A 576,716-nucleotide genomic window follows, 5' to 3' on the forward strand; every position below is an offset into this window, starting at 1 on the left:
TTTTAAAACCCCTTGCTTTACAAAGTCTGCAATTATCTGGGCAATCTTTATAAGGACATCCTGCGACGTGGTACTTCGGAAGTTGAGGAAAAACTGCATTTGGCTTCACAGTAACCTTAACTGTCTCAACTCCCTTTATCAAACCTACTTCTTTTCCTGTCAGATCCCACACTTTCTCCTTAACCGTTCCCTGCAAATCAGGATGAAGTTCTTTCATTGTGGACATCGGGAAAAATTCAATCAGAGGGTACTTCTCATTTGTAGTTTCCTCCTCTATCTCTGGGGCTTGGTCGTCTTCATCATCACTATTTGTCTAAATCTCAATCCCATCATTTGAGCAAGTTATCGAACACTTTGTTTAACACAGCAAGTTTCTACCCAGTAGGGATACCGGACTTGAATCACAGACTACAAATTTGTGCAAAACCTGAAAATTACCAATCTCAACTTGAACTGGATCTGTAATGGGGTTTGTCAAATACTGGTTCACTACTCCCACAACCTGAACTGTTCTAACTGAAAGGGGCACATTTGGAACTTCTACACTTCTCACTGTAGAGCGTGTAGCTCCCGTGTCAAATAAGAATGAAACTCTGTGACCCATAACCTTTCCCTTCACATAGGGTCTTCTTTGATCTACTTCTAGGGAAGTTGCAAGCACACACGGCTCCTCATCTGAACTATCACTCGTCCAATCATCATTTATTTCATTCTCACTGTGTGACGGGAATTGGTGCACTGTGTTACTACTTTGGTTAAGCCTCTGACCTGTGACCTGTTGAGAAAGCATCATCTTTTGCTGTTCCATTGGGGCTTGAGGTATTTGAATTTGCTGACTAGGTACCATGGGAATCTGCTGTTGCATTGGCTGCAACTGTGTCATTTGTATACGTGGCATTTGCACCTGCTGCATGGGTTTGAAATTCTGGATTTGATTCACATTATTCTGAAAATTTGGATTAGGACCTCTCACTCTCGGCCCTCTCATGTTCTGGAATTAATTGATGTCATTACTCTGCCCAATGACATGTTTTGCACCATCATTGGACACTCCCATTTCCAATGTCCAGCGGCTCCGCAAAGTGACATGGCAATAACTTCTTCATTCCTTGCATATCATTCTGAACCCCTACAGTACCTAAGTCTGGACCACGAGTCATATTTCCTCCATGACCTCTACCTCTCATTTGAGGCTGAAACATCATGTTTCCCTGCTGCTGCGGTAACTGCTGTGGAAAATGTCCTTGAATTCCTGTTTAAGCTGCTTTAATCTGCGTCGCCATCGCCTTCTCTTTCAACTTTTTCTGCTTCAACTCAATCTCATCACTACAGTATTTTGCATACTGCAACAACTCATCAATTGGCTTCGCTTGCCAGCAAATCAAATGTCTCTTAATCATCTGGTTAATTTGAGGTCTGAACCCTTCCACAAATCTGAACACAAAATGGAACATGTCTTTCGCCTCAGTTGTCTCAGTACCAGTGTAATGCTTGAATGCCTGCAACAATCTCTCATAATACGCATGTATCTATTCCTTCGCTTCCTGAGCTGTCCTGTCAGTCCTCTGCCAATCAATATTCTTGGGCAAAATTCTCGTTTTCAAAAATTCAATCACTTTATAGCAATATTTCATTACCTCAGGAGACGGTGCACCTGTATTTTTGTCTATTTCTGGTTTGCTTGTTGGCCTGTCTACACTCCTCTTACACTCGATCCACAGATCAGCTGGAACCACTATCTCTAGTAATCTGTTCAAGTCTTCCCATAGGCACTTTGCAAGTTTCACAAATCTGTCTATCTGCTGATACCACTTTACTGGCTTCTCTCTCAATTTTGGATAATCATTTGTAAATGATAGAATGTCACTTCTGCTCCAAGGGACATGAACAAAATTCCCTCCTGGAATCTCTCTCATTGGTAACATTTTCACTGGATCTTTATCCTGCTGCACATTTGTAGTCAGCTCCACAGAATCTACTTTTCTCTTGTCTCTTTTCTTTACCTATCTGCCTTCCCATCTGTCTAATGCTCTCCAGATCTGAGCACTTTGAAGCAATTCCTTAAGGTGTGCCTTCATTCCGGCAGATCTCATGTGGTCAAAATCTTTAGCCTCAAAATCTGATCTGTAACTCCTTTTCAAATGCTTAGTTTTCTCTATTTCTATGCGTACTTCTCTCCCACTTCTTCTAATTTCTGATGCACATTGCTGAGTTCTCTCGTAATCTTCGGGCACAGATATCTCAATTCTGCCTCTGTGTAACATTCTAACCTGTTCACCCCCATTGTTCCCTCAATGAGTTCACCCGCTTCCATGCTTGGCACAATTCAAATACTCCTCTCCTTTAGGAGCACTCTGCGGGGTATTCAGCTTGTCTAACCATCCAGTCAACTGCTGAGCTGTCAATCCTTGTAGTGAAATGCTACTTGCTTGGACTGGTGGCACCTGCTGTACACCTGCATTCGGGGTCTGTGGTGTCAATAATTTAAAACTCTGGCTAACGTTTGACCCTGCCAAAGTATCTGGAAGTGCTACAAAAGACTAAGGTCTAGCAATGATCTTGAGCCGTCAAAAGTCTGTTCCACAAGAGAGACTACCTGAACATTTTCATCATGTCCTCCTCTCATCATAATCTGGAACCTTGCTCCCTGTTCTCCTACAGTAGGTTTCTTCTGTACAAATAAGGGTACGGCTGAACCAAAAGTAATAGGTAGCGATATAGCATCTGGGGCTGTTCTGGCACTTACGCTCCTTGGGAAAGTAACTTCCATATTCAGGTGCATCATTGGAAGTCATATCTGACTGTGCCCCTGTTACTGGAGTAAATCTCAGCGTTACATGTGGCTGCACTTGGGGCAGTAAAAGTAGAGTTGGTGCTGTCTGAACCAACATCGTTCTCGGATTAAACCTGTTCCGTAGGCACCATTAAGTTTGAAGTCGTTTCCATAATCGGCATATAAGGATAAATTCTCTGAACCTGTGGCGATGGCACCTGATTTTGCACTACGGGAGTGGTAGGCACATTAATACCACTCTGCATCGCATTCTGTGTCAGGCCAGCATTAACCTGCAAAGGACTCATTGTCCCATTAACCTGTGTTGGGGCTGTCAGGCCAGCACTGGTACTTGGACTACTCTCATGTGCTATATATGGCAGTGGGCGATTTCTAAATAACTGCGTAATAAACTCATCATCATCTGATTCCTCTTCCACTGTTGAAGACTATCTAGCCTCCTGTGATGGGCTGGCTTCGGATCGCCCGCACATGGAAGGGACTAGTGCCGGCGCTGCCACTCGTGCTCCTGACCTTCCCGGCCTCCCGGCCCGTGATTGGTGGACTGGACTATGGACGCGGGATGCCGGGAGGTCAAATACCCCGGTGCCAGCACATACAGAGAGATGAGGAAGAAGAGACGAGTCCGAGGAGCCGGAGGAGGATTGCGAATTCCCCACAGACAAGGAAGACAGAAGTCGGAACCGCGAGCAGAGTTTTGAGACAGAGAGCCCCGGTCCATCGCAGAGAGGAGTTCAGAGGCATCCGGCTGGATCCCTAACAGCAGGCAACCGGGAGGACGGAACGCTGCACCCCGCCACGCTTCTGGAGAAGCGTGGCAGAATCAGGTGCGTGGGCCATTGCCCGAAAGGAGAGAGAGTGGAAGAGTGAGAAGGGGGGGGGGAAGGAGAGAAATAAAGGGGGGAGGGAGGAGGAGACTTCACAAATACGGGCACTAAAATAAAGGGGGGGAGAGAGAGAAAAGCGAAGAGAGAGAGAAAACCGAAGAGAGAGAGAGAAAGAAAACAACCTGGGGAGCACTATCACTAAAAGCACATCGAAGTATCGTAGCACCAGTAGGTATCACACAAGGCACCGAGCGCACGATCCTACAGCCGCAGAAGAAGATAGACAAGACATAGATCCAGATAAGAAGAAAAGGAAAATACAACAGGGAGAAAGAGAATAGCCTAGAATGCACCGATAAAGAGAAACCCCCAGAGAAAGAGTATCAGCGAAGACAAGACTATAAGAGAGTGAAAGCAAAGAAAGCTCACCAGGAAAGGAGACAGGAAGTGAGAATAATAAACCTAACTGAGGGCCAAACCCTGACCACTTACCTCTGTTGTTCTGTTCTCTCCACATACGCTTCCCGGGGACACCTGTGAAACGAGGAGACAAAAGAGAAGAGTGAAGGACAGACTACGAGAGACGAGCCTCCCTGTCCACATCTGGAGAAGATAGACTCAAATCTACCTTGCCTGTAACCTACAAAAAAACCTACTAATAAAACCCTTCGATATAACACACGTGTGTCCTGAGTGCTTCCACCGTGCCAATCCGGTCACAAGTGGTGTCAGAAGTGGGATTTTGAAGAATCGCTGCCATGGAAGAGAAGGATTCAATGGCCGATGTAATAGCACAGTTGGCAGAAGGGCAGCGCCACCTCCAGTTGATTTGGGAGCAACAAATGAAAGAAGCCAAAGGCGAGCGTGAGGCGTTGCAGACAGCACTTAAGAGCCAGGCAACAATTATGGCAAACAACCAGCTGGTGCATGAAACAGCTCTGGGGAAGCTTACAGACACCATCGCCCATACAAAAGTACACCCCAATGTACCAAGCAGTGTGCTGCAACGTTATCAGGACCAGGAGGACCCAGATTCTTTCTTCACGAACTTTGAGAGAGTTGCCAGCACAGCTAATTGGCCTGAGGACAAATGGGGCCAATATATCGCCCCCCTACTCACAGGCCACTTGCAGTCAACTTACCAATCCATTAATCCCAGTGATACCCTACCCTACAGGGAAATCAAGAAAACCATTTTAGAAAGAGTTGGGTTAGATAGTGAAAGTTACCGCACCAGGTTCCGACAAGTGGAATGGCAGCAGCAGGAAAACCCTCGCACCTTATATTATAGAGTCCAGCACGCAGCGGGGAGGTGGTTACATCCCACGGAGAGAACCAGAGAAGAAATGTTTGATGTGGTAGTTTTAGAACAATACTTGGATGCCTTACCATCTACCACGCGAAACTGGGTAAGACAACATCCCGGGCTCAGTAATGAATCCGCAGTGGAACTTGCCTGCGCCTATCATAGGGGTCCAGATTTCCAGGCTACAGTTAGTCGAGCCCCTCCACCTCCTGTACGACCGGTCGTGCCTAGAAATACTGCCCATCGGCCAGTGTTAATCCATGGACCTGACCGTTCCCAACAAGCTGCCCCGGTGGCTTCTGGATACTCGGGCACAGGACCTCAGTGTTATAACTGCTCAGAGTGGGGACATATCGCCCGGTTTTGCCCCCATAAAAAAGACGCAGAAGAACCTATGGAGATTGGGATGACCAGAGGGAGAGTGTTCTGGTCAAAATATACTCTCCCCATAATCATCAATGAGGTAGAAAAAATAGCCCTGATTGATTCTGGGTGTATCCAAAGCGTGATCAGTAGGGATCTGGTATTGCCTGGTCAAGAGGATTCTGGAACACAGGTCCTAATCGCCTGTGTGCATGGCGATCAACGGTACTACCCACTGGCCACCATAAGATTGAAGTGGAGGGAAAGCACTGAGACCCTACGGGTTGGGGTATTGTCCCGATTAGACGAGGACATGATCCTGGGTACTGATTATGAGGATTTTCCCTCTCTATTAGAGAAAGCCGGGCAAGAACATCTCTTGAGAACCTGGTGGAAGGAGGCACCCAGTGGATTGGATAAGGAGGAACCCAAAGAAGCACGGGTTATCCTCAGTAAGAGACAGAAACGGGAACAAAGACGATATTATGCACAGAACCCTCTCCCACAAGATGGTCACATGGTTACTGGGACAGTTTGTACCATTACAGGTGACTTCCGACGGAATCAGAATGAGGATCCCACTTTGAAAAACGCATGGCAGCAGGCATCATCCATGGCAGCACAAGGGGTAGGTCCCAGATTCCTGATTCGTAATAACCTATTGTACCGGAAACCCTCTGCAAATGGGGAAAAAGAATTACAATTAGTTGTACCCAGGAGTCACCGCCAACAGGTGTTACAATTAGCCCATGGGGACAACGGGGAAGGACATTTGGGAAGGGAGAAAACCGAGGAAGCAGTGCTCAGACGATTTTATTGGCCGGGGTTTTTTGGAGAAATTTGCAAACATTGTTCTGAGTGTCCCAAATGTCAACTATATAACCCCTCTCCACATAAACCCATTCCCCTCCAACCGCTTCCGGTTATAGATATTCCATTTACTAGAGTTGGGATGGATATCATTGGTCCTCTCACCCCCTCCATTCGGGGTCGGCAATACGTCTTAGTATTGGTAGATTATGCCACCCGGTATCCGGAAGCCATTCCCATACCCAGTATGCACACCAAAGCCATTTCCCAGGCAATGATAGAGTTCTTTTCGAGGGTGGGTTTCCCAAAAGAAATATTGACGGACCAAGGGACCCCTTTTATGTCTAGACTGATGACTGAGGTATGTCGCTCATTAGGGGTAAAGCAAATCCGTACTTCGGTATATCACCCACAAACCGATGGGCTAGTGGAAAGATACAATAAGACCATTAAGTCCCTTCTACGGAAAAGTATATCGGAGGCAGGTAAAGATTCGGAAAAAAAACTACCCCTAGTTTTATATGCTATCTGTACCCACGTACAGGCCTCCCTAGGACATAACCCTTTTGAAATGTTATTCGGCCGACAGCCACATACCTTGCTGGATATGTTAGCTGAACAGTGGGAGGCTACTGAGGAGGAAATAAAGGACCTCTTAACCTATACAGAAGACTTGAGAGAGAATCTTCATACAGTATGGGAAGAAGCCCACACTGCTTTACGTGAAGCACAGACCAAGCAGAAACAAGTATATGACGCCAGAAGTGTAGTTCGTACTTTATCTGTAGGGGATAAAGCACTGGTCTTACTCCCTAGCACTGAAAACAAATTATTGTCTCATTGGCAGGGCCCAATTGACGTTATTGCACAAATAAACCCCACCACATACAAATTAGCCATACCCCAAGGCAGTGGAAGGGAGCAGATATACCACATCAATCTTCTTAAAAAATGGTTAGACCCCACCAATGGGCAGTCCGTCCATTACATCACCCATGATGTACCTGAAGACATCCCATATCCCTTGCTTCCGACCCAAGAACTTTCCGGTCAGGCCACACCGTGGATCAATCCCACTCTCACAGGAACTTGTCATAAGCAATTAGTCCACTTAATAGATGTAAATCAGGATGTCTTCTCTAAGTACCCTGGGAGAACCACCCTAGTCCAACATCCCATTCGGCTCAAAGTAAATAAAGTATCCCGACAGTGGCCATATCGCATCCCAGAAGCCAAACAAAAGATTATAGAAGAAGAAGTCCAGACCATGTTAGCAGCTGGTATTATAGAACCCTCAGCTAGTCCTTGGTGCTCACCAGTTGTTTTGGTACCCAAACCGGACGGTAGTACCACGTTTTGTGTTGACTATAGGGGGGGTCAATAACTTAACCCACTTTGATGCCTATCCCATGCCTCGAACTGATGAACTAATTGAGAGATTGGGCCAAGCCAAATATTTATCCACACTAGATCTTACGAAGGGATATTGGCAAATCCCCTTGAGAATGGAGGACACAGAGAAAACCGCATTTGCCACCCCTTCGGGATTATACCAATTCACCGTCCTTCCCTTCGGGCTCCACGGAGCCCCGGCCACCTTCCAAAGACTCATGGATGAAATCCTACGGCCCTATAGGCAATATGCTGCGGCCTATCTTGATGATATTGTTATATATAGCAAATTGTGGGAGGAGCATATGTCACATCTAGATGTCATTCTACGAGCCCTGAGAAAAGCCCAGGTAACCGCAAACCCTGAGAAATGCCGATTGGGACAGACAAGTATCAAATACCTGGGTTATATAGTAGGGGGTGGTCGGATTAGCCCGCAAGTAGAGAAAATAGAGGCCATCACACAAATGACCTCCCCAAAGAGAAAAAAAGACATTAGGGCTTTTTTGGGTTTGATTGGCTATTATAGGCGTTTTATTCCCCATTTTTCCACGGTGGCTGAACCCCTTACCAACCTATTACAGAAGACGTCTCCAAATACCCTTGGTACACCTACATTGTCTGAAATACGTAGCTTTGACAGCCTAAAGACAGCACTTACTTCTGAACCAGTGTTATGTTTCCCAGATTTCCGTAAGCCCTTTGTTTTATTGACTGATGCCTCTGAGGTTGGCCTTGGGGCTGTGCTATCCCAGCCACAGGATGATGGAATGCTTCACCCCTTACTTTATATCAGCAGGAAACTCCTTCCACGAGAGAGACACTATCCGGCTATAGAAAAGGAGTGTTTGGTGATTAAATGGGCTATCGAATCTCTCAGGTATTAAATGTCTGGCAGGACTTTTACCCTGGTTACTGATCACGCCCCTCTCACCTGGCTCACTCATAATAAGGACACTAATTTCCGTGTTCTCCGGTGGTTCCTGTCCTTACAGCCTTTCTCATTTCAGATTCAGCATCTCCCGGGAAAACAAATGGTGACTGCTGACTTTTTATCCCGGTATCCGGTTTCAGAGCGTCCCGACTGGCTCTCTAGGGAGAGTGTATGTGACGGGCTGGCTTCGGATCGCCCGCACATGGAAGGGACTAGTGCTGGCGCTGCCACTCGTGCTCCTGACCTTCCCGGCCTCCCGTCCCGTGATTGGTGGACTGACTATGGGCGCGGGATGCCGGGAGGTCAAATACCCCGGTGTCAGCACATACAGAGAGAGGAGGAAGAAGAGACGAGTCCGAGGAGCCGGAGGAGGATTGCGAATTCCCCACAGACAAGGAAGACAGAAGTCGGAACCGCGAGCGGAGTTTTGAGACGGAGAGCCCCGGTCCATCGCAGAGAGGAGTTCAGAGGCATCCGGCTGGATCCCTAACAGCAGGCAACCGGGAGGACGGAATGCTGCGCCCTGCCACGCTTCTGGAGAAGTTGGCAGAATCAGGTGCATGGGCCATTGCCCGAAAGGAGAGAGAGTGGAAGAGTGAGAAGGGAGGGAAGGAGAGAAATAAAGGGGAGGAAGGAGGAGACTTCACAAATACGGGCACTAAAATAAAGGGGGGGGAGAGAGAAAAGCGAAGAGAGAGAGAGAAAGAAAACGACCTGGGGAGCATTATCACTAAAAGCACATCGAAGTATCGTAGCACCAGTAGGTATCACACAAGGCACCGAGCGCACGATCCTACAGCCGCAGAAGAAGATAGACAAGACATATATCCAGATAAGAAGAAAAGGAAAAGACAACTGGGAGAAAGAGAATAGCCTAGAATGCACCGATAAAGAGAAACCCCCAGAGAAAGAGTATCAGCGAAGACAAGACTATAAGAGAGTGAAAGCAAAGAAAGCTCACCAGGAAAGGAGACAGGAAGTGAGAATAATAAACCTAACTGAGGGCCAAACCCTGACCACTTACCTCTGTTGTTCTGTTCTCTCCACATACGCTTCCCGAAGACACCTGTGAAACGAGGAGACAAAAGAGAAGAGTGGAGGAGAGACTATGAGAGACGAGCCTCCCTGTCCACATCTGGAGAAGATAGACTCAAATCTACCTTGCCTATAACCTACAAAAAAACCTACTAATAAAACCCTTCGATATAACACACGTGTGTCCTGAGTGCTTCCACCGTGCCAATCTGGTCACACCTCCCTACTTTCGGACGGACTTCTGTTAGTTTTCATAGTACCTTTCCTTCCTTCCTTCTCATTTTCCTGTGTAATTGCCGGGAACAACTTAATTCAGTGAAAAGCCTCCATCCTCCAATCTCTGAGCACTGTCCTACCTACCCTCTGTTAAAGTGTTTTCTGTCTTTCTCATCCTCTCAATTTTCTGGTGCTGTCGCTGTCTGGCTACTAGCTCCCAAATCGCTAATGCCTCAAACTGTGCTGGTCTCTGAAGGGGCTTCGATTCATAGAGCACCATCCTCAAATGCTCCAAAACCCTTAAATTGAACGTCCCATTTGTAGGAAACACTAAGGCCCTCATTCTGACCCTGGCGGTCAAAGACCGCCAGGGCGGAGGACCGCGGGAGCACCGCCGACAGGCCGGCGGTGCTCCAATGGGGATTCCGACCGCGGCGGTAAAGCCGCGGTCGGACCGGCACCACTGGCGGGCTCCCGCCAGTGTACCGCCGCCCCATTGAATCTTGCTGCACCGCCGCGGGGATTCCGACCCCCCCTACCGCCATCCAGATCCCGGCGGTCCGACCGCCGGGATCCGGATGGCGGTAGGGGGGGTCGCGGGGCCCCTGGGGGCCCCTGCAGTGCCCATGCCACTGGCATGGGCATTGCAGGGGCCCCCGTAAGAGGGCCCCTACATGTATTTCACTGTCTGCTGCGCAGACAGTGAAATACGCGACGGGTGCAACTGCACCCGTCGCACAGCTTCCACTCCGCCGGCTCGATTCCGAGCCGGCTTCATCGTGGAAGCCTCTTTCCCGCTGGGCTGGCGGGCGGTCTGAAGGCGACCGCCCGCCAGCCCAGCGGGAAAGTCAGAATTACCGCCGCGGTCTTTTGACCGCGGAACGGTAACCTGACGGCGGGACTTTGGCGGGCGGCCTCCGCCGCCCGCCAAGGTCAGAATGAGGGCCTAAGTTCCCAACCTTCTCTGTCAATTTGCACCATTGCTTTAGCCAAAGACATGGCGCAGCACCCTTCTCTTCCATTACAGTGTAAGCTGGTGTACCTTCTGGAGGTGTAGCCTTGCCTACACTCGTTGTAATATATGTATCTCCCCTTAAGGCACTCTTTAAAGCTTTTACATTTTTCATTTTTTCAGCCTTTTTGTTATTCGAAATCAAATCAGGAAGTGACTTTTAATCCCAAGATTCCTTTCACCTACTTTCTCAACCAATTGCCTCTCACGGACGGCTGCCAATCCGTGCGCAACCCTTTTCACTAACCAACCTATCCCAGCGTGGCTCCAATGACTTCACACTCACACGTGCTGTGGCTGACAAAGTCTTGCTGCTTGTCCTCCCAAACTCTGATTCACATAAAGTAATGCAAAAATTGCAAACACTAATCAAAAACCAAAAAAACAAATCTGCTGGTTTACTACAGGGAAGGTAACACAATCGCGTCAGACACCTTACGGATTTTTCACTGACGGCTTTTTCCGCACTTACAGCTACTCCTTCTTTCTCAGTCTCCCAGATTCACAAGCAAAATTCGAACCGCAAATTTTACTCTCAACTGATCAATGGGTCTGTCCTGGTGCACATAGGACATGCCAAATCTCAGTTGAAATTTTCTTTCACTCACCTTACTCACACACTGACTTGTTGACCACGCCCAATCAACCTACTAAACCAAACAGATTACAACATAAAACCAAGGGGGTCATTCTGACCCTGGCGGTCTTTGACCGCCAGGGCGGAGGACCGCGGGAGCACCGCCGACAGGCCGGCGGTGCTCCAATGGGGATTCCGACCGCGGCGGTAAAGCCGCGGTCGGACCGGCACCACTGGCGGGCTCCCGCCAGTGTACCGCGGCCCCATTGAATCCTCCACGGCGGCGCAGCTTGCTGCACCGCCGCGGGGATTCCGACCCCCCCTACCGCCATCCAGATCCCGGCGGTCCGACCGCCGGGATCCGGATGGCGGTAGGGGGGGTCGCGGGGCCCCTGGGGGCCCCTGCAGTGCCCATGCCACTGGCATGGGCATTGCAGGGGCCCCCGTAAGAGGGCCCCTACATGTATTTCACTGTCTGCTGCGCAGACAGTGAAATACGCGACGGGTGCAACTGCACCCGTCGCACAGCTTCCACTCCGCCGGCTCGATTCCGAGCCGGCTTCATCGTGGAAGCCTCTTTCCCGCTGGGCTGGCGGGCGGTCTGAAGGCGACCGCCCGCCAGCCCAGCGGGAAAGTCAGAATTACCGCGGCGGTCTTTCGACCGTGGAACGGTAATCTGACGGCGGGACTTTGGCGGGCGGCCTCCGCCGCCCGCCAAGGTCAGAATGAGGGCCCAAGTGTCTTATACACTTTTTAATATACTCCGGAGGCTTAGACCACGCAGGGTCTGTAGACCAACAACCACGTGGACAATTTTTTAGCACAAAGCGCCACACAAATATGAAGTTCACCGACTTCCCTACTCTCACACTGCGGAGTACGCACACTCCTTCTACAACTTCATTTGGAGTATGCAAACTCTCTAAACCCTCACATACCTCACAATTCACCTGCGATTTGCATAAGCTGTGCAAGTGCAACCTACTTCATTCACACTGTCACATCCTCAAACAACCATCTGCGGGATCCAGGATTCTGGGAAAGTCATTTCTGGACTTAAGGAAACATAATTTTCTCTCCAATTAGCATAATTGAAAAACAAAATCCAAATTTCAATAATAATTAATCTTCACCTCTGTTACTATCTCTGGACATCTATCACAGGCTCTTAGTGAGACAAACCTTCACCTCTCTTTACCAATACTGTTAGCACCTGTTACTCTGTACCAGACGTCTATGATAAGCTCTTAAGGAGAATAACCATTACCCCTCATACCTTCTCTGTTAACACCTTTTACTCTGTACTGGAGGTCTATGATAAGCTCCTAAGGAGACTAACCGTTACCTCTGCTACCATATCTGTTAGCGCGTCTGACCATAATAAGTAAACTTACAAGGGGACGTGAATAGGTCGATGAACCTTTTGACTCGCAATTAAGATGTTCTTACCATAGCTCCAGTACCTAATCAATAACCAATACACAATTTCAATATTCAACAACAATCAATACAATCAATAGTCAATGGAGTCAGTAATTGTCATTCAGTCATGAGTAATTGTATTCAGTCATGAATAACCACACTATTTAGTAAAAGTTAAAATATTTATTTCCCTATATTAACAATGCTAAGGTCATGTAAATTAATCTCAAAATCAAATGAAACACAAACAGAAACAATACTGGCTGTCCAAAGCGGCGGAAGAAACTTAATCTAATCAAAGCTCGAACTACAACGCATTCTAAGGTTACAGTGCAAATTAATAGCAAAATCAACTGCGTCAAAGTGATTTTATACATTTAAGTTCAGATGAGAAATTCATCAAGTATTATTCCCTATTAGCATAATTTCATTAGTGAGGATCCTTAACTAACATCAGATTGGCATCAACATGTTGGGCTTCATGCAAAACAATTTAGTAACACAAATTTGAAAAAACATTTAAATATGGCTCTATCAAAACAGTGCAGTTGGTACCTAGAAAGGAAAAGCAAATATGCATGATAATCAACAGTCTAATTCATATTACCTATCCTCAATGTCGATCAGCAAGCAGAGTCAGTCTTCGTCCTCAGGACATCAGTCGATCAGCAAGGCATCAGGATTCTGCATCAAAGTTCAGAAAACGCAAAGTCTTTAAGCAGTAAAGTTGAGCACATCTTTCTTCTCAGTGCAGTTCTATTGAATTAAAACTAGTAAAACTATTTCCCACATCCCCATTGGTCACTTAATTGCATGTTCACACTTTGTCCATTAAAACTAAAATTCAAAATCTATGAATTCTACCATTACTCCATTCACATGTCGTTGATTGGTTGTCCTACAATGTCCTCATCATCCGGCTTGTCAGGTAACAATATTGTTAAGGCTTTCACTCCAGTCAGTATCTCTATTGTTCTCCTCCTGAGCAAGTCAGTCTCACACACGTTGCACACAAAATGTTACATTATCAAGAACAGCATCATCTAGCAGTCGGTTCTCATGAGAAAATTTCCGCTATAAGCACATTTAAACAATACAATAGAAATCACAGTTTAACTTTCTAGGACAGATATTTATTAAACGTTAGGAAATACAGCTTTTGACATGAGGCCTGGCAAGTAGGCTAATACACTTGCTAATTTAAGGCCTACAATTAATAAAGCTAAAGCATAATGCATAGCCCTTTAATATGACATATTACTACATTAGTCAAACATATATTCAACTTTTCACAGTGTTAGGATATTAATAAGTCCACTTCGTGAACATTGGCGGCCACTCTTCGTAATGACATTTTCAAATATGTGCATTATTTTTCTACATTATTATATTTTCTACACAAACCACTTATTCAGAATACATGAACACTCATTAAATGTTTTATTAAAACACCTGCGCTAGCAGCTTCTAGGTGTTTAACTAAGGCATGATGTGATACTGACTTGTCCTAGAGTTCACCGAATGTGAAATAACATTTATTGTCTTGGGTTGTAATCAGGACCATTCTTTTGCTGCATAACACCTACTTCCTCTAGGTTATATCCCTAGCCTCTAGGCCTCCTGATCCATCGCCGTGCTGCAGCACAAAATCACTACACAGCATTTCTACGGCACGTGCCACAACTCCTTTCTTAAGAACTTACCCCCTTTCACAAGGCCATACCTCCTGTCACTAGCTCACACTTCCTGTGATTAAGCTACGCCTTCTGTCATTCAGTCATATCCCCTGTTACTGGCGCTTGCCATCTATGATGAGGTTTTGCCTCTATCACTTGGCCGTTCAGCGTTTGGGGTATTCTTTAAGTCATTAGGACACATATTCTTTCCCTATATCATACTTGCTGTCCCTGTGCCAAACATAATCACCAGGATATCACTCCAGTCGTAAAGCAATGTGTTGTTTCATTATATCGCGGCATATTTCATACCTTAAACCCGACCTTACCTCCACGTATTGGGTCATACCTCTTGTCATTAGGTCACACAAACTAAGAAATCCCTGTCATTAGTCAATACCTGCGTTTATTATGTACAGATCTTACTTTTGGGGCATATCTCCGGTCACTGGACCACAAAGAATGTCACACTGCCAGTTACATTTTAGCATTAGGCCACACCCTCTCTAGTTAACCAATACTGCCTACTATTGGACCATACCCCTTATTATTAAGTCGCACCCAGTGTCACTAGCGCACACATCCTGACAGTGCCCCTCCTCGTTACCAGATCACACTTCTTGCAGTTATCCAGCATGTAGGCCTCATTTTATTAAGCCACACAACGTGCCCTCCACTCATTAGCCTACCTATTTATTTGAGGAACCACACTTCCTGCCACTATGTGACAACCCTTCCTTACTATGCAGCACCTCCATACAGAAGGCCGGTCATCACTACACTAGGGTATTTCGCACGTCACAAGGCCACACCTCCTATTACTGGGCCATACCTCTGGCCACTATTTTACCACTAACCTGTCACAAGGTAACACCAGAGGTGAAGTGGGCAAGGACTAATGGTAACAACAACTCCAGGCTTTTAAATTTTGTAGAAACCATTCCCATACTTTGTAATAAAAAAAATCGCTACTGATCGATTAATGCCGGTCTTCAGTTGCCTGAGGCTGAAAAGGAAGGAGCAGTGGGTCTCCTGTACTGTAAAGGTGACAGGAGGGACACACAGATAAGGAATTAAAAAACAATCCTCCTCAGCAGGATGTTTGCTTCCTGAAAGAAGTATAAATGTGTGAAATTGGTTAAACACCAACTATAAAGGCATTTGGGTCTGTATTTGACATTAATTGATGTAATCATTTGAAACTTAATGATGCCAAGCTAGAAAAAAATGCATTACTTTGTAAGGGATTGCACGCAGGATCAAAGTTCACACGCACTGTTTATGGACTTCAGCTGCTAACACTTTCTGACCCTATTCCATACATCTCCACTAGGTCGCACTCCTAGCCACTTGGCTATGCACAGGGCGTTTTTGAGTCGGTGGTTGCCGGTAGGGCTTACGGCACTGATTTTTGTGAACATTATTTTTCGTCAACAGACTGGTCCAGCACCAAAGAGAGAAAACAGGAGCAAAATGACGAGGAAGAAAAAGTCCGAAAAACATTGACAAAGAGAGAAAGTAGAGATGAATAGGAACCTGCTAGACTGAGATGTCTCGTGGTGGATTAAAGTGGTTAGAAGCAGAATCAAGACTACGAAGCCTTGGTTATTCTGCACCCCGGCCTTCCCTATCACTGGCAGTAGGCTTCTAATTAAAACATTGGCCCCTGTCACTTATTCTTGGTCAAATTAGGCACTGGCCAGGCATGCCATATTTTCACCAAGTCTTGTCTTCCTATTGGACCTTACCTCCTGTAAATCTGCTACAATTCCTATTGCATAGCCACATTTCCCGTCACAATCCAAGTTATATGACTACATCACATTTCATGTCATTGGCACCCACTCATTTAACAAAACAACATATCATTTCACACCTACTCTAACCGAATAAAACACCATCTCCAAAAATGATATTACCAGGGGCATTCAGAGGCCACAGGTAAAACTGACAAAACCACCCATAATGATATTTTGGTGTGTGATATAAAGATATATCTCTCTGCCAAATTTTGTGTAATTTCTTTCAGCAGTTTTGGGATCCATCTTTTTCTCTGCCCCACTTGGTAGATCACTCAAAAACTTTCCAGGGATGGGCTGAAACTGATGATATACAGATTTTCGCTGAAAACGCTTACAGAGATGTTATAGTTAGGCTCACATTTACACACACAAAACCATAGAATTTCTGCAGTTATAGTTATACTAAAGTTAAGAAACTAAAACTTGTGGCCTAAAGTTACTTTACGGAACAAGTTATAGTTTCCTCAGATAAGTATTGGTATTACCATGTCTACTGAATTTCAGTGGTTTTGTTGGGGTAAAATGTGAACCTAATTATTACGTCTCTGTAACCTTTGTTTTTTCAGAATTTCTATGTTTTTTTTAATGTAAAGTAATATTTATTTACCCTACATTAATCCAAACGGCCAACACTCAAGCATGGAGCCAAACCCATGCCGCGCACAGTCCTGTGGCCAACTGTCCTGCATGCAGCCATCTCCACATTGCACAAACCCAGCATGCAGCTAGCCCGGGAGGTGGACACACAGAACCCTCCCTGGGCCATTTTCGACCCCAAGCCCCATTGCATCTTTTTAGGGGAATAGGGTACATAGCCCCGTCTCCGGCCCATATTAGCCCTGTGGACCCCGTACCCTGGGGCCCATAGCATAATTTATGGGGAAGAGAGGCACACAGCCGCCTCCTTTTGCTGGTTTTGGCCACGGGGACCCCATCTCCTAGGGCCCAGCCATATTGTAAATGGTGAGGGGTCACACAGCCACCCTCCCGGGGCCAAATTCTGGTCCCTGGACCCAATCTCCTGGGGCCTGACCATATTAACAAGGAGGTTGGGGGCACGCAGCCCTCCTCCCCGGGCCAATATTGGCCCCGGAACCTCATCCCTCGGGCATATGGAATTAATATTGGGTAGGGGTGTGCGCAGCCCCCTCGCCAAGCTGATTTTGGGCCCATGGGCTCCAGCCTCCAGGGCCTGGCCACTTTAGGAAGAAGGAGGGGGGCACGCAGCCCCCCTCTCTGGTCCAATATTGACCCCAGGGAACCCATCTCCAGGCCAGTAAAGGGTGAGTACCCTGGAGCCCACCCCGGGCATCCACTGCATCATTGTCGGGGCCTTGAGGAAAACCCCAATGCTCCTGCAGCCCTAGCCAGCTCCCACCTCCAGTGGAAGTCAGTATTGTGCCCGCCAACAGGGAGCAGCAAAAAATGCTACTCCTTGGAGACAGGAGCAACTTTTTCATCTGTTTCCAGATGAAAGGTCCACTCCCAGCCGGCGGGAGTGCTTTTCATGCTCCCACCCGCTGGGAGCAGACTTAGTATTTGCTCTACCTTGATGGGAGCTTTAAAAATGCTCCAGCCAAGTGCGAACAAACACAGGTTTCCCTGCCCACACCAGTGCAGGAAGGGAAAACGCTATGTCCCAGGGGTGGGCACCCCAGGACATGGCTATAGCCAGCCCTTTGGGATGGGACCCCCAGGGCCAATATTGGCTTGGGGGAAGGGGTGTGCCCCCCCTTTCTGTGCACGGATGGGCCCTGGGGTCCCCAGGACCAAAAATAACCCGCTAGGGGCACTGCGTGGCCACCTCTTCCTCTTTTTCATGGCTGGACCCTAGGGGGGCGTGGTCCCCTGGGCCAGTATAGGCCCGGGTCAGTGCCCGGATTCCCCCCTTCATTTTTTTTGCCGGGCCTAGGGGGTGGCAGTCCCCGGGGCCAAAATCGGCCTGGGGGGGTGCATGTCCACCTCCCCTTCATTGTTTTGGCTGTGCCCGGGGGGGTGGGGGGGGTGTAGGTCCCCGGGGCCAAAGGCGGCCCTGGGAAGGGGGCCACGTGTGCCCTGGTCCCAAATTAAAATAAGAATCAATTCCTCCCATCCCCGCCGGTCCGGGACCTGGCTCACCTGGGGGGGCTAATCAATAACAAACGTGGGAAACCGTGCTTGGTTTTTTAAAAATTTTCCTGCGGATCTGTGGGAACATCTTTAAAAAAAATGTTTTTAACCCAAATTCAGGCCAATGGGGTCAGGGTATTCCTACCCTGCCCCCCTTCTTTTTTATTAATTTTTTTGCATCTTTTTCAGACTCAGTCTGAGGCCCGAGTCACAACATGGCTGCCGGCACTTCCAGGATGAAGTGTTGAAAGGAATCAGATCTAACCATGAGATCTGTTGGATTTGCGGACCCGTCATATACTGATATATATATATATCTTTTAACAACTACAAAACTACTGAACGTATGTGCACCAAATTACAAAAATCACTCTTTCCAGACAAAGATAGAGCTTTCTGCAAAATGTTATGCAATTATGTTCAGCGGTTCAGCCTGTAGTCATGTTAAAAATCCAGATGGGAAATTGAATGCGGAAAACACGTTTTGGGAGTCTCCCTTTTTCTCAACCCCTGCTTGACGAACCCCCCCGCCCCCGAAATTTCAGCAGTTGAAGACAGTGGCAAACTAGTTTTGATAACTTTGTGATGATTCGTCAATCAACACCAAAGTCATAGGCAAAACAAAAAAATGCTTTTTCTGTGGTAAGTAGGTCCTAACTATAACTACCTACTGGCTATCACCAGTAGGTTTTATACATATGTATATATGTATGTGTAAATATATAAAATATATATATATATACACATACACACACACACACACACATATATATATATTTATACACATGTATATATATGTGTATATATATATATATATATATATATATATATATATATATATTTACAAACAAAAGAAAACATGGGGCACTCACGGGTGCTTTGAATCCAATTTATTGCGCCACAGACGCGTTTCAGCAACACTTGCCTTTCTCAATGTGAATGCGCAAAAAGGAATCAAACAACTGAGCAGTCTTTAAATAGATCAGTCGATATTTCAAATGGAAAGACAGATGACGGACTATCAGTTCACCTTAGCTCTGCCATCCAGGTCCCGCCATCATTCTATGTTTAGGCTCCATATTATTCAACCAGTGACACCCTTGTTTTTTAATTTCCTTTAGTAGAAGTCATTTCTTCAGTGAGTGTGGGTTGTCACTTTCTGTCAAGTTCTTAAAGGGCCCAGTAAATAATGCTCTCCACTTTGCTCAGTTTAGTTCGAATTTCCTTTACTTTAAAAAAATGAAATACAGCAAGATGGAATATCCCTCGTTTATCGTACATTGCCCTATAATAGTCTGTGCATACCTCAAAGCGCCGATTTCGTAATCAGAGCCTTCACATTCCAGTAATGTGTGACCTCGTGTCAGCAGGTATGCTGTTCCTTCAGGCAAACGGTGGTTCTGGCATTTGTAAACTCTATTAATCACCAATGTCCACTTGTAATTGCCGACTCTTAACGGGTGCCTCCATTACGTGCTAGTGGCTGCACGTTATCAATTTACAAACAAAAGAAAACATGGGGCACTCACGGGTGCTTGGAATCCAATTGATTGCGCCACAGACGCGTTTCAGCAACACTTGCCTTTCTCAATGTGAATGCGCAAAAAGGAATCAAACAACTGAGCAGTCTTTAAATAGATCGGTCGATATTTCAAATGGAAAGACAGATATTGGTGATTAATATATATATATATATCTATATATATATATATAATTAATACAGTGGCGGTCGCCAGTATGTAGTTATAGTAAAGATGTTTCCATGGGAAATCACTTTTTTCGTTTGCTGATAACTTTGCTGCAGTGTGACGAATCTTCACAAACCTTTGCAAATAAGTACTCTTTTTTGATCACCTCCTTCCTGGAAAGTTTTGGGGTGCCAGAAAATGGACGGGAGTCCCAAATCACAAAATCCCCATGCAATTTTCATAGGGATTCTAGAAATGCATGACAGCCAAAACAGCTGAACAGAATTACACAAAATGTGGTAGGAAGTTTTGATCTTGCTCCAGGAAGTGTGTTTTTAGTGATTTGGTGTAAATCTGATTTTAAGTTTAAGAAATTAAGGTTCAAAATATGTGTACATCTGAACAGTTGGGTTTACAGATCTCTTGCCAGAGTTCCACAAGTACAGCTTCAAAAATACTAAAAATACTGTGTTCTGATTGGCCTAGGTGCCTCGGTTCCCTTAGGCCACCTAGTTCCAATGGGAAAGAAGGCCCCCTGCGAGTGAATGCTCTCGTTGGCTCCCTGCAACATGAGAACAAATGTTGCAGGTAGCCATTACAAGATTCTGGGACTTAGTCCCCTGTCCTGAGTTCAATCAATAAAAAAGATATGACAGGGCAGGGATACCCTGCCCTCTAGACATAGTGCTCCCCTCACCAGGGCCAAAATAAACACAAATGTGAAAGTTATAATTGGTGGTCTGGGAAAAGCTATCAAGAGCCACTGTTGTCAAATACCCACTGTTATCCTGTTATACGCCTCAATTTGAAGTTACCTGGCAAGAGGACCGGGGCGGTAACTTTGCTATGGTCCTGTGTCACGTAGGGACACAATAAAGCAGTGGAGTTCCACCAAGAGATAGGTTTAACTCACAATATTTTCCATTTCCACTCAATGAAGCAGAGACATGCTCTGAAACACATTGATGAATCTGAACAATTTCATGTGAAAAAACATAACCAACCAAAAAATGGGGGGCGGCCAAGGTAGACATGATTTCCTAATAGTAACTAGACAGTATTGCTTAAAATCACAAGGTCAGGCTGAAAGGTTACATCTTCAAACAAACATATGTCAGCTAATACAAACAGGATCACCATTGGTTTGGGTTCCCTTGACCATTTTAGAAGAGTACACCAAGCCCACTACAATGATGTGGTCATAAACAGGATCTGAAACTCCAAAACAAAGAAGTGTACTTACACATTGTTGGAAATTGCCCTTTTTGCAGGGTTATCTCTAAACCTTATACCTCTGACTTCCTGTTTTGTTTGTGTGTTGCATTTCATTTTTGCAGATTTTAGGACTCTGGGCATTTTACCACTTCTGACCAATGCTAGAGTGCAAGTGCTCACTGTGTAAATTGTATTGGTGTTTGATTTCTCCATGATTGGCATATTTGATTTACTAGCAAGTCCCTAGTAAAGTACACAATGGGTGCCCACGGCCTGTAAATCGAATGCTACTAGTGGGGGGCCTGCAACACTAATTGTGCCACCCACATGAGTAGCTCTGTAAACATATCTCAGACCTGCCACTGATGTGTCTGTGTGGGCAGTTGTAAACTGCCAGTTTGACCTGGCAAGTGCACCCACTTGCCAGGCCCACACCTTCCCTTTTACTACATGTAAGTCACCCCTAAGGTAGGCCCAAGGCAGCACATGGGCAGCACATGGGCAGTATTTGAAAGGTAGGACATGTACTGGTGTGTTTTACATGTCCTGGTAGTGAAATACTGCTAAATTCGTTTTTCACTATTGGAAGGCCTGTCTCTCCTATAGAGTAACATGGGGATTGCCTTGAAATACATTTTAACTGTAATTTCCCTTTGGTAGAAGATAGAGATTGGGAGTTTGGGGTCCCTGAACTCACAATTTAAAATACATCTGGTGAAGATGGTTTTTGAATTATAAGTTTCAAAATGCCACTTTTAGAATGTGGGCGTTTTCTTGCTTAACCATTCTGTGACTCTGCCTGTCCGCTGAATACACGTCTGGGTCAGGATGACAGTTGGGCTGTTTGTGTATTCACTCTAGACAGTGACACAAAGGGAGCTGAGTTGTGCTCTGCATATCCTGATGGGTCTTCCTGAGCTAGAGTGGTGATGGGAGCTAACACTTATGACTGAATAGGGCTGTGCCTGTCCTTACACAAAGCAATCTCTAACCTCCTTGATTGTGTCTGGGGCCAGGACAGGGAAAGGCAGGGTCTTGTGCACTACAAAGACTTCTCTTTGAAGTTTGCCTGCTTCAAAAACCGACATGGGTATAGGTACTGGACCTCTGACGCCACAAAGTTATAATCCTTCTGGACAGAGGACTATCTGTCAGGAAGAAGAGCTGGATGCTGTAGGAGGAACTGTCACTCTGCCTGTTGCTTTGCTGGGGTAACCTGATCCTTGCTGCTTCTATCCTTGAAGTGAAATGAATAGACTTTGCTTTCTACATCCTGCTTTCCAAGGTTCTCCAATGACTTTAACTGTGCTTGCCTCCTGTTAAGAAATATCAGGGACATCAAAGGACTTCATCTACCAATGTCTGAACTCTTCTGCTGAGAGTCCTGACTTGCCAAGTGGTGCCAACTCCAGTCCCTGGGCCCTTGGAATTAGAAGTTGGTGACCTGAAGAAAATCCACGCAGCACCCGTCCCATGGCTGCGACTGCAGAATCAACACAGCACCTGTTTCAGAGAGATTCCATCTGCTCCGTACGTCTGGATTTTCCATGCATCGTCCCTGGCATCAAATCCTCATTCACCCTGTACCAAAGTAAGTAACTGAGGCTGCATGTCCGAAAATTGACGTATCGCCTTTCCTCCGAGGAAAGAATCGATGCATCACCTCCCCTGCCAGTAAGGAATCAATGCATCGTCTCACCTGTGAGGAAAGAAGCGCTGCGTCATCTTCCCTGTACAGTAAGGAACTGACACATTGCTTTGCTTTTCCAGCACCTCACCTCCCCTGCGACCCGCATCGTCTTTGTTTTCAACGCATCCCAGGTATTGTGTGTTAAAAGGATACAACCATTGATTCCTATGAATTAAGACTCATTTAAACCTTTAAAAAGTGATATCTTTACATGTGTATGTTGTACTTCTGTCATTTTGGTCTTGTTTTATTCAGATAAATACAAGATATTGTTCTAAACTGATGTGGAGTCCTTTTGTAGTGTTTTCACAGTGTTGCTTACTGTGTGTGTGTGTGTGTGTGTACAAATACTTTACACATTGCCTCTGAGATAAGCCTGACTGTTTGAGCCAAGCTACCAATGGGGTGAGCAGGGGTCATCTTAGCTGTGTGACTCCCTTACCCTTACTAGAGTGAGGGTCCCTCCTTGGACAAAGTGCCAACCAGTGCCAGCTAGAGTCCCCATTTCCAAAACACATACACTGTGAGACTCCTCACACTGATAGCTTCATATAAACACAACCAGAAACAATACATGCAGAAAATGCCCAGAAAAACATTTAGGCATACCATTAACACAGTGCTCAGGAACTAAAGAAATAAATGTGAAGAATGTCAAACATTCAGAAGAATATTCGAAGACCCCATACACACTTCACCAGTCACAGAGACACTTATAAATTCTTAGACTCAGAAACATAACACACTGGCACACAGCATTCCCACAGTGACACCACCTCCCAAAAAGAGTCCCATAAGCAAGCAGAAAAACTGTGAGAAAAAGTGTTGGACATTATTATGATTGGACAGTCACACACTTAATAGCTCATAAGTGCAGAGACATACTCAGGGGCGTACAAAGGGACACATTTACTGCAATGCCTTCAACTGGAAATGAGACTTATTTAATCACAAAGAGACATAGCCTAATTTAGAGTTTGGTGGCCATGATGGATATCTCACCAGACATATTACAAAACATATTGCATCCCATCTGCTTTAATATAAACATAGAAAATTAGAAGCACTGGTGTAACGTAAGTTCTATAGGGTAACCTTGCTCACTGCCTCGCTTTTGGTTAAATTATATCCTGAATGAGGGTAAAATGTGTCCCTGGCAGCCCTGGATTTCAGAGAAAGTTAATTTGAAGCAGTAATGACAGCAGCTGCACTGTTCTTCTCTCTTCCCTATGTCCCATCCCTCACTCCTGTCATTGGTTCTATCATTTACTCGCTTCTTTCTAACCACTTATCACTATATCTTCTCTATTTCTAAGTCACGCTTATCCAGTTACTTCCTATCTACCTTTTCTTTCTTGCTCTCATTAACTCTCTTCTTCTTTCTCATTGAACCTTACCTTCTCTCCTTCTACACCTTCACTCTCTTCCTCTCACTTCTATCAATGTACGACACTATTCCTTCCGAAACATACATTTTATCTTGCATTCCTCTCAATCACAATCCTTATTTTGGACTGCACGTCCATCATGTCTTCCATTCTGTCTCTCGCCTTACACCTATCTTCTTTCACCTTCCTTAGGTTGTCACCTAAATCGTTATTTCAGCACCTTCTTTCTTTCTCATTATAATGTCCTCTTGGATGTTATGTCTCATTGTTATCTCTTTTCCAACCAGCACTTTAATTTTCCTCCTCTCCTCTTTCATATATTCTTCATTTCTTCTGTATTCCCCCTAGGCTTTTTAAGTCTCGTCTGAGACAGTGCATGCACCGTCGTTTGCAAGATATTTTGTTAAGAAAAAATGTAAAAGGGCTTATAGCCAGCACATTACTTTCCATTCGTTGGATTAATCGTCACTCTCACATTTCCTTGCTTCTCATCGGTTGGGTGTAGGTGTCACTATCTTCTTCATGTGTTTGTCCCATCAATGGAGCATAGACTAAGGCCCTCATTACGAGTTTGGTGGTCTTTGGGCAAGACCGCCATGCAAAATCCCGCCAACATCCTACCAGTGTTGGCGGTTCAGTGTCCGCCGAATTACGAGACACAAGCACCAAGCCGACAAAACACAGCCAGAAATCCAACACCGTCAGTGCCACTGATGGCCAAAGAGCGAATGTCCATCTGCTGGACCCGCCACGCCAACACAATTTCACCCAGCATATTATGAGTTACAATTCAGCAGAAAATTCACTGCTGTAAACCATTGGCGGTGCGCACCGCGGCGAGCTAGAAAATCACCGCCAATAGAAGGCAACCCCAGATTGGACAGGCCGAATATCCCACACCTGAAACATGTGCGAATATCACCATGAGCCAGAAATATATACGACCCACGAACCACTGCACATAGAGCAAGAATCCACACGTTGCATGCACCCCCAAAACATGTCACGCCACAAGCACCCATGCTTCACCAACAGTGAGTTGCCGGTCATGGTGGTCGAGATCGTAAGAGTTGAGAGACAACTGATGGGAGCACAAGTACAGCAAACATCAATGGCCAGGAAAACGTAGCAATGGCAGAGGATTGGCAACTGGGTGAATGCAGTCGGCAGCTACCCACGCACAAAGGAGGACATCAGAAAGAGGTGGAACGACCTCAGAGGGAAGGTCCATTCCATGGCGTCCAGGCACAACATTGCCCTCAACAAGACTGGTGGTGGACCCCCACCTCCTCCCCTTGACCTGACAACCTGGGAGGAGAAGGTCTTGGACATCATGCATCCTGAGGGCCTGACAGGAATCATTGGAGGGATTGATACTGGTAAGGAACCTACGCCCCCCCTGAGCACTAACCACTCCAGTTCTGCATGCCTCCCAAGCACATACCACTCCCCATCATATCACAAACCACAAGAATGCAACCTCCCCTATCACCTAACCTTCCTACTCTGCATGCCACATTACCCCTCTCCCACCATCCACACACCCACCCGCACAATGCATGCTAATCCTTCACTATCTCCTCAACTACCACTCCCACAATCCATCACTAGGCATGCCGGATCTGAGTCACACACACACCTCACAATGGTCCACCTACATGGACATGAAACCCACAGTACACCCAGACTGCTAGCCAACACCACCTCACTACCAATGCCAATTACAGCAATGTCAAACAGCAAACCCACAACCACATTTGACATGACAAGCATAGCCCAAAGGCCATTCACCATGCAGTGTCAGCATTGCTGCAAATGTCATTGACATCCCAGGGTAACGATTCCACCCACTGCAAGCGGCACACCATGATACAGCAATGACATTTCCACGTACTAACTCTCACCCTTTCTATCCATAGCTAACCCTGCTACTGCCATCCAGCAGAGGATGCCGGGGTCTGACAGCCCTCCCAGGATTAAGGCCCCAGTGGAAGTCTGGAGGATGACAAAATGCCTGGGCCATCTGGGGCAACTGGCCAGTCCACCTCCAGCAGCCCCAACCTAGACACCCCGGACTCACTTTCCTGTGTGGCTACTACACCACAGCTAGCTCCTTCTCCCCAAACCTGTGCCTCAGGGGCCATTCAATTAGCGGTGTGCCCCACAGTACAGGGGCCTGAGTCAAGGGCACCCGCCCCAGGCAATGAAAGCCTTGGTGCTACTGGGAGTGGGCATACTGTTCCAGGGGCACAGGCACAGGGGGCCAGGGCTAGGATCTGTGGTCTAAGGCAGGGAGCAGCAACATCAGACTAGCGAGGAGGTCCTCAACCAGGTCCTGAGTGCATACCACCAAACCCAGGACACCATGGCCCAGATCCTCCATACCCTGCAGGAGACCCAGAGGCTACAGAGGGGGAACCATCAGGAGGACATGCAGCAGTGGCAGACCCACAATGCCACCATAGCAAGGGTGCTGACGAAACTTGCCACCATCCAGTGTCAGTCCACCTCTAACCAGCAGGCCCCTACCATAAGCCAGATCGCATCTGAGCTCTCCGCGTCAGCCGCAACCAGTGGAATAGAGGCCCTGCCACAGGCTGCGCAGGACACCAGCACCCCTTACCCTGTAGCTGAGGAGCCCCCACTCAAGCAAGGACGTTCAACCAGACATATAGCCTCCACTGATGCCAAGACCAAGACCACCGCCAGCAAGTGAGCCACTTCAGAACATACCACCTTGTGTGTCACAGCGACACCCTGTTGACTGTCCACTGTCATGACACCTTTTTCACATGGCTATCATACTGGACCACGACTCCCCACAGGTGGGCTAAGTACTCTGATGATTCTACTCGCCATCACCCCACTAATCAGCCCTTGCACTTGTATCATAAAAATAAACACTTTTGAGCACAGTTTCTGTCTACGTCTTTATCTACCATGAGTACATTATGTACAACCAACAGATATGTAACAGGAAGACCACTGACCTACCAATTAATGTGACAATGCCAGAAGGGGGAGCAATCATATACAAGTTCTGTAATACAGTTAACAGTGCCACATCTAAAGTAATGTGTACACTCTACACCCACATTGAATACCCAGTCCTGGTAGCAGCCCTGCACACGGCAGACAATGCTACTAGTTACATAGCATGGCTCAGACACATACCTGGTCAGTAGACCTATTGTTGTATCAGCTGTGTTCTGGAATCAGCTGCATCCTCATCATCATCCTCCTCATCACTCCCTATGTCCCCTTCATCAGCCTCTGGCACAGCTGCACCCTCCGCAGCATCCAGTAATGGGATGTGACGTCTGATAGCCAAATTGTGCAACATGCAGCAAGCTACAATGATCTGGCACACTTTAGCTGTCTGGACAGTAGGGCCCCTCCAGTAAGGTGCAGGCACCTGAATCTGACTTTCAGCACTCCAAAGGTGCGTACGATTACCTGTCGGGGTCCTACCATAGGCCTCATTGAAACGGTCTTCTGCTCCTGTAGTTGGATGCCTGAAAGGTGTCAGTAGCCATGGCAGGTTGGGATAACCAGAGTCACCTATGTGCACAGAGGTAATCGGCATATTGAAAACTAAATTGAAATCTGGAAGGTGGTGTAGAGTGTGCAGAATACAGAGGCACACATATGACACAATACATACCGATGAGCCAAGCACGATCCCTTTGCAGTGGTGCCATCAGGTGTGGGATGCTGCTGTTCCGCAGTATGTAGGCATCATGCACTGACCCTGGGAACCAGGCAGTCACTTGAATGGTTTTAGATGTCTGGGAGACATACCATCTGAACATTGGTTGAGTAGACGTTTTTACGGTTCCTAAACACCTGTTCACTCTTCCTGGGTGGCACCAGGGCAATGTGGGTCCCATCAATAGCCTCGATCATATGTGGCACTTGTGCCACAGTCTAAAAAGCTGCTTTCACAGTGGGCAGATCGTCACGCTAGGGGACCCTGATATGGCTGCCAATATGTTTCAGTAGGGCACATAGGACGTTCTTCAAGACGTTACTGAAGATGGGCTGGGACATTCTGGCTGCCCAGCCCATTGTGATTTGGAAGGACCCTGAGGCAATGAAGTGGAGGACTGCCAACACCTCTACTGTGGGTGTGATGGCATTGGGATGACGAAGACCAGGCCGCAGATCCGGCTCCAACAGCCTCACAAGATCTATGATGGTCTTACGGTTGAGGCGATAGCACTGGATGATGTGCCACTCTTCAAGGGGGCACGATTTACCAGGGGCCTGTAGACAGGAGCATTCCTCACCATCATTCTTCCACTATACCTGGGAATAGGAGGGAGTGGCAATTATTAAGTGCATGAAGGACTGTGTGGACGCAGCAAAGCTGTGCACAAGTCACTATTAAATATCCATGACGCACCTCGTAAACCCCCTCTGTACACATTTTAGCAGTAAAACGGCAGCCGCCTGTCCTGCATGCACAGGACAGTTGGAAGTGAGTGAATTCTGCTGGCGTAAGACGTCATGGCGTTAGGCAGTTGCAACATCCGTGCAACTTCTCACTGGTTAACATGGTTGCCTATGGGAGACATGAGCCAATGACAATCACCGCCGGTGACGGTGATGTCCGCGGCGGCTGTGACTGCCATTTCATGTGCTCATGTTCACTTGACTCGGGGAACACGTGCTGAGTATACCTCCACTGCGTGTGCTGCTGTGTTCTGCCACTGGTAGACAAGATGCCACGTGATGCAGGGGATAGGGCCCCAGCCTCACACAGGAGGAACTTAAGAAGCTTCTGGAGCGTGTCCTACCCCTGAATAGCCAGTTGTATGGGGCACCAGGGCAGCAGGTGAGTGCACTATGATTGTACTGTCTGTGAGTGGTACGAATGTGGATGGGGGCCTTGAGACGAGGATGAGTGACTTGTGGAAGGACCTGGCTGTGGGATGTGAGGACAACTGGAAGACTGAAATGTGCGTCTGTTCAGGGGATGTGTTGGGTCCAATACAGTCCCTAAGATCCCATGCTACATGACTGTCTCCTCTTTGTGTTATCCATGCAGGTGAGCGCCCATCAAAAGAAGGGGATATGGTGTGCCATCACCAAGCAAGTGCGGACCCTGGGGGTCCATGCCCGGCAGGGCACCCACTGCAGGAAGCGGTGGGAGGACCTGCAATGCTGGGCAAGGATGACCGGTGAGATCCAGCTGGGGACGTCCTCCCAACGAGGGAGGGGTGCCCGTCAGACTTTGACCCCCGTTATGTCCCGCTTTTGGGCAGTGGCGTACCCTAAGGTGGATGGGCGCTTGAAGGCAGCACAGCAGCTACAAGGGGGTGAGTTCACATTTGTACCTAGGTTATGTGGTGAGTGATAGGTGCAGTGTGTGAAGGTGTAGAATGTGTGCTAGGTAGCTACTGTATGACTAGGCTTGGGACACATTGATGCTGGATGTGCTACATACAGGTGTTCAAATGCCGTGCTGGATGTGAGTTGGGGTTACCTTCACTGCTAAGTGGCGTTGATGACAGGGCAACTGTGTTGATGACAGGGCAACTTTGTAGTACATGAGTAGGGTCTTACATGTGGACATGGTTCCTGCTTCTGGAGTGCACACACATTGTACTCCCAACTATCCAATCAGTGTTGCTGGGGCCATATTCCTATCTGCTATCTGCTGGCATGTGGTGTATGTGTAGTCTGCGAAGTCTGAGGTTTCACATCATACAGCTATATGTGCTTGGGTTATGTGGCTGTGTAAGTATGCCTCTAAACATCCATTGAGTACAAATTTCGGCTCTAGTGATCGTATGGAGCCATGTGCCAATGGTGTGGGTAAGACATGTGTTGAGGGTATGGTTGCCGTCCTGTCCAGGATTGAATGTGTGTCAGCATGTGTGAAACTCATGAGCATGACTGAGGTGGCACACATGGGCTGTCATTGCAGTGAGATGGCACTGGAATATATTGTAGTGACTAGTATGTGGCTGTTGTGCTGGCATTGACCACTTGCTCCCTGTTCCCCTTCCTCCCACCGTGTCTCTCACTGTCCCTCCCTCCTTCTGCTTCTCGGTCTTTGTGTGCAACAGCATCATCTGGTGAAGGAGAAGTGGCACTGGCAAGTGGGGAAGCTGCATCCCACAGGACCCAGGAAGCTGATACCAGCGGAGTCGAGGGGACCAGTGGGACAGAGGGCGAGTGGAGCACCTCGGGGGAGACAGGAACATCTACAGCATCATCAGATTCTTCCTCCGATGGTGACTCCCTGGTGGTGGCAGATCCTTCAGGCCCTATGCCTGCACTATCCTTGTCCGCCACCCCCCTTACTAGCACCGCCCTCCCTGTAGCTCCCCACCCAGTTGCCCATGCCCGCTCACCCAGGAGGGTGGGCATCTCCTTCGCTGCAGGCACCTCTGCCTTCCACCTCCCTGTCCTCCTCTGGGCTGAGCCATGCCCTGTAGTCAGCAACCTGCAGTGCTGCCACAACAGGCACACCTGCTCCTCACACCTCCAGCTCCACGGCCATCACACCTAAGAAGGCAGGAATAAGGGGCAAGGCCAAGGCATCCACCCAACAGAAGGACAGTAAAGGGGGAAGAGGAAGGACCCCCATTCACACCCTGATCACCACCCCCCATCCCTGAGGTGCCTCCATGCTCCATTGATGCCTCTGCCCTGTGGAGGTCTGCACATTGCAGTCAAGAGTCAAGTTGCAGTCCGCACATGCCAGGTGTGCCCGGGACATTTGGGCAATGAGACACTGGCTTTTGTGGCTTCTTGTAAATAGTTATTTACTTGGGATTTTGATATTTCCAATTATAACTATCTACAACGGCACAGTTGGTGTCGGTGCTACATAGCTTGTTCTGGCTTTCCTTGCGCATGTATGTATGGTGATTGTGGGTTTGTGTGTGTGTGTACTAATGTCCTTCCCTCCAGTGTGTGCTAGGATGGGATACTTACAGCTGGTGTCTATGTCTGCATCACTGGTCCTGGATTTCAATGGCCAGCAGGAGCACTGGAAAGACTTGCAGTTCACATCCCATGGCGCCTACGAATGTATCTGTGTTCCAGAAGGTGGGTGATTCATTTTATGTTGTTTGTTTCTGCCATGGTTTTCGCGGTGGTTGGACCTCCCTGGAAGTCCTGGCGGTGTGCAACCTCGTAATACGGTGGGTGGAAACTGCCTGACCGCCGGCCTGAAGGGGCCTTCTGCCAGCAACAGCGGACCATCCACATTGGTGGTCCAGACAGAAACTTGACTGTGTTCTGCAGGTGCCTTCTAATACTCGTAATATGGCGGTCTATGCCGCCAGTCCCGCAGCGGTGCAACCGCCATCTCCACCGTGGCGGTCCACTGACCGCCAAACTCGTAATGAGTGCCTAAGTACTGAATAATCATTTTACTAGTGTCCATCCACTGCTCGTGCTTGGATTGAGGTACTTACTTTCTTGTTCTGCTTCTTCTTCGTTGTTGCTTCTTGTTCTCAGTCAGCATTGCTTCACCCTCTCTCTCCATGGTGCATCATTGATGGTTTTTCTCCCATTTAACTACTTAAAACAGATAATACCAGCCAGGCATCATGTATTTTCAAGTGCAGCCCCCTTGAGGTACTCTTGTGGAAATGGATGGGTTGTATTATTTTACGTTATCTCTGTTTTATTCTAATAACTGTGGATAAAGCCCATGCTTCTTTTTCAGTTTGGTCCAAGTGGTCTGTTTTGTCCTGCTGTTATGGTGCTGTCACTCCTACTTACTTTTTTATGGCAGCACTATGGGACATTTTCATTTAGATCCTATGTTGGCTTGGGTTGAAGGAAAGTAGTCTCAGGAGACTGTTCACACATCAGGTGGTGCAGAGGCTGCTCACGCTAGCAGATCTAGGAAATCGGTTGCATTGGCCTGCATTTACCTGCTTATTACAGGGAGAATCATGTTTAAAATAGTTCACTATCCTTTTAAGTTCCATGGACTACTACATTAAGGGGCATATTTAAGAGCCCTAGTGCCATTCCAATGCCACACTAGCATCATTTTTCACGCTAATATGGCATTAGAAGGCCAAAAATGCAGCGCCATATTTACAAAGTGGCGCAATGCATGCACTGCATCACTTTGTAACCACTTGCGCTACATTATGCCTGCATCAGGCATAGTGTATGCAAAAGGGGCATTCCCCAAGAGATTTCCTTGCACCATTTTTTTCCGGCACTTTTAACGCCTGTTCAGAGCAGGCATTAAAAGGAGGCTCCCATTGCTTACAATGTGCATCTGGGTGCTTTGCAGGATTAGCGTCAGAATTTTTGACGCTAGTCCTGCAAAGACCCGGGCTAGCATAAAAAATTCAGGCGCTAGTCCCCTAACTACCTCCATGGTGCGCCGTACACGGTGCACACATAATGGTATTAGGAGGGCGCTAAGGGGTGCAAGAAAAGTAGCACCACTTTTCTTCAATATGCTCCTAAATGTTTTCAACCAACGGTGAACATGGCAGATTTATTTTAAGAATCTGCATTCTATGTGAGATTTTATACTGTAACATTGATATTTTATTGGTCAATGGTATATATTGTTACAACTATAAATTTAAGAAAGAGGGGCAATGTGTCCTAAAATGAACACAAAGTAGGTCTGCACAAAATAGCAGCAAACAGTGTCAGTTAATTTAGAATTAAGCATTATCAAACTATTGTTTTCTAAATCACTCATGAACAAACTCAACAAAAGGAAATATTTTGGTAAACTAATATTACTTTCAGGATCACTTACAAAGAAGCTTAAAATGTGCCAACTAAAAAAACAAAAAAAGGGCACAGCAACATCTACAAAGATATGAATGATGAAAACAATAAGAAAACACAAGCAGAACACAAACAGAAACGCACTTGGAAAATTAACTTAGTTATCAAAGGAATGAAGATGGCCGTGACAGAAGAGAGCAAACCAGGAATAAAAACAAGATAAAAGTCCTAATGAAATCAAAGAACAAAGCAAAGCCCTACCAAATGGTCAAGAAAAGCAAAACACCAAGAATTAGAACTAGTCATTAATGAAAGAATTAAAAGCAGAATTCAAGAATTGAAGGGAAAGTGTTTTAAAAGGTGAAAATTTTAAAATGTTTAAAAACAGAGCCCTAAGCAAAAGAGAAAGCTGCTGAGGTAGAAAGAGTGTATTGAACCTGTAATAGATTAGGCATTCATGATATAAAGAAATTTGTTCATTGTAGTAATGAACAGAATAAAAGCTTTGTCTAGCCTGATATATACTTTTACACAAAAGAACTAAAAAGAGTTGAAAAGTAAAATCAGGAATATTCTGTAAAGTCTTAGGAACCAAATGGAATCAATACCTCCCACACAGAGGCTTAGTTTACGGAAGAGATTTATACAGAGGGGGCAACTTTGGAATATGCCGCAGATACCGACAGAAGAGGTTACCTCATTACAATTGGAATTGCAGTAGACAAGAAGTTAGAACCAAAGAAAAAAATACACAAACCAGCCCATCAATGAAAACGTTCTGCTATATGCAATGTAAGGAACAAAGCCATTTAAACGCTATTAGTGTCTTTGAAAGAAAATACTGTGGGCAGTATACAATTTGCAGGGATTACACTTTTGTTTGGTTTGCAAAATAAGTAAACAGCACGTACACTCATTAGCGTTTTTATCAGAAAAAGTGTGTGACAACACATTTCATCACATTTGAATAATTTCTGTGCATCACACACAAATATGTCAACTGATACGTAGACTAGACCATGGAAAAACTACTACCTTTTAACTAGGTCAACTAAACAATTAACTTTTCAATTGTCATGTTGCTGTTGTTGAAGATCTAACAGTTGATATCCAACTGATGTACTTTGGAATGCAAGAGGCATAAATAAATGTAGTCACGGATGCAAGAGCAGAAGACATAACAAATGACAGGGCACATTAATTGAGTCCTGATGTTCAAACAGCAGATGTTGAAATTCCAAACCAGGTACATGTAGTTTGCTGCCACACCTAATACAAAGAACAAACAAAAACAGTTGGCTTAAACAGAAAGATGATAACAAGGATATTCAGTTGTTTTTTTTAATTAGTGAATTATTTTATAGCAGAGGACAGATTTGATATAAGGAAGTTAGAAGATATATGTCAGTACTGGCAGGGCAAAATGGATGACAACAGTATGATAAAGAAGATCAGTTTTGAATGGATTTAGTGATTGCACCATTAACAAAAGAACTTGAGAAAGTACTAATGAGGGAACAACTACAACTCTAACATTGAGAAGCCCAAAAGTGGTATACCTGTCAGGAACATGTATAGCCACATCCTTTCAAGGATGTGAATGCCCATTGTGGTATTTTTGTGTTTCCTGACTCGTTTTTTTCAATTATAACCAGTGGTGTCTTGAACATATATATATATATATTTCGAGTGCATCTTTCGTGCAGCATAGTTGTGGTCGGAAGGGTACCAGGCTCTCGGCAGCGCTGAAACTAAATAAACAAGATTCTTTTCCACGTCTACATTCTGTCTCATTTGTGAGCAGTGACATTATTTATGCTCTATCAAACTGACTGATGTGAGGTTATATAACAGCATAATCATAAAAACACTGCATCCCTTCCAGGCCATAGTAAGAATGCAGCCAAAGATAGTAACAATTTCCCAAAATGAGGTACATAAAGGTACACCTGTCTACCTCTCTCTCTATATTTGAAAGATAATGTAGAGGCGCTAGTGATTGGTCGCCAAGAGATAGAACTCACTCGTATTCTGGCTAATAGCTTACCAACCAAAGATAAAAAGGTATGATAGGAACAGGGCAGTTTAGAAAAGGTAAAAAGAGCTCTTCAGTTCTTCAAGGAAAAAAATGATTATGCAAATATCGACAGTATATTTTCTGCATTATATTGCAGTTGTCTGAAAAGTAAATAATGTGAAATATAAAATCCAGAGAGTAGAGAGAAAAGGCAAAAAAAAACATTTATTATCACTACACCAACCACCCTATACATTCAAGAGAAGCAATGTGTGATTCTATAGAAATGTATCAAACGCACAAGCTGAAGGTGAACTTGTAAGGGAAAAAGCCTTGACAGCAAGGTGCTTCTCTGTACTATTTCCAAGTGGCTCCGATGGAGGAGGGAGCACTTAGACCATCTAATTGAAATTTCAGCATTAAAGTATCTAAAAATTCTGATAAAATCCTATTATTTTTTTAGGATAAACGCTGCAGGTAGAACATGGCGTATAATTTCCATCTTCTGTTTGTATTTAAAATGGCACACCTCAGCTACTCGTTTCAATGTGGTTATATGGTTCAGTAACGTGCCTGCCAGTGAGCTGCTGTAACAAATATTCATCAAAGAATAGGTTCTGGAAACATATTTAATTAAAATTGTTGCGACTCACCATGGAAACAAAGAATGCTGCTATGCTTTATACGGTAATGTAAAATGCATGTTGCGAAACTTAGGACCATCCACCTGGTTCCTGAACTTAAGTTGTGCAGCGTTTGCCTGGTATGATCTACAAGTTTTTCTCAGAGAGGCCAAAACAAACATACCTAGAGCACACATGAAAAAATCAGTGAGCTGTTTTAATTTACCCTGCAAATGGAGGAAGGTACTTTCAGAGAAGATTCCTTGCAATGGTGCATTTCCTGTACAGGAAGAACCTTTCATTTGCGGGGGTAACTGAGGTTTTTTCCAGGCGAAAAGACTATCAGGGCAGACGAGCACCACACAGTCATATGTTACTATGGAAAAATTATGTTCCAGAACGTGGACATGAGTCAAATGAAGCAGTAATGGATTTGAATGAAACATATGTGAAACCTGTAACTCCAACAAAGGTGAAAACAAAGACCAGAGACACTTATGCACAAAGCAGTGCTAATGTTTTGTTTAGATAAAAAGGCACGTTTTACACAAAATACAAATTTGGATTCCCCGGGACAGACCATCAAAAGGAAAAGTAAACAGCTATATGTATGCTGTCAGACATACCATTAGAAGAAAATCACTGAAAAATACCTATTCTCTGTAGGTCGAAGAGTCCTCAAAAAGCTTTAATGACAATAATGCAGTCATTTTCAATATGCAAAATGCCAACATTTATTTACAGTCTGTTGCAGACAACTCCACAACAGTGGAGAGAAAAATAATTTTGTACATTACTAAATCAGAGAAAATTATAATGAAGGATCCCAGTGATGATAAATCATCTGATGTGCTGTACAGCATTGGCACCCTCTTTGTGAATGTGGGGTATATGAGGCATATGACAATTCTAGTGGGCTTCTATGGGACGTCCAATAGAACTTTCTGGCTTCCTCGGGGACCTGTTTCCAAGGGTAAAGGAATTCAAAGCAATGACAGAATTAAATCCAGAGAATACAAACGTGCTCAAAACAAACATAATAGATACTTATTATCCACAAAGAAGCAGCACCTTAAAAGTGTATGTTTACATCAGATAAGTACAATACTACTGTTGTAACCATGACAAGACTGGTCACTACCCTCTAACGCGCTGTGAAAGATGCTGGTTAGCTATTCAAACCTAACCTTAATTAACTATTGCTGTCTAAGTCGACTTTTCAACATACGGAGAAAACAAGATCTGTTGGAAGGGCATGACCCACATGAGGCAGCCTTCCAGGTTGCAAAGAATGAAATCCAAAGTCCTTCATTTACAAACTATTTAGATGCGCCTTAACAGGAATGAGCTGAGGAAGCAAACGTTGCAGAGGAAATTGCTAATGACACCCCAGAAGTCAGTCAAACAACCATTGTCAATATGTAGGGTGACCAGAGGTCCCAGATTTCCCCGGACAGTCCCGGTTTTTAGAGGACTGTCCCGGTGTCCAACACTTCTCTTAATTTTAAATAACTGTCCCAGTTTTTGGGACATAGGTCAGATTATTAAATAAATGTCCCGACAAAGGTCAGATCATCTAGGCAAGCATAAGGTAAATGGGCCTACAAAGTATGAAATAATGTAGATTTTCCTAGTAAATTTATGAAGGAAAGTCTTAATTTTATTAAAGACACGGAGGCGAGTATTATGCTTTTCTTTTCTTGTTTAATTAAACACCAGCTGCAGTCAAGAACTACAATTCCCATGAGGCTAGAGAAAATTGACCAATGGGAATAAACAAGTAGTCACCACTAATACACCAATCATTAACAGGCCGACCCTATAATACGTATCTTGACTGTGAACAGCCCTCTTTTCTTATGTGAGCTTAAAAGGTAATAAACAAAGGAATAATGGAACAACATATACATAATGCCAAGAACACCGACAAAAGGTCTTGAATAACGATCAAAAGTCCAGCAATAGAACGTGGTAGATCTTGAACATTGGGGTCCTGAAAGTTGGCTTTAAACGCTGCAGACGAGGTGGTACCAGAAACGTGGCGGTGAACGCAGAAGTCCTCAAGAGGAAGTCTGTGGAGTTGTTGAAGATGTTGCTGGGAGGGAACAAAGATAAAAAATTCGAATTTGTAGAGGTGGGATAGTACTCGCCTCCATGTCTTTAATAAAATTAAGACTTTCCTTCATAAATTTACTAGGAAAATCTACATTTCATGGCAAAACCGGAGGCTCCTTTTATGCTATTTCAAAGCGAATCAATAACATCTAAAGAAGCATGGTGAACAGGTTTTCAATAAAACACTTTGAAAACATTATCATTAGACCAGTCAGCGGATCTGAGAATGTCCTCCAGACGGGAACCAGCCCAAAAGGCTTTGGAAGCCATAGCTCCCCTAGTGGAATGGGCCCCGAAAGCGGAAGTATCAGTACCCGCCAAATTCATAATTCATCTGACCCAATGAGCCAGAATAGGAGAGGACACAGGTTTGAAAGGTTTTCTGAAAGAGATAAGGAGCTGGGACGCGGAGTAAGTTCTCAAATCGTCTGTCTGATGTTCATAAGCTTTTAAACATTGGCCCACACATAATTTAGGATGCTCTGGAAAATAAGGATAAAAGACTGAGGAAAGACTAGTTTTTGTACGTCTGTGAACATTGAATAGAACACCTGTTGGGGTAAAATGGCGTGCTGTAATATCTAACGCTCTAATATCAGAAAAACGTTTAAAAGAAACAAGGCATAACAACATGGTAAGCTTGGCCGATAATTTTTGAGAGGTAGCAAAGTATTGTCCGGCCAAGACAAAAACAAATTAAAGACAAGATTTACATCCCATAAAGAACTATATTTAGGTTTAGGAGGATTGGAAAATTGTACTCCCTGTGAAAGGCAACACACTTAAGGGTGTTCTCCGATTGGTTTTCCGTTGCTGTATGTGTGTGAAGAAGAAATAGCGGACCTATACGAATTAATAGTACGGTAAGTCTTACCCTTACTAGCTTCTTCTACAAGAAAATTGACTATGAAAGTTACATCTGCTTTAAAGGGATCAATGTGTTTTACCAAACACCAGCTATGCCAGAGGGACCAGGCTGATCTATACACCTTTTTTGTTCCTGGAGCCCAGGATAGACCGATGAGGTTTGAGGCCTCTGTCGAAATAGAAGGGAAAGAGTGAAGGGTGGGATCCATGATATTTTCCATGCTGAAAGGGTTAGGAGATTGTCTAGGATGAGGGGGTGAGGAAGACCGAGGGGGTTGGAGAGTAGATCCGGAAAGGAGGGAATAAGAAAGGGGGGTTCTATTGATAATTCCAGAAGAGTGGTAAACCACACTTGGGACTGCCAAAAAGGAGCAATGAGGACCAATGTAGCTTTTGACGACGAACCTGAACTAATAGACGGGCGATTATTATGAAAGGAGGGAAGGCATATTTGAGGGAGGTTGACCAATTTTGAGAAAAAGCATCGAAGGCTAACGCCGCGGGATCCGGACGCCAACTGAAAAACTGCGGAAGTTGCGAGTTGGGGTGAGAAGCGAAGAGATATATGCGAAAAGGGCCCCATTTGCGGAAGATGGATTGGAAGACCTTGTGATGAAGTTTCCATTCGCTTGAGTCTCGAAAATAACAAGATTGCCAATCTGCCACTGTACTGAGATTGCCTGGTAAGTACTCTGCTTGGACTGATATTTTGTTTTGAAGACAAAAATCCCAAAACTCTTTCGCTAATTCTGCTAAAGGTTTGGACTTTGTTCCTCCTAAGTGGTTTATGTAACGAACCGCTGAAATATTGTCCATCCTGAGAAGAACTGAACAACAAACCCTGTCTCGACTTTTGATCGCAAATGACCCAGCAAGCATCTCTAAACAATTTATGTGCAACTTTGACTCCTCTAGAGACCATGTGCCTCTAGTCGAGATTGGACCACACCGGGCTCCCCACCCCTGCAGATTTGCATCTGATTCTAATCTGGGGCTGATGCGAAGATAGTCCTGCCTTTCCAAGCGTCTAAATGGTCTATCCACAATTGCAGTTCTGTACGAGAGTCTTGATCTAGGATAACGGATTCCGAATAAGCCAACCCTCTTTGAAGATGACGAATCTTTAGTCATTTAAAAGCTCGATAATGTAATGGACCTGGAAAAATGGCCTGGATTGAAGAGGATAGAAGGCCTACTATTCTTGCTAGGGATCTGATGGAAAGGCGAGAACTGCGCAAAGTCTGAAGAATTTCTGACTTGATAGACTTTATTTTTGCTGACGGCAGAAGAAGGATGGCAGAAACGGAATCCACTAGGAAACCTAAAAACTCGATTCTTTGGACTGGAACCAGGGAAGACTTTCCGTTGTTGATAATGAAGCCTAGATCTGAGAGAAGCAAACAGGTTAAATGAACGTGATCGAGAAGATTCAAATTATTTTGGTTCATAAGGAGGATGTTGTCTAAGGAGATAATTAGTCTGACTCCCGGAGCTCTGAGGGAGGCTATCACTGGTTTCATAAGTTTCGTGAAACACCAAGGTGCGGAAGACAGACCGAAAGGAAGGGATGAAAAATGATATGTTTGACCGAGCCATTGGAATTGCAAAAACTTTCTTGAAGTTGGGTGCATGGGAACTGTGAGGTAAGCATCCTGAAGGTCCAAACGAACCATCCAGTCGCCTTGTAGAAGAGAATCTCTGAGATGTAAGATGGTTTCCATCTTGAAATGACGATAAGCTACAAATTGGTTGAAAAGTTTGAGATTGATAACAGGACGCCTCTTGTTGTTTTTCTTTTGGACTAGAAAGACTGAACTGACAAAGCCCGAAGGGTCGAGGGGACAAGGGACAATAGCTTGTTTTTGGAGAAGTGATCGAATTTCTGTGGAAATCATATTTTTCATTTCCAACGAGAACTGGGGAGGATGAGGAAACTTTGACTGAAAAGGCTCTGAGTAAAGCTCTATAGTGTATCCCTGAACTGTGTTCAAAACCCAAGGGTCTGCTGTGAGAGACCGCCACTTTGGAAGGAACAATGCAAGAGGACCTCCCACCGGAAGAAGAATGGAATGACTTACCAGGCTGGGGAGAGAATCTGGAGCCTCTGCTGCCCCTGTTCCTGAATCCTTGATTCCTTTGGGGATACAACTGAGGTCTGTACTCTTGGTAGGAGTTGGAGTAAGCACCATGGGAACCTTGATTACTGTACGATCGGCCGGCAAAGCGGTTCCTGCCTCTGCCAGCCCTGGAGAAAACTCAACTGGAGAACATATTTTTTAAAGATTGCTGAGCTTTGTCGAGAGATGCGAACGTGGCAACATATTTGCTGAGTTCTTTGATAAATGAGTCTCCAAATAGGAAGCCTTCCACTTTGACCCCTGGATCCGAGGTTGCCAAACTGACGAGCTTAGGATCCAGCTTAAGCAACAATCTTTTCCTACGTTCGTGGGTTATAGCACAATTAGCATTCCCCAATAAGCAAACAGTCCGCTGCACCCACAACGACAGTTCAACAGGGTCCAAATCAGTATTATCCAGACGGGATGCTTTTGCCATTTCAAAGATACGGGATAAGGGGCCCACAACATCCAAAAGCTTATCGTGGCAGGTGGACCAGGCCTTGTCAACTCCTTTTTGTGGGTCTTTGCCGAATTTGGAGAAAAAGGTAATGAGGGAAGTGTCAATAATAAGGGTCGCTGTAATCTTTGAAGGAAGGGAGGGACGGGGACATTCTGCTTTGAGTTTTGCTCTTACCTGTTTGTCGAGGGGGGAACATAATCTGGAGGTCAAATATTCTGCCACATGATCTGCAGGTAGCCACTCGGTAGAGTGAGGATGCTGGATGTCATTGGTATCAAACATGGGCTCTCCATCTGTGTCCATAACTTTGCATGATTTGGAACCCAAAAGGGCTTGCATTTTTGCTTTTTTAGGAGGAGGAGGAGAAGAGACAGAGTCTCTATTATCTTTGTCGGAAAGATCCGAATCCGGGTAATTGTCATGCAAATCATCATCATCAGTGTCCAAAATTTTTGAAATTACTATGGGAGTAATATGCTTTGTCTTGGATGCACATTTTTTTGACGATTTAGAAAGTAACCCCTCCCTTAAGGGAGGCCTTTGAGGAACCAAGTCCTCTGCCTTGTGTGAGTGATCCTCACCAATCAATAGCATTGTTTTATTATTTTTTTAAATACCAGGATGCTCTCTGCTTTCCCCCGCAGAATGGGACAAAATCGTCTTGGACATTAACTGTACAACAGAATTTTCCAATGTTTTAGATAATTTATCTAAAGAAGCAGATACTGCTTGCTCCACTGATGATTGAACAAAATCATTAAGATTTTCTTTAATCATCTCCTTCTCCTCAATGGCAGCATGAGAAAATGGTGAGCTATCCATAATATAATCAAATATAATTAGGTAAACTGAAGGAGTCAGAAAACGGTGAGGAAAGGGTTAAAATCCCTTTACCGAAGCCAGAGAGGCACTAAGCTCCACCTATGGGCGGAGAAAAAACACAAAGAAACTAAGGCTGGAGAATGGCACCATCCGAAGGAAACTGTCGGAAGGTCCGATGGCTAAAAACAGGAGCCGGCAACGACGAAAAAGGAGCAAATACTCTTATCTGAGGTGATGAGGCTGAAAGAAACGCTGTCTCTTCACTGCGACCGTTGGAGAAAGATGGCGGTCGCGCTGTAGAGAAAAGCGTTGAAAACGAATGTTTGTGGAACGCGCGCGCCGCGGGGAAAATGTGCGGCTACAAGCCGACTTGTAACATGAGATGAAGCGCGATAAGATAACGTGCAAAGCAAAAACATACACAAATATGTTTAGACAAATAAGTTCAAACAAACCAAATATATTAATATATAATGAATGAAAAAATACTTATATTGACTGCGAGCAGCAAGAAAAGAGGGCTGTTCACAGTCAAGATACGTATTATTGGGTCAGCCTGTTAATGATTGGTGTATTAGTGGTGACTACTTGTTTATTCCCATTGGTCAATTTTCTCTAGCCTCATGGAAATTGTAGTTCTTGACTGCAGCTGCTGTTTAATTAAACAAGAAAAGAAAAGCATAATAGGAGCCTCCGGTCTTGCCATAAAATTGAAGTATCTTATCTGTTACTGTCAGGCAACACAGTCCCTTGTCTGCTCCCAGCTGAGAGGCGGAATGGGGAGCAGAGAGAGGTGGGTGGGTTGGGAGTGTAGGGTGGGAGGTCAAGCCATAGCTAATTTTATATATGCAGTCTTGTAAATGTGTGTGTGTATATGTGTGTGTGTGTACATATACACAGACACAGACACACACACAAACACACACAATCTATAGGCACACATTGACAAAGCTACGCAAAAAAACGGAACAGGCCAGATATAAAAGTGAGAGTAATGTATTTAGTCCTTCTTTTATGTCTGACCTCACCCGGTTTTTGCTCCTCAAAATCTGGTCACCCTGTCAATATGGTTGATCCACTTGGCAATTCACTAATTCAAAATGAAGGACAGATTGCAATGAATGAGGCTGAGTTAGCCATGAAACATGCCACTGAAGAAATAGTTGACTCGCAAGCCATAGTAGACAATCTTGACACAGAACAAAAAGTTGTGCATGAAACTATAATTCAAGAGGTGAGCCATGGAATGCTCCATCAAGCCAAAAAATGCAGTTACTCAAGCAGTACTCCTCTGCTTTACTCTATACGTTCTATACATTCAAATACAAGCTATAACAGCATGTGTGTATCACAAACAGGCTGAAAACTATCTTGTATTCTAATTGCTCCAAATTGACTTGCAGCATTCAATATTAACCTCTTAGCTGCTGGGCCTCCCCCCCCCCCCCACACAAACAGGCTCAAAACTATCTTGTATTTCTAATTGCTTCAAATTGACTTGCAGCATTCAATATTAACTTCTTAGCTGCTGGGCCTTACCCCCGTGCTGAGCCCTTTTGTGGCTATTTGGGGTAGTTCGCGCTTAGGCCTTTTTACCTTTTTGTCCACATAAGCTATCCACACCAAGTTTGCGTCCTTTTTTTCCAACATCCTAGGGATTTTAAAGGTACCCAGAGTTTGTGGGTTCCTGGAGGAGACTAAGAAATTAGCCAAAACACAGAGAAAATTTCATTTTTTTAAAACAAATGGCAAAAAAAGGGCTGCCGAAGAAGGCTTGAAAATTGCATCAACAAAGGGTTTGCGGTGCTAAAATCACCATCTTCCCTGCTTTCAGCAACAGGCAGACTTGAATCAGAAAACCACATTTTTCAACACAATTTTGGCATTTTACTGGGACATATCCGATTTTTACTATCTTATGTGCTTTCAGCCTCCTTCCAGTTAGTGACAGGAATGGGTGTGAAACCAATACTGGATCCTGGAAAGCTAAACATTTTGGAAAAGTAGACAAAATTCTAAATTCAGCAAGGGGTCATTTGTGTAGATCCTACAAGGTTTTCCTACGGAAAATAGCTGAAATAAAAAAATATTGAAATTGAGCTGAAAAAAACAGCCATTTTCTCCACGTTTTAATCTGTAACTTTTCCATGCAATGTCAATTTTTTTAAAGCAATATACCATTACGTCTGCTGGACTCTTCTGGTTGCGGGGATACATAGGGCTTGTAGGTTCATCAAGATCCCTAGGTACCCAGAGCCAATAAATGAGCTGCACCTTGCAATGGGTTTTCATTCTATACCAGGTATACAGCAATTCATTTACTGAAATATAAAGAGTGAAAAATAGGTATGAAGAAAACTTTTGTATTTCCAAAATGGGCATAACATAAGGTGTTGAGAAGCAGTGGTTATTTGCACATCTCTGAATTCCTGGGTGCCCATACTAGCATGTGAATTACAGGCCATTTCTCAAATAGATGTCTTTTTTACACACTTTATTACATTTGGAAGGAAAAAATGTAGAGAAAGACAAGGGGCAATAACACTTGTTTTGCTATTCTGTGTTCACCCAAGGCTCCCGATATAAATGGTACCTCAATTGCGTGGGTAGGCCTAATGCTCGCGACAAGAAACGCAACATGGACACATCACATTTTTACATTGAAATCTGATGTGTTTTTTGCAAAGTGCCTAGCTGTAGATTTTGGTCTCTAGCACAGCCGGCACCTAGAGAAACCTACCAACCCTGCTCATTTTTTAAAACGAGACACCTAGGGGAATCCAAGATGGGGTGACTTGTGAGGCTCTCACCAGGTCTGTTACCCAGAATCCTTTGCAAACCTCAAAATTTTGCCCAAAAAACACTTTTTCCACACATTTCGGTGACAGAAAGTTTTGGAATCTGGGAGGAGCCACAAATTTCCTTTCAACCAGCGTTCCCTCAAGTCTCCCGATAAAAATGGTACCTCACTTGTGTGGGTAGGCCTAGCACCGGCGACAGGAAATGTCCCAAAACACAACATGGACACATCACATTCTCCCAAAGAAAACAGAGCTGTTTTTTGCAAAGTGCCTAGCTGTGGATTTTGGCCTCTAGTCCAGCCGGCACCTAGAGAAACCTACCAAACCTTTGCATTTTTAAAAACTAGAAACCTAGAGGAATCCAGGATGGAGTGACTTGTGCGGCTCTAACCAGGTTCTGTTACCCAGAATCCTTCGCAAACCTCAAAATTTGGGCCAAAAAAACACTTTTTTCTCACATTTCGGTGACAGAAAGTTCTGGAATCTGAGAGGAGCCACAAATGTCCTTCCACCCAGCGTTCCCCTAAGTCTCCCGATAAAAATGGTACCTCACTTGTGTGGGAAGGCCTAGCGCCCGCGACAGGAGGTGCCCCAAAACACAACATGGACACATCACATTCTCCCAAAGAAAACTGAGCTGTTTTTCGCAAAATGCCTAGCTGTGGATTTTGGCCTCTAGCTCAGCCAGCACCTAAGAAAACCTACCAAACCTGTGCATTTTTTAAAACAAGACACCTAGGGGAATCCAGGATGGGGTGACTTGTGGGGCTCTCACCAGGTTCTGTTACCCAGAATCCTTTGCAAACCTCAAAATGTGGCCAAAAAACACTTTTTCCTCTCATTTCGGTGACAGAAAGTTCTGGAATCTGAGAGGAGCCACAAATGTCCTCCTACCCAGCGCTCCCCCAAGTCTCCCGATAAAAATGGTACCTCACTTGTGTGGGTAGGCCTAGCGCCCGCAACAGGAGATACCCTAAAACACAACATGGACACATCACATTTTCCCAAAGAAAACAGACCTGTTTTTTGCAAAGTACCTAGCTGTGGATTTTGGCCTCTAGCTCAGCCGGCACCTAAGGAAACCTACCAAACCTGTGCATTTTTTAAAACAAGACACCTGGGGGAATCCAGGATCGGGTGACTTATGGGGCTCTCACCAGGTTCTGTTACCCAGAATCATTTGCAAACCTCAAACTTTGGTAAAAAAATACTCACATTTTAGTGACAGAAAGTTCTGCAATCTGAGAGGAGCCACATATTTCCTTCCACCCGGCGTTCGCCTAAGCCTCCCGATAAAAATGGTACCTCACTTGTGTTGGTAGGCCTAGTGCCCGTGACAGGAAGTCCCCCAAAACACAACGTGTACATATCACATTCTCCCAAAGAAAACAGAGCTGTTTTTTGCAAAGTGCCTAGCTGTGGTTTTGGCCTCTAGCTCAGCCGGCACCTAAGGAAACCTACCAAACCTGTGCATTTTTTTAAAACAAGACACCTAGGGGAATCCAGGATGGGGTGACTTGTGGGGCTCTCACCAGGTTCTGTTACCCAGAATCCTTTGCAAACCTCAAAATTTGGCCAAAAAAACACTTTTTCCTCACATTTCGGTGACAGAAAGTTCTGGAATCTGAGAGGAGCCACAAATTTCCTTCCACCCATCGTTCCCCCAAGACGCCCGATAAAAATGGTACCTCACTTGGGTGGGTAGGCCTAGCGCCCACGACAGGAAGTGCCTCAAAAGACAACGCGGACACATCACATTCTCTCAAAGAAAACTGAGCTGTTTTTTGCAAAGTGCCTAGCTGTGGATTTTGGCCTCTAGCTCAGCCGGCACCTAAGGAAACCTACCAAACCTGTGCAGTTTTTAAAATAAGACACCTAGGGAAATCCAGGATGGGGTGACTTGTGGGGCTCTCACCAGGTTCTGTTACCCAGAATCCTTTGCAAACCTCAAAATTTGGCCAAAAAAACACTTTTTCCTCACATTTCGGTGACAGAAAGTTCTGGAATCTGAGAGGAGCCACAAATTTCCTTCCACCCAGCGTTCCCGATAAAAATGGTACCTCACTTGTGTGGGTAGGCCTAGCGCCCGCGACAAGATATGCCCCAAAATACAACGAGGACACATCACATTTTCCCAAATAAAACAGACCTGTTTGTTGCAAAGTGCCTAGCTGTGGATTTTGGCCTCTAGTTCAGCCGGCACCTAGGGAAACCTACCAAACCTGTGCATTTATTAAAACTAGACACCTAGGGAAATCCAGGATCGGGTGGCTTGTGGGGCTCTCACCAGGTTCTGTTACCCAGAATCCTTTGCAAACCTCAATATTTGGCAAAAAAACACTTTTTTCCTCACATTTCAGTGATAGAAAGTTCTGGAATCTGAGAGGAGCCACAAATTTCCTTCCACCCAGCATTCCCCCAAGTCTCCCGATAAAAATGGTACCTCACTAGTGTGGGTAGACCGACTGCCCGCAACAGGAATAAATCACACAACGGTCAATGTTGGTCCTTACATGAGGCAACTGTTGACCCTGCGGTGATCCATTCCTGACACAGGCACTAGGTACAGGCACTCAAGTGGGATAGTGTTTTTATCAGGACAGGTGAGGAATCACTCGGTGGTAGGAATTTTGTGGACCCCAGCATATTCCTACAGTGGTTGTGACAGAAATACAAAAAAAATAGAGTTTTTATTCAACATTTCAGCTTTGCATGGTATTATGGGTAAGAAAACTTTGGGGAATCCACACAAGTCACATCACTATGGACTCCCCCAGATGTCTAGTTTCCAGAAATGTCTATGTTTAGTAAGATTCCCTATTTGGCCGCCGAGCCCAGGACCAAAAACACAGGTGCCTGTCTTACAAAACCAGTTTGTTTTGTGATATATAATTTTGATGTCTCTGCAATATGATTTGGGCGGTGGAATTTGGGGCTGAACTAAATTGGGGAGCTCCCAAGAGAGTACTCTCTCTCTCTGTGCTTGCCGCTGCATTCACCTGCGCTCTGGGTTGGGCTAACCCGCTATTGTCCCGTTGCACAGACTGTGGTTGCGAAGGGACAGCAGGACTGTCCTCATCACCTCCCTCATAATTACTGGAAGAGGAGTTATCGAATGGGACTCCTCTGACTGAAAAATCACTCCCAGAGTCTGCGCCATTGTCCTATCCCTCAGATGCTGTCTCAGTATCTGCTGTGTCAGTCTCTGATCCTATGTCAGAGCTGTCCTCTATAACCCGAGTGAGGGCGTGAGCAGCAGTCAACCAACGAAATGCCATCTCTGCTACTGGCTAAAATGTTGCTCTAAAACACTAGCCTACGTAGACAGTCACAAAATTGCTGGTGTGTGTGTGATATGTGCAACAGCAGAGGTCACTTTACCTTCGCTTCTTCTCTCAATCAGCACGTTCTTTCAAGACACTCAAAAAACACCTTGTCACATACGAATCGTCACAGTCTTTAGCACCTCTAGCGCCCAGTCCAACAATCATTACTGGTGCTCCCATGTCCTCCTCCTCGGATTCCCTCGCTACCACCCAGCAAAAGTGCCCTTCATCTCTCCATAGCTGCCCCCCACACATACATTTCATTTGTATTATAGCGCAGGTAATGGCTGACTTTACTAATGTACTCAGCTATTTACATAAAATACAGATTTGTTCTTTGCAGTAGGCATATAAACCTTCTGCGCTTCTTTATGGCACCAAAACTGCCACTAGAGAAAAGGCTGATCCTTTTGTAGCACAAACATAATCACAAGACTTACTTGACCTTGTTATTGCTGCCTAAAAGCTATAATTGAAACGCGTCAGTTGAGTATGTGTAGTGCTTTGAAGACGCAAGCTGCAACTGCAAGACAACGGGTGGCAAAATACATATTTATATATATATATATATATATATATATATATATAATACCACAAAGCTCATTGCTCGTTCCAAAGAGAACCAGGATACCTCCATATACTGTTCCAAGATTTATTCACAGCAAACAAGTGAAATCCAACGCGTTTCGGCAATCAGCCTTGATCATATATATATAAAGTCAATTTTCTTCACCCACTAGGACAAGAAATCAAGACGCAAGACGGACAGTTTGTAAATTATATTGAAAGAAAATAGGTCTTCCTCCCAACGCGTTTCAGCCGTAGCCTTGTTCACGGATGGGGGAATGTTGCAAACAACAGAAATAAATACACATACATAGACATAAAAGAAGGACTCAAACCACCATACAAGTATATATCCAAATGCAGTAATGAGTGCCATCTTATAACGGTTAAATAGGTCATAATATCTCAGCAAGTGTATATTACAATTTAACCAACTTTCAATATAAATAAATGCCTACAGTTATCTATTCCATTTCTCAAATGTCACCTACATAACCAAATGCACTATACTTAATACTCCTATTGGATATGAGTCCCTCTATCACAATTGAATGCAATAAAACCAAACACAGCCCCAAACAAAACACCTAGTGTAGGATTAATACTAAAACCGAATATTTTTACAGACTTAATTCAAAGATATCAAAAAAGCTCCAAAGAAAATTCGATTTTTTTTTAGAACAATTAGAAAAAATTCAAAAAATTCGAAAAATCCAGCAAGTCATTATTTAACTCACAGATGGGTATTCATCTCTTCACTTAAGTTTAACCCATTGGGAGACAAAGTCATGAATTTAATAATATACTTTGATTCAAGAACCCGTAACATTTTCTGTCTATCACCACATTGTGAATTAAGTTTAATCTGATCACAAACCAAGTATGTAAGTTGTCTTTCATCACCTTGATGTACTTCATGAAAGTGTCGTGCTACCGGGTAACTACGATCAAAGTTACGTATGGTTCTTACATGTTCTAGCATTCTCTTTTTTGCTTTATGAATCGTACTGCCCACGTATATTTTGTCACATGGACATCGTAAGCAGTAGACACAGAAATCTGTGTTACACGTATAAAAGCCCTTAATGGTATATTCATCTTGACCAACGCCCCATGTTACATTCTTAGAGTCCTTACTGTATCTACATGCTTTACATTGTTGACAGCAGAAAAAGCCTGAGATTCCAGATCTCCCACTCTCAGGTTTAATACTGCTAAGCACCATATTGGGGCTGAGATTGTCCCTAAGTGACCTACCCTTACGGAAGGTTAATGCAGGACTGCATGTAACATGGGGCGTTGGTCAAGATGAATATACCATGCTTCAAGGCATCACCGTGAGTTGCTGGCTTTGTTTTCAAAACCCTTATTGTAACCAGTTGGGAGCGCGCTTTCATTGAGGACATCTCGTTTTTTATATATATATATATATATATATATATATATATATATATATATATATACATACATATATTATACATATATATATATAGATCACTTTTATATGTGGGTCTGGTTTTCCTGGGGTACGATGGCAGTCCCCAGGGAAGGCACACATGCATTGACAAAAGTTATCTTACGTTTGTAATTGCATACGTTGTTTTAATGAATAGCAAAAGCCTCCTTAAACAACATATGCAATTATAAACGTTGTCCGATCATCTCCTTTTATCACAGGGATGTGATGTTTGATATATGTGGATTTCCAGGTCCACGCTCAGACCGCCACGGAGGTGTGCCTCGGGATTCCAGTAGTAGTGTATGTGGCAGAATATATATATATATATATATATATATATATATATATATATATAATATCTATCTATCTATATGGATGTATATCTATGTATGTAGATAGATATATCTATATACGTATATAGCTATATATACACAGACAGATCTATCTACATAGATAGATATATCTATATATAGATCTATACATATATAAGAGCTATATATTTTTTATTGTAGTTGTATGGTTTCCTTGGGGGCCATAATGGCCCCCAGGGAAACCCTACAACTACTAAAAAAAGTATTGCCCTCACAGGGGGTCGCCCTGCCCACGGGTGACCCCCTGTCAATATCTTTTTTTTTATTTTTTTTATTTAGCCCCTGGGGGGTGATCGGTATTATCACGCCCCCCCAAAGGGGCACCAACCTTTATTTAAAAAAATATGCCCCCGGGGGGGTGGCCCATTTGCTGAGGGGGCCGACCCCCCCCCAAGTGAAATCCCTGGTGTCTAGTGGGGTTTCCTGGGCCTCGATCTACCTCTTCAGGACGGCCTCATTTGAAAGGGGAGAGTCTCCCCTTTCAAACAAGGCCTTCCCGAATGTCGGGAAGGCCATTTGGGGACGTTTGCCTGCTTCCTGCTCCATTGGGGAAAACAAAACAGTGACGTCAGCGCGTCACAAAGGGGCGGGTGTGGGATCAGGGGGAGACACAGAAGATCTTCTGTGCCTCCCAGTTTTTTTTTTTTTTAAACCCTCCCTGGTGTCGGCCACTGGTCGTGACCCGCACCAGGGAGGTCGCGTGGGCATCAGCCAGTGGCCAACGCCTGCACTAAACAGGTTAAAGAAGTAACAACTCATCATTGTTCACTAATGCCTGTAAAACATGAATAACTGTATTTCAACAAACTGATTCCTGCGATGTCGTAAGAACTTCACTGTATTCCGTGCAAAATGAAGGTGTAGACAATTGCTGAAGTAAGTCTGGTATCAAAGTTATTGTTCGGTTTTGCTCAGAGTAGACTATGATGAGTTGATTGGTGGGAAGCATTTCATTATCTTTGGGGTTTACTGCTATTGACACAAATGAAAAAACAGCCCATGTGTTTACGTGGTTGAGCCATAAGCAAACAAGAGCTGCTTTAGAAATAAAGAAAAAGTATAGGAAAAGTAAGCTTATTGACACATTTCAAGTATGTGAAATTGCCACACAGCATTAGTCAGGCTGCAGATAAAGAGTGACATATTGACACAAATAATAGTAGGTATACTTAGTGAATCTGTCAAAAAAAATGTTGACTTCCTGAATATCTAAAAAATTATATTGACATAAAGTAGGGGGTCCACAGGTTATTGAAAATGTTGTAGATTATAAACAGCTGTGTGTTTAATTCTGATTCTGTAACATTGTGCCACTTTCAACTATGCCATGTTTGAGCCTTTTCTTTTGGTGGCACTTAGGGCCTCTCTATATCTCTTTCTCCATCTACCTCTTCCTCTAACACTCTGAATCATACTGGCTACCTCACCTTTCTCTCCCGTACTGGCTATGTTACCTTTCTCTCTTTACCTAACATCTCTCCTTATCTCGCCTATCCCTTTACCTCATCTCTTTTTCAAATTCAACTCTATCTCTCCTTTGTCTCGCTCACTTTATCGCTTATCGCTGCCTTTCTCTTTCATCCCTTAACTTCCAATATTGCAGCAAGAATGTGAGTAGTAAATATATGTTTTGTATAAAACTGATCCATTTACGTCACTGTAATTATACGCAGTATGTATTCTCCAAATATGATGTTTTATAGTTATGATGTGATTACTTGTGCTTGATATCGGAACCAAGCAATCCATGATGAAGAAACTCTGTTAAAGTTACTACAGACTTTTTGAAGACTCACGTGGATTATATTATGTACTAATAAACTGTTTCACTTGTATTTGGGAAAGGGAGTGCTTTATTATTCGAATTTGTGAGAAATATAGACTTAGCATAGGTTTTAAATTTCTTTTTACATTGGCAGTGTTGGATGTTTAGACCGATACAGGACTATTCTTAATGTTATAGTTTAAGTAATTAAGTAATGAAGTTGATAAATGATGGTTTTGTGTTATATGTTTTTTTAATGTTTTAAAGGTATTGTTACCTAATAAGGGGGTTATTATGACCTCTGTGGTAGGTAGTAATGTGGCAGTAGTACCACCAACAGGCTGGCGGTACATGCCACCACATTATGACATTGGTGGGTTGGCTGCACCCAACCCGCCATTTTACCATTCCTACTGCCATGGCGGTAGCAGCTGCCGGGCCAGAGATAACAATCTCCAGCCCGGCGGCTGCTATTGTACTGCCAGCTGCATTTTGAGCCTGCCTACCCCCATGGTTTTCGTGGCATTAGCAACGCCACGAAAACCATGGCGGTAGGCCCTACCGGTGACAGGGAATTTCTTCCCTGTTACTGGTAGGAGGCTCACCCTACCCCCAAACACTCCCAGATGCCCCCCAACCCCCTCCATCCACGCTCCCCCACCTTCTGATCCCGACCCATACAAGCACACAGTCGCAGACACGCACCACGCATACCCCCACTCACTCACACTGGCATACATGCATTCATTTACACATGCATACATTCATTCTTGCACAGATCCATACACACATTCACACTGACATGCAGACAGGCATTCACATTTCCATTTTTACACACATGCATACTCCCACACAATCAACACAACACACACAGACGCATTCATGCACACAACCCCCCACACACACATACAACACCCCCCACCCCCTTCTACTGTCGGAAGCCCAACTTACCTGCATCCAGGTGGTCTTCCATCAGGGAACGGGACGGGGCGCTGCTACCGCCAGCTTCGTCCACCAGCAGAACACCGACAGACCGTATCATGTGTCATGATACGGCTAGCGGCGGTCTACTGGCATAGTAGCAGCGCCACCTTACCACCATCCGCCACTATGGCGACTGCCGGATTTCCGCCCTTCTTGTGGCGGAAGTCCATCTGTGGTCATAATCTGGCGAACGCATGGTAGCCGCGGTGACGGTCTTTTGGCGGCTGGCACTGCGGCAGTAGGCGGCTTATACCGCCAATGTCTTAATGTGGGCCTAAATGTTTTCTTAAATTGAAATAAAGTTTTAAAGAGGACATTTTATGCAGTTTGGGATACTTTATTTTTAATATTTGAATGTTGTGACTTTTTCTATCCTTTTCCTCATTGGCATCTCTGCCTGATGCATGTTATATTATGGATTCTTGGGCCATTTCTGATTACCTCCCTTTTTAACATACACAGACACGTTTTTTCTCTGCTGCCCCTATACCTAGGCTGGTGCTCTGTAGTTGACTTTATACTTTATCCCTTATTACAACAGTAACTTGTGTGCCAATCTCTCACATAATCACCCTTCATATCACCATGAACTGCTTCTTATGACATGACAATCACACCTCAATGGTCATTACCCATGACATTACACTTCCCACATAAGTTGAAAACAACACCCTTCCAACCACAGAACCTACATGGGCCCATATTTATACTTTTTTAGCGCCGCATTTACGTTAAGTTTTGTAAGTTTGCGCCGTTTTTGCGTCAAAAAGCGGCGCTAAAAAAGTATAAATATGTGCCATAGTTTGCTACCAGCCCTGCCAAGTTTCTCAGGTCCATGCGTGCAGTGATGCTTCAGTCCAGGATTTTTCACTGAATTCTAGGACTTGTAATTTTGTTTATTCCATTATCAAGGACAACTACAAGCTCCAGAATTCAAAATAAGTAATCTTGACTGGCACAGTACATCACACAAGGACCTACGAAACTTGATAGCCAAGTGCTATATATCCACGTGGGTAAAGGAGCTTCAGCGACCAACATGTGCAAAGCTCTTAGGTTTCCCAGTTCCGAGCATGAATACTTCATCCAGTCCAGGAATTTTCTTTGATTTCTCGGACTTGTAATCCTGGTTTTCTAATTGTTTAAACGGGAAGGAACTGGGGCTAGAAATACTACAATAGATACAAGCGCTTTTCTAGTGTAATTTCCGATCTTTCCACATGGTCGTCTACCTATGCTGACTTTTCAGCTAGTGTCTCAGTAGCTATGGAAACGGTTTAAATAGGGCGGCCATGTTAGTGTGATGTCGCCTGTATAACTTCTTGTACACTTGCCACATATCTGCATAACTATCAGTAAGTATTACGAGATATTTCTAAATATCATTATTTTTGTTTGCAAAGTACATGTCATAAATGACACATTCTATAGAAAAGCAAAATAACATCTGAATTGTTTGAAGAAAATACACAGTTGTTTAAAACTCCGCACATATATAATTAGCCTCTGAGATTATAGTAACTATACTCGGCATTTGTAAAGGTTTCTTTCCAGTTAAAGGTGACAGTTTCAGGGACGCTTATCCTTTTGAAGAAGTAAATTCACAGTTCTGGCCGTCTGCACTCCCTGTTCTGTTTATGCCTCTCAGAAGTGCGAGGGCAGCATAGAAATACTTTGGTAATGAAGGGCTCTGGCCTGCCGTACACTCAAGATGGCCACCACGTTTAGACAGATGTGTCTTTCTTTTGTGTTTGGTGCGCCTTCAGGTTCTGGCGCGAAAGTTGCCTCAGAAGGTTTGGGTTACTGTGGCCGGGGTCTGACAGCCCCCACCCCAGAAGGGTGAAGGTGAGTTGAGATCGAAGTTCAGGTGAGGGTCTTCATGGCTCCCCGAGAGTCTACTTTCTCTCTGGATGAGTTGTAGTCTGCGCAGAAGTCTGTATAAAGAATTTGGATTTGGCTGTAACGTTTCTTGGGCAGAGGAAGGTGGCACTCGTCTTATTTGTTGTAAAGTTTAGGTGATATGGGTGCTATGAATTTTTGGGGAATTAAAAGGTAGTTTTCGCGAGTGTGATGCACCTTCAGACTGCCAAACGGCATTGAAATCACGCGTCTTCCCATTTCCAGGAGGACTTTGCAGTTCCGCAGCCTGGCTTGAAGGAGAGAGTGGGTTTGACAGAGACTTATAGCTAGGGATCTGGTTAGACTCTAAGAGTCCGAACATGACCCGAGATAGCACATAAAATGTCACGTCAGCCTGGAATTTTTTTAAAGTCACTAGTTGTATTGAACATACGTACAAATAAACAGTTCAATAGTATAACTTAGAGAGCAGCAACATAACATAATCAGCAGCGACCTAACCGATAACATCAGACAGCAGCTACATAACAAGACTAGGTGGACGCAATGTAACATCAGTGCTGTAACTGCTACATTTACAGAGCATGCAATAATATAGAAAGCAACTACATATAGACCATGACAGCAGCTATATAACAGCTACGTATGACGCAGACAGCCGATACACAAAAGAACCGCAGCTACATATTTTTAACATAACACGAAAAAACAGGCAGCAGCTACATAAAATAAACCCAGTGGCTAGGAGAACTTTGGAGATTACTAAACGTGCTGGTTTGTGATGCCGCAGTACTCCCCAGAGGTGAAGGTTGTCAACGGTGTAGCAGGAGCAGTGGCACCAGAGCAAAGGTTTTGTTTTTAAGAGGCTGTCTGCACCCCACTTATGGATCCTTTTCACTACTGAGCACGGCAATGGAGGGGCCAAATTCCCCATGCTTGCGTTATAGCCACTTGCTATGTCAATCAATCAATCAGCATTTATAAAGAGCGATTTATCACCCAGGGGGTCTCAAGGCGCTAGCTGGGGGATGTGGGTCAGTTGAAGCGCCAGGACTTGAGGTCCCTCGTGAACTGAGCCAGCGAGGTGGAGTGGCATTGTGTTTCAGGTCTGCAAGGTAGGAGAAGGATCTTCACCCAGCCTTGTTCAAGATCATGGGGATAGTGGCGAGGCCCAGTCGAGCAGAGAGTAGTTACCTGAAGGAGAGGCAGTGGCTGAGGTTGTCAGGTCCAGTGTTGTGAAGGGCCTTGTATGCATGTGTCAAGAGCTTGAAAGTGATGCGTTTGTTGATGGGGAGCCAGTGTAGGTCTCTCAGGTGGGTGGAGATGTGGGGGATGTCCAGAATCAGTCTGGCGGTGGCGTTCTGTATTCTTTGAAGTCTAGTTTGGAGTTGTTTTTTGATTCTGGCACTGAGTGTGTTGCCGTAGTCGAGTTTACTGCTGACGAGTGCGTGAGTGACTGTCTTTCTTGCGTCAGAGGGTATCCACTTGAAGATCTTTCAGAGTAGGCGGAGAGTTTGGAAGCATGAGGATGAAACAGCGTTGACTTGGCAGGTCATGGATAGTGACTTGTAAATGGTACCTCTGGTACAAAGGGCCCTGATGCCAGGGAAGGTCTCTAAGGGCTGCAGCATGTCTTATGCCACCCTAGGGACCCCTCACTCAGCACATGCACACTGCCTCACAGCTTCTGTGTGCTGGCGGGAGAAAATGACTAAGTCGACATGGCACTTCCCTCACAGTGCCATGCCCACCTCTCACTGCCTGTGGCATAGGTAAGTCACCCCTCTAGCAGGCCTTACAGCCCTAAGGCAGGGTGCACTATACCACAGGTGAGGGCATATGTGCATGAGCACTATTCCCCTACAGTGTCTAAGTAAAACCTTAGACATTTGTAAGTGCAGGGTAGCCATAAAGAGCATATGGTCTGGGAATTTGTCAAACATGAACTCCACAGTTCCATAATGGCTACACTGAAATGGGGGAAGTTTGGTATCAAACTTCCCAGCACAATAAATGCACACTGCCAGTGTGGGATTTATTGTAAAATGCACCCAGAGGGCATCTTAGAGATGCCCCCTGAATACCAGTCCGACTTCTAGTGCTAGGCTGACCAGTTCCTGCCACAACCAGACGAGTTTCTGGCCACATGGGGTGAGTGCCTTTGTCACTCTGTGGCCGGGAACAAAGCCTGTACTGGGTGGAGGTGCTTCTCACCTCCCCCTGCAGGAACTGTAACACCTGACAGTGAGCCTCAAAGGCTCATGCCTTTTGTTACAGCACCCAAGGGCATCCAAGCTAGTGGAGATGCCTGCCCCTCTGGCCACTGTCCCCACTTTCGGCGGCAGTGCAGGAGAGGAAAATGAGAAAAACAAGGAGGAGTCACCCACCAGTCAGGACAGCCCCTAAGGTGTCCTGAGCTGAGGTGACCCCTACCTTTAGAAATCCTCCATCTTGAGATTGGAGGATTCCCCCAATAGGATTAGGGATGCGTCCCCCCTCATCTCAGGGAGGAGGCACAAAAAGGGTGTAGCCACCCTCCTGGACAGTAGCCATTGGCTACTGCTTTCCTGGCCTAAACACCCCCCTAAATTTAGTATTTAGGGGCGCCCCAGAACCCAGGAAATCAGATTCCTGCAACCTACACAGAGAAGGACTGCTGACCTGAAAGCCATGCAGAGATGACGGAGACGACAACTGACTTGGCCCCAGCACCTGGGCTGTCTCCGGACTCAAAGAACCTGCACAGCGACTCATCCGACAGGAACCAGCAACCTCTGAGGATTCAGAGGACTGCCCTGAACCGAAGGACCAAGAAACTCCCGAGAACAGTGGCCCTGTTCACCCACAGCAACATTTTTGCAACAAAGTAGAAACTTTCAAAGAACTCACTCTTCCCGCCGGAAGCGTGAGACTTCACACTCTGCACCCGATGCCCCTGGCTCGAGCTCCAGAGAACTAACACCGCAGAGAGGACTCCCAGGCGACTGCAAATTTGTGAGTAACCTGAGATGACCCCCCCTCCCTTGAATCCCCACAGCGACTCCTGCAGAGAGGCTCCAGAGGCTCCCCCTGACTGCGACTGGCTGGTAGCAAAGACCCCAACTCCTGGACCAAGCACTGCACCCGCAGCCCCCAGGACTGAAAGGAACCAACCGCCAGTGCAGGAGTGAGCAGCAGGCGGCCCTCTTCCTAGCCCAGTTGGTGGCTGGCCCGAGAAGCCCCCTTGTGCCCTGCCTGCTTCACCTAAGTGACCCCGGGGTCCCTCCATTACAGACCCGATGCCAACTTTGCGCACTACACCCGGCCACCCCTGTGTCGCTGAGGGTGTGTTTTGTGTGCGTGTTTGTGCCCCTCCTCCCCCCCTATCACCCAGTGCTCTACAAAGCCCCCCTGGTCTGTTCCCCGAGGATGCGGGTACTTACCTGCCAACAGATGGGAACCGGAGCACTCCTGTTCTCCATAGTTGCCTATGTGTTTTGGGCCCCCCTTTGACCTCTGCACCTGACTGGCCCTGTGTTGCTGGTGCGGTGACTTTGGGGTTGCCTTGAACCCCCAACAGTGGGCTGCCTATGCCCAGGAGACTGAACTTGTAAGTGCTTTACTCACCTCAGAAACTTAACTATACTTACCTCCCCCAGGAACTGTTGATTTTTGCAGTGTCCACTTTTAAAATAGCTTATTGCCATTTTAATCTATACTGTGTGTACTACTGCTTTAATTCGAAGTTCCTTACTTACCTATGTGGAGTACCTTGCATTTTATGTATTTACTTTGAATCTTGTGGTTCTAAAATAAATTAAGAAAATATATTTTTCTATATAAAAACTATTGGCCTGGAGTTAAGTCTTTGAGTGTGTGTTCATCATTTATTGCCTGTGTGTGTACAACAAATGCTTAACACTACCCTCTGATGAGCCTACTGCTCGACCACACTACCGCAAAATAGCGCATCAATATTATCTGATTTTGCCACTATCAACCTCTATGGGGAACCCTTGGATAGTGTGCACATTATCTCTCACTTTGAGATAGTATATACAGAGCCAACTTCCTACAAGTGGCTTGTGATTTGTTTGCCTCACAAACATTGTACCAACCAAGTAAGGCCAGAACAGTCTTAACGCCCACACTACAGCAAATCATTTTCAGAGGCCGTCCAGTTATGTTCCCTAGGAGGTAATTTGTGGCTGTTTAATGGCCACTGGACATGCTCTACCCTTGTCGTCCAGTGAAGCCAGTTGTATTCCAATTTTTATGAGGCGTCAGTCTGTTCAATTAAGTGCCGATCATAGTCATTGCTGTCTTCAGGTCATTAAAGTCCTTCTAACACTCTACAGTCCACAGTCTTAGAACCTACTCGCCCCTTCTCGCGAGTTGACAAGGAACAGGTTTTCTGTTCATTTAAAAAGTGAAAGATCAATAAAGATGCCTTTAAATCTTACTTTATCTTGTCACATTTGCTTTGTGCTCAACAAAAGAGGGCAGAAGTCAATTTACTTACAGGAGTTTGTAAAGTGAGTTCTGATTTGCTGTACTAAGAGTTTGAAATGAAAGGATGTTAGATTCCGCTTTAATACCCATCTTCTAGGATGGATATGTGGATCCACTCTGAGATGTGGGAAATTATTTTGGTGGGTTAGCTTTTAAATATTTCAGGTGCTCTCCAGGCACTGCCTTTTGTGCAAAGTGATGGCACTCATTGCAGGTAAAATGGGGCTGGCTCTTAGCAGGAGATGCCAAAAGATGGACACAATGCCGTATGAACTCTCTTAACTTGGCTGTGAAAGTGTTGGAAGCAGACACAAAGGCAGGTGTAATCTAGAAATGTGCTCACCTTGAACATTAGAAACTGCAGTGGCACCTTTCTCCCCTACCAGCTACTAGACGGGCAGTATTCATTTAGGAAGAGCTTATTAGCAGTCCTTTGCTAACTAGGCTGTCGTGGAATTGCTGAAAGCCTTATCATCTAAAATTAATCATGCAGAACTCCACCTTTCAGCCACAGGAATGGAGAATGTAAACTTCCACAGCTTGGGGGAAGCTGTCCTCCTCCTCCATTTTGGGTTTCACTAAAGGTCATCCAAAACGGACCACATTGGTCTCGGAACTCCCTTGCAATACAGTCTAGTATTGGTTTTAAAAATGTTGCCTGCTACCACCATCACCGCTTAATATGATACATGGACAGTAGTTCACTGCCTAGAATGGGGGCTCGCTTGGTGCATTGTGGTAGACCTCAAGAAAAGAAGTGGAACTCCATGTGAGGGGCAGGCCTGGTCCTTTACGCAACATGGCATCAGGGCCAAAACATGTCAGGGTACCAGTCTCACTTAGTCAAGTAATAATCAAGGCACAAGACTGGTACACTGCGTCGACCCACTACTTTCACAGGATGGACGCCGTCCACACTGAAAGAAGTGGGCCCTACTGAAAAATGATTAACTTGTCCCAGTGTAATTTTTAGACACCGGGACACATTCAGCAGTGCTAGAACTTTGTCTACTTTTGTTTTTTCAGAAGCAAGGTGCAGGCAGCGAGGGGGCTTTCATATGTCAGACTACATCTGGGCCGAGGACAAAGGCCGAGTTGCGGGGCGATCAGTCCTCCTTTTCTTCCACTATCCTGACTGGGAGCTGATACTCAAATGCAAGTGAGGGTAAACAAAGGAACATAGTTTGTTATCATCGCTTCACAAATACTTGAGAGGCATGAATTTTATGTTGTTCAGTCCCAGTGTCTAAGAGCTTCTCATGCACTTAAGAATGTCAATAACAATTTAAGTACCACTATTTTCTTTTATTTCTTTTATAACACTACTCACTGGACGCCTTGTCAGGAATAGTAAGCACTGTGTAAATACAATTACAATCCTATTTCAGGGTGTCAAAGCACTTTACGTCACATGCACATATTATACATTGACACTAAGGCCCTGAGTTAAGAGGGCCAAGCACCGCTTTAGCGTTTTTTTTTTTTTTTTTTTTACTCTAATGTGGCGCTAAAGTGACCTTTCCCTGCTCCGTATTTACAGAGTGGTGCAATGCATAAATTTTTTCACTTTGTAACCCTTTGCACTACATTATGCACGTCACGCATAATGTATGCAGAGGGGGTGTTCCCCTATTAGGGGGGCCGAAGAAATGGCGCAAAGAAATCTGAGATTAACACCTAGGAGGCACACCATTCTTTACAGTGGGCCTCAATGGGCTTTGCAGGATTTGCGTCAAAGTGTTAAAACTGGTAACTCACCTAGCTACATAAAATAAAGATCTGCGATTTGCTTGTTAGATGATGTGCTTTGTAGGAGACACAGTAACCCTCTATGCTACTTTGATTCAAAATTGGGATTTGAGAAACCACAGTTATCTTAGCATTATTATTATTATTATTATTGCCAGAGATTTACTGGGCACACAAAGATCTTTGCAGCGGTTGCCTTAACCCCATAAGATATTTTAAAATGCAGACTGCAAACAATTAAGCAGAGCAGATGCATTGTAATGCTTCTCCTTAGTGCCAATTTCTTAGTGGCAAGGTTTAAAAAAAAAAAATGTGTAAGTTGAGGCCCAGATTTTGCATCAGGGTTGCATCATTTTTTTAGCACAACCCTGGTGCAAATTCTCATTTGTTAAATATTGCCAAGCGTTCAAATGTAATTATGGTGGACCTGTGTTAGGTCTTAAGATTTGATGTCACTTCTTGTGAGGTTGTGGGTTGTGATGCCACTTCCTGTGATGCTACATGTGATGACGTGCCATGATGTCATGCACTGTGATTGCCTGTGCTGTGATGTCACGTGCATACTGCCTAAATTGGTTAGTTCCCCCACTTCTTTTTTAGGTCAAGCGTAAGCGTTCAACCTGGTGTATACATAAATTTACTGATACTGTCGAAGGAAGCAATTTCATTTGTTGGTTACAGTGTCCTTTAAAAATTCTTGCTCGCTAGTGGTCAGTTCTTCCTTTTTCTCCCTATTTTTTCTGTTTCAGAGCAGTGACCAACTACTGTATTTTTCCACTTTTGGGTTCTTTATCTGTTGCTGTGATGGACCTTTTTTTTTTTTTTTTTTACATTTCTTTGGCGATCCCCTTTCACTGTACGTGTGTGCGTGTTTTAGGCTGGTAGCTGTCTGCGTTTTATTGCAGCATTCCGTTCCTTCCATGTCGCTGACATTTGTTTTGGCTTTATTCCAGTGCTGTCCTGTACCTGGCTCCCAAAATAAGCTTATTGTACCAAACAGACGGCTCCTAAAATAAGCTTATTTTACTAAACAAACACCATTTGCCCATGCATCACAGAGTCTCTCCCTCATTGAGGCCATAAATCTTCTCGGGCTGCTCTAACTTCATTAGAGATTTGTTGAAATGTGAGGCAAAAATGCTTGTTGTAAACTTGTCTCTCAAAAGTGGCACCAGCAGGAGGTGGCTAAACGACTGGAGCTCAAAAACCATATGAATAGCAATCCCCCTCAATTCCGATCAAGTTATATTTTTAGTATGACTTAATTCAGATTATGGAAATAAAACTGTAAAACTGTGTCCAGGGACTCCTGGTTTGCTTGCTCCCCAGTAAACATGTTTTGAGGCCGCCTGGTCACAGTGTCTTGCAGAGTGATAGTGGAAAGGTTGGTGGCCCTAGTTCCGTGTCAGGCGTCGCCACCTTGTCCACTCCCGGTTTTATTTTACTGTTTCATTCTAACCCTTGATGATTTGATTTTCCTCATTGTAAATACAGGGCTGAAAGCCACAGAATTCATAAATTAAATTGAGAGAGGTTGAGACTGTTCAATTGTGCAAAGGGATGTCTATGGGCAACGATGTGCTCTCTGAATGACCCGAAAGGAGACAAGCAGAACCATTTAAAAATGAAAAAATAAATAAATGCTAAAGCTGTGTGTTCTGTGAGAAAGATTACTGCCAGTGACCTCGCCTCCAATGACCTCATTCATAGTGCTGCAGTAAATCGAGGCAAAAACACCTGAGTAATAGCATTGGGTCGGCACTTGATTTGTAGTTATGCCACTTACAAGGGGGGTAAAGTGCAGAAACATTTTCTGAGATTGGTTTATCTGATCATACGGGTACCAGGGCAATTCTCTTTACGCTGAATTCGAGGGGACATTGTGAGTGCACAAACCTGGACTGGACGTGAGTTTCTTCATACCCGCTACCGTAACACTGAACGCAGGCTCTGCATCCCATTTTGTAATCTCCGAGGAGCTCTCAGCAGTCAAGGCACAGAACACTTTGGCGTTCTTGTGCCCATACACGGCAACATTTTAGAAGAGGAAAGTGGGAGATTTAAAAAACACTAATCAGGAGAATGTATTTCACACATTGACTTCTATTGAAGCTGGAGGCAATTTCAGGCAGGAGACAGCCAAAATGTATTAATTTTTGCTCCAAAAATCAGGAGTCTCCCGTCTGAGTCAGGTCTATTGGCATGTGCGCCTGCGCTATAAAAACCCTTAGCACAGATACAGAGGTCACACTTGCACAAATTGACATGCAGGAAAAACGACAAGAGGTTTCCGCTGTGAACTGTCACCCTCTGCAAGGATTTCACGCAGTGGCCTAGTTCTGGGGCTTTGTCCCCTCCTGATGCAACAAGAGGTAGAAGGGTGTTCGTCGCCTTGGTACCTTCGACTGTGCATGGGCGCTGCCTCCTATCTCACCCTGGCGCTGCCTCCAACCAAATACTGGCACCCACGCTGGCGCTGCCTCCCATCGCACCCTGGTGCTGGTACCCACACAGGCGCTGGTACTGACACAGGTGCTGCCTCCCATCACACGCTGGCACTGGTTCCCACACTGCGCTTCCTCCATCACTCCCTGCCGCTGGTACCCACCCTGGGACTGCCTCCCACCACACCCTGGCACCGCTTCCCATCACACTCTGGCACGGGTACCCACACTGGCGCTGCCTCATTACACCCTGGTGCCCACACTGGCGCTGCCTCCCATCACACGCTGGTACTCGCACTGGTGTTCCCTCCCATCACATCCTGGCGCTGCCTCCCATCAAACCCTGGCGTTGGTACCCAAAAGGCGCTGCCTTCCATCACACGCTGGCACCCACACTGGTGCTGCCTCCCATCACACCCTGGCACTGCTTCCCATCACACTCCTGCATGGGTACCCACACTGGTGCTGGCACTGGGGCTGCTGCCAATCACACCCTGGCACTGCCTCCCATCACACGCTGGCACTGGTATCCACACTGGCCTTGCCTCCCATAACACTCTGGCGCTGCCTCACGCACCAAGGGCGTACCTTGGTCTGCGCGAATGAGGGATGGGGGTGCGAGGTTCAGATTTTCAACAATCAGACTGGCCTTTAATGATAAATACATAATACAATAAGGAGGGCGCAGGAGAGTGGCTTAAGGTGCAGTGGAAAGGGAGAGGAATGCAGACTGGCAGGGTTACTAAATTATTTGAGAAAACAGAAGATTTTGTAAAAAAAAAAAAAAAAAACATTTTTTTGGAGTCCTTCTAACAGACTGTCAGACAGTGTGTGTATATAACAATCTCTTGTGAAATCCAACGGACTTCTCGCCATACCCGACCGAAAGAGACTGTACCCACATTTTTATCAAAAATTTAAATTATTAGAGGTGTGTGTGTTACATCCCAAACACCCTCCCAGCTACATCCTTGTCCCTCATGCACTGGTGCTATCTTCCACGCTAGCGCACTGCTTCCTTGCTGCCACACTGGCGCTGCCTCCCATCACACCTGGGCGCACCCTCCCACTCCTGCAGAACAGCCGTGCACTCTGTGAGGCAGCCCTCCCTCCTTTCACACAACCTTCTCAGGAAGGCAGACTTAGGAACACTGAGTGTCACTAACCTAATCTGGCAGGAGTGCTGTCAAACTCAGCGGGCACTGGCAATCCAGCTTTACCATTCAAATATCGGTGTTCTTCCGGATACATATTGGGAAAGGTTTACACTGCAATAAATGCCATTCCACTTTTCAATCATGGTCCAAAACGCGTGGATTAGTGTGCTATCTGTCCACTCCAAGCGCTATGGCGCTTCTTTGGGGGCATGAAGCGCTATATGCGGTTGTGAAAAAGTGCAAATTGAATGAATACAACAGGCTTGTAATCAGCAGTGAATGGGCCTGTAGGTGGCAAGTCACTGCACACCAGCTGATGTATATAACTCGCACATGGTAATCACCACTGACTGATACTGCACAAAGCGTAAGGGGACCAGGTGTCCCAGATTTGCCTGGACAGTCCCGGTTGTTCACCAGCTGTCCCTGCACATTTTGGGAAATTTAGCTCGTGTCCAGTTTTTAGAGAGGGGTGCCTGAAAACTGTGGGAGGTGTTTTTTTTTGTTTTTTGTTTTCCAAAGAAGAGATAGCAAGTGTTATCATAAAGCGATATAATTAAAAGGCAACATACTAGCTTTAAAAATTGCTTTTTATTTATGTTCTTAGTGCCTCTTCTGTAATTCTGTGCTGATGAGCGCTGTGATTCTGTGCTCTCGGTTAAAGTAAAATTGTTGTCTGTCTCCTATTTTTTCTGAAATGTCTAGGTTTTTGGCCTTAAAATTCTGGTCACCCTAACAAAGTGAAAACCAAATGTTTTGTTTCACCTGGTTCATCACTAGCGTCGATGGTACCGGCGTGATCAACCTCGGTTGGATCAAACCGAGAGCTGGCTCTGCCCTACCAGGATTTGAACTTGTGGCAGATCTTGGCAGCACGTGTGCAAACCCATTCAGTTATCTTTCTGGGTTTATTGTTGGTGTGAATGATTGGATCCTCCTTCCCTTCCACCTCATAACAGCCCCTCTGGGTGCACAACGGAGGATATTTCCCGGGCAGGTCAGCTGCACTGGAGCCCAGCTTCATCCAGTCTGGGGCCAAATTAAAAGCGCCTCAGAGAGATGGGTGACCAAGAGTATCGGATCTGCCAAGACATTCCCGTATTTAGGTTGAGTGATTTTCCGACATGTTGGTATCTATGTGGGCTTTTAACCACGCCCACCGCACAGCCATCACTATCACTCGATCATGTTCTTGCCTTTCAAAAATCCTTGATCTTTGGTAAATGCTTTACATTTGTCCGTCCTTGGGGGCAGTTTTGTAACCACCTTGGCCATCGACCCTGTTGCATGGCTTATGTAGAGACGCGGAGGAAAGTATTATGCTTATCTTTTCTTATTTATGTTAACAGCAGCTGCAGTCAAGAAGAAAGAAAACTACAAATCCCATAAGGCAAAACGACAGCCAATGGGAAACGACATGTAGTCCGATATAATGCACCAGTCACCAACGAGCTGTCCCCATAATACTTATCTTGACTGAGAACAGCCCTCTTTTCTTGTGCGAGACTAATAAGTAACAAATAAAAGAATAGTAGAGCAACAAATGCATATTGCCCTGAGTACAGATAAAAGTTCTTGTAAAACCAATAGAAGTCCAGAAACAAAATTCAGAAGGATCTGTGCATCTCATCAGAGATGGGTGTTCCGGAAAGTAGTTGAAGGCGATACTCCTATAAGGCATTGGTTATAGATGGGATCTCTACGAAGAGGTCTACTGAGTCGTTGAAGGTGCTGTTAGGGAGGGAACAAAAACAAAAGGGAAGAGTTTGTTGAGGTGGGATAATACTCGCCTCGGTGTCTTTAATAAAATTAAGACTTTTCTTCATAAATTACTAGGAAAATCTACATTTTATGACAAGACCGATAGCTCCTATTATGCTAGTTTAAAGCGAATCCATAACATTTAATGAAGCTTGTTGTACTGGCTTACAATAAAACACTCTAAATACATTATCATTAAGCCAGTCAGCTGATCTGAGAATGTCCTTGAGGCGAGAGCCAGCCCAGAAAGCTTTAGAAGCCTTAGCTCCTCTAGCTGAGTGGGAACCAAAGGTGGAGGTATCTATGCCCGGTAGGGCCATAATCCAGCGGACCCAAAGAGCCAGTGTGGGAGAGGACACAGGATTAAAAGATTTTCTGAAGGAACTGAGGAGTTGGGACGCAGCGGTATTACTGAAATCGGCTGTCTGTTGTTCATAAACATTCAAGCACTGGCCTACACATAATTTCGGATGGTCAGGGAAAAAAGGGTAGAAAACGGACAAAATATTAGTCTTAGTATGCATGTGCACATTAAAGAGAACACCTGTTGGAGTAAAATGACGAGCTGTAATATCTAACGCTCTAACATCAGACAGACGTTTGAAAGAAACCAGGCATAATAACATGGTAAGTTTAGCAGATAATTGTTTCAAGGAAAGCATTGGATTTTCTGGCCAGGAAACAAAAAGGTTTAAAACAGCATTTACATCCCACAAAGAACTGTATTTAGGTTTAGGAGGATTAGAAAATGTTACTCCCTTTAAGAGACGGCAAACCAACGGATGTTCCCCAACTGGCTTTCCGTTGATGTAAGTGTGAGAAGATGAAATCGCAGATCTGTACAAGTTAATGGTACGAAAGGACTTACCCGTTATTGGCTTCCGCCAAAAAATTGACGATAAAAGTTATATCTGTTGCAAAGGAATCAATGTGTTTTCCCACACCCCAGCTATGCCAAAGAGACCAAGCTGATCTGTAAGCCTTTTTTTATTCCTGGAGCCCAGGAAAGTTCGATGAAGTTTGAAGCTTCTGTCAAAATAGACAGGAGTGATGGGGTTCCCAGATATTTTCCAGGCCGAAAGGGTGAGGAGATTTTCTAGGATCAGACGGTGGGAGAGGCTGAGGGGGTTGGTCAAGAGTTCTGGAAATGAGGGAATTAGAAAAGGAGCATCTATTGAAGGTTCCAGGAGAGTGGGGAGCCACACCTGGGAATGCCAGAATGGGACTATGAGAACTAAATTGGCCTGTTGACGTCTCATCTGTGCTAGCAACCTGGAGAACATAATGAAAGGAGGTAAGGCATAATTTAGAGAGGTTGACCAACCTTGAGAAAAAGCATTGAAGGCTAGTTCTAAAGGATCCGGGCGCCAGCCGAAGAACTGTGGAAGTTGTGTATTGAGACAGGAAGCAAAGAGATCTATGTGAAAGGAGCTCCATTTCTGATGAATAGTGCTGAAAACCTCGGGGAGGAGCTTCCAATCGCTGGAGTCTAGGAAATGACGAGAATGCCAATCTGCTACCAAATTGAGATTGCCCGGTAAGTACTCTGCTTGGACTGAAATTCTATTTTGAAGACAACTCCCAGAACCCTTTCGCCATTTCTGCTAAAGGTTTGGATATTGTGCCTCCCAGATGGTTGATGTAAAGAACTGCTGAAATGTTGTCTGTTCTGAGAAGAACCGAACAACAAACTCTGTCCCTTGCCAGACTTTTGGTTGCAAAGGAGCCGGCAAGCATCTCTAAACAGTTGATGTGCAACTTTGACTCCTCTAGTGACCATGTGCCTCCAGTCGAGATTGGACCACAGCGGGCCCCCCAACCCAGCAGACTTGCATCTGATTCTAATACAAGATCTGGGGCTGATGCGAAAATAGTCTTGCCATTCCAGGTGTCTAAATGGTCTATCCACCATTGTAGTTCTGATTGAGATTCCTGGTCTAGTACGATAGTATCTGAGTAAGCGAGACCTTTTTGGAGATGACAAATTTTTAACCTTTGCAGGGCCCGATAATGTAAAGGACCTGGAAAAATGGCTTGGATCAATGAGGACAGGAGGCCTACTATCCTTGCTAGGGATCTGAGGGAAAGAAGAGAACTGCGTAAAGTTTGAAGGATTTCTGATTTGATGGATTTTATTTTTGCTGATGGAAGGAGAAGAGTGGCTAAAACGGAATTCACTAGGAAACCTAAAAACTCAATTTTTTTTTTAACAGGAACTAGTGAAGATTTTTCGTAGTTGATGATAAAACCGAGATCTGTGAGAAGAGTGCAAGCTAGACGGACATGAGCAAGCAGGGATGTACGATTCTGGTTCATGATAAGGATATCGTCCCAAGTAAATGATCAGTCTGATCCCTCGAGCTCTGAGTAAGGCTACTACCGGTTTCATTAGTTTTGTGAAACCGCATAGAGCGGAAGACAGACCGAAAGGTAGGGAAAAAAAATATGTCTGGTTGAGCCATTGGAATTGAAGAAACTTCTGTGAATCTGAATGCATGGGGACCGTGAGGTACGCATCCTGAAGATCTAGCCACACCATCCAGTTGCCTTGAAGCAAAGAATCCCTGAGGTATAGTATAGTTTCCATTTTGAAGTGGTGATAGACAAACTGGTTGAACCGTTTCAGATTGGTAACGGGATGCATCTTTTTGTTCTTCTTTTGGACTAGAAAGACTGAGCTGATGAAACCTGAAGGGTTGAGAGAACAAGGGACAATTGCCTGTTTTTGAAGAAGAGATTGAATTTCCAAAGAGATTAAATTTGTCATTAGTAAAGAAAACTGAGGAGGATGAGGGAAGATCAATTGAAAAGGCTCTGAGAAGGCCTTGAGCTTGATAACGTAGCCCTGAACAGTGCTTAAGACCCATGGATCTGCTGTAAGAGCTTGCCATTTTGGAAAGAACAGAGAAAGGCGACCTCCTACAACAGGAAGGACAGAAAGTTGACTTTCCGGGTTGAGAGGAGAACCTGGAACTTCGTTGCCTTTGTTTCTGAAACCCCGGTTCCTTTGAGGGTAAAATTGTGGTCAGTACTCCTGGTATGAGTTGTTGTTGTAAGAGACCCGGGAACCTTGGTTGTTATAGGCATGGCCGGCAAAGCGGTTCCTGCCTCTGCCGGCCCTGGTGAAGACATGACTGGAAAACATCTTTTTTTAGCGATTGTTGCGCCTTGTCAAGTGAAGCAAACGTTGCTACATATTTACAAAGCTCTTTTATAAAAGTGTCGCCAAAGAGAAAACCTTCAGCCTTGATTCCTGGATCTGAGACGGTGAGGTTTACCAACTTGGGGTCAAGCTTCAGCAGGAGTACCTTCTTGCGTGCTTGGGTAATAGCCGAGTTAGCGTTTCTTAGTAGGCACATGGCCCGTTGAACCCACAAAGATAAATCAACGGGGTCAACCGCGGCATGTTCTAAACGGGCTGTTTCAGCCATGTCAAAAATGCGGTTTAGGGTCCCCACAATATCCAAAAGCATATCTTGGCAGGTGGACCAAGCCTTATCTAGCCTTGCGAGGGTCTTTACCGAACTTGGTGAAGAAAGTTATCAGGGACAAATCAATAGTAGGTGTTACTGCTATTTTTGAAGGTAGGGCTGGATGAGGACACTCAGACTTTAGTTTTGCTCTGACTTGTTTGTCCAAAGGAGTGCGTAACCTAGAAGTTAGGTATTCCGCCACATGGTCCGCATGAAACCATTCAGTAGAATGCGGATGTTGAATGCCATTTGGGTCAAACATTGGTACCCCTTGCGCATCCGTGACTTTGCCTGACCCTGATATGTCTTGATTCTCAAATTTGGCTCTTTTGGGAGGAAGAGGGGAGAACATTTCTCCATTGTCCTTGTGGGAATTATCCGAGTCTGTTTGATGGTCATGCAGTTCATCATCTGTGTCAAGCATCTTGGAGATAATAATGGGGGAGGAAATGTGCTTAGATTTGGCCACACATTTTTTTGATGATTTAGATAATAACATCCCCTCCCTTTAAGGAGCCACGTCCTCTGTCCTGTGTGAGGAACTCTCACCAATCAATAGCACAGTTTTAGAATTTTTTGATGAGCCAGGATGCTTTCTGCTGTCCCCTGCAGACTGGGCCAGCATGGTCTTGGAGACCAACTTGACAACAGAATTTTCCAAATTTTTTGATAATTTTCCCCGTGAAGCTGAGACAGCTTGCTCAGCTGATAACTGGATAAAATCATTCAAATTGACCTTAATAGCCGCCGCCTCCTCATTTAAAACCTGGGAAACAGAGAAGCTGTCCATTGTGACAGAAAAACGATATCACAGTGGTGAGGAAGGGGTTAACCTCCTCACAGAAATCTCAATGGCAAGGCTAGACTCCGCCTGGGGGCGGGGGAACACAAGGGGGCAGTGCTGTGGAGCTCCAAGAGAAGAATGGAAGAAGGTCCCAGCAGGAGACTTCAGAGAGCAAAGGCAAAGGATAAAGGAAGCATTGGAAGCAGGAGACGTGCAGCAGGACTTACCAGTATTTATTTCCCCTCAACTGCCGTCTAAAATGGTGACCGTGTGTTGAGGGGAATAAATGGAAAAATTATGCAGCGGGTGCGCTGCGAGGAGCGCGAGGAAACAATGCGGCTACAAGCCGACTAGAATACCTACAGTCGCGTGATGTACTACGCGTGTGAATAAATAAAACACATTACAATGTTAGCACTAAACAGAATACACTTGTGAAAGCAGAAAAAATAATACTTATTGATTGTGAGCAGCAAGAAAAGAGGGCTGTTCTCAGTCAAGATAAGTATTATGGGGACAGCTCGTTGGTGATTGGTGCATTATATCGGACTACATGTAGTTTCCCATTGGCTACTGTTGTTTTGCCTCATGGGATTTGTAGTTTTTTTTTCTTCTTGACTGCAGCTGCTGTTAAAATAAATAAGAAAAGATAAGCATAATGGGAACCTCCGGTCTTGTCATAAAATTGCATGTTTACCAATACTTTGACTGAGCAAACTTCTTTTTCCTTTTGTGTCTCTCCTTCATGCTCCTGACAGCCATGGTGCTTTGAATCTGCTCGCTTGTGTCAACTGTTATACTGTTCATTTTCAATTTATGTGGCAAGAAAAGTCCAGTTAGGAATTTACAAGCTATTAGATCTAACTCGAGCAAACGCGAGACCCATTGCATAGCAAATGCTTGTTTGGACTTGTGCCCTGTTAATGGACCAAGCTATTAGAAGTGTCACAGGCTTGGATATAGGTTGTGGTAAATTGGAAACGCAATCTGCCGCGGAACAGTACGAAACTCTAGGACGAATGTGTTTCTGCCCAGGCGGGCACGTGGGAGGTGAAGGCGTGCGGAGGCTCGAAGACAACAGGCTGCGCCGACGCTCCCACCGCAGGAGACGGGTTCGCAGGGTTCAAGGCGAGGAGATGCGCGGCGCTGCTTCCCGGAGCATCCAGAGCTTCTCCGGTCACGTTGATCGCCCTGCAGCTGAGAGCGGCTCACGTTGCTCCTGGGGCCTGCCCAAAGGTAACTTGGGTGGGGTGGCGAGGACCAGACGGAGGGAAGCTTGCATCAGGTCTTGGCTGTCGACGTTCCCAGGCACTTGGAGGGAGTTGTTTTGCCTCCGCAGGGCTGTAGCGCAAGAACAAACCTCTCGGAGAAGAGTCCTTTTTCCTTGTACAAATCTGGCCAGTTTGTGTAGGCCCCGGCGGCGACACCGTGTCCGATAGCAGCGAGGCTGCACACGGAATAGGGGGCTGTGCGGGTGACATAAATAATGTTTAACGGTACCTTTGACGGAATAAACACCGAGTACTGAAGTGCTGTAGTGCGCAGGTTTCGAGAGCACCCCGGCACCTTCCAGTGATGAAAGTTTCCTTTACAGCATAAAGGTAAGACATAATATTCGTTTTTGAACATTTTCTGCTTGAATCTTGAGAGCAACGGATTGACGTTTCGTTTATAACAATAAGAACGCCACAATGCACAGCGTGAGACCCCCGGTTGCGTGTAGCTGTCCTGTGGGAGTAAAAAAGGTGTTATTTTTCAGCCCCCCCTTAGATGGTGTCTGCAAATGCATGAAACAAGTTCGTAGTGTATTAGTTACTCAAGTCTGGTGTCAACCTTTACCCCTTCAGAGTTTGATTTAAAACAAAATGCAGTTCAGAGCTAACCTGCTGGGCTAGGTTGAAAGTCTTGTTCTATCCTGTGTTATGAATGACTCGGAGCCCCTCCAGGGGTACCTCTCGCTTGGTCTTTGCATGCTTCTTTTAACCTAATGTCTGTGGCAGTGTGTTATAACTCTAGTTCATTTTTTGTTTTCATTTTTTATTTTTTTTTAATGAAAAATGTTATTGATTTAAAGGTATTGAGTACTGCCACCTTCAGTTGACGCAGCATTGGCGTGATGGATTCTGCACAAACAAAACTTACGCCACAAAACTGATTTTGGGTACAAAAATAACACATTGACACAGAAATTATATGTGCAAAGGCCCCTCACAGAATCATTTACAATGTTTCGCCCAGTCATTTAACCCAAATCTTAACGTATTTACGAGGGCAGACCCTTGTTTCGTACACCAGTTTTTCTTGTCTGGCCCACCAGTATACTCCTCTCCTCCAACTTGAGAGATTCGGTGCAACAGAAGCCTTCCAACTTGCTGCAATGTCTGTTTTGGCTACCATGAGGGCGGTGCCAGGAAGAGCCGATCCATTCTGTTACCTCCTATGACTTTGTTAGCGCGCCCTTGGCTTATCTAATTTATCATGATAATAGTAAGCGGACGCAACTATAAGGTCAATGAACCTTTTGACTTGTTTAAATTATTATTGTAAGGTGTTATAACATACATCAATAATCAACAATCAATAGGGAGTCAGTAAATAACTCACCATGACCCATTTGGCCACAAATAACCACACCTTGTAGTATCAATTAAAATGTTTATTTCCCTATATTAAAAATGCTAAGGTCACGAAAATTACTCTCAGTACCAAATGGTACAAGGAAAGAAACATCACAGACTGTCCAAATCTCTTAACAAATCTTACTTTAAACAAAACAATGAGAACGACTATTTCAATAGTGAAAACACTGGTTAATAACAGCAATATTTGAGCAAGAGATATGACCTACATTAGTTCAGCAATAAAACACCTCACTAACTTCAGATTAGCATTTGCATGTTGGGCTTCAGGCAAACGTTTTTAGCAACGTTAATTTAGTAACCATCTAGCTATGGCACTATCAAAATAGTAGCAGTATTAAAACAGTAGCAGTTGGTACGTGAAAAACAAAAGACAAACAACAATACACAGATCATACATTTACCTATCCCTAAGGTAATTAGAATCAACAGCGTCAACTTCATCAGGGAACAGCAATGTCCGCATCAGAAGAAGAACAGGGAAAGGGGGATGGTTTAGAATTTGGAGTATAAGATTACTAAACCATCGGATCATTAGTTCAGCATGGAACAGGCAAAACAAACTCAGAAAATAATAAAGCACCAGAATGCCAGTAGACTGACTGGCAAGGCACGAAGTGTCAAAGTGACAGGTAACAAAGCATGGCTCCTGTAAGAAGAACATCAAAGAAATAATGTCTCTCTACTTCTGAGCCCTCAAGCATTCTATTAAACTTGCTAAACATTTGCTATTGGTTGAAAATATCAGGCAAACAAAGAGCATCCAATTACAAAAACTTTAGATATAAAATGTTAGCTTGCAAAACGTCGATTGGGTTTTTCCATCTTTTACGTAACTACAAATTACAGTAAATGTATCTTGTGCGCCTCTTCTTCCGTCTGTGATCTGTAAGCTTTTTGTTTGGCACATTCCAAATATGCTGCAAGACAGTTGTTACAGAAAACTCAGTATTCTTGAGAGAAAAGCATGAGTTAGAAACATAGCTACAGACAAATATGCAAATCAGTGAATGGAGCACGTCATACACCGGACGTGAAAACATACAAATGTAATGACAGCTAAGAACACCGGGAGTTAGGTAACTTCCCACTGTGGCCTTGTCTTCTTGAGGCCCAGCAAAAAACAAGAAATAATCGTATTAATTCAGCATTTAATTTTTGCAGAGAACATGCTCTTAAAGAGACATGTTTCATTTACAACGTTAGTACATTATTTTATAAAAGCATGTGCAGGCCTTGCATTCGATGGTGGCCAATAATAAAGGCACGTTTTTTTTCAACATTAATTTTCATCATTGAAACATTCCACACCTCAGTACATAAGTATGATTATGTAAAGGATAATTATTTAATGCACATTCTTGCGCTTATACCTTCAATGACCACCAGTATCGCAGACAGTGGGGACAGTGGGACCTCCCAACCTAGAAGCTCTGAAAGCTCCTTCAGCAGCCTAGTCCAATAATGCTTTATACAAGGGCATGACCATACCATATAAGTCTGCCGGCGTTGCACCACATTTGGGGCAAGTAGGGTTTGGCAGAAGTTCTGCTCAATGTAGTATCATGGAGGAGAGGTACACTCCATATAGGTAATATGTTTGTATGAGTTGCAGGTGGGAGGATATGGAGGTAAGTCGTGGTGCCATTAGGGAGTCTCGCTAGTCTTTCTCTTCCAGCAGTCCCAGCCATCCCTCTCATCTCACCCTTACATGGGTTAGGTCCCCTTGGGCATTTTTGATCAGCATTTTATATATCTGACACCATCGCTCCCATGAACAATTTGGCCTCCAGCGGGCTATGTTCTGGTAGGGGGTAGCGTCTGTGAGATGTGGATGGAGGGCATGGCAAAGTTACAAGTAGTTTTAGAATTGTGAATGCGCGAGCTGGTAGATCGTCTGCAGCTATCAGAAGGAACAAAGACGCGTGCCATGCCATACATCTCCAAGGCTTGAATTTCCCAGTTGATCCCACTTATGGAACCCTTGCAGCGCCAGTGCCTCTCCAGAGAGGGGTTTGCTGCGTCAGAGTGGCTGCCCGCCATGCATGAAACACTATATTGGTCAACGGAGCTAACTCCTTGGGAATCGGTGACCCATACAGTATGTCCAGTACCTTGGAAGCCAAGAGTATTAAGCTCCAGTTTATATGCTGGGTCTGATCACCCCCACAAACCAGCCGTGTATTACCAAGAGTTGAGTCTCCAAATAATACAGATAGAGGTTGGTCATGCCCAGCCCTCCATTGTGGGCACCGCTGTAATGCTATGCGATGTCTAGTTCCCTTCCAGAGAAAGGATGTTAAGGTCGTATCAAAGGTGCAGAACCAGGATTATTTCATCTTGTACTACAAAAAAAAAAAAAAAAAAAACATTTATTTTCAAAGTCGCAGTCTGCGAGCTTCTAACGTTACCGTAGAAGGCTGGGTGCCCGATTATGTGAGATCATTCACAAACGTCTTGTCTCATTGACCTTGCTTGATCCAGTCCTCCTTTGCGTTATACTCAGCATTTGGTCTGATGTCTCGTTTGGGATGCAGCACTATGCCTCACTGCGGTCATAGATTAAAAGGATGATCTTTTTCAGGAATGATCTTTGCATCCTGTTTTCTTGATGACACTGACTAGCGTCTATGGAAGATGAATTTGCCCTGTCTGGTGTTACTTTAGAAACCTGCCTTTCTGAAACCTGAGTTGATGTTAAAGAAGGATGGATGAAAAAACCTTCCCTTCTTCCATCAGTGGAGCACAAGCATTGAGGTGGAGCTGGAGATAACTGATGACTCATTGGGTCATGTTCACATAAAACAGTGACCCTGCTTGAGAGTGTTTTTGTGCTGTTTCCTCCTGCATAGCCACCTCCTTTTTAGATCCCAACCTGCCAGACAGTGCAGCTATCTGATTTGCTAACAACATTTTGGGGACATTCGGAAAGCTTCACTGGGAATGTATTCTGGCCATTGCTTACCATTGGCTTGCTTTCTATTTACTAGCTGTATTTGTTTTAGGCTGTCCAGCTTGAGTTCGTCCCTTCCGTTGCCCAAACCTTAATTACAATATCTTACCAGTGTTCCCTTTCTGTAAACAGGCCTTGTCTTATCCTGTTCTTTTCTTGTCACATTTGCTGTGCATTTAAACAGAGGTCTAATGTCAGTCTCTTATCTTCAGGGAGCATGGTGTTTACTTCCCCCCCCTTTCCGCTGATTTCAAATTGAGAGGATGTAAGTGACAACCATGCTGGCTACTGGGGGCAATTCTAGTAATTCTGAATTGTGGTAGAATACCACCAAAACCGATCAGGACAGATCAGAATCAGGACGCAATGTGGTGACATTTCCACACATTATAATTTGTGCACTGTATACTTTTATTAGTAAAACCATATGTCTGTGTGAATGTAATGGTCCATTCAATTGAAGATGTTGACTGTAATGACTGTGTGCTACTACACCTTGCATACTCCACCTTGCATACTCCACTTTACCCCACTACACTCTACTCTGCACCACTGCACTCCACACTGCAACCTTACTTAACACCTACCTCGTCTGCTGTGCATCATTGTACTCTGCCACTGCACTCTGTAGCACTCCACCCTACATCTGTGCACTCTGCCATCAAAGCTATGCCACTGTAATCAACTCTATGCCACTGCACTCTACCCTGCATCTCTCCACTCCACTGTGCCCCATTCCATGCTACGCTGCTTCACTCTACTCTCAAACAATCTACTCTGCATCATTCCACTCTATGCCAGTGCATTCTGTGGATCTGTATTCTATGCTACTGCACTCTACACTGCTTCACTCTACTCTAAATCAGTCTACTCTGTCGGTGTACTTTATGCCACTCTTTTTAACTCTGCACTATTCAGCTCTACTCCCCTGCACTCTATGGCACTTTACTCAAAACCCAACAGTGCATTCTGTCACTGAACACTGCCCTAATCTTTTCTACTCTGCACCACTGTACTCGACGCCACTACTCTACTCTGCACCACTGTACTCGACGCCACTACTCTACTCTTCACCATTGTACTTAATGCCACTACTCTACTTTGCACCGTGTACTCTCACTGCTCTCTATGCTCCTTTACTGCACTCTACACCAATACACACTACGCCACTATACTCTATACCACTGCAGTCTACAACACTACACTCTGCCACTCTAATCAGCTGCGCACCACTGCACTCGATGCTACTGCACTCTACACCTCTATACTCTGCACCCCTCTACTCTATGCCAATCCACTCTAGTATGCACTACAGCGCTCTTTGCCACTCCAGTCTAGGCCAGGCCACTCTGTGCCACTATTCTATGCCACTCCACTCTGCACCACTCTACGCCACTTCACTCTATTCTGAAGCAATCTATTCTATGCCACTGCACTCTGCCACTTGACTGTGTTGCACCACTCTGTTACTCTACTCCAAACCATGGTATTCTACCCCATGTATTCTCCACTACTTTACTCCAAACCAATGTACTCTGTGCCAACGACTCTCCACAACTGCACTCTGCACCACTGGACTCTAACGCACGCTACACTATTACAATCTGTCACTGCACTTTACACCACTCTATTCGCCTCTGCAGCACTGCACTGTATGCCACCGCTTTCTACAGCACTCTACTCTGCTGCTCTATTCTATACCACTGCAGTCTGCACCAATGAACTCAACACCACTACACTCTGACACACTACTCTGCAAGTCTGCACTCCCTGCCACTAAACTCACTCTGCACCATTGAGCTCTACCCCATTGCAGTCTACCCCAATCTATTCTACTCTGCACCACTATCCTGTACCCCACTGCCCTGTAAAGCATTCAACTCTGCCACTTCACTCTGTCACTGCACTTTACACTACTGCACTTTTGTTTGCACCACTCAAATATATGCCAATGCGCTCTGTGCCCCTACACTGTACTCTACGCCACTGCACTCTGCCACTCTACTCCACCCTACGCCATTCCACTCAGCCTAGATTGCAGTGGCGTAGAGCAATGGCAATGCCGCTCCACTCTACGCTAATGCACTGTGCACCACTCAAAACCACTGCACTGTAAGCCACTGCACTCTGACAATCTACTCTGCACCACTGTACTCTATGCCACTTCACTCTGGACAACTCTACTCTGCAGCCCTCCACTCTGACACTCTACCCCACTGTATGCTACTTTACTCTGCAACATTGTACTACACTCTACAACACTTTTCCACTCTACGGCGCTCTACGCAGCTCCCTTTATGCAACATCATACCACTTAACTCCACTTAATTCTACAACACACCACTCCATTCTACTCTACAGCACATTACGCCACTCCAGTACTCCACCTTATGCTATTCCACTACACTACTCTATGCCACTTCACTACTCTATGCCACTTCACTTTGCGACAGGCTGCTCCTGTGTACGCCACTCTAATATACAATGCTCTGTTCCACTCTATGCAACACTGTCTATGCCACTCCACTCTACACCACCCCACAACACTCTCTACCTGTCCACTCTGACACTCTACTCCACTCTGACACTCTACTCCACTCTACTCTGACACTCTACTCTGACACTCTACTCTGACACTCTACTCCACTCTACTCCACTCTACTCTGACACTCTACTCCACTCTGACACTCTATTCTGACACTCTATTCTGACACTCTACTCTGACACTCTACTCTGACACTCTACTCTGACACTCTACTCTGACACTCTACTCTGACACTCTACTCTGACACTCTACTCTGACACTCTACTCTGACACTCTACTCTGACACTCTACTCTGACACTCTACTCTGGCACTCTACTCTGGCACTCTACTCTGGCACTCTACTCTGGCACTCTACTCTGGCACTCTACTCTGGCACTCTACTCTGGCACTCTACTCTGGCACTCTACTCTGGCACTCTACTCTGGCACTCTACTCTGGCACTCTACTCTGGCACTCTACTCTGGCACTCTACTCTGGCACCCTACTCTGGCACCCTACTCTGGCACCCTACTCTGGCACCCTACTCTGGCACCCTACTCTGGCACCCTACTCTGGCACCCTACTCTGGCACCCTACTCTGGCACCCTACTCTGGCACCCTACTCTGGCACCCTACTCTGGCACCCTACTCGCCTCTCCTCTCCTCTCCTCTCCGCTACTCTCCTCTCCGCTACTCTCCTCTCCGCTACTCTCCTCTCCGCTACTCTCCTCTCCGCTACTCTCCTCTCCGCTACTCTCCTACACGCTACTCTCCTCTCCGACACGCTACTCTCCTCTCCTCTCCTCTCCTCTCCGACACGCTACTCTCCTCTCCTCTCCTCTCCTCTCCGACACGCTACTCTCCTCTCCTCTCCTCTCCTCTCCGACACGCTACTCTCCTCTCCTCTCCTCTCCTCTCCGACACGCTACTCTCCTCTCCTCTCCTCTCCTCTCCGACACGCTACTCTCCTCTCCTCTCCTCTCCTCTCCGACACGCTACTCTCCTCTCCTCTCCTCTCCTCTCCGACACGCTACTCTCCTCTCCTCTCCTCTCCTCTCCGACACGCTACTCTCCTCTCCTCTCCTCTCCTCTCCGACACGTTACTCTCCTCTCCACTCTGACACGCTACTCTCCTCTCCACTCTGACACGCTACTCTCCTCTCCACTCTGACACGCTACTCTCCTCTCCACTCTGACACGCTACTCTCCTCTCCACTCTGACACGCTACTCTCCTCTCCACTCTGACACGCTACTCTCCTCTCCACTCTGACACGCTACTCTCCTCTCCACTCTGACACGCTACTCTCCTCTCCACTCTGACACGCTACTCTCCTCTCCACTCTGACACGCTACTCTCCTCTCCACTCTGACACGCTACTCTCCTCTCCACTCTGACACGCTACTCTCCTCTCCACTCTGACACGCTACTCTCCTCTCCACTCTGACACGCTACTCTCCTCTCCACTCTGACACGCTACTCTCCTCTCCACTCTGACACGCTACTCTCCTCTCCACTCTGACACGCTACTCTCCTCTCCACTCTGACACGCTACTCTCCTCTCCACTCTGACACGCTACTCTCCTCCACTCTGACACGCTACTCTCCTCCACTCTGACACGCTACTCTCCTCCACTCTGACACGCTACTCTCCTCCACTCTGACACGCTACTCTCCTCCACTCTGACACGCTACTCTCCTCCACTCTGACACGCTACTCTCCTCCACTCTGACACGCTACTCTCCTCCACTCTGACACGCTACTCTCCTCCACTCTGACACGCTACTCTCCTCCACTCTGACACGCTACTCTCCTCCACTCTGACACGCTACTCTCCTCCACTCTGACACGCTACTCTCCTCCACTCTGACACGCTACTCTCCTCCACTCTGACACGCTACTCTCCTCCACTCTGACACGCTACTCTCCTCCACTCTGACACGCTACTCTCCTCCACTCTGACACGCTACTCTCCTCCACTCTGACACGCTACTCTCCTCCACTCTGACACGCTACTCTCCTCCACTCTGACACGCTACTCTCCTCCACTCTGACACGCTACTCTCCTCCACTCTGACACGCTACTCTCCTCCACTCTGACACGCTACTCTCCTCCACTCTGACACGCTACTCTCCTCCACTCTGACACGCTACTCTCCTCCACTCTGACACGCTACTCTCCTCCACTCTGACACGCTACTCTCCTCCACTCTGACACGCTACTCTCCTCCACTCTGACACGCTACTCTCCTCCACTCTGACACGCTACTCTCCTCCACTCTGACACGCTACTCTCCTCCACTCTGACACGCTACTCTCCTCCACTCTGACACGCTACTCTCCTCCACTCTGACACGCTACTCTCCTCCACTCTGACACGCTACTCTCCTCCACTCTGACACGCTACTCTCCTCCACTCTGACACGCTACTCTCCTCCACTCTGACACGCTACTCTCCTCCACTCTGACACGCTACTCTCCTCCACTCTGACACGCTACTCTCCTCCACTCTGACACGCTACTCTCCTCCACTCTGACACGCTACTCTCCTCCACTCTGACACGCTACTCTCCTCCACTCTGACACGCTACTCTCCTCCACTCTGACACGCTACTCTCCTCCACTCTGACACGCTACTCTAATACTCTACTCTGTGGCACTCTACTTCACTCCATGCTACTCAACTCCACCTTGTGACACTCTGACTCTCTACGCTGCTCCTTAGCACTCCACTCTACTTTACAACACTACATGCCACTCTTCATTACACCACTAACTTTTCAGTATGCTGAACAGCAGCCAAGTTGGTGTACAGCATGGCTAAAACATATTCATAAAGCCAATAGCTCTTGAATAGGCGAGGCCTATTCGCTTTTCCAGTGCTTGTTTGCTCTGTACTTCCGCAACAAGTTGCACTCCCAAAGATGTGGGACTTGTGTGCAACTGAGAAAGACTAGGCTTAATTAGAATGGATATTTACCTGCACTCTAAAGAATCGGCAACTTGTCTGATAACCCACCTTTAACAATTGGGACAAGCTGAATGTGGGCGCAGAGATAGATGGTGAAAAGGACCATGTGGGAGAGGTTTGGAAGTAAGAGCCAGCAGGGGTGTGGAATTCTTATAGCCCGATGCCCAGGACATATTGTTTGAGGACAAGTGCAACAAGTTTTCAAGTTTTTGTCCTAGGGACAAGTAGGCCCACCGCTGAAGCACAAACTGTTTGACTGCCAATTTACAGTACCACATTATGTAGCAGGGAAGGAAATTGTCTGCAGTTACGGTAATATTTATGTCCATATGTTAATGCTGTTCAAACTTGTATTCCTGGTTTATTAATGTAAAGCATTTATTATTAAGATGAGCGCTCTAAACAAATGTTGTAAACTGGGACTACCCCACAGTGATTCCAGAAAAAAAAAGTGTGTACACGTTTGTTAAGTTTAACAATATGAGACTATGTATAATGTTCTCAGAATGTTCTCTGGTTAGCGACAAGTAGTTGCAGAAGCTTGAAAGCAAGATTGATTGATTCTTTGCTTCCAAATAAAATGTTCACTCAGAATGCAACTAGGAAAAAAATGTTTTGCTAACGTATTGGGAAATTTTAGGTACAGTTTCTTTGAAGCATCATTTATTAAAATATGTTGGTGAATTCAAGTATTTCCCCAAAATATTCATAATGGAAAGTTGGTGTAACCAGTTTCAACAACATAATGGGAAGCATGGAAATAAACAAGCATTGGCAAAGCCAATAGGTTCGACATTAGTGGTTTTGTCAGTGCGTGCCGTGTTTTGACATGGCTTTTGTAAAACTTTATTGTTGTGGAAGCTGCTGGGCCCTCAACATTGTAACATATATTAGCAGAAAACAAAAATATTTTTTTGGTCTCAAAAGTCACACATTGCCACAGTAGTTCCCGGCCCTGAAAAAAACCTACTTTGTGTGCTGATATGCTCCTTGTGAAAGAGCAAAGTGCAATCTTTCATAATTAAGCCAGCCAATAGATGGGTAATGAGAAAAATAGAATTTAAAAATAAAAGAAGGTCTTGGTTAACACAAGATCCAATTACTGGCACAATTCTTAAAGTCACAAAAGTGCACCCATGGTTTGTCTTTGCATTAGTGCAGATTTACGTATTTCAGGAATTCACACTAATTTACAGAAGTAGACCAGGTAATCGTATTCATAGAAAATATTTGTATACTGTATTTGAGCACAAGCAAATATGCATGTTAAATTTGCGCATGAGAAAATCTGTTGAGCATTTACAAATTCACTTTCCCTCCAGCCACTTTTTCCCCAACCCTGGACAAAGTTGTACTTCTGACCCTTGTCAGGTGTAAATTTGCAACCTTTTTCAGTACGGGAAATGGTTAGAGGTACCCTTAAAACATGCAAGTTAGTAGATTTGCGCAGTCAGAACGACATTCCAACCCTGGAACTATTGTTGCCTCCAGCCCCAGTATGTAGATCTGCAGAAAGGGTGGTAAAATAAGGAAATTGTTAGTATTCAAGCCTTATTATAGTATGAGTCCTGGTATAATCATAGAGGCTGTTATCAGAGCGCTTACATAATGAGATTACTGCCATAATTTGTTACCACACTACATGGCACCAAAGAGACAAGTGTTATTTTTTTTTTTTTTTTTTACAGGAGAAGTAGATTTATGAAGTAACCTGTCCCTTCGACAAGGAGATATTTTATTAAATTCCACAACCGTGTTGAACCTGGAGGCATATCCACTATAACACTGCGAGCCACTCCCAGTTCAGGGATGAGATAGGTTGATCTGTGGTATTCTGTTCCATGTGAATTGTCGGGATACCCATTACCTGGATCATTTATTCCTGTTTTTCTCCTTGCCTTTATGTGCAGTGTGTGAATTCCCCAAAAATCTACCATTGATTGCTGCACTACTTCCTCATATAGACAGACCCTCAGCCATCCCAATTTAACTATTGTCAGATTCACAGTACTCTTCATATGGTGGGAGGACGAGGTTATATAGAGGGTGAGAGTGAAGTGGAGTGCATGGAAAGATTATAGGGGAAGGAGGAGGAAAGAGAAAGTCCGTCTTACTGGGTGCCATTTTATTATTTTGTAACATACGTTTTATTGAATAAAATACAAAGCAAGCAAGGCGCAGAATATATGCTCAATTGTGATATCCCACATTACAGTGCTCTTTTATGTGGACTGTTAATAAGTAGTTCATGGTCTAAGTAGGTGTAACTCCTCAAATGTCAACAGTTTGTGTAATCTTGAGTTCAACATGAGGATTGCCCAAATAACCTATTCCCTTGCGCCAGTGCCTTGATGATTTGTTGGTTTGACAGTTAGTTTGATCAGTCATTCGGATCATAAATCATGCACATTAAATACATGGTTGCTTCCCTCTGCATTTTACTCTGTTAAAACATTGTAAACAAAAGAGAAAAACACATTTCTGGGAAAAGGGTACCAGCAAGTATTTAGAAGGAAGCGCTAAGGTAGGGAGGGGGGGCAGGTCTCAAATCCCCTGTTGTCTTTTCATTGCGAAGTAGTGACAGGATTTGATAGCCTGTCTCAAATGTCATTGGGGTGCGGGGTTTACTCCAGGGTCGCACAGGTAGGACACAGTTTGTCAGATTTACATGTTGTAACATTAGGTGGATAATTAATGTGCAGTTATTGGGTTTCCTTACTATTTACTTAGAAGAGCATTGTTACAAGGTAGCCCATTTACTCCCTTTGACTAGGTGCGGAGGTCCGCTCTTGTGCTTCAGAGAATGTCTGTTCTGTTTCTGTGTCCTTGCTATCCTCTTGTAGATCTCATATTGAGTCTTTGAATAGCATATTGGATTTACTTAATCTTCTCTCTTTTTGTCTATGCCCCCTGTCTTTCAGCCTGTGCTGTCTGGTGGCTTCATGTGGTCCAAGCGGGCTCAATTGTAGCCCATGTGCCACTCATTCCATTTCACGTAACTTGCAAAAGTTTCTCGTTGTTAATCAGTGGCAATACTGTTTGAGTGAGTTATTCATTTATTGACTGTCATTACAAATACCCTAAGGAGATTTTTTTGTTATGGCTCGTGCACCTGACCCCCTCAGTATCTTTCCTGTTAAAGTACTCCATTTGAGAAAGGTGAGTATATTTTAGGAGAGCAGCCTCACAGCACATTTTACTAATAGGCATGGGATTGTAGGTGGTTCAAAAGCTTTCGCTCTCACAGGTCCTGAAGAACCCTAAAATTCACCACATCCAGGTGATCAGCGATAAAGCCTATCACAGATGGATCTAAAATGATGGATCTTGTGTAAGAGATGAGAACAAATAGAAAGCAAGCATGAACGTTCATCTGTGGTAACATGATCCTCCAGTTGGTCAGGCATGTGCTAAATTCTCAGTAGGCAAGACCTTATCAGTGGCATGATCAAAGCTGACAGTCACTTCCATAAAAAACGGCAGGGGATTTGACTAGTGTTAACACTCGTATAGGATATGGCTTCTAAAACCTGAGTTGGGCTCATCTCTGTTTCCATGTCAGATAATGAGCTCATATGAGGAGGATAGGCAGTGTCACTAGCTGTGGTTATCCAGGTCACCGAGTATGCTATGAATGATGTTGGTCTTGGTGATGCAGTGCGCTGGTGATGTGTATTTTGTTGTTGATGAAATGGAGTATCCTGTGTGCTAAATGTTGCTCGTGGCATAGTATGGGAAGGTGTTCTTGAGGAACAATATGCTTGCTAGAATTTGCAGTGCTTCATCCACCATCCCACTTTTGTGGACCCCAATACTTGTGTATAATATATATATATATTTTTTTCAAAAAAAAGGATTCTAGAGGTAGTTCATGAGCTTTTTGAGGTAGTTTATCATTGCCACATGAGGCATTATGAGTGAGTTTATTTATCTTGCAAAGTCAATCCGGTTCACAAGCTCCAAAGGCGTCTGCCAGTTTCTCCATCGTTCATAGCGACACCTTTGCTTAACTTATAGACCCAATTGCTGTAGCCTTTTTTAAAAAAAACATTTTTTTTAAGGTTTATCTAGATTTTTAAGTATGGTGGCTAATGGCATGAAAAGGTCCTATGATACTTTTGTATTAACACTGTAGTGTTGTGGAAAAATCCTGTAAAATTTGTGACCATTAATATGAACTTCAAGCAAATGCAATTAATTTTGCTCAGTGAGAGACACCGCACAAAAATTCAAGCACAGGTTAAGAGGTATCTCTTTTGCACCCCAGGTTTCTCCTGATTTATTGTGTTCTTGCTCTGCGTATAAAGAGAACGTAAAATCTTGTTCCTGCTTCTGGCCCTTACCTCTCACTCTGCTTGTCACATCTTTTTTGGAAATAGCCTTCAGTAGAGTAAGTGTCACAGGTCCCCAATTTGCCAGGGTGAAGTGTTAAAAACATGTCTTTGTCTGTCAAACGACTCAAAAAAGCCTTTTCTGGATCATGGAAGTATTTTTGTTGTCCAGAGAGATGCATTTACGATTTTATAGTACAATTTCATACCCTTTGCCAGGCATCTGTTAGAATTGTTTACTTGGTGCAGACGTCCAGTGGTGGTCAGACCCTTTTGTCAGGAGGGGGCCAGTGGCTGTGATTAAATTTATGTTGGAATTGACTGCTAGGTTCAGAATCACTTGTAGGAGTATCACCTCAAATCTCTGCATTGGCTGCGCTTTATAATGTGTTGCTGGGATGCAGGACATGCACTTTTTTTTTCTCCAAATCCTGTTTTCTAATTCATGTTGTCATGCTGTAAGAGGCAATTTTCTTCAGTGCTACAAATTTCTAGTTCCTCTTTCTCTATCTTTTTTTCTGTGTATTTCACCTTGGTTTCCTTTTAGGACAGTCATGCCTCCCATGAGGATATGTGTTCCCCCTTCCTTTCAGAATCCCTCCACTTCCTGCTTTACTGTCTCTTGCAGGAGGCCACCAGTGAGAGCACTTCAGTTGTGGTTTCCACAGGAGTGAGAGGTACCTGGTGCATTGTGATTTCTAGGTAGATCTTTTTAAGTCTTTCCATCATAGGATGATGTCGGCCCTCAGTGGATCCTTGGCTTGCTTGTTTTTTGTTTTGTGCTAGTTCAACATTTCTTTTGAGAAATGAGCAAAAAGTGATGGTTGGAGTGCGCACTTGCTTTTTTAACAATACAGTAAGTGCCTCAAAATTTGCTCACTGCTCACAAAAGGTCATATGTTAAGGAGCCACCAACTCCGTATACTACATTTGAGGGTTGGCCCCTCATCACTGACCCCCAAACACCTTATGCCGCAGGTAAGGAAATGTGTTTCGTCCAGTCTCTTCAAAAGTTCTGAGCCCTTGACTTCACCCTTCCAGCCTAGAGGCTAAAAAGGATGGGTAGGTCTTCCAGAGTACAGAAATTTGTATGTCCTCATTGTAGTCCCAGCCGTAGATGTGTACGTTTGAACTCTTGAATATTTCCCAAGATTTAAATACTAACCTGAAAAAGTGAGGGAACCTTCTCTAGATGAGATCTGGCGAACAGGATAAGTGCCAAAATTTAGAACTAAAATACCCCCCACCCCTTAAACTGTATTTTTTTGCCTTTATACAATCACTTGCATAATATGGTGCAACTTTCATCTGTTTCAAAAATGTTTTCTTGTTATAAAGCAGTTTAGTTCATACACAGATCATTTACAAAAATTCAAAGTTAACTACATTTTTCAAACAAAGTGGATCGAATATACCACATTATGTTAAATATAGCTCACCCCATCTTTCCACCTCTCAAATATCCCACCCATGGCAATCCAGTACAAACTAGCAAGCATAGTAAGTAACAACTGGGGTTGGGATATATGAATTAACAAGTGATGGCATCTTCTTTAGTCTATACACGTTTGACAAACACTGTATGGGTCTACTTGGATGATGTGTGTGTGTGTGTATATATCTATCTCAGGGCTCAAAAAATCTACTCTTATTTGATCAGGTCGAGCTATTTTTAGTGCGTACTTGCCCCTTCTGGTGAGTTGACATAGAACAGGTGTTCTGTTCAGTCAGAAAGTGGAGGGGCAATAAAAGATGCCTATAAATCTTGTTCTTATGTCACATTTGCTCTGTTTTAACAGGCAGAGGTCAAAAGTCAGTTTTTCTTACAATTCATTTTCCTTGACTGCAGAGTACCAGGACTTTGTAAGGTGGACTGTGTGACCTGCTGTTTAGAATGTAAAATAAAATGATATAAAGTGCCAGTTTTTTTCCCCAACACACATTTAAATGACTAAGTCAACAGTGCAAACTTTCAAAATATATTTTAGTAGTTGTGAAAGCCAATTTTTTTATATTTCTGTGATGAAAAAATATTGTAATAGGATCAAAACAAATCAGAATAATTTACTTGTTGATGTGGAAATGATGTTTTCTGAAACCAAGTTTTCACATATTAATACACTGTATAGTTTTATCAGTAAAACTGCAAGTTAGTGGAGAGGTGTTTGGACATTTCTTGGAAATGTACTGTGTGTAGATGACAGTGGGCTACCACATTATGGTTTAGTAATATATTTGTTAAATTTGAGTGTTTAAGCAAACTGATAAACACTCCTGTCCTGATGGCAATGATAGTAAACTAAAAGTAGTCATGGTTCATGTGTTCCCTGTATGTGGGCTAGATTATTGTGATGCATGTAGCAAACTTTAGTCTATTTAATCAATTGAGTTTGTTTTTGTACTGCAGAAATGCTGAGCTCACATATTTGAAGTTGCAATCATATGTGAGAATGAAGAAAAAGGCAACTCTGTAAACTATTTGCCTAGGATCACACAAGTTTAGACCAGTTTACGGGTCAAGTACATTACATTTAGGTCTAGTAGATTATTTAAGTTACTCGACCTGCAGATCAAGTACCTTTTTTTTTTTTTTTTTTGTGGCCAATATACATACAAGTACATATAGATGTAAAGGCCCACCCGATATAAAAGATATGATGTACACAAATAATCACCAGAGAAGCATGACAAAGTTTGGTTAGTTTTGAAAAGGTATGACTGTATAACTTGCACTGTTGATGAGCGATGATGGTATTAGCTACTGTACAGACTTCTGCGGCCAAAAAAAGTAAAAAGATATTTTAATTATGCTTTGTTAAGCCTCCATCTCCCATACAGTTCGATTAAATGATCTGTGGTGTCCTTGTCTTGAGGAAGGTGGCAGCCAATTCAAACTGGCCACTGAAATTTGCGTTTACTGAAGTAGACCCAAGGAGAGCAAATCATAAGTGCTGAAACAGAAGATGAAAATATGCAAGCAGTAGGAGATTGTGCACATCCTGGCTCATATTGGTTTTATAGCAGTGTGGTGTATGAGTCTGGTAGTGTTTTGAAATGTATGAAATTTGGAGAGATGGGGGTCAACTGCATTTAATATCCTGTGTTATGAGGACCATTTCAAAAAAATGTATATACATTTATGAATGTGCAAATTATTAGATTTATTGTTGTGAGTAATCTTTGTATGAACTAAATTGCTGCAAAATAATTATTTCTTTTGAAAGATCACATGTAATTTAGACCACATATTGTACAAACGATGGTATAAAGTTGAAGAAATACAGCTTAAGTGGGTATCTTTATCGTTGTCAAATTTGTTAAATCTCTCATGATACAGTCTCTGGCTGTTGATGGTGGCCAGTTTTCACATTAAGACCCATGGGCACCCGTGTACTAGAATTCCTACAACACAGCCAGTAGTTCTCTAGCTAAAGACCAACCTACTGGGTATTTCAGTGTTGCACCAGTACTATTAACCCCAGCGAGCTAGTGGTTAGTTAGAGTCCAGCATACTTTGACTTCAACACTGGACATTATCCTTTACCCCGAAAACATCACTCTTTGGCTTGCCAATTTAGGCTGGGCTCCTTCCGGAGTAATTTTGTGGGAGGTGCTTCAAGACCCATTAACATCCCAGTACTAGTAATTGAATCCAAATTCAGTCCTGTGCAGAGAGAACTATATTCGTGTCTTTTGAAGTGTAACCAAGTGAGCATTTGCCCTTTGAAGTCTAAAATTACACAGCAGAGGGTTTTAGTGCTGTTGTTTCCTTGGTACTTTAGTACAGAACATGGGCGTCATATCCATCTTCTAGTGGATAACATTTTCCATAGGTCACCGTCAAATCGTGTATAACAAATGGAAAAGTGAGGAAGATGCTACTTTATGAGAAGCAGTCAAACTCTAGAAAGGAGTTTTGGCCATTCAGTTTGGGGTCTGATAGCCTGGTGCACCAGAGCACCAACAAGTGACTCAGATTCTTACAGGAGAAGCCCAGTAACCTCTGACTGCCTGGGGATCCCCGGAAAAATATTCTTACATTATCTTAGGAAGATAAAAAGTATAACCATTAGTTAAGGCTAACTGTCTAGCATTAAATAATTCGTTTTTGCTAAGGGTGTATTTCAGATTGCATTTGGTGCCTTAGAATTGCCAAGTGAAAATATATATTTAGAAAAAGGTTGTAAGGATTTGTGATGGACACCCTGGATTTGTAACTGTCCCCTCCATGTGCCATATATTCTGGAACATCCAGTGACTAATATTCACTGTGTTCCCCGACAGCATGGAGGTGCTCCGGATTTGACTAAATGCACTCAAATTTGAGAAAGTATTCCAAGTGTGCATAGTGACAAACAAACGCAAAGTTGTACTTTGTTATCAATTTGGTGGAAGCGCAGCAACCCAGCAGTAAATGACAGCTGCCAGTCTTTCCAAAACAAAAGTACTTTTTTTTTGGGGGGGGGGGGGGGGGGTTAGAATGGGCGGGGTGACCAAAGGAGGAGCACGTGATGTGGATATTAAAAATAAAGCTAAACAAACCTCGAGAAATGTAGGGAAGCAGTGGATAACCTGGGAGTAAAAGGAACCAGCATAAAAAGTGGGGGTTTGAGTATTTAAGAGGGGAAGCAGCACACGAGGGAGAGCAGTGGAATTTGTGGTTAGAAACCACAGATTCTCCGTCACGGAATTAGGATTTCTGTAATTTTCTGACCATAAATGTTGTCTTGTGTTAATGGATGGTGAAATTTGTGCTGTCTGCTGATTTTCAGAGGATGGTATTTGGGACTATCGAGAACATCAGCTAATTCAGCAATTGGTGGTAATCATACACAATTCCAATAGCATTTTCAACTCCGAATACAAGTTAATTTGCTTCCAAAAAAGACCGTTATATTCGCAAACAACACCATTTTCCCAAAACGTCAGAGAAAGATATTACTTACATGGTAAAATGTTTGATATGGGGGAGGAAAACAGGGAGGTGCTGTTGGAACGCACCTTTCCCAACCCTAAAATGACAGATTTTCTGCTTGTGTACTATCAGTAGGAGATGGGCTTAGCGAAGCAGGCCTGTACTTGAAACTTCCTGATTTTTATTGATATAACTGTGCTCCATGTTTGCAAATAAAGCATGTCTGTTTGAGTGGTTCTATCATTGTATTATAGTTTTTGTTAGATTAGACACTATAATGGCAGTATTATTTTTAAGTAATTTACACAAACTTGACTAAAACGTTATTATTCTTTCAGATTAACCTTCTAAGGTCTTCCATTCATCTCAAGTTAATAAGTCTCAGATTGGGGCAGAGCCCAGCTGATACCTACAGCCTGACAATGGCACAGCTCTGTTTGCAGTCAAAGCCTAGTAGTTGTTGGGAATGGACATTCTAATGATGCTGTGGGCAGTGTACATCCAGTAAAGCACAGCCCTGTTGTAACAACCTCGCTGGGACTAGAATGTTCATTAGACCATCAAGAAGCTGCCTCTAGCCCAAAGTGCGATTGGCAGCCAACCAGTGATCCAGATACTCTGCAAATGCTGCTGTCAGTCTTAAGGGAACTATGTCAGCCTATACTAGTTACAGCACTGCATTCTGAGACGAGCCAAGGAAAAACCTTTCCACTGTGCTCCTTATGCAGAAGGAAAGCTGCTGGTAACTGTCTCCTGCTGTTCTTCCTAAGGCTTCTTAAAGCAAGTCGCTGCTTTCAGCCCACTGAGGATGGTCTTTCTCATTATTCTTACCCCAAAATCTTGAGATGGCCGACTCTGATTGCTCTTCTCTCTCTCTAAAGCGTCAATACATTCCTTTAAGATCACCTGCTTTCTGAACCTACCAAAATGTGTTAAGAAACATTTTAAACCTAAGCTTCTGAGAAAATTCCTGGTAACTTTTTTTTTATTTTTTTATTTTTTTTAATAATACCAGTTTTATTATGCTAGGAAGGAGACTCACAACTGATCTCCTTCTTGCTCCCAATGTTCTTTTTTTTTTTTTGGTAAGTCTTTATATTAAACTTTGCTTATCATTCAGTGAGTGCAGTAGTCAAATCAATCTATCATAGTACACTTTAAGCAGAGCAGACAACATCATGTACATGATATTGACAGTTTGTATGGGCGGAGCCTTCTCAGCTTTCAGAGGTCGCAATTCCCAATCTTGCAGCACACAGGATTGCAAACTACAAAACCCCCCCACACCCATCTGCACGATTTCAGTAGCCTCTGTAACTCCACCAATTGCCTCACACTCTTTTTTTTTTTTTTTTTTTTTTCTATTTCCTAGGGCAACCCCATCTTTCATAGATTGCAGTCAGTGGATGGCGGAGGGGAGCTGCGGCAGTTGTAGCCATGCCCAACTGCATGCTATGTTGCCTTTGGCCACCCCTGCTGCATCAGCCAGCCATATTTTTTGGTACCTAGGCCATGTCACCTCACCTGTGACATTTAAAAGGAGACATTTTGCGTCTAGAGTAACCACCGGTTCGAGCACCTGGCCCATTATTTGTATGGCCCCTGCCCAGTAGAGTTGTTTTTCCAGGCAGTCCCAGAGGATGTGGAAAAAGGTACCCGCCCACCCACGGCCCCTCAGACATAGCCCTGAGTCCCCTCTCCTACCTTGCAGAGAAATACTCTAGAGTAGTATGTTCTATACAGGATCCTCAATTGTATTAGCCTGAAGCGTGCTTGTATCGCCACCTCTCTTGGGCTTTGTATCGCCTCCACCCAATCCTCATCTTCAAACGTCCTGATTTCTCTTTCCCTGCCTCTCTGAGCCGTCTTCGGTTCTTTTCCTGTATAGTACGGAAATGGCCTTGTCTGCTAGTGGATCTAAAGGGAGGAGATCCTTCAGTAGCACCATCTCAGGCAGCTGTTCCCCTCCTGAATGTGTCTAAGGGTGTGCACCAGCTGTAGGTTTTTAAAATGTGTGGTGTCTGCCAGCTTATATTCTTGTTGCAGAACTTCAGAGCCACCAATGATTGTCCCCTTCAAATGTCATTGCGGCGTTTTATGCCAATCAAGACCCATCGCAAAAAACCTTCCAGCCTTCCAACCTCCCTAAGATGTCACAGTCCCAGAGCGGGCTTTGGTCAGACAGCTTACCTTCCCATCCCATGTATTTAGTAGCCCTTTGCCACGCCCTCACCACCGTCTGAGTGTGAGTTGGTAGGTCACGCTCTTGCTTCCACTTGTAGAGAACTTCCGGATAACCTTTGCAGCCCATGGCCTCTGTCAAACCGGTAGGCTGGCTGGTTCGGTCACTAAACACCCTAATTGCCACCAGTTGATTGACCCAATAGTATTTGAGTATATCAGGGACCTCCACTCCCCTGTCATACCCCTCTCTGCAGTTTGAAAAGCGCGATGCAAGAGCTGCCCCTATCTCACAACAGCAGCTGTACCTCATGGTGAGCCTTCTGATAGAAGTACGGGGGACCCTTTATGGTGTATTTTGGAGAATGCCTAGGTGGCACGGGAGGAATATCATTTGTATAAGGCAGCTTTACCCATCAACAAGAGTGGAAGAGTTCTCCGGTCCGTCCGTCTAGTTGCAGGTACAGATTCCTGTGCAGAAATTCCCCAGGGTCCCGGATGACGGGTACTGACTGATGTATTGAAAGCTATTGCCACCAGTCCTGACCTTTGGGTTAACAACTCCTAGATGACGTTGACCATCTCTTCAGTATCTTACATCCTCTTTGGCTGAAGCTTAATTGCATACCCCATGCCCACTTCAATGACGACCTCGCCGTCATCATTCATAACAATCATGTTTCAGTCTAATCATGGTAACCTGGCACTGCTCTTTTTTTCTTACTCCCAGCCCTGTTTCTGCTCACCCTCCACCCTGTTGTGCGCCCCTCCACCATCAATCCCCTTCACTGCTGCCCCTCCCATCTTTAGTGCCACCCCACCTTAGATGGTGCATCACAATGCTATGCCTCACAACGCTACCCCTTTGCCTTTCCCCCGAATGCTACCTACTTCAACACAATTCACATTCCTCTGAGCTTGAATGCTACATTCCCCATACGCCTTCAGCTTTTCTCCACCACTTCCCGCTAGCCACCTTCTCGCCTTTCCTCTGCCCTTTCACTTCTCCCCCTCTTATTTTGCTAATGTCCCTTGTGCCTGTGACTACCCCCACTCCCTTTTATATTTGTATCACGGCATCCAGTCTTCTTCTGTCGCCCTCTTTCTTCCCTATAGCTTCTCTTCTTCATTCCCCTCTCACTTCTGTTCACTTGGCCCCTGTCGTCTCCACACCTGCTGACCTGGTCTGCCCTTCTCCTTACGTTGCCTCAGCTTACTTTCAAGGGAATTCCCACACCCTTTTTAGCCACTCCCTGCTTTCCAGCTTTAAATCCAAACACCTCACTCCTACCACTTTGCCCAGCCTTCCACTGCACCCGTCACGGTCCTCCAAATGTCTTTCATGATCATCCAATATACCACATTGTATTGTATATACATTTATATAGTGCTTATCTCTCTTCACAAGATGTCAGACTCTACTGTATTCCCCCAACCCCTAATTAGAGGCCAAGCCCTCCCTTCTGCGGATTCATTTATACCTCCTCCACCAGCTCTTCTGTCATCATTAGTCCATCTTATGGAGAAAATGAACGTCCTGTCTCGGCTTTCTTGCTCACTTTTGAGCTAAAAGAGTTGCTTTTAACCTGAACTTCACCCCCCCCTCCCCACCCCTCCCTGAAGAGTAGTTCTTGGGGAATAAGTATTTCCAGAAGCAGCTGTATCTCCAGACCCTAATGAACAGTTTCTACTTTGGAAATGACTAGCTCATTAAAAGCTGTGAAAAACATCTCCCTGAAGTACTGTCTCCAAGACCTAGGTCACTACGCTAAGGTGCCTGCTTCACGCCTGCCGATCTTCAATCAAACACTCCCTCATCATGGCATATAAGAGCATGAATCTCAGCCTTGATATTGTGATTCTCATGGAAACCTCTCTTAATGCTTCCTCAAATAGTATTTTCAACCACCTTTTCCCACCCCAATTCTATCCTCTGTGACCGTATTGTGACCTTGAAGACAGACCTGGGATTGGGAGTAGCTATGATTGATAAAAACAGGCTAAGTTCCACGCCTCCCACTGCTTTTCTCTACTATTACTTCCAGCGTCAGTCTCTTGAGATCTGCTCATGAAGCCCCAAGTTGAATGTTATTTATCACTCTTCACTGTGCCTGCTTCCACCCCTACCCCATGTAATATTAACACCTTTATCAACTAATGCATTGATAATTTCCAAGCATTCTCTCTTGACAGCCGATGACCTAATATTATTATACTGGGCGTACCGTCTCCAAACCCCCTTCACAGTAGCTTCCACCGTTCTCAAAATTTCTTGGCAACCTAAAAATAAGATCAGTATCCTTCATACTAAAAACATCGATATCAGCACCTTTGCAACTAAAGCCTACTTGAATCTTTCTGTAACAGGTCCTCTGCTGGACACCAGCACCACTACTAATGATAACAACTGCATGGAAGCCCGACTGAAGAATTTACACCTCTAAAAAGTAAATTGAGCAGACCTAAATTATCTCACCCTTGATTGTCAAACCTCCCCTAGGATGATAGCAAATACACGTTAAAGACTGGCAACATGTTCCCTGTCCCTCAAACTTGACAAAAGTGATAGGTAAGGTGAGGAATTACAAAGACTTTATTTTCAGAGCCAAGTCTACTCACATCAGGTTCCACCTGGACCCTTCCAAGTACAGACCTAGACTCCTATTTGAGGAAGTCAGAAAACCCTACACCTAATGCCACTTCCATGGTTCGAGAATCCTTGTGTGAAGACTTTGAAAAATTCCTTGAAGAAAAAGTAACTGTCAGGCTAACATGGAAAGCACAGTAGCCCTGGCCGCACAGACAGTGCTTCTGGACACTTTCCAAGGGCAACCTTGTTAATCATCTTTCTAACACTATACCTAGCGCTATTAGTGGAAAACTTTGCCAGACATCATAGTCCCATCTGGACTGCCTTCGTAAACTCCTTTCCCTGAATTTTTAAATTCGGGTTCATTCTTGCCTCTGTTTGAAAAAAATAAAATCTATATCTATATCAGATCCAAATGATATGAACAACTTTTCATCCTATCCCTTCCCTTCTTAGGGAAGGTGATGGAAAACGGCGTAGTCTTTCAGATTTAATTTCGCATCCTGGCTAGCAACCTTCTAGACACTTACTTCTCAGTTAAGTTTCTGAAAGGGTTACTACACCAAGGATGTTGCCCTGAAAATTGTGGACAATTCTCCCTGCAGCCTTGTCTCTGAGTGAGGTGCCTTATGAGGGTGGACAGCCTTGGTGACTCATGGCAGTATAGTGCACCAACTGCTACAGTGTCTCAAGAGGTGCTCCTTGTTCAGACTTTATAATTGAGAGTCCAGAATTCTGAGAGATCGAGGTGATCACACCATTATTCTTAGAGAACACTGCGGAGCAGGCTAGGTCGGAGACCCAACCTGATCGCATGGAGAGTGCTTCTTTGTAGTCAATTCTGGCTTCCTGGAGGAAAACCTGGTCGCCCTTAAGAGTGGCAGTAGTCGGTGAACTTCCTTCATGTCACTCACTGGTTGAGGCCTTTAGTGTTGAGGTAAAAAAACAACCTTGAGCAACAGGGTGTGTTGATCAGTCATCTGGGTGGGAGGTAATTATTGAATGTGTGGTGTGAGGTGGAGTCCACTGTATGTGGTGAGTCAAGAGGTGTGTTATCAAGAACAGATGGCTAAGATGAAGAGAAAGTAAAGAAGTTGGAGAAGACCAGAAAATAGGAAGAACATACCATAACTCAGATATCCCTCAGGGCAGTGGATAGGTCTCCAGGAGACAAAGTATGGGACACAGGTTGATGGGTATCGCGCATAAGCAGGGGAAGAGATTGGGCCCACCGCACTGGGATCAATAAGTATTGGCAGGGTGACAGATTCTAAATGATCAGAAGAAGAAACAATTATTTCAGCTTGCCAGGCAGTTTCCCCCTCAGCCAAAGATGTTTTGACCTTGGGGTATAAATGATGACACAGTCAAACAAAACTAGTCGAAATATGGCACCCTAATTAATAACTCATAGAATAGCCATTTCAGATGTTACACTCCACAGCGTGCGTATGAGAGCGCAGAAAGTAGGATAGTTTATAATGACTTCCCACCAGGTGGACTGGTTATGTAAACCTCTTTTGTGATGCTGGATCTTGCCTGAAGTTCGTTTCAACAGATTGCTTTGCTGCTGGAAACTGTGTAGATTTGTTTGGATAGAGATGTGTCATAACCAGTCTCTTGTGAGTGCAAGAAGAGGGTGCTGCTGCTACGCACTTAAGTCTTCACTTACTGTGTTTACTGTTGTGGTAATTTTGTCTTTAGGGATTATTTTGATATCTTTAGGGAGTCTCTTCCTTTGTGGTGTTCAGATACCATGCTTGTGATGTCCTTTAAAGACTTTGGCATCAAAAGTCCCGAGTGGTTATTTGTGATGGCTTGGACATGTGTTTGTCACAAAGCTGTTATTTGCAAACTCTGAGCATGTGTTTGTCAACTCTCTGAGGCTTTCATACTTGTTTATGCCCTAGTTAACTGCATCTGTGGTATTATTTTCTTACTGAGAATCTAGTTTTTTTTTAGAGAAACTCTGGTTGTTTATTGGTTGGTTAGTCAAAAGGTGATGAGTATTTAGCTAGATGCAGAATGTATGTTAAGGGACAAGTACACCAAGTTATGTTTGAGGTTTTAAAATGGGTAAGTAGGGAAGCGCTTAATTTGCCTGCCATAAGCCTTACCTGTCACCATGTATTCTTAAATCTTCCACCCTTGCAAAAAGCCAGAACCCACAATTTAAAGAGGCATTATTTCTTCTTAACAGTCAAGAGCTGTCTAGTGCCCAACTACAGTCTTGTAAGGAGTAAATGCTATCATCTGTTAGTGCCAGCTGCCCTATCCTGCTCATTTTCTGTTTTTGTCCCTTGAAGTTCCCCTCTGTGTTTGAGGGTCCTCTTGTCTAATGCACTTCCCAACTGCATGCCTGGTTCTTCCCTTTGATATCTCTAGTGATCCCTGTGACGGGGCGGACCTATGCCTTTCCCCCATAAGCCCTGGTAAGGAACCTGCCCCCCCCCCCCCCACACACCCTCTAACAGTTGTGATCCTTCTGGTAGCAAACTTTCTGTACCCTTGAGGTGTATTAGCTGCCCGCATGGGAGTTGTCTTGCCCACGCTAGTGTAAATTAAAGCTAGTAATCTGGCAACATTGGGTGCCTTTGGCCATTATTTGTTTCTAAATGAATGACCGACGTTGGGGATTATTAGGATGACTGTGATGAAGTTAATGACCGGAGACAGAAAGGTAATCACTAAATTACAGCTGGCAGGTCAGTGCTGTCGACATAGAATGGCATGGACTTCCTTTGTCCCACTACAACTTAGCCTTTCCTCTGCAGAAGCTCTCTGGTTGGGTGCCTTGGTCTTTATTGCTTGCTGGAATCTCAACATTCCTTCCATGCCTAGCAACATCTGTGCCTTCCGAAAAGTTACAATTTATTTTTGTCTCAACTTCACTGTTTGGAATTTTGAGCTTTTAAATGTAGTTACTGATCGATAGTGGGCTCATTGCAGACTTTCATCTTGATCATAGCTCTGAATCCTTATGAAGGGTTTCCTGGGTGTTTAAAGGTATGAGCTGCCAATCTCTTGTTTTTGGATATTCCACCTAGGTTCTTGTAAATATATGTGCTCACCTATCTCGCTGCTGCTGTATTGCCTGTTTTAATTCCCCAGCCTGCTCAAAGAATCCTGGGGAAATTGACCAGTGCAGGCGAACCCCCACTGGAGTGGTGATGCTGGGCATGCAGGTGCCAACTGACCCGCCACCCCAAATCATCCCATCAAATCCTTAACCTTTTTTGCCTTTTGCTTATTTTGCTCTCTGTATGGCATGAGCACAAGGAGACCCTTTACCCTCCTCTATGCCTGACTTCTTGAGAATGTGCCCAAAGCCACATTACAGGTTCCCTTTAGCTGCTTGGCTTGCTAGAGTTTCAACACCTTGCTGGCATGCATGTTAGGATTATTTCAAGCTCGGAAGGCACGCAAAGTCGATAGTATATCTTTCTCTGTTAAGGGCACACATACCGTTTGTATTACTCATCCCAGGAAATCCTACCACACATTTTAAGGAGACACTTACCCCTAAAACAGAGGCAAATAATCTTCCCGATCAAAATTTTGTTGTAGAAGATGATAGGACAGCAGTTTCAATTGAGGTATAAATAATTATAGTCATGATTAAACTTTTTATTGCATTACATAAATTTGTTTTGTGCTGCTTTCTAAATTTGTTTCTTTATTGTTTTTTTTTTTTTTTCTTTCTTGATAATGCCAAAGAGAAATACCATCAACGTTATCACATGTTTATATCAAAGTATTAAAACAAAAAATCTGAACAATCTCGACTAAACATTTAGTTTTTTGGGGAAAATAGATCACAGTTGCAGCTTCCTTGATTGTTGTAAAATACACTTAATAAACACTAGTTCGAAAATCGAATTCATGTGGTACAGTAAATCTGTGTTTGAAAATTACAAAACCACACTTCTTTTGCGCCATAACCTGCGCAGTATGTACCCAGATGTTATCACCAGTTTGGATCCCTCCCACCTTAAAATTCAAGATTGCATCTTTTCATTTCGGACTTAGGTTTTGCACAAAAATAAAATTGCATAAGCCTTTGGCTGTCCAAAATAGTAATTGAAAGACCGTTTTTAATCTTAATTTTGTGTTGACCCTCATGTCAGTGTTTTTAAGCAGGTGCTTCAACTTGTTCCCTCTTTGCATGTCAAACTTGGAAACACCTAGCAGCTGTAAGAAACGTATATATATTCTACTTAAGTGTTATGATCCTCACGCATCTCTTTCCATATTCGCAGAAACGGAAGAGGGGCACACTGCCTGCATTACTCCATCGAGGGCACTCTCCTAGCTGCAGTTCTCAGTAAATTGTATTCACACGATTAGTTGTGTTTACCACCCGTTGTTGGCACAGCCCGTGCTGAATATCTATAAACGGGTATTTAGTGGTAGATGGCACTGATCAGTCAACTTGTTTTGGGGTGCTTGGCAAGCCAACTTGTTACTGTCTGCCGATGATGGACATGAATCGGGAAACACTGTCCATATTATTCATTGGTTGAACCAACAAATAGCAAAATGTGTTTGTGATTAATTTAAACTGACTTTGATCTTGAACTGCATCTACCATATTACATTTGGACACACAGGCACTGTTATGCCAAGCAGTGTGTTCGTCCCTTTCCCCCGAGCAGCCTAACAACCCCCGTTAACTTTTTCAGTATCACTTAATGTGATGTACTTAAATTAAAGAGCCAACAAACAACTTCTGCAAACCCCTTGGGTTTCATCCTTCCTAATCGTAACTCTTTTGTGCTGCCAAACCATAATGTGCAATTTAGTTTTTTTTTTTTTAATACATTCACCTTTAAATAGGAATTACTACTAGATTCCAAGAGTTTTGAAATAAATGGACAACTGAATCTGTCTTACTGGTTTGTGATACAGTACCTCCATGATAGATTATTTAATACATTTGATCCCAAATACAATGAATCCTTCACAATTTCTAGTTTATTGTTCAGTAGTCATTGATTTGGAGTAGCCCATCTAGCCTTTTTTTCAGATTAATAATAAGCTTATGCATCCTGCATATTGGGAAAACGAGCACATTGGTCTGCAGAGAAAGTTAAGTGCAAGATCGGGAAGTGCTGTGCACATTAATTAAGTGACAATGCAGTTGGGTGAAATCTAGTTTTGTGCAAATACTGTGGAAGGTCAGAGAGGGAACAGCAGAGCTGTCAATATTTTGAGGTCATTTCCACGAGAAGTTTAGATATAAGGTCCTTTTTCACCCAGTACTTCTCTTCCACAGTAGTTAGAGTACTGAGCTATGAGTATATCCAGAAGGACTTTAAAGAACTCCTCAGTTACAAACACCTTGGTTGAACACACTAGAGGAGTATATACCGACGTCTTCGCTTTTTATTCAAGTGCTTCCTTTTTCCTTAACTCGAAAACATTTTATTGGAGTTTGATAACTCTGCGGCCAGTCAAGTTTGATCTAACTGTGGAAAGTGAGTTACTGTATCCTCAACCTGCATCCTAGGGTATGGGGTACAGTTGAAATTAATCTCCTGCTTGTAGATATTATTGACCAAATCAATCCCCACTTTATATATAATTGTGATCATATCTGGTACCAGATTTGTGCTGGCCATTCATAGCTCTTGCTATGAAAGTAAACTGAAATAGAACATAAAATTCTTTTGAACTTGATTTACAGGATAGACTATTCTGACCCAAATGGATCAAATACAATACTAGTCACACCTTACCTCGCAGTAACAAAGAAATGTAAACTGCAAACTTTGATCTTAGGTACCATTGCATGTAGTGCTTCCCCAGTACCTTTGATTTTGTGCTTAAATCCAGATTCTGGCAATTTATTAAACCGCCGATTCCATCTTAATATACATGTGAATCCAGTTATTATGGACCAGAGAGCAGAAGTAACTTTTCTAGTGCCAAGCCTGAGATTAAAAGTAAGGTTATTGCAGCAGTAGCTGTGATGAGAGATTGAGTCTCAGGAACAAATGGTCAGAAACTGAACGATTTCCAATTTTCACGTGCCCTTTTCATAATTAGTGGATGTGGTGTGACTACTTAAGAAGCCATCTCCCCCAAGCACTACGGATAATGTAAACATGGTGGTTCACATGCAGAGGATTTTTTTACTTCTTAAGTGGTTGCGTGGGCTGAGGGTTTGAAAGGTGCTGTGGATTAAAGCGTCTGGATTGTTTTTTAGGTTGTGGTGGCTTCAGTAGTAGCTTGGGGTGAGTGATTGGTGACAGTCCTACTGCGTCCGAGGATGTTGTGTAAATCCCTACCCCAGCTATAACTCTTTCACAGACATTCACCTGCCCTCTATCTAAGAACTAGTATTATCAGCTCATAACCATATACTGAACAGTTTTTATCAGGTGAACAGCTGCAGCCATTCCTCTCATCATTGATGCTTCTCGAATGTGCTAGTCAAGTTTGAATTGAAACCAACAAACACTCCTCAGAAGAATTTGGTGGCCAGGTGAAAATCATGTTGGTTCTTTCTGCCCCACAACTCGCAGGTTTCACCAGCTGCCACTGCCAATCACACACAGCTTTATACAGCCCCTGGCATGATTAACAAGCTACATCCTAATGGTGCGCTGCCCTGTAAACATCCTCGTAATTAACTTTTTACCTGTCTGTAGTTATAAGTAATGTGTGACCTCCAAAATCACCTGTCCCTGCTTTCAGCTGCTACACAGGGTCAGATGAGTAATGCGAGAACCCTCGTTCTCATATAACATGGCCTGTGTTACGTATCCCTGTCCAAAAGGTAAGAACTCCAAGAAGTGCACCTGCGATGCTTGACAAACTTCCACCACCTTCCTCGCCTCCCTTCCCTCTGCTGCAGCTGTGCTTTCATTCAGAGCAGACCAGCACCGCTGCGCTGACAGGCTTTCGGGGAGCCTGTCAGCCTGGCCTGGAAGGCCTTCATGGCATACCAACAGTGAGGAGCAAGTTTTGATATCAACTGTTACTTTGTCATGGCGTTCACTTACAATTTTTGAAAACCGAAATAAATAATTGCAGCTCTCTATGGGAGCCATATATATCAGATATAGAATATAGATCGAAACTGAATTACGGTTATATTTTTCACTTAGGGCTTCTGGGTGATGTCAGACAACGAGAGCAAAGATGAAAAACATCCCTGTAATTCAATTTTTACCCATCTTTGATGTTATGTATTACAACCGACCACCCCCTCCCCAAAAAAATCTGCCCCTGCTTTCAACTGCTATACAGTGGCAGAGGAGTAATGTGGGAGCCATTCATAACATGGCCTCTGTTGTTTATCCCTGTCCCTAAGGTTAAAAAATAAAAACGTACCTGCCATCCTTGACCAACCCCTAGCACTTTCCCTGTCTTTCTCCCACTCCCCCCGGTAGCTTTGTGTTCTCCTTTGGTTGAAGCAGGCAAGCAGCGCTGCACTGACAGGCTCTCGGGGAGGTCTGTCAGTCTGGCTGGTAGACCTTTATATCACATCACAACAGTGGGTAACTAGTTTTGTTATCAAGTTTTACTATGTCCTAGCCGTGGTTCATGAGGTGCAGAAACTGAAATAAACGATAGAGGCTGCCTGTGAGATCCGTACATCTCACACACACACACACACACACACACACACACACATATATTACCTCGGAGCGGCTTCCATAATGATATTGGTGCCCCCATACTCAAACATCCTTTAACAAAACTTTTTTAAAAAGCCCAATAATCAAACTACTGTCCCAACATTTCAACAGGGAAGTGCTGATACTCTTCTTCCCTAGCCACCAGGGAACTGTTCATGTTATCCTCACGGACCACGTGCTTGTTGTTAAATATTAACAATGGCATATACTAGTTTGGCACGTGAGACTGCACCATAGACACCGAACTCTATGCGGCTATGACCACACTGCCATGCGAAAGTGATTACCTGTACACTACTGCTCTGAATTCTCATCGTAGCATTCGATTTCAGCAATTATAGAGCTGACGAAATTACCTTATATACATGACCGATACATTTTGAAGAATATATGTTGTATACTTCTATGAAATACCAATTAAAGCATTAAAAAAAAAAAACTCTTACTCGGCCAAAGAGAAGGATCTCCATTTTCTCTGAGTTCCATTGTTGATTACTCTTCTGCATTCATTGCATTATTTCTGCAAGACATGTTTTAAACGCCGATAACACTGTTGTAGCAGTACGGTCCAAAGAGAGTTGTGGTTGAATATCGTCAGCGTATGAAAATGTTTTGAAACCATATGATTCAATAAGGCAGGCTAAAGAGGCCTGATGGATGTTAAAATAATGTGGGGTTCAGGGAAGAACCCTGCGGCATCCCATGAGCGTACTGTTTACTTGCCGAAGAATAGAGAGCAAGCCAGCTCGTTTGTTCTCTTCCCTGACTTGATCCGGCTCCAGGCTGTCCCGTCTACACCTATCGCAGCCCAACCCTGTACGAGGATAGGATATGAGGGAGTACTGATCGCCTCCTTGATCTTGCTGGATCTTTCTAGAGCATTCTTGCTTTCATCCTGATCGATCTTTGTAACCTCAGTTACTTCTAAAAGAGCGATTGCTGTACTATGACTGCGAGCATCCTGACTGGGTATGATGCAGACGTTCATTGACTTCTGAGCAATCAGACAACTGAGTTTACAATCTTTCCAGCATTTTCGAAGCGGATGGCAACAGAGATATTGGCCTGACAGACATAACTGAGATTTAGCTATTGGTTTCTTTAATAAAGAAACCCCTTCGGCCCTTTTCCAAAGCCTAGGGACTACTGCTGAGTAATTGAAGAGCTGGTGCAAGATGGGAGTTATAGCCTCTGATGTCTTGCAAGAATGGCCGATGGCCGTAGATCACTAGGAGTGCTGAACTTTCATTGAAATAATGACTGATAGATTTGCTCTACAGAGATGGCCACAAACTTATTTAAGGAACACCAAGCGTAGAGATAGAAAAGTCAATCTGTGGCAGAATCGCTTGAATAGCTGTTGGGTGCAGATTTCAAGCCTGAATCTTCAAAGTCTCATTTCCCCAAAAAAAAGCAGACCTTTTGTCACAGAGTTCGGCCAAGACTGGAATTTCCGATTTGCAGGCTTTTGGGTTAGGGAAAGATATGACAGTTTTACGTTTTTTATTTTTATTTTTTATCGTAGAGTATTTTTTGCGTTATCACTTCTTTGTGCATAATAAACAGATTGGGCAGTTTTGATGGCTTTGTGATAGCATTTGAGTGGCACTTTGCAAGCTGCATGAATAAATCGACTAAAAGCATACTATCAAAACACGAGAAATGTTTTACATGTCATTCCCATTGTTGCCCAGTAATAAAATGAGTCCATCAACTAGTGCAAATAAATGACTTGCATGGCCTAAGCTGATGAGGAAATGCGTTTTTGGGTGGTGGGGACCTTATGACATGTAAGGAAGAATTTGCCAGATTAATATATCATGATGATAATTCTGTGTCAAATAGGGAAGATTTTAGTCCACTGTAGTGGTTAATATTTATGAGATAAGAACAGTTAAAATCTACATTGTTTTATCTGAAATTGTAAATACTTTTGTCGCCAGTAGTTTAATGCTAAAATATCTACTTAGTGCCCTGCTGATGTCTCTGCAGTGGGCTGGATTTAATTTTCTATTCCAGTCTCAATTTAGAAAGTAGAGTTTGGGTATATAGAATTTGGACAAAACTGAACATCCCTTGAGGCATCTGTGCTATCACAGTTTTTGTTTGCATAGCTTACTCTGCAAAACCTAATGGCCTTTGGGCGATTTTTTTGGAGGGGTATGTTTGAACCCCACAATGTTGGTGGGCCTTAGACAGTGGTAGGTGAGGTGAGAAAAAGACTTAAACTCAACTTTTACAAGCTCTCTGACGGCTTCTGGATTCCCAACCTCTCACACCGATCCAGGAAGTATTGTGTGATATGTGCACCATGGCTGTAAGCATTATTTGCACGAAATGATCAAGATTCGTGTTTTGAGCGCTGTTGCTGTTCAGATCTAGTCAGGGCTGGTCGCAGATAGACTGAACGCCCTCCTTGTACGATGAGAAGTTAAGTACAAGTTGTGATCTTTCTGTTGCATCCCGGTTAGTTTGGCATTTTTGAGGGTTTCTGGTACCTGTAGGTCAAGAGCCTTCTCAAACTTGTTTTTGCACATTCCCTACAATAGAAGAAAAAATGATGTTTATAAATGCGTGCCTCGTCCCTGAGTTCCTCATTTAATTTCCATATGTTGTCAATACAGTTCTTCGGCATTGATACTAATCTTGAACGAAACACCTTTTTTTTAAACTACAGTATACATTTGAGATGTTAGACAATTTGTTTGCCTGCTTTCTGTCTGGCGTATATAAATAAAACATGTGTTCCATGGATGTCTGTTCGTGCCCAGGACAAGTATGTATTCTCCTCCCTGTCCTTTCCACATCCGAGTCGTAGCTTCCCACCACCTCTCTTCTACACGCTTTGCTGTCACATTCTCCGATTCCTCTGATCTATTAAGTCTGTTCTCTAAATCACACGAATTCCCTGTGACACGCCTCAAAACTCGATGTTGATTTTTTACAGCATGTGGATAAATCCGGCAGGATGAGTACCAGTATGAGGGTGTTGACCTCTGGGCTTTTCTTTTACCCCTCTGGGGTATATAGACTGCTGGTGTGTATAAAGCAGAAGTGAAGATGGGCTTTGCCGTCGATTAACAGGCGAGTTGCATATTGAGCGCTGGAGAGTGACGGGCAAGGGGAAGCGTTTAGGCAGAGGGTTATATAACTGCATGCAGCTGTAAGTGGTTCAGTTGGTGGAAAATATTTGCATGTTCGTTTTACCAGGATGACTTAAAAAATATTCGGAGGTCCCACTGTGATTTTAGTAATGTTTCTGTTTATTTTTGTGTGTTGTTGTTACAGGCTGTCTTATCCCCATTCTTCACTCCTGCCGTGTTGTGATTTATGGACTTGTACATGATGAATTGTGAACTCTTAGCAACGTGCAGCGCCCTCGGGTATCTGGAAGGAGATACCTACCACAAGGAGCCAGATTGTTTAGGTACTTTATTTGTTTTGGGCTGAGGGGGCTAATCCTTATTTCTAAAGTAACATCTTTGAGAAAGCTTCACGGAGCTGTCTCAGCCAAGCAGTAAATTGTTGCGTGGCCGTGACGTGTCGGCAGGTCATAATTGTTAAAGGAGGCCATGGATGGAATTGCTGTGGGGAAGGAGCTCCCAGACACTGCTTGGAAGGAGGGGGTAATCCCTTTATGGGTGTCCAAGGGAGTTGGATCTCGCATAGCTCAGTGTTCGTTCACTTCCAGAGCACTCATTGCTCTCTTTCTCTGCAGAGAGCGTGAAAGATCTCATCCGTTACCTGCGCCACGAGGATGATGCGCGGGACATTCGCCAGCAGCTTGGTGCCGCTCAGATCCTGCAGAACGACCTGGTGCCCCTGGTCGTTCAGCACCACCAGGACAAGGCGCTCTTCGAGGCCACCATTCGGTGAGTTTACTTCTGCCGGAGAGGGCTCTGGAGGTCGAGAAGTGGGTTTCAAACCTGGCGTGGGGCAGAGGAAGGGCCGGAACCAGAGGTTCATGGATCTAGGGGCAAAGGGGGTGACCAGGACTTGTGTTCCCATGGACTCCAAGGATTCCAGATTTGGGATAGACTGGAACTGTTGGTATCAGTGGGAGCTAGTGGTTACTACACGAAGGAAGGGTTTTGGCTAGAGTGTTTGTGATGGGGCATGTACACCCAGGGTGTGGGTGGTCTTGTGGGTGATAAGCCTTGCCAGGGAGGGATCTGCCACCTTCCTTTCAGGCAGATTTACTCCACATACTACTACATATAAATGTAAAGACCCCACTTTATTAAGGCTTGCTCAACAATGTACGATCTACTTATGTTCAGGTTGATGGTGAACCTAACGCAGCCAGCTCTACTGTGCTTTGGTAAAGTTCCTGAAGATCCTACTTTCCGTCATCATTTTTTGCAGGTTGTGTCCTACCTGCAAGGGTACAAAGAGGTAAGTGGTTAATTTATTTTTGCCGAGTTTGCGATCTGTCATTTCTGGTGATGTGGCCTGACACGCTTCATCTGTGTTTATTCAAGAAGGCAGGCAGTGCCCCTTATTTCATTGTTAAAAAAAAAAAAAAACAGTACTAAAAAAGTGGCTAAACCCTTTTACAGTGCCCCAATTTTCTCAAATTTCTATTTAAAATGTTTTAAAGGGATTACACTCTTCTGTTTTTTTAATAGACATTTTGTTTTATCGTGTATTTTGATTAAATGTTGCATGTATCGTTCAAGCTTGTTAGTAGAATTTGGCAAGACGTGTGGCAGAACCTAAGGTATCTTCTGGTCATGGTGCCCATTCCGATAGACGCAGACACAGCAAATTGGGCACACAAGTACTAGTCTCAGTAGTTCAGAACTGCCACGATTCCTAAAATGTGCTTCCCAAGAAAGAATGAACCGATAAAAATGAAACCCACTTTAAAGTGATTCAGTAGTAATTTCACTGATTTGCTGCCTGAAGTAAGTTTGATGTGAGATCTTGCTCGGTGGGGTTTACTAGTCTCGACCTTCATTGGATGTTCTTTCTTCCTTAAAAGATGCTGGTCTTCCCTCCATGTTGTTTTTTTAGGTTCTTTAGAGGAATTGGATAGCGTCATTTGCCTAGCACAAACTTTAGTGTTGTGCAAATTTCTTCAAATTAGAATTTATTTTAGCGTGTTTATAAATGCACTTAAATTCTGGAGTTTTAATTAGCGTGTCAGGACTATCGCTAATAAGCCCTATTCCCGTAAAAACAGTTTTAGAAATATACAATACAGATGCAGTTGCCTTATAAAAAATACAAGCTCATCTCCTGTAAACGCTTCTGCGTCTTAGGTTTCGATTTGTTTCATTCTCTGTTTCTACTGACTTCATGTGGTTTGAACAACTTTACCCCCCCCAAATTGTTGTGTTCCTTGTGAAAGCTCGCCTACTCTACTCTTCTTTCATCACTGCATTTTTTGGGGCAAATGGATCATTATGAAGACTTGAATTTCAAAAGCAACAGGGACCGTGGATCGTTGGTGTCCATTGCTTATTTTCTAGTATTCTGGTTTGTCCCCCTCCTCTTACTCAGTCATCACAGCTTAGATTCCACCACAACGCAGTGATCATTTTATCTGAATATTCATTTGACTAACTACTTTATAATTTGTATCCTAGGCTTTCGCCAATGAGAAGCTGTTTGGAGTTTTGAGTGAAAGGCTTTATGACCTCCTGCAGTTGGTTAGTATTCACGTCACTCCTCACACCTTCTTACCACTGCTGTCTTCCCCATGACCTCCCTAGATCCCAGCTGCAGTTGCTCCTTCAGAACCAAAGTGCCTCATTGATAATTTACAGAAGTCCTAAGTGCTAGTGGTGGCTCTCCCAGTATTATTTAATGCTGATGTTCAGTCACTGCATGATTTTCTGTGTCACGTAGGTCAGATATTTCACACCTATGGTGATGTTGTACAACTTGTATATAAATCAGTGACTCTATACTTAGTGGTTCGTCAAGTGGCAAAAAATATTTTCTGAATCCAAAAGCAAATAAAGTTGTTGGTTAAGCGTGGAGACTGTTCTGCGTGGGCCAGACCACCCAAAAATAATTTGAGATTTATGTGGTGCCTTGGCAGTTGTTCTCTGGCATCCATCTTTTGCTAGCTATTGCCATGAGTAGAGTTTCACACATGTAAATTCTTTATTCTCTTCCAGTGCCCGTAACAGATTTGTGATTGAAACCTGAACGTTTAGTGCTTACTGACACTTGTAGAGCCATTGAAACCTGTGTTCCAATATATATATTTTTTTTACCAACTTGAATTGGCAATACTTAGTTGCTGCAGGAGTCTAGGATGGAGGTAGCTCCACCAGGCTAAACATGGACATGATGGTCACCCATTCACTTGTAGACAACCCCGTCCTTTCTAAAACAGCGTCACATTCTCAGATGAACAATGACCATGTTCTCTTCTGATTCGTTAGTCTTTCTGTGGTGTCTTTTTTTGTTTTCCAGGACTGGGAGCAGAGGGAAGAGGAAGACAACCTTCTGATCGAGAGGATCCTGCTGCTGGTTAGGAACATTCTTCATATCCCTGCTGATCCCGATGAGGAAAAAGTGAGAATCTTTGTTTTATTTCTCTGGTTGAAACCATAGGAAAAAGGTTCTGTTTCTGAAAAGTCTCGTACATTGAGACACCAGTGAAAGTTGGTAGATACTTGAAAACATCTGCGTGGCTAATTTTTCCCTTTGCTTTAGCAGGACATTCAGCCCCTTTAATTCTTAGCTGCTGAGGCTTTTTCACTCTGTGATGAGCTCTTTTTTGCCGTTTGGGGTACCTTGCGCTTACACCATAATACATTTTTTCTACATAAGGTATCCATGGCAAAATGATGTTTTTTTTCCCCCAACTTACTGGCCATTTTAGAGATACCCAATGTTTGAGGATTCCGCCAGAGAGGACCGAGAACATAGCCGAGATATCTAAATTTTGTATGTGTGTTTGTTTTTTAATTTACATTTTTTTTGGGGGGGGGGCGGTAATATGAGAAAATTGTTGCACAAGAAAGCATATTTCCCTTCTAATAAAGGCACCAATTAAAGGTTTACTGTGCTAGACCACCATCCTCCCAGCTTTCAGGACAAACACAGTTGTATATATAAAAAAAATAATCTTACCACAGTTTTTCAATTTTTCAGATTTTTTTTTTTTTTAAATTTCAACATACCTGCTGTTTGCAGTGGAAACAGGTGCAAACCCAATTGGTGATCCCTGAAAGCTGTACATTTTGGAAAAGTAGATACAATTCTGAATTGAGCAGGGGGTCATTTATGTAGATCCCTCAAGGGTTTGCCAAAGAAACCTACCCTATCACAATGGCTGATTTACAAAAGTAATTCACTACTAACTTCAGCAGACCGTTCTGGTCACAGAAATATATAGGATTTGCAGGTTCTCCAAACATACATGATACCCAGAGCCAATAACTGAGGTGCACCATGCAGTTATTTTTTTTAATGTGTTTCCACTGTACATCAATTTATATGGTAAAGCGCGATTCAGAGGCAGAGGAGGCGGTGGCATTACCAACAAGGGCAGGAGCCCTTTAATCATATCTCGCGCTCCCGCCCCGCGGGAAGCGCGATTCAGAGGCGGTGGCATTACCAACAAGGGCAGGAGCCCTTTAAATCATATCTCGCGATCCCGCCGTGCGGGAAGCGCGATTCAGAGGCGGAGGAGGCGGCGGCGGCATTACCAACAAGGGCAGGAGCCCTTTAAATCATATCTCGCGTCCCGCCCGGGCCAAGGGCGGGCCCGTCCTGCTCCCGTCAGCGGCTGGCAGAGGCTGGGCTAGGCCACCCCTCTGAGAACTCTTTCTCGAACTCAGGACTTGGTGTGTAAGTCTCCAAACAGGTACTGCATTTTTCTTCCTTATATCCCTGTGACTATATTTTTGTGCCCTACATATTTGCTATCTTAAAATTTTTTTTTTAAAACACTGGGATAAATCAGTTTACTTCTCCTTTCCTTCACTGTTAGCTATCATACCCCCTAAGAGAACTCCTATTTCGCAGCCAACCACTAGAGAACTCCTGTGCCTAAGGCAGCTAGCAACAATGGGAAAAAGGAAGCAATCTAGTGCAAACGACATTTCACTTCAAAAAAACCATACGTCAATTTTGAAATTTATCTCGGGAGCTATGGGGGAAATCGACAAACAGATTACTAATGTTGAGGGAAAAATACTCACCCAGAATAGGCCACTAGTACCCCTTAATCCCCCCACATTAACAACAACTCCTGATTACTTGGCAAAGCCTTTTGAAACGAACCCAGACTAAAAACACAAATGGTTGTATTCAAGACGTAATTGATTCTATTTCAGATGGAGATGAGCACCCTCCCTCACCAAAACGTAAGAAGAAACCTCAACTAGCAAGGAAGGACACACTATCCGAACAAGAACTGCCTGTTAATGCTAGAGCTGGCTCTCTGAAAGCCCAAATTAATGTACCCATCCAAAACGCTCAAGCTCGCTCTCAAAGCGCAAAACCTGTTCATAAATAAAAAACCCACACAATGAAAGGGAAAACTAGTGCTGTAGAGCTGCCGACTGCTTTAGAAAAATTAGTTAGCTCACGCTTTGATCAAGTAATAGATCGCCTAACTCAATTGGAGGGAAAAATTGATTATTTGCTTAAAACATTGAACCCACAACTAACTAATCCACTAGTCTCTACTACACGGCATCTTTGCGATATTGATTCTAACGCTAGCTCCCCTCTAACGTATCAGATCCAACCACCTACTCCTCAGATTACCCAAAGACAAGACGACCCTTGTGCCTTACCCGTTAGAATTGGAAATGCCCCATCCCTTAAAATGGCGCCAAAAAGTAGGGGAACACGTAACTATTCCCAAAGTTTACCAGGGCACCTTTTTTAACAGGGAGAGACATATTTGACCTCCCGCCTGCGGCTGCCCCATATGTGGCAGTTCTTGCCAATGTTCCTACTCTATCTGGAGCACAGGGGCAATCATGGACAGCTTTGAGGAACAAGGCCCTAAATTGGATTGCAGCCCGTCTGAAACCTGGTTTGACAAATAAACTTTTTGAAGACATTAAGATGGTTAGAAGGGTGAAATGGGTGGGTAGAAACCCCAAAACATTTAGGGGCGATTGTGTAGTTCTTTTTCATTCAAAACGCCTACGTTGGTCGAAGGTATCTTAAGAAATTTAAGCCCACATCAGATTACCGATCATGGCGTTGCCTTGCTTCCCTTGGGCTTTTTTTTATACGAGTATTAAAGGCCATGACGGTCCTGGTCTTCGTTCTGAGGACCAAAGAACCAGGCCTGAGTCGCAATACACGATTTCCACTGTGAATAGATTCTGGGGGCTCAGCATGGAAGACACAGATTGACTGTCCTCTGACAAGAAACCCCGTAGGCTTAAGCACCCCATAGAAGCATCAGACCTCGTCTATTTGGGCGCTGACAATTCGGCAGTAGACCCTGGAGAAGAACGATTGGACATGGAATCTTCCCCTAGACATCCCGCCAAAGATGAACTGTCTTCAAGAGCCCTGCCCAAAAAAATCCTTACCCGTGCATTGATTCCATTTGAACGCATAGAAAGCAATATCACCCCAGGGAAAACTCATGTAATTGACAAGTCCCCCTGCGGGCCAGGTTAAAAAAATCTAATGAAACCATTTTTATTTTGGAATGTGGCTGGCCTCCGATCTAAAGTGGAGAATGAGGTCTGGTTCGAATATATCCAGCGTTTTCCCTGGGTGTGTCTTCAAGAGACCTGGTCTGTGAACCCGATTCACATAAATGGCTACAGGACATTACATACTTCTGCCGTTCCCTCTGCACGGGGCAGGGCTACGGGCGGCTTGTGTACTTTTATATCTAATAAGTGTGATATAATCAAGGACATTGTTTTAACATCTAATACGTTTTATCAAGTGGTTACATGTGATTTAAAAAATATTGCACAATTGGTGGTTCTCAATTTTTATAACAACGTACCCCTTCAAGACCTTCGAACAGTACTTAACCGCCTTCAGGATGACATTAATCGAGCTTGTGATTCCTCAAATAAACTGTCCTATATTGTGTGGGGAGGCGATTTTAACATATATCTGTGTCCTCGATCGATCAAGGGCCACTGCCCGTATGCCCTTGACGGCGATGATGATCCATTACACTTCATACACAATAATCCAGGCAATTTGTTGAATGAAGTTCTATCTAGCCTCGACCTCATCCTGTGCAATAGTCTGACCCATGGAAGACCACAACTGAAACCCACCTTTAATGGCAGGCATGCCAACACGACAATTGATTTTATTTTACTTTCCAATAACCTTCTTTAGTACTTGATTATAACATTCAAGATACTATATTTAGCGACCATAACCCTCAAATCGTAGGCCTCACATTTCCCCAACATATTCCCATACATAGGGAACTGGAAGAGATAGTAGAAAATATCGAATTGGGAGTAAGAAATGGTTATACTATCCGGTGGTCAGAGATCGAACCCGATATTTTATGAAACGACTAGTGATTAATCATCTTAAAGAATGTAATACCTGCCTTGCAGATAACACAACTCCACGGGATTGTATTGAGGCCTTTATTGTAATTACTGCTGGCATAAAACAGACCTTAAGGCAAGTTTCAGTAGACCGAGATCGAAGGAGGACAAAGGCTGGTTTGATGCTGAATGCACACAAGCTCATAAGAATCTAAAACGTCACTTACACCTACAAAATCCGGATAAATGCCAATTAAGTCTAAAGAGGAAGGAGTACAAAAATGCCATAAAGAAAAGAAAACAGAACTTAAAAAATGAGGCATGGCAATCCCTCCATGACGCAAGCCTCCGGAATGATAATGTTAAGTTCTGGAAAATTGTTAATTCCCCGCTCCTATGTGATGGAGAAATACCAAAAATTGAAATTGCCATCACGGAAGAAGAGTGGGTTGCTTTCTTTTCTGCCATATACTCCTCAGAAAAGTTAGCATTGGAAACAAATCTCCCTAAATTAGACTCTCTCATTCCATTATTTCACCATTTACTTTAAATGAGGTCACTGACGCTATCAATGCAAGTAAAAGCGGAAAAGCCCCGGGCCCAGATGGAGTTCCAGTTGATATCTACAAATCCAATGTGCCCCTCTGGGGTCCACTATTGATGCAGGTGCTACGCGCCTGCTGTTCAACAACTTTCATCCCGACCTGGGCTGAGTCTATAATCATTCCAATTCATAAAAAGGGAGATGTCATAATCCCGCATGTTATCGTCCTATCTCATTGCTCGACACACTTGCAAAGATTGCGGGACGCATCATCATAAATAGATTGCAAGATTGGACAGAGGAAAATCACACCCTCTCTGTTCTACAATACGGGTTCAGGGCTGGTATAGGGACACCGGAACAGGCTCTTAATCTAGAGATCATACTTGGTAAATATACAAGGGCCAAGCCCGGAGCCCTATACCTCGCATTTGTCGATCTAACCTCCGCATTTGACTGTGTGGTGCACTCAAAACTGTGGCCTATCTTGCTGGACATGGGGGTTGACACTACCATAGTCCACTTTATTAGGGAACTGTACGCTGGGGCAAATGCTAAGGTTCGCTATGGGCGCCAGGGGGAATGCACCTTACCTTTTCCCATTGAACGAGGGGTGCGCCAAGGTTGTGTGTTAGCTCCCCTATTGTTTGCCCTATACATCAACAGCCTAGAGGGAACTCTATCCGATGCCTGTGGCGATCTCCCACAAGTAGGCCCTCGGAAGATCCCTGCGCTCCTGTATGCGGATGACGCTGTCTTGATGGCCCGCACCCCAATCGCTTTGCAAAGACTAGTAACAACCTTTGACAATTGTATGGATGCCTTGGGTCTTAAAATTTATCACACTAAAACCTTTTCAATGACATACTCCAGAAGTCGTATAAAGAATTGTCATATTGACCTAAAAGGCGTGAAACTGGTCATTCCCGTACTTAGGTATTGTGTTCGACGACAAAGGTACATGGGTACAAGCTATAAAAGCGAGAAAACTGCTATTCACAAAAACCGTTATGGCGATAAACTTTTTTCTAAAAGTGTGGGAAGAGCAACTCCTAAAGATATGATGACTCTTTACAACACGAAATGCGTTTCAGTAGCACTGTATGGGGCAGGACTTTGGGGTCACCGGGACTGCACTACCCTACAGCTGACTGAAAACGCTTTTCTGAAAACAGTTCTAAGCGTTCCGCAATCAACCTCAACACTAGTATGCCACTCAGAAATGGGAGTAACATACATTGCAGATCTTATTCGCGTTCAACCAATTTTACTTTGGCATAAAGTATGGACCTCTGACCCTGCGAGGCTGAATAGGGCTATCATAGGAGATGCCCTAGCACTTACTCACTCGCTCAAAATCCCATGGTTAAATTACATAAAGAACTTTCTTACTAAACTAGGCCATCCTGTATTCTACTCCAGATTAATTGAAAACAATTTCCAGGAAAGATTTGAAAAATATTTGCCTCATCCACCTGACCGAATCGAGATGGGATGCGGAGGCAAATAAACATAGTGTCAGGAGAAACTATATGATACAGCAAACAAATGGTATGGAACCATACTTATGTAATGTTATGAACCCAAGACATCGGTTCGTCCTTACGCGTTTGAGACTAGAGTCCTTTCACCGCCTCTTTAGCTTTCCCTCGATTAATGACTGGTCTCCACGATTGGAAAAATGTCCTTGCGATAATGTTTCTGATCAAAATACAATGCGTACACTCCTTTTTTGCAAATATTATTCTATTTTTAGGAAAATGTATGTGATACCACTTTTAAAATGAATGCACCTTAAACAATGTCACCCAGCTTGTTTGCACCTTTTTTTCTCTTCCAACCATCATGGTTTGCAATGGATTAGCCTTATTCTTGTGTTCAGTGATTAAGGCCAGATCATACCTTGAGGTAAATGAGCGAGATTTTTAAGTGTTATATCTGAGATTACCCCGCTTGTTTTAACCTAATTGTTATTAACTTCTTCTATTTACTTCTTTTACTCTTTTATCTGGTTGTATCTATATTTACATGCATTTTTTTAGTATTTTCTTCTTTCGAACATTGCTTTTTATGTACAATGACTTTTATGATTGTTAAAATCAATCGAATAAAGTTTTTCATGATGATGATGGTAAAATATAAAGAATGAAAAATGTGTATGAAGGGAATGAAACATATATATTTCTGAATAGCACACAAGATACTGAGTTCAGGTACAGTAGTTATTTGCACACTTCTGAATTTGTGGGTATCCACAGTACCATATGATTTAGCAGGCATTTTGCAAAACATCTTCTTTATTCCACACTGGCTAACTTTTGGAAGGCACAAATGCAGAGAAATCCAATTGGTAATAGCAACTACTCTACTATTCTGTGTTCTTACACTTCTCTTTATAAAAACAATGCCCCACTTGTGTGGCTGAGCAATAGTGCCTACGACACAAAGCCACCTAAAAACGCAACCTGAAGACATCCTTTTTCACCCAATAATATCCATGCTTTTTAAAAGATTTTTTTTTTTTAAACACAATATGGTTGGATGTGGATTTTTAGCAGTGGCTCACCTGCCACCCAGGGAAACCTACTATACCTAGACTCTTCTGAAAACTAGACACCGAGGGGAGTCCAGTGTGAGTCACTTGCATAGAGTTCACAAGGTTTTCTTATCCAGAAATCCTTGTGAACCTCAAACTGTGGATAAAACACATTTCCTCAAATTTCTGAGATGAAAGTTCCAGAATTTGTGAGGATCCACATTTTTTCCAGCATTCCCATATGTCTCCCAATAAAAAACAGTATCTCACTTTTGTGGGTGGACATGGTCTGCTTCAGTAAGCCCGAAATGCAGCATGGACAGATCACATTTTTCCACTCAAATGCCAACACTACTTTTTGCAATTTAAGTATCTCTGGCTTTTAGGCCCAAGCTTATCGGGCACCCAAGGAAAACATTCCATTACCACACATGTGAAAAGTTCCAGAATATGAGGAGATCCACAAATTTCCTACCACCCAGCGTTCCCACATGTCTCCCAATAAAAATGGGTCCTCACTTGTGAGTAGACCTATCGCCTGCATCTGAATTGAACCCTAAGCACAATGTTAAGAACATTTCCTGTTAAAAAAAAAAAAAGTTAGTTACCTGATTTGTCAATGGGGGTAGGTCTGGTATTTTTCCCCATGCTCTGCAGCCACGGAGGAACACGTACCAGTGCTAGCATTTCTGAAACCTAGATACCTGGGGGATTGTAATGCTGTGCAACTAATTGGGATCCTCAAAATTATTTTCTTACCCACAATCCCCTGAAAACCTCAGACTTCATCTAAAATTGTGCATTTTCCTTTGCTTTCTGTGACGTTAAATTCAGGGTTATGCAGGTGTCCAAACTACCCATCATTCCTTACTTGTCCCTATAAAAATGCTACCCCATTTGCATGGCAGCAACAGGAAAGTTGGGTTAGTGCCCTGACCACAGTTTCACTTCGACAATGACCATCTGCCTTCTACCTTTAAGGTATCACTGTTAAAATGAGCCTAGGCTAACCGTTCGCTACCTGTTCATGTCTTTATCACCCGAAGTCCTGATATCACGAGGGTGCCAGGCGCACCTTTATGAAACCCTTACTGTGGAAACCAGATTAGACTCAGAAAGACTTTACTTACATGCACCCTCAACACGCTTATTCCACTACACACAACTCGTCCCAGTCTGCAGAAGTAAGTTGGGGCAGTCCGAGGATGCATTTGTGGCCCATTCCTCAGACAGTGTCAGCAAATCTACCTTTAAAAAAATGGGACTTACCATTTTGGGGCAGGCTCAAGTAAATTCCCTAAAGAGCACTTCTGGAAAGACTATAGGGGCCTTGGGGCTTGGATTCCGCGTACTCAGTCAAAACATGACACAATTCCTGTCCACGATTCAGTGTAGTGCACTAACTGAAATGCACTTGTAATGTGGTGTACAGAACTTCCACCACGTTTTGAATGAGGATGAAGGTGGCAAGAAGCCCAAAAAAAGACCATTGTGTACCTCTTTACTGGACTTGCTAAAACGCACAGACTTAAATCTAATTTGGAAAGAAAAAATCCTGGTTTAGAATCCCTTCAAAATTAGATGTAGGAATTTCAAAAGCTAGATAGTTCAGGAGTTACTATGTGCTCTACTTCAGTCATTTCCCTAGGAACGCCGGTTTTGTATGGTACAATGTGAAGCAAGCTGGAAAGCACGGGCCCCACTGAAATGGGCACTGTGGACAGTAATATCTGCTGTCCTATCTCTTTCCTTGCCATTAACAATCGATACATCAGCGATATCCGCAACTCTCTTGCTTTCTTGCAGGAATGGAGTGGCAAAAGTGCCAATCCTGCAGCCTTGCAATGTCTTCCACATGAGACGAAGTAGAGGCTACAGCTTCTACAGCAGCAAAGCTTTCAATAACAGACAACTGAAAGTCAAGGAATGGCACCAATCTTCCTTTGGTGGTCTGTCGATAGACAACATATGCATTGTGTATGTTGCCATCAGACTAAGGTGAGTAGCTAGCTCGTTATACGATGTGGGAGTTTTAGGGCTCATTATATGGTTAAAGAACCTCGTCAGTTTTATCCACTCCACCCTTGTTATGATCCTGTATACCGTTGGGCTTGTTAATTCTGCCAGCTGTCCCCAAACCATGGAAGGAAAAATACTCTAATCACCAAGTGTAATGAACACCTGTAGTTCCCGCCTGCCCAAGAATGTGACAGTGAGCAGTTTGATGCAATGTAACACACTCCTGTTGCCTTTTTGGAGGTTGTTGCAAACTAGCTCCTGAGGGAATCTTTTGAGGTGCTTTCTAATGATATAAGCTATAGTGCAACCTTTTTACAGTTCACTTAACAGGTGAAGTCCTGTATAGAAGTTAGCTACATAAATGTTATGACCATTGTGAAGGAGAGATTGGACAAGCTCTTAAAACAATTATCTCACTAACTCCTAACCTGGAAGGACATCCTGTAGTCTTTATTACAGTCCTTCCCTGTGCATACTCTCAGGGTTTACATATTAATAGTAGAGCGGTTACACAACATGTACATCTTGATGCAGTAACAAGACCTTTTACTAGGTAAGTACTTTCAGAACAGTGGTCAGACTTTGTACAAAATCAGGAACTCGTTGACTGCTATATTCCTTCCAGGGATATAAACCTCTGGACACTTGGCAAGCGAAAGTTCCACGAGAGGCAGAATTTTTAACATTTGTTATGGTCTGGGTGGTCCCGGGGCAATGCAGCAAAACTGTCACTGAAGTGCACCATATGCTGCAAAATCAAAAACCTCTCTGCTCATGATTGGTATGAAGTTGAGTGTAGGCCAAACCTTATGAGTAGGCAAGTAGGACTGTATAGTTGGTTTGTGCACTATGTTCATGTTTATTGTTCGTCCAATGCAGTTTTTCAGCTCCCTAAGGAAAGGGGGAGTCCACAGATGTGCCCTAAAGCGAGGCACCAGATTGCCTCAATGCTCCCTTGGAAAGTGTTCAACATATAACTTTATTAGCTGGACTATTTCTTCAATGAAGTCTGCGTCCAGAAAAATGATGAAAGTAGTCAATAGGCAAAGAATTTTTATTGACCTTAAATCCAGCACCTTCAGTGAATGGGGCACTTACTGGCTGAACTAAATTACGAGTGCCTAGTGAACACTGCCTGTGCTTATAGTATGTGCCTGCACTCAGTGTTGGTCTAGCATGTCACTAGCTCTTCACTGCACAGTTTGTGCTTCTGAAGGGACATCATGACTAGCAAGGCATGTTCCTCTGAATCACTGCAGGATGATCAGTCATCGGAAGTAACACTGACTGAGAAATCCCTCCCACGTTCTGCTCCATGACCTTCTCCCTCTGGTACTGTCTCCGTATCAGACCCTGCCTCAAAGTTCTCCTCCATGTTTTGAGTAAGAGTGTTGGTAGCAATCATTCAATGATCTGCCATTTCTGTTTTCTAACTAAAACTTTCTGGCCTTGGTAGAATGCAGAAGTACTCTTAGAAATGAATGCTTTGTGTATCTTTGTGTGACAGGGGAGGGTATGCTATGAACTTAAATAGTTTAAATGTAATGCTGTGAAATGTATTAACGTGTGATCACAACAACAGTAGGCACAAAACTTAAACAAGTTCTCTAAAGATCCAGCACTGTCAAGAACTTCCCCAAAAAAGCTCAAAGAAAAAAACAAGAAACAAATAGTTCATGTTGCAATACACTCAATAAGGCCAAAACACATTATGCCACGTTTGTGCAGATGCCGGGAGAAATATATATGTGAGAGTTGCTCCTTGTGGAAGAGCAGAATACGGAGATGGTCATTTGCACCATGTGCCCTCTGCTTCCACCCACCACAGCGTAGGGCAGTGGATCAGCCCATGTTAGGCACTGATCATTTATTGTGTCATTCATGTGTTACTTTGTCCCAGCACGTCATATATTACTAGGGAAATGCGGGAGCATCCTTAACCCACTGATCAGTTATTTTACAGTTCACATGGTAATGCTACCCTACATGGCATACATCATGGGCAATGGCAGAATCCACTGATCAGTTGTTCGGCCATACACATTTCACTTCTGCCCACCACAACATAGGGCAGTGTGTTAGCCCACCTACAGCAGCCTCCTAAATATTCTGTCCATACCAAATGTGAATGGCTGAATAGCTAATCAGTAGCTGAAGTTGGCTCACCTATTGCCCCGTGGTGTAAGATGTGTTGGGTGGAAATAAAAATAAAAATGTGAATGGCACAATAACTAATCAGTGACTGAAGTGGCCTCATACTGCTGATCGAGAGGGGGCACTAAAAGGCCCCAGAGCAGCAGTTACAATAGAAATGATTTCCATATTTTCCCTCCTTGACTCGTTGCCGAGTCGCAGACCCACCAGGGAAGGGAAGGGAAGACATTCAAATTTAATATTTTGATCCCTGGGTGGTAGGACTACCGCAAATGTTTTTGACAACCAGGGAACACCAGAAAAGCCCTGACCAGATTTAAAAAAAAAAAAAAAAAAGAGAGAAATGCTTTACCTTTCTAGGGACAGCAATCACAACTGCTTCAGGAGTCTGATTGACCCAAGGGAGGGAAAACAACCAAATATAACATAGTGACCCCTTTGGGTTCAACACACCTCCCTTTTTTTCTGTCCGAAAGAACCAGAAAAGCCTAATCACATTTGAAGCAAACAAATTGCACCTGCATTTTCCCTTCCCTGGCAATGATGGGGCAGTCAGTCACCCACGCAGAGAAGGGAATAGTACCAAATATATTATCTGATATAAACTGCTAGCTGCAGATTTCTTACCTTTTGAATTTCCCCCAGGCGTCAGACTGGATCCGGAGATTCTTGAGCAGTATCCCTGTGCGCTGTTATGTGGCATCGATTGGCTCCACATCAGCCATCGTCCACTCCTGATATGATGTTGCTAGCCCTATATAAGCACTACTCTGGTGCACTGACGCCAGTTCTTTTCTCTCCATGCCAGCTTACGCTGGTCCAAAGCGAGCTACCCCTTATTCATTTTTTGACTGGCTTTTTTGAGTTCTCAACTCCTGGTCCATTGAAGATGCCTTTGAAGAAGGCCGGTTTTAAGTCCTGTGGGTCATGTCATCGGGTAATGTCTGTGACAAATCCACACCTCGTGTGTCTTTGGTGCCTGGGGCATGACCAGGATCCGAAGTCGTGCTCGGAGTGTTGGGCCATGCATCTGAAGGCTTTGAGGGAGTGGTCCCTAAAGTTAATGATGGCCTGACTCCCAACTCCGTGCAAGTCAAGTGGAAGGTCCCAAGATCGGTCGTCATCCCATGCTAAGTCCTCGGCGATCGGTAAGTTGAGGCACAAGAAGAAGTGTAAGAAGTTGAAGCGTTCTTCACCTTCTCCTTGTCTGTCGGCTGAGGAGATGAAGGAGCTTCAACGTTCTATACCTCACTCTTCGGCGCCTGTGCCAGGACTGACTCCACACCTCCCTGAGTTTCTGGGAACCGGAGCTACCCCTGCCCAACTCTGAGTTTTATGAGGCCTTGCAGTCCGACACCACTGGAGTGCCTTTGGGCGCAATGGAGCTGAAAGGGGCCCTATCTGGTTCCACGCTGAAGGGCACCCACAGATCCAGTTCTGGATATGGACTGACGTCAGTCATACCACACCAACCTTCCCCAACGCTGGTGCCACTGCTCCTGGTGCTGCGCACGGGGGGGGCCACCGCCCCCATTTTCATTGCTGACTCTGACAAGGAACGGATGGGTATCGCACAGCGCCCGCAGGAGCCTTTACCCCCTATGTTGGATCCTGAGCCCTTTTTTTATGGGCCAGGTTGCGTTGAGGAATTGGAGGGGTCACTGGACCCTTGAATACCAGCTTCAAGAACCTATGGAGTACAGACTTGGGTGAGGCCAGTGGACCGGATACTTTTCTAGATACTGGCATGATTTTTCCACCCTACCATGGCTGCAGAGGATGGAGCTTCCTATTCTATTTTGGTGGGAAGAGCAGCTGAGGACTTGGACCTTGAGTTGCCTTCAGTGGCCATCGGGACTAACCCTCTGACAAAGGTGCTTCAACCTGGCTCTTTCGCCTCAGAACCCATGCTCCCCTTTAATGAAGCCCTCACGGTTGTCCTGTTGGGTACTGGGTCTAAACCAAGCCCAGGGGCTTCTGTGAAGAGGACAGTTCTCTTCCAGGGGATCCTCATCAATAGTCATAAACATTGAATATTCCCGCCCTTGTGCGGGGACCCCGGAGCATATATCAAATATACACATATTATACATGTGTAATAAATAATCATGCAGGCTATCATGTTAAAAACAGGCTAAAAATGCTTTATTTCTATGAAGTTTTTTAAAAAAATTTTTTTTATATTAAATACTACAATAGAGTATAAATATGTGCCCAAGCTCCTAAAACTAGGATTAGTGAAGTGAGCAGTAGCAAACTCTAGAGAAGAAATAGAAAAAACTGCATTGAAAAACACTGAAGCATTCTTAGCCAATAGGCTGCATGCAGGTTAACACAGGAGAACCATAAAAACTTTGGCACCGTGCCTTTAAGACCCTGAGCACCTCCAGTATCCCACCATGCCTCAGGGGTGAAGGAAAGGTGACAGTTGGTTCACAGTTAGGTCAGTTCTTTTTTCCGGCTTCTTCTGAGAGGATCCTGGAGCATTGAGCTCTCAGTTTTTCTGAGTTTTTCTCAGAAAAAATTATTTAAAAAAGCGTTTTTTCATTTTTCACTCGACAAATAACATCTTTGTCTGAGCTAGGAAAGTTTTTTCTGACAGAAAAATGCCTTCTCTTTTTGTCAAATGCCCTGCTTGTGGGAAGAAGAAGGCCCAGTCAGATCCCCACTCTCTGTGCATAGTGTGCCTGCCTCAGAGTCACTGCCCTGACACTTGTAAGTACTGCAAGAACATGTCTAGGAGGACTCTGAAAGACAGAGAGAAGATCCGGCTTCATGGGCTTCAGGAGAGGAAAAGAACATCGTCCTCCTCACTTCCCAGACATCCAGAAGGCCATTCTCAGGAGAGAATGGCCCGGTCGACGTCGACAGGTAGGAAAGTACCTGTTTGTTCACCGTTGACGTCGTCGCTACCACCGTCTCACCGGCATAGATTGCCGTCGACGGCGACACACCCGACGTCGAAGGGAACGGCGTCGAGGGAACATCAGAGCAGGGGCAGGTCTCCGTCGACGGCAGCACGCCGATAGACGTCGAGCCATCGCCGGCGTGCAGGGTCGCCGCCAAAGGCTGTACGCCCCCCAACGTCAGGACACACGGCGTCGTCATCACCACGACGGCACGAGAAACATCCGCCGTCAACCTCCCATCGCTCTACGTCGAGGCACACGACGGCGAGACAGAAACAAACGGCTGGGCGCCCCTCGACGTCGAAACAGCCATCGACGTCGAAGCAGGTTTTACCTGTCCCACAGGGAGCAGAACATCGCCCCACGCCAGACAAGGCACCATCTCCAGTGGTCTCCATACCGAGCGGCTCTTCTCGGTCTAGAGCGGCATCATCTGGGCATGTCTCGCCCATCAATCTATCTCAGAGATGGCTGGAGAGCCTCAACAGACCAGCGGCATCCCCAGATTCGCAGTATTCGCGAATGTATTCACCTACTGCCTCCCTGCCAAGAACGCCATCACCGACAGCCAGGGCAGAACGGGCTCGTTCAGCTCCTCACCGACCGCGAGGCCTAGACGCTCTGCTACAGCGTCTCGCAGCAGATCTCGCTCTCAACGGAGATCCAGGTAGCGGTCAAGAAGATGATCACCCTCTTGGTCTTCCTCAGGTTCTTCTGTCGGGCGTTACTCACCCACCCTTACAGATTCACCACCTGCTAGAGTCTCACCGGTGGATGATATTACCACATTCAACGAGGTGTTGCTAAGAGGAGCGCAGAAACTCAACATAGAGGTTCCAGAACCATCTACCTCCTCATCGATCATCTTTGAGACTCTACAACAGAGATCAGCGTCGAAAAAGTTGCTGCCTCTGGTGCCTGGCTTGCGGCAGCCAACTATGGACACTTTTCTGGCCCCAGCCTCGCTTAAGTCTGCACCGGCTAGGATTCTCAAGAAATAGAAGGCTCCAGAACAAGACCCTTTATTCCTTAGAAAAGATCCGCCACCGGACTCGGTGATCATAGCTGCCGCCCGAAAGACCCACTCGGTGGCTTCTTCATCCACGGTACCCCCGGATAAAGAGAGCAGGCATTTAGACTCTCTAGGGAGAAAGATATGCGGGACGGCGGCTTCAGCAGTGAAGGTCTCCAGTGCGTCTGCGCTCCTGGGCAGGTACGATCGTTCTCTGTGGGATTCCCTCAGTAGATTTACAGAAAAATTGCCCAGAGAAGACAGGCAAGATTTCCAGGAGATACTACAAGAAGGATGCCTGGTATCCAACCAGGTTATCAGCGCGGCAGCGGATGGGGCGGATTTGGCTGCTCATGGGTACGCACATGGTATCTGTGCGAGGAGATCTTCCTGGCTGAGACTCACAGGCTTGAAACAGGAAGCACAACAACGCATCCTGAATCTCCCATTTGCCGGGAACTCTCTATTCGGTGCCCATGCAGACGAAGAGATGGCCCGCATGAAGACCGAGGTGGATACCTTGAAGGCGGTGGGCCTCGAAAGAAAGATTTCAGGCGGAGGTACAGGCCGTATGATAGGCGCCCTTTCCAGCAGAGGGTTCAAACCCCTCATTGGCCGCAAAGGTCACAGCAGCGACAGGGACGCCCTCTTTTTCAACGAAGAAACACAAGGGAGCGAGGGTCAAGCAGACCTCAACAGTCCACTCCGAAAGCACCCACCAAGCAATGAGATCTCGCTTCCCTCGACACTGTACACCACTCCGGTGGGGGGGAAGTATTACGGCTTATCTTCACGAGTGGCACTCTATCACAAGAGACAAATGGGTGCTCAATATTGTCAAACATGGCTATTCTCTTCTTTTCAAACAGCCTCTACCACGCTTGCCACCAACCAAGGGCAATCCATCTCATCTCAGCTTGCTACGCAAGGAGGCTCTCGCCCTCCTGAGAAAGAACGCCATAGAAAAGGTTCCACCTGCACAAAGAGGACAGGGGGTCTACTCCCGTTACTTTCTAGTGGCAAAGAAGGGTTGAGAGGGCGTTTTCAGGCCAATTCTGGATCTACGGCTGCTGAACAAATACATAAGGAAGCAGAGGTTCAGAATGCTAGCGCTTCACCAGATTTTCCCTCAACTGCATCAGGGAGACTGGATGTGCTCCATCGACCTGCAGGATGCGTACTTTCACATCCCAATAGCTCCAAAGCATCGGAAATTCCTGCGCTTCCGAGTAGCGTTACAGCATTACCAGTTCAGAGTTCTACCCTTTGGCCTGAAATCTGCCCCAAGAGTTTTCTCGAAATGTATGGCAGTGGTGGCGGTGCATCTCCGAAGACAAAGGATATACATATATCCATACCTAGACGACTGGCTACTAAAGGCTTCTTCTCCGGAGCAGGCGAGAAGCCATCGGGACATTGTACTAAGAGTTTGCGAAGCCCTAGGTCTTCAGGTCAATTACCAGAAGTCAACCTTGACTCCAACGCAGAATCTTCACTACCTAGGAGCTATCATAAACACAGAAATACAAAAAGTGTATCCTTCGGAGGAACGACTATCCTCAATAAACAAGAAGTGCCAGGACTTGTTGAGAACCAGCGCACCTACGGCACGTCAGGTGACATCACTACTAGGCTCCATGGCATCGTGCATTTTTATTGTCCCAAATGCCAGACTCCACATGACACCCCTCCAAGAGGCATTGGAGACCAACTGGAGCCAAAGAACAGGTCGCTGGGAGGACACGGTGCGGCTACCGGAGGTAGCACTTCAGTCATTGAGATGGTGGATGCACAGACCTCACCTGTCAGTGGGTGCTCCGTTTCACCAAGTGCTTCCATCCGACACCCTAGTAACGGATGCATCTCTTCAGGGATGGGGGGCTCATCTGGGTCCTTTTCAAGCGCAGGGTCTGTGGTCAGACAAGGAAAAGCAGTACCACATCAATCTGCTAGAACTCAGAGCGGTCCATCTCGCTCTCAAGTCTTTCATACCGCTAATTCAGGGGAAAACTCTCTTGATACAGACGGACAATACAACCACAATGTATTACTTGAACAAACAGGGGGGAACGAGGTCCCTACCCCTATCGCGAGAGTCCCAAGCGATATGGCATTGGCTCCTGGCCAGAGGAATGTCAATTACAGCAGTTCACCTGCCAGGTCAGCAGAACGTGGAAGCAGACTTTCTAAGCAGACACCCGGAGGACGTTCACGATTGGGTCCTGCACGGCGAAGTCGCAGAATACATCTTCGCGCAATGGGGTCGGCCTCAACTGGAACTCTTCGCAGACGAAGTAAACAAGAAATGCCCAGACTTCGCATCCAGGTTCTACCGTCCGGGATCTCGAGGGAATGCCCTGTTGATCGACTGGTCAGGGATATTTCTTTACGCCTTTCCGCTGATTCCCCTCATTCCGGCAGTGATCAGCAAACTTTACAGATCCAGGACCAGAATGATTCTTATAGCGCCGCAATGGCCCCGACAATTCTGGTACACGGATCTCCTCAACCTGTCGGAAGAACCTCACAGGAGGCTGCCGTGCAGACCGGATCTTCTGAGCAGAATGGAGGGCAGGATTCTACATCCCAACCTACCCTCTCTGAGCTTAACAGCATGGCTCCTGAATTCCTGCAGTATGGGCACCTAGGGCTCTCACAGGAGTGCATGATCATCTTGAAAGAGTCCAAACGACCTTCCAGGCAGCGTTCCTACGCTTTTAAGTGGAAGAGATTCTACATATGGTGCTGTCAGCAAGGTCATAATCCCATACGGGCGCAGGAGGATGTCATACTATCCTATTTGCTTCATCTAGCGAAGTCCGGTCTGCAGGTATCATCTATTAAGGTACATTTGTCTGCTATTACTGCCTATCGCAAATCGCCTTCTCAGGAATCCTTCTTTACAAAACCTGTAGTCAAGGATTTCTTAGAAGGTTTGAAGAAAGTTTTTCCGCCAATTCGGAGGCCTTCTCCTCCGTGGGAACTGAACATAGTCCTGGCAAAACTTATGGGCCCTCCTTTCGAGCTTATCCATAAGGCCTCTTTACAACACCTTACGTGGAAGGCGGCTTTTCTAGTGGCCATTACTTCAGCGAGGAGGGTCAGTGAAATCCAGGCCTTGTCTGCAAAAGAACCGTACACGGTTTTTCATGACAATAGAGTGGTTCTACGAACTCACCCATCTTTCCTTCCGAAGGTGGTGTCAGAATTCCATATTAATCAGACCATAACTTTACCGACGTTCTTTCCCAATCCGGAGACTCCGGCAGAGAAAGCATTGCACTCATTAGACTTGAAAAGAGTGCTAAAATTTTATCTGGACAAGACGAAGTCGATTAGACACTCTAACCGTTTGTTTGTAAACTATGGTCATTTAAGGACAGGAGAGGCAGCATCTAAACGTACAATATCAAGATGGATAGTTTCTTGCATTGTTAATACTTATCAGCTAGCCAATAGACAATTGCTAGCGCGGCCTAAAGCGCATTCCACAAGGGGTAAAGCGGCTACTGCTGCTCTCCTTAACAATGTTCCAATATCTGAGATTTGTAAGGCTGCTACATGGAAGTCTGTCCATACGTTTACAAGACATTATTGTTTAGACTCCGATGCAAGAGCGGATGCCCAAGTGGGGCAGGCCTCTCTAAGAAATCTATTTGCGTAATACCTATCTATTCCTGCACTTCTATCGGACAGTCCGCTGGGTTTAGGGATGGGCTTGCTAATCTATTCAATGTTTATGACTATTGATGAGGATCCCCTGGAAGAGAAGGATAAGTTACTTACCTGTAAATCCTAGTTCTCTTCCAGGGGGTATCCTCATCAAAGTCATAAACAACCCACCCTCCTCCCCGGACGCACGTCTCCTAGAAGTGCAGGACAGACTGTGTTTTGAATCAGTTATGAAAATTGTCACCGTAAAAAGAACTGACCTAACTGTGAACCAACTGTCACCTTTCCTTCACCCCTGAGGCATGGTGGGATACTGGAGGTGCTCAGGGTCTTAAAGGCACGGTGCCAAAGTTTTTATGGTTCTCCTGTGTTAACCTGCATGCAGCCTATTGGCTAAGAATGCTTCAGTGTTTTTCAATGCAGTTTTTTCTATTTCTTCTCTAGAGTTTGCTACTGCTCACTTCACTAATCCTAGTTTTAGGAGCTTGGGCACATATTTATGCTCTATTGTAGTATTTAATATAAAAAAAAAAACGGTATATGCCTGTTGTTGGAAGAAATTTGTGGCATGGTGCACCAACAAGTCTGTTGAACCCCTTTCTGCCCCTCTCTCTGATGTCCTATTGTTTATCCCTTCTGTGCCCATCAGGACACTGCTACGGGCACTCTCAAAGGTTATTTGTCTTCCATATTTGTGTGTTTGAGGCTGCCTGATCAACATTCTTTCTTTACGTCTCCCTAATAGATTCTTTAAAGGTCTTACACATCTCATTCTGCCATCCCCATTCACTATGCCCCAATTGGATTTGGATTTGAATTTGAATTTGTTTTTTACCTTTCTGATGTGCTCTGCATTAAAATCCGCTAAGCAGTGGCCAAAAAGCAACCCCCTGAGGGTTTGTGTGCTCATTATACTTGAGCTACAACTGCGACCACTGCACTAGCATGAGAAGTGCCAGCCTTTGATATCTCTTAGGTGGCAATGTAGGCTTCCCTGGACACGTTAGCCAAACATTACTGCCTTGACAGTCAGGTTTGTAGAAATTGATATTTTGCCTGCTTGGTCCTGCAAGACTTTCTAGTCTGATCTCTGATCGTGGACCCACTTCTGGAGATGGAATTTCTTGGGTATCTATTCAAAGTTAAGGAGTCTGTTACTAGTAGTCTCTATCAGATGAACAAGTTACTTACCTTTGGTAACGTCTTATCTGGTAGAAGCAATAGCTAGTTGCAGATTCCTTACCGACCCACTCATTCTCCCCACCCTGCAAACTGATTTCTTGGGGCAGGGACTCCCTTTCGGGGCCTTAGTTTTGATGCACCAGTAGTCAGTGTTCCTAATGGCTCTGCTCTTGTGATGTGGAAGTTCTTGAAAAGAAACTGATGTCAAGGCGTGGGGGTGGCTCCTAAATAGGATCAGCAATTCCATATCTGGTACTGACGACGGACACGGAGCCAATAGACACCACCTAATGGCGCACTGGGGAACTGCTGAAGAAAAATCTCTGGATCCAGTCTGATGCCTAGGGGAAATTCAATAGTAAGGAATCTGCAACTAGATATTGTCTCTGCCAGATAAGGCCTAACCGAAGGTAAGTGTTTTGGCTGTGGGGGCGACAATGCCAGGGAGCCGGCTGTCCTCTTCCTCCACCCCACAAAACAAGACATCCCTGGTGCCTAGTGGGATCCCTGCTTATAGAACGCCATCCACTTGAGATCCACAAGCAGGGTTCTGTTTCCAAATGCTTTTTCAGATTTTGTGATGCGTGAAGATTTAGGCAGCACAACAAGTAAAATCAAAATGGAGGGCAAATTTACCCTTCCCTGGTGGGACATGTTGCGCCTCTGACCCCCGTTTCCCACCCACCCCATATATGTATATAATTATTTGACCAGAAAGGGAGTCGACCATGCCTGGGTGACCGACACTTCTTCGCCCCCCCTCCTCCCTCCGCCCAACCTTAAAATAGGTATTGCCAGTGTCTAGTGGATCCCTGCTCATGGATCTCAGTGCGACCCTGACCTATGATATGGGATTGGTTTGAGAAATGCCTCACTTGAATACTGAGGGACAGGCTGGCAGAGATAGCCCAGCACCAGCGCAGGGAGATTGCCTTACCTGCTCATCCCTTCTCCTGAGATGTGACCAGTGAGGTCAGAAGGAGCAGTGGGTACAGATGTGCAAGCAATCCTGCATCAGCCCCTATCTTAAGCAGAAATGCAGGGAAGCCCCAGATGTGAGCACTGAGCGTGCACAGCGGCCCACCAGGACAAAGTTAGTGGATCGTCCTTCGCACGTAAATGTTTAAAAAGCTCTGTGTTTGGGTCCAAAGATTGTTTCTCTTTTGATGCACATTGGATACGGTAATTTTGACCAATCTTTCTTTTTCGCCAAATCAGTGAAATGCTTTTCAGTAGCGTGGCTATTAACAATTTTAAACTTGACCATGGGTTTATGGTCAGTTGGTTGTGCTATTCATATCAATTATGTTTTACCCAGCAACATATGAGGCAAAAGGAAATTATAAGATGACAGCTTGGGTTTGATATGTGAATGTTTCCAATGCAACTAAACTTGCTAAGTATATTTTGCCCTAGCAAGAGCATGAAACTTGAATGCTTAAAATGGTCTGCGTTCTGCGCTGATTGAGCTGCAGCACAGTTTAAACTATTTACTTCTGAAAGTCTTGGAGATTTGTTAAAATAATACTGGTTTGTTAATTAACAATAGAAAAAACATTTCCGGAAGTCCCAATAGCTACTATGGTACAACTCATTCAACTTTTAAGAGAGTCACTCCGAAAGTTATTGGTGGGCTTAAGGGTTTAGATGCCCATTGAGAAGAAGGAAATTAAATGAAGCCATATCATAAGAGAATTCAAACTGGACCAAGATTTATGGGGGAATAAGGTGTGGCTGTGGGAATAGCTACATTTTTCTCTAGTTTATATCCTGTTGAAGCAAAACTTGCACTTAGTTAGCACTTCAAAAAATGACCATGTTGACTCATGCTGTGCAGATTATTGCAAAGGTGGTGTCTCTTTTTTCTCCTTCATGGCAGAGTGTCGACGACGATGCCAGCATCCACGATAAGGTTCTCTGGGCAGTCCACATGAGTGGCATGGATGATCTTGTGAAGTTTCTTGCAAGTTCGCAAACGGAACAGCAGTGGACGATGCACGTCCTGGAGATCGTCTCTCTGATGTTCCGTGATCAGAAAGCAGAGCAGCTTGCTGCCACCGGCCAGTCCCGCTCTGTGGCAGAACGAGGGACAGATATGAAGGAGCTGGAACTGCTGAGGCAGCGGGAAATTGCAGAGAGAAAAAGCAGAGTATTTCAGCGGGCATCGAGGTGAGATATATATAATGGACAGGGCAAAGAATATTGTGTTAAAACCTAGATGGGACAGAAGCTGGTGATGCCTGAGTGAGGCTGAGAAAGACAGGGAGGGGTTCAAGTTTAGCTTTAGAATGGAGGAGAGAATGGGATATGGCGGAGCCAGCACAACAAAAGACTGGTACACTAGTGAGTTACAGAGAGCATCACCTGAGCTCAGGTTAAGGGCAGATTGCATTTCGATCAGTGTTATGTTTCTTTAACAATTTTCTAGAAGCCTACCACACTTGGAACAATGGTGGAATCAGAACTTTACAGGAAGCATTAATGCTTTGAGCGGCCATCAAGGAGCATGTTAGCCTATAAGTCAACCTGTCCACCATAAGAGCTTTTCTTATTGTGAGTGAAAGTCAATTTTTCTTTTGCTTATCAGTCATTCCCAGCCTTTCTCAGACTGACCTCTGATTCTGCATTTACAGGCACTCAAGGTTTGGAGGATCCTACGTTGTCCAGGGTTTGAAAGCCATTGGCGACCGGGACGTTGTTTTCCACAAAGGGCTACACACTGTAAGTTTCAGATTATGTAGGATTTTGAACAAATGAGGTATCTTGAAGTCAGGATTTCATGATAAAAAGTAGCAAAGTAGAGGTGAATACAGATCTAAGCTGTACACATACTGATATTCAGAATTTCCTAAAGTAAAAGTTAGCCTTTAGTTTGTCGGCTGAAGAGTATTTTATAGAATGAAGATGGGTAAGGTGATAGTAACTTTTACTGTGCCAAGGCACATTTCTTTAATTTTAATTGAATGTTCGATGGCATCTGTCGCTGTAGATACACATGGTCTGCATAGCTCGCCATCTGGTGTTCGGTCGGAGTGTTACAAGTTGTTTTTCTTCGAAGAAGTGTTTTCGAGTCATTGGACCGAGTGACTCCTCCTTCTGTGCTCATTGCGCATGGTCGTCGACTCCATCTTCGATTGTTTTCTTTCCGCCATCGGGTTCGGACGTGTTCCTGTCGCTCCGAGTTTCGGAACGGAAAGATAGCTGAAAACGGAAGATTTTCGACGGTATCGTTGCGATCCGGATCGAGATAAACACATACGACAACGCATTGAACATCGAAGCGCTTCGGTGCCCTTCGGGGTAGATTTCGGCACACCGTTGGGGCCTAGTCGGCCCGACCGCGTGGAGAACAACGCCGATGGAACGGACCCCGTTTCGATTCTGCCCTGAATGCCACAACAAATATCCTTATACGGACCAACACTCGGTCTGTAACCTGTGCCTGTCACCCGAGCACAGCGAAGAATCCTGTGAGGCCTGTCGGGCGTTCCGGTCCCGAAAAACTCTGCGCGACCGTCGAGCGAGAAGACTGCAGATGGCGTCCACGCCAAAGGAGCATCGACAGTTCGAGACAGAAGAGGAACAGGAGGAATCCTTTTCCATCCAGGATTCAGACTCCGACGAACTCGACAATACAAAAACTGTGAGTAAGACGTCGAGATCAGAAATTAAAAAAGGCAAAAAGGCCCAGGGGACGCCACTGCCAACCGGCCATGGCTCAACCCAAATTCACGGTGACCAACAATCGGCACCGAAAAAGGCCCATTCAGTGTCGAGATCGTCCGACTCCGGTCGAGACACCGGCACGCAGCCTCCTCGGGACCGAGAGAGTGCTAAAGAGAAGCATCGACACCGAGAGTTCGGTGTCGACACGGATCGACGCCGAGACAGTGGCGCCGAAGATCATAGAGGCCAAGATTTTTCGGCACAAAAGAAGAGGAAGGTTACCTCGGAGCCGAAAAAACAAACAACAGGGTTTTCGGAGCCGAAAAAAGCACCAACAGACCCAGTTTCAGGCTCCTATACTGAAGAACTTTCTATGTCTTCACAAATGAAAAGACACAGATTCGAACAGGAACTGCAATCCACTGAAGTGGATCACACGCAAAAGCGTATCTTTATTCAGCAGGGGACAGGGAAGATCAGTACCCTTCCACCTGTCAAAAGAAAGAGAACACTTCAGTTTGTAGCACAAGAGGCTCCTCAGCAACAAACAGCAAAGACTGTAACACCTCCTCCCTCGCCTCCACCTGTAACTCCGGCTTCGCCAACTTACACCCCGTCACATTCGCCAGCTCACACCGCCATAAGCCACGACGACCAAGATCAAGACGCGTGGGACTTGTACGATGCACCAGTGTCTGATAACAGCCCAGACACATACCCAACTAGGCCATCACCACCTGAGGACAGCACAGCCTATTCACAAGTGGTGGCTAGAGCAGCTCAGTTCCATAATGTGGAACTACACTCTGAACAAGTAGAGGATGACTTTTTATTTAACACCCTCTCCTCCACCCACAGCTCCTACCAAAGCCTGCCTATGCTCCCAGGCATGCTTCGCCATGCAAAGGAGATCTTCAAGGAGCCAGTCAAAAGCAGGGCAGTAACGCCTAGAGTGGACAAAAAGTATAAGGCGCCTCCTACGGACCCTGTATTCATCACCTCTCAGTTGCCACCAGATTCTGTGGTGGTAGGGGCTGCCAGAAAACGGGCAAATTCACACACTTCTGGGGATGCACCTCCCCCAGATAAAGAAAGCAGAAAGTTCGATGCAGCCGGGAAGAGGGTCGCTGTCCAGGCAGCAAACCAGTGGCGCATCGCAAACTCACAAGCGCTGCTAGCGCGATACGACAGAGCCCACTGGGATGAGATGCAGCATCTCATTGAACATCTCCCAAAAGATCTACAAAAAAGAGCAAAACAGGTTGTTGAAGAGGGTCAAAACATTTCCAACAATCAAATACGCTCCTCTATGGATGCAGCAGACACAGCCGCAAGGACCATTAATACGTTGGTTACCATCCGTAGGCACGCATGGCTCAGAACGTCTGGATTCAAGCCAGAAATTCAGCAGGCAGTACTTAACATGCCAGTAAACGAAAAAATGCTGTTCGGTCCGGAGGTCGACACAGCCATAGAAAAGCTCAAAAAGGACACTGACACTGCCAAGGCCATGGGCGCACTCTACTCCCCGCAGAGCAGAGGATCTTATACCACCTTCCGCAAAACACCTTTTAGAGGAGGGTTTTGGGGTCAGGCCACACAAGCCAGTACCTCACAGTCCGCACCGTCCACCTACCAGGGACAGTACAGGGGAGGCTTTCGGGGCCAGTATAGAGGAGGGCAATTCCCTAGGAATAGAGGAAGATTTCAAAGCCCCAAAACCACTACCAACAAGCAGTGACTCACACGTCACTCACCCCCCCCACACAACACCAGTGGGGGGAAGGATAGGTCAATATTACGAAGCATGGGAGGAAATAACTACAGACACATGGGTCCTAGCAATTATCCAACATGGTTATTGCATAGAATTCCTGCCATTCCCTCCAGACATACCACCAAAATCACAAAATTTATCAAAACACCATTCACAGCTTCTAGAGATAGAAGTTCAAGCACTACTGCAAAAAAAATGCAATAGAATTAGTACCAAGCACACAAATAAACACAGGAGTTTATTCACTGTACTTCTTGATACCAAAAAAGGACAAAACACTGAGACCAATTCTGGACCTCAGAGTAGTAAACACATTCATCAAATCAGACCACTTTCACATGGTCACACTACAAGAAGTGTTACCATTGCTCAAAAAACACAACTACATGACAACCCTAGACCTCAAAGACGCATATTTCCATATACCAATACATCAATCACACAGAAAATATCTAAGGTTTGTATTCAAAGGAATACATTACCAATTCAAAGTATTGCCTTTCGGTTTAACAACCGCTCCAAGGGTATTCACAAAATGCCTAGCAGTAGTCGCTGCACACATCAGAAGGCAGCAAATACATGTATTCCCGTATCTAGACGACTGGCTAATCAAAACCAGTTCGCTCACACAATGCTCAAACCACACAAATCAAGTCATACAAACCCTCTACAAACTAGGGTTCACCGTCAACTTTACAAAATCCAACATTCAGCCAAGCAAAGTACAGCAATATCTAGGAGCCATAATAGACACGACAAAAGGAGTAGCAACGCCAACTCCACAAAGAATTCACAATTTCAACAGAGTCATTCAACACATGTCTCCAAATCAAACAATACAAGCAAGAACAATACTACAGCTCCTAGGCATGATGTCCTCATGCATAGCCATTGTCCCAAACGCAAGACTGCACATGAGGCCCTTACAACAGTGCCTAGCCTCACAGTGGTCTCAAGCACAGGGTCACCTTCTAGATCTGGTGTTAATAGACCGCCAAACTTACCTCTCGCTTCTATGGTGGAACAGTATAAATTTAAACAAAGGGCGGCCTTTCCAAGACCCAGTGCCACAGTACGTAATAACAACAGATGCTTCCATGACAGGGTGGGGAGCACATCTCAATCAACACAACATAAGAGGACAATGGAACATACATCAAACAAAACTGCATATAAATCATCTAGAATTATTAGCAGTTTTTCAAGCACTAAAAGCTTTCCAACCAATCATAACCCACAAATACATCCTTGTCAAAACAGACAACATGACAACGATGTATTATCTAAACAAACAAGGAGGAACACATTCAACGCAGTTAAGCTTATTAGCTCAAAACATATGGAAGTGGGCAATCCACCATCAAATTCGCCTCATAGCACAGTTTATTCCAGGGATCCAGAATCAACTGGCAGACAATCTCTCTCGAGATCACCAACAAGTCCACGAATGGGAAATCCACCCACAAATTCTGAACACCTACTTCACACTCTGGGGAACACCTCAAATAGACTTATTTGCAACAAAAGAGAACGCAAAATGCCAAAACTTTGCGTCCAGATACCCACACAAGCAATCCCAAGGCAATGCCCTATGGATGAACTGGTCAGGAATATTTGCTTACGCTTTTCCTCCTCTCCCTCTCCTCCCTTATCTAGTGAACAAATTGAGTCAAAACAAACTCAAACTCATTTTAATAGCACCAACGTGGGCAAGACAACCCTGGTACACAACACTGCTAGATCTTTCTGTAGTACCCCACATCAAACTGCTGAACAAACCAGATCTGTTAACGCAACACAACCAACAGATCAGACACCCAGATCCAGCATCGCTGAATCTAGCAATCTGGCTCCTGAAATCCTAGAATTCGGACACTTACAACTTAGCCAAGAGTGTATGGAGGTCATAAAGCAGGCCAGAAGGCCATCCACTAGACACTGCTACGCAAGTAAGTGGAAAAGATTTGTTTGTTACTGCCATCATAATCCGATACAACCACTAGACGCAACTCCAAAACATATAGTAAATTACTTGCTCCATTTACAAAAAGCAAAGCTAGCCTTCTCTTCTATTAAAATACACCTTGCAGCAATATCTGCATACCTGCAGACTACCTATTCAACTTCCTTGTATAGGATACCAGTCATCAAAGCATTCATAGAAGGTCTTAAAAGAATTATACCACCAAGAACACCACCTGTTCCTTCATGGAACCTAAACGTGGTCCTAACAAGACTCATGGGCCCACCTTTCGAACCCATGCACTCTTGCGGAATACAATTCCTAACCTGGAAAGTTGCCTTTCTCATCGCCATTACATCTCTGAGAAGAGTAAGTGAAATTCAAGCGTTCACAACACAGGAACCTTTTATACAAATACATAAAAATAAGGTCGTCCTACGACCTAATCCAAAATTTTTACCAAAAGTTATTTCACCGTTCCATCTAAATCAAACGGTAGAACTACCTGTTTTTTTCCCACAGCCAGATTCTGTGGCTGAAAGAGCACTACATACATTAGATGTCAAAAGAGCATTAATGTACTACATTAACAGAACAAAGAACATCAGAAAGACTAAACAGCTATTTATTGCATTCCAAAAACCTCATGCAGGTAACCCAATATCAAAACAAGGTATAGCCAGATGGATTGTTAAATGCATCCAAATCTGCTACCTTAAAGCAAAAAGACAACTGCCCATTACTCCCAGGGCACATTCAACAAGGAAAAAAGGTGCTTCAATGGCCTTTTTAGGAAACATTCCAATGCATGAAATATGTAAGGCAGCCACATGGTCTACGCCTCACACATTCACCAAACACTACTGTATAGATGTGCTATCCGCACAACAAGCCGCAGTAGGTCAAGCTGTATTAAGAACTCTATTTCAGACAACTTCTACTCCTACAGGCTAATCCACCGCTTATGGGGAAATAACTGCTTACTAGTCTATGCAGACCATGTGTATCTACAGCGACAGATGCCATCGAACTGAAAATGTCACTTACCCAGTGTACATCTGTTCGTGGCATCAGTCGCTGAGCTTCACATGGGCCCACCCACCTCCCCGGAAGCCTGTAGCAGTTCAGAAGTTACCTTCAATTTTGTACATTTGTATATATATTATTTAAACCTTTAATAGGTACATACTTACACATTTCATTGCGCGGGCACTATTACTATAGTACAACTCCTACCTCACCCTCTGTGGGGAAAATAATCGAAGATGGAGTCGACGCCCATGCGCAATGAGCACAGAAGGAGGAGTCACTCGGTCCAATGACTCGAAAACACTTCTTCGAAGAAAAACAACTTGTAACACTCCGACCCAACACCAGATGGCGAGCTATGCAGACCATGTGAATCTCAGCGACTGATGCCACGAACAGTTGTACACTGGGTAAGTGACATTTTCATTTCTTGGTTTCATTTTAGCTTTTGAGTATGCGAAGTGAGGTTTAAAATTATAATTCTGAGTAGATAGGCACAACTTTCAAGTGCCAGGCTTGTTTAGTTTTTGTTTGGAATGTGTCACTTTACTGCATTCTAATTATCTTTAGCTTTGCTCGTTGTGCGCGTTTGTTTCATCACATCTTTTATTTTAGTGTGTTAATCAGGGAGTTGTGTTTTTTGTTTTTAATCTGTTTTATTGCATTTTCTTTAAACAGTATGTTACATTTTAGTGGTAACATTCTAACAACGTAATGGATACTTACATTGGTACATATGGAACATGGACACACCATAGTATTCAGCATGTACACCAAAAGCCTGTCTTCCATGGCACCATATTACATATTATTAGGAATGAAGGAAATAAGGTTCAGAGCAATAATGGAAAACACAGAATGTAGTTTAGTTTTGTCTCAGAGCAAGCAGGTTTGCAAGTGTGACGTCTGAGCAAGTAATAACGACAATGCACTATAACAGGCATTTTAAACATTGTAAAAAGAAAAGTAGGACATTTGTGTCTGGGTTAGTAGGCAGGCAAGCCACGAGATCAGTGCTTCATGACTTTCAGGGGAAACCTAGTAACGACTTGTCACCGACAACCGCCTGGAGGACATTAGTAGTATCTCTGGTGTTTTAACTGGATCCTGATATGGTGTGCATAGGAGGAAAGTAAACAGATGTGCGTGGTGTTGCCGGCAGCCTGTACCATTGTGGCAATTCTGCCACCCTTTCCGTGTTTCTTGGTGGCAGTGTGCCTGGGTGCTCAGAAGTGTCAGGTATGGGTGTGTGTAGGACTTGCCAGTATTGTGTACTAATTAGTGGCTATTGGGTATTTGGGGAGTCTGAGATTATCTTCTCAATGGAGGGCGATGCTTTCTGCCTGCACCGAGACCGACCGGGATTGCAGCTATGCTACGTAGCGTGGCGGGTCAGGTGCTCGCCAACTACGAGTCATGAGTCTCTAAGCTAGTAAAAGTCCCAGGTCGAGAAGCCAAGTTATGACTCTATTTTTTTGTCCCTACAGAAAAGTCCCAGCACACAAGCCTCCCAAGTAAATAGAATGCTCAGTTCCATGCAGTGAGATAGTCTGTGCGTCACCGTATGCCAGTAGTGGTGTAAGTATGGGCATGGCCATAACATGCGTAGCAGGTCTGCGTATGGTTGAAATATCTGTTATTTTTAGCAGTTGTGAGGTAAGCCTTCTGGGTAATGTAGTGTTGTATCAGCCAGAATTGTGCATTGTGTGGCACCCGAACTGGGCCTTCCAGCAAGGTTGGCCATTCCTTGTCCATGTACGGTTGTCCACGATCAGCCTCCCATCGGTCTTGGAGAAACGTGATTGGCAAGGACGTATGGTGCACACAGTCTGCCAACTGGGGCACCAAATGTCAGCCTCTGCCAAATGTGGAAATATTGCAAGGTAAGGTGTGTGGGAAGCTCTTGAATTTGGTCCCCCCACATCTGCCCTAGTGTTATGAAATAACAATAAAGGAAGAAACCCCCGTGTCCTCCATTAGGGCTTCATATTGAAGGAGTTTTGCATCATCGTAAAGATAACTCTGGGTATGAACTGCCTCTGGCTGCCAAAGTGTCAGTTCCGCCACAGTAGTGGTCTGGGGGCCCCCCTTGATGTTCCCAAAAGAGGGCTGGCTGGTGCATAAGCGATTGTTGCCTTAGCGAAAGCAGAGATAGGCCATATGTAGTAGCAGAGGTCGGGGCGTAGGCAGTCTGGCCCTGGGATGAAACAGTTGTAAGATGTTAGAAAGCTTGCATGCAGGAGACACAGTAGCCGTGTCGGTCAGTTAGAGAGAGACTAGCCATCGCAACACCCATTGCAATTCGGCCACCAGATAAGTGTTCTCGGTTGGGAACGCCAGGCCACATTGGTCAGTGGGCCTGTATAGTTTTGAGAGGGCTACTTTGCATCAGGAGGTGTTCCAGATATATTCCTGAATGATTTGCTCAAACGAGCGGAAGAACGATGCAGAAATTACAGAGGTAGGTTGACAACAATACATTAGGTGAGGCAGGACAACCATTTCACGAAGTACCACTTGACTTGGAGATAAAGCGAGCAAACTTAGTGTGGCTAGACAGAAGAGACAAAGAACAGAGGGGTGTATGTGAGAAAGTGGATGACTTGGGAATGACAAGACGGTGGAGTCCAAAAATAACAAAATATATACCACTAAGACTTTCATGACAGACGAAGACTGAAACGACTTTCTCAAGGACGTGACCCTTGTGTCCCTTACAGAGGAAAAGCAAGAGTCTATGGAGGGGAATCTGATGGTGGAGGAGGTAGGAAGGCCGCTCGGATCTTTACAGTCCGGGAAGGCGGTGGGCCTAAACGGGCTCCCAGTGGAGCTGTATAAAGGGGGAAGAAGTAAAGTGGCCCCACACCTTACCACAGTGTACCTAGAGGCACTGACAACCTAGCAACTTCCGGTTGATCAGAGTACAGCAACTATTGTGGTCCTACATAAGGAAGGGAAGCCGGCAACGGAGTGCGCATCCTATAGACCTATATCCTTGTTGAAAGTGTTAGCTAAGGTGCTGGAAACCTGCCTGCAAACAGTGATCACCCTTTATAGTCCATCCTGATCAATCGGGCTTTATGCCCCGTAGAAGCACCTGGCTTAATATCCGTCGATTTATACAGAGTGCTCCACATGACAGTCTCCTGGGGGCACCCAGGCAGCCCTGTTGGCCCTGTATGTTTGCATCACTTCGAAAGATGGGATTCGGTCCGTGGTTTTGTGCACGAGTCAGACTGCTCTACCAGAAACCCCTGGTGAGAGAGAGTGAATGGGACAGCTTCCCGAACCTTTGAGTTACAGAGGGGAACAGTACAGGGATGCCCGCTCTCCCTTATGCTCTTCGCACGGGCCCTAGAGACGCTTGCAGCCTGGATCCGGCAGGACCCCTTGGTCTGCGGAATTCCTGGAGGGAAATTTAGAGAGGGACGCAGAGCACTGGCGGCAACTGCCGCTTACACTAATGGGCAGAGAGGCTCTGTATAAGATGATGTCCCTGCCCTGTCTATTGTAGGTGTTTCAGAACATGCCGGTGGCTATCCCAGTGGGGTTCTTTCGGAAAATTGATCAGACCCTGTAGGAAGCTGGCCTGGTGTGTGGTGGCTACCTAAACTACTTACACCTTATACCAGGTCTAGGTATCCCCTCCTAGTGAAGTGTAGGCAGTGTCTAGAAGCCAGGCTCTCTAGGGGTAGCGGTGGATGAGCAGCCAAGGCTTATCTAGGAGACATGCAAAGCTCATGCAATACCACTGTAGTCACACAGCACTTACACACATGAAAGAAAACACTCAGTTGTACAAAAATAAAGGTCCTTTATTTTTGGAACAAATTACCACAAACTACTAGACAGATAACCCACCTATAGGAGGTAAGTAGTACACTAAATATATTCACTAGTAATCAGAAACGGGCAGAAAAAAGGTTAGAAAACAGTGCAAATAGCAGTAACCAATAGTGACCTTAGGGGGAGCACAAACAATTAACGGGAAAAATGGAATGCGAACAAGGTACCCCCACCTAGGTAAGTAAAATGGGTAGAGGGGAGCTGGGAGTACTAGAGAACCACAGAGGTAAGTAGCACAGTATCCTGCCAGGAATGCAGGAGTAAAACTAAGGATTTTTCCCCAAACCACCCAAAAGGAGGAAAAGAAAAAAAAGACACTGAGACAAGACTGCAAGAAAACCATTGGTGGATTCCTGAAGGAAGAAGACCTGTGGAGAGAGGGGACCAAGTCCAAGAGTCACAGCGGAGTCCAGGAGGAGTGTAGTGAACCCTAGTTTGTTTTAATAGGATACAGGAGTTAGCTTAGCCTTTGGCTTTCAGACTCGTGCCCCCGACACCTAGTGACTTTTACCCTACTTAGCGTGCTCCGTTTTAGCGCATTTATTTTATTAAATCTATTGATATGGCTGCCTTATTTTTAGTTAGGTCCAGGTTTTAGTTTGCGTGATCAGTGCGCTAAGGCGTCAATATCAAGCGACAAAGATCAACAAACTGTAGGTGTTCACATTAAGGTACTTTCCCTCTTCATGCTTTCAAGGGAATTGTTTATTTAAATTACCGTCCCAAGGATTCCTTGTTACCTATTGTTTGGGAACAGACCTACGTCAGGGGTCCCAGTAGATCTGTATAAATACCCCTCACTTAAACAGATTGCCAGAGGGATTCCGACCAGATGCCATAGCTGCTATCGATGCTACACGTCGCCTTGACGCTGACCCGGTCTCTGTGTCCCTACGGAGTCTGAGCTAGAGACCTCATTCCAAGGTAACAAGGGATGGGGGGCTCTTCTCATGGACATGGCATTGGCAGATTAGGGTAACACGCCTAGCTCTCTTCTAGGTTAGAGATTAGGTACACATGACATTAGGGTATTAGGACATATTTCAAATTTCATGTCATTTCATTATATTGCAAGATGGTGGGGGTCTTTGTATTAATGACTCTTGTCTTTACCATTCTGTTTATTGCATTGTTCCTTAGCCTAATCATTGCAGCCCATGCAACTTATCACAGATTGCAGTTTTGCTAAATAAAACCTATTGAAACCTTACTGCATCTTCCTAATTTCCTGTGTTTGATTGATTGAGACCTTGAGTTAATGTGAGAAAGGGGTAATCTCAGTTTAACCACAACACTCCCTGAGATGTCACACTCTTGAGTCCATGCGTAAAGGCTGCCACAAATCTCCTTTTACTGTTTGGGGTTTTGGTGAGGTGCTGCTTGTGAGCCGTTAGGGTTGGGCCGACAGTTGCGACTGGCATAGTTGCCTACAAACATAAGTACTGTCATCCTTAAACCAGCAGTCTTGCCTAGAGCAAGAGTCAAACTACTACAGGAGTAGAGGCTACTACCCACCCAGCTATGGTTGCAGGAGTTGGTTGATGGTGATAAAGAACAGGTCAGCACTGCAGCCCTGGGGCCGGAGAAGAGTGCCTGATGGTTGTAGATGAAGTCCCATGCTGGAAGGAATATTGCAGCCGGTGGATGTCGGTGCAGGAATTCCACCAACAAGCCTTGGCAATGGCAAACTCGTGGTTAGTGGAAAAGAGGTGCTGCTGGAGACCAGCAAGGCCCAGGAGAATTCAATCCAGGAGGGGGGAGTCGCAGGGGAGCCTCAGCGTCAGAGAGGGTCCACAGGTAGAGAGGCAGCACACACAGGAGTCCCACAGGATGGGGGACACAGAAGTTGCAGGAGAAGCCCACGCAGCACTACAAATGGGGACCCCACACTGCAGGAGGACCACGCAGGAGGCTGTTCTGTGTAGGATGGAGGGCTGGGGGCTGGAGCTACACGTTGCCTGAAGATGCCTTGGAGGAGATGGAAACAAGCTTTAGCAGCTCCAAGAAACTCAGTACACAGGGGTACTGTCCTTCATTGGAAGGCAAAGGCTTACCGCCACCAAAGTTGGACAGCTGGCAGAGAGGACCAATAGGACTACTCCTCACTACCACCTGTGATGCAGGATCCACGCAGCTCAAGATGAGAAGAGATCCACGCAGCAGGTCACCGCTTGTTGTAGGTGCCTGCGGTTGCAGGGAAGTGACTCCTTCACTCCACAGGAGATTACTCTTTCTTGTGCAGGCTGAAAAGTTGCAGTCTTCTGAGAATGCTCGGCCGGGGAAATGTTGCAAAGCTGGCAGGAGACGTGGAAACAAAGTTGCAGAAGAGTCTTCTTCGTTGTAGCAGCGTTGTCAGTTCCTGGCGAGTCCAGTCACGGTTCCAATGGCCAGAAGTCGAAGCAGAGGTTGCAGAGGAGTCCGGCTGGAATCATGCAAGCCAAATCTGAGGACCCACCCAAGAGAGAGACCCTAAATAGCCCTGAAAGGGGGGCTTGGTCACCTAACCATGGACTTACATGGGAGGACTAGTATGCCAATTGTGGAAAGAAAACGGTACAATTTAGAGGAGAGAGCAAAACTTCTGGGATCTTGGTTATCAGGATCCCAGTAGACACATTCAAACATACTGACAACGGGCAGAAAATGGGGGTAACCATGCCATGAGCTAGGGTACTTTCCTACAGACCCTCATATCTCTGCTATGGGCAGGAGGACTCCTACGAATAGCGTCGAGGAAGCTCCAGAGGGGGACTTGCGAGGGAGGGCTCGCAATTCCCGATGCCCAGTTGTATTACTGGGTGACCCAGCTGGTGGTGGTTAATGAATGGGCCTTTGGGGAACTTACAGAACCAGCCTATAGGGTAGATACAGAAGCGATGGGCATCATGGGCTATGAAGGGTCCTTTACCGCCAGCGGGGGGGTCTGAAATCTACCAACCCATACCATGACAGTCGTGCGAGCTTGGAAAGAAGCAAATCGCTACCTGGGGAGGGGGAATCCCACTCTGGACCGGTGATTACTTGAAGAAAGTGAGTGCAATGAAAGGGTTCTCCAGATGGGCCCTGATGGGATAGAACTGGGAGATGTTTGGAAGGACTATGCCTTGATACCCTTTGAGGATCTGTGGATGGAATTTGACATGCAGGAAGTGGAACGGTATAGATATCTGCGACTGGGCCACGCGCTCTGTAGGCACCTCCTTACAGGGTAGCAAATCAGACTCATTACATTGAGGACAGGGTCCTCACAGAGCCGCTGTTGGAGCAGGCGATCTCAACAATTTACAGGAAACTGACTAACAACTCCCCTGATTCAAATGAGTAGTTGAGGGTGGCGTGGGAGGAAGACGTAGCGTCTCCCAAAATGTCATCTGAGTTTTAAGTGATATAATAGCGTGCATCAGATTGCCATCAAATAAGTCAGGGGCCCAATAATAAACTTGGACTCCCAGGTATCTGAATGTATCAGGTCAAGGGGAGAGTGGCGAGGGCTGGGCCAGGATTGGCCGTGGTGGATGCTAGTAGAAAAAGGCACAACTTGGTCCAGTTGACCCCCAGGCCGGATAGAGATGCTTACGCATCGAGAGTGTCTATTATCTCAGTACGGAGCATGGAAAGATCTCTTAGATAGATGAGATCATCTACATAGACGGACACCGAATGAGTTCCGTCTCCCAAGGATATGCCCCAATTTCGTCCCTGTGCACATGGAACCGCTGCTAGGGGCTCCATGGCCAGGGCAAAAAGGAGTGGGAGGGAACAATGAGCATCCCTGTCTTGTGCCTCGCTCTATAACGGTAGGGTCAGATATAAGGGATTCCGTCTTAACCCCGGCCAATGACAAATTATAAAGCAGTCTCACCAGTTTTAGGAACTGCAGTCCTAGCCCGAACCGCAGTAGTGTCCTAAACAGAAAGGACCATTTCAGCAAGTCAGATGCCATCTCCAGATCAAGCACTAAGCATCCCGCCTGGTGCTGAAGGGACGAAGCATGTTCAAGGATTAAAGAAGTGTCTTACATTGAGGGACGGGCTGGTACAAATCTGTTCTGGTCCAAGTGTTCCCGAGTTGGGACTAGGTGTGCCAAGAGATCTGCTGTGATTTTGGACAATAGCTTATAGTCCGAGTTTAGCAGGGCAAGAGGTAGGAATGAATAGGGAAGCTCTGGGTCTTTGTGCGGTTCAGGCAGTGAGATCAGGTAAACATCTCGATAAAACTCTGCCGGTACCTGTCTGGACCAGAAATCTTTCTGGGGTGAGGCCACGGATGGCCATTGACCTCATGAATCTTGAACAGAGTAATGGGCTCATCCAGTTCAGCTCGCTTGTCTGGCATAATTTGGGGAATGGGTATTGTGGAAAGAAGGGAGTCCGTATCCAAAGGAGTGGATGTCCGGACCGAGTGATACAAGGGAGTAGTGTTTTAGTTCATCATGAATTTCTATCTGTGTGAAAAGTAGGGGTCCTGTGGTTGACCGCAGCACTGCTAAAGGTGGTGATCATGTTTTATCAACCAGGCAAGAAGCGACCCGGTCCTGTCTGCTGTGGTGTTCATTTTAGCAGAGTGGCTGCAAAGTTTAGGCAGCGTAGTCTTTCCAGGAGTCAGATGTTCTCTTTGGGCCTCAGCTAGCAATGGTCTGCTATCCGGGTCATGTATCACCGTATTTTCAAGGTGTAGTTGCTGGTGTTTCACGGTGAGTGTCTCCCTATGTCAGTGAGCTGTGTATCTGATAGAGACAGCTAGTCACAGATTCTTTATCTTCAAATTCTCCCCCAGGTGTCAGCGCATAGGTACTGCTGAGGAAAAATTTCCAGATCCGGTCTTAGGTAGAGGGCGTTGAGCACCTCCGCAGTGATGTGGTCCCCAGACATGTCAGCGGAGTCCATATATTCCCTCCTCTGACACGTTGATGTCAGTTTCTTCTTTTCCGTGAAGCAACGCGGATCCGGTGTATTGAGTACCTCGGCCCTTTTGGCTTTTTTTCTACCCGATCTTCCGGTATTTTTGTAAACTATTCTACTACCTGATAGTGTATATGACTTCTGGGTTTAAACCATGTGGATCCTATTCCCGGCAGATGTCTGTCACGCATCTACATTCCGTCTGTTTATGGTGTCTGGGATCTCACCATAAAGCCGAAAACTGCGATGCCTGCCATTGTTTGAAACCAAAGTCTTTGAAGCAAAGGAGTGTTGCATGAAACTCCTCGTGGCGCGAGCGCACAAGTCCTCTTCTTCCTGGTGTTGGAGTCCGTTGTCTTCTTCCCAGCCATGCTCAAGGAGTCGTTCTCGCATGGTTCCATCGACCCTGGGTGGTCCTTCGGTGTCTCCAGGTAAGTCTTCCTGGACACCATGATGCACTTCGGCGTCACCACCCCAGCATTCCCCTTCTATGGAGTCCGCCACCCCGTATCCTGGTGCCGGGGTGATTATGAACCAAATGCGATGTTAGTATGCGTCACTGCATTCCAACTTTGGTTCTTCCCCTCCCTCTGGAGCGCCTTTGGGGCCCTATGGAGGTGGGGAGTGCTTTGACTGTCTTTGCCGGAGTTTCCCACCTCGGTGCCGTTCACACTCTCAACTCTGACTCCAGTGTCGGATTGGGGCTGGTGCACAGCCTGGTACAACCTCTGTCTCCTCCGCATGATCCTGTTGTTCCGACGACCCTCATGGCACCGTTGGGTCTGCCAACTCCGCTTGGCACCCCTATTCTGAGTTCCCCGGAGTTGGACGACGCTCCTTCTGAGGAGGCTTCCCCCTCTCGACGCCGGGAGTGGAGCCATGTGATTTGGATATGGTTCCTGGGCCAGATCCACTATCTGTGCCTCCTATTCTGCCTCCTGCACCCTTTCTGGGGCCCCTTCTGCGTTCATCCTCTGATTGGGTGCTTGATTTAGCCATGGCTAGTGGCCTAGACTCCTCGCTGGCATCTAGCCTTCTCTCGTCCCCTGGATTGGCGACGGAAGCCAGCTCTGCCTTCGCAGATGTCTTGAGGCCGGGAGGCTGATGTTTTGAACTTGCACCTTCCCATGGTGCAATTATCCACTGATCCGTTGTTAACTTTTACTCCAGATCATTCCGACACTGAACCCGTTCTGCCTTTTTGCGAGGCTCTATATGACATTCTTCTGGGTGTCTGGATTCAGCCTATCTCTGGTCCGTCGGTGGATCGTTCTATCTCATGCAGGCATCGGCCAGGACAGGAAGATCCCTTGTCCCTTTGCTCAGGGGTTTGTTGTCCAAACTGCATTGGGCATCCCAGTTTTGGAGCAGATTCCTCTGACTCCGCCGCACAGGGATTCTAGTTAGCTGGATGCTGCCGGCAGGTGTATTTTTTTTTGTTTTTTGTCTTGTCTAGTGCCGCTCTTCATTCCACCAACACTTCCTGTGTGTTGGCCCTCTGGGACTCTGTTGAACGTTTGCTGCCATCACTCTCTGAGGATGTTTGCACTGCCCTGACGCCTTTGAACAGAGATGGTCAACAGGCTGCTCAACTTGCAGTCCGCTCAGGTATGGATTCTACTGATTCCATTAGTTGGGTCATGGCGGCCTCTGTTGCCATTCGTCGCAGAGCTTGGTTATCCGCTTCAACTTTTTCATCTCCGGTGCGGGATGCTCTTCTTGATGTGCCATTTGATTGCAAGTCTCTTTTTGGGGCGCACGCAGATTCAGCCTTGCGCTGTTTTTGAGATTCCCATGTTGGGGACTAATGTCCGTCCTCTTCTCATGCACTTTCGTTGCTTCATTGCAACTATATTTGCATTGCCAGGTTCCTCTCAGACGTGGGTCCTGTTGCGTACTCACCTGTTCATTTGCATGTTATTCCATTTTGTGCGGCTCCGTGACCTCTGAGTTCATTCAGAGTCTCCTCCTGTTCTTTCCAGTCTATTTTCTATCCACTTTGGATATTGTTGCACTTCCTTTGGAGGTGCTCTGCATGTTTTCACTGCTGCTGCGCCTATTTGCAGTGCTGTAGTTCCTTGGCATAGTCTGGTGCTTCTGCTGCCATAGGCTCCTCTGGACGGGGTTTTGATTCCATGGCCCGTATCAGTGCATTTCAGTATACTTTCTATGTGAGTTCCAACTCTCTGTTTCGTTTACATTCGGCGGATTTTCACCATGTTTAGTAGTAGCTCTACTTTTGAGACGGGCCGGGTTCCCTCTTATAATTTGGCCATCTCTACTGGCGGATCCCTCTGCCTCCTCTTGGTTTTTTCATACCACGGTCTTTTTCTTTTGCGTTCTGACAACTTTGCCTCTCCTTTTGTTTACCCTGGGCATCTTGCCTATTGTCTCTGTTGGTATAGAGATTGGGTTGGCCATTCGCTCTTTTGAGCTTTTGGTAGTAAGCTCCTTTACACATTTGCCTTGTTTTTCTTACCATGTGGGAATGTTGTTGTACTCCCCCCTGCGCCATTTCTTGCCTACTTTTTGTACGGTCCCCACCTCTGGTGTCCTTTCCTATTATTTGTCTTCTGGGAAGGCTTCTTTTCCCATTTTTTTCAATGGGTTCTACATTGCCTTGTTTTTCTCTGCTACTGGCTCTTTTTGGTGCTTGTTGCAGGTTCCCCTCCCTGTCTTTCAGGGTGTTCTTGATCGCTTCTAACGTAACCTACTTTAGTCACATTTCTTCCAGGACCATTATGCCCTGGCTCAGTGATAGCGTCTCTTCTTTAGTGGCACCGTCTCCCCCACACCATGGGTTCCAACATTTTTTTTCCTGCCAATTTGTTTTTAAATAAATAACAAATGAGGACCATACTACTACTACTACTACTACTACTACTACTACTACTACTCTCTCCACTTGAGGATACTTTCCTCTCTTTCCATTTTACCTCTTGCCTGCTCCTTTTGGGTCCTTCCTGAGCTTGTGCTCTCCCCGTGCTGTTGTTAACGGGTTCTTTCTTTCCCACAGGATATTGTGGATTCTTTAATCGTACTCCCTCTTCTGGTGGCAGTGTTGTTCCTTCTTCTGGCCTGTAGGTATTCCTTGTTTTTAAATCCTGGTGCCACAGTCTACCGTTTTCCCCCATTTCAACTGGAGGGGTATGGTGCTATTCCGACCCTGGCTTCTGCGGCCTTTTTGCGGCTTGCTTGATGCCTTTTTCCTCGCCTTCCTTGTTGGTCCCCTTCTGTGCATGCCTGTGGGGATTGTTTCCTTCACAGGTGTCTCTTATCTCTGTTCATTATGTGCGCTGATACTGTTAGTTCCTTCCCGTACATTCTATCCTTCTGGTTCAGGGATGGTTCTGTGTTTTCCCCTATACATCTGGTGTTTTTGTCACCTTGGATATTTCCCCTCTTTCTTCCTTGGCCACAGCCAACGGTTGCCTTTCCATGCTTCCATGTCCTCCTGGACATGGTAATAGTCCTGTGCTCTTTTGTGGAGTGGGACTTATCAGACTCTTGTCTCTTAACATGTCTCCAATTTCATGTTTCTTTTCTGACCTCGTCTTCATTTGGGGTGCCATGATTGGTTTGCTTTTTGGTCATGCTCCTTTCGTTACGTTCTGTACTTTTCTGCTGCACAGTCCTGTGGGTTCCTTTGTGTGCGGATGCCTATTCTGCTGGTGGTTCCCATGTCAGGCTGCTTTCTTGTTTTCAAGCCTGTCTTCATTGTCTGGGCTCTTTTGTTCCCCTTCATTTCTTTTCTCACGTTCATTTTTTGCTCTAGGTCCACACAGGAACGTCCGTTTCTTTTACCTTGTTGTTCCAGTTCTGCTTCAGAGTTCTCTTTTTGCCTTTCTCTCATACCCTGCTTTGTGTATGTCTGTACACTTTGCATTTTTATGGAGGGCCTTGCTGGTCTTTTCCTCTTTATTAGTCCATTGGGGCCCGGAGCTGTTTTCCCTGCTCCTTCTTCTGAGGCATCCATTGCTGGTCTGCCTGTACTCTTTCAGTTTTTCATCCGTTCTTTTCCTGACTACCTGTGTTCTGTCTTGGCTTATGTGTGTGTGTCACATATTGCCTCTGCTGGGGTACCATCTCATTCTAATTATGAGATTGGTTCTATGGAATGCTTCCGCTTGTCCTTTTACTTAGAAAACATGTAAAGGAGTCAATCAAGTGTCTTCTGGTTCTATTTCTGACTGTTTTTGCCTCCGTTTTCACTCACCTATGGGTGTGATCACTGCCTAGTTTCCTGTGGACACTTTCCCTTACTAGTCCTGACTTCTAATTTCCCCTCTGGATATGCCAGTTAATTTTTCATATGAGTAACTTGTGTTATTCTCTCACCCTCTCTATCTCGAGCCTGTTTTCGGGGTGTTCTTTGCAAGACCGTTGTTATCTGTTCGCTACCCTCCTCCAGGTGGTGGGGGCTATTGCTTGTGTATCTAATTCTAAAATAAGGAATCTGTGGCTAGTTGTCTCTATCAGATGAATAAGTTAGTTACCTCCGGTAACGCCTTATCTGGTGGAGATACAGACTAGCCGCAGATTCCTAATCGACCCACCCATCCTTCCCGCTTGCCAACTATGTACTCTTCAGTCTCGCTTAGGGTGCGTTTGGGTGTTTTCTGGTTATTGTACATCTCATAACTCGTCTGTTCTGGTTGCCATATACAGTATTGCACTGTTTTACTAGTTCACTTCCAGTTTCTCTGTGGCTCCGCGTTGTTCTGCGGCTTCAAGTCATGAAGAAACTGACGTCAGTGCATCAGAGGAGGGAATATATGTACGACGACGATGCGCAGAGTTACTGCTGAGGAAAAATGTCCAGGTCCAGTCTGATGCCTGGGGAGAATTCTAAGATAAGGAATCTGCGGCTAGTCTGTGTCTCTACCAGATAAGGCGTTGCCTTATCTGGTATTCCTTAATGTTAAAAATATTTTGTATTTGCCCCATAACTTTAATGGTTGGAACTGTCTTCCGGTCTGGAATGGGTGGGGTGTAGAGGTGGGGTTTGGAGGTCTGACTCCTCTGTCGATGTTGCACTTTAGGCATTTTGGGGCTGTATGATAAATTATGACAATTCTACATGAATTGGAGGTCAGTTTGTGTCTCTGTCCCAGACTCTGATAAATGGTGGGAGTACCTCCATATGATAGGTGGCAAACTATCATACACTCTCCTAAGCTGGTCCTGACTGTTAGAATTAGTAAGTGCCTAATTATCCTTTTGTTCTGGACAGCACATACAAGGCCCTGCTTTGTAAAGAATAGATTCCTGTGTAGGTGCGTTGCTGAAAGGGTTCCAAGTACTTTTTCAAGGTGCCTTAAACTCCAAACAGGATGAACCAGCACCATTGACTACAAACTGTCAAAATTGCATCTTCTTTACTTAGGCATGTGTAATTTAGACATAGGAGCGAACTCATGTAGTGTCTGATTACTAGTTCATTGAAATCTGAGAAGCTGTTTACCTTTAAAACCATTAATTTCACCACTCATATAGTGCCACAGAGGGGATTGTTGGTTCAAGTACTCGAGTACTCTTCAGTGATAGATAATACAGGCTATGCACTGGGGAGAATGGGTGGGGGTTTGGTGCTGCTCTCCAGAAAACGTTTGTTCTGAGAGCCGGCACTACAAACCCACCTTCAGTTTCCCCCAAAGTCTTTAAATGTACGTATCCCTAAGAAGGAAACCTCCAAATCTCCTTATTCAGTGCAGTATAGTCCTCCTTTTGGAATCAGCAGGTGACAGGGTGAGTTGTTTTTTGGGCTTCCCAAGATCTGTTGCTAGAAAAGTGGCAAGTTGTCCATTCATGTTGTATTAATTTTTTCTGATGGATACTTTGTCCCATTGATTCCTTAGGTTCTGAATATCAATTGACGCAGACTGGATTGGGATGCTTTTTTTCCTCTCAGTTGCTCTGCAGCACGATCAAGTGGGGCCTTGCGACTCCATTTGCAGCCACCCCTAAACTATCCAATATACATATGAAGTGACATAACTGGCCTGCATGTGGTGTCGCCTGGCACAATTGGATAGTTTCTTGCTTCTTATGGATATGGATCTGAAGTACTTCTTTGGTTTGCACCAATTTCTTCTCAATTTCTAAGATGCATGTTCAGCAGAATAGGTCAAGTGTCACTGTGTATGGTATCGGTGTTTAAACCCTGTTAAAGTTTCAAACAAATGTCCCTGTAGAATGGCCAACAACATTTACATATGGTACCTAGAGCTTGATCATGATTCCTTGATGTACCACGCCATCTGCTTGAATGCTCTCTCATAGCCATCAGGGAAACTAAGTTATTTTTGGTTTGAGCCATCAAAGTGAAGTTTAAACAGTCCCTTTCTCTTCCTGAGGTACGTCTCCTGTTGGAGAGTAACCATTCACAGGATTCTTTCATACAAAGCACAAGAAACACCGTAGAAAAGAGTAAAAATAGTCCTGCTCCCAAGACTGTTTAGAGAGTTTCTTCATCTGGGTCGGCTTATACTTCATGATGGTAATGTGCCCACTTGGATGGACTGTTAGGATTCTGGCAATTTCCAGAGTTTTCCCAGTACAAAATAAAGGGGTGAGCCTCCCGGGCACTCATCAGAAAGATTTCTAGGGGCGGAGAGGTAATCAGAGAGTCATTTTAATTAGGTGTACTAAGTTTATCATCCTGTCGATTTTCAGATACTGCTGTAAAGCAGTGAAACCAGTTTTGGCAAGACTTGTGTCCTCCAAAAGTGCTAAAGCCTTACAATGGCTGATTGAGTTCAATAAAGTCTACATAAAAGGAACCTAGTCTGCAGCAGCAACACAAAATTGAACCTCTGGTGTTTCACCGGGTGATTTGGTAACTGCCTCTCCCATGGGGTGAAGATTTGGTCTGTGCCACGTAAAAAAATCTTAGCCATCACAAATCCAGAATCGCTCGCACTACAGCCTGGTGGGCCGGCAGTAGGTACCCTTTATTATGGGTGGGGATTCACGTGGGGAGTATGAGTTATACAGCACATCCTTGCCCTCTGGTGGTGAAGCTGTACAAAAACACATGGAGCACAATCATTGGGCTTACAGAGGTCTTATCCCCTGAGGACTGATACAAGGGTGTGCGGGAAAGTTGAATGAAATAACAGAATAATTGAATGTCTGTGCATAGAGAGGACTTTGATTCCTAAACTCCTATACCTGCTCCAGGCTCGCACGTGTGTGTGTGTGTTTTGCATATGCTCAACGTCAGTTATATACACTTGCCACTTTGTTCTTGTAATTACTTGCTTATATTAATCCAGAGTTCCCTCCCTGCAGAAGTTAAACCTTACTCATCTGAATTAATCATGGTGTGTTTAAAATTCCTTATTACATCTTCACTTTATACAAATGGAAGTATTTTTTGGAGGCTTCAAACAGCTCTGAAGCCAAGTCTGTTGTTGAAGGAGCATAAATATTACTTGCTTCTATGTCAGATGCCATAAATGGTTGGGTGAGGATTTCCGGAGCCTTTTAAACAAGTTTTTCTTATTTAGAGAGATGTACTTTTTCTCATCTTTCCCACGTTTCCTGAATTATGTCTGCGTTTATTGGATTGTAGTTCAAAACTCGCCTTTATGAAGATTTTACTCCACGCAATAGCGGAAGCGCATTTCAGATTTGTCATGCATGTTTGTTGTCTGATGGTTTTATTTTGCAATGGTCTAATACACGATCAAAGAGTGACTTAATCACCTTTATGGGGGAAGTAAATGTTCTTGTGTTACTTATCTTTTGTTACTTATCTTAACGGTCTGAGAAGGAGGCTCTTGGAAACTGTTGTGTGGATCTATGATTGAGAGTAAAGCAGGCAAGGTTTATCAGAGGATATGAATTTAAACAAGAAGATATATTACCTTTGCAGGCTTCACCATATAGGTTTGTTAATGGATCTACTTACTTAACCAATATTCTGTTGCTTTGTGGCATTTCTTTATAACTTAATATGGCTGAGCATGGCTCTGAGGCATTTGTGGTGATTCTGTAAGAAGCTAATTTGTTTGTTGTGCTTGGTTGGTAGAGTAGAGGTTTTTTAGTTTGGCCTGTATGAGAAATACTTTGTCATGTGTGATATTCACAGATGTACTATACTTGTGTTGTGGCAAATTTAAAGTTAATAGTGCAGCTGGGGTCACTGTGTAATAACATTTCTCAAAGTCAATGTTGAGGTATTTCTCTCCCTTCCCCTCTTTCATCTTGGATGTTCAGTTTAGAAATTACAGCCACGACATTGGGAAGCCGGTCCAAAGAGTTCCAAAGAGAAAGCAAGAGGCCAAGGAGACAACAAAAGAACGACGCTCTGCGCTGAATGTCAGGCTCTTCCTGAAGGAATTCTGCATAGACTTCCTGGAGAACTGCTACAACCGTCTCATGTATATTGTGAAAGTGAGTTGGACCCTTTGTCATGGTGGAAACATGAGGGTGTCAGATGCGGATGTGACTAGCTAATGTACAAGCAGTATCTCTGGCCTCTCGGTCAACGCATCTCAGTAAACAGATAGATCACTGCTCCGTTCTGTACATGATATGTCTGTGTGTATGCTGCTGCTAGCATTAATTTGCTCTTGTAAGTTGTTACTGCAGCACTGTTGTGAAAATGTCATTTATAGAAAGTAATTGTGGAGAAGACCACTTGGTATCAAGTTAGCACTCTTTATGATGGGATGCTGTTTTGTAATGAGTCAAAGTCTTCACCTTGTTTAAAGTAGCAATCTGATTTCTGAAGTATTACAACGTTTGTGTTGAGCATGCCTGAGGAGATTGATGCTAAGGTATTTTGGAGGTGTCACAATATTGTGTTTGAAGCTGGTGTTTTGGCTGGGCTAGCTTGAAAGATAGCTAATGTGATTAATGCTCCATTCTATGAATGTGTGCGGGAAAGACCACTAATGCTTATACATCTGGCCTGGTTTGTCTTACTTTTCAATCTACTGAGATAGAGCGAGTGTTCCAGCTGTGCCTAGTAATTAGATATAAATGGATTGTGCAGCATTTTTTGTATGTATTAATTTATAATACGTTGGTGATAGCTCTGCACTAATGCTTAAAGCTGCAAAGTTTGACCCTCAGAACTTTGATCTATGAAACAAGCTTGGGTGCAGAGGTTAAATACCAGAGGCCCTTGTTGAGATGTAATACTGTCTGTTGTATTTGATCCTCAGGATCACCTCATGCGTGAGAAGGCCCAGCAACACGATGAAACCTATTACATGTGGTCGATGGCTTTCTTCATGTCCTTTAATCGTCTCTACCGCTTCCGGCCTGAGCTCGTATCAGAGACAGTGAGCATCCGCACCTTCCACTTCATTGAGCAAAATCTCACAAACTATTACGAGATGATGTTAATGGACAAGAAGGAAGCAACTTCATGGTCAAAGAGGTATGGGAATAGCAGCATGTTGAGAATAAATGGCGATAGTAGACTGCCTGGATATAGTTGGCGGGTGGGATGTTTCTCAGGTGTGATATTGGAGAGGGAAGAGAAGTCCAACTGAGGACAGGTGAAATATTCAGTAACCATTTCAAGTGGTTTTCTCGATTGCTCGCCTCAGTCTTTTATTATTCAGCCTCTTTTATTGCCTCTTATGTCTTTTCTTTCGCCTGTCTGACCCAAGAATGCATCTGGCATTGAAGGCATACCAGGAGCTGCTGACAACAATCTACGAAATGGACCTTTCTAAAGATGAGGCGGTCCGTGACAGCAGCAGAATTATCAAGAGTAAGTCACTTGATGATAACTGCATCTTCGGCGCTAGTTCCTAGTGGCTGTGGGCATAGATTGCTGTGCTGAAAACAGGCTTGCAGCCTACCACAGAAATTTGGTTCATGCTGTGGGGCATCAGTTCACTGTTTATTTTTAAACATAAGTTACAGGGACAATACAAGATCTTTGAAACACCAAGCTGTTGGTGCAACTTGCAAGTATTATAGAGTGTTTTGGATAGCATATAATGTTTAAATCACAACGTTTGGTCAGTTGACCATGTCTTCTGAATGGATTTCAACATTTATCTTGCTTTGCACTCTGAGCTGTTTCTTTGGTCTCTTGCCTTCAACAGACAATATATTTTACCTTATGGAGTACCGGGAGCTGTTTTTGGCCCTGTTTCGAAAGTTTGATGAAACCAAGCAACCACGCTCATTTTTGAAAGATCTGGTAGAGACCACGCACCTCTTCCTTAGGATGTTAGAAAAATTCTGCAAAGGGAAGAACAGTTTAGTTGTCCAGGTAAGACCATTCAAGGGGGAGAAGCTGGTAACTTACCCCCAACATTGATTTTTTCACATCAGGTGTGATCGACTATCACTGTGCATATGAAAGGGATGGTGAAATTGGTATGTGAGTTTGTTCTTTCACCCCCTGCCGCCCCCACCACCACATCACTAGTTATGCTTTACACAGTTCAATTAGTAGTAGCCCCTGAGAGTCCAAAGAGTGGAGTCTAGGATCTTTGGTATCCTGTTCACACTGGGTCCTTTACCGAGCGGCATTTGGCAGTGCAGCCAGTGTTTGCTTTTATTAGTGTGTGTGTGTGTGTACATTCTGTACTCTAAATTAGTAGAGGAGAGAAATTCTCTAAATATAATGTTCTCCTTCTATACCTGCCATGCACTAAAGCTCCCACAAACCATATGTATTTTAAACATTGCTGGACTTCTCGTGGACGTGTGCAAGGAATTAGAAGTGGTCTCTTCCTCCTTGCATTTTATGTGATTTTTTTATTTTTTTTATTTTCCTTCACACTTGTGAGTTAATTCAGAGGGACCTTCCTCCCAATGTGCTTTTGAGGCCACTTTTAGTGCTGTTATCTGCCAAACTGGCATGCTAGTCATATGTGACCTCTCATAGGCGACTTTTATTTTTTTGCAGCTATTGCCGTATCAATCAATTATATGGAGTGGTGCAACAAGTACTGCCTACAATAGGAACTGTCAAAGTGATTCACTTTCTGTCACATAATCTGATTTAAAAATGTTTCTAATTCCTAAGAATCTAAACCCAAAACAGAGTTCCCTACACAAGACACATTTAACTGTATGCCCTGGGCCATTTATCTTTTAAAATTACTGTATCAGCATAACTTTGTTCTTTAATGCCAAAAGGCTAACATCTTGTAACAGATATTTTACAATCAATGGAAACAAATGTGAAGTCGGAATGAATTTTAGAGGCAGGAATAAAATAAAACGCAGGGTACTGGGCCACAGAAAACTGACAAATTAACTGTTTTGAAGTGATTTAGTAGTAGACATCCAAATTAAATTATCTAGGCAGTCCGTAATAATGAGGAATTCAAACATTCACTGAAGCACATCATACTTGGCTTTCTTCTTTTAAAATTAATGATTTAAGAGAACTGAACATTTCATGGAAACAAATAATTTTGGAGTCCCAGCTCATTAGTGATGCTAACCAAACAAAATATGTACTGGTCACAATAAGGCATTATGGTACAACAAACAAAGCAGTGCCTGACTGCTAGATGTTTGCTGCACAATTTTTCAGCAGTGCACAGGCAGTTACAATACACTTCTGCTGCAGAAACTGCAAATAGTGTGTTAAATCATTCCAGGCATACTAGCTACAGCCATCTTCTTTCCACTTTACTAGATCCTTTTTCTGGTATTCCTTTAATGATATGCTTCCCGATACCCTTTAATTAGTTGTGCCCAGCGGGCTCTATGGCATTGTTTTGTGCAGACTGATGGGAAGGTTGCTGCTGTTGCCTGAAATTCATTATTTTGTTAGCTTTGCTGTTGATCTGTTTTTGTTTCCTAGTTCCTAATCTGCCATTGCCATCTGGAAGCATTTACATGCATGACATGGGGGGGGGGGGAAGGGGTTCTCTTCCAGGGGATCCTCTGACATGGGGAGGAGGGGGGGGAAGGGGTTCTCTTCCAGGGGATCCTCATCAGTCATAATCACACTTTGGAAATATATAGTTTCTATTTAGAAGGGTTTTTGTACTTGCCTGTATTTGTGGCGCTGCTTGACAAATCTTCACAAAACGTTCCCCCAAAATATGTCAGTCGCAGCAGCTGCTGCCTGGAAAGTTTCGGGGTGATCTGTCCAGAGGAGGCTGAGAAAAAGGGGGGTTGCAAAACAAGTTTTCCCCATTAATTTTTCATAAGGGATTTTGAACAATTGAGAAATAAACAGATAAAAAATGTATGTGTGTATGTATATATATATATATATATATCTGTGTTCGATGGCATGTGTAGCTGCAGATACACATGCTTTGCACATCCCGCCATCTAGTGTTGGGTTCGGAGTGTTACAAGTTGTTTTTCTTCAAAGAAGTCTTTTCGAGTCACGAGATCGAGGGACTCCTCCCCTTTCGGCTCCATTGCGCATGGGCGTCAACTCCATCTTAGATTGTTTTCTTTCCGCCATCAAGTTCGGACGTGTTCCTTTTCGCTCTGCGTTTCGATTCGGAAAGATAGTTAGAATCTCTGAAAATTTGACGGTATTGTTTGCGTTCAGTATTAGGTTAGTTACAACAGATCGACACCGAATTTTGAAGAGCTCCTGTGGCCCTTCGGGGTTTTCGATCCCCCGTCGGGGCCTGGTCGGCCCGACCACGTGTCTCTTCAAGGCTAATGAAACGGACCCCATTCCGCTTCCGTCCCAAATGTCACAACAAGTATCCTTATACAGATCAGCATCTGGTCTGTAACTTGTGTTTGTCTAGAACACAAAGAAGATACTTGTGAAGCTTGTCGAGCGTTTCGGTCGAGGAAGACATTAAGAGACCGAAGAGCGAGAAGACTACAGATGGCATCGGTGCCGACAGGACAAAAACACTTGGAGGAGGAAGAAGAAACCTTCTCCATCGAGGATTCGGATTCGGACTCGGACGAGGTTGATCCCGAACAGGCGCAGAAAACCGTGAGTAAGACGTCGACACACAAAACACACGGAAAGACCACTAAAGCCCAGGGGACGCCACCGCCAGCAGGCCATGGCTTAACCCATAAAATAGGTGACCGATCATCGGCACCGAAAAAGGGCACGCATGTGTTGAAGACATCCGACTTCGGTCGAGATACCGGCACAGAGCAGACTCGATCCAGAGACAGCGGGTCAGAGCAAGTTCGGCTCAGAGAGGGCGGCATCGAAACGAGTTGGCACGAGAGACCGTAACGCCGAAAATTAAAAAAGTGTCGTCGGAGCCGAAAAAGACTGCCGAAAAGGTTTCCATACCGAAACATCCGGCCTCTGAACCGAAAACAAGTTCCCACACAGAGGAACAGGGACTGTCCTCACAAATGCAAGGACATAGGTTCGGACAAGAACTAGAGTCAATGGAGCCAGACTACACTCAGAGAAGGCTCCACATCCAAAAGGACACAGGGAAGATAAGCACTCTTCCCCCAATTAGGATGAAAAGAAGACTTGCCTTTCAAGAAAGACAAGCAGCCACAGGCAAAGGTGGCAAGACAAGTAACCCCGCCACCATCTCCACCACTCTCAACGCACACATCACCGGTAGCCACGCCACCACTGATGCAGTCCCCAACTCATACTGGAATGAGTCAGGATGATCCCGACGCATGGGATCTTTATGATGCGCCAGTATCAGATAACAGCCCAGACTGTTATCCAGCGAGACCGTCGCCACCTGAGGACAGTACAGCCTACACACAGGTGGTGGCAAGAGCAGCCGCGTTTCATAATGTCACCCTGCATGCAGAGCCTATTGGGGATGACTTTTTATTTAACACACTATCCTCCACACATAGCCAATACCAGAGTCTCCCTATGCTACCTGGAATGCTAAAACACTCCAAACAGGTGTTTCAGGAGCCTGTGAAGGGCAGGGCCATAACTTCAAGGGTGGAGAAGAAACACAAGCCGCCGCCAACAGACCCTGTATACATCACGCAGCAATTAACACCAGACTCTGTGGTAGTAGGGGCAGCTCGCAAAAGAGCGAACTCACACACCTCAGGAGACGCACCACCTCCAGACAAGGAGAGTCGCAAGTTCGACGCTGCAGGGAAAAGGGTTGCAGCACAAGCGGCCAACCAATGGCGCATTGCCAACTCACAGGCATTGCTGGCGAGATATGATAGGGCTCATTGGGACGAAATGCAACATTTCATGGAACACTTGCCCAAAGAGTTCCAAAAAAGGGCACAACAGGTGGTGGAGGAAGGACAGAGTATCTCGAACAATCAGATACGCTCGGCAATGGATGCAGCAGATACAGCTGCTAGGACAGTAAATACTGCAGTGACCATAAGGAGACACGCATGGCTGCGTACATCAGGATTCAAGCCGGAAATACAACAAGCCGTGCTGAATATGCCAATTAACGGACAGCAGTTGTTTGGGCCGGAGGTGGACACTGCTATCGAAAAACTTAAAAAGGACACTGATACGGCCAAAGCCATGGGCGCACTCTACTCCCCACAGAGCAGAGGCACATTTCGTAAAACACAGTTTCGAGGGGGGTTTCGAGGACAAAGCACAGAACTCACAAACAAGGCCCACTTATCAGAGCCAATATCAGCGGGGAAGTTTTCGGGGACAATATAGAGGGGGCCAATTCCAAAAGAGCAGAGGGAAGTTCCAAAGTCCCAAAATTCCTCAAAACAAGCAGTGACTTCGACGTCACAAATCCCCCAACACATAACACCTGTAGGGGGGAGACTAACCAAGTTCTACAAACATTGGGAGGAAATAACAGACACTTGGGTCCTAGCAATTATCCAGCATGGTTATTGCATAGAATTTCTCAAATTCCCTCCAAATGTACCACCGAAAACACAAAATATGTCAAAACAACACATAGATCTTCTAGAACTAGAGGTCCAAGCGTTGTTACAAAAAGATGCAATAGAACTGGTACCAATTCATCAGAGAGGAACAGGAGTTTACTCGCTGTACTTTCTCATACCCAAAAAGGACAAAACTCTAAGACCTATATTAGATCTCAGAACATTAAATATCTACATCAAATCAGATCACTTTCACATGGTGACATTAAAGGACGTAATCCCATTGCTCAAACAACAAGACTACATGGCAACACTAGACCTAAAAGATGCATACTTCCATATACCGATACTTCCTTCACACAGAAAGTACTTAAGGTTTGTATTCCAAGGGGTACATTACCAATTCAAAGTGTTGCCACTCGGGATAACAACTGCGCCAAGAGTTTTTACAAAATGCCTGGCAGTAGTGGCTGCTCATATCAGGAGGCAGCAAATACATGTGTTCCCGTACCTAGATGATTGGTTAATCAAAACCAACACGCAAGAACGGTGTTCACAACACACAAAGTATGTCATAGAAACCCTACACAAACTAGGTTTCTCACTCAACTACACAAAGTCACACCTTCAGCCGTGTCAAACACAGCAATACTTAGAGGCAACAATCAACACAACAAAAGGATTGCCACTCCAAGTCCACAAAGGGTACAGGCTTTTCACAATGTAAAACAGGCCATGTATCCAAAACAAAAGATACAAGTCAAGGTGGTGATGAAACTACTAGGCATGATGTCCTCATGCATAGCCATTGTCCCAAACGCAAGGTTGCACATGCGGCCCTTACAACAGTGCCTAGCATCACAGTGGTCACAAGCACAGGGTCAACTTCTAGATCTAGTGTTGATAGACCGCCAAACATACACCTCGCTTCAATGGTGGAACAATATAAATTTAAACCAAGGGCGGCCTTTCCAAAACCCAGTGCCTCAATACGTAATAACGACAGATGCCTCCATGATAGGGTGGGGAGCACACCTCAATCAACACAGCATCCAAGGACAATGGGACACTCAGCAGAGACAGTTTCACATAAATCACTTAGAACTACTGGCAGTATTTCTAGCGTTGAAGGCATTTCAACCCATAATAAGCCACAAACACATTCTTGTCAAAACAGACAACATGACAACGATGTATTATCTGAACAAACAGGGAGGAACACACTCAACACAGTTGTGTCTCCTGGCACAGAGAATATGGCATTGGGCGATTCTCAACCACATTCGCCTAATAGCACGGTTTATTCCAGGGATTCAGAATCAGTTAGCAGACAATCTCTCTCAGGATCACCAACAAATCCACGAATGGGAGATTCACCCCCAAATACTAAACACTTACTTCCAAAAATGGGGAACGCCACAAATAGACCTATTTGCAACAAAAGAAAACGCAAAATGCCAAAACTTCGCATCCCGGTACCCACAAGATCAATCTCAGGGCAATGCGTTATGGATGAGTTGGTCAGGGATATTTGCATACGCTTTTCCCCCTCTCCTTCCGTATCTAGTCAACAAATTGAGTCAAAACAAACTCAAACTCATACTAATAGCACCAACCTGGGCAAGATAACCTTGGTACACAACACTACTACTACTCTCAGTAGTGCCTCATATCAAGCTTCCAAACAGACCAGATCTGTTAACTCAACACAAACAACAGATCAGGCATCCAAATCCAGCATCACTGAATCTAGCAATTTGGCTCCTGAAGTCTTAGAATTCGGACATCTAGACCTTACACAGGAATGTATGGAGGTCATAAAACAAGCAAGGAAACCAACCACAAGACATTGCTATGCAAATAAGTGGAAAAGATTTGTTTATTATTGCCATAATAATCAAATTCAGCCATTACACGCATCTGCTAAAGACATCGTAAGCTACTTACTACATTTACAAAAGTCAAAGCTAGCTTTTTCATCCATTAAAATACATCTTACCGCAATTTCAGCTAATCTGCAAATTACGCACTCAACTTCATTATTTAGGATCCCAGTCATAAAAGCATTTATGGAGGGCCTAAAGAGAATTATCCAACCAAGAACGCCACCAGTTCCTTCGTGGAACCTTAACATTGTCTTAACACGACTCATGGGTCCACCTTTTGAACCCATGCACTCATGTGAGATACAATATTTAACATGGAAAGTAGCGTTTCTCATTGCCATCACATCTCTAAGAAGAGTAAGTGAAATACAGGCATTTACCATACAAGAACCCTTTATTCAAATACAAAGCATAAAGTAGTTTTACAAACTAATCCAAAGTTCTTACCAAAAGTCATATCACCGTTTCACTTAAATCAAACAGTAGAACTACCAGTGTTCTTTCCAGAGCCGGATTCTGTAGCTGAAAGAGCACTACTTACATTGGACATCAAAAGAGCTTTAAGGTACTACATTGATAGAACAAAACAAATACGGAAAACAAAACAACTGTTCGCTGCTTTTCAAAAACCTCATACAGGGAATCCAATATCCAAACAAGGCATTGCCAGATGGCTAGTTAAATGTATTCAAACCTGTTATCTCAAAGCAAAAAGAGAACTACCTATAACACCAAAGGCACATTCAACTAGGAAGAAAGGTGCTACTATGGCCTTTCTAGGAAACATTCCAATGACTGAAATATGTAAGGCAGCCACATGGTCTACGCCTCATACGTTTACCAAACATTATTGCATGGATGTGTTAACAACACAACAAGCCACAGTAGGACAAGCAGCACTACAAACTTTATTTCAAACAACTTCAACTCCTACAGGCTGAGCCACCGCTTTTGGGGAGATAACTGCTTACTAGTCTATGCACAGCATGTGTATCTGCAGCTACACATGCCATCGAACGGAAAATGTCACTTACCCAGTGTACATCTGTTCGTGGCATGAGACGCTGCAGATTCACATGCGCCCACCCGCCTCGCTGGGAGCCTGTAGCCGTTTCGAAGTTGATCTTGAACATTTGTAAATTTGAAAATATATCACTTTAAACCACATTATGTACATACATATTTACTCCATTGCATGGGCACTATTACTATAATACACAACCCCTACCTCACCCTCTGCGGGGAAAACAATCTAAGATGGAGTCGACGCCCATGCGCAATGGAGCCGAAAGGGGAGGAGTCCCTCGATCTCGTGACTTGAAAAGACTTCTTCGAAGAAAAACAACTTGTAACACTCCGAGCCCAACACTAGATGGCGGGATGTGCAAAGCATGTGAATCTGCAGCGTCTCATGCCACGAACAGATGTACACTGGGTAAGTGACATTTTCCATATATATATATATATTTCCAAATTTTATTTATATATATATATATATATATATATATATAATTTGCGGCCCCTTGTGCAGCGATCTGATTGGCTAGCAATACTTTAACCAGGAAGTATTGGCAGCCATCTTAGGACTCGGTAGCCGAGCCCTAAAAAAAAAAAAAAAAAGTGTGGTGGTGAGGTCCCAAAGGGACCTGCTCGGGGCTAAGAAGTTTTTTTTTTTTTTTTTTAATTTACCGCAGGAGTCACAGTTTATCGATAAGGGCAAATTACTAAAAAATGTGAAGAAATGTCCAGCAACTGCTGGGGAAAGCCTTGAGGCTCCCCTGGTGGTCCTTCATAGCCCGGAAGGGAAAAATAATATATATCCAGGGATCACAGGGGAGGCCTTGATCCCCCCGCAGTACCTGATAACCCGTAAAAGGCTTCTTATAAAATGAATTTTAAAAAATGCGCAGACCGCGGAAGAGCCTTTGAAGGCTCCCCTGTGGTCCCAGATAGCCCATAATGGGCTTCATTTTCACAGACCTTCTCACTGAGCGTTGAGGGTTCGTGTCTAGCTGGACTCGTTTTCCATTTTTATTTTTTTATTTTTTAAGTAAAAATGTTTAAGAATCAGACTGAAAGGTGATCTTACTCTTTTTAAGTAGCAAATACATTTTTCTTTTCATATTGTGCAGAAGTATCTCATTCTAAGTATATCGTAAATCAAAGCCTACACAAAAATACTCACTTTGTCTCCCTCTCACTTTCTTTCACTCTTTCTCCTACCCACTTAGGCTCTTGCGCACCCTCTCACAGACCCACTCAGAGCTTTGTGCACCCACTCACAGCCCGACCCTCACGCACCCACAGACCCACTCAAACTCACACACCCACTCAAACTCACACACCCACTCACAGACCAACTGACAGCCTCATGTACCCACTGAGGCACCCACTAAAACACTGATGTATGCACTCACAGCCACCCTCGCCCTCAGACACACCTTCTCACACCTCTTCTGACACTGAGAGGCCGCAGCCAACTTCTGCCATGTATGGTCATGGGGCTGTGCACAGCATGGAGTTGGGTGGTTAGTGGGGGTTGGCTGCAGGGTCTGGCTGCAGGCCAGGTCTTGTGGGCAACCTCAGCTGAGCACGGGCAAAGGCCTTGCATACTGCAAGGTTGTTGGGTGCTTATAGGGGGTTGGCCCTGTGGACAATGGCCGCTGCACACGGCCAAAAGTCATGTGTGGCGGTGGTTGGATTAACGTATAGCAAGGAAAATTACTATACGTTAAAAGAACTGTAAATTTACTGAAAAAGCAAAGGTTACAGGGCCATTATAGTTAGAAAATAGAGTTTAAAAAAAAAGGGAAATTCACTTAGAAAAACAAATGCTACAGGGACATTATAGTTAACTCGTGCCCCGCCATGCACTGCTAATTACCTTAGAAATCATGGCACTCATGACAGTAACATTTTTGACAAAAAAAGCTGTGATAAAGATCACAGTACCAAGGAAGTAAGCGCTGTTGCATGGCAGATTCGACCAGGAAGGCGGGAGGGTTGCTTATGACTTTGAGGATTTCTCTGGACGAGAACTACAGGTAAGCAATTTACCCTTCTCTCCGAGGTGATCCTAGTCAGTAGTCCTAAATACTGAATAGAGTAGCAAACCCATCCCACACCTCTTAGTACAAATCTAGATCAGGCAAAAAAAATAGCTGTTACAATTATCGAAACAGATTTCTTGGAGAAGCTTGCCCTACTTGAGTATCTGCCTGGGTGTCTGAGTCTAGGCAGTAATGTCTGGAGAAAGTGTGTACCGATCTCCATGTTGCGGCTTTACAAATCTTGGCAATGGAGACATTTCTCAAGAGAGCAGCTGTTGTCGCCTTACCTCTCGTAGAGTGGGCCTTAGGTGCAACAGGTAAATGTTTGTTGGATAGCTGGTAGGAAAGTGCTATAGAAGAGACTTTCCATCTAGAGATAGTCTGTTTTGGAGGAAGCCGTACCTGTTCTCAGTGGACCATAATTGGCAAACAGATGGTCAGATTACCTGATGCCTTTGGTCTTATTTAAATAACATTTGAGGACTCGTTGTTCGAGATCTAACGAGTGCATTGCTCCTTCTGTTGGAGTGGAAGGATTAGTAAAGAATGTGGGAAGAGAAATAGTCTGGTTGATGTGAAAGTCTGCAACCACCTTAAGAAGAAAACTCAGATGGGTTCTTGTGACTACTCTTTTAACATGATAAACAGTCTAGGGTTCTTTTGCCCTTAGAGCCTGGATCTCGCTGGCTCTACGTGCCGAAGTAATTACCACTAGAAGAGCAGTTTTCCATGTAAGGTGTTGTAAAGATGCCTTATGTATCGTTTCAAAAGGCTGACCCATAGGTTTTGAGAGGACTACATTGGTACACTAGTAATGCTTGCATGCCACTGTGAGGTGTAGAAACTTCAGATGCTTTGGTGCAATCCCTTCCTTCAGTATTTTCCTGGAAGTCTTGCCTATCTTCCTTTCTGAAAACCGAGAGGGGGAGTCCCAGAGAGATCTTCTTTATCTCGCTAACACGTTAGATGTACTAGCCACATTCATGAAGGAAGCAGAGGTACCACGCATTTCTTACCCAAGGCATCCATGAAGCAGCCACAGCATGAGGAGTCTTCACCACAGCTATAATCAGAGTCTGGTGGTGGATCAAACCTTAGAAACAATGGAGCCTTATCAGACACTTTGTACTTTTTGAGGATCCGTGATGGAGCAGCTCGCAAAGACGCCAGGGCGAGAAAAAGGTCCATTGCTGGTTGCATCAGGCCTGGAAACAGAGGAAGCAATGGTTTTGACGCTGATCGAAGATGCAAGGTTTCAAAGATGACGATGATGTTGGGAGGGGGCAGAAATGTATTTTTAGCTTGGCTGCACCTCGAACATCACTTCATCGAACATTGATAGATAATCAATTGGAGAGACTCTTTCTGGTGGAGTGTCTGTCACTGTAGTCGAATAGTCTCTCACTGATGACCTAGAGGATGTAGACCAGGTGATGAGACCTATGTTGTCTATGTTGCGACCTGGACCTGTGAGATCGCCGAGACCTGGAAGTGGATCTGGTCCTTGTTGTTCTGGATCTTGCCCTATGTCTCAGTGGGGTTCTGGAAAGCCTTGGTGTTCCAATTACAGGAGCGTTTCTCTCTTGAGGTGATGTTGAAGCCTGAGGGCGAAGCAGGTGGCGTTATGGAGTTTGGAGATGGTGAGCGTGAATCAGCGCTGGATGTAGAGTATGTCTGTGAGTAGTCTGATTCTGGACTTTGCTGTACCCCCCGTTTGCAGAGAATTTCCAACCATCCTGGAGAAATATTTATTGGGGCCTCAAGGTGTGCAGGTTGCACGAGATGCAACATTTAGTGGTAGCCCTGTCACAATCTCAACGTCAGTTGATACTCAACGCCCTCCTGGGTTTGAGGGTATTGTTAATTGCGAACCCGGGCTAGCAAGTGAACTCCTCTCATCTCTCTGTGGTCTCGACAGTGGCAATGTCGCGGGTGGTAGTTCAGGTCTTGATGTAGGCGTTGAATGACTAGGCAGCCTGTGTCTTAACCTCAAGAGGCCAGCCAATCCGGGCGTTGAAGGTTGCCGCGAAGGAGAAGGGTGTCTTGACTTTGAGTGGTGCTATTTCTTACTCGACTGAGCCCTTGACGTTGATGCGTGCTGTCTAGATGTTTGAGACATTAGCGGTGATCCATACACTGACTTGGAGTGGTGCCTTGACATTGACAGAGGCCTAGCTGGTGTTATGACTCGACGAGTGATGTCCTTACGTCAGTGGAGGCCTTGGTGGAGTCTGTGATGCTGGATTGATGTGGACTGAGGTCTTACTGGCCAGGATTGCCTTGACGTTGAGTGGCGTCGGTGAGAATGAAATCTTGATGTTTACGGCAAACAAACAGGAATCTGCCTAGACCTCTATGTGATACCTCTTGACGTCAATCGAAAACACAGTTTTCATGTTGTTTTGAAGATCTTCCACTGGGCACCTTCTTTGGGTGAGAGGAGGGCCTGTTGGAGTCGGGTTGGAGTCCTCCAAGGCCACTTGAAGCTGTTCTTCCTCTCTCCTGCAACCCAATGAGACAGATTTTCTATCTTATAAATGGTGTCACAAAAAAAGATGGATTTTTTTTGTCAAAAAAGGATACTTCTGTATAGTAAGTTTCAGAGGGTCTTAGTAGAAATCAAAAACAGTAGTTTTTTAAGAGTATTTTTTTGACAAAAAAATCCAAAACATAGTAGAGCTCAATGCTCCAGGATCCTAACACTAGGAGCCAGAAAAAAGAACTGACCTAACTATCACCTGTGGGGCATGATTGGATACAGAGTCCTTTGAGGTCTTAAAGGCTCGGTGTCAATTTTCTCTGTTATACTTTAAAGTGCAGCCTATGGCTACCAATGCCTTGCATTCCATTGCAGTTTCTTGTTTAATAAAGGCTATAAATCCACCTTTCTTTCTCTTTTGTTTTCCTGCATTATAAAAAATGTAAATGTAAATTAATAAATTACAATGTTATTGCAGGTATATTTGTAGCCTATGCTTTTGGCTACATTTAGAGATATGTAGTGTTAAGGGTACTATGTACATGAATGGGGTTCATTCATTCAGTCTCAAAGTGTTCTCTTGGATCCATGCACGTAGGCAGGAATTTTCAGTGCTTATGACTTTGAGGATTCACCTGGAAGAGAACTAGGATTACAGTTTATCAATTTATCCGTATTCATGTTTGCACACCTCCTACATGCCTTTGCACATTTATGCTATTTGGGTGAAAGACCTCTTTGCAGCTTTCTGAAGCTGAGCTATCCCACCTTTGTACGTTTCTGAACAACTGTGTGTTTTTTTTTTTTTTTAACACTGATCTTGAAAATTGTGCCCACCCTCTGTGGGCTCTTCTATTTTAAATAACTTGACATTTGGCGCTCTGCTTTCGGGGGCAACCAGAGAGCACCTCCTTTTTATGAGAGTAGGTACTGCTCCCTCTAACCAAACTACTTAAGTTGTGGCAATATGCATTGCATTTTGGGGCACATTCTCTTTTTTTTTCTTTTCTTTTGTAACTTGTCCCCATGTGGATGGACTACCAAGCGGCTTTCCCAGTGTAAAGGTCTTTTCATCTCCCATAGCTGTAGTCCATTGGCTTCATCATGCCTTGGCACATGTCTTGGTGGGTGCCTGTGTTGAAGACTGAGTGGGTGTCTTACTGTGTGAATGCGTCACAACATAGTGGTGCCCCTTATGGAAAAATATTGAACCTACCAACCATACATCTCCAGCATCCCTTCTAAAACTAGATGTGCCAGCAGGGTTTGATAGAGATTAACAGCCCGTTGCCCTTTGACGTGGGCCAGGTTTTCAGTGAGTGACCCACTCCTTGCCTGTGACCGATGTGTTATAGGAAAATGTCTTTTTAAATAGGGCCACACCATTGATCCTGCATAAATGGTTGCAAAAGGAACAGCACAGCAGTGGTCGTTCCATATTGGTGGACTAAGATTAGAAAGGTGTATCTTGATTAGCCTGGCTTAGACTCTATAGTAGGATTTAAGTACTAGTTATCCTCTCTCAATCTTTGGTATAATATGGGTGATCATCTCTAAATAGGTCCTTTACAACAATAGCATCAGTAGAGAAGAACACGGAAGATGCAGGAGTAAAAAGTCTGCTGGGTTTTACTCTTCTATGAGACCCAGCCGAAGTCTGGTTAGCATGGTTTCGCTCCTTGGCCCGTGGATGTAGAAAGAGCTAGTTGGACTGTGCCTGCCAGCCACAAGCAGTAACCCAATCCGCAGACAAGAGCCCAAGCCTTAGCTAACATTTAGGATCTGCTTGAATGATATCTTGAAGGACTGTGTCTGCCATGGAGACGGAAGTTAGGTCCATACAGCTGCTCTGGACCATCAACTCAACATCAGAATACCCCTATTGCCTTCTTCATAGAGATTGATGAGCCTGTATCAGCCCTATTCCTCCCTGTAACTGTGGGTTGTCTGAACTTAACTCTGTTGTCTTCGAGGTCTGGAGAAAACTGGACTGCGACCCCCGTGCCGGTGCGTCTGCATCTGTTATATCGCCCCAGTTGTAGAAGCGGACTCCTTGCTGGGTTATTTCCAGAGATGTTGCTAGTCAAAATCACATTGAAGTTACCATTGTGCTGATCAGTAGTCAATGGGCTACTGGTTCCCCCTGCTTATTGTGGGCACCTCTGGCCCATATGTGCCACCACCCTCGGGAAAATCTCAGCCGTGACTGTCTGATTACAAGATACAGACCCTTAAAACTACTATCAAAGGTAACCTATTATTTATTACCAGAGTTGCCAGCCCCTGTCCACAACTTGGAGTGCATTAGCTCATAGAGTCTGTACTCCAGTAGCTGAACTTGTGACCCCAACAGAGCGCTTGAGAACAGACACAAGGTAATTCCTTTGGACACCTTCTTGAACCCTGGAAGCAGACACAAATCCTTGTTTGTGGGGTTTATCTTGGTCCTTTTCTCTTAGTGCTGAAGGACTGTAGCAAGTGGAATTCTTGGCATTTCACCACAGGATTCTGATGGCCAGACAAATTGGTTACTCAGATTGTAATTATTATGTATTACTGTGTATCATTTTTCGACTCCTCTAACCCACTGACTAAACAAAAGTGTCCCTAAATGCTTAAAACTGCAGCCACGTTCACCTGAAGTCACACCCACAGGCACAATAACATAGACTAGAATGCCCATGTTAATGCAAAGCATATCACCTAGCCTAGTGCAAGGGACCTATAAACATTTGTGGGGTGGGTTGTAACTGGTAAGAAGGTCCTTGGATCTCCTGGTTTTCTTTGTAGATCTGTTGCGATTTCTGTTTTAGTGGTTCGTCCCTCACATGGATGATTTTTATTGCATATTGTACAGTTGAAAAGTGTTGTTCTTGTGCTAATCCTTGACCCCCTTTCCTCTATGTGCTTTTCTCTTCCACCCTTTTCTTGCATACTTGATATTTCTCTTCACCCTCCTTGCTTAGCACTTTGTTACTCTCGAGGAATATTGAGACTTCTCTTGCCAACTGCTTGCTGCTGTGACTTCTGTTGAGTTTGATTTCAAAGATTGTTCATAAGTAAGATTACTTCTCAAGCGTCGTATTGTCAACGGTTCACGGGACAGCTGTTATCCTCCTAACCCATGCTGTGTACTTCTCGTCAGTGCAGCGCTGCCTCCTCAGGAGTGTGGAATTTCATAAAATATCTACTTGTCCACGGGACAGGTTACTTCCTAAATCTACTTGTTCTGTAAAAAAAAAAAAAAAAAAATTGACTTGTCCCTTTGGTGCCATGTAGTGCGTCGACAAATTATAGCAGAAATCTCATTATGTAAGCACTTGTTTGTTACAATGGCTCTGTGATTATGCCAGGGATAATTCTATAGTGGGGCTTGAATACTAGCAATTTCCTTATTTTACCACCTTTCTGCAGATCTACATTCTGGGGCTGGAGGAAGCAGTAAGAAATACTTTCAGGCCTGGAATGCCTTTGAGTCTCTGTAAACCTACTAAAATACATGTTCTAAGGATTTTCACTAGCTCTTTTTAAATCTTTTACCCACTCTGAGAAAGGCTGGAAATTTACTCCTGACAAGGGCAAAAGTAGAAGTTTTTCCAGAAGTAGTTGGAGGGAAAATGAACTTGTAAACGCTCAGATTCACATGAGCCAATCTACACATCCATATTTGCTTGTGCTAAAATACAGTTCACAAATATGTTCTAGGAAAACGATTTCCTGGTCTGCTTCTGTGAATTCATGAAATTCACTAATGTAAAGACTCTTACCATGGGTATACGTTTTAGGAATTGGGCCCTCAATTAGGTCTGGCGTTAACCAAGACAATTTGTTTTTATTCAAGCTCTATTTCTCTCTCTGTCCAACTATTGGTGGGCTTTATGTGAGTGATAACATACTGCTCCTCCAAAAGGAGCATATTGGCACTCTAAGTAGTTTTGTTCAGCGCCAGGACTATTGTGGCAATGTGGCCTTTTTGAGAACAATTTTTTTTTTTGCCACTGTTTGTTACAATGGTGAGGGCCTGGCAGCTTCCAAAACAATAGTATTACAACCACAGTGTCAAAAAAAGACACGCATTGACAAATTCAAAAGACTGACAATCGATGTCTGATCGGCTGGCTTTGCCAGTGCTTGCTTATTTTCATGTTTCCCATAATCTTGTAGAATATGGTTACACAGATTGTCCAATATGAATATTTTTGGGAATACTATGATGCATCAACAGAGTTTACTAAATGCTGCTTCAAAGAAATTGCAACGAATATTTCACTGCAAAACGTTTTTTTTCCTACTTGCATTTTTTTCTTAACATTTCATTGTGAAAGCAAAGAATCATTAATCTTGCTGACAAGCTTCTGCAAACATTTGCATTAACTAGAGAGTATGCAGGTAGCATTATATGTAACCTCATATCCTTAAATGTTTCAAATGTGCGTACACACATTTATTTACTGGAACCACTGTCAGTAGCTCAGTGTGACCTTACATCATTTATTTAGGTTGCTCACCTTAATAACAAAGGCTTTGAATTAACGATTTTTAAATACAAGTTTAAATAGCATTAACATATGGACACAAATATTATCTTAACTGCAAACAGTTCCTTTCTGTGTAAGCTGGCAGCCAAAGGGTTTGTGCTGCATGGGGTTGGGCGTACTTGACCCAAGGACAGAATAAGCATGAAAACTTGTTGTCCGTGTCCCAAAACAATATGTCCTGGGCATCCGGCTATAGGAATTCCACACCCCTGCTCCTGTTGCATCTGTTACCACATTCTTTGTGTCATCTGGGATTGAAGCAACAGCATACATACCTATATGACTTTGGTCAGATCTCGGGTGATTTGGGTGTAGTCTGCGCTCAGTGTGCTTTGTTTCTGCATGCAGGTTTCAGTTTCCCCTCGTTATAAATTTTTCCTATCCTTACCTGTTTCTGTGTGTGGCCTCAAACTGCAGATTCTGTGTCCTGCATATTTTCTGTGAGAGAACTTTGCCAGCCTAGCCCAATTCCATGGTCTAAGAATGTGTGGTTTTGCACTGCTTACATTGCTCCTTATTCAGCTCCTGTCTTTCTCCTCACAGATATCCTTGTGCTGTTGTGCCTGTACTGGATAACTACTGAATCTGTATCTCAGCCTTCTGGTTGCAAAGTCTTGCATTGGGTTTCCCCTTGCAGGGTGGAGCTGCCTCTCGGACTGAACTTGTGGATCCAAGTTACTAGATGTAGGAAGTGCTCTTTTTGGATCGTCCCCCCCCCTTTATTTTTTTTTATCTAGATGCTGTTGGTTATGAGACAGAAAGTGCCCTGGAGCCTGCTAACTAGGCCCCAGTGCCAGTGCTCACTCCCTAAATTTGCGACTGTGATTTGGTATCCCCAGGTGGCAAGTACTTTAACCCCCTTAGAAGTCCCTAGTATATGGTACCAGTGTTACCTAGGGCATGGATGTTAAAGGGGTCACCAGGGCCTGCTGCACTGTTTTGTTCCACCCAAAGTGACCCACGTAAACTATGACGGCAATCCTGCCATTGCGGACTGCAGGAGCAGTGTGAACAGTTATAACATGACTGTGCCCACACCATGTGTGGCACTGCCTCAGCACTATCTTTAATACATGTCAGTCACCCCTAAGGACAGCTTCCTTATCCTGGGAGACACAGTGTGTTATGTTAAAGGCGTGGACTTATAAGTGCAATCTTATATGTCCCTATAGTGGCCTTTTCCATTAAAGGCTACTATAAGTGAACAACGGTCCATAGGATAACATGGGCTGGCACCCGGGCAAACCAGAAGTCACCATCTCCATTATGGTACTGCCTAAATGGGTCATGTTTGGTATCAAACAGCATGCATCCTCACCCCTGACACGAGTCTCGTGTCAAATACCATGTGGCATGGACCTTTTGGTTTATACACCTATTGCCAAGCTCCTGCACATTGTTGTGGTTCGATGGCCCGGGTACTGGCCTCCTTCTGAGGGCTTTTGTAGTAGCGTCGGGCCTAGCCCTGCTGCACAAGCCCCAGTGTGCTGCCCCCTTGTGAGACATGGGATAGAGCGAGAACCCACTCTCTCTCCCCTGGGCGTCTCCTCAAAGCATCAGGACAGCTTTCTTCCCTACACGCCTCCTGAAACTTAAACCAAAAGTATAAAACAGTAAGAGATGGCTGCTTTTACCTGTACTGCCTCCTATCCTATAAACATTTACTTCAAGGAGTCTATTACTCTGCATAACCTTTACCTACATTGCTCAGTTTTTATACCTGCTTACCTATCTATTAACTTATTGTAACTGTATTACATTGCACACTGTAGTTTCCTTTACTGCCCTACTGTCCCCTTACCTTCGCTGGAACTGATGAATCCTATTATTGCAACCACCAGGAGGCTCCCAGACTTCTCCCTTTCTTAATGATCTAGGTGAACATACCCTCCCCTAGAAACAATTGGTGGCATCATTTAAGTCTTCGCTAATCACAAGTGATGTGGTAAAAATTGTCATCTTGGCATAAATAGCATGTGTTACTCCACAACAATAAACAATGAAGGGAGGAAAGCTTACAAATTCTTGCCAAACTTAAACTCAATTAGATGTTTTCTAAGTTTCAGTTTAAAAAATACATTAATGTGCTTAGACATTTATCTTTGGACCATTTTGCGACAACTCCATCTGTGATCAACTTGTAGGATCCAAGCATTCAAGGTAAGGTATTGGCATTCAGTACTGATTTTGAAAACCCTGTCCACATTGCTAGCACTAGTGAGTACATTGTGGACTGCATAAAATAAACAGACACTTAACCAGTTAGTGCAGTCAGAGATTAACGTAAGTGATGATTTTACTAAATGCAAGGCAGGTACAACCACAAAAATGAGACCAAACTGTGACCAATTAAAGTGTAACATGTGGGAGTAAAAGACAGACATCTAGCATATACCTCAGCTATCAAATAGAAATGTTTCATGTAGGAAATGTTGAAAAAGGGTGCACTTCCTTAGAGCTTGTTTGGAAGTAAAGAATAAAATGAAATTATTGTTCAGTCCGTAGAAGAAAAGGCAACATTCCACTCCAGATTTTTCTCCTAGTTCAGTAAAAATGTATGCTTTGATAGTGGTTTCAGAGCTCGGAGAAATCTAGCGGTACAAGCATTTGATGCCCTTACACCTGACACTGTTAGCAAACAGCGATTTCAGGTTTGTTTGTTCCCTAAAAAGTTTATTTTGATATTCTCGCTTGGATCCCCTGTACAAAAACTGGTGTGATGGAAATCCTCTGCTCTGGACAAGTTGAAATTATGGTTTCATGGAACAGTAGAGCTCCATTATCAAAGAACTCTCCCAGCCTCAGTGGGTTACCAGAGTTCCACTCCAAGAACCCCTGGCCGAAATTCGGATTGTGCAAGATAAGGATCAATGGAGATGGGAATGTATGGAGTTAAAGTTTACAAATTAGAGACTGGGTCCACCGTATACGACTTGAGTCATGGGGTACATAACAGCCCTTCGAGATACGTTGGGTTCGGCACAATGTGGTGAAGTGAGAAAATTGCGAGATATGGACAAATTAGCTTCCAATTAGTGGTAAAGATGTTCCTCTGCTACCATTATCACCCAGCTCTCTTGGTAGAATCATGATAGGTTGTGATCAACATCTTAAGACAAACTGTAATGCTCCCTTGTTGCACAACGCTTAGATTATGGAGAACTTTCAGAATGCTTAGGGATGGAGATGTTGTGATGTCTATTTTCAGTAGTAACTTCATCACATGGATGATGTTCATTTGCTTAATGTACAGTACAATGGTGTCTGATTTGTCCTAATCCTTAACTCCTTTCTCTTGTTCTCTTTCAAGCCCTCTTAGAAATGTGGCATTTATTTTCTTCCCTGCAACTCATCATTATCACTTGGTTGCTTTCATTGAATGCTGCAAATTCTTCTGTCAGATGAGCTGTTGATGAGCTCAATAGTGATGTCATTTGAAAATGCCTGTCTCCAATATTGGTCACGAGAATGACTTCTTAAATCTGTATTCCTTGAGTATATTTTAATTAAACTGTAATAAAGTCCTTTTTTCTAAAAAAGAACTGCCTGAATATTCAAGTTAAGTGTTTTTAAATGTTGTACGGTTTCGGAGCTGCCAACACAACAGCACCACCTGGAGTAAGCCTTGAGCACACAACCCCTCTATCATGAGGCAAGTGCCAGAAACCATACTTGATCATTCTATGTGACTTCAGAAGTATTGTAGGCCTAGGAGACAGACCATTGGTAAATAACAGTAACCCCAACATTTGTTATAATAACCTTCGACTTCCCTAGAACCTTAAAAAAACCTCCACAGTTTGAGTCAGCGACCTTGCTTTCTTTATCCGCAGAACAAAAAAATCAAGAGGAAGAAGAAAAAGAAGGCAAAGGCTTCTGGTGGGGTGTCTGAGGCACAGATGAAGACCACCGAGCAGTTGGAGGAGATTTGGCAGTCACTGTCTGTGGAGCTGCGCAACTGTGCTAAGGTAAGGAAAAAACTCATGCCTATGACCCATACCAGTCTATGCAGACCGTATCCAAGACCAGCTCTCTGACGAAGGAAGCCTGTGGGAGCAGAGATTTCTCAGTTGTGGTATGACTTCTAAAAGAAATAAACAATATGAACAGGGCACCTTGTGCAGTCACCAAATATCTGCTCCGAGCAGTCATTCAAAGCATAAAGCACTGTACTCTTTACCTGCCGTTGACCATGAGCAGCCAGTTGGAGCAGTGAACCCTGTGATTCTTACCTGATGCCTAGTAAACAACATGGAGAATGGCACCTTCTGGCAACATCAGACCTCTGCTAGGAGTATTGAATAGGAGCACTGTGCCTTCGCTAGCAGCATCCATCTTCCCAGTGCAAATAATTGGAACAGAGCAACCCTGATGGCTGTCAGCACAGCCGTTGCTAAGAATGATGTGCAGTGTTATCACAAGTCCATTGTAAAAAAGAAGTTGATGAGAACAGTCCAAGCAGTGTTTTTGCTAGATCTGAACTCTAAACAGCTAATTGGAGCAAAGCACCCTCTGCTTGTCATTACATGTATACAATACTCAGGACATAGGAATAGTGCACCCTAACCAAAAGTAAAGTTCTCTTAGACCGACCAAATGGGGCAGTATGTACATTTGGGCTCGGAGTGTTACAAGTTGTTTTTCTTCGAAGAAGTCTTTCGAGTCACGAGATCGAGGGACTCCTCCCCTTTCGGCTCCATTGCGCATGGGCGTCGACTCCATCTTAGATTGTTTTTTTTCCGCCATCGGGTTCGGACGTGTTCCTTTTCGCTCCGTGTTTCGGTTCGGAAAATTAGTTTGAATCTCGGAAAATTCAACGGTATTGTTTGCGTTCGGTATCGGGTTAGTTACTACAGATCAACACCGACTTTTGAAGAGCTCCGGTGGCCCTTTGGGGTTTTTTCGATCCCACGTCGGGGCCTGTTCGGCCCGGCCACGTGGCTCTTTAAGGCTGATGGAACGGTCCATTCCGCTTCTGCCCAAAATGTCACAACAAGTATCCGTATACAGATCAGCACCTGGTCTGTAACTTGTGTCTGTCTCCAGAACCCAAAGAAGATACCTGTGAAGCCTGTCGAGTGTTTCGATCGAGGAAGACATTAAGAGATCGAAGAGCGAGAAGACTGTAAATGGCGTCGGCGCCGACAGGACAAAGGCATTTATTTGGAGGAGGAAGAAGAAACCTTCTCCATGCAGGAGTCTGACTCGGACGAGCTCGATCCCGAAGAAACGCCTAAAACCGTGAGTAAGACGTCGAAACATAAAACTCACGAGAAGAGCACAAAAGCCCATGGGACGCCACCGCCAACAGGCCATGGCTTAACCCGAAAAATAGGTGACCGATCATCGGCACCGAAAAAGGGCACGCTTGTGTCGAAGTCATCCGACTCCGGTTGAGATACCGGCACACAGCAATCTCGAGCCCGAGACAGCGGCTCCGAGCAAGTTCGGCACCGAGACAGCGGCACCGAAATGGGTCTGCACCGAGAGACCACGACGCCGAAAATAAAGAAAGTGTCATCGGAGCCGAAAAAAGCTACAGAAAAGGTTTCCATTCCGAAACATCCAGCCTCGGAACCGAAATCAGGTTCCTACACAGAGGAACAGGGATTGTCCTCCCAAATGCAAGGACATAAGTTTGGACAAGAACTAGAATCAATGGAGCCAGACTACACTCAAAGGAGGCTCCACATTCAAAAGGACACAGGGAAGATAAGCACTCTTCCCCCAATTAAAATGAAAAGAGAAAAGGACAAGCAGCCACAGGCAAAGGTGGCATGACAGACAACTCTGCCACCATCTCCACCACCATCAATGCACACATCACCGGTAGTCACTGCACCACTGATGCAATCCCCAACTCATACTGCATTGAGTCAGGATGATCCCGACGCATGGGACCTTTATGATGTGCTAGTATCGGAAAACAGCCCAGACTGTTACCCAGCGAGACCGTCTCCACCTGAGAACAGTACATCCTACACGCAGGTGGTCTCGAGCAGCGGCTTTTCATAATGTCACTTTGCCAAAGAGTTCCAGAAAAGGGCACAACAAGTGGTGGAGGAAGGACAAAGTATCTCAAATAATCAGATACGGTCAGCAATGGATGCAGCAGATACAGCTGCAAGGACAGTAAATACTGCAGTAACAATAAGGAGACATGCATGGTTGCGTACGTCAGAATTCAAGCCGGAAATACAACAAGCCGTGCTGAATATGCCTTTTAATGGACAGCAGTTGATTGGGCCGGAGGTGGACACTGCTATCGAAAAACTTAAAAAAGACACTGATACGGCCAAAGCCATGGGCGCACTCTACTCCCCACAGAGCAGAGGCACATTTCGCAAAATACAGTTTAGAGGGGGGTTTCGAGGACAAGCTACAGAACCCACAACCTCACAAACAAGGCCCACTTATCAAAGTCAATATCAGCGGGGAACATTTCGGGGGCAAAATAGAGGGGGACAATTCCAAAAGAATAGAGGGAAGTTCCAAAGCCCCAAAACTCCTCAAAACAAGCAGTGACATCCAAGTCACAAATCCCCAACACATTACACCAGTAGGGGGGAGACTAAGCAATTTTTACAAACATTGGGAGGAGATAACAACAGACACTTGGGTACTGGCAATTATCCAGCATGGTTATTGCATAGAATTTCTCAGATTCCCTCCAAACGTTCCACCGAAAAAACACAATGTCAAAACAACACATGGATCTTCTAGGACTAGAGGTCCAGGCATTGCTACAAAAAGGAGCAATAGAATTAGTACCAATTCAACAGAAAGGAACAGGAGTTTACTCTCTCTACTTTCTCATACCCAAAAAGGACAAAACACTGAGACCTATATTAGATCTCAGAACATTAAATACCTACATCAAATCAGACCACTTTCACATGGTGACATTACAAGACGTAATCCCACTGCTCAAACAACAAGACTACATGACAACACTAGACCTAAAGGATGCATATTTCCATATACCAATACATCCTTCACCCAGAAAGTACCTAAGATTTGTATTCCAAGGGGTACATTACCAATTCAAGGTGTTGCCATTCGGAATAAGGACTGCGCCAAGAGTTTTTACAAAATGCCTGGCAGTAGTAGCTGCGCATATCAGAAGGCAGCAAATACATGTGTTCCCGTATCTAGACGATTGGTTAATCAAAACCAACACACTAAAAAGGTGTTCACAACACACAAAGTACGTCATAGAAACCCTACACAAACTAGGTTTCTCAATCAATTACACAGTCACACCTTCAGCCGTGTCAAACACAGCAATATTTAGGGGCAACAATCGACACAGCAAGAGGGATTGCCACTCCAAGTCCACAAAGAGTACAAGCATTTCACAATGTAATTCAGGTCATGTATCCAAACCAAAGAATTCAAGTCAAAATAGTAATGAAACTCCTAGGCATGATGTCCTCATCCATAACCATTGTCACAAACGCAAGATTACACATGTGGCCCTTACAACAGTGCCTAGCATCACAATGGTCACAAGCACAGGGTCAACTTCTAGATCTAGTGTTGATAGACCGCCAAACATACACCTCGCTTCAATGGTGGAACAATATAAATTTAAACCAAGGGCGGCCTTTTCAAGACCCAGTGCCTCAATACGTAATAACTACAGATGCCTCCATAATAGGGTGGGGAGCACACCTCAATCAACACAGCATTCAGGGACAATGGGACTCTCGGCAAAAACAGTTTCACATAAATCACTTAGAACTATTGGCAGTATTTCTAGCGTTAAAAGCATTTCAACCAATAATAAGCCACAAACACAGTCTTGTCAAAACAGACAATATGACAACGATGTATTACCTAAACAAACAGGGAGGAACACACTCAACACAGTTGTGTCTCCTAACACAGAAAATATGGCATTGGGCGATACACAACCACATTCGCCTAATAGCACAGTTCATTCCAGGGATTCAGAATCAGTTAGCAGACAATCTCTCTCGGGATCACCAACAGATCCACGAATGGGAGATTCACCCCCAAGTACTACACACTTACTTCCAAAATTGGGGAACACCACAAATAGCTGTTTGCAACAAAAGAAAATGCGAAATGCCGAAACTTCGCATCCAGGTACCCACAAGATCAGTCTCTGGTCAGTGCGTTATGGATGAGCTGGTCAGGGATATTTGCATACGCTTTTCCCCCTCTCCCACTCCTTCCATATCTAGTAAACAAGTTGAGTCAAAACAAACTCAAACTCATACTCATAGCACCAACTTGGGCAAGACAACCTTGGTACACAACACTACTAGACCTCTCAGTAGTGCCTCATATCAAACTACCAAACAGATCAGATCTGTTAACTCAACACAATCAACAGATCAGACACCCCAATCCAGCATCGCTGAATCTAGCAATTTTGCTCCTGAAGTCTTCGAGTTCGGACACTTAGACCTTACACATGAATGTATGGAAGTCCTAAAACAAGCTAGAAAACCAACCACTAGACATTGCTATGCAAATAAGTGGAAAAGGTTTGTTTATTATTGCCATAATAATCAAATTCAACCCTTTCACGCTTCTGCTAAAGACATCGTAAGCTACTTACTACATTTGCAAAAGTCAAAACTAGCTTTTTCATCCTTTAAGATACATCTTACCGCAATTTCAGCTTACCTGCAAATTACCCACTCATCTTCACTATTTAGGATACCAGTCATAAAAGCCTTTATGGAAGGACTAAAAAGAATTATACCACCAAGAACACCACCAGTTCCTTCATGGAACCTCAACATTGTTTTAACACGACTCATGGGCCCACCTTTTGAGCAAATGCACTCATGTGAAATGCAATATTAAACATGGAAAGTTGCATTTCTAATTGCCATCACATCTCTAAGAAGAGTCAGTGAAATCCAAGCATTTACCATACAAGAACCATTTATTCAAATACACAAGCATAAAGTAGTTCTACGGACAAATCCAAAATTTTTACCAAAAGTCATATCACCGTTCCACTTGAATCAAACAGTAGAACTACCTGTGTTCTTCCCAGAGCCAGATTCTGTAGCTGAAAGAGCACTACATACATTAGACATCAAAAGAGCGTTAATGTACTACATTGACAGAACCAAACAAATTTGGAAAACAAAACAATTATGTGTTGCTTTCCAAAAACCTCATTAAGGAAATCCAATTTCCAAACAAGGCATTGCTAGATGGATAGTTAAATGCGTTCAAACCTGTTATCTCAAGGCAAAGAGACAACTGCCTATTACACCAAAGGCACACTCAACTAGAAAGAAGGTCTTTCTAGGAAACATTCCAATGACTGAAATATGTAAGGCATCCACATGGTCTACGCCTCATACGTTTACCAAGCACTACTGCTTGGATGTGTTAAACAGCACAACGAGCCACAGTAGGACAAGCAGTACTACAAACTTTGTTTCAAACAACTTCAACTCCTACAGGCTGAACCACCGCTTTTGGGGAGATAACTGCTTACTAGTCTATGCAAAGCATGTGTATCTGCAGCTACACATGCCATCGAACCCAAAATGTCACTTACCCAGCGTACATCTGTTCGTGGCATGAGAAGCTGCAGATTCACATGCGCCCGCCCGCCTCCCCGGGAGCCTGTAGCTGTTTGAATTTGATCTTGAACATTTGTAAATTTGTAAATATATCGCTTTAAACAACAGTATGTACATAAATATTTACTCCATTGCATGGGCACTATTACTATAATACACAACTCCTACCTCACCCTCTGCGGGGAAAACAATCTAAGATGGAGTCGACGCCCATTCGCAATGGAGCCGAAAGAGGAGGAGTCCCTCGATCTCGTGATTCGAAAGACTTCTTCGAAGAAAAACAACTTGTAACACTCCAAGCCCAACACTAGATGGCGGGATGTACAAAGCATGTGAATCTGCAGCGTCTCATGCCACGAACAGATGTACACTGGGTAAGTGACATTTTCCATATATATATATCTCCTGTAAGTGAAGCAGTGACGTCTGACATGAATAAGGACCAAACTACAACTAGCAGACTGCCCATGGATGTTTAAAAGACACGAATGCACAATTTGAAACTGACTGCTCAAGCGGCGGTTATCAAGACCGCAGTGGGTGAAATGCATCTCTCTCTCTCTCTCTCCCTTGCCCTCTCAGTTCCCATAATCACCAAATGGCGCCAACCCAACACGTTTCGGCATATCGGGTCTTGCTCACCGGTAAACTCTTTTGTGTTCCCTTACCAGTTTTAAAAAAAAACAAAAAAAAACAGTAAATAGTGAAAATAAATAAAGGACCAAAATAAACAATAGACATGACAATGTTGTTTTGGCAGGCATCTTGAAACCTGTTTTACTTTAATATACCCTAGTGTGTTTCTCTCATTTCCTACAATTCCACAGGATACTATATCCCCAAGTGTGCATCCCTATTACACTCTGCTTCGCTAATGCATTCCTGCGATCCCCTACACTATACTATCAAGTAATACATGTAACCTCATCAGTATATACTGTATTATCAATCTATCCGAGAATTCCGCCCCAGTGAGCAAACTTCTATTGCCCACCTAGCTGCAAAACATACTGCATAACGCCCAAATGGGCCATCGAGTACCATATTCACCTGCGGCCCAAATGACAGTACTGTTGTCTCACATTTTTTATTCCAAAATAATCAACAGTAACTGATAAACATAATTGTATAAGTACTCATAAATAGTACTGTCCATGTTGTGATGAAGACTGGATGCCAGGAACTGGCTCTTAGTAGATTCACAGCATATCGCCTGGCTAGTCTTCCATTATATCTGTATATACTTACATAGGGACAACCAAAGAGGAAGCACAGAGGGGAAATTTGTAAAGATTAAAGTGAAAGAAAAAACATTATATAAATGGTAAAGTAAACAAAGTGAAAGACATAAGAGAAAAAACAACATCAATGCTAATAGTCACTAAAGTCACCTGGTGACCATACAACACATCACAAAGTTTATACAAATGATAAAAATTGAACACACCATAAAACCTTTGACATTTTAAAGTTAACAGTTTTCTAAAGCCCAGGAGGGGCTTCTCCAACCACAGGGCCAAAGGAAAAAGGAAACATTTTGAAAAAGTGACTAAATTCATCATTATAAAACATTCAGAAACCAAAGACTCGAGACAACCCTAACCTCCGGGTTTCCCCAGATGCATTTCCAACTCTCTCGTCCTTATTTAGTCCATACAGTGTCTTAGTGTTTAAAGATATTATATAGTGGGACTCTTGTCTCCTCAACTGCAATTCCCTATTGCCCCCACGTTTCATGGGAAATTATATGTCAATAATGAAGAAACTAAGTTGGGACACATCCCTTTTGTGTTTCTGATTGAACTGTTTTGCAACTTGGTAATGTGTGTCAACCTGGGTTATCGCTCTCATATGTTCCAATATGCGCTTCCTGGTAGCATGTATAGTACTGTTAATATACCACATTTTGCATGGGCATTCCAGGACATGTATCGTAAAGTCAATCTAGCATGTAAGGTATGTTGTGATACTCATCGTATCAGTGAGAGGTGATTTATACTGTGTAATGGCATTGCTGTTTTTACAAGCTTTGCAACCTCCAAAGGGGAAAAAGCCATTTTTAAATTTATTGCTCATATCTTTGCTTATATCACTTTTATTGACTTTTTCCCTTAGGATACTTTATTTTCTAAAGGTAATTCTAGGGAAATCATCAAGGACTTCACCCAGTAGTACCTCACTTTTTAAAATGGGCCAATGTGCCCCAGGGGTTATTCTAATCTCCTGAGCTTTGTTGGGGAAAGTAGTAATAAACCAGCATTTCTTGTCTCCTTCCTTCTCACATAAAGGATTTAACAGTTCTTCCCTTTTTCCTAGTTCTGCCTTTTGTCTAGCTGCTTTGACTATTCCCATTTTATAGCCTCTCTATAAATCTTTTTTCCATTACTTCACATTCCACCTGGAAGGATAAATATGTGATAGTTTCTCCTTGCCCGTGGGAACTCCCCAGATGTGATGCTCTCAATCACTTTTCTTGGGATGACTTCTAGTAGCATGAAGCAAAGTGTTACCCGATGTGGGTTTCCTGTACAAACTTGTAGTTATTTCCTTATTTTCTAATCTGACCAAAACATCCAAAAATTACACCTGATCGAGGTGTATATAAGCTGTACGCTGGATATTACATCCATCCATTCACATTCAGTACTCGCGCAAAATTATTGCCATCCCGAACTGTGCCAGGAAATTGTAGCACAGATTTATCCTTCCAGGTGGAATGGAAAGTAATGGAAAAAAAAATATATAGAGAGGCTATAAAATGGGAATTGTCAAAGCAGCTTGGCCAAACTATCAATAGGGTGGGGTCACCCTGTGGCCCCCATCCGAGGCTGATTTCGACCCCAGGGACCACCACCATCTCCCCAGGGTTGGCCCTAAAAAAACAAAGCAGTGGGGCTGCACTGTTGCTTGGTGGGACCTTTGTCTGCTTCCACCAAGCAAGAGCAAACAGTAAGTCTGCTCCTTGTGGGTGGAAGCGGGAAAACTGCTTCTGCTTGCTAGTAGCAGCCTTTTCAGCTGTTTTCCTGCCCACTACCCCTGCGTGCAGGAGCAGTGTGACCACAGGGGAATTGAGGCTCTTCCCCTCCCCCGTGGTTCACAGAAGTACACACTGGGTGCCCTGGGTGGGGCCAGGGCACCTTAGGAACAAGTGACCAAGGACAGGGTCCTCAAGGCCAATATCAGTCTGGGGAGGGGATGGGGTCCCACGCAGCTCTCTCCCCTTCCAATAATTGGCCAGGCCCTAGGGGATGGAGTCCCTGTGGCCAAAATCGACCTGGGGCCCCTCTCCTCTTTGCTTTTTGGACTAGGTGGGCCTCGGAGGTTGGGATCACCAGGGCCAAAATCGATCCTGGGAAGGGGGCCCCATCCCCACTTCACAAATTGGTTGGGAACCAGGCTATGGGGTCCCTGGGGCCAAAGGTGGGCCCTTCTCCCCTTTTATTAATGCTAAGTTGGGTGCCTATGGTGGGGTTGGCCCTATGGCCAACCCATGCCATGCACGGCCTGAGGCCTTGCGCGGCCAGTGTTGGATTACCTTAATATTACTTAACATTTTTAAAAAATCCTAGAAATTCACCAGAAAAAAAAGCTACAGGAACTTTATAGTTAGGAAATAGAATTTAAAAAATAAAAAATAAAAACTTAAAATTTCAGTAAAAGCCAAAGGTTAGAAGGACGTTTTAGTTAGGTTCAAATTTCACATGCACAAAACCATAGAAATTCAACACTTATAGTTACACTTATCTCAAAACACTACAACTCATACTCTAAGGTAACTGCAACTCGCACCCTTGCCATGCACTGCTGCTTACCCCACATATTATATCAGTAGTGACATCTTCTTTGACATTGTTTATAATATAATTTCAACATTTACAATAAAATTATTAGTGCGTCACAAGATGGGTGAATGAAAGCGTACAGGCTCGGAGGCAATACACTTGAAATATCAAAACTCCTAACATTGCTAAGATATTACTTAAACCAAAAAGGGGAAGCTAATTTAAGTATGTTGCCACTTTTGGACAAGGGCACTTGCAAGAACCCACACCCAAAGTTTACACACTGCAGAAATCCTCCTGGAGGTGATAGATACTACAGAATTAGACAGTTTGAAGAGGGATAACAGTATGGCTTGGAAGGGGAACTGCGACACTAAGCAACCTGTACGAGGCCAGAGTTTTGATAGGGCTTGAGAACCTGAAGAGAGATTGACATTCCACATGGGCATTTGCCATTATCAGGGTGACAATACGGAAGCTGGGAGTGAATGACCCACCTGGGAATCAGGAGCTGAAAATATTATGTACCACCAATGGGAAGACCAAAGTAGTAATGTCAATTTACCAAGCATTGGTGAACCACATAACCTACTCTTTAGATTTGCAGTAGGAAACCCGTGCAACAGATATTCAGAAACCTGTTGAAGATGAGTTATTTGGCATGGTACAGTGAATAATCCTTAAAATACGCCATAGTGCACAATCCAGATTAATTCACCTATACTACGTGCATAACGCCTATTTAACGTCTGAGCAAAACAATAAGGTTAAACTAAAAGACCCAGATGTATTGAACTAGACACTGCATACTACCACTTGACTTGGGAATGTTGTGACCTAACTGGATAATGTCCGGAAGGTGACATTTGAATAATGTCTCGACCAAGAGAAACATACCTAGATCCCTGGATGTGTGTATACTGGGCTGTATGCCAGATCAAAGACCAAAAAAGTGACAACTAGCCTCATTGATCTGGCTTTGGTGTTGAAAAAGCAGCAGATTGCAAGGAGTTTGAAGATTCCAGAGGACCCAGTCAACAGACTTGGCTTAGAGAACTGGTTGAATGGTGGCAGAAAGAGATAAAGACATAATGGAAAAAAGACTTTGCTAGGGCTTCAAACTCTAAAATGGTCTCCTTACCAGAAGCAAGATTGGGAACTGTCATATAGTAGAACAAGCAGAAAATTATGGAGGTCATGGAAATAAACGAATGCTGGTTGTTAGATGGATCTACCCTACAAGACCTCTACGTTTGGTAAACAATGTACAGGATCCATAGTGACTGTCAAGTAAAGCTGTAAGCTAAACTATAAATCATAATGATGAATCAGTTATTTCTGACCAGAAGTGTTGAGCACTCTAATTATACAGGTAAAATACTCTATGTTGAATTTTGATACGATCAATAAAGATACGTTTAAAACAAAATATTTTCTTGGGAGCGTGTAGAGGCAGCAAGAAACCGCTTTGGAGCACTGATGCACTGCAGTAACAAAAACGAGTATTCACATAGACGTAGCAGGTCTGCAGAAGGCTGGGTAGAAACGCTTTTTAGGGCCACCGGACAAGGCTCGAGACGGTGTATGTATATCAGTGATTACTGTCACCATATACTGAGAGATTTCGGACTTAGTTGACTGATGCCTCTTTAATAGAAAGTAGACTTTTTTCCTTTTCTTATTACATTAAAGTGACATTAAAACAATGAATATTACACAACATTTGCGTATGCTTATAATCAAAATATTTTGACTTTGTGGCCTGCCAGAACAGTGCATGTTTGTCTGGTAGGCCAAGCATTCAATACTACATTGGGTGCCTTCATCAAAAGACTCTCCACCCTCATCTTCCATCAAAGTTTTTTTTTTTTTTTTTTATTCCACTGGAGTGAAGCACCGCACTTAATGTTAAGACTTTGTACCAATCTGTTTAACTCCAAGAAATGCCTTTAAGAGCAGTGGCCTGAATGGATTCTTGTGAATCTTTTTTTAGGGATTGGTTAGCCTCCCTGAAAAAGTGATGCCTTTTGACGCTGCCTCAGAGATCCCGGTTGAGGAGCAGCGGACAGAGGCCATGGTGAGGATCCAGGAAGGGCTATTTGCCAATAGAGGAGCAGAGGCCTTGGCACTCCTCCGCACTGCCAGGTAATTGCATGTCACTTCTTCTACAGCTAAAGAAGGGAGTATCACATTTTTATCTGCCTATATTGTTATGATTTTATTAAATAAATTATGTTTAAGTGTCTTCCTTTTGTACCCAATCTTTTGGAACTGTCAGTCATTTTGACTTTTTTCCCTCCAGGTGCGTGCTTAGAGGTGTCAAAGGTGTTCAGAGAGCTCTGAAAGTACTCTGTACACTTGGATAAGAAAAGTCTTGCTCTTATTGGCATTCACCATTGATTTTTACTCTATGCTTGTGCCAGCAGGAAAGTTCTTAAAAATAGTGGCTCTTAAGGTTTTTTTTTTTCCTTTCCTTGGAGGCATGTCTTTTAGGTCCACTCCACAAACCACCCAAATGTATTTTCCTTCAAGAAATCAAATCAAGTTAATACATAGCAAGCTAATATTTCCTATTGCTGATGGTAGATTCATCAGACTCGGTTGGTGATTTACTGGTACAATAGTAAACATAGTGATCAGCTTTAGAAAATAGCCATGCATTCTCTGTCATACTTAGCTGGAATTGTGTACTGTAAACAGTCTTTTACTGAGTAAGGAGATAGCATGGATGTAAGGAAATGCCTCCTTGGCATGGTTACCCCCTGACTTTTTGCCTTTGCTGATGCTAAGTTTTGATTTGAAAGTGTGCTGAGGCCTGCTAACCAGGCCCCAGCACCAGTGTTCTTTCCCTAACCTGTACTTTTGTTTCCACAATTGGCACACCCTGGCATCCAGATAAGTCCCTTGTAACTGGTACCCCTGGTACCAAGGGCCCTGATGCCAGGGAAGGTCTCTAAGGGCTGCAGCATATCCTATGCCACCCTGGGGACCCCTCACTCAGTACAGACACACTGCTTGCCAGCTTGTGTGTGCTGGTGAGGACAAAACAAGTCAGTCGACATGGCACTCCCCTCAGGGTGCCATTCCAACCTCACACTGCCTATGCAGTATAGGTAAGTCACCCCTCTAGCAGGCCTTACAGCCCTAAGGCAGGGTGCACTATACCATAGGTGAGAGCACCAGTGCATGAGCACTGTGCCCCTACAGTGTCTAAGCAAAACCTTAGACATTGTAAGTGCAGGGTAGCCATAAGAATATATGGTCCGGGAGTCTGTCATGCACGAACTCCACAGCACCATAATGGCTACACTGAAAACTGGGAAGTTTGGTATCAAACTTCTCAGCACAATAAATGCACACTGATGCCAGTGTACATTTTATTGTAACATACACCCCAGAGGGCACGTTAGAGGTGCCCCCTGAAACCTTAACCAACTACCCGTGTAGGCTGACTGGTTATAGCAGCCTGCCACACTCGAGACATGTTGCTGGCCACATGGGGAGAGTGCCTTTGTCACTCTGTGGCTAGTAACAAAGCCTGTACTGGGTGGAGATGCTTATCACCTCCCCCTTGCAGGAACTGTAACACCTGGCGGTGAGCCTCAAAGGTTCACCCCCTTTTTTTCAGCACCCCAGGGCATTCCAGCTAGTGGAGTTGCCCGGACCCTCTGGCCACGGCCCCATTTTTGGCGGCAAGGCCGGAGGACATAATGATAAAAACAAGGAGTCGTCACTGGCCAGTCAGGACAGCCCCTAAGACAACCTGAGCTGAGGTGACTCTGACTTTTAGAAATCCTCCATCTTGCAGATGGAGGATTCCCCCAATAGGGATAGGAATGTGACCCCCTCCCCTTGGGAGGAGGCACAAAGAGGGTGTAGCCACCCTCAGGGCTAGTAGCCATTGGCTACTGCCCTCCCTGACCTAAACGCACCCCTAAATTCTGTATTTAGGGGCTCCCCAGAACCTAGGAACTCCGATTCCTGCAACCTAAGAAGAAGAGGACTGCTAAGCTGAAAAACCCTGCAGAGAAGACGGAGACACCAACTGCTTTGGCCCCAGCTCTACCGGCCTGTCTCCCCACTTCTAAAGACACTGCTCCAGCGACGCTTTCCCCAGTGACCAGCGACCTCTGAATCCTCAGAGGACTGCCCTGCTCTCGAAGGACCAAGAACTCCTGAGGACAGCGGCTCTGTTCACCCAAGACTGCAACTTTGTTACAAAGGAGCAACTTTAAACCAACTTGCGTTTCCTGGCGGAAGCGTGAGACTTGCTACTCTGCACCCGATGCCCCCGGCTCGACTTGTGGAGAACAAACACTTCAGGGAGGACTCCCCGGTGACTGCGAGACCGTGAGTAGCCAGAGTGGCCCCCCCCCCTGAGCCCCCACAGCGACGCCTGCAGAGGGAATCCCGAGGCTCCCCCTGACCGCGACTGCCGGCTCCTCAGATCCCTACGCCTGGTAAAGACTCTGCACCTGCAGCCCCCAGGACCTGAAGGATCCGAACTCCAGTGCAGGAGTGACCCCCAGGAGGCCCTCTCCCTTTCCCAGGTGGTGGCTACCCCGAGGAGCCCCCCCCCCCCCCCCTTGCCTGCCTGCATCGCTGAAGAGACACCTTGGTCTCCCATTGATTTCCATTGAAAACCTGATGCTTGTTTGCACACTGCACCCGGCTGCCCCTGTGCCGCTGAGGGTGTACTTTCTGTGTGAACTTGTGTCCCCCCCGGTGCCCTACAAAACCCCCCTGGTCGGCCCTCCGAAGACGCGGGTACTTACCTGCTGGCAGACTGGAACCGGGGCACCCCCTTCTCCATTGAAGCCTATGCGTTTTGGGCACCACTTTGACCTCTGCACCTGACCGGCCCTGAGCTGATGGTGTGGTAACTTTGGGGTTACTCTGAACCCCCAATGGTGGGCTACCTGGGACCCAAACTTGAACCCCGTAGGTGGTTTACTTGCCTGCAAAAACTAACAAACTCTTACTCCCCCTAGGAACTGTTGAAAATTGCACTGTCTAGTTTTAAAATAGCTATATGTGATTTATGTGAAAAGTGTATATGCTATTTTGATTATTCAAAGTTCCTAAAGTACCTACCTGCAATACCTTTCATTTAAAGTATTACATGTAAAATGTGAACCTGTGGTTCTTTAAATAAACTAAGAAAATATATTTTTCTATACAAAAACCTATTGGCCTGGAATTGTCTTTGAGTGTGTGTTCCTCATTTATTGCTTGTGTGTGTGTACAACAAATGCTTAACACTACTCCTTTGATAAGCCTACTGCTCGACCACACTACCACAAAATAGAGCATTAGTATTATCTCTTTTTGCCACTATCTTACCCCTAAGGGAAACCCTTGGACTCTGTGCATACTATTCCTTAGTTTGAAATAGTGCATACGGAGCCAACTTCCTACAATGGATTTAATGGACACATGACAAAATTTAGTCAGTTGCGGTTATGGAAGGCTAAAATCCACACACGTTAACTAATGTTGTTTATAACGTTTGTAAAGACTGAACTCAAGTTTTCCATTGTGGCATGTTATATAGTTCGGTGTTTACATACATTTAAAAGATAATATGCGTTTAAACATATGTACCACATTTCTGTTATCCAGCATTGGATGTTTCAAAGTGTAACATGCTTTTTAATGATTTTCCACCACGGAACTGGGAATCCTGGAATTCTAAATGGCGTACACATCTTGTAGTTTAAAAATGGTAGTAACTATAATTAACTTTTTGTGTTCTGCTAATATAGCCCCGCACCAAGTGCTATTCAGAAAGCATAGCACTTCCCCTAGTGAAATGAAACTTCATAACATCATCCAATGTTACTAGAGATGTGAAGATACTCATTGGTTAAGTCCTGCTCTTTTTCAGCTATGTGGAAATTACCTGGGATGGCAGACCTAGGGCAATGCTACCAATAAATCCTCTCAAAATCCCACCTAAAAAAAAAATCTGCCTTTTGAAGTGAATGGTATTGACCTACCCTGCACTTTCTCTTTTTTAGGTGGGTCAGTTCCCCCTTGAAGTGGATGTGTTTTAATGGAGTTTTTCATTGAGACTGGATCTTAAAAAACACGTGCATACTTCTGCCAAACTTGATATTTACTACATGCTTCATCTGCGTTTTGCAAGCAGCAAGGCAGTTCTCATAGTAAGCTCTCACAGATCCTGCATCTCCTGTCTGAAGGGGCATTTATTAAAAAGAGAAATATACACCTGGACTTTGTCCCTATAAGTAGATCTGCAGTGACTGTATTGTTCTTTCATGGGCTACTGTGCCAAAGACTGGATGGAAACAAGAAGTTGAAGACGAACTCCTTTATTCTTACCTACATAGTTAATAACATAATGAAAAGGGTAACACGGTGGAGCAAAAGAGAAAGACTTTTAGTCAAATCTCAGCGATTTCACAGCACCAGAAATGAAATGCTTACATACACAATACACACCCAGGACAAGCCATCACCTCCCTGGAGGAAAAAATACAAAATCACTCCTTTTGTGCCAACAAACTAGAGCCTGACGCTTCATTTTTACTCCAGTTGTCTCTGCATGCCCAGGCAAGAACTAGCACGAAGAGTGTGTGGTGACAACTTTGGGACTCAGTCAAGGTGTTTGTCAGGGTTCCACCAGGGTGCCTCTTACTGACTTTCCATGCTGCCTCAGAATGCAAACACAAGGTGAAGTAAAGAGCAGCCCATGATCTTATAATCATTTGCAGTTTTCTGGTCATTCATTTGCTTGCCTCTATCGATAAGTCTATGCTGTTATGGTGGAATACCTTCCTTTTCCTCCACCGGTTTCCTTAGTCTCTCTACCTTGTCTGTGAGTTTAATATCAGTTTATTTTCCGGTCAGTGTCTTTACTTTGATTAGCTTTTTTCAGCGTCTGGTTTTTCGTCCCCGAGGTCAGCAAGTTACAGTGCACCAACTCCTGCACCACGTCTGCTTACAAGCACAGTCTGGCACCTTAAGTAACAAGTGGCACTTTTAAGTGATTCCTGCTGTGTTGATGGCGTGCTTCCAAGCAGACCTTTTGTTAACAAGTCACCGAAGCGTGTTGGTAACAGTAACAAGACCAAATCCCTGTTCCAGGGCCTTTTACTGTCCATTCATCCAACCTACCTCCGGTGAAAACACTTGTAACTACTGTTTGAAGGAGAAGCCTTTTGCTGTAAGAGGATGGAGGTCCTGTGGTAGTGGTTGACTTACTCACTCCTGATGTGTATTTAGTAGAAAGGTTCTCATGCCTTGAATTTTCACCACACAGGCTTGCAGCATTCTGATGATAATGCTGCCAAATTTGGCAGAGATGCTGAAACACCATACTCTACCTTGGGTTTTGCTTTTAAGACATGCTTTAAGCAATTCTATCAGAACAATGAAGACAAAAAGGAGAAAAGAAGTGACCGCAGATCTCAGAGACTGGTACATCATGTTCTACCACTGGTTGGCTGATTTGATATGCCTTCTACAGCATCATGCCATGGAGTCTAGAAACATTTTCTCTAATGGGGAATTTGAGGTATTGCTATTCTATATATTACAATACCTCCACAAGCAGTTGCACTGAGCTCCATGTAATGAGGTTGAGGCGATTGCCCTCGGAGGTCTGGAGCGAAATTCTTATTTAGGACAGTCTTTTTTACAAAACAGGACTTTGCCTCCTTACACAGGGCCTTTGACTGGCATTTGTGTTATTAACACGTTGGTTTCTACTATGCCATAAACCTTATGATTTTGGCCCCATTTTTGTCAGCAGCTTTGTTATACTGCCGGATTGGGCTAAATCTTAAATGGTTAGTTCAGATCAGTAATATCTAGAATGTAAAGGTATGTTGCCTAAAATATTACGGATGCTGCCTAATCGTGAATATTTCCCTGATAATTTGGTAACCACATTCACAGAAAACATATATGTGCCAAGACCGGCACCGGTTACTGTTCCCAGGACATCTGAGCCACCTTCTACACTGGAAATGTTTCCCTTAAGAAAACAACCTGTTTTTCTTTCTCAATCAAATAAACAAAGTGAAAACCGATGTTCGATGGCATCTGTCGCTGTAGATACGCATGTTCTGCAATAGCTCGCCATCTGGTGTTGGGCCGGAGTGTTACAAGTTGTTTTTCTTCGAAGAAGTCTTTCGAGTCACGGGACCGAGTGACTCCTCCTTTTGTCTCCATTGCGCATGGGCGTCGACTCCATCTTCGATTGTTTTTTTTCCGCCATCGGGTTCGGACGTGTTCCTGTCGCTCCGAGTTTCGGAACGGAAAATTTGCTAATTTCGGAAGATTTTCGTCGGTATTGTTGCGTTCGGGATCGGCGTACTTAGATTCCACACCGCATCGAAGATCGAAGAGCTCCAGTGCCCTTCGGGGTAGTTTTTCGATCCTCCGTCGGGGCCTGGTCGGCCCGACCGCGTGCTGAAGAACGCCGATGGAACGGACCCCGTTCCGTTTCTGCCCCAAATGCCACAATAAATACCCCTACACAGACCAACACTTGGTCTGCAACCTGTGCCTGTCACCTGAGCACAGCGAAGACACCTGCGAGGCCTGTCGTGCGTTCCGGTCCCGAAAAACACTCCGAGACCGTCGAGCCAGAAGACTTCAGATGGCGTCCGCACCGACAGCCCAACGGGAGTTCGAGGAACAGGAAGAGGAAGGTACCTTCTCGATCCAAGACTCAGACTCCGAAGGATTCGACGATACACAAACCGTGAGTAAAACGTCGAAATCCACTCAGAGGAACATTTACAAGGCCCAGGGGACGCCACTGCCACCAGGCCATGGCTCGACCCATAAATTCGGTGACCGACCGTCGGCACCGAAAAAGGCCCAAACAGTGCCGAGATCGTCCGACTCCGGTCGAGACACCGGCACGCAGCCTTCTCGGGACCGAGAAAGTGCTGGAGACAAGCCTCGACACCGAGATGCCGGTGTGGAAACGGCTCGACGCAGAGACAGCGGCACCGAAACAGATCGACGCCGAGAGGTTTCGGCCCCGAAAAGGAAAAAAGTCACCTCGGAGCCGAAAAAACACGCAGACAAAGTTTCGATGCCGAAACAAACTGCAAGCGACCCAGCTTCAGGCTCTTATACAGAAGAGCACTCGCTAACCTCCCAAATGCAGAAGCATAGGTTTGAGGAAGAGCTACAAGCAACTGATGTGGACCATACGCAAAAGCGTATCTTCATTCAGCAGGGGACAGGAAAAATAAGCACCCTTCCCCCCATTAGGAGAAAGAGAAGGTTGGAGTTCCAGACGGAACAAACACCACAACCAAAAGTGGTGAAAAGAGTTACACCACCACCCTCTCCTCCGCCCGTGATTAACGTTTCACCAGCACAAACTCCATCACACTCCCCAGCTCACACCACCATGAGCCAGGGTGACCAAGATCAGGACGCATGGGACCTATACGACGCCCCAGTGTCAGATAACAGTCCGGAGGCATACCCTACAAAGCCATCTCCACCAGAAGACAGCACCGCGTACTCTCAAGTGGTGGCTAGAGCAGCACAATTTCACCACGTAAGCCTCCACTCAGAACAGGTCGAGGATGATTTCTTATTCAACACACTCTCCTCCACCCACAGCTCATACCAAAGCCTGCCTATGCTCCCTGGTATGCTCCGGCACGCAAAAGACATCTTTAAGGAGCCGGTCAAAAGTAGGGCAATCACACCAAGGGTGGAAAAAAAGTATAAGCCGCCTCCTACGGACCCGGTTTTCATCACTACACAGCTGCCACCAGACTGTCGTTGTAGGAGCAGCTAGGAAAAGGGCCAACTCTCACACATCTGGAGATGCACCACCCCCAGATAAAGAAAGCCGCAAGTTCGATGCAGCTGGTAAAAGAGTCGCAGCACAAGCTGCAAACCAGTGGCGCATCGCGAACTCCCAGGCACTACTTGCGTGCTATGACAGAGCCCACTGGGACGAGATGCAACATCTCATTGAACATCTGCCCAAGGACTTACAAAATAGGGCAAAACAAGTGGTTGAGGAGGGACAGGCCATCTCCAACAACCAGATCCGCTCCTCCATGGACGCTGCAGATACAGCTGCACGGACAATTAATACATCTGTAACTATCAGAAGGCATGCATGGCTCCGAACGTCTGGATTTAAACCAGAGATTCAACAAGCAGTTCTCAATATGCCTTTTAATGAAAAAGAACTGTTCGGTCCAGAAGTGGCCACAGCGCTTGAGAAACTCAAAAAAGATACGGACACTGCCAAAGCCATGGGCGCACTCTACTCCCCGCAGAGCAGAGGGAATTACAGCACATTCCGTAAAACGCCCTTTCGAGGGGGGTTTCGGGGTCAAAGCACACAAGCCAGCACCTCACAAGCCACACCGTCCAGTTACCAGGGACAGTATAGAGGAGGTTTTCGGGGACAATATAGAGGAGGGCAATTCCCTAGAAATAGAGGAAGATTTCAAAGCCCCAAAACCCCTACTACTAAACAGTGACTCACATGTCACTCACCCCCTCCACACAACACCAGTGGGGGGAAGAATAGGTCATTATTACAAAGCATGGGAGAAAATCACTACAGACACTTGGGTTCTAGCAATTATCCAACATGGTTATTGCATAGAATTTCTACAATTCCCTCCAAACATACCACCAAAAGCACAAAATTTAACAACACACCATTCCAATCTCCTGGAGATAGAAGTGCAGGCACTATTGCAAAAGAATGCAATCGAATTAGTGCCAAACACACAAATAAACACAGGAGTTTACTCACTGTACTTTCTGATACCAAAGAAGGACAAAACACTGAGACCAATCCTAGACCTCAGAGTAGTGAACACTTTCATCAAATCAGACCACTTCCACATGGTCACACTACAAGAAGTATTGCCATTGCTAAAACTACACGACTACATGGCAACTTTAGACCTCAAGGATGCTTATTTCCATATACCAATACACCCATCGCACAGGAAATACCTAAGGTTTGTATTCAAAGGAATACATTACCAATTCAAGGTACTGCCTTTCGGATTAACAACCGCACCAAGAGTCTTTACCAAATGTCTAGCGGTAGTCGCTGCACACATAAGAAGGCAGCAAATACATGTGTTCCCATATTTGGACGACTGGCTAATCAAGGCCCATTCGTTCATACAGTGCTCAAATCACACAAATCAGATCATACAAACCCTCTTCAAACTCGGGTTCACCGTCAATTTCACAAAATCCAACATTCTGCCGCGCAAGGTACAACAATACCTAGGAGCCATAATAGACACATCAAAGGGAGTAGCCACTCCAAGTCCACAAAGAATTCTAAATTTCAACACCATCATACAGCGCATGTATCCAACACAAAAGATACAGGCAAAGATGGTATTACAACTCCTAGGCATGATGTCTTCATGCATAGCCATTGTCCCAAACGCAAGACTGCACATGAGGCCCTTACAACAATGCCTAGCATCACAGTGGTCTCAAGCACAGGGTCACCTTCTAGATCTGGTGTTAATAGACCGCCAAACTTACCTCTCGCTTCTGTGGTGGAACAACATAAATTTAAACAAGGGGCGGCCTTTCCAAGACCCAGTGCCACAATACGTAATAACAACAGATGCTTCCATGACAGGGTGGGGAGCACACCTCCATCAACACAGCATACAAGGACAATGGAACGTACATCAAACAAAACTGCATATCAATCACCTAGAACTTCTAGCAGTTTTTCAAGCACTAAAAGCCTTCCAACCAATAATAGTTCACAAATACATTCTCGTCAAAACAGACAACATGACAACAATGTATTATCTAAACAAGCAGGGGGGGACGCACTCCACGCAGTTAAGCCTGCTAGCACAAAAAATTTGGCATTGGGCAATTCACAACCAAATTCGCCTAATAGCACAGTTTATACCAGGGATCCAAAATCAACTCGCAGACAATCTCTCTCGAGATCATCAACAGGTCCACGAATGGGAAATTCACCCCCAAATTCTGAACACTTATTTCAAACTCTGGGGAACACCTCAGATAGACTTGTTTGCGACAAGGGAGAACGCAAAATGCCAAAACTTCGCATCCAGATACCCACACAAACAATCCCAAGGCAATGCCCTATGGATGAACTGGTCAGGGATATTTGCTTACGCTTTTCCTCCTCTCCCTCTCCTTCCTTACCTGGTAAACAAACTCAGTCAAAGCAAACTCAAACTCATATTGATAGCACCAACTTGGGCAAGGCAACCCTGGTACACAACGCTGCTAGACCTATCAGTGGTACCCTGCATCAAATTGCCCAACAGGCCAGATCTGTTGACACAGCACAACCAAAAGATCAGACACCCAGATCCAGCATCGCTGAATCTAGCAATCTGGCTCCTGAAATCCTAGAATTCGGGCACTTACAACTTACCCAAGAATGTATGGAAGTCATAAAACAAGCCAGAAGGCCATCCACCAGGCACTGTTATGCAAGTAAATGGAAGAGGTTTGTTTGCTACTGCCATATTAATCAAATACAACCATTACACACAACTCCAGAACATGTAGTGGGTTACTTGCTTCACTTACAAAAATCTAACCTAGCTTTCTCTTCCATTAAAATACACCTTGCAGCAATATCTGCATACCTGCAGACTACCTATTCAACTTCCCTATATAAGATACCAGTCATTAAAGCATTCATGGAGGGCCTTAGGAGAATTATACCACCAAGAACACTACCTGTTCCTTTATGGAACCTAAATGTTGTCCTAACTAGACTTATGGGTCCACCTTTTGAACCCATGCACTCCTGCGACATACAGTTCCTAACCTGGAAGGTGGCATTTCTCATCGCCATTACTTCCCTAAGAAGAGTAAGCGAGATTCAGGCGTTTACAATACAGGAACCTTTTATACAACTACACAAAAATAAAGTCGTCCTAAGGACCAATCCTAAATTTTTGCCAAAGGTTATTTCACCGTTCCATCTAAATCAAACAGTGGAACTTCCAGTGTTCTTTCCACAGCCAGATACCGTAGCTGAAAGGGCACTACATACATTAGATGTCAAAAGAGCATTGATGTATTACATTGACAGAACAAAAAACATCAGAAAGACTAAACAACTCTTTATTGCATTTCAAAAACCTCATGCAGGAAACCCAATTTCAAAACAAGGTATAGCCAGATGGATAGTTAAATGCATCCAAATCTGCTACCTTAAAGCTAAACGACAGCTGCCCATTACACCAAGGGCACACTCAACCAGAAAGAAAGGTGCTACCATGGCCTTTCTAGGAAACATCCCAATGCAAGAAATATGTAAGGCAGCCACATGGTCTACGCCTCACACATTCACCAAGCACTACTGTGTAGACGTGTTATCCGCACAACAAGCCACAGTAGGTCAAGCTGTATTAAGAACATTATTTCAGACTACTTCCACTCCTACAGGCTGATCCACCGCTTTTGGGGAAATAACTGCTTACTAGTCTATGCAGAACATGCGTATCTACAGCGACAGATGCCATCGAACTGAAAATGTCACTTACCCAGTGTACATCTGTTCGTGGCATCAGTCGCAGTAGATTCGCATGTGCCCACCCGCCTCCCCGGGAGCCTGTAGCAGTTTGGAAGTTACCTTCAATTATTTATATATGTGTCATCTCAACCTTAAATAGGTGCATACTTAGTCACTCCATTGCATGGGCACTATTACTACAATTCAACTCCTACCTCACCCTCTGCGGGGAAAAACAATCGAAGATGGAGTCGACGCCCATGCGCAATGGAGACAAAAGGAGGAGTCACTCGGTCCCGTGACTCGAAAGACTTCTTCGAAGAAAAACAACTTGTAACACTCCGGCCCAACACCAGATGGCGAGCTATTGCAGAACATGCGAATCTACTGCGACTGATGCCACGAACAGATGTACACTGGGTAAGTGACATTTTCATTATCCTCCCAATTTTGAAGGGGTGCATGATCTTCTTCATACTGCAAAAAGTATCTTTTTAGTAATGTCTGGAGCTATTTTAGCACAGTATCTTGTTCCTCCTTATACGCTGGTTACTTCATTATTATTAAGACACTGCCTCCCACTGACCAACATTTTTGGTCTGTAAGGCGACACCTCTGGAAAGTTCTAGGGCAGTTTGAACTAGGCTTCACTTTGAAACATCTACATCAATTTGCTAGACTCAAAATACAGAACTCTTAAAGAAGAGCCTTCTATCTTGATGGATGACCACCTGGCCCAATCTGTAGTTCTAGGAAAATGAAAGGATCAATGCCTTCTGCTATCATCTGCTCTAGGCAAGGAGGTGAAGGCATGGGAATGAAAAAGGTAAGTGTAACAAAATTCAGGCTTCCACAGAGATCACAGTATTACCTAAACTGGGAGTTTGTGTTAGTTTCTAAGTAGTTTGACTTAATGGCGTGACCATAGGAGTGCTTCCCAAATAACATAACATAAAAACAATAATAGAGAGCTACAAAATATGGAAGAGTAACAAAAGTGTGCAGGTTTCTTCTTTGGGAGCATAGACCAGCTTTCAGAGTTACTGTAGAAGATTCTTATTTGATTGTGGGGAGGGAAGTAGACATACTTGGTATAAAAAATATCTTATGAATACATAGCAATCAGTTGCTCTGACTGTACAGGAATGTTTGGATTTGTGCAGCTTCATTATTTTCAGATGTAAATTAAAGAATCATAAAATTACAGTTTAAAAGTCTTGCTAGCACTCTCCAGCTTGTAATGCAAGGGACCTGTCGGGAGATAAACAGGCTTAGAACAGAAAGCAGATGCTGCATTCTAATCCAGAGCCAACCATTTGGTTGGGTCTAGTGGATTTAATGAACTAATGCATCCACTAAGTTTGGCGCCATAGGTTACAATCCTAGCGGACCAATCAATCTTTAATCCGCCCTGTCGACAAAATGCATATAATTGATGTGAATAACAATTAATGTCCGTTATCTGTATAGTGCAAAGAGATCCTCTGAAGGTGAATGTGCCTTTTACAAATAGTTACTTTATGATATTGGTATTTTATTACATCAGCTGACTTATTGGGGTTGCAGGCACCTCATTAATCATTCTTGGGCATGTAGTGTTGTCTTCATTTGTGATCCGTGCTCAAACTGCAGAAATCATTACTACACTGTCTGGAGGAAATTAAATATCTTTTGCTGCCAATTAATTACTTCCCGAGAACAAAAAAGACCAGGAATTCGATTTCAAGTGAGTTGTGAACAATAGGTGAAACACAACTACATCACTATGTGATTCACAAGTCACACAGTTTTGTAGATGATACATCCAAAACGTGTCAATTTCAGGCAATAGTCCACATTTTTTGGCTGTTTGCCGGACAGTATTCCTTTAGGATTGCATACCTGTCCAGAAAAGTACATTGTAAATTTTATTAATTGTTACCCTGCAAAAATGATGTCTCTGTTTGTGAAACACTGCTCACAATAAAGAAACCAATGTTAAAAATTCAACAATTACCTAAGCGACCTTATGAGGCCTTGTGACTTAAAACATAGTGAAGTAGTGCTGCTACACTTTAGTTCACATTTAATTTGCAGATGTGCCATAGAGGAAAGGCACATTAATGTGTGTGCTAGACATGCTGGTTCATAAGTGCCTCACTTCATTCCTGTTTTAACTACACCGTTTACGTTGGGTGCTGTACCATTAATAGGCAGAGACAATGTTTAAATGCTCTGGTCCCTGTTGCTTCTCTTTTGTAGAGAGGTGTGGCCTGAAGGTGATGTATTTGGCTCTCCTGAGCTGGACCCAGAAGAAGAGTCTCAACTCCTACGACAGATTCTTTTTGCTGATTTGCCCCGTGAGTATGAATTATCTGTGCTTTTTGTTTTACCTTTTTTTCTACTTTACATCCAGCCTCAAAGTTGGAAAGGCCAGGCCTGGCAATGCTTCTCATTTCAAAGGATGATAATCACCTGGCTGCTTTGCAATAGTCCTTATATCAATTTCTGCTGTTTTCATTTTCTTCGTTTTTGTTGACATGCAGATCACTTAAACCTACAATTCCATTACTGTATTTTACACTCTCATTACAGGTCAGGTAGTGTCGACAGAAGCCGAAGCAGAGGATTCTGAAGACCATGGTGATGAAGAAGAGACAGAAGAGATGGCTGCTGTCCATGTTTCTGAGAAGGAGTTCAATTTCTTGGATTACTTGAAACGGTAAATGAAATTTTCATGAGGGCTGAAACTCGGGCTCATACTCTGGTGGCTTGGCTGAGGGTGTATTTGAAAGGCAGCCTCGAGATATGAGTGTGGAGCCTCTGCCTGCACGTGAACTGTGTGGATCCAATATTTGGAGTTTAGAAAGTGTTTTTTGTGTTTACCATCTTTTTTCTCAGCTAGATACTACTTATATTTTGTCACTGCATACTCATTATATAATATTGGTTCATTAAATTTGGTTTCACAGGCATGCAATCTGCCTGTTCTTTCGATGAGACTTCTACAGAAGGGCTGATTACCTTTGAAGGACCTCACAAAGGTCTGCATTCTTAAGCTGGAAAAGTGACTGAATCTTCTGGAGAAGATAAGGAAAGGAATGTTTGTAGGTGAAGCGAGGGCACTCCTACAGGTAAACTGTCAAATCTAAGCTGGGATTCTAGAATGGTGAGAAATCTAGCCCTTACCGATCTTTAATGGAAGCCCAGGATCAGCAGTCACCAAACCAGTTTGGTTAAGACAAACCTAGTATTCTTTGGGATGTGATCCAGGTAATGGGCTAAACAAAGGCAGCCTACTGTCTGAAGGCTACTAGTACATCCAGCTTCAAACTGACCACTCACTTAACAAAGTTTTCACTGTAAGTCAGCCAGTGAACTCTAAGTGGGGGAAAACCAGAGTAGCTTTCCCTCCCACCTCTGCAAGGTGCGATATCTGGCTGTGTTCCAGATAGGAGCAGTGGGTTTTGCACAGCCATATTTCTGTTAACTGCTGCCTTCAGGACACAGACCTCTCATGAAAAGGAAGCAGAGGGTGCTGTGTGTGGCCGCTTAGCCATTGAGGCCAACCTTGTAACTAAGGGTACCCAATAGACAGATAACAGCTGGACATCTGACCAGCAAGGGAAGGCAGACTTACGAACATGTGTGCTAAAGAACTTGGATGCGGGCGGGAGACTGCCGGACTGTGGTAATGATTCTTTGTTGGAACTGGAAAGTTAGTGACCAAACCAACTTAGTCACTGTGAACGTGTATCCAGAAACAGGAAATCAAGAACTTTAGTGTCTGCACCAAGGCCTGACCAGAGAACTGAGGAGAAAGGGTACAGTTTACTGGCCTAGTCAGATGTGAAAGGACCAGAATCGAGACAGTCTGCGATATGGACATAAGCCAGAGACACCCCCAGAAGATTTTGGAAGTTTGAAAGCTGGTAACTGTGCTTGCCTTCTCAAGGTGACTGACTCACCCAGCCCTCTGGCCTGTATGAAGATAGAGGCATCCTGGAGTTGTGCTCTGTGACTGGATGGGAAGAACCCTCCACTGGTCACTTGTGAGCACTGTGCAGGAACTTTTGTGTTCGATGGCATATGTTGCTGCAGATACACATGTTTGGCACAGTCCGCTGCCTGGTGTTGGGCTCGGAGTATTACAAGTTGTTTTTCTTCGAAGAAGTCTTTTTTGGTCACGGGACCGAAGGACTCCTCCCTCTTCGGCTCCATTGCGCATGGGCGTCGACTCCATCTTAGATTGTTTTTTTTCCGCTGTCTGGTTCGGACGTATTCCTTTTCGCTCCGTGTTTCGGTTCGGAAAGTTAGTCAGAATCTCGGAAGAAAGCGTCGGTATTGTTCCGTTCGGTATCGGGATAGTTAGGTACATCGACACCGATCATCGGAAGACTTTGGGGTAGCTTCGATTCCCCCATCGGGGCCTGGTCGGCCCGACCGCGTGCGACATCGAAGCCGATGGAACGGACCCCGTTCCGTTTCTGCCCAAAATGTCACAGTAAGTATCCTTATACAGATCAGCACTTGGTCTGTAACTTGTGCTTGTCCCCCGAGCACAAGGAGGATACCTGTGAGGCCTGTCGAGCCTTCCGGTCCAGAAAAACACTCCGGGACCGAAGAGCCAGGCGTCTACAAATGGCGTCCACGCCGACAAAACAACGTTTCGACGACGAAGAGGAAACATTCTCGGTTCCGGACTCAGAATCCGGAGACTCCGACGTCGAACAACAGCAACAAACTGTGAGTAAGACGTCGAAAAGTAAAACCATCGACAAAACGAAAGCCCAGGGGACGCCACTGCCAACAGGCCATGGCTCGACCCATAAAACAGGCGACCCGTCGAAGGCGCCGAAAAAGGGCACGCCCATAGCGAAGACACCCGACTCCGGTCGAGGGACCGCCATGGAGCAACCTCGGAGCCGAGAAAGCGGCTCCGAGAGACAAAAACAAGATACCGGCACCGAAAAACATCGGCACCGAGAATCCATGCCGAAAGGAACAAAAATTCTGTCGGTGCCGAAACCGAAAAAAGATTCTCTCTCGGCGCCGAAAAATACCACACCTTCATCCTACTCAGAGGAACAAGGAATAAGTGGCCAGATGCACAGATTTGGACAAGAGCTCCAAAGTGTAGAATCAGACTACACACAAGAGACTGTACATCCAGCAAGACACAGGGAAGATATCAACCCTTCCCCCAATAATGAGGAAAAGAAGGATCAGTCTCCTCAAGGATGACGCACAACCACAAGCCAAAGTGGTTAAAAAAGTCACGCCTCCGCCCTCTCCATTACAACAGGCATCGCCGGCACAAACACCGCCACAAATGCACTCACCAGCGCAAACTACCATAAGTCAAGATAATCAGGATCAAGACGCTTGGGACCTATACGACACCCCAGTGCCGGACAATGATCCAGATTCATACCCCACAAAGCCGTCACCGCCAGAGGACAGTACCTCATACTCACAACTGGTGGCTAGGGCTGCAGAATTCCACAATGTCCAACTGCATTCCGATCCTATAGAGGATGATTTTTTATTTAACACCCTCTCGGCTACACATAGCCAATATCAATGTCTCCCAATGCTACCGGGGATGTTACGGCACGCAAAACAAATTTTTGAAGAGCCCGTAAAATCAAGAGCCATCACCCCAAGGGTGGATAAAAAATACAAACCACCACCCACAGATCCAGTGTTTATTACTTCGCAGTTACCACCTGACTCCGTAGTAGTAGGGGCAGCTCGCAAAAGAGCAAATTCCCATACATCTGGCGACGCCCCACCTCCGGACAAAGAAAGCAGAAAATTTGATGCGGCAGGAAAAAGAGTAGCATCACAGGCAGCCAACCAGTGGCGCATCGCAAATTCTCAAGCGCTGCTGGCCAGATATGACCGCGCTCACTGGGATGAGATGCAACTTCTCGTAGACCATCTTCCCCAAGAATACCAAAAAAGGGCGCAGCAAATAGTTGAAGAGGGACAAACGATCTCAAACAATCAAATCCGCTCTTCACTGGACGCAGCCGATACTGCAGCGAGAACAGTCAACACTGCTGTCACCATAAGGAGACACGCTTGGCTCCGCACTTCAGGCTTCAAACCTGAAATCCAGCAGGCTGTCCTTAATATGCCCTTCAACGAAAAACAACTTTTTGGCCCTGAAGTGGACACAGCCATTGAAAAACTTAAAAAGGACACAGACACGGCCAAGGCCATGGGCGCACTCTACTCCCCGCAGAGCAGAGGCTCTTTTAGAAAAACTCCATTTAGAGGGGGGTTTCGTGGCCAACCCACAGACACCACCAGCCAACAAACAAGAACCACACCATATCAGGGTTCCTTCCAAAGGGGAGGTTTCAGGGGATATAGAGGGGGTCAATTCCCAAGGAGTAGGGGAAGATTCCAGACTCCAAAAACACCTCCACCTAAACAGTGACTTTCAAGTCACGCAACCCCTTCACTCAACACCAGTGGGGGGAAGACTAAGCCAATTCTACCAATCTTGGCAACAGATTACAACAGACAATTGGGTATTAGCAATAATCCAACATGGCTATTGCATAGAATTCCACAAATTCCCACCAAACATCCCTCCCAAAACACGCAAAATGTCACCACAACATTTAGAACTTTTAGGACTAGAAGTTCAAGCACTACTGCAAAAGGATGCAATAGAGTTAGTACCAGTACAGCAAAAAAACACAGGAGTTTACTCCCTGTACTTTCTAATTCCAAAAAAAGACAAAACATTAAGACCAATATTAGATCTCAGGACACTAAATGCCTACATCATATCGGACCATTTTCACATGGTCACACTACAAGACATCATTCCACTGCTCAAACAGCAAGATTACATGACCACATTAGACCTAAAGGATGCGTACTTTCATATACCAATACACCCTTCTCACAGAAAGTACCTACGGTTCGTATTCAAAGGAATACATTACCAATTCAAAGTGTTGCCATTCGGAATAACAACTGCACCAAGAGTGTTCACAAAATGTCTAGCAGTAGTAGCAGCACACATCAGGAGACAACAGATACATGTGTTCCCTTACCTAGACGATTGGCTAATCAAGACCAACACAGTAAAAAAATGCGCAAACGACACCACATGTGTCATAGAAACCCTTCACAAACTGGGGTTTTCCATCAACTATACAAAATCACACCTAGAACCGTGTCAGACACAACAATATCTAGGAGCAACCATCAACACATCAAAAGGAATTGCCACTCCAAGTCCACAAAGAGTGCAGGCATTCCACAAGGTAATAAGTGCTATGTTTCCAAACCAAAAGATACAAGCAAAATTTGTGCTAAAACTTCTAGGCATGATGTCATCATGCATAGCCATTGTCCCAAACGCAAGACTACACATGCGACCCTTACAACAGTGTCTAGCATCACAATGGTCACAGGCACAGGGTCAACTTCAAGATCTGGTGTTGGTAGACCGCCAAACATACCTCTCGCTTCTATGGTGGAACAGCAAAAATTTAAACAAAGGGCGGACATTTCAGGACCCAGTGCCTCAATACGTTATAACAACAGATGCTTCCATGACAGGGTGGGGAGCACACCTCAATCACCACAGCATTCAAGGACAATGGGATATACACCAAACAAAATTTCATATCAATTACCTAGAACTGTTAGCAGTATTTCTAGCGTTAAAAGCCTTCCAACCCATAATAACACACAAATAAATTCTTGTCAAAACAGACAACATGACAACAATGTATTATTTAAACAAACAAGGAGGAACACACTCAACACAATTGTGCCTCCTAACACAAAAAATTTGGCAGTGGGCGATTCACAACAACATTCGCCTAATAGCACAATTTATTCCAGGAATACAAAACCAACTAGCAGACAACCTTTCGCGAGACCACCAACAAGTCCACGAATGGGAAATTCACCCCCAAGTTCTGAACAAGTACTTTCAAATTTGGGGAACACCCCAGATAGATTTGTTCGCAACAAAAGAAAACTCAAAATGCCAAAACTTCGCATCCAGGTACCCACACCGCGAATCACAAGGCAATGCTCTATGGATGAGTTGGTCAGGGATATTTGCATACGCTTTTCCCCCTCTCCCTCTCCTTCCATATCTAGTAAACAAGTTGAGTCAAAACCAACTCAAACTCATACTGATAGCACCCACATGGGCAAGACAACCTTGGTATACAACTCTACTAGACCTTTCACTAGTACCGCATGTCAAACTACCCAACAGACCAGATCTGTTAACACAACACAAACAACAGATCAGGCATCCAAACCCAGCATCATTGAATCTGGCAATTTGGCTCCTGAAATCCTAGAATTCGGACACTTAGACCTCACACAAGAATGCATGGAGGTCATAAAACAAGCTAGAAAATCTTCCACTAGACACTGCTATGCATCTAAGTGGAAAAGATTTGTTTACTACTGCCATGCCAATCAAATACAACCATTACATGCCTCTACGAAAGACATAGTAGGATACTTACTACATTTGCAAAAAGCAAATCTCGCCTTTTCATCTATAAAAATACACCTCGCAGCAATATCTGCTTACCTACAAACTACTCATTCATCGTCTCTATTTAGAATACCAGTTATTAAAGCATTCATGGAAGGGCTAAAAAGAATTATACCACCAAGAACACCACCAGTTCCTTCATGGAATCTTAACATCGTCTTAACAAGACTCATGGGTCCACCTTTCGAACCCATGCATTCCTGTGAAATGCAATATCTAACCTGGAAAGTCGCATTTCTCATTGCAATCACATCCCTCAGAAGAGTAAGTGAAATACAGGCATTTACCATACAAGAACCATTTATTCAAATACACAACAATAAAATAGTTCTAAGAACAAATCCAAAATTTCTGCCAAAAGTAATCTCACCATTCCATTTAAATCAAACAGTAGAATTGCCAGTGTTCTTCCCACAACCAAATTCCGTGGCTGAAAGGGCACTACATACATTAGACATCAAAAGAGCACTAATGTACTACATTGACAGAACAAAGCTAATCAGGAAAACAAAACAACTGTTCATAGCTTTTCAAAAACCACACATAGGAAATCCAATCTCTAAACAAGGCATTGCTAGATGGATAGTCAGATGTATTCAAACATGCTATCTTAAAGCCAAAAGAGAATTGCCTATTACACCAAAGGCACACTCAACCAGAAAGAAAGGTGCTACAATGGCCTTTCTAGGAAACATTCCTATGAGCGAAATATGTAAGGCTGCAACCTGGTCTACGCCTCATACGTTTACTAAACACTACTGTGTAGACGTACTAAATGCACAACAAGCTACAGTGGGCCAAGCTGTACTAAGAACATTATTCCAAACTACTTCAACTCCTACAGGCTAAACCACCGCTTTTAGGGGAGGTAACTGCTTTATAGTCTATGCCAAACATGTGTATCTGCAGCAACATATGCCATCGAACTGAAAATGTCACTTACCCAGTGTACATCTGTTCGTGGCATTAGTCGCTGCAGATTCACATGTACCCTCCCACCTCCCCGGGAAGCCTGTAGCCGTTTAGAAGTAGATCATAAATCTTAAACATCTGTACATTTGTAAATAATTATTATAAACTCTTAACGTACATACATATTCACTCCATTGCATGGGCACTATTTATAGCAAACAACTCCATCCTCACCCTCTGCGGGGAAAACAATCTAAGATGGAGTCGACGCCCATGCGCAATGGAGCCGAAGAGGGAGGAGTCCTTCGGTCCCGTGACCAAAAAAGACTTCTTCGAAGAAATACAACTTGTAATACTCCGAGCCCAACACCAGGCAGCGGACTGTGCCAAACATGTGAATCTGCAGCGACTAATGCCACGAACAGATGTACACTGGGTAAGTGACATTTTCATTACTGTCCATGCAGAGTAGAGAAGCCAGGATTGTTTGTTTTGGCCTTACTTTATCCATAAAATACTTGATTTAACTAAAGTGGTCTGTGAGCTTTAACACTTGGTTTCTTCAACCAAGTGTTGTGCTGGTACTGCTAATCTTCAACACATTCTCTGAAGTAGCCTACTGTCTCATTCCTTTACTACTAAAGGGCACACAGGACTGTCTTAGAGAAACATTGTTCAATCAATCGCAGCATTTGTAAAACGCACTACTCACCCGTGAGGGTCTCAAGGTGCTGATTTTTTTTTTTGGTGGTGGGGAGGGGGGAGACTGCTACTACTCGAACAGCCATGTCTTGTCTTGAGGTGTCTTCTGAAGGTAAGTAGGTCCTGTGTCTGTCGCAGGTGGGTGGGAAGAGTGTTCCATGTCTTGGCGGCAAGGTGTGAGAACGATCTGCCACCGGCATTCGTTCTGTGGATGCGTGGGATGGTGGCGAGGTCAAGGTCCATTTGTAGATCTTCCAAAGCATGCGGAGCTTGCTTTGTTGAAGATGTGGTGAGGGCAGGGGTCTGATGGTGTTCATGATTTCAATGGTGTTGTTGGCGTGGGTCCAGGAGGCTGGTGGGCGGCAAATCTGTGGTGTTGGTGGTTGACGGGGGGAGGAAGGGGTCTGAGTATTGAAGTGGTCATGGATGTCTGCGATCTTGTGGTAGAAGGTGGCTAGAGAGTCGCAGACATCTTGAGATGGCGGGATGTCGTTGATGTTGGAGCCGGGGTTGGAGAGCTGCTTCACGATGTTGAAGAGCTCCTTGTAGCTGTGTGCGTTGTTGTCGATGAGTTCTTTGATGGAGGTTCTTTTGGCAGTTCGGATGAGTTGGTCGTGTCTGCGGATGGCATTCTTGAAGGTTGTGTGGTGTCTGGTCTTGGTGCCACTTCTTGAGTTTTCGGCTTGTTTGCTTGGATTCTTGGAGGTCGGCGGTGAACCAGAAGGCCTTTCTGTCAGTGCATCTGTTAGGTTTCTTGATCGGGGCAAGAGTGTTGGCACAGTCGTCGATCCATTACCTGAGATTGCAGGTTGCTGTGTTGGTGTTGTCGATAGGTGGGTTCTGTGAGAGAGTAGTGATCAGCTGGTCTTCGGTGACCTTGTTCCATCTGCGGTGGGGAATCCATTGCAGGTGATGGTATATTGTGGGTTTCCCAAAGAAGTGGATGCAGCGGTGGTCGGTCCAATGGAGTTTGGTGGTATGGCTGAAGGAGACGTGTTTGCTGGTGGAGAAAATGGGGTCGAGCGTGTGTTCTGTGGAGTGGGTAGGTGTTGTGACGAGCTGCTTGAGGCCGAGGTTGTCGAGCAGGGTGGTAGAGTTGTTGTCGTTTGTGTTCTCGAGGTGGAAGTTCAGGTCCCCGAGGAGTATGTAGTCTGTGGATGCGAGAGTGTGTGTGCTGATGAAGTCAGTGATGGAGTCGCTGAACTGCTGTCTGGGGCCAGGGGTCTGTAAACAAGGGTCCTTCTGAGGGTGGTGTTTGGGTCGGTGTGGATCTGGAAGTAAAGATGTTCAGCGGTGCTGAGGATGTCTTCAGTGCTGGTCGTGATTCTGAGGGTATTCTTGTGGACGACGGCGATGCCTCCTCCTGGTCTGTTAGTGTGGTCCCTACGGGTGATCTTGTAGCCATCTGGGATAGCTATGTCGGGCGCTGAGGAGGTGTTCATCCAGGTCTCGGTCAGGAAGGCGACATCTGGGGAGGCTGAGTCGAGTAGATTCCAGAGTTTGACGGCGTGTTAGTGGACAGAGTGGGTGTTGAGTAGGATGCATCTGAGAGAACCATCTCAACCGCATCCTTCCTTGGTGGGTGGGTCCTTGGCGGGGAGGCTGGTGAAGGAGTAGTTCCGGAAGGAGAAGGGTCCGCGGGTGAGCTGCGGGGTGGCTTGATGGCAGGTGGATGAGCGGCTGGTGTTGAGTGCGTGATGTTGTATCTGTTGCAGTGGGGGGGGGGGGGCGAGAACCAGGGGTTCCGGCGCTGGGCATGGTCCAGCCGCAGACTGGCTTGCCATAGGTGCGCCTGCAGACGCTGTTGTGAAGTCCACAGTGGGTGAGCCCAGGATGGGATCCTTTTCTGGAGGGCTTGGGGACCGCGCTGACACTGTTGGCCCGCTTCAACATGGACTGGGTGGCTAAGGTGCTGTGGTAATGTCTGGTTTCTGTTGGGCCTGGTCCTCTCAGGTCTTTCTTGCGTGCTTGCAAATGCAGGGGAGCAGCTCCTCCACTCCAAGGGAGTTCCTCCTGGTGACTGGTGAAGCACTAGCAGCTCTCCCAGTTTCTTGGAGGCTGCAGCAGGACAGTTGCTCCTCGAGGGTCGGGTGTGGTAGGCAGGCCGGCCGGCAGGCAAGGTTGGTGCCAAGTCAAGTCTTGCTCCTCGGTGCTTGGGTTTGGCAGGCTTCTTGTCCACTCCTCTTTTGTGTCCAGCAAAGATCTTAAGAGCAGGTATCTGAGGGTCCCCTAAATACTCAATCTAGTGGATGTTAAGGGGAGTACAGAGTAGTATACAATGGGCTCCTTGCCATTGGTGTCAGTACACTGCTTAGATGACCACTTCCTGTGGGGAATAGGCATACCCCTTTTCTGAGTTCCTAAATTTCACTGTACTCAAGATGGCCGAATTTCCTAAGCCTTGTCCACTTCAGGCTGGTCACCCTAGGAGTGTTCTCAGTCTGAAAGTGACAATCTTCCTGCATAGCTAATTTTCCCACCTGTCCAGGTGCCAGATGGGCCCTGGTGCAGAGGGTTAGCTTCTTCCTCTGAGGAAGGCCAGATCTGCATACCAAAGGCGGTTGGCTTCTTTGAAGCTCCTGTCTTTGATTTACATGTCATCCTGTGGAGAGGGATGTGTAACACCCCAGCCCAGACAGGCTTTTGTTTCTGACCTCTTGAGAGCCGTGGCTTTCCCCCGGGAAGTCATTTTCTTGTCTGTTGGTGGCAGGCTAGCCCGAACTGGTCATTGAGCATACCAGCAGTTGGTAGGTTTTTCAGTGGGCACCTCTAAGGTGCCCTCTGGGTGCATGTATTAAGAAAACCACTTCTCTAATCAGTGAGTATTTATTAATACAAGATGTTTGATAACAAATTTCCCTCTGTTCAGAGAAGCCATCATGTAGCTGGGGGAACTCATAGTGACCAGTGCCCAGCACATGTATTGAAAATGGCTTACTGCAGTATTGGAACTTTCATAGATTCACATGCTTGAATCATTCCCCGTCGTCGAGATGGGAGCCCCCGGTACAAATTACACAAGCGGTGTTGAAATATATTAACAAAAGGGCCCTAGGCCTCTTCAACTGGACAGTCTATCAGAGTCATTTTTAGGTAAAGGACCAAACTTGAGCATCCACCAATCAGACAACACCACCCTCTAGAATCCTCCAGAGAAGCTCCAGCACCTCAGATTTTCTACCGCACGTCGTGCTAGGGAGTCTCCTCAGAGCTCTGCTCTTTATTCACACCTTTTGGATTAGCTTGAACATATTTTTCTCTGCTAAAAACGTCTTTGAATTGATTGGGGTTAACACCTTCAACATGTCTGACAAAGAGAAGGGTTTATTCAGAAATTGCAAAACTTGTGGTAAAAAGAGACTACGTTCTGAAGACCCTCATCAGGATTGTATATCCAGACCACTCAGCCAAGAACTGTAAGGTTTGTCATACCTTTTCCTCTAAGACTCTTAAAGATAGAGAAGGCAGATTATTGATTTGGCTGCAAAAACTTAAATACAGAGATAATCCAGTCTCTGACTCTGATAGTGATGACTCTTCAATATCCAAAAAGTCATCAAAAAGTGCGAGATCAGACAAAAGATCTCCTTCCCAACAATCGAGAAAAGCCCACAAAAAGACTGCCTCAGGGTCTTACAAGGGCCGCAGCCCCTCTACTTCACCTCAAAAATATTCCAGGAAAGGGGAAGAGAGGTCATGCCAGCAGTTCTGAGTGGCATAAAGTCATCCTCTGTACCTCCATGTGTGCCTTTCAAAAGGCCTTCATCTACTTCTACAAAAAAAGTTCTGTCGACGACGGACTCATAGATGACGAGACCGTCGGTAAGTGCTTTCTCACCGCCAACGACGACTTCCACTGTTGACGACAGTTCTGACGACATCGTCGACGACGAGTACCCCACCGTCGACAAGAGCGGCATTGACGACCTCATCGTCGACGAAGATCTACACCTCATCATCGTCGACGGCGGTTATGACGGTATCTGCTTTACCATTGTCGACGGTAGACTCTTCGGTAAGGCTGTCATTGATCCAAATCTCCATGCGTTCGTCATCAACGACTCTGTCAACGAAGACTGTCTGCTCCGTCGACAACATCGTCGATGAGGGAAAAACAGCATAAAACACAAGAAAGACTTACCCCAAAGCACACCTCACCTAGTAAGGTGACCTTTCTCATACCAGTTCACTTGTTAGAGGGGGATGAAGACTCGGACGACGAGGGTCCATTTGGGACAGCCCATAGCCCATCTCAATTGAACGTCAAATATCAGGACGAAGACTAATTTGATGAAACCTATCAATTCTATGGAGGAGACCAACAATATCAAGAAGGGGCATACATTCCAATCTCTTTGCTATCTGACCTCCGAGCAATGCTGGCTGATTACAGCAGGCGTTTTCCTCCTCAAGGGGAAAAACCTCGTCCATCGCCTGTACCCGGGTTTACCACTCCACGTCAGAGACCGGCCTCTTTACCTCTAACAAATGTGGCCACGCCTGATGTGACTTTACCTCAGGACACAGACATGTTGGAAGGTGATCACGAAGAATGGGAGCTCCTTGACACTCATTCCGAGTGGGATGAATACATTATTCCTGCTCCTCCTCCTTCCCAATCAAAGGTGGAGTCCCCTCCAGACGACATCGGAGGATTTCATAATCTCCTGGAAAGATCAGTTAAGCGTTTCGTTTTGCCAATGCCATCAAAACAGGCAGATTGTTTTCTTTATGATTTTAAAGAGCTGTTTCAGAAATCTGTGCGCTCTATTCCGCTGGCCAGCTACTTATGGGAAGAAGGGCTAAAAGTGATGCACAATCCTGCTACTGTCACAGCAGTGCTGCCTCGATTGGACAAAAAATACAAGGTATCAAGACGATGCCCCAGCATGTCTAATTGGTCATCCTCATCCAGGCTCAGTGGTGGCTCAGGCGGCACAGAGGAAGTCCAGGAACCCGTCTGCTCCGATTTCTGCACCTCCAGACAAAGAAGGTAGATGGCTAGACAATCCTCGATGGCTAGCCTGGTGATAAGAGTTGCTAACTCACTAGAGGTGTTAGCCAGGTTTGACAGACAGCTATGGGCAGACATCGCCCCACATATTGACCAGTTGCCGGAGGACGGAAGATCAGAGGCAAAGAAGACGTTGCAGGAAGGTCTGCGCACGTCAGCAGAACTCAGACTGTGTAATGGACATAGCCACGACTGCATTTCGACAGCTCGCAGGTGCGGCTGTACTTAGGAGACCAGGTTGGCTAAAGGCTACATCATTCCGGCCTGAGGTACAGAATAAGATTTTAGACCTACCGTTCGATGGCCAGGCATTATTTGGTAAACATATTGACAAGGCTTTACAATTTATCAAATCCGACACGGATTCAGCAAGATCATTAGGGACTCTCTAGTTTCGAAAGCCTTCCTTTCGAGCTAGAGAACGTGAACTGCCTTCATATAAAGGAGGATATCAGCAATATATTCAACCTATCCTTCCTCCTCTCACCAGTTCCGTCAATACTACCCACAAAGACAACCACCGCAAGCAGCTTATAGTAGATCTGGCACTAGGAGACGCTCAACTCACCCTGCTAAAGACTCTGCTCGTAGAGCCTGATACATCCGAGGCACCGGCTACACCCATCTCTCCTCCTCTGGTTATAGGCAGAAGTATATCCTTGTTCCTCAAACAATGCCAAGTCATCACATCAGACAAGTGGGTCCTCCAATTAGTGAAACAGGGCAACACTCTGGATCTTATCCAACTACCTCCCTCCAATCCTCCTCGCAGGACTCCATCAAGGTACCCAGAACAACTCAACAGGGAGATCAACAAGATGCTCCTCAAAGGAGCTATAGAGAAGGTACCTCGTCACAGCGAGGAAGAGGGTTTTATTCCAGGTTCTTTCTCATTCGCGAGAAGTGGAAAGATTGGAGGCCGATCCTCGACCTAAGGGAACTAAACATCTACCTAAAAAATCAGTCATTCTGCATGATAAGCCTGCAGGATGTCCTCCTGCGTCTGAACCAGGGAGATTTCATGTCTACACTAGACCTAAAAGACACATTTCCACATTCCCATCCACCCTACCCACAGACAGTACCTGAGATTCATGGTAGCCGAAAGCCATTTTCAATTTCGTGTCCTCCCTTTTGGCCTAAAATCAGCTCCCAGAATATTCACCAAATGCCAATCGCAGCCTTCCTCGGGAAGAGAAAACACCAGATATTTCCATATCTCGGCGATTGGCTGATAAAAGCAAACACCTACGCAGGAGCGCGCAGATCAACAAGAAAGAGTGTTTCCTTGCTAAGCAGTTTAGGCCTCACCATCAACTGGGAGAAGTCCAAACCTCTACCAGCACGCAGTATCACCTTTTTAGGGGCGAACCTGGACACGCAGTCCACCATGGCGTGTCCCACAGTAGAGACAAAACAGAAGTTACTGACTCTAGCAAAGTCAATACAGGGAAGAAGCTGCGTTTCTGTTCGCCTGTTCAAATCCTTGTTGGGCATGATGTCATCATGCATACCTCTGGTTCCTCTCTGCAGACTAAAAATGCGACCACTATAGGAGCAACTCAACCGTCAATGGCTCCAGATTTCAGGAAGCTTTGAAGATCAGATATACATAACCACAGCAATAGCCAAAGTCCTGACATGGTGGTCTCAAAAGCATCATCTGTCCATTGGCCTTTCCTTTCTACATCGTCCAGCTCCGTGGACCATCACTACGGACGCATCTCTGGAGGGCTGGGGAGCCGTGTTGCAAGATCTTCAAGTAAGTGGCAAGTGGCCACTAGAGTGGAGTGATGCACATCAATCTGCTAGAGCTCAGAGCAGTTTGTCTCGCTTTGCAGGCTTTTCTCCCGAAAATAGCCGGATCAGACGTAGTAATAAGAAAAGACAACACTACTACGATGCATTACCTCAACAAACAAGGAGGCACAAGATCTCTCACCCTCTCCAAGGAAGCCCAAAGAATTTGGAATTGGGCCTCGCTGCAAGGCATCAGACTCACAGCGGTGCATTTGCCAGGGATAGAGAACAAGATAGCGGACTCGCTCAGCAGGCAAAGATAAAGCTGCCACGAGTGGGAGCTGGACCAGTCCACAGTGGACTACATCTTTTCCCAGTGGGGAACGGCAGCAATAGACCTGTTCGCCAACAAGTGGAACGCCAAATGCCAGTACTTTGCAAGATGGCATCACCAAAAGGGATCTTGGGGGGAATGCATTTTCCATAGTTTGGTCAGACATCTTTGCTTACGCCTTTCCTCCAATTCCATTGATCCCAAGAGTCCTCACAAAGATGAAAGCAGAGCTGTGCATCCTGATATTGATAGCTCTGTACTGGCCTCGCCATCAATGGTTTGCAGAGCTTCTTCTTCTATCAATGAAGCCTCACATTCCACTGAAACCGTCTCCACAGTTACTAACGATGAACAAAGGACAAATATCGCACCCGGATCCTCAGTCGATGCGATTTTTTTAGCATGGCTCCTGGGCAAAGGGAGTTTGCACATCTGAATATCCCACAGGAATGTAGGGACATTTTGTCCAGAGCTAGAGCAGATAGCACTAATAAGGCTTACTCTTGCAAATGGAAAAGATTTTGTTTCTGGTGTCACCAGCGGCAAATTGATCCACTGTCCTCACCGCCGGAACAAATATTGCCGTATTTATTGCATTTACCGCAATCAGGCCTGGCACATTTGCATCTGGCGGCAATAGCATCATACAGGTGCCCAGACTCTTCACCCTCGCTGTATTCCGCATGTTTAATCAAACGTTTTTTTAAAGGACTTTTCAGGGTTTTATCTCCATTCAGACCTCCTCCTCCCTCGTGGAACCTGAATATTGTTTTAGCACAGTTGATGAAGTATCCGGTTGAACCGATTCATCGACCCTCTCTGAAATTCCTTTCTTGGAAGGTTGCTTTACTGGTGGCTCACATCAGCCAGACTGGTCAGTGAGGTACAGGCCCTCTCCATACAAGAGCCGTTCTTACAGATTAAACGAGATAAACTACTGCTGCGCACAAACCCGCATTTCATCCCGAAGGTCATTTCGGACTTCAACATCAATGAGCCCTTAGTTTTTAAAACCTTTTTTCCACATCCATCTACTCCTTCGGAAAGAGCATTACACTTCGTAGACGTTAAGAGATGTGTTCGATTCTACTTGGACAGAACTAAGTCCTTTCGCCGCTCTAATCAATTGTTCGTAGCTTACAGTGCACCCAGATGAAGCCAACCGCTCTCCAAGCAGATTATATCCAGATGGATTGCCTCAGCCATTAGATTCTGCCATAAAGCAGCTCGTAAACCTCTACATTTGTCAGTCCGCGCTCATTCTACACGGGCAGTTTCTTCCTCGGCAGCGCTGTTTGCGGGGGTTTCCTTGCAAGACATTTGCAGAGCAGCAACATGGAAGAGCTGCCATACATTTACAAGACATTACTGCTTGGAAGCACTATCTCAAGGAGAGGTAGCAGTGGGCCAAGCAGTCCTCAGGAACCTCTTCAGGTTAAGGAAGGTGAGCCATCTTTTTCATCCCTCCATCCTAGATCCGGTATGCACATTGTTCAAGTCGTATGTTCGGCTACAGATTCAATGCTTTTCATGTTTTTTTATAGAAAATAAAAAAAGGTAAGAGAAAAGTGAGGAGAAGTAAAGATGGGGCTGACAGACTGTATTTTGTTTGAAGTATTCATATATATATATATATATATATATATATATATATATATATATATATATATATATGTGTTCGATGGCATGTGTAGCTGCAGATACACATGCTTTGCACATCCCGCCATCTAGTGTTGGGCTCGGAGTGTTACAAGTTGTTTTTCTTCGAAGAAGTCTTTTCGAGTCACGAGATCGAGGGACTCCTCCCCTTTCGGCTCCATTGCGCATGGGCGTCAACTCCATCTTAGATTGTTTTTTTTCCGCCATCGGGTTCGGACGTGTTCCTTTTCGCTCCGTGTATCGGTTCGGAAAGTTAGTTAGAATCTCGGAAAATTCGACGGTATTGTTTGCGTTCGGTATCGGGTTAGTTGCTACAGATCGACACCGACTTTTGAAGAGCTCCGGTGGCCCTTTGGGGTTTTTTCGATCCCCCGTCGGGGCCTGGTCGGCCCGGCCACATGTCTCTTCAAGACTGATGGAACGGACCCCATTCCGCTTCTGCCCAAAATGTCACAACAAGTATCCGTATACAGATCAGCACCTGGTCTGTAACTTGTGTTTGTCTCCAGAACACAAAGAAGATACTTGTGAAGCCTGTCGAGCATTTCGATCGAGGAAGACATTAAGAGACCGAAGAGCTAGAAGACTGCAAATGGCGTAGGCGCCGACAGGACAAGGGCATTTGGAGGAGGAAGGAGAAACCTTCTCCATCCAGGAGCCGGACTCGGACGAGCTCGATCCCGATGAAACGCCTAAAACCGTGAGTAAGACGTCGAAACATAAAACTCACGAGAAGACCACAAAAGCCCAGGGGACGCCACCGCCAAGAGGCCATGGCTTAACCCGAAAAAGAGGTGACCGATCATCGGCACCGAAAAAGGGCACGCTTGTGTCGAAGTCATCCGACTCCGGTCGAGATACCGGCACACAGCAATCTCGAGCCCGAGACAGCGGCTCCGAGCAAGTTCGGCACCGAGACAGCGGCACCGAAATGGGTCGGCACCGAGAGACTACGACGCCGAAAATAAAGAAAGTGTCTTCGGAGCCGAAAAAGGCTACCGAAAAGGTTTCCATTCCGAAACTTCCAGCCTCAGAACCGAAATCAGGTTCCTACACAGAGGAACAGGGATTGTCCTCCCAAATGCAAGGACATAAGTTCGGTCAAGAACTAGAATCAATGGAGCCAGACTACACTCAAAGGAGGCCCCACATTCAAAAGGACACAGGGAAGATAAGCACTCTTCCCCCAATTAAAATGAAAAGAAGACTTGCCTTTCAAGAAAAGGACAAGCAGCCACAGTCAAAGGTGGCAAGACAGACAACTCCGCCACCATCTCCACCACCATCAATGCACACATCACCGGTAGTCAGTCCACCAACTGATGCAATCCCCAACTCATACTGCAAATGAGTCAGGATGATCCTGACGCATGGGACCTTTTATGATGCACCAGTATCTGATAACAGCCCAGACTGTTACCCAGCGAGACCGTCGCCACCTGAGGACAGTACATCCTACACGCAGGTGGTCTCAAGAGCAGCGGCTTTTCATAATGTCACCTTGCATGCAGAACCGATTGAGGATGACTTTTTGTTTAATACACTATCCTCCACTCATAGCCAATACCAGAGCTTACCAATGCTACCTGGAATGCTAAAACACTCCAAACAGGTGCTTCAGGAGCCTGTGAAGGGCAGGGCCATAACTCCAAGGGTGGAGAAAAAGTACAAGCCACCGCCTACAGACCCTGTGTATATCACGCATCAATTAACACCAGACTCTGTGGTAGTAGGGGCAGCTCGCAAGAGAGCAAACTCTCACACCTCGGGAGACGCACCACCTCCAGACAAGGAGAGTCGCAAATTTGACGCTGCAGGGAAAAGGGTTGCAGCACAAGCAGCAAGCAAACCAATGTCGCATTGCCAACTCACAAGCACTTCTGGCAAGATATGATAGGACTCATTTGGGACGAAATGCAGCATTTCATAGAACACTTAGCCAAAGAGTTCCAGAAAAGGGCACAACAAGTGGTGGAGGAAGGACAAAGTATCTCAAATAATCAGATACGGTCAGCAATGGATGCAGCAGATACAGCTGCAAGGACAGTAAATACTGCAGTAACAATAAGGAGACACGCATGGTTGCGTACGTCAGGATTCAAGCCGGAAATACAAGCCGTGCTGAATATGCCTTTTAATGGACAGCAGTTGTTTGGGCCGGAGGTGGACACTGCTATCGAAAAACGTAAAAAAGACACTGATACGGCCAAAGCCATGGGCGCACTTTACTCCCCACAGACAGAGGCGCATTTCGTAAAACACAGTTTAGAGGTGGGTTTCAAGGACAAGCTACAGAACCCACAACCTCACAAACAAGGCCCACTTATCAAAGTCAATATCAGCGGGGAAGTTTTCGGGGGCAATATAGAGGGGGACAATTCCAAAAGAATAGAGAGAAGTTCCAAAGCCCCCAAACTCCTCAAAACAAGCAGTGACTTCCAAGTCACAAATCCCCAACACATAACACCAGTGGGGGGGGGGGACTAAGCAGTTTTTACAAACATTGGGAGGAGATAACAGACATTTGGGTACTGGCAATTATCCAGCAAATAGCATTTCTCGGATTCCCTCCAAACGTTCCACCGAAAACACACAATATGTCAAAACAACACATGGATCTTCTAGGACTAGAGGTCCAGGCATTGCTACAAAAAGGAGCAATAGAATTAGTACCAATTCAACAGAAAGGAACAGGAGTTTACTCTCTGTACTTTCTCATACCCAAAAAGGACAAAACACTGAGACCTATTTTAGATCTCAGAACATTAAATACCTATATCAATTCAGACCACTTTCACATGGTGACATTACAAGACGTAATCCCACTGCTCAAACAACAAGACTACATGACAACACTAGACCTAAAGGATGCATATTTCCGTATACCAATACATCCTTCACACAGAAAGTACCTAAGATTTGTATTCCAAGGGGTACATTACCAATTCAAGGTGTTGCCATTCGGAATAACGACTGCGCCAAGAGTTTTTACAAAATGCCTGGCAGTAGTAGCTGCGCATATCAGAAGGCAGCAAATACATGTGTTCCCGTACCTAGACGATTGGTTAATCAAAACCAACACACTAGAACTGTGTTCACAACACACAAAGTACGTCATAGAAACACTACACAAACTAGGTTTCTCAATCAACTACACAAAGTCACACCTTCAGCCGTGTCAGACACAGCAATACTTAGGGGCAACAATCGACACAGCAAGAGCGATTGCTACTCCAAGTCCACAAAGAGTACAAGCATTTCACAATGTAATACAGGTCATGTATCCAAACCAAGGAATACAAGTCAAAATAGTAATGAAACTCCTAGGCATGATGTCCTCCTGCATAGCCATTGTCACAAACGCAAGATTACACATGCGGCCCTTACAACAGTGCCTAGCATCACAATGGTCACAAGCACGGGGTCAACTTCTAGATCTAGTGTTGATAGACCGCCAAACATACTCCTCGCTTCAATGGTGGAACAATATAAATTTAAACCAAGGGCGGCCTTTTCAAGACCCAGTGCCTCAATACGTAATAACGACAGATGCCTCCATGATAGGGTGGGGAGCACACCTCAATCAACACAGCATTCAGGGGCAATGGGACTCTCGGCAAAAACAGTTTCACATAAATCACTTAGAACTATTGGCAGTATTTCTAGCGTTAAAAGCATTTCAACCAATAATAAGCCACAAACACATTCTTGTCAAAACAGACAACATGACAACGATGTATTACCTAAACAAACAGGGAGGAACACACTCAACACAGTTGTGTCTCCTGACACAGAAAATATGGCATTGGGCGATACACAACCACATTCGCCTAATAGCACAGTTCATTCCAGGGATTCAGAATCAGTTAGCAGACAATCTCTCTCGGGATCACCAACAGATCCACGAATGGCAGATTCACCCCCAAGTACTACACACTTACTTCCAAAATTGGGGAACACCACAAATAGACCTGTTTGCAACAAAAGAAAACGCAAAATGCCAAAACTTTGCATCCAGGTACCCACAAGATCAGTGTCTGGGCAATGCGCTATGGATGAGTTGGTCAGGGATATTTGCATACGCTTTTCCCCCTCTCCCACTCCTTCCATATCTAGTAAACAAGTTGAGTCAAAACAAACTCATACTCATAGCACCAACTTGGGCAAGACAACCTTGGTACACAACACTACTAGACCTCTCAGTAGTGCCTCATATCAAACTACCAAACAGACCAGATCTGTTAACTCAACACAATCAACAGATCAGACACCCCAATCCAGCATCGCTGAATCTAGCAATTTGGCTCCTGAAGTCTTAGAGTTCGGACACTTAGACCTTACACATGAATGATTGGAAGTCATAAAACAAGCTAGAAAACCAACCACTAGACATTGCTATGCAAATAAGTGGAAAAGGTTTGTTTATTATTGCCATAATAATCAAATTCAACCCTTACACGCATCTGCTAAAAACATCGTAAGCTATTTGCTACATTTGCAAAAGTCAAAACTAGCTGTTTCATCCATTAAGATAAATCTTACCGCAATTTCAGCTTACCTGCAAATTACCCACTCAACTTCACTATTTAGGATACCAGTCATAAAAGCCTTTATGGAAGGACTAAAAAGAATTATACCACCAAGAACACCACCAGTTCCTTCATGGAACCTCAACATTGTCCTAACACGACTCATGGGGCCACCTTTTGAGCCCATGCACTCATGTGAAATGCAGTATTTAACATGGAAAGTTGCATTTCTAATTGCCATCACATCTCTAAGAAGAGTCAGTGAAATCCAAGCATTTACCATACAAGAACCATTTATTCAAATACACAAGCATAAAGTAGTTCTACGGACAAATCCAAAATTTTTACCAAAAGTCATATCACCGTTCCACTTGAATCAAACAGTAGAACTACCAGTGTTCTTCCCACAACCAGATTCTGTAGCTGAGAGAGCAGTACATACATTAGACATCAAAAGAGCGTTAATGTGCTACATTGACAGAACCAAACATTCGGAAAACAAAACAATTATTTGTTCCTTTCCAAAAACCTCATTCAGGAAATCCAATTTCCAAACAAGGCATTGCTAGATGGATAGTTAAATGCATTCAAACCTGTTATCTCAAAGCAAAGAGACAACTGCCTATTACACCAAAGGCACACTCAACTAGAAAGAAGGGTGCTACTATGGCCTTTCTAGGAAACATTCCAATGACTGAGATATGTAAGGCAGCCACATGGTCTACGCCTCATACGTTTACCAAACACTATTGCGTGGATGTCTTAACAGCACAACAAGCCACAGTAGGACAAGCAGTACTACGAACTTTGTTTCAAGCAACTTCAACTCCTACAGGCTGAACCACCGCTTTTGGGGAGATAACTGCTTACTAGTCTATGCAAAGCATGTGTATCTGCAACTACACATGCCATCGAACGGAAAATGTCACTTACCCAGTGTACATCTGTTCGTGGCATGAGACGCTGCAGATTCACATGCGCCCATCTGCCTCCCCGGAAGCCTGTAGCCGTTTCGAAGTTGATCATGTACATTTATAAATTTGTAAATATATCACTTTAAACTACATTATGTACATACATATTTACTCCATTGCATGGGCACTATTACTATAATACACAACTCCTACCTCACCCTCTGCGGGGGAAAACAATCTAAGATGGAGTCGACCCCCATGCGCGATGGAGCCAAAAGGGGAGGAGTCCCTCGATCTCGTGACTCGAAAAGACTTCTTCGAAGAAAAACAACTTGTAACACTCCGAGCCCAACACTAGATGGCGGGATGTGCAAAGCATGTGAATCTGCAGCGTCTCATGCCACGAACAGATGTACACTGGGTAAGTGACATTTTCCATATATATATATATATATATATATATATATATATATACACACACAGGTGTTTTGTGACATACATAGTTACAATGGTACAATGTGCATAAGTACTGCTCGCTACTCTGATTCTTTGAAAGTTCCAATACCGGAGTAAGAAAATTAGTTACTTACCTTTAACTGTAGTTCTCCAGTATTGGAATCTTTCATAGATTCATATTCGACCCACCCACCTCCCCGGAGAAGCTCACTTTCACCTTCCTCTCTCTCTTTTCCTCTCTTTAACGCACTTGTGCTAGGAAAATCTGAGGTGCTGGAGCTTCTCTCAGGAGGATTCTAGAGGGTGGTGTCGTCTGATTGGTGGATGCTCAAGATTGGTCCTTTTCCTAAAAATGACTGATAGACTGTTAAATTTAAGAGGTCTAGGGCCCATTTGTTAATATATTTCAACACTACTTGTGTAATTTGTACCGGGGGCTCCCATCTCGACGACTGGGAATAATTCAAACATGTGAATCTATGAAAGATTCCAATACTGGAGAACTACAGTTACAGGTAAGTAACTAATTTTCTTCCCTGCACACTTGCTATGTCTAAGAATCAGCAAAGACATAGTAGGGGCATATTTACTCATGCATATATGTCCTCTCTTTTTAATATAATGCACCCTGCCTTTGGACTGAAAGTCTGCTGTAGGGGTGACTTACAGATATTAGAAGCAGTGTTTTAGGGTACATGGCACAAAGGTTTTTGGAGCACCTTGTCACGCACCCTGCAATGGCAGTCTGCATAAGGTTGCTGCTGGGTCCCTCTGAGTGTCACACGTTATGCTGCAGCTCTGAGGGGCCCTGTTCAGTACCCATGCCCTATGTACCAGGGGTACCATGTACTAGGGATTTGTAGAGGTGCTAAAGGACCTGGTCACTTGGGGTTCAAGTAACCTGGTGTCTTGTTTTGGAGAAGAAACACTGTCACTGGGAGCCTGGTTAGCAGAAACATAGTGCAGTTCAGTCGAAGTTGCATCTAAACACAAGGCAAAAAGTGGGAGGGTACTGCATCCAGAGTCCAGTTCCCTACAGCTGCTGACAACTCCCCCAGAGGAAAAACCTTACACTCCTCCTACTGAAACTAAGGTTATTGACATGGTGCACCCTCTCTGGGAACACACATTAACTTAATTGTGGCAGCACACAGAACTGAAGCAGAGGAAAATAGGTATTGCGCAGAATCATTTCTTCTAAGTGGCAGCTGCAATATTGGAACTAGTTTCTTTGTTCTACAACCCAAGACCGCATTCCATACAGATCCACAAGCAGGATAGAAACGCTTTAAAGAAAGGACATTCGTTCATATTTCCTTGAGGACCTCCAGTATTCCTCATTTGTTCATATTTCTTTGCTGAGGTTTTCATAATGAGTCTTAACTTTTATTTTTCGAATACACTCATTTTAATGGTGAATACAAACCAGTTATGTTTTTAACCTACACAGAGACCTGTGCTTCTCTGAGGACATCTGTCCAACACTATAGTTTTGCATGGATTTTCCAATTAATAGCTATTTTTATACACAGCTTGATATTAACTATATTCTTGCTGTGAAACCTTCATATGTTTAATAGTTGTTATCTTTATCCACTTCCCTGGTGTATGAAGCTCGCAATCTATATGGTGTACTGATGTAAGGGGACACTATGCACATACCCTTATTGGCTGACAGGGCTTAAAATAACCCTAAAAGCTCTCTTTTGTGTTAGTGTGGGAGAGCAAGTAGGCTTATCAGAGGATAGTATTAAGCACTTATTGCACACACAGAGCCAGTAAGTGAGACACTCAATAAAGCAATCCAACACCAATTTTAAAAATAACACAGATTTTTATATTAATTTAGACACAAAGATCATCATTACAGGTAAGTACTTTTCAAGATATCAATTTTTTGGTCACAATAAAAATACACTTCTACTGTGGCTTCAAGCAGTTATTTTATCCTATGGAGGATAAAAACATACTGCATTATGCATTTGGGCACTTAGCAACAACTTACAGGACCAGTCTTTGGGCGTTAAGGTGAGTAATGGGGCAAGGTCTGAGGCAGCAACAAGAATTCATTTCGGGAGGCGCTGGGGTGTCCCTGTGCATAGGTGCGTTACAGCGTCTGGTATCCCATTCACTTTAATGGGAAATGGTCCTGGGAGTAAGAGGCTGAATTTGGGGACTGTGTGACTAGTCTGGCGGAACCCAAAGAGGGGCTCAGGTCATGAAGGTCTCGGGGACGCAGGTCTGTCCACGTGAACTCTGGCTTTGGGGCTCAGGTTCAGGGGTGCTGTGAAGCGTCAGGTCGCATTTCTGAAGATTCTCTTGGTTCTAGGTTCCTGCAGACAGAAGTTTCAGGAAGTGAGTGGGGGAATCAGTCTGGTCAAACTCGTGGGTGGGCTCAGCTTCAGAGGGTCTCGGGACTCCGTTGGCACAGTCACCTCCCTTGGACAAAGGCTGTGGGGTTCGGGTGCAGTGGTCAGAGACTGACTCCCTTTCTTCTGCTGAATAAAGAAACAAACAGGACAGCTGGGTCACTGTAGATGTGGGTCTCACTGTTCCTGAATTCTTTCGATGTGCAGGTCGTTTTTTTTTGGTGTTGGTACCTGGACGGGACACAACAAGCCTGGTTTGTTGCACTCCTACGGTACCCAGGAAATTGGTGCTTTGGGGCTCCTGGAGAGATCAGCATCTTGAAACTCGCTGAGGAAACTGGCCTGACGTCCTAGAACCTTGATGACCTCTTCCTGGTAGGTTGTCCCTTCAGTGGACCCGCTGGTCATCAACACAATGGACCAGACAGCTGGTTTTGTTGCCTGCAGGTGCATGGGAGTAGCTTCTCTACTCAAGGGGATTTTTCCCTGTTGTTGAGGCGCTGGGCAGTCCTCCAAGGGTTTTGGATGGCTGTCCACCTCTTTGTGAAGTTGGTACAGTGATTGTCGAAGTGCAAGCAGCCTGGTGTGGCTTTGTGTCGGTGTCGGTGTTTGATGCAGGTCTTCAGTCCTCGCTCTCTTCGGTTTGTCTTCTTTCTTCCTTAGTCCCCAGTAGTCAAAGTCTTGACTTGATCTGCTTTCCTGCTGTCAGAGGGAGGAAGGGGTGGGGTGAGGGGGCTACTTACCCTTTGGGTCACTGCACCTTCTAGATGACCACTTCCTGTGGGGAGTGGGCATCCACCCTCTCCCAGAGTTCTTATTTCCACCACACACAAGATGGTGGAATTCTCCTTTTCGTGTTTACTTCAGGCTGCCCACCTTAGGGATGTGTCCAGCATGCAAGTACAATATGGCTCCTATCTAATTTTCCCGCCTGTTCTGGTGCCAAATGGGCCTCTGGGCAGGGGGTTACTTCACCCAGGCCTGGGGGAAGATGAGGTTGCACATCAGAGGCGGCAGGAACTTTGAAGTCCCCAGTGACCTTGGTATGCATATTAACTAGCGATTCTGCTGGCACAGGTAATAACTCCTCCTGCCAGAGCAGGCATTGTTTCTGTCTTACCTTCAGGGGGGGTCAGAAACCTGTCTGTGGTGGCAGGCTGGTAGATACCAGTCAGCCAGCACACTAGAGGACTAGGAGATTTCAGGGGGCACCTCTAAGGTGCCCTCTGGGTGCATGTCCTAATAAATTTAGTACTATAATCAGTATTGATTTATTAAGATGAGCTGCTTGATACTAAATACCATTATTTTCTGTGCTAGCCATCATGTAGCTGGGTCACTCTTGATGACCAGTGTCCAGTACATGCTCTAAGATAGCTGCCCGGTCACTTGTAATTTCTAGTTATGGAACTAGACATCACAGGGTCGTATCTGCTCATGAGCATACCCTCACATGTTTTACAATGCATCTTGCCTTAGGCCTGCTGTAAGGGTGACTTGCATATAATACATGCAGTGACTTTGTCATGGCACACAATGAGTGTGCCAGGCTGTGTTTCTCTCACGGTTTGCACCCTGATACGCAGGTTTCGATGGCAGGCTGTGTGCAGTTTGTGTGTTGAGTCCCTTAGATTGGCATTAGTTTTTGCGGCAGCCCTCACAGACCCTCTTTCATACCCATGCTGTAGGTACCAAGCTGACCATTTACTAGGGACTTACAGGGGGTGCTAAAGTCCTTTGCTAATTGTGCTACAATTAGACCTTGTTTTAAAGGAAAGAGCACTAACACGGAGGTCAGATTAGCAGGCCTGACAGTCAAAATCCTGCATCTACTAGTTCTAAAGGGCACAGAAAGTGGATGACATGCCCTAAGAAGTCCAGGTTCCTACATCTGGTAATCATGAAGTCTGCACATATTCTTCTAAGGCAGATGCATTAGCCCTCTGAGTGATTTTCCTGACGTATGGTCTTTTTTTCGGGGAGTCAGTGAGTAACAGAAACTACTGTTTCACTAAAATGAAAAGTGATTGTTTTACAGAAATAAATATATACTTAAATACATATTTAAAGGGGTGTTGTAATTCCCAAGATGGCAGCAGTCAACTGAATTGATCGGTGAAGTGACACTGATTTGGACTGAGTAGAGCTCCAAACATTGTGCACACCCCAGAGGGAGTAAGACACTTCATCACTCCAAGTCTTTAGCCATACAGCCTGAAATTAATTTCCATTAAATTTAATAGTAAGTAAACTTGCGTGTCTGACCTGAAGATGGTGGTAACCAGAGCTCCCTACAGCATGATTGCCTGAACCCCTCGGAAATGAACTGAGCCAACAAAACGACCCTACTAGCCAAAGACAAAGGAACAGCAACTTGGGAAGCTGTATCAAAGAAGAAATTGGTACCTAAAGCTACAGTGCAGCAGCTGCTGCTCTTTTTCCTCTATCGCCACCAAGGCTTGGAATGACCTAGCCCTCCCCCTCCGAGCTGTGCCCTTACTGGCAGACTTCAGGGAGTGACTCAAGGCCTGGCTCTTCGACAGAGACATGGCACCCCAACATCAAGATACTCCCAGGGGTGACAGCGACATGCTCTAGAAATGACTTATTGATTGATTGGCTGTGTGAAGTCTATGTATAGTATTCACATCAAACAGTCTTTAATAATGGCTTATTATCATTTGAATCACCATAAAAAGAAAGTCATAAATAATTTTAACTAAGCTTGATGAATGAGCATTCTGCAAGTTCAATATGAAGAGAGCGCAGTGTATGGAGTGACTTTCTGAAAAAGTGCAAACGTAACTTTAATTTACTCTCAATAAGCACATAGTGACAAACTCGACAATTCGCCACAGAAAACACATGAAACAGTGCGTCAATTTCTGTACTCCACCAGCTGTCCAAATCTTTTGAGTATCTGCGCTACAATGAAATATGTATAAGAAATAACCAAATGGAGTTAGCAGTACCAATACTTAATTCTGGTGCAATATACTGCAAACTATTTCAGTACAGATCTTATGTGCACAATCTTTTTACCTTTAATGCTGGGTTTGTTTAAAAATTGTTGCACAATCACAAACTGGGTATTGTGACAAACCAGATAAGAACACATTACTTGACGGACACACACAAAGTGACCGAGTGCCTAATCCAATATGACAGAAAAATCCTCTGAACCCTGGCTCACCTGTCAAAGGCAAAGAGGATAACATGATGGACATGCTATTAAAAAGAAATGGCAGTGGTCTATGACTTGACAAAGCTCACCAAAACGAACAGCTATAATGTAATCAGAAATCAGAGCAGTAGGAACCGACATGAAAGAAACAGGATTATTGTAGCAGAGGATAGCTTAAGTTGACTAGAAAACCAAATTGATTTCTTTATTTCTCTCAGGCCTCAACCCTTTTACTACAAAGATCTGATGTAGAGGACCACAATTGAAGGGGGGGGATCTAAATTCTTGGTCTATAGAGGACTCAGGAGGATCATGCATTATCATCTTGAAAAATGGCTGCTACAAGAAACAAGGATCCAGTTTCCCAAACAACTGGAAATGGTGATCATTGTGTACCATCACACAAAGTAGCGTCCAAGAACTCTCCAAGACCAATTGTATGAAACCACTGAGGTTTCAAAATATGGACATGATTTTGGACTTTATGCTGAAGAATAATCCTCTTGTGTCTCAAGATTATTCTGAAATGCCCGTCTGCACAAGAAAGGTCTTCCTCGGTATCCACCCAAGATTGAGGGCTATGAACTGGCAATTCTCTTTTGCTGGACCTGCAAAATTTAGAGTAGTCTCTGATGGGGAAACACCATATTTTTGTCAATTACTAAGACTTTATTAAATTACTACTTTATGAGAAAGCCTGAACATGGAAATGGATAAACCAGCCAATAAGAACAGCAGCAAGAAGATTTAAACCCTAAACATTCTTTTATTACACAAGACTTTAGTTATTACTTTAAAACGTTACATAGAACTACCCTGTTTGATATTATAAGGAAGCCTTTCAACCATAATTACACTAACTTTATTAACAAATCTTTCTATAATTGCTTGAGGTGGAATTGAGTTCTTTATTGTCAATTTATTGGTACCACAGCTTTGTTTTGATGCTTTTTAAGTAGGTTAATGTAACATAACTGCATCTGGCACCACAATTTACTGATAAGTTTTGTTTAGGCTTTCATAAGTAGGTAGTTAACCTAGCCTGCTATAACTATATTAACTCTAACTACATTAACACTCTACTTATTAAGCGCTGCGCTCAACAAATTTAACAATTTAACTGCAACACTGTCAATATTTACTGCTAAATCTTTTGCCTTTTAGGAATATCACCAGTACTTCGAAAATGTTTTCTATTGATAGTTTATAGGAGGTTGTACCATATTCCTTCTATCCCATATCTTCTGTCATGCTTGCAAGTTTTTTTTACTAATATATGTGAGTACGAGTAGCTACATGTCATACGGAATAGATGTTAAACCGTATGCTTGAACCAAGATAATTAATCTCAAAATGTTTAATAATGATATTGCTGTAACATTTTGAATGTTATTACAAATAGTCCACAGATATACTGATCAAATACGTATTTCCGACCGAAGATGGAGTCGCTGTCTTCTCTGTCTCTACTACTACTGTATTCGAATTCTGGGGAACGGAGGGAAGATTGTTGATTTTTCGAGGGTTTCTTCTTCCTATTCTTCGCTCTTGTGCATCGATTACGCTGACCATAGAATGTAATACTTTTTTCATATCCATTTACACCTTGTGCCTTTGCTGGACTACATGTTGCTATTACACAAACGTTCTCATTGCTTTATAGGGCAATTGTTAGCCTAACTATCTTTGCTAATAGGCTAGATCAAACGATCCTACATATAAACCCATCCCAATTTGGTTTCCTGAAAAATTGGTATTCTAGTGACAATATAAGAGTATTATGCATGTAATGCCATGTAATGCACAAACCCCATAACGATTTCTCCCCTATTGTAGCTTTCAATCTTGATGTCAAATGCTTTTGGCAGTTTTATGGTCTTACCTCAGTGCTGTGCTCCAAAAATCTTAATTTTGTCCCACATTCAATAAAATAGTGATGTCCCTGTACACTGAAATATTGCTACCTGCTATTAGCTCTAGCCCTCGGTTCTAAATATGAGACTTTTTAAAGGAACTATACAGGGATGCCCCATTTCAGCAGCGCTATTCTTACTTGCTTTAGAACCTCTCCTACGTAGTATTAGGTCTCTGGCATTAAATTTATTGAAGTGACGGTTAAACTAGCAGTCTTCTTGAACAATATCTTAGTTGTTACAGCAGATACCTCTCTATCCGTACAGACCTTAATGGAAACAATTGAATCATACTCCCTTAGTGTCTGGCTGCTCCCTCACGCTGGACAAATCCGAAGTCACATCTCTAAATTGCTTGGGAAACAAAGAAGTAATAGGTAAAACCCAGACAAATAAAATACTTATCTTTGAAAGTATTAGATGCAATAAAACACCTGCTCAAAAAACATTTGCAAACCTTTTAGAAAACCGATCACTAAAGTTGTTATCTTGGTGGGGAATGATCCAAAAGTTGAAAATGATGGAAACACAAATAGGGCCTTATTATGACCTTGACGGAGGGTTTCCTCCATCACAAATGTGACTGATATATACTGTCTGCCGTATTATGATCCCATTATATTCTATGGAGATTGTGATAAGGCAGACAGAATATCCGTTACATTTGTGATGGAGGAAACCCTCCGTCAAGGTCATAATAAGGCCATAGTGTCTTACTTTGAGTTTGATCCCTCTAAGCTTCTTGGAAGTCTTCCTTAATAAATTACACTCAGTGTTAGAAAAAATGCCTCTGGCAAATTGGCATTAAAGATATTAAGACTATCCAAAGAACTAGGAGGAATTGACTCAGCATACTTTTTGAACTACCATACAGCCTTTTTGTTCAATCAAGACACCAGATGGCATAGTCAGTCACTAAAAGTCTTAGCTCTGATCTTTTTTTTTAACTAGGGACAAAATTTCCACACCACATTCTAAATAAATTATGCAGAACATGAAAAAAGCCCTCTCACAAATGGATGCTTTTATGAATATTAAACAAAATCACTCTAACTTGGTCTTGTGATGTAATAAACAGTTTAAACTAGATGGCATCACTTTAGATTGGATAGAATAGTCATCCAAAGCAATAGTACCAGTTAAACATCTTGGGACCAGCAAAAATCCCCTTTCTTTTCTAACATTGAGGATCAATTGCATTTAAAGATTATAGACTTCTACAATTTTCTCAAACTAAAGTCCTGTTTAAATAAACACACCAAAGGTGAAGATGAAGTGTGGGAAAGTGCCCCTTTTGTCATGGTTATCTCCCCCCTCCACCCAACACACACACACTTTTTGCCTGATATTGATGCTGACTTCACTGAGAGTGTGCTAGGGCCCTGCTGACCAGGCCCCAGGACCAGTGTTCTTTCCCAAAAACTGTACCATTGCTCCCACAATTTTCACACCCCTGTCACACAGTTAAGTTCCTTGTAAAAGATACCCATGGTACCAAGGGCCCGGTCGCCGGGGACGCCTCACCAAGCACATGCACACTGCCATTGCAGCTTGTGTGTGTTGGTGGGGAGTAAGAGTCAACATGGCACCCCTCTCAGGGTGCCATGCCCACAAACCACTGCCTGTGGCATAGGTAAGTCACCCTTCTAGCAGGCCTTACAGCCACTATACCACAGGTGAGGGCATAGCGAGCAGGAGCAATATCCCCCTACAGAATCGGTCTATTCTTAGACAATGTAAGTGCAGTGTGGCCATATAAAGTACATGGGCTGGGAGTTAGTCATTACGAACGTCAGAGCTCCATTATGACTTCACTGAAGTCTATGAAGTTTGGTATCAAACTTCTAAGCACAATAAACCCACACTGATGCCAGAGTTGGATGTATTAAAAATGCACCCAGAGGGAACCTTAGAGATGGCCCCTGTATTTTGGCCAAACTTATAGAGCATGACTGACCGGTTTGTGCCAGCCTGCTACTTCCAGACAAGTTTCTGACCACATGGGGTGAGAGTCTTTGTGCTCTCTGTGGCCAGAAACAAAGCCTGCACTAGGTGGAGGTGCTTCACGCCCCCCCCCCCCCCTCTCTGCAGGAACTGTAACATCTTGTGCTGAGCCTCAAAGGCTCAGGCCTTTTGTTACAGTGCCCCAGGTCACTCCAGCTAGTGGAGATGTCTCTCTGCCACATCCACCCCACCCTTGACAAAGCCCCACTTTTCTCAGCAAGTCCTGCTGGAAACTTAGGAAAAACAAGGAAGAGTGAGCACTTCAGCTGGGACCAGCCCTAAGGTGTCCAGATCGGAAGTGACCCCCTCCTGGCAGAATCCTCCATCTTGGGTTGGAGGACAGGGACCAGTAGGGTTAGCTTCCCAAAGGAAATCTACACCGGAAGGGTGCTGTCATCCTCTGGGATAGTAGCCATTGGCTACTGCCCTCTGACCCCAGTAATGCCCCTAAATCCAGGATTTAAGGGCTCCCCTGAATCTAGCTCGTCCGATTCCTGGCCACGTCAAGAAGAAGAAAGGACTGCTAAGCTAACCCCAGCAGACATGACTAAATACTCCAACTGCTTTGGCCCTAGCCCTACTGGCCTGTGTCCAGTTTCTGAAGCCCCTGCTACAAAAAGGCGACTCATCCTGCAGGACCAGCGACCTCTTAAAAGCCTCAAGAGGACTGCCTGCACACCAGAGGACCAAGATCTCTGTGGACAGCGGCCCTGTCCAATAAGAAACTCCAACAAGGGACTCCATACCGCGAGTCCTGCCCACTCTGCACCAGACGGCCACGGCCCGTTTCCAGTTGGCCCAACAGACTAGAACTGGTCCCCAGGTGATTCTAACCCAGTGGCCACCCCGGGTTTGACCCCTCCTGTCCTCCACAACGATGCCTGCAAACTCAATCCAGAGGACTCCCCTGCCTGTGAAGGATCTGTATGAAGGCACCCAACTGTAAAAGATACTGTGCACCCTCAGCCCTACCAGCCTTGAGGAACCCGACATCCGGTGCAGCAACGTGCAGCAGGCAGCCCTCCTCACTGTACAGCCTGTGGTTTCTCTGAACCGACGCCATGGACCCAGCATGCAGCCTACTGGTGACAAACACACACACACACACACACACACACACACACACACACACACACACACACACACACACACACACACACACACACACACACACACACACACACACACCCCCCCCCCCCCCCCCCCCCCCCCCCCCCTGGGTCGCTCTAATGCAAAGCTTTGGAAGCCCAATGTAAAGTTTGCACACTGCTGGCCCTGTGCCGCTGAGGGTCTGTGTTTGATGCTGACCTGTGGAAACCTCCCACTTCTCTCCCCCCGCCCTAAAGGTCTGTCCTCTGAAGATGCTGTACTTACCTTCAAGCAGGCCTGATTCCGAGTGCCCCCTGTATCCATAGGAATCCATTTGAAATCTTGCCTCATCTTTGACTTTTGCACCCTTCCGGCCCGTGTTGCTGGTGGTGGGTGTTTGGCGTTAACTTGAATCCCCACCTGTGGACATCCTAACAGCCCAGAGACTGGAACTGTAAGTCTTGTACTTACCTCAGAACCGTACTAACTTTTATTTCCCCCTAGAACTGTCTCTGAAAATTGCACTGTCAACTTTTAAAACCGATATTTACTATTTTCTTGAAAAAGTGTTTAACTTGCCAAATTGAAACAAAGTGGTGTTGATGCATATGTTTGATACTTACTTGCCAATGTACTTACTTGCAAACTGAATCTTGTGGTTCTAGAAATAAGGTAACAAAATATATTTTTGCTATATGAATACCATTGGCCTGTAGTTGATCATTGAGTGTGTGCTTCATTTATTGCATGTGTGTGCAACAAATGCTTTGCACTACCCCTGATAAGCCTAACTGCTTGACCACACTACCGCAAAAGAGAGTATTAGTATTATCCTATTTAGCTCATTTTGATATAGTATATACAGAGCCAGCATCCTACAAGGTTCTTTCAATAAAACAGACGTTTAACAGAGTTGGTTATGTAGTGTCTAAAGGCTGTTGAAAGCAAAAAAAAAACGAATCTGAGAAAAATATTTGCAAATAGTGTCAGGACGATTGTGTACCTACTGAACAACAGCTCAACTGGGAGAAAATATGGCTCCTCCAGTCAGATACAAAATCACCATAGCGCTATCTCAAACAAAATTCATGTGCATTAACAGGACTTTTTGGACACCCTCCAGATTACATACTTCGAGATGACCCAAATTGTTTGGAATTTCAATACAGACAAGCTTGTTACCACATAAGTTTTATTGCCTCACACTCAAACCTTTTTAGCCGAAGGTTTGTGATTTAATCTAATTAACATCAAATATTCAGCCATCTCAGGATTTCACCTACTTGCTTGCTGTTTCTAATCTCATTTAGTACCTGCAAAGGATGGCTTACATTTAGTAGAAACGCAGGTATCACATTTCAACCTTCACTCTCTGTAAAGATTTATGTTGACTAAACTTGACTCGTACATTTCAAACTCTAACCATGAAGCATGTTGGGTGTAATGATACTGACTCTTCGAAAATTTGATCTATTACTTAGTTATCTTACAATTGTTGCGGAGTCAGATAGAACACCCCTTTTTTTGAGGATGGTTCTTCTTACACACCACTTTTCTCTGTCTTCATTTGACCTTGGCATTGTGTGTCCTGTTAATTTGTTATCATTCTGTTTTTGCTGTATGGTTTCTTTTGAACAGGCTTCTTTTTAATAAAAATGAACTGTACCAAAACAATAATGCAGAACTACTGTAAGAACGATGTTTATCTCCATTCTCACATGCCTGTCTCCATCCTCCTGTGCCCACCACAAATTGTGTTGCCTCATGTTAGCTAATAATCGTTTTTGTTATTGGTTCTCATTTTATCAAATCCACAAGAAAAAAAGCTCAGTCAGTGTTTGAAGCCTGCAGCCTTCAGATTACACACTCAGGTGTGCACAGCCAACATTCAACACACTGAGCTATTGATGCAATACTTATGTGGCTGGAAAGGTGTGCTTTCTATTGTCAACTTGGGATTTGATGTGAGTGATGAGCCGTGTGTAGCGCAACTCACCAAACTGAATCACTCCAGGTGCTTCCAAGCTGAAGTGTCCAATTATGGTTTTTAAATAGTGCTTGGTGCTTATGTCCAGCCTACACCCGTCTGTGTACCGCAAGCGCTTCAAATCTGGCAAAAGGGATGTTGGCACATGTTACTGAAGTGAGCTGTTGGGGATGGTACATTTTATAGTACTTGGGAGCTTAGTCGAGATAACAATTGAGGTCTCCTTAAACCCATCTCCATATGTCCTTAGCAGTTCATTTCTTTTGTGCAGTGGAGGCAGATTTCTCAAAGCACATGCTTTAGTGTCAGACTAAACTGACCTCATACTAAGCTGTTACCCAATAACACGCGGGGCAGGCATAGTAAACTGAAACACCAGAGCCAATGTTGATGAGCAATCTCCCAAAATGCATCAGTGTTCTGGGTGCAGTTGCTCTTCTGCAGAGAAATTCTCTTGTTTGGTGGATATTCCTTTACCCGTTGCTTGCATCTCACATGTCTCTCTACACTCAGGTCCCTAGGGGTGCTACATTCAGTTCATTCACTGTCACTTTCTTCTTATTGAGCTCTGCACTGGAACCCCCTTTCATTCCCTTGTTCCAGTACTCTTTTCCCACCTCTTATTTTTTTCCCCTTGTCTCTACCCCCTCCTCACACTGGCTCCACCCCTCTCTATAAAGATCCATCTTTCTTTTCCTGTTCCTTTATTCCAGCATCCCTGCTCTCTTCTTCTGGCCTTTATATTTCCTCTTAAACAGCATCCTATCTCTTAACCCTGTCTCTATACTGGCCCTAGCCAGTAAGTGTGCAAACTTATACTGGCATGTCTTCTGTCCTCCTTCCTTCTCTCGTCCACTCTCTATCTTTTTGCTATCGCCCACAATTGCTTCCTGTCCCACACTCTCTGGTTCACTTGGTTTCATCCTTTACCCCCTCTTTCTTTGCTCTATCCCCCATACTGATTTATCTCTCCTCCCTTTTACCCCTAAATAAGCTTCATAGCTTTCATTCCAGTCTACCTTCACTGGCGCTTTGTTCTGCCACAACCACCTCTCTCCCTCTTTTCTGTACCCCCCTATATTGGTTTCCTCACTCTTATTCCTAGTCCCTCCTACACTAGTGTGAGCATTCTCTCTATTCCATAGCCCCTGCAATAGTTTACGTTCCTCCTCTTCCCTTCCTCTACTAGACTGGCTTGACTCCCCCCATGTCTCTTTCCTACATACTTAAAACAAAAATGTGCATTGAGCTATGTAAAGTTTTTAGGTCTGGCCTACCAACACAAAGCCTAGTGTGAGAGCTATCAAAACCTTATAGTGGGCTTTGATCCTGTCCCCTGCTTCCATTGATTGGCTTTGTCTCTCATTTGCTTGCTTCTTATTCAGTGACTTTCCTTCCTCCTCTACTTGGTCTTCCCACTGACCTATAGCCTCTTTACCATAATTTTGATTGTCTAACTTGTATATTTCTACTGCTCACTTTCAGGGAGTAGGACACTATTTTTTTTCTTTTTCGTTAAGTATTCTGAGAGTGCATGTGGTTTGTAACTCTCCCCCTCATGTACTTCACTCTACTGCCAAATACCTCCATGCTCTTTGTTGTTTTCTCCTCCTGTTCTGTTTTTCTCCTCCTTTATCTTTTCTCCCTGCAGTTTTATTTTTTATCCCCCCCAACTCTCTCTCTCCCTCCCTCTCTCCCTCTCCCTCTCTCCCTCTCCCTCTCTCCCTCTCTCCCTGTCTCCCTGTCTCTCTCTCTCCCTCCCTCCCTCCTGTATTTGTTGTACTTTTCTTGGAGCACCGACTTGCTCCCATTTACTGCCAGGCAGGTTCACTTCCTGAAATGCTCTTTAGTGCAATTCAGAAGAATTATTTTTTTGCTTACCGCATCAAGTGTTAGCCCCCATCTTGGATCAGTAAGTGAAAGAAAAAAAAAAAACCTGAAATGTTGGGCAATAATTGAGTAGGCACGCACTGGTTTCATAACCCATGTTCACATAGGAGCCATCATGCATGCATGGGTCTACTGAACGATGCAGGCATCAATAGCTGTATAGTTTGTCACGTCATGATACTTTTATTTTTGTACCAGTGCTACCAAGCATCTGCTTTTTTTCACCCCCTTTTTTAGTGATGCTGTACACCATCATCAAAAAGCACTGGCAAAATGATTGACCCAATAAGTGTGACTTATTGGCATTGCTAATGCTTGTTAAACCTTTGGGTTACAGGCTCAGACACCCCACTGATGGCAGATGGGTGTTAAGGCTGGAAATGCATCTTGCAAGTTGACTTAGTTGGGACCTGAGAGCTGAAGACCTTGGCATGTAACGGGATGGGATTGTTTACAGAGCTTGGGGTTGAGCCTGTAAGGTTAGTCTGTAGCATCAGGATTGTCTGCCAACCCCTAGTGTCACTTAATAGTCTTGGGATCTATAGCTGTGAATTACAGGAGAATGGATTGGATCAAGGCTTTGAGGTATGAGACAAAAAGTGTCATATGGGCCTTTGGGATTGGATGTTAATCACCCTTTGAGAAATGTTTACTTAAGATCAGCATGGACCTGCAGGTGGGGAGTGCATGGACCTGAATACTGTGGTCTGCACCACAGCTAAATCTTGTTTATTTGGTAGTGCTTGTTGGCAAAGATGACTTTAATCCTTACAGTTTTGTCTTCAGACACGAGAGAAGGGTTCGTTCAAGGCATTGTAACTGAAAATAATTAATGGGGCATCCCTCATCAGTTGACCAGTAATTTTGTTTGTCTAAATATGCCATTGCTTGCTGTATATACAGCTGCTCCCAGGGCGTTATATGTTAACATTATCAGAAGAGTAGTTGTGTTAAAACAACCTCAACTATGTTATAATGGAAGATGACTGGAGTGGGTGACACTGCGTTTATTAAGGCCTTTTGTATTTGCCATCTGTTACAAGCCATAAACATATGCTGAAAGATTTTTGGAGATGGACAGCACATTCTGATGGATCAAACATGTACAGTAGATTAATCTTGTCTAATTTATTTGTAGTTGGCTACTATGGGATGTGTAGGAAAATGTTGTTCTTTCATTTCTCAGAATCCTCCAAATGTGTTTTTTCCAGCTACTGCTGAATGTGAGAATGTAAGGGTTAAGAAGCCAATAAGGGCAATATTTTCTTTTGTGCATTCGGGGTGGGGTTGTTCTGTGTAAATGTGAGTTCAATGTCCTGGCTTTGTAATTGGGTGAAAACCATAGCATTGAACCAAGTTAAATGTATTTTTTTGCTTAAAAAATGTAGAGCAGATTTGGTCTGCCTTATTTCTACTTCTAATAACTATTTTCAGTACTTAAATTAGCCATCTGCGGAGTGAGAAACATGCGTCTGTAAATACATGTGTGTGCCACAAAATTGGGATGTTTTACTGGCTAGTGGTGTTGCAATTGGGCCATAGGCATTCATTGTTTTCTTTCTTCAATTGCACAGCTCTTGTTTTTAGTGTTTGCTTGTATTTTCTATGCAGGTTTGCCAACCCAGCTACAATCAAAGCTTATCTTCTGCTTCTGAAGCACTACCAGGATAACAGTACCCACACCAACCATTGTATAGTGAAGATGTTACATCGCATAAGTTGCGACCTTAAAATGGAGGGCCTGCTCTTCCAGCTGTCAGTCTTCCTCCTCTTCAACCGCATTTTTAGTGACCCTGCGGTCAGTTTCTACAAGGTAAGTGTGAAAACGGAGCTCCATATGATTTCCTGTTAAGCTGCTGTGCAAAGTTCTGGATGGCCCATTTAGGGGAGCCTATCCCACTATCGCACCCTTTTCTCTTGCATCCCTGCCTGAAGAGAGAGACAGCTGGACAAATATTTTTACTACAAAATTGTAAAATGTACACTACCAGTGAATGTGTTTTCCCCAGCAACTGAAATTACATTTTACTTATAATTTATTGCCTTTTCAAGAACTGTTCTGATGGATACTTCTACCTGCAGATTGTTCATCTGTTGAATACTCCCAGGTATCAGACTTGATCTGAAAACTCTGAAACTTAATGTGCTTTGATGTCAGAAGGGGTATGCTGGCTCTGTCTGCACCAGATGCTACGCCTGGTTATGTCACCAAAGACTTATAGTGCCTTCCCCAGCTTAGCGACCAAATTCTCTCACAGTTTTGAGTCTTAAACGTTACCTCAAAACATTCTTTACAGAAGTGCTAGGATATCTTCCCAAAGCTTTGGGCTTTAAGACCTCTAGGAACCGCAAGGGACAGATGTCCATTACCAACCCTCACTCAGTTTGCCAGTATTCCAACCATGACTCAAAATCCTAAGTGTCCTGCCTTAGTAGGCATCCTAAGGCAATCCAATAGAAGAAAGTTAAACTTTTTTATGGTGTGGGCTTACAACAAGACATGCAGAGGCCACTCTCAAAGATGCTCAAGATCTCCATCCTCACACTTCGAGTATACAGAAGAAACATAGGGGTTCCTCCAAAGGTAATCCACCCAGGTGGCCTCCAACTCACACAAGGACTTCATCCTCTGAATCAGAGACTGTTATTGTTACTCCCCAGTTTTGCGATTATTGAGCCTTTTTCAGGAGCTTTAGCTTTCACCAGCAACAGTCTGCTAGGTTCATGTCCAGTCACCAACAGCATCCCCAGAATCTCCTTGTCAGACAGTACAGGGGCAGAAGGAAGGGAAAGGGCCAAGGATCCTAACATCCTGTCAACATCTCCTCCTCATTATCTTCCTCTTAAGCACCATCAGGAAAGCTGCTTTAGTTTGCTCCTACTAGAGCACCAGGAGCCAGTAGAAGGCAAACTGTTCTTTCTAAGGGACCAGAAGCAGTCACTTTGGACCAGTGGGTCCTACATAAAGTAGGAAAGAGGTATGCTGTATCCTTTCTACAGGTTCCTCCTCCCTTCCTAAACTTCTTATCAGAGGCTCAACTTTGTTCTTTAGCGTGAGGAATCTGCGTTGCTCCTCAAGAGAGCAGTGGATTTAGCGCCAGAACAGGAAATTGGACAGGGATACTTACTCCAGTATTGGAACTTACATAGATTCACATGCTTGAATCATTCCCCGTCGTTGAGATGAGTCCCCGGTACCTTGGAAAAGACAATGTCCCCAAAGACATAATAGCTATATCAATAATGACTCTACATTTTAGTAATCTATCCAAGTCCTTATGCAAAAAGGACCAAAACTTGAGCCTCAGCCATTCAGAGTGCCCCAGCACCTCAGATTTTCGACAGCACGTCGTGCTAGGGAGTCTCCTCTGAGCTCTGCTCAGTTTATTCTTGTAGAAGATTGTCAATACATCTGACATTCTACTTGCTTATTGAGTGTTTCTGAGTTACACTCATACTTTCTGGAGCCTGTTATACCAGCATAATGTCTGAAAGAGAAAAAGTCACTTTAGAGCCTCCAGCACTTGTGGTAAGAAAAGGCTCCATTCAGAAGATCCTCATACAGATTGTATATATTGCCTCTATCCTGAACATTCTGCTACTGACTATAAGGTATGTCGTACCTTTTCCTCAAACACTTTAAAGGATAGAGAGGGCAGTTTGCTAATATGGCTCCAGAAGTTTAAATCAAGAAAGAACACTGTCTCAGACTCTGACAGTGAGGAGTCTTCATGGTCTTGTAAGAGATCACAAAAGAGGCAAAGATCACCTCATTCTGAAAAGGGTTCAAAACAACCCTCATAGATTTTCAAAAAGACCTCACAGGGGTCTGGTGAAGGCCGCAGTCTCTCATCCTCACCTCAGGAGAGAAGATTCTCCTCTGAATCCAAGCATCGGCCTTCAACATCAAAGGAGGTGCCAAAACCTTCCTCAGAGCCTTCTACACCTTCTCCAAAGGTTCTGACAGTGTTCAGAAAGCCTTCTTCAGCTCAGGAAGACAGACCGTCGACTATGACTCCACCGTCGACGAAGTCGTCGTAGACACAGTCGTCAACAACTTACATGGCGGCTGCATTGACGGCGACGACAGTAACCAGTCTCTCGATGGTGGCTTCTTGTTCTTGCTTGTTGACGACATCCACATTGACGAAATCTAGGCCGTCTACATTAAAGATCAAAATGTTGTAGTCGATGATGATTCCGACGACGGCTCCGTCGACACCATCGATGAGGATTCCTACGTCTACGCTATTGTCGACGACACCGATGGGGGCTGGTGCAGTAGGACTATTGGTCATGACCTCGTCGACGGCACCACCAACGAGGAGAAAAACGCAGTCTTTTTCTGGGGGAGGAAATATAACTCCAAGAGCTACATCCCCAAGTAAGGTTACACCGTTAATCCCAACTCAGCTTTTGGAGTAAGATTCTGATGATGGGCCATGTGGGGCAGCCCGTATCCCTTCCTAACTCCATGCTAAGTGTCAAGAGGATGAAGAGGAGTATTATCAGCAGTATTATTCTGCTCAACAACAGCAGCCATACATACCAGAAGATATGGTCTGTGTCCAGAGTTCCCTTATTTCTGATTTACAGCTTATGTTATCAGATTACAAACAGAGGTTTCCATCAGCGCCACAATCTGACATTCAAACGGCGCCTCATCCCTCGATGCCCTCCACTCCAGTGCCACAGCCTAGGTTATATCCTAGATCGGCCCGAAGTACCCTGCAGCGGTCTTTCATGCAGGTTACTGACTCTTCAGATGAAGAGAGAGAAGAAGAGTTGCAGGATGCGAACTCGAATTGGGACAACTATATATTGCCGACACCCTCATCTTCATCGCCTACTCCGGTGGAGTCCCCCCCCAGGAGATATTGGAGGTTTCCATAATCTGCTTGAGAGAGCAGCAGAGATTTGCGTTGCCCATGCCATCTAAGCAGATGGATTGTTGTTGTTTTTTTGTGACTTCAAAGCGCCTTATCAGAAAAATGCCCACTCCATACCCATAGTAGGCTACATCTAGGAAGAAGGTTTCAAGGTGATGAGAAATCCAGCTACGGTGACGGCAGTTTTGCCTAGATTAGACAAAAAATATAAGGCCCCAGAAGACGCCCCAGCGTGTCTAGTTAGTCACCCGAAGCCTGACTGTCAAAACCCAGGCAGCGCAGAGGCGTTAAAAAAAATAAAATAAAATAAATCGCCAATTTCAGCTCGTCCAGACAAGGAAGGGAGAAGGCTGGACAACATCGGGAAGCGTTGCTCTTCCATATCGGGTCTGCTAGTAAGAGCAGCAAATTCATTGGCAATCCTGGGAAGTTATGACAGACAGCTGTGGGCCGATATTGCATCGTATCTAGACCATCTTTCAGAAGACTCTAAGGTGGGGGTGAAGAAAATCCTCTTGGAGGGAGGCGCACCTGGGCTGAGGTGATAGACTGCGCCATGGATATAGCAACCACAGCTTTTTGGCAGCTAGCTGGTGGGGTAGTGCTGCGGCGTCAGGGCTGGCTTAGGGCGACTTCCCTTCATCCAGAAGTTCAGAATAAGCTATAGGACCTCCCATTTGATGGGGGAGGCTCTTTTTGGCAAGCATGTTGATGAGGCCCTACAAGCCATCAAAACAGATACAGACACTACAACGTCCTTAGGAACCGTTCAATTTAAGAAGATGCCCTTTTGTGCCTCCATAGGTCGACGAGTTTCAACATATCAAGGGGATTACCATAGGTTTTGTTACCCCTCCTATACTACACAGCAGTTCTGACCTCAATACTCCCAAAGGCAACCACCACAGGCGTCCTATTCTAGACCCCCTCCTAGGGGTAGACCGTGTCAGAGCAAAGAGGCGGTCAGAGGTCAGTGACATGTTCCAGGCTCCGGCTACGACCGTACCACAAATCCAGAAGATAGGGGGAAGGATATCACACTTCTGTAGGAAGTGGGAACAAATAACATCGGACCAGTGGGTTTTAAAGATTGTTCGATTTGGCCATACTTTAGAGTCAATTCAATGCCCACCTTCTCGTCCTCCTCATACCTTCTTTCAGAAGCATCTAAACCAACTCCAGCTGGAGGTAGTGACCATGCTGAGGAAGGGAGCGATAGAGAGGGTTCCTTCTTAATTAAAAGGCAGAGGTTTTTACTCCCGTTTCTTTCTGGTGCGCAAAAACTGGGACTCTTGGCGTTCCCTTCTCGATCTCAGGGACCTAAACAAATACTTAAAATGTCAAACCTTTCGCATGGTCACATTGTAAGACATTCTTCTCTGCATGAATCATGGTGATTATATGACGTCCCTAGATCTACAGGACGCTTACTTTCATATCCCGATTTTACCTGCCACCAGTAAATATCTTTGTTTCACAGTAGCTGGCAGCCATTTCTAATTCAGGGTTCTTCCATTTGGCCTGAAGTCCACCCCCAGAATCTTTACTAAGTGCTTAGCTCCGGTAGCGGCTTCCCTGAGAAAGAAAAAGCTGCACATTTTTCCGTACTTAGACGATTGGCTAATCAAAGCACGGTCGTTTCAGGCAGTTCACGACTCAACAAGGGCTTGCATAGCATTATTCGAGCTGGGCCTCACTCTGAATCGGAACAAGTCGAACATATTGCCAACAAGAGTGTTGACCTTTTTAGGGGCATAAATCGACACCATCAGAGACCGGGCTTTTCCTTCAATGGAGAGGCAAGTGAGACTCATTTGCATAACAGAGTACAAAGAAAAAAGTATCTTTCTGTGCGCACCCTCAAATCGCTTCTGGGGATGTCTTCTTGCATACAGTTGGCCCCCTTTTGTCAACTGAGAATGCGCCCTCTGCGTGAGGAACTAGACCTTCAGTGGATACAGAGGGCTCATTCAACGATTTAATCACAGTAACTCCTCGGATGGTTCAAGAGCTCCACTGGTGGAAAGATCAGTTAAACATGGCAGTAGGTCTTACTTTCCTACCTCCTCACACTCGGCTAGTCATCACCACAGATGCCTCCCTAGAGGGGTGGGGAGCGTATCTTCAAGATCTTCAAATCAGTGGAAAGTGGAGAAACTCCTTCCGAAAATATCACATCAATTTCCTGGAGTTAGGAACTGTTTCCCTGGTCCTGCAGGCTTTCCTCCAGAGAATAAGACACTTGGCGGTTCTCATAAGAACAGACAATACTGCAGCAGTGCATTATTTAAACAAGCAAGGGGGAACAAAATCTATTCTCCTATCTCGGGAATCGCGGACTATTTGGAACTGGGCCATTCGCCATGGGATCGGTCTACGAGCGGAACATCTACCAGGAAGGCAGAACGAGACAGTAGACACTCGCAGCAGACTGACGTCCTTCTGTCATGAATGGGAGCTGAACCAGGAGGTGCTCGATCAGGTCTTCAGGAGGTGGGGGAAACCCAAACTGTGTCTTTTTACAACTCCGCAGAACACCAAATGCTGTTTTTATGCAAGTTGAGTTCACCATCCGGGCTATTGGGGGATGCGTTTTCAATGGCATGGTGTGGAATATTTGCCTACGCTTTTCCACCCATTGCAATGATCTCAAGGGTACTTGCAAAGATCAAACAAGATCATTGCAGGCTCATCCTGATAGCTCTGTTTTGGCCCTGCCAACATTGGTTCTCGGAACTCCTTCTGCTCTCGGAGGCGGACCACATTCCACTGAAAGTTTCAGTACAGCTCTGGACAAGGAACAAGGGTCAGATTTTACATTCGGACCCCAGATCACTCAAATTATCGGCCTGGCTCCTGAACACAATGAGTTCACCCATTTAAGTATTCACCCCGAATGTCGGGATATTCTTGCAAAAGCCAGAGCAGATAGCACCAACAAATCGTACTCTTTAAAATGGAGGAGATTTTGTTTGTGGTGTCAGAAGGAACAGATTGATCCGCTGCTATCACCGCCGGAGCGAATATTGCCCTATCTCCCCCATTTGGAGTGTACGGGTTTTGCAAATGCATCCATCAGGGTGCACTTGGCAGCTACATCTCGCTTCAGACGTTTGCCGACATCACCATCTCTGTGGTCTTCTAGATTGGTCAAACAGTTTCTCAAAGGACTCTTTTGAGTTTTTCCCCCAGTAAGGCCTTCTTCACTGTCTTGGCAACTCAACACGGTTCTCTCTCAGCTTATGAAACACCCATTTTGAACTGATGCACAGAGCAGATTTAAAGCACTTATTGTGGAAAATAGCTCTTTTGCTAGCCCAGGCATTGACCATTCAAGAGCCTTTCCTTAAATTTAAACAAGATAGAGTTATACTTCGTACGAACCCCAAGTTTGTTCCAATGGTGCCATCAGACTTTCATATTAACCAACCGTTGGTTTTGAAATCTTTCTTTCCGAACCCAACATCTCTGGCGGAGAGAGCTCTGCACTCGGACATCAAAAAAAATCTCTAATTTTACTTGGAAAGAACCAAGCATTTTAGAAAGACTACTCAATTGTTCATCACGTATAGTGCCCCTAGGAAGGGACAGGCCCTTTCCAAGCGGAGTATAGCCAGTTGGATAGTAGTTGCTATAAACGTTTGCCACCAGGCAGCTGGTAAGCCTTTACATTCTTCAGTAAGGGCACACTCTAAGAGATCTGTCTCAGCGTCCATGGCACTGTTTGCAGGTGTACCCCTGCAGGACATTTGCAGAGCAGCCACCTGGAAGACTACTCACACATTTACAAAGCAATACTGTGTGGATGCCATCCGTAAGGGAGATGTGGCGGTTGGTCAGGCAGTCCTGCGACAGCTGTTCCAATAACTGTGAGCTCACTTTGCCTCCCTCCATCCTTCTTTTCTGCTACTCACATTGCATGGTTTGATCTTTATATGGTTTATTTGCATATGCCTTTCATAGTATATAAATATGTATACAGATAGATGATACTGTCTTTATAGAATGTAATTCTTTCATGTTATTAAGGACACCTCCGTGATCTCTCAGAAATTTGAATGATGTAGAGTCAATGCAGTGTGCTCTGAATACTGCATTATAGTCTGATTCAAGCATGTGAATCTATGAAAGTTCCAATACTGGAATAAGAAAATAAGTTACTTACCTGTAAGTATAGTTCTCCAGTATTAGAATCTTTCATAGATTCACATGCGACCCACCCGCCTCCCAGGGGAAACTCACCTTCACTATCTTTTGTTCAACCTTTAACATGCGCACTAGTGCTTAGAAAGTCTGAGGTGCTGGAGCTTCTCTCAGGAGGGTTCTAGAGGGTGGGGCACTCTGATTGGCTGAGGCTCCTTTTTGCATAAGGACCTGGATAGATTACTAAAATGTAGAGTCTTTATTGATAGAACTATTTTGTCTTTGGGGGGGCACTGTCCTTTCTAAGGTACCGGGGACTCCCATCTCGACGGGGAACGATTCAAGCATGTGAATCTATGAAAGAATCCAACACTGGAGAACTATAGTTACAGGTAAGTAACTTACTTTTTTCCCAAGAAGGATGGTGGCTTGCGTCTAACCCTTGACCTCCGGAGCCAGAACAGTTTCCTCAAGAAGGAAAAGTTCGGGATCCTAGCTCAGGCCCTATTGTCATTGGAAATGGAACGCTGGTGTCTCTTGATCTACTCGATACATACTTCCTTGTCCTAATTTTGTGGTCACATGAGAATTACCTCTGTTTTGTGGCTCCACCCATTACCAATTCACGGTATTCCCATCAGGCTTCATTTTGGCACCTCTGGTCTTCACCAAGGTGATGGCTTGGGTTGTAGTCTTTCTGACATGGTCAGCTCACAACCCTTCTCTGTGACTTTCCTCCCCCTCAGAAGGTTCAGGACATTTAAATGATGGCTCCGTTCTTTTAGGGAGGTGTGCAAGTTCCAGTCCTGACAGTCTATTGCCTTCAGTTTCTGCTGGCTTCCTGTATTCCCCTGGTCTTGCACGCAGCTTGGCACATGAAGGTTTTGCAATGGTGTCTCTGCAGCAATGGTTTTAACATGGTTGAGACCTGTTGGACACCACCATAGTCTCCCAAAATGCTGCAGCAGATGCCTGGTGGGAGGCATAGGAGAGCTTTCTCAGATGGGCATCTTTTTGCCCTAGTTATGGCTACAGTAGTGATGGATGACCCAGCTTTCGGGAGGGGAGCTTACTGGGAGCATCTGAAGACCAGCAACTTGCTGGTGCTGTGGGAGATTTGGCTGGCTCTCAAGGCCTTTCTCCTCTCCATTCGCAGCTGCTCTGTCCAGATCTTTACATGCAACATGACTGCGATGTGATACATGAACAAGCAATGGGGGGGGGGGGGGGGGGGGGGGGGGGGGGAAATTAGGCTCTCAACTCCATTCTCAGAATACGTTGAGACTGTGTTCTTGGGCACACCTTCAAGTGATGTGGTTAACAGTCAATCACCTAGCGGCATCTCTGAATGCCAGAGCTAGCAGCCTGAATCGGCATGATCTTACCGATCATGAGTGGCATCTTGTACCACGAATAGTCCTGGATGTCTCCACCCTCCAGGACACCTCTCAGGTGGTCTTGTTTTCCTCATCAGAAAACACTTAGGCCCTCATTATGACTATGGCATATTATGACTGCCACCGGATATCTGCACCGCCGGTGGTCGGATATCCGGCAGCATTCATCACAACAGTCGGCGCTTAGGCGGTTCCACTGCAGGCACCGCCACTCCAGAAAAAGACCACCCTCAGAATTACAACCAGTAATTCCGTGTGGCGGTCTTCTGGTGGCGTGGCGGTACCGGCAGTGGGAGCACTGGGTCCCGTCCCCTCACGGAGGAGCAGCTCGTCAGACGGGGTAAGTGTCGCCCGCAAGGAGAGGGGGTGGGGGTTTGTGAATGAGTGTGTTTGTGTGTCTGAATGGGGGGGGTGGGGGGAAGTATCTGTGTAAATGTGGTGATGCGTGTGTGTATGCATGTGGATGAGGGGTGGTGGTGAATGTATGGGTGAATGTGTAAGTGTGTGTGTGTATATGTATGTATATGTATGTATGTATGGATTTATGGTGAGTGTATGCAAGTGATGTCTATGGGTATGTATGCATGTGTGGGGGTAAATGTTGAGTGGGGGGTGCCTGTGTGTGTGAGGGCATGCATGCGTGTACGGAGGTGTTAGGGGGCGTATCCTGGTGACTGGAACGCAATTTCCTTTCATCGGGATACCTTTCCCGCCAGCATTTTGTGGGGATGAGACAGCCAAGAAAATGCTGACTGTTTCCCTAGTCGGAATAACCTCTGTGGTTATCTGACTCCTACCGGGGTGCAGGTGGAAACCTCCATTCCGGTGGGCTGGGTGGGGACGCGTGGTTTGGCAGTTGCCAAACCATTGCGGTCGTAATATGGTGGTCTGCACCACTGGTCGCGCGGCGGTGAGACCAGCACAGCAGCCCTGGCTGTCCATGGTCCGCCAGGGTCAAAATGAGGGCCTAAGTTCCAGCAGTTCTAAACCCTCAGGTATCCGTTTAGGGGACTTTGTTTCAGTATGCGTTTCTCTCCATACTTTTAACTCCTAGAGTTCTAAGGAGAGTATGCCAAGACCAGGCCCAAGCCATTCTCATCACCCCTGATTGGCTGCAAAGAAGTGGTATGCAGGCATCTCCCTGTGTCTACGCATAATCTTCCACTCAGATGGCTCTCCTCTCCTAGTCGGGGTTGGATGGTCCTGAACCCCAGTCTTCAGAGCATCCACCAATGTTTGGAAATTAAGCGAACGCTTCTGCTCCTTTCACCTATCGTATATTCTGGGAAATGGAACAACTTTGTCTTGTGGTGCTTGGACAGCAAGGTCAGCCCCTTGCAGGCTCTGTCATCAGAAGTCTTCCGGTTTACACTTTCTCTGGCTCAGTAGAGAATGTACAGTTTGTACTGTCCAGGGTTATTATTTGGTGGTGCCAGTGTTCCACTGTCTTCCAGATCAGCCTTCCCTGTTCACATTCCCTATTGTGATCAGGTTCTTTGAGGGGTTAACCAATATGTATCCCTGACTCCTTTTGTTCTGCTCCAGTGGGATCCTATTCTTGTTCTAACCTTCTCAATGGCATTTCTGTTTGAGCCCCTTCATAGGTGCCTGTTCTGGTTGTTTTCGATGAAGACTGTCTTTTTTCACCTATTACTTAGGTGAGACGGGTCCGTGAGCTTCAAGGCCTGTGTGTCCACCCATCATTTGTGACCACCTTCCCTGTCAAGCTGATGTTCCCACTGTGGTTACTCTTTCTCCCGAGTCATTCCATCACCCTTCACTTTTACCTTTCTGTTTCACGCCATAATCCCGTAAAGGATGAGAAGCGAATGCATTGCTTAGATTCTAAGCATACACTTAGGTTCAATGGCATGTGTGGCTGTAGATACATATGCTCTGCATAATCCTGCCATTTAGTGTTGGGTCTGGAGTGCTGCAAGTTGTTTTTCTTCGAAGAAGTGTTCGGAGTCACAAGATTGAGTGACTCCTCTTGGTGATATTGCGCATGGGCATTAACTTCTTTGTTGGATTGTTTTCTCTCCGTCGTCTGGTTAAGATGTGTGTACCTCCGCTCCGTCTGTCAACTCTCTTCAGTTCAGTTCTTCCAATCTTTTCTGCCTTAGTTTGACGGTATTATCATTCGCGCTTCTCTCATCTTAGTGCTCTCATCGATTTGTCCGTTCAGGCACCAACCAACCACCCTTCGAGGGCGCCTGCTTCGGGCCTATCTTCCTTCTGACTCCAACACAGACAGGAATGGTTCTCTGATGTAACAGACTCCAATATGATTCTGTCCTTTGTGTCACGCCAAGTTCCCACAAACGACCAACATCTTGTGTGGATCCTCTGACTCCCTCTAGACCATCACAATGGCGAATGTGATGCCTGCAAGTCGTTGTGCTCCAAAAAGACCCTTCGGGATCGACTCACTCGCCGGTTGGAGATGGGCCCGAAGACACCAGATGACACCCCAGACCTCTTTGGAGAGAAACATGCTCAGGAGGAACCTGAGCAGGAGGGAGGAAGCCCTTTCCATACAGGACAGCTCAAAGTCAGACCTCGAATTCGACATCGAAAGCCACAAGGGGACCTCTAACCCAGTGAGTGAGTACTGTGGCCCCTGCTGTTCCACATAAGTCCTCCAAAAAGACTTTCCAGCCCATTCTTGAGGTCACCTATCCACCACTGCCATTCCGCCATGGGTGGCACCGTAAATCTCCTTCAGCCACCACGCCTTTCGGACCAGTGCCGAAAACGGCCGCCAAAGCTGCGTTGTCGGCTTTGACCTCCATAGCTTCGGACCGAGAGTGTTTTGGTATCGATCCGAACTTCGGGACCGAGCAACAGCTGGCAGCCTTTTCTTCGGTGCTGAATACACTCCAGAAACCGAAGCCCTCCGCTGAGAGCTTCAGAGCCAAAAACAACAGAAGCTAAAGGCTCAGGCCAGTCTTCTACCAGTCCATCTCCGGTCGACCCATACTGGAGAAAATGTACTCCCCTCAGAGCAAGCTCCAGATACAACAGGACACAAGTTAGATTATCCCCACTCCTTCCTCACCTGTGCTCCCTACAAGGAAACTTTCCTTTGAAGAGCCCCTGGATGTTCCCGTTCCTGCTAAGAAAAGGATCAATGACAAGGCTACTAGCCCTTCAATCAGCCCTCTCCCCCCCCACCTCCACCACCTCCATCCCCTCAAGACTCCCCCACATCACTCATACAAGAGAATTACACTCAACAGGGTTCCCTGCCATCTTACACATAGGGATTAGGGGTACCCCAGATGACACTGACTCTTGGAATGCCTATGACCCTGATCCCATTCCTTCCAATGACCCTGACCCATATCCAGCATGTCCCTCACCACCTGAGGACACTACTTGATACCAACAGGTAGTTGCCGGATCAGCTACGTTTCACAATGTGCAGCTGCACAAAGATCGTACTGAGCAGGATTTCCTATTTGTTACTCTAGCAACCGCTCACAGAGAGACTGTACCTCCCCATGCTCCCTGGCTTGCTACTCCATGCTGAAGATATCTTTAATGAGCCTGTTCGCTCCTGCATAGTTATGCCACAGGTGTACAAAAAGTACAAAGCGGCCCCTTCTGACCCGCTTTACAGTAGGGCAAAGGTACCTCCAGATTCCATTACGGCAACAACGGCCCATAAATGGGCTAATATTCAGGCTACTTGGGACTCTCCTCCCCAGAGAAGGAGAGTAAACAAATAGATGCAGCTGGAAAAAGGGTAGCAGCCCAGGCCCCAAACCACTGGAGGATAGCCAACTTTCAAGCCCTTTTGGTCCAGGCCCATTGGAATGACATGGAGGAACTTTTACAGTTCCTCCCTGAAAAGCATCACAAAAGAGGGCAACAGATTGCTTTGGAGTGTCAGACTATCTCCAACAACTCAATCAGGTGTGCCCTTGATGCCGCAGACACAGCAGCTCGTGGCATAAACATGAGCACCCTTTTAGGGCGGCATGCTTTTATGTTCAGCAAGCATTCTTAACTTGACCTTTTGATAAAGAGCACATGTTTGGTCCTCGGGTAGACACCACATTAGAGAAGCTGAAATAGGACACCGACACTGCCATGGGTGCCCTTCAGACCACTACACAAAGGTTTTTTTTTTTTTTGCCACCCTGGCTTCAAGGGGGTCATACAAGTCATCCACCTCAGGCATCTACCTCACACCCTAGACGGCCTCAGTCCACCTACACCAGGGGTTTCTACAGAGAATCCTACGGGGAGAGAGGGGGGGGTCTACTAATAAAATGAGGGAAAACCACCGCTGCATGCGGATCCTCCTCCACTCCCAAGCAGAGACTTCCTTCCCCCCGATCATCTAACACAAAACAGACAGTGAGTTAGTGAGCTCCAGGCCCTAACCTTCGAAGAGCCTTTCTTCCAAATTCATAGGAATAAAGTAGTTCTTCACACTAATCCTAAATTTCTTCCTAAAGTGTTTTCTCAGTTTCCCCTTATGCAAAACGTCGCAGAGAGAGCCCTTCACACGCTAGATGTTAAAAGAACACTCTTGTTAGATATTGACAGAACTAAAGAATTTAAGAAAACCAAACAACTCTTTGTAGCTTTTTCTCCAACCCACTAAGGCCAGCCAATATCCAAATCTGGCGTAGCCATAGGGATAGTTAAATGTATACAGACTTGCTATGTTAAAGCCAAGAGACCTCTGTGGGTTTCTCCCAGAGCTCACTCTACAATGAAGAAGGGTGCTACTATCGCTTTCCTTGTGAACATTCCCATAGCTGACATGTGGAAGGCAGCTACTTGGGATGCACCACACACATTCACAAAACACTACTGTGTGGATGTTCTAGCATGCCAACAAGCTAACGTAGGTCAGGCAGTGCTACGTACATGTTTTCGGTCGACCAACTCCTACAGTCAAGCCACCGCTTTCCAGTCTAGGAAGAGTATGTCTCTACAGCCACACATGCCTTTAACTGCATGTTGCCTTCCCTTTAAGCATCTGTTTGTGGCATGCAGTGCTGTAGTTTCACATGCACCCTCCCTACTTTCCGGACTCCTGGGGCAGTTGCAGCTACTTCACACTTGTATATATTTGTACATATATATTTATGCATTGCATGAACATCTTTTTACCCACACTTCCTCTTTTTCACTCCTTTGTCACCTGCCTGCGGGAAATCTATCTATTAAAGGAGGGGATGCTCATGTGCAATATCACCAAGAGAAGTAGTCACTCAATATCGTGATTCAGAAAGCTTCTTTAAAATAAAAACAAATTCACCACTCCGGAGCCAACTTCAGATGGCGGGAGTATGCAGAGCATGTGAATCTACAATACTACATGCTCCAAACAGATGTTTACAGGGTAAGCAACATAATCCTTTCTCTATCGACAGCACCAAAGACTTACGAGTGGACAGTCACCTATTTGTTGCCTACTGTGGAAATAGGATTGGTAAAGCAGTCCTGAAGCAGACATTATCCCGTTGGGTCTTCCTCTGCATCAAATTGTGCAATGCACTTGCCAAAAACTATCTGGCTGAGGGAATCTGGCCCCCAAGATCACCAGGCCTACACCATCGTCCTCTGCTCTTGCAAGAGGTGAGGTGTTGCTGTTGTAGAGGTATGTAAGGCAACAACATGTTCGACCATGAGCACATTCGCCATATGCTACTGTTTGGAATCAGAGGTGCGGAGGTTCAGGCCCTTTGTGAGATCTGTGCTACAACTTTTCCTCATCTCACCATCAGCCGAATTCCTAGAGAGCTATTGCTTTGAGAACTACTCAGAAGGTGAAGAATGTGCAGGTAGGAGTATCAGAAGAAAAAGTTAATTACCTTCTGTAACAAACTTTCTGATGGATACTGTATGTAACTACTTAATTGTTTGCCCATCCCACCCTCCTCCCCTGTTTGGTGGATGGTTATACAGGGAAAATACAAATAAGATTTTAATTAATAAAGTTTTTTCACTGCATTGTTTCTAATAAATATCCCTCCATTTGTTTGCCTTGAGGGCACAAAAAAGCAGTGGAAACCGACATTGTTGTGCCTGGTTGGTGCTATATGACTTCGGTGAAGTCCCCAGGTGTTGCTTCCAGCACCTACACAGAGCTGAATGGCATCAGAGCTTTGAAGTTTCCAGATCCAGTCTGATGCCTTAAATTAAGTAGGTTAACAATCTTCAGATTTTTTATAGCCGGGATTTACATCCTTTTCTGTAGTGAGAGCTACTTCTCATCAGTGATGATCATCATGAACTACTGAAGGCCAAGCCACTTGCGCAATGTTACCAGACACCCCCATGTCCAGCTTCATAGCTTTTAAGCCCGATGTCCATAGAGCCAGATACTATGGTTTGAATGAAGTACTTAGGGGCGCTATGACAGGGATGCCATGTGTGCCAGTGAGTGTGGTCTTGGGTGTTGGATGTCTTTGTGGCATGACATACCTTTCGCCATATGTGACACTATTACATGTATAACACAGAAAGGCCCATTTTTTTTTAAATGGAAGAAATGTAAAGTGCAGAAAAACGTTCTGCAAAAATGTTCATAACATTTCTCCTACTTAAAAAAAAAAATATATATATATATAATATATATCATGTCTACCAACCACTGGGAGCAAGTTGCCTTCTTTTTGTGAATGTGAAACTTTGAAACGGGAGCACATTAAACTGAAAAGATAACATTGTTTATATGGACTCCATAAAACTCATTTAAATTTTCTCCCATTTCAAAAATGTCGCGTTTACAAACAGCAGGCTTCTTAAACCAGTGGCCTGTAGACACAGTGCCATATTTGTAATAGAAAAATACAGATATTTATTTAAGTGGGTGGAATTTAAAGTGAAGAAACATGCTTCATAAAATATTATGTCAACATTGGTTTAATTAAAAGTGGAGAAAAACATAATGAAAAAGTGTCATTTAAATATGTTTCTGCACTTTAAATCAGCCATATTAAAACAATGCCTGTATTTTTCAGTAATAAATATGGCATGGTGTCAACTGGTCACTGGTAGCAAAAGGCCTGCTGTTTGTAAATGCTGGCACTTTGAAATTGGGGAAAATTAAAATGAAGAGTTAACTTGCTTATTAAGTTAACTGTTCATATAAACATCATTTTGTTTCCATGCTCCCATATAGAGTTGACGGGGACTTTGATTTAAAGGTTAAATACCTCAGTGCTTCAGTTCTTTACCTCAGTGCCTGACCCTGAATCATAAATCCGACTCCAGTACTGCTCGTTTATCAGGCCCTGCTAGCTGAAGCCTGAAGATGATGATAATGTAAAAAAATAAACGTAGCCTTCCTTTAACTTGAGAAGGAAAATGTGAACCTGTACTTTAAAAAAAAAAAAAAAAAAACTCAAGGCTGCAAGCTACTCCTAAGGTTTCTGTGAACTACTGGTAACTCGCAGTTCACTGGAGACACCTGATAGAGTATCCACCAGAAAGATCATTACCGAAGCTAAGTAACGTTTTCTTTTAGTTTTTTTGAGCACCTATATGCAATTTAAAAGGTTACAATTCTTAGTTATGTAAATTTTTCTGTAAAATGTTTTGGTTTGTGTAAATAGATATTAATCCCACACATTTACATATTTGGTGGTGATGGAATTCTCCTATACATGTCAGTTTTCACCTCTTGGTTCTGGGTTGTCTGGTTGAATCCGTGCCAGATATTATCCCCAGAATTTGCCCAGACCTTGAGCAAATATTTGAGGGCTAACTCCCTTCGTTTTTGTGGTCATGCTACAACAGATTTGTACATAAGACGCATCTTGGGGGCAATTTTACTAGTGTTTGCATCCATTACTTAGCCCTCCACCCCCTCCAAAAAGGGATTCATGCAGACAATTTCCCTATTTATATCTGAGGAAATTATTTTAATTTTCTGCAGTGTCACAAAACTGAAGACGTTTCAATTATACAATATTTCACATTTGGGTATATAGTCTGTAAACTCTCCTCACAACGTTTTGAATCTAAATGCCATTTGGGATTCTGACTGATCATCATTTTGCCGGTTAATTCCGGATGAATTAACCAAGCCCATACTATTAGCAGCATATGAACATCCTTGGAATCATGCCCATTGTCCATCCCTAGTTGTAGATTGGCCTTGGCATCATGGTGGAATTTCTTGGCTACTTTTGGGCACCCTTGCTATGTCTACCACGGGTAAATTGCTGGCCCTCGCACCATGGTAGTAATTTCATTCTTGGTACATTGTAGTCATCCTCATAATGAAGGTGTCTATCTCTGGCATAATGGTGGTATCAGGACAGTGATCATTCTTGGTATGCTAAAGCCATCCATTGCTCAATGGTGCCAAAACGCTGGTGCATTGCTTACCTTGGCCTATTGGCAGTGTTTCCTGTCTTATTGTGGCAATCTGTGGTGCAGGGGTGGTTCTGTCAGTGTGATGGTAATGTTTTCCATATTGTAGGAATCTTTTGCTCAGAGGTGATAATTCTAACATTGATTGGACATATGCAGCGCCCACGCCTGTTGCAGTGCATGCCCCTGCACAATAGTGATCATCTTTAAAATGGTTCAGATATGTTTGCTGTAATCCTGATGCTAACTGTAGCTTGGTGGTGTAATTCATGCCATATTGTTGACTGCCATGTTATGGTGCTGCCAAAGCACGAATGCAAATATTTTTCAAAACATTAGAATTCACATAGGCTCAGAGAAAAGAGTAGGTGACCCTGTATAATATATATGCTAGTATGCTTGCTTACTTGCTAAGATAACCTTCCTCCAAAACCTATGACAGGTATGCATTTGCCTGTGTTTCGTTCAGCAGGTTAGCAAGATTAAACCTATTGCATTCGTAAATGTTTTTTGTTTTTCTATAGTGTCGCACAGTTTTGGAGAGTAGAGTTCTACCTAGCAAAAGCTTACAAACGTGCAAATCACGACATCTGTGGTGCAGGTAAATAGCTATACCTCTGCCGAAGATGCCTTAGGGTGAATACAGTTGTACTGTTCAGTTAGTTCATAGAAAAATGCAAGCTGCTTCGCGGAGCTTAGCTAGTAGTGCTGTATTAAGCCATCAATTTGTTTAGAAGAACCTGCTATTAAAGACAGTGAGAATAGGTTTCTGTCTTCCAGAGTCTAGCTTATTGAAGCCAATTTGATAATCTGATATTAGTTCCAAGATATTGCCTGCAAGCAGATTAGGAATTTCCATCTCTAATGCTGAAAAAGGAAACTTTGGGGAAGGGATGAGCTCCAAGTGGCCAACTACAACACAAATGTACTTTCTAGTCTCATATGTTTGCCATGACTGTGGACAGACTGAGCTGCTAAGAAAGAGGCTGATGGTGTCAAGGTTTGTAGAAGCCTCTTTGGGACAAAGGATATTCTTCAAATAGTCTAAATACTTTCCCTAAACACAAACTCTCACTTACTTGCTTTCACTCATTCACTCTCATTGCCATGATCATTCTCAAATGCTCTCTCCATTAAACACAAAGCAGTAGTAGCAGCTATGCTGCCTTTAGTGTGCCACCTCCTGACAATTTTCACTTTTTAGTTTATGGTTTATTGCTTGTATTAAGACTCTGGGCACTGTGGAAAACTGCATTTCAGTCTTGAAACCCATGTGCCGAGCTCTGTCATAAGGTAAACGTTGTTACTTCCAGTTAGCTTATTTAATTTTCCAGTACGACTTTGGTAAAAGGTGCAGGAAATGCACAAGTGGGTTCAAAGCTCAATGTTACTTTTGGCCCGCGGTTTATAGTTACACGGCCACATGTATGTCTAAAAATGGTATCGCTCCAGAACACCATTGTGGCCTCGCTGGCTGTAGGTGAATACATTAAAGTAACATGTCAGAAAAAGAGATCTACCATGTAACAAAACCTCCTCTTATGTATTTGCTAAATCACCCTTCAAAGAGTAATTTAATTTAGTCGGTGTAGATGCTTAATGTATACAAGTGTGACATGCTAATAGTTAAGAAAAGCATGCCTCTTGATTGAACAGCTACTAACTTATTAAAAATTTAATTCTGTGGTGAAAATAGATTTTTCAAGTTGTTTGTGACAATGTAATTTTAAAAATCATCAATAGTGCAGTTTGAAAGATTATCTGGGATAAACCAATTCTGCTAGTTTTCTGTTTCTTCTATTAGTAGTAATTATCACCTCAATAAATATAGCAACTTATAAAGACAGAAAAAATTGATGCTGGGCAATCACTATATACTTTTCTGGAATGGGAGCAAATGACCAAAGCAGAGGCTTGCCTTTTGCTGTTCAGATGCCCCAGGAAGGCCCAAGTAACATGATTTTCATCAGCCTTCTCACATTCACAGCCTGAAGGAAACCTGTTCCCAGATAAGGAAGAGGTGGTGGCCCTTGTTTCAGGAGGGCTGGATCAAGGAAGCAGAAAGGGAGCTTCTAACAGAGAAGCGTGATGTCTCCCTTTTTGAATAGAGGTCCCTCGTAAGATTTACTGTGATGCAGGTCTGGACGTGCTAAAAAGAGCTGAGGTTTTGTGAGAAATCTGTATAAATTAAGTCCAGGAAGCCCACAATTACTGGTTACTACATTGGTTAAAATGTCACTCTGCTACCAGTCCCCAGATCCTAATGGAGACCCATTGCAGAGAAGTACCCAAAGCCATTGAGTCCTTTTTAATCTACAACCCTGCTAGAGAACTATGAGATCCAGAAATGGGGCTTACTCTGAACATAGCACTTGGGATTGGGTGAGATACTGAAACCATCCTAGAGACAAAAAATCCTCTCTGACTACCGAATCAAGCTTTGTCTTTCTCAAAGCTTTTGGTGGTAAGTCTGAAGGTTACATAGAGGCTTTTCAGCAGTGTATCAGACTTTGAAAAACCCATGCCAGCTGCCACATCTGCCTTGGCCACTGGAAAAATCTGAGAGCCCAAAAGTAATGGATCTGAAGTAAGATTTTTTTACCACTCTAGTGTGCAAGGCTTACCGCCTCCAAACCACCACCCTCATTCCATTGCTGTCATCCTATAATAATGCATAGGCTCATGTCTTCCCCAGACATTGTTGTTCATTGATGCTGTGCGTGTTTCTTGGTGATGTTTTTCTTAAACCTATCAATTCATATCTGATTCACTTTTCCATTTTGACCACTTTTGTGTTCTTTTGCTGATCTCTATTTCCCAGATTATTCCAAATTGGTTTCAGGTTCTTTTCTTGTGTTATTAACTTGTATGACCTGTGGTATTCCTTAAGCCTATCACAGATTTCTGTTCTTGTCATTCGCACCAGTGGATGAGCAGTTGCTCAATTTTCTGTGTTGTAACCTCATTAGGTCTCTCACTTGTCCCAAAAGACTACCTTCTTTCTGAGATGCATACACACAACTACTTTCCTTTACCCCCTAGGCCATGTTGCTTTTTCACAAATTACAGTTAAAGTGGAAACGTGCTGACTGGGGAGACGTTGTTTTTCTGCCTTGTGATTTTACCCCGCCACACCCCCAATTCCACCACCTTTGTGTAGTCCCCTTGCAACAAAAAGAATCCCCTATCTGTTAATGAACCCTTCACTTGAACATTATTTATGATCATCAGTTTTGGAGTGAGAAGGGTGATTCTCCTCATCGTGGTGAGACTGAGGTTCCTTATTGGTCAAAGGCAACCCACTGCTCATCAAGTAAGAGATTAGTGGGTGGGCATGTAATGACATTGGTTTGGATAAAAACGATTAGTATTGGGCAAAAGAAGGCCACAATACCTCAGAGTTTAGTTGGCAATTTGTATTTAAGGCTCACAACTTAAGAATCCTGGGTGCGGCTTCAACAGTAAGGTCTCTAATTGCGGTTTTGCCATGGTGTGGTAGTTCTTTACCCAGGCTTTTCAAGCACCTTGCTTTTTCTATGTCAGGAGCTGGTGACGTTTGCCAAGTATGTCGTGAACAAGTTCTTTGCCCTTGCGTCTACAAACAGTAAGGCATTTGTTGAGCTGCTCTTCTGGAAGAACACTGCGGTGGTGGTCGACATGACTGAAGGCTACCAAAACACCAAACAAGGAATCACGTAAGCACTTGTACTGCAGTATAGTCACTGAAACACTTGATGTTCACTTTACACTAACAGGAGTTAATTTAAAAATTGTCACTTACGGTGAGACCAAGTGTATTGCATATTTTGGTATGGAAGTTGTAGTACATGTATATATGTTGTAAGCGTTTTTGATCCTCAAAGATGTACAGTCTATGATTACTCATTCAGTAACACTGTACAGGTCTGTGTGGCACATTTTCAGTGTTCACTGATTCCCATGTCTGAATATCTATAGACAAACATGATCACTGGAAATATATGGAAGTGTGAAAAAAGACTGGGTAAAGCTCCTGCTTTTGTTTGAATGGCAGTGTTGATAAGCATAGGTGCAAGAAGAGTAATATTCTTATACTTCATATAGTTGTACCGTGAGAACAGATATGAAGTATATTGTTGAGGCCACGACTGGGTAGGGAAGGTAATCATTTAGATTGTAGGACAGGTAAGTATTTGGATGTTTTGTTTTGGAAGTTGATCTGGAGCTGCCAAATGACTGTGTGCATTTGTAGTTTGTGCACAGTTAATAGTGCATGCAACCCAGGCTTAGACCTTGCTCCTCTTTGGGTCTTGCGGAATTGCTCTATAAAAATCACCTTTGCCTGCTGAGGGATGTGTAAGTGCAAATATCCATTTAACCTGGTGGAAGGTATGTTTCTTTCTTGTAATCATCTGCATCGACAGTTGCAAGTCATGGAGTTTTATGAGTGAGGGTGATGTATTCTACAGCCTCTGGTGGAGATTATTCAAAAGATCAGGATACATTTAATACAAGAGCCCTATTTTCTCTGTGTATCTGATATTCTCGCCCTTCTACAGTGGGGCAAAGAGCAAACGTGTGAGGTGGACCCCAGAAGACGAGACTCAGCTGCGCGACCTCTACCTGCAGTTCAAGGAGATGCCAGGTAATGTCTAGAGATTTTGTATGTTATTTAGAAATTCCTTTGGCCTTATCCAAGTGGCAGCATGGGCACTAGGCCCTTGTTACTTTGTGCCCTTGTCAATTGGCAGTACACCATGAAACATGCCTTGAAGGGACAGGCTGTTTTTGGTGCTGGATTGTTACAATGTGTGTGGTTTATCCCTGAGTGGAGGTCCATATGGGACACACTCCACACGTTTTGCATTCTACAGTTGTGTGCCTAACAAGCCTGACTTGGGTGCAAGCCAGATTCACAGAATCTCTGATTGTTGCTGGCATGCTGCAGATTCATTTGCTTTGCACTCTTGGATAGAACAGACATGAACTTACCAGCGTTTGTGTGTTGTAAGTGGTGACAGGGTCTTGTCACTGCTTTTCCACTTTAGGTTCCTCACTGATGTTCTTACTCACAGATCAGCTCTACTGGTACAAGTGTTTCCACACAAAGGCAGAGGGTTTTTCAATAAAGATCTCATGATGGAGATCTAGGATTACAAATAAGTATTTCCTTCTGGATTACTGTGTGCCAGGAACACCATGGCTAGGCCCCACATTTTGACCTTGGGTAGTGCCAAGCCTGGGTGTGACGATCTGGCTAGGTCTGGGAGCCCATCTGTGGTAATGTGCATACGTGGGACTTGGGGGTTTTGAGCCCTGGTTTCTTTTAATCTTTATCTGTATTATTTCTTCTGATTTTTCTGTAACAGAGTTTTTCAACTGGAAACTTCATTTAAAAAAAAAAAAAAAAATTTATTTGGTTTTTGGCAGGCGTATAGCATAGCCAAAGAAGCATCACATTGATAAATCCGCACTTGCATATCATCAAAACTAGAAAAAAAAACATCCCCCCAGCCTTCCACAACAGTCCACATACACCTCAGCATATAAGTAAGCATTGTAGCAAGTATTCTCTCCCCATCTATAAACATCCCATACCACACGCCTCTCAGCACCCCTCCGTTTGCACTTAGCATTTTGGCCCAGTAGGTCATAGCTCCGTGCATATCTATTCCTCCAAGGAGTAGTATGCTATCCACCCCCAACACCTTTCCAAACCACTTGGGACAGCCCCTGTCGGTGTATGTTTCCTGTTCTGCCACCATAAATGCATCCATCCACCTTCTTCACGTTTCCAAGGTTGGACATATCTCGGATCCCCATAGACTGGCAATGTCTCTCTTGGCCACCACCAGCCCAAGGTCGCAAAACAGGAGCTTAGCCCATGGCACGTCAATGCCATTAGGAATTCCCAGAAGAATACATTTTGGGTCTAATAGTATCTGCTCCAATAACACCCCGTGTAATTCCCTCACAATCTCTTTACAGTATTCCTGAAGCACTGGGCATCACCAGATTGTATACAGGAAGGTGCCAATATTCCTGTGACATCTTAAACAGTTCGGGTGTTGTGCCCTTTCCATAGCATGCAGACGTCTATCATAGTATATCCTATGAACGATCTTAAATTGGATTAGCCTCAGTCTAGACCTAACAGCTACTTCCCGTGGAAACATCAATGCTGCCTCCCAATCCACATCTTCCATTTCCCCTAGGTCTGTCTCCCAGTGGCTGCATAGTCTGAGAAATGTGTCAGGCATGTTGTTATTAATAGTCCTATACGTCATGGGCTTTTGTGTCTAAGCTCTCCAGCAATAATACGCCTTGTAGTGGGGAGTAGTTGGGTATCCCCACCCCCAGAAGGGCCCTCTGCTTTCCATGCATGCTGCAAATGCACGTAATGCAAGAACTGCATCCTACTATGCACATACTTGGTCTGAAGGGATGTGAAAGGCATGATACCTCCCCCCTCCATAACATCCCCCTCCACCGGATTCTTAAGACAATCTGTGAAAAGCTCTGCAAGGGCAGGATGATTTGGTGAACCCCACAGCTCAGTAAAAATTCTGTATTGTATTCATAGTACTATGCAGTGTGCGAGTGAGGAGGGTTACCATGCAGGGATGGCTACAGTAATTGCTGTGTGATGTTCATTTTCTGGGAGCATGTTCTTGGAGGAGGATGGTGAAGATTCCTCTGATTGTCCATTGCTCTGTTCTTCTTCTTGCAGATACAGATGTAGATGTCATTGATAACATTTTAGCGCATCTTAAGACCCCAAACACAAAGACCCGCAGACAGGTCATCCTCCATCTGGTGGAAATGAACCTGATCAACAATGCCTGGGAGTTCAAGCGCGAGAGGTGAGCATGTGGGAAATTAGTCATAAAATGAGTGTACCCCTGAGATTAAGTGTTGCGGTGCCAATGAGTGTTTATGCAAGGTTATGTGCAAGCCTGAAGGAGTGTTTAGAATGTAATGGTTCATATGCCAGAGAAGTGAGTATGCTTGCAAATTTACTTTGCATAGGCAAAGTAATCAATTCACCCTCATCTAGCCTGTACAGTGGCTGGGACATCCTTCGCCATAGAAATAAGAGTGGATCTCAAGAGGGCTGTCTGTGCACCAGTCATCCAGTAATAATCAATGCTATGTTATCTCTTTGACTTTGGCTCATTTTTTGTCTTCTAATTCGACTTCAGGCTTATTGATTGAAGGGTATTGACAGCTTTACCTCCATCAAGAGATCTGCATTTGAAAATGCCCCTCAGGATTAGTGATCCGCAAAAATCTGCATTGGAACCAATGTATGAAAATTAAAGGTTGGGTGCCTTGTGTATATTAAATCAAACATACTCCAGGCATAGAACCTACTATGTAAGTGACCAGTTGGGCAATCAGAGGTAAAACATGACTGTGCCTTTTAAAGCATAGTAGAATGTTGGGGGTAATGCTTGTCACACATAGATGCTTGTAACATTTGATTGATTCTTTCCCAGCCCATACTGGTCTTTAAAAAGCTCCGCAGCAAAGATACACTGTTATTTTCCCAAAAAATCTAGTCGTCCCCTGGCTGTACTTTCAGTACAAACTTTCCATTAGGGGATTTGTATTCAGAATTCATAACTACTGAATTTGTATCCTATTTATGGAATCGCAGACAGAGAAAAATCATGTTATAAATGAGTGTGTCTAGGTCACTGGAAAATACTTAAATTACAGGGTGTTAGTCTTAAGTTTAAATCCCCCCACCCCCCTCCAAAAAAAAAAAAAAACAGTGACTTGGAGTGCTCAGTTATGGCACCAGTGCACCATAATTTCCTCTCTCCCATGCAGTACTCAAGAAGCGTGACAAAACTGAAAAGGTTACTGCAGTTGAAATTGTGGGAGTTTGGAGTGAAGTGCCTTATTCGCCGCATGGCACAAGCAAAATAAAAATTAGCACTGGCATCAGAGCCCCACACTCAAGAAGTCTCCGGTATTAGCACTCACACGTCATGGATGATGTGACTGCTGATGACAGGTGTCCATTGTATTGGGATAGCATTATGATTGTGTTTACCACAACTGGGCAATTAAAATTTGTGCTTAACGTAACCGTAAGGCCACATGATGAAAGTTCTTTTCTGTGAATTTGGGGATTTTGTATCAATAACCCTGCTGTTTTGTTTGATACAAATCTTTACAATTTGGATAGTGGTTCTAAAACAGAGACCAAAAGCACTGGATCATTGATTTACCTGTCGAGTTCTCCCATTTCCTTGGATTAAAAAGCACCCTATTTCGTGATTTGTTCCAGAAGTTTTCTTGTATGGGAACTAAATCAGTTCCACTGTGTTTCTTGCTCCTCAGTTTGCCTTAAGTTGTGACAGGAAAGGATTTAGCTTTGGCCGGTGAAAATAGTCAACCTTTCTGTGTCAAGTTGCAATCAGACTTGCCTGGCAAGACCTACAGTTAACTGCAACCCTCATATTTGCATTTTGGAATGTGAGAGTCTGAAGAATATGCAAAAAATAATAATTTACCTCTAAGGGGTTGTCTAACACTTTCAGGTGGGTATCTTGGGAGCTGAGCTAAACCTACCCTAGCCTAACTCACCTGGTCTTGATTAATATTTGAAACTTCAGGTTCAATAATCCTCGTGCATAGCTATGTGAAAATCCATCACTCCTTCATAGTAGCTTAACATTCTGCTTGGCGCTGCCTAGGAAGGGTTGGCAAACCATCCCACGTTTTGGTCTTGCAGCACCATAACATCTGTATTGAATTAGAGGCAAGTTACAACCAAGCATTATGGTATGTATGCCTTTCTTCACAGTCCAAATACTTTTATTATTATAAAAGTGTAGAGGCCAATGTTGCTGTGTTTTTGATTCTACTAAGAGCCAGCAGTTTTGTCAACGCTGTTACCTCACCCGGTGATGCTGTAACATTTTTCACAGTGTGGGTGCTGCCATCTGTGTTACATCACTGAAGTCATAGGGATGGGAAAAATTAAAGTCTCACACAAAGATCAAGTGTAGCAAATGAGCTGCACCCATTCAGCAGGAGAGTTGTAAGTGTATGCTATGAAGCTGGTTGTAGATTTTGGAAAACACTTTTACAGATATATTACTAAGACATGGTGTGGTAAGACAGTCATTTACAGACACTACATTTTTCATTGAAATAACCTCTACGTTTGCTTAGACTTGCAATTTTACTGCTAAAACTATAGCGCACACAGTGTGGAAATTGGGTTTCAGCAAGTAATTATCATTTGCACAAATCACTAGGTAAAGTGTCTTGATTTGTTTTGATCCTATTAACAATCTTTTATCACACTTCAAAATTACAAGTGAAACTTTAATTTGTGCTTTCTTAATTGTGGATTTTTTAAAATATATTTGTACTGTCCATTGACAGGTATTAAAATGTAAAAATTGACAGCCTTTCCTTCCACACTCTTTATACTTAAACAGGATTGTCATTCAGTTCACATTAAAATGTCCTCTCACTTTGAAGACAGAGAATGAAAAGAAAACCACAAGTTTAATTGTCAGGTGTGGCTGTAGATACATATGATCTGCATACTCCTGCAATCTTGTTTTGGGTCTGGAGTTGTGCAAGGTGTTTTTCTTCGAAGAAGTCGTTTGAGTCGCAAGGTTAAGTGACGACTCCTCTCGGTGATAAGGTGCATTGGCATAGACTCAATTGTTAGATTGTTTTCTCTCCGTTGTCTGGTTCGGATGTGTGTGCTGTCACTTCGTGTTTCGACTCCATTCTCTTCTCTAGCTTCAATGATATTGTAATTGTTTGCGCTTTCTCCATCTACACCTCCTTGGAAAACACTGCCGGTTCAACTCCATTTACCAAAGCCCCTTTTGGGCGCTGCCCTTCGGGGCCTACCTTTGATGTTGTTACTAATCTTTCTGAAAATACTTCACTGGTGAAGGAACACCCCCCCCCCCCCTTTTGGTTCTGTTTGACTTGTCGTGTGAAGTTCCCGCACACGGACCAACATTTGGTGTGCAACGTGTCTGTCCCCAGACCACAAAGAATCCGACTGCAATGCGTGCAGATCCATCAGATCACAGAAGACACTTCGGGACTGCAGGGCTCAGAACCATGGACGACACTCCCCACATTTTTTTTTGTGAGGAGCACACCCAGGAGCAACCAACCGTGAAGAGGAGGAGGCCTTCTCTCCCGATGAAACCTTCGTCCTCGAGGTAGATTTGGAGATGCATGAACTTCCATCTGCTCAACCCATGAGTACTGCAGCCACAGCCTCCAATCCAAGCCAACCAAAATAGTTTCGCTTTGACTGTACCACAATCTGAGGTCACGGGTCTACCACTGCTACCTGGCCATGGTCAGATACAGAAAACTGTTTTGGATGCCCTGTCCTCGGGTCCGGTGCCAAAAGTACATGCCAAGCCCCAACCTTCCGACCTCTTCCAACTTCTTCCACCTCGAAGTCCAAAACTTCTGGCTTGAAACCTTTGGAGCCAACACCTACAAAGACTTCCTCTGCCTCTGTTTCACCTGTCAAACCCATTTTGGAGAAACTGGACATTCGACAAGGGAAAATCCACATTCAAGTGGGGGACTGGCTGTAGGAGGCTGGACTGGCTTGTAGTGAGTACCAAGGGGTACTTGCACCTTGCACCAGGCCCAGTTATCCCTTATTAGTGTATAGGGTGTCTAGCAGCTTAGGCTGATAGATAATGGTAGCTTAGCAGAGCAGCTTAGGCTGAACTAGGAGACGTGTGAAGCTACTACAGTACCACTTAGTGTCATATGCACAATATCATAAGAAAACACAATACACAGTTATACTAAAAATAAAGGTACTTTATTTTTATGACAATATGCCAAAGTATCTTAGAGTGTACCCTCAGTGAGAGGGTAGGAAATATACACAAGATATATACACACAATAGCAAAAATATGCAGTATAGTCTTAGAAAACAGTGCAAACAATGTATAGTTACAATAGGATGCAATGGGGAAACATAGGGATAGGGGCAACACAAACCATATACTCCAAAAGTGGAATGCGAACCACGAATGGACCCCAAACCTATGTGACCTTGTAGAGGGTCGCTGGGACTATTAGAAAATAGTGAGAGTTAGAAAAATAACCCTCCCCAAGACCCTGAAAAGTGAGTGCAAAGTGCACTAAAGTTCCCCTAAGGACAAAGAAGTCGTGTTAGAGGAATAATGCAGGAAAGACACAAACCAACAATGCAACAACTGTGGATTTCCAATCTAGGGTACCTGTGGAACAAGGGGACCAAGTCCAAAAGTCACAAGCAAGTCGGAGATGGGCATATGCCCAGGAAATGCCAGCTGTGGATGCAAAGAAGCTTCTACTGGACAGAAGAAGCTGAGGTTTCTGCAGGAACGAAAAGGGCTAGAGATTTCCCCTTTGGTGGACGGATCCCTCTCGCCGTGGAGAGTCGTGCAGAAGTGTTTTCCCGCCGAAAGAACGCCAACAAGCCTTGCTAGCTGCAAATCGTGCGGTTAGCGTTTTTGGACGAGAGGGGACGTCGAGCAAGACAAGGAGCCCTCTCAGCAGCAGGTAGCACCCGGAGAAGTGCCAGAAACAGGCACTACGAGGATGCGTGAAACGGTGCTCACCTGAAGTCGCACAAAGGAGTCCCACGTCGCCGGAGACCAACTTAGAAAGTCGTGCAATGCAGGTTAGAGTGCCGTGGACCCAGGCTTGGCTGTGCACAAAGGATTTCCGCCGGAAGTGCACAGGGGCCGGAGTAGCTGCAAAAGTCGCGGTTCCCAGCAATGCAGCCCAGCGAGGTGAGGCAAGGACTTACCTCCACCAAACTTGGACTGAAGAGTCACTGGACTGTGGGGGTCACTTGGACAGAGTCGCTGGATTCGAGGGACCTCGCTCGTCGTGCTGAGAGGAGACCCAAGGGACTGGTAATGCAGCTTTTTGGTGGTGCTTGCGGTTGCAGGGGGAAGATTCCGTCGACCCACAGGAGATTTCTTCAGAGCTTCTGGTGCAGAGAGGAGGCAGACTACCCCCACAGCATGCACAAACAGGAAAACAGTCGAGAAGGCGGCAGGTTCAGCGTAACAGAGTTGCAGTAGTCGTCTTAGCTACTTTGTTGCAGTTTTGCAGGCTTCCAGCGCGGTCAGCAGTCGATTCCTTATCAGAAGGTGAAGAGAGAGATGCAGAGGAACTCGGCTGAGCTCTTGCATTCGTTATCTAAAGTTTCCCCAGAGACAGAGACCCTAAATAGCCAGAAAAGAGGGTTTGGCTACCTAGGAGAGAGGATAGGCTAGCAACACCTGAAGGAGCCTATCACAAGGAGTCTCTGACGTCACCTGGTGGCACTGGCCATTCAGAGCAGTCCAGTGTGCCAGCAGCACCTCTGTTTCCAAGATGGCAGAGGTCTGGAGCACACTGGAGGAGCTCTGGACACCTCCCAGGGGAGGTGCAGGTCAGGGGAGTGGTCACTCCCCTTTCCTTTGTCCAGTTTCGCGCCAGAGCAGGGCTAAGGGGTCCCCTGAACCGGTGTAGACTGGCTTATGCAGAATTGTGCACATCTGTGCCCAACAAAGCATTTCCAGAGGCTGGGGGAGGCTACTCCTCGCCTGCCTTCACACCATTTTCCAAAGGGAGAGGGTGTAACACCCTCTTTCAGAGGAAGTTCTTTGTTCTGCCGTCCTGGGCCAGGCCTGGCTGGACCCCAGGAGGGCAGATGCCTGTCTGAGGGGTTGGCAGCAGCTGCAGTGAAACCCCAGGAAGGGCAGTTTGGCAGTACCAGGGTCTGTGCTACAGACCACTGGGATCATAGGATTGTGCCAACTATGCCAGGATGGTATAGAGGGGGCAATTCCATGATCATAGACATGTTACATGGCCATATTCGGAGTTACCATTGTGAAGCTACATATAGGTAGTGACCTATATGTAGTACACGCGTGTAATGGTGTCCCCACACTCACAAAGTTCAGGGAATTGGCTCTGAACAATGTGGGGGCACCTTGGCTAGTGCCAGGGTGCCCTCACACTAAGTAACTTTGCACCTAACCTTTACCAGGTAAAGGTTAGACATATAGGTGACTTATAAGTTACTTAAGTGCAGTGTAAAATGGCTGTGAAATAACGTGGACGTTATTTCACTCAGGCTGCAGTGGCAGGCCTGTGTAAGAATTGTCAGAGCTCCCTATGGGTGGCAAAAGAAATGCTGCAGCCCATAGGGATCTCCTGGAACCCCAATACCCTGGGTACCTCAGTACCATATACTAGGGAATTATAAGGGTGTTCCAGTAAGCCAATGTAAATTGGTAAAATTAGTCACTAGCCTGTTAGTGACAATTTGGAAAGAAATGAGAGCATAACCACTGAGGTTCTGATTAGCAACCTCAGTGAGACAGTTAGTCACTACACAGGTAACACATTCAGGCACACTTATGAGCACTGGGGCCCTGGGTTACCAGGGTCCCAGTGACACATACAACTAAAACAACATATATACAGTGAAAAATGGGGGTAACATGCCAGGCAAAATGGTACTTTCCTACACTGGCAGCAAACCTGTCATGGCTTCCTCTCCTTCACCACTCAAGAGGAAGCTGACTTTTGAGGAAGCATTGGATCTGTCCCTTCCTCTTTGGAAAAAAAAACATGGACAAGGCCACCAGCCCTGCCTTTCTTCCACTTGCTTCCATACCTCCTCCTCCACCACCTTCACCACTATCTCCACCACTAAATCATTCTCCTCCACCATTATCGTCACCTGAGGAATCCTTGGACAGGTCACCTCAGGGGTCACCACATTTTGACACCGGGGCCTCAAAGGAATGATCCATGGCCCATGTACAACATAGGTCCCAATATAGATAATGACCCTGATCTTCACAAAGCTTAACACCTCACCCCCAAGGACTCAGCCTCTTATCAGAAGGTCATAGTGAGAGCAGCAAACTTCCACAATGTGAAGCTACACAAGGAGCCACTAAAATACTTCCTTTTTGACACTATCCACCACTCACAAGGACACTCAGTATTTGCCCATTCTAATGGTTATGATACGGCATACTAAGGATATTTTTAAGGACCCTATTAGAGCTAGGGATGTGATACCGCAAGTGGACAATAAATGCAATCTGCACCATCTGGCCCAGGTCAACTGTCTCCATACTTTCTAGTTGCCACCACAGCCTGCAAGAGGTCCAACTCCCAAACCACTGGAGACACATTGCCTCCAGCAAACGGACAGACGCTGCAGGGAAAAGGTTTGCAGCCCATTGGTGTATTGCCAATTCCCAGGCTGTCCTAGTGTGGTATGATAGAACTCACTGGGACGAGATGGAGGAGTTGCTTCAGTACCTCCCAGAGGAGTCCATCATTCTTTTGTGTTGCTAAAGTTGCCCTAAGTGGGAAGGGTATGCCCAGACGTGGGTCCCTTGCTCACTGTGTCACTGGATTCAAGCTAGCCTGGCTGATGAAGGGTGAACCCTGAAACCGGTCCCAGGATGCTTGTTTCTGGTCCAGTGAGGACCTGGCTTGGCAGTTCGGGCTGGACTGTTCCCATGAGGAACAGGGTCAAGACTGATTTGCATATGGCTGGGTCGGCATGGTGAGCAAAAGAACGATGGATTAAACCCAGATCTGTGACTGGGGGTGAGTGTTTGCATTGTTCAGCACTCCGTCCAACATCCTTTTGTGTTGCTAAAGCACAGACAAAGGGGCAAATAGCTGGTAGCTGAAGGGCAAACAATCACTAACACCTCTATACGGTTTACCCCATATGCTGCAGACACTACGGCACAGGGAAGTAACATGCATGTTCTCCTAAGGCGTCACACTTGGCTCAGGATTTCTGGTTTCAAACCTGAAGTTCAACAGGCTATTTTAAGCATGCCTTTTGACAAGGAGCACTTCTTTGGTCCCCAAGTAGACTCAACTTTCGAGGAGATTAAGAAAGATACAGAGACTGCTAAGGCTGTGGGAGCACTACAGACACCTACACGCATGCAGACTTTTCCTCACCCAACCTGCTGTGGGGCTTATTCAGAGGCATCCACCTCGCAACAAAAGCAATCACAAGGTTCCTATACCAGGAGCTACCACAGTGGCTTATTTAGAGGCAATAACAAGGCTATCAATCAATCAGTATTTATAAAGCACAGCTACTCACCCGTGAGGGTCTCAAGGCGCTGGGGGGCGACCTCATCTGAAGAGCCACATCTTGAGGTTCTTTCTGAAGATGGTGACCGATGGGGTTTGTCTGAGTTGCAGGGGGAGGTTGTTCCAGCTCTTCACTGCAGTGTAGGTAAAAGATTGTCCTCTGGTAGTGGCCATCTGGGCGGAGCAGAGGGATCTGGCGGGGGTGTGGAAGGAGATGCGGCGGTTGAGGTAGGCCAATCGTGTGTTGTTTATGGCATTGTACGTGTGAGTGAGAAGCTTAAAGTTGATTAGCTTCCCGACTGGTAGCCAGTGGAGGGTCCTCAGGTGTTGGGAAATGTTCTCGGCTAGGGAGGTCCAGAATGAGTCTGGCAGCGGCCTTCTGGATGAGCTGAAGTTTTTTGATGTTTCTAGTTGAGGTGCCGGCATAGAGTGCATTGCTGTAGTCTAGCTTGCTCGTGACTAAGGAGTGGGTGACTGTCCTGCAACAGTTTGCTGGGATCCATCTGAAGATCTTCCGGAGTTTGCGGAGTGTGTTCCAGCAGGAGGCGGTGACAGTTTACTTGGTGGGTCATGGATAGGGAGGAGTCTAGGATGATTCCTAAGTTGCGGGTGTGCTCGGTCGGCGCAGGTGGGGCGCTGAGGGATGTGGGCCACCCTGAGTCATCCCAAGCTGAGGTGGCGTTTCCGAAGATGATGAGCTCAGTCTTGTCGGAGTTGAGCTTGAGGCAGCTTTCTCTCATCCAGGTGGCGACGGCTTCCATTCCTGCGTGAAAGTTCCTTTTGGCTGTGTCTGGATCTTCGGTGAGGGAAATGACGAGTTGTGTCATCGACATGTGACACGATGTTCATACCGTGGCTTCTGATAATGGCAGCAAGAGGGGCCATGTATACGTTGAACAGCGAGGGACTCAGTGAGGATTATTGGGGGACTCCGCAGTTGACTCCTGTGGGTCTGGAGGTGTAGGGCAGGAGTCTGACCCTCTGCGTCCTCACGGAGAGGCAGGAGTGGATCCATTTCAGGGCTCTTCCGCAGATTCCCATGGCTAGAGGTAAAGGTGCCCCCACAGAGCCACACCCTCTGCCAAATAGTGACTACCCTATCCTACCCGCAAGCACACAACACCTGCCTGGGGCAGACTGCAATATTTCCATGCCACATTGCATTCCATCGCCACAGACAAGTGGGAATTAGCCGTTATCCCACATGGCTAATGTCTGGAGCTCATTACCACACACTGCCCAACATTCCACCTCGCCCTCACAGGTTACCACAACGAACATCAAACATTTTGCAAGCAGGAAGTCAAGCCCATCTCCTCAAAGGAGCCATAGAACCTGTTCCTTTCAACATCTGGGTTCAGAAGTATATTCTCTGAGCTTCCCAAACACCAAAAAGGACATTCTTAGATCTCAGGCCTTTAAACATCCTATCAGAGCACTTCCACATGGTCACCTTACATGATGTCATTCCACTTCTTCAGCAAGGCAACTTTATGGCAACACTAGACCTGAAGGACCCCTGCCTTCATTTACCATTACACGAGAATTCAAAACAATCTGATAGAAACTTCTATTTGCATATTCCTTACCTTTTGAATTTCCTGAGGTGTCAGTCTGGTCTGGAGATTTTACCTGAGGAGAACCCCTGTGCGTGCCATAAGGCGGCTTCAGTCAGCTCTATATCGGTCATCGATGTTGTTTGTGATGGATATGACATCGCAGGTCCTCTATAGGCGCCACCCTGGCGGTCAGACATCAGTTCTTTTCTTTCCACGCCAGCCAGCACTGATCCAAAGATAGCTACCCCTCAGTCAGTTTTTGACAGGCCTTTTTCAACTCTGTCGAAGTTTTTTCAAGTTATATGGTGCATTGAGGATGTCCGCTAGGAGGACCGGGTTCAAGCCTTGCAGGTCCTGTCATCAGGCGATGTTGGTGACTGATCTGCATCTCGTGTGCCTTTGGTGTCTGGAACGCGACCAGTAGTCGTGCTCTGAGTGCCAGGTCATGAATCCGAAGGCTTTGAGGGAACGGTCCCTAAAGCTGATGGCGGTCTGGCGCTCAGCTCTGCATAAGTCCCGATCTTGGTCGAGAGGAAGGTCTCTAGATCGGTTGTGGAGCCCCTCCTCCTCTTCGTTCCATTTCAAGTCCTCTGGACTTTCAGATTAAGTCGAGGCATAAGAAGTCGAGGAAACCGAAAAGCTCTTTGACTTCACCCCATCTGTTGGCCTATGTGTCGTCAATTGAGTCCTCCATCTGTGGAGCCTGTCTCTGGGCCGACTTCGCACTCCCCTGGGTTTCCGAGAGACGGTGCAACCCCTGCCAAGCTTAAAAAAAATTATGTGACCATCCGCCTCATCTTTGGGAAATCCGGCGCCTTTAGGCCCCATGGAGTCGGAAGGGGCCCCTGCAGGTTCCAAGCTGGTGGCCTCGACTCTGAGGGGTACCCATGGATCTGACCAGTCCCGTTTGTACCACTTCAACCTTCCCCGGTGCCAGTTCAGACATCGATGCACCCATCCTCAATGCCAACTCCGACGCAGACTCCGGCACCAGCAGAGGGCTTGGCCTCTATATGAGCCTTATTATTATGGTCTTGGTTACGGTGAGGAAGGGGAAGGGTCGCTGGACCCTTTAGAATACCAGCTCCAAGACACAATGGATTGGCGTATGGACCTAGGTGAAGCCAGTGGACTGGATACCTCCCCATATACTGGCATGCTCTCTCCCCTTACCGAGGCTACGGAGGACTGTGTGTCATAATCAGTGCTGGTGCAGAGAGCACGCAAGGTCTTGGACCTTGAGTTGCCTTTGGTTGCAGTGAGGATTAACCGCCTGGCAGAGGTGCTTCAGCCTGGGGTTCATCCGCTGAACCCCTGCTTGTCTTTAATGAAGCCCTTATGGACATCCTTCTAGGTACCTAGTCCAAACTCAGCACATGGGCTCCTGTGAACAGGACCATTGCCCGCCACAATCGCCCTGCACCGGATGACCCAGGTTACCTAACGGAACACCCCACCCCTGACAGCTTTGTTATCCAAACCTCCTCTTTCCATGCCGCGTTCCCTTCCGCACCCCCTGGATAGGGAATCCAAGAGGCTGGACACACTTGGGAAGATGTTTTCTTCCACCAGCCTGGCATTGTGGTCTGTGAACACAGCATGCCTTTTGGTCTGTTGTTCCCACATTCTGTGGGATTTGGTTACGCAAGTGCTACTACAGGTCTCAGAGGAGGTCCGGCCTGTACTTTCCCAAGCAGTTGTTGATGGAGAGATGCAGCAAAGTTCATGGTTCGATGTGGACTTGACACGACTGACTCTCTGGACAGAACGGTTGCATCATCAGTGGTCCTTAGGCGCTGGGCCTTGTTGAGGACATCTGGCTTTTTTTGGGGGGGATGGCCAAGCTAACGTTAAGGACATGCCCTTTGATAACACTTGTCTCTTCGGAGAGAGCAGACTCTGCACTCGAGCTCTTCAAGGATTCCTGTGATATGGCCAGGTCCTTGGGCCTCACAGCTGCCCCTTGTCCACCTCAGTTGCTTTTTGCCCTTTCGTGGCTACGGAAGGGGCGCCCAACCACGTCCGTTACCCTCCAGGCAACACTGCGCATGCTGCCCAGTCTCGGCGTTGCTGGAATCCACTATCCTAATGGATCAGGGAGCCAGCACTCTGGTCAGTCCACTCCACAAGCCTCCCCGCTGTTGCCTCCAAAGCTTCCTAGTCTGACACTGCCCCGCAAGGGACCAGTCAGGGGCCGGATCCGCCGTCGCCTGCTCCGCTGGCAGTCTTTCACGTCAGACAGGTGGGTTTTACAGCTAGTCTGAAGGGTCTACTACATCCACTTAAAGACTACCCCTCCATCCATGCCACCACCATATGATTGAATGGTATCCTTAGAGAGGGTCCCTGTGCCAGACATAGGTCGTGGCTGTTATTCCCACGTCTTTCTGGTACCTGAAAAGGACAAGGGCCTCTGCCCTATCCTAGATCTTCAGTCCCTCAATCTCTTTCTCAACAAGAAGTTCTAAGTGCTCACTCTGGCTCAGGTTTTATATGGCCTGGACCCAGGAGGCTGGATAGTAGTGTTGAACTTTCAGGACCCTTATTTTCATATCTCGGTCCTGCCTGCCCACAGACGTTACTTGTGGTTCATGGTGGGCCGCAAGCACTTTAAGTTCACCGTGCTCCCTTTGAGCCCTGATAGCAGTCTTAAACCGAAGTCTACTTTCCTTCCACCAGCACAGGCTGACAATGCTACTGAGATTATTTTTTTACAAATTAGTTACAAATGACCTTTACTCGTGGGAGGACTCACTCCAACCATATAATGACCACCATGTTGAAAATCTTACCCATTATGAGAGGGTAGCCCTTAAACAACTATTGTCAGAGCAAGAAATTATAATTAAAGAGACAGACAAAGGGGCAATATAGTCGTCATGAATAAACGGGACTACATTAAAGAAATTGACAGACAGCTTTCTGACACTGCTGCCTATGAAATATTTGATTTCAACCCTCTCAGAATTATCACCAACCTCTTAGATGCCCAACTTAAGAGCTGGTGGGACCTCTGTCTTATTACAGACCTGGAATTTAAATGTACTTGTAACCGCCACTGCAAGGCACCCTACATCTTTATCTTGCCTAAAATACATAAACAAGGGGGCCTTCCCTCCAGATAGTCCTATTATTTCTGGCATTGGTTCCCCCACGGAACGCCTTTCTGAATACATTGACACTTTTCTCCAACCTTTTGTATGCAGCTTGCCGAATTTTATTTGAGATATGAAGGACTTTCTTAATCAACTTATGGGCTTCACCTAAACCTAGGACTGTCACTTTGTGACACTGGACATTCCATCACTTTACACCTCCATTCCCAGATTCAGGAGCCTAAAAGCAATTCAGCATTTTTCATCTGCTAGGGACGCTACCCTTCTGGAACATACGGACATGCTTATTGATATGATTTCGTTTATACTTGACGACAATGTTTTTTTTGTTTTTTTTACACAATTGCACCAGGTTCCGTCAATGTCAAGGGGTGGCCATGGGTGCTAAATTTTCTCCCTCGTACGCTAATCTCTACATGGGCTGGATTGAAAAGACATTCATTTGGTCCAAATGTCCACCACACTTAAGCCAACAGATGGTCTTTTGGAGTCGCTATATTGACAACGTTTTAGTCATTTGGACAGGAAATGTTTACTATCATCATTTGTTAATTTTCTTAACAGCAACCCACACAACATTTCCTTTACATACCATCACCATCAAGATGACATAGCTTATCTAGATGTGAACCTCTACTGTAAGGATGACAAAATTCTCTCAACTCTATACAGAAAATCTACTGCATGCAACCCGATTTTACATGCCATTAGCTCACACCCTAAGTAGCGGAATCATGCAGTCCCCTATGGGGAAATGTCGGGACTGACGCAACTGCAGTGAGGACAGTAACTTTCAGGCTGAACTGCATATCCTTGAATGGAGGTTCCGTTCCAGGGGCTACTCAACCTTTTTTACTAAAAAAAAGCTAGGCAAAGAATACTTAAGGTCCAACACCAGGCCCTTCTTACTAACAAAGCTAAGCCCCATAAAAGTGCTCCTAAACTGGCTCTCATTATTCCATAACATTACCAGAACCACATCTTTTTTAAAGTTGTCTCGCCACTGGCATATACTCAGTTTAGACACCATCTTACGTGATCACATTTTTAAGAGGCCGCAGATCACCTACAGTAGGGGTAAAACCTTTCGCAACACACTGTACCCTAGTCTCTTGGCTAAAGATATTACACAAACTAATTGGCTTAACACATTATCTCAGGGCTTCTACAAATGTGGACACTGCAATATGTGCCAATTTGCCCTAGACAGATTTAAATTTCATGTACATGTGGGACTTTGTATGGCCCTGTATAGCCTGTTGCTTCATTTTGCTCCTTCGGACCACCATTTCCATCGGAACCGGCAGGCCCACACCAGTGTTTGTTACCTACTGTTGCATATTGTCTTACCATTCCTTGCTATATACCTTTACTTTGAGTGAATGGTATATACTTGATCTGGGGCCTCCACTCTTAATTTATTATTTGTTTTGTATTTCCTATTTTTTGGTTTTGTACAACTGTTTTTTCTCACTACCGTATTCTTCATTGCATTTTATTTTAACAATTTTTGTTTTGTGACGAATTTCCCAATGCAATTCACATTTGCTTTTTTTCTTTTGTTTGACTTCCCTTCCATTTGACATTATTATATATCTTTGTATGTTTCAATCTTACACGCACACATTTGTTCATTTAAATAACCAGCTCTACTTTAATACTTATACTTTTTGTCGCCTATCTTCTGCCTTTACTTTTTTCACTTAAAGACTGGACATTTTAGATGTCTCTAACTCCTTCATGAGTTTGGCATGCTTGTTGAGCATTCTTTTGATTGCATAATCGATTCCTATCACTTCTACGTCCTGACATTTAACCTTGAGTGCCCATGACATGTATGTGGTGATTACGACATTCCTTCTTTTTTTTTCTGTTCTTCCTGCATGCACTTTTTCCGATTTTACGTTTTCTCAGGTCTCTGTTATTATTATAATGTATTGACTTTCCCTCTTGGATTTGCTGTATTCAACTTTGTTTTTCATAAGTTTTTCACACATAAGGTAAGCCCCCTTTGTTTTGTTTGTACCCTAACCACCTGACTGGCACTGTTTTAACGTGGTTTCCCTATGCTAACACAGGTGCTGGGGACTTATCATGGCCCTTTTCTTGTCTCGGTAACACCATCAAACCACTGCCCAGCACTCGCACTATGGCCTTCAAGCCTCAGAGTACTTTTTACCACAATACAAGTACTTATTCACCATATTACTGGTCCCTTTTTCGTATATTTCTGATATAGCACACTCCATTCTGCATGTACAGGGATCTAGGGGCAGAACTTGGCTTCTTTTGCTTTTAATTTGACACGCTCGCTTCTGGCTCTTGCTACTGCGTACTTAGCCTCATACTCCACCACCTGGTTTTACTTACTGCACTTCCTAATATTAGCCCATGTTCGTATTCATTACCCATTGGCTTTCATTTCTACTTACCAAGGCCCGGCGCTTGTTTTACGGCTTCCCGCACCCAGAGCGCTTTTTCTTCATATTACAAGCACATTTTTAAGGTTTTCCACCAGACCTGGTTTTTATTGTTCTTCATTCGGCCCTTATCCAAGCCACTCTACACATACTGGTGTCTGGGGGTACATTTTGGCTTCTTTTGCGAAGATTTTTTTTTTTTTTTTTGTGTTTTTTTTTTTTTTTTACACGCCCGTTTCTAGTTAATGCTGCTTTGTTGTTGGCCATTTGCGGCCTTATACTCTTCCACCAAACTTTAACTCATTGTACTTCCCAATATTAACTCACATTTTTTCTTTATTACTCCATCCGCTTATTTAGGTCCTTGATTGTCGTTCTTGTTTTTGCCATTTTTTCCTCTGCCAGTTCTACAGGGCATTTAGACCGATACTTCACATGCTCCTATTACATCGCTGATCCTTCTACTGTTTGCTACTGTCATATACATTTTTTTTCCTGAACATTTTTTTGGTCCAGTCAGGTCCTAATTTACTGGTGCTTTCATCATTTCTCTTATCTGTAGATTTCTCCGCTCTCGCACATAATATATTCTTTTTGTCCTTCTCGATTGCCAGTACACGTGTGTGAATATTGGGATGCTGTTTCTCTTCTCCTCTTGAGTTCACAGTGGTCTGTCTTTTATTTCTACTAGGGTTATCTGTGAGCACAGATTTTCTTAGTGATCACTGAATTGGGATGTTCATGTAACTTGTGAATTTTGTTATGTTACGCTATGTTTTATTTTTTAAACTGTACGTGTACACAGTGTAATATTATCCTTTTTGGTCTTGTGGTGTTAATCTTGCAGCCTTGAAGAAGTCGTCTCGGACAAAATACATCTCTGCTGCCTTGCTTTGATCTGGGCTAAAAAACATTTCAAACTAACTGATAGGCCACCTGATTTGGATACGTTTGCTGACATTGGACTAGTTCTAAATGCTGGTGTTTTGTTGCTCCTTATAGTGTTTTCTGTGCATTTCCCTGATGGTTCAACATCTGGCAGGCTCTCTGAACGCCAGAGCAGATGAACTCGGCCGACAATTGTTAGTCAATCACTAATGGTGTCTCCATCTGGAGGTGGCACAAGGTCTCTTTTAGGAGTGGGGAAAGCCTTGGTTAGATCTGCTCACCCCGCAGAGATCTAACAATGTCAGCAGTACTGTGTGTTGAAGTATCCAAGGCAGCAATTGTTGGGTGACGCTTTTCTTGAGTGGAACTCAGGCCTCCTCTACGCCTTTCCACCCATACCACTTCAGCCCAGAGTTCTGAAGAAGATCAAGTACAGGCCCAAGTAATCCTTGTGGCTCCGGACTGGGCACAAAGAGTCTGGTATCCCTAGCTCTTGAGCATGACCATTGATCGGCCGATTAGACTACCCCTTCGGAAGGGTTTTCTGTTGCAGCCTTAGGGGAGGGATCTCCACCTGAACCTGTCCAGTCTCCACCTTCTTGTGTGGAGAATGAGCGGTGGCAGTTGACAGCTTTTGACCTTCGGCCCAAAGTCTGTAATGTTATCTTGCCAGCCAAGCGTCCCTCCACCTAACAAGTATACGCCTGTCGGAAGAAGTGTGTGGCATGATGCAAAAACAAGTCTGACCCCCTTTCTGTCCCTCTTTCTGAAGTTCTCTTGTTTATACTTTCGTTGGCTCAGCAGAGCTTGCTAGGGGCACTCTTATCTGCTGTCTCTGCCTTTTTGAGGTTGCCTAATCAACCTTCCTTGTTTGTCTCCAATTGTAAATAGGTCCTTAAAGGCCTTACTCGTTGTTTCCTCCATCTCCTTCATATGCCCCAATGGGATTTGAATTTAATTTGACATTTCTGATGTGCGCTCCTATCGAGCCTTTCCACAATTGTCCTATGAGGCTTTTCTATTTGAAAACAGCCTTCCTTGTGGCCATTACATCTGCCCGTAGGATGAGTGAGCAGCAGGCGTTGTCATCTAAGCAACCCTACCTTTCCATCTATCCTGACAAAGTGGTGCTTCGCACTAGGGCCTCCTTTCTTCCAAAAGTGGTTACACCCTTTCATGTAGGCTAATCCATCACCTTGCATACTTTTTATGGACCGTTGCATCCTTCCAAGGAAGAGAAGACTCCACCGCCTGGACCCAAAAATAGCATTGGCGATCTATCTTGATCGTACATAAGAGTTCCGTGTGGACTTACTCTGTATTAACGCAGTAGCCAAGAAGCAAACACCTGAAGGTTTTGATGCTCATTTAGCTAGAGCAACAGTTGCAACCACTGCATTAGCATGCAGAGTTCCAGTCCTTGAGATCTGTCAGGCTGCATCGTGGGTATCGTTGCACACGTTACCAAACACTACTTCTTGGACAGTAGGGTCCACAGGGATGGTTACTTTGCCCGTTCGGTCCTGCAGGTCTTCCCATTATGATCTTAGGTTCACAGAACTACCTCCAGGGGTGGTATTGCTTAGGTATCTATTCAGTAGTTAAGGGACCTGTAACTAGAAGTCTCCATCAGATTAACAAGTTACTTACCTTCAGTAATGCCTTATCTGATAGACATATTCTAGGTGCAGATTTCTTACCGACCCACCCATCCTCCATGCTCTGGGAACTGATTTCTAGGGACAGGAACTCTCCCTTCAGGGATTTAGCGTTGACACACCAGTTGTCAGTAATCTTCATGGCTCTGCGCTTCTGGTGTGGAAAATCGTGAAAAGAAACTGACGTCCGCGCTCCAGAATGCTGCCTATATAGGACCCGCAACCACGTATCCGGCTTGGACCGTGCCAATGACAGACGTGGAGCCAGTCAACCCCACCTAACAGCCCGCAGGGGTACTGCTCAGGAAAAAATCTCCAGTTCCACACTGACGCCTGGTGAAATTCAAAAGGTAAGGAAGCTGCAACAAGAATGTCTCTTCTAGATAAGGCATTACCGAAGGTGAGTAACTTGTTCTTCAGGCAACATTGCCCCAGTTTCAGACAAACCAACAGCTCACAGTGAGGATGGTCATGCATCTACCAAGGATGATGACTTCATGTATTGCCATAATTCCCCATGCAAGATTAAATATGCATCCTTTACAGGAATGTTTTGCTTGTTAGTGGTCTCAGTCACAAGGTCAGTCGGAAAGTCTAGTGTTGATAGACCACCACACACTTACTGTTCTCTGCAATGGTGGAACACCAACGATCTGTTGAAGGGTTGACCTTTTCTTGACCCTGTTCCCTACATCACTCTCACGAAGGGCTGTATCACAGACTGGATGGGGTGCACACCTGCTAGATGTAACAGTGCAGCGTCTCTGGGATGCAAAACACCAGAGTCTCCACATCAACTACGTAGAGCCCTAAGGCTGTTCACCTAGCGTTGAAAGCATTCCTTCCTCACCTGACTCACAAGGTTATCCTAGTCCATCTGGACAATATGACACAGGGGTGTGGAATTTAATAAAATAGCTACTTGTCCATGGGGCAGGTTGCTTTACCATTCTACTTGTCTTGTAAAACAAAATCCACTTGCCCCTTTGTTGCCATGGAGTGCAGCGATAAATTAAGGCAGCAATCATTATATAAGAGCTCTGTTAATAGCAACTCTGATTATGCTAGAATTCAAATCCTACAATAGTAGGGTTTGAATTCTAGCAATTCACGCATTTTGCCACCTTTCCACAGATCTACATACTGGGGCTGGAGATAGCGTTAAGCAATAGTTCCAAGGTTGGAATGCATTTTGGAGTCTGTGCAAAACTGCTAATTTCCATGTTTTAGTGGTTTTCACCAGCTTTTCTCTAATCTTTTCCCACACTGAGAAATGTTGGAAAATTACTCCTGACAAGAACAGAAATAAACCTTTCTCCACGGTTGGGGAAAAAAGTGGTTGGAGTGACAGTGAACTTGTAAGCATCCAACAGATTTTTGCATGAGCAAATCTGCATATTTGCTCGTACTAAAATGCAGTTCACAAATGTTTTCTAGGAGTACAATTTACTGGCATACTAAATTATTGTGAATTTGTGAAAGCTGTACATCTGCACTAACACAAGGGCATATATCATGGATGTACTTTTGTGACTTTATTTAACATTTGGGCCCCTAATTGGGTATTCAGTTAACAAGACCTTTTGTTTATATTAGAACTCTGTCTTTCTCTTTTTCTATCTATAGACTGGCTTCACTGTGAATGCCTGCATTCTGCTCTTTCACAAGGAGCATATCAGCACACAAAGTAGTTGTTTTCAGTGCCAGAGACTACTGTGGCAATGTGTGTGTTTTTGAGACCAAAAATATTATTGCCTTTTGCCAATGTTTGTTATAATGATGAGGGCCTGGCAGCTCTCAACAATAAAGTTTTACAAAAACAGCTCTCAACAATAACGTTTTACAAAGATCATGTGAAAACTAGACACACTTTTACAAATCCAAAAGGCTAACCACCAATGTCATACCTATTGGTTTTTCCAGTGATTGTTTTTTTTTTTTTTTTTTCATGTTTCCCATATTTTTGGGAAACACTAGCATGCATCAACACGTTGTAGTGGCTGATGCTTCAAAGAAATGGTATCTTAAATTTCACAGTACTTTAGCAAAACGTTTTTTTCATAGTTGCATTTGTTGTGAGCATTTTATTTATTTGAAAACAAAGACTAATCAATCTTATTTTAAAGCTTTGCATGTAATCATAGAGCATTCTGGGAGCATTATACATAGCCTCATATTGTTAAACTTTGCGAACGTGTGTGCACATTTCTATACTGGAACCACCGTCCACAGTGCAGTCGGAGCTTACAGCATTACCCTAGAGCGCTCACCCTAATAATAAAGGCTTTGCATTAATAAACAATAAATACACCTGTTCTGCAGACAATGCCCTTCATTGATCTGTAATGTGGTCCTGTGAACTAGCAGCCAAAGGGTTTGTGCTACACGGGGTTGGTCCTACTTGTCCCAAGGACAAAATAAACACAAAAACCTGTTGCCCTTCACCCTAAACTATATGTCCTGGGAGTCCGGCTATAGGAATTTCACACCCCTGATGACTGCCATGTATTACCTACAGAAACAGGGGTTGGTGGGGGGAGACATGGTACTCCCATCTCAGATCATCTGGAAGTGGGTTCTATATCACAACATTCACCTGTTAGCGGAATACCTTCTGGTAACAGACAACAACTTTGCAGACCTGCTCAGCAGGATACAGCAACAAGTCCTCGAATGGGAACTCCACCCACAAGTTCTTGTACCATACTTCCACAAGTGGGGTTTTCCAGACCTTTTTTGCCACAGCTGAAAACGCAAAATGCCCAAACTTTGCCTTCAGATTTCCACACCCACTATCCAAGGGATATTGCCTACGTTTTTCCACTTCTCCCACTCTTTCCATTTCTTGTTCAGAAGCTCAGACAAACATTTCTCACAATGATTCTAGTTGTCAGTCTTGGTTCACAAACCTGTAAACATCTCTGTAGTTCAGCACGAGAAGCTCCCCAATAGGCCAGACCTTCTCACTCAGAATCAAGAACAAATCAGACACCCAGATCCCCAAACTCTCAACCTAGCAATTTGGCTCCTGAGTTCATAGTTTGGCTACCTTATCTTACCGCCTTAATGTGTAGACATTCTTAAGGAAGGACATAGACCCACCTCTAGAGCCTGTAATGCAGCAAAATGGAAGCATTTTGTTTACCACTGCCATTCAAAACAAATTGTCCCTTTCAAAAGCCACAGTGCAAGATGTTTGCTATATACGTCACTTACAGAAAGGAAAGATTAGTGTACATTTTTATGCGGTTACATCTAACTGCAGTAACTGCCTACGTCTAAAAAAGGCATCACCTTTCTCTCTTCAAAATTTCAGTCATTTAAACCTTCATTGAAAGATTCAAACCAGTTATTCCACCGAGGGTTTCTCCTGCACCTTCTTGGAACCGTAATATCATACTTACAAGACTCATGAGTCTCCCATTTGAACCTCTACATTCATGCCGTCTAAGGAGGGACTGCTTTACAGTCAATGCTGAGAATGCTAAACCTAGCATGGAAAGACTATAAACATTCACTTTAGTAACATATCCCTATCTTTTAAAAGAAACCAAACTCCAACCTATCAAATTACAGCACCTTCTAGTACACTCCCCTCCGAGGCTTCATTCTCGTGTGTTTTTACTACATATTGTATGTGGGAGTCTCCCCTGAGCTCTGCTCAGTTCAACTATACCTTCTATTGAATTTCAAAGAAATTATCTTTGCTGTACTATATATGATCAACAGCTAACATTTGCTAAACAAATCTCACTGTCTGCAATGTCATATCCAAATATAAAAGGTATTTTCAGGCCATGTGCAAACTGTGGGAAGAAAAGACTGCATTCTGAGGACCTTCATAAGTACTGCATATACTGTCTCTGCCCATCTCGCAAGGTAAAAGATAGCAAAATCTGCTGTATTTTTTCTTAATCCTAAAATGTTGAGATGGGAGATTGTTATAATGGCTTCAGAAACTAAAAGTCGAGGACAATCTAGTTTCTGGGAAGGATAGTGAGGATTCTTCCTCATCTGCATGGAGTGTATATAAAAATGAGAAGTCAGAAGTTCAGCTACCTCGGGAACCTCCACAAAAGGCTTAAAAAAAAGAATCACCATGGGTTTTATAAGGTGCGAAGTCTATCAAACAATCATGAACATAGAAAGCATTATGACATATAAGAGACATCAAAATCTGAGGATATCACACCATTGCCTGAGTTTTTCAAAAAATTCCAAAAAAAGTCTGCACCGTCTACTAAAATATTGTTGACAAACATGCCATTGATGAAGAAATTGTCTACGACACTGTCGACGACGGCAACCACCAAGACACCAGTAAAAATAGTCAGTTAATTTACAAAGACAACCACATTGACGGCAACTTTACTGTCAACGGTCAAGTTAGTCACTACTTCGCCGACGGTAGCAATGTAGATATTAAAAACCGTACCGTCTGCAAGATCATCATTGATGACATTGACTGCGTTGTTGATGACAGAAAAACAAAACGAAGTGGAAAGAAATTCTATTTCTCTAATTCCAGAGCACACATCCCCAAGCAAATTATGCCCATTACCACCTTGAGGATGACTGATGGTGAGGATCTGTTTGGTGTAGCATATAGTCCATTGGAGCCGCATGTTCAATACCAGCAGGATGACGAAGAGAAAGAAGATGATTACTATTGCCAGGATTAATATCCTTCTCAACAAGAGGGCCTGCATTATCAATCTGAATTCCAGTCATTTCCGCAACAGTGTCAGGAGGACATGGTATGTGTACCAAGACCATTAGTAACCGACTTGACAGGACCTAAACAGGTTACGGTGCCTCCCCAATCTCCACATATATAGCCTTTGACTCCACAAATGCCATGTATGCTACCAACAGCTACCTCTCAAAGGAATACACCACAATAAAAAATATTCCAGTAGACAATAGTATGTCTTCAGAAGAAGAAGGGGAACTGAGAGACCTAAATACTGAGTGGGATGATTATTTGCTTCCTGTTTCATCATCTCTGGTACCGCAACCTATTAATTCTCCACCTGAAAAAATAGGAGGATTTCATCATCTTTTTGGACAGAGTGGCGAAGATATTTGACCTTCAGATGACTATGGAACAATCAGACTGTTTCCTGTATGATTTCAAAGAGGCATCTCGCAAAAGCGTAAAATCTATTCCAGTTGCAGATTAGATTTGGGAGAGGGGCATTAAAACAATGAATACCCCAGCAGCACTGGCTGCAGTTTTGCAATGTGTAAACAAAAATATACAGCACCTGAGAATTCTTCAGCTTTCCTAATTGGACACCTGAAGCGTTACACAGTAGTAACGCAAGTGGCCCAGCGTTGTTTGAAAAACCCACCATCACGGATATCTTGCCACCTGAAAGAGAGAGAAGGCACTTAGATAATAACAGAAAACATTTCTCATCTATGTCAGCTTTAATGGTGAGCACATCTTCTTTCCCGATACTTGGACGATATGACTGACATGTGGTCAGACATAGCACCATACACAGCTCGTCTGCCAGATGATGTTAAATCGGAAGCCGAAAAAAAAAAAATCCTACAAAGAGAGCAAACCTCTTTGGAATTCATTGCGCAATGGACATTGCATCCACAGGATTTAGACAGCTAGTTTTACAGAGGCCAGGGTGGCTGACGGCCACGTCTTTCAGACCCGAAATGTAGAGCAAAAATCTAGAACTTCTATGTGACGGTGAAACTCTCTTCAAGAAGCATATTGAAGATGTTTTACAATCAATCAAGACAGAGACTAAGAGCAAACTGCTTGGTTACTTTGCAGTATAGAAAACTACCTTTTTGTGGCGCAAGACGAAGGGGACAGTTCACTTATAGGGGAGGTTATCAGTCATACAGCTATTATACGTACCACGCAACATTCCAGCAATTTCAACCCCAATACCAACAGAGACCGCCTCTTTCAGCAGCCCGTGCAAAGGCAGACTCAAAAAAGAAAGCAAGGTGCGCGCAGCATGTTTGGCACCTTCCTCTAACACGGAGGCAGGCGATGCCTGGCTCTGAATATTTGCCAACACCACCCACACAAAGGGGGACTCTGTCTATCTAAACTTCATTACTATCATCTGGCCTCCAAGACCCTAATCATTAACGACTGTCTTACGGAGGGGTGGGTCAACTCCACATACAGACTTGAACTCTCCCTCCTGGAGTTTTCCAGAGTAATGGAACTGCTATACAGGGGCCCCATCCCCAACAACATCAACGAAGTGGTGTTTCATAGTTGGAGGGCCGTGTTGCGACGCACAGGGTGGTGGAAAATTACCCAACATACCCCACTGTGGCAGGGAACATGGCTGACGGAGGTGACTAAATTGGAGGGCTTTTCTCAATGGGACTTCATAGGGATATCACTAGTCAGTGACCTGTGGTCCGGCTCAAACATGATGACATTCCAAGACCTTCAGTGGAACTACACCCTATCTACAACACAATTTCATAAATTCCTGCAGCTGCGTCATGCGTTAAAAGTCCACATCCCCTAGATTCTCTCCCACACACACCGCCCTGCCCGAATTGAGCCCTATGGAGGCCAAAGTTTTAATGGGGGCTATTGGCTGTGGGGGAGTATCCCAGATATATCGCTCAATCTTACTGAATGAAGATGCAAAGCTCCACGCTTTCAGATCCTGATAGGAGGCATGGCTTCGCCCCCTGCAGGACGAGGACTGGCGAGAAGCCTTAATGGCCTCAAGAACAGTCGCAGTCTCTGCCAGACTGAGATTTATACAGATGTACTACTTACATTGCAGTTACCTCACCCCTAATAGATTATTCCGAATGGGTCTCCGGCCCAATGCAACATGACCACGTTGCCCACACACCCCAGCTGACTTTTTTCACTTAACATGGGCCTACCCAATCATCATTACTGGAGAGCGATACAATCTGAACTATCCGAGGTGGTGGGTCAGATCCTGGATCTCTCTCCTCTTGCAGTTTTGCTGGGGGTAGATGAAGGGATGGGAGGGAAACGAACGGAAAAGAAGTTGCTGAATACAGAGATGCTAGAGGCCAAAAGAGACATTGCTGCACACTGGAAGGCTCCCACTCCTCTTGCACTTTTGAAATAGAGGTGAGGAGTCAATAGGTGTGCTCAGATGGAATGGCTGGTTTACGAGGCGTGGGACTGCCCCAGAAGCACACTAAGATCTGGTCTGAATGGTTGGGAAATACAGGATTGGAAAAAGGCTAAACCTAAGCGGGCGAGACATGCGAACGCTATGCAAGAGTTAGGTTTCTAGATGGAACCTAACTACCTTGTGGCTATCAAAATCATGAAGGACCTATGGTTTAATATGCAAAAGTGACCAATGGTTTATATACAAAGCAATAAAGTTGGTTATCAAAAAAAACAATTCCATCTCCTCCTTAATGCTTCAGAGGCCAAATTTTCAGTCACCTATCTGAATGGAGAGAAATAACAGACCAGTGGGTTTTGGACCTTATTTCATACAGGTATGCACTGGAATTAATTGAAAAACTGCATTTGACGCCACCCCTAAAGTCACTGCATAAGCGTCTGAATCTTCTAAAGTTATAGGTCCAAATCAAGCTCTACAAAGGATCTATAGTGCCTGGAGACCAGAAAGGAAGGGGTTTTTACTCCTGGATCCTGGGAGAACCATTCTGGATTTGCAAAACTTAAACTAATATCTAAGAAAACAGACATTTCACATGGTCACAATTCAAGACCTACTTCAAGTTCTGAACCATGGATATCATTATTATTATAAGATACCATTAGATTTCAAAGATGCTGATTTCCTTTTTCCAATCCACCCACACCATTGCAGATTTTTGAGGTTCATGGGAGTTTACAGTCCTTATCAGTTTAAAGATCTCCCATTCAGTTTAAAATCGGCTCCCCCTATTTTCATGAAATGCCTTGCTCCAGTTGCAGTATTCCTGAGACATAAAAAAACACCAAGTCGTCCCATACTTACATGTTTGCTTGGTCAAGGCACCTTCCCATTAAGCTGCAAAGAAATCAACCAGGGCACTTCTCCGCCTTTTCAACAAATTAGGCCTTTGAACCCACCAAAATAAATCATTCAATTGTCCACAAAAATAATGTTCTTGGTGGCTACAGTGATCGGAGCATATCCAACAGCAAAGAGGCAAACAAAATTAATGCACTTGGCAAGGACAGTACAGGGAAAAATCACTTTCAGTTCACCTATTCAAATCTCTCCTAGGAATGATATCCTCATGCATTCCTTTGATACCATTCTGCTGCCTTCGAATGTGACAACTGCAAGAAAAGCTAGACAGGCAATGGATCCAAACTTGAGGATCCTTTGGCGATACTATTCGAATCACTCCAGTAACACAAACAGCACTTTCTTGGTGGATTCAAGAGACACATCGCTCCACTAGCCTGACCTCACTTGGTAATCACACCAGATGATTCCTTAGAGGGTAGGGGAGCTCATCTTCAAGATAACAAGGGTTCCTGCCAATGATACAAGGATCAGCCGTTCTCATCCGAACAGACAGCACCACACCAATGCATTATAACAACCAAGGGGGCACAAGATCCCAAGCACTGTACTGAGAGGCACAGAAGATATGGAGTGATCGCTCATCAAATCAAGCTGAAAGGGGAGAGCATGTGTCTGGAAACAGAATGTCATAACACACACACTAAGCAGGTTGAAAAACACTGGCCATGAATGGGAAATCAGTCAAAAAGTTATGGCAGAAACCATTCGTCAAAGAGCCACACCAAATCGTGACCTGTTTGTGACTTCTCAGAATCGAAAATGCTGATTCTGTGCAAGCTGTCATCCCCAACCAGGGTCGTGGGAGAATGTGTTTTCGATAGCATGGTCAGGAATCTTTGCCTTCGCCTTTCCTCCAATACCTCTCATAACGAGTCTTCTCAGAGAGATGAAAGTGTAACCTTGCGGGATAGTACTTCTAACTCTGAGGTGGCCAAGGCAGCATTGGTTCACAGAGCTACTTTGCCTGTCAGAGAAACAGCACATCCAGATACAACCACTTCCTTATCTACTAACGATGAACCAAAGCCTAATACTTCATCCAGAACCAAAATGCTTAGATTGTCATCTTGGCTCCTGAATACAATGAATTTGCTCACTTGAACAGCCCAAGAGAGAATGCAAGGGCATTTTGGCCAGACCTAGAGCAGACAGGTCAAACAGGACTTAGTCCTAATTGGAGGCATTTTTGTATGTAGTGTCAAAAGTAAATTGTGTTTCATCTGCACCAGAGGAAATTCTTGCTGACCTATTACATCTGGCACACTCAGGTGTCGCTCATGCCTCAATTAAAGTACATTTGGCAGCCATGTCGTTTTTTTTTTCAGAAGGACATCAACATCACCATCGTTATGGTTTAGCAGGATCATCAAAAAGTTTCTCAAAGGGCTTTTTTGGGTTTCTCTGCTGGTAAAGCATCCTCCTCTGCCCTGGAAATTGAATACAGTACTCTCACAATTAATGAAGAGCCTAGCCTGTTCAAACCCATCCACAAGGTAGAAATTGTTTCTTTTTTTGGAAAATGGCGCTTCTACTGGCACTGACATTAGCAAGGAGAGTAAGTTAAATACAAGCATTCACCATTCAGGAACCTTTTCTGCAGTTCAGGAGTGATCCTACGAACAAATCCCTGATTCATTCCAAAGGTGCCATTAGACTTCCATTTAAATGAACCAATAGTGTTGAAAATATTCCTTCCTGCTCCAAAAAATGGTGCAGAACGAACATTACATTTTTTAGATGTTAAGAGATGTTTGAAGTTTTATCTTCACAGGGCAAGGTCATTTTGTTAATCAGATCAACTGCTGGTGGCAGTCAGAGCTTCTAGGAAAGGTTTTCCACTTTCCAAATAAGGTATAGTAAGATGGATAGCGACAACTATACATATGTCATCAAAAGCTGGCAGACCTGTAAGAGCACATTCTACTAGAAGTGTGCTTTCTTTGCTGGTCTGTCTATGGAGAACCTCAACATGGAAAAGTGGACACACTTTTACGCAACACTACTGCTTGGATCTCACAGTGCTATGAGATGCGACAGTGGGCAGGCACTGTTACGTCATCTTTTCCAGTAAAGATGAGCTCTCATTGTAATTTTCTACCCGCTGTCAACTTTTATTTTGTGCATATTTAACAGTACATATATTTATATATGTATAAGTTTATAATAGATATATATTTTGTTATATAAACACACACACACATCCACTCACCCATACTGTACTGTTTAACTGTTATTTACTCTGATTCAAGCATGTGAATCTATGAAAGATACTAATACTGGAGAACTACATTTACAGGTAAGTAACTTCTTTTCTTCCAGCTTCCATGGCCTCACTTAGTGATTCATCAATGCTGACCTGTGTTTAGTGTGAATCTTTTGATCGACCATGAGGATTAGAGGGGATTCCACCAGATTACTCCAAGCAACATCTTCACTGGAACGCTCTGCCTCTCCAAGGATTGGGAGCTTGGAGAGAAAATGTGCCCAGTATTTCTCTTCTGACTGGTAACAGGTAATGTCCCTGCATCCATTCCAAGCCATCATGGCCAGCAGAATACAATGAATGAAATTGGCCTTTGATATCTCCTTGGCATTTTAAGCCTCCTTATTGGCAGTCTGCTTGCAGCAAGGTAGAGATTGGTATGTGATGTAAAGGAACCAGAAATCTCTATATCTCAACTGTGTATGAGAGGTGCAATGGGTTGTGGGACCCGGGTCTCGAAGCATCAACAGCATTTTCTCATTGGTTGAAGACATGACAGTAGAAATAGTCCATCATCTGCTCATATGAAAAACTCATTCAAAGTTGAGAGAAGCTGTGTGAGCCAGTTTATTCATTTGTAACACTAGTATACCCCTGCTTGTGCCAACACTAATAATGAATTGAGTTATATGTTAGAGTATGAAGGAGAAAGATTATGAAAATGAGGGGTAAGTCTTCGGAAACAGAGCCACATTCAAAGTTCTGAGATAGGCTGGGTAACAGAAGAAGCAAACACTCAGACATGCAGCTTTCCAGTCTCCTGCCCCCATGGGAATGCAGCCTGCACAAAAAAATGTTTTGTATTTCTTTCAAGCAGACTTGTCAGCCTAAGTATTGTCTTCACCTCACACCAGTCATTTGGATACATTCTAGTCACATTATCCCTGCTGCTCCTGTAGAGGGATGATGCTAAAGGTGAAATAAACTTATGATTCCTCTTCTGAAACACCGTGTAAAAGCGTCAATCACAAAGGTTGTAGTCTGACATGCTCATCCGTCTTAAAAATGTAACATAGTTTAAAGGTGGTCCTCAATGGCATCAGGAGGAAGAAGCTGATTTGCCAAAGCCAGTTTGAACTAAACTTATTAAAATGGAGAACCTCAAGCTCCCAATTTCCTTGAGCAGAGGAAAAAGACCAAGGTATGAGCCTCTAGTGCACATTAACCATCTCCCAGAACTTGCTGTACAAGTTATGTCCAGTGGATCCTGGACCCGAACATCCCATGTGGTTGAAGGAGGTAGAAACATAATGTACAAGGAAGACAGTTGCTTGACACTTAATTCTAAATCCATTGATAAAGTATTTATTTTATCTACAGTGTTCTTAGACTCCTGCAGGTCACCATAAAGCTGCATATAAGAGATGGGTGTGCTCCTTCATACTGGCTTCCTGAATTATCCATATTTCTACAGCTGTTACTTATTGTCCCAGGTATCCGTGTTATGATTAAAAGTTAGTATGAACTGGAAGACAGAGTAATGCTCTTTTCAAATACTGTCTTCTACAGGAAAGGCACAGGCATTGTGGTTTGGACAGAAGAACAGGAAACCGAGCTGAAGATGCTATTTGAAGAATATGAAGGAACAGACGGTGAGATGCCAGTTGGTGCTAAGACAGTACAATAAGGATAGAAAGAGTGCCCTAGTTCTTAGGTCCCGAGATCGCCGTTTTGACTCCAATCAAAACATTTTATTTTCCAAATCATTTTTTTTTTACTTGCCAAGTGTGTTCTAATATGTGCACAGTTCTCACTGGAACCTCTCTTCGCAGCATAATTTGTTCCTGCAATAACTAGAGGGACATCGGCACCTTAGATTCCCAATTTTTATTTCTGAACCGATTTAATTGAGTTTTTTCAAGGAAAAGCATGAACACATGCTTGTTGTAGCCAATTGAGCTAATTTTTTTCAACTCCTTTTTTGCAAGTGGTATGTGGGTATTGAACCATTTTATACTCGCCACTTCCTATGGTTGAGACTTGTTTTGAGTATGAAATGCAGGAGTGGTAATTTTTAAGATCATGGAAACCTTCCAACTCTGCAAGGTTACGAGTTGCAGATGTGCAGGAATAGAGAGGCTGTGAACCATCAACAGTTACATTTAAACTGTGGTAGAAATATTTTGTAGTGACCTTCCTTCCTAAAATGTTTCTCATGTATGGTATAATATTGTGGGAAGGAGAGATTTGGATCCACATCTTCCATGGCTAGAACTTTTCTGGTCTGGCTCATCTGTTGGTCTTCTCCTTTGGTTAAACTTTGTCTCTTCTGGTTTGGTTGAGCTACAATATTTCCGGTTTGATTCTTCTGGTCTCTTTCAGCTGTGTCTTTATTTGTGCGGTATGATTGTAGCTCTCTCTCTTGCTTCAGTGTGGCCTTTCCCTTTTTTCTTAGTTACTGCTCCTTCCTTCTGTTTCAAATGAGTTGCATCTCTAGTGATCTGCCGGTTTTGTTTTGTTTCCTGTCTGTCTAAATTGGTGCTGTTTCTGTTTAGCTTTACTGCAACTCTTCCTTTCAGCCTTGCTCAGACGTGGCTCAATTTTTCTGTTTGGCGTGGGTGCAGCTTAGTTTCTTTTTGGATAGACTACTAAATACTGTTTAAATGTTACTTCTATCAGTGGTAAACAGCAGACCCGTAAGTGGCTCTTGTTCCTTTCTCTGCAGATGTACTTGGAAACATAATGAAGATGGTGACTGCCAAGCGCTCCCGTGCCCGTATTATAGATAAGCTAATAAGTTTGGGGCTGGTCTCTGATCGCAAGGAGCTGTACAAGAAGAGGTCGAAGAAGGGCAGATCATCTGGCATAGTATGGCAACTTGTTTTTTTGTAAATTTATTTTTATTGACATTTTTGTACAACATAATTAACATGTCCAATCAAGTGATACCGTAGGATACCCACTGCAGTCCTATCCCCTTCTAGTGTCTCCCCATCCGGGGTAAGTCTTACATTGTTCAAAGAGAGCACGCAGATCTAAGGCACGCCTGTCATCTTGCAAGTGGTGAGTGTGGCCATCCATTTCAGTAAATGAAACGAAGAAAAAAAAACTTTAAACATACAACAAGTAATCCATCCCTGAATGTGTCTGAAGTAACTGATAGGAGTCAGTGGTTGCGGGCTCCCCTCTCTAAACCAGCGGGCGCCCTATCAAGTCCATTCAACGAGTCTCAGTATCTGGTTCCTAAATATGAAAGAGGTGTAGAGCTCTTAGCCGGGGACCACATGCACTAAGGGGAAGACCCCTGGAGAGGAACCTAACCAGGGGGTCCCAAATACAATCAAAACTTCTGCGTGAGCCTTCCCCTTTATCAACCAGACACTCCATGGCGAGGCTCCTCCACAGCCTGGTGAACCACAGGGCTATAGGGGGTGGGTCTGCTCTTTTCCAGAAGGGACTAGTCTTGTCTTCGCCGCTCCTAGAGCTAACCAAAGAATGGCGCGTTCCCGTATGATTGGTGCTGCAGTTCCTGGGCCGGGTATGGCAACTTTTCATCCTCTTGATTCTCAAATGTGCTGGACATGGGCAGAGGCATATGTGGCTGTTAGCCAGGAACATGAGAGGCTGTGATTTATGCAACTGTATGTGACACCTGTGAGAGTTCCCGTTGAATTTGATTTAACTGTGGATGAATGTTAAATTTCAGTTGACCTATATTTATTTCCCTTTGTCTGTAAATGTCTTTAGTAAAGTCTTACCTTTGAATTAGTGAAGTATTTTGACAGCAATTTGAGTCTTGTGATGTCCTCACTATTTTGAAAATGCCTAGCACTGTTAATACGAAGTTTAACGTCCTTCGTCTAAAAAACAAAACAAAAAGGTTCCATTTCAAGCCTGCTTGATCCTGAACCCCTTACTTTGCTTAATGTCTTTCTACACTCAGCCTAGCTTTTATATCTGCTCTCCCCCACTTCCCAAACTCCTCTCCCTCAGATTAGTGCAGGCACCCCACTACATTTTTCGAATTACTGCATTGTTTCTCTGCTTTTGGGACATTATTTTGCTCTGCACCTCTTTAACCCAAGAGTGTCAATTTGTATGGTCACCTAATGTGTGGCACTATCCAGTGTGAGGACATTGTTTTATCGTATCAAGTTGTTAAGGTCCTTCCAAATACTTTAACATTTGTTATCACCATGAGTGTTAGGCCCTGCCTGAGAGGCAATTAAATAAACCTTTGAAAGGTATTTCCAGTGTTCAGATTACCTTTTTCCTCACCATAGTAAGTCCTGTAAAGATTTGTATGTACTCAAGAACAGCATCAGTTCCAATTAAGCTCTGCAAGATGTGCCACAGCAGGCTTGCTACATTTTCAGATCTTTTTATGTTGCTAATTTTAGTACATATAACCTGTCCAGCATTGGACCTCTACTTTGAATTATCAGTTATTGAGCTCAGTCCTCACACTACATATGTATGATCTAGTAACGCTAGCAACAAATCTAAACCAACCAGCCTCTTCATCTTATTTTTGGCATTTTTGTGTCTCAGCCAATGAGTGGACAGGTTACAGGCTGCGTTGCAAGGACACCACAGCGAGGACTCTGTTTAGGCTATTCTCAATGTATATATGTGTACCCATTAAGAAAAAATGTCCTGGGTTTTCTTTTAGTGCTTAATTTGCTCAGTGGCTGTTATATTTATAAGACTGGCAGGTTGCTAACTACTTTCTGGAGAATTAGCCTGTTCCTGTTAGTATGTGCGTAAAAGTCACTCTCTCTATCAAGCACAGCGCTAAAGAGGAACCAGAAGAGCATGTTTTTCTGAAGGATCATTGTATTTATGGTTCTGCATCCAGACTATAATTTTGATGATTGTGCCATATATTGAATGTACCTCCCCTCAAGGGCTCAAAAGCTAGATAAGTGAAAGTAGATCTAGATCTGAAGTTAAGCCCCCCTTTGTTTTACACTGGGGATTCAGCAAAGCCCCCTTCTTCAGTGAGAGAGACTCAGTCACTTTTGTTATCAACTAAGGCTCAGAAAACTAAAATGAACAACTTGCATTAAAAAAAAAACAAAGAGACTGTTGTGATGCTTTTTGGAAAGACATAAGCATAGTCCTCTTCCTTTGAGGCTCTAATGGAGTTTGAGAATGCTTCCCTTTCTCCCCATCACCCCTTGGGCAAATTACAAAGGTGACCTGCTTCCATTTTGTAAGACTCCTAACATAAATAATTTAAGATCTCTGCCACCCCCTGCCTCCTTAGCAGCTACTTGTCAGCTTTTGAAATACCATTGCTAACATTTACTCCTTTGGTGCTGGATCCTCAGAAGTTATTGGCATTCAGAACCCCACTTTGCCCAACTGCTATGTTGAGGCTTTCAGAGTGATGTGCCTTTTACTTTAATGAAATCCTCTCTGACTTTGCCTTCAAGGACTAAGATAAACTACTTATGTGTTTGCAGATCAGACTTTCTTTCTGATGGATACAACTACCTGTGGATTCCTCACCTTATGAATTCTCCCAATGCGCCAGCATTCAACGGAAACTTTCTTCCCAGCTCTTCAGATCGACAAGGATGTCACAGTTGCACAGCTCGCCATGCGACTCCGTCTGACGTCATTGTTGCAATAAGAGGTCCTCGCCGGCGTACTGACGTCAGTTCACTTTTTTCTGTACCTTCAACGCTAGCAGTTTTCTCCTAGCTCTCGAACAGCTACTGTTTCAAAGGTGTCTTATTGTACTTGTTACAATGTCTCCGCCTAGGAAATCAGGTTTTAAGCCTTGTCGTGAGTGCGAGGGTGGTATGTCAGTAAGGGACCCTCATAAAGACTGTTTATGGTGTCTTAGTTCGGACCACGTCGTGGAAGGGTGCGTTTCTTGCCAGAGGATAAATCCAAAGGTGCTAAAAGAAAGAGAAGCTAAGCTTTTCTTAGCAAAAGCGAAGAAAGGACACGAGTCACCAGAGGTCCAAGACAATGGACTCTTCATCTCATAGGTCGTCAAGGTTACACAAGAAGCGGGGCTGGCACGATTCTCTGCGCTGTTCTTCTAGAGATTGGTCTCAAGCTCCGTCTTTCTCTAGACGGCGTCGTACAGCGTGAGAGGTCAGTCCTACTGTCACTCCCAAACCTTACAGTTCTCAGGCTTCTCCAGTGCCATCACTCATCGAGGTGGTCGAGTCCCCGGCGAGTCCTCTGACTCATTTTTCACCTGTGTTGGTTCAGGAGTCCGTGGCACAGGTTTCAGATCTGACCCAAGCGCCGCAAAAAGAACAAAGGTTTCCTTCCTTCCTGACTCCAGGAGCAGATCCGGCAGCTTTTCTCAATGCTGTGTTCAGCTATTGCCCCTGCTGGCGCACCGGCTGATCCTATGGGTCCATTAGCGTTCTCCTTGGGCTCGCCAGCTCCATACAAGTTTGTGCCTTTCTATCAGGCTGAGGGTGCTGGTTCGGCACCAATGACGTCGCCTCATATGACGCCGATGGAGTCAGTTCTGGTGCCGGATGGGTTCTGGTCAGGACAGAGTGTATCTCCTTCTCCTTTGCCGTGTCCATCTGTCTTGAAGCCAGCGTTGTCTGCGTCGGCTAACTCTGTCGACGCCGAGGTTGGAGGCCAAGCTGAGGTCGAGGAGGAGAGCATTGAGGCTCTTGGAAGACCAAGAATACCAGGCACAATTATTGGAGGAAGGAGAGATTTCTGATCCCTTGGGAGGGTTTCAGGGTGTGGACTCAGCTAGTGGACTGGATACCTCCCCTGAGTAGGATCTTTCATCCCCGGGTGAATTTATGGAGGAGGCAGTTTCCTATCACTCTGTCATAAGGAAGGCTGCAGATGTTTTGGAGCTTCTATTGCCATCTTTGGCAGCAAAAACAAACATATTAACGGAGGTATTGCATCCTTCCTCCACTTCGGCGGACCCCCTGCTCCCTTTAAATGATGCTCTTACTGAGCCTATTTGTAAGGTTTGGAGAAAGCCTGTTACGTCGCCAGCTGTGTCCAGGACTGTAGCAAGGAGGTACAGGGTTGCTCCTGGGGATCCAGGATTTTTATCCCAACATCCGAATCCTGAGAGCTTGGTGGACCAGGCTTCTTGTTCTGCACCTGGTTCCTTCCCTGCTACTCCATCAGACAGGGAGTCCAAGAGGATGGAGCAAGCAGCTAAAAAGACTTTCTCTTCTTGTAGGATGGCCCTAAAATCAGTCAATGCCACTTGTGTGCTGGGTAGATATGTTCATTCCCTGAATGACATGGCTAGAGCTGTCGTACCTAACTTGCCTCAGGATATGCCGGGGCAGTTTGACGAGCTCCTTTTGGACACCCAAGCGGCAGCCAAAAAGATAATTCAGTCTGGTCTGGATACAGTAGACTCACTGGCCAGGGCAATGGGTACTTCGGTGGCCACCAGGAGACATGTGTGGCTAAGGTCTTCTGGGTTTTCAACTGACATCCAGGCATCTTGATTGGACCTCCTGTTTGATGGCGAAAAGTTGTTTGGGGCCAAAGCAGACTCGGCTTTAGAACGTTTTAAAGACAGCAGGGCCACAGAGATCTTTGGGGCCACAGGCTTCTGTATCTACTCCCTTCAGATCCTTTTGCAGATTTAAGGGGTTTGGCCGTCGATCAGCTTATCGCGGGAGACCTCAGTCCAGCACGCAACAGCCTACCAACCCTCCCTATAGATCTTTTATAGGGGAGGGTTAGGACACGAGGAGCCACCCAACAGCACCCTGCCTCATCCTCTTCCTCTGGGGGAACACAACAAGGAAAGCAACCCTAGTTTTCCATCTTAAGCCAAGCTTCTCAGGGGGGCAGGATATTTCATTTTCTCCACGAGAGTTAGTCACATTGGACTCTTGGGTACTAAATATTATGTGGAAAGGTTATGCCCTTCCTTTTCGGGAGTTTCCCCCTCCCAACCCTCCCAGTCCTTTGTTCTGTGCAGAAGAACGCAGCAGGAGGTTCAAGTCCTTTTATCAAAAGGTGCAGTGGAGCTGGTTCCAGAGCAGGGAAGGGTTCAGGGTTGCTATTTGAGATATTTCCTGATTCCCAAGAAGGATGTTCGATTGAGGCCTATCCTGGACATGAGGATTTTGAATTGGTTCCTCAAACAGGAGAAATTCAAAATGCTGACTCTAGCGCAGGTGCTTCTGGCGTTGAACAAGGAGGATTGGATGGTGTCTGTCGACTTGCAGGGTGCTTATTTTCATATTCCCATTCTCAAGACACACAGGAAGTATCTCCGGTTTGTGGTGGGGGTCACAACACCACCAGTTCCGGTCCTTCCTTTTGGTCTTACTTCCGCACCTCAAGTCTTCATGAAGGTGATGGCGGTGGTTGCAGTAGACCTCAGAAAGAAGGGAGTATCTGTATTCCCTTACCTGAATGATTGGCTAATAAAAGCCAAGTCCCCAGAGCTTGTGCTGCATCACCTGCAAATAACACAGTTGTTGTTCAACCTGGGCTTTACGGTAAATGTGCCCAAGTCTCGGCTGGAGACCTCTCAGCACCTCCTGTTCATAGGGACTGTACTGGATCCCAACATGAATCAGGCCTATCCTCCGCCTCTGCAGATTCAGGACATTCAGGCATAGATTCCACTGTTTCAAAATGGAGCGGTTGTTCCAGTCCTCCAGGTCCCACGTCTACTCGGTCTGTGTGCTTCTTGCATTCTGTTGGTCACTCATGCACGTTTGCACATGAGTGATCTCCAATGGTGCCTCCGTAAGCAGTGGTTTCAACACAAAGGGGATCTCGAGGAGTCGATAACAATCTCCAGAGACGCTGCAACGGATCTGCGGTGGTGGGTTGTGGACAGCAACCTTTCCCAAGGAAGGCCGTTTTGTTTTACCACCTCCAGTGGCCACGGGCATAATAGATGCTTCCACTCTCGGGTAGGGTGCTCAACTGGGGGACCTGGAGATCAAAGGTCATTGGTCTGCAGTTGGACAAATGTTTCACATCAGTCTGTTTGAATTGCAGGCTCTCAAGGCCTTCCTCCCGTCTCATCACTGTCAGTCAGTTCAAGTGTTGACGTACAACACTACTGCGATGTGTTACATCAACAAGCAGGAAGGAGTAAGGTTGTACCTTCTCTCCAGAGGCGCTCTGGGACTCTGGTCCTGGGCTCAGGACCATCGGATTTGCTTAGTAACAAACTATCTTCCTGGGGTTCTCAACGTACGTGCGGACTGTCTGTCGGCATTTCTCAGCCGATCACGAGTGGCATCTCCATCCAGACCTGGTCTTTCACATCTTCCGGATGTGGGGTTTTCCACAGATAGAACTGTTGGCCACTCGGCAGAACACGCACTGCCCGTCGTTCTGCAGCCTCCAGTATCCGGTGCAAGGAGCATTGGGGGAACGTGTTTCAGATGTCTTGGTGCAACCAATTACTTCACGTGTTCTCCCCCCACCGCCGACTCCCCACCCTTGATTCCTCGAGTTCTGAGGAAGTTTAGTCCAGTTCGGGCTCAAGTCATTTTAATAGCTCCGGTTTGGCCAAGAAGGAAGTGGTACACAGACCTTCTCCAACTTTTGCTGTGCCCTCCGCTCAGCCTCCCTCACAGGGCAGACCGCCTCTCGCAGTTGCAGGGGCATGTTCTACACCCCCACCTCCATAACCTGCACCGACCGGTCTGGAGATTGAACAGGGCAATCTCAGTTCTTTTTCTCTCCCCGCAGAAGTGGTGGATGTTATTTTATCGGCCAGGCGACACTCCATCAAGGCTGTCTATGCCAGTGGATGGTCAAAATTTGTTACTTGGTGCGAAGAGAGGCAAATTGATCCTTAAAAGGCCCATTTATCTGATGTTCTGCTGTTTGCCATTTCTTTAGCACAGAAGGGTTGTGCAGTTGCAACTGTGAAAGGCTATTTATCTGCCCTGTTGGCCTTTCTGTGCCTTCGTGATCAACTTTCCTTGTTTAAATTTCAAATTGTAAGGTTCTTGAGAGGTCTGACTAATACGTTTCCTCCCACTCCGTTTCTCATGCCTTAGTGGGATTCGAATTTGGTTTTAACTTTTTTAATGGGTTCACCATTTAAGCCTATGCATTCTTGTTCATTGAGACTGTTAGTCTTAAAAGCAGTCTTCCTTATAGCTATCACGTCTGCTAGGCGTGTGAGCGCCAGACTCTGTCAAACCTCCCTTTACATCTTTTTATGCTGACAAGGTGGTGTTGAGAACCAGTGCGGCTTTCCATCCTAAGGTTCACTCCCTTCCATATGGGGCAGTCAATTACTCTTTCATCCTTCTACCCTCCTCCTCACCCTTCAAAGTAGCAAGAAAGACTTCATCGCTTAGACCCGAGAAGAGCTCTGTTTTCATATTGGAAAATACAAAAGACTTTTGTGTAGATGACCAGCTCTTCGTTGCATATGTGGGCAAGATGTAAGGCAAAGCTGTCCATAAGAGAACCATATCCAGGTGGGTCATTCTTTGCATAAAGATCTGTTACTCACTGGCAAAGAAGGTTACTCCTGAGGGTATTAGAGCCCATTCCACCAGGGCTAAGTCTGCCACTTTGGCCTTGGCTAGAGGTGTACCAGTGGTGGATATTTGCAAGGCAGCAACTGGGTACCTTCGGTAACGCTTTTTCTGGTGGATACAGTAGCTACATGTGGTTTCCTCACAGTCACACCCCCTCCCCTTTGCCTGTCTGGTCATACCAAGAAATCTTTTACTAGTTTGTATATACGTTTTGGGGATTTTTATATAAATAAATATTGTGTTTATATTGTATTTGGATTGCAATATATATGTTGTTGTTGTGAGGTTGGTTTTTACCTGTCACCCTCAAAGGCATGTAAAAAAGGGTTACTGAAGGTAAGTAACTTGTTTGTCTATGCCTTTCTCTGCATAGGAAGACCCTGAACACTTCACACCTTTGAGAGCCTCATCTTCTAGATGTGGGGATATCAAAGGAAACAATACTTTTTGAAGAAGTTGAATGTTGGGAGCCGGGTTCTGGTTGCAGTCCAACCACTTTCTCCCTTCCCATATCCCCCCCCCCCCCCCCCCCCCTCCCCACCACACACACACACACACACACACACACACACACACACACACACACACACACACACGCACTGGGTTCCTGCTAACCAGGTCTCCAGTGTCTGTGTTCCTTCCCTAAAACAAAGCACCTGGTCACTTGATCCCAAAATGATCAGGCACTTAAGCCCCCTATAAGTCCCTAGTAAATGGTACCTCTGGTACCTAGGGCAATGGTACTGAAGATGGCCCCTCAGAGCTGTAGCACAACTTGTGCCTCTCTGAGGGACCCAGCACCAACTATATGCAGACTTTTGTTGCAGGCTACATGACAAGGTGCTTCCAAGATGGAAAACACTGCATGGCACACAGCCTCTGTGCCATGTGCCCTCAACACTGCATGCAAAATATGTGACTAACCCCTCTAGCAGGCCTTACAGCCATAAGGCAGGGTTCATTATATTACATGTGAGGGCCTATCTGCATGAGCAGATATGCCCCTGCTATGTCTTTGATTCTCTGACATAGTAAGTGATCAGGGAAGACATTTAAATGCATGTGCTGGACACTGGTCATCACAAGTTCCCCCAGCTACATGATGGCTTCTCTGAATCCTGGGATGTTTGGTATCAAACATCTCAGAATAATAAACCCTCACTGACCCCAGAGATGGATTTAATAAAAAATGCACCCAGAGGATACCTTAGAGGTACCCCCTGAAAACCTGCCCAGTTACTGGTGTGTTCACTGACTGGTCCAAATCAGTGCAGCCACCCTAGACCGAGTTCTGACCCCCTGAGATGAGAGCCAGCACTCTTGGAGGCCCAGAACAAAGGCCTGCTGTGGGCAGAGGTGTGACCTCCTCTCCCAGGGAGTACGGACATTCCAGGGCACATAGAGCTTCAAAGGCCTTGCTGCCTTTGTAATGCGACCCAGGCCTCTCCAGAAGGTGGAGATGAGCAACGCCCCGGTCTTGACCCTACTTTTGGCGGCTGCACAGGTGAGAAAATTAGTTAAAGGTGGAGGAGTGCCCAATATATCCCCCTTAGGTGGGTGAGATGAAGTGGATACTACTTTTTATCCATCTTGTTTGGAAGAAATTAGGCCACTAGAGTTAGGGTTATGCCCACTTCCTAACAGAAGTGGTCATAAGAAGGGTGTAGTCACCCTATAGGTGGTCATCCACTGGCTGCCTCCTGACACTCCCTGTTGTCCTCCCAAATTGAGTATTTAGGTGGCACCCCTGAATCCTAGAACTCAGATTTCTGACTAAGAAAAGCCGGACACTACAGTGTCGCAACAGCAGAGAAGACTTTCAACACCAATTGACTTGGCCCCAGACAAACAAGCCTGTCTGCTGCCCTTGACGATCCTGCACCAAAAGACGACCTGTCCAGCGACCGCCAAAGCTTTGGTAGGACTGCCTGCCTTCGACAAAGATCGAGATCTCCCAAGAACAGCAGACCTGTTCAAGAAGAAATCAACTTTAGAAGAAAAGGAACTCTACCCTGAGGAACCACGAAACCACCACCGGACCCACCTCTGCACCCAACGCCCACGGCCTGAGTCCAAGTGGCCCACCGGTCTTGTGACGGTTCCCTATCGATTCGGAGTACACCATGGGCTGACCCCTCCCGGACTCTGCCTCAAAACCTGCAGCCTCAAATCGAAAACTTCCCCTGATTGCCACTTGCCCGGTATGCATTGTCTGATTCCAAAGGACACCCCTGCACCCGGTTCCCTGGGCCTTGGGGAGCTGGACCATCTGTGTCCCTACGTCTCCTAGCATCGGAATTTACCTGGGCAGCTGTTTTTTTCTTTCGTTCAGCCTCCTGGTGCGTGCCTGCAGCCTTTTTAAAAAACTGATCTCCCCCATTGATTTGCATTGGGTGCCTGACACTGTGTTGGCACTCTGCACTCTGCCTCCGCTGTGCAGCTGAGGATGTAAGTTTGGTGCTGCCTTGTCCCCCCCCCCCCCCCCCTCCTTCCCCTTAAAAAGCTTATATCAACCACCAGAGATGGCCCCCTGACACCGCTTCACTCACCTGTTAGCAGCACACCTTCATTCACCCCTAGTCTCAATTGGTTACCATTGGCCACCCGGCTCTGAATTTGACCTCTGCACCTGGCCACCCCTGTGTTGTGGGTGCCCTCTTGGTACTGATTTGAACCTTGCCTGGTGTTGACCTAAAACCCGGATGACTGGGTTTGTAAGTCATGTACTCACCTGCAAAACTGCATTTTTGTTTTCCTCCCATTGGTTAACATTGCTGAATTGAAACATTTCACTGTTGATTTTTGAAACTGCAAAGTTATTATGCTTGTAAAGCTACTTACCTGGTTGCAAAGTTCTTGGGTGTGAAACGTATATCAAAAGGAATGTTATTTTTCTGAATTGGTCTCAGATTTATTTTTTGAATGTGTCTCATTTACTGTCTCTGTGAGTACAACAAATGCTTATCACTACACTCTGAGAAGCCTAACTGCTCGCCCACACTACCACAGATAGCGCATTAATTCAATCTACTTCTGCAATACCAGTTGGGAATCCACTGGACTCTGCACAGTCTACTTCATTTTAGTGCACTGTATAATGAGCCAACTTCTTATATTGAATGTTTGTTCATGCATGAAAGATGGTTTTGTTTGTTAACCCTCATACCCAAAATACTGGTCACCTTCCATCAATTTGGAAGCAAAGATCAAAGCAAAATAGGTAGACATCTTTATGTCTAGTAGCAAATCCGTGGCAATACCTTCCACTCAAAGTACTCACAAATCTCAACCAAGCATGCAGTTAGTGGATGACTATGTGGTACATGTTTAGGATTACTGGATACTGCAGTTGGTGGTCTGCCCTTGCAGCCTGTGTCTTCATTTCATTTCTCAGTGACCCACATAACCCACACAACCAAAGTCACAGGCATGTTGAAGGTTTCATAGTAGAAAATTGTATATCTTGCCTGATCTGCAGGCTCCAGTTGGATTGGAAATTATTGCAGTAGGGACCAGTGTCTTCATTGGCTGTTAGTGCACAAATATCGCACCCATTCTTCCCCATACCTTCTCCTAGAGATTTCCTGTGTGGAGGTAGCATTTCGATCAGCCTTTGCCTCCATTTTGTTCTGTGTTTTGTTTCTCCCCTAGTTGTACAACAACTCTTAGCATTTGCAGTTCCCCTATAATAGATGAGCAAAAGCACGAGAGTTAGAACCATCACCTGAGAGTCATGTGTTGGCAAACATCAGTAACACGGCAAGTGACTTTGCCAATTTGCGCGTCAACTCTCTGCATGTTGGGATATTGCTAGCTGCAATGTTATGTATCAGATAAAAGATAATTGTCATCCTTTTCGATGTTTCCATTCAGTTGCATATATCAATGATCTTACTTAACCTCTTTGGACATTTCACTCACCTTTCATATCTTGAAAAAAAAATAGCCATTAGTCAGGACTCTTACCTCTGGCAGCAGCAATATAATCATAGTAGAGCACATTTGAGGGGATGACGGGTCTGACCAGCTCAGCGAGTAAATGGAGTTTGCAGGTAGTTATAGAAGTTGACCATCTCACATTGTCTTTCTTCTCAGGTCAACGTGCCTACCTGTATTGTCTTTTTTGTGACACTTTCCCCAACCTTTTGTACTTTTGTCATTTGCTACCATCAGATGCTGGGCTAAGTGACCGGGTAACTGTGAATGCAAGTATAAATGCAGTTCCTGTGGTGATTCATAATCTGATACTTTGCCTGCAGCTCTTGTAGGAGTGTTACCGGATGCTCTCCCTTCAGTTGATGCTACCTTTGTTTTCCTAGTGCTTCCTTATCCTTACCTTTTCACTTCTTGAACATCTGTCTAAATATGTCAAAACAAATGATGCCTTCCTTTTTCACCGCCTTAACCTTGGTTCTAGTCTTCAAAACCACCTTTCAGACCATGGAGTCCTAATAGGGCTTCCTGTTGGACAAATATTCCATCAATTTCTGCATATTTTAAATAACACTAGCAATCAGAATGGGTTTAAGAATTTTGTGACTACACCTAGCTGGCAAGAGCTGGCACAAGCCTGCGAGTCATCAACCTATCTCTTAGAAGCGACAGTTATTCCGGAGAGACACTGCCTCTGATAGTTCACATTTGCCATGGGTGGCAGAATCCAAAATGTTCTCATTATGTCGTGTCCGAACTTCTTACCGTAAATCTTTTGGGGCCTGCACATGCCTGGCACAGACATGGATGCCTTAATGAATCACAACATATTAGGAATAAAGTCATGTTATTTGTGGTCTCGTATTGTCAGAAAATGGATTCCATGTCACACTCTCCCTTCAAAGATAAGTTTAAACAATACAGAAGTGGGACAGCTCCCAAAGAAGACACTATTTAATCCATTGAAAGTCAAGAAAAGGAGAAATCGCAGACTCTCCTTCCTCCCAGTACAAATCATTCCTGGGTCTACAATTCCAGGGGGAAGGTTTAGATCCATTTTCTGACCCTATTCTCATTCTAGAAAATATGCTGGCTAATTCGGAGATGAGCTTTCCTCATTCCATGTCTACCTTGGCACAGGTGAAGCTGTTCTTTGAAATGTGCCCATCCTCTCTATTGCTTTTTATATCACATTCTTGTGAATCAAGTCACAGCAGCAGTTTCATCATAAACTTTCTTCTTTCTTGGTTCTCCGAAGTCTGGTGGTTTACAAACATAGCTCAGTCCAATCTGTTCTACTTTTCAGCTTTTCACTGGTGAGCTAGTATGGTGGTGTGTGGCTTTCAGGATTACCATTTATCAGAACTTCTCTGCACAGGCACTGTTTACCTCCTGGATTTTTCTGATGTCCATTATCTTGTTTTGAACACTACCAGGATTAGGGTGGCTGGGAATATACTGTGATGTTGAAAATAAATTTAAGAAGGTGCCCACTCCTGGGAATTTCCATGCATTTAGGGTTCTATTTGGATCAGGATTACTCTAGAGGTTTGTGAACCATAGCTTCATAATGACTAGGAAAGAAGAGTTGGAACTGAATCGTTTACATTCTCATAATAGCTTGCATACTTGCACAGTGTGAGCAGAGTAAATGTTTCACAGAAGTGAGTAATTTCAGAATGTATAATTGCCAACTTCCGAAGAGCATGCCTCTTTTTGTAGGAGCCACGGACAAGGCTCCCATAGCAATGCTTTTGACGCGCTGGCTAACATAACTGATGTCATCCTTGTGGCAAATCACCCTCCCAAGGTCTTGTGGTGGTCACAGATGCTTATTATTTGTTGGCCCTTTCTTCCTTTCTGTGTTTACTTGACCAACTCTTTGTCATGTTATCATGTGGTTTATAAAAGGTCTGACTCGCACGCTCCCCTTTAATGCCAAAACCATTTCTTATGCTTCGGTCGTGATCTTTGTCATGGGCACACTCTTTAATCTTTGCACAGCTATTATTGAAGGCTTTTTCTGTTGAAAGCTGTATCCCTCATTGTAATCATGTCAGGACACTGTAGGAGTGACCTGCAGGTGCTTTTGTTTGTTGCCTTACACCACCATTTTATTAGACAGATTGGTGCTGAGGACTTGGGTGGCCTCCTTGCCAAAGGTTCCCATGGTAGTTCCAGATCTCCTTGGCTCACACCACTCAAGAAGACCGGGATGCAGCTAAGTGGGTCTTTAGGTCTGGCCGTAAAACTACTGACTGCTTGGGGTGTGCGATGGGCCCTAGTGTGGTGTTCTGCCACCATGCGTGGATGTGAACCAGTGGCTTTTCTAGGCACATGCAGTCATCTCTAATGGATATGTACTTTATGGCTGCCACCTCTTTGGCTTTAAACACTTTGGAGAAAGCAGAGCCACTGCATATTCCGTGGGCCTTTCATCTCTTGTCCCGCAGTTTCCTAAGCAGCCACAACTATACAGAGGATACAAAAAAAAAAAGAAATACTGGCACAGAGACACTGCCAGGCATCACCACCACTGCAGCAGTCACCCCTGTCCTTTTGTGTCAAACGACTGAGATCAAGCAGACCTCGTGCAGGTCAGTGCTGCCAGTCATTTTCTTCCAGGATGACAGACCATTACATCTGACAGGTGGGTCCTTAAGGTAGTCTAGCAAGGCTGTGCCCTTCCATTCCTTTCTGACTTATTGCAGGTCCTTTCCACATCAGAGCGGCTTTCAGAAGAGCACCTATCATTCTTGCTACAAGAGGTGCAGGTCTGACGGTCAAAAGGGCCATCAAAGGCTGCCCACTTCAAAAGGAGGAATGGGTTGTTACTGCCTGCTTTTTCCTCATGCTGAAGAAGGACTAGGGCTGTTGCCCCATTTCGTATCCTTACCCTCTGAATACTTTTTCTCCTGAATGACATATTAAAAAAGCTCACACTGGCGCAAGTTCTGTCTGCCCTTTATCAGGGAGAATGGATGGTTTCTGGGACCTGCAGGACATCTACTTTCAAGTGCCGCCTTCAATCTCAGATGTTATCCAAGGTTCAAGGTCAACCAGGAGCACTTTCAGTTTGCTGTGCTCCCTTTTGGCCTCACCAGCGCCCATCTTTGAAGGTTGGGGATACCAGTTTTCCCCTGCCTCCGTGACTGTTGAAGGCAGGCTCGTCACTGTCCATCATAGACCACCTCTTAATGAAGGCAGACCTACTGACATTGTGATTCTTAATCATTGAGCCAAAGTGACACCTGACTTTTTCTTAGCAGTTTCCTTTTATTAGAGCCACTGTAGACACAGATTATTTCTGGGTCTTAACCCCCCCCCTCACAATTCCAGGACATTCGGGCTGTGATCCTGATGTGTGCTTTGTCCTAGACCTCAATGAGAGCAGCTCTGAGGATTCTTAGACTGTTTGACCTGTGTGACTACTTCACTGGGGTTTATCCGCAGGCTCTACAGTGGGATCTGAAGTCTTCACAGAAACCTATCAGATGCCCTCCAAGTTTCTAAGACTAGATCTGTAGCGGTGGCTGCTTGACTGCAACCTCATCAGTGTCCGATTCCTCTACCTTTCCCACAGTGAGCTGACGGTAGTGGAGGATGCGTCCCTGCTGGGGATGTCATCTGGGTGAGGTGATCAGAGGTCTATGGTCTTCAACAGAATACCCAGCTCCACATAAATCTGTTGAAGTTTTGAGGTCCATCTGCCTGGATTTGAGGACCTTCCTGTCGTCCACCAAGGGAAGGCTGATGCAGGTTCTCATGGACGACACCATCACCTTGTGGTGTTGCAGCATGCTGGTTGAAATGGGGTCCTGGGTCATGCACCAAGAGGCGCGCTGCTCTTATGAAGTTGGCTGAAGGGTCAGGGCATATCAATGAAAGTCAACAACTTGGCAGGATCTTTAAATGATGAGGCAGGCGAGCTCAGCTTGCGATGCATGACGGATCATGAATGGTGGTTACATTGTAGGGTAGAGCGGAATGTCTTCCTACAGTAGGTAGAGCCATGGCTAGAACTTTTTGCCACCATTGAATGTGCATTGTCAAAACCTCTGTGCATTAAAGTTCTCGAATACTTTCTCTGGGAGATTTTTTTGGGCTAGACTGGAGCACAGGATTCCTGTATGCTTTTCTGCCACTGCCTCTCCTGCCCTGTGTTTGGAAGAAGATCAGGAATGACCTGGCAAAGTCATCCTAGTAGCTCAGTATTGGGCCTGGTGGAGCCTGATGCTCCAGCTTCTGGGCATGAACATTTGTTCTCTGATTAGGCGACAGGGCAGAATTATGCACCCTAGCCTGCTCACTCTACATGCCCATGCATAGTTGAGAGGCAGTAGTTGACTCCCTTCAGTCTACATCCAGAGGTTGCTGATCTCCTCACAGCTAGGCGTCCCTCTACAAAACAAACAAATTTGTGTCCTGGTATAGAGTCCGCAATAGATACTCTCTACAAGCCAAACTGTCTGATGTTTTGTTGTTTGTTTTATCTTGGGGCCCAGCTAGGTCTTGCACTGGGAACGATTAAAGGTTATTTGTTGGCCCTTTCAGCCATTTTTACGTTTGCCAGGTTAGCTGTCCTCATTCAAGTCCACTGTTGTGATTCAGTTTAATAAAGGTTTGGCAAAGATGTTCCCTCCCAAACAATTTGTGATGCCACAGTGAAATCTTAAATTGGTGCGGATGTTCCTCATGTGCAACTCCTTTGAGCTCATGCACAAGTGCTTGCTGTGCCTTCTGACTCGCAAAGCCATTTTCCTCATAGTGATCACTTTGTCTCTGTGAGTAAGCTCCAGGCACTCTCAATGCAGTCACACTACACTGCTTTGTTCCCCAAAACTGTTGTTTGTGACCAGGGCAGCCTTTTTACTCAGTTATGACACCCTTTCACATTGGGCAATCTATTACCCAAATATCTTTTCTATAGTGGAGAAGTGTGGTACAGTGGTTAGAGCGGCAGACCCTGATGCAGTGATCTGGCCTGGGACCAGGTTTCACCTCGACGGGTCTTGGGATCAATTCCCTTGGACCAGATAATTCTTGCCTCGGTGCCTAATCTAATGAATGGGTCCCACTCTGTAACTCTGGGCAATAGCTTGCATAATCTCCACAACGGCCCTTACAGCGCGTGGATGCCTGGCTTCACCCTGGGGCTGTCCAGGAGTGGGCGCCTCACAAGGAAAAAGCCAGGAGGGGTTCCACAGCAGTATGCGTACAGCGCCTTGAGACCCTAACGTGTGAGTAGTGCGCTATACAAGTGCAAAGTTTTACAGTTTATTACCCTCCCAACATTCTTTGCCCCGTCTCACCCTGCGAAAGACGAGGGAAACTCTATCAACTAGACTCCAAAAGAGCCTTGAGCTTTTGCATTGATTGCACCAAATACCTATGTAATGTCATGCAGAAAAGGACTGTCAGGGTGAACTTCCATCTGCATTCATATCTGCTATACACTGGCCAAGAAGCAACCCTTGGGAGGGCTGAGGGTTCTTTCCGCCAAGGCCAAAGCTGCTACCACTGTGCTTGTAGGTATGGAGTGCCTGTTCTTGACATCTACCAGGCCCCAACATGGGTGTCAGTGCATAGGTTAATGAAGCACCTCTGGCTTGACAGCCATGTCCTACTGGCAGGGCATTTCACCTGTTCCGTCCTGCAGGACTTTTTTGCTTTGAGCCCAAACTACAGACCCTCCACTAGTATATTTTCTAAAGGTTAGGCGTGGTTTGACATATCCATTGGGCAAACAAGTTACTTACCTTTAGTGACGCTCTTTCTAGTGGGTACTGTAACCAGAGACTTCTCACTGCTCTCCCATCACCCTGTTCGGTGGAGTAGTATATTTTTACCATCTACAAAGGCCCCAAATTTGAGATGTGTACACTAGTAACAATTGTTTTGTGCTCTGTGCCTTGAATTAATCTTAGCTACTGGTTATTACTCAGGCCACATTCCAATCCATCGTTATTTTGTATACCATGTCACCTCAGTTTTGACCCAGCTATATGCAAATAAGTCTGACCCTGCTCCAATTGGAATGGTCCATCCCAAACTGCCAAGTCCGATCCACCCTGAACTGGAAGACAAACAACACAAGACCAGTTTTGCTGTGACCTATGGCACAGAATGTACCAAGAAGGAAACTGACGGTGCACACGGGTCACACTTAAATGTGACTGTTCGGTCACTTCTGGGGTGGAACAAAGTCTGTGCTGAGCCGCATGACTCCACTTAGTGGTGCACAGGAGCACTGCTTTGAAAACTTCAGGATCCAGCCTGGCACCGGAGGGATATTCTAAAGGTGAGGAATCTGTGGTTGGGACAACCACCAAAAAAATTGTTACTGAAGGTAAATAACTTGTTCTTCATTACCCAGCTCAGCAGTCCTCATTTTATCACCCTCAAATGGATAAAGGCTGATTAGACAGGCCAGGATTCAAACCTGCAGCCATGATCTCTTACACTGTTTTCTAAGGTGGATGCATTAGTCCTCTGAGCCACCAGACCCAGCTAACCTAGCCAGTGAGAGACCTGCAGCAATTCTTTTCAAGGCCCAGGTATTTAATCTGAATTCCAGAGTAACTACAAAACATGAGACTTTATTGACGTTTGGGTTCCTTGTTAATTAGTAAATGGCATATGTAAACTGTATCCATGGGAGACATCTGTCTCTGCTCTTTAAAATGAGGCACATTCTTTCCAAATTCCCTCCAGTACAATCTAGACTAATTCTCTCTTACTGTGGCTGAAATTGACAAAAATGTGGTGCATCCTCTTTCTTCATGAGGATTAGGAGTTCAGGTGTATTCAATGAATATGCCTATTAATATTTTGTAATGGAATTCCCTGACTGTTTTTGTTGGTGGAAACTGAACACCACTACCACATCAGAAATATTGGATTTTAGATGGCCCCAAGCTTGTGTAATCTTACTGAATACTTCAGGTGCCAGTCTTGTGCTGCCCTGATACCCTGATCTTGGTTTCTTTTTGCAGAGTGAGGAAGACTTTCTTCGAGACCTGGGTGTGGATGGAGAGGATGTTTTGGACGAAGATAATGAAGATGATGACGATGAGGAAGACCTGCCAGAGGATGACAAGAGTGAAGAAGAGGTAGAAAAAGAAAGGGCCAAAGGGAGCCGGAGAGAGAGGAGGAAAGATAATCTTCCCAAGCCAGCTGGCTCCTTTAGAGTTGATCTGGACCAGAAGACCAAGACGCTGTTGCACAGTCTGCATCAGGAAGGTTAGAGTCTGCATTAGGGGGAGAGAGATAGAGTAGGGACAGTTCCCTTCAAGGTCAGAGTGTTGGCCTAATGGTGGCAGGCCTGGTGTATAGAATCTTAATCAAAGGCATTTTATGTCCCGTTTAAACCCCTTCTGCCATTCACCCCACACTCCATACGCACCCCCTCTCCATACGCACCCACTCTCAATGTCCCTATAGCTAGGGGGCCACATCTTTATCTTGTTTTGGCTTTCTAGGCATATAATGTCTTTAGTAGCTGCTTAGTGCTGCCATGCCATCCAGTTGGCCCTCATTAAGGGACTCCAGATAGCTAGTAATGGTGTGGTTACTTCTGATATTCACTGGGTAATCACTCTTTTAGCCACTGATGGACTTTGCTGAGAATTACAGTTCATGGCCTTCCCTTAAAGGTGTTTGGCTGTGATTTCGAACTCTTCTTTTCATATTGCTTTTTTAAATGCTAGAACTCTTAAGTCCTCATTCACCATTGCATCCAGCAGACAAAACATTTGATGTACTTGAAGTGGTCATTCACCTAGTTGGTTTGACTTATCCTGATGCCTATTGAAATTCTACTGGGACTGCACAACCCTGTTTTTGATTGTGCCTTTCAAACCCAATGATATCATCTTCAGCGGTTTTTCTTTCAAGCAGTAGGTCCGCTCCCAAAAAGGTACCTTAAAAATTAGGAAATGCATTGTTTTCTTCACAATGGGCCAGAGAGGGGTTTTTGACATCATGGCCATAGCTACTAGTTGTAATTGTTTTTGTTCACTTCAAATAGCCAAACATACTTGTGGTAGAATTGTGATATGTATGCTGTACATTACTTAGTTTATAATATATTTTGTTTGAAAACATATTTTTACCAAACCTTATCCTGGGGAAAAATGTATTTACAACTCTTAACTCTAGTCATAAAGCATTTGGGGGGAATGTACTAGATGCTGGGCAGAATGGTTTTAAGAGTACTGTACTATATAAAAATAACTTTGCATATATTCTAGAGTAGCTTTAATACAGTGGTTCCCAAACTTTTTTGACCCGCGGCCAATGTTCCCTATAAGGTGGGCGCACGCGCGCCCGCGCATGATGCCTTTCCCTACCGCGCACACACATTTGGAAAGCGCGCACATTTCAAAAGCAAGCAGCGCGAAAATATGCTCTCTTTCCAGCAGAGCAGGACCAGAGGAGAAATCACTGTGAATAAGGTTTGTGGTTTTTCAGGGCCTCAGAGTTACAGCAGATCACGGAGTTTAGCTTCATCTCGCTGGAGGGCATCAGGCAGCCTTATCAGCAGGCTGGCTGGTTTATACAGCTCGCTTGCTGGATAAAATGTTAAAGTGGAAACATGGAATACTGAGGCAGCATAATCCTGAACCCATCTCAGGCCTTTTCAAACCCGCCTTTCCCATATGTATCTTTTATTCGCAGTAAATGCTTGAGTAAGAAAAATAAGCTCCGGCCCTCAAAAATAAGTGCCAGTTCGGAACAACAAGTAAAACGCTTCTCTTTAAATCAGTGCCATCTTCTTTATGGGAATGCATTTGAAAGTGCAAACATCAGGATGGTGGCCAGCTGTCCCTGGGGATCACGAATTGCGACAAGTCTTCTTAGTATTCATTATAATAAAGTTCCCCGATCTTCACATGCTGCAATATTGCTAAGTGTGGATGATGGTCTACATTTTGTTAGGCTAGTATAGGATGCTTATTGGCAGTTCTGTGAAAAAACGCCATACCAGAAAACTAAAACAAGATTTAAAAAAATATCAAACATTGCGCTTTCAGTGATTGTTGGAGTGCAGGTGATTCCTAGCTTGTTAAAAAGACAAAACTTTCTTTTCTTTGAACAGTATAGTAAGGGAAATTTTCAGCACGAGACCAAATGAAGTGGAAATGAAGGATTGCATAGTAAGCAAAAGAACAAGGAAAAGAGGATAACGCAGTTGGTGATTATGAAATTAGAGTTACAGACAAATCCCTGTAATTAACAAAAACAAAAAAGGAGGACCCTCTTCAGAATACAAGCTGACAAAGTGTTTAAAAATGTAATGGCATTTAACGTGATGTGTGGTCATCTAGAATATGATGCTACTTCCGCTATCCCAATCTGGAAAAGTCTTCATAAGGAGAAGCGGATGATGTCTCTCCATTCTTACAATGTCACTCATGCTTTATTTCCCTGGTTGTGTTTTACCTCTTCTGCTTGCAATAACTTGTGCACAGTTGTTAAGATGGCACAGCAATTGTTTACTTTCTTAAAGACTCTGGCGCCCTCAAGGCTTGGACCGTATGATTTAAAGTCTATAAATAACAGGTCATGTATTGGGGGTGGGCCACCAGGTCACAAAACTACCTCAATGCCCTATTACATGGAGCAATGTTTATAAAAATATCCCTTTTTTGCTTTAGTGGTAAAACAAAGCTATAAAGGGGCAAATGCCAAAGATCTTTGTAGTTATGCGCTGTATTCCCGTGAATGGTCAATTTCTTGGCGCACATATCCCTGGCTGCAGCGCACAGAGACCTTACACTGCCGCACACAGTGGAAAAAAATTTGAGGGAACATTGCCCGCGGCTCCCTTCACCTATATTTGCCATTGCCTGCGGCTCCCCATTATGTTATTTTTTTTTTTTTCGGGTGGGCGATATAAGCCCAGCCTCGGGAGTACTTTAATTATATCAACGAGCATAACATGGATGTTTTGTATGTTTCCTCCTCCCTGCTAGACCACATCTCCTCCAATTCAACCTCTCATTCTTAAACGTCTATAAAATGTAGCCACATCCCCCCCGTGTCACACTTGCTGTCCTCCATGCACGTATTTTCTTCTCTGTTTACAACGTCATTACATTGCCTTGACCACACACACATCTCACACCTCACCTTTGGTGCACACATTCTGCCTTCAATCTGGACACTTTCTCCTCTAAAACTACTTAACAGTACTTGATCATTCACCAGTGCTTAATTTGTGCTTGTTGTTTCCGGTGCTAAGCAAGGAAGAGAAAAACGAAATAGTGTCACAATGGGAGAAAACAGAAAGCTGCAAGAGTGAGCTGAAGGGGCAGGGAGTGGCTTTAAAATCATTGAAGAGGCCTGAGATGGCTTCAGTATTACACTGCCTCAGTATTCCATTTTCGCACATTTAATTGCAGCAGCCACGTTTAAAAGGAAGAACTTTGGGCACCGGCACGTTTTTATTTACAAATTAAGCACTGTCACACTCCCACTCTGCAGTTTCTTGAGAATTTAGGAGGCACCGCTGCCTTAAATTATTTCAAAGGCTTCAGCTTTTGATAACTGTGCTTTCCAAGTTCCACTTGGTCTGTACCTCCCATAGCTGTTTTTCTGGCATCCCAATGAAAATTGCCTTCCCCTGGCAGTAAGACTCAGTAAGTAATCTGATTTGGGCATGCATGTGAGGGAGGACTGTGGTCCTATAATTTATTTTTAACAATTTACTAGCATTTAGTGTAAACAAATGGGGAAAAAAGGAAAGGTGTGCCTAATAATAAGAAAAGGGTGGAAGGTTAATCTTTCACAAAGCAGAAATGCTGCAATTTTCCCCTGGACTTGTCATCAACAAGGAACTAATAATTCTAATAATGTCTTCTAACCAAAATAAACAAACTCAACTTCTGTGTGTGTGCTGAATCAAGCCGTTAGCAGTTTTCTCCTGTCCGGAAACTACACAGGGGCCTCGTGCTCGCCCCTGGGAAATATCCATCTGTTTTAAAAACAGAACATTAGTTATTAATAATACTATAATTACTATATCGGCGCTGCTTAGGAGAATTTCCTGCACATTCCTGTGATCTCCGTCCTGCCGTGCCCTCTCTCTCACCCTAGATTAGAAATCCTAATAATAATAACTATAATTACCTGATTATTGTAAATTCAACAAGGAACACATCCGATGTGCGCACTTCAAGAGGATCCCACCGGAGCAATAACATTCCAGTGCTCTCTTCTGAATTTCCGACCGGCTGGCAATGACTAAGGCTTTTATTTAAGAACTAATCACGTTTGGTGAAACCATGCTGCAGAGGGCAAGACCTTGACAGGTGGGGCTTATGTAACTCCCCCACATAAAATGCTAAAGAGTTACTCGGCCGCAAAATACTTTTAACTCGTCATAAACAGGTCATTTATAAACTGCACGCATAAATCTTTTTAAAATGTTCATATAATGTTTCCAAAATGTGCGTGGCGCCCCTAGCAACTTTTAACGGCGCACCAGGGTGCCACGGCGCACAGTTTGGGAACCACTGCTTTAATATATTAACCCTTGATATTAATATTAAGTCCAGTCCTAGGTATTCTTACATTTTGTTTTTCAACAAAATTCTTTCTATCTCTGTTTTATCAATCCTAGTCTACCAAAAGAGCCGCTTCACTACTTTTTCAGCACTTTCCCGTAAAATATTTCAGCAAATGTAGTGTATCCTTTGGCCTCCGCTAGGGAGGTAATGTTCATACCTTAAAGTAGGACTGTTCATGACCCAACATCCTCGAAGTCAACATTTAACACAGGAGCCATTTGATCTAAAAATAATGTTAGTGGAATTAGCTTAATAGAAAAATGACAAGTACATCACACTGAATGTCCCTGCTTCTTTCTCATGTAGGCATCTTTGGTCCTCTCGTATGGCTGCAGAATTGCTTGAAAAGGACGGCAGGAGACCGTGAAGAAGATGGTGAGTACCTAGTGTGGTACAGCAAACAATGTAAATGCAACAAAATAAGAGATCTTTAAGCTCGAGGAGTCCATCTTTCAACCCTCTGTCTTAATGGAACGTTAGCCTTGGATCACCTTACAATCATTACATTATTTCAAATGTTATCATTTTTTATGCAAATCACCTTTGCTTAGCATGTCATCACCATTGTGATGTCATTTTTCAACTTTTCATGCCTTGTAAAAAGCAACACAGAGTAGTTGTAATTGTGGCCATGGTAATTGATCACTGCAAAGTTGTATACATAGTGGCTGTAGGAAGCTGGCCTGGTGTGTGGTGGGTCCCTATGGTACTTACACCTTATACCAGGTCCAGGTATCCCCTCTTAGTGAAGTGTATGCAGTGTCTAGAAGCCATGCTCTTTAGAGGTTGATGAGCAGCCAAGGCTTATCTAGGCGACATGCAAAGCTCATGCAATACCACTGTAGTCACTCAGCACTTACACACATGAAAGAAAACACTCAGTTGTACAAAAATAAAGATACTTTATTTTTGTAACAAACAACCACAAAATAATAGACGGGTACCCCACACTTAAGAGGTAAGTAATACACTAAATATATACACTAGTACTCAAAAATAGGCATAAAAAAGGTTAGAAAAAAGTGACCCTAGGAGAGCACAAACCATATAGGTACCTCCACTTAGGTAAGTAAAAAGGGTAGAGGGGAACTGGGAGTACTAGAAAACCACAGAGGTGAGTAACACTGTACCCTCCCAGCAACCAGGAATGCAGGAGTAAAACACTGGATTTTCCTCAAACCACCCAAAAGGAGTAAAAGAAGAAAAAGGTGACACCCGGAGAAGACTGCAAGAAAACCAGCAGTGGATTCCTGAAGAAAGAAGACCTGTGGCGAGAGGAGACTAAGTCCAAGAGTCACAGTGGAGTCCAGGGGAAGTAAGAGGTACTACCCGGCCAGTAGTGGATGCAGGAGTTGGTCGACAGTAATGAACAGGTCAGCACTGCAGGCCTGGAGCTGGAGAAGAGTTCCTGATGGATGCAGATGATGTCCCACGCTGGAAGGAAAATCGCAGACGGGTGTCTGTGCAAGATTTCTACCAACAAGCCTTGGCAAAGGCAAACTCGTGGTTAGTGGAAAAGAGGTGCTGGCGGGGACCCAGGAGTGGGAAGTCACAGGGGACCCTCAGCATCGCAGAGAGTCCACAGGAGCAGAGGCAGCACCCACAGGACAGGGACACAGGAGTCGCAGAAGAAGCTCACACAGCAGGAGAACCACACCGGAGGCTGAGCTTTGCAGGATGGAGTGCTGGGGGCTGGAGCTACACTTTGCCTGAAGATCTGTTTGAGGAGATGCAAACAAGCCTTGGCAGCTGCAAGAGATGCAGTACACGGGGGTACTGTTCTATGTAGAAAGGCAAAGGCTTACCTCCACCAAACTTGAACAGCTGGCTGAGAGGACCAAGGGGACTACTCCGGACCACCACCCGTGATGCAGGATCCATGCAGTTCTGCAGGATAGGGGATCCACACAACGGGTTGTCGCTTGTTGTAGGTGCCTGCAGTTGCAGGGGAGTGACTCCTTCACTCAAAGGGAGATTCATCCTTCTTGTGCAGGCTGAAGAGTTGCAGTCTTCGGAAGATGCACAGCTGGGGAAATGTTGCCAAGCAAGCATGAGACGTGGAAACAAATTTGCAAAAGAGTCTTCTATGTTGTAGCAGTGTTTGTTGGTTCCTGGAGGGTCCAGTCGTTGTTCCAGTGGCCAGAAATCAAAGCAAAGGTTGTAGAGGAGTCCTGCTGGAATTTTGCAAGCCAAATCTAAGGGTGCACCCAAGAGAGAGACCCGAAATAGACCTAAATAGCCCTGAAAGGGGGGTTGGTCACCTTACCGGGTAAGCACCTATAAGGAGGGGGCTCTGATGCCACCTGCCTGGTCTGGCCACTCAGATGCTGGCAGAGTTTCCTGCCAACCTTGTAAACAATATGGCAGGACCCAGGGACCCCTCTGGAGGAGCTCTGGGCAACACGCCTCGGATGGTGATGGACAGGGGAATGGTCACTCCCCTTTCTATTGCCCAGTTTCACGCCAGAGCAGGGACTGGGGTTCCATGAACCGGTGTGGACTGGTTTATGCACAGAGGGCACCAAATGTGCCCTTTAAAGCAAACCAGTGGCTTGGGGAGGCTACACCTCCCAAGCCAGTCCCACCTATTTCCAAAGGGAGAGGGTGTTGCTTCCCTCTCCCAAAGAAAATCCTTTGTTCTGCCTTCTTGGGCTTGATTAGATCAAGCAGCAGGAGGGCAGAAACCTGTCTTGAGGGGTGACAGCAGCTGGGCTGCCAGAAAACCCTGTAAGGCTGGTGGTAGCAATGCTGGGGGTACTCCAAGGACCACCCAGAATGCATGGAATCATACTTCCAGTAAGTGTAACATTATTGGGGTATGATTCCGACATGTTTGATACCAAACATGCCCATGTTCGGAGTTATCATTATGTAGCTGGACATAGGTAGTGCACTATGTCCGGTACACGTATAAAATGGTATCCCAGCACCCACGAAGTCCAGTAAAATGGACTGGAGTTTGTGGGGGCACCTCAGATAGTGCAGCGATGCCCTCACACACAGGTACCTGCACCCTGCCCTGTGGGCTGAGAGGGACCACCATAGGGTGGCTTACAGTGACCTGGTACAGTGGCCTGTAGTGAAACTGGGTGCACTCACCTGGTTCACGCAGACTGCAATGGCAGGCCTGCAGAACCCTTTGCATCTGCTCCCTAGTGGTGGCAAAATAACTGCTGCAGCCCATAGGGATCCCCTGGAACACCAGTGCCCTAGGCACCCAGGTACCATATACTAGGGACTTATATGGGAGGACCAGTATGCCAATTGTAGGAAGAAAAGGTTACTAGCAACCAAATTTAGAGGCGAGAGCATAATCACTGGGGTCCTGGTTAGCAGGATCGAGGTAAACACAGTCAAACACACTGACAACATGCAGAAAATGGGGGTAACCATGCCAAAAAAGAGGGCACTTTCCTACAGCACCAGAAAATCAAACCTACATCCTCTACTAGCATAATTTGGCAAATAACTGTCCTATCTCCTCTCACTAGCTCAGTCACAGTTGGTACATGTGTCTGTTAAGGTATGGCTTATAGCAATATCAAGACATAGATGTTCATCACATCTTCTCTTTCTACTCTCGGAGAATCTTCAAACCGTTCATAAAGAAATTATTCAGAGTTTTTCCCTACAATAGGGGCCCCTTCCTCAGACTACACCTGAACATAGTTCTATTTTAACTCATGAAGAGTTTATTCGAACCCATTCACAGAGTACACCTCATATTTCTCACATGGAAGTTTGTCATCTTACTAGCACTCACTCCGGCAACTGGGGTAGAGGAGATAAAGGCTTTCTCAGCTCAAGAGTCTTCTTGCGTCTCACAGGCAATTAAGTACTCATCTGAACCAATCCAAAGATTTATTCCCTTGGTACATTCAGATTTTGCTTCAATGAACCTATAAGATTATGTACTTTTCTCCCGAATTCAACATCACCAGCTGAGAGGTCTATTCATACTCTGGGTATCAAGTGATCTCTAAAATGTCTACTTACATCGCACTAAACAACTCGTGAACTGACCAACTGTTGAACTCAGGCTAACTCATAAGGGTGCTCCAGTCACAATGGCAACCATCAGTGAATGAATTTCAGCTGCCATCCAGTACTGCCACTAACAGATTAGCAAGCCCTATCACAGAGCAAACTAGGATGCCTTCAACTGGGGCAGTTTCCACCTTAACTACTTTAAGTACCTCTGTAGAAGATATGTTGTGTTGCGACTTGGAAAAGTGTGAATATAATTCATACAGCATTATTACCTGGAATCGGCACAGAGCAGTCATGAATCGGTTGGACAGTTTTTACTAGACCACTTATTTCAACAAGTGGAGCCTCTTTTAGTTCCATGAGTTTATTTATTCATGCAGATTTTAATGTATGATATGTATATCTGTTTATATATTGCATATGAATGTTAGGTATATATTTTCTACCCACTATTTGTGCTTATATTATAAGATTTGCAGATATAGTAACTGTGAAAGCTCCAATACTGGAGAAGAAAATAAGTTACTTACCTGTAACTGCAGTTCTCCAGTATTGGTATCTTTCAGAGTCACACGCGACCCACCCTCCTCCCCAGAGAGGCTCCACTTATAGTTCGTGATTATCCATTCCCACTTGTGCTTGAAAATCTGAGGGACTCAGCCTCTTCCGCTGTCTGATTCGGACGTGGTTTCTCTCGCTCTGAGATTTCGAATCGGCAAACCTCCAAAAACCTACTTATTCGTCTGTATTGTTTCGATCGTGTTTCCCATCTAGCATCAAACCAGTAGTACCGTTGGAACCTTCATTTCGCCCTTCGGGGCACGGGTGCCCAACTCAAGCTTGTTCGGGCCTACCACGTGGAAAGCCTGATGGATCAGACTCCATTTCGATTCTGCCCTCGGTGCCACGCGAAGTACCCCTATACAGACCACAACCCGGTTTGTAATTTGTCCCTTTCTCCAGACCATCAGGAGGAAGATTGCGAGGCCTGTCAATTGTTTCAATCAAAGAAGACCTTGAGAGATCACAGGGCCCGAAGACTGGAAACGGTGTTGAAAAGCACCGAACATCTGAACGTCACTGAGGAAGAGCAGGTGCAGACGGCAGATAGACCCATCACAGCTGGCCAGCATGTGAGTACATCTGCCCCTACACCTCTACATAAAAAATATCTGAAGGACTTGGGTACACCACTGCCGGAAGGCCAAGGTTTGGCCCGAAAAAAAGACTGTTGGTGACTGACCTTCGGGGTCGGCGCTTAAAAAGGCCACTCCTCCGTCCTCCTCGGAGTCGAGTAAATCGGTTAAAGCTTCCACTTCAGACTCCAGTAAACAACCTCATTCCTCAGAGTAGAAAATTAGACACTGTTTCGGAGCCGAAACAACCAACTACTTTTTCGGGACCGAAAAAGATTCAAACTTCAGAGCTGAAAAAATCCTCATGCACAGAGGAACAGGGACTTTCAAGAAAATTAAAGCAAATCTCAAAGCCCATGTGGAATCTCACAAGACTTCTGAAGAAGAGACTGAGATTGAGCCAATATTAGAGGTTAAGGATGAAAGAAAATTGAGAATCCATATATATAGGGAGACTGGACGAATCATCACTGCACCTTCTTTAAAGACTAAAAGAAAGCTGGCTTTTCAAGAGGAGTTAGACTCTGTTCAACCACCAGCAAAAGTGCAGAAATAAAATGAGGAACCAGCACCTCTCCCTGCTTCTCCTCCTCACTCTTCACAACTTTCTTTTTCACCTCACAATAGTCCACCACCATTGTCTTCTCCAACACATTCATTATGTTCACATGGAGATATAGTAGACCCATGGGATCTCTATGACCCTGATCCCATTTCAGACAATGATCCAGACCTCTACCCATCTAAACCTTCTCCTCCAGAAGACACCACTGCCTACACTCAAGTAATCTCTAGGGCAGCGGCTTATCATGGAGTGCTTATGCATTCTGAACCCCTGGAAGAAGACTTTCTATTTAACACACTGTCTTCCACTAACTCCAGGTACCAGCGTCTCCCGATGTTGGCTGGAATGGTTAAACATGCGGACCACATTTTTAATGAGCCTGTCAAAGCTAGAGTCATCACCCCTAGAATTTACAAAAAATATAAGCCTGCCCCTACGGACCCAGACTATATCACACAACAGGTCCCTCCAGACTCAGTGGTAGTCAGTGCGGCAAGGAAAAGAGCAAACAGCCAGTCATCAGGAAAAGCACCTCCTCCTGCTAAGGAAAGTAGGAAATTTGACGCAGCTAACAAAAGAGTTGCCACACAAGTGGCTAACCGATGGAGAATTGCCAATTCTTAGCCACTTCTAGCCAGATATGACAGGGCCCATTGGGGCGAGATGCAAGATCTTATGCAATACCTCCCAAAGGAGCATCAGAAGAGAGCACAACAGGTGGTGGAAGAGGGACAGGCTATAAGCAATAACCAGATAATGTCTGCCCTTGATACTGCCGATACAGCTGCAAGGAGTGTCAATACTGCCATTACAATTAGGAGGCATGAATGGCTACGCTCCTGGTTTTAAACCAGAAATTCAACAGGCAATACTTAATATGCCTTTTGACAAGAAACATCTATTCGGCCCAGAAGTAGACACAACTATTGAGAAACTAAGAAAACAGTCAGAAACTGTGAAAGCAATTGGGGCTTTATATACCATACCATATAGAGGCTACGTTCGCACACCCCAGTTTAGAGAAGGCTTTAAGCCACAGTCTTCTAATGCTTCTACCTCCCAGACAAAGCAGGGACAACAAGCCCAATATCAAAGAGGGAGTTTTAGAGGGTCCTATAGAGGACAATATTTCAGGAACAGAGGCAAGTTCTAAACCTCAAAGCAAGCCACACCACCACCTAAGCAGTGACTTCCTTCCCACCCTTCCACTCCACACTTCTGTTGGGAGAAGACTACAGCAATTCCACTCTCATTGGCAAAATATTACCACAGGCAATTGAGTATTATCAATTATCCGCAATGGCTATTGCCTAGAATTAATCTCCACCCCTCCAAACATTCCACAACAATACCACAAATTGTCCCCAGAACACAGCGTTCTCTTGCAGCAAGAGGTACAATCTCTACGATTAAAACAAGCAATAGAATTGGTTCCACATTCTCAACAACGAACAGGAGTATACTTACTCACTATACTTCCTCATTCCCAAAAAGACTGCACCCTCAGGCCCATCTTGGACCGCAGGCCTCTCAACCTATACATCCTGTCAGCACATTCTCACATGGTTACTCTGCAGGATGTCATTCCACTACTACAAAGACAAGATTACAGGACTGCTTTAGACCTCAGACGCGTATTTCCACATACCCATCCATCCAGCTCACAAAAAATACCTCAGGTTCATCATAGCAGGAAAACATTACCAGTTTAAAGTGTTGCCATTCGGCATAACAACAGCTCCAAGAATGTTAACAAAATGTCTAGCAGTAGTAGCAGCCTACTTAAGAAGGCAACACATCCACGTCTTTCCATTTCTACAAGATTGGCTAATAAAATCAAGCAATTTTACACCATGCTGACAACACACTTATTATGTGATTGAAACCTTGCATACTCTAGGGTTCAATCTCAATTACCAAAAATCACATCTTTAACCAGAACAAGTACAACCTTAACTAGGTGCTATCCTAAATACTCAAAAAGCCCTAGCTTATCCAAATACACAAAGGATACAAGCTTTCCAAAATCTCATACCACAAATACAGCCAAATCAACAATACACTGTAAGATTTATCATGAAGATTCTAGGGATGATGGCATCTTGCTTAGCTATAGTTCCACATGCAAGACTAAACGGGAGACCCTTACAACAGTGCCTCTCACAACAATGGTCTCAAGCACACAGTCAGTCAACTTCAAGATCTAGTGTTGATGGACCCTCAAACACATATGTCCCTTCAATGGTGGAATCTCATCAATCTAATGAAGGGGCAGTCATTTCAAGACCCTGTGCCTCAGACCATAATCACAACAGATGCATCCATTATAGGTTGGGGAGCTCATCTCAACAATCATACCATTCACGGGGAAAGGGATGCCAAGCAGAAACAATTTCACATAAACCACCTAGAATTATTAGCTGTATTTCTTGCCCTAAAAGCGTTTCAACCGCATCTCAAACAGAAGGCTGTTCTAATAAAAACAGACAACATGACAACCATGTATTGCCTCAACAAACAGGTTGGGACGCATTCATCGCAACTGTCCCTACTAGCCCAAACAATATGGAAATGGGCAATTCACAATCACATTCATCTGTTAGCACAATATATTCCAGGGATACACAATCAGCTGGCAGATCTCCTAAGCAGAAATCACCAACAAACACACAAAAGGGATATTCACTCCCAAATACTTCAAAAGTACTTTAAAAAGTAGAGAGCATCAGAGATGGACCTAGTCGCAACAAGCGAAAACGCAAAATGTCCAAACTTCGCATCCAGACACCCACATCCTCTGTCCAAAGGCGATGCTCTATGAATCAACTAGCTATTTGGCTCCTGAAGTCTGAGTTTGGGTACCTAAAGCTTCCATCAGAATTTATGGAAGTAATTAAACCAGCACGTAAACCTACTACTAGACAGTGTTACGCAAACAGGTGGAAAAGATTTGTGTACTATTGTCAATCTAAAAACACTTACAGCCTCTATACAAGATAATGTATGCTATTTACTCGATTTGCAAAACTCAAATGTAGCTTTCTCATCCATCAAGCTACACCTTACTGCAATATCTGCAGACTTAGACTATTCAACTTACTTCTCTATTCAGAGTTAGTTATTAAAGCCTTCATGGGAGGATTAAAACGCATTATTCCACCTAGAACACCACCTGTTCCATCCTGGAATTTAAATATGGTACTTATCAGACTCATGGGACCACCTTTTGAACCCATGCACTCTAGTCAAATTCAATTTTTAACATGGAAGGTCACCTTCCTTGTAGCTATTACTTCTTTAAAAAGAGTTATAGAAATACTAGCATTCACTCTTAAAGAACCTTTTTTCCAAGTGCACAAACATAAAGTTGTACTTAGAACAAATCCAAAATGTTTACCAAACGTAGTATCTCCTTTCACATCAACCAAACAGTCGATTTGCCAGTCTTCTTTTCACAGCCAGACTGTGTGGCAGAAAGAGCTCTTCATACCCTAGATCTAAAGAGTTCTTATGTACTATATAGACGGAACCAAAGATTTTAGAAACACAAATCAACTTTGTGTTGCTTTCCAACAACCACATAAAGGCAATCCTATATCAAAATAAGGTTTAGCAGGATGGATTGTTGCATACAAACATGCTATATCAAAGCAAAAAGACAACTTTTGATTACTCCTATAGCACATTCTACAAGAAAGAAAGGTGTGTCAATGGCATTTTTTAGGAAACATACCAATGGTTGATATATGTAAAGCAGCCACATGGTCAACTCCTCATACATTTACAAAACACTACTGTGTTGTTTTTTCAAAGCAATGAGCCAATGTAGGCCAAGCTGTCTTAAGAACACTATTTCAAACAACTTCAGCTCCTACAGGCTAGCCACTGCTTTTTTTGGGAGGACTAACTGCTTTGTAGTCTATGCATAGCATGTGTGTCTGCAGGTACACATGCCATAGAACGGAAAATGTCACCCAGTGTACATTTGTTCATGGCATATAGTGCTGCAGATTCACATGCACCCTCCCCGGAAGCCTGTAGTCGTTTAAGTTTAACATTTGTACATATGTATATACATTTACATTTGCATGGACATCTCTTTGTGTTCTTATACTCTATCACGCCTTCCTTCACCCTTTGCGGGAAAACAATCTAACAATGGAGTTGATGCCCATGCGCACCGTAACCAAGAGGAGTCACTTGATCCCGTGACTCCGAAAAGACTTCTTCGAAGAAAAACAAATTGTAACACTCCAAGTCCAACAGTAGATGTCGGAAGAGCTATGCATAGCATGTGAATCTGCAGCACTACATGCAATGAACAGATGTACATTGGGTAAGTGAAATTTTCCTGTTCGGTGGCATGTGTAGCTGCAGATACACATGCTGTGCATAGTCCGCCGTCTGGTGTTGGGTCGGAGTGTTACAAGTTGTTTTTCTTCGAAGAAGTCTTTTCGAGTCACGAGACCGAGGGACTCCTCCTCCTTTGTTTCCATTGCGCATGGGCATCGACTCCATCTTAGATTGTTTTTTTTCCGCCATCGGGTTCGGACGTGTTCCTTTTCGCTCCGGGTTTCGGGACGGAAAGATAGTCAGAACTTCGGAAAACTACGTCGGTATTGTTTCGTTCGGTATCAGGTTAGATAGAATCGACACCGAATCGTGAAGAGCTCCGGTAGCCCTTCAGGGTAACTTCGACCCCCCCGTCGGGGCCTGGTCGGCCCGACCGCGTGTAACATCGACACCGATGGAACGGACCCCGTTCCGATTCTGTCCCAAATGCCACAGTAAATATCCATATACAGACCAACATTTGGTCTGTAACTTGTGCCTGTTGCCCGAGCACAAGGAAGAAACGTGTGAGGCCTGTCGTGCGTTTCGGTCCCGAAAGACGCTCCGTGACCGAAGAGCCAGAAGGTTGCAAATGGCGTCCACGCCGACAGGACAACGAGGGTTCGAGGAACAAGGAGAAGAAGAGGAAGCCTTCTCCATCCATGAATCGGACTCGGAGGAGTTCGACGTCGAAGAAACCGTGAGTAAGACGTCGAAACAAGCACCACACGGGAAAACAGACAAGGCCCAGGGGACGCCACTGCCAACAGGCCATGGCTCAACCCATAAAATAGGTGACCGTCCATCGGCACTGAAAAAGGGTGAACTGGTGCCGAGATCGTCCGACTCGGGTCGAGACACAGGCACGCAGCAATCTCGAGACCGAGAAAGTGCTGCCGAAAAGGGTCGACGCCGAGACAGCGGAACCGAAGCTGCTCGACGCAGAGAGCGGCACCGAGGATGATCGACGCCGAGAAAGCTCGACTACAAAAAAGAGAAAATTCTCCTCGGAGCCGAAAACAAGCAAAGACACAGTTTCTGTGCCAAAACGCCCAGCAACCGAACCGACTGCCAGCTCGTATTCAGAGGAACAATCACTCTCCTCTCAAATGCGTAAACACAGATTTGAAGAAGAGTTACAAACCACTGACGTAGACCACACCCAGAAGCGGATCTTCATACAGAGTGGGACAGGGAAGATCAGCACTCTTCCCCCAATCAGGAGGAAAAGGAGACTCGAGTTCCAAACACAAGAACAAACACCACAAGCAAAAGTGGTGAAGAAAGTAACTCCACCACCCTCTCCTCCACCTGTAACTCATACATCACCGGCACAAACTCCGTCACATTCACAAGCTCATACCACCATGAGCCAAGATGACCAGGACGCTTGGGACCTATATGACGCCCCAGTATCAGACAATAGTCCTGAGTCGTACCCTACCAAGCCCTCACCACCTGAGGACAGCACAGCGTATGCACAGGTGGTAGCTAGGGCAGCAGAGTTCCATAACGTGTCGTTACACTCCGAACCTGTCGAGGATGACTTCCTTTTCAACACCCTCTCCTCCACCCATAGCACCTATCAAAGCCTGCCTATGCTCCCGGGAATGCTAAGGCACGCAAAACAGATCTTTAAAGAACCTGTCAAAAGCAGAGCGATAACTCCACGGGTGGAGAAAAAATATAAAGCACCGCCCACGGACCCTGCTTTTATCACAACACAACTGCCACCAGATTCAGTTGTAGTAGGGGCAGCTCGCAAGAGAGCCAACTCGCACACATCAGGCGATGCCCCACCTCCAGACAAAGAGAGCCGCAAGTTCGACGCAGCTGGAAAAAGGGTTGCTGTACAAGCTGCAAACCAGTGGCGCATCGCGAACTCTCAGGCGCTCCTAGCGCGATATGACAGAGCCCATTGGGATGAGATGCAGCATCTCATCGAGCATCTACCCAAAGAATTACAGAAACGGGCAAAACAAGTAGTTGAGGAGGGACAAAATATCTCTAATAACCAAATACGCTCCTCTATGGATGCAGCGGATACAGCTGCAAGAACAATAAATACCGCGGTAACCATAAGAAGGCACGCATGGTTGCGCACATCCGGGTTTAAACCCGAGATACAACAGGCAGTGCTCAATATGCCGTTCAACGAACAACAATTGTTTGGACCCGATGTGGACACGGCAATTGAGAAATTGAAAAAGGACACTGACACAGCCAAGGCCATGGGCGCACTCTATTCCCCGCAGGGCAGAGGCACTTTTGGCACATTTCGCAGAACACCCTTCAGAGGGGGGTTTCGGGGTCAAGCCACACAAGCCAGCACCTCACAATCAACACCGTCTACCTACCAGGGACAGTACCAAAGGGGAGGCTTTCGGGGCCAGTACAGAGGGGGACAATTCCCTAGAAACCGGGGAAAATTTCAAGGTCCCAAAACCCCTACAACCAAACAGTGACTCACAAGTCACTCAACCCCTTCACACAACACCAGTGGGGGGAAGACTAAGCCAATTTTACAAAGCTTGGGAGGAGATAACAGACACTTGGGTCTTAGCAATTATCCAACATGGTTATTGCATAGAATTTCTCCAAATCCCTCCAAATGTCCCACCAAAAACACAAAATATGTCAAAACAGCATTTAGACCTTCTGGAATTAGAAGTTCAGGCATTACTGCAAAAGGACGCAATAGAATTTGTACCACGTACACAAAGGAACACAGGAGTTTACTCACTGTACTTTCTAATACCAAAAAAAGACAAAACACTGAGACCAATCTTAGATCTCAGAACACTAAACATCTACATCAAATCGGAACACTTTCACATGGTCACGCTACAAGACGTATTACCACTGCTAAAACAACAAGACTATATGACAACCTTAGATCTAAAGGACGCGTACACATACCGATACCGATACATCCCTCGCACAGGAAATACCTAAGGTTCGTATTCAAGGGAATACATTACCAATTCAAAGTGTTGCCGTTCGGTATAACGACCGCACCAAGAGTATTTACAAAATGCCTAGCAGTAGTAGCTGCACATATCGGAAGGCAGCAAATACACGTGTTCCCCTACCTAGACGATTGGCTAATCAAGACCAACTCCCTAACAAAGTGTTCACACCACACAGAGTATGTCATACAAACCCTCTACAAACTCGGTTTCTCCATCAACTATGCAAAATCACACATTCTCCCGTGCAAAGCACAGCAATACTTGGGAGCGACAATCAACACAACAAAGGGGATAGCCACTCCAAGTCCACAAATGGTTCAAAATGTTTACAAGGTTATACAAGCCATGTATCCGACACAAAAAATACATGCAAAGATGGTATTAAAACTCCTAGGCATGATGTCTTCATGCATAGCCATTGTCCCAAACGCAAGACTGCACATGAGGCCCTTACAACAGTGCCTAGCATCTCAATGGTCACAGGCACAGGGTCACCTTCTAGATCTGGTGTTGATAGACCGCCAAACATACATCTCGCTTCTATGGTGGAACAGTATAAATTTAAACAAAGGGCGGCCTTTCCAAGACCCAGTGCCACAATACGTGATAACAACAGATGCTTCCATGACAGGGTGGGGAGCACACCTCAATCAACACAGCATCCAAGGACAATGGGACGTACATCAAACGAAGTTGCATATAAATCACCTCGAATTGTTAGCAGTATTCCTAGCGTTGAAAGCATTTCAACCCATCATAACCCACAAATACATTGTCAAAACAGACAACATGACAACAATGTATTATCTAAACAAACAGGGGGGAACACACTCGACACAGCTGTGCCTCCTGGCACAAAAGATATGGCAATGGGCAATTCACAACCACATTCGCCTAATAGCACAGTTTATTCCAGGGATCCAGAATCAACTAGCAGACAACCTCTCTCGAGATCACCAACAAGTCCACGAATGGAAGATTCACCCCCAAATTCTAAACACTTACTTCCACATTTGGGGAACACCTCAAATAGACCTATTTGCAACAAAGGAGAACGCAAAATGCCAAAACTTTGCATCCAGGTACCCACACAGGCAGTCTCAAGGCAATGCTCTATGGATGAATTGGTCAGGGATATTTGCATACGCTTTTCCCCCTCTCCTTCCATATCTAGTAAACAAATTGAGTCAAAACAAACTCAAACTCATACTAATAGCACCAACATGGGCAAGACAACCCTGGTACACAACACTACTAGACCTGTCAGTAGTACCCCATGTCAAGCTACCCAACAGGCCAGATCTGCTAACACAACACAAACAACAGATCAGGCATCCAAACCCAGCATTGCTGAATCTAGCAATCTGGCTCCTGAAATCCTAGAATTCGGACATTTAAACCTCCCCCAAGAATGTATGGAGGTCATAAAACAGGCTAGAAGGCCATCCACTAGACACTGCTATGCAAGTAAATGGAAAAGATTTGTTTGCTACTGCCATAGTAATCAAGTTCAACCATTACATGCATCTCCAAAGGATGTAGTAGGATACTTACTACATTTGCAGAAATCAAATCTGGCCTTCTCTTCCATAAAGATACACCTCGCAGCAATTTCTGCATACCTGCAGATTACCCATTCAACTTCACTATTTAGGATACCTGTCATTAAAGCGTTTATGGAAGGCCTAAAAAGAATTATACCACCAAGAACACCACCTGTTCCTTCATGGAACCTCAACATCGTCTTAACAAGACTCATGGGTCCACCTTTCGAACCCATGCATTCTTGCGAAATGCAATTCTTAACGTGGAAGGTTGCATTTCTCGTTGCCATTACATCTCTAAGAAGAGTAAGCGAAATTCAAGCGTTTACTATACAGGAACCTTTTATTCAAATACACAAAAATAAGGTAGTTCTAAGAACCAATCCTAAATTTTTACCAAAAGTTATTTCACTGTTCCACTTAAATCAAACAGTAGAACTACCAGTGTTCTTTCCACAGCCAGACTCAGTAGCTGAAAGGGCACTACATACATTAGACATCAGAAGAGCACTAATGTACTACATTGACAGAACAAAACTAATTAGGAAAATAAAACAACTGTTTATTGCATTTCAAAAACCTCATACAGGAAACCCAATATCAAAACAGGGTATAGCCAGATGGATAGTTAAGTGTATCCAAACCTGCTACCTTAAAGCAAAGAGAGAGCTGCCCATTACACCAAAGGCACACTCAACCAGAAAGAAAGGCGCTACCATGGCCTTCCTAGGAAATATTCCAATGAACGAAATATGTAAGGCAGCCACATGGTCTACGCCTCACACATTTACTAAGCACTACTGTGTAGACGTGCTATCCGCACAACAAGCCACAGTAGGTCAAGCCGTACTAAGAACTTTATTTCAAACTACTTCCACTCCTACAGGCTGAGCCACCGCTTTTGGGGAGATAACTGCTTACTAGTCTATGCACAGCATGTGTATCTGCAGCTACACATGCCACCGAACTGAAAATGTCACTTACCCAGTGTACATCTGTTCGTGGCATTAGTCGCTGCAGATTCACATGCGCCCACCCGCCTCCCCGGGAGCCTGTAGCCGTTTGGAAGTAATCTTCAACATTTGTACATTTGTAAATATATTACTTAAACTTTATTTTGTACATACTTATTCATTCCATTGCATGGGCACTATTACTAACATACACAACTCCTACCTCACCCTCTGCGGGGAAAACAATCTAAGATGGAGTCGACGCCCATGCGCAATGGAAACAAAGGAGGAGGAGTCCCTCGGTCTCGTGACTCGAAAAGACTTCTTCGAAGAAAAACAACTTGTAACACTCCGACCCAACACCAGACGGCGGACTATGCACAGCATGTGAATCTGCAGCAACTAATGCCACGAACAGATGTACACTGGGTAAATGACATTTTCATTATATTGCTTTATTAAGTTACAGTGGGACTCACTTCGAGGAATGATTCAAGCATGTGAATCTATGAAGGGTACCGCTACTGGAGAACTACAGTTAAGTAACTTATTTTCTTCCCAAAAAGCTAGCCTTAGTTCACTAGGCATTTCTAAAGGAAATCATTACCTTTTTGCCAGGTCAGCAGCAGAGGAACCCCTTGTACTTTAACACAGAGGGAAAGTTAATGAAATATGTGGACAATTACCTGATGAAAGCCAAGTCACCTGAGCTGGTGTTTCCTACTTTGTAGTCAACACATTACCTGTTGTTCACCTTGGGGTTATGAGTCTTTTACCCGAGTTTTCACCTGGAGCCCTCTCAGTGCCTCCTGTTCATCAGGTGGCCCTGGATACCATCTCACTCAGAGCTTTCCCTCATCTGGAGTGGGTGTGTGATATTCAGGTTATGATTTTGATGTTTGAATAGGAGTTTGAGGCCCAGCCCTGAAGGTCCTTCTCTGTTGGCTTCCTGCATCCTCCTGGTCTCTCTTTCATGCTGGCACATGGAAGCTCTGCAGTGGTGTCTTCATAGACCATGATTGCAACATCAAGGGGATCTGGAATATTCCCTTGTGGTCTGTGGTCTCCAGGGACGCTGCAGCACAAAAGACCTAGATTTTGTTGCAAGGACGATCTTCCTCATCCTGTCCAGCAGTGTGGCCACTGTTATAACAGATGCTTCTACCTAACGATATGGGGAGCACATTTGCTGGACATGAGGATCAAAGACCTTTGGTCTCCAAAGCAGCAGAAATATCACATAGGTCTGCTGAAACTGGGGGCAATCCGGTTGGCGATCAAGGCTTTCCTCCCAGCAGTTTGTGGTCAGTCAGTTCAGATCTTGACTGAGAGTACCACAGCAATATGGTACCTGAACAACCTGGGAGGAGTAGTGTTTCAAACTATGTTGAGAATTTCCGAGACTCTGGGCCAGGCATGGTTTTTGAATGGTGATCATCAGTCTGGTAGGTTGACTGAACACCAGGACTGACCGTCTGAGCTAAGATCATCTTGGTGACCATGAGTGGCGTCACAAGGCCTCTATTTCTTTTAGCACACGTCATATGTACCTCTTTGCCATTCAAGATGACACCCACCGAAAACAGTTTTGAAGCCCTCCAACATGTGTCACAGGGAGCTTTGGGGAATGTGTGTCACTTGAAGTGGAAGTTCCCCCTCCACTACGCATTTCTCCCATGTCCTTGATTCCTCAAGTTCTGAGGAAGATCCACCACTACTGGGCCCAAGTTATTCTTATTGCCCTGGACTGTCCACAAATAGGGTGGTGTATAGACCTTTGGCATCTGTTGATTGTGGTCCTTTTCAGTCTTCTTTCCAGTGGACCTGTTGTACCAATCCGGGGTGACAAGTTCTACTCCGATCTTCACAGCCTACTCATTCATGCGTTGAGATTGAATTGGGAAATCGGAGTACCTTTCAGCAGGCCACCCCTCCTTAAAATGTTTTACTCGGAGCAGTATTTATTCTTTAAAAGCATCCCTTTCCAACATAATACAGTTTGCTGAGTTTTTGGCAAAATAAGGCTGTGTTGAGGATATGTTTAAGAAATACCTCTCTGCACTTTCTGCTTTTCTCAGTTTACCAGATCAACCCTCCCTGTTCAGGTCTCTGTTGGTTATGACATTTCTGAAAGGTCTGACAAACATGTATTCACCACCATCTTTTATAATGCCTTATTGGTACCTTAGCTTGGTTCCAACATTTCTTACAGGGAATCTGCTTGAGCCCATTCTTTCTCTGTCCAACTGTCGATTGAGTCTTCCTTGACAAGTTGTGGTGTCTCCTTTCCATCTGGGCCAACCCATTACCCTATTGTTCTTTTTCCCACCCGCAGCATCTGATCAAAGAGCAGGAGAGGCTGCAGAGGCTCGACCAGAACCATGAAATGAGCTTCTACATCAACCGCACAAAATATTTTTGCTCGGATGACTAGCTGCTTGTTGGCTACTCTGGCTGTAAAAATGAAAGGCTGTACAGAAGCAAACTTTCTCTCTCTGGATCATTTTATGCATCAAGATCTGCTACCCTGTAGAAAACAAAGGTTGATAGAAACAGGGATGTGGAATTCCCATCGCCTGACGCTCGGGACACTTTTTTTCGAGTCAGGGGCAACAATAGTCATGTTTGTTGTCCCTGGGGCAAGTAGGCCCAACCCACTGCAGCACAAACCCTTTGGCTGTCAGTTTACAGAGAAAGGGAACTGTCTGCTGTTGATGTAATGTGTGTCCATATGTTAATGCTGTTCAAACTTGTATTTATGGTTCCTTAATGAAAAGCCTTCATTATTAGGGTGAGCGTTGTAAAGGTCACACTGCACTACTGACGGTGGTTTCAGTCAAAAAAAAAAAAGTGTACGCACGTTAGAAAAGTTTAACAATATGAGGGTAAGTATAATGCTCCCAGAAGGCTTTCGGATTAGATGCAAATGTTTGCAGAAGTTTGTAAGCAAGAGTGATGATTCTTTGCTTTCAAAATAAAATGTTCAGATAAAAAATTCAAGTAGGAAAAAAAGAAATTCACCACTAAGATGCTATTTTGTTGAAGCATAATTTAGCAAAATGTGTTGATGCATGCTAGTATTTCCAAAATATACTCCTAATAGAAAATCAGTGTACCTATTTTCAACAAGATTATGGGAAGCATAAAAATAAACAAGCATTGGCAAAGACAACCGATCCAACATTTTCTGTGTCTTTTCCTTTCTTCAGTGTGCCTTGTTTTGACATGCTTTTTATAACACTTCATCGTTGTGGGAGCCGCTAGACCCACACATTGTAACAAAAACTGGCAAAAAGAAAAAACGGGTTTTTGGTCTCAAAAAGCATACATTGCCACCAGCATAACAAAGGCCCCGCAGCCCCCACAAGGTGGCCCCCTCAGCACAATACCTTCCCTGAGTCCGGAGGAGGCCCTCTGTGTTCTTTGCAGAGGGGCCCCTCCAGTTTCGTTACGTCACTGATTGCCACAGTAGTTCCTGGCACTGAACAAAACTTTGTGCCAGTATGCTCCTTGTGGAAGAGCAGAATTTGATCACTCACAGTAAAGCCAGCCGATCGAGAAATAGAAGTTTAATAAAAACAAAATATCTTTGTTAACCCAGGACCTAATTAGGGACCCAATTCTTAAAGAAAGTCATAAAAGTGCACCAATGATATAAGTCTTTGAATTAGTGGCTTTCGTGAATTAACTAGAACTTACAGAAGTAGACCAGGAAATCATACTCCTAGAAAATATCCATGAACTGTATTTTACCAAGTGCAAATATGCATGTGTAGATTTGCTCATGTGAAAATCTATTGAGCGTTTATAAGTTCACTTTTTTTCCATCCACTTTTTTTTCCAACCCTGGAAGAATTTCTACTTCTGCTGTTTTAGGAGTAAATTTCCAATCTTTCTCAATATGGGAAAAGATCAGAGGAGAGCTGGTGAAAACCCTTAAAACATGCACATTAGTAGGTTTGCAGACTCAATGGCATTCCAGACCTGGAGCCATTGCTTACTGCTACCTCCGGCCCCACTATGTAGATCTGTGGAAAGGTGGCAAAATAAGGAAATTCCTATAGTAGGGATTGAAATTGCATGTATTGAAGCCCCACTGTAGTAGTAGTCCTGGCATAATCAGAGAGGCTACTATCTGAGCTCCTACATAATGAGATTTCTGCCATAATTTGTCACCGCATTACATGGCACCAAAGGGACAAGTAGATTTGTTTGTACAGCACAAGTAGATTTAAGAAGCAACCTGTCGCGTGGACAAGTAGATATTTTATTGAATTCCACACCCCTGTATGAAGGAATCGGCACTCATTCCACCAGACCAAAATCCTCCACTTGGGCCCTGGCTACACAGGTCCCAGTGGCTGATATCTGCAAAGCAGCTTTATGCTCATCTTCCCATACTTTCACCAGAGGCTGTTGCATGGTTTCAGAAGTGAGGAGAGAAGACTGCTTTGTATGCTTTGTCCTTCAACAACTTTATGGTTTAGTTATCCAGTCCCACAACTCAAGTGGAGTGTTGCTTGGGAGTCTGTTCAGAGATGAGTAATCTACAGTTAGATGTTTCCAGTAGATGAAAAAAAAATACTTACCTTGGGTAACTATCTGTCTGGTGGTGGTTCTATCTACCTACAGAGTCCTCACTGACACTCCATTCCTGTTCTGGAGAACCTTGCTTCCTTGCCTAATAAGATGCCAACTTATCATTGTATTGCACCACTGCTTGACTGTCCGTCTTCTCAATAACTCCTCAGAAATCACAGCAAAAAAGAGTTGAATTAATGTGAGTGCACCGGTCACAGTAGTATAGGGTCCCTTTTGCATTATCATGGCCCCTTGCCCTATGTTGTAATGAAGCGTGTGCCTTTTACAGACATGAGAAAGCTATTGCAAAAGTTTCAGAACCATCTAGCACCAGGGAAATATTTAATGGTGAGGAATCTATAATAAGCTAAAGTTCTCCAGTATTGGGGTATCTTTCATAGATTCACATGCTTGAATCATTCCCCGTCGTCGAAGTGGGAGTCCCACTGTACATAGAACAGTTCATTGAAGTCAATAGGAAAAAACACATTCAATTGTACAACTATCAGCCTCATTAGAAAAAGCCCAAACTTCAGCCAATCAGGCGAGACCACCCCTTTAGAATCCTCAGCACAGAGGCTCAGTCTCTCAGATTTTCTACCGCACGTCGTGTGTAAGGGAGTCTCCCTGAGCTCTGCTCAGTTTTCTTTCTCTTCAAGAGATAATCTTCAATTTTCACTTTTGTTCTTACTGTAGTATTATCCATCCTACGCCTACACCGTCGACGAGAGCACCGTCGACGAGAGCACCATCGACGAACGCTCCGTCGACTCCTCAATACCCTGATCCGATACCCAAACATTTTGGAGCATCGCCTTACCTGCCACAGAGAATTCTACCAATAAAGAGCAGGTCTTCTCTCCTACTTCCATCACATACATCACCCAGTAAAGTCACACCAGTACCTCCGCAACATCTCTTTGCTGACGAGGAGGATGATGATGATGTATATTCTGATGATGGTTTCTTCCCGGTGGCACGTAGCCCATCTGAACTACGAATTAAGTGTCAGGAGGAGATGAAGAAGAAGATAACCAGCCTTATTCGGATCAGCAGAATCCGAGTCACTTGCAACTTCAAGAGCAGCAGGAGCAGACCGTTCAGATGCCTGTCTCGTTGATAGCTAACCTACAGCAGATGATGCAGGATTATTATTCTAGATTTCCTCCACCTGGCTCTTCTACTCCGGTGCAACCTTCGCATACACCAGTGTCCACCCCTGCTAGACCATCTGAGTTGCCTGATCCTACCACAGCTCCTTCATCTGGACAGGATATTGCTCCACCTTCATCTGAGGACGAGCAGGAAGAAGGTGAAATTCATGACACTGACTCACTCATTCCAGAATGGGATGAATATCAAATTCAAACACCATCTCCTTCTATGCCACCGCCAGTGGACTCTCCGCCGCAGGATATTGGTGGCTTTCATAGTGTGATGGAAAGAGCTGCAAAAAGATTCCAACTGCCAATAACATCAAAGCAGTCAGACTGTTTTCTTTATGACTTCAAAGAGGATACTAGGAAGTCTGTAAGGGCTATACCCATTGTTGACTTCATCTGGGAGGAGGGCCTTAAGGTCATGCAGACTCCATCCTCCATTCCCGCAGTCTTACTGAGACTTGAGAAGAAGTATAAAGCACCGGACAATTCTCCAGCATGTCTGGTTAGTCATCCTAAACCAGACTCTGTCATATCGCAGGCAGCTCAGAGAAGGTCCAGAAATCCATCAGCATCTCTGACTTCCCCCCCCCCAGACAAGGAAGGACGTCGATTGGATTCGATTGGGATAAAGTTCTCAACGACGGCGGCCACTACAGTTAGAGCAGCAAATACCCTAGCAATCCTAGGAAGGTACGACCGCCAGATGTGGTCTGATATGTCGCAATTTATTGACAGGTTAGCTGAAGATAGTAGAGCAGAAGCGCTCAAGATTCTACAGGAGGGTGAAAAGATCTCGGCTGAAATCATAGACTGCGCCATAGACGTCTCGTCTACAGGTTTGCGCCAGTTAGCCGGAGCGGCCGTACTCAGGCATCAAGGGTGGCTGAAAGCTACTTCTTTTAGGCCAGAAGTACAATTAAAGATCCTGGACATGCCGTATGATGGCAAGCTCTTGTTTGGCAAGCATGTGGATGATGCGTTACAATCCATTAAAGCAGACACTGAGACAGCCAGATCTCTGGCAACATTGCAATACAAGAGACAGCCCTTTCGGGGAGCGAGAGGGAGAGGAACATTTTCTTATAGAGGAGGCGCACATCAGTATCGCCAATACTCCTCTTACCAGGGACAGTTTCGTTCCAACTTTGTCTAGCAACAACCACATTCCTTTCGACAACAGTCATCCGCGCATTTCAGGCAACAAGCGAGAGGAAAGTCGGCTTACAAGACCAAGGAGACGGCAAGAAAGCACTGACCTTCATCGGATGCCTGCACCCAGCCCCTATATCAACACTCTAATAGGGGTTAGAATTTCCAAGTTCCTCCACCAGTGGTCCAAAATTACTTCAGACAAATGGGTACTCGATATTGTCAACCGAGGACATACACTAGAATTCAACCAGCCTCCCCCTCATGTACCACCAAGAGGTCCCCCGCCAGCCCATCTCAACGAACTTCTGGAACAGATTACTATATTAATGAAGAAGGGAGCAATAGAGATCATACCAAGGAGCCAGAGGGGAACAGGTTTTTACTCCCACTTCTTCCTTATACGGAAAAAGACAGGAGACTGGAGACTTATTTTAGATCTTCGTTCTCTCAACAAATACCTCAATAAGCAATCTTTTCGCATGATCTCCCTTCAAGACGTCCTGCGCCTACTCAACCGAGGGGACTTTATGACATCATTAGATCTCCAGGACGCATATTTCCACATTCCCATTCACCCCAGTCATCGGAAATTCTTACGATTCAGGGTTGCAGGCACTCACTACCAGTTCAGAGTGTTGCCCCTTGGCCTCAGGTCGGCCCCAAGAGTATTCACCAAAGTTTTGGCACCGGTTGCAGCCCACCTCAGGCAACTAGGGATACAAGTGTTCCCGTATTTAGACGACTGGCTAATAAAGGCACGAACAACGTCAAAGGCTGCCAGGGACACGAAGACATGTCTATATCTTTTCGGAACACTAGGCTTGACAGTCAATTACCCCAAGTCTCATCTAGATCCTTCCCAGAACTTCACCTTTCTAGGAGCAGTCTTGGACACAGTCCAAGCAAAAGCCTTTGCTTCACACGACAGACGAAAGAAACTTTGAGATTTAGCAGCACGTCTCAGCAAAAGAAGGTCCGCTTCTGTGCGGACTTACAAGTCTTTTCTAGGGATGCTTTCGTCTTGCATTCCATTGATAGAAAATTGTCGTCTGCACATGAGAACACTTCAACAGCAGTTAAACAATTAATGGAAACAAACAGAAGGTTCTTTCGACGACGTAATTCGGATAACCCCATCAGCAAAACAAGCTCTCAAATGGTGGAAGGATACGCCCCTCATCTCAGAAGGTCTTTCATTCCTGAAGGACAAGCCAGTGCACATTATAACAGATGCATCCCTAGAGGGATGGGGTGCTTATTTGCAGGATCTTTCAGTGAGAGGGAAATGGTCCACTCAAGAGTCGACTCCACATAAACGTATTGGAGTTAAGGGCGGTTTCCTTGGCACTCAAATCCTTCCTCACAAACATCAGGGGTTCTTCAGTCTTGATAAGAACAGACAATACCACAGTCATGCATTACCTCAACAAACAGTGGGGCACAAGATCGCAAGCATTATCGCTAGAGACGCTGAAGCTGTGGCATTGGGTAATTCAACATCGAATATCCATCAGAGCAGAACATCTCCCGGGGATCACCAACACCTGGGCAGATGCCTTAAGCAGGACTCGAACCAGCTGCCACGAGTGGGAACTCAATCAGTCAGTTCTCGACCGTCTCTTTCGGCGTTGGGGCAAACCCAGTCTGGATCTGTTCGCGACCAGAGACAACAAGAAATGCCAACACATCGCAAGCTGGCGACCGCAGAAGGGATTAAAGGGGAATGCGTTTTTGATCAGATGGTCAGGGATTTATGCATACACTTTTCCCCCGCTTCCACTCATCCCGAGACTTCTGCAGAAAATGAAGAGGGAACCATGCAGACTTCTATTAATTGCTCCCAAATGGCCACGCCAGTTTTGGTTCACAGAACTCCTATTACTCTCGGAGCAGCCTCACATTCGACTGAAGACACTACCGGATTTGCTAACAACAAATCAGGGTCAGGTCCGTCATCCCAACCCAACATCTCTTCGTTTATCAGCCTGGCTCCTGAATTCTATGAATTCGACGGCCTAGATATACCTCCAGATTGCAGGGAGGTACTTGCCTGTGCCAGGGCTCAGTCTACAAACAGGACATATAAGTTCAAGTGGAAGAAATTTTGCATATGGTGCTCAACTTCCAACGTTCATCCTCTAAAGTCCTCTCCTGAACAGATTCTGCCATATCTATTGCATTTAGCTAAATCCGGCCTTTCGCATTCGTCTATTAGAGTGCACATGGCTGCAATATCCCGTTTCCGACGAACGTCTCAGTCACCTTCTTTATGGTCATCCAGAATAATAAAACAATTTCTTAAGGGTTTGTTCAGGATGTTTCCGCTGATTCACCGTCCTTCACCTCAGTGGCATTTGAATATTGTGCTATCCCAGTTAATGAAGCATCCGTTTGAACCCATTCATAAGGTAGACCTCAAATTCATTTCATTAAAATAGCCCTCCTTCTGGCCTTGACATCAGCGAAGAGGGTTAGCGATATCCAAGCCTTCACAATCTCCCCACCATTCATCCAATTCAAACCAGAGGTGGTCATTCTGAGCACTAATCCAAAATTTATACCTAAGGTTCCATCCTCTTTTCATCTGAATGAGCCGGTGGTTCTGAGAACATTTTTTCCAAATCCGCAAACTGCAGCGGAGCGTGCATTACATTCTCTGGACATTAAACGATGTTTCAAATTTTATATACAAAGGACTAGCAATTTCCGTAAATCGGAGCAACTGTTTATTAGTTATGGACGGATCAATAAAGGCAAAGCCGTTACTAAGCATACCATAGCGCGCTGGATCTCTTCTGCCATACAGCTATGCCACCAGTTGGCAGGGAAACCGTTATCATTCAGTGTCAGAGCGCATTCCACTAGAGCGGTATCCACTTCGGCAGCTCTATTCGCAGGAGTCCCTCTGAGCCAGATCTGCAGAGCGGCAACGTGGACACGTGCTCACACCTTTACCCAGCACTACTGCCTGGAAGCTACGGACAGAATGGATGCCGCGGTAGGACAAGCAGTGTTACGTAGTTTATTTGCATAAGGTGAGCCAATAACCTTTTACCCTCCATCCTCTACGTATTGCCAGAATTATATTTTCATGTAAATAGATCTATGTGTGTATCATGTATATAATCTTGTAGAGGGTTGATTTGCAAATGTTAATTACCTATATAAGTCCATATAGCAGTGGTTCCCAAACTTTTTTGACCCGCGGCTCCCTTCACCTATATTTGCCATTGCCCGCGGCTCCCCATTATGTTACTTTTTTTTTTCGGGTGGGCGTTGTAAGCCCAGCCTCGGGAGTACTTTAATTATATCAACGAGCATAACATGGATGTTTTGTATGTTTCCTCCTCCCTGCTAGACCACATCTCCTCCAATTCAACCTCTCATTCTTAAACGTCTAAAAAATGTAGCCACATCTCCCCCCTGTGTCACACTTGCTGTCCTCCATGCACGTATTTTCTTCTCTGTTTACGTCATTACATTGCCTTGACCACACACACATCTCACACCTCACCTTTGGTGCACACATTCTGCCTTCAATCTGGACACTTTCTCCTCTAAAACTACTTAACAGTACTTGATCATTCACCAGTGCTTAATTTGTGCTTGTTGTTTCCGGTGCTAAGCAACGAAGAGAAAAACGAAATAGTGTCACAATGGGGGAAAACAGAAAGCTGCAAGAGTGAGCTGAAGGGGCAGGGAGTGGCTTTAAAATCATTGAAGAGGCCTGAGATGGCTTCAGTATTACACTGCCTCAGTATTCCATTTTCACACATTTAATTGCAGCAGCCACATGTTTAAAAGGAAGAACTTTGGGCACCGGCACGTTTTTATTTACAAATTAAGCACTGTCACACTCCCACTCTGCAGTTTCTTGAGAATTTAGGAGGCACCGCTGCCTTAAATTATTTCAAAGGCTTCAGCTTTTGATAACTGTGCTTTCCAAGTTCCACTTGGTCTGTACCTCCCATAGCCGTTTTTCTGGCATCCCAATGAAAATTGCCTTCCCCTGGCAGTAAGACTCAGTAAGTAATCTGATTTGGGTATGCAAGTGAGGGAGGACTGTGGTCCTATAATTTATTTTTAACAATTTACTAGCATTTAGTAAACACAAATGGGGGAAAAAGGAAAGGTGTGCTTAATAATAAGAAAAGGGTGGAAGGTTAATCTTTCACAAAGCAGGAATGCTGCAATTTTCCCCTGGACTTGTCATCAACAAGGAACTAATAATTCTAATAATGTCTTCTAACCAAAATAAACAAACTCAACTTCTGTGTGTGTGCTGAATCAAGCATTTAGCAGTTTTCTCCTGTCCGGAAACTACACAGGGGCCTCGTGCTCGCCCCTGGGAAATATCCATCTGTTTTAAAAACAGAACATTAGTTATTAATAATACTATAATTACTATATCGGCGCTGCTTAGGAGAATTTCCTGCACATTCCTGTGATCTCCGTCCTGCCGTGCCCTCTCTCTCACCCTAGATTAGAAATCCTAATAATAATAACTATAATTACCTGATTATTGTAAATTCAACAAGGAACACATCCGATGTGCGCACTTCAAGAGGATCCCACCGGAGCAATAACATTCCAGTGCTCTCTTCTGAATTTCCGACCGGCTGGCAATGACTAAGGCTTTTATTTAAGAACTAATCACGTTTGGTGAAACCATGCTGCAGAGGGCAAGACCTTGACAGGTGGGGCTTAAGTAACTCCCCCACATAAAATGCTAAAGAGTTACTCGGCCGCAAAATACTTTTAACTCGTCATAAACAGGTCATTTATAAACTGCACGCATAAATCTTTTTAAAATGTTCATATCATGTTTCCAAAATGTGCGTGGCGCCCCTGGCAACTTTTAATGGCGCACCAGGGTGCCACGGCGCACAGTTTGGGAACCACTGCCATATAGGATAAACTATACACAGGTATGCTTCTGGCGTTTCAGAACTCAACCATCTTTCCTACTGCTGACTACTCTGATTCAAGCATGTGAATCTATGAAAGATACCCCAATACTGGAGAAGAAAATAAGTTACTTACCCGTAACTGTGGTTCTCCAGTATTGGTATCTTTCATAGATTCACATGCGACCCACCCTCCTCCCCAGAGGGGCTCACCTCTTTTGCTTTCCTGTAATCACTAGTGTGGAGAAATCTGAGAGACTGAGCCTCTGTGCTGAGGATTCTAAAGGGGTGGTCTCGCCTGATTGGCTGAAGTTTGGGCTTTTTCTAATGAGGCTGATAGTTGTACAATTGAATGTGTTTTTTCCTATTGACTTCAATGAAAAAAAAAAAAATAATCAAATCTCTATTTATTGCTTTCTATGTACCGTGGGACTCCCACTTCGACGACGGGGAATGATTCAAACATGTGAATCTATGAAAGATACCAATACTGGAGAACCACAGTTACAGGTAAGTAACTTATTTTCTTTTCCACCAGAAATATCATTACTAAAGGTATGTAACTCCTTCATCTTGCACTTGACTTTTTTTTACTTGTGGGAAGATTTGCGTGGTAATGGAACTTCATGTTGAACCTCCTTGTGACCACAAGCAATAATGGCCTGTGACTTGGAGCAGAACCTCTGTTACTAACGTACAGATGCAACCTTTTATTATGCTTGGTTATATAAAACTTTACCTACTGCTCCTTGATTGCCTTTAAGTGCATCAAGGTGCACTTATTGCATGACTTTTAGTCCTGCCCGGAGTGGATTCACCATCGGCACACATCTTATTGCTCTGTGAATGCTATTTCTTGCTGTCGCAGCACAGCTTGAATCCTAATGTATTTGATGGAGACCTCTCCCTGGCGCACACACACTGTGACATTATTGGAGTCATCACAGAACTGACAACGCTGGGAACAGAGCTCCAGATCTGTGTCCAAGGGTAAGGAACTGATGTCAGTGTGCAGGGATGATGCTAATATGAAGATCTACCTCGTCTCTTATGGAACGTTATGAAGTCACGACGTAGCTGTACAGCACCCTACTTGTGCATGGGCAGCATTGCTCAGAAAATTTCTAATCCAGTCTGGTGCCATGGAATATTCTGAAGATGTAGCATATGTGGTTAGAAGTATTAATCAGAAATACTTTTGACAAGTCCCTATCAAGTCGTCCTGAAGAGAGTAAGGCCGCCCTGAACATCCAAGAGGCAAACTGCACCTGGAGTTGAGCTGAAGGTGTTCATGGATACATGTCCTCTGGACTTGGTTTGTCGACAACACTATGGTGAGGTTACAGTCCTGTGGAAAGAGTTATCTAATAAAGACTTCTAGCCGCAGATTCCTTACCTTAGAATAATCCCCAGGCGTTAGAATGGATCTGTTATTTTCCGAGCAGTACCCTTGCACACTGGTAGGTGGCATCGTCGGCTCCATGTCATCAACCCTGGGAAGTGACTTATGTGGTACCTGTATAGATGCCACCCCAGCGCGCTACCATCCGACCTTTTCTTTCCGTGACAGTCAGTGCACATCCGTGAAGAGCTAAACCCATTCAAACTTTGACTGACCTTTTCAATGTTTTGTCAACACTTTTTGAGAATGTCTTCTCCTTGTATGTTCGGAATGTTACTTATGTCCCTTTCCACCATTCTTAGTTTGCTAGATCAGCCCTCTTTAATCAAGTCATCCATTGTGTTGTGTTTCTTAAACGGGATTTCATATGCTTCCTACTGATTCTGTTATAAAACTGTAGTGTGGGACATTAGTTTGGTTGTTAACGTTTTCACCTTTGGGCCATTTGAGCCTATGCACGGTTGCACTCTGAGACTTTTGATCCTCCAAATGTTTATCATTGCCATCAGATCTGCCTGTCGCTTCAGTGAATTAGAGGCACTGTCTGCTTTGGTCTGGTTTCCAACGGTGAAGTGTCTCCCAGAAGAATGTTATCTAATTTAGTTAACAATCTTTCTATTGGATGCTGAGTCTAACTGTAGATTCGTCACTGCTCACCTGCCTCCCCATTTTGTATTGTAGCTGTTCTAGGTTACTAGTTTGCCCTACCACACTGCCAACATCTAATTCTGTTGGTCACTTCACATCTGAGGGTGTGGAATTATTGACTGATAAACTGACATCAGCATGTGCAGGGTTGGTGTATGTATGTCTCTAGGTGGAGGTGGGACAGCTTTGACATGGAGTCCAAGGATGCCACATGCTGATACCTGGGAACTATTGCAGGAAGTTTTCCTGATCCACTCTGGTGCCAGAGAGGATTTAAAAGGTGAATAATTTGTGGTTAGAGTATCCATGAGAAAGAGTATCACAAAAGGTAAGAAACTTCTTCTGTTCACCCGTCATTACCCTATCTTTTTCCTCCTTTGTTATCCCTCAGGTTGATCTCGTCCTTACGAGCAGAGGCACATTGGGACCTGTTGAGGTCTATCATTCTCTTTAGAATATCTGCACCTTCTTAAATGAGCTTATTGCACTCCTCTCCCCCAACCTCTTCAACATCATCCTTCTGGAAGATATTAATATCAGGTGGAACTGATCCTTTTCTTGATCATTTCTGGACTTGCATATCCTCTCAGCTAATGACTTTGTCCATCATTGTAGTAAACCTACACAAGTAAAAAATCTCTATTCTGGATCTCATTATTGTCAAACATCATTTTCAAATCTTGCACTCCATTAAATGAGACTTGTATGCTCATTTCCTTACCCCTTTCATCCCATCCCTCCTTATTGCTGCAGAGACCAAAAGAGTGCCTATGTGAGATGTGGCACTACCACAATCTAGATGTTTATGCTTCATACCATCAGTAAGTCTTTTGGGGGAAATTCTGTTGACCTGCAGACTGATGGAAAAGTAGCTGGAAGAGCTTCTGCGCATATGGAGTCAAAGATATCTGTTGCGACTCCATCCTGCCACAGGCAAGACAACACTGAGCTGCACATAGGCATGATCCCTGAACGCGAGCATCTGTTCTTAACCTGTTCACACTGTTGAACGTGGAGGAACTATTGTCAGTGAGCAAAAACTAACTAGGGACCTTAGTAATTCCTGAAAGTCCATCCAGCGGAATGTGATGTGGGCAGGTAGCAAAGAGTCTATGGATAGATACAGCATCCACCAGAAAGACTTATCTAAGGTAAGTAACATATTCTTTTGCTGAATATTTCTATCGCCCACATTCCTCCCCTTTTGAATCTGTAATAAAGCAATGAAGTGACTAAACCAGGACATCCTACTGGACTGATTGGACATAAGATCCCTCCCTGCAGACTAGAGAACCAGTGCAGTAGAACTTGGTGAAATTGCGAACAGAAGCCCACATTGTAACTTGTTAGAAGTCCAACAAAGGAACATTCCTAGAAACAGCCGTAACTGCAGCCTTCACTGTGATAGAGTAAGCCCTGGGGCACTCATTGGAATCCTTTTTGGTTGAGTAGAACTTTATACAGCTGACTATTCAGCAAGACAGTCTGCTTCAGGGCCTCCTACACTTCTTTATTTGTGAACTTGATGAACTGCTTATGAAGACAGTGGCCATTAATCCTGTCAGTATAGAAGCTAATGGTATGTTGTGGGGTAAGGTTTTGAAACCCCTTCTCCTCCTTTGATTGATGCGGAGGAGATAAAAATGTGATAGGCATAATAGACTGCCCCCACATGAAAGAGAAACACCACTTTGGGAAGGAGGGAGGGAGGCAGGCATCCTCACATGCCTTGTCCAGATAAATGGTCATATATGGTGGGTGAACCAAAACAGCCTGATGTTTGCTATTACTACAGACAAAAGTCATGTTGAGAAGTATAAACTTTTCAAGGTAAGGAGCTGCAGAATGCAGCTATGAAGCAAAATAAAAGGCACATGCATCAAGACGTTAAAGACCATATTAGTATCTGGGAGGTAAGGGAAACAAGTGACACCCCTCTTTGATGAATTCTCACAATAGGTGACATGAACAATGAGGGTTGGTCAGTCAAACAGTCGCTAAATATCTTAACTCTGCTGAAAGCCCACCAGGAGACAAAGTAAACCTCACTGACCAAAATGTATGGAATTGGTTGGAGGCCCACACATAATCTAATAACATCACCACGTCAGCCAGAATGTCAAAGCCTTTCATTTGGTCCCACTCCGTTGCCATGCATAAAGGTGTCAGCTGTGGAGATTTGGCTCTGCCCTGTGGCTGTGACAACATATCCTTGAAGAGGAAGCTGAAGGAATGGTGGATACTCGGGCCAGAGGTTCTGAAAACCAGACTCTTTGGATCCAACCTGGGGACACTAGAGTGGCTTGTGCTCAGTCTTGCTTCACCTTGTTCAGAACGCACGGGCATCAGAGGCAGTAGAGGAAATGTGTGCAGAAGTCTGAAGGCAGAATGAGTCTCCGAGAGATGCTGCAGAAAGAAATTGAAGGGTCACTCACCATTTTTGTATTTGGTGAAAAGGTTCACCAAGTGTGTTCCTAACTGTGGAAACCCCTGCTGAACTTGTCAACCCTGATATTAATTAAGGTAACCTACTAGCTGACTGCGAGATCTCTTGACAAGTGCTAGCCAGCACCCCAACCTTAGCACCTCAACACATGCAAGCCCACACTGCACTACTTGTTTTAGTTAGGCAGTTATGTTGATGGTGAGCATCTGAATTGACCAGGAAAACAACCCCCTGCTTAGCAATTATGCATTGATTACCAGCATAACTGCTGGCGGAGGAAGGAAGAAGGGCCTGCCGCAAGTTATATTATTGTCCATTATCCGCTATGAGTGACCTAGAAAGAGACTACTTCACAGATGTGGATCTTACACAGAAGCACCCCTCAGAGCTGGTCCCAATGAAGGGACAAATTCCACTGCACAGCCTACATGTGCCACCGAGCCAAAGGCAATGAGGGAAAAGTTTTTTTTGGTTTTTTTTTGCCATATTATGAGGTTTGCTAGGATTCTGGGTAATAGAACCTGGTAAGAGCCCCACAAGTCACCCCATCCTGGATTCCCCTAGGTGTCTAGTTAACACAAATGCACAGGTTTGGTAAGTTTCCTAGAGGCCAAAGACCACAGCTTGGCACTTTCCAAAAAAACACAACAGATTTCAATGTAAAAATGTGATGTCTCTTGCGTTTCCTGTCTCGGGCAGTAGGCCTACCAACACAAGTGAGGTACCATTTTTATTGGGAGACTTGTGGGAACACAGAATAACACAAGTGTTATTGTCTCTTGTCTTTCTCTACGTTTTTTTCTTCCAAATTTAAGACCGTGTGTAAAAAAAAACACGTCTATTTGAGAAATGCCCTGTAATTCACATGCTAGCATGGGGACCCCAGAATTCAGAGATGTGCAGATAGCCACTGCTTCTCGACACCTTATCTTTTACCCGTTATGGAAATACAAAGGTTTCCTTTATACCTATTTTTCAGTCTTTATATTTCACCAAATGAATTGCTGTATAACCGGTATACAATGAAAACCCAGTCAAGGTGCAGCTCATTTATTGTCTCTGGGTACCTAGGGTTCTTGATGAACCTACAAGACCTATATATCCCTGCAACCAGAAGAGTCCAGCAGACATAACGGTATATTGCTTTTGAAAATTTGACATCGCAGGAAAAAGTTAGGGTAAAACATGGAGAAAAATTAGTGTGTTGTTTTTTTTTTTTAAGCTCAATTTCTTTTTATTTTAGTTGTTACTTTCTGTAGGAAAACCTTTGAAGGAGCTACACAAATGACCCCTTGCTGAATTCAGAATTTTGTCTACTTTTCAGAACTGTTCAGCTGTCCGGAATTCAGCATTGGTTTCTCACCCATTTCAGGCACTAACTGGAAGGAGGTTGAAAGCACAAAAAACTGTAAAAATGGGGTATGTCCCAGTAAAATGCCAAATTTGTGTTGAAAAATGTGGTTTTCTGATTCAAGTCTGCCTGTTCCTGAAAGCTGGGAAGATGGTGATGTTAGCACCACAAACCCTTATTGATGCCATTTTCAGGGTAAAGACCATGTGCTTTCTTCTGCAGCCCTTTTTCCCCATGTTTCGGGAAAAAACTAAATCTTTGCTGTATTTTGGCTAATTTCTTGGTCTTCTCCAGGGGAACCCACAAACTGGTTATCTTTAGAATCCCTAGGATGTTGGAAAAAAGGACACAAATTTGGCACGGATAGCTTATGTGGACAAAAGGTTATGAAGGCCTAAGTGTGAACTACCCCATATAGCCAAAAAAGGGCTCAGCACGGGGGCATGGGGGCAGCAGCTAAGGGGTTAAAGATATTGACTAGCTCATACAAACTAAAATTCTGTCATTAATTTAACTTCTCTTACAACCCTACTAAACCCTCCTTGCTCACATTTATCTTGACCATAGATATCTATAATGCTAACTTCAAAATTATATTTTCTGCTGTTAAATACCTTGCATAGCTGATTTGTTGTTTTTTTAACCCTTGTTTGTACCCTTGTAAATGCCCTGCACTAATAAGTGTGAATTTTGCTTCTCCGTTTTCAGTCGACTTCTATGAACTTCTCTTTATTGATGGATATGTCTACCTTGTGTCGCTTTGAATGTTTCAGCTCTGAGATCCAACCTTTGATGTGATGCCTGTTCTTTTTTCCCCAGCTCCTGCAATGCAGATTAGGAGTTGCTCTGTTCTCCAAATTATATTCAAATTGTAGTGTTTTCAAGGATGTCCGTCTTCCCTTAAGATTTCAGGTTTTAAACTCTGCCACTCTTGTCGGAGCAGAATCCCTGTGTTGTCTGTCTCTAGTGCTTGGGGCCCAAGCATTGCTCCAAGTTGTGGGCATAGTACACGACCTCATGCACTCCGAGGTCATCAAAGAGCAAGAAGCTAGACGATGCAAAGTTCAGCCCTTGGGTGAACATCTTTCTTTCCCCACTACAGACTACGGTCCTGGTGCAGTTTCTGGTCCAGCTTGCTGTCAACTAGCAAGTAGTCTTTGAGGTCAGATGCTAAGGACAGGAACGGATTTGCATGGAGGAAGCATAAGAAGGATTGTCAGATGGATTCTTCAGTTTCTCTGTGCTGTTTCTGTTCAAGTGGTGGGTCTTCCAGTTCTCAGTGTCAGTCCCAGATGTCCGCCTTGATGCAAATCCTATATTGTTGGAGATGGACCTAGTGCTGGGTTCTGCTCCAGAACTGGAACCTCCTGCTCTCATCTTGGAGTTTCCCACCCCTGGCACTGAACCTGAACAGTTTGTGGCTATCACTGAGGAGATTCAGGCCCTCTTCTGCTCCATCCCCGTTACTTCTGGTGTGCCAGTGGACCCCCAAGAAGTCGTCCGGCTCCCAACCAGACTTTGACTGATGGCTCTATACCTGGAACCAGTGGACCCCATTTGCCCGCCTCCTGATATTGTTCTGGAACTCCCTATCCAGCGCCTGCTCAAAGGCTTTGACTGACACCACCGGCTTCCAATGTGCTACTAAACATTAGATGTTTCTAAGGCAACTGTCATTTTGGTCCGATCCCTATTCAGAACACAACATATGGTGAAGGAGGAGTCTACCTATCCTCACGATGAATACTTTGGCAGACCCTGGGGATGAGGGGGCTTTGGCTGTGATTCTGTCACCATTCAGATGCTAATCATTGAAATTGTGAGGACTGTGCAGGTGATCTTGTTTGCACTGGACTGGCCATGGAGGCTGTGGTATTTGGAACTGCTTCACCTGCTACTCTGCCCTTCTCTTCTGCTTCCACTAAGGGCATAATGTCTCTCATAGTGGGAGTGGCAGGTCCTGCATACGAATCTTCAGAACATGGGCCTTCATTTCCTGGTGATTGAGCCGGGCAGTCCTACTTCTTTTGATCTGCCTGATGAGTTGATGGACATGTTTTCCAGCCCTTCTTCCAAATCTGTTTATTCTGGATTCCATAGTGCGTTGAGGTAGAGGTAGACCCCCTTAAAATCTGTTTATCTGATGTTGTACTTTGCTGTGGCCACTGCTAAGGGCTATATTTCAGCCTTTCCTTTATTTTTGTATCAGTTGTCCTTGATTACGTATCCTATAGGCATGCATTTTCTGAAGGGACTGACCATTTTGTTCCTTTCTTCTCCCTTTATTGTGACTCAGTGGAACCTTAAGTTGGTGCTCAGGCTTTTGATGGGTCTGCCCTTTGAGCCTGTACATGGTTGTCCTTTGTGGCTACTCACTTTAAAGACTATATTCCTGATCTCCATTACCTCAGTTTGACATGGTAAATGAGCTACATTCTTTCTGAACTAACTGGTTTTGGGGACACAGGTATCCTTCTTGCTGACCGTGCCACCCTATGTCATGTGGGGCAGTGTGTCTCTACCAAATCTCTACCTGCTTTCTCATCTCACCAAACAGAAGGAACTGCATAGATCCTTGCAGGGCCCTCAGTTTTTACATTGTCAGGGATCCTGAAGACTGGATTGATGGTCAGCATTTCGTAGGCTATGCTGATTTCGAAAAAGGTGTGAATATTGAGAAACTGCTATTGTCCACTAGATTGTGTGCTGAATTAAGGTCTGCTGTGCTCTTGCCAAGAAGGAGCTTCCTGAGGGCATTTGGGGCCTATTTCACTAGGATGAACCCTGCCTGTTCAGTTTTGTCCATACCTGTTCCTGTCCTGGATGCCTCTTGAGCTGCAACTTAAGATTTGGTTTGCACCTTCACAGGCATTATTGCCTGACCTCGGAATTCAGCAGAAATAGCCAGTTTGAGGCACGTATCATTGTAGATACATATGCTATGCATACTCCTGCCGCCTAGTGTTTGGCCCAGATGTGTGCAAGTTGTTTTTATTCAAAGAAGTATTTTGAGTCACAAGCGATTGTGACTTTTCCTCTTGTTGGTAATGTGCATGGGCATCGACTCCACTGTTAATTTATTTTTTTTTTTTTTTTTTCTCACACTATCGGGTTCGGACATGTGCTCCAGAATGATACTCTTCACACCCTTCACGAGTTCCTCTCCCTCCGTAGTTATTGCTGTTTCTAATCGGTGGCTGCATTCCTCATTCCAAGCAGGTCTTCATTCATTTTCTGCCCCATACAAGGCCCTTCTAACTCTGTCTTTGCCGCCATGGGAAATACCCCTAGACCGATCTCCATCAGGTCTGTAACCTCTACCTCTTACCCGAGCACGACGATGCTGCCTGTGGCTCCTATATCTCGAAGAAGACTCTGTGACCATATGGCCCATCTCCTTGAAATGTTGTATAGGAGCGAAGACAACACCCTAGACCACTTCAGAATCCAGGACCTCAGAGGCAACAACATACGCAGCTGGCGACCATTAATGGGCAGACTTTCTCACCCAAGCTCCAGCTCCGACCTAGAAATTAAGGACATTATACATGCACAAGTGATCATGAGTACTGGTCCTCCTCCCCATCCCCCTCGATACCACTTGCATGTCAAGCAGCCCTCCCGCAGTTGTCATCCCACAGAGCTCTGCTTTTAGTCCACCACTACTTTCAGGCCACTATTTTCAAACCTCTGTCCGGCGCAATGGGTGGTCTTGGCTCGGCGTCGAAGAAACCATAAAAGTAGGCGCCACATGATCCAAGTGTGCTCCGCATTCGGCACTGGTTCCGAAGACTCCAGTGTCTCCTCCAAAGCACTCAGCGTTGACAACAGTCAAACCGATTCTACAGAAGCCCCAGGACAAGATTGACACTGCAACACAAGCCAGATCCTCACTTGCCCACTGGTGACTTCTCCACAAGCCCCCAAACTCCAGCTGAGCTTCGAAGAAGCCCTCAACGTCCCTCTTCCAGCAAAGCATCCCCTACCGACCCCATCTACATTCTGACCCGCGCAGACTACCCCCTGACTTCCTGGTGGTGCACACTGTTCACAAGCTGGTAAACTCTCAGGGCACCAGTGGCACCCCTCCACCGGATAGGGAGAGTAAACAAATTGATGCCGCAGGCAGAAGAGCTGCGGCACAGTCATCAAATCATGGTCTCCCTCCACGACCACACTCACTGGATGAAATGAAGGAGCTCCTCCAATATCTCCCAGATGAGCACAAAAGAAGGGTAGGAGATAGTATCAGAAGGCAAACTTATCTGAAACACAACGATTCAGTGTGCCCTTGACACAGCTGATACTCGTTGCAGGGACATCAACTAAAGTGTGCTCCTCCAATAGACTCTCTTGGTTTCTTGTCTCAGGCTTTAAGCCGGATGTCCTGCAACACCTGCTCCACATGCCGTTCGACAGCAAACACCTGTTCAGGCCGCAGGCTGACCAAATTTAGATTCAAAGATGACAAAGGCTATGAGCTCCCTGCTTACGCCCACTCCTTGTGGGTCCTTTCACACCACACCCTAGTGTGGAAGCTCAGACCTCCTCCTCCGAAGTCTCCACAGCTTTCCAGCACACACAGGCACAGCAGCTATCCCCTGGAGGCTACTTTAGGGGTCCTGCTGGGGCAATAATTCTAAAGGTAGAGGCAAAGGTGGCTCCTCTGAGGGTACCGCCACCACCAATAAGCCTCCACTTGCCTTTTCTCACCTCTGATCACACAACACCTGTCCGGGGGGGTGTACACAGCTTTTTCCCCATGTAGCAGAATGTCACCTCCGATCAATGGGTGCTAGATATTATTATTACTATATTATTGTCTGGAGCTTACTTCCACACCTCCCAACATACCACCCTGGAAACACTCTTCATCAGAAAACTAAGTTATCAGCGCTCCTCCTCATAGGGGCCAGAGAGCCCGTCCACACCATCTGCAGGGAATAGGAGACTACTCGCTTTACTTTCTGATTCCTAAGAAGGCCAGCTCCTTCTGCCCTATACTAGACCTCAGGCTTCTCAACCAACACATCCTATCAGAACATTTTAACATGGTCACTCTTCAGAATGTTATCTGCTGCTCCAGCAAGGCGACTTCATGGCAGCTCTTGACCAGAAGAATGTCAGTTTCCACATACCAATCCACCTGGCGCATTGAAGCTATCTCAGGTTTGTGCTCAGCGGAAAATATTGCAATTCAAAGTACTACCTTTCTGGGTCACCACCGCACGTCGAGTGTTCACCATGTGCCTCCCACTGGTGGCCACTTATCTACGCATACAGGGTGTCCATGTGTTCCTCTACCAGGATGACGGACTGACCAAAAGCGTCAATCTACAATAATGCTGTGAACACACACCACTCACAATAAAATGTATGCATGAGCTAAGTTTTACCATTATCCCAGCTAAATCCCATCTCCAACCACTCCAAATCGAACCCTACTTAGGGTCAATCCTCCACTCCGAAATCGGCACTGCTTACCCAAACCCTGCCAGGATACAATCCTTCCTGGCACTGCTTGCTCTCTTCCAACCTGGTCGTCGGCTCATGGTCAGGGCAGTCTTGCGCCTCCTCGGCATTGATGGCTTCATGTCCACAACACTCCCTTTTGACCCCACCCCTAACTCCAGACATGAGCAGGGGTTAAACGAGCCCTTTGTGTGAGGGTCGGACGCAGCCTATATAAATGTAAGTGCACCCAGCCTCCCTCTCTCGCAGCCCAGGAACACCATTGAGTATGCAGGTGTAAGCCTGTTACACCTCCACCCTCCCTGTGTGGTGGCTGTCTAGAAAGTATGCACAACGCTCATCTGCCACTCTATCCTAGACATTGATTGGAGTCACTGCAAAGCACAAGAGTCATAAGCACAGCAAAATTGTCACTTTAAGTGGCATTTCTACAATAGTAATGAAAAATCTTCCTACACCAATAAGCAGGATTTCTCACTACCCTTACAAACATGCCCACGCTACTCCTAACAGACCATAAATTACCACTGAAGTACCTTTAAGGGAATTCCAAATGCTAACCTATGAGAGGAGTAGGTCTCACAGCAGTGAGAAACCAAATAGGCTGTTTTTCACTACTAGGACATGCCACACAATGTAGGCACATGTCCTACCTTTTACCTGCACAGCACCAGGCCCAAAGGGCTACCTAGGGCCTACCTTAGGGGTTACCGAAATGTAGAAAAAGGGGAATTTCAGGCTTGGCAAGTAACTTTAAGTGCCAAGCCAATGTGGCAGTAAACTGTACACACAGGCCCTGCAGTGTCAGGCCTGAGACAGGTTTGAAAGGTTACTTCTGTGGGTGGGGCAGGCTGCACTGGAGGCCCACTAGTAGCATTTATTTGACAGGCCTTGGGTATATGGGGTACCACCGTACAAGGGGCTTAAAGGTAAATTAAGTGTGCCAAACAGGTGTAAGCCAATCATACCATGTTTAAAGGAGAGAGCATGCACTTTAGCACTGATCAGCAGTGGTAAAGTGCCCAGAGTCTTAACACCAACAAAAAGAGGAACAGAAAAAACAGGAGGAGGAAGGCAAAACGTTTGAGGATAGCCGTGCAAAAAAGGCCGGGTCCAACAATGTCAAAGTGCGAAATAGCTAAGCTTACAGCCTCCACTCTTGTGGATTACCTGAGTATAGACACTATTGATCCTGCTGTAATGGTGAGGACGCATTGCAGGACCTCCCTTTAGTACACGCTGGAGCTAGCTGCAGCAAAAAACACCTTGAAAGAAATTGGCAGAAAAAATGTTGCTCACCAGAAAAGAAGGTAAAATGTAAAGAAAAACAACTTTTAGAGACCAGTTTCAGTTGCCTCCTACCAGCTGTTGGCCAAGTGGCATTTTATCGAGCAACAATGCGCTACATTATTTTTCTTTTAATAGTTGAGAATTTTCGAATCCTCCCTGTAGCCAAACAGGAGTTCCTGCTTCTCAAGATTTTTCTATGGCCGTATCTGTCTTTTTCGTGAACAACATTAAAAATATTTATCCAGCCTTCTCGAGTCATTTAAGTCCTGAAATAAGATATATGGTTTTAAAATCAGTTTTTTGTCTGGAGTAGTAATACCGTCACCTTTCACTTATCTGATTTTCATCGAAGCTTGGTTTCTTATTCGGTGATATTTAACTCCATCTCCCCGAAGCTATTTTGCAAATTATGCACACCATTAAGTCTGAATCGCCTGACGGCCTCAGCTCATATTTCCACCTGGTGGCAACAATTGTTTGTGCTTGTGTATGCGAGATAATATATTAATTGAATAGGCCTGGTAAGCAGCCTGAAAAAAAATCTGTATGTGTAATTATTAAAATATATATATATATATATGTGCAGTGGGTCCTGCAGTTTCAGGCAACTGTCGGCCTGTTTCCCTTCCATTCTGTGACAAGGTGACTCAATGGTGACTAAACTAGCCTTGTCTCTGACATTCCTTTACTTTGTCTCGGGTGATCTGGCTTCTGTTCGTCTCACAGCACAGTTTTCCCTCACTGCAGTCCTTAATGAGTTCAAAATTATCTTGGACCAAGTCGGGGTTATGGCAGTCGTACTCCTTGATCTCCAAGCCTCTTTTGACCCTGTAAGCCACCCGGTCCTCATAGGCTGGCAGATGTCAGCGGTAGTGGAGTTGCACTGGGATGGTTTTGATCCTTTTGGTGAGGCGGGGGCCAAGCAGTCATAATGCCCATAATCTGCATCCTTTACCATCATTCAGGCTCTTAACAGGAGCTCCTTTGGATTGTGCTAATGGCCTTTCTTAGGCTTTATAACCTATTCATTTCACAAACTCCAACTCATTCAGAATTTGGCTGCTTACCTACTTGGATTACCATGACATGCAGAATTCTCTGGGCTCTTGAGATCATTACACTAGCTTCCAGAGAACAAGAATATTATTTTTAAAAGCCTATGTGTTTGCTTTAAAGTGCTTCATGATTCTGGACCGCCTTTTTTCAAGCACATGCCTTTTTTGGGATAATCCTTCCAGACCTCTCTGCTTTCAATCTGCCCATTTGCTGTAAAATCCCTAAAATAAGGAAAGTCCCTTCACTTTTTAGGCAGTCTCTCTTTGCAACTCCCCTCCACTGAATTTATGACAACAGGCTTCTCTATCTAGGTTCGGGAAACTCCTCAAGACATGGCTATTTGCAGCTGGAGCACACCCATTTTAGTGTCTGTTACAACCAGGACAACCTCAGGTAATTGTGTGCTCTAGAAATACAAAAAAAAGTAGGCCGTTTTGCTACCTCCTAAAACAGTTATTGCCCATCATTTTCTGTTCTAGACTTCATCTCGAGAGTCTCTGGAAGATGGCTGCTGTCTTTGGTGGGACGTCTGATTCTTTAATGCCTTTCCACCTCTGTCTTTGATCCCACAGATGCTGAAAAAGTCAAGCTTATAGCCTTGGGCTAGAGAGTCTGGCACTCTGACCATGTGGTTGCCACTTTAGCTGCCTCTCCGGGAGAATCTGCTGTCCTAATATAGGGGTAGTATGTTGCATCTGAATCTCTGCAATCTGAACCTTCGTGTAAGGGGATGGGGTGAAACCTTCCCAGGGGCTTCCACCTTCTAATAGAAGTAGTGAATGTTATTTGCGCCATTTCTTGCTCTTCCAGTCTGTGTTTAGACAGTTAGGCTCAATTTGTTGTCTGGTGTCAGAAGTGAGATTAACCTATACAGATAAAACTGTCTGTGTTTGTATTGCCTTTGTCCCTGCATATTGAGGAACACAATAATGTATTTATACTCAGTCTGTAATACAGCTCATTGAATAGCAAAACCATACCACCCTGAATTCACCTGATATCCGCAAAGGAATAATTATATGTATCTGATTCAGAGACTAACCTTAAATCTGAAATCCAAGAATAAAAGCATGAATTGATCTATATGATGAAGGTTTTGTACACCGTTGAGATTCTACAAATTGAGCATGTTTGCAATACTTTTCATAAGTAAAATAGAGTTGTTTATTGGCTAGACAGGTTATGATGTAGAGAGGGCTGCATTGCACCTGCATGATAATTGCAATTGTCTAAGCACACGAGGAGTGACAAGTATGCTATTGTCTGAAAAGGTGTGTTTTTAGATTTTTATGGAATGTCAGATTATGGATTACTTTTATAAATTCAGGAACCTAGCTCCATAGTCGGGGTGCTAGGTAAGGGAAGGTCTGTATATTGACATTTGTCTTCTGAGTTTTGAGGCCCCCCCCAAGTCACTTTTGTTTTTCTGCTTATTAGTTTTAATCCCTGTGATATGTAGATTTTCTTTCAGATAACCTGGAATCCCCATTGCATCCTTTTGAAACTGGTATAAGCTTCTAAAGTCAGACAATGCAATTTCTTTGTAATTGGGGGTCATATGATAGGATTTTCTTGTATTTCTTGCAACATGTATGTTGGCTTTCAGAGGCGAAATTGAGAATTTTGATTGCCCCACTAAAATTATGTTGTCTATATGGCAGAGTACCTGGGCTTGTAGAGAAGATTTAAAGCCTTCTGGAAGAATGACTTCAGGGCAAAGGAGGTTTGCCTGTATAGGGCTCTGCGTCATTAAGTCCAAAGCCTATATTGAGTTGGTATGTAGGCTGATTTGCCATCACTCCGGAGCTATTGGTAGGTTCTCCAGTTCAGTCGCTCCTGGGGAGAGTCAAGTTGAGGAATATGCAGTTAGATTGAATATCCACCTGAAAGGGTGTTATCAAAGGTAAGTAACGTATTCACCTCATACTATAGAATTCTTTGATAATAAGATTACTCCTATTATGAAATGGTGCTGCTGGTCCCCTTTTGTTGGCTCCAGCCTGTATTCTGCTGGCCGGTTACGATTTCTGATTGTACAGTGCTTTGAAAATCATTTATGTGCAGTCCACTCGATCTAAAGCGACACATAATGAATTAGATAAAATAAGATGGTATTTATCAAACTCCTCTGAAAGACCTTGTGTATACTTTCAAATAAAATTGTTAAAATAGTTTGCATTGAGGTAAACAAAGCTTTCATTTCAAATTACTATATTGTTCATTTCCTGAAATCTCCTTAACAGAACGCTTGGGATCATTGTTAATGCAGGGACATCATTTAAACAGTCCCCAGGTCTTATGGGCACCTCTGTACAGATTTTCCTGTGTTTTTGTCACATTCCCAGGCATCTCACAGGCAGTGCCCCTCGTGCCACTCACTGAGGAGAACGAAGATGCCATGGAAAACCGCCAGTTCCAGAAGCTACTGAAGGCAGTGGGCATTCGCCCCCCAGCAAATGAGCAGGTATACCATCCACACCCGCTGCTCAGGTTGTCCACATTTTTCTTTTCAATTGCATAATTAATATAGCTCATACTTCTCCTTGTGGGTTGCTGGAGCGCTTATCTACATGGCAGCTTGCTACAATGTTTAGAGTGTGGTTGGAAGGGGTGCTGTTTTTTCTCCTCTGTTGATAGTATTTCCAAGCCTTGTGTGATGACCACAGAAGAAGTGGTTTTGTTATGGGACACATTGCTTAGCAGTGTTCTGGATCAAGTGGTGTGAGATGTGCAATCAGTTTATAGCTTTCAGTAAGCTGGCAGTTTTGCACATGCCTGTAGATTGCTTTGTACAATTTTTTATGATCGTAGTCCACTTTTAGATGGTTACTGAACTGGGTTGTCTACTGTGAGATATTTCGTTTTTTGGCTTGAGCAGACATCTGTTGAAGAGAGAGATGGTGGATGGATCTGCTGGGGTATGAACTTTACTATCATCCTATACCTGATTGTTATTGTTAGATGTCAAGAAGCAGTTATAGTATGTAGCTATTCTCATGGATACTTCTATCCCCACCTTTAGAATATACCCAGGCCCCAGACTGGATTCGGAACATTAAAATAAAATATATACATTTAAAAAAAGCCTTCTGTGTACTTGTAGTTGGTGTTGTACGGGTCTGCATTGACTTAATTTCAGCCTGAAAGTGGCAAACAGCTCTTCAAATAAGGCCCACTCCTCAGTTCCTTTCTTTCCATGTCTTTGCATGCAGGTCCAGAGCTCACTCCAACTTTTTTCTCCCCAGTTGGCAAGTTTTGTATTCATACTTTGCTCAAGGACCTGTGTACAAGGGAATGTGTCCCTTCCTAAAACTACGCAGTTCAAGCCTTGTCCGAACTATCAGAAACAAACTTATGTGACAGACCAGCACAAGCTGTCTCTGGTGTTTAGTTTTGCGGTACGACTCCATGTCGTGTGAAGAGTGTGCCCTCATAAATTTGAATGCGATTGGGAACATGAAGAGAAGTTCACATTGTTGAACACCACATTAAATCATGTACGTCCTTCTTGAAGTCAGTGGGGCGGACCCCCCTCTCAAGTCCATTCCCAAGATAGGTCCTCACCACAGTCCAAGCCTTCAGGTAAGTCAAGGCAGAAACACAAGAAGGCTAGGAGGGTAGATTTGCCCTATTCCTACCACTCTGTCTGAGAATTCACAAGGACCTCATGGTGCCTTTTCGTCTTGTTCCTAGCCCCCTCTGAGGAGCAAACTCCACAGCTCATTCCGAATTTCCCAGGTGTAGGAAAATGGCCCTTGTTGCAGTTACCCCCTCCCCCCAAACACACACACAATTGGTACACAGATAAGTCCTGTGTAAAAGGTACCAGTGGTACCAAGGGCCCTGTGACCAGGGAAGGTCCCTAAGTACTGCAGCATGTGTTGTGCTACCCTAAGGGACCCCTCACCTAACACATGCACACTGCCATTGCAGATTGTGTGTGTTGGTGGGGGGGGAAAAGGCAAAGTCGACATGGCACGCCCCTCAGGGTGCCATGCACACTAAACACTGCCTGTGGCATAGGTAAGTCACCCCTCTAGCAGGCCTTATAGCCCTAAGGCAGGGTGCACTATACCACAGGTGAGGGCATAGCCCCTATAGTGTCTAAGTCCATCCTTAGACATTGTAAGTACAGTATGGCTATGTTAAGTATATGGTCTGGGAGTTTGTCAAGACTAACTTCACAGCTCCAAAATGGCTACACTGGGAAGTTTGGTATTAAACTTCTCAGAATAATAAGCCCACACTGATGCCAGTGCTGGATTTATTTAAAAAACTAAAATGCAAACAGAGGGCATCTTAGAAATGTCCCCTGTATTTTTATCCAATCCTTCAGTGCAGGGCTGACTTGTCTGTGCCAGCCGGCCACTGAGAGACGAGTTTCTGACCCCCTGGGGTGAGAGCCCTTGTGCTTTCTAGGGCCAGAAACAAAGCCTGCACTGGGTGGGGGTGCTTCACACCTTTCCCCTGCAGAAACTGTAACACCTGGCGGTAAGCCTCAAAGGCTCAGGCCTGGTGTTACAGTGCTCCCAGGGCACTCCAGCTAGTGGAGATGCCCAGCCCCCGGACAAAGCCCCCACTTTTGGTGGCCAGTCCAGAGGGATTATGAGAAAAACTAGGAGTCACCCCTCCAGCCAGGTCCACCCATAAGGTGACCAGAGCTGAAGTGACCCTCTCCTTGAGAAATCCTCTATCTTGGTTTGGAGGATCAGGGCCAATAGGGATAGGATTGTGCTCCTCTGCCCAAAGGAAGTGAGCACCAGGAGGGTGTAGCCACCCTCAGGAACAGTAGCCATTGGCTACTGCCCTCTAACCCTTAAAACACCCGTACATCTTGTATTTAAGGGCTCCCTGAACCAAGTTAGTCAGATTCCTAATGATGTCACAAGAAGGAGGACTGCTTAGCTGAAACCCCAGCAGAGAAGGAAAGGAGACAGCAACTGACTTGGCCCCAGCTCTACCGGCCTGTCTCCTTCTTCAAAGAACTTGCTGAAGAAAAGCAATGCGTCCTGCAGGTCCAGCGACCTCTGAAAAGCCTTCAGAGGACTGCCTGCATCACAGAGGACCAAGAACTCCCGTGGCAAGCGGCCCTGTCCAAAGAAGAACAGAAGAAATCTCTTCTGAAGGACTCCCATCTCACTCCAGAAGCGTGAGTCCTAACAAATCTGCACCCAACACCCACGGCCCGAGTACAGGTGGCCCAACCGACCAGAGAGGACCCCCAGGTGATGGCAAACCAAGTGCCCACCCTGGGTTGACCTCTCCACCCCTCCACAACAACGCCTGCAAAGCGAATCCCGAGGACCCCACTGACCGCTGATGTTATGATATTGGTGCCTACTTTGGGTCCCTCCAGTGCTCCTCTAATTCCCCTCCCCCCCCATTCTGCCCTCTGAGCCGCTGGTACTTACCTGCTGGCAGACCAAAATCCGAGTACCCCCTGTCTCCGTAGGAGCCCACGTTAAAATTGCTCAACTTTGACCTCCACACCCGGCCGGCCCGTGTTGCTTGTGATGGGTGTTTGGGGTTGACTTGATACCCCAACAGTGGACCACCTATAACCCGGAGACTGGATCTGTAAGTTGTGTACTTACCTTTAAAACTTTACTTTATTTTCTTCCCCCCAGGAACTGTTCTGAAAATGCGGGGTGTCCACTTTTAAAATAGATATTCTCTTTTTTCCTAAAAACTGTTTACTTGAGTAAAGTGAAACAAAATAACATTGATGTCTCTGCTAAGTACTTACCTGCAAATTTATTTAGTTCTGAACTGAGTGTTGTGGTTCTAGTAATAAAGTAACAAAAATATATTTTTCTGTACAAAAACCTATTGGCCTGGAGTTGTCATTGAGTGTGTGTTTTCACTTATTGCTTGTGTGTGTACAACAAACGCTTAACGCCACCCTCTGATAAGCCTAACTGCTCGACCACACTACCACAAATAGAGCATTAGTATTATCTTATTGCCTCTGTCAAGCCTCTTGGGGAACCCCGGGACTCTGTGCACACTATATCTCATTTTGATATAGAATATACAGAACCAGATTCCTACACCAGGCAACTGGCAGTGTTGCAGTAGATTGACCTTTAAAGAGAGGCATTGTTGCATATTGTCAGTACCCTCTGGACTCCCTTTGTTGCGCCTTTGGGACCCAAGCATCCACAGAGGCCACCAGCCGAATTACCTCCGGCAGGTCCGTTCTTGGTGCCGTCTGTGCCTCCTGAACTTTCCTCGGTTCTGCTCTGGCTTCAAGCAGACTATCGCTCTGGTTCCAAAATTCATGCTGGTAACCTTCAACATCAAAACCGGTTCCAGCAGCACTGGCCCCATAGAAGGGGACAGTACCAATAGTTGTGTCCGACTTCGAGCCAATTTCTTTTGACCAAGGTTGGTCCTAAATCTGCCCTGATGCCTCTGTCCCTGTGCAGTCTGATTCAAACAGGACAATGCCTTTTCCACAGAGGCACCCTCCAGTGCTCCAGGAACTTTTCAAGTCTGATGGTGACCATAGTCAATCAGTAACAGAGATGATGGGTATAATTAACCCCCCATACTATGATAACTTATGTAGGAATTTACAGAAGACCAGTGGGTTGATCTCTTCCCCATATAGTGGGCTGTTTTTCCCCACCCCAGGCCATCAACAGATGAGTTCTTCCTTTGCTATGACGATACACTATGTAGTTGTCTGCCCACCTTGGATGATGGTTTTGGACCTGTAGGACATCCTACAGTCCCACAGACACTACTTGCTGCTTAGAGAAGGCCAGGGGTATTCTGAATAAGCATTGCTGCCCTTTGGCCTCACCAGTGCCCACCGGGAGTTCATGAAAGTGATGATGGTGGTTGCAGCACACCTTTAGAGGTAGGGAATTCATTTTTCCTTTACCTCGATGACAGGCTGTTAAAGGTGGGCCCACCACAATCCGTTGTAGACCACCTCCTGAGATTGTTGGGGTTCTCCATCAACTTGCTGAAGTCACATCGGACACCTTCACAAAGGCTTTCTTTCCTTGGGCCATCTTGGACATGGTGCAGTTCTGTGCCTTTCGTCTGCCACAAGAGGGCATTTGGACTAAAATCTTGAAGTTACATCCTCAGTCCTGGGTCTCGGGGATTTTGGATTTGAAACTTCTTTGCTTCCTGCTTCTGGACTATTCCAGGTGCTCTATGTAAGCTCTGCAGTGCAATCTGATGTCTTAATGGGCCCAGCACCAGGGGAACCTGACTGATTCTGTCCAGGTTTCAGAGGAGATTGCGAAAGGTGTACAGTGGTGGCTGCTGATCCGCAGTTGAATAACTGGCAATTCCTTCTCCCTCCCCACACAGACCTGACAGTGATGACTGATGTATGGGCAGAAAGATGATGATCAGACATCTGTTCTCTGACGGAGGTCATCCTCCACATTAGCCTGAAGTTCTGGGCCGTTCAAGGGGCATTAAAAGCCTTCCGACTATCCATCAAAGGGAGGCTGGTTCAGGTCCTCATGGAAAACACTGCTGCCATAGTCAACACTGCTAACAGGCAGGGCTGTCTGGGGTCCTGTGTCAAAAGGCTCTTCATCGCTGGATCTGACTGAAGTGTCAGCATTTTCCTGATCATCACCCACCTTGCAGGATCTTTGCACGTCTGGGTGGACGACTCCACCATGGAGCCTGGCAGATCACCAATGGCAGTTACACCCCAAGGTGGCAGAGGGTATCTTCCAACAATTGGGAGAACCCTGAATAGATATTTTTCACCACTGTTGCATGCACAGTGTCAAAACTTTAGCATGGTGGATTTTCCAAGAAGTAAGTGTGTGTGTGTGTGTGTGTGTGTGTCTCTCTCTCTCTCTCTCTCTCATATTCATTCATTCATTCATTCTGATTAGACTGGAGTACAGGAGTCCTGTGCACCTTTATACTGGTGTCTGTCCTGCCCCAAGGTCTGAAGAATGTTTTGAATGACTTGGCCCAAGTCATCCTAGTGGCTCCGGACTGAGCCAGGAAAATGTGGCTACCACTTTGGGAGGATCTCCTGTCACAGGAGAAGGGAAGAGTCTTGCACCCTAACCTGTGCAATTTACACCTCCATGCGTGAAAATTGAATGGCTTCATTTGACTACATTAACTCTTTCTCTGAAGTTGTGGCTGTCATCCTTGCTGCCAGAATTCCCTCTAATTCTGCCTACGCTGGGCTCAGGGACAAGTTTGTGACCTGATGTGGGACCTGTAAAACAGATCCGTTACAGAACAAATTGTCAGATCTCATCTTTGTTTTATCTCTGGCCCAGCAAGTACATACAGTGGGCACCATTAAAGGTTTTTCTTTAGCTTTTTTACATTCGCTTAACCAACCGTCTGTTTAAATCACCAGTTGTGGTGATGTTTACAAATGGTTTGACACATACATTATCCCCCCAACCCTTTTGTGGTGCCACAGTGAGATCTTAATTTAATCCTCACTTTCGGCATGTGCACTCCCTTTGAGCCGATGTGCAGTTGCCCACTTCATCTCCAGACTCTACAAACTATGTTCCATGTCACAATATTTTCAGCTCATTGCATGAATGACCTCCAAGCTGTCTTGGTGCAGTCGCCTTACACCACCTTTTTCTCCCGATAAACATGTGTTTGCTAAAGATTGACTCCACCCTCCCAACTTTCTTTGCTCCAGCTCATACCTCAAAAGAGAAGAGACTACATCAGCAGGACCCCAAGAGAGCCCTGAGCTTTTACATTGATCACACCTAAAACGATTGTGTGAACAATCTGTTTTTGTGGGGTTCTCTTGAGCAAAAATAAGGAATGGCAGTGCTGAAAAAGACTTTGTCAAGTTGTATAGTTCTTTACATTAAGATTTGCTAAGCATTTGCCAAGAAGCAGCCTCCAGAGAGACTGACGGCCCCTTCCACAAGAACTAGGCTGCTACCGCTGCCTTGGCACGATGTGTGCCTCTTCTTAATTTGTCAGGCTGCACCTTGGGCATCTGTGCACACGTCCCACTTCTGCCTTATGAGCCAGGTCCGACAGGAAGAACATTTTGCCTGTTCAGCAGTGGCGGCAACTCCGCAGTGCAGAGGGGCATTCCCCCCACCCCACCCTGGATGAGCCAGTAGATGAAAAATAAAACGATTGCTTGCTGTCGTTTTATTTTTCATCTGCAGGCTCATCTGGCAGGTGCAGGGAGTGGTGGTGCTGGGCCACGGGGAGGTGGGAGAGGGAGATGGGGAGAGTGCACTGAGTGCGCAAGTGTTTTTGGCCAGCCGTTTCAGGGCAGCCAAACACATGCGCACTTACGTTTCTCCAGTCCGACTGTATACACAGCCGGGCTGGAGAAATTGCACAACCCCAGGCTTGTGTCTGAGTGGCAGTGACTGACACTAAGACCAATCCTGACGCTGCTTACATGTTTAGCATGTAAGCAGCTCAAGGATTGCTGGGGAGCCTATGCTGGTGTCCCAATGAATGCTGGAACACCATCAGGAGCAGAGAAGCGCAGAAGACGGAGAAGGGGGGGGGCGAAAAGTAAGTAGTTTCTTTGTTTTGTAAATTTCCCTCGTTGTCTGATTTTCCCCCACCCCTCACCACCCTCCTTGACATATGCGGCGGCCGCCACTGCTGTTCAGGCCTGCAGCACTTTTTGATATGAGCCATTTCATGGAGCTTCTGCTTTATCGTTTCTAAAGGTGAGGAATCTGCTGTCAGAAGTATTCATCAGAATAACAAGTTACCAACCTTTGGTAATGCTCTTTCTTGTGGATACTATAACTGTTGACTCCTCACTGCCCTCCCACCTCCCTGTTCTGTGGGGTTTTCTCTTTTTCAATCTAAAATGGTCCGAATCTAGGAATATGCACACTATCTCTTTTTATTGTTGGACTTTGACTCCATTCATCAGTTCCGGAGTACAGCAAAGTCAACATTGAGCTGCATGACGCCACCTGTTGGTTCATAGGAGCAATGCTGTTGTAAATTTTTGTGATCTAGTCTGGCACCTGGGAATATTAAAAAGGTGAGGAATCTGTGATTAGATATTGTGTCCACCATAAAGAGTTTACCGAAGGTAAGTAATTTATTCATTGAGACCTGCAGTGGTGGACTAAGTGTCCTCCGTTGAGCAGTGGTAGGCCTCTTCAGTTATTCCATACCTATTCAGTTGATGTGTCATTTGCTCTTATGGTACAGCACTAGGTGATGGACATGACCTGTTGCAGTTCTGCCTTGTGTGAGTGTGGGGGGGGGGTTATGGGGGGGGGGGGTGTCTAATCATGTGAGGGAATAATTATGCTGCCTCTATGAACTACAGTTTACTGCCCAATCGCGTAGTGCTTGTGTATTAGTTCTTTGGTGGGCCAGGACGGCAGGCTAGTCATAGGTCAGCAGTTCATAACTTAGTTAGACATAGTAAGTTATGTGCTGGTTGAGTTCTTTCATATCTGTATAATGTAAATAATACTTGATGGTGCCATTATTCTTTCTTGCTCTCTCAGAGTTCTGGGGCGATGTAGTTATCTTGGAAGTAGCCATGGTTTCATCTCTTGTGAATTGTACATGCTCTAATTTTCTGAATCTGCTGAGCATTTATGTCTATCACAGAGTGGAATGTAGGAGGTGCTGCTGTGCGGAGTACCCTTAATGCCTTGTTAGTGAATGTACAGGAGGGCCACAATACTATATTCTCTTGCTCCTCAGATCTACCAAAGTGTCTCCAATTTCCATTATCTGTCCTAAAGAGTGGCGTTCTACTTTTTGTTTGGTGGTGTTTTACCATTAGGAAAAGTCAAAGAAAGGGGTCCCTAGGTTGATACGGAGAGAAAACCAGGGAATCAAATCTATCTTTGTAAAAAATGTCCCTCTCCTATAGATTATACAAACAAACATAAATAACAAATGAAAACCAATTAGAAAAAATGTATACATTTTATTCCTAACAACATATACATTAATAGTAAATAAAAAAAAACTTGAAAACAAAAATTCTACTGACACCAAGACACAGACAATTAGTGGTTAATAACCATCACAACACAGACTCCAGACTCACTCAAAACAAGACAACAAATTAGACAATTCTAATTTCCAACAAACATATACATATATCAATACAAAAAATACCTATACATTTCAATGTTTTATATGTTTCTTTACTTTGTTATATAATATAATTTGAAATAGTCTTTTCACAGTTCATCAAACATATACCCTCACTCTACTAGTAGGAGTCTTTATATTCCAGCATACTTCACATACATATTTATCCGTCCACCCTTGATGTTCCATTCTTTTGTGGATGTTCCAAACTTCACCTCCCAGATGCCAATTCAACTGTGATGGAAATTCACTCAGCCAGCCTTAGTATTGATTCACAAAGTCCTTAGGCCAGCCGTAATAATAATTGCCAACGCGCATTTCGGTGGATTCCGAAATAAATTGATCCTTTAACCCACCTTCCTCAGGGCCACAAATCAAAATACATCAACAAACTGGAAATTTCTCCTTTCATTTAACTGCGCGCCATGTTTCCAGGCGTAAATCTAATCCACATTCCATGTCCTGTATGATTTCTCCAATGCAGTGTGCACACAACACTGCCTGAAGTAGGTATTCCATAGTTGTTTTACCATTAGCCAAGTCTCGAACCATTTTGTGTTGGAAAATATTTAAAAACATCTTTCTTCCACACTGTCAAATAGTCTTTCCTACCTACCGTTTTCTTCTTTCCATCCTAGTTGAAGTACCACAAAGCCTTTTGACGTGCATGAACTTTACATATGCCCAGTCAGGCACGACCTTTCTGTACATTTTGTTTTAAGATTAGCTGAAATCAAATCAGGTTTTATTTGGTCATAAATACAAATAATCATAATACAAAAATAGAAGAATACAATGGAATAATAAAAACATGATCAAAAGTGGATTTTAAAAAAAATAGAAATTCACAGATTTGTGCCAGAGTATTGCACATTTGAGAAGACCCCACAGCACAGCAAACTAATTCATCTGTTACCGCTCATAAGTAATAAAAAGCTGGACGACACTGTAAAAAGACCCTTTCTTTTTAAAATGGGGAGTAAAAATCTGCGCCTAAAAAGGTGTATAGAACTCAAGAAAGAATATAAAGTGCAATAAGGACTGAAAAGAGGCACCATCACATGGGCATACAAGAATGCTTTTACGTTAAACTGACCTAGGGGGGGCGCACGGGTTACACCTAATAGAGCCCAGTTGGAAACTTGTAACGAGCATCCTTTCCATCACATTTTAAACTTGGGACAAATATGGCTCAATCCCTTGGTGTACCTTGATCATAACAAACTTGCGCACAGTGGGTTTCATCAACTCATGTGCTTCCTTTTTTCCCCTGGCAATTTTTTTTTTTTTTTTTTTTATACTCACACTTAACCCAAAGCCTATCACGTTTTCTCAGTAGCTGCAGCGAAGTAAATATCTCTGGCCAGCCCGAATAGCTCTATCAACTGTGCAACACAATTAGTGGTTCTTTTTGTACCTCTGAAAGTGTGAACCTGGGACATTTTAGGCCTGGGGAATAGCTCTGCCCATAGAGGCTTGAGCTTGTGAGAGCTTTGTTTCCTCCAGGATGGTCTGTCCGTGAAAACTGTTGTCTGTGAGCTTAAGTATGTGGCTTTTTGTGTGTGTGTATATATGTATGTATTCTGAATGTTTAAACTGGCTTTCAGCCTCGTAGTCTGTATTCATCTTTGTTTGGCACAGGAATCGTTCTGGCGAATCCCAGTGAACCTGAGCCCAGAACAGCTGCGTAGCATTGCAGACTTCCTCACCTTGCAAACTCTGGGGGAAGAGGTGGAAGCTTTGGAGCACCAAGAAGAAGGGACTGAGGCAGAGCAGCAGCAACAGCCCAGTGATGCATCAGAGCAGGGTATCAGCGAGGCGCAGAGGGCTGAAGCTCTGCAAGCCCTACGAAGGGCACGAAAGAAGAAGCAAGCTCCCTTAGTACCAGGTAAGGAACAATTCCATTCATGCCTGGATGTCTAGCTGTCAGCTCTTTGAATCCCCCATCACTCATGTGAAAGCAACACTCCTTTTCCTTGCTCTGAGATGTACTTTTAGCTCTTTTATCTTTGAAAGCTGAACTGTTCTTGAAGTCCTGCAGTTGACATGTTTTAGGGTATTTTCTGTACTTGTAGTTTACCCCTATTTGGTATCTTGCTCCTACATCTGCTTTTGTACGTTTCACTGAACACATTTATTTCTTGAAAAACAAAATCGAAGAAGCTCATTCAATTGAAATTGGAAAAATAAAGTAAGGTGAAGGATTGTGTTAATATTGGTGTAGAGGGCAGGGTACGTTTAGGGTTGAAGTTACAATAAAGGTTAAAATACGGGTCATGATTAGTCTCTGGGACAAAGTTAAGCTAAGGGCCAAGGTTCTTGTTTTGAATCAAGATACGGTTAGTTTAGGTATGCTGGAAACAATTACAATCATGGTTCGGGTTAGTGTAAAAGGTAGGAATAAGCTTTTGGAAAATTGAGAATTGCACCAGGATTAAGTGTAGCAGAAATGCTCAAGTTTCACGATATAAAAAAAAAAATCATAGAAATATCCACAAAAGTTACTGCAGAAGAAGAGGGGTAGTTAAATTAAAGATGAATTTTAAACTAAATAGTTCTTGCTGAAGAAAGCGATGTCAATACATGGTGTATACAAGGGTCACATTTTAATAGAAATGGTTGTAAGTGAAACATATCAGCCTAAATTGTGTTTTTGAGGAATATGCCCAGATGACATGATCAGGTTTTAATTTGAATAGAAGTTAAAGGAAATTATTTCTTGGGGGGAAAAAGTTAGCCAAGCAACCAAAAAACTGACCTCCTTTGACCCCCAAAATCCAGGCAGTTTCAAACAATGATAGTCATTCCGGGTGATGCTGCAGAACTGGTTACCATACCTTTTTTGAATGTAAGTCCTGAATTCCCAGCTCCTTTTCACACTATCGTGATATCCACACCATCTGAACTTTCATGCAATGAATGTCGGTGGAACTAATTTCTATGACAGGGTTCTTAACCTTTTGACTTCCCTGGACCCCTACTTAATCATTACTGGAACCTGGAGAAACCCACTGAATCATTACTGGAAGTGTAGGACCCTGACACATGCATTTTTCATGATTTGAATTGCCAAACCATGTACAAGAAAATGCAGAAACAAACATTCATCAAACATACAAACATTTAAAAAATGTTATTCTGATAGAGACTTCTAGTTGCAGATTCCTTACCTTAGAATTTCCCCCAGGCGTCAGGCTGGATCCGGAGATTTTTCTTCAAGCAATACCCTTGCACATCGGTAGGTGGCATCTGTTGACTCTGCAGGCGTTGTAGTTGCCATGATGACGTTGAGAGTAGTACACAGACGCCGCCTTCGCGCAGTGATGTCAGTTCTTTTCTTTCCGTGCCGTACGCTGATCCGGAGAATAGCTACCCTGGTTTCTTTTTGACCGACTTCAACCGTTTTGTCGAGTTTTTGTGAGATATTTAGTACATCGAGGATGTCCCCGAAGACCGGTTTCAAGCCGTGCGAGGACGGTCACCGCATGATGTCAGTGATGGATCCGCATCAGGTTTGTTTGTGGTGTCTCTAGCGCGTCCATGACCCGAAGTCGTGCTCCGAGTGCCGGGCCATGCACCCAAAGGCATTGAGGGAGCGGTCCCTCAAACTCATGGCTGCCCGGCCCTCGACTCCGTGTAAGTCCCTGTCTCGATCGAGAGGAAGGTCTCAAGACTGTTCGCGGAGCCATCACCACTTGTCGTCTTTGAAATCTTCAGGTGCAGGTAAGAAGTCGTTGTCGAAGAGGTCCCATCGCTCTGACTTCGCCCCGTCAATCGGCTGACGCGACGTGGAAGGAGCATCGACGCTCAAGGCCTCCGTCCTCGGAGCCTGCGTCTGGGTCCGTTCCGCTCTTCCCCTAGTTTCCCAGAGTGACCCCCGCCCAACGTAAAGAATTCTGAGGCCATGCGCCTCATCTTTGGGCAGACCGACCCCGATATGGCGCCTTCAGGCCAAAGGGGTTCGGTTGAGGGGCTTTCGGGTTCTGCGTCAGCAGCATCAACCCCGGCCACTGAGGTCCCCTCTGGATCCGCTCGCGGATCCGCACCAGCGCCGGTCACACCATTGAGACCTTCCCCAGCGCCGGCTCGATTGTCGACTCTCCCGATGTCGGTACTACCCACTATCAACGTCGACCCGATCCTTATCCCCTACGACTCAGTCAGAGCGGCGTCGGCCAATGCCGCCTTTGTCTTCGATGGGGTCTATTCGCGTCAGGTCGGATTCAGACCCTTTTTCCTATGGGTACAAATTTGGGGAGGGATTGGAGGGGTCCCTGGACCCTTATGAATACCAGGATGACCCTTCTTTGGACTGGGCATGGGAATTGGATGACACCAGTGGTCAGGATACTTCTCCAGATGCTGGCATGCTGTCTCCTCCTACCGTGGGTACGGGAGAGTTAACAGGAGCAACTTATGGTATGGTGGTCAGTAGGGCAGCTGAGGTCCTTGGCCTTGAGCTTCCTACTGTAGAGGCCAGGTCCAATCTCCTGACGGAGGTGCTTCAGCCAGGGGCTTCCACATCTGAACCCCTTATGCCATTCAATGAAGCCTCCACCAGTGTCCTTTTGGGTACTTTGGGTACTTGGTCCAAACCCAACACAGGGGCTCCTGTGAATAGGAATATCACACGCCGCCATCGTCCTGCTCCGAACGACCCTAAATTCCTGTCCCAACACCCCACGCCTGAGAGTCTTGTCATCCAGGCTTCCTCTTCTTCAGGCGCTTTCCCTTCCGCACCCCCAGATAGGGAATCAAAAAGGCTGGAATAGTTTGGTAATAAGTTGTTTTCTTTCTCCAGTCTTGTGCTGTGGTCTGTGAACACTGCATGCCTTTTGGCCCGCTGTACCCACTCTTTGTGGGATACTTTTGCGCAAGTCCTGCTGCAAATACCGGAGGAGGCCTGTGCTATCGTCTCCCAAGATGTGAACGATGGGAGAGATGCGGCAAAGTTCACAATCCACTGTGGGCTGGACACGACCGACTCTCGGGGCAGATCGGTTGCTACGCCGGTGGCCATGAGACGCCACGCCTGATTGCGTATTTCAGTTTTTTCTGGGGATGTCCAACAGTACCTCGTGGACATGCCCTTTCATGGCTCCCGTCTCTTTGGAGACAAAGCGGACTCGGCCTAGGAGAGATTCAAGGATTCCTGGGCTACGGCTCGGTCCCTTGGTCTTTCCTCTGCCCCTTGCCCCCGCAGTCTGCTTTTCACCCCTTTCGTGGCCATGGAAGGGGCTCCCTGACGCGTCCTCCCCCCAGCCACTGTGCCACCCTTGCTGTCCAGCCTCTGCGTGATCGTGGGACAGGGAACCCGAGGTCTGCCCAGTCCACTTCTGCCCCGCTGCAGCCTCCAAACCCTCCTAGTACATCCCCTCACTCCCATCCTGTTGGGGGCAGGATTCGCCATCACCTACCCCACTTGGAATCCAAGTAGGTTGTGGTTGTTATTCCCGCTACTTTTTGGTGCTGAAAAAGGACATGGGCTTACGTCCTATCCTAGACCTTAGGGACATAAACTACTTCCTCAAGAAGGAGAAATTCAAAATGCTCACCCTGGCTCAAGTTCTGTTTGCCTTGGACCCAGGAGACTGGATGGTAGGGTTGGACTTGCAGTACGCTTATTTCCACATCTCCGTCCTGCCTGCCCACAGATGTTACCTACGATTCGTGGTAGGTCACGAGCACTTTCAGTTTACCGTGCTCCCCTTCGGCCTTACCAGCGCCCATCAGGTGTTCACAAAAGTGATGGCGGTGGGTGCAGCTTATCTGCGCAGGCTAGGGGTATCAGTCTTCCCCTACCTCGCCGACTGGCTGTTGAAGGCGGACTCGCCCCAGAAAGTTGTCTCCCACCTTCAGACTACGGCGAACCTCCTTCACACGCTGGGGTTCACTATAAATGTGCTGAAGTCACACCTGACTCCCTCTCAGATGCACCCCTTCATCTGAGCTGTTCTGGACACAGTGCAGTTTCGGGCTTATCCTCCTGAAAAGCGAGTCCAAGACATTCAGGCTATGATTCCGATCTTTCGGCCTCTGTCTTGGGTTTCGGTGCGAATGACTTTGAGGCTGCTGGGCCTCATGGCCTCCTGCATCCTGCTAGTAACACATGCCAGATGGCATATGTGGGCTCTGCAGTGGGACTTGAAGTGCCAGTGAGCGCAGCATCAGGGGAATCTCTCTGACATGGTCCAGATCTCGGAGGGGACTCCGAAAGACCTGCAGTAGTGGCTTTCGAATCCACATTGGGTCCACAGCAGATCCTCTTCCTTCCCCAACCAGATTTATCTATTGTGACAGATGTGTCACTTCTCGGTTGCGGCGGCCACATGGGTGAGGCGGAGATCAGAGGCCTCTGGACTCCATATCAGTCTTCTGGACCTCTGGGCGATCAGGCTTGCATTGAAAGCATTTCTTCTCTCTCTCAAAGGAAAAGTAGTGCAGGTGTTCACGGACAATACTACCGCAGTGTGGTACTGCAACAAACAGGGCGGAGTAGGGTCCTGGACCCTTTGTCAGGAGGGACTACGCCTCTGGACATGGCTGGAACATCAGGGAATTATCCTGGTGGTTCAACATCTTGCGGGTTCTCAACGCCAGAGCGGACAAACTCAGCTGTTGATGCACATCCAATCACGAATGGAGTCTCCATCCAGAGGTTGCGCAAGGTCTCTTTCTGCAGTGGGGAGAGCCTTGGTGAGATCTGTTTGCCTCCACACAGAACTCGCAATGTCAGCTGTTTTGCGCGTTGAAGTTTCCAAGGCGGCACTCGCTCGGAGACGCTTTTCGTCTCGACTGTAACTCCGGCCTCCTTTGCGCCTTTCTGCCTATACCACTTCTGCCCAGAGTTCTCGAGAAAATCAGGAACGACCAGGCCCAAGTCATCTTGGTGGCTCCGGACTGGGCACGGAGAGTCTGGTATCCAGAGCTATTAAGCATGTCCATTGATCCTCCACTCAGACTGCCTCTTCGGGCAGATTTTCTGTCACAGCAACCGGGGACAGTCCTTCATCCGAACCTGTCCAACCTCTGCCTTCATGCCTGGAGATTGAACGGTACCAGTTGACGACTTTTGATCTTCTGCCCGAAGACTGCAATGTTATCTTGGCAGCCAGGCGTCCCTCCACCAAAACTGTATATGCCTGTCGTTGGAAAAAAGTTGTGGCATGGTGCTCTCTCTCTGCCCCTCTATCCGAGGTTCTTCTGTTCATTCTTTCTTTGTCCCAGCAGGGCTCTTCTTTGGTTACCCTTAAAGGGTATTTATCTGCCATTTCGGCCTTTCTTAGGTTACCTGATCAGCCCTCACTTTTTAAATCTCCTATTGTGAATAGATTCCTAAAAGGCCTCACCCATTTATTTCCTCCCATTCCATTTATCATGCCTCAGTGGGACCTCAATCTTGTCCTTATTTATTTAATGTGTACTCCCTTTGAGCCGATGCACAATTGTCCCTTGTGGCTCTTCACCTTCAAAACTGTTTCCCTTTTTGCCATCACCTCTGCTCGCAGGGTGAGTGAGCTTCAAGCCCTTTTGTCTAATTCTCCATACTTGTCTCTGCACCCTGACAGTGGTGTAGCACACTGAGGTTTCCTTCCTTCCAAAGGTGGTTACGCCTTTTCATGTAGGCCAGTCCATCACCCTGCCTACTTTGAACGCACCCCCACATCCTTCTCCTGAAGAGGAGAGACTCCACCGTCTGGACCCAAAAAGAGAGTTGGTGTTCTATCTTAATCATACTAAAGATTTCTGGGTGGACGATCAACTCTTTCGGGAATGTGGGTGTGAAAAAAGGGACGGCAGTGCAAAAACATACCATCTCTCGATGGGTGCTTCTTTGCATCAAAATGTGCTTTGCTTGGGTCAAGAAGCAACCCCCTGAGGGCTTGCATGCTCATTCCACCAGAGCAACTGTTGCTTCCACTGCATTAGCACACGGAGTTCCTGTCCTGGATATCTGCCAGGCAGCTAAGTGGGCGTCCCTGCACACGTTTGTTAAACACTACTGTAGGAAAATGGCTCCTTGTTGAATTTACCTTATGTTGATGCTGAATGACTGAAGTGTGCTGGGATTCTGCTAACCAGGACCCAGCACCAGTGTTCTTTCACTTAAAAATGTACCATTGTTGTGAGAAGGTAGCCTCTTTCTAGCCTTGTTACCCCCACTTTTGGCCTGTTTGTGAGTGTATGTCAGGGTGTTTGTCACTGTTTTCACTGTCTCACTGGGATCCTGATAGCCAGGCCTCAGTGCTCATAGTGAAAACACCATGTTTTCAGTATGGTTGTTATGTGTCACTGGGATCCTGCTAGTCAGGACCCCAGTGCTCATAGGTTTGTGGCCTATATGTATGTGTCACTGGGACCCTGTCACACAGGGCCCCAGTGCTCATAGGTGTGCATGTATATGTTCCCTGTGTGGTGCCTAACTGTCTCACTGAGGCTCTGCTAACCAGAACCTCAGTGGTTATGCTCTCTCATTACTTTCAAATTGTCACTAACAGGCTAGTGACCAATTTTACCAATTTACATTGGCTTACTGGAACACCCTTATAATTCCCTAGTATATGGTACTGAGGTACCCAGGGTATTGGGGTTCCAGGAGATCCCTATGGGCTGCAGCATTTCTTTTGCCACCCATAGGGAGCTCTGACAATTCTTACACAGGCCTGCCACTGCAGCCTGAGTGAAATAACGTCCACGTTATTTCACAGCCATTTTACACTGCACTTAAGTAACTTATAAGTCACCTATATGTCTAACCTTTACCTGGTAAAGGTTAGGTGCAAAGTTACTTAGTGTGAGGGCACCCTGGCACTAGCCAAGGTGCCCCCACATTGTTCAGAGCCAATTCCCTGAACTTTGTGAGTGCGGCGACACCATTACACGCGTGCACTACATATAGGTCACTACCTATATGTAGCTTCACCATGGTAACTCCGAATATGGCCATGTAACATGTCTATGATCATGGAATTGCCCCCTCTATACCATCCTGGCATAGTTGGCACAATCCCATGATCCCAGTGGTCTGTAGCACAGACCCTGGTACTGCCAAACTGCCCTTCCTGGGGTTTCACTGCAGCTGCTGCTGCTGCCAACCCCTCAGACAGGCAGCTGCCCTCCTGGGGTCCAGCCAGGCCTGGCCCAGGATGGCAGAACAAAGAACTTCCTCTGAGAGAGGGTGTGACACCCTCTCCCTTTGGAAAATGGTGTGAAGGCAGGGGAGGAGTAGCCTCCCCCAGCCTCTGGAAATGCTTTGTTGGGCACAGAGGTGCCCAATTCTGCATAAGCCAGTCTACACCGGTTCAGGGACCCCTTAGCCCCTGCTCTGGCGCGAAACTGGACAAAGGAAAGGGGAGTGACCACTCCCCTGACCTGCACCTCCCCTGGGAGGTGTCCAGAGCTCCTCCAGTGTGCTCCAGACCTCTGCCATCTTGGAAACAGAGGTGCTGCTGGCACACTGGGCTGCTCTGAGTGGCCAGTGCCACCAGGTGACGTCAGAGACTCCTTGTGATAGGCTCCTTCAGGTGTTAGTAGCCTTTCCTCTCTCCTAGGTAGCCAAACCCTCTTTTCTGGCTATTTAGGGTCTCTGTCTCTGGGGAAACTTCAGATAACGAATGCATGAGCTCAGCCGAGTTCCTCTGCATCTCCCTCTTCACCTTCTGATAAGGAATCGACCGCTGACCGCGCTGGAAGCCTGCAAACCTGCAACATAGTAGCAAAGACGACTACTGCAACTCTGTAACGCTGATCCTGCCGCCTTCTCGACTGTTTTCCTGCTTGTGCATGCTGTGGGGGTAGTCTGCCTCCTCTCTGCACCAGAAGCTCCGAAGAAATCTCCCGTGGGTTGACGGAATCTTCCCCCTGCAACCGCAGGCACCAAAAAACTGCATTTCCGGTCCCTTGGGTCTCCTCTCAGCACGACGAGCGAGGTCCCTCGAATCCAGCGACACCGTCCAAGTGACCCCCACAGTCCAGTGACTATTCAGCCCAAGTTTGGTGGAGGTAAGTCCTTGCCTCACCTCGCTGGGCTGCATTGCTGGGAACCGCGACTTTGCAAGCTTCTCCGGCCCCTGTGCACTTCCGGCGGAAATCCTTCGTGCACAGCCAAGCCTGGGTCCACGGCACTCTAACCTGCATTGCACGACTTTCTAAGTTGGTCTCCGGCGACGTGGGACTCCTTTGTGCAACTTCGGCGAGCACCGTTTCACGCATCCTTGTAGTGCCTGTTTCTGGCACTTCTCCGGGTGCTTCCTGCTTCAGTGAGGGCTCTTTGTCTTGCTCGACGTCCCTTCTCTCTGCAGGTCCAATTTGCGACCTCCTGGTCCCTCCTGGGCCCCAGCAGCGTCCAAAAACGCCAAACGCACGATTTGCGTGTAGCAAGGCTTGTTGGCGTCCATCCGGCGGGAAAACACTTCTGCACGACTCTCGAAGGCGTGGGGGATCCATCCTCCAAAGGGGAAGTCTCTAGCCCTTGTCGTTCCTGCAGTATTCACAGTTCTTCAGCCTAGTAAGAGCTTCTTTGCACCAACCGCTGGCATTTCTTGGGCATCTGCCCATCTCCGAGCTGCTTGTGACTTTTGGACTTGGTCCCCTTGTTCCACAGGTACCCTCAGACAGGAATCCATCGTTGTTGCATTGCTGATTTGTGTTTTCCTTGCATTCTCCCTCTAACACGACTATTTTGTCCTTAGGGGAACTTTAGTGCACTTTGCACTCACTTTTCAGGGTCTTGGGGAGGGTTATTTTTCTAACTCTCACTATTTTCTAATAGTCCCAGCGACCCTCTACGAGGTCACATAGGTTTGGGGTCCATTCGTGGTTCGCATTCCACTTTTGGAGTATATGGTTTGTGTTGCCCCTATCCCTATGTTTCCCCATTGCATCCTATTGTAACTATACATTGTTTGCACTGTTTTCTAAGACTATACTGCATATTTTTGCTATTGTGTATATATATCTTGTGTATATTTCCTATCCTCTCACTGAGGGTACACTCTAAGATACTTTGGCATATTGTCATAAAAATAAAGTACCTTTATTTTTAGTATAACTGTGTATTGTGTTTTCTTATGATATTGTGCATATGACACTAAGTGGTACTGTAGTAGCTTCACACGTCTCCTAGTTCAGCCTAAGCTGCTCTGCTAAGCTACCATTATCTATCAGCCTAAGCTGCTAGACACCCTATACACTAATAAGGGATAACTGGGCCTGGTGCAAGGTGCAAGTACCCCTTGGTACTCACTACAAGCCAGTCCAGCCTCCTACATTGGTTGTGCAGCGGTGGGATAAGTGCTTGAGACTACTTACCACTCTTGTCATTGTACTTTTCATAAGAGAAAAATATACAAAACAAGGTCAGTGTATATACACATAGCCAAAAAGTTTTGCATTTCCTCTTTTCACTCTTTTCTAAGTGCTGAAAAGTACTACTAAACTTTCAAAAAGTTCTTAAAAGTTTAAAAAGTTTTTTTCTGTCTTTCCAAAAAGTTCTGAAAACTTTTTTCTCTTTTGTCTATCACTTTAACTCTCTCTAAAAATGTCTGGCACAGGCCAAAAAATTGAACTGTCCAAACTTGCATATGATCACCTTAGCTGGAAAGGAGCAAGGAGTCTCTGCATAGAGAGAGGTTTGAGTGTAGGGAAGAATCCTTCCTTAGAACTGTTAATTAATATGCTTAGAGTACAGGATAAGGCCATAAGTGCCCAATCTGTAGAAAAAGTAGCTAATGGTTCTCAATCTGATCCAGGGACTCCCCCAGGAAAAGGTTCAGGAAAGAAACTTCTCAGCCTGCCCATTACTAGACAGTCTAGCATAGTTGGTACAGAGGTTGAATCACATCATACTGATGATGTGCTCTCACATTATACTGGTAGCCAAGCTGTTAGGGTGCCCTCTGTAAGGGACAGGTCTCCTTCTGTTCATTCCCATCATACCTCTGTATCTAGAAATGTCCCTCCCACCCACCCTGATGACAGATTGTTGGAAAGGGAGCTCAATAGATTGAGAGTGGAGCAAACCAGACTGAAGCTCAAGAAGCAACAGCTGGATTTGGATAGACAGTCTTTAGAAATAGAGAGGGAAAGACAGAAAATGGGTTTAGATACCCATGGTGGCAGCAGCAGTATTCCCCATAGTCATCCTGCAAAAGAGCATGATTCCAGGAATCTGCATAAGATAGTTCCCCCTTACAAGGAGGGGGATGACATTAACAAGTGGTTTGCTGCACTTGAGAGGGCCTGTGCTGTACAGGATGTCCCTCAAAAGCAGTGGGCTGCTATCCTATGGCTATCATTTAGTGGAAAAGGTAGGGATAGGCTCCTTACAGTGAAAGAAAATGATGCCAATAATTTTACAGTTCTTAAGAATGCACTCCTGGATGGTTATGGCTTAACCACTGAACAGTACAGGATAAAGTTCAGAGAGACCAAAAAGGAGTCTTCACAAGACTGGGTTGATTTCATTGACCATTCAGTGAAGGCCTTGGAGGGGTGGTTACATGGCAGTAAAGTTACTGATTATGAAAGCCTGTATAACACAATCCTGAGAGAGCATATACTTAATAATTGTGTGTCTGATTTGTTGCACCAGTACCTGGTAGACTCTGATCTGACCTCTCCCCAAGAATTGGGAAAGAAGGCAGACAAATGGGTCAGAACAAGGGTGAACAGAAAAGTTCATACAGGGGGTGACAAAGATGGCAATAAGAAGAAAGATGGTGAAAAATCTCAAGATAAGCATGGGGATAAGGGTAAAACCAAAGATCCCACTTCAAATCTTAAACACTCTTCAGAGGGTGGGGATAAAACAAATTCTTCCTCTTCTTCCCAACCTGCACACATTAAAAAGCCTTGGTGCTTTGTGTGTAAAAATAGAGGCCATAGGCCAGGGGATAAGTCCTGTCCAGGTAAACCCCCTGAGCCTACCACCACTAATACATCAAGCTCTAGTGCCCCTAGCAGTAGTGGTACTAGTGGTGGGACTGCTGGCAACAGTCAAGCAAAGGGTGTAGTTGGGTTCACTTATGGGTCCATAGTGGAAACTGATGTAATCAGTCCCAAGACAGTTTCTGTCACACCTAGTGGCATTGGCCTTGCCACACTGGCTGCTTGTCCCCTTACAATGGATAAGTACAGGCAGACAGTTTCAATAAATGGTGTTGAGGCCTTGGCCTACAGGGACACAGGTGCCAGTTTCACTTTGGTGACTGAAAACCTAGTGCCTCCTGAACAACACATCATTGGACAACAATATAAGATTATTGATGTCCATAACTCCACTAAGTTTCTTCCCTTAGCTATAATTCAGTTTAGTTGGGGTGGAGTTACTGGCCCTAAGCAGGTGGTGGTATCACCTAGCTTACCTGTAGACTGTCTCTTAGGTAATGACCTAGAGGCCTCAGGTTGGGCTGATGTAGAGTTTTATGCCCATGCAGCCATGCTGGGCATCCCTGAGGAATTGTTCCCTCTCATTTCAAGTGAAATGAAAAAGCAAAGGAGAGAAGGCCTGAAAACTCAGGATCCCTCTCCATCAACAGGTAAAAAGGGTATCACAGTATCCCCTAACCACCCTACCATTCAGGATACTATTCCTGTGGTGGGAGAAACCTCTCCTGGGGTGGCACCTGTTCCAAGGGAATCATCAGCTGGCAAAGCTAGACTCCCTGAGGTGGAAGTACCTCTCTGTGGGATAACTAACATTGGTGAGAAAAACAGCACCATTTTAGTTAACATGGAGCATCCCTCCAACCCTCCCAGAGAAACTTTAGTGCAGAAACCCTGCACTACCTCACAACACTTAGGACAGCATCCCTGCCCTAGTGTGGAGCTCATAGGACAGCATCCCTGCCCTGCTCCAACTCAAGAGAAACAGCATCCCTGTTCTCTCTTCCAGCCAGATGGACAAAGTTTTTGCCCAGCTATGGCTTTTCTGAGACAGCATCCCTGTCTGGCATTTCCATCACTACAAATAGGTTCAGTGGACAATTCCCACTGCTCTAACCTAAAACTTACTGATAGAAACTCTGAAAATACATCTTCACATTGTTGCTTAGCTAAAAAACTTCAAACAGGGTGGTTTACATCCCCACAGGGAAGTAACCATATAGTGGATGATAAAGGGAGTAACCAGTCTATTGCAGAGCTACTCTCTACTTATCACCACTTAGACAATAAAGTCTCAACTGGCCAAGGTTAGCCTTATTGTCCTTCGTTTGGGGGGGGGTTGTGTGAGAAGGTAGCCTCTTTCTAGCCTTGTTACCCCCACTTTTGGCCTGTTTGTGAGTGTATGTCAGGGTGTTTGTCACTGTTTTCACTGTCTCACTGGGATCCTGATAGCCAGGCCTCAGTGCTCATAGTGAAAACACCATGTTTTCAGTATGGTTGTTATGTGTCACTGGGATCCTGCTAGTCAGGACCCCAGTGCTCATAGGTTTGTGGCCTATATGTATGTGTCACTGGGACCCTGTCACACAGGGCCCCAGTGCTCATAGGTGTGCATGTATATGTTCCCTGTGTGGTGCCTAACTGTCTCACTGAGGCTCTGCTAACCAGAACCTCAGTGGTTATGCTCTCTCATTACTTTCAAATTGTCACTAACAGGCTAGTGACCAATTTTACCAATTTACATTGGCTTACTGGAACACCCTTATAATTCCCTAGTATATGGTACTGAGGTACCCAGGGTATTGGGGTTCCAGGAGATCCCTATGGGCTGCAGCATTTCTTTTGCCACCCATAGGGAGCTCTGACAATTCTTACACAGGCCTGCCACTGCAGCCTGAGTGAAATAACGTCCACGTTATTTCACAGCCATTTTACACTGCACTTAAGTAACTTATAAGTCACCTATATGTCTAACCTTTACCTGGTAAAGGTTAGGTGCAAAGTTACTTAGTGTGAGGGCACCCTGGCACTAGCCAAGGTGCCCCCACATTGTTCAGAGCCAATTCCCTGAACTTTGTGAGTGCGGCGACACCATTACACGCGTGCACTACATATAGGTCACTACCTATATGTAGCTTCACCATGGTAACTCCGAATATGGCCATGTAACATGTCTATGATCATGGAATTGCCCCCTCTATACCATCCTGGCATAGTTGGCACAATCCCATGATCCCAGTGGTCTGTAGCACAGACCCTGGTACTGCCAAACTGCCCTTCCTGGGGTTTCACTGCAGCTGCTGCTGCTGCCAACCCCTCAGACAGGCAGCTGCCCTCCTGGGGTCCAGCCAGGCCTGGCCCAGGATGGCAGAACAAAGAACTTCCTCTGAGAGAGGGTGTGACACCCTCTCCCTTTGGAAAATGGTGTGAAGGCAGGGGAGGAGTAGCCTCCCCCAGCCTCTGGAAATGCTTTGTTGGGCACAGAGGTGCCCAATTCTGCATAAGCCAGTCTACACCGGTTCAGGGACCCCTTAGCCCCTGCTCTGGCGCGAAACTGGACAAAGGAAAGGGGAGTGACCACTCCCCTGACCTGCACCTCCCCTGGGAGGTGTCCAGAGCTCCTCCAGTGTGCTCCAGACCTCTGCCATCTTGGAAACAGAGGTGCTGCTGGCACACTGGGCTGCTCTGAGTGGCCAGTGCCACCAGGTGACGTCAGAGACTCCTTGTGATAGGCTCCTTCAGGTGTTAGTAGCCTTTCCTCTCTCCTAGGTAGCCAAACCCTCTTTTCTGGCTATTTAGGGTCTCTGTCTCTGGGGAAACTTCAGATAACGAATGCATGAGCTCAGCCGAGTTCCTCTGCATCTCCCTCTTCACCTTCTGATAAGGAATCGACCGCTGACCGCGCTGGAAGCCTGCAAACCTGCAACATAGTAGCAAAGACGACTACTGCAACTCTGTAACGCTGATCCTGCCGCCTTCTCGACTGTTTTCCTGCTTGTGCATGCTGTGGGGGTAGTCTGCCTCCTCTCTGCACCAGAAGCTCCGAAGAAATCTCCCGTGGGTTGACGGAATCTTCCCCCTGCAACCGCAGGCACCAAAAAACTGCATTTCCGGTCCCTTGGGTCTCCTCTCAGCACGACGAGCGAGGTCCCTCGAATCCAGCGACACCGTCCAAGTGACCCCCACAGTCCAGTGACTATTCAGCCCAAGTTTGGTGGAGGTAAGTCCTTGCCTCACCTCGCTGGGCTGCATTGCTGGGAACCGCGACTTTGCAAGCTTCTCCGGCCCCTGTGCACTTCCGGCGGAAATCCTTCGTGCACAGCCAAGCCTGGGTCCACGGCACTCTAACCTGCATTGCACGACTTTCTAAGTTGGTCTCCGGCGACGTGGGACTCCTTTGTGCAACTTCGGCGAGCACCGTTTCACGCATCCTTGTAGTGCCTGTTTCTGGCACTTCTCCGGGTGCTTCCTGCTTCAGTGAGGGCTCTTTGTCTTGCTCGACGTCCCTTCTCTCTGCAGGTCCAATTTGCGACCTCCTGGTCCCTCCTGGGCCCCAGCAGCGTCCAAAAACGCCAAACGCACGATTTGCGTGTAGCAAGGCTTGTTGGCGTCCATCCGGCGGGAAAACACTTCTGCACGACTCTCGAAGGCGTGGGGGATCCATCCTCCAAAGGGGAAGTCTCTAGCCCTTGTCGTTCCTGCAGTATTCACAGTTCTTCAGCCTAGTAAGAGCTTCTTTGCACCAACCGCTGGCATTTCTTGGGCATCTGCCCATCTCCGAGCTGCTTGTGACTTTTGGACTTGGTCCCCTTGTTCCACAGGTACCCTCAGACAGGAATCCATCGTTGTTGCATTGCTGATTTGTGTTTTCCTTGCATTCTCCCTCTAACACGACTATTTTGTCCTTAGGGGAACTTTAGTGCACTTTGCACTCACTTTTCAGGGTCTTGGGGAGGGTTATTTTTCTAACTCTCACTATTTTCTAATAGTCCCAGCGACCCTCTACGAGGTCACATAGGTTTGGGGTCCATTCGTGGTTCGCATTCCACTTTTGGAGTATATGGTTTGTGTTGCCCCTATCCCTATGTTTCCCCATTGCATCCTATTGTAACTATACATTGTTTGCACTGTTTTCTAAGACTATACTGCATATTTTTGCTATTGTGTATATATATCTTGTGTATATTTCCTATCCTCTCACTGAGGGTACACTCTAAGATACTTTGGCATATTGTCATAAAAATAAAGTACCTTTATTTTTAGTATAACTGTGTATTGTGTTTTCTTATGATATTGTGCATATGACACTAAGTGGTACTGTAGTAGCTTCACACGTCTCCTAGTTCAGCCTAAGCTGCTCTGCTAAGCTACCATTATCTATCAGCCTAAGCTGCTAGACACCCTATACACTAATAAGGGATAACTGGGCCTGGTGCAAGGTGCAAGTACCCCTTGGTACTCACTACAAGCCAGTCCAGCCTCCTACAATTGTCTCCACAACTGGCACACAGATAAGCCTCTTGTAAAAGATACCAGTGGTACCAAGGGCCATGTGACCAGGGAAGGTCCCTAAGGGCTGCCTAAGGGACCCCTCACCTAACACATGCACACTGCCATTGCAGATTGTGTGTTGGTAGGGAGAAAAAGGCAAAGTCGACATGACATCTCCCTCAGGATGCCATGCACACAAAATACTGCCTGTGGCATAGGTAAGTCACCCCTCAAAGCCCTAAGGCAAGGTGCACTGTACCACAGGTGAGGGATGGCATAGCTGCATGAGCAATAAGCCCCTACAGTGTCTAGGTCTATTCTTGTACATTGAAGTACAGTATATTCATATTAAGTATATGGTCTGGGAGTTTGTCAAAACGAACTCCACTGTTCCATAATGGCTCCACTGAACCCTGGGAAGTTTGGTATCAAACGTCTCAGAATAATAAACCCACACTGATGCCAGTGATGGATTTATTAAAAAATTCACACAGAGGGAACCTTCGAGATGCCCCCTGTATTTTACCCAATCCTTCAGTGCAGGACTGACTGGTCTGTGCCAGCCTGCCACTGAGACGAGTTTCTGACCCCCTGGGGTGAGAGCCTTTGTCCTCTCTGGGGCCAGAAACAAAGCCTGCACTGGGTGGAGGTGCTGCACACCTCCCCCCTGCCGGGACTGTAACACCTAACAGTGAGCATCAAAGGCTCAGGCTTCGTGTTACAATGCCCCAGGGCACTCCAGCTAGTGGAGATGCCCGCCCCCCTGACACAGTCCCCACTTTTGGCGGCAACTCCGGGGAGATAATGAGAAAAACAAGGAGTCGTCACTCCCTCAGCTAAATCCACCCCTTAGGTGACCAAAGCTGAAGTGACCCCCTCCTTGGAAAATCCTCCATCTTGTTTTGGAGGATTCCCCCCAATAGGATTAGGGATGTGCCCCACTCCCCACATGGAGGAGGCACAAAGAAGGTATAGCCACCCTCCAGGACAGTAGGCATTGCCCCCAGACCTAAATACACCCCTAAATTGAGTATTTCGGGGCGACCCTGAACCCAGGAAATTAGATTCCTGCAACCTGAAACAAAAAGGACTCCTGAGCTGAAAGCCCTGCAGAGACGACGGAGACGACAACTGACTTGGTCCCAGCCCTACTGGCCTGTCTCCAGACTCAGAACCTGCACAGTGACGCATCCAGCGGGACCAGCGACCTCTGAGGATTGACCTGCACCTAAAGGACCAAGAAACTCCTGTGGACAGCGGCTCTGTCCAAAACTGCAACAAAGAAACCATCTTTAAAGAGACTCCAGCCTCACCCTTAAAGCATGAGTCTCCACACTCTGCACCCGACACCCACAGCTCATGTCCAGAAGAACCAAAACCACAGAGAGGACCCTCAGGCAATTCAAACGACGTGGACACCCTGAGACGACCTCCCTGCACCCCCACAGCGACGCCTGTAGAGAGGCTCCCCCTTACCGTGACTGCCCGGTAACAAAGGAACCCGACGCCTGGAAGAAGCACTGCACCCCAGCCTCCAGGACCGAGAGGAACCAACTACCAGTGCAGGAGTGACCAGCAGGCTGCCCTCATCCTAGCCTGGTCGGTGGGTGTCCAGAGAACCCCCCCGTGCCCTGCCTGCATCCCCAGTGACCCCCGGGTCTCCATTGATTCCTATCTACAACCCGACACCTATTTTGCACACTGCACCCGGCCACCTCTGTGCCGCTGAGGGTGTATTTTGTGTGCCTCTTTGGGACCTCCCTGGTCTGCTCCCCGAGGACGCATGAACTTACCTGCTAACAGACTGGAACCGGAGCACCCCTGTTCTCCATAGGCGCCTATGCTAATTGGGCCCTACTTTGACCTCTGCACCTGACCGGCCCTGTGTTGCTGGTGCTGGGTGTTTGGGGTTGACTTGAACCCCCCCCCCCCCCCAACGGTGGGCTGCCTATGCCCAGGAGACTGAACTTGTAAGTGCTTTACTAACCTGAGAAACTGACCAATACTTACTTCCCCCAGGAACTGTTGATTTTTGCAGTGTCCGCTTTTAAAATAGCTTATTGCAATTTTTGCCAAAACTGTGTACATTACTGTTTTAATTCAAAGTTCCATACTTACCTGTGTGAATTACCTTACAATGTATGTACTTACCTAAATTCTGAATCTTGTGGTTCTAAAATGAATTAAGAAAATATTTGTCTATATAAAAACCTATTGGTCTGGGGTTAAGTCTTTGAGTGTGTTCTTATTTATTGCCTGTGTGTGTACAACAAATGCTTAACACTACCCTTTGATATGCCTATTTACTCCAGTATTGGAACTTTCATAGATTCACATGCTTGAATCATTCCCCGTCGTCGAGATGGGAGCCCCCCCCGGTACAATGTACACAAGTAGTGTTGAAATATATTAACAAAGGGGCCCTAGGCCTCTTCAATTTAATAGTCGTTCAGTCATTTTAGGAAAAGGACCAAACTAGAGCATCCGCCAATCAGACGACACCACCCCCTAGAATCCTTCTGAGAGAAGCTCCAGCACCTCAGGGAGTCTCCTCGGAGCTCTGCTCTTTCTTCACGCCTTTTGGATTAGCTTGAAGCTATTTTTTCTCTGCTAACAACTTCTTTGGACTGATTAGGGTTCACACCTACAACATGTCTGACAAAGAGAAGAAGGGTTTATTCAGAAATTGCAAAACTTGTGGTAAGAAAAGACTACATTCTGAAGTCCCTCTTCAGGATTGTATATACTGCCTCTATCCAGACCACTCAGCCAAGGACTGTAAGGTTTGTTGTACCTTTTTCTCTAAGACTCTTAAGGATAGAGAAGGCAGATTATTGATTTGGCTACAAAAACTTAAATACAGAGATAATCCAGTCTCTGATTCTGATAGTGATGACTCTTCAATATCTAAAAAGTCATCAAAAAGGGCGAGATCAGACACAAGAGCTCCTTCCCAACAATCGAGAAAAGTCCACAAAAAGACTGCCTCGGGGTCTTACAAGGGCTGCAGCCCTGCTACTTCACCTCAAAAATCTTCCAGGAATGGGGAGAGAGGTCATGCCAGCAGTTCTGAGAGGCATAAGAAGTCCTCCTCTGTACCTCCATCTGTGACCTTCAAAAGGCCTTCATCTACTTCTACAGCTAAAAAGGTACAGTCGACGACGGACTCATCGTCGACAAGACCGTCGGTGAGTGCTTTTTCACCGTCTACGACTTCCACTGTTCCACCGTCAACAACAGTTGTGACGACGACATCGTCAACGACGAGCGCCCCACCGTCAACGAGAGCGGCGACGACGTCCTTGTCGACGAAGATCTACACCTCATCATAGTCGACGGTGGTGACAACGGTATCTGCTTTACCATCGTTGACGGCCTCGTCGATGGTAGACTCTTCGGTAAGGCTGTCGACGATCAAGATCTCCATGCATTCGTCATCGACGACTCCACCGTCAACTAATACTATATCTGCGTCGTCGATGACAAGGTTGACGTTATCGTCAACGAGGGATAAACAGCATAACACACAAGAAAGACTTACCCCAAAGCACACCTCACCTAGTAAGGTGACCCCTCTCATACCAGTTCACTTGTTAGAGGGGGATGAAGACTCAGACGACGAAGGCCCATTTGGGACAGCCCATAGCCCATCTCAATTGAACGTCAAATTTCAGGACGAAGACGAATTTGATGAAACCTATGACCCTCAGTTCTATGGAGGAGACCAATAATATCAGGAAGGGGCATACATTCCAACCTCTTTGCTATCTGACCTCCGAGCAATGCTTGCTGACTACAGTAGGCGTTTTCCTCCTCAAGGGGAGCAACCTCCTCCATCGCCTGTCTCCGGGGTTACCACTCCACGTCAGAGACCGGCCTCTTTACTTCTAACAAATGTGGCCACGCCGGATATGACTTTACCTCAGGACACTGACATGTCGGAAGGTGATCACGAAGAAGGAGAACTCCTGGACACTCATTTGGAGTGGGATGAATACATTATTCCTGCTCCTCCTTCTCCTTCCCAATCAAAGGTGGAGTCCCCTCCAGACGACATCGGAGGATTTCATAATCTTCTGGAGAGAGCAGCTAAGCGTTTCGCTTTGCCAATGCCGTAAAAACAGACAGATTGCTTTCTTTATGATTTTAAAGAGCAGTTCCAGAAATCTGTGGGCTCTATTCCGCTGGTCAGATAACTATGGGAAGTAGGGTTAAAAATGATGCACAATCCTGCTACTGTCACAGCAGTGCTGCCTCGATTGGACACAAAATACAAGGCACCAGACGATGCCCCAGCATGTCTAATTGGTCACCCTCATCCGGACTCAGTGGTGGCTCAGGCGGCACAGAGGAAGTCCAAGAATCCGTCTGCTCCGATTCCTGCACCTCCAGACAAAGAAGGTAGACGGCTAGACAATATTGGGAAGAGGTTCTCGTCGATGGCTAGCCTAGTGATAAGAGCTGCTAACTTACTAGCGGTGTTAGCCAGGTTTGACAGACAGCTATGGGCAGACATCGCTCCACATATTGACCAGTTGCCGGAGGACGGAAGATCAGAGGTGAGGAAGACGTTGCAGGAAGGTCAGCGCACGTCAACGGAACTCATAGACTGTGCAAGGGACATAGCCATGACTGCATTTCGACAGCTCGCAGGAGCGGCTGTACTTGGGACTACATCATTCCGGCCTGAGGTACAGAATAAGATTTTAGACCTACCTTTCGATGGCCAGGCATTATTTGGTAAACATATTGTCGAGGCTTTACAATCTATCAAATCTGACACAGATACAGCAAGATCATTAGGGACTCTCCAGTTTCGAAAGCCTTCCTTTCAAGTCAGAGGATGTGGACTGCCTTCATATAGAGGAGGCTATCAGCAATATAGATATTCAACCTATCCTTCCTCTCAGCAGTTCCGTCAATACTACCCACAAAGACAACCACCACAAGCAGCTTATGGTAGATCTGGCACTAGGGGACGCTCAACTCTCCCTGTGGACTCGGCTCGTAGAGCCTGATACATCCAAGGCGCCGGCTACACCCAACTCTCCTCCTCTGGTTCTAGGCAGAAGGATATCCCTGTTCCTCAAGCAATGGCAAGTCATCACATCAGACAAGTGGGTCCTCCAATTAGTGAAACTGGGCCACACTCTGGAGTTTATCCAACTTCCTCCCTCCAATCCTCCTCGCAGGACTCCTTCAAGGTATCCAGAACAACTCAAGAGGGAGATCAGCAAGATGCTCCTCAAAGGAGCTATAGAGACGGTACCTCTGTCACAGTGAGGAAGAGGGTTTTATTCCAGGTTCTTTCTCATTCGCAAGAAGTGGAAAGATTGGAGGCTGATCCTCGACCTAAGGGAACTAAACATCTACTTAAAAAAGCAGTCGTTCCGCATAAGCAGCCTGCAGGATGTCCTTCTGCGTCTGAACCGGGGAGATTTAATGTCTACACTAGACCTAAAAGATGCATATTTCCACATTCCCATCCACCCTACCCACAGACAGTACCTGAGATTCATGGTAGCCGGAAGCCACTTTCAATTTTGTGTCCTCCCGTTTGGCCTAAAGTCAGCTCCCAGGATATTCACCAAATGCCTAGCGCCAATCGCAGCTTTCCTCAGGAGGAGAAAACACCAGATATTTCCATATCTCGACGATTGGCTGATAAAAGCAAACACCTACGCAGGAGCCCGCAGATCAACAAGAAGGTGCGTTTCCTTGCTAAGCAGTTTAGGTCTCACCATCAACTGGGAGAAGTCCAAACCTCTACCAGCACGCAGAATCACCTTTTTAGGGGTGAACCTGGACACGCAATCCACCATGGCGTGTCCCACAGTAGAGAGACAACAGAAGTTACTGACTCTAGCAAAATCAATACAGGGAAGAAACTGTATTTCTGTTCGCCTTTTCAAATCCTTGTTGGGCACGATGTCATCATGCATACCTCTGGTTCCTCTCTGCAGACTAAAAATGTGACCGCTACAGGAGCCACTCAACCTTCAATGGCTCCAGAATTCAGGAAGCTTCGAAGATCGGATAAACATAACCCCAGCAATAGCTAAAGCTCTGACATGGTGGTCTCAAAAGCATCATCTGTCCATTGGACTTTCCTTTCTACATCGTCCAGCTCCGTGGACCATCACTACGGACGCATCTCTGGAGGGCTGGGGACCCGTGTTGCAAGATCTTCAAGTAAGTGGCCACTAGAGTTGAGTGATGCACATCAATCTGCTAGAGCTCAGAGCAGTTTATCTCGCTTTGCAGGCTTTTCTTCCAAAAATAGCAGGATCAGTGTAAGGAAATGCCTCCTTGGCATGGTTACCCCCTGACCTTTTGCCTTTGCTGATGCTAAGTTATGATTTGAAAGAGTGCTGGGACCCTGCTAACCAGGCCCCAGCACCAGTGTTTTTTCCCTAAACTGTACCTTTGTCTCCACACTTGGCCCAACCCTGGCACTCAGGTAAGTCCCTTGTAACTGGTACCAAGGGCCCTGATGCCAGGGAATGTCTCTAAGGGCTGCAGCATGTCTTATGCCACCCTTGGGACCCCTCACTCAGCACATGCACACTGCCTCACAGCTTGTGTGTGCTGGTGGGGAGAAAATGACTAAGTCGACATGGCACTCCCCTCAGAGTGTCATGCCAACCTCACACTGCCTGGCAGGGTGCACTATACCACAGGTGAGCACTATGCACCTACAGTGTCTAAGCAAAACCTTAGACATTGTAAGTGCAGGGTAGCCATAAGAGTATGTGGTCTGGGAGTTTGTCAAACACGAACTCCACAGTTCCATAATGGCTACCCTGAAAACTGGGAAGTTTGGTATCCAACTTCTCAGCACAATAAATGCACACTGATGCCAGTGTGCAATTAATTGTAAAATACACCCAAAGGGCATCTTAGAGATGCCCCCTGAAAACATACCTGACTTCCAGTGTAGGCTGACTAGTTTCTGCCAGCCTGCCACACACCAGACATGTTGCTGGCCACATGGGGAGTGCCTTTGTCACTTTGTAGCCAGGAACAAAGCCTGTACTGGGTGGAGGTGCTTCTCACCTCCCCCTGCGGTAACTGTAACACCTGGCGGTGAGCCTCAAAGGCTCACCCCTTTTGCTACAGCACCACAGGGCATCCCAGCTAGTGGAGATGCCCGCCCCTCCGGCCACTGCCCCCACTTTTGGCAGCAAGGCTGGAGGAGATAATTAGAAAAACAAGGAGGAGCCACCCACCAGTCAGGACAGCCCCTACGGTGCCTTGAGCTGAGGTGACTCCTGCTTTTAGAAATCCTCCAAGTGGAGGATTCCCCCAATAGGATTAGGGATGTGCCCCTCTCCCCACAGGGAGGAGGCACAAAGAGGGTGTAGCCACCCTCCAGGACAGAAGCCATTGGCTACTGCCCTCCCAGACCTAAACACCCCCCTAAATCTAGTATTTAGGGGCACCCCAGAACCTAGGAAACTAGATTCCTGCAACCTTAACAAAGAAGGAGGACTGCTGACCTGAAGCCCTGCAGAGAAGACTGAGACGACAACTGCCTTGGCCCCAGCCCTACCGGCCTGTCTCCCAACTTCGAAGAAAACTGCAACAGCGACGCATCCAACAGGGACCAGCAACCTCTGAAGCCTCAGAGGACTGCCCTGCACCCAAGGACCAAGAAACTCCTGTGAACAGCGGCTCTGTTCAACCCCAGCTACTTCTTGGCAACAAAGAAGCAACTTCCAAAGACTTCACGTTTCCCCGCCGGAAGCGTGAGACTTCACCCTCTGCACCTGGCACCCCCGGCTCGACCTGCAGAAAACCAACACCTCAGGGAGGACCCCCCGGCGACTTCGAGCCCGTGAATAACCAGAGGCGACCCCCCCCTCACCCCTGAGGCCCCACAGCGACACCTGCAGAGTGAATCCAGAGGCTCCCCCTGACCTCGACTGCTTGTAACAAGGGACCTGATGCCTGGAACCAGCACTGCACCCGCAGCCCCCAGGACCTGAAGGAACCGAACTCCAGTGCAAGAGCGACCCCCAGGCAGCCCAGGTGGTGGCTGATCCAAGGAGCCCCCCCCGTGCCTGCCTGCATCGTTGAAGTGACTCCCGGGTCTCTCCATTACTTCCTATACAAAACCTGACGCCTGTTTGCACACTGTACCCGGCCGCCCCTGTGCCGCTGAGGGTGTACTTTCTGTTCCTTCTTGGGTCCCAATCGGTGCCCTACAAAACCCTCTGGTCTGCCCCCCCGAGGACGCAGGTACTTACCTGCTGGCAGACTGGAACCAGGGCGCCCCTGTTCTCCATAGAAGCCTATGTGTTTTGGGCACCTCTTTGACCTCTGCACCTGACTGGCCCTGAGCTGCTGGTGTGGTGACTTTGGGGTTGCCTTGAACCCCCAATGGTGGGCTACCTATGCCCCAACTTTGAGACTTGTAAGTGTTTTGCTTACCTTCAAAACTAACCTTTACTTACCTCCCCCAGGAACTGTTGATTTTTGCAGTGTCCACTTTTGAAATAGCTTATTGCCATTTTTACTAAGACTGTACATGATATTGTTTCCATTCAAAGTTCCTAAAGTATCTAAGTGAAGTACCTTACATTTAAAGTGTTTAATGTAAATCCTGAACCTGTGGTTCTTAAAATATTTTTTTTTACCTGTGTGTACAACAAATGCTTAACACTACCCTCTGATAAGCCTACTGCTTGACCACACTGTCACAAAATAGAGCATTAGAATGATCTGTTTTTGCCACTATCTTACCTATAAGGGGAACCCTTGGACTCTGTGCACACTATTTCTCACTTTGAAATAGTATATACAGAGCCAACTTCCTACAATCAGACGTGGTAATAAGAACAGTCAACACCACTACGAGGCATTACCTCAACAAACAAGGAGGCACGAGATCTCTCACCCTCTCAGGGAAGCCCAAAGAATTTGGAATTGGGCCTCGCAGCAAGGCATCAGACTCACAGCAGTGCATTTGCTGGGGATAGAGAAAAAGATAGCGGACTCGCTCAGCGGCAAAGATCGAGCTGCCAAGAGTGGGAGCTGGACCAGTCCACAGTGGCCTACATCTTTTCCCAGTGGGGAACGCCAACAATCGACCTGTTCGCCAGCAAGTGGAACGCCAAATGCCAGTACTTCGCAAGCTGGCATCACCAAAAGGATTGTGGAATGCGTTTTCCATAGTTTGGTCAGACATCTTTGCTTACGCCTTTCCTCCAATCCCATTGATCCCAAGAGTCCTCATGAAGATGAAGGCAGAGCCGTGCATCCTGATATTGATAGCTCCGTACTGGCCTCGCCAACACTGGTTTGCAGAGCTTCTTCTTTTATCAATGAAGCCTCACATTCCACTGAAACCGTCTCCGCACTTACTAACAATGAACAAAGGGCAAATATCGCACCCGGATCCTCAGTCGATGCGATTGTCAGCATGGCTCCTGGGCAAAGGGAGTTTGCACATCTGAATATCCCACAGGAATGTAGGGACATTTTGTCCAGAGCTAGAGCAGATAGCACTAATAAGACTTATTCTTGCAAATGGAAAAGATTTTGTTTCTGGTGTCACCATCGGCAAATTGATCCACTCATCACCGCCGGAAGAAATATTGCCATATTTATTGCATTTAGCTCAATCAGGCCTGGCGCATTCTTCCATAAAGGTACATCTGGTGGCAATAGCATCATACAGGCGTTCAGACTCTTCACCTTCGCTGTATTCCTCTTGTTTAATCAAACTATTTTTTAAAGGACTTTTCAGGGTCTTTCCGCCATTCAGACCTCTCCTCCTCCCTCGTGGAACCTGAATATTGTTTTAGCACAGATAATGAAGCATCCGTTTGAACCGATTCATCGAGCCTCTCTGAAATTCCTTTCTTGGAAGGTTGCTTTACTGGTGGCTCTCACTTCAGCCAGACAGGTCAGTGAGATACAGCCCCTCTCCATACAGGAGCCGTTCTTGCAGATTAAACAAGACAAACTACTGCTGCGCACAAACCCACATTTCATCCCGAAGGTCCCTTCAGACTTCCACATGAACGAGCCCTTAGTTTTTAAAAACTTTTTTCCACATCCATCTACTCCTGCGGAAAGATCATTACACTCTTTAGACGTTAAGAGATGTGTTCAATTCTACTTGGACAGAACTAAGTCCTTTCGCCGCTCTAATCAATTATTCGTAGCTTACATTGCACCCAGACGTGGTCATCTGCTCTCCAATCAGAGCATAGCCAGATGGATCGCCTCAGCCATTCGATTCTGCCATCAAGCAGTGGGCAAACCACTGCATTCATCAGTCCGTGCTCATTCTACGCGGGCGGTCTCTTCCTCAGCAGCGCTGTTTGCGGGGGTTTCCCTGCAAGACATTTGCAGAGCAGCAACATGGAAGAGCTGCCATACATTTACAAGACATTACTGCTTGGAAGCACTATCTCAGGGAGGGGTGGCAGTGGGTCAAGCAGTCCTCAGGAACCTCTTCATGTGAAGGTAAGCCATCTCTTTCATCCCTCCATCCTAGATCAGGTATGCACATTGTTTGTCTGTTATTTTCTGATACAGATACAATTGTTTTCATGTTTTTGGAAAAAAAAAAAACAGAGAAAAGGGAGAGAAGTAAAGATGGGGTTGACAGACGGTATTTTGTTTGAAGTATTCCTATATATATATATATATATATATATATATATATATATATGCACATATATATTATATATGCAGGTGTTTTGTGACATTCATGGCTACAATTTTACAATGTGCATAAGTACTGCTTGCTACTCTGATTCAAGCATGTGAATCTATGAAAGTTCCAATACTGGAGTAAGAAAATTAGTTACTTACCTGTAACTGTAGGTTCGATGGCATCTGTCGCTGTAGATACACATGGTCTGCATAGCTCGCCATCTGGTGTTGGGTCGGAGTGTTACAAGTTGTTTTTCTTCGAAGAAGTGTTTTCGAGTCACTGGACCGAGTGACTCCTCCTTCTGTGCTCATTGCGCATGGGCGTCGACTCCATCTTCGATTGTTTTCTTTCCGCCATCGGGTTCGGACGTGTTCCTGTCGCTCCGAGTTTCGGAACGGAAAGATAGCTGAAAACGGAAGATTTTCGACGGTATTGTTGCGATCCGGATCGAGATAAACACATACGACAACGCATTGAACATCGAAGCGCTTCGGTGCCCTTCGGGGTAGATTTCGGCACACCGTCGGGGCCTAGTCGGCCCGACCGCGTGGAGAACAACGCTGATGGAACGGACCCCGTTTCGATTCTGCCCTGAATGCCACAACAAATATCCCTATACGGACCAACACTCGGTCTGTAACCTGTGCCTGTCACCCGAGCACAGCGAAGAATCCTGTGAGGCCTGTTGGGCGTTCCGGTCCCGAAAAACTCTGCGCGACCGTCGAGCGAGAAGACTGCAGATGGCGTCCACGCCAAAGGAGCATCGACAGTTCGAAACAGAAGAGGAACAGGAGGAATCCTTTTCCATCCAGGATTCAGACTCCGACGAACTCGACAATACAAAAACTGTGAGTAAGACGTCGAGATCAGAAATTAAAAAAGGCAAAAAGGCCCAGGGGACGCCACTGCCAACCGACCATGGCTCAACCCAAATTCACGGTGACCAACAATCGGCACCGAAAAAGGCCCATTCAGTGTCGATATCGTCCGACTCCGGTCGAGACACCGGCACGCAGCCTCCTCGGGACCGAGAGAGTGCTAAAGAGAAGCATCGACACCGAGAGTTCGGTGTCGACACGGATCGACGCCGAGACAGTGGCGCCGAAGACCATAGAGACAACAGGGTTTTCGGAGCCGAAAAAAGCACCAACAGACCCAGTTTCAGGCTCCTATACTGAAGAACTTTCTATGTCTTCACAAATGAAAAGACACAGATTCGAACAGGAACTGCAATCCACTGAAGTGGATCACACGCAAAAGCGTATCTTTATTCAGCAGGGGACAGGGAAGATCAGTACCCTTCCACCTGTCAAAAGAAAGAGAACACTTCAGTTTGTAGCACGAGAGGCTCCTCAGCACCAAACAGCAAAGACAGTAACACCTCCTCCCTCGCCTCCACCTGTAACTCCGGCTTCGCCAACTTACACCCCGTCACATTCGCCAGCTCACACCGCCATGAGCCACGACGACCAAGATCAAGACGCGTGGAACTTGTACGATGCACCAGTGTCTGATAACAGCCCAGACACATACCCAACTAGGCCATCACCACCTGAGGACAGCACAGCCTATTCACAAGTGGTGGCTAGAGCAGCTCAGTTCCATAATGTGGAACTACACTCTGAACAAGTAGAGGATGACTTTGTATTTAACACCCTCTCCTCCACCCACAGCTCCTACCAAAGCCTGCCTATGCTCCCAGGCATGCTACGCCATGCAAAGGAGATCTTCAAGGAGCCAGTTAAAAGTAGGGCAGTAACGCCTAGAGTGGACAAAAAGTATAAGGTGCCTCCTACGGACCCTGTATTCATCACCTCTCAGCTGCCACCAGATTCTGTGGTGGTAGGGGCTGCCAGAAAACGGGCAAATTCACACACTTCTGGGGATGCACCTCCCCCAGATAAAGAAAGCAGAAAGTTCGATGCAGCCGGGAAGAGGGTCGCTGTCCAGGCAGCAAACCAGTGGCGCATCGCAAACTCACAAGCGCTGCTAGCGCGATACGACAGAGCCCACTGGGATGAGATGCAGCATCTCATTGAACATCTCCCAAAAGATCTACAAAAAAGAGCAAAACAGGTTGTTGAAGAGGGTCAAAACATTTCCAACAATCAAATACGCTCCTCTATGGATGCAGCAGACACAGCCGCAAGGACCATTAATACGTCGGTTACCATCCGTAGGCACGCATGGCTCAGAACGTCTGGATTCAAGCCAGAAATTCAGCAGGCAGTACTTAACATGCCAGTAAACGAAAAACTTCTGTTCGGTCCGGAGGTCGACACAGCCATAGAAAAGCTCAAAAAGGACACTGACACTGCCAAGGCCATGGGCGCACTCTACTCCCCGCAGAGCAGAGGATCTTATACCACCTTCCGCAAAACACCTTTTAGAGGAGGGTTTCGGGGTCAGGCCACACAAGCCAGTACCTCACAGTCCGCACCGTCCACCTACCAGGGACAGTACAGGGGAGGCTTTCGGGGCCAGTATAGAGGAGGGCAATTCCCTAGGAATAGAGGAAGATTTCAAAGCCCCAAAACCACTACCAACAAGCAGTGACTCACACGTCACTCACCCCCCCCACACAACACCAGTGGGGGGAAGGATAGGTCAATATTACGAAGCATGGGAGGAAATAACTACAGACACATGGGTCCTAGCAATTATCCAACATGGTTATTGCATAGAATTCCTGCAATTCCCTCCAGACATACCACCAAAATCACAAAATTTATCAAAACACCATTCACAGCTTCTAGAGATAGAAGTTCAAGCACTACTGCAAAAAAATGCAATAGAATTAGTACCAAGCACACAAATAAACACAGGAGTTTATTCACTGTACTTCTTGATACCAAAAAAGGACAAAACACTGAGACCAATTCTAGACCTCAGAGTAGTAAACACATTCATCAAATCAGACCACTTTCACATGGTCACACTACAAGAAGTGTTACCATTGCTCAAAAAACACAACTACATGACAACCCTAGACCTCAAAGACGCATATTTCCATATACCAATACATCAATCACACAGAAAATATCTAAGGTTTGTATTCAAAGGAATACATTACCAATTCAAAGTATTGCCTTTCGGTTTAACAACCGCTCCAAGGGTATTCACAAAATGCCTAGAAGTAGTCGCTGCACACATCAGAAGGCAGCAAATACATGTATTCCCGTATCTAGACGACTGGCTAATCAAAACCAGTTCGCTCACACAATGCTCAAACCACACAAATCAAGTCATACAAACCCTCTACAAACTAGGGTTCACCGTCAACTTTGCAAAATCCAACATTCAGCCAAGCAAAGTACAGCAATATCTAGGAGCCATAATAGACACGACAAAAGGAGTAGCAACGCCAACTCCACAAAGAATTCACAATTTCAACAGAGTCATTCAACACATGTCTCCAAATCAAACAATACAAGCAAGAACAATACTACAGCTCCTAGGCATGATGTCCTCATGCATAGCCATTGTCCCAAACGCAAGACTGCACATGAGGCCCTTACAACAGTGCCTAGCCTCACAGTGGTCTCAAGCACAGGGTCACCTTCTAGATCTGGTGTTAATAGACCGCCAAACTTACCTCTCGCTTCTATGGTGGAACAGTATAAATTTAAACAAAGGGCGGCCTTTCCAAGACCCAGTGCCACAGTACGTAATAACAACAGATGCTTCCATGACAGGGTGGGGAGCACATCTCAATCAACACAACATAAGAGGACAATGGAACATACATCAAACAAAACTGCATATAAATCATCTAGAATTATTAGCAGTTTTTCAAGCACTAAAAGCTTTCCAACCAATCATAACCCACAAATACATCCTTGTCAAAACAGACAACATGACAACGATGTATTATCTAAACAAACAAGGAGGAACACATTCAACGCAGTTAAGCTTATTAGCTCAAAACATATGGAAGTGGGCAATCCACGATCAAATTCGCCTCATAGCACAGTTTATTCCAGGGATCCAGAATCAACTGGCAGACAATCTCTCTCGAGATCACCAGCAAGTCCACGAATGGGAAATCCACCCACAAATTCTGAACACCTACTTCACACTCTGGGGAACACCTCAAATAGACTTATTTGCAACAAAAGAGAACGCAAAATGCCAAAACTTCGCGTCCAGATACCCACACAAGCAATCCCAAGGCAATGCCCTATGGATGAACTGGTCAGGAATATTTGCTTACGCTTTTCCTCCTCTCCCTCTCCTCCCTTATCTAGTAAACAAATTGAGTCAAAACAAACTCAAACTCATTTTAATAGCACCAACGTGGGCAAGACAACCCTGGTACACAACACTGCTAGATCTTTCTGTAGTACCCCACATCAAACTGCCGAACAAACCAGATCTGTTAACGCAACACAACCAACAGATCAGACACCCAGATCCAGCATCGCTGAATCTAGCAATCTGGCTCCTGAAATCCTAGAATTCGGACACTTACAACTTAGCCAAGAGTGTATGGAGGTCATAAAGCAGGCCAGAAGGCCATCCACTAGACACTGCTACGCAAGTAAGTGGAAAAGATTTGTTTGTTACTGCCATCATAATCAGATACAACCACTAGACGCAACTCCAAAACATATAGTAAATTACTTGCTCCATTTACAAAAAGCAAAGCTAGCCTTCTCTTCTATTAAAATACACCTTGCAGCAATATCTGCATACCTGCAGACTACCTATTCAACTTCCTTGTATAGGATACCAGTTATCAAAGCATTCATAGAAGGTCTTAAAAGAATTATACCACCAAGAACACCACCTGTTCCTTCATGGAACCTAAACGTGGTCCTAACAAGACTCATGGGCCCACCTTTCGAACCCATGCACTCTTGCGGAATACAATTCCTAACCTGGAAAGTTGCCTTTCTCATCGCCATTACATCTCTGAGAAGAGTAAGTGAAATTCAAGCGTTCACAACACAGGAACCTTTTATACAAATACATAAAAATAAGGTCGTCCTACGACCTAATCCAAAATATTTACCAAAAGTTATTTCACCGTTCCATCTAAATCAAACGGTAGAACTACCTGTTTTTTTCCCACAGCCAGATTCTGTGGCTGAAAGAGCACTACATACATTAGATGTCAAAAGAGCATTAATGTACTACATTGACAGAACAAAGAACATCAGAAAGACTAAACAGCTATTTATTGCATTCCAAAAACCTCATGCAGGTAACCCAATATCAAAACAAGGTATAGCCAGATGGATTGTTAAATGCATCCAAATCTGCTACCTTAAAGCAAAAAGACAACTGCCCATTACTCCCAGGGCACATTCAACAAGGAAAAAAGGTGCTTCAATGGCCTTTTTAGGAAACATCCCAATGCATGAAATATGTAAGGCAGCCACATGGTCTACGCCTCACACATTCACCAAACACTACTGTATAGATGTGCTATCCGCACAACAAGCTGCAGTAGGTCAAGCTGTATTAAGAACTCTATTTCAGACAACTTCTACTCCTACAGGCTAAACCACCGCTTATGGGGAAATAACTGCTTACTAGTCTATGCAGACCATGTGTATCTACAGCGACAGATGCCATCGAACTGAAAATGTCACTTACCCAGTGTACATCTGTTCGTGGCATCAGTCGCTGAGATTCACATGGGCCCACCCACCTCCCCGGAAGCCTGTAGCAGTTCAGAAGTTACCTTCAATTTTGTACATTTGTATATATATTATTTAAACCTTTAATAGGTACATACTTACACATTTCATTGCGCGGGCACTATTACTATAGTACAACTCCTACTTCACCCTCTGCGGGGAAAACAATCGAAGATGGAGTCGACGCCCATGCGCAATGAGCACAGAAGGAGGAGTCACTCGGTCCAGTGACTCAAACACTTCTTCGAAGAAAAACAACTTGTAACACTCCGACCCAACACCAGATGGCGAGCTATGCAGACCATGTGAATCTCAGCGACTGATGCCACGAACAGATGTACACTGGGTAAGTGACATTTTCATTCTCCAGTATTGGAATCTTTCATAGATTCACATGCGACCCACCCACCTCCCTGGAGAAGCTCACTTTCACCTTTCTCTCTCTCTTTTCCTATCTTTAACGCACTTGTGCTTAGAAAATCTGAGGTGCTGGAGCTTCTCTCAGGAGGATTCTAGAGGGTGGTGTCGTCTGATTGGTGGATGCTCAAGTTTGGTCCTTTTCCTAAAATGACTCTGATAGACTGTTAAATTGAAGAGGCCTCAGGCCCTTTTGTTAATATATTTCAACACTACTTGTGTAAATTGTACCGGGGGCTCCCATCTCGACGACGGGAAATGATTCAAGCATGTGAATCTATGAAAGATTCCAATACTAGAGAACTATAGTTACAGGGAAGTAACCAATTTTCTGCTCGACCACACTACCACAAAATAGAGCATTAGTATTATCTAATTTTGCCACTATCAACCTCTAAGGGGAACCCTTGGATTCTGTGCACACTATCTCTCACTTTGAGATAGTATATACAGAGCCAAGGCCTGGACATTCGGAACAGCTACTTTGGTTTTTTGGTCCTGCAGGACTTCCTAGTATGATCTTGGTTCGCAGCCCACCACCGAGGATGGCATTGCTTGGGTATCTATTCTAAGGTAAGGAATTTGCAACTAGAAGTCTCTATCAGATGTACAAGTTACTTATCTTTAGTAACGAAATATCTGTTAGAAACATACTCTAGTTGCAGATTCCTTACCGCCTACCCATCCTCCCCACTTGCGAACTGATTTCTAGGGTCAGGGATTCCCCCTTCAGGTGCTTAGCTCTGGCGCACCAATCTCAGTGTTCTTAGTGGCTCTGCGCTTTGCTATGGAAAGTCGTTAAAAGAAAATTACATCACTGCGCAAAGGTGGCGTCTATGTACCACTCCCGACGTCATCACGGCAACTACGATGCCAACTACGCCCACGGGGTCGACCAACGCCACCTACCGACGTGCAAGGGTGTTGCTCGAAGAAAAATCTCTGGATCCAGTCTGACGCTTTGGGGGGGAGGGGTGGGGGGAGGGATTCTAAGTTAAGGAATCTGCAACTAGAAAATGTCTCTACCAAATATTTTGTTACCGAAGGTAAGTAACTTGTACTTTAATTCACAAACAAAAGTTTTAAAAAATGTGTGTATGTATATATATGTTCGATGGCATGTGTAGCTGCAGATACACATGCTGTGCACATCCCGCCATCTGGTGTTGGGCTCGGAGTGTTACAAGTTGTTTTTCTTCGAAGAAGTCTTTTTTCGAGTCACGAGACCGAGGGACTCCTCCCATTTCGACTCCATTGCGCATGGGCGTCAACTCCATCTTAGATTGTTTTTTTTCCGCCATCGGGTTCGGACGTGTTCCTTTTCGCTCCGTGTTTCGGGTCGGAAAGTTAGTTAGAATCTCGGAAAAATCGCCGGTATTGTTTGCGTTCGGTATCGGGTTAGTTACAACAGATCGGCACCGAATTAAGAAGAGCTCCGGTGGCCCTTCGGGGTTTTCTTCCATCCCCGTCGGGGTCTGGTCGGCCCGGCCACGTGCCTCTTCAAGGCTGATGGAACGGACCCCATTCCGCTTCTGTCCAAAATGCCATAACAAGTATCCATATACAGATCAACATCTGGTCTGTAACTTGTGTTTGTCACCAGAACACAAGGAGGATACTTGTGAGGCCTGTCGAGCGTTTCGGTCCAGGAAGACACTCAGGGACCGAAGAGCAAGAAGACTGCAAATGGCGTCGGCGCCGACAGGACAAAAGCGTTTCGAGGAGGAGGAAGAAACATTCTCCACCCAGGAGTCGGACTCTGAGGAGATCGATCCCGAGGAAACGCCGAAAACCGTGAGTAAGACGTCAAAACCAAGAACTCACGAGAAAAGCGCTAAAGCCCAGGGGATGCCACCGCCAACAGGCCATGGCTTAACCCGAAAAGTAGGTGACCGTTCATCGGCACCGAAAAAGGGCGAGCTGGTGTCTAAGTCATCCGACTCCGGTCGAGATACCGGCACACAGCAATCTCGGGCCCAAGATAGTGGCTCAGAGAAGATTCGGCACCGAGACACCGAAACGGGTCCGCACCGAGAGAGCACAATGCCAAAAGTAAAAAAAAAGGTTTTGTCAGAGCCGAAAAAAGCAGCCGAAAAGGTTTCGGTACCGAAATATCCGGCCTCGGAACCGAAAACAAGTTCCTACACTGAGGAACAAGGACTGTCCACACAAATGAAGACACATAGATTTGGACAGGAATTACAGGCAATAGAGCCAGATCACACACAAAGACGGCTCTTTATTCAAAAAGATACAGGGAAGATCAGCACTCTTCCTCCAGTCAAAATGAAACGCAAGCTTGCCTTCCAAGACAAAGACAAACAGCCACACGCAAAGGTGGCTAAACAAGTAACACCGCCACCATCCCCACATCACTCTCCGCAACCATCACCGGTAGCCACTCCACCAATGATGCAATCCCCAACTCATACAGGAATAAGTCAAGATGACCCTGACGCATGGGACCTTTATGACGCACCAGTGTCAGATAATAGTCCAGAATGCTATCCAGCTCAACCATCGCCACCAGAGGAGAGTACAGGCTACGCACAGGTGGTGTCGAGCAGCTGCATTTCATAATGTCAGCCTTCATTCAGAGCCCATTGAAGACGACTTTCTTTTTAATACACTGTCGTCCACACACAGCCAATATCAGAGTCTTCCTATGCTACCTGGAATGCTAAAACACTCCAAACAAGTGTTTGAGGAGCCTGTTAAAGGGAGAGCCATTACTCCAAGAGTAGATAAAAAATATAAACCGCTACCAACAGACCCAGTGTACATTACACAACAGCTAACACCAGACTCTGTTGTAGTGGGAGCAGCGTGCAAAAGAGCCAACTCTCATACTTCAGGAGATGCACCACCTCCAGATAAAGAAAGTCGAAAATTCAATGCTGCAGGGAAAAGGGTGGCGGCACAGGCAGCAAACCAGTGGCGTATTGCAAATTCGCAAGCTTTGCTAGCCAGATATGATAGGGCCCATTGGGATGAGATGCAACACCTTATTGAACATTTACCCAAGGAGTTCCAAAAAAGAGCGCAGCAAGTAGTAGAAGGACAGGGTATCTCCAATAATCAGATACGGTCAGCAATGGATGCTGCAGACACAGCTTCTAGAACTGTCAACACAGCTGTAACAATAAGGAGACATGCATGGCTGCGTACATCAGGATTTAAACCAGAGATACAGCAAGCTGTGCTGAACATGCCATTCAACGGACAGCAGTTGTTTGGGCCGGTGGTGGACACTGCAATCGAAAAACTTAAGAAAGACACTGACACGGCCCAAGCCATGGGTGCACTCTACTCCCCACAGAGCAGAGGCACATTTCTAAAGACACAATTTCGAGGGGGGTTTTGAGGGCAAACCACAGAAGCCACAACCTCACAAACAAAGCCCACTTACCAGAGCCAGTATCAGCGGGGAGGTTTTCGGGGACAATATAGAGGGGGACAATTTCAAAGGAATAGAGGAAAGTTCCCAAGTCCCAAAACTCCTCCAAACAAGCAGTGACTTCAAGGTCACAAATCCCCAACACATAACACCTGTCGGGTGGAGACTAACCAAGTTTTACAAACATTGGGAGGAAATAACAACAGACACTTGGGTCTTAGCAATTATCCAGCATGGTTATTGCATAGAATTTCTCAAATTCCCTCCAAACATTCCACCGAAAACACACAATATGTCAAAACAACATATAGATCTTCTAGGACTAGAAGTTCAGGCATTGCTACAAAAAGAAGCAATAGAGTTAGTACCAAAACAACAAATAAACACAGGAGTTTACTCCCTGTACTTTCTGATACCCAAAAAAGACAAGAGTCTGAGACCTATACTAGATCTCAGAACATTAAATACCTACATCAAATCAGATCACTTTCACATGGTTACATTACAAGACGTAATCCCAGTGCTCAAACAACAAGACTACATGACAACACTAGACCTAAAGGATGCATATTTCCATATACCAATACATCCTTCACACAGAAAATACCTAAGGTTTGTATTCCAAGGGATACATTACCAATTCAAAGTGTTGCCATTCGGAATAACAACTGCACCAAGAGTTTTTACAAAATGCCTAGCAGTAGTAGCTGCACATATCAGAAGGCAGCAAATACATGTGTTCCCGTACCTAGACGATTGGTTAATCAAAACCAACACGCTAAGACGGTGTTCACAACACACAAAATATGTCATAGAAATCCTCCACAAACTAGGTGTCTCAATCAATTACACAAAGTCACACCTTCTGCTGTGTCAAACACAGCAATACTTAGGAGCAACAATCAACACAGCAAAAGGGATTGCCACTCCAAGTCCGCAAAGAGTTCACACATTTCACAATGTGATACAGACCATGTATCCAAATCAAAAGATACAAGTCAAACTGGTGATGAAACTACTAGGCATGATGTCTTCATGCACAGCCATTGTCCCAAACGCAAGGTTGCACATGCGGCCCTTACAACAGTGCCTAGCATCACAATGGTCACAAGCACAGGGTCAGCTTCTAGATCTGGTGTTGATAGACCGCCAAACATACATCTCGCTTCAATGGTGGAACAGTATAAATTTAAACCAAGGGCGGCCATTCCAAGACCCAGTGCCACAATACGTGATAACAGATGCTTACATGACAGGGTGGGGAGCCCACCTCAATCAACACAGCATCCAAGGACAATGGGACATACAGCAAAAACAGTTTCACATAAATCACTTAGAACTGTTAGCGGTATTTCTAGCGCTCAAAGCATTTCAACCCATAATAAGACACAAACACATTCTTGTCAAAACAGACAACATGACAACAATGTATTACCTAAACAAACAGGGAGGCACACACTCGACACAGTTGTGTCTCCTAACACAGAAAATATGGCACTAAGCGATTCACAACCACATTCGCCTAATAGCACAATTTATTCCAGGAATTCAGAACCAGTTAGCAGACAATCTCTCTCGGGATCACCAACAGATCCACGAATGGGAGATTCACCCCCAAATACTAAACACTTACTTCCAAATGTGGGGAACACCACAAATAGATCTATTTGCAACAAAAGAAAACTCAAAATGCCAAAACTTCGCATCCAGGTACCCACAAGATCAGTCTCAGGGCAATGCGTTATGGATGAGCTGGTCAGGGATATTTGCTTACGCTTTTCCCCCTCTCCCACTCCTTCCATATCTAGTAAACAAATTGAGTCAAAACAAACTCAAACTCATACTAATAGCACCGACATGGGCAAGACAACCTTGGTACACAACACTACTAGACCTCTCAGTAGTACCTCATGTCAAACTACCAAACAGACCAGATCTGTTAACACAACACAAACAACAGATCAGACATCCAAATCCAGCATCGCTGAATCTAGCAATTTGGCTCCCGAAATCTTAGAATTCGGACACTTAGACCTCACACAAGAATGTATGGAGGTCATAAGACAAGCTAGGAAACCTACCACTAGACACTGCTATGCAAATAAGTGGAAAAGATTTGTTTATTACTGCCATAATAATCAAATTCAACCCTTACACGCATCTGCCAAAAATATAGTAGGATACTTACTACAATTGCAAAAGTCAAAGCTAGCTTTCTCTTCAATAAAGATACATCTGACCGCAATTTCAGCCTACCTGCAAATTACGCACTCAAATTCATTATTTAGGATACCAGTCATAAAAGCATTTATGGAAGGCCTAAAGAGAATTATACCACCACGAACACCACCAGTTCCTTCATGGAACCTCAACATTGTCTTAACACGACTCATGGGTCCACCTTTTGAGCCCATGCACTCTTGTGAAATGCAATATTTAACATGGAAAGTTGCATTTTTGATTGCCATCACATCTCTAAGAAGAGTGAGTGAAATTCAAGCATTTACCATACAAGAACCATTTATTCAAATACACAAGCATAAAGTAGTTCTACGGACAAATCCAAATTTTTACCAAAAGTGATCTCACCGTTCCACTTGAATCAAACGGTAGAATTACCAGTGTTCTTCCCACAGCCCGATTCTGTAGCTGAAAGAGCACTGCATACATTAGACATCAAAAGAGCACTAATGTACTACATTGACAGAACAAAACTAATTCGAAAAACAAAACAACTATTTATTGCTTTCCAAAAACCTCATACAGGGAATCCAATTTCTAAACAAGGCATTGCTAGATGGATAGTTAAGTGTATTCAAACCTGCTATCTTAAAGCAAAGAGAGAGCTGCCTATTACACCAAAGGCACACTCAACCAGAAAGAAAGGTGCTACTATGGCCTTTCTAGGAAATATTCCAATGAACGAAATATGTAAGGCAGCAACATGGTCTACGCCTCATACATTTACCAAACACTACTGTGTAGATGTGTTAACGGCACAACAAGCCACAGTAGGTCAAGCTGTACTACGAACATTATTTCAAACAACTTCAACTCCTACAGGCTGAACCACCGCTTTTGGGGAGATAACTGCTTACTAGTCTATGCACAGCATGTGTATCTGCAGCTATACTTGCCATCGAACGGAAAATGTCACTTACCCAGTGTACATCTGTTCGTGGCATTAGTCGCTACAGATTCACATGCGCCCACCCGCCTCCCCGGGAGCCTGTAGCCGTTTAGAAGTTGATCTTGAACATTTGTAAATTTGTAAATATATTACTTTAAACTTCATTATGTACATACGTATTCACTCCATTGCATGGGCACTATTACTAGCATACACAACTCCTACCTCACCCTCTGCGGGGAAAACAATCTAAGATGGAGTCGACGCCCATGCGCAATGGAGTCGAAATGGGAGGAGTCCCTCGGTCTCGTGACTCGAAAAAAGACTTCTTCGAAGAAAAACAACTTGTAACACTCCGAGCCCAACACCAGATGGCGGGATGTGCACAGCATGTGAATCTGCAGCGACTAATGCCACGAACAGATGTACACTGGGTAAGTGACATTTTCCATATGTGTGTGTGTGTATGTATATATGTGTGTGTGTGTATATATATATATATATATATTTTTTTTTTTTTATTGGAATGTTGGAGCTTTTCTAAATTCAATTGATGCCACTCATTTTTCATACCGTATTCTGTGTGATGCAATGCTGCTGCTCCCACAAATCAGGATACTTTCTATATCTTTGGCACACTATTTCAAACTCCTACAGATTTACAGAACGTTTTAAAATATTCAGTTCATTTTGCTTCTTTATTTATATACACTCTATTCATCTGTTAATATTATTTAGTTTTCTTTGCAGCCCCGGACCCACTGAGTAGGCTTTGCGGACCCACTGGGGTTCCCTGGACCATAGTTTAAGAATCACTGATCTAGGGTAATCCTAAAAATCTGTTCCTGATTTGACTGTCCTGGACTTGCATTGAACACCTCAGAGTTAGCGGAATGTGATCATAAGGATTACTAATTGTTGAACCTGGGAGGTTGTGCTTTGAGGTCAAGCGCGAATTCGAAAGGTCATATGCGCCAGTTCTCCGATACTTTATTCTTGATGTCGGTGAATTAGGACTAAAGCGTTACATAGTTTGTTCACACATGTCTCTCCTCCCTAGCTTCACCGACAGCACCTTCTCCCGTTAAAGACAGTGAGGAACCCTCTGAGGTGTCCGAGCCAGCCAACATAACGATGGAACCTGGTCCAGAGCGAGAGGAGAGTGCCAATAGGTAAGGTGGCATGGGCTGCAATCGAGCAGTGGCCTAAAATGTTTTTTCTATTTCTGAAAATCTTCTGCAGGACATAAATAGCTTCGATGGGACTAGTCCCGACTTGGTGTCTTGCTCTAAATCATGTCTCAGCCGAAAACTCTACTGATATGTACTGCCTCAGTGTAGGTTCTGTGTACCCCCATAATGTCCTTTCTAAGATGTGCTTGACAGTATCTGATGTCGCCCAAATGCACATACAATGACACTTGTATTTTATCTGGTACAGCAGGGAGGGCAATGCCTCGCTGAAGCCGGCCAACAAGAGAAGTCGACTGATTGATAGCGATGATGATGATGAAGTCGAAGGCAAAGGTAAAGGTGTGTTCTCTCATTTCCAACTCTGGGGGTGAATAAGAGCTGTCTTAGTGCTGTCTGCCTGCTTTGTTGGAGGTAAAGCGGCCTCCTGGAAGGTCAGATTGTACTGGTACAGTTTACACACCTGCAATTATGTGAGACAGGGATAGTACGCCGAGCCGCAAGATATGCTAGTGTCCCAAAAATGCCAGTAGAACTATCTAGGATAGAGCGGGTTGCATGTTACACTCTGCCCTGTTTAGAGGCACTTCGTTGCCTAACTAATTGTTTAACTATTCCCCCCCTTCAGATGATGTGATTGAGCACCATGGGAACGAAGAGGACTCTGATTCTGAAGAAAGCCACAGGCCAACTAAGAGGAAGCGACTAGTCCTCGATGATGATGATGAGGATGAAGACTGAAAATGGAATCAACAAAGTGAAGAATCACTTCCCAGCGTCGTAGCATCTGTTGTTTGGATACTTTTGCAATACGTGCGTGCATCCCAATGAGCTCCTAGTCACTTGACAGGTCGTCTACTTTGCACATGGTGGTTTGAGTTACTTTTGTTGTCAAGACGGGAATAAGTGTTGAATTCAAAGGTGGTCTTTGAGCTCTTTCGGTGCCCTCACTATATTGTAGCTCACTAAGCCTCTACAAGTAAGACTCTGTGCAATGGCCCGCTGGCAGCTTGTCCTGATACCACACAATGTTGAGAGCTTCCATATCAGCCTGGTGCCAGTTCACCAGTAGAACCTCGTGGTAGTCCCTGGCGGATTGATGGCTCTGCTATAATTAGTGAGCACATTTCTAGTCTGTGCCATGAGATCATGCAGCATCATTGCTCACGTTCACTGCAGTACGAGATGTTTACTCTTGGAGCCGGATGTCGCTGTGGATAGGAGGTGTGTCAAGCTTTTATCTTTACTTTCAGCAGCTTTCTGTGACATTTGCCTTTTTTGGCTGCGCTGTCAAACACTGCCTCTACCTACATCCCACTGGCCCTCCTGCTTCAGATGTAAGTAGTAGGTCAGGGTTGGGGTCTTCTTAACCTGCATCATCAGTGTTCACAACCTCTATGATCAGTGGTTTGGGCAGAGGAGTATGGGTCAATCAGGGGTGTGTACTCACTGCTTCCTTTGCCCTAATCACCGTTCCTGGCACTTGGTCTACCCCAAAGGTCTCAGTGGCACGGCCTTGGGTCTGTAGAAGCCTCATCTACCTTGCTGTCCACTCGTGTTTCGGTTGTGTCGAGGTGACTGTCTTGGTCATCCTGTGGTTTGAATAGAGAGCTACAAAAGTTCACTGGTTTTAAAGAAAACAAAAACGAAACGTTCATCTGAGTTTCTGGCACAGCCTGGGATGTCGACTTACACACCCCTCCGCACTCACCCATGTGCCTCTGAGCCACCTGCCGAGCAGTGCTGGGGGTCTGGGTAGGATGCCTGTAGGGCATGTTTTACTCGAGTCCCCGATCATTTGTGGAGGGGCGCCCCCTCAGTGAAGGAAGGGAAGCTTAAGAACTCACAATTGTAGAACGTATGTGGTTGACTTGCCCTAAAATTAGCGCTGTTCTTAGTTCCTGACATTCATTGTTGCTAATTGAATAATATCCCTCATAAGGAAAAAGGGTGTGCGCGCGCGCTTGTGCATGTTCGTTGGTGGGTGCAGCAGGGGAGCTCGGAAGGGCATCTCCATGCTGGCTCACGGCCTCCCCTCCATTGTCTAGATCGTAGCAGAGCTTTGGCACACACAGAGTTGTAATACTGGTTGTGGCGTGACCTTAAGCCCCCCCCCCCCCCCCCCAAGGCATTTGTTCCTGGCAGCCATCCTGGCCGCTCATCTATCACTTGGAATCAAAGCAAAGGGAGAACTATGTTTTGAAAATGAAACTGAGATACATTTTATATTGTCTTTTATAATGTTACAGTTTTCCCTTTTGTGGTTTAATCAACTGTTCTCTGTGTTAAGGTGTCTCAGTAATTTTATTTATGGTGTAAAGTAATTCAAAATAAAGTGTCCTTTTTTGTACATTTCAAGTCGATGCATTCTTACTTAGATGTATATGTTTTTTTGCTCTAGCGTTAGCAGTGCGTTTTGGCACCGGGTAATTCCAGGTGTGGACAGGGGATTGTGGCAATGCCACTTGGCATTAAGGCAAGTGTGGTTGGTATGAACACTGAAAGTGAATCTCTTAGGGTCAGGATTTATAACTTTCGGAGTCCTATTCATAATTTGTTTATATGCAGCTTGCTTCTTATACAAGCTGGTTTACTGTGCACGTGTCCACATGCATGAAGGGAAGGCAGACTCCCTCCTAAACGAAAAAGAAACCAACCAGCTTTCACCAAAAAGATGGCCGTGATGAGACGTTCACCCAAGTGAGACAGGGTAATAGAAGAAACTGTGTAGAATGTGAGGGCCGGTTCAAAATGTAACTTATCTTTCGTGGAGGAAGTCAGTTGGCTTGCGTGGATTAATGATCCTGAGTTGAAAGGTGATCTGTCCTGTAAAACCTCTAAGACAAGCTGGCATTTTCATGTCAGCCTGCAACAGGTACTTAGAGCGTGCGTCTCGCTTGCTATTGTTAACAACAAAGCCAGTGTCTCGCCTATGCCAGAGCTATTGGCTTTGCCAGTGTGTATCAGCCATATTGTACACCAGCGTGGCTCCTGTTCAGCATGGCTAAAAGTGAGTGGCTTTGAGGAGAGTGATGTGGAGTGTTGTAGAGTGCAATTGCATAGAGTGAGATAGATTGTGTCTTGTATTGGAGTGGCCTAGAGTTCGGTGTAATGGCGTAGAGTGTTGCAGGGTATAGTGTTGAAGAAACCAGTGGCATAAAATGCAGCATCGTAGAATGCAGTGGCGCAGTGTTGCATAGTATAGTGCAGTGGCATAGAGTGAAGTAGTGAAAAGTGGTGCTGAGCAAGGTGATGTAGAGTGGTGCACAGTAGACTATAGTGTTGCAGAGTGCAGTGGTATAGAGTGGAGTGCTGCCAACAACATGCTCAGCAAGACGAACAAAATTGCAAAGTTTTTTATTTTCTATAGTTGACTTTCTTTTATTTTGCCAAGTGTTCTTTTCTCATTTAGCTTTTTTTTTTTTTTTTCAGGTGGAAGCTGGTCTCGATAGATCACGATTATCTCGTCCTAAATATTGCAAAACAACATTGTTTCATTCTTATGTTCAATTTCTAAAATTATGCTTTAACATACAATTGTTCAGCACACCCCAATCCACCCCATTGCAGTCACCCCAATCTGCCCATCCCACCTTACCCTACACCAATCCATCTATCCAATCAACCACACTCAAATCCAATCAGCCCCACACCAATCCAAACCACATTACCAAATCCACCTCACTCCAATCCTCCTAATCAACCCCTATTCAATCCACCCACACCAATCCAAATCACCCCAATTCATTCTGCCCCAATCCAATTTGCCCTAGTCCAGTCCAGGCTACATCACTTTAATCTACTCCAGTCTACTCCACCCCACTCTAATCTACCCCAGTCCACCCACTCCATACCAATCCACCCCACTCCAATCCACTCTACACACAATCCACTCCACACACCAATCCACACCAATTAATCCCAGTCCAATCCATCCCACACCAGTCTAATTCACCCCACTCCAATCCACCCAGTCCCACACCAAACCCAGCCCACCACACCCCATTACAATCCACCCCATCCAAATCCACCCCATCCAGTGCAATCCACCCCACTTCTATCCAACCCACTCCACTGTAATCTAGTCATCCCCAATCCAACCAAGTGCAATCCACGCTTCTCCAGTCCAATCCACCCCACTCCAGTCAACTCACTCCAGTCCATCCCACCCCATTACAATCCATCCCACCTCAATCCATCCCACCCAAATCCACCCCACTCCAATTCCGCCCACTTCAGTCCATTCCACCCCATTCCAGTACAGTCTACCCCAAACCAATCCACGCAGGCCCCTCAAATCATACCACTCCGATCCAGTCCACCCACCTAAATTCACCCCAATCTAATCCACTCCTCTCCAATCCACCATAATCTAATCCACCCCACTCCAATTCAGTCCACCCTACACAATCCAAAATTCACCACACTCCAATCCACCCCATTCCACAAATCCATCCCATCACAAACATTATTCCTATCCCAGTGCAATCCACCCTACCTCAAAACAGTACACCCAACGCCAGTCCAGTCCCCCACTCCTATCTGCCTCACAGTAATCCAGTTGTCCTCACTCCAATCTAATCCACCCCATTCCAGTCCAATCCACTTTACTCGAATACACCCAATCCAATCCACCCCAGTCCAAGCCACAATACTCCATTTTACTCCACTGCAGTCCAGTCCTTCCCATCGCACCCCCAGTCCATCCCACTTTACCCAAATTCAGTCCACCACACCCCTCTCCAATCCACCCCACTCCTCTCCATTCCACCCCACTCCAGTCCACTGAATTTAACCAATCCAAACCACCCTTTCCAATCCACCCCACTCCACCCTAATCCAGTCCAGCCCACTTTACTCCAGTCCTGTGCCCCCCACTACAGTCCACTCAACTCCAATCCACCACAGTCCACCCCACACCACTCACTCTAATCAACCCAATCCAAGCTAATCTATCACTCTCCAATCAATCCCACTTTACCCCAATACACTCCACTACCTCAATTCACTCCAACCCATTCCACCTCACTCTACGCCACTCCACAACACTCTTCCACTGAACTCTACTCCCTTAATTTCCACTCTGACGCTCTACTTCCCCACTCTACAATGCTGTACTCCCCTAGCTCCACTCAATCAATCAATCAATCAATCATGGTATTTATAAAGCGCGCTATGTACCCGTCAGGGTTTCGAGGCGCTGAGGGGGGGGGGGGGGGGGGAGCGCTGCTGGATTAGCGGTCGAAGAGCCAGGTCTTGAGGAGCCTTCTGAATGTGAGGAGGTCCTGGGTCTGGCGAAGAGATGTGGGGAGAGAGTTCCAGGTCTTGGCGGCGAGGAAGGAGAAGGATCTGCCGCCGGATGTCTTGCGCTGGATTCGGGGTACGATGGCGAGGGCGAGGTTGGCGGATCGGAGTTGACGTGTTGGAGTGTAGAAGTTGAGTCTGGTGTTGAGGTAGGAGGGTCCGGTGTTGTGAAGTGCCTTGTGAGCGTGGGTCAGGAGTTTGAAGGTTATCCTCTTGTCTACCGGGAGCCAGTGGAGTTCCTTTAGGTGAGGGGAGATGTGACTTCGGCGAGGTATGTTGAGGATCAGTCGGGCGGAGGCATTTTGGATACGTTGGAGGCGTTTGATGTCTTTGGTTGGTATGCCTGTGTAGAGTGCGTTGCCGTAGTCAAGTCTGCTGCTGACGAGGGCCTGGGTCACCGTCTTTCTGGTTTCTGTTGGAATCCACTTGAAGATTCTGCGGAGCATTCGAAGGGTGTTGAAACAGGAGGAGGAGACGGCGCTGACCTGTTTGGACATGGTGAGGGCGGAGTCCAGGATGAAGCCGAGGTTTCTTGCGTGGCTGGCAGGGGTGGGTGGGAGTCCGAGGACGGAGGGCCACCATGAGTCGTTCCAGGCCGAGGGGGTGCGTCCGAGGATGAGGACTTCCGTCTTGTCGGAGTTGAGTTTCAGGCGACTGTTGTTCATCCAATCGGCGATGGATTTTAGTCCCTCGTGGAGGTTTGTTTTGGCGGTGAGCGGGTCTTTGGTCAGGGAGAGGACGAGCTGGGTATCGTCGGCGTAGGAGATGATGCTGAGGTGGTGTTGGCGGGCCAGTTGAGCGAGGGGGGCCATGTAGACGTTGAACAACGTGGGACTGAGGGAGGATCCTTGGGGGACGCCGCAGATGAGGTTGGTGGCTTTGGAGTGGATAGGGGAGAGACGGACTCTCTGCGTTCTGTCGGAGAGGAAGGATGAGATCCAGTGGAGGGCTTTATCTTGGATGCCGGCATCTTGGAGGCGGGTCAGTAGGGTGCGGTGGCAGACGGTGTCAAAAGCGGCTGATAGGTCGAGGAGGATGAGGGCTGAGGTTTCGCCGTTGTCCATTTGATGTCTGATGTCATCTGTGGCGGCGAGGAGGGCAGTCTCAGTGCTGTGGTTTCGTCTGAATCCGGATTGTGAGGGGTCCAGGATGGAATTGTCTTCGAGGAAGTGGGTGAGCTGAGTGTTGACGATCTTCTCGATGACTTTCGCTGGAAAAGGGAGGAGAGAGATCGGACGGAAGTTTTTGAGGTCGTTGGGGTCAGCCTTGGGTTTTTTGAGGAGGGGTTGGATTTCTGCGTGTTTCCAGCTGTCCGGGAAGGTGGCAGAAGTGAAGGATAGGTTGATGGTCTTGCGGAGTTCGGGGGCGATGGTGGCGTTGGCTGAGTTGAAAACATGGTGGGGGCAGGGGTCCGTGGGGGAGCCTGAGTGGATGGTGTTCATGGTTGCTATGGTTTCTGCCTCGTCCACGTGGGTCCAGGCGGTGAGGCGGCAGTCGCGGGAGGAGACGTCAGGGGTGAGGTCTGGCGGTGAACCGGTGATGAAGCTGTCGTGGATGGTGGTGATTTTCTGGTGGAAGAAGGTGGAGAGATCGTCGCAGAGTTTCTGGGAGGGCGGGATGTCGTTGGAGTTGGCTTTCGGATTGGAGAGTTCCTTCACGATGCCGAAGAGTTCTTTGCAGTCGTGGGCGTTGTTGTTGATGCGTTCGGTGAAGTGGGCGCGCTTGGCGGTGCGGATCCGTTGGTGGTGTTCGCGGTTGGCGTTTTTGAGGGCGGCGAGGTTGTCAGGTGTGCGTTCTTGGATCCATTTCTTTTTGAGCTTCTGGCAGTTGCTTTTGGAGGTGGTGAGATCGTCTGTGAACCAGGCTGGTTTTTTCTTTCCTTGGATGGTGGTGGGTTTCTTGAGAGGGGCAAGGGTGTTGGCGCAGTCGAGGATCCATTGATGGAGGTTGATGGCGGCTGTGCTCGGGTCGATTGCGTCGGGTGGAGGGTTGTTACTGAGGGTGCTGGTCAGTTGTTCTTGGGTGACTTTGCCCCAGCGGCGGTGGGGGGGTAGCTGGATGCGGTGTTGCTCTGTGGTTTTCTTATAGGTGAAATGGACACAGTGATGGTCAGTCCAGTGGAGTTCGGAGGTGTGGTTGAAGGAAATGTGGTTGCTAGAGGTGAAGAGGGGGTCAAGGGTGTGACCGGCGATGTGGGTAGGCGTGTTGACTAGCTGTCGGAGACCGAGGTTGAGGAGGTTGGAGGTCAGTGACGCGATGTTGACGTCGTTGGCATTTTCCAGATGGTAGTTCAGATCTCCCAGGAGGATGTAATCCGGGGAAGCGAGGGCGTGGGTGCTTGCAAGGTCGGCGATGGTGTCGTTGAAGGGGGCTCTTGGTCCTGGTGGGCGGTAAATGAGGGTTCCTCTGAGGGTCGTGTTGGGGTCCGTGTGGATCTGGAAGTGGAGGTGTTCTGCTGTCCTGAGGGTGTCGTCCGAGTGGGTGTGGATTTTGAGGGTAGCTTTGTGAGCGATGGCTATTCCGCCGCCGATTCCGTTGGTTCGATCTCTTCTGGTGATTTTGTAGCCGTCCGGTATGGCGATGGCGATGTCCGGAGACGAGGAGTCGTTCCACCAGGTTTCGGTCAGGAAAGCCACGTCACGAGCAGTGGTGTCGAGCAAATCCCAGAGCTCGATGGCGTGTTTTCGTGCGGAGCGGGTGTTGATGAGGATGCAGTTCAGGTGGTTGGGGTTGGATGTTTTCGTGGTTGGAATGGTCGTTCTGGTGCAGGAGAAGTTGCAGGTACGGCAGGAAAAAGGTCCTTTCGTGTGTTTCGGGGATGCCCGGTAGCATTCAGTGGAGGGGCCGGGGTTGAAGGCGCGGAGTTCGTTGATCGAGTAGCGGATGCGGGGGGCGCGAGGGCCAGGGAGTGTGGCGCTGGGCGCGGTCCAGGCGCGGACGGGCGCAGACGGGCTTGCCTCTGGCGCGCCTCCGGCGCGCCAGCTGCGCGGACGCGCAGCGCCAGCCATTAAGAAGGGAGGGGGGAGGGAGGAGCAGCTGGGAGGCGGGAGGGAGCGGCAAATGGGGGCGCGAGGGGGGCGGGGCCGCAGGGAGGCAGCGGCAGGGAACGAGGAGCGCACAAGGGGCAGAAACACTGAAAAACGAGCAAAATACGAGCAGATACAATAAGAAAAATCACACAATCAGAAAAACAGTATGGCACAATTTACGATCGGGGAGACAGCAATCAGGGGGGCACAAAGGGGGCAGAAGCGCCGGCGGCGAGGCGCTGAAAAAGCGAGAAAAATGAAAAAAACACTTACGGGACGGCGGAAGCGGCACACGGGTCAAGCGAAGCTAGTCAGAGCCCACTAGACCCCAGGGATGAGGCGCAGGAGGATGCCTGCGGGTGGAGGAGGGCCTCGAACACGCAAACAGCAGCGTGGTCAGGGGACAGAGGCAGGAGGCAGCAGGTTGGTGCTGCGGTCGTGGGGGGCGAGCTCAGGACCTGAAACAGGTCAGAGGTCGCTCACTCGCGACGCGCAGCGCCAGCCATTAAGAAGGGAGGGGGGAGGGAGGAGCAGCTGGGAGGCGGGAGGGAGCGGCAAATGGGGGCGCGAGGGGGGCGGGTCCACTCTGTTCCTACAAATCCACTACACTCTACTCCTCTCTTTTGCTATACAACACTCTACCCCCTCCTTCGCTCTGACACTCTACTTACCCCTCCTTTACGCCACTCCACACCACTAGTTTTTAGCCGTGCTGAACAGCAGCCACACTGATTTACAATGTTGCTAATACACATTGCCAAAGCCAAGAGCTCTTGCATAGGTGTGATCTGTTGGATTTGGTAATGCTCGTTTCTCCTTGCTGTCCTCATTTTTAGTTCTCATATAGACAGCTCATATGCAGTCTCTTTGAGACGTTTTGTTTACTACTAGTGGGCTTGGAGGTGCCCACTACTTATCACTGGTTAGCGCCATGGTCACTCTGAGTTGCTTGCTTCGTGCAGGTCAGCGCTGCAGTCGCCCCTTCCTCTGGTGTGTGGCCCTCCCTCATCATGGCTCAAGTGCGTATCATTCCACTGCCCGGGCTTTAGCAAGCTATTTTGTTCTGTTTGTTGAAACACTCTACGGAGTGCATCTACTCATTTCACCCACCTCTTGAACCTGTAAGCACTTCCCCTATCATTCCTTCCTGATAACTGCTTTCTTATTACCGTTCTGTTTCAGACTCCTCCGTTCATTCTCTCTTCCCTTTCCGGCTATCTGCCCTTTGATTTTACTGCCCAAGGCCTACTCTTCCATCTCCTGGTTTTCCAATTCACCACGTATACATTTGGCTGTGAGTGTCATCCGTAATGGTAAAGACTGTTGTTCCATTTACAGCGTCCATTCTCTGAGCAATGTTATACCTTTTCAGCACATGAAAACAGATTATAGTCTGTCTCTGCTCCCGCTCACACTCTTGTTTTCTTGTTTACTCCCGCTAGTTTTCCGTGTTGCCTCTCCTTCCCGTTCAGGTCAAGCTCATCCGGGCAGCCATGCAGAAGGCCTTTGAGGACTGCAAAGCTAATGCCCTGCCTGAAGGTGGCCCTTCTCTTTGCAAGCAGATGTGTGTTCGCGCACGACTCTGCAAATCTAATGCAGTAAGTAGTGGGTACTATAGACCTGCACCTGGGAACCTGTTGAGCACTGAAATCTCCTCTGAAATCCAATTTCTCACCTGGAGGTTTAAGGCACGTATTTGTAGTACCATCTCAGCCCACAGAGCTAATTTACCGGATTATAGAAACTGAAAGTGAAAGGAAGTGTAAACAAGTTTATACTTTCGTGTTAGGGATTTATAGTAGGCACTAAGAATGGCTTATCAGGCAAGTTCAGAAGCTTAATTAAACAAGCATTGGCATAACCAATTGGTCCTGTTTCTGGGACCTTACAAGTGTTTAGTCATGCAGCACATTATCCTGGGTGCTGTGCCGCCAGGGGCTGAAGGGCTGTACAATTACTACACACTGGGTCAGGCAGTCTGATTCAGGAATACATACTTCCCTCAGGCAAAATGTATGGACACATTGCAAGGGTTTTTAACTGCTGGTAATTTTGGATTGGGTGCCCACTAAAGTAATCTTGTCTAATGTTGTCACTATTGAAATAGTAGCTCCTATTACAGAAGAGGATAGAGGCCTCTGGTTTGTGCAATGATCAAAGAGTGGTTTACCACCAGTAAGTAGATAGCAGTCAAATGTACATACACATACCATGCCCTGCTTATAAAAGGGAATGGTAATTGGGGTAAAATTTCATATGAAACAGACAGCCTTCCACCGGTGTTGCTTCCCAAAAACGGTATCATTGTTTCCTCAATTGGCACACCCCTGGCCCACAGTTGAGTCGATTGTAAAAGGTATCCATGGTACCAAAGGACCGGTGGCCAGGGAAGGTCCCCAAGGGCTGCAGCATGTATTATGCCACCCTGGGGGCACCCCTCACCAAGCACATGCACACTGCCATTGCAGCTTGTGTGTGCTGGTGCGGAGAAAAAGACAAAGTGGACATGGCTCCCCTCCTAGAGTGCCATTCCCACAAACCACAGCCCTAAGGCAGGGTGCACTATACCACAGGTGATGGCATAGCTGCATTAGCAATATGCCCCTACAGTGTCAAAGTCCATTCTTAGACATTGTAAGTGCAGTGTGGCCATATTGAGTATATGGTCTGAGTTTGTCATTATGAACGCCACAGCTCCATAATGGCTACACTGAATACTGGGAAGTTTGGTATCAAACTTTTCAGCACAGTAAACCCACACTGATGCCAGTGTTGGATTTATTGAGAAATGCACCCGGAGGGCATCTTAGATATGCCCCATGTATGCTAGCCAAACTGATGGCGCAGTCTGTGCCAGCCTGTAGCTTTCAGACGAGTTTCTGACTACATGGGGTGAGAGCCTTTGTGCTCTCGGTGGCCAAAAACAGCCTGTCCCGGGTAGAGGTGCTTCACACCTCCCACCAATAGAAACTGTAACACCTGACGGTGAGCCTCAAAGCCTCACACCTCCTGTTACAGTGCCCCAGGGCACTCAGCTAGTGGAGATGCCCACCCCCCGGACAAAGCCTCACTTTAGGCGGCAAGTCCGGAAGGAAAATTTGGGAAAATGAGGAGGAGTGACCACGTCAGCTAGGGCCACCCCTGATGTGTCCAGTGCTGAGTTGGCCCCCTCCTTGCAAATTCTTCCATCTTAGTTTGCAGGACAGGGACCAATAGGGTTAGGTCTGTGTCCCCTCCCCAAAGGGAGTGGACACATGAATTCCGTAGTCACCCTCAGGGACAGTAGCCATTGGCCTCAGCCCTCTGACCCCTGGATTTAGGGTCTCCCCTGAACCTAGCTCGTCAGATGCCTGGCAACCTCACAAGGAGAAAGGAGGACTGCTAAGCTGGATCCCAGCAGAGAAGACTGAAGATGCAAACTGATTTGGCCCCAGCCCTACTGGCCTGTCTCCAGCTTCAAAAGCCCTGCAAGAAGAAAGTGGCGCATCCTGTAGGACCAGCAACCTCTGAAAAGCTCCCAGAGGACTGCCTGCATCACAGAGGACCAAGAACTCCTGTGGACAGTGGCCCTGTCCAAGAAGAAACTCCATCTAAGGAATCCAGAACCACCTCGGATCCATGAGTCCTGCCCACTCTGCACCTGACGCCCACGGCCCGAGTCCAGGTGATCCAAATGACTAGAGCTAGTCCCCAGGAGATTCTGAGCAAGTGCCCACCCTGGGTGACGCCTCCTGTTCAACACAACGCCTGCAACCTGAATCCGAAGGATCCCCCCAGACCCCTGCACCCGCAGCCCCTGGCCTTGGGGAATCAGACCTTTGGTGCAGCAACTTCCAGCCGGCGGCCGCTCCTCCTTGTCCAGCCTTTCGGTTCTTGGAACTAACCCCCGGACCTCAGCTGCAGCATCTTTGTGACCCCTGGGCTTCCCCTATAGGAAAGCTTAGGGAGACCAATGCTGGGTTTGAACTGTTTCTGAAAATTGCACTGTCTACTTTTAAAACAGATTATTGCCACTCATCTGAAAACTGTATAACTTGCCAATTCTAAACAAAGTGGTATTGATACATGTGTTGTATACTTAATTACTCATGTACTTACCTGCAGCTTGAATCTTGTGGTTCTAGAAATAAAGCATATTTATGCAATATAAAAAACATTGGTCTGGAGTTAGACGTTGAGTGTGTGCTTCTTTTATTGTCTGTGTGTGTGTGTACAACAAATGCTTTGCACTACCCTCTGATAAGCCCAACTGCTCAACCACACTACCACAAAAGAGAGCATTGGTATAATCTACTTTAGCCTCTGTTAAGCGTCTGGAACCCATGGACTCTGTGCACACTATCTCATTTTGAAGTAGTATATACAGAACCAGCTTCCTACACTGGTGGCAGTGGTGGGATCTGCTACTTTGCATTTGCTGGACTACTCAGCCAATACCTGATCACACAACTAAATTCCAAAATTGCCTTTAGTAACTCATTTTTGAATTTAGCATTTTTTTCTAAATTTTTAAAAGTCCTGCTAGGGCCTTGGTTAAGTCCCCCTTTAGCATTTCTTTTTAGATTTAAATGTTATTTTAGGTTAGGTGTTAGTAACTAGAAGTAGATTTTAGTTCCTGAAAGTAATCCCCAACTTTAGTAACATAATGAGCAGCTCAGAGGAAATGGTTGTGGAACTCAGCCTCAGCCCTTACCTACATCCAGGGATGCAAGTTAAGGTCCCTCTGCAAGCTGAAGAGGATTAAAATAGGGTCCAACCCTACTAAGGTCAAGCTCCAGGAACTCTTGGCAGAGCATACAAGGGACCACCCTGCTAAGGAGGAAGACCACCCTCAGTCAGGAAAGAAGTTAGAGATGAGGATTCACCACTGAGGAGTATAGAATTAGGTTCGGGGGGGGTTTCACAAAACCTCAAGCCAGTCCTGTGTTTATTTTGTAGACTACCCAGTGAAAACCATAGATGGTTGGATAACTAGCAGTGAAATGCATGATTATAATGGGCTTTATAATTTGTTTTTGAAAGAACATCTTTTAAGTAACTGCTTCAGTGACCAGTTGCATCAATATCTGGTAGACCCAAGTCCAATTTCGCTCCAAGAATTGGGAAAGAAGACAGACCATTAGGCCAAAAGACAAGGGTGAATAAGTTTTCCACTGAGGGTGACCAAAAGAAAGGGGTCACAAAGCCTCCCTAAGGGCAGGGTAGTGAGACACCTAAGGACAAAAGCAAAATAGTCTTCACAAGGGCCACAAAAACGTAAGGGGGTAGGCCCTAAGCCTCTTCACAGTCCTCTAATGGGTATAAGGGTGACAACATTGATCCCAAAAAGGCCTGGTATCTGGTAGAGACTTCTAGTTGCAGATTCCTTACCTTAGAATTTTCCCCCAGGCATCAGACTGGATCCGGAGATTTTTCATCGAGCAATACCCTTGCGCGTCGGTAGGTGGCGTTTATCGACTCCGTAGGCGTCATGATGACATCCTGAATAGTACATAGATGCCGCCCTCGCACAGTGACGTCAGTTCTTTTCTTTCCGTGCCACACGCTGATCCCAGAGAGAGCTACCCTAGGCTATTTTTTGGCCGAATTTGACCGTTTTGTCGAACTTTTTTTTGGTGCAACACTTGGTGCGTCAAGGATGTCCCTGAAGATCGGGTTCAAGCCATGCGAGGACGGCCACAGCATGATGTCGGTGACAGACCTTCATCGTGTTTGCCTGTGGTGCCTCGAGCGCGACCATGACCAGAAGTCGTGCACCGAGTGTCGGGCAATGCATCCGAAGACTTTGAGGGAGCGGTCCCTAAAGCTGATGGCGGACCGGCACTCGACTCCGCGTAGATCCCGATCTCACCCGAGAGGAAGGTCTCGAGATCGGTCGCGGAGCCATCACCATTCGTCTTCTTCAAAGTCTTCAGGTCAAGGTAAGAAGAAGAAGAAGAAGAAGTCGAAGAAGTCCCATCTCTCAGACTTCACCCCGTCGCTCGGCCGACACAGGACGAGCGTCCACGCACTAGGCCTCTGTCCCCGGAGCCTATGTCTGGGTCGACTCCGTGCTTCCCTGAGTTTCCCAGAGCTGGAGCGACCCCCGCCCAACTCAGTTCTACGAGGTCATGCCCCTCATCTTTGGGCGTGCCGACCCCGATACGGTGCCTTCGGGCTTGGATGAGGGGCCTTTGGGTTCTGCGCCAGCGGCTTCAGCCCCGGCCACCAAGGTCGCCTCTGGATCCGTGCGCAGATCCGCACCGATGCCGGTCGCACAATCGAGACCTTCCCCGGCGCCGGATCATTTAGCGACGCTCCCAACGTCAGTAGTGCCCACTATCGACGTCGACCAGATTCTCATTCCCGACAACTCTGAATCGGAGCGGCGTTGGCCGACGCCGCCATTGGCTTCGGTGGGCCCTGTTCGCCCGAGGTCGGATTCTGACCCATTTTCCTATGGGGAGGAATTGGAGGGGTCCCTGGACCCTTATGAATACCAGGAAGACCCTACTAAGACTTGGGCGAAGCCAGTGGTCTGGATACTTCTCCTGACGCTGGCATGCTGTCTCCTCCTACTGTAGCTACGGCGGAGGGAACTACCTATAGTATGGTGGTTAGTAGGGCGGCTGAGGTCCCTGGCCTTGAGCTACCTACTGTCGAATTCCGGTCTAACCTCCTAACGGAGGTTCTTCAGCTTGGGGCTTCTAAGTCTGAACCCCTTCTTCCATTTAATGAGGCCCTCACTGATGTCATTTTGGGTACATGGTCCAAACCCAACACAGGGGCTCCTGTGAACAGGACTGTTACTCGCCGCCATCGGCCTGCGCCGCACGACCCAAAGTTCCTGTCCCAACATGCTACGCCTGAGAGTCTTGTCATCCAGGCGTCCTCTTCTTCTGGCGCATTCTCTTCCGCACCCCCGGATAGGGAATCCAAAAGGCTGGAACAATTTGGTAAGAAGTTGTGTTCTTCTTCCAGCGTCGCGCTGCGGTCCGTGAACACCGCATGCCTTTTGGGCCGTTATTCCCACTCACTGTGGTATACGGTTGTGCAAGTCCTGCCGCAGATACCGGAGGAGGCCCGTGCTATCGTCTCCCAAGCAGTCAAAGATGGGAGAGACGCGGCAAAGTTCACGATCCGTTGTGGGCTGGATACGACCGACTCTCGGGGTAGATCGGTTGCAATGACAGTGGCCTTACGGCGCCATGCCTGGTTACGTACGTCTGGCTTCTCAGGGGATGTCCAACAGTCACTCATGGACATGCCCTTTGATGGCACCTGTCTCTTCGGAGACAAGGCGGACTTGGCCTTGGAGAGGTTAAAGGATTCCTGGGCTACGGCTCGGTCCCTTGGCCTTTCTGTCGCCACACGCCCCCCTCAGTCTGCTTTTCGTCCCTTTTGTGGCCACGTAAGGGGCGCCCTGTCGCGCCCTCAACCCAGCCATCGGGCCATGCACGCTGGACAGCCTATGCGTGGCCAGGGGCGTGGAATCCTGCGTGGCCGTGGGACAGGGAACCAGAGGTCTGTCCAGTCCACCTCTGCCCCCGCAGCAGCCTCCAAACCTTCCCAGTCCGTGCCCAGTGGGTGGCAGAATCCGCCATCACCTGCCCCACTGGGAAAATATAACCACGGACGGGTGGGTTTTGCAAATAATTCAGAAGGGCTACTTCCCTCCCTTTCGAATCTGCACCACCACACATGCCACCATCCTTCCATCCCCTTTCGGAGGATCAGTTGGTGCTTCTCCACCAGGAAGTTGCGGCTCTCTTGATCAAGGGAGCTATAGAAAGGGTCCCTGTGCCAGAAGTAGGTTGTGGTGGTTATTCCCATTACTTTCTGATACCGAAGAAGGACAAAGGCTTGCGTCCTATCCTAGATCTTCGGGACCTGAACTACTTACTCAAGAAGGAGAAGTTCAAAATGCTCACCCTGGCTCAGGTTCTGTCTGCCTTGGACCCAGGAGACTGGATAGTAGCGTTGGACTTGCAGGACGCTTATTTCCACATCCCTATCCTGCCTGCCCACAGACGTTACCTACAATTCGCGGTAGGTCACGAGCACTTTCAATTTACTGTGCTCCCTTTCGGCCTTACCAGTGCCCATCGGGTGTTCACAAAAGTGATGGGGGTGGTTGCAGCTCATCTGCGCAGGTTAGAGGTCTCGGTCTTCCCCCCACCTAGACGACTGGCTGTTGAAGGCGCCTTCGCCCCTGACAGTGGTCTCCCACCACCAGACTACGGCGGACCTCCTGCACCAGCTGGGGTTCACTATCAACGTGTTGAGGTCACACCTGACTCCCTCTTAGATGCTTCCTTTCTTGGAGCTGTTCTGGACACAGTGCAGTTTCGGGCCTTCCTCCTGAAAAGTGAGTCCAAGATATTCAGGCTATGATTCCGAACTTTCAGCCTCTATCTTTGGTTTAGGTGAGACTGACTCAGGCTGCTAGACCTCATGCCTCCTGCATCCTGCTAGTAACACATGCCAGATGGCATATGTGGGCTCTGCAGTGGGACTTGAAGTTCCAGTAGGCGCAGCATCAGGGGAATCCCTCTGACATGGTCCAGATCTCGGAGGGGACTGCGAAAGACCTGCAGTGGTTGCTTTCGTATCCCAATTGGGTCAATGGCAGATCCCTCTCCCTTCCCCAGCCAGATTTATCTATAGTGACAGATGCATCACTTCTGGAATCGGGCCGCCGCATGGGAGAGGCAGAGATCAGAGGCCTCTGGTCTCCGGCAGAGTCTGGGCTCCATATCAGTCTTGTGGAACTCTGAGCGATCAGGCTTGCTTTGAAAGCATTTCTTCCCTCTCTCAAAGGGAAAGTAGTGCAAGTGTTCATGGACAATACTACCGCCATGTGGTACTGCAACAAACAGGGCGGAGTAGGGTCCTGGACCCTTTGTCAGGAGGCACTGCTCCTCTGGACATGGCTGGCACGTCAGGACATAACCCTGGTGGTTCAACATCTGGCAGGCTCTCCGAATGCCAGAGCAGACGAACTCCGCCGTCGATGCATAGCCGATCACAAATGGCGTCTCCATCCAAAGGTGGCACAAGGTCTCTTTCAGCATTGGGGAGAGCCTTTGTTACATTTTTTCACCTCCAGAGAATGCACAATGTCAGCCGTTTTGCACGTTGCAGTTTTGAAGGTGGCACTCGCCAGAGACGCTTTTCATCTCGAATGACTGTTCGGCCTCCTTTACTCCTATACCACTTCTGCCCACAGTTCTGAAGAAGATCAGGAACGACTGGGCCACCAAGTTATCAGTGGCTCAAGACTGGGCACAGAGTATGGTATCCAGAACTATTGAGCATGGCCACTGATCCTCCACTCAGACTGCCTCTTTGGGAGGATCTTCTGTCGCAGCAGCAGGGGCCAGTTCTCCACCTGAACCTGTCCAATCTCCGCCTTCATGAGTGGAGATTGAGCGGCGGCAGTTGACGGCTTTTGACTTTCAACCTGAAGTCTGGGACGTTATCTTGGCAGCCAGACGTCCCTCCACCACAACGGTATACGCCTGTTGTTGGCATAAATTTGTGGCATGGTGTACCAACAAATCAGTAGACCCCCTCTGCTCCTCTTTCTGAGTTTCTTTTGTTCATTCTTTCTTTAGCCCAGCAGGACTCCGCTTTGGGCACCCTTAAAGGTTATTTTTCGGCTATTTCGGCCTTTCTAAGGTTGCCTGATGAGCCTTCACTCTTTAAGTCTCCTATTGTCAGTTGATTCCTTGAGGGTCTCACCCATTTGTTTCCTCCCACTTCACTTATCATGCCTCAGTGGGACCTCAATCTTGTACTTTTTCTTAATGAGTACTCCCTTTGAATAGATGCACAATTGCCCATTATGGCTCCTTACTTTCAAGACTGTTTTTCTTGAAAGTAAGGAGCCTTCTGCTCGCAGAGTGAGTGAGCTTCAGGCTCTGTCTTCTGAGCCCCTATTGTTGTCTGTGCACCCTAACAAAGTGGTATTACGCACTAAGGCTTCATTCCTTTCCAAAGTCATTACACCTTTTCATGTAGGCCAGTCCATCACTTTGCCTACTTTTTGCGCACCTCCACATCTTTCTCACAAGGAGGAGAGACTCCACTGCCTGGATCCGAAAAGAGCATTGGCGTTCTATCTCGATCGTACTAAAGCTTTTCGGGTGGACGATCAACTCTTCGTTGGCTAGGTGGGTGCAAAGAAAGAGAGGGCTGTGCAAAAACGTACTATCTCTCGGTGGGTACTTCTTTGCATCAAGATATGCTATGCTTTGTCCAAGGAGCTACCCCTGAGGGCTTGTGCGCGCATTCCACCAGAGCGACTGCTGCTTCCACTGCATTAGCACGCAGAGTTCCTGTCCTGGATATCTGCCAGGCAGCTGCGTGGCCATCCTTTCACACATTTACTAAACATTAATGCCTGGTCAGTCAGTCAGGTCCGTCGGGGCGGCTACTTTGGTCGTTCAGTCCTGCAGGACTTTCTAGTATGATCTTGGTTTGCAGCCCACCTCAGAGGATGGCATTGCTTGGGTATCTATTCTAAGGTAAGGAATCTGGAACTAGAAGTCTATCACATGTACAAGTTACTTACCTTCGGTAATGATACAGCTGGTAAAGGCATATTCTAGTCGCAGATCCCTTACCGACCCACCCATCATCCCCGCTTGCGAACTGATTTATAGGGATTAGGCTTCCCCATTCAGGGCCTTAGCGCTGGCGCACCAATCTCCGTGTTCTTCGCGGCTCTGCCCTTTAGCGTGGAAAGTCGTGAAAAGAAACTGACATTACTGTGCTGAGGCGGCGTCTCTGTCCTACTCCCGACGTCATCATGGCAACACCACCACCTGCGGAGTCGACCGACGCCACCTACCGATGCGTAAGGGTATTGCTCGTAGAAAAAAATCTCCAAATCCAGTCTGACGTCTGGGGGAAAATTCTAAGGTAAGGAATCTGCAACTAGAATGTCTCTACCAGATATATTGTTACCGAAAGTAAGTAACTTGTACATCAGGGCAGAAGGTATATGTTCTGGAGCCTGTGGCCCCCAGGGCACTTCAGGACAGATAGAGTGGCCCTTACCGTATCCTAGAGAAAGAGTGAGGTTGCCTACTTGGCGGACCTGGGCATCAGCAGGAGACCCAAAAGGGTGATCTATGTGAACCACCTTAAGCTCTATTATGACAGGGCAGATGTAACCATGCTGATGGTTACTGATGAGGAACAGGAAACCGAGTGAATCTTTCCATGACCTTCTCTCCAGTTACCCTAAGAATAGGTCAGCCGATTGAGTTGTCTATTCAGGCACCCTCACTGCCCAACAGCAAGCTTGACTGCAGGCAAGTCTTACAGCAGTTTGCTGGGCTCTTTTCTTTGACCCATGGACAGACTCGCCTGTGTACCCATGATGTGGACACGGGAGACAGCTGACCTATCAAAACAAAAATATACAGTCTGACCAAGTCAGAGCGCATCAAAGTGGAAGTCCACAAGATGCTGATTCTAGGGGTTATTCAGTCCTCTGACAATCTCTGGGCTGGCCCAGTGGTCTTAGTCCTCTAACTTCATTCCAAAGATGGCAAGAGAGAAATGGGTTTCTATGTGGTCTATAGGGGTCTCAACTCTGTCACCAAGACAAGTGCTCACCCCATACCAAGAGCAGACTCATTGTTTGTCAAATTAGGTGCAGCCAACTTCTTTAGTACCTTTGACTTAACTGCAGGGTACTGGCAAATTAGAATGGCACCTGGAGCAAATGAAAAGACAGCATTCTCCACATTCGATGGGCATTATCAGTTTATTGTTATGCCCTTTGGCTTAAAGAATACCCCTGCCACCTTCCAAAGGTTGGTGAATCAAGTCCTTGCTGGCTTGGTGTCCTTTAGTGCAGCATATCTAGATGATATTGCTGTCTTTAGCTCCTCTTGGCAGGATCACCTGATCCTCGTTAGGAAGGTTTTGCAGGACTTAAAAGAAGCAGGCCTCACTATTAAGGCATCAGAGTGCCAGATAGGTCAGTGGGCAGTTGTATACTTGAGCCACCTTGTAGGTGGAGGCCAAGCGGAACCTTTATAGCCCAAGATCCAGACAATTCTGGGCTGGGAAGCTCCAAAAACCCAGACTCCAGTCAGGACATTTGGCTTCACTGCTTACTACAGGAGGTTTGTGAAGGGGTATGGGTCCATTGTGACTCCCCTCACAGAACTGACCTCAAAGAAAATGCCCAGAATAATAAACTGAACTCTTGACTGTTAAAAGGCATTTGACACCTTGAAGGAGGCAATGTGCTCAGCACCAGTTCACAAAGCTCCAGATTATTCTAAGCAATTCATTGTGCAGACAGATGCCTCTGAACATGGGATAGGAGCAGTCCTGTCCGAAACCAATGATGATGGCTGTGAGGAAATGCCTCCTTGGCATGGTTACCCCCTAACGTTTTGCCTTTGCTGATGCTAAGTTATGATTTGAAAGTGTGCTGGGACCCTGCTAACCAGGCCCCAGCACCAGTGTCCTTTCCCTAAACTGTACCTTTGTCTCCACAATTGGCACAACCCTGACACTCAGGTAAGTCCCTTGTAACTGTTACCCCTGGTACCAGGGGCCCTGATGCCAGGGGAGGTCTCTAAGGGTTGCAGCATAATCTTATGCCACCCTAGGGACCCCTCACTCAGCACATGCACACTGCTTCACAGCTTGTGTGTGCTGGTGGGGAGAAAATGACTAAGTCGACATGGCACTCCCCTCAGAGTGCCATGCCAACCCCACACTGCCTGTGGCATAGGTAAATCGCCCCTCTAGCAGGCCTTACAGCCCTAAGGCAGGGTGCCCTATACCACAGGTGAGAGCATATGTGCATGAGCACTATGCCCCTACAGTATCTAAGCAAAACCTTAGACATTGTAAGTGCAGGGTAGCCATAAGAGTATATGGTCTGGGAGTTTGTCAAACACGAACTCCACAGTTCCATAATGGCTACACTGAAAACTGGGAAGTTTGGTATCAAACTTCTCAGTACAATAAATGCACACTGATGCCAGAGTACAATTTATTGTAAAATACACCCAGAGGGCATCTTAGAGATGCCCCCTGAATACATACCTGACTTCTAGTGTAGGCTGGCCAGTTCCTGCCAGCCTGCCACACACCAGACATGTTGCTGGCCACCTGTGGAGAGTGCCTTTGTCACTCTGTGGCCAGGAAGAAAGCCTGTACTGGGTGGAGGTGCTTCTCACCTCCCCCTGCAGGAACTGTAACACCTGGCGGTGAGCCTCAGAGGCTCACCCTTTTTGTCACAGCGCCCCAGGGCATCCCAGCTAGTGGAGATGCCAGCCCCTCCGGCCACTGCCCCCACTTTTGGCGGCAGAGCTGGAGGAGATAATGAGAAAAACAAGGAGTCACCCACCAGTCAGGACAGTCCCTAAGGTGTCCTGAGCTGAGGTGACCCTTGCCTTGAGAAATCCTCCATCTTGAGTTTGGAGGATTCCCCCAATAGGATTAGGGATGTGCCCCCCTCCCCACAGGGAGGAGGCACAAAGAGGGTGTAGCCACCCTCAAGGACAGTAGCCATTGGCTACTGCCCTCCTAGACCTAAACACACCCTAAATTCAGTATTTAGGGGCTCCCCAGATCCCAGAAAATCAGATTCCTGCAACCTGAAGAAAGGACTGCTGACCTACAAGCCTGCATAGGAGGAGGAGGAAGACTACAACTGATTTGGCCCCAGCCCTACCAGCCTGTCTCCAACTTCGAAAACCTGCTCCAGCGACACATCCGACAGGGACCAGCCACCTCTGAAGCCTCAGAGGACTGCCCTGGACTACAGGACCAAGAAACTCCCGTGAACAGTGGCCCTGTTCAAAACCTGCAACTTCTTTGCAACAATGAAGCAACTTCCAAAGACTTCACGATTCCCTCCGGAAGCGTGAGACTTCACACTCTGCACCCGACGCCCCCGGTTTGACCTGCAGAAAACCAACACCTCAGGGAGGACTCCCGTGACTGTGAGCCCGTGAGTAACCAGAGACGACCCCCCCCCCTGGGCCCCCACAGCGACGCCTGCAGAGAAAATCCAGAGGCTCCCCCTGACCGTGACTGCCTGTAACAAGGGACCCAACGCCTGGAACCAACACTGCACCTGCAGCCCCCCAGGACCTGAAGGAACCGAACCTCAGTGCAGGAGCGACCCCCAGGCGACCCTCTGCCTAGCCCAAGTGGTGGCTGTCCCGAGAAGCCCCCCCCCCGTGCCTGCCTGCAGCACTGGAGTGACCCCCGGGTCCCTCCATTGTTTTCTACACAAAACCCGATGCCTGCTTTGCACACTGCACCCGGCCACCCCTGTGCCGCTGAGGGTGTGTTTTGTGTGCCTTCTCGTGTCTCCCCCCCCCCCCCGTGCTCTACAAAACCCCCCTGGTCTGCCCCCCGAGGACGCAGGACTGGAACTGGTGCACCCTGTTCTCCATAGGCGCCTATGTGTTTTGGGCACCTCTTTGACCTCTGCACCTGGCCGGCCCTGAGCTGCTGGTGTGGTAACTTTGGGGTTGCCTTGAACCCCCAATGGTGGGCTGCCTATACCCCAGGACTGAGACTCGTAAGTGTTTTACTTACCTCCTAATCTAACCTTTACTTACCTTCCCCAGGAACTGTTGATTTTTGCACTGTGTCCACTTTGAAAATAGCTTATTGCCATTTTCACAAAGACTGGACATATTGGTTCGATGGCATCTGTCGCTGTAGATACACATGTTGTGCATAGCCCGCCATCTGGTGTTGGGTCGGAGTGTTACAAGTTGTTTTTCTTCGAAGAAGTCTTTCGAGTCACGGGACCGAGGGACTCCTCCTCTTTGTCTCCATTGCGCATGAGCGTCGACTCCATCTTCAATTGTTTTCTCTCCACCATCGGGTTCGGACGTGTTCCTTTCGCTCCGGGTTTCGGAACGGAAAGTTAGCTCAAAATCGGAAAATTACGTCGGTATTGTTGCGATCGGGATCGGGTTAGATAGCATCGACATCGCATCGAAGCGATAACATCTCCGTTGCCCTTCGGGGTAGTTTTCGATCCCCCGTCGGTGCCTGGTCAGCCCGACCGCGTGTGACACCGACGCTGATGGAACGGACCCCGTTCCGATTCTGTCCTAAATGCCACAACAAATACCCATATACAGACCAACATTCGGTCTGTAACCTGTGCCTGTCGCCCGAGCACAGGGAAGAAACTTGTGAGGCCTGTCGTGCGTTCCGGTCCCGAAAGACGCTCCGTGACCGACGAGCCAGAAGACTGCAAATGGCGTCCACGCCGACAGGACACCGAGAATTCGAGGAACAAGAAGAAGTAGAAGCCTTCTCGATCCATGAATCGGACTCGGACGAATTCGACGACCATGAAACAGTGAGTAAGACGTCGAAGATAGCACATAAGAAAACTGACAAGGCCCAGGGGACGCCACTGCCATCAGGCCATGGCTCAACCCATAAAAGCGGTGACCGACCATCTGCACCGAAAAAGGCCGAAATAGTGCAGAGATCGTCCGACTCGGGTCGAGACACAGGCACCCAGCCATCTCGGGACCGAGATAGTGCTGCCGGCAAAGATCGACGCCGAGAAAGCGGGGCCGAAGCTGCTCGACGCAGAGACAGCGGCACCGAGGAGGATCGACGCCGAGAGGGTTCGACTCCGAAAAAGAGAAAAATCGCCTCGGAGCCGAAAAAGAGCGTGGACATAGTTTCGGTGCCAAAATGACCCACAACCGAGCCAACTACCGGTTCCTATTCAGAGGAACAATCACTGGCCTCTCAAATGCGAAAGCATAGATTCGAAGAGGAATTACAATCCACCGAGGTGGACCACACTCAAAAAAGGATTTTTATACAGAGTGGAACAGGGAAAATAAGCACCCTTCCCCCTATTAGGAGGAAGAGGAGACTTGAATTCCAACAAGAACTGGCACCACAAACAAAACTGGTGAAGAAGGTAACTCCGCCACCCTCTCCTCCACCTGTAGTTCACATTTCACCGGCACAGACTCCGTCACATTCACCGGCTCACACCACCTTAAGCCAAGGTGACCGGGACCAAGATGCTTGGGACTTATACGACGCCCCAGTGTCAGACAACAGTCCAGAGGCGTATCCTACAAAGCCCTCACCACCAGAAGACAGCACAGCATATTCACAAGTGGTGGCTAGAGCAGCAGAGTTCCATAACGTGTCTCTACACTTGGAGCCTGTCGAGGATGACTTCCTCTTCAACACCCTCTCTTCCACACATAGCACCTACCAAAGCCTGCCTATGCTCCCAGGAATGCTAAGGCACGCAAAGGACATATTCAAAGAGCCTGTCAAGAGTAGGGCAATAACACCGAGGGTGGAAAAGAAATATAAAGTACCTCCCACAGACCCAGCTTTCATCACCTCACAACTGCCGCCAGATTCGGTTGTGGTAGGGGCAGCTCGCAAGAGAGCAAACTCTCACACATCGGGCGATGCACCACCCCCGGATAAGGAGAGCCGCAAGTTCGATGCAGCCGGTAAAAGGGTCGCAGTACAGGCTGCAAACCAGTGGCGCATCGCTAACTCTCAAGCGCTCCTAGCGCGATATGACAGAGCCCACTGGGACGAGATGCAACACCTCATTGAGCATCTACCCACAGAACTACAAAAGAGGGCGAAACAAGTGGTTGAGGAGGGCCAAAACATCTCCAATAACCAGATACGCTCCTCTATGGATGCAGCGGACACAGCGGCAAGAACAATTAACACGGCAGTAACCATACGAAGGCACGCGTGGCTACGAACATCTGGTTTTAAACCAGAGATACAGCAGGCGGTGCTCAATATGCCATTCAATGAGCAACAATTGTTCGGACCTGAAGTGGACACGGCAATTGAGAAGCTAAAAAAGGACACTGACACTGCAAAAGCCATGGGCGCGCTCTACTCCCTGCAGAGCAGAGGCACTTTCAACACCTTCCGCAAGACAACCTTTAGAGGGGGGTTTTGGGGTCAAGCCACACAGGCCAGTACCTCACATTCAACACCGTCCACCTACCAGGGACAGTACCAAAGGGGAGGCTTTCGGGGCCAATACAGAGGAGGACAATTCCCTAGAAGCAGGGGAAGATTTCAAAGCCCCAAAACACCTACAACCAAACAGTGACTCACACGTCACTCATCCCCTCCACACAACACCAGTGGGGGGAAGAATAGGTCAGTATTACCAAGCGTGGGAGAAAATAACAACAGACACTTGGCTCTTAGCAATTATCCAACATGGTTATTGCATAGAATTTCGACAAATCCCTCCAAACATACCACCAAGAACACAGAATATATCAAAACAACATTCGGACCTCCTAGAAATAGAAGTTCAAGCATTACTGCAAAAGAACGCAATAGAACTGGTACCGGATGCACAAAGAAATACAGGGGTTTACTCACTGTACTTTCTAATACCAAAGAAGGACAAAACACTGAGACCAATCCTAGACCTCAGAACACTAAACACATACATCAAATCAGAACACTTTCACATGGTCACGCTACAGGAAGTGTTACCATTGCTAAAGCAACAAGATTACATGACAACCTTAGATCTCAAGGACGCGTATTTCCACATACCAATACATCCGTCGCACAGAAAATACCTAAGGTTCGTATTCAAAGGAATACATTACCAATTCAAAGTATTGCCGTTCGGTTTAACAACTGCACCAAGAGTCTTCACAAAATGCCTAGCAGTAGTGGCTGCACACATCAGAAGGCAGCAAATTCCCGTATCTAGACGACTGGCTAATCAAGACCGACACACTGACAAGGTGCTCACACCACACAGATCAGGTCATACAAACCCTCTACAAACTCGGTTTCACCATCAACTATGCGAAATCACACATTCTGCCGTGCAAAGTACAACAATACCTAGGAGCGACAATAGACACAACAAGGGGAATAGCCACTCCAAGTCCACAAAGGGTTCAAAATTTCCAAAAGATTATACAACGCATGTATCCAACACAAAGAATACAGGCGAAGATGATATTACAACTCCTAGGCATGATGTCCTCATGCATAGCCATTGTCCCAAACGCAAGGTTGCACATGCGGCCCTTACAACAGTGCCTAGCATCACAATGGTCACAAGCACAGGGTCAGCTTCTAGATCTGGTGTTGATAGACCGCCTAACATACCTCTCGCTTCTATGGTGGAACAATATAAATTTAAACAAAGGGCGGCCTTTCCAAGACCCAGTGCCACAATACGTGATAACAACAGATGCTTCCATGACAGGGTGGGGAGCACACCTCAATCAACACAGCATACAAGGACAATGGGACGTACATCAGAGAAAGCTGCATATAAATCACCTCGAACTACTAGCAGTTTTCCAAGCATTAAAAGCATTTCAACCAGTCATAACTCACAAATACATTCTTGTCAAAACGGACAACATGACAACAATGTATTATCTAAACAAACAGGGGGGGGACACACTCGACACAGCTGTGCCTTCTGGCACAAAAAATATGGCAATGGGCAATTCACAACCACATTCGCCTAATAGCACAGTTTATTCCAGGGATCCAGAATCAACTTGCAGACAATCTCTCTCGAGATCACCAACAAGTCCACGAATGGGAAATTCACCCCCAAATTCTAAACACTTACTTCAAACGTTGGGGAACACCTCAAATAGACTTATTTGCAACAAAGGAGAACGCAAAATGCCAAAACTTCGCATCCAGATACCCACACAGGCAGTCTCGAGGCAATGCCCTATGGATGAACTGGTCAGGGATATTTGCGTACGGTTTTCCACCTCTCCCTCTCCTTCCATATCTAGTAAACAAATTGAGTCAAAACAAACTCAAACTCATACTGATAGCACCAACATGGGCAAGGCAACCATGGTACACAACACTGCTAGACCTATCAGTAGTACCCCACGTCAAGTTGCCCAACAGGCCAGATCTGTTAACACAACACAAACAACAGATCAGGCATCCAAACCCAGCATCGCTGAATCTAGCAATCTGGCTCCTGAAATCCTAGAATTCGGACACTTAAACCTCACACAAGAATGTATGGAAGTCATAAAGCAAGCTAGAAGACCATCCACTAGACACTGCTATGCAAGCAAATGGAAAAGGTTTGTTTGCTACTGCCATCAGAATCAAATTCAACCATTACACGCATCTCCAAAGGATGTAGTGGGTTACTTACTACACTTACAAAAATCGAACCTGGCCTTCTCTTCCATTAAAATACACCTCGCAGCAATATCTGCATACCTGCAGATTACCCATTCAACTTCACTATTTAGGATACCTGTCATTAAAGCGTTTATGGAAGGCCTCAAAAGAATTATACCACCAAGGACACCACCTGTTCCTTCATGGAACCTCAACATCGTCTTAACAAGACTCATGGGTCCACCCTTTGAACCTATGCATTCTTGCGAAATACAATTCCTAACCTGGAAAGTTGCATTTCTCATCGCCATCACATCTCTAAGAAGAGTAAGTGAAATTCAGGCGTTTACAATACAAGAACCTTTTATCCAACTACACAAAAATAAAGTAGTCCTAAGGACCAATCCTAAATTTTTGCCAAAGGTTATTTCACCGTTCCATCTAAATCAAACGGTAGAGCTACCAGTGTTCTTCCCACAGCCAGATTCCATAGCTGAAAGGGCACTACATACATTAGACGTCAAGAGAGCACTAATGTACTACATCGACAGAACTAAAAAAACAGAAAAACTAAACAACTGTTTATTGCATTTCAAAAACCTCACGCAGGAAACCCAATATCGAAACAGGGTATAGCCAGATGGATAGTTAAGTGCATCCAAATCTACTACCTTAAAGCAAAAAGACAACTGCCCATTACACCAAGGGCACACTCAACCAGAAAGAAAGGCGCTACAATGGCCTTCCTGGGGAATATTCCAATGCACAAAATATGTAAGGCAGCCACATGGTCTACGCCTCACACATTTACCAAGCACTACTGTGTAGACGTGCTATCCGCACAACAAGCCACAGTAGGTCAAGCCGTACTAAGAACCTTATTTCAGACTACTTCCACTCCTACAGGCTGAGCCACCGCTTTTGGGGAGATAACTGCTTACTAGTCTATGCACAACATGTGTATCTACAGCGACAGATGCCATCGAACTGAAAATGTCACTTACCCAGTGTACATCTGTTCGTGGCATCAGTCGCTGAAGATTCACATGTGCCCACCCACCTCCCCGGGAGCCTGTAGCCGTTTGGAAGTTAGCCTCAACTTTGTACATTTGTAAATATATAAAATCTTAAATAGGTACATACTTATTCACTCCATTGCATGGGCACTATTACTAACAAACAACTCCTACCTCACCCTCTGCGGGGAAAACAATTGAAGATGGAGTCGACGCCCATGCGCAATGGAGGCAAAGAGGAGGAGTCCCTCGGTCCCGTGACTCGAAAGACTTCTTCGGAGAAAAACAACTTGTAACACTCCGACCCAACACCAGATGGCGGGCTATGCACAACATGTGAATCTTCAGCGACTGATGCCACGAACAGATGTACACTGGGTAAGTGACATTTTCATTTTCATTCAAAGTTCCTAAAGTATCTAAGTGAAGTACCTTACATTTAAAGTATTAACTGTAAATCTTGAACATGTGGTTCTTAAAATAAACTAAGAAAATATATTTTTCAATATATAAACCTATTGGCCTGGAGTAAGTCTTTAAGTGTGTGTTCCTCATTTATTGCCTGTGTGTGTTCAACAAATGCTTAACAATACCCTCTGATAAGCCTACTGCTTGACCACACTACCACAAAATAGAGCATTAGAATTATCTGCTTTTGCCACTATCTTACCTCTAAGGGGAACCCTTGGACTCTGTGCACACTATTTCTTACTTTGAAATAGTATATACAGAGCCAACTTCCTATGTTGGTGGCAGCAGTGGGATCTAGGACTTTGCATTTGCTGGACTACTCAGCCAATACCTGATCACACGACTAAATTCCAAAAATTGTCATTAGAAACTGATTTTTACAGTTTGAGCTATTTTTCTACATTTTTAAAAGTCCTGCTAGGGCCTTGTGTAAGTCCATGTTAGTATTACTTTTAGAGTTTAAAAGTTTGTAAAAGTTTGGATTAAGTTCTAGAGATAGGTTTAGATTCTTAAAAAGTATCCCAACTTTTAGAGAAATAATGTCTAGCACAGAAGAGATGGTGGTGGAACTCAACCTCACCTCTTACCTGCATCTAAGGATGTCAGAGTTAAAGACTCTGTAAAATAAAAACTGGATCAAACCCTACCAAAGTACAGCTCCAGGAGCTTTTGGCAGAGTTTGCTAGAGACCACCCCTCTGAAGACAACCTTACAGAGGGGGAAACTAGTGACCCGGAGGATAATTCCCTCCCTCCTGTCCTAGTTAGGGAGACCAGGATCCCCCAAACCCTGACTCCACAAGTGATAGTCAGCGATGCTGCTTCTCCCACTGGGGAGTCCAGCAACTCTGGAAGCATTGAGGGCAGCCTCAATGAAGATGACCTCCTGTTAGCCCGGATGGCCAAAAGATTGGCTTTGGAGAGACACCTCCTAGCCATAGAGATGGAAAGACAAGAGATGGGTTTAGCTCCCATCAATGGTGGCAGCAACTTTAATAGGGTCAGAGAGAATACTGACATGCTAAAGATCCCCAAAGGGATTGTAACAAAATATGAAGATGGTGATGACATCACCAGATGGGTCACAGTTTTTGAGAGGGCTTGTGCAACCAGAAAAGTAAACCGATCTCACTGGGGGTCTCTCCTTTGGGAAATGTTCACTGGAAAGTGTAGGGATAGACTCCTCACACTTTCTGGAAAAGATGCAGAATCCTATGACCTCATGAAGGCTACCCTGATTGAGGGCTTTGGTTTCTCCACTGAGGAGTACAGGATTAGGTTCAGGGGGGCTCAAAATCCTCGAGCCAGACCTGGGTTGATTTTGTTGACTTCTCAGTCAAAACACTAGATGGTTGGATTAATAGCAGTGGTGTAAATAATTATGAAGGGCTGTATAATTTGTTTATGAAGGAACACCTTTTAAGTAATTGTTTCAATGATAAACTGCATCAGCATCTGGTAGACCTAGGTCCAATTTCTCCCCAAGAATTGGGAAAGAAGGCAGACCACTGGGTCACGACAAGGGTGACCAAGACTTCCACAGGGGGTGACCAAAAGAAAGGGGTCACAAAGCCTCCCCAGGGGCAGAGTTTTGAGACATCCAAGGGAAAAAGTAGAGTCTTCTACAGGGCCCCAAAAACCTGCACAGGAGTGTGGGTCCAAAGCCTCTTCACAATCCTTATTTGGGTACAAGGGTAAAAACTTTGACCCCAAAAAGGCCTGGTGTCGCAGCTGTAGTCAGCATGGACATCAAACTGGAGGCAAGACCTGTCCCAAGAAAGGTTCCATTTCAACTACTACTCCAGGTAGCACTAGAATAGCCAGTCTCCAGGTGGGATCAACAGTGTGCCCAGAGCAAATCAGGCTTCACACTGAATCTACATTAGTCTCTGAGGGTGGGGTGGACTTAGCCACACTAGCTGCCTGCCCGCCTAACATGCAAAAATACAGGCAGCAGCTCTTTATTAATGGGACTAGAGTAGAGGCCCTGCGGGATACAGGTACCAGTGTGACTATGGTGACAGACAAACTGGTTTCCCCAGGACAATACCTGACTGGGCAAACCTATCCAGTCACCAATGCTGACAGTCAAGACTAAAGTACATCCCATGGCTATGGTAACTTTAGAATGGGCAAGGTTCACTGGCCTGAAACAGGTGGTAGTCTCTTCTGCTATACCAGTTGGATGTCTGCTTGGAAATGATCTGGAGTCCTCAGCATGGGCTGAGGTAGAACTCAAAACCCATGCAGCCATGCTGGGTATCCCTGAACTGGTGTCTCTCAAGACTAGGGCACAGTGCAGAGCTCAGGGTGAAAAAGAGGTGTTGGAGTCTGGAATAATGGCCCAACCCCCCAAGAGAAAAAGAAAGAAGACTGGGGAACCAGCTTCAGCACAGAAAAAGAACCCTAACCTCTCTTCTCAGGAAGAAGTTCTATCCCCTGAGGGAACTGAGCCTATAGAGTTAGAACCTTATCAGGTTGAGCTCTTGGGCCCAGGGGGACCCTCAAGGGAACAGCTGTGCACGGGGCAAGCATCTTGTCCCTCTCTTGAAGGCCTAAGGCAGCAAGCTGCTGACCAAGAAAAAGGAAATGCCAGTGGAACACACAGGGTCTATTGGGAAGATATACTCCTTTACACTGAGGCAAGAGATCCCAAACCTGGTTCCACTAGTACAGTGGTAGTGCCTCAGGAGTTTAGGGAGTTCCTTCTGACCTTAGCCAATGACATTCCCCTTGCTGGGCATTTGGGACAAACCAAGACATGGGAGAGGTTAGTCAACTATTTCTATTGGCCCAATGTGTCCCAGAAAGTGATGGAGTTTTGTGCCTCCTGTGCCACCTGTCAAGCCAGTGGTAAGACTGGTGGCCATCCAAAAGCCCCCCTCATTCCACTTCCAGTGGTGGGGGTCCCCTTTGAAAGAGTGGGAGTGGATATAGTGGGTCCACTTGAACCTCCCACAGCCTCAGGGAGCCAGTATATCCTAGTAGTAGTGGATCATGCTACTAGGTACCCTGAAGCAATTCCCCTTAGGTCCACTACTGCCCCTGCGGTAGCCAAAGCACTCATTGGTATTTTACCAGAGTGGGATTTCCTAAGGAGGTGGTTTCTGACAGAGGTACCAACTTCATGTCAGCTTACCTAAAACACATGTGGAATGAGTGTGGGGTGACTTAAAAAATCACCACACCATACCATCCACAAACCAATGGTCTTGTTGAGAGGTTTAACAAGACATTGAAGGGCATGATCATGGGGCTCCCTGAAAAACTCAAAAGGAGATGGGATGTCCTCTTGCCATACCTGCTTTTCACCTACAGAGAGGTGCCTCAGAAGGGAGTAGGGTTTTCCCCCTTTGCACGACTGTTTGGCCATCCTGTTAGGGGACCACTAGCTCTTGTGAAAGAAGGCTGGGAGAGACCTCTCCATGAGCCTAAACAAGGTATAGTGGACTATGTACTAGGCCTACGTTCCAGGATGGCAGAGTACATGGAAAAGGCAAGTAAAAACCTTGAGGCCAGCCAACATATTCAGAAGATGTGATATGACCAAAAGGCTGCTATGGTTGAGTTTCAGCCAGGGCAGAACGTCTGGGTTCTGGAGCCTGTGGCTCCCAGGGCACTTCAGGACAAATGGAGTGGCCCTTACCCAGTACTAGAGAAGAAGAGTGAGGTCACCTACCTGGTGGACCTAGGCACTAGCAGGGCCCCCAAGAGGGTGATCCATGTTAACTGCCTAAAACTCTTCCATGACAGAGCAGATGTAAACATGTTGATGGTTACAGATGAGGACCAGGAAGCAGAGAGCAAACCTCTCCCTGATCTCCTCTCCACTGACCCTAAAGATGGCACAGTAGATGGAGTGATTTACTCAGACACCCTCTCTGGCCAACAGCAAGCTGACTGCAGGCAAGTCCTCCAGCAGTTTGCTGAGCTATTTTCCCTAACCCCTGGTCAGACACACCTGTGTACCCATGATGTGGACACAGGAGACAACATGCCTGTCAAAAACAAAGTATTCAGACAGTCTGACCAAGTTAAGGAAAGCATCAAAGTGGAAGTCCACAAGATGCTGGAGTTGGGAGTGATTGAGCTCTTTGATAGTCCCTGGGCTAGCCCAGTGGTCTGGGTCCCCAAACCTCACACAAAAGATGGCAGGAGAGAGATGAGGTTCTGTGTGGACTACAGAGGGCTTAATTCTGTCACCAAGACAGATGCTCACCCCATTCCAAGGGCAGATGAGCTGATTGATAAATTGGGTGCTGCCAAATACTTGAGTACCTTTGACTTGACAGCAGGGTACTGGCAAGTAAGAATGGCACCAGGAGCAAAAGAGAAAACAGCATTCTCTACACCTGATGGGCACTACCAGTTTACTGTGATGCCCTTTGGCTTAAAGAATGCCCCTGCCACCTCCCAAAGGTTGGTGAATCAAGTCCTTGCTGGCTTGGAGTCCTTTAGTGCAGCATCTCTAGATGATATTGCTGTCTGTAGCTCCTCTTGACAGGATCACCTGATCCTCCTGAAGAAGGGTTTGCAGACCCTGCAAGCAGCAGGCCTCTCTATCAAGGCATCTAAATGTCAGATAGGGCAGGATACTGTGGTTTACTTGGGACACCTTGTAGGTGGAGACCAAGTTCAGCCACTCCAACCCAAGATCCAGACTATTCTGGACTGGGTAGCTCCAAAAACCCAGACTCAAGTCAGGGCATTCCTTGGCTTGACTGGTTACTAGAGGAGGTTTGTGAAGGATTATGGATCAATAGTGACCCCCCCTCACAGACCTTACCTCCAAGAAAATACCCAAGAAAGTTAAGTGGACCTTGGACTGTCAAAAGGCCTTTGACACCCTGAAGCAAACAATGTGCACAGCACCAGTTTTGTAAGCTCCAGATTACTCTAAGCAGTTCATACTGCATACAGATGCCTCGGAACAAGGGATAGGAGCAGTCCTGTCCCAAACAAATGATGATGGCCTTGACCAGCCTGTTTCTTTTATTAGCAGGAGGTTACTCCCCAGGGAACAGCGTTGGAGTACCATTGAGAGGGAGGCCTTTGCTGTGGTCTGGTCCCTGAAGTTGAGGCCATACCTTTTTGGTACTCACTTCATAGTTCAAACTGACCACAGACCTCTCAGATGGCTCATGCAAATGAAAGGAGAAAACCCTAAACTGTTGAGGTGGTCCATATCCCTACAGGGAATGGACTTTATAGTAGAACACAAAAAACAAGAGGGCATCTTAGAGATGCCCCCTGAAGACATACCCAACTTCTAGTGTTGGCTGACTAGTTCCTGCCGGCCTGCCACACACCAGACATGTTGCTGGAAACCTGAGGAGAGTGCCTTTGTCACTCTGTGGCTAGGAACAAAGCCTGTACTGGGTGGAGGTGCTTCTCACCTCCCCCTCCAGGAACTGTAACACCTGGCGGTGAGCCTCATAGGCTCACCCCTTTTGTTACAGCGCCCCAGGGCATCCCAGCTAGTGGAGATGCCCTCCCCTCCAGCCACTGCCCCCACTTTTGGCGGTAAGGCTGGAGGAGATAATGAGAAAAACAAGGAGGAGTCACCCACCAGTCAGGACAGCCCCTAAGGTGTCCTAAGCTGAGGTGACCCCTGCCTTGAGAAATCCTCCATCTTGAGTTTGGAGGATTCCCCCAATAGGATTAGGGATGTGCCCCCCACCCCACAGGGAGGAGGCACAAAGAGGGTGAAGCCACCCTCAAGGACAGTAGCCATTGGGTACTGCCCTCCCAGACCTAAACACACCCCTAAATTCAGTATTTAGGGGCTCCCCAGATCGCAGGAAATCAGATTCCTGCAACCTGAAGAAAGGACTGCTGACCTACAAGCCTGCAGAGAAGGAGGAAGACGACAACTGATTTGGCCCCAGCCCTACCGGCCTGTCTCCAACTTCGAAAACCTGCTCCAGCGACGCATCCGACAGGGACCAGCGACCTCTGAAGCCTCAGAGGACTGCCCTGGACTACAGGACCAAGAAACTCCTGTGAACAGTGGCCCTGTTCAAAACCTGCAACTTCTTTGCATCAAAGAAGCAACTTCCAAAGCCGTGTGAGACTTTACACTCTGCACCTGACGCCCCCGGCTCGACCTGCAGAAAACCAACACCTCGGGGAGGACTCCCCGGCGACTGCGAGCCCGTGAGTAACCAGAGACGACCCCCCTGAGCCTCCACAGCGACGCCTGCAGAGAGAATCCAGAGGCTCCCCTTGACCGCGACTGCCTGTAACAAGGGACCCGACGCCTGGAACCAACACTGCACCCGCAGCCCCCAGGACCTGAAGGAACCGAACATCAGTGCAGGAGCGACCCCCAGGAGACCCTCTGCCTAGCCCAGGTGGTTGCTGTCCAAGAAGCCCCCCCCTGTGCCTGCCTGCAACGCTAGATTGACCCCCGGGTCCCTCCATTGTTTTCTATACAAAACCTGATGCCTGCCTTGCACACTGCACCCAGCCGCCCCTGTGCCGCTGAGGGTGTGTTTTGTGTGCCTTCTTGTGTCGTTCCCCCCCCCCCCCCCCCCCCCCTCAGTGCTCTACAAAACCCCCCTGGCCTGCCCCCCGAGGACGCAGGTACTTACCTGCTGGCAGACTGGAACTGGAGAACCCCTGTTCTCCATAGGCGCCTGTGTGTTTTGGGCACCTCTTTGACCTCTGCACCTGACCGGCCCTGAGCTGCTGGTGTGGTAACTTTGGGGATGCCTTGAACCCCCAACGGTGGGCTGCCTATGCCCCAGGACTGAGACTTGTAAGTGTTTTACTTACCTCCTAATCTAACCTTTACTTACCTCCCCCAGGAACTGTTGATTTTTGCACTGTGTCCACTTTGAAAATAGCTTATTGCCATTTTCTCAAAGACTGTACATGATATTGTTTTCATTCAAAGTTCGTAAAGTATCTAAGTGAAGTACCTTACATTTAAAGTATTAACTGTAAATCTTGAACTTGTGGTTCTTAAATTAAACTAAGAAAATATATTTTTCAATATAAAAACATATTGGCCTGGAGTAAGTCTTTGAGTGTGTTCCTCATTTATTGCCTGTGTTATGTTCAACAAATGCTTAACACTACCCTCTGATGAGCCTGCTGCTCGACCACACTACCACAAAATAGAGCATTAGAATTATCTACTTTTGCCACTTTCTTACCTCTAAGGGGAACCCTTGGACTCTGTGCACACTATTTCTTACTGTGAAATATTATATACAGAGCCATCTTCCTACAATGGCCATGGCCATCCTGTTGCTTTCATTAGCAGGAGGTTACTCCCGAGGGAGCACTGTTGGAGTGCCATTGAGAGGGGAGGCTTGGCTGTGGTTTGTTCACTGAAAAAGCTGAGACCATGCTTGTTTGGTACTCACTTTATTGTTCAAACTGACCACAGACCTCTCAGATGGCTGTTGCAAATGAAAGGTGAGAACCCTAAACTTTTGAGGTTGCCCACATCCCTAGAAGGAATTGACTTTTCAGCGGAATACAGACCTGGGACTGCCCAAGCCAATGCAGATCGACTTTCCAGGTTCTTCCACTTAGACAATGAAGACTCTCTTGGGAAAGGTTAGTCTCATCCTCTTTCGTTTGGGAGCGGGTAGTGTAGAAAAATGCCCCTATTGGCATGGTTAGCCCCCCACTTTTTACCTGATATTGATACAAGCTTGTCTGAGTGAGCTAGGATCCTGCTAACCAGGCCTCAGCACCAGTGTTCTTTCCCAAAACTGTACCATTTTTCCCCTCAATTGGCACACCCCTGGCACACAGTTAAGTCCCTTGTAAAAGGTCCCATGGTACCAAGGGCCCTGTGGCCAGGGAAGGTTCCCAAGGGCTGCAGCATTTATTAAGTCACCCTTGGGATCCCTTACCAAACACATACGCACTGCCATTGTAGCTTGTGTGTGCTGATGGAGAGAAAAAGAAAGTCGATATGGCAGCCCTCCCAGGGTGCCATGCCCACAAATCACTGTCTGTGGCATAGGTATGTCACCCCTCTAGCAGACCTTACAGCCCTAAGGCAGGTTCCAGTATACCACAGTTGAGGTCATAGCTGCATGAGCAATGTGCCCCTACAGTGTCAAAGTCCATTCTTAGACATTGTAGGTGCAGTGTGGCCATATTCAGTATATGGTCTGGGAGTTTGTCATTACGAACTTTACAGCTCCTTAGGCTTCACTGAATACTGTGAAGTTTGGTATCAAACATCTCGGCACAATAACCCCACACTGATGCCAGTGTTGGATTTATTGAGAAATGCACACAGAGGGCATCTTAGAAATGGCCCCTGTATGTTAGCCAAACTGCTCGTGCAGGGCTGACCAGTCTGTGCCAGCCTTCCACTTTCAGATGATTTTCTGACCACACAGGGTGAGAGCCTTGGTGCTCTCGGTGGCCAGAAACAAAGCCTGTCCTGGGTGGAGGTGCCTCACCCCCCCCCCCCCCCCCCCCATATAAGAACTGTAACACCTGGCAGTGAGCCTCAAAGGCTCAGGGCTCCTGCTACATTGCCCCAGGGCACTCCAGCTAGTGGAGATGCTTGCCCCCTGGACAAAGCCCCACTTTTGGTGACAAGTCCGGTGGGAAAATTAGGGAAAACAAGGAGGAGTGACCACCTCAGCTGGGACCACCTCTAAGGTGTCCAGAGCTAAGGTGACCCTCTCCTTGCAAAATCCTCCATCTTAGTTTGGAGGACAGGGACCTGTAGGGTTAGGTCTGTCACCCCCCCCCCCCCCTTAAAGGGAGTAGACACAGGAAGGTTGTGTTGAAGCCACCCTCAAGGACAGTAGCAATTGGCTACTGACCCCTGTAACACCCCTAAATCTAGGATTCAGGGGCTTCCCTGAACCTAGCTCGGCAGATTCCTAGTGATCTCACAAGAAGAAAGAAGGACTGCTAAGCTGAGCCCCAGCAGAGAAGACTGAAGAAACAAACTGTCTTTGCTCCAGCCTTACCAGCCTGTCTCCAGCTTCCAGAGAACTGCAAGAAGAAAGCGATGCATCCTGTGGGACCATCAACCTCTGAAAAGCCCCCAGAGGACTGTCTGCATCGCAGAGGACCAAGAACTCCTGTGGACAGCGGCCCTGTCTAAGAAAAAACTCCATCTAAGGATTCCAGAACCATCCCGGATCCGTAAGTCCTGCCCATTCTGCACCCTATGCCCACAACCTTAGACCTGGTGGCCAACTGACTAGAACTGGTCCCCAGGCGATTCTGAGCAAGTGCCCACCCTGGGTTGACCCTTCCTTTCCAACACGACAACACCTGAATCCAGAGGACCCATCTGACCGCGACAGAACCAGACGAAGATTCCAGACGCCAAAAAATACCCCTGCACCTACAATCCCCTGGCCTTGGGGAATCCAACCTTCGGTGCAGCAACGTCCAGCAGGTGGCCCTCCTCCTTGTCCAGCTTTCGGTTTCTCAGAACCGACCACCTGGACCTCAGCTGCAGCATCTTTGTGACCCCTGGGGTCCCCCTATGGGAAAGCATTGGAAGCCCGATGCTGTGTTTGCACCCTGCACACGGCTACCCCTGAACTGCTGAGGATGTGTTTGGTGCGGACCTGTGGCCCCCGATGCTTGTCTAGACCCCCAGCCCCCTCCCCAGGTCTGCCTTATGAAGACACTGGTACTTACCTGCTGGCAGGCCTGATTCAGAGTAGCCCAGTCTCCATAAGAGCCCATGTTAGGTTTGCCTCATCTTTGACCTCTGCACCCGGCAGGCCCCATGTGGCTGGTGGTGGGTGTTTGAGGTTAACTTGAATCCCAACCAGTGGACTTCCTAACCCCTGGAGACTGGAACTGTAAGTCTTGTTCTTACCTCAAAACTGTGGTACATTTTCTTCCCCCCAGGAACTGTTTCTGAAAATTGCACTGTCAATTTTTAAAACAGATTATTGCCATTTATCCGAAAACTGTGTAACTTGCCAATTCTAAACTAAGTGGTATTAATGCATATGTTGGATACTTACTCATGAACCTACCTGCAACTTGAATCTTCTGGTTCTAGAAATAAATTATATTTTTGCAAAATAAAAACCATTGGTCTGGAGTTAGTTGGTGAGTGTGTGCTTCCTTTATTGTGTGTGTGTGTGTGTGTGTGTACAACTAATGCTTTGCACCACCCTCTGATAAGCCCAACTGCTCGACCACACTACCACAAAAGAGAGCATTTGTATTATCTACTTTAGCCTCTGTTAAGCCTCTAGGGACCCCCTGGACTCTGTGCACACTATATCATTTTGATATAGTATATTCACAGCCAACTTCCTACAGGCCCGTTTTCGCATCTCTTTAATGAGAGAGCGCGCCTGCCCTCACCGAGCTACAGGGCACCCCCATCGTAGCAGCTCTGCTCTGAGTACAACAGCTGGTCATCTCCGGCTTGGGAGGAGGTGGAAAGGAGAAAGCTGCAATAAAATTCAAGCAGCTATGGTCTAATCCACCCACAGTGTAACATGAGCAAGAGAAACATGATAAAGTAGTCCCTCGAGCCAAAGGGCAAATATACAGTACTTAGTCCCTGCTTCCTGGGAGGAACGGAAGAGTAAAAGGAGGGACAGAGAGGCAGGACTGACTACTAGCAATCAACGATTTTTAAAGGTCACTGAAACAAATAAATGAAATGGCTTTAAGCTCACAAGAGAAGTATACTAAGTATACAAGAGATCAAAAGCTCGACTTAAAAATGGAGATGGAATCTGGCTCTTTCCAATGAGGGATAGGAAGCGGCATAAAGATGTTTAACAAGGCATGGACCACATTGGAAGAGAGGCCTGTTGCCATGGTAGATGAGATTTCAATCACTGAAAGGATAATCATTAAGAGTATTGTTGTAAGAACTTTGAGCTTCCGCGGGCAACCAGTTAAATGTTTTCAGAGCAGAGATGATGTGGTTGAATTAAATTTTCATAGTGATTAGCCCAGTTAATAAGGCATAACAGTATTTTGTAATGCTAAGATTACCATTGACTATCATTTTAAGGCCTGACCTGGGCAGATATCAGCTTTTCTTAAGGTACTGAAATGCTAGTTGTCTCACTTAGCAGTTGCCTTTATATTAGGGCCAAGTTTTACAAAAATTCCCCATCTGCATAAAAATAATTCCTTTCTCTTCAGTTTCAAAGGTGTTCAAAATGTTCCTTATTGGTCTGTTATTTTTATGTTATCTTTAAATTGTCAGTGCTTAACATTGTAGCTGTCTGCAAATTGTCAATAGGTGGCAGTTTATTTTTGTCTCCTCAAAACATGAAAATAATAATTTTAAAGTGAATGGCACAACAACAAGGTTTGTTTAAGAAATAAATCGCCAGGGGGTCCTCACCAATAGTCATAAACACTGAATTTTCCCGCCCACGTGTGGGGACCCTGGAGCATATGCAAGCACACATGTATATGTATGAAATATCTGAGAAATATCATTTTAGTACAGAATTTCAATAACCATATAATATATACATGTGTAAACAGCAATACAGTCTATGTTGAGAAACAATCTAAAAATGCTTTATTTTTTTGGAGTTATTTTTTTTTTTAAATATAAACTAAAATCTTCAATTAAAGGTAAAAACTTTCTGTAGTCTAAGTAGAAGGCATAGAAAGTATAAGCAATCCATTTCAAAAGAGGAAAAACTATATTGAAAATAAAGGAGCATTATTAGCCAATAGGCTGCATGCAGGTTAACACAGCAGAACCAAAAAACTGGCCTTGTGCCTTTAAGACCCTGAGCACCTCCAGTATCCCACCATGCCTCAGGGGTGAGAGGGAGGTGACAATTGGTTCACAGTTAGGTCAGTTCTTTTTTCCAGCTTCTTCTGTGATGATCCTGGAGCATTGAGCTCTCATTTGTCTGGTTATTTGGCCAGAAAGATTACCTAGATTGTGCTTTTCTCTGATTATTCGACGATTCTACATTTTTCCTGAGTGAAGTTTTTTTCTCACAAAAATGCCTTCATTGTTTGTGAAATATCCTTCCTGTGGGAAGAAGGCCCAGTCAGACCCACACTCTGTGTGCATAGTCTATTTGCCTCAGAGTCACTCACGTGACACCTGCAGACATTGAAAGAATCTGTCCAAAAGGACTCGAGGACAGAGAGAGGAGTCAACTACATGGTCTGCATGAAAGGGAGAACGTTTTCAAGGAATCTACACAACGGCGTGCCAAATCGATGTCGGCAGGTAAGAAGGTTCCTGTCTGTTCACTGTCAACGTCATACCTTCCATCGTCGCATCACCGTGTCTCAAAGAGCACACCGCCGTCGGCAACTCAAGCGACGTCGAAAGAAAAGACGTCAAAGTTTTTACCTCCTCATTGAGGTAGTTCTCTGTCGATGGCTGCACACTGATCGATGTCGAGCAGGTACATCAGTACTCACATGCCGTCAAGGCTAGTCATCATCCGACGACCTTGGGGCATCCGGCGTCAAAGCAGACCTCAAGAACTAGGTCAATGTCCCCTCATGCGACGTTGAGGCACTTGTCTCTGTCTGCACACCGCTCGACGTCAAGGCATACGTCGAGGCACATTCCTGCTGCGGATCACTGCACATCGTCGAAGCATGCTGCTTCGACGTCAAGACCTGAGAAGACTGCAGAAACCCATGGATCCCTGTCGATAGCAACACAACATTGATCGACGTTGAGACACCCTTTGCGAGACAGATGTTACAGGAGAAGGTTTTCTCTGCATACCAGCCCCCATCGAAGGTCACCTATAAATCCTGAGACTGGCCTTGTGTCTTGTCCAGGTGACTGATTTACACCTGATCTGTTCGATATAAGTCAATAAGGACGCTCAATGAAGGACCACACGCCAATTATGAACACAATTTAGCTTTACTAGAATTTCAGGTAAATGTATGCATTTGGCACATCAAAGAAGTAGAATGAAAAATAGCAATAAAGAGCATCTATTTATATATGAGCAAAGAGTTCATCAACAGATATAAGCTTTGATTAACTGTATACGAAACGCGTATTTCAATTACTGCAGCAAGCTCACACTAAAATGTTCAGGAAGCAAAATATTTCTGATTAGAAACATAGTGCAAGCATAATAATAGAGCAGAGAAAGGCCTTTCATCCCTGGGTGGAACTTAACTTAATCCACAAAATGCTGGGAAGCCCTCTACTGCCCGCTTGGACCTCTCTCCCCCTCGAGCGTCACGGTCTCTGAACAGCAAATCCAGGGAGGCAGCGCTGTGTGCCTGGTGATGGCAGCTTTCACAACCCCATCTGCTAGCCTCAATCCCCTCACCCGCACTTCAGTGCTTAAATAACCTGAAGCTTGGATTCTATCCCTTTCTCACATCTTCTAGCTATGTTATCAGCACGTGTCCCTTGGCTGCTCTGCCGTTCCCTAGCCATTGTTTTCATTCCATCTTTTTCCTGTACTCCCGTTCTCAAGGTTAAGACGACCTCCGTCTCCCTCTCCTACACATCCTGTTTCTTACACGTGCAGCTGTGAATAATTTTATCTATGGAATGTTGGAAAACAAACAACATCGTGGGCTTTTCCACATTGTTCAGGTTTCAGCAGGCATTACGCTCATCTACACTGTTCAAGCTAATTTACCCTTTGCGTCACAATGTCTTCCGCACCTTTCCCTATACTGATCACTCTCCCCCTTAGATGAGCGTGATGCATGCGAAACAAAATCATTTATTTTGACGTTTTGCTAGCTAGGTTGCTACGAATACTTGTCAGCATTATTCTAAGCACCTCCATCTTAGTATAAAGCTGTTTTGTGCGTACATATAGTCTACATAGTATAGTCATTAACGTAACACAAACAATCAATAACAAAATTAACGGATGCAACATTATATTTAGCGTCTTTGTAGCTCCTGGTGCCCAGCCTAAGAAAATGTCATACCAATGGTGCTCAGTTACTTGCTGGATGCGTGAAGCAGTGTGCATAAGTTGTTTGGCGTCTATAGTCATCTGTATGGCGGTATCCTTGGTATATTTAACTGCCATATCAAATTTAGCAAATGTGGCTTGTGCGTAGTGCCTGATTGCCTCTAGTCTGGGTAGCTTAACAACAAGCATAATGTTAGACTCTAACTGTGCTCGCATTTGCGTCTGTAATGTGGATGTGGTGAACTTAGTCGGTCGGTATAGAATGCGAGTGCTTATGTCAATAATGCTGGTAATATTGCACATACACATTACCTGCTCTCCGGTGGTTTGTACAAATCCGTTAATGAGTAAGGGATGATTAGTAACGTACCATATATTCTCTGTCCCTATCTGATATAAGTCTGTGCCATTAATAGGATAGGGTAACCACTCACATTCTCCTGGTATTGGGTGAAGGCATGGATCTAGCACCCGTCCAGTGTGGGTACATACCCACCCCTTAGACCAATCTGCACATCTAGTGGGATCTACAGTGTGATTTGTTTTATCACTCCACTTTTTGTCAGTATGAGGTATCCACCATTCTTTACCTATCACTATTGGGAGCAATATAAAGGGGCACCATATTTTAGGAGGAAGATCACTTCATGCTATATCAAAATGAGCATAACACATTTCCCCTTCACAGTGAAACTGTAAGGGCTTTACCCATATTTCCTCAGGCAAATGAAATTGTTGTCTCCAATATTCACCCTGAAGCTGTCCACATTGCGCTTTAAAGTCTGCATAATGTTGATTAACAATGCCTTGCCATAGTATGCACTGGATGCCCTTGGACACTGTGTTTTGAAAGCTTTTTCCAAATTGTTCATAAGTGAAATTATGCCATTGCCAATCACGATACAACCCACGCAGGTTCCATACTTCTTGTGAGTATGGGGGCCCCCATTGGGAAACTACTTTTATAGCCTCTCCTGTACTATATCCTGTAGAGGATAGCTTATTCATAATGGCTTCAATATCAAAAGAATTCAGGTCCACTACCCCGATTCCGGTGGCCCCGGCCATCCAGGATCCTAGATCTCTTCTAATGTGTAATTTTGGCAAGGGCCATAACTGTGGTTTCCATGGTGCACATAATGGATCGTACTTTGAGACATTCCCCTTGGCAATACAGGGAGTGCAGAATTATTAGGCAAATGAGTATTTTGACCACATCATCCTTTTTATGAATGTTGTCTTACTCCAAGCTGTATAGGCTCGAAAGCCTACTACCAATTAAGCATATTAGGTGATGTGCATCTCTGTAATGAGAAGGGGTGTGGTCTAATGACATCAACACCCTAAATCAGGTGTGCATAATTATTAGGCAACTTCCTTTCCTTTGGCAAAATGGGTCAAAAGAAGGACTTGACAGGCTCAGAAAAGTCAAAAATAGTGAGATATCTTGCAGAGGGATGCAGCACTCTTAAAATTGCAAAGCTTCTGAAGCGTGATCATCGAACAATCAAGCGTTTCATTCAAAATAGTCAACAGGGTCGCAAGAAGCGTGTGGAAAAACCAAGGCGCAAAATAACTGCCCATGAACTGAGAAAAGTCAAGCGTGCAGCTGCCACGATGCCACTTGCCACCAGTTTGGCCATATTTCAGAGCTGCAACATCACTGGAGTGCCCAAAAGCACAAGGTGTGCAATACTCAGAGACATGGCCAAGGTAAGAAAGGCTGAAAGACGACCACCACTGAACAAGACACACAAGCTGAAACGTCAAGACTGGGCCAAGAAATATCTCAAGACTGATTTTTCTAAGGTTTTATGGACTGATGAAATGAGAGTGAGTCTTGATGGGCCAGATGGATTGGCCCGTGGCTGGATTGGTAAAGGGCAGAGAGCTCCAGTCCGACTCAGACGTCAGCAAGGTGGAGGTGGAGTACTGGTTTGGGCTGGTATCATCAAAGATGAGCTTGTGGGGCCTTTTCGGGTTGAGGATGGAGTCAAGCTCAACTCCCAGTCCTACTGCCAGTTCCTGGAAGACACCTTCTTCAAGCAGTGGTACAGGAAGAAGTCTGCATCCTTCAAGAAAAACATGATTTTCATGCAGGACAATGCTCCATCACACGCGTCCAAGTACTCCACAGCGTGGCTGGCAAGAAAGGGTATAAAAGAAGGAAATCTAATGACATGGCCTCCTTGTTCACCTGATCTGAACCCCATTGAGAACCTGTGGTCCATCATCAAATGTGAGATTTACAAGGAGGGAAAACAGTACACCTCTCTGAACAGTGTCTGGGAGGCTGTGGTTGCTGCTGCACGCAATGTTGATGGTGAACAGATCAAAACACTGACAGAATCCATGGATGGCAGGCTTTTGAGTGTCCTTGCAAAGAAAGGTGGCTATATTGGTCACTGATTTGTTTTTGTTTTGTTTTTGAATGTCAGAAATGTATATTTGTGAATGTTGAGATGTTATATTGGTTTCACTGGTAACAATAAATAATTGAAATGGGTATATATTTTTTTTTGTTAAGTTGCCTAATAATTATGCACAGTAATAGTCACCTGCACACACAGATATCCCCCTAACATAGCTAAAACTAAATACAAACTAAAAACTACTTCCAAAAATATTCAGCTTTGATATTAATGAGTTTTTTGGGTTCATTGAGTACATGGTTGTTTTCAATAATAAAATTAATCCTCAAAAATACAACTTGCCTAATAATTCTGCACTCCCTGTATTTATCTGTAACACAATATGGTTAATTATGCTTGCATGCAAGGCTTGCTTACATCCTATCCTATATCGAACTATGGAAACGTTGCTAACCATGCGTCTTTCGGCTGCATAAAACATGAAGGCTGGTGGTTTGGAATATCGAGCTCCTTTGGTTCCATTGTGTTTTTGTAACAGCCACCATATGTCCTGGTAAAATACTTTGTTTGTCAGAACAATCATAGGGTGTGCACGGATATGCCTGTGCTGGTGTAAAAGGTACAATGGTATCACAATATTTACATATCACGCTTAGTGTATAATTCAAAGCCTGTACTGTTGCTGATGTCCCCTGTAAGTCATTAAGTCCGTTGGCATGTCTGATTTGCTGTCAGTTACCTTCCAGGTCACAGCTTTGCAACATGAAGGTACCTGGAGGCAAGTGGATGGCTGCCAAAGTGAAACCTATCCCTGGTCATCAGTTACCTTAGCAGCTTGAGGTGCACAAGTGACATGAAGGTCCGTAAGGACATTCTCTGCTACATTAGGTCGAACCCAAACACCTCTTCTGGTTGTAATTATGACCGCAAACAGGAACCACGTCATCGACTCAGATGTCATCATTTACGACCGTGGAGTAAGTCTCACTGCAGGTACAAGTGGACTTCTGGTCTGCAGACTTACAGGGCATACCCAACATAAGGCCAGAGTAGGTGTCCACCATGGTCAATACGTAGCTTTTTCCTCCTTCTTTTGGTAGCGGCCCGATATAGTCCAATTGCCACACCGTAGCAGCTGCAGTTCCTTTTCTGATATGGCAGCTAGGCTTCTTTTGCAGGGGCATTTGTCTAATCTGGTTACATGTGGGGCACTCCTTTACAGCTTGTTACACTTGTTCTTTAGTAACTGGAATCTGGCGTTGCTGTGCCCATTCATAAGTGCCATTCTCTCCCAGATGTCCGGATGTTGCATGGGCCCAGTTTGCTAAAGCAGCTTCAGCTTCCTCATTGATGACCACTGTTCGTGTTTTGGCCATCTGATCTGCGGTATTGTTGAATAGAGATGCAAGTGAGGTGTCCTATGGGCATCCACATGTCCCACATAGATTTGACATTTTTGCCCTTTCTCCCACATCTCTTCCCATAGCTGCTCGCCTCCCCAAATGAGGGTACCTTTAATTTTCCATCCATCCTTGCGCCAAGTTGGGCCCAGCTTACTAATCCTTGGTAAGTGGCCCAGCTGTCGGTGTACAGAAATGTTTTCTCTCCGATAGGGGCCTGTTCGATCACCGCTGCTACCCCCTGCAGTTCTGAAAGCTAGCTTGATCCATTATTTCCTCCTCTCAGTAAGAGCGTTTCTGTGGCAGGCTGGAATGCGACTGTTTGCCATTGCCTTTTTCCTTGATGGTACCGGGCAGTGCCATCTGTGAACCAGGCATTTTGTTGTTCCTCTTCAGTAAGTTGTTCCAAAGGTGGAGCTGTTTTAAACTGTGAAGATTCCATTTCAGAGGGTTCTGGCGAAGGGGCCATTGCCTGCAAGTCCACTGCCCCTAGCATATCTTCTTGTAACTTCGACACTCCTCACACCAAAAGTAAATGTTCCCCATTGCGTATCAATAGTTTTGCCTAGTAACAAATCCATGCCAATAATGTTTTCTGGTACTTCAGCTATTAACACCTCTGCCGAGAACGGGCGTCCTTTACCAATTGACAATTTGAGTTTAACAGCTTTGGCCTCTGTCTCAGCGCCCCCGTAACCTTTAATGATCACACCCTTTCCTGGCAGGCTCTTAGGGTTTCCATTTATCAAAGTTACTTCCGCACCTGTATCGAGCAGTGCCATAACATGTTGTGTTCCTTTTTGCCAATAAATAATAAGAGGTACATATGGCCGCCTATTCCCTGGGCTTACCTCTTGCACTGCTCTGACTCCCAGGGTTTGGCCTGACCTTTATAATAAGGGGTCCGGGACTTCCCAGCCAACGCTGGACAATACGGGATATAGGGTTGAGACAGGCACCTTCCTACTTTTCCCTGAATCTGTTTTTTCTTCCATGGGTGGTGCTGAGGGCTGCTTTTCATCGAATGCCTCCTTTTCTTTCTGTCTACGCTGCAATGCTTTCCATTTATTAAGCAAATAAGGGGTAGGCTTCCCGTCTATCTCCTCTTTCTTCACCTCAGCATTCAATAATATCCACATCTGTCTGGTCACTTTTATTGTAGACTCTCCTCCCTTATACTTATTGTCCTGCCCCCCGGCTCTTGCAAATTTTTACCTGTCAAGCCCTTCCAATTGTGCCATTAATAATACCTCACCCCCCACTGGTCTTCCCTGAGCGGGTGCTAGAAGAGCCAACAAGGCACCTTTCATATGCGGAAGGGCATTCCTGATCAACCATGCCCTGATCCCTGCTGTCACTGGTTCAACGTCCGGTCCTAAAAATTGTTGGGAATACACTGCGTTCTGTATCCCCATTTCTCGCAGTTGTTCATTTGCCTCTGAAATTGTATGCCAAGGGCCCCAACTCTCTTCCACATCTATAGCAGTTGGGTACAATTGCTTCACTCTTTACATCAACCAACCCATTAGAAAGAAAGCTTGTTGCCCCTGTGCACCTCGTAACCATTGCCCTAACATGGCATGTGTAGTTACTGATCCCATTTTCAAAAAGTTCAGTTGGTGATAAATATGTACCATCTGCTCCAGTGTCCCACAATCTCACCAACCATTTAAACAAAGGCTCTGCAGGCATCTGCCTAAACATACGGGTTATCTCCAACAACTCACTCTGTGTATAATCCCTTACCAAGCAAGAATTCTGTATTTGCCTACCATTCACTCCCTTTAATTTGTTTTGCACAAGTGAGCGAACCTCCATTACCCTTCCTCTTCCACCTTCAACTTCACCTACACTTCCTTCTCCACTTTCAACTCCACCTAGTTCTGCTACCCATACTTCCACCTCGTCCTCCCAATTCCAGTCATCATCATTATCCGAGACTGTTCCATCCCAAGTATAAGGATCCTAGTTTTCTTTGCGTACCAATGTCCTCACTTGCACAGCTGAGGGTATTTTAGGCTTCTGCCTACTCTTCTGTTTTGCTACTTGTACTGCTAATGCGGTGCACCTTTCCTCCATTTGATCACCCCGAGTCACTGCACTTTCTATAGTCTCTTTCATAAGTAACTGCCTTTCCTGCAAAGCTGCAACCTCATCCCGCAGCTTTCTTATTTCTGCATCTTGTGTTAATGTTTTCCTGTATACTGTACGGAGCGCAGACAGGAAACGCCATCCCACTTGCCCTGCTGCTTTCAGCTCCAGCTTCGCCCCTCTTAGCTTCACACTCTACCTCATCTTCCACTGAGAGGAGTCACTTTCTCATCTAGTGCTTCCCATAAAACAAGCGCTGCCCACCAGTTCAGGAGTCCTTCCACACCAGAGAACAGGTCAGTTGCTAACCACCCGGGATTGGATCTGGCTTCTGCCCCATGCTGCCTTCCTCTCTCTGCCCCACTTTTCTTACATCCCCAAAGAGGCATTATTGACTTATACCCCACTTCTGGTACCAAAATGTCTTATCCAGGTGACTGATTGACACCTGATCTGTTCAATATAAGTCATTAAGGACGCTCAATGAAGGACCACACGCCAATTATGAACACAATTTAGCTTTACTAGAATTTCAGGTAAATGTATGCATTTGGCACATCAACGAAGTAGAATGAAAAATAACAATAAAGAGCATCTATTTATATATGAGCACACGGCAAAGAGCATCTATTTATTTATGAGCAAAGAGTTCATCGACCGATATAATCTTTGATTAACTTTATACGAAACGCATATTTCAATTACTGCAGCAAGCTCACACTGAAATGTTTAGGAAGCAAAATATAAATGAGCTAAATACTTCAGATCATAAACATAGTGCAAGCATAATAATCAATCATAATAATAGAGCAGAGAAACAAAGGCCTTTCATCCCTGGGTGGAACTTAACTTAATCCACAAAATGCTGGGAGGCCCTCTACCGCCCGCTTGGACCTCTCTCCCCCTTGAGCGTCACTGTCGCTGAACAGCAAAACCAGGGAGGCAGCGTTGTGGGCCTGGTGATTGCAGCTTTCACAACCCCATCTGCGAGCTTCAATTCCCTCACCCGCACTTCAGTGCTTAAATAACCTGAAGCTTGGATTCTATCCCTTTCTCGCATCTTCTAGCTATGTTATCAGCACGTGTCCCTTGGCTGCTCTGCCGTTCCCTAGCCGTTTTCATTCTGTCTTTTTCCTGTAATCCCGTTCTCAAGGTTAAGACGACCTCTGTCTCCCTCTCCTACACATCCTGTTTCTTACACATGCAGCTGCGAATAATTTTATCTATGGAATATTGGAAAACAAACTTGAACACAACATCGTGGGCTTTTCCTCGTTGTCCAGGTTTCGGCAGGCATCACGCTCATCTACACTGTTCAAGCTAATTAACCCTTTGCGTCACAATGTCTTCCGCACCTTTCCCTATACTGATCACCTTGTCCACCAAGATCCAGTAGTTACGGTTCAGAGTGAACCTTCAGAGGCATCTAGAGCTTCATCAGCACATGTATCACCTATAAACCTGTCTCCAAGGTGGTTAGAAAGCCTGAATAAAACACTGGCTTCTCCAGATTCTCAATATATAAAACTCTACTCACCATCGGCTTCTTTGTCTCGAACGCCCTCGCCAACAGCTCGGTCTGAACGCGCAAGACCTGCTGCTGACCAGCCCGCTCCTAGACGTCAACACAGTCAGTCAAGGGTATCCACAAGAAGTAGGTCACGATCCAGGAAAAGGTCTAGATCTAGATCACGGGAAAGACGGTGAATATCTCCCTCATGGTCTACGGCATCTGAGTCCTCCATAAGAGACTACTCACCTACCTTGACTAACTCTCATCCAGCAGGAGTATCGCCAATTGATGATATTACTACCTTCAACAAGGTTTTGGTCAGAGGGGCCCAAAAACTGAACATAGAAATTACAGAGCCGACTACGTCATTGTCCGCAATCTTTGAGACCCTACACCAGCGTGCCTCCTCCAGGCCATCTCTACCTCTGGTTCCCGGTCTTTTACAACAGGCTATTGACACATTTCTTACTCCCGCTAGCCTTGATTCAGCTCCGGCTCGGATACTAAAGAAATATAAAGCCCCAGACCAGGATCCTTTGTTCCTTAGTCAATCCTCCTCCGGACTCTGATTTTGGCTGCTGACTAAGACTCATTCTGTGGCATCGTCATCTATGGTCCCTCTAGACAAGGCGAGTAAACATTTGGACATTTGGGCAGGAAATTGTGTGGCACTTCAGCAGCATGAAGGTCTCCAATGCTTCTGCGCTACTGGGAAGATGTGACCATTCCTTGTGGGACTCTCTGAATCGGTTCGTTGACAAATTGCGTAGGGAAGATGGGCAAGATTTTCAGGAGCTCCTGCAAGAGGGGAGTTTAGTATCCAACCAGATGATTAGTGCTGCTGCAGACGGAGCAGATTTGGCGGCTCATGGCTACGCACATGGCATTTTTGCACGGAGGCCCTCATGGCTGCGCCTCACAGGTGTTGAGGCAGGAGGCACAGCACTGCATCTTGATCCTTCCGTTTAATGGAACCTCATTATTTGGATCTCACACTGACGATGAGATGGTGAGGATGAAATCGGAGGTAGGCACTATGAAGGCGGTGGGCCTGGATATGCGAAGAGAATATAGAAGGTGGTACAGGCCTTATGACGAGCGCCCTTTTCAGCAGAGGGTTCAAGCCCCTCACTGGTTCCAGAGGCCTCAACAAAAGCATGGGGTGGCCTTTCTCTCAACCACGCAAAACTGCGAGAGACCACGCTCCAAGTAGACAACATCAGTCTACTCCCAAGGCAGCGGGAAATCAATGAAGATTCGCTTCCCCTAACCCTGTCCACCATTCCAGTGGGGGGGAAGTATTAACAATTACGCTCACGAGTGGCACACCGTTACAACAGACAAATGGGTGCTAAACATTGTAGAGGATGGTTACTCTCTTCGGTTCAAATCTCCTCCACCTTCTCTGCCGCCAACGAGGTCACCGCCTGCTCATTACTCAGTACTGCGAAAAGGTGTGCATCCTGTTGCAGAAAAGAGCGATAGAAAAGGTTCCACTTGCTCAACGAGGAAAAGGAGTGCATTCCCTATATTTTCTGGTGAAGAGAAAGGCCAAGAAGGGGTCTTCAGACCCATTCTAGATCTGAGACATCTGAACAAATACATCCAAAAAGAAAAATTCAGAATGCTGTCCCTTCATCAGATTTTCCCTCAGCTACATCGAGGAGACTGGATGTGCTCCATAGATCTACAGTATGCGTACTTTCGCATCCCAATCGTACCCAAACATCGGAAATTCCTTTGGTTCGTAGTGGCATCACAACACTACCAGTTCAAAGTGCTGCCCTTTGGCCCAAAATCAGCCCCTCGGACATTCTCCAAATGTGTGGCAATGATAGTGGCGCACTTGAGAAAACAGAATATCTTTATTTAGCCATACCTAGACGACTGGCTGCTCAAAGCTACCACCGCAGAGCAGGCTGTAAACATTCTCAACCTGGTTCTGAACACTTTCAGTTCTCTGGGTTTGCAGGTCAATTTCCAGAAGTCCACTCTCATTCCAACTCAAGACCCTCCATTATCTGAGGGCAATACTAGACACCAAACTAGAAAGAGTGTATCCTTCGGAGGAACAACTATCATCCATAACAAAGAAGTGTCACACTCTTCTCCGCACTCTCAAACCTACGGTCCGTCAGGTAGCATCTCTGTTGGGCTCCATGGCCTCTTGCATTTTCATTGTCCCAAACGCCAGGCTACATATGTGGCTTCTTCAAGAAGTTCTAGAGGATCAGTGAAATCAACACACAGCCCAGTGGGAGGACAGAATAGCTCTTTCAGCTCTAGCATCATTACAATGGTGGATGCGTAGACATCACCTGTTGGTGGGAGCTCCTTTTCACCATTCCACTCCTTCAGACACCCTGGTAACGGATGCATCACTACAGGGCTTTTGAGCTCACCTGGGCCCCCTCCAAGCTCAGGGCCTATGGTCCAGCAAGGAACAGAGTTACCACATCAACCTACTGGAACTGAGAGCGGTTCACCTTGCTCTCAAATCGTTTGCCCCATTGATCAAAGGAAAATCCCTTCTGGTCCAGACGGACAATACAACTTCGATGTATTATCTAAACAAGCAAGGGGGCACGAGATCTCGTTCCCTGTTTTGGGAATCTCAAACCATCTGGCACTGGCTAATAGCGAGGGGAATGTCCCTCACGGCGGTCCATCTCCCGGGACAGCAAAACTCAGAAGCAGATTTCCTAAGCCGAAGTCTAATAGACTCCCACGACTGGGTCCTTCACGACAAGGTCGTAGCAGACATCTTCCAACGGTGGGGTCAACCTCAATTAGACCTATTTGCAGACGACGTCAACAAAAAATGCCCAGACTTCGCATCCAGGTTCTACCGTCTGGGGATGCAAGGGAATGCCCTGTTGAGAGACTGGTCAGGGACATTTCTCTACGCTTTTCCACCGATTCCCCTGATACCTGCTGTAATCAGCAAGTTTTACAGATCCAAGGCCAGGATGAAACTCCTACCCCCACAATGGCCTCGACAATACTGGTACACAGATCTCCTCCAGTTGTCAGAGCAACCGCACAAGAGGTTGCCGTGCAGACATGATCTCCTCTACAGATTAGGGGGTAAATTCTACATCTCAGCCTTCCCTCGTTGGGCTTGACAGCATGGCTCCTGTATTCCTGCAATATGGACATCTAGGACTCTCACAGGAATGTATGAGTATTTTAAAGGAGTCTTAAAGACAATCTACATGATGCTCCTATCCGCTCAAGTGGAAAGGTTCTACATGTGGTGCCGGCAGCACGATCACAATCCTATTTTGACCCAGGAGGAGGTTATCTTGCCTTACCTATTACATCTTGCGAGGTCAGGACTGCACTTCTCCTCTATTAAGGTACATTTATCTGCCATTACAGCTTATCGTAAATCACCCTCTCAGAAATCCTTCTTTGCTATGCCAGTAGTTAAGGATTTCTTAGAGGGCTTGAAGAAAGTCTTTCCACCGATTCGGAAACCCTCACCTCCATGGGAATTGAATGTGGTCTTGTCTAGACTCATGGCCTCCCCTTTCGAGCCCATCCACAAAGCTGCTTCACAACACCTTACGTGGAAGACCAGCTTTTCTGGTAGCCTTTACCTCTGCTAGAAGGGTCAGCAAAATTAAGGCTCTATGTTCGAGGGAACCCTTCACGGTTTTCCACCATAACAGAGTGGTTCTGAGAAAGCACCCATCGTTCTTGCCTAAGGTGGTGTCGGATTTCCACATTAATCAGACAATATCTCTTCCATCGTTTTTCCCTAAACCTGTTACTCCGGCAGAGAAAGCCTTTTACTTCCTGGGCCTTAAGAGGGTGCTCAAAATTTACCTTGATAAGACTAGGTCAATCAGACAATCTGATTGTCTGTTAACTATGGACATACGAGGACAGGGGAAGCTGCTTCAAAACAAACTATTTCTCGATGGATAGTTTCATGTATTTTGACTACTTATCAGTTGGCTAACAAACAATTATCAGCTAGGCCTAAGGCTCACTCAACGAGAGGGGAAGCGGCTACTGCAGCCCTTCTTAAGAATGTACCCATCTCTGAGATTTGCAAAGCTGCCACATGGAGATCTGTACATACTTTTACCAGGCACTACTGTATAGATTCAGATGCCAAAACAAACACTCAAGTGGGTCAAGCTTCTCTAAGAAATTTATTTGCATAGCATATAGGTTTTTCCTGCACTTCTATCATTCCGTCCGCAGAGCTTTGGGATGGGCTTGCTAATCTAGTCAGTGTTTGACTATTGATGAGGATCCCCTGGAAGAGAAGGATAAGTAACTTACCTGTAAATCCTAGTTCTCTTCCTGAGATATCCTCATCAAGGTCATAAACAACCCACTCTCCTCCCTGGACACGATTTTTAGAAGTGCAGCGATACTCATGTGTCTATACTATTTCTCCTTATCACCGAAAAAAAGTACTGACCTAACTGTGAACCAACTGTCACCTCCCTCTCACCCCTGAGGCATGGTGGGATACTGGAAGTGATCAGGGTCTTAAAGGCATGGTGCCAATTTTTTGGTTCTGCTGTGTTAACCTGCATGCAGCCTATTGGCTAATAATGCTCCTTTATTTTCAATGTAGTTTTTCTCTTTTGAAATGGATCGCTTATCCTTTCTATGCCTTCTACTTTGACTACAGAAAGGTTTTACCTTTGAGGATTTTAGTTTTGTTGAAAACAAAAAAATTATAATAATAAATTAAAAAACAAAAGCATTTTTAGCCTGTTTCTCAACATAGACTGTATTGCTGTTTACACATGTATCTGTTATATTTGTATTGAAATTCTCTACTAAAATGTTATTTTTCATAGATTTTTCATACATATACATGTGTGTTTGTATATGCTGTGGGATCCCCGCACGTGGGGGGGAATATTCAGTGTTTATGACTTTGATGAGGATACCCCTGGAAGAGAACTAGGATTTACAGGTAAGTAACACCTCCATTTTATGCAAGCCCTTGGTGTCCTCTTCTAAGTGGATGCATGCTTTCTTTTTTGTGGCACTTATTTGCAATTAAAAAAATGATCATCGCTGCAGGTTGCTTCTTTGCCAGTGTTTTGTTTAATTTTTTTAGCCAGTCATGGTGTAGTCTCCTGCAAGTCTTTCAGGAGAGAAGAAGGAAATGTATTTTCTAGCCATTGAGTTTCAGCTTTACTTTGCTCATCCAGTTTTGGATATCAGCTAAGCAGTAGGCCATGGTCAGATTTTGCAGATAATCCATGTTCAGGTAGCTTTTGGTGTTTGCATATTGATGGAAGGAGACGCCATGTTTTTGTACAAGCTCACCTAAGAGTTTTTAAGTTTGCAGTTCATCTGTCAGCGGTGGTGTCGGTCAGTGGTCTAGTCTCAGAATAACCTTTTCATATCCATGGTGAGACATTGGCAAGATGTGGCCGATCTAGGCCCCCCACCCCTATTTTTAGGTCAAAGCCTACCAGACAACACTGCTGTATGGTTGGGAAAGACTTCTTGGTGACATTCTGAAAGCTTCCCTGAGAATGCATTCCGACCATTTCTTACCATTGGCTTGTGTTTTGTAACTCAGTTGCTTTCTTTTTTTTGCTTGTTTTATATTTTTTAGGCTGTCCATCTCGTCTTTGTCCCTCCTGTGGTGCATAGTCTATTTACCCCTTTACCCCCTCTTTTTCTCCCCAAGAATGCTCACTTTCTGGAAACACATTTTTTTGTAAGACACACCACAAGATTACATGTGGTTTCAGTTGTCTCCCTTTGGATGCTACTTAAGGAAGCAGTAAATGTGCTGTATTACTTTGAAAAGGTTTCCTATCTCCTTTATTTCTGCTTGACTGATTCTACTTATGTCTGCCAGTACCAGTTAATCAATCTTGCATGGCTGAGGGAAATAATGTTCTGTCCGCAAACTTGTTTGTTTTGGTCACTGCTCTTTTTTAGTAACATAACTTAAACAATCCTCATCCTCCATTTCACACCCATGCCATAGGCACTCGAAGTAAGGGTTTGGGATATGCTGAAACAGTCCCAAAATAACCATGCTGGGTTTGAAGTGAATGAGCAATAAACGGACCTTTACATTTTGTTATTATCTTGTCACATTTGCTGTGCATTCAAAGACCGACGTCCATTGTTAGGTTCTGGCTTCCAGGAAGCTTGGTGTTTGTATTTCTTTCTCTGACTGCAAAGTTAGAGGATTTATGTGACAATCTTGTTTGATGTGAAAAAGCTGTAATTTTTTTTTTTTTTTCCTAACACAATAAAGTGTAAATGCCTGTAAATTAACTGAACAGATACTCAAGAATATATCAGAATTAGTAAAGCACAAATATAGCACATTTTTGGTAATTCTGCAGTGTGATGGAAATAAATATTTTATTAGGATCAAAACAAATCAATACACTAGGCTATGCAGGTTTCTACACTGTGCGCTGTGTACCTTTATCATTAAAACAATACGTCTGTCCAAATGTAATGGTCATTTGAATTAAAAACGTGTTCACTAACGGCAGTGCGCTATCACACCATCCATACTCCACTGTATGTCACTGCACAACAAAACTACACTCAATGACCCTCAACTCCACTGTACTCCACTCAATGCCCATACACGTCACCCTGCTTCACTGTATGCCACTATGTGCTTCCACTCTACTGGACTCATCTGAAAGAGACTTCTAGTTGCAGATTCCTTACCTTAGAATTTCACCCAGCCATTAGACTGGATCCAGAGATATTTCTTTGAGTATTACCCCTGTGCGCCGTCAGGTGGTGTCGGTCGACTCCGCAGGCGTTGTTGGCATCATGGTTGCGGTGATGATGTTGCGGTTGTATATAGGTGCCACCCCTGTGCACTGTCAGTTCTTTATTTTCTCTGCAAGCCTACACGCAGATCTGGAGAAGAACTACCCATAGTCATTTTCTGACTAACTGCAACTCTTTGTCAATATGTTTTTCGAAAAGTTTTGATGAGTCGAGAGATGTCCTCTAATACCATATTCAAACCCTGCGACTCCTGCCACCGAATGATGTCAGTGATGGATCTGCACCTCGCCTGCCTTTGATGTTTTGCGCACGACCTGAAGTTGTGCTCTGAGTGCCGGGCCATGAGCCCAAAAGCTTCAAAGGAGCAGTCCCTGAAGCTCATGGCAGCCGGGCACTGGACTCTGTGTCGCTCCCGGTCTCATTCGAGAGGATGGATCATGGGACCGGTCGTGGATTCCAAGTCATCTGGACGGTCAGGTCAGAGAATTGGTCGTCGAAGAAAGCCAAACATTTTTTGACTTTGCCCCATAGCTCGGACGACGTGATGTGGGAAGAGCGTTGACGCTCTAGGCCTCTGTTTTCAGAGCCTCTGTATAGGTCTGCTCCGCGCCGCCCCGACTTTCCAGGAGCCGGAGCCGCCCCTGCCCAACTCAAAGAATTTTATGAGGACATGTGCCTTATCTTTTGAGTCTGTAAGAGCCCCCAGGACGGATCTTGACCCCTATTCCTATGGGTATGGATTTTGGGGATAGTGTAGAGGGGTCACTGGACCCTTTAGAATACCAGCTTGACCCTGAAATGGTCTGGGTTCAGGATTTGGGTAACGCCAGCGTGTTAGACACCTAACCTGATGCTGACATGCTTTCTCCCCCCTATCGTGGCTACAAAGGATGGAACGTCATACTCTATGGTTGTGACTGCTGAGGTTTTGGACCTCGAGCTTCCTTCTGTGGAGGTCAGGACTAACCTCCTGACCGCGGTGCTTCAGCCTAAGTCCTCCAATTCGGAACCTCTCCTTCCCTTCAATAAAACCCTTATGGATGTGCTTCTGATTACCTGGTCCAAGCCCAGCACAGGGGCTACTGTGAATAGGACAGTTGCCTGCCGCCAACGGCCTATGCCGACTGACACAAAATTCCTGACCCAACACCCTACGCCTGAGAACCTTGTCATCCAGGCTTCGTCATCCTCTGGCGCATTCCCTACGCTCTCCAGGGCAGAGAATTAAAACAGCTGGATAACTTGGGGAAGAATTTTTTTTCTTCTGCCAGTCTGCGGTCCTTGAACATTGCATGCATTTTGGGCCAATACTCTCTGGAATACGATCGCGCAGGTGCTGCCTCGAGTCCCGGAGGAGGCCCAGACAAATTGTCTGAAGGGGCTACCCCCTTCCCATCGAGACTTCTCCGGCCATGCCACCATCATATGATCATCTACTGGAGGATCATTTGGCACTTCTCTGCGAGGTGGTCAAGGCCCACTTGACCAAGGGAGCCATTGAGAGGGACCCTGCACCCTATGTAGGTTGTGGTAGTTATTCCCGCTACTTTCTGTTGCCCAAAAGTGGACAAGAGCCTTTGCCCTTTCTTGGATCTCTCGTCCCTCTGTCTCTTCCTCAAGAAGGAGAAGTTCAAAATGCTAACCCTAGCTCAGGTCCTTTCTGCCCTGGCCCCTGGATGGTAGCGTTGGACTTCCCGGACGCCTATTTTCACATTCCTGTCCTGCCGGCCCACAGACGTTACTTGTGATTCATGGTAGGTCATAAGCACTTTCAGTTTACTGTGCTACCGTTTGGCCTTACCAGCACCCCTCAGATGTTCACGAAAGTGATAGTAGTGGTTGCAGCTCATCTGTGCAGGTTAGGGGTTTCAGTCTTCCCCTAACTCGATGACTGGCTGTTGAAGGCGGACACACCCCAGAACGTTGTCTCCCACTACCAGACTAAGGTGAACCTCCTGCATTTGCTGGGTTTCACTATAGACATGCCGAAGTCACACCTGAGTCCCTCTCGGATGCTTCCTTTCATTGGAGCTGTTCTGGACACAGTGCTGTTTCAGACTTATCTTCCCGAAAAGCAAGTCCAGGATATTCGGGCTATTATCCCGATGTTTGAGGATGCTGGGCCTGCAGTGAGGCCTGAAGTTCCAGTGGGTGCAGCTTCAGGGGAATCTCTCCGACATAGTACAGATCTCAAAGGGAACAGCGAAAGACCTACAGTGGTGGTTGTCGAATCAAATTGGGTCAACGGCAGATCACTCTCCCTTCCCCAACCAGATCTAGCAGTTGTGACAGATGCGTCACTCCTGGGATGGGGCGGCCACATGGGAGAGGCGGAGATCAGAGGCCTCTGGTGGAGTCCAGGCTCCACATCAACCTTTTGGAGCTCCGTGCGATCTGACTTGTATTGAAAGCAATCCTTCCCTCTCTCAAAGGGAAAGTGGAGCAGGTGTTCACCAACATCACAACTGACATATGGTACTGCAACAAGAAGGGCAGAGTGGGGTCGTGGACCCTTTGTCAAGAGGCTCTTCGCCTCTGGACATGGCTGGAGTGCCAGGGCATTTCACTTGTAGTTCAACATCTGGCGGGCTCTCTGAACATCAGAGCAGACAAACTCAGCTGTCGATGCATAGTCAACCACGAATGGCATCTCCATCCATCGGTGATGCAAGGTCTCTTTCAGCAGTGGGGAGAGCCTTGGTTAGATCTGTTCACCTCTACAGAACACATAATGTCAGCTGTTTTGAGCGTTGGAATTTCCAAGGCGGCACTCACTTGGCGATGCTTTTCGTCACGCGTAGAACTCAGGCCTCCTGTACCCCTTCCCGCGAACACCACTTCTACCCAGAGTTCTGAAGATCAGGCACGACTGGGCCCTAGTAATACTGGTGGCCCGCACTGGGCACAAAGTCTGGTATTCTGAGCTATTGAGCATGGCCATCGATCCTCCGATCAGACACCCCATTCGGGTGGATCTTCTGCCACAGCAGCAGGGGACGGTCATTCACCCAAACCTGTCCAGTCTCCGCCTCCTTCCGTGGAGATTGAGCGGCAGCAGTTGACATCATTCGACCTTCCGCCCAAAGTTTTATGATGTTATCTTAGCAGTCATGAGTCATTCCACCAAAATGGTATACACCTGTAGTTGGAAGAAATTTGTGGCATGGTGTATCAAATAGTCTGTTAATCCCCTCTCTGCACCTCTCTCAGAGGTGCTCCTCTGTATTCTCTCTCTTGCCCAGCAGGCTCTGCATTTTTAAGGCTACCAGACCAGCCTTCTTTGTTCAAATCTCCCATTGTTGGACGATTTCTCAAAGGACTCACACATGTTTCCTCCTATCCTGTTCATACTCACTCAGTGGGATTTGGACTTGGTCCTCACATACCTTATGTGTGCTCCTTTCGAGCTGCTCCACAACTGTCCTCTACGGCTCTTGACCCTTAAACTGCCTTCTTGATTGCCATCACCTCTGCTCACAGTGAGCCATCTCCAGGCTCTCTCTTCAAAGCCACCATTCCTAGCAGAACATCCTGACAAGGTAGTGCTTCGTACCAGGGCTTCTTTCCTTCCCAAAGTGGTGACACCTTTCCACGTAGGCCAATCAATCACCTTGCCTACTTTTTACGCACCCCCACATCCCTTGCATGAGAAGAGACTCCACCACCTGGATCAAACAGAGCGTTGGCGTTCTACTCAAATCGTACCAAAGATTTCCGGGTGGACGATCAACTCTTTGTGGGTTACGTGGGTGTGAAGAAAGGAAGGGCGGTGCATCTCTCGATGGGTAATACTCTGCACCAAAATGTGCTACGTTTTGGTGAAAAAGCAACCCCCTGAGGGTTTGCGTACTCATTCTACCAGAGCAACTGATGCTACCACAGTTAGAGTCCTGGATATCTTCCAGGCGTGCAACGTGGGCCTCTTTGCATACGTTCACCAAGCATTACTTCCTGGACAGTCAGGTCCGCAGAGACGGCTGCTTTGGCCGTTCAGTCCTGTAGGAATATTTGGTGTGATCTTAGTTTGCAGCCCACCACTGGGGATTGTATTGCTCGGGTACCTGTTCTAAGGTAAGGAATCTGCAACTTGAAGTCTCTGTCAGATGTCCAAGTTATTCACCTTCGGTAACAATATATCTGGTAGAGACAGATTCTATTTGCAGATTCCTTACCGACCCGCCCATCCTCCCCGCACTGTGAACTGATTTCTAGGGACAGGAACACCATTTAAGGCCCCCTACTTTTGGCACACCATTCTAAGTGTTCTTCATGGCTCTGCGCTACTGGCGTGGAAAGTCGTAAAAAGAAAGTTACATTAGCGTGCCGTGGTGGTGCCTACATACGACCACAACATCATCACGGTGACCATGATGACTGTGGAGTCGACAGATGCCACCTGACGGCACGCAGGGGTACTGCTTGAAGAAAAATCTCCAGATCCAGTCTGACGCCTGGGGGAAATTCTAAGGTAAGGAATCTGCAACTAGAATATGTCTTTACCAGATATATTGTTACCGAAGGTAAGTAACTTGTACTTCTGCAGTCTACTCCATGCCATTCTGCAGAACTCCACTGTACGCCATGCCACGCCACCTTACTCCACTGCACCCAACTCCACTGTCACTCCAACCTGCTCCACTCTATATCTGTTCATGCTTACACTACACTCCACCTTGACACTCTACTCAGTGCCCCGCTTCTGATGCCACTCTACTCTGACACTGCGCCACTGAACACTAAAACACTCCGCCCTACTCTGCCATCTACGCCTCTCCGTGACATTCTGCACCCCTCTTCAACACTACACTGTATTCCACTCTACAACACACTTCCAGTCGCACACTGTACTCTACAACGCAAGACGGACTGTGCTACATCTCAGAAGTACACTGCATCACCACTCATAAAATTAATGATCTCACAGATGGAGCCTAAGCAGCACTCGTTTGTTGAGTTTTTGCCCAGCAGCACGCTTTTTAGGTCGAGTGTTAGCGTTCGGCCTGCTGTATACTGAAGTATACAATAGAGTGAGTTCCAGCGTTTTGATTTGTTAGTTGCAGTGTCCTTCAAAATCCTTCCTTGCTAGGCGTCAGCTCTGCCTCTTTGTCCTGCCTTTTTTTCCACTTTGCGAGCCGCACAAAGTACTGTGTAATTACACTGTCCTGATTATCTCTTCTGTAAGGGACTTTTTTTTGGCATTTGCCTGTTTCACCTCAACAGTGTGGGTGCTTGTTCATTCTCTCCTGCCTACCAGCTCCCTCTGCAAACATGATAAAAACAGAGGGGGGCTTTTCCAGGGCCAGCTCGCGCTTGCTCTCTTACTCTTGTTATTTTCAGTCTGGCAATAAAAGTCCAGTCAGTAATGTAAAACGCTAAGAGCTCTAACTCCAGCAAACAGGACACCGTTGCATTCCAAATGCTAATTTTGTGCCCTGACAGCCAAACTGATTTTCCAACAGGAACTGTAAACACTGCTCCTCCTTCCTGCCCCCCTCCCCCCCACACACACACACACCACATTCCCACTACCATCCTTGTCCCTGCGTTTTAACCATTTTCTTACTAAGTGCTCATATTTCTGAGCTGGTCTCGCATTTGCTTGAATTTGAGCTATTAGCTCTGTAAACTTCTAACCGGACTTTTCTTGCCACACAAATGGAAAAAAAACAACGCAGCACGATCGCACTAGGTAAACCGATCGCGCTGCTTTTTTTTTTCTTTTCATTTGTGTCACAGCCACCCAAGACATTTTTGAGCCAGCAGTGCCGAGATCACAGGCTCTGGGCATTGCAATGGGCTTAGCGTATACTCCAGCACGGGAAACCACATTTCCGGTCATGCTACCTCACTCCACAATGCGTTGAAAGATTTGCCCTTGTCTTCAGTGTGTTCAGCAGATTAAAACAAGCATTTTCCATGCAACTGGCCTCGCATTTGCTCGAGCTATTAGCTTTGTAAACTCCTAACTGGACTTTTCTTGCCATGCAAATGAAAAGGAAAAAATAAACGCAGCGTGATCGCGTGTGGCAAGAAAAGTCCGGTTAGGAGTTTACAAAGCTAATAGCTCTAACTCGAGCAAATACGAGACCAGTTGCATTGAAAATGCTTGTTTAATGTTTAAATCAGGACTCCGAATGCAATCCACACATACTGGCTTTACCCGCATGTTATCTCGAGGATTCAACACTTGTGGTTCCTGAAGTGGCGTTTGACTGGCACTCAACAGTCAAAAAGTGCAGTAAATAACGCACAGGTGTTTTTGATTGCCACTGTTCTACAGTTTTTGAGGGCCAATATGGAAGTAACATTTTGTGAGCCTCCATCGCCAAACTTTCAGTGCAATACAGAATTTCATCCTGATCTGCCTGAGAGGGCTCCTCTCCAGACTGGCCTCTTGCCAACTGAAATAGTGTTACGAAAATTTCCACTTTGAGCAGGAAGGTTTCAGATTGCAACACTGGTTGGGACGAACCATATTCATTGTGCACTGCCTATAAGTGACCTTTGTCCTGTGTGTTTGCCTCCGCGGTGCCTCCAAAAGGCCTCAGCAACAGACCACGCGGGACATTGACCCCAATGGGAATGTGATTTTTGGCCCGTTCATTTGTCCACAGGGTAGTTTTGAAGGGAACCATTCTTATAAGCAGCCTTTTAAACAGGAGACTGCCCATGATCAAAGATCATATTTTGCCTAATAGCAGCTCACGCGTGTAGTGGATTTGCTTAACGCCTTCAAAGCCCTCTCTCCTGATCTGTGTCTCAGACTGCAAGGTAAGTTATACCTGGCTAGAGCTAGGGATTTTGTTTTAAAAGTCCGTGTTCTACTAGCACCCTGTGTGATCTTGCGCAGAGAATTCCATTGCTTTGCCCCAGAGTTGCCTGGCTGTTCCCCATCTCCAAGGTTGGTGCTGAGGGCCTCGGGTAAGATACTGCGGTATTTATAAACTTTAGTGCATTACATGCGAGACAGCAGTCTGAAACCATCTCTATCCATATTTCACTTGAAATGGGTACAATGATATATTATTGTGCGAGTTCACATTTTAAGCAGATTGTTCGAGTAGTTACTCTCAGTATATAGAAACATAAATAATAGTGAACAACGGAGGTTTTCACAGAGGGGTTCTGAATGACATCAAAGAGACAGCAGCAGCGAAACTAGAGTTGCCTGCCGCGGAGAACCCTGAGGTAAAAATAGCCCTGTTTACTGCTTTCCATCTAAAATGTAGTATATACTACCCACAAACTCCTCTGCCCCTGCTTATAGCTGCTGCCCAGGGGTAGAGTATTATTGGAAGGTGGGGGAGCCATACATCAATAAGAAATTTGTAAAGCACTCTACTCACCCATTAGGGTCTCAAGGCGCTGATACATAACATGACCTCAACTCTGTCCAATTGTGAAAAAATAAAAAAGGTCTCCTGCTACCCACCACCTTTTGACATGTACACTTCCCCACCGCATCTGAAATTGGAAAAAAAGAATCCCTGCTGCTCAAATCCCCTTATTAAATAAAATAACTGGCCTTCTACCACCCCCCAGACCACCCTTGTTCACATCCCTCCTTCCTCCCCATTTCCGTGCAGTCTGAAAGCTCTCCGAGAGCAGCCTGTCAGCACGGGTGGTTTTGCCCTGTTAGCGCAAAGTTAAAGTGCATAAGAGCATGAGTGCGTCCATGGGGTGGGGTCCTTGACTTTGGATGCGAGGCAGCAAAAGGTATGGGACGTGTCGCGGGTAGGTGACTGAAGCAGGCACATTAGTGCCTGAGTTTCTCCCACCTCCCTCGGCTCCTTGGAGACCCGGGAGAGGCGTTACGAGACATTTAAGATGCCACGCTGGGCCTCCGGGGAGACGGGAGAGGCCAGTAGAACGCCACTTTGGTTTCACACAGTTGAGTAGTCACTACAGTGAATTACCAGATTTCAGTCTGGTTACTCGCAACAGAAGCTTCCTATAAAGATATATATCTAACATAAAGGCATGTATCCATGCACAACGAATGTATTTCAAGTACACGTGCTGGGCACTGGTGCAGGATGGGAGGGGTGCTGAAGTCTTGCAGTCGGAATGCAGATCTGTTTCTGAGAAGACTACAGCTACATTTCTCGTGATGCCTAGGGCATTATCCGTACCGACCCAGCCCCACTCCCCACTGCCTCCTATTAGCAGATCTTCTGCGTATGCTTCGGTTGTTGACGCCTGCCTGAGGACCTTCTGCTTTATCGCTCTTTGTTTTTCGCCCGTTTCTGCTCTACTTTGCCTGCTTGTATTGTGCCATTTCTGCCTCGTTTCTCTTTCCCCCCTTCTGCTTCCCGCCTGTTCTGCCACCGTCTGTGCTTCTGCTTCCCTCCTCCGGACAGCTGTGCTTACTGTCACCCAGCCTCTCCCAGTGCCTCCTTAATGGAGGTCGCAGCACGGCCACACAGCTGGCGCGCCAATGGGAAGCCTTTCTGCGCCCATCCATGCCTCAACCACACCCAGCGCAAGGAACTCTGGTTCTCCCAAACCCCACAAATACACCAACTGCTGTCGGACATCTTCCCATTCCACGGTATGGCCTTTGTCCTACCAACACTGCCACTTTTCCTACATCATCGGGGCAACCACCCTTACCATGTCCTCAGTCATGCCAACCTAACAACACAACTCACCTGCATGAGAGCAGCTCGACTGCCTCCTCCTTCTCATCACATGCTCCCTTGGCAAGCACACCACCGGAGGATCATCATCATCCTCATCCCTGACATCACCTTCCTCACCAACACCTGCCCCCCCCCCCTCTCCCACCCCCACATCCGCTCCTTGACATTGCCTCCGCTACACTCAGTGGTTACAAGATAGCACACTGGGACCGAATCAACAAACCCAGAGGCGGGATCGCCAACATCCACTGCACCACCACTACAGACAACGCCACTCTGACCATTGAACACCTCGACTTTAAACTCCAAACAGACAGCAAAAATGCAATCAGGAGCACCCTCTCTTCCATACCACCAGGACTGTCCCACCTTCTGCAACGCCATCCTCGACATCGACATCCTGCTCGCTATAGACCCCATCTTCTTTAGAGACCTTAACTTCCACCTCGGCGACCTCAACAACACCAACACCGCCAACCTACTCGAAAGCATGAACAACATTAGTCTCAGCAAATTGGTCACCATCCTCACACAATGCAGGACACACGCTTGATCCTGTCTTCACTTGTAGCAACATAGTCAAGTACAGCCATGTTACCAAGGTCACCTGGACAGACAGTTCCATAGTCCATCATCAGACTCCTCGCCGCCGCCCGAGCCACCCAGCATCCGCCACTGCAGCTGGAGAAGTGTGTCAGAGAGTCAGTGGACCAACAACTTCAACATTTCCCACCCAGACACTGCATCCAACCTGGACCGAGCTGTCAAACTTTATCGCATTGATCTCCGACTGCGCTAACATTGTCACCCCCATCAAACCCAGCAGATGAAATAGATCCACTAAACAGGCCAGACAGTACACCAAGGAACTAAGAACTGCGAATTGCAACTGCAAGCAAATAAAAAGAAAGTGGTGCACCAACAAAGAAACTGCAGACAGGACCACTTTCAAGTCAGCCCTCAACCACTACCATCAGCTATTGAAGGAGATAAAAAAAGAACACCCTTGGGGAACGCATCAAGGCTAGTTCCCACCACAACAAAGAACTCTTCATTGTCAGAGTTCTCCAACCCTGCAACTGCCGAAAACATCATCCCCTCTCAGGAACTTTGCAACTCACTGGCAGACTACTTCCACAACAAGATCTCCACTATCTGCAAGAACTTCAAGCCCCAGCCCACCCCTTTCAACTTCTTCAGCCACTATGCTCTCACAGAAACCTGCACTGACCACTGACTCACCACTTGTAACCAGCTCATCCCCACGACACCACAGCCATTATGAAATCTGTCCAGTCAGGAGCCCCAATGGACCCCTCCCCGCACCACATTTTCAACCTCAGGAGCACCACAGTTAGCAGTGAGCTCAACACCTTCTTTGATGCATCCAACACCAGGGCCACCTTTCCTGAGGAATAGAAACACACACAAATCAAACCTTTACTCCAGAAACCATGGGAAGACCCCTGCAAATTCAAATACTATTGTCCCATCTCCCTTCTCTTCCAGGCCAAAGTCCTTGAAAAAGCTTTCAACCAACAACCCAGGGAACACATGTAAAATACCCTCTTCTCTCCAATTGAATTCTACACCAACCACACCTCTGAAACCACCTTGACTGCTGCCACATATGACATCAGAAACCTTCTCGACCAGGGAGAAAGAGTGGCAGAGATCCTTCTCGACCTCTCGGCAGCATTTGACACTGTATTCCACCACAATCTGATTAATAGACTTCATCGGAAACCAAGGAGACACCGTCAAGTGGATCACCCTCTTCTTCACCGGAAGAACCAAGACAGTCAGTCTACCACTGTTCACCTCTGAGCCCAATGATGACATCTGCAGCATTCGGCAAGGCTCGTTCCTCAGCCCCACTTTGTTCAACACCTACGTGACCCCTCTGGCCAACATCGTCAGATCCCACAGACGACACCCAGTTCATCCTCTTGCTCTCAGAAGACCTAAGTCCTCTAGCCATGAGAGCCAACTTCCACAGATGTATGACAATCGTCGCTACTGGTTGAAGAACAATTACCTGAAACTCAAGACGAACAAAACAGAAGTGCTGATCTGTGGCAACAATACCTCCCCATGGACCAACTCTTGGTGGTCCTTGGAACTAGGATTCTCACCTCCTCTTAATGACCATGCCAGACCCCTCTGTATAATCCTGGATCACAAACTTGCCATGATCAATACAGACTCTTCTGCCTGCTTTCTCTCCCTTCATATGCTTCGGAAAATCTTAAATGGCTGCTCATCAACATCAGATGCACTGTCACTCAAGCCCTGGTCACTGGCTGTCTGGACTGCGGCAAGGCATTCTACGCAGGAATCACCTCTCACCTCCTGAAAAGACTCCTAACCGTACAGAACTCTACGGCCAGACTCGACCTCGCCAAATAGACACGCATCTCCCCTCACCTCAGGAAGCTCTACTGGCTCCCCATGCAGAAGAGGTGCTAATTCAAGTTGCTTGTCCACACCTACAAGGCCCTGCACAACCAAGGACCAGCCTACATCAACCACTGCCTGAACTTCGACCATCCCTCCAGACACCTGTGCTTCGCTTCCATCTCCCTTGCTAACAGCCCTCGCATTCGCTGAAGCAACAGTGGAGGGCACTCCTTCTCCTACCTTGTGACTAAATCCTTGAGCATTCTCCCCTTGCACCTCTGGACTCCCTCCCCCCCCCCCCCCTCTTCTAGAAATCCGAAGGCACTCAAGATCTGCCTGTTCAACTGAACCCACCTGAAGCAGCAAGACTGATTAGTTGCGCTTTATAAATCCTGATTACATTGAATGAGCGCAGAGACCTTCGACTGGTGCCAGCGGATCAAGGGGAGTCTTAAGTTATGTGCAACAGCAAAGTGCATGAAGGCAATCCTCCATGGAGAAAACTGCAACATGTCCCTTCTACTGCTCTTCACCTATGTGTATGGTGCACTGCTCACTGTCAGGGTCCCTTGATGCAGCGTTTCCTGTATAGCTGTGTAGGGCTCTAAAATTTAAACAAAACAAAAAAAGTTTTGCAACATGGAAAAAATAAAGCAAATCCATTGTGAAACTATTCCTTCTGCTTTTATAAAGAGAAGAGAAGCAAACCAGGCTTTGCGCCAAAACTTAATCTGGGCCGTTTGACTTAAAACATTTTGTACAATGGTTAAAATGCAGAGCAAACTGATTATTTTTGCTGCACACATTCTAAGGAACAGAGTAAACCAAATGTATTCTGCATTTTTAAGTGTGAACAGTCAGTGTGCCTTTAAGAGAGGATTAGGTTTTCTCAGTCAGTTCCTTGCTAAGCAGCCATATAGAGAAAATAATTTTTCCTGAGACCAGTTTCCATCTCAAGACTGCAGACCAGAAGCTCATGGCATGGCACCCACATTTTACAACTTCACTATGGACTGTTCGAATTAACTGTATTATTGGACTGTACTATGGGCCACCAGGGGTATATCAATCATAACTCTAATGGTGCTCCAAATTATGCAGGAGACCTCTAAATGCAGATACCTCACATATCCATTAGACGCCAGACTTTATCTGCGAGTTTTTGTAGCAGTACTCCCACACGCCACCAGGTGGCACCGTGTGGCTCTGTGTTGACTTTGCTCTGCCCCAGAAGTGACGGAGTGGAGCCACATAAAACTGCCACCCCTGCATGCCCATGTCAGTTAGCTTCTTTCTTCGCCTTCGAACGTGTACCTGGAGCTCCCCTCCTATTTTTGTCAGTTTGAGTTTTTCAAACTGAATTACAGTGTGCAACAGAACAATATCCCCACCTAAAATTACAAGGTTGAAACTAAGTTGTGACTGCTGTTAGAATATGTTGCGCTTGTGTTCCCAAAGGCGATCTGGGACTTTGTAGCACAGCTGTTTACCACCTAATATATATAAAAATAATCCATGCAAGTCCTACTATAAATCGAGGGCACATACCCATTCCTGCTTTCATGCCAATGCCACACAAGTCATCTTTGTGGTCAAGGTTATCTAGTAAATGAAGTACAAATCAAAGGGGAAAGCAGCACTCTACCATATCCGGCCCTCTCTCTCTATCTACAGAGAAGTCGCAAGAGCAACGAGGTATCACTCAACCTTATTCCTGATCTCCAAATAAGGAGCCAATACAACATTTGGACCCAATGTGCCCCAAGTTCCCTAGAAAGTCTAGGTCGCTGCCGCAGGTAAAGGCATTTAAGTAGCCCGTAGTTTGTGTTTTTGTCACTTTTCTGACTCCCTTTGATGCACCTTCGGGTTGCACCTGCGGGCCCCTCCTTGGTGCCATCTGAGCCCCATGGAGCCCGCATTGGGCTCTGCAGTGGGTCCAGTGATCATTTCCATTCAGTTCCAAGACCTGTACTGGTCCCTTTTTTGTGGACACCTGTACTACCGAATCCTTTGCTGATTCTAGCGTCCTCCCGAGCCAAATCCATTTAAACACCGACAGAGATTGCGGTTTGCCTCCACTTCAGCATACTGGGTTCATGTACAGTCAGGCTCAGACAAAACACTCCCTCTAGCAAGGAGTCATCTTCAGCTGCTCCTCCAGCTTTTCAGTTTCTGGCAAGACTTTGCACCACTTGCAGGTGATAACGAGATAATGAGTTTCCCCTCCACATAATGATGTTGACAGTTTATACATGGATTTACAGCAGGTCAGTTGGCTTGATACTTGATTTCTCCCCTTGGGCTGCAAATGGAGGATTGTGCTTCCTTTGCTGTAGTTAGTAGACGTGCTGCTGAGGTCCTGGACATGCAGTTTACTTCTGTTGAAGTTAAAACAAATTAACTATGCTTACTGAAGTTGTTTTGCTGTGGGCTTTCTTCTTCTGAGCCTTTACTACTGTTCAATGAAACCCTAACCAACTGCCTCTGGGCACTTGCTGTTAACCTTGCTCTTACTCACCAGTGAACAAGCAGGTGGCTTGACGCACAGCCAGTGCGTGGTGACCTAGATTTTCTTATGCAGCATCCTACTGTTGAGTTTGGTTGTCCAGTTACCATCTGCAAGGTGAATCCTAATTTATTCCCCACAAAATACCCCGGGACATGAGTGAAAAAAAGGTAGAGATGTTTGGGAAGCATTTGTTTTCTTCAGCCAGCCTAATCTTGAGGTCAGACAATGCCGGTTGCCCATTTGGCCAGCAACATGTTGCAGGAGGTCCCACCAGAGTTCAGTGGGAGAGGATGTGGTCTAACAGCCTGCCCTGCCGACTTTGGAGCTGGGGGAATCAAGTTCAAGTCTTGATGTCAGCTCAACGTCCTGTGATTCTGGGCAGATCACTTCATCTCCCTTTTGCCTACAATTCAGCACCTTGAGACCCTCACAGGTGATTTGCAGCACTTTACAAATCCTGTATTTATGTCTTCTTGGCTTAAACCATTCATGATGCAGCCAAGTCAGTGATTCGGGCTGACCTAGATACTACAGATTGTTTGGGTTGAGCAGTCAGCACTAGTGTGGTGCTTGTCACCACGAGTAGATGAGATCCACAGGGTTTTCTGAAGATGTAAAAGCATCCCTCTTGAATATGCCTTTTGATGGATTCTGCTTTTTTGTGGGGGGGGGGGGGGGGGAAGCTGTCTCCGTACTCAATCCCTTGAAGGAAAGCTAGGCCACAGCATCCTCTTTGGGACTTCAGACCTCTGCCAGACAGTGTTGTTCTTTTCTGGAGATACTCCAAAAGTTTGACTTATAGAAACACCAGCTCCCACTTCCCTGGTGCAGTCACCTCAGCCCTTTCACGGCTTCAGACTGGGATCAGGCAGGCAAAATGCAGGTCACCGGGGCACAGATCATCCCTATCCCCCTTCCCAGTGGCATCACCTTTAAACTGTTTTACTTTACCTTTAACGGCTCACAACCACCCTGTAGTAGTCATGATCTGACATTTCCTCAAAAGTGGCAGTCCATCACACCTGACAGATAAGTCATTCTGATTGTTCTATGCCCTTCTGTTGCTTTTCAACCCACCACAGCTTCTACCACAAGAGAGCGGCTGTCAGAGGAGCACCTATCCATCTTACTGCACTAAGTATGAAATCTACTGTCCAAAAGGGCCATCAGGAGGGTGCCGGCCTCTGAAATAGAGTGGTTGTTACTCCTGCTATTTTCTCGTGCTGAGGAAAGATGAGGGCCTCCATCCTATTTTAGATTTTTTTCCCTCTGAATATCTTTTGCCGAAGGACAAATTCAAAAGGTTCACACAGGCCCATGTTCTGTATGCCCTGGATCTGAGTGATTGGATAGTAGCCTTGGCCTTCAGGACACATACCTTCATGTGGCCTGCCCTGCAGTCCAACATAAAATGTCTGTGGTTCAAAGTCGCCCAGGAGCAGTTTTTGCTATGCTCCACTTTGGACTTACCAGTGCCTCTCAGGTTTTTATAAAAGTGGTGGTCACCACCCATCTTCAGAAGTTGGGGATTTCAGTTTTTCCCTACCTAAATGACAGGCTGTTGAAGATAGCTTGCCACAGTCCTCAGCAGACCACCTCCACACAATGGTGAACCTCCTGACATCATTGGGGCTCTTTATCAACAAGTTGTAATTATACCTGGCTCCTTTGCAGAGGCTTCCTTTTATGGGAACTGTTCTAGACCCTGCAGTTCAGATCTTTTCTCTGTCACAGTGAGTTCAGTTGGGCTATCATTTCAGTGTTTTAAGCCTCAGTCCTGGATCTTGGTGAGAGTAGCTCTGAGGCTTCCTGTCCTCTTGCATTCTGCTTGTCTGCTTAGTCAGGTAGCCTATGGAAGCTGGACTGGCATTTCACCTGTTAGGTCATGCACGACCATCTGGTCTGAGTCTAATGTTGCCAGGTATTTGATGCAATTTTGACTGAAAGTGCAGTGGGTTCCTGCTAACCAGGTCCCCAGTGACAGATCTCTTTCCCTAAAATTGTGTAAGTCCCTAGTAAATGGTACCCCTGGTACCTAGGGCATGGGTACCAAAGAGGGTCCCCAAGGCCTGCAGCATGTATTGTGCCACCCTCAGAGACCCACCTCCCCCTCTTCTCCCCACCTAGCACATGCAGACTGCCATTGCAGGCTGCGTGTCTTGGTGCAGCTAAATGTGAAAACATGACAAGGCACACAGCCTGGGTTCCATGCCCCTTAACACTGCATGCAGTATTTGTATGTCACCCCTACAGCAGGCCTTACAGCCCTAGGGCAGGATGTATTATATTACATCTGAGGACATAGCTGCATGAGCAGCTATGCCCCTGCTGTGTCATTGTCGATTCCCAGACATAGTAAGTGAACAGGGGAGCCGTTTTAAGTACATATGCTGGACACTGGTCAATAAGAGTCCCCCAGCTACATGATAGCTTCACTGAAAATAGGGATGTTTGGTCTCAAACTTCTCATATTAATAAACCCTCACTGATGCCAGTGGACTCTTTGCACAGTATACCTTGTTTTGGAATCCCGTATAACGAGTCCGCTTCCTACAGAAAACGATTGTAAAGGTGAGAAATCTGCAGCCAGAAATAACTATCAGAAGAAAAAGTCCTTACCTTCGATAATGCTCTTTCTAATCACAGATTCATCACTGCCCTTTCACCTACCCATCCAGTAGAGTGGTCTCTTTTTACCGTCCTAAAAGGTCCCTTTACATTGGTACCGCTCATTGTTTGTACTCTGCACCAGAGGGCACAGAAAGTCCAGCAAGAGACTGATGTCAGCGTGCAGGAGTGGTGCTTCTATGCAGCTCCACTCCATCACTTCCAAGGTGGAACGAAGTGAACGCAGAGCTACCTGGCAGTGCATGACAGAACTGCTATGAAAACTTCCTGATTCAGTCTGGCGCCTTCGGATACTCTAGAAGTGAGGAATCTGCGGTTAGAGTATCCATCAGTAAGAGCTTTACTGTAGGTAAGTAGCTTGTTCTTTTAATAAATTTAGACTTTTCAGCCAACTGCGCTGAGCATGCTGGGGCTTATTGCTTCATTGGTTTTCTGCTCCCAGCATGTTTACGATTACCCAGAAAACAAAAAAGTGAGGCATAAATGACAATAAGATGACATGGGAGCAGTTGAGAGCCATGAATGTTTCAGAAGGCAGTTTGGTTTGTGGTGTACCTTAGGTCACAGGTCAATGTTATCTGTCCACAGGGTCCTTGCTGGGTGTCTGCAGAAGATCCCTTCACTATGGGTTGGACGCTTCTCATCTGTCTGTGTCTGCTGGGAGAACATGCGAGTGGTCACCTGCTGCTCCCCAATGCCACCGGAGGTCATGATGGATTGCCAGAGTCTGGGAGAGATGCCCTCGATGTTGCTGAAGTTGATGATGAACCACCGGCTTTTAACAGAGTTGCTCCCTACGGCCAGGCCGATGAGAGTGAAAGGTTGGCCAAGGCTCTGATGGACTCCATTTATGGAAGCTTTCCCACCCTGAGGCTCTCACAGGCCACAGGAGGCCTGTCCTGCCAAGAGCTGTCAGTTGTGAGCAGGTTGGGGCATCTTGAGCTGTCTAGCGACCTTGTGGATATTGCCCTTGTCCTTGCTCTGACAGGACTGCGGTGTCACACAGAAGCAGAACTGCATATCCTACAGCTTTATGAAAATCTTGGTGTTGGTGAGGTCAACGATATTTTCCTTGAAATACTTAAATATGCAGCTGCCGATTCTAAGCCTTTAGGCGCACCCATTGCCCATCGTTCATTTGATGCTCCATTCACTGACAATCGGGCGGATGCAGGAAACCTTCCTGCTTTGCTCTTTAATGTGGACCAGATAGCGGCCCCATTTCGGGGATCTGAACCCCACCCTTTTACCCATCGCTGTGTCAAACTCACTAAGGTAAGGGGTTTTCTCCTGGTCGGCTTAGCCAGCAGCCACCATGCTTCCTGGGAGGAGGCAGCCACTATGTGCCGCAGGCTGAGAGATCTATGTGCTGGAGTAGCCACCAATGCTACCAATGACTTCCAAGTCCTCAGGAGAGAGGGGAGCTACTTTGTGCCATGCCCTGGTGCCAGTTCCTGGTTGCACCTCTGCCAAAGTCCCCACCACTCACTGCGGAGACGCTCTCCACCTGAACACTGTAACGACCAGCGAGAGCAAGAAGTCCATGGTGTACTTCAATGGATGCCCCTGGCTAGCACCTACTATAACTTGGGCACCTCGATGTACTACGCAGCCCTGAACTGCAGAGAACTTGCCAAAGAGCGGGCGTGGGAGGCTGTCCTTGACCTGGGGTATGATGCAGTGGTAGCACTGACTGGAGGTGCCACAGGCATTGTAGGGTTTGGAGTGGCTGCTAGTGTGAAACCAGGAGTAAAAGCTGGTGTGCAGGCTGTTATGGAATACATTAAGCGAACAAACTTAAGCGATCAATGAGAAACCAACCCTGCTGGATCAATAGGACTCACCATATCTGTTCATACCGATCTTCATTAAAGGTGTATAATCCCAAAATATGTAAAGTCTGGTTCTTTTTGTTGTATCAAATTTGCACTTCTTCTAGCCACACAGTTTGTTTACTGAGTATTTTTTATACCTCTGTCTCCGTTTAGGTAGTTCCTTTCCGCACTATCAGCATCATGATAGGGTGGATGTTTTTTAGTGTCTGCAGTAAAAGAGCGGTTTGTATGAGTATCAATTTCAGAATTCGTTTTCACCTTCCGGAACATCCCTGAAGTGCATTGGTCTGGACAACTTGAGGCCTTTGTGCTTTCTGCTAAGCATATGTAATTGGCAATAAAGTGACACTACAAAATGTAACCAAGCCCTCAGGAGTCCGACAGTTTTCAATGTGTACTGGAGAGAAAAATAGTCTATTTCAAAAATAGAATTCTCCACTAGGCAGTCTGTAGTTATTAAAATATCCCCAGGCACTGAATTTGTTACATAAATCTCCAGGTCAGAAATCAGTTCTGGTAAAGTGTTTTTTTCTGCTTCATCTTGAGGTAGTCCTTGGCACATGATTTGTATATATATATATTTTTTTAATAGAGCTCTGTTTATCCAGGAGTTGTTAGTGGTAGAAACAGCAACTCTATAGTAGGTATGGCTGCTGGACAGAAATGATCACACACACACGATCAACCAGAACCTTATATAGTAGTGGTCTATTGTCAGCAAACTGAACTGTGAATCCCTTTTACTGAAATGAAATGTCCTGACAAAGGCCTAAGTCAAAGATCCGCAAATAGTCGAAACCAATACCCACCTCTCAATTGCATCTGCAAGAGATACTTTTTTTTTTTTTTAACAACTGGTGTTATGAATATTTTTATCAACATCGGTGGTTTACTGAGGTGATAATGCACCAGTGCCGTCAGGCTGGCTTTTAAGTAGGGAAGCTTGCTCCTAGCAACCTATCGCAGGATTCACACTCCCCCGAACATGCTGCCAACGCCATGGTGGACGCTGCAGAAAACAAGTGTGTGGGAGAGTCTCCCTCATGATAGTGGTCTGCTTGTGAGGCTTTGGATGTTCTCCCCGAGCCCACTCTACTATTTGTGCCACACGCACACTCTTCAAATCTACTGAACTAAATTTGCATTGAATTGTATTGAAGTTGCAAATGCATGTGTATAGTGCAGCGTCTGCATTATTATTGATTTGTAGTGCAGCCTCTCTGAGGTGCCCTGCACACTATCCAATGTTTGTTTTGTAGACCGGACCACGTTGTCTGCCTTCTAGGTATTTTCATAGAATATACCAAGGCCTCTTGCATAGAGCTCATTACATCATTTACTGTAGATGATGCAAGGTTTCCCTCCTGTGCCCATATTTAATGAGGCTTAAACTGATAGTTGTCTGCAAGCATGCACAACTGTGCCTGTTCTCAAAAATGCCTCTTTCGCGCAGGTGCAGTTACATGCTTGTTTCATCACAGTCAAAGATATTCACACATGACACTAAAGCACTTGCCACATAAACCATCCTTCAAATACTTTTTATCCATCTATATGCTAGCTTCTAGCCCTGAAGCATCCTATCGCACTCCTTTTTGCTTCAATTCACGTGAAGGTGAAGTGACAAAAAGACGATAAAGCATAACTCACTATTTATAGCACTCCCAAGGAGCAGTATCTTCAAGTGTGTGAATTGCTGGCTGTATAAATGGAATCCAATACGTGGACTCAGGGTTGACCAGCTTGTTTGAGTTGTATATTGGGGAAGGTGTGCTAACAGCACAGTGTTATCGACTATATAGTTCTGTGTTCACTGAGAGTTTATGGTCGTGCCAAATAGTTATGATGGATAAGTCCATTCCTCTGCCTGGTCTGAAGCTGGCCTGTTGGTCTGACAAGTTATTTTATTAATGTAAAAATTAAAGTTGAGTGAACACTGCTTTGAAATATTTTTCCAAAGAATGTGCATTTGATATAGACTTGTAGTTTGCTGGGTCGGATAGGCTGAGGTTTTCCTTTTCAGAAGTGGCCTAATGTAGCAGCCTTTCAGCTCTGGTGGGTATGTACCTACTTCAAGTGACTCGTTGAATAAGTATCTAGCTACCTTCTCTGCACAGACTGTGTGAATAATATCCTTAGATGTTCGGAGTTGCAGGGACTGAAGGTGATCCTGATGGTCTGCTTCAGATGATAGTGGTGAGAAAATCTTTTTCTACATGGTATGGAAAATACGTAGTGCTGGAAGATTGCTTTAACCTTTCTGTGTTGATTGTGTCCTGTGTTGGAATGGTCTTGCCCGTGTGTTTCTTTATGGTAATTTTCAGTCATTCTAATTTTTAAGACCAATTCAGTGAAGATTTCGTTGCAGAAGTTTTGTTATTGCAGTGTTTCTGTGTTTTTGCAATATGGTTTGTGGAATTTTTGTAGAATCTTGTGGAGTTCTTAGAAGGGCAGTGCGCTTCAGTTATGCATACAGAGTAGTGTTTTTTTGTAGTTCTCATAGCTTTTTTCTAGGATCTATTAGGGATGCAGTGTGATTTTGTCTGGTTCATCTCTTGATTTTCTCCACTTTCGTTGTAATACATTGTTATATTTTCATTCTTTTTATGTTGTCCTGTATGTTTTCTTTATTGGCATTTGTTTGTTTATTACAGTTGAGATCCGGTTCTGGAAAGCGTGTATGTCTTGAGGTTGCATATTTATTGGGGTTCTTTCAAGACGGGGGTGAATTTGTGAAGGTCTGTTATTTTCATTACCTGTATGAGTGGTGTTGGTTTTTAATGTCTTTGAATTGTTGTTGATAGATGTGTTTATCATGAAGATGATAATGTTGTGGTTGCTCCAGTTTCCTGGGGAGTTGTCTTACTGTGGCCTGTCCCAAGGAGGCAATTATGACATCTAGATTGTGTCCAGTAGAGTGAGTTGCACTGGAAACAATTTGGGGTGTGAAAGCCTCACGGATGGTTGTAATAACTGTGGATAGATTCTTCTTGTCAAACTATATGTTAAGGTCTCCTAGAATGTATATGTTTGGGTGGTTCAGATGGATATTGGTCACTGTATCCAGAAAGACAATTTAAAGTTTGCATTGATGGGTATTGGTCTGTATAGTTGTATGTGTGAGATGATGTTCCTACTCCACTGTTGGATTTTTGCATGTGACTTGTCTTCCTGGAAAGTGTTTGTGTGCATAATTGTGTCCACCTACAAGGTATTTGGCGATCATGGGCTCTTTACTCACATTCTTGAAAAATGATTGCTTCTACCAACGCATTGGCAGGGGCGTAGCTTGGTCAGTAAGATTGGAGGGGGGTGAGCTTTAGTTTACCCAATAATCACGCTGGCACATAGGAATCTATTTGCCAAATTCTCATGCAGTGCAGCAACCAAAAATGCTGTGTAGCATGAGGAGAGAGCAGGAGAGTACCATATTTACAGATATATAGCACTCTGCTCTCCCCAGCACCGGCACACAATTAGCTAGCTGTGTGCCCCGCACACATCACTGCACCATAGTGCAAGCATGTCTGTGCAAGTCTAGCATAGGTTTTGAAATAGAAGGGGTACCCTTACAGTACATAATACAATGCTTGTACTAACATTAAACCTTTTCCCACTTTGTGTGTGAAATGTAGAGTGCAGCACACATGCAAATTCAAAAAGGAAAGGAGAAATTCAAGCATTTCTCCTTGTTTGTCTTGATTTGAAATGGTGTTATTTTTTAATGCAAAACTGTATTTTTTTTATTTTTATTTAGTAAATAGGGTTTTGTGCCCATGCATCACCCATAGAACACTCGCTTGGCGGTAAGTAATGCAAAGCAAATCTATGCGCTGCTTTGCATTAATTTCAGGTGAATTTTCATTGCAAAACAAGTTTTGCGCTGGAAAGTATATGGGGAAAATAAGATTTTGCATTGATATGTGTTACTGTTGTGACACAAACATGGCACAAAATCTTAGTAACTATACCCCATAATGTTAAAATAAAGATTACAACAAACGGGGGCATGAGAGGCTCTTAAGGGGCAGTGGAAAGGGAGAGTAATGGGAATTGGCAGAGGTACTAAGAGAAAACATTATTTTGTGAAATAGCCAACATTGTTCCAAGCAGACGGAGGGATTGTGTGTTCGTGTTCTTAGCCTGTGTGAAAATTCCACACAGGCTAAGATGGAGGCCTCACCATACCTGAGTGAAACACCTGCACCCCAAATATGTATCACAAAATACATTTATTAGGCGGTGTAACAGCCCAAACAAACCCCTCTCCCGAAGCTTCACTCCTGTGCATTAGGTCCTCAAACACTTTTGCAGGGCTAATATCTTTCCAGTGTGTATGTATGAATTTTGTCTTTTTTGCTTAAGATATTCAATTATTCTCTTGTCCTGATAAAACAAATTGTGCAGTATGCCCCAATCCACCCCACTCTAATCCGCCCCATTCCAATCCATACCTCTCACCCCAATCCACTCCAATCTACCCCACTCCAATCCAAAAAACTGCCCTGCTCCAAAGCAGCAATACAAAACAATCTGCCCCACTCCAATCCACAAAAATCTGCCCCAGCCCAATCTAAAACAATCTGCCCCTCTCTAATCCAAGACAATCTATCCTAATGCAATCTGCCCTACTCCAGTCCAAAACAGTCTGCCCCACTTCAATCCAAAACAGTCTGCCCCATATCAATCCCAAACTCTAACCCCTCCAGTCTTCCCCCTCTCCAACCTAAAAATATGTCCTGCTACAATCCAAAAGAAATCTGCCCCACTCCAATCTGTTCTAGTACAAACCAAAACAATGTGCCCCATCCAACCTGCCCCACTCTAATAAAAAACAATCAGCCCTACTCCAATCCAAAAAAACCAGCCCCACTCCCATCTGCCTCACTGCACTCCAAAACAATCTGCGCCCACTCCAATCCAAAACAATGTGCTTCACTCCAATTTGGCCCACTGCAACCAAAACAATCTGCCCCGCTCCAATTCAAAACAGTGTGCCCCACTCTAATCGAAAACGGTCTACCCCACTCCAATCCAAAACAATCTGCCCTACTCCAGACCCCCTGTTCCAATCCACGCCACCTCACCCTAATCCAAACCTCCCCACTCCATCCCAATTCACTCCACTGCATCCCAATTTACCCTACTCTAATATTCCACAATTCCCCCACACTAATCCAATCCACTGCAATCCAGACTAGTCCAATCCACCCCAATCCAATCTACCCCACTCCAATCCAATTTACACAACTCCAGTTCACCACAATCCAACCCATTCGAGTCCAGCCCACCCCAATCCAACCCACCCACTTCACCCCAGTCCATCCCACTTCAGTCCAATTCATTTTATTCCACTCTAGTCCAGTCCAGTTGACCTTAGTCCAGTGCACTCTTATCAAATCCATCCCACACCCCACCTTAATCCACCCCACTTCAACCCAGTCCAACCCTCCACACCAGTCCAATCCACTGCACTCCACTCAATCTAATCCACCCCACTCCAATCTAGTTCATCACACTCCAATTGAATCTACCCCCACTCTAATCTACCCCACTCTAATTCACCCCACCCCACCCCAATCCACCTCACCAGAATCGCCCTCACTGCATTCCTCTCCACCACACTCCAGTCCAACCCACTCCAGTCTCTCCACCCCACTCAAATCCAATTCACCACACTCAAATCCAATCTGCCCCACCTCACTGCATTTCACCTTACTCCAATCCAATTTCACACCCTAGTCCAATCCACCCCACCCTAGTCCAATCCATCCCATCCAGTCCAACCCACCCCATCCAGTCCAACCCACCTCATTTCCATCCACCCCCTCAATCCACTCTACTCATCCAATCCACCTCACCCCAATCAATCTCACCCACTCTACTCCAATCCACCCCATTCTACTCTAATTCACCCCACTCTACTCTAATACACCCTACCCTATTCTAATCTACCCCAGTTCAGCACAATCCAATCCACACCACCCCAGTTCAGGCCACCTCCCTCCAATCCAATTCACTTTAACCCACCCAAATACAATCCAGTACAATCCACCTTAATCCAACCCCCACTACCCATCCCATCCCATCCCACCCCACCCCACGCCACCCAATCCGCTGCACTCAATCCAATACGCTGCACTCAATCCAATCCACCACTCACTCGGTCCAATCCACCTCTCACTCGGTCCAATCCACCTCTCACTCGATCCAATCCACCTCTCACTCGGTGGACCTCTCACTCGGTCCAATCCACCTCCCACCAATCCACCCCACTCGGCCCAATCCACCCCACACCAATTCACTCCACACTTATCCACTCCACACTTATCCACTCCACACCAATCTACCCAAACCAATCCACCCCACCCCATTCCAATCCACTCCAATTCAACCCACCCCGTCCCACTCCAATCCAGCCCAACCCAGCCCAACCCAATTCTGTCCACCCCAATTCATTCCAGTCCACCCCACCCCAATCCAGTTTACCCCACCCAAATCCAATTCACTGCACTCAATCCAATTCACTGCACTCAATCCAATTCACTGCACTCAATCCAATCCACTGCACTCAATCCAATCCACTGCGCTCAATCCAATCCACTGCGCTCTTTCTCCCACCCTACTCCATTCTCTCCACCCCACCCCAGTCCACCACACTCAATCCAATTCACCCCACTCAATCCATCTCGTCCCACTCCAATCAATCCACCCCCTAAATGCATGCCACCTCACTCCAGTCCACCTTACCACACCCCAGTCCAACCTACCCCACTCCAGTCCAATCCAACTCTCCCTATTTCAATCCACCCCTCTCCAATCCACTCCACCCAACTCCAGTCTACCTCCCCACACTCTAATCCAATCCTAACCACTCCACCCCAATCCACCACACACTACTTCATTGCACCCCGCTCTACTCCAATTTACCCCACTCCAACCCCTTCACTCTACTTCAATCCACACCAGTCCATCCCAATCCAATCCACACCACCCTATTTCAGGCACTCCAATCCACTCCTGTTCACCCTAACCCACCTTAAACCACCCAACTCCAATCCAGTACAATCCACCTTGGTCTGCCCTACTCCAAACCACTTTAGTCCACCCCACACCAATCCACTCCACCCAATCCATCCCACTCGATCCAATCCACCCCACCCCACCCCACTCAATCCAATCCACCCCGCCCCACTCCCATCACCCCGCCCCACTCCCATCACCCCACCCCACTCCCATCACCCCACCCCACTCCAATCCCATTCAACCCACTTCAGTCCCATTCAACCCACTTCAGTCCAGTCCACGCCACTTCAGTACAATCCACCACAATCCAACCTACTCAAACCCAGTCCAGTCCAGCCAACTCCACCCCATAAAAATCCATTCCAATCCACCCCACCCAAATCCAGGCCACCCCAATCCAAACCACCCCCTCCATTCCAACCCACTCCAGTCCAATCCACCCCATGCCAGTCCAATTCGCCTCACTCCAATCCAGCCCACCCACCCCAAACCAACCCATCCAAATCCAGTACAACCCACACAGTCCACCCCATCATGTATACCCCACCCCCATTCAGTCCACCCCACTCAAGTCCAGTCCACCCTACTCTACCTAATCCAACCCACCCTACTCCAGATCAATCCACTCAACTCGTCCTACCCACCCCAGTCCATTTTACCCCACTCAAACCATCCCAATCCAGTCCACCTCACCCAGTCCACCCCATCCTAGTCCTATCACTTCAGTTCCATCCACCCACCCCAATCACCTAACTGATCCACCTCACCCCATTTTAATCCACCCAACTCCATTCCACCCCACTGTGCTCCAGCCCAGTCCACCCCACTCTACTCAGTCTGATCCACCCCACTACCTCAGTCCGCTCCAACCCACTCCAGCCTATTCCACCTGTTGCCACGACACTCTCTGCAACTAAACCACTGAACTCTACTCTATTCCACTCAACTCTACAACACTCTACTCCCCCTACAACACTTTACTTCCACACTACGACACCCCACGCCACGAACTTATAGCCATGCTGAACATCAGCCACACTGATGTACAACATAGCAAAAGCATATTGCCAAAGCCAATAGCTCTTGTATAGGCAAGACCTATTGGCTTGGCCAGTGCTTTTTAGGGCTGCTGTGATAGCGCAGCGGTCTAAAAGGCATAGCAGTTCCATTTCTTTAAAAAACAAAAACAGCGGGGTTTGGCTCAGCCCTGGGGAGTACTCTCTCCTCATTTTATTTGTTCTGGCTGTTAGTATATCAGTTCACATTCCACAATTTAACATAAAGTTCTCTTTCATTACACTGTTTGCACAGTGTAAAAACATTTTACTCTCTTGAAAGCTTTACTCTATCTGACCATCGCCCTGTACGTCTAGCAATCTATCCTCTATCTCGACTCTGACTTAGCACTAACCCATTATACTACTATGATTTCCAAAATAACCCTTCCCAGACACTTCCCTCCTCTACCCCTCCTGGCTCACCCAAAACATCAGTCTTTGACTATGATCTGCCAAACAACCCTACTAAATTCTCCCTCATGTATCTCTCCTCTGACTTATCCCAAACCCCCTTTAACTACTATGATTTCCCTAATCCCTTTCTAAAGACTCTAACATCCTCCACCTGTCCTTTACTCATCCCAAACCTCATCTTACTACTGTGATCTCCCAATTAACACTTCTGGATTCTTCCCTCCTCCATCCCTTCAAAATTCTGTTCAAATCAACTAACAGACTTGCATGTCCTCTGCTCATATTAATTCTTACCTCCTTATAATAATACTGTACTCATATTTCTCAATACTGATCCACCACTAATCCTTTTGTGTTCCGGAGTAGCACGCTACTCACCGAAAAGAGCTTTGACACCTTGACAGGGGTAGAAACGCTATATAAATACAATTACATTTTATTCTTTATCACCTACATCCACACTGTACAGAAAGCAATCTTCTTTTGTATCTCTTTGTCCAGCAGAGGCAAAGCCACGAGTGCTGGCTTTAATGTGATAAATAAGATTTCTGCGTGCAATACAAGTAAACAGCGTTTGTGAATGCTTCTGTTTGAACGTTGGCACAGTAAAGCCTGACCTATTGGCTTTGTACGTGTTTTGTTCACTACATGCCTTCACTGTTAAGTGCTTCTTGTGGGACATAAAATCCGAAGGAACCTCTTGTCCCCTCCAATTTCACCGCTTGCGAAACTAGGGTGACCACCCGTCCGTAAATTTCACAGACTGTCAGTAATTTCGCCCTGCTGTCCGTTGTCCGTGATGAAAGCTTTAACGGATGGCATTTGTCCGTAATTGTAGCCTTTCACCTAAAGGGCAACGGAGGCAGGGTGAAATTACCGGCAGAGGAGTTTCCCCAGCTGGGCTGGAAGGCAGGGGGTCTCCTGTGCTCTGAGGGAGGGAGGGGCAGACAGATAAGAAAAGGCCTTCTTGCCAGGGGGTCACCTTCCCTAAAGACATGCAAATGTGGGCAACTGGTAAATCTGCAAATACAAATACAAAGGGGCTTGAAAACCTGCATTGACTTTACTAAAAGGAGTCACTTGAAGTTTTCTGGTGGCAAAGATATTTCTTTCAGAGAGGTATTGTAATGGTGTTCCAAGGTGAGCTGTGGAGTGTGTGGTTTTAATGTAGTGTTATACATTTTTTAAGCACTAGGTATAAACTGAATATTATTCAAATCTGTATTTGAGAAGCACTTTTTTTTTATTTAACCAAAATGTATTTGCACATTTTGTAGCAGCCTTTATTATGATGTAATTGTATTTTTTACAGTTCTTTCAGGTACTTCTGTACCTCATAGTACTAACAAACATTGGCAAAGCAATAGGTCTCATCTACGAAAGAGTTATTGACTTTGCTAATGTGTTTTAGCCATTAGCCATGTTATACACCAGAGTAGCTGCTGTTCAGCATGGCTTAAAGCTAGTGGCATAGTGGTGTGGAGTGGAGTGGAGTGGAGTAGAGTAGCATAGGAGCAGTGGCGTAGAGCCCAGTGGTGCAAAGTACAGTGCAGTGGGGCACAGTGCAGTTGTTTAGAGTGCGTTAGAATAGAGTGGAGTGGCATGGGACAGAGTAGTGTGGCATAGAGTGCAGTGGAGTAGAGTGGCATACAATAGAGTGGCAGAGAGAGCAGTAGTGTAGAGTGGTGCAGTGGCATAGATTGCAGAGTATACTCACGTTGCAGGGAGTGCAGTGGTGTAGTGTAGAGTGATGCAGAGTAGGGCAAAGTGCTGTAGAGTGGAGTGATGCAGAGTAGAGTGGCATAGAGTGCAGTGGCAATGAATGCAGTAGTACATAGTACATTGGTGTATAGTACGGTGGTGGAGAGTGCAACACTGCAGAGTAGAGTGTCAGTGCAGTGATGTGTGGAGTAGAGTGGCACAGAGCAGTGGCGTAGAGTACAGTGGTACAGAGTAGAGGGCAGTGGCGTACAGTGCAGTTGTTTAGAGTGCATTGGCGCAGAGTGCAGTGGCATGGGGTAGAGTTACATAGAGTGCAGTGGAGTAGAGTGGCATACAATAGAGTAGAAGAGTGCAGTAATGCATAGTGGTGCAGTGTCATAGAGTGCAGAGTAGACTCATGTGGCATAGAGTGTAGTGGTGTAGAGTATAGTGCCTAGAGTGCAGTGGCATAGAGCAGAGTGGTGTAGAGTGTCAGTGCAGTGGTGTAGAGTGGTACAGAGAACAGTGGCATAGAGTACATTGGTGCAGAGTAAAGGGCAGTGCAGTTGTTTATGCAACTGCACTCTACACCAGTGCACTCTAGAGTGGCATTGGGTAGAGTAGAGTGGCATAGAATGCAGTGGAATAGAGTATATTGATGCAAAATGCAGTATCACAGAGCAGAGTGGTGTAGAGTATAGTGGCGGCCAGAGCAGTGTTGCAGTGTGTCAGCTTGCAGTGGTGTAGAGTGCATTGAACTAGAGTGCAGTGGTCAGAGTGGTATAGAGTACAGTGGCATAGAATAGATTGTTTCAGAGTAGAGTAGAGTGCAGTTGCATAGAGTGGAGAGGTGCAGGGTAGAGTGCAGTGGCATAGAATGCAGTGGCACAGAGTGCAGTGGCATAAAGTAGATTATTTCACAGTAGAGTGAGGTGGCTTAGAGTGGAGTTGCATAAAGTGGCATAAAGTGTGATGGCATAGAGTAAAGTAGTGTAGAGTGCCGTGGCATAGAGTGCAGAGGTGCAGAGTAGATTAGAATGATGTACAGTGTATTGATGTAGAGTGCAGTGGCATAGAGTTGAGTGTTACAGAGTAAAGTGCATTAGCATAGAGTGTATTAGCTTAGAGTGCAGTGGCGTACAGTGCAGCGTTGCAGAGTGGCAGAGAGTGGAGTTGTGCGGATTAGATTGGTGTTGCCTAGACTGGAGTGGTATGGCGAGCAGAGCGCAGTGGTGTAGAGAGGCGTAAAGTGCAGTGGCTTAGAGTAGTACAGAGTAGAGTAGAGAGGCATAGTGTGAAGTAGCATAGAGAGCAGTGGCATATTGTGGAGTGGTTCCGAATGGAGAAGAGTGCTGTGGCATGGAGTGGCGTAAAGTGTAGTGATACAGAGTAGGGTGCAGTGGTGTGGAGTGGTGCAGACCAGAGTGGAGTGGAGTGGAGCATGCATGGTGTGGTAACACACTGCCATTACAGACAACACATTTTTGATTGAAATGACCATTACATTTGCACAGATATACAGTTTTTCAAATCAAACTATATTGTGCACAGACGATGTGTGGAAATTGCATCACCTAATGCAATGATTTGTTTTAATCATGTAAAGGTATTTGTTTCCAGCACAGTTCAGAATTAACAAAAATGTGCTTGATTTGTACTTCTAATTCTGATATATTCTGAAGTCTATTTAAATGTTGTCATGTGATAGAAAAAACTCTTTCCTAACCCCAGTATCCAGCAAGATTGTCGCATAAATCCTCTCACTTTGAAGTCAGAGATAGAAAAGTAAACACTAAGTTCCCACCAAAGACCGAGCCTGACATTTGACTTTGTTCTTTGAATGCACAGCAAATATGATAAGAACAAGATTTACAGGCCTGTTTACAGAAAGGGAGCACTCGGCAGGATACTGTAAATAAGGTTTTGGCAAGGGAAGGGACGAATTCAAGCTGCATAGCCTAAAACAAATAAAGCCAGCAAATTGAAAGCAACAAATTGTGAGTTACAAACCACAAGGCCAATGGCAAGCAACGGGCAGAATGCATTCACAAGGAAGCACTATGAATTTACTTAAAGTGACAGCTGTGGGATACTTTGTGGGGAAAGTCCAGTATTTTAGTCCATATCTTGCAGAGGTTTGGCTACATCAATCACCCAGGTAGTATGACAAGAAGACCTGGCGTGGGTTCCATGTTGCAGGATAGGTCTGTACACCCATTCCATCAGTTTGCCACCATTTCCTATGGTGCAGAGCTTCTGGCACACCTCTTGCAGGGTTAGTGCTAGGTAGCAGACATGAAATAGGGCATTTTGTGATTATTTAAGGTGGTTGTAAGTAAGGAGTTGACCGGGGTGAAGATGGTAGTCTGCCACAAGGGTTTGGAAATTTAGTAGCTCACTGTTCAGAAACAAAGTCCCCAATTTTAAGACACCTGCGACATGCCACTGATGGAGTTGCTCTGAACACAGCCATCCTGTGCGAGTGGGAAGGTTTAGCAAAGGTAGTGCAGGAGCACAGGGTTTCTTCGTGTCAGTGAGTTTACAGGTTCTGGTAAGGCAAGAGAAAGCCATGCATGATAACCCCGGATGGCGATCCATAGAATGGTCAGTAGGAAACGATGAGCAGTGCATTAAGCCTTCCTTAAAAGTCTTTACTGGTAAACCCCATCTCATGCAGGGAGGTGGGCAGAAAGCCAGTGAGCCACCCATTGGACATCTGCAGCTGAATAAAAGCATTCTAAGTCCAGAAGATCTAATCCACCCGCAGTCACAGTTAGCTTTAGAGTGGAAAGATCTCCCGATGGCGCCGCAGCGACCAAATCAGATGTGTGGCCTGTCTGAAGAAGGAATGAAGGACGAGCAGGGGAAGGTTTGCAAAATAATACTATCATTGGGGTAGCACATCATCTTCACTAGTGCCACATGGCCTCTACAGAAAGCAGAAGAGAAGACCAAAAAGCAAACTGGGCTTGGAGGCACCGTTCGCTCTGCTGAGATTTTCATCCTGGAAATCAGTGTAAGAATGGTGGATATTAATCACTAGGTATCAAAAGGTAACTGGTTCCCAGTTCAATCTGAGATCTAATTGTGTATGAAGGCGAAAACAGTGCCATATGTTAAAGAAACACTAATTACATTTTAAAATTTGTAAATTTTGATTGTGCAATTTACATCCCAAATATTTTGAAGATTCTATGTGTACTTGACACTTAGGGATAACCCAGATCTCTCACTCGCTTGAAAGCGTACCCATACGAGGGGAACACCTCTTGTGATCTGTTCAGAACTGTAGGAGTCTTGGAATATACGGACCTCAAATTACTCGTAAACTACTATAACTCGAGAGCCCTGAAGAAGTCGTTGGGGACAAAAGGATTATCCCAAGACGAAACACGTGTTGGCTCAATGTGTATGGCTCAAGATGTATCTTCATGAAACATATTGATTATTGGAAGATGTGATCCAATAAATCCTGGATGGAACTGGACTTTATAAAGACTGATGTGATATTTAAGATTGCGTTCACTTGAACCTTACTCACTTGAATTTTGACCTGTTTGATCGCTATAAATGATTAACTGTGTGAAATTTGTTATTTAACAAAGAAATACGAGGGGGGACCTCACTGTATGTTTAACCCAGATCTCTAGTTTGGCTTTTGCTCAATTTCAAAACCAGTTAAAGATATGGACTAAGCGGGCAATTGCTTTGCAGAACCTTGCAAGGGGTCTGGCCCCTGCTCACCCTTCACAAGCACGAACAGTGGACCATTGCACAGGAAGAATTTGCCAAGGTGGATGGTTGTCGATTGTTCAACCACTTGACAGTGCCTCTTCTGTTTCGCTCCTGTATGCAGACAACTCCCCAGGCACCCAATACCTTCAAATAGTCTTGGTGGACCCATCTTGTCTGATTTTAGGAATTGTCCCACCGTGTTCTTCTCTTCTTTATTTATCCAGTTGTTAGCAACAACCCTTTAAATTACTTGCCGTGGATCTCCCATTTGATCTCGATTTCATACTCCTCTTTTATTATCTTTGATTGGTAGTCCGGGCTCCCATTTCTGAGATAAATGTAGAGTCCCAGACATACACTCTAGTGCAGTGAGACTACAGACCAGTTATGGGTACATCACATCCTGTCATTAGGTGTGTGACTGTCACCCACACCATCTGCCCTGCCTCTTTAAAAAAAAAATTTGGTTGAAAGTCCATGGGCGGTTGGGGTAAGCCAGATGTTTTTGTTCAATTTGTTTAAACTAGCATAAGGTTAATTACCTTAATGTTTCCCAAACTGTTTGCCAGGGGTTTTGAAATGTTCAGAAACATAATCAAAATGTTGCTGTTACTTTCTCTTTAGGAAAGATAGGGTAGATTTGGGTAGGGGTGATGGCCTTGCGTGAAGGGCATTAATTTACTACTGAACAAGAACCTAATGTGACACCTGAATGTAGCACACCAGGAGGCAATCACAAAAGGTCCACAGTGAATAAATAGTGTTATGTTAAAAAGAGTAAATAAATGCACTGACAACATAGTGAGGCATGGCCTCTCTTGCGTGTGTCTGTAAAACTGACGTTTGTTCTTGAATTTTTGTCCTGACTTTTGACCCTTTGTCCTGAATTTTTTACAGTCCTGTCCAGAATTTGCCTGAGTGCGAGGTGATCACCCTATGCGAAACAGCCCTTCGTACAGTCGAATAGTGTCCGCTGTGCTACAAAAACCTAAAGCGTACATGAGGGGATATGCATGGAATCTTCCTGCAAGACGGTCCTAGCGTACCCAGCGGAAGGAAACGCCTACCGCAAACTCCTACGGGTCTCTGAAATCAGCGCCATTCGCATCACAAGCACCACTCCACTCTTGTTGGCTGACATGACGGTATTCTGGCGAGAGAATTGACTGCACAATGTGTCGTTTACATTGAAAAAACATAACGTTGTATTATTTATCCTCGTGATCGTAGTATAGGACTTCTAGGCCCCTATGTGGGTGCTGGAGTACCTATCAATGCGGGTGACATGTCACACCATGTCTGTGTGTGTTGTTAGAAGAGCGTGGCCTTTGCTTTCGGCTTAGGTGGGAAGTGTTTCCATGTCGTGTCAGGGGACGATGCTCTCAGTGGAGCAAAGGACGAGTGAGTGAAACACGTTTTCATCATGTGTTTTGCTGGCAGCTCTGGTAGGCTCTGCAGATACCTTCACAGTGTACGTAGTTTATCTTTGTTCTCGATCTGATTTCCTGTGCTCACTTTAGCAGGAGGTCACCCGCTGTAATTCAATGTCTCTGCAAGATCCGCTTCACAACACACATTCCAGGTTAGCCCGGAAATGACTGACAGTGTGGTCATGGCAGATGTGCTGCAAAGGCCGTTTCAGAGTCGACGGATGTCCAGACAGGAGGACCCCCCCGTACGTTTGTTTTCTCCGCACTTTCATTTAGTTCAGGGAACCACTAGCAGAGTAGTGGTAGGGACAGAAAAGGAAATAGAAGGAACGGAATCAGAGGCGTGGTTTAGCTTGGTACAGCACGTACAGTGGCCCCGGGGTCTAGATGCCGCAGGGCCCCAATATACCCTGATCATTGCCGTATTTTATTATTCCGACAGCAGCCAGGAGACATGTCTTTCGCTGCAGTAAGGACCATGGCACACCGGCTGCCCCACTGGGGGTGGTTAGTGTTGGATCCTATCCTGAAGTATGTGGGTGGCAGCCTGTCTGCGCGGTACAGTCTTTTAAGGGAAATGCTGGCCTGCATTGTAAACCACTAGCGGCTTTTTTGAATTGACAATGGAGGCAAGGCACCCTGTCGAATTCTGTACTTTTTAAATCCTTTTGTCTGTTAAACTGGCGGGCTGCTTTGGAGAGCATACGTTGCCGTATTCGAGGTGGGGTGGATAATGGCAGTGCCAGCATCGTGGTTTCCCTTGCTGTGCCCCTTGTTTGGTCCTATGTTGAGAACTCCTCAGTGGGCCCTTCAGTCCCGGTGCTCTCGCGGCGCTCTCTCCGCAGCACTGAGTGCCCGATGCTGCAGCTAACCGCAGGAATGCAGCTGGCCACGTCGCGCGAAGCGCGACAATAGAGGGGACAGCACATTAGCGTGCTCCCCTGCCAGGAAGGCATATGGGCATAAGGGGCCACCATAGCGGGGAAGGGTGGTCCACCCGGGTTTATGGCCCCCGAGGTGTCGGCAGGGAGGAGTGAGGCCAAGAGGCCTCAAAAGGAGTGACCCTGGGGGGCTGGGGCCTCTTAGACGCGCAGTGTTATTCCTGGAGGCTAAAGCAATTCCTCAGGCCGCTGGGAGCCTTTACGGCAGGGCCTGGGATGACGCGACGGCGCTCCTTAATCCCGCAAGGGACAGTTGGAATCCTGAGCAACTGTGGAGACTGGCCTGGGTCTCGCTCTGACTTGTCAGGAGCATGACAAATAAATATGAGAAGAAAGTGGTAAACCACGATAAATTAAAGAGCTGTAAGATTCTAAATACATGGTGCAAAGAACATCAGACAGAACAGCTCGAGCTTTCTCAGGATGGGTGTCGGCCAGCTTTAACAAACTCATCTCCGACACCGGGATCGCCCGTAAGCTAACCCAACCTGTGTAATCAATAAACTTGCGACATATTATACCCACAATTGGTGTCCCAGGTGTCTCATTATGTCGCTTGCAATGTATTGTTGTGATCTCCAGCGCGCGCGCTTCAAGGGCTAGGGGTAGCAGCGCTATGACTCCCGCACGAGGACACGCCCTCGCACTGAACGCTAAATACCAGCACTTACCGGCAGCCCTCTGCACGACCCTACGGCGGATACTTTAAGAGTTATTCATTCTCTAGAGCTGGTTAGAATCTTGGAGAAACCAGTCCTCCACACATTAGGTAGGTTGGCTTCATTTGGAAAAATTGGCATTTGCTGAGCAGTTTTTGGCGGACAGATTCCTGTTTCGCCTTATATAACATGCATTTTGCTGGTACATTTAAGCCCATACTTAGCCTTCTGAGAGCTTACTCGCCGGTGAGCTGGCAGACTGGCAATGTGCCATTGTTAAAAATTATCAAAACTGCACTAATACGTCAAACGGAAGTAAAATTTGGATGTTTTAATTTTGCAAGCTGATCTTCAATGTAGCTTCAGAGGAACACTTTACTGAAAACTTTGCCCCTTTTTTGAAGGCTGGGCCATTAAACGCTTACATCTTTTGCTTGGCTTGCAGTGCATGCCTTAACAAACCATTAACAACCTCTTCCTTTTGATCGCAACCGTCGTCTCAAAATGAAATACTTGGATACAATGGCGACCATCAACATTTTGAACAGGTGCAACACCAGAACTGGGAAGATAGGGCCTGGTGCTTGGGCTTTCAAAACCATTTGGAATATCTTGGCACTAACACAAACAAAATGGTGCCTACGTGATAGAGTGATGGCAGCAGCCATTTCCGGACACTGGCGTAGATGTCACCTAGGTGAGAATGGTGTCCGAACTTTATATCCCCGTATTCACCCACCTATACATTTCTCTCAGTAAGTTGCGAACCCGCCACAGAATTGTAGCCTATATGCCACACAAATGCATTAACAGTGAATATTCTGTGAGCGAAGAAAGCTAGTTCTATTCTGCCGTGCTGGATCTGGTCTGCATGGAACGGAACATTGCGCTTACTGACTTCTGTGAGACATGGAAGCTTGCTTTCCTGCTGCCTGCTATGCCTGTTCTTGGAGGAAGCAAAGCTTACACTGCTGTTACCCGCTCTACAATGGATAACGATTGCACTGCTGCTGCTTCTGCCTTAGCCCTACCAGTCCTCCGAAGGAGGGAAGCTTGCACTGCATCAACCCAAGGTGTGCATGTCCTATGAAGAAAGGATGTTTCCACTGCTGCTACCCCATCTTATGAAAAAACAAAGGGTATTTTGGCTCCAACTGTATAATATACCTTCTGAGCTAGCGACTGTTTTATAATATGTGAGACGCCTGTAATCGAATGAAAGCAGCCTGACCCCGTAGAGGCAATATTGAGTACCATACCTTGATGGAAAACAAAAACAAAAAATTGGTCTATTGCTCAACTCTTCTGTTTTTAGGGTCGAGCCTGCGTTGCATGCGCTCGTGCATGCGTATCGCAGCAAGACACTTTAGTTACTAGAAAAGGGCTCGGAGCCCTGTCGACGTCACGTCAGTGTCTTTCATTGGCTCATGGGCTTGCCTAGTAAAATCTGCTTGCTTTCATTAGTCGAAGGCACGCACACATCATGCCTTTTCCGGTGGCTAGCCCTCCTCGAGCACAGCGACCGAGTACAGAAAACATGCCAGGCTCGCTGTTTTCTGTCTGATCGTGGACTACTTTTTTCTCTATTTTCCACGCGATTTCGCTTGGCAAAAGTCGAGCGCTTTACACATTTAATTTCACTTTTTTGGGTTACCTACATAAAAGCACTTTTGCCGATAGATGAAAAGTCGGGTTAGGAGTTTACAACGCGATCAGCTCTAACATGAGCAAACGCGAGACCCGTTGCATTGCAAATGCTTGTTAATCTTGTGATAGGAAGACCCAAGCAAAAAATTTTTTAGCTTGCCCACACACCATTGTAATACAGGTTTGACAGTTTAACAAAGGGAGGGCACAAATGTTAACATGAGGGATGTAACTTCACCCAAAATAGAGAACCCATAACTAGGCGACTGTAGAACCAGTAAAATGCAGTACTGTTGTATGCTCCCCAGTGCTAGACGTACAAACAACGGATGACGCATACCATATCAGGGAGATGAGGGTTAATAACCCCTTAATTGCATGCATTTATGATGGATACTTCTAACCTCAGATTCCCCATCTTGGGAGTACTCCCGGACATCATACTCGATCTGGAGATTTTTGTCAGTTTTGCTCCAGTGCACCAGCAGGTGGCATCGCACAGCATCACCTGAAAGTGATGCCAGAGCCATGTATATGCACAAATCGTCTGCTGATTTTAGTTCCTTTCATTCTGCTTTTTCAGACACAGATCCAGAGATCACTCCCTCAACCTTTTCTCATCCTTTTGACTAGTTGTTTTCCAAATATTTTCTGTGTGCAAGAGATTATGCCCCAAATACTACAGAGTTTAAGCCTTGTAGGGACAGTCACAAGAACTTGTCTGTGGCAGATCCCCACCAGGTATGTCTCTACCTTTGCATAGAATGCTTCACATTCCTTTTGCTTTAGGCCCTGATCACTGTCAGCATGCTGATCGAGATCACAGGCATGATGCATCACATTAATATGATTAGGACAATCTTTTCATGGACCTTCAGAATGCCATTGGTTCAGATGCTTTCCCAGATACTGGGTTGAACTCTCCCTTTGGCCCACTCACAGAGGAATCCACTTATTTAGCAAATTACTGAACTGCTAGACCTGCATCTCCCACCCCTAGAAGTAAAGACTAATGTGCTGACGAAGTCCTGCATTCTGGGCAGGCTTCCACAGAACCACTTCTCCCTTTTAATAACGCTCTGACAGACAGTGTTTGGACCAAACCTTGCTCTTACCCACCAGTAAACAGACAGGTGAACAGAAGACACAGACCTGCCCCTGGTGATCTTCCTTTCCTCAAGCAATACCCTACGCCTGGAAGCATGGTGGTCCAGTCGTCCATGATTAGGCTCGATCCTAACTCAATCCCTACAGTGCCACCTGACAGGGAATCAAAAGGTACAGTGCATTAGGAAAAGACTATGGCCCTCATTACAACATTGGAGGTAAAAGCCGTTTACCGCAGGGCAGAAGACCACCAACACCGCCGCGGAATTCCACTACAGCTATTACGACCCACTGCTCAAACTGCCAAAATCTAGACACCCACACAAGTCCGCCACACCAAAGGTCAGTGATAAACTGGCAATAACAAAACCTCCACCGTCATGCCAACTGGAATACGCCCACACTATCACGACCCACAAATCCACGCGGCGGTCTTTCAACCGCGGTAAACCATTGGCGGTACACACTGCCGCGCTCAAAATACACACACTCTTAAAAAACACAACCACATTGGACAAATCAAAATACACACACCTGATACACATACACATACCACTCCCACACACCCAATACAATATAAAACACACACCCACATTACCCACAAACCCTTACTACTCAAAAATCCGAAGAAGGCCAGAGAGACAGCAAAGCAAAGACAACACCAGCATACAGAGGCACACAACACCATCACGCATACACATCCACGCACAAAACACTACACACCCCTAAACATCACCCCACACATCACAAAACACATCACCCACACCACCCCATGGCACCGCAAAGACACCCCAGGTTTTCTAAGGAGGAGCTCAGGGTCATGGTGGAGGAAATCATCCGGGGAGAGCCACAGCTATTCGGATCACAGGTGCAGCACACCACCATAGCTAGGAAGATGGAGCCATGGGGCAGAATCGTGGACAGGGTCAACGCAGTGGGACAGCACCCAAGAACACGGGATGACATCAGGAAGAGGTGGAATGACCTACGGGGGAAGGTGCGTTCCGTGGTCTCAAGACACCACATTGCGGTTCAGAGGACTGGCGGTGGACCTCCACCTCCTCCCCCACAACTAACATGGGAGGAGCAGGTCTTGGCTATACTGCATCCTGAGGGCCTCGCAGGAGTAGCTGGAGGAATGGACTCTGGTAAATTAAACCTTTAACTACTTCATCCCCCACCCTACCTGCATGCTATCACATACCCTCACCCCCATCACTCCAACTCCTCACATATGTCCAACTATCACAAACCACACATCCCAACACCAAGCCCTGCATGCAACAACAAAGCATCGACACCCATCACCAATGCATGTCCACTACACATACCCACACAGACCCCTAAACAATTATCACACAAGGTCCTACACAGGAATGGAAGCACTGGGGTACAGGGTCACCCACCCATTGCACACCATGGCACACACACATACCAAAACCATGCATTTACACCCCTGCAGGACCCCTAGCCAACGTCACCGGACAGGAGGTTCCAGACATGTCCACTCCACCCACAGAAGAGGCCCACAGTGATGACAGCAGCTCTGTCCAACTGGATCTAGATGACCAGCCTGGCCCATCTGGGACCGCGGGACAGTCTGTTCCCTTCACACAGTCACAGGCCACCACAGAGCCTCCCCCCTCAGATAACACCAACACAGCACCCACCTAGTGGGCCCATACCTCTGTCCCCAGGACACGTCAAGCAGCAGTGTGTCCACCACTACAGGGAACCCAGGCTAACCCACCACCCCAATAACAGCAGGGACCTGGGGGCAGTGGCAGTGGGCACACGGTTCAGGGGACAGAGGCCCAGGAAAACAGGGGAACTGTGAGAACTGCTGTGCGACAGGGGGCGGACAGGCCCAGGGAACCCACTCTCCACGAGGCCCTCTCCTAACATCATGGGAGCTTACCATCATCCCCAGGAGACGACGGCAACAGTACTGGCCAACTTTCAGGAGACCCAGCGGCTGCAGGAGGACCAGTATTTGGGATTCAGGGAGGAACTCAAATCCATCAATACCACCCTGGGCACCATTGTAGGGGTGCTGAAGGACCTCGTGAACACCAGGAGGGACACTGTGGCACAACAAGGGGCCCCTGACACTAGCCTGGATGATGAACTGCCCTCCACCTCCGCCGGCGCTAGTGGACAGGAGGCACCGCCACAGGACCACGACACTAGCACCCCACCCCCTGCAGATGGAGAACCACCCGCAAGTGGTCCCTGAGATCCAGGACAAAGACAGAGAACAATACCAAGACCCCCGCCAAGAAATGAGACCACCCTGATTGTCATCCTTCTGTCCCACTTTGTCACCCTGTCCATCCTTAAACTGCCCTAACTCCACTTCCTATGCCCCTTTGGAAAATGCACCTGTGAGACAAATAGACTGGACTCTGCCATGGACATTCCTCCACCATCACCCCTGACCATTTTACAACCCCCTCCACTATTTTGCACTTAAATAAACACCCTTGAATCACAAAACAATCTGGAGTCAGTCTGTGCTTTCACAACTGTGTATTAGCTATAACTAAGGAAAATACCAAAGTCCATTGTATTGTCAACATACCTATGTCACACAGCTCTAGTCCATGAGGTAACATAGCAGAGGTCACACAGTGGGACCCACATCTGTGAAATCGAAAGGGAAAGTGACAAATCAGGGTCCATACACTGGGTGAAAGTGACAGACAGATGATAGGTCGAACAAATTCATCAGATGTAGGAGGCAGTGAGGTCTTCTTACCTGTGTCTCACTGAAAGTATTGATGGATCACAGTGTTTCTGTTGTCTATGTCCTCTTCTTCTGCCTCCTCTTCTTCACTGTCCGCAGGCTCCACAGCTGCCACAAGACCTCCATCTGGACCATCCTCCTGCAGAAAAGGCACCTGTCGTCGCAAAGCCAAGTTGTGCAGCATACAGAAGGCCACAATGATCTGGCACACCTTCTTTGGTGAGTAGTATAGGGAACCACCTGTCATATGGAGGCACCTGAACCTGGCCTTCAGGAGGCCGAAGGTTCTCTCTATAATCCTCCTAGTTCGTCCATGTGCCTCATTATTGCGTTCCTCTGCCCTTGTCCTGGGATTCCTCACTGGGGTCAGCAGCCATGACAGGTTGGGGTAGCCAGAGTCACCTGCAAATGTCGAGGGACAACTGTTAGACACACACTAACCCTTAGGGACAACCCCAGACAACTATTCACACTGTATAGGGGCCATGTCCTCACCTAATAGCCACACACTGTGCCTTTGGAATTGCCCCATCACATAAGGGATGCTGCTATTCCTTAGAATGTAAGCGTCATGCACTGAGCCAGGAAACATGGCGTTCACATGGGAGATGTACTGGTCGGCCAAACACACCATCTGCACATTCATTGAATGGTAACTCTTCCGGTTTCTATGCACCTGTTCACTCCTGAGGGGGAGGGGGGGACCCAAGGCCACATGTGTCCCATCAATGGCGCATATGATGTTGGGGATATGTCCCAGGGCATAGAAGTCACCTTTCCCTGTAGGCAAATCCTCCACCTGAGGGAACACAATGTAGCTGCGCATGTGTTTCAGCAGGGCAGATAACACTCTGGACAACACGTTTGAGAACATAGGCTGGGACATCCCTGATGCTATGGCCACTGTACTTTGAAAAGACCCACTTGCCAGGAAATGGAGTACTGACAGGACCTGCACTAGAGGGGGAATACCTGTGGGATAGCGGATAGCTGACATCAGGTCTGGCTCCAACTGGGCACACAGTTCCTGGATTGTGGCACGATCAAGTCTGTAGGTGACTATTACATGTCGCTCTTCCATTGTCGACGGGTCCACCAGTGGTCGGTACACCGGAGGATGCCGCCATCTCCTCACCTGCCCCAGCGGACATGCTCCATGGATGAGAACAGCGATCAGAGGGTTAGCCAACACTGAGGTACGAAAAAACAACTTGATTGCACACGTTTGTCAATCCGCTATGTGCCTGTCTTAGTGTGTATGCAAGGCCTAGATATGTGTGACGCATTTAAAATTAATGCCATGTGGCCCCCTGAAATGGCGGCTGCCTGACCTGTAATGTGGGACAATGGGATATGAGGTAACTGCGTCGGCGTTGTACACCGTCGCGTTAGGCGGTCGAAGACTGCGGCGCAATCCTGCGGCGCAATCCTGCATTGGTTAACATTGGACCCTATGGGTCCCAGGAGCCAATGACGATGTGCGGTGACGGTATGCACCGCCGCGGACTTGACCGCCATTTTCTGTCTGTTCACTCACTTGATACCTGATCTTCGACAGGAGAGGACCTACACTGCAAGTGCTGCTGTGACCTCAGTCTGGAAGCGACAATGGCTCAAGTGTCTGGGGAAAGGGCCCCTGCCTTCACATCGGAGGAGTTGGACAAACTAGTGGATGGGGTCCTCCCCCAGTACACGCTACTCTACGGTCCTCCAGACAAACAGGTGAGTACACTGCAAGCATGCTGTATGTGCAATGCCTGTTTGGGTTGGTGTGGATGGGAGATAGGAGGGGGGAATGAGGCGTGTATGAAACGACTGTGAGTGGATGTGCGTCAGGGCAATGGTGGGAACGTGGGCCAATGACTGTGGCGGTCCGGATAGTTATAGTTTTTCCTTTTCCCCTGTACTATTCCTGTAGGTTAGCGCCCGCCAGAAGAAGGATATTTGGCGTGCCATCGCCAAGGAAGTCCGGACCCTGGGGGTCCACCATAGACTGAGCACCTATTGCTGGAAAAGATGGGAGGACATTCGGCGCTGGAGCAAGAAGACGGCGGAGGCCCAGCTGGGGATGGCCTCCCAATGTGGGAGGGGTGCCTGTCGCACCATGACCCCCCCCTGATGTTCCAGATCCTGGCGGTAGCGTATCCGGAGTTGGATGGGCGCTTGAGGTCATCACAGCAGCCACAAGGGGGTGAGTACAGTCACATTCATCTGATTCAGCGCACATGGGAGGTGTCTGGGTGGGGGAGGTGGGCAGTCGGTTCCCCTAGGCCGGGGCGAGTTTTGTAGGCAAGGTCCCTTCGTGAGGCAGGCTATGTGGCACCCCACCATACCAGTGTTAAGAGCCATCTACCCCTAGTCAGGCTCCTGTGACTTCCATGTGTGCAGCAATCGGGCATAGGCCTTGTACCCCATGGCCCTGTGATTAATTAGGGAACTCTAAGTGCATGGCGTAGTGTAGAGGGCTTCTGTGTCTGTAGTGTCCGCCAACGGTAGTGGTATTGCATGCACTGAACATGTCTTTCTACTTTCTTTCCCCCCCTTTTTGTGGTCTCCCTGTTCTTGTGTGCATTAGCATCATCACGCGGAGGAGCAGTGCCACCGGAGCAGGAGCTGCATCCCACATGGCCCTGGAGGGCGAGACTACGGACTCCGAATTCACCAGTGGGACGGAGGGCGAGGGGAGCTCCACGGTGGGGACAGGAGCAGAGACCAGTGACACCGACTTCTCCTCTGATGGGAGCTCCCTTGCGGTGGCTGGCCCCTCTGTGCCCACCGCATCTACAGGTACAGCCGCCACCCCCCTCACCAGCACCACCCTCCCAGCAGCCCCTCAGCGTGTGCCCTGTGACCGCTCACCCAGGAGGGTGGGCATCTCCTTCGCCCCAGGCACATCAGCCCCTGTCAGCCCTGCTGCCCTCAGTGAGGAGGCCATTGACCTCCTCAGGTCCCTCACTGTTGGGCAGTCTACCATTCTGAATGCCATCCAGGGTGTAGAGAGGCAGTTGCAACAGACAAATGCATACCTGGAGGGCATTCATTCTGGTCAGGCAGCCCAACAGCGAGCTTTTCAGACTCTGGCCTCAGCACTGATGGCATCCATTGTCCCTCTGTCCAGCCTCCCCCCTCCAACTTCCTCCACCCAGACCCAATCCTCAGTACCTCAGCCTATCCCAAGCACACCATCAGACCAGCATGCACACACCTCAACACACAAGGGTAGCTCTGGCAAACATAAGCACCACACATCCCACAGGCACTAACACAAGCATCATACCCATGCAGACATACCAACAGCCACTGCCTCCACTGTGTCCCCCTCCTCCATGTCTCCATCCTCCCTCCCTGTCACGTCTCCACTCACACCTGCATGCACTACATCTTCAGCCACTACGTCCATCACCAGCACGCCCATCACCACACACCGCTCACGTGCACTCAGCACCCCCACTACCATTCACACATCCCCTGTGTCCTCTCCCAGTGTGTCTGTGAGCCCACCTCCCAAACTACACAAACGCAGTCACACACACACCCAACAGCCACCCACCTCACGACATCCTCCACCCCATGCACCTTCACCCAAAGTCAGCAAACGAACACCTCCTACAACCACTACCTCTTCCTCCACTCCCAAACCCCCTCCATCTACCCGTCCCAGTGTGTCTAAAAAACTTTTCCAGTCAAACCTTGACCTCTTCCCTACACCTCCCCCACCCCTTCCTTCCCCTAGGACCCGCCTTTCCAGGTCCCAACCCAGCACCTCAGCCACCACTTCACCGGGAACAGTGGTGCCAGCAGTAACCGGCTTCTCGAGTGTGCCAAGCAGCAGGGCAGCCAGTGTGCCAAGGAGGCAGGCCAAGGAGCCAGGCCAAGGACATTTCCCCCACCTCAAAAACAAACGAAGTTGGCCATACCCCAGAGGGAGAAGGCCAAAACACTTGCCACCAAGGGCTCTCCCATGACTACAGTTGGGAGTGGCAAGACAGCTGCGCCACCATCCAAGGTGGGAAAGGGCCAGAGAAAGAAAGGGAAGTCGCTGCCAATGTGCACGGCGGACAAGACCGGCACCGCCACATGCACTGCCGCTCAGGACACTGCCGCCAGCAGCACGCTCACTGAGCCCCCCACCAACACCGCTGCCCAGGACACCGCCGCCAGTAGCACGCTCACTGAGCCCCCCCACCAGCACCGCCGCGCAGGACCCCGCCGCCAGCAGCACGCTCACTGAGCTCCCAACCAGCACCGCTGCCCAATGAGCGCCGCAAGCACCGCTGCTACTGAGGGCACCAGCGGCCACGCCACATCCTGTGCCAGTGGCACCACCGCAGACATGGCTGCCATCCACAGTGGTCAGTCGTACGAGGCTGGTGGTCAGTTCCAGGGGCCTGGACAGCTTCCATGTTGGCCCACCGTCAGTGGAGTGTCAGATCCACTACCTCAGTCCTTGGCAGGATGAAGCACTCGGGGCTCAAAGCCCCCTCCAGAACCAGTGGAGAAAGGCATCCACTACCTCTGTCCTTGACAGGATGAAGCACTCTGGGCACAAAGCCCCCTCCAGAACCAGTGGAGTATCACATCCACTACCTCAGTCCTTGGCAGGATGAAGCACTCTGGGCTCAAAGCCCCCTCCAGAACCAGTGGAAAAAGGCATCCACTACCTCCGTCGTTGGCAGGATGAAGCACTCTGGGCACAAATCCCCCTCCAGAACAAGTGGAGACTGTTATCCACTTGAGAGACTGTGGCTTTGCACTCCCCAGGATGCAGCAGTGGGCAAACCATCCACTGAAAAGACTTGAGAGACTGTGGCTTTGCACTCCCCAGGATAAAGCAGTGGGCAAACAACCCACTGAAATGACTTGAGAAACTATGGCTTTGCACTCCCCAGGATACATCAATGGGCATGGAGCCCCCTCGTGGAGCTGGCGTCGTGCACTCATCCGGCTGAGGTGCCCCCCCTTCCCTTCCCCCTGAGGTGCCTGTTTTATTTCGATCTGATGCCCCTGCAGTGTTCTCTCCGTTTGGAATGGGTATTGAGTGTGGGCCTCGCCCATGCATTTTGGGCCCAGTGGTCCACCGACTATGTAGGTGCAGTACATGGACTTGAATTCTTGGTGTACATATTTGTTAATAGTGTATATATATTTTTGAGTAATGGATTTTTCCTGATTACAATCATTCAAACCATTTCCTTTTGTCATTGCGTTCTTCCAGGGGGGTTTGGGGGATGTAAATGTAATGTTTCAACTTGTATTGTTGTGTGTGTGTGTGTGTGTGTGTGTTGCGTGTGAGGGTTGGGGTGTTGCGTGTTGTGTTTGTGTGTCACTCTCTTTTCCCTCCCCCCCTCCCAAGTGTCGTAGGTGCAGTACTCACCGTGGTCGTCGCTGCCATCGGTCGTGCTCCTGGTAGAGGAGCAGGAAGACAATGGCAGGTAGAATTTGGAGTTCCAGCTCCATGGCGTCCTGGTTCCTCGTGGGGTGTGTAGAGGTGAGCGTTTTCCCTTCCAAGTCCAGTTTCCGCCGTGCTTTTGTTTGAGTTGAATCAGCCCCCGAAAAGTTGGCGGATTGGCCTCTCATAATGGTGTGGGCGGTACATTGTCTTCCGCCTGTCTGTTGGTAGTGACCGCCATGCTGTTTGTTTGTACCTCCGTGGCAGTCGGCGTGTTAAAGTGGCTGTCTATGTTGGCGGTTTCTGCCATGGTCGTGATTCAATTTTTTTTTACCGCCGGCCTGTTGGCTGTCTTACTGCCGCTTTACCGCTGACCGCCAGTGTTGTAATGAGGGCCTATGTACTCAGCTAGCTTTGGTTTCAGCTCAGTAAAAGCCAGCTGCCTCTTGGGATGATATTCTCATGGGTTGTGGGTATGGTGCGATCATAATGACACTCCCCGAAGAATATAGTGGCAATGTTGAGAACACCATCAAAGATGGTCAGGAAGCAGCAAAGTATGTCGTCCACTCCGGGGTCATCACGAGTGCTTGAGCAGGGTAGTCTGTACTGGTGTGGTGCTTCTAGGCAATATGTGCATAAAATCCACAGGCTTCTTGTGATGTTCAGGAGTCATTAATATACATGGCATTTAATGGCACTTTTCTCTTTGGAGATAAGGCAGACTTGGCCCTGGAGCTCCCAAAGGAAAGAAGTGCCACAGCACACCCCCTCTGTCTTTCTTATCCAGTGCAGCAATATCTCCTTCGATTTTTACATTTTTGGGACTTCGGAAGGGGCTTGGTGCAAACACAACACCAAAATCCACAGGGGTCTATCCCACAACTCTTTTGAGGCTAGGGTTTGGGATCCAGCCAAAAATGTCAAGGCCCTAAGAGACAGCGCACAGCTCAGTCCCTCTGCTTCTCCCCGTTACAGCCACAAAACCACTTCAGCTTCCCATCTGCAGTGCATGGCCACCTTGTTGGAGGCTGAATAAGGTGTTACCTCCACGGGTGGCAGAGCCTTACATCTAACAGATGTTTGCTACTGATAGTCAAGCAGGGATATGTCCTACCATTCCTTTCAGTCCTGTCTCATATTCCACTTACATCATACCGGCTGTCAGAGGACCATTTCTCTATTTTGCCTGAGGAGGTCGAGGGTCTTTTGGACACAGGAATCACTGAGATGTTCCCCGCACCAGGAATAGGGGCTGAATGTTACTCCTGCTATTTCCTAGTGCTGAGGAAGGATTGAGGCCTTTGTCTTATTTTAGACCTTTGATCTGTCAATTTCTTCCTGAAAAAGGACACATTCAAGATGCTTACATCAGCCCAAATTCTCTGTCTTGTATCTAGAAGACTAGATGGTAGCCTCTTCAGTTATCAGTGCCCCTCTGGTGTTCACGAAAGTAATGACAATTGTTGCACTGCACCTTAGAATGCTAGGGATACCAGTCTTTTCCCACCTCAACAAACTTATTTAAAACACAGCTTACAAGTGGCTCCATGTCACGTATAACACCTACGCCATTTCAGGCAATTTATCCCACAGCACTTTGCATGATGGGTTTTTGAACTGATAATGAATTTATAAGTAAAACTATAAGCCCCACAATGTGCAACACCATTGGCTGTAAAGCCCGGAATGGCTGATTATGTAATTTCATAGTGCCACTCAGTAAACTTGTGAAATGCAAAATGAAATTTAAGGGTTAAATAACCTAATGAGTGAGAGGGCAGAGCTTGTCTTTCAGATGCATGCATCTCCCTACTAATGGGCTAACTTTAACTCTTTGGAAAAACAAACTGGTGTCTAAAAATACATTATTTACAAGCCAATTAATGCAAGGTTGATATGATTTAGGTGGAGTGCCTGTAACACGTCTGTGATGTGCTTGCATTGAAGGAACATGGCAGTGTGTGTTGCGGGTACTTCTCCGTGAGGGGTGCGAGTGCTTGGGTAGATATATATTTTTTTAAAACAAAAAAATCCTTGTCTTTAATAGGGTCCCGGTGTTGTTTATCAGTGATTTACCAGGGTCACCATAGTAATGTTTTCCGATTCTATAATAAAGTTACTCCTGATGGATACATCTAACCATCAATTCTTCAATGTTGAAAGTTCCCGGATGACCGACTGGATCCTGAGATTCTTTTGTTCAGCAATGACTCCCTTGCGATGCCGTATGATGCTGTGTGGCTCCGCAGAAACACTGCACTGCTGCAGAAGCGACTGAACAGATCCACAAATAAGCATCATCCCTGTACACTGATGTCAGTTCATTTCTTTTCATTGCCTTCAAACAAATCTGGAGCTCCACTCCCAAGTTTGTTGGTCATCTGAAAACTAATTTTTTGTTTCACTTGGAATAGCGTGCCAAGGAAGAAGTATCTCTACGCCACTCCACAATTCTCTACTCCACTCCATTCTTTGACTTTACTTGACTATACTAGACCCTACTCCACTCTGTGACAATCCACTCTTCGATAATCCAGTCTGTGACACTTCAGGACATTCCACTCCACTTGATGCCACTTTACTCCATTCTATGCCACATAGGCCACTCCTCTGTACTCTACTTTACGCCACTCTTTCCCACTATACTCCACCTTTTGCCACTCCACTCTACGTCATTCTCCTCTACGTTGCTAACTTTTAGCCATGCTGGACAGCAGCCAAGCTAGTGCACAACATGGATAAAGCACATTGGCAAAGCCAATAGCTCTTGCATAGGCACGACCTATTGGCTTTGCCAATGATTATTCACTCAGTGGCACTAATCTGACTGGCAGGTTGCCAGAAACTTGCCGCACCACTGCTTTTATTTTTATTTTTTTTAAACAGACCCTGAGACTGTCCAGAGTATTAATTCTTTGGACCAGCCCTCCCCTGTGCTCACCTCATTGTCAGGAAAATTCCACAATCCCCGTTTAAAACGGATTTTCTCGCTGAGTGCTTTCGATTGCCCTGAATGACTTTCACTCCCTCACTCAGGGGACACTGCCCCGGTAGTCTTTGAGACTGACACAGTGTCAGCGATTTGCTCAGGCAATGATTACACCAGCGCTTCCACTTCTATTTCCAACGAGTGCATAGTGGCACCTGTAGGGCTGTTTGAGACATTTTAAGTTAAATTGTCAATTACATAGTTGATTGCATTGTGTCTGTATCTAGAAATTTCAACAAAGGATTGTTTGATCTCCGTTTACCCTGAAAGTTCTTTTAGGCATGTCATGAAGTGAGATTTATTGACCTTGATAATCTTGTTAAAGAACCCCTATGGATTCACCCTGATTTAATTCGCGGGCCATTCAATCTAATTTCCTTGATATTGTTCACCAACACTGGATGGTATTGTAATTTTTCCCTTTTAACAGTTGTGAACTCAAAACTCAAGGCGTATGATCACTAAAGGGATTAGAGTGGGTCTGAAAATTGTATATGAAAGTACTCTGATTGCTGGTTGCTAAAATAAAATCTATGGTACAACATTCTACTCTCCTGATACATGTATGAGAAAAAGTGGCCAGCGATGCACACATTCTGTTGGCGATACTAAGATTATATTTGGCAAATAAATGATTGATGGAATTTCCATAAGTATCATGTGAAAAGTGTGACTAGGTTTTGTCATCAGTGTCAACAACCTTACAAACTTTCAGAGAAGTGAATAGACAGAGATGTGCATTGAAATTCCCTCCCCTAATAAAAAATAACCTTATTCAGTTAGAGCCAACTTCGTTGATATCTTTATCCAGCTTTTTAATGACCACGCTATTATCCAAGTGGAAATTCGTTATTATAGTAGCTGTCCATAATAAGACATGAAACATTTGCCTGAGCATTACCTCCAGACAGTAACACACAAAAGAGGTTTAGGTGTGACTGATAGGCCATCAATATCCTGATTGGCCATCCGAGCCAGATGGGTTGGAGGGGCTGACACACCTGAAAGAAGCGACTGTTGACCCGGTTTTCAGGCAGGTTGCTCCCCTGCACCTTGTGCCGGTTTGCCGCTGCTCTAGGTTTTCTCATTTTTTTCATCATTCCCACCACTGCGTCCCTGCGTCCCGCCCCCCTCCCTCTGCTTGGATTGGATTTCCTCTTCTCGCTGCTGCGTCCCTGCGGCCCCGCTCGTCCATTCTCTGCCCCGCTCCCACATCCCAGCTGCCCTCCCTCCCACCTCCCCTTATATGGCAGCCGCTGCACGGTGAAGGGAGCTACCCTTGACCCTGTTTTTAGGCAGGTTGCTCCCCTGCACCTTGTGCCGGTTTGCCGCTGCTCCAGGTTTTCTCTTTTTTTTTGTTTGTTATTCCCACCGCTGCGTCCCTGTGGCCCCTCCCTCTGCTTTGATTTCCTCTTCCCCCTGCTGCGTCCCTGCGGTCCCGCCCCCGCTCGCCCATTCGCTGCCCTGCTCCCACCTCCCCTTATATGGCAGCCGATGCACGGCTGCACCTAAGGCAAGCCCATCTGCGTCCGGACCGCGCCCAGCGCCAGGACCTCTGGTCCCCAAGACCGCCACGGCAACCAACGCCACTACACCACCAGCACCCTCCTCACACTCAGCACCGGACAATCACACGCCTGCTTCCTGGCCTCCCCCAAGCGCACCCAGGGACCCATCACCTACCGGAACTGCAGCTTCACCACCTCCAAATCACCAAACTACCCGTTGAGTCAGACCGCAGCTACTTCTGATGCATCCTTCTAAACACCCGCTCCGCACGCAAACATGCCATCAAACTCTGGGACCTGCTCAACACCTCCAACCCAGACGTCACCTTCCTGACGGAGACCTGGATGTACGCCTCCTCGGCCCCAGACATCGCCATAGCCATTCCGGATGGCTACAAGATCACCCGCAGGGATCACACCAACGCAGTCGGAGGCGGAATCGCCATCGTCCACAAGAACACCATCAGGGTCACGACCTGTACCAACGACACCCTCAGCACCGCCGAACACCTGCACTTCCAGGTCCACACCATCTACAGACTCCAGCACCACGGCCTCAGTTCTGCGACTCCATCGCCGACCTCGTCAGCAGGCACGCCCTAGCCTCTGCCGACTACATCCTCCTCGGCGACCTGAACTTTCACCTGGAGAACAACAACGACCCCAACTCCACCACCCTAATCAACAACCTCGCCACCCTCGGACTCAGACAACTCATCTCTACACCAACACACTCCGCCGGCCACACGCTGGACCCCGTCTTCTCCGCTAGCCCCACGTCACCTTCAGCCACACCACAGAACTCCCCTGGACCGACCACTGCTGCATCCACTTCACCTTCCGGAAACCCATCGCGCACCACTGCACCCAACAGAGATCCCCCGCCACAACTGGAGCAATGTCAGCCAAGACCAGCTGAACACCAGCCTCGCCTGAAAACCACCGACCAAACCCACCAATCCCGACCTCGCAGCCTGCAACCTCTGGCGATGGATCGACAACTGCGCCAACACTCTTGCCCCACTCAATAAACCTTCCAACAGAGGTGCCAACAAGAGAGCCAGCTGGTTCACCTCAGACCTTCGAGCCTCTAAGCAAACCGGAGAGAAAATGGCTCCACGAACAGACACCGGACAACCATGCTGCCTTCAAGATCACCATCCGCAAACACCATCACCTCATCAGATCTGCCAAGAAAAACCTTCAAAGACCTCCTTGACAACAACGCACACAACAGCAAGGACCTCTTCAACATCGTGAAGGAACTCTCCAACCCCAGCTCCAGCACAAACGACATCCCACCATCACAAGACCTATGCAACTCCCTCGCCACCTTCTTCCACCACAAGATCACAGACGTCCATGACAGCTTCAACAGCCAGACCACCCCGTCAACCACCGACTCCTCTGACTCTCCACCCACCTTCAACTACGACCCCCTGCTCGTCTGGGCCAACGTGAACGTAGACGACACCATCAAAACCATGAGCACTATCCACTCTGGATCTCCGTTAGACCCATGCCGCACCACATCTTTAACAAAGCAAGCGCCAACATCGCTCCCCACCTCCGCAAAGTAATCAACATCTCTTTCGAGACCGCGACCTACCCTGACAGCTGGAAGTATGCTGAGATCAATCCTACTCAAGAAACCCATGGCAGACCCGAAAGACCTCAAGAATTTCCGTCCCATCTCCCTGCTCCCATTCCTGGACAAGGTCACCGAGAAGATCGTCAACAGACAACTGACCTACTACCTCAAAGAAAACAACATCGCACCCTACGCACACGCCTCCACAATGCAGGGATCCGGGACAAAGCTCTGGAGAGGACCACCTCCTTCCTCTCCGGCAGAACCCAGAGTGTCCGCCTCCCCCCTTTCCGATCCAAAGCCTCCAAGATCATCTGCGGCATCCCCCAAGGATCGGACCTCAGCCCTACACTATTCAACGTCTACATGGCCCCGCTCACCCATGTCGCCCAGCTACACAACCTCAACATCATCTCCTACGCCGACGACTCTGAACTGATCATCTCCCTCACCAAGGACCCCCTCATCGCTAAATCCAGCCTCCACGAAGGAATGAAGGCCATCGCCGAATGGATAAGGAACAGCAAACTGAAGTTGAACTCCGATAAGACGGAGGTCCTCATCCTCGGCGCCAACCCCTCAGCCTGGGACTACTCCTGGTGGCCGACCGCTCTGGGAGTAGCCCCGACACCCACCGACCACGCACGCAACCTAGGTGTCATCCTCGACTCAACAATCTCCATGACCAAGCAAGTCAGTGCCGTCTCCTCATCCTGCTTCAACACCCTCCGCATGCTCCGCAAGATCTACAGCTAAATCCCCACAGATACAAGAAGAACAGTCACCCAGGCCCTCGTCAGCAGCAAACTTGACTACGGAAACGCCCTCTACGCAGGAGCCCCGGCCAAACTCCTCAAACGACTGCAACGCATACAAAATGCTTCCACATGCCTGATCCTCGACGCCACATCACTCCCCATCTGAGAGACCTACACTGGCTCCCCGTCAACAAAAGGATAACCTTCAAGCTCCTCACCCACGCACACAAGGCGCTCCACAACACTGGTCCAGCCTACTTCAACAGACGACTTACCTTCTACACCCCGTCCTGCCAACTCTGCTCAGCCGACCTCGCTCTCGCCACCGTCCCCGCATCCAAAGAGCGACCACCGGAGGCAGATCCTTCTCCCACCTCGCCGCCAAGATCTGGAACACCCTTCCTTTGCTCCTACGACAGACCGAAGACCTGCTGACTTTCAGGAAGGCGCCTCAGAACCTGGCTATTCGAGCAGTAGCAGCACCCACCCGCCCCCCATCCCCCTCGGCGCCTTGAGACCTTTATGGGTGGGTAGTGTGTTCTACAAATACATTGATTGATTGAAAGGGGCAGTGTCCTGCCACACACAAATAACTGCATACCCCACTGTAGTGAGCCTGGAGCTACGACAGAAAGGGAGGACCTCTGTGCCCTTGAAAGACCTTTCTTTGAAGTCTGCCCCACTTCAAAAGCACAACTGGGTATAAGTAGTGGACCCCTGGCACCACCAACTAGTACACTTCTGGACCGGTGGATACTCTGCCAAGAGGAAGGACTGCTGTGTCGCTATGAGACCTGCCATTCTGCTCAACTCCTGCTTTGCTGAGCTGCTGCCTGATACCCTCCTACCTGGGAGTGAGAAGGACTGGACCTGCATCTCTGGTCTGCTCGCACAGGGACCATGCTGCTCGCAGAAAGAATCAGGATGGGGTGCCGTAGGTTTGTCTCTTCACATAGCAAGCATCACCACTCGCGACCCTGAGGCTCTAACCCGTCCACGACCTCCGGCCGACTCTTTGCGCCTGCGGACCACCGCAAGCTTTGCTCTCCTGGCAAGCTTCTTCCCTGCGAACGGGACTCTTGGCTCAATTCTAAGAAGGTAAAACTTCAGCAGCACTTACCTGAAACTGTATCTGACCTGCAGTCCAGCACAGTTGGCCTGAACGTTTGAATTTTAACTGGTCTAGCGCAACCAGATAGCATGGGTTGCTGCTTTATGCTTTTAAGCACTATATTGCATGTTAATATTAAATAATTCATATGTTGACTTTTACGTATTGTATTTTTTGTTGTTTTGGTCTTGTTTTACTCATAAGATTATGTTCTATTTTCTAACCAGGTGTGGCGTCTATGTATGTGGTGTTTTCACTGTTTTAATGTTTGAAGTGTTGCACAAATAGTTTACACATTGCCTCTCAAGTTAAGCCTGACTGCTCTGTGCCAAGCTACCAGAGTGTGAGCACCGGTTAATTTATGGTGTGTATATGACTTACCCTGACTAGGATTTTGGTTCCTGCATGGACAGGGTGCATACCTCTGCCGACCAGAAAACCAATTTCTTACAAAGCCCTTTTCACCCCTGGTCCTGTGTCTTGGTGATGATGGCTTTGAGGCTTCTTGGGCTTTCCTAACCACATGCCCACTCCTTGTCCCATATACCAGATGGTTCATGCGGGCCCTTAGGTTTCAGTGGGGTAAGCAACGGAACAGTCAGTTCTGCATGATTCAGACCTCACAGGTGATACCCCAAGACCTGCATTGTAGCAGAGACGTGCTAACCTGACTTGTGGCAGGCCGCTCTCCCTTCACCACCCAGACCTCATGATAGCGACAGACCTGTCATTGCTGGGTTGTAGGGGCCATCTGGGAAAGGATGAGATCAGATGCCTCTAGTCCCCAGAGGAATGGAAAAAAACACTGTTCATGTGAAACAAAAAAAAAATATATATATAGAATCAATCAACTCACTTATGTACATCAAGACAGTACTAAATCTGTCACTCATGAATCCATAATTAGCAAAGCAACCAGTACTTGTAGTCAACATAAAAAAAGTTTTTATTCAGAAGTGCAAAAATACTTTTTAGAGTGGTAAGGCAGTGAGATTCTGACGAAGGAAAGACAGATAAGATCTGGATCCTCGGGTGCTGGTCGATAACTGCGGGTGATCGGTCAGTTCACTACCAGAGCTTAGGTAGGCTTGGCCCAGGCCACCCCGATGGGCTACACCAGGACCTTGTTAAATGGGAGCAGGGGCTCTGAGGTAGGAAAGCCTGGCTGGAGGATCTCTGTCAGAAGATTAGCTTTGTTTTTCTCTATGGAAGAGGCAGTTTCAGCACCTCTGCAGCCCTCTTAATGACTACCGTTAAATAGGCCACCTCTGCAGAAGATGGTCCTGAGAGGTATTCCAGCTCAACCTCCAGAGAGCCATTGAGGCCATTTTCATTTTGAACGGCCAAGTAATCATCAGTGCCTGTATTGGTAGGAGGGACATTATGGCTGACTCACTACTCTCATCATCGCCGTATTCAATCATTTGAGTTATCTGAATGGTGTCAGAGTCTGACTCGGAAAGATAATCCATCCTTTGCCAGTATTCATCTCTGAGCAAAGGTCTAGACAAAGAGTCACCTCTGTACTGGTCCTCCTCCATCAACCTCTGAGCTTGCTGTCTTAAGTGCATTAAAATGGCCTTCGTTTGAAGCATAGGGTCTGGAACTGGATCCGGTACCGTCGTCTATGGACAAACTACGGTCTAGGCCCTGGGCCCCGGTGTGACCGAAGCAGGGGACCAATGGCATGACTTGATCAAGCCATCTGGACCCACTTCACCATCAGACTCTACCAGCATGGCCTGTGCCGACTTGATGCTGAGAACTCCAGGTATGCTGGAAGAGGTTTGCATTGAGGCACAGACCGGCTTCGGTGCCACAGTCAGTTCCTCAGCTGGAGTGATATTGATTAACTCCGGATCTAAGAAAGACTCCACTAGCAGCCAAAAATGCAACGGAGACCACAGTGGTGAGGTGCCTTTATGGAGGAGTTGGAGGTCACAGGGCTCTGGTATCCAGGGGAGCAAGGATTCCTTATCTTGCTTGCATTTCGGGCCAATAGCCTGCTGTTGACTTGGGGTCAGGTGCATGAGATGTGGCTGGCAGCTAACCGTATTGCTGGCTCTTTGAACAGAATCACTTGGAGGAGATACATTTAGTCCTATGCAGCACTCCTCATGTGGATCTTTTCAGCACTTGTGAGGATGTGCTTTGAATGCTGTTCAGTGGCTTTTAGTTTCTGCTGCAAGGAGCTTTAGGGGAGATATTTAATCTTGCATACATTCTTTCCCCCCTTGCTTGATTCCTCATGTTTTGAGGAAGCTGTACTTGACAAGGCACAAGTGATTCTGGATTCGCAGGACTAGCCTTCAGTTATGGTGTGTTAACCTTCTGCAACACTCTATGTATCCCCCACTTCTGTTCAAGGCAGACCTTCTCTAGCAGTCTTGAAGGCAGTTTCTACACCCCAACTTCCAGAGCCTCCACCTTCATGCTTGTAGATTGAGTGGGCTATCTGAGCTTTTTCAGTCTGACAAAGGTGGTGGACTTTATTCTGTTGGTGAGTCACCGCTCCACAAAGTCATGTTATGTCTGATGGTGGAAATGTTTTGTTTCCTGGTGCATGGGGAAGTGCATTGATAGCCTGATGTTCTATCCTTCAGATGTGTTGCACTTTACACTTTCTTTTGCCCAACAAGGTTATGTAGGGGGGTGGTTGAGGGCTATTTTGTAACCTAACCAACATTCATTTGTTTACCTAACCAACCTCCAATGCTCTAATCCCAGATTGTTATGATGTTTTGAAGATGTTGACATATTTGATCCCTCCTTCCCCTTTCATTAGGCCTCAGTGAGGGACCTAATGTGGTTCACTCCTTCTTGATGGATGGTCTGTTTAAGCCCTTGCATAGCAACCAATTGATGGATGGTCTGCGTAAGCCCTTGTATAGCAACCAATTGCAGCATTTGAAGTCTAAAATTGTGTTTTTAGTAACTATCATGTCATCTCAGTACTGCACAAGCTGGGCCCTCTTAGGGTGGACAGCTACTATATCAACAGAATGGTGGAATTGAGATCTGATGATTAGATGTTTGCTGGATGTGTAGATAACAAGAAGTGCAAGGCAGACCATGAGAGGGCTCTGTCCCAGTGCATTGTGCTTTGTATCAAGAGCTGTTATATCTTTCCCAAAAAGAAACGCCCAGAAAGTATAAGGGCTTAATCTACCAGAGAAAAGGAGGCTTCTTCTGCAGTGTCCAGATGCATCCCAGTCCAGATATATTCTGTGTGGTGAAGTAGGCACTGATTCACACGTTCCACAAGCATTATTGCATGGATTCAGGAGTAAGAAGGGATGGCCGTTTTGCTTATTTCATACTTACATAAGTTACTTACGTTCAGTAACAATCTTCTGGTGGATACTCTACCTGCAGATTCCTCACCAATCCCACTCACTTCCTTTTTCTGAAGAATGGTCATAGTAACAATAATATACTCCCACATTAGATTGTTGTACTGAATAAAAATTGTCATTGTTTCTGGTCTCGTCTCTGCTTCTAAGGGTTTGAAAAAATGGTCAAGAAACTATGTCAGGGAGCCAGAGTGGTACTATGTAGTTCTGGTGACATCATGTCTAACTTGGTAACAGACACCGAGATGGAACTGAAAACCACCTACCAGTGCAGGAAAGATATTGCAAAGGTTCTGGATCTGGTATGGCACCTAGGGATATTCAACAGATAAAGAATCTGCAGTTAGAGTATCCACAAAAAATATTGTCACCAAGGTATATCAACTTTACCTCACATTTTCAGGTAAGTATATGTTAGCTTTCTTCTGATACAGACTTCCAACGCAGATTCCACACCTTTTAAATATTCCCCAGGCATCAATCATGATCTGGAAACTTTTCAGTAGTACCTTGGTGTGCTGTCTGGTGACACCATGCGGCTCTACACAGACGCCATTCCACTCTGTAAATGACGTGCAGGGCCCACATAGGGGCCACCACTGCGTACTGACATCAGTTCCTTCCTTTCCGTGCCACGAGACGCAAATCTGGAGCTCCCTCCTTCTATCCGAGACATTTCCTCAAAAAATTCACAGTGTGCAGGGGATGTCACCTACTAAAACAGCATGTTTCAAGCCCTGTAAGGCCAGTTGCAAACACGTCTGTGAGAGATCCCCACTAGGTGTTCAAAGTTCAGTCCTGGTTCCGTTCTCGCTCCCTGAGTTGTTAAAACCACCTAATGGGTCGATCTTTGTTGCTGTCAAAATCATCTTGTATGTCTGAGAAGAAACACAAATAGAAGTGTGATTCCGCTTCCTCCCATTTGCCTAAACAGGTGGTGGGGCAGAACCATACTTCTCGATCTCACTCCCTAAGTCTGCCAAATTTGGAGCAGATCCTGCAATTGGTCTCAACACAACCAGAGTTTCCAGGACTGGCAGCCAGACCTAAACAGATTGAAGAGTTCTGCGAGGCCATGCTCCATTTCTTCAGATTCTTACTGACTTCCTCTGGCACAGCATCTGGTACCAAGGAGTTGAGAGGCCTTCCATCTGTTACCACTGGTAGGTTCGCCTTTGGCACCAATTCAACCCTCCAAGCCCATTCTGCCTCTGACTCCACTTCTGTACGAACTTCAGCGCCATGACCCAAGCCACCCCCAAGCTCTTCGATGATGACTCCACCAACACCGGAAAGGTCTCACTATCACCCCTGAAACGGGCCTCCTCTTACCCCATGGACCTGCCACAGAGGAATCTTCATAGTATGCCATGGTGATACATAGAGCAGCTGAAGCCCTTGATCTCCAAACCCCCACTATTGAGGTTAATACTAATGGTCTGGCAGAAGTTGTACAACCAGGGCAAACATCTTTTGAGCCCCTCCTCCTCTAAAATGAGGCAGTGACAGATGCCATATTAGGGGCATAGGCCAAACCTTATTCCGCCCCCCTGTCAAAATACAAATTAACAGATGCCATAGCCCCGCTCCAGGTGACCCTACGTTTCTTTGGAGCACTCTTAGCCTGACAACCTGGTGTTGTAAGCTTCCACGACTGTCTCAGCCCCTAAGACTTTTCCTACCACTCCCCCTGACAGGGAGTCTAAGCGAGTAGAAATGTTTGGAAAACCTGTATTTTTTATTTTCCAGTATGGCTTTCAGATCCGTTAACGCTAGCTGCTTGTTGGGCCTTTACTCCCAAGTCCTTTGGGATATGGTGGCACAAATCCTCTCTGGTGTCCCAAAGATCTTTGGTCTGTTTTCAGGCAATTCAAGACAGACAAGATGCGACCAAGATCACAATTTGTTATGGCTTGGGCACTACAGACTCCATTGGGTGAGCCACTGACACCTCTGTTGACATTCATAGCTATGACTGGCTGCAATCGACTGGGTTCTCAGGCAATGGTCAGTCCTCCTTGACATGCCAGTCTCTGGAACTTGCCTCTTCGGGACAAGGCTGAAATGGGCTTTGGAGAATTTTAAGGAGAGCAGGGATACTGCACATTCTTAGGGCCTTTCCACCCTATACAACCATTTGCAATAGTTCCGCTGCTCCTTTTGTGTTCTTAACCATGGTGCCCCCTATTGTCAGCCTGTCCGCCTTCCACAGGGAACCTAGAAAGTTTCACCCATGGCCCAGATCAGCAGGCCTCTCAGTCCGCTGCCACACCTGCCAGACTTCTTTAGCGCCCCATTGCCAGAGCACAGCCACCCAGTGGGAGGCAGAATCCGCATATTCTACACAGGCTGGCAGGCAGTAATCCCGGACAGGTGGGTTCTACAGAGGCTATGCCTTACCCTTCCTTCCTTTCTTCCCTGCCACACCTGTCACTGTCACTCCAGCAACTGACGGAGGACCATCTTTCCATTTTGAGGCTGAAAGTGCAAGCCCTTTTGATCAAAGGACCTATCGAGATGCCTGGGCCAGAAGAAGGTCATAGCTGTTTTTCTGGTGCCCACAAAAAGATGAAAGCTTGTGGCCTATTGCAGACCTGCACTCTCTAGGCCTTCCTCCAGAAGAAGAAATTCAAAATGCTTACGTTGATTCAGGCCTTGTCTGACCTTGACCTTGGAGATTGGATGGTAGCCTTGGACCAGCAGGACACCCATTTCCACCTGCGGTTTGTCATGGGACAGGAGCATTTTCAGTTTGCTGTGCTTCTTTTGATCTCACAAGTGCCTGTAAGGTGTTCACAAAAGAGATGGTGGTGGCAAGCACATCTTCAGAAGGTCGGAGTGCCAGTTTTCCCCTACCTCAACGACTTGCTGTTGAAGATGAGCTCCCCACTAGCAGTCATCACCCGCCTCCAGACTATGGTGGACCTCTTGTCCTCTTTGGGTTTTACTATTAATGTGTCAATGTCAGACCTGACTCTTTCTCAGATGCTTCTCCTCATTGGACCCTTTGTGGACATGGTTAGTTTTAGTGCATTTCCACAGGAAAGCGAGTCCAGGACATTCAGGTTATGATCCCAATCTTTTAGCCTTTGTCCTGGATTTCAGTGAGGTCAATTCTAAGGCTGCTTGGAGTGATGGCCTCCTGCAACCTGCTGCTCACACACTCCAGGTAGCACATATGGGCTCTACAGTGGGATCTTAAGTCTCAGTGGGCCCATTCAAGGGAACCTCTTTCACCACATTCATTTCTTGTCGGAGACTGAAAGACCTGTAGTGGTGGTTACTGTACCATGATTGGGTCAGCAGCTGTTCTGTGCGAGCCAGTCACCTGAATTCCCGGCGTTCCAATGGGGCACTGACAATTCGCCAATCCCAGTGAGGACTAACGTGACTGCGATGAAGAGAATATTGCCCTCTTGCAAGTCCTCAAGGGGATTTTGGGAAGATAAAAAGAGAAAATACCAGCTTCTGCTTTGTGGATTGCAAAATCGGACTGCTTAACCCAAGACTGTGTCTCATGTTTGACGTCAGGACTTCTGATTTCTCAAAATACTGTTTTTTTTTTTTTTTTTTTTTTTTTTTTTTAGGATTCTGAGCTGCAAAAAATGACTTCATTAACACACTGAGCTTGCATTAACTATTGCAAAATTAAATACTGCATGATGTCAGTTATTGTTGACACATTGTGCATATATTTCTATAAGGCTGAACAAGTCTCTTCCTTTTAAAAAAATTTTTTTTTTTATATACAATACTTTCAGAGTCTCTGACGCAATGTCCAAACTCAGAAACTTGACTAAAGGGCTTCTTTGTGTTCTGGCGTAATCTCTATAGTTTGATAAACTTGCTATATATCCAACCTCCATATTCTCAGGAGAGCGCTTGTTACAGGAACTACATCTTCCCTTAATGTCTGTTTAGTGGTATCTTCAATTTCCACCCAAACAATAAATCATGCTAGTTCTTATTGTCATAAATTAGTTAAAAGACAGAGTTTTGTTTTGTTTCATTTAAGTGATTAATCTTTCTTTACCTTGAAATTAAGTTTTTGCTTCAAAATTTCAAAAGAACCCAAATTGGATTTTTCACCTTTCTTATTATCTCTCCTTCACAAGAAATGTGGGATAGTTGGCAGAAGACAGAAGAGGCGAGCCGGGACTCCGCAGGAAGCCGACTGGAGAGCGAGGATCGCCAGAACTACTGGAGGCTGTATGGAGGATGAGAAAGGCTGGAAGATGGTCGGAGAACGAGGAACATTGGAACTCGACAGCAGGCAGTCTGGAGAACAAGGAACTTGACTTGCACTAGAACTTGACTGGAGGCAGGCTGGGGGACAAGGATCTTGACTTGGCTGGTGAGCAGAGCAATGAGTAAGAAGCCAAGCAAGGCCTCAGACTCACAAGCATCCTTAAATAATCAAATGTGCACATGTGCCTTTTGGCAGTTGATTGCTTGTTAATGAAATGAACAATTATCCTCCTGATTGTGGCATATGTTCAATGCAGATCACATTGTGAAGAGCACATGTTTTGGCAGTTACAGTTGGCGCAGGGGGAATACAATGTGCATAATCAACAAGCATTGGTTATAATAAATTAGACATTTAACAAGCATTGGTTACCCCAAACTTGATATTCAAGGATGTAATGAATATACCCTAATAAGTCTGAATGTTGCAAGCAATAGCATCTTAGCATAATCAAGCTCTTGGATGTGCTAGTGTACCCACAACATTGACAGATCCCTCTCCCTATCTCACCCAGAGATGACATCACTTGTAGGTTGGGATGGGCACCTGGGAGAGTTGGAGATCAAAGGCATCTGGTCTGCAGCAGAGTCCCACTTAATACCAACCTTCTGGAGCTGCAGACCACCCATTGGCACTGAAGCCTTCCATTCATCAAGGGTAGACTGGTTCAGGTGCTCACGGACCACACCACCCACATGTGCTACTGCAACAAACAGGGCGGGGTCAGGGACCCTCAGCCAGGAGCCCTTATGCCTCTGGAAGTGGCTGGACCACCAAGGAATTTTCCTGGAGGTGGACCACCTAGCAGGAACTTTGAATGCCAGAGCAGACAAGCTCTGCCATTGGTGGCTAGGGGATCACGATTGGTAGTTACAGCCAGGGGTGGCAAGAAGTCTCTTCCACGAATGGGGAGAACCTTGTCTGCATCTATTTGCCACTGTTGAGAATTCAGTGTTGACATTTCATTGTTTTTGAGTTTACGAGGCCTCTGTCGTTAGGATATGCGTTTGGACCCAAGTGGCATTCGGGACTCTTGTATGTCTTTCTGCCGATACCACTCCTGCTCCGAGCTCTGAAGAAGATCGGAAACAACCGAGCTCAAGTCATCCTAGTGATTCCAGATTGGGCATGGGGAGCGTTTGATATCTAGATCTTCTGATCTGGGCGTCTCTTCACGATCAGGCTACCCCTCCAGAAGCACTTGCTGTCACAGCAGCAGAGCAAGGTTCTGCACCCAAACCTTTGCAGTCTCCACCTTCATGCTTGAAGGTTAAGCAGCAACAGCTTAACACCGTTGATCTTCCATCAGAGGTGGTTGATGTCATCTTGGCAGCCAAGTGTCCCTCAACAAAAACTGCATATGTCTGTTGTTGGGACCAATTTGTGGTTTGGGGAGGCACATAGCAGAGTAACCCTATCCAGCAAAATTATCTGATGTTCCTTGTTTGCTTTGTCTCTTGCCTGACAAGGATTTATTTCAGGAACATTTAAAAGTTATCTTTTGGCCTTCTCATGGTTGCCAAATCAGCCTTTCTTTTTTAAATCACATTATAATGCAATTTTTTTTAAAGGGCTTTAACACGTTTCCTCCTTTTCAGATAACCCAATGGGACCTTAACCTGGTCCTTACTTATTTTAACCCCTTCGCTGCTAGGCCTTTTCCCCCTCAGGTGCCAAAACTTTTTTGGGCTATTTGGGGCAGTTTGCGCTTAGGCCCTCATAACTTTTTGTCCACATAAGCTACCCACACCAAATTTGCGTCCTTTTTTTCCCAACATCCTAGGGATTTTAGAAGTGCCCAGACTTTGTGGGTTCCCTGATGAAGACAAAGAAATTAGCCAAAATACAGCAAAAATGTCGTTTCTTCCCAAAACAAATGGGGGAAAAGGGCTGCAGAAGGCGGCTTGTGGTTTTTTTTTCCCTGAAAACGGCATCAACAAAGGATTTGCGGTGCTAAAATCACCATCTTCCCAGCTTTCAGGAACAGGCAGACTTGAATGAGAAAACCACATTTTTCAACACAATTTTGGCATTTTACTGGGACATAACCCATTTTTACTATTTTTTTTTTATCCTCCTTCCAGTTAGTGACAGAAATTGGTGAGAAATCAATGCTGGATCCCATAAAGCTAAACATTTATGAAAAGTAGACAAAATCCGGAATTCAGCAAGGGGTAATTTGTGTAGATCCTATAAGGTTTTCCTACAGAAAATAAGAGCTGAAATAAAAAATATATTGAAATTGAGGTGAAAAAAACAGCCATTTTCCTCCACGTTTTACTCTGTAACTTTTTCCTGCAATGTCAGATTTTTTTAAAGCAATATACCGTTACATCTGCTGGACTCTTCTGGTTGCAGGGATATATAGGGCCTGTAGGTTCATCAAGAACCATAGGTACCCAGAGCCAATAAAGGAGCTGCACCTTGCAATGGGTTTTCATTCTGTACCAGGTATACAGCCATTCATTTGCTGAAATATAAAGAATGAAAAATAGGTATCAAGAAAACCTTTGTATTTCCAAAAATGACACAAGATAAGGTGTTGAGAAGCAGTGGTTATTTGCACATCTGTGAATTCCGGGGTGCCCATACTAGCATGTGAATTACAGGGCATTTCTCAAATAGACATCTTTTTTACACATTGTCTTACATTTGGAAAGAAAAAATGTAGAGAAAGACAAGGGGCAATAACACTTGTTTTGCTATTCTGTGTTCCCCAAAGTCTCCCGATAAAAATGGTACCTCACTTGCGTGGGTAGGCCTAATGCTCACGACAGGAAATGCAACATGGACACATCACATTTTTACATTGAAATCTGACGTGTTTTTTGCAAAGTCCCTAGCTGTAGATCTTGGCCTTTAGCTCAGCCGACACCTATGGAAACCTATCCAACCAGTGCATTTTTTAAAACTAGACACCTTGGGGAATCCAGGATGGGTGACGTGTGGAGCTCTCACCAGGTTCTGTTACCCAGAATCCTTTGCAAACCTCAAAATTTGGCCAAAAAACCCACTTTCCTCACATTTTGGTGACTGAAAGTTCTGGAATCTGAGAGGAGCCACAAATTTCTTATCACCCAGAGTTTCTCCAAGTCTCCCGATAGAAATGGTACCTCACTTGTGTGGGTAGGCCTAGCGCCCATGACAGAAAATACCCCCAAAACACAACGTGGACACATCACATTTTCCCAAAGAAAACAGAGCTGTTTTTTGGAAAGTGCCTAGCTGTGGATTTTGGCCTCTAGCTCAGCCGGCACATAAGGAAACCTACCCAACCTGTGCATTTCTGAAAACTAGACACCTAGGGGAATCCAGGATGGGGTGACTTGTGGGGCTATCACTAGGTTCTGTTACCTAGAATCCTTTGCAAACCTCAAAATGTGGCAAAAAACACTTTTCCTCCGATTTCGGTGACCGAAAGTTCTGGTATCTGAGAGGAGCCACAAATTTCCTTCCATTCAGCGTTCCCCCAAGTCTCCCGATAAAAAGGCTACCTCCCTTGTGTGGGTAGGGCTAGTGCCTGTGAAAGGAAATGCGCCGAAACACTATATGGACACATCAAAATTATCAAATACAAAACAAACTGTTTTTGCTGGGGGGGGGGGGGGCTTACCTGCGTTTTTGGTCCTGGGCTCAGCAGCCATATAGGGAAACCTACCAAACCCAAACATTTCTGAACACTAGACACCCGAGGGAGTCCAGGGAGGTGTGACTTGCGTTGATCCCCCAGTGTTTTCTTACCCACAATCCTTTGCAAACCTCAAAATTTGGCTAAAAGAAACACTTTTTCCACACATTTTGGTGACGGAAAGTTCTGGAACCTGAGAGGAACCACACATTTCCTTCCACCCAGCATTGCCCCAAGTCTTCTGATAAGTGATATTTCACTTGTGTGGGTGGCCAAGGCGCCTGCAACAGAAAAAGGCCAAAAACCTGTAGAGATTGAGGGGATAGCACAGCGAGTTGATAAAAACATTTTTCTTTTATACAGCTTTAGGCTGACTCTGCTTTGGGGACCCACACAAGTGAGATACCATTTTACTTGGGAGACTGAGGGGGACGCTGGGTGGTAGGAAATTTGTGCCGGAGCTGTGATCCTACAAAGAAAAGTGAGGAAGATATGCTTTTTTAAGCAAATTGTGAGGTTTGCAGAGGAGTCTGGGTAAGAAAATGTTGGGGGATCCAGGCAAGCCGCACCTCCCTGGACTCCTTGGGGTGTCTAGTTTAAAAAAAAAAAATCTGGGTTTGGTAGGTTTCCCTAGATGAAGGCCACACCGGGACCAAAAACATAGGTGCCCCCCGCCCCCCCCACCACAGGTAGTTTCGCAATAGATCATTTTGATGTGTTCACGTACTTCTATAAAATTGTGATAAGAAACGCACTTCGCTAATGTTAAAAAGACCCCTCACCCGCCAACCAAGTTGGTGGCATGCTTCATCATCGCGGTCCCAATCGAGACACCTAGCGTGTCACGGGTGTGCTGCGACGCCTGATTATAGCAGAGCAGGTTTTGTCATTTTTACCACACATACTGGTTGGATTTAGCACGAGGGTGAGTGATGGTTCAGTAGATCAAATTTTATTAACAAGAGATTTCACAAATGTGAAATGCACTGTTAATACCATAGGCCAAAAAACAGAACCAATGACTCACAGCTCGTGAGCTGTGAAGCCGCGTCAAGGCACCAACCGATTTACAATCCATTCACACACCTTTCATACATGACATGCACAATGCTTTCATGCCGCCAGCTGCGGGCCCAGCTCATTACCACACTTGCATCAAGAGACAGCGCCATTCAAGGGCCAATCACTTTCATACACCCACATGCCTGATACAGCAATCACACCTAGCTGATGGGAGTGTGTGGACTGGCGTTTGGCTAGCACCGCCATCCAAGCGCCACCCCACCCACACCGCCAGCCAAGTGCCACCCCACGCACACCGCCAGCCAAGCGCCACCCCATGTACCCTGCAAGCGCCACCCCACGCACACCGCTAGCCAAGCGCCACCCCACGCACACCGCCAGCCAAGCGCCACCCCACGCACACCGCCAGCAAAGCGCCACCCCACGCACACCACCAGCAAAGCGCCAGTCCATGCACACCACCATCACTTTTTTTTGGTCTTTAAACAACAAAGAAACCACTAATTATAAATAAGTACAAAACTACAAACACAAAAGCTCTAACTGAATGCATGACAGTAATGCCAACCGTGAAACTGAACATATGAAAATATAAAACAGCAGTTTACGCTCACAGTATTTCCCAATAATTATTTTGTATGTGGTAGCTCCTGAAACAGCCACTCACACACAGCCCAGGCTTTGAAGGACAATCAGGGCAGTACACCCTAGTCTCCTTCCTGAGAACTCTTTGAGCGCAGACTCTACATCTCTTAGCAGGAAATGTTTTTTGGGCCGTGGGAGGCAGGTGCTTAGAAAAGTGACGATCTTTCAATCTAGCCAGATCCTCCACCACTGTCTCTCTTGGAACTCTAGCCTGTTCCAGCACAACAAGGCTCGCTATGATAGACTCCTGACATTTCACAAATGTCATCCTTGACTCTGGAGAACTATCCTTGAACACAACAAAAGCATGAAAAGGTGCAAAGTGGAACAGGTAAACCGCTAATTTCTTATACCAAACAAAAGACTTAAGAGCAGCGGTGTAAGTGCCCAACCTCTGAATTACTCTATAAACACCACTCATGTGCTTATTGTAGTCTAAAATGCACACAGGTTTGTGCACTTCAGCAACTTGACCCCAATATGAAGACAGTGATGGCTTCCTTATCAGCCCCCTCAAAAAAGTTAAACCCAAGAACTTTTTCAACTCTTACAGATTTGTGGGAATCCACTGGCTAGCTCTAGGGTGTGGCCTAAGTATGGCAGCGTTGTCCCTCAAATACTGCTCTGCATGCAAGTTAGTCTGCTCCACAATCTCTTCCAAAAATACAGCGTCCATAAACAACTCAAAGAAGTTGACAGGCAAAAAGTTTTCTGTATTTGCTCTACACACTGGGAACCCAGTAAAGGCAGGCAACTATGGCTGCTCCATGTTTGGTGCATCCCACATGTCAGGTCTTCCAATGGGAAGCCTTTCAGCCTCTGGCTGCTGCACTATTGGCACATCAGTGTCCTCCTCTAAAACAGGCACTTCATCATCACTGAGAGTGGCTTCATCATCAGATGATTCCTCTCTGACAGAAAATTCACTGCCAGAATCTTGCACTTCCTCCTCTGCCTTGGATGCAGAGTTAGTCTCATAATCATGGTCAGAAGGTGACTCAAAAAGCACACCAACAACCTGCTGAGCGGTCATCCTACGGCTAGCCATGATCCTTCCTACAAAACGTAACTGGACAAAGGCACCACCAACAACCAACACTGTGTGTAAGATAAGTAATAAACAAAGTGTAGCTTTATAACTAAGAGTTATAAACTCAAAAACTATACCGCTCACTTGCCTGAAAAAGCTTGACTCACCAGCAACTACTCTGCACAGCCACAGCAATCACCAATGATATCGCACTAAAAAGAAAAAAGAAAAGCAAATTAGACATAAGGCAATGCAAATATCATTGTGCATAAATCTAAGGACAACTTCACACACAATCCTGCATTTAGTACACCACCTACAAACATGTCATTCATGCATGGCAACAGTACTTCTTTGGAGTAAATTTATTTACTTACCTAATACATGCAGCTACGCAAACCGCAGGTCAACCACTGCCAAAACCCCAACAAGCCACAGCAAAGGAAGCAAAAGCTTTGAACTAGAACAAAAAGGAGAAATAAACTGTTATAATCACAAATGTATATACTTCGCCAGTTGGCAAACACCCTGCCACCAAATATTTATACATTTTCCCTGGTGTCTAGTGTTCTCTGCCCCTCTTGGGGGTGGATGGGCCTAAACAATTGGCCAATCTGCCCCCAATGCGAGCACAAATGGTATAGAATATATTGTCTCGTTTGGGGGACGACCCTTGTCCAAGAGGCCACCCGCCCCACACACAAAGCACACACACACATGATCCCTGTCACTATGTGGATTCTGCCCCTCTTGGGGCAGATGGGCCTAAATAAAATAGGCAGATCTGCCCTGGGGGGAGTGGGGGGGGGCAGAACTACCCAACAGTGCTTTGTCCCCTTTGGGGGGGCACCCTTGCCAAAGGGAGGGGGGGGCAACACAAAATAAACAAAAGGAAGAAAAAAAGAAATCCCCGGTGTCTTTATGGCTTATGCCCCCCTGGGGGCAGTTGGGCCTAAGAAAAATAGGCCAATCTGCCCCCAAGGGAGGCAGAAATGGCATAGAGTATATTGCTCCCTTTGGTGGGCGACCCTTGCCCAAGGGCCACCCCCCCAAACAAAGCACACACACACACGATATTTTGCGCTAAGTGGATTCTGCTCCCCTTGGGGGCAGATGGGCCTTAAAAAAAAATTGGCTGATCTGCCTACAAGGGGGGCAGAACTGCCCAATAGTGCTTTTTGTCACTTGGTGGTGACCCTTGCCCAAGGGGCCAACCCCAACACAAAAAAACAGACACAAAAACAATCCCTGGCTTCTAGTTGCTTCTGCCCTCCTTTTGGGGCAGATCAGCCTAAATTAAAAGGTGAATCAGCAAGGGCGATAAATATATTGGCCCCCCAAGGCGAGCTCCCCCACACTTTATACACGCACATAAACAAATTCCCTGCTGTCTAGTGGGTATTCCTGCTGCCCGATCGCATTGAGATCGGGCTGTAGGAATGCTGAAAGAGACATTGAGGCATTGAGGGAAAGGAAAACCCTTTCCTTTCCCCGATGCCTCTTTCACCCCCATTCCCCCCAAAACCCAGAGGAAAAACTTAGCTCCTTCTGTCTTCATTGGGAGGGGCAAGAGGGAGGGGTTCGGGGGTGGAAGAGTAAGCGATTCCCCTTCCAACCCTGACCTGGGGGGCTGGGGCGCGGCCCTTGGGGGGAGCACAAGCGTTTCCCCCGTGGGCCAGTCCCAGGATGTAATGGTTACGTCCATGGCGCCTCAGCGCCGCAGCCATAGATGTAACCATTACGTCCATGGCGGGGAAGGGGTTAAGTGCACTCCATTAGAGCAGATCCACAGCTGTCCCTTACCGGTACCTTACTATCAAGACTGTGTTCCTCGTCGCTATCACTTTGGCTAGGTGAGTAAGTGAGCTTCCACCACGTGTTAATCCGCCATATACCACCCCCTTCAAAGATAAACTAGTTCGGAGGACATTTCTGGAGAGGAATGGCAACAGTGCAAAGCTGCACGGTGCCAACTAATGGCATGCTGAGGTGCTACTGAAAAGTTTCTGTATCTAGTCTGATGCTTGGGCGTTCAAAAGGTGAGTAATATGCAGCAAGATAGTCTTTCAGAAACCGTGTTACTGAATGGTAAGCAAAGTATTCCTTTTTGCCATGCATCCTTTACCCTGCAGTACTTTACCACCCTGAGAAGTACATATATTTTTTAATAACATAATTTTCTTGTTATTTAAAAAAGGAGGGGTTTTGGAGTGAGAGGTACGGGGGCAAGTATGACTTTAGGATTAGGGGGGGTAGAGGTAATGGGAGTTAAGGGCGGATTTAGGGTTGAGTAGAGGTAAGGGTGAATTTAGAGGTTTGGGGTGGGTAGATGCAAAGGGAGGAAAGGGTGATTTTAGTGTTATGAGAAGGGTAGAGGTAAAGGGATGCAAGGGTTACCTTAAGTTTAATGATAGGTACAGGTAAAGGAAGGTAAGGGTGATTTTAGGGTTAAAGGATGGTAGAGGTAAAATGGAATGGTCATTTCAGCATTTAGGGGTGCGTAGATGTAAAGGGAGACAAGGGAATAAAAAAATGGGGATTGGGATATTACTACCCATAAGTGACTTATCCATTAGATATATTTGAAAATAAGCATTCCTCGTTAGGCACTCCACGAAAGGCAATATCAGTAAAAAGACTCTGCATCAGGAAATAAACATAGAAGCCAAAAACAATAAAGTAATCTATAAATAAACAAAGCAACACCAGCGGAATGATGGGAGTATGGACTTGTAGAGTCTGCTAGGACATTTTGCTAAAGTGTCAGTCTAACAAAGAGACAGTCAATGCACTCCCAGAGAGGGTGTTTAGTGAAGGGTCAGAAGATGAACCTAGTTTTGGAAGGGATGTAGTTGTGGTTCAAGGGAGTGAGTCAAATTGTGTTGATCCTTATAAAAACATCACAATTGATAGTAAGGTGCTTAATCTATTGATTGATTCTGGGGCAAGGATTACCATGATTTTGTAAGAATTGTACAATGAGAATTGGGAAGATAGAAAGTTGAATCCCCTGGATAGGAATCCTGTTTCATATGATGGGAGGAAAATTGAGTTAACTGAATATTTTAGGTCTTCTTTGGAGTTCAAAGGGAGAAGGAATGGGAAAGTATAAGTGGCTAATAGGGACTCAACATTCTCGGTTGGTATTATCAAGGTCTTTTTGGGATGACTTTTAGACCAGGAAGGAAAGCTTGTGTAACAGTGGTTGCTGAGGGAGAAGAGGTTAGCCCATCACCAAAGGATAATGTATGGCTAGAGTCCTACAAGTGAGTTTTCAGTGAGCAATTGGGCTGGATAAAATGGTTCAAAAACAAAATTTGGATTCAAGAGAATGTCATCCCAGTCAAACACAAGATATGGAATGTACTGTTCAGTGTGTGACAGGATTCAGCAGATGTGCTAAGAAAATGTGTGAAGATGGTGTGATTGAACCAGTGGAGTCATCTTTATGGCTTTCACCTTTGGTGATAGCTAGGGAAATAATGGACAACTGAGAGTATGCATAGATCACAAGAGTTTGAATAAGGTGATTTGAGTTGACTTCCACCCCCTTCCTAGAATGAATGACATAATCACAATGTTCGCTGGTGCTAGAGTTTTTAGCAAAATCGATCTGGCATCCGCATACCATCAGGTAGAGTTAGACCCTTCTTCCAGACATCTGACTGCTTTTGTTTCACATGTGGGGACGTTTTAATTCCAGAGGATGCCTTTTGAATTAGCATCCACAGCATGTGTTTTCCAACAGATCCTTTTTTTTATTTTTTTTTATAAAGGAATAAAAGGGGTGGTCACATTTCAGGATGACATTTTAATTGCTAGAAAGAATGTGGAAGAACTTGGTGAAATAATGAAAACAGTTTTAAATATGCTGCAAGAGGCAGGGATTGTAGTTAACATAAAGAAATGTGAGTTTACGAAAAACAGCATAGCTTATTTGGGACATGTCATCTCTGAGAAAGGGAGGGGGTGGTTCAACCACGGCCAACCTTGTTTTAGGCCATAGTCAATGCCCCCATTCGAAACAAACGAGTAAGTTGCATTGTTTCTAGGGGTATGTTCATTTTATTCCAAATTCATCAAATGTTTTGCTGCAAAAACATCCATGCTACGTGAATTGCTAAAAGAGGGAACATTTTTTATGAGATGACAAACGCCAAAATGAATTTGTAACGTTAAACAATAAAATGTTATCAGCCGATGTGTTATTACCTTTTGATCCCTCTAGAGAGTGTACTATCGTTGTAGATGCTAGCAATGAAGGTTTGGATGCTACCCTTTCTGAATTTAAGGAGGATAGTGAAAAAACTATGGGGTTTGCATCTATAACTTTCAGGGAACATGAGACAATTGTTTCAGTAATAGAAAAAGGATTGTAGGCTTGCTGTGGGCAATTGAACGCTTCAGATGCCATGTCTGGGGTAGGACGTTTACACTAAAAACAGATCAAAACCTTTGATCAACATTTTGAATGTAAATGTGGTAAAAGACCAAACCCAAGAATAGCAAGATTGAACTCAAAATTATGAAAGTATAATTTTCACATCAAGAATGTATCTGGTGGTAAAAAAATATAAGAGCTGATTATCTGTTCCTTTCACCTATGTGTGAACACAATGATGTTTGAAATTCGAAAGGATGATGATGAGGAATGTCTAATAGCCACTTTTGAAGTGTGTAATGAGTGCAGTTTCACAGAACATGATTGAAGTGTAGCTTTTAATGAGGAGGATACCTTAAAGGAGGTATCCAAGTATGTGACACAAGGGTGGCCAGAATAAAACAATTACCCACAAATGTTCAACCATTGTACAAAATAGCAGGTGAGTTATCTATTGAAAATGAAGGCTTGTTGATGTGGGGAGAAACAATTATACCTCTGTGTGGTATAAGGAAAAGGATAATGATGAGTGCTCGTTAAGGTAATTTAGGTCAAACTATTATGGAAAGGAAGGTTGGAGCGAATTATTGGTAGCCAAGCATGGATAAGGAGGTGATTTATTTGATTGAAAGGTGTGTCATTTGTGCTAACAGTTATAAAGTTTTGAAAACAAATCCCATTCCTCTCCAACCCACTGAAATACCTGAAGGTCCTTGGTCTAAGGTAGCTATAGATTTTATAAGACCTTTTAACTCTTCCACGGAAATTAAGTTTTGCCATGGTCATTGTTGATTATTACAGCAAATGGTGGGAGGTGGGGTTCATGGAAGAACCTAATGCAAATGGGGTGATCAATGTTTTGAAGAAAGTATTTCTAAGAATGTTGTCTCAAAGAGATTGTGTCGGACGATGGTGACCAATTTGTGTCTAAATCCATGCAGGATTTTTGGGAGTAAAATGTCATCAAGCATAGGAGGATTGTTCTTTATCACCCACATGTCAATGGACTTGTGGAAAAGAGGAACCATACACTGAAGGACTGCGTGCAGTGGTCTACCCAGAATAAAATTGATGTGTACAGAAGTGATGGATAGTTTGTTATGGGCACATCGCTCAAGCTCGAATGGTACCACTTTTATGAGTCCTTTTGAGGTTCTGGGAGGGCGTTTGCCAGTGTCTAAAATGTGTCCTGGATGGTTATGAAAGTTTCAACTTAAAACCGACCGTGAGAAACAAATTGACTGCCTAAAACAGAAGTTTTCCAATCTAAAATAAAGAGTTGGTTTGTTGACAGACATACATTTAAAGATGTTGGTCTGAAAATAAATGTAGGAGATTTGGTGCACTTAACAGATCCCACATATATTGTAAAAGGTATGTCTAGGTTCAGGACACCTGTTCATGTAAATGCTATGTCTGGAAATGTGATCGTATCAAGGCGAATGAATGGTGAAACATGGAGAGATTAGTGAAGGTGTATCGTCATGATTGTGATGTTCTTCCACCGACCCGGATTACCAGGAAACAGTTTGATGCTAAGAATAATGAACGCAGTGATGTTGGGCCAAGAGGCACTAGGCTTATTAAGAAACCTTTACAATACCGGGATGCATAATGTGTAGGAAGCTGGCTCTGTATATACTATACCAAAGTAAGGTATAATGTGCACAGAGTTCAGTGGATCCCCAGAGGCTTTATAGAGGCTAAAGTAGATAATACTAATGCTCTCTTTTGTGGTTGTGAGGTAGAGCAGTTAGGCTTATCAGAGGGTAGTGCTAAGCATTTGTTCTACACACACAGTCAAGAAATGAGGCACACACTCAATAAGTAACTCCAGACCAATATTTTATACAGCAAAAAATAATCTGTTACTTTATTTCTAGAACCAAAAGGATCTTTGTTGCAGGTAAGTACAGTCTCAAGAATGTATCACTTTCAAGTATCAAATGCACTTTGTTTAGAATTCACAAGTAAAACAGTTAACAGGTAAGTAATGCTTTTCAGTTTCAAAAGGGGACACAGTGCAATTTCTCATAGGAAGCAATGTCATCCTAGGGGAAGAAAAGTAACAACACAATTTGCAGGTAAGTACTCAACTTACGATCCCAGTCTTCAGGGGTTAAGTTGTACACAGGGCAAAGTTTAGGGAGACACTGAAGAGCACCACCAGCAACACGGGCTGGCCGGGTGCAGAGGTCAAAGTTGGTGTCCGGTGCCCAATGGAATCCTATGGAGACAAGGGGCACTCACAATGAAACTGCTTGCAGGTAAGTACCTGCGACTTCAGGGTAGATACCTGGGGGAGTTTAGATCAACACCCGGGGGAGAAGAGGTCACAGGTCAGCTCCAAACACACCCTCAGTGGCACAGAGGTGGCCAGGTGCAGGATGCAAACACAGCGTTGGGTGCCCAATCCAATAATTTTCAATGAGGGAACCCCAGGGGTCAAAAAGATGCTGCAGGCGTTGTCCAGGAAGTCAACTGAAGAAAATCAACTTCTGGACAAGTAGGTAGAGAGCCCACTGGACGTTGATGGACCTTCGGTTGGATTCCCCAGGGTTAGGGGGCTTTAGGTGTAAGGGTACCTTTAGACATCAAGGAAATCTTCACCAGAGCCACTCGCGGTCAGGGAGGTCCTCTGGATTTAGGCTGCAGGTGTCATCGTAATGGTCAGGAGGGATCAATCCAGGGTGGACTCAAAGTTGGAATCACCTAGGGACCTTCTCTGGATCGGTGGCTTCAGATGCAGAATAGGCAGGATCTGGGGTGGCTCTGAAGTCCTTCTTGGAGGTTTCTTTGTGGGCAGGGCTGCTACTTGGGAGATCTTGACCCTTGGGGAGGCAGGCAGTCCTCTGAGTGTTTGTAGAGGTTGCTGGTCCTGCAGGATGAGTCATCTTCTTGTAGCAGGATTCTTGCACCTGCAGACAGGCCGGTAGGACTGGGGCCAAGTTAGTTGTCGTCTGGATACTTCTCTGCAGGTGTGGCTCTTCAGGCCTCCTTCTTCTTCTTGGGTCACCAGGAATCTGAAGAGCAAGGTTCAGGGGTGCCCCTAAATACTAGATTTAGGGGTGCCAATGGCTACTGTCCCTGAGGGTGGCTACACCCTTCCTGTGCCCACTCCCTTTGGGGAGTGGGCACATTTCTAACCCTATAGCCTATCCTCCTCCAAAACAAGATGGAGGATTCTGCAGAGAGGGGGGTCACCTCTGCTCTGGGCACCCTAGAGGTAGTCCCAGCTGAGGTGGTCACTCCTCCTTGTGCTTACTAATTTTCCTGCCAGATCTGCTGCCCAAAGTGGGGCTTGGTCCAGGGGGCACCTACACTAGCTGGAATGCCCTGGGGAAGTGTAACAAAAGGCAGCAGCCTTTGAGGCTCACCACCAAGTGTTGCAGTTCCTGCTGGGGGGAGGTGTGAAGCACCTCCACCCAGAGCAGACTTTGTCCCTGACCCCAGAAAGCACAAAGGCTCTCACTCCATGGGGTGAGAAACTTGTCTGTTAGTGGCAGGCTGGCACAGACCAGTCAGCCCCACTCTAGAGGGTTGGGTGAAATACAGGGGGCATTGCTAAGATGCCTTCCATGTACATTTTTCAGTAAATCACAAACTGACATCAGTGTGGGTTTATTGAGCTGAGAAGTTTGATACCAAACTTCCCAATCTTCATTGAAGCCATTATTGAGCTGTGGAGTTCTTAATGACAACTCCCAGCCCAGGTACTCAATATGGCCACACTGCACTTGCAATGTCTAAGAATGGACGTAGACAATGTAGGGGCATATTGCTCATGCAGCTCTGCCCTCACCTGTGGTATAGTGCACCCTGTCTTAGGGCTGTAAGGCCTGCTAGAGGGGTAACTTACCTATGCCACAGGCTGTGGGTTGTGGGCATGGCACCCAGAGAGGATTGTCATGTCGACTTTACCTTTTTCTCCCCACCAACCCACACACTCTGCAATGGCAGTGTGCATGTGTTTGGTCCGGGGTCCATTAGGGTGGCACAATACATGCTGCAGCCCTTAGAGACCCTCCCCTGGTCACAGGGCCCTTGGTACCTTTTATAAGGGACTTAGCTTTCTGCCAGAGGGGTGCCAATTGTGGAAACAATGGTACAGTTTTAAGGAAAGAACACAGGTGGTAGGACCTGGTTAGCAGTATCCCAGCACACAATCAGTCAAGTTAGCATCAAATATCAGGCAAAAAGTGTATGTGTGTGGAGGGGTACTGCAACAAAGGGCCAGTTTCCTACACAAGCCCCTTTCCTGCCCCAGCCCACAGGCCAGGAGACTCCGCCAAACCCGGGAAAGTCTTCCTAGTCTGTCAGGCAAGGAGGAGTAGGGAAATAGACTGATTTGTTGCTGGATCTGCTCTGCCGTACATCCTCCTGTCCATGTCATTCCCTCTGGGGAACTGACCTACCTCAATAGTGAGGGGGCACAATATGAACTGGCTCTTGTCTGTGTTTTAATGTTTTCACCCATTCTTTTTATCTTGGGGCTAGGGGCATCCACCTCTGTTGATTCTATCTTACCAGGTCCAACCCAGCTTACCCAAAGAAGTTACCACAGCTTGAATAACCCTACCATGACCAACAGTGTCAGGGGGCCTATCTTGCTATTTGGTATACGGTCAGACCACCATGCCAAGGACAGTGCAGCCATAAAGGCTACCACCCAGCAAAGGCCACTGACAGCTGTCAGTACCCAGAACCACACTTTTAGCTCCTCACCAACACAGGAAGGGGCTAAGTTACAGACTTCTTTGCGTTCAGGGTACCTGTCTCCTGTGTGTGAGAGGGGGAAGTTGCTACATCTTGTAGTAAATACCCTCCTTCCACTCTCTCTTCTGTTAGCTGAGGAGCCACCATCTCATGCTTAACAGTTTCCTGACTGGTCAGGACTTTTTGTGGGTCAGGTTCGATTTCACCAGTGCCAACTTTGGAGTTCTTCCCTACTGGAGCAGAATCACCTTGGCTTACTGAAACCTTGGCTAAAGACTGCCCACCTTTCCCGCACTTCTGTTTCCTCTTTTTCTTCTGGGGCCTACCTGCAGACACTGCAGGGGCAACAAGTCCAGAATCCTTGGATAAGAACTGGCATTGGACCAGCTCCTCTTTTGGCCTCTGTCGAACCTCTGGGTGGTCATTTGCGAAGAGGCAATCAAGGGGAAGGTTTGTACTGTCTATCACCCTTTTCTGGAGAAGGAACCCAGCTATCTCTATGGGCCCTGTGGTTACAAGCCTATGAGTGACCGCACCTGGGCTAACGCTTACCCTGGCAGTCTCACCTGGGATATACTGGTTTGAGAGCACCAGTCTGTCACGCACAATTGAGTGACTGGCTCAGGTATCTCTCAAGGCAGTGGCTGGGATTCCATTTACCTCTAATCCCCTCTGGAATCTCCAACTCAACTGTGGGGCCCACCTTACAGTTAATGACTATGAGAACCTCCTCATCTGAGGAGTCATCTCCAGTGGCTACACAGGCTACCCCTGGGGGTTTGCTTAGTGGGTTTGCTTTTGGGACAAGAAGTGTCCTTGGTGTGGTGTGGTGTCCTGTCTGCCTACAGTTGTGGCACCATTCCTTAGTGCCATCCCTGTTTGTACCCTGGAACCCACTTTTGTTTTTGAGGTGTCTTGGTGCCCACCCACCTGGACAGGTTTTTGGGGGCCTTCAGAGGGTTCTTTTTCTTTATTTCCAGGAGTGTCACCCACTTTACGCTGGGAAGGTTGTGTAACCCCTTTCTTTTGGTCACCCCCAGTGGAGGTCTTGGTCACCCTAGTCTTGATCCATTGGTCTGCTTTCTTTCCCAATGCTTGGGGAGAAATTGGACCTAGGTCTACCAGATATTGATGCAACTTTGTATTAGTGCAATTACTTAAGATGTGTTCTTCCATTAATAAATTATAAAGCCCATCATAATCATGCACTTCATTTCCAGTTAACCAATCATCTAGTGTTTTCACGGAGTAGTATATAAAGTCAACCCAAGACTGGCTCAAGGTTTTGTGAGCCCCCTGAACCAAATTCTGTACTCCTCAGTGGCGAATCCAATGTCCTCAATCAGGGTAGCCTTCATGAGGTCATAGGATTCAGCATCTGCTCCAGTGAGTGTGAGGAGTCTATCTCTGCACTTAACTGGGACTTAACTGGGTCTTCAGTAAGACGTTTTCATTTTCCTCATTCCACAAGCCCTCCCAAAGGCTGTGAACCACTTGATGATGTCATCACCATCCCCATACTTGAGGGACAATCCCTTTGGGGATTTTAGGGGCATCAGTTTGCTGTCCATCCCAATGTTTTATGTTGTTCCCACCATTAACGGGTTCTAAGCCCACTTCTGCTCTCTCCCTCTCTATAGCTAGGAGCTCCTTCTCCAAAGTTAGGCCCTCATTACGAGTTTGGTGGGTGGCGGAGGCCGCCTGCCAAACTGGTCCCGCCACTTGACCGCCAGTGCGGCCAGAACACTGCTGGCCCTATTTGGAGTTCACCACAGGGCCGGCAGTCAGAAACAGCATTTCCGCCCGCTGGCCCTGCGGTGAACAGGGCCTCCACATTGCTGCCAGCTCGTAATCAAGCCGGTGGCAATGTGGTAGTACGGTGGTCCATAGCACTTATAATACACATTGCTTCTGCTCACAATTACATGGGGAGGCAAATTCACTGGGGCTCAGTGGATCACTCGAGCTGAGAGCGCAGGGGCAGTGCAGGTAACAAACTGTAATCCCTTGTGAGGCTGATCTAAAGATTTCACATAAGAAGAACAGAGGATAGGGCAGCAGAATGACAGTAGAGGCTGACTCAATTAAAGCCTAACAATGCAGGCATCTACAAAGCCAGAGGGTTCACCAAAACACCCCTAAATAGTTTCTGTTAATGTAAAAAAAAAAACATATACATGGCACAGTACAACAGGAACAATAAAATCCAAAATACACATTCCTTAAGCCACCATTTACCTATGATGAGAGGAGCACTCATCCTGAGAAGAATGCAGCATTTATTAGAATCATCAGTGGAACCCAGGGGCAATTTTACTATTATTTCATACAATATAGCAACCAAGGTTACTGTGCAGTGTTGCATGAAAGGGAGTAAGCAGGAAAGCACCATAGCTACAAAAATGACCCTGCTGCTCTTTCCAAACACTGGTGCACATTTGTGCTGCCTAGTAACATGGACACAACTCTGCACTCTAGTGCAAAGGTGTATGTGTAAGTCCAGCATAAGTTATGTAGTGAACGAATGCCTTCTAGTTCAAAACACTGTGGCCCAGATTAACTAAACGTTTACCCATTGCAGCAAGGGAACTTGCTGTGCTGTCTTGGGTGAAATGGAAAGAGCAGAAATTTGCCAAATATACTAACATAAGGTGTGTTTCTGATCTCTCCTTCCCTGGTGTACTTGTGGTAGATTAGCGCCAATGCAGGCCCCTTTGTGCCATGACACAAAAGTGCCTGTGCTTTGGTCAGAATAGTTTTTGTGCAGCAAGGGATATCTTCCTGCACAAAATCTATTGTTAGAGGCTTATTTATCTACGTATATGTCCTCCATAATGCAGTAAACATGCAAAGAGAAGGTAACAAAGAGAAAAAAAAGATATTTCTCCTTGTAACAGCAGCCTAAAACACCTACAGCATCCTAGGTGTACTATTTGGTTCAAACCCAGTTTTACAGACTTTAGCAAATCTGGGTTTGTGTTAAAATAATTGAGTGGATGCACATGAACACCTATGCCCCACCCACGTAATGCCTTCTGACGCAAAGTATATGCGTTGCCTTGAATTACTTTCTTTTTTTTTTTTACGTTTTACAAAGCCAGACAAGGTCACACAATTTGCGCTGTGTGTGGCTCTGTAAATCCCAAAATACATTTTGCATTGTGGCTGCACTAAAAAAAAGTAGAGCACTCATGATGAAAAATGTTAATGAGTCTGGGCCTATGCTTAAATTAACTTTACAAATGTTACCACTTTACGTGTGATGTACAGTGCAGCACACATGGGAAAATTATAAAGTTTGTAGAAATAAAAATGATTTCTTATTTTATGCTTGCCTCGAGGAGGTGTAACTATTTGAAGAAAATCCGTATCTGCAATTGGTAACAGAGAGGACTTTGGGTCAAAAAAACATTAATGCTAAAGTGAGGATGCCCATGCAGGACAGCCCCTTGACAGAAACTAAAGCAAAGCAGCACAAAGCACTACTTTGTGTTACCTTTAGGGATCTTTCCAGTGCAAGTTGTGCATTGAAAAGTAAGGGACAGGCTTACCAGTTTGAATTCAGTTGGAATACTTTATTGTTTTCAGTTAATTAAAACCATAACAATATTATCAAGTGCAAAGGTAAAACATCACTTAAAATCCGGATTAACGATATTATAAATTAGAAAGGTATGTTGTTTAAAAATGTTCTGCCTAGCGAATTCCTAGACGGTGCTAAAATATTAACATTGTTACTTAATTGGTGGCAAACGCAATTAAATTCCTAGGGCAAAGGTCCTCTCTGTGCGACAGCCATCTCTATCTCGTCTGTAAATAAATGGCTCCCACTAGCCTTTAGGCCGCAAGTCGTGAGAGTTATTATTTCCTGCCGGCAGAGGCTTTATCCAGGAGTTGATCGCACAAAATCAGGAATTTCATCAGTTTACAATTGATCTGGGGGCCAGTTGGGTCAAGCACCTTCTTTATTGCCATTCTGCAGCTTCTGAGCCCACGAACATTGAAAGCATTTTTAAAAAGCCCAAATCGGGCATTCTTTAAGGCGGGGCATGTACAGACAAGAGGAACAATATCTTCTTTGAAGGTACGGCAAACCGGCATAGATTTGAACCATTATGTTTCAATGTTGGAAGGTCGGCTAGAGAAGGTAATACACCTGGGCAACTGGCTAGCAACTTGCAGAAATGTGCTCAGAAATCCATACTGAGATATGCTGCTGGTTTCAGACTAGTATGAGATTGCAGTACCATTCATGCATGTCAGCGGCCAGTTAGAGTTTGCTTATCAATCAAAAGTGAATGCATTTTTGCGGCTTTATTTAGTGCGTCAAAAAAGTTGAATTGTTTAATTTCAGGTTCTATAAATCTGAAGAATTTTTTGCCACCAATGATGCCAGCACTGTTCCCTGTAAGTTGATTTGTGATCCTCTTCTAAACACTGCCATAGGGCATTGATTAACCTGTGCTCGCGGTTTGTCCTCACCTTGTGCCATGCTTTGATGGTGAAGTATCTTCTCACTGGAGACTGATTTGTGAGGCAGAATTCGAATTGAACTTGAGCAGGTGTAGCATTCATTGGAGCCCAAACGTCCACTTGTGAGCCTTAATTTGTAACTCATCCAAGAGCTGGGAGTCCTTTCCTTGCATCACCACACTCACATAGGCAGTCGCTGGAAGAAGTATGGCTGCAATAACAGCTGTTAGTCGTTCATACAAGAGGCTGACCAGCCTCTTGGACAGGGCATGGAACGCAAATATCGGTGTATTTCCTTTTTTCATTATATACTGTTTGTGCTTGTTGAAGGTTAGTTTCTTATCAATAATAGGCTCAAGATACTTATAATTTTTTTACTTCCTCCCGACTAGTGTCTCCGACCTTGATCCTGGTGGACTGACCTAATCGGTTCTGGATAGACACAGTTTTAGATTTTGTTGTATTCAATTCTAACTTGTGTAGTCCGCCAGACAGTGTTGTCTGCCAATTCTGAGCATAGCCGCTGCATGCCTGCTCTTGTATGGCTAAGTAGGCTATATCATCAGCGTAAGCCAGATGCGTCAGAGTTAAGGGACCCAACCGTGTTGTATGTGAGTGTATCAAATCGAGCTTGGGATTGTCAGGTGCGCTATAGCCAAGTTGAACAGATGAGGGGCCAACAGACACCCATGCTTTAGGCCAACTGTACTAGGGATTCTCCTTGATAGTTTGGATCCATCAGCCAGTCTTACTTGTATCCGGGTGTGCTAGTAAAGTAGCTCAATAGCACATAATATTCACAATGGAAGGCCCCAGTCTCTTAGCTTTTGCCACAATAAATGTCGATCCAGTCAGTCAAAGGCCGCTTTGAAGTAAATAAAGTATAACAGCAATTTATTCCTGGACCGCTTACATCTTTCGGCAATCACTGCTAGTGCTAGGTTATTTATGGTGGTCCCAAATGCACGAATGAAGCCTGTCTGGTTAACAAGAACTATGTTGTTAGTGGTTGACCACTTGACTACATCCTCCAAAATTAGCAAGGCATAAAACATTGCATCTGCATCTATAAGAGGTAGTAGTCTGTATTGCCTGGGTTAGCTGTACATCCCACCTCGAGGATTAGATTTATTATTGACCCTCACCAGCTGTTGGGGTGCGAGCTATTTACTGCCACCTTGTATATACTGCAGACAATGAAAAGCAGAAAAAGCTGGGTCCAGCTTGTATATGGCCCGGGGGATGCCATTTGGTCAAGTCACACTGTCCTTTCGACCATGTTATCACTCTGGCCACGTCCTCCTTCATATAGGTTCTAAACACCGGCATAGCCTGATACCCCGATGGCGCAGGTGCATATAGAATTGCTAAATTTTTTAATAGGGGCAATGTCGTAGGACCAATACCCCCAGTCTGTGTTATCTGCCAACAATGAATTATTAGAGGTTTTAGTCACCTGAACAACCCAGACTACTTCTGGTATACTTGAGCCATTTACTGCTGTTCGGTCCTTGCTGGTGCCCTTTACTATTATCTAGAATGCTCTAGAGTTCATTCTTTTGGCATCAAAAGTAAGTTTTGTCCAGAAGGCACTGAATTTTGTTTTGTGATCTTCCCACATTTGTTTCTTATACTGCTGCCTCAGCACTTTCATTTTTTCCCAGCCATGAATAGCTTTTCTTAGCTCCTTTTTCAGCATGCAGCACCTAGATGTAAGAGCAACTGGCCTAGTGGGCAATTGCTTCTTATAAGAGTTTGGAAAAAATGGTTGGGATCGTAGGTTTGCTGAGGAGGACCTGGTAGCAATACTGACACCCTCATGAGCCAGTGGTGCTGCCGCTCTTAATAATGAATGGTGGATCCACTGTATCTGCTTCAGATTGGTTTTGCCCAGGAAACCAATTTCTGGTGGGGCAGACACATGCATTGGAAGATGTAAGCATAGCTGTAGATGCTGGTACAAGTGGTCACTGTCAGTGGTGTATTTAACCTTCTACTTCGTTACATACTTTACAAGAGAAAGTGGGAGAATGATGTAATCTATTGTTGATCCTGAGTTTGCACCAAAGTGAGTGTATCTAGGTGGTATGTCGCCCTCAGTTCTACCATTGATCACTCTCATACCCAATTATTCCAAGGCAATGGCTAATTCTTCACCCCTATGGTCCCTTCGCTTCTTACCATGGTCTGCTGGATTGAAAATTAAATTGGAGTTAAAATCACCGATTACAATTATCTCCCCAGTGGGATGCAAAAGTTTTATTTCTATTAGCTTAGAAATTATTTTTTTAAATGTCACTGCCTTTTCGTATGCATTTGGATGTACGTATATATTATGCAGAAAAACTAATTTCGAGGTATGCTTGTGACACCTGTTGAACTTGATGAATTGTAAATAAGGATGTGCAGGTAACTTCTCTGAGGCAGCGTCTACAGCTGTTGCTATATATACCGTGAGGCCACCCATTGGTCTCCTGGGATGATGAGGTTTTCTGGCCCCAACATGGTGAAGGGCCTAGCCTGGCAATTGCAAAGGTTCAGCTTGCCAAGTTTCTTAAAGTGGAATTATCTCCCATTTGCTCTGTCTTGGGAGTGGGGTGCCATGTTGACGTTTCTTTTTTAATGCTTCAACGTTCCAGGAGAGGATGTTTAGTATCTCATCCTGAGATGGAGTTGCCTCTGGTGAAGGACGTCAATCAGCTCCTGACGGGTTATGGGTTGACACCAACCAGTGCCATTCATCTTGTTGTCCCGCTAGTTGGGTTCCTCTTGGTTCGTTTGTTTGTTCCTGTAGAGCTGCATGCTCTGCGTAACACTGAATACAGTGGTGCTGGTTCATACTTATTCCCTGTGGCTGGAATAAGCAGAGGGGAAGGATATTGCAGCTTTGTGGGCTTGGAGAACCCTTTGCCCCAAGCTTCAAACTGGTGGGTTGTAGCGGGTAATCAGGCTGCAATCTCCTCCGTTCTCCAGGTCAAAAGAGTTTGCTCAGATTGAAAATTGTCAGATTGCGGAAAAAATTTGATTGATAAGACAGATGATTTTACCTGGTTCAATGTGGGTATTGCCACCAGCAGCATCAGAATATTGCCTCTGTTGAAGATGTCCTCCTGATCTGTGAGACATACTGAGGGGTTAGAATGACTTGTCAGCTTATTTTATCTGTTGGACATTTGATTGTTGTCGTGGTAGACAAATAGGGTGAAGAGTCAGAGGCAGTATTTCATGGGTGTTTTCGCTGGTTACACCTTCAGTAATATGGTGATTTTGTTGAGTGCAGTAGTGCCCATTGAGGGGAGGCCCTGCCAAGCTGTAACCATCCATTCATCCTCCTCAAGGGTTGTAGGGGCTGAGGCGACCTGTTCTGCTGTTGCTTCACCGTACAAGTGAACAGACCTAGTGCCAGAGCCAACCTTTATTATTAATCCAGGATCGTTCTTTACCTCGCTAGGATCATGTTGTAAGGTCCGCATTAAGGCAAGAGACACTAGCTTGTCTGATGCTTGAATTTGTGTATCTTCACGAGGTTGGTGTACTTAGGGTCACACTGGGCAAGGGGGTCAATCTGTGGACCATTGGAAAATATCTACATAGGCACAATAGTGCTGCTGATCTCTGAAATGTTGTATGGGGCTGTGCAGCAATTGTCATGATCAGAGCGGATTGCTTCGAGTTTGAAGATGAAGGAATTCCTAGCTGTGCTCTGATGCTGCTGCATTGCCAATGGATGTGTTTGCGGGCAGCAGTCTGGGGCATGCAATTTTTTCTTTCCTTTAGGATACTGGTTAGAACCGCTGGGATGGAACTTAGGTTGACAATAATTGGACCACATCTACAAGCTGGCAGATCAGATTGGTAATAACATTGGTCAATTTTTCCAATTTAGCATTGATTTCGGAAATGTGCATTGCTATGACATTCATGAGATCAGTTTGTAGATTAAAGTTGTCTGATTGCACGTTAAGTGCAGTGATTAAAGTTTGAAGTATATTTAACAATGAGGATTGGAGGTTTGAGATGTTCGCCAGACCCAAATTGTCAGGTCCGTCTCCAATACCTGATATTTCCAGTCCTTTGGCCCTCTTTGTTAGCTGTGACTTGGTGGTCTGCTAGGTCCATGCCTAGTGCCTGGTCCTGTGAGAGCACTGAGCGAAACTGACCTGGCACCTTTTGGGTGAGGCACACATTGACATCTACATGGACATTAGAATCTAGGTTGTTCAAAATTTCGATTAGTGAGTGTGAGTGCCCAACTTCATTGTTATCCAGGTTAACCTCTTAGCTGCTGGGCCTTCCCCCCCGCGCTGAGCCCTTTTTTGGCTATTTGGGGTAGTTCGAGCTTAGGCCTTCATAACTTTTTGTCCACATAAGCTATCCACACCAAATTTGCGTCCTTTTTTTCCAACATCCTAGGGATTCTAATGGTACCCAGAGTTTTTGGTTTCCCCTGGAGGAGACCAGGAAATCAGCCAAAATACAGTGAAAATGTCTTTTCTTTTTTAAAAAAATGGGGAAAAAAGGGCTGCCGAAGAAGGCTTGTGGTTTTTTCCCTGAAAATGGCATCAACAAAGGGTTTCTGGTACTAAAATCAACATCTTCCCACCTTTCAGGAACGGGCAGACTTAAATCAGAAAAACAAATTTTTCAACCCAATTTTGGCATTTTACTGGGACATACCCCATTTTTACTATTTTTGATGCTTTCAGCCAACTTCCAGTTAGTGACAGGAATGGGTGTGAAACCAATGCTGGATCCTGGAAAGCTAAACATTTCTGATATGTAGACGAAATTCTGAATTCAGCAAGGGGTCATTTGTGTAGATACTACAAGGTTTTCCTACAGAAAATAACAGCTGAAATAAAAAAATATTGAAAGTGAGCTGAAAAAAACAGCCATTTTTCTCAACGTTTTACTCTGTAACTTTTTCCTGCAATGTCCGATTTTTTAAAGCAATATACCGTTACGTGTGCTGGGCTCTTACGGTTGCAAGGATATATAGGGCTTGTAGGTTCATCAAGATCCCTAGGTACCCAGAGCCAATAAATGAGGTGCACCTTGCAATGAGTTTTCATTTTATACCGGGTATACAGCAATTCATTTGCTGAAGTATAAAGATTGAAAAATAGGTATCAAGAAAACCTTTGTATTTCCAAAATGGGCATAAGATAAGGTGTTGAGAAGCAGTGGTTATTTGCACATTTCTGAATTCCTGGGTGCCCATAGTAGCATGTGAATTACAGGCGATGTCTCAAATAGACGTCTTTTTTACACACTGCCTTACATTTAGAAGGAAAAAATGTAGAGAAAGACAAGGGGCAATAACACTTGTTTTGCTATTCTGTGTTCCCCCAAGTCTCCCGATAAAAATTGTACCTCACTTGCGTGGGTAGGCCTAATGCTCGCGACAGGAAACGCAACATGGACACATCACATTTTTACATTGAAATCTGACGTGTTTTTTGCAAAGTGCCTAGCTGTAGATTTTGGTCTCTAGCTCAGCCGGCACCTAGGGAAACCTAGCAAACCTTGGCATTTTTTAAAACTAGACACCTAGGGGAATCCAAGATGAGGTGACTTGTGGGGCTCTGACCAGGTTCTGTTACCCAGAATCATTGGCAAACCTCAAAATTTGGCTAAAAAAACACATTTGCCTCACATTTCGGTGACAGAAAGTTCTGGAATCTGAGAGGAGCCACAAATTTCCTCCCACCCAGCTTTCCCCCAAGTCTCCCGATAAAATTTATACCTCACTTGTGTGGGTAGGCCTAGCGCCCGCAACAGGAAATGCCCCAAAACACAACGTGGACACATCCCATTTTTTGACGGAAAACAGAGGTGTTTTTTGCAGAGTGCCTACCTGTAGATTTTGGCCTCTAGCTCAGCCGGCACAAAGGGAAACCTAACAAACCTGTGCACCTTTGAAAACTAGAGACCTAGGGGAATCCAAGATGGGGTGACTTGTGGGGCTCTGACCAGGTTCTGTTACCCAGAATCCTTTGCCAACCTCAAAATTTGGCTAAAAAAACACATTTTCCTCCCTCACATTTCGGTGACAGAAAGTTCTGGAATCTAAGAGGAGCCACAAATTGCCTTCCACCCAGCGTTTCCCCAAGTCTCCCGATAAAAATGGTACCTCACTTGTGTGGGTAGGCCTGGCACCCGCGACAGGAATAGATCACACAACGGTCAATGTTGGTCCTTACATGAGGCAGCTGTTGACCCTGGGGTGATCCATTCCTGACGCAGGCACTAGGTGTAGGCACTCAAGTGGGGTAGTGTTTTTATCAGGACAGGTGAGGATTCACTGGGTGGTAGGAATTTTGTGGATCCCAGCATATTCCTGTAGTTTGTGTGACAGAAATGCGAGAATAATACAGTTTTTATTCAACATTTCAGCTTTGCAGGTTATTCTGGGTAAGAAGACTTTGGGGAATCCACACAAGTCACACCTCTGTGGACTCCCCCGAATGTCTAGTTTCCAGAAATGTTTGGGTTTAGTGTGTTTCTCTATATGACTGCCGAACCCAGGACCAAAAACACAGGTGCCTGCCTCACAAAACCAGTTTGTTTTGCGATAGATAATTTTGATGTCTCCACAATACGATTTGGGTGGTGGAATTGGGGGCTGAACTAAATTTGGGAGCTCCTAAGAGAGCACTCTCTCTCTCTGCTTGCTGACGCATTCACCTGCTCTCTGGGTTGGGCTAACCCACTATTACCCTGTTGCACAGACTGTGCTTGCAAAGGGATAGCAGGACTCATCACCTCCCTCATAATTTACTGGAAGAGGAGTTATCAAATGGGACTCCTCCGACTGAAAAATCACTCCCAGTGTCTGCGCCATTGTCCTATCCCTCAGATGCTGTCTCAGTATCTGATGTCTCAGTCTCTGATCCTATGTCAGAGCTGTCCTCTATAACCCGAGTGAGAGCAGCAGTCCTTCATCAAGATGCCATCTCTGCTATTGGCTAAACTGTTGCTCTAAAACACTAGCCTACGTAGACCATCACAAAATCGATGGTGTGTGTGAGATACGTGCAACAGTAGAGGCCACCTTACCTGCGCTTCTTCCGTCAATCAGCACGTTCGTTCAAGACACTCAAAAAACACCTTGTCACATACCATTAGTCACAGTCTTTAGCACCTCCTGCACCCAGTCCAACAATCATTATTGGTGCTCCCACTCCCTCCTCCTCGGATTCCCTCATTACCACCCAGCAAAAGTGCCCTTCATCTCTCCATAGCCGCCCTCCACCCTGCACATACATTTCATTTGTATTATAGCACAGGTAATGGCTGACTTTACTAATATACTCCGCTATTTACATAAAATACAGATTTGCTCTTTGCAGTAGGCATATAAACCTTCTGCCCTTCTTTATGGCACTAAAACTGCCACTAGACAAGTCTGACCCTTTTGTGTCAGAAACATAATCACAATACTTACTTGACTTTTTTTATTGCTGCCTAAAAGCTACAGTTGAAATGCGTCAGTTGAAGTATGTGCATTGCTTTGAAGACGCAAGCTGCAACTGCAAGACAACTGGTGGCAAATATATATATATAGATCAGTTTTATATGTGGGTCTGGTTTTCCTGGGGGCCGATCGCACACACATATTGACAAAAGTGATTTTTATATATAGATATAGATATATATATATATATATATATATATATATATATATATATATATATATATATAGATATAGATCTATTTTTCAACTGCTCCTGCTGTTCTTCCAACGCTGGCCTTACGGAGCTGGTGCACCATTATAGGCGCAGGACCCATATTTAAATGTCTCAATTTGAGTTGTAGAAAAATGTCACTCCCAACAATTGCTGGATAATGACGAGATTTATTTACAAAGCCATTCTACAAGGCTTATCAAGCCTGGACGCGTTTCGACCATAACGGTCTTTGTCAACAGCCAAATATATCGATCTATATTATTTTTTAGTGGTTGTATGGTTTCCTTGGTGCTTTTGCACTGGGACTAGGACCCAGCACTAGGCCTACTGCAGGGAAGCCATTTTTCAAGAAGTAAGGGGGTTCAGCAAGCCTTCAATATATGAAGTTGTAGAATAAATGGCAGCTGCATGGTACTTTAAAAAATGTAAATTTACTTGCTGGATTTAGTTTGCCTGATTTGCCAAACAATAATTTAATCGGAGAAGTCAAGAGTAGGCCTAGGCTGCACATGTTTTTGTCCTGTTTGTCATGTTTGTTGGCACACCTTCAGAGCTGTTATTCCTTGTTTAGGATGTCATAATATTTGTGTGGGCTGCTGTGTAATTTTGCCGGATCACATTTTCCTGGGTGACAGTATGTGGCTAATAATTGATATACTGGGCTGTTATGAAGTTCTTAAGAGTCCTGAGGGTAGTAAGCAATCGGGAGCCAATGTACCCTAAAACTACCCACCAGCCTGAGTAACTGTAATTTACAGGACTTAGCCAAATCGCTGGTTACGGAATAGAGCTGGTGTGATATGCCCAAGAATACATAGGCCCTCAGAGTCATGCAAGTACGAAGCTTTTTGGGACCTAATCACGGCACCAAGGGAAAGGAAACTGTACTTCCAGCTCCGCATTGGTACACTCCCATTAAGACTTCTCACCAGTAACTGGTCACACAATGAATCAACCGCATGCCCAGCTTGCAAAGCCCCCGTCGAGAATCTCCCTCACGTCCTTTTTGCCTGCCCCGCGTACACCGCCCCCCGTAGGAAATGGCTGGCCCCGGCATGCAGACTTCTGGGAGTTCACAGCTCTGCGCTAGCCCTGCGAATCCTCAGATCAGACACTAGGCCAACGCTAGTGATCGCCGTCGCCAAATTCCTCGGAGCTAGAACACTTCTGGATAAAGACTCCAAATAAGACTGTCCCATCGTCCTGTGCAGCACATTTTACTCAATTTTATTCCATTTTATTCAATTTTTATTCCACTTTTTTTTCCATTTTTTCTTATCTTTTACTCCTTTTTATCATTATATTTACTTGTAATTATCATTATGTGTATTTATTTGTATCTATTATTGCTTTCGCTTTTTTGGCTCTTGTAGCCGCAATAAAGCTCCTTTGAACTGAACATAGGCCCTCATTATGACATTGGCGGTAAATACCGAATACCACCGTGGTGACAGCCACCAACATACCACCGCAGAGGCAAACATCCGTCCGCCACATTATGACATACACACACACACCAACACAACAGAAACCAGCCACAACCACTGATCTGCCAGACCCAATGAACACGATAAACTGTCAGAACTAGCACCTATACAGTTACGCCACCAAAACAACGCCCTCCAAATAATGACCCACAAATCACCACAGTGGACATTCAACAGTGGTAAACCATTGGCAGTGCACCCCGCCATGGCGAAAATGGACGCCCAAGAACAAAACAAGACAACATTGGCCAGAACAAAAAACCTACACCTGACACAAATACACACACCCCACACATAAGGGACAACATTCAGAAGAGGTGGAATGACCTACATTTGAAGGTGCGTTCCATTGCATCAAGGCACCAGCTCGCCATCAGGAGGACCGACGGTGGACTACCACCTCCTCCCCCACAGCTGACAGCATGAGAGGAGCAAGTATTGGCAGTACTGCATCCTGAGGACCTCACTGGAGTAGCCGGAGGACAGGACACTGGTGAGTTACCATTACCAACCTAATACCACCCCATACCTGCGTGTCATCTCCTCCCCTCACCCTGACTCCCTTCACCCCACTCCATCCCTCACAATGCACCCACCACAATTACCACACCTAAAGGTCTACCCCTCCATGCCATACACACTGCAAGCACATCCTGCCCAGCTCAGCATGCACACCCACCACCAATGCATTGACAGCATGGAGAACTACCAATCCCACAATCCATCACCATACACGACCAAAGGTGGGACGACAACCCCAATATCGTTGGGAAAGGTAGAAAGGCAGAATATGTGACAATTACCCTAACAAACCACTTACATCCCCACAGGTGCCCCACCAATGATAGCGGTGAGGAGGTGCCACGGCGACCCAGTCCCCCACCAGAAGATCCCCTCAGTGATGACAGCAACTCTGGAGGTCTTGATCTGGATTAACACACTGGCCCATCTGGGACCACAGGTCAGTCAGCTACCACATCCCACAGCCAGTCCACCACAGCCCCCCCCAGACTCAAACACCACAGCAGCCAGCCAATGCTCCCAAACCTCTGTCCACAGGACACATCATTCAGTAGTGTGCCCACCCGTACAGGGACCCAAGTCGATACCACACAGAGAAGATGATTAAGGTCCTGGTGTCAGTGGGAGTGGGCACACCGTTCAAGGGACACGGGCACAGGGGGCCAGGGACAGTCGGAGGACAGCTGTACGCCAGGGGGAGGACAGGCCCAGGGAACCAACTGCCCAGGAGGTACTCACTAATACAAGGGGGCATACCAACAATCCCAGTACAGGATGGGTCAAGTGTTAAACATCATGCAGGAGAACCAACGGCTGCAGGCGGAACACCACCAGGAGGTCATTCAACAATTGCAGGCCTTGAATACCACCATGGCCTCCATTGCAGGGGTGCTGAGTGACATGGTGAACATCATGCAGGAGTACACAGCATACCAGCGGGCCCCTACCACTAGCCGTTGTACTGACCAGCCCTCCACATCTGCTGCAGCTAGTGGACAGGAGGCCCTGCCACAGGACTCACAGGCCACCGTGCACACACCCCCACCCTGCAGAAGGTGAACCACCCCATAAACGTTCCCTGTGACCCAGACAGACACCAGAGACAGTTGCCAAGACCACCGCCAGGAAATGAGCCCCTCCAGAATGTCCCCCTTATGTTACGCTGAGTCACCTTGTTCACTTTAGACTGCCATTGCTCCTCTTTCTATGGTCCCTTGGACACTGGGCCTGTGCTACAAACAGACTGGCCCACTACACTGGACTGTTCCCAACCATCACCCCACTCAATCGCACTTCCCATTGATTTTTTTAATTCAAATAAACACCCTTGAACACAACTTGAGTAATAGTGCTTTATAGAAATGTGCAATGTGTTGAACTGTACTAAACTGCATTATCCTGTGCAAATGTCCTGTAATGTGTGGATTCATCCAACAAATGTGTCTCAGCAGTCTGTAGTCATCACATCAGTACACTGTTGTAACCACACCAACAACTGCAATAAGGGAAGGCATAGGTGCCAGTCAATTGTGATGCACAGGTAGTGACTGGCCCATCACTTCAACCACACAGCACTTTACCAAAATGGAGACATGTATAGATCAACAGCCTTACCTGAGTGTCATTGGAAGTACTGCTAAATAATATGTGTCCTGTTGTCCACATCCTCCTCCTCACTGTCCTCAGTGTCCACTGCTGCCACAAGTGCATTGTCACCCAGCTCCTCCTGCAGATAGGGCGCATGGCGTCTGAGGGCCAAATTGCGCCGCATGCAGCAGACCACCACAATCTGGCAGACTTTCTCAGGGGAGTAGCATAGGGATCCACCTGTCAAATGGAGGTATCTGAACCTGGCTTTCAAGAGACCGAAAGTACATTCCACGAACCTCCTGGTATACCCATGAGCATCATTGTACCGATTTTCAGCCCCTGTTCTCGGATTCCTAACAGGGGTCAACAGCCAGGACAGGTTTGGGTAGCCGGAGTCACCTGGAAGAAGTGAGGGACACACATTAGCCATGCACAATGGCATGGTGTATGACTCCTTTAGGCACACACTGACATACATTGGGTGGGGACTCAAACTCACCTATAACCCACACTCTGTGCCTCTGTAGTCGTGCCATCACCTGTGGGACGCTCCTATTCCTCAAGACATATGCATCATGCACAGATCGAGGATACTTGGCAGTGACATGGGAGATGTACTGGTCAATAAGGCACTGTTTTGCTTTCACTAATTACCGAGCTGACAAAAATCTCTGGAATGCGCTTCTCAGTTCAAACAAGACATTTATTATTATTTCACCACGAGGTTCCTAAAAGAAGATTAGTAGGTTGAAAGCACATATTTAAAAATAGTCACAGCAATGAAAGGAAAATATATCAAAATGATTCTCAACTGCAATGTACACAGCAAATATAAGTGATTATATCATAATTGCATAGCAAAGAATAAAGTAAAAATGTATCACCGTAGGGCCTGCAAAGCTCTTCATCTTTCTCATGCCAGCAAGATGATGACCCCGTTCAACTGTGAGAAAGAGATATCCACCCTCACGGGACAAATGTCAGGCATTTGACATCTAAAACTGACTGAGGTCTTCGAAATTCCACCTCTACTGAGCAGGGCCACCTTTTTATATCTTAAAGAACCTGGAGAAAACCCCTCCCATGAAAGAGAAACATTCAAACATGCTGGCTACTGTAGGTCAGAGTTGGAAGAAAAGCGTTGAGAACTGGCCAACATCTCAAGGCATTCCTCCCAAGGCCGAACCGTTCCCTGCACTGAAAAAACATGTACATTCTTATCATGCCTACTGGCTAACTGTTCGGTGAGAAAGAATACGAAAAACACGCACAGTTTACCATGTGGAAAAACACAGCTCATCTGCAATGTCTAACGCTACGATAAAGTCAATAGGCAGCTAAACTGAATACAAAATGTAATCTGCAACTGGTGAACCCTGAACAACTAATCCAGATAAAAAGTGGTGCAACACAAAGTCAGTGGTCAAAAATACCTATTTCATTACATTTCCACCCTTTGATCAATGACTTTGTGTACTTTTCTCTTATTTAAAAAAAAAAAAAAAAAACTTCATAAGCAAATCAGGTTTGCATTGTATACAGCAACATAATGCAATGGTGAAAGCAATCACTAGAAAGCAATGGAAGTGGATTAACGTATTGATCTTATAAATCTTTAAATTAGACACACCTACAATGCAAAGACTGAAGCTTAGATACTCTGATTAGGATAATAGTTGAATAGTGTCTCTAGGATAGCAAGTATGTATAGAGTTAGATAGAAACATCATGAGTACTAGGCGTGTAAAAGTACACTGCCCGCCCGTTATGTTAGCTGGAATGTAAGTGAAAGTCAGGTTTCCACACGAAAACAGCCTGCCAACTGGCAACTTGGCATGCTTAATGAGACTGGCAGCAGTCATCAGATGATAACAAGCCATGGGTTAGTTCAAGTGGAAAAATGTAATCCAACAGGTTGACAGAAAATCCATGGTACTCTACATTGAACCAATGCAGAACTTTGATCAGTGAAGCACAATTAGCGCTAAATGGATCCCTTGGTTTTGTACTTTAAAAGCAGCAGGAGCGTTGCACAAAGGTTATCAATCAGGTTTAGGTTGGGGGTGCGGTCCCTCCCCCGACCCCACACGCAAACGCCCATAGGGAGAGCACACTCCTGGCACACTCTGCCACACTTTGCTCTCCGCTGATGACGGGCGAAAGCCAGAAACACGTGTCTGGAGATACGGCATTCGCCGCACCAACTTATGGTGAAAAACGTTCTACAACGTTACAGCACTTGCTGCACCCATTTATGGTGAAAGACTTTTTGAAATATTTTTCAAATTCATTCTAATGACTGCATTTACCATGATGCTTTGGGGCTATTCGAGCTGAAATGTAAGACCGGGTGCTCCCTTTTTGGATTGTGTATTTAAGGCCTCCCGTGAGCATTTGAGCTGACGAGCTCTGGTAAAGCACCTGTGCGCCTACTGAGTGGTACAAAAACCTGAGAATACGTTTAGGCGGCATTTCAAGCAACCCAGTCTGCCACACTTTGCTCTCCGCTGATAACGGCCAAAAGCCAGAAACATGTGTCCGGAGATACGGCATTCGCCGCACCAACTTATGGTGAAACACTTTCTACAACATTACAGCACTTGCTGCACCCATTTATGTTGAAAGACTTTTTGAAATATTATTTGAATTCATTCTAATGACTGCATTTATCATGATGCCTTGGGGCTATTCGAGCTGAAATGGAAGACAGGGTGCTCCCTTTTTGAATTGTACACTCCTGGTCAGTGGCAAGTCGTAGTAGGATCTGTAAAAGAAACAAGTATGATTTTTCTTGCAAATAACATTTGTCATCTGAAATGTGCTCTCCTTTTTCCTTTCCTTGTTTTATAATCAGCAGGGCGTTATTGGAACCCTTTGCTATAATTTCTGCAGGTTCTGAATGGCCATTTGGGGATTCAACCCACACCTTAGCACTGAGGTTTTTATCTTCTGAATCAAAGCTTCCCTTTCCTTGCACTGTGGCAGTCCCCTTCTTTACCAATTCTCCATACACTGCACTTATGACAAGTTGGACAATTCTGTCTCCAATCTCTATGAATAAATCAGCTTCTCCACTATTTAACACAATAGCTTTGATTTCTATCTGTCCTGGTAACTTCCCAATTGATCTTTGACTGTGGGACAGATCTCTGTTATGTGTGCTGACAAATAGGACATTGCAAAATCACAGTTTTTATCAAATCTAGGGGAATGTGCATTTCTCTAATCTATGCCCATCTGTAAGTCGCTTTTTCTCCCAGATGTCCACATTTTTGGTGCGCCCACTTAGCCATCCCCACCAAGTCAGAATTCTGGATTGACACTTCTGCCTCTGAACTTTTGCTTTGACGTCTGCAAGGGAGTTGAACCAGCGTTCTAATGAGTCAATGGGACAATGAGCATCTATGACTTTACTTTGTTCTAACATTTCCCAAATTTCCTGCCACAACTCTTTGCTCCACACCTCCTTTGAATTAATGAACCAGTTATGTGCATACCATGTGGAAAGCCACAGCTTATCCATGGCATTGGACTAAGAATCAGTGTAAAAATGACAAGTCCCAGGCAGCTTTTGCTTTAGAGTCTGATACACAGGGTACAACTTTGCATATTGGCTACTTTTTCCTTCTCCTGTGGTAGACAACAACTTTTCAGTAACTGGATTGTATGACACTGCTTTCCAATGTCTTTTAGTACCCACGTATTTGAATGAATCATTAGTGAACCAAACATGCTTCCTATCCTCCGGGGACAAGAATTCAAATACTGCACTCCATTTCACTGGTGACTCATTTACCTGTGGTACCTCCTGCACTCTCTCCTCACCCTGTACAGGGGCTTGTGATATCTCTTCATGTAGGGCTGCAGTGCCTGCTAGTCTTACTCGAGCCCTGTCTTGTATGTACCAGATCCAGTGTATGATACTAGCCTCTTGTGCATGTCCTATATGGTGAGATTTAGGTGAACACATCACCCACTGCATGATTGACATTTCAGTGTCATTTTCCCAGTATCCACTAGAGCCCAACAACAAGCCAAAAGCTGTTTTTTTAAAAGGAGTATAGCGCTCCCCAAAGTCAGATAGTTTTCTAATCCAAATTCCTAGGGGAACCCTTGTCCTCCCCTGTTTCTGCCACATACTCCAGTTTGCATATTGTCCCTGAACAGTTACATGTAACTCAATGTTTCCCTCTTGCACTGTACACAAGATTAAAGTCTGTTTATTTTATTTGCCAAATCAAAAGCACACAGCTGCTCTTTACTCCATTCAAACTCATGTTTTTCCCTGGTTACTTTGTACCAAAGGGTTAAGATTTTACTCAGATGAGGGTCATGCTGTTTCCAAAAATCAAACAATCTCATGAAACTCTGTCTCTCTTGCTTAGTGCAAATAGTAGCAAACTCCAAAATCTTTTGTTTTACCTGTAACAACATCTATCTATGTTCTGGATCCCACTAAGTTCCCAGAAACTGCACATTTTGCGACAGTACTCGTGTCTGGTCTAAATTAATTGTACACATCGTATTCTGCAAAAGTGGTCTGAATATACCGGTAACATCGTCAATTTTGTGCTCAGTGTAATCTTTTAAAGAATGCATTTCAACTCCTGCCAAAAACGGTGGGCTCCTCTGCGCACAAACTACGCTCTGCTCATGCAGCTCACACTGGCCCCCCACCTTTTTTAACCTCCTCATTAGTGGAATGTGGAAAGCCAGATTCTTCCGTAACAGCTTGGTAAATTTCAGTTTTATCTTGCAATAATTTGTTCTGGCTGACTTGCTCACTTAATTTCTTATTTTCATATTCTAACTGTTTACATCTCATGCATTTTTCTGTAAGCAGACAAAAATATCCAAACCCTCCTGTCAAGAACAAAAGGGACATCATTTTGTTCAAAAAGCACCTTTACAAAACATGAAAACACTTTTGTTTTATCCAAGCACCCATCCCACAACTTAGAAAGTCCTGATAAACAAGAAAACATGTTTGTCACAACACCATAAGGCATTTTAATTTCACGTGCATTTTCAAACATGGTTTGCGGTGCATCCTTTAATTCTCTGAACAAAAACATATTTACACTTTTGAATTGTGCACTCTGAACCTCTCCAACCTCTCTTTATCCTGCTGACTACGCCAAAATGTTTTGCTTTCACTAATGACCGAGCTGATAAAAATCTCTGGAATGCACTTCTCAGTTCAAAGAATACATTAATTATTATTTCACCATGAGGTTCCTAAAAGGAGATTAGTAGGTCGAAAGCACACGTTTAAAAATAGTCACAGCAATGAAAGGAATATATATCAATATGATTCTCGACTGCAATGTACACATCAAATATATGTGATTATATTACATCATAATTGCAAAGCAAAGAATAAAGTAAAAATTCATCAACATAGGGCCTGCCAAGCTCTTCATCTTTCTCATGCCAGCAAGAAGATGACCCCGTTCAAATGCGAGAAAGAGATATTCACCCTCACAGGTCAAATGTCAGGCATTTGACATCTAATCCTGACCGAGGTCTAGGAAATTCCACAGATTCTGAGCAGGGCCACCTTTTTATATCTTAAAGAACCGAAAGGGCGTTCTGGAGAAAACCCCTCCCATGAAAGAGAAATATTCAAACATGCTGGCTACTGTAGGTCAGAGTTGGAAGAAAAGCATTGTGAATTGGCCAACATCTCAAGGCACTCCTCCGAAGGCTGAACCATTCCCTGCACTGAAAAAGCATGTACATTTTTATCATGCTGACTGACTAACTGTTTGGTGAGAAAGAATACGAAAAACAAGCACAGTTTACCATGTGGAAAAACACAACTCAACTGCAATGTCTAATGCTACGATAAAGTCAATAGGCAGCTAAACTGAATAAAAAATGTAATCGGCAACTGGTTAACCCTGAACAACGAATCCAGATGCAAAGTGGTGCAACACAAAGTCAGTGGTCGAAAATACCTATTTCATTGCAGGCACACCATCTGGACATTGAGAGAGTGGAAACTCTTCCTATTCCTGTAAGCCTGCTCATTTGCTGTGGGAGGGACTAAGGCAATATGGGGCCCATCTATGGCCGCAATCTCATGTGGTCTTTGTCCCATTACGTAGAATCTAGCCTTCACAGTGGGCAAATCTTCACTCGGGGTAATGAGATGTAGATGCACATGTTTGAGAATGGCAGCCAAAACCCTTTCAAGCACAATCGAGAACATTGGCTGTGACATTCCTGCAGCTAAGCCCCCAGTCACCTAGAAAGAACCAGTTGCCAGGAAATGGAGCACTGATAGTACCTGCACAAGAGGAGGAATTACTGTTGTGCAACGGATAGCAGGTAGCAGATCAGGCTCCAGTTGTGCACACAGCTCTGATTGTGGCCCTGTCCAGACGATAGGTGAGTATGGTGTGCCGGTCCTCCAGTGTAGCCAAGTCCACAAGTGGCCTGTATACGGGTGCTTGCCTCTTCCTATTCCTCTGCTGTGGTTGGTATCTTAGTGAGCCAAAAGTAAAATGGGTGTGACAACAGGACCTATCGAGACATATCACAGTACACAGAGCTTGAATGTATGTAGGACACTAGAGTTGTCTAGGTGTGTGCAGTCGACACCAATGACGCACATATGAATTCTAAACAGGAGTACTAGCAGTAGGAAATGGCAACCGCCTGTCCTGTATGCAGGGACAGGTGGAAGTGACATCACTTCGCCGGCGTTAGGCGTCGTGGTCTGCACCGCCTTGCAATTCCTCATTGGCTAACATGGGGCTCTATGGAGTACAGGAACCAATTATGATCAACGCCAGCGGTGACGGTGTTCAGCACCGGGGACGTGACCGCCATTTTCTTTCTACCACTTCACTTGATTCCTGACTTTCCACTCAGCAACATCTCCACTGCTTGTGCTGCTGTGACCTGTGTCTGGAACCTGCTGTGGCCCCAGCCTTCACGTCGGAGGAGTTGGAGAGGCTTGTGGATGGGGGTCCTACCCCTTTATGAGCAGTTGTATGGGCCTCCAGACCAACAGGTGAGTACATCATGGGTACGTTGCATGCAACATGGCTGCATTAAGATGTATGTGTTTGCTAGCAGTGTGTCATTTGGGGGGGTATGGTTGCAGGCTATGTGAATGCAGAGGTACGGGTCATGTGTGTGCTTGCTTGGGCCAAATGCAGTATGTAGGTCATTTGTGTGACAGGCTGGATTGTATGCATCATGGTGTCCTTCTGTCTGTTTCCTCTGCAGATCAGCGCCCATCAGAAGAAGGGGTTGTGAGGTGCCATTGCCAAGGACGTGCGGGCCCTGGGGGTCCATAGCCGGCGGAGCACCCACTGCAGGAAACGGTGGGAGGACCTGAGACTCTGGGCCTGGAAGACCGCAGAGGCCCAGCTGGGGGACAGTCTCCCAACGAGAGAGGGGTACCCGTCAGAGCCTGACGCCCCCCTAATGACCCGCATACTGGCAGAGGCCAATTCTGAGTTCGATGGGCGCTTGAGGGCAGCACAGCAGACACAAGAGAATTAGTACAGACTCTGTGGTATTTTGTATTTGTTGCCTGCCATGGGGTTTGGGTGCAAGGTTCTAGTCAGTAGATGCCCCCATATGCAGGTTTGACCATTCTGCATGGTCCCGCTTAGATATGTAGGGTGGTATCCATTTTTGGTATTGCTAAGTAGCTAGCATGCCATGTCAGACAGGGCTTAGTTGGGCCCAGTAGGTGTGCAGATGATAGTGTTTGGGTTCCTTCCTGCTGTAGTACCTAGGCAATGGTTTGTCACTGTGGTCCGTTCTGCGTACTGTAAGCCCAGGGAGTGATTGTGATGTGTATGCCATCTGTGCTGTTGGTGCTGTGATTGACCCTGTGCTCCCTTTCTTTCTACCCCCACCTCCTTTTGTCATCCTGTCCATGTGTGCATTAGCATCATCTGACAAAGGAGCAGAGGCATCGGTGAGTGAGGGAGCTGCAGCCCATGGGACCCAGGAAGCAGAGTCTGCCGACGCTGAGGGGACCAGTGGGTTGCAGGGTGAGGGGAGCACCATGGGGAGATGGGAGCTATGACGTCTGTCTCAGATTCCTCCTCCGATGGCAGCTCCCTGGTGGTGGCAGACCCCTCTTAAAGATTTTCTGCCACCCCGTACCAGCACTGCCCTCTCAGTAGCCCCCACCCAGTTGCCTGTGCCCGCTCACCCAGGAGGGTGGGCGTCTCCTTCTCCCCAGGCACCTCAGGCCCTGCCCCAGTCAGCCCTGCTGCCCTCAGTGAGGAGGCTATTGACCTCCTGAGATCCATCTCTGAAGGCCAGTCAACCATAGTGAATGCCATCCAGGGGCTGGCATCCCAGATTCAACAATGTAATGCCTACCTGAAGGGCAGTCACAGTGGCTTGGCAGCCCTACAGAGATCGTTTCAGGCTCTCGCCTCCTCTCTGATGGCAGCCAGTGTCCCTGTTTCTTCTGTCCCCCCTCCAACTACCTCTTCCCAGTCCCTGTCTCCTCTCCTCAACCCATCCCACACATTCATTCTGACAAGCATGCTCCCGCCACAACAGACAGGACTCGCACAAGCAAAACACTTCACTCAACAAGCACAGCCAACACACAGATGCACCCACAACAGCCACTGCCTCCCCATCCTCCTCCTCCTCCCTCAGTCACATCAGCACTCACACCTGCATGCATTGCATCAGCTGTCCTAGATCCTGCCACCTGTACAGCCTTGCCCACAGTCACAACAGCAGACCCGCAGACATGCACTCTACACACCACATGCGCAATCATCATCACCACCTCATGCAGCTCACCCAACTCACTTGCAGACAACCCCTCACCATACATTCACACGTCCTGTTTAACCTCCCCCACCCTGTCTGTCCCCTCTCCAAAGACACATAAACGCTCCCACTCAGGCACCCAACAACCATCCACCACACACACGCACACTGTCCATGCACCTGCCCCCAAGTCCAGCACACCTCTTCCTCAAACAACCACTCCCTCTATCTTCACTTCCATTCCTCCTCCCACACCCCGCCCCATTTGCCTTAAGAAGCTTTCCCTTTCCTGCCTTGACCTCTTCGCTCCCCCACACCCCTGTCCTGCCTGTAAGAGAAAAGTCCCACCTCCCCAGCCCAGTACCTCCAGCTCCAAGTTGACTCCTGTTCCTCCCCCTAAGAGTACTCCTGCTACTAAGGTGAAAAATAGTGGCACTCTGGCCGCCCATCCCAAGGCCATTTCTACACCCCCAAAACAGAAGGGCAAGGACCCGCCCCCTCCCAAGCCCAAGGACCCCACTCCCAAGAAGAACCCCCCACACACACCCCTGCCCCCTGAGGTGCCTGCCTACCATCTCAATGGTGCCCCTGCCCAGTGGAGTGCCTGGGCTGTCAGGAGTCAAGTTGGGCCTTGGACGTTGCCCTGTGGCCATTTGCGTACTTTGGACTGGCCAATGGTCCTGCCTGTAAATATGTTATTTGTTATTTATAAAAATTTTGGCTCGTTATCCAACATGATTACAGTGGTTGGACTAGAGGTATGTGTCCTAGCTTTCTTTGTTCCTGGGTTCTGTTGCTGATAATTTACTCTGCAGATAGTTCTGGGTGTGTGGTGTGTGGCGTGTGTGTATGGTGTGCGTTGTGCGTGTGTCACTCTCCCCTCCCTCGTGTGCTAGGTGGCTGTACTCACCGTCGTCATCTTCATCAGCCTTGCTGCTCCTGGACTGCCATTGCGTGGTACAGCATCGGGAAGGCTTCCAGTTCAGGTTCCACGGTGGCCGCGGAGTCCTCTGTGTCTCTAGAGGTGAGTGTCTCCTTTTATATGATGTTTCTGCCAGGCTTTTGGTGGTGGTGCTAATGCCCAGAAATCCTGGTGGTCTACTATATCGTAATATGGTGGGCGGATACTTGTCTTCTGCATGCCTGTAGGTGGCTACCGCCGTGGTAAGTAGTCATACTGCATTGGAGATTAGGGTGGTACATTGGCTGTCTATGAGAGGGATCACCGCCATGGTCATAGTTTTGCAGTCATTACTGCCAGCCTGGTGACGGTACTACCCCCATCACCGGCGTGGTGTCACCTGACCACCAATGTCATAATGAGGGCCGTAGTGATTCAATACAGATAGACCGGGGCAATCAGTTCAAAGCACGTGTGCCACCACAACGCTCTTATGCCCTTACTTTACCGAAAAGTAAGTGTCCAAGTGTAACTTGACGAGATCAGAGGTTTTGAGGTGGGCACAAGCATGCACAGTAACTGTCAGGGATAATTAGCTGTTGATTGAGGCACAATCAATCAATTAATAATAACTTCAACACTTAGAGGAAGTACTTACTCCGCCTGGAACAAGCAGGAACAGGCTGGTGTCAAATTGGTCATTTGGACCACCCTTCCTGAAGTATGGCGAGACTTTGGGGCTCAGATATATCTTGAATGGGATCTGACCCTTTGATGTGGGCATGAGCGCTCACAGCCCTCCCATCTCTCTCCCACTGCTGATGCCAGACTGCAAAAGTATCTGAAGATATGTATGTCCGTGGTGTGCACGCGAGTGCAAGAGTCGTGCAAGCTGCACCAAGGACCTATCCCAGCCGCTTCTCCACCACACTGGCTCAACTTGGGGGTGTGAGACTAGTTCAACATCCACGCAACAGTCACGTCACTTCTCTACCTCGCTTACCTTGATGTCTGTTGCCTCTGGTACAGTGTCTCCAGGCGTTGAAGAGGCACCACTCCTCACGCCTTCACTGGCTCCAGGCTTCATGAAATTTAGCGCACAAGCACACGGATGACAGGGTGTGAGAGGGCAGTGGTCGGGGACGGCGTCAGGAGGTGAGAAGCGAAAGACAAGAGAGCGCGCCTGCCTGCGAGGTGGGTGATGGGCGGAGGCCGGGCAGGTGGGAAGAAGGTCCTGCGGGTCAGCTGCCAGCAACCTATGGTGTCCTTACTCCACACCCACTCGTCGTCCGTGCCCGCAGCCCTCGCCACAGCCAAGGTCGTGCCGTTTTGCCGTTTCTCACATGCCCCTGTGCCTCGCAGGCGGGTGCTTGAGTATGCGCACGTCTCACATCACAAGTCAGTCAAGGAAATATTCACTCTCTGGCATGCTTACCAATATTTAATGTAATGTAGCAAAGCATTGACATTAAGATATGGCCCTGCTGCTCTCTTCCTACGCCCTGGCACACGGTTAAGCTCTCTACTACATAGGACTTTGTGTTGAAACCTGGAAACGCACATGCACCATAGGTGGAACGCCCCATTGACACAAATTAGTGCATACCTCGGTTTGTGTTACTTAAAAAAAAAAAAACTTAACTAAGCGCAGGAAAGGTTTTGTGCAGGAAAGTGTGTAGTTTATCAATTCTTTGTGTCACTTTTGTGACTCTGCACTGGTGCAAAGTGTTGGTAAATCTGGCCCCTCGTGTCAGAACTTTTCTTACTTTCATTTTGTTTAAATGGTGCCTCGTATTGTGAATTGCTTCAAAGCACTAAAAGTAAAACCACTATTAACAATTAAGTTCTAATTTTATACACATTTTTTTTGCTTTGGGAAGGCAAAAAGGCAAAATCCTACTCATATTTATTCTGTTCCTCTCTTAATTATATTTGGTGATATTTTAGATTCTATGCCTCTTGCTGTAGAGTGTGGCAGGGGACACCTGTTATATATTTGTAGATTTGGCTGCAATCAATCAATCAATCAGTGAATTTATAAAGCGCGCTATGTACCCGACAGGGTTTCGAGGCGCTGGGGGGGTGGGGGGGGGGTGCTGCTAGCGTTCGAAGAGCCATGTCTTGAGGAGTCTCCTGAAGGTGAGGAGTTCCTGGGTCTGGCGTAGTGAGGTGGGTAGAGAGTTCCAGGTCTTGGCGGCGAGGAAGGAGAAGGATCTGCCGCCAGAGGTCTTGCGCTGGATTCGGGGGACGATGGCGAGGGCGAGGTTGGCAGAGCGGAGTTGACGTGTGGGGACGTAGAAGTTGAGTCTGGTGTTCAGGTAGGTGGGTCCGGTGTTGTGTAGTGCCTTGTGTGCGTGGGTGAGGAGTTTGAAGGTGATCCTTTTATCCACAGGGAGCCAGTGGAGGTCCTTCAGGTGGGGGGAGATGTGACATCGGCGGGGTATGTCGAGGATCAGGCGGGCGGATGCGTTCTGGATGCGTTGGAGTCGTTTGATGTCTTTCGTTGGGATGCCTGTGTAGAGTGCGTTGCCGTAGTCAAGTCTGCTACTGACGAGGGCTTGAGTCACCGTCTTCCTGGTTCCTGTTGGAATCCACTTGAAGATCCTGCGGAGCATGCGGAGGGTGTTGAAACAAGAAGAGGAGACGGCGTTGATCTGTTTGGACATGGTGAGAGCCGAGACGAGGACGAAGCCGAGGTTTCGTGCGTGGCTGGCTGGGGTGGGTGGGGGTCTGAGGGCGGTGGGCCACCAGGAGTCGTTCCAGGCCGAGGGGGTGCGTCCGAGGATGAGGACTTCCGTCTTGTCGGAGTTGAGCTTCAGGCGGCTGTTGCTCATCCACTCGGCGATGGATTTTAGTCCCTCGTGGAGGTTGGTTTTGGCGGTGAGCAGATCTTTGGTCAGGGAGAGGACGAGCTGGGTGTCGTCGGCATAGGAGATGATGCTGAGGTTGTGATGACGGGCCAGTTGTGCGAGGGGGGCCATGTAGACGTTGAACAACGTTGGGCTAAGAGAGGAGCCTTGGGGGACGTCGCAGATGAGGTTGGTGGCTTTGGAGCGGAAGGGTGAGAGTCGGACTCTCTGGGTTCTGTCGGAGAGGAAGGATGAGATCCAGTTGAGGGCTTTGTCTTGGATGCCGGCTTCGTGGAGACGGGTTAGCAGGGTGCGGTGGCAGACTGTGTCGAAAGCGGCTGATAGGTCGAGGAGGATGAGGGCTGAGGTTTCGCCGTTGTCCATTTGTTGTCTGATGTCATCTGTGGCGGCGAGGAGTGCGGTCTCAGTGCTGTGGTTTCGTCTGAATCCAGATTGTGAGGGGTCTAGGATGGAGTTGTCTTCTAGGAAGTGGGCGAGCTGTGCGTTGACGATCTTCTCGATGACCTTCGCTGGAAAAGGGAGGAGAGAGATCGGTCGGAAGTTTTTGAGATCGTTGGGGTCAGCCTTGGGTTTCTTGAGGAGGGGTTGGATTTCTGCGTGCTTCCAGCTGTCCGGGAAGGTGGTGGTGTTGAAGGAGAGGTTGATGATCTTGCGGAGTTTGGGGGCGATGGTGGCGTCGGCTTTGTTGAATACGTGATGTGGGCACGGGTCCGTGGGAGAGCCTGAGTGGATGGAATTCATGGTTGTTAGGGT

The 576,716-nt window shown here is 45.7% G+C and overlaps 2 protein-coding genes across 10 annotated transcripts; both read left to right on the forward strand.

Annotated features, from left to right (window-relative positions):
- The first annotated feature begins 54,980 nt into the window (after positions 1-54,980).
- TIMELESS (timeless circadian regulator) lies at positions 54,981-416,210 on the forward strand. 9 transcript variants are annotated; one of them, XM_069230703.1, is made up of 29 exons: positions 54,981-55,125; positions 107,039-107,177; positions 107,469-107,622; positions 108,031-108,145; positions 109,342-109,404; positions 110,180-110,281; positions 132,121-132,410; positions 132,875-132,962; positions 155,647-155,823; positions 156,600-156,817; positions 157,053-157,156; positions 157,497-157,666; positions 177,952-178,086; positions 189,472-189,623; positions 203,230-203,327; positions 203,563-203,689; positions 241,826-242,027; positions 262,530-262,681; positions 263,525-263,610; positions 265,696-265,828; positions 295,563-295,645; positions 296,719-296,861; positions 315,415-315,661; positions 320,299-320,367; positions 363,298-363,416; positions 373,670-373,916; positions 413,723-413,834; positions 414,103-414,194; positions 414,481-414,735. In XM_069230703.1, exons 2-29 carry the CDS (start codon positions 107,081-107,083, stop codon positions 414,591-414,593), a joined length of 3,888 nt encoding a protein of 1,295 aa, XP_069086804.1. In that variant the 5' UTR covers positions 54,981-55,125; positions 107,039-107,080; the 3' UTR covers positions 414,594-414,735. The 9 variants fall into 9 exon arrangements, with proteins under 9 accessions (XP_069086804.1, XP_069086801.1, XP_069086800.1 ...); XM_069230700.1 differs by having other exon boundaries at positions 55,017-55,125; positions 414,103-414,188; positions 414,481-416,210; XM_069230699.1 differs by having other exon boundaries at positions 55,017-55,125; positions 414,106-414,194.
- A 61,237-nt stretch (positions 416,211-477,447) lies between these two features.
- APOF (apolipoprotein F) lies at positions 477,448-488,900 on the forward strand. Its single transcript, XM_069233317.1, has 2 exons — positions 477,448-477,585; positions 487,582-488,900. Exon 2 carries the CDS (start codon positions 487,618-487,620, stop codon positions 488,803-488,805), a length of 1,188 nt encoding a protein of 395 aa, XP_069089418.1. The 5' UTR covers positions 477,448-477,585; positions 487,582-487,617; the 3' UTR covers positions 488,806-488,900.
- Positions 488,901-576,716: the final 87,816 nt, after the last annotated feature.

The sequence above is a fragment of the Pleurodeles waltl genome, chromosome 4_2 (genome assembly GCF_031143425.1).
Source record: "Pleurodeles waltl isolate 20211129_DDA chromosome 4_2, aPleWal1.hap1.20221129, whole genome shotgun sequence".
Lineage (NCBI taxonomy): Eukaryota > Metazoa > Chordata > Amphibia > Caudata > Salamandridae > Pleurodeles > Pleurodeles waltl.

Coding starts and splice junctions, on each gene's coding strand:
- TIMELESS (XM_069230703.1), top strand. CDS start 107,081: ATGGACTTGTACATGATGAATTGTGAACTCTTAGCAACGTGCAGCGCC. Junction 109,405..110,179: donor TTTATGACCTCCTGCAGTTG/GTTAGTATTCAC, acceptor TTTGTTTTCCAG/GACTGGGAGCAGAGGGAAGA. Junction 363,417..373,669: donor GCCCCCCAGCAAATGAGCAG/GTATACCATCCA, acceptor TGTTTGGCACAG/GAATCGTTCTGGCGAATCCC.
- APOF (XM_069233317.1), top strand. CDS start 487,618: ATGGGTTGGACGCTTCTCATCTGTCTGTGTCTGCTGGGAGAACATGCG.